The 470,804-nt window shown below is 39.9% G+C and overlaps 2 protein-coding genes and 1 long non-coding RNA gene across 15 annotated transcripts; 1 reads left to right on the top strand and 2 right to left on the bottom strand.

Annotated features, from left to right (window-relative positions):
- Positions 1–48,760: 48,760 nt before the first annotated feature.
- On the bottom strand, positions 48,761–50,004 carry LOC133217332 (uncharacterized). Its single transcript, XR_009726856.1, has 3 exons — positions 49,904–50,004; positions 49,226–49,294; positions 48,761–49,146 (listed from the first exon to the last, which is right to left on the bottom strand). It is a non-coding gene; the product is annotated as an uncharacterized LOC133217332 (long non-coding RNA).
- A 31,788-nt stretch (positions 50,005–81,792) lies between these two features.
- RARB (retinoic acid receptor beta) lies at positions 81,793–405,824 on the top strand. Of its 11 annotated transcripts, none has more exons than XM_061362674.1 (10): positions 81,793–81,867; positions 91,650–91,744; positions 211,925–212,422; positions 337,172–337,317; positions 359,171–359,312; positions 384,138–384,298; positions 393,316–393,492; positions 400,611–400,815; positions 402,406–402,564; positions 405,400–405,824. In XM_061362674.1, exons 3-10 carry the CDS (start codon positions 212,245–212,247, stop codon positions 405,594–405,596), a joined length of 1,365 nt encoding a protein of 454 aa, XP_061218658.1. In that variant the 5' UTR covers positions 81,793–81,867; positions 91,650–91,744; positions 211,925–212,244; the 3' UTR covers positions 405,597–405,824. The 11 variants fall into 11 exon arrangements, with proteins under 11 accessions (XP_061218658.1, XP_061218652.1, XP_061218653.1 ...); XM_061362668.1 differs by having other exon boundaries at positions 337,169–337,317; XM_061362669.1 differs by having other exon boundaries at positions 81,835–81,867; positions 91,650–91,730; positions 337,169–337,317.
- Positions 405,825–406,933: 1,109 nt separating this feature from the next.
- On the bottom strand, positions 406,934–470,561 carry TOP2B (DNA topoisomerase II beta). 3 transcript variants are annotated; one of them, XM_061362651.1, is made up of 36 exons: positions 469,923–470,560; positions 448,565–448,738; positions 447,777–447,867; positions 446,716–446,779; positions 445,241–445,386; positions 444,476–444,573; positions 442,861–443,073; positions 442,606–442,779; positions 436,313–436,414; positions 436,094–436,231; positions 434,486–434,624; positions 430,987–431,144; positions 430,199–430,324; positions 429,271–429,381; positions 429,076–429,181; positions 428,774–428,883; positions 426,830–426,922; positions 426,621–426,735; positions 424,848–424,969; positions 423,808–423,956; positions 421,041–421,272; positions 419,418–419,552; positions 418,767–418,967; positions 416,905–417,100; positions 416,639–416,730; positions 415,338–415,493; positions 415,139–415,222; positions 413,877–414,074; positions 413,381–413,525; positions 412,058–412,216; positions 411,044–411,251; positions 410,456–410,541; positions 410,055–410,165; positions 408,603–408,719; positions 407,650–407,747; positions 406,934–407,419 (listed from the first exon to the last, which is right to left on the bottom strand). In XM_061362651.1, exons 1-36 carry the CDS (start codon positions 469,977–469,979, stop codon positions 407,258–407,260), a joined length of 4,866 nt encoding a protein of 1,621 aa, XP_061218635.1. In that variant the 5' UTR covers positions 469,980–470,560; the 3' UTR covers positions 406,934–407,257. The 3 variants fall into 3 exon arrangements, with proteins under 3 accessions (XP_061218635.1, XP_061218636.1, XP_061218637.1); XM_061362652.1 differs by having other exon boundaries at positions 410,456–410,538; XM_061362653.1 differs by lacking the exon at positions 407,650–407,747 and having other exon boundaries at positions 407,258–407,419; positions 469,923–470,561.
- Between the last annotated feature and the right edge of the window lie 243 nt (positions 470,562–470,804).

The following is a 470,804-nucleotide window of genomic DNA, read 5'->3' as shown; positions in this document are numbered from 1 at the left end:
AGCAAAGACACCAAGATGATCATAATGTGCAAGAGAGAATATGGAGAAGAAAAGGGCTTACTCTACCACACTGTCTCTGTTAAGAATCTTCTGGTTCAGGTCACCTCTCACAAAGTGTCATTTCTTGACAATTTTACCTTTTTCTGTCACTATTTTAAATGCTACAAGGGCAATTAGTAAATGTTTCCATGGCAATACAACAACAGTTTCTCACAGATGAAGATTTTAGCATCTGTAGACAAAGACCTCATTCTTCCTTTCTGTTTAAAAGTATTTTTAAGGCTAACCAGGGAGGATCTTGTAGGAGTATGTTCTGTTACAGTAACAATGCCACTGTGGGGATATTTAGGGAGGTCCAAGTTAAAAGTAGTCTATTAATATCTTAAACATCCATGTTAAAAACACATTCAGATGAGATCAGGGTGTATGCAAATCACTGAGTTTTCTGCTGTAGGGAGGGAACTGCCTTATTTTCTTTTTTTCTTCAACCAAAACTGCAATGAGAATAAAGCCAAGGAAGGGCTCCCCTGCCCTTGTAGAGCACATGATTCTCGCTGTACCCCAATGCCTGCTGGAACCAAGTAACACCTGTGCCAAAGCAACTTAATAAGGGGGCAAAACCATGGCAGCAAATTATCTTAGGGTCAGGGAGACAGTGAAACTGTAAATGTAATCACCTCAGTTGTTCCAGAAAGACATTAACTGTTTATGTTCTGGGAGAGGAAGGCTGACACCAGACTAACAAGTAAAGCTAGTACCTCATGGGTTGTGGATTCCTTTCTGGGCCAAGATCAGAGGTCTACTGGGAAAAAGATCTGGGATGTGGATAAAAAACCACAAACAAACAAACAAAACCCACCACCAAAAAAAACCACAACAACCCACAAAAACCCCGACCTCCAAAATAGGGTTAAAGTTTGTCTCTTCAAAAAGGATTAATAATATGGTCGTTGGTACACTTAGGAATGGACTGAACTGGTTTAAGAGCCATGGGTCAGTTATTTCATTTAATCAATTTCAGGCAGCCAACGTGCTGTGAGACCCTGTGCAGATACACTTAGTTCTCACTTTGAGGTGTACTTGGATGGACCACAGGAGCTCTAGGAAATGAACACTGCAGAAACAAACAAGGGAAAAGAACACCAAGTTACTTAACAGAGCTCAGAAAGTAAAAGCCAGCTCATTCCTCTTCCACAGGAAAGCCGCTTGACAAGAGCATCCCTTTGTGAAGCGGAGAAAAAGAGGAACTGCTGGCACTTTTGGCAAAGTGAAATTCTGTCTGACTAACTGACAGCTATGACCCCATTAGTGTTTTCCCCTGAGAGCAACTGAATGAAGAGAAGCAAAGGAAGAGAGGAGGGGGTGGAAGTGGACATGACACAGGTGTAATAAGCCATCCCAAGCTCGGCATTTAAACTCAAGTTTCAATCCTATTCATAATTGTTTTGACTATTGATGTCTAAAGGTATAAAGCTAGTTTACCGACTTACCTTTCTAACCATCATATTAACTTAGCTTTCTTTTCTCATTTCTTATAAATAAGATAGAACTTTTTTCAACTGCTGTCTATTATAAAGAGCACTCTTAGAGCATCCTGCCAGTATTCAGGATATAATTTGAAGGGAAATATAAATTCTGTCTGAACTCATTGTGTGATGTGCTTTCCAGAATTGCTGCATTTCTTACAACTCATCAGGCTCTGCAATCAGAGTTATTCTTTCCCCCATGTCATGGGTGTGTTGTACTTTCACACAAGACCGGTTCATGCTGGCTCCATAGAGACCAGTGGTTTTTGCTCAGGGAAGCTGAAGCACAGCACTATAAAGTATCTCAGAAGTAGCTACATAGAAGAGCCCGGTGTTCCTAAAAGCACTTCATTTGTATAATCTTAAAAGTAACTTAAACACAGATGAATCATGACACACTTTTTTTTTTTTTAATAGTATTTTTCCTTTCTCTGTGATAGAAAGACTTTTCATTAAGGTTGCAAAACCGGTGAAACCACTCCTTATAGGAACTGCTGCAGTGCCTAGACTTCTGTGTAAGCATAGGCACCAACCTGAAGCCTTACAACAAAAAACTGGAGTCTTAGATTTGCTTGCACGGGTGGTTTGGCTTCTCAGACCAGTTTATTTCCTTGCTCAGATCTGAGTTTTTAGAATTAAGCCTTCATATGCATGCATATATTTATATTCCTTAAAAAAAAAAAGGTGCATAAACACCCCTAAAATAAACTAAATCTATATACACATGTATATTTTCATTTTTCATGAAAAGCAACTGTGTTCAATCTGCTTCCCAAAGTAGCTTACACAGTTCACAGGTGCACCTCTATAATGAGAGGGAGTTAATACTTCAACCTTCATGAAATAGAAATGGATGGATGTTGTATGACAATTACCATGGAGCAGAATATTAGGTCTCTGCAGGCATGTCCGAGCAAAACTGTGTATGTAGTGTCCAGCATCCTCCCCTGTGTGTACTGTAAAATTTCCCTTGAAACTAGGTCTGCAAAACTGTATCACCACTAGCTCAGCTTACAGGAGGAGATACCAGTTGTTCTCTTGAGGTGATGTCAAATGGAAGCATAGTCAAGGGCAGTGGCATGAGACTGATCACCAAGGGACTTCAGCAGTATTACTAGGACTGCCACTGAATGCACTGCATTGTCTGCACAGCAAAGACTACTGAAACCATTTGAGTTTTCTGAAGTTCAAACCTACTAAGTTAGTTCTGGTATCTAGTATCTTGCTGCACAGTAATTCAACAAAGCCTTGTAAACAGTCTTATAAACACTTTAAAACAAAAGACATGAATAGTCACAGAACATCTGAACAGAGTGGAAACAAAAGAAATTGCATAATAATTTCAGCATGCAATTCTCAAATTAGATCTGCATGACATGCTACTGTGGTTTTTGCAAAGTAATAAACAAAGGTTAGTACTGACAGCAGATGCTTCCCGTAAATACTCAAAATGGTATTATAATACACTGCTGCTGCATTTCCAAATGATTGAGGGTAATACTGAGAAGGCTGCTGGAGAGAAAAGAGAAAAAGACTGAAGGAATAATATTCTTTCTGTGCTACATCACTTATAGTTGTGACCAAGGATACAATTAGGTAGTTTCCACCATACAATTCCTTCAACTGATGTTTATTCTAAATAAATAATACTTCAGTGTCTGTGTCTGTTTTCTTCTCAAGTGTGGGCTAAACAGAGGCGTAGTGAAAAAAATAGCTACCACATTGACTGCAACAGGCTTGAATTTCACCCAAGTGATCTTAACTGTGTGCATTTCTGTTTGCAAAGCACTGCTGAAATTCCAGTTCTTTCACTTAATATTACAAGCAGAGATGTAGATAGCGGGTTAAATTTCAATCCCACTGCAGTTAGCAGCAAGCCTCCTGCTAACTTCACTTACATGTATAAAACACAAACATATGGCTGAATTAGGAACAGAAGAGAATAAGGAGGAACAGAGGGAGCACTCACTGGCAGAAAGCAGGGCAGGGTGGGCAATACCTAACCTTACCCATACAGATTTCCACTGTAATTTCATGGGAGACTGGAAGAGCTCCTCCTCCTTCCACCAAAAGCAATGGTTCATACTTAACAGAGCTAGTAATTATTGGCTGCCAACATGGTAAGAGAGTAAGGAGCTGAAAGACACCCAGGTAGGTACTGAAGGCTGTGGGAGACCATGAGAAGGTGAGATGAAGAAAAACAGGGGGGTTCCTGTCTGGAACAGGACAAATTCAGAAGAACAAAGTTCAGTTGATTTCCATGTTGCTGTATGTGCCCACTGCAGCAATAGCATTATCCATAAACCTGCCCATAGCATTGATACTTACAAGAAGAGCATAAGTACCTTTTGCAGATAAGACTTTTGCAGATAAGATGTTAAGACACGTCTTGCACATAAATATACTAGAAGACCAGTTAGAGAACTGGCTAGATATGTTTTTCATATATTGTTATTTTTAGACTCTGTAAGAGAGAGAGCTCCTGGGGAATCTGTTATTTTAAGCAAGTGGTAGATTATTTCTTTCTTTTATATGCATAGAGCTGTGTCATGATTGAAAAATAAACACATGGCTGAGAGATTTCTTGGATTCCTGCATGATGGTTAATTTTTCAACAGTTCTTTTAATGGCTTTGAGAGCATAACACAGCAGAATCCATTAAGAGTCAACTCTCACCGTCAGTTCATCATCATGCTGTTGGAGAAAATCCCATCTGTTTTCCACCATTTTAATTTCTAGCTATGTTCTTTCCCCATCCCTCTCTGGTCAACTCTTGAATGAATTGTGGATTTTGAATCTGATGTTTGAAGCAGTCTACAAAAGCATTGCCTTTTTTAACCATGCTTGGATAACTCTCCATCTGACTAACCTGCTAAATTCCTTGTCCCAACAGGCATATAGAAATGACCCATTTTCAGTGATGTGCTGACTGTACACTTATGGGCTGCATAAGTTTGACAGGCCACAAACAATACCCTGAACTGCTTCTTGATAACCTCTGATTTTTTTATTGTGCTGGAATGAAGCTTTATTTTTCCTCTCCCAGAGCAATGGAAAGAAAAGAAGGTAATTGAAATAAATTGGAAGGCTTGGTGTCTTCAGATTTAAAATCCAAAACCAGCTCAGTTACATGTGGTGAATCATTCTTGGTTTATAATGGGCTATGGAAGACAATAAAGTTCTCATACTGTTCCCAGTGGCCAGCTATTCATATCCCAGACCCACCAGTGTATCTGAATTACTAGCATGCTTTTTGGCAATTGGAGAAGAAAGACTTCAGGCTGAATAGGTGCCAAGATGTATAAAGTGGGCCAATTCTCCACAAAATGTCAGATCCAACCTTGTTGAGTGGACCAGACGTTCAACAGCACACTCTGAGGAGCAGCAAGGGGGTAAGGGAGACACTGCCCGTGCCTTAGGCATAGCCTCACATTGCTTTCTGAGGCAGGGCAGCTTCCCATAGGAAGTTTGGCCATTATTGCTGCAGGCTTGGTCCATGTGTGTTCATATTGATTTTTTTGCCTGGGGGGGCTTGGAGTTTATTTTTGGCTCCTGTTAGCTCAGCATAGCTAAACAGACCAGACAAAGTGAAATGGCTTCTGTTATTCTCTTGTACAATGTCAGAATCCATTGTATGGGTGCAGAGCTACTGAAGACAATCTGACTGCCAAGTGCTTCCAGTGGCAGAACAGGCCTACTGGTGACAACATGCTGGAAAAGCAAGAGAAATAATCTAAAATGGCATTCAGCTTCTAAGCAAGTTGATAGAGCCAAGTGTTGGCAAGTTAATACATTAGGACTGAGAAGGGAGATAGCTTTCCTTTCCACTTGTAAATCTGATATGTTTTGTCTGGAACAAATCAGAACAGTATGATACGACTTGGTATTATCATTTTTCTAGCATCTTTTTTTTTGGAAAATAGATTTTTAATTTAAGGTGCTATGTAGTGCCTGAGACAGGCTCCATCTGAAGCACTAGGAGCTTCTCCTGGTTTTTAAAGGAACTAGTTGAAGACACTGAATACACCTACTTCAGAAACACCAAAAGCTTAGAAGTACAAAGTCTTATTGATCTGCTTAGCTTTTGAAGATTTATTTGTTAATCTCATTATGCAGACCTGTGAGAACAAGGTGGGAGAAGAGTTAGATGGGGAGGAATCTTATAGCTGTGTGGTAAATATAAATAAGAAAATAAGTATCTCAGTGGGTCTTACTGAGTAGGAGGGACACTGCACCAATCCCCACTAAAGGAGCAGTCTGTGGTTGTTGTTGTGAATAGAAGCTTTGTGTCCAAAGAAAAACTGACTTTGAAAGCAACTAGCTAGACACAAACAAATTGTTTTAGTAAACTGAGTTGTTTTGTGCTTTCTGTTCTGAGGAAAATGCATCCACAGTGACTGTTTATCATAAACCTGTTTCTCAGTTAAAATAGCATGATCCCACAAACATTGTGATTTCATCATCTCCCCTGCTACAGTACACTTCTGGATACTGGATCCTTCAGTCTGCCAGCAGCTCAGTGGGTTGGACATATGACCCAAAGGAGAAATTTAAGCGAGTTAATAAAGACAGTGACTGGGAAGATCTGGTAATAATTTACCTGGCAAGAATGAATTAATGAAAATACAAGCTACATCATCAAGGCCTCCTGACACTGTTTTTCCAATAAGAAGATACCAGAAGGATATCAGCTGGAAGGCAAACAAAATGCAAGCTAAAACTTCAGAACTTTAAATTTCTTCCAAATGAGTTCTTCCTTCACTGACTATGTCACTTGGGTTTCATGAATTTAACAATGAAGAAGGAAGGTCATTCTTGTTAATGGATTTTAAAACACAACACACTCAGAAAAGACAAGGGTAATTATTACAGTAGCAAGAGAATATTTTGCAGCAAAGGAAATTTACTAGTCAGAGTTAAGCTGAATAGAAAAGCCATAAAACCAAAATCCAAGTCTCTTTCTGTTGTTTAATGGGATTATAATTAAACAGATGAAATCCCAGTAATATGTTACATACCTTCTTGCAAATATGTTGTTGTTTGAGAGTCTAGGAAATACTGAGAGTTTAGGAAAAAATACTTTATCAGAGAATCATAGAATGATTTGGGTTGGAAAGGACTTTAAAGGTCATCCAGTTCCAATGCCCTGCCATGGGCAGGGACACCTTCCACTAGACCAGGTTGCTTCAAGCCCCGTCCAACCTGGCCTTGAACACTGCCAGGGATGGGGCAGCCACAGCTTCTCTGGGCAAACTGTGCCAGGGCCCCAGCACCCTCACAGGGAAGAACTTTTTCCTAATATGTAATCTACATCTCCCGTCTGTCAGTTTAAAGCCATTCCCCCTTGTCCTGTCATTACATGCTGTTGTAAGAAGTCCCTCTCCAGATTTCTTGTAGCCCCTTTTATGCACTGAAAGCTGCTCTAAGGTCTCCCCAAAGCCTTCTCTTCTCCAGGCTGAACAAGCCCAACTCTCTCAGCCTGTCTCCATAGCAGAGGTGCTCCAGCCCTCTGATCTTCTACAAAGCTCTCCTTTGGACTTGCTCAAGCAGGTTCACGTTCCTCTTGTGTTGCGGGCTCCAGAGCTGAACACAGTACTGCAGGTGGGGGTTTCAGCAGCATAGAGTAGAGAGGGAAAATCACCTCCCTCCACCTGCTGGTGATGCTCTTTTTGATGCGTTTGCCTGTTAAATGTATTAGGGATGTTTTTTATTGTTTTTCTTTTGTGGGGATTTTTGAGGTTTCTTTCTTTTGCTTTAAAAGTTTTGTAAAGTTTGGGGTTTGGTTGGGACATTTTCTATGGGAACAGAATGACAGATATACATGATGGCCCTACCTGTACTGATTTAAGCAGCAGGCAGCTAAAGCTGGGCTCACTTCCCAACCCCGCTGAACACTGCAGCTTGCTGGTAGTCAGGGCTACTAAATTGTGTTCCTGTTTGTAGCAGACAACATAGGAAAGAGGTGAAACTTCCCTTGACAGCTGCATGCGATCACTACAGCAGATAAACTCGTACAGTGTCATTCCATCAATACTGTGGGTAGTTACATGCTTATCCTTGGAACACAGAGCTGTCTGGTCTATATGTGTGGACATACAGCTTTCAGCAGAGAAATGCATAAGAAAGAGCCTCATTAGCTCCAAAGAGCTATTTCTAAAAGAAGGTGCCTCTTAAACTGAGCAAAAATATCAGAATATGGATTTTTGCTGCTTCCCTCCATAATTCCAGGGTAGGTTTGCCCAGCGTTTTCTAAACAACATACACTATAATAAATAAGATCTCTCACATGCTTAAATTCCATGTGGCTGTTGAATTGGACACTAGTTACCACCAAGGGCTCCCCAGTTATTTGCAGGAGCTGGCGTCAAAATTGGATTAGAGTTAGGCTGTGTTCCTCATTTCCATTTGAATATATAAAGGATGCATAAGCTGAATAAGGGATTCTTGCAATGGGCTTTGTCTTCTACAGAATAATACAAATAGGATTTGTTTCTGTCTTCTTCAGCTAGGACTGAACTTGCAAATGAGGAGAAACCCAATGGTAATTGCTGACAATGTTTTGAATTTGGTTACACTATTTTAGATATGCCCAGCAATATATTTATGTTTTACACATCAAAGCAGATAAAAGGAAAACACATGAATGAATTTGGCAACCAAAGGAAATGCAAGAAAATATTTCAATGCATGCTTTTATCCTTTGCAAATATTACAAAATTAATCTGTCATAAGCTTCAAGCCATCAAATGCTTAAAATGGTTTTTTACATTGTTTTATCCTTCCTGCTTGTGAAGCAAGAAGTCTTTGTGACATTCTGCAGTGAGTCTGCCTAAGGATGCAAAGAATGACTTGGAAATCGTCCAGAAAAGGGCCTCCTTCCCCAAGAGATGGGTCAGTATTAATTATAAATTGCAATTGTCATATAATGGCTTGGCATGGGCTATGATAATTCCTGTGTCATGCCACATTTGTGTTATTCCTACATCTTGTTAACAGCACAGATTGAAGAAATCATGTGCGCAAATTCATTAAGCAGTAAACTTTTATTCTAATATATTATTTTTCTGCATTTACCACTATGCATGTTTAAACCCTAACATCTGATTCCCCAGAAGCATGATTCATTTGACAGATCTAATAACTACTAAGTGTAAGATTTCACCAGACCTTGTAATTTTGTTTGTGGGGCTTGGCAGGGAAGTTTCATGTGCTGAATTTGGAATGTATCAGTTATTCCATTTTAATACTTAAGTCCTAATATGACAGAAGAAAAATAAAAAGTTGTCAGGAAAAAGTGCAAATCAATGCTTGCATTGGCCAAGCAAGACCATGGTGGGTTTGTCAGAGAGATTGAGGGGCTTATAGACTTCTTTATACTGCCCCACACAATAATCCATCTTTGACTGCTCACAGAGGCCCAGCCTTCACAGCTTCCCCATCTGGTGAACTGTGGCCAGCTTTAACCAAACTCTCACAGTCATCAGCTAGGGGCTCTTCACACGCATCCTCCTGCCCTAAGGGACAAGCCATGCGTACTAAGTATGCACATGAGGAGATGAGGAATATTACTGCTGCTTTTCTTTAATAGAAAAGCAAAATTTATCAGGGTTTTGTTTGTTTGGGGTTTTTCCATCCCTTTCTTAAAAAGATCTAGTAGGTCCTATGCTGATATTACAGGAGCTGATGTATGAGATAAATCTATAGTAGGTCCTATACTGTTACCATCTTTATTCATGGGAGCTTTGCCTAAATAAAGTTTAAATATTGGTAAATCCTTCAGTCTTACAGAAGGATAGCAAAACACATAGTTCACTACGGAAAAAGTAAACCAAACTTTTCTCTGTATGATGATGAGATCATCTCAGTCCAAGGGGAGTTAAAGTTATTCTTTATTTAAACAGAAGCAGGATCAGGTCCTTTTACAAGGCTGATTCACAGCCTAGAAAAAGTAGGGAATCTTATGAATATTTTAATATTTCAGCTGATCTATGTACTTATGCATACAGGGAGATGTCTCAGTGTAGAAGGAACTGCATTACCTAAATTAAAAATAGATGGATCATTTATAAATGCAAAAGTAAATATAAAGCAATCAAATTATTACATAAGAAAATCCTGCAAGGAATATTTGAGCACCATGGAACGTATTTCAAACAACTTAACTTGGCAACAGTATGAGAACTGAAGAAAGGAGAGAGTGAAATCACACAAGCACATGCAGGAAAACAGGGGGATTGGGCGCAGTCAGCATGGGTTCATGAAGGGCAGGTCCCGCTTGACCAACATGATCTCCTTTGATGACAAGGTGACCTGCCTGGTTGATGTGGGGGAGGCTGTGGACATTGTCTATTTGGACTTTAGTAAAGCATGTGACACTGTCTCCCACAGCGTTCTCCTGGAGAAACCAACTGCCCATGGCCTGGATAGGTGTATTCTTTGTTGGGTTGGAAACTGGCTGAATGGCCGAGCCCAAAGAGTGGTGGTGAGTGGTGTCACATCCAGTTGACGACCAGTGGTGTGCCTCAAGGCTTGATGTTAGGGCCAGTGTTGTTTAACATCTTCACTGATGATCTGGATGATGGGATCAAGTGCACCATCAGTAAGTTTGCAGATGACACCAAGTTGGGTGGGAGTTGATCTGCTGGAGGGTACAAAGGTTCTGCAGGGGGATCTGGACAGGCTGGATAAATGGGCTGTGGCCAAAGGGTTAAGGTTCAGCAAGGCTCAATGCTGGGTCCTGCACTTGGCCCACAACAACCCCATGCAATGCTCCAGGCTGGGGCAAGAGTGGCTGGAAAGCTGCTCGGCAGAAAAAGACCTGGGGGTACTGATTGACAGCCACTGAATATGAGCCAGCTTGTGCCCAGGCAGCCACTCTGTTGGACTCTATAGGACTATCTTGAGCAATGTGTTCAACAACATGTACAGCTGCATGTTTAATGCTGAGGATGACCAGCTGCTGCTGAGAATTTTTGAGAGCTAGCAGTGGTTCAATGCTCCATAAAGTCTGGCCTTTTGTGCTTAGCAAGGGAGTTCTCTCTGGGTTATTTCTTCATATGTGATGTGGCAGAAGGAGCTGCCCTTTCTGAGTCTGCTTCAGACTCCTTCCAGCATAACTCTCTTTTGAGCATATGAAACAACCTAAGTGATTCTAAATGATCTTAAACGATTTTAAATAATTCTATGAAACAAACTTATTTTTATTCCTACAGGCCAAAGTATTCACTACAACTAGCTACAATGATGAAATTCTGAATTATAATGACAAAGCTAAAGAAAAGCTTAAGCTAGGTATAATGCTATTAGAAGGATCTTTTTAAGAATTGGCACAAAGTGGATATATTTTACAGGCTGTAATGGGAACTGTTAGGATCCAGTAGGTTTAGCGTAGGAGGACAGTGTCACTATGCATTGTTTAAATCAACAACTTCAGAAGCTGTTATAGTCTTAGTCATTTTGGAAAGAACACTTATTTTTCACTGTTGAAGGCTCAATCCTATCAGGTGCCAAGAATTTCCTTTTTAATTACCTAGAGTATTGTTTCTGGCTCCCACCTTCACAAATTTTAATTAAAAATGGGAAAAGGAATAAATGTAGCTTGCAGTTATACACCCTTCAATCATATGAAATTTCACTAGAAGAGCAGTAAAGAAAGCAGTATTTCTATATCCATCACAGTCCTTCAGGAATACCATGCATTTCTTCAATTATGGGCTATCACGTAACACAGTCTGGAGTTGTAACTACTGGGTGGCAAATGTTAATACATCTTTATCAGGCCATATTTCCAGATGGTAAATCATAGAATCATAGAATGATTAGGATTGGAAAGGACCCGAAGATCATCTAGATCCAACCCCCCTGCCATGGGCAGGGACACCTCACACTAAAACATATTACCCAAGGCTCTGTCCAACCTGGCCTTGAACACTGCCAGGGATGGAGCACTCATAACCTCCCTGGGCAACCCATTCCAGTGCCTCAGCACCCTAACAGTAAAGAATTTCTTCCTTATATCCAATCTAAACTTCCCCTGTTTAAGTCTGAACCCATTACCCCTTGTCCTATCACTACAGTCCCTAATGAAGAGTCCCTCCCCAGCATCCCTATAGGCCCCCTTCAGATACTGGAAGGCTGCTATGAGGTCTCCACGCAGCCTTCTCTTCTCCAGGCTGAACAGCCCCAACTTTCTCAGCCTATCTTCATATGGGAGGTGCTCCAGTCCCCTGATCATCCTTGTGGCCCTCCTCTGGACTTGTTCCAACAGTTCCATGTCCTTTTTTATGTTGAGGACACCAGAACTGCACACAATACTCCAAGTGAGGTCTCACGAGAGCAGAGTAGAGGGGCAGGATCACCTCCTTCGACCTGCTGGTCACACTCCTTTTGATGCAGCCCAGGATACAGTTGTGTTTCTGGGCTGCAAGTGCACACTGAAGCCAGCTCATGTTCATTTTCTCATCGACCAGCACCCCCAAGTCCTTCTCCGCAGGGCTGCTCTGAATCTCTTCTCTGCCCAGCCTGTAGCTGTGCCTGGGATTGCTCCGACCCAGGTGTAGGACCTTGCACTTGGCATGGTTAAACTTCATGAGGTTGGCATCAGCCCACCTCTCAAGCGAGTCAAGGTCCCTCTGGATGGCATCCCTTCCCTCCAGCATATCAACCCAACCACACAGCTTGGTGTCATCGGCAAACTTGCTGAGGGCGCACTCAATCCCACTGTCCATGTCAGCGATGAAGATGTTGAACAAGACCGGTCCCAACACTGATCCCTGAGGGGCACCACTCATTACAGGTCTCCAGCCGGACATTGAGCCATTGAGCACGTGTGCGGCCATCCAGCCAGTTCTTTATCCACCAAGTGGTCCATCCATCAAATGGATGTCTCTCCAATTTAGAGACAAGGTTGTCGTATGGGACAGTGTTAAACGCTTTGCACAAGTCCAGGTAGATGACACCAACTGCTCTACCCCTGTCCATCAGTTCTGTAGCCCCATCATAGAAGGCCACCAGATTGGTCAGGCAGGATTTCCCCTTTGTGAAGCCATGCTGGCTGTCACCAAGCACCCTGTTGTTTTTCATGTGCCTTAGCATGCCTTCCAGGAGAACCTGCTCCAAGATTTTGCCAGGCACAGAGGTGAGACAGACTGGTCTGTAATTCCCTGGGTCATCCATTTTCCCCTTCTTGAAAATGGGGGTTATATTTCCCTTTTTCCAGTTGTCGGGAACTTCATCTGACTGCCATGATTTTTCAAATATGATGGCCAGTGGCTTAGCAACTTCATTTGCCAGCTCCTTCAGGACCCATGGATGGATTTCATCAGGACCCATGGACTTGTGCACGTTCAGATTTTTAAGACGGTCTCGAACCAGTTCCTCTCCTACAGTGGGCCCAAGGTCTCCATTCTCACAGTCCCTGCGTCTGCCTTCCAAGACTTGGGTGGTGCGGTCAGAGCCTTTGCCAGTGAAGACCGAGGCAAAGAAGTCATTCAGAACCTCAGCCTTCTCCAAATCCTGTGTAGCTAGCTCTCCCGAGAGCTTCCTGAGGGGGCCTACGTTGTCCCTAATCTGTCTTTTTTTTTTATTTGCTACGTACCTGTAGAATCCCTTCCTGTTATCCTTCATACCCCTAGCCAAGTTTAATTCTAACTGGGACATAGCTTTCCTAACCTGGTCCCTAGGTCATTAAAGGCCCAGTTCAGCAGATCTTACTGATGTAAGTAATTCTTAATTTGCATGCTTTCTCATTGATTTCATCCAAATACTTACTGAAATTCTTATTTATATAAATGTTTTCACCAGTAGTGGGGCTTCTCACCTAACTTTAGCTGTATAAAAGTAAGACATTTGGTCTGAAACATCTAGGCTTCTTGCCATAGTCCATAGAGACAGACAGGTACATGAAACGGGCAATTCATCCAATATATTTTAGGAAATGATGAATCACTTTCTGCGTGTGGGTATGTCCATTGACTGCACAAGGCACCTAGGTAGCTAGTCTACATTTAGTGCTTAAATGCTTTTTAGATAGCTAAATTAGGTAAGAGAACCTAATCCAGATTCCTTGCAGAGGTCAGGGTATCCACAAGTGTGGAGGTTAAGTTTTAAGAAACCATTTAGTGATGATTAAATTCATTTAGATCATCAGAGCGAGAAACAAGTCATTAAATGTATTTGTTAATGTTGTGTCAGTAGATCTGAGTGTATTTTCACACACTATCTCTTTTTCCATCCATTCTTGCTGTTTAATACATATTTTTTGGCTTTTAGAACTGTTTTACTTCCCCTTATTGATACATAAAAGGGAAGAGAAACTAGGCTGTATAATGAGACACTGAAATTGGTGTGAAGGTGCTGCCGAATGTTCAGAGCAGAAAGCTGTAAAATGCTAAGTTTGGCTTTAGACACAGTTTTATAGAAGACAATGAACAGCAGTAGGAGAATAACTTTCCCAAATATTTCAAGTGGAAGTGAATCAGATAGTAGGAAAATATTCAAATCTAGAACATACCAGAACTATACAAGACAGACATTATCTCTGACAGGCAACAGTTTTCAGAAATGCCATTCGGATTGGTTTCACAGGTGTCCATGCAGCTAACAAAACAATTATAGGATGTCTGTGAAATTTTTTATCAAAAATAATTCTTGTATGAGGTTTTGAGTCCTTGTAGCCATAAGTTTTTTGGAAGACAAGTCCAGATAAACACAGGAAAGGTATGTGAAATGTTTATTACATTTAGAAGAAGAGAAAATAATAGCCTAAATTGCATAATGTTTTGCCAGCAGAGATTTATATTTCCATTACTTTGTTTAGTTTTTTTGTAGTTTACTTGGTGCAGTTACAAAATCTCTAGAAAGGTAATTTAAAAATAAAAATTAAAGATTTTATATAGTTGAAAGGAAATAGTAATTCATAACTGTTGCTATAATTTGTATTATATAAACAATGATTTAATAATAAAATCATAGCTTATGGGATATTATATAAATAGGTCCCCCATTTACAGCACAGCTGTAATGCTATGATAATCAGTATGGAGCCAGTCTTGGAGACTATAGACTCAGCAAGACAGCAGATAAATCAAAGTAAAGAGAACTGCCAAACTTGTACGTGACATTGAAATGATCCTGGATACCCTTCAGGTCTTAAATTTATTTCTGTGTTTGCAGAAGCATCTCGGTATTAAGATGACTCCAATAAATCTCCCTCCTCATGTTGATCTGTTAATATTACTAGTCAATTATAAACTTCATGTCAATCAGTAAAATGCTACAGGCACAAGCCTTGGAATTTTTTCCACTTGGACTTTTCCCCCTGTGCTGATAAAAATATAAGACAAAAGTTGTTGAGGCAAAAAAACTTTGGTAGTGTGGTGCGTTCTTTATCTAGTGGCACATTGTCCTGGGTTCAGCTGTAGCAGTCATTTTTCTCCATCTTAGTAGCCTGTGCAGTGCTGTGTTTTCAACTTTAGCCTGAGAACAACGCTGATAACACACTGATGTTATCACACATTCAATTTGTTTTCTGGACATGACTTCAAATTAGACACAACAACTGAACCTTATATTCACAGCATTTGTTTATTCTGTGAAAATGTATGGACTGTTATTCCAGTTAAGTTTGCCAAGTTGGTAGTGAAGTGCTTCATCATGAAGTCCTGCTGTAGTTTCAGAACAGTGCTGGCAGAGCTTAGAAAAATTTACTATAATGACCCTTAAAAAACAGCTCATTTTTCTTGCAGTTTAACTCCAGTCCATGTATTTGTGGCATGGATGGGGAATCTGAAATCCTCCTCCTCCATATTAGCAGTGATGAAAAACTAATGAAGAGCTCAGACTTTAGAGAAAGGGCATTGGTCACTTGTGTATACTATCACCTACAAAAGAAAACAGGAACAACGCAAAGTCTGTTCTTGAAAACACACTCTTTTTAGTTTGTTCAGATAAAAATACTCAGAAAGAACTAATTTAATAAGCAGCTTTCTGATTTTAGCTCTCCCTCTAGTAGCCTTGGACACATCTGCGTCAAGGGATGGGCTGGAAAATGCCTAGGTCCAAACACACATCTGCTAAACACATCTATCTTTGCAGATTGGTAGGTTCAGTTGAGATGCTTAAGGTAGCTTTACATAAAACAGATCAGATCTCAGATATAGTCTCTGATAATACAGAGCTATTAAGCTGTCCTGGTTTCAGCTGTAACAGTTATTTTTCTCTTTCCTAGTAGCTGGTGCAGAGCTGTATTTTCAACTTTAGTCTGAGAACAGCGCTGCTAACACTGATGTTTTAGTTGTTGCTCAGTACTTTTCAGTCTCTCACACTCTGCCACGAGGAGGGGCACGAGAAGCCGGGAAGAAGCAGAGACAGGACACCTGACCCAAACTAGCCAAAGGGGTGTTCCATACCACAGCATGTCATGCCCAGTATATAAACTGGGGGGCTTACCCAGAAGAGATTGACTTGCTGCTCAGGCTGGGTATTGGTCGGTGGGTGGCAGAGCAATTGCATTGTTTCACTTGTGTTTATTGTGCTTCACTTGTGTTTATTGGAGTTTTTTTCCTTTCACCTTCTAGTGTTATTTTCTCTCCCCTCTTTATTTCTATTATTAGTATTATTGTTATTGTTATTTTGTTGTTGTTGCTGTTGTTGATTTTGTCATATTATACTTTAGCTATTAAACTGTTCTTATCTCAACCTGTGGGGTTTCTATTCTTTTGATTCTCCTCCCCATCCCACCCAGACGGGAGAAGGAGGGGTGAACAAGTGGCTGCATGGTGCTGAGTTACCAGCTGGGCTTAAACCACAACATTAGCAAAGGCTAATTTCACATAGGTTTTTTAGGAGGTTCATGGCTTGTTAACTCATGCATAAGTAATTATAAAGCCATACTTTACTGAGATTCATGAGAAGAAATGAAATACAAGTCTTAACATATGCCAAACATACTAGTTCCTGCCTACCTATGAATGAAACTGTAGTTAGCTTTATTTGATTCCTTTTTAGCTGACTCTTAGAGGCTCCCTTAAATTTTTTCTATACACTAAATCGAATTTCTCCTAAATAGGAATGTAGGACTGAGTCGGCTAATTCAGTTCTCTTTTACCACAGTCAACCACATTTTGCAATCTCTCTTATGGCAAATCAATCTTCAAAACAGTTTGGAAGTTTTGCTCATTGTCCTCCTAGAAAAAAATCAACACACATGATAGCTAAGATTTGATTTCCCTGCATAAGCAAAATTCTACCTGTGGGGGCTTGTTGCCACTGTATCTGATTGCTCTGGAATGCTGTGGGTTAGGTACAAGTGAGAAAACATATGTACTCATTAGTGACAATGATAATCATGACAGATTGTTCCCCATATGTGGAATTACTGCATGGTAATCTTGCTATTTACATGACACATGAAAAAATATCATTTTCTAATGACAAATTTCATTTTATATAATATCGTATTAATCAGAAAGACATGAGAAAGGTTATTTCATTATCTATTTCTTTAGGGACTACTTGCCGTCAATTTAATGCATTTATTGCTTTAGCATTAATATATTTATTTATATCATTGCAAAACATAGGCACTACAATACTGGTCGTGACCAAAAGAAATTACACAGGACAGAACACTTAGCCTATAAGTGATTTCATGAAGCTCAGACAATTCTCTGCACTTCAGCACTTTACCTCCAGCAGTTTTTGGTCTGCTTTATGTGAGAAAAGGGAAGTATTTATTAGTGAGTCAAAGAAGTCAATTAAAACTTGCAATGCAAATATCAGAATTTACTTATACTTAATTAAACTTTACTGAATAACTTCAATTAAAGTAATTACTTGCAAAATATTAGTAATATTGAAATATTAGTCAAATATTTTCCTCATTTTTCTTCCTTGACATTTGAATGGGTTTAGACATTAAATATTTATAAAGGAAAGTGTCATGTAGGAGAACAAAATAATAAGATAGAGCAGAAAACTATGCAATCTGGTAAGCAGATGACTCTGTCTTTATCTCAGCTTTTTTTTTTTCAGTCCTGTTTAAGTCCTCAGTTGTCCAGCAAAAAATGTTAAATGGAAATCTCTTAAAATAGGCATTTTCTTAATTTCTCAAGATAGAATCATATGCCTGTAACTTTCCTTAGGCAGTACCCTAAACAGCTTGGAGATAAATGCAATCTGTTCCAAAACTCATGCAGTCAGTGGAAACATTTCCACTTCAGAGAATTTTGGGAAAGGTATTATCACAAAAAAAAGTGAGATGCTGCTATGTCATGTTTTTGGACACTAAGTACATGGCTTCCCAGGAAAATGGTGGAATCACCATCCCTGAAAGTATAGATGAGGCCTTCAGTGACATGGTGTAATGGTAGTCTTGGCAGTCCTGGGGTCATGGTTGGGCCTGATGATCCTAAAGGTCTTTTCCAGTATAGTTAATTCTATGATAACAGTTTTGTAACTTTGAACTATTTTAATCTCAAGCACAGGCTATGGTACATGATATTCAGTGACCTAAACTTCATTTTGGAGAGAAAACTACACCTGAGATACACTTAGAAACCCTTTTTTTCTTTCTTTTTCTTTTTTTTTTTTTCAGATACTTTGGATGAAAAAAGGAAAATAAACTGAATTTTCATTGCTTTGCAGAACTGCCATGTAAAACTGCTTATCTTATGGCAGCGATTTCCGTTCACAGGAATTGAAATATACCATAGTGACATCGAGAAATACACCTGCTTCCACACTGAAACTGCTGATAATGATTAATTGTTAAATATTTGGGGAAAAACCCCACAGAATATAATCGGCATATTATGGTATTTTCCCATATTGATGGAAACAGAAATGTAACTGGTCTGTATGTTTACCAATGAGTGTCTTTTAAAGACTAAACCTAGTTTTCTCTATATGGACAAGAAGTTGGAGAAGTTTCATCCTTATTAATTTCCTCTTCTTTGTATTTAGTGCATGCAGATAGATATATAAAAGAAGCAACTGTATCAAAAGGTGGTTTCTTTAAGTTTTGGTTAAAGTTCTCAGTTAAACACCTGAATAGCATCAAGGCTAATTTTACCACATTACTTTACCGAACACAGTGTACCTTCAATACAAGAATTTATTGTTTTCTGGATTAATACACACATCTGCTGTAATAAATCATCTTCTGATATTACAGAGTAAGATTTTATGGTGCCATTAATTATCTACTTCAGCCGGAGGCATTTTTGCATGACTTGTAGGGAGATCTGTGACAACAGTGAAGAACTGTATTAATCATATGCAGATATTATTTGTAAGGACCCTGTTAGAAATTCCAAATTGTGTATGTTACACTCCACAAGGACCTGATATGTAGTTTTACTTTTAGCCTCCATTTTTATGGCAAACTCCTTGCCAATAACAAGAATCCACTGCATGAAACAAAGCCAAATGAACTGTCTCTTTGGGAATAGCTGTATCCCTTTGTTACTATTCTACCAAGGCACCTTCACTGGTATTTACTGGTTTAGAAACAGGGCTGGATTTTAGGAAAAATATCTCTTGAGCACAGTGATGGCAAGAACTATAGCAGCAGAAAACAAAAGTCATAGTTTTTTTGCAGAAGTCTCACAATACTTCACCAAAACTTGTAAATTTGAAAATTCAGGTCTTGATTTTTTTATTTTCTGCTCTCCTTCCCTCTCCTCTCCACCCCTATCCCCTCCTCCCCTAGTTGTTGACACTTTAAGGCTATGGAAAGCCCCTGTCTTTCACAGTTACATATCTGACTTTGCCAGGCAGTAGCATGGCCCAGTTTGGCTCTGTGGAACTATTGGTATCTTACCAGATGCTATTGACACCTGCTTATTTATTTTCAACAAATTACCAAACAAACGTATTCAAAAGGCTCTTTGATTTTATTAGTTATGAAATAATCTTGAAGTTCTCTATGCAGCCTTACTACAATTTATTGGGAGTTTATTTGAATAAGGTCTGATTCTACACTGATTTCTCTGATGGAGAAATAAATAGGTTGGGTTGACAGATGAAATTTCACCTGTATTGCCCTAAGAACTGCATTTATTTCAGGAGGACAACACTGGAACCATCCTTAGAACCGTTTTTTGGCAATGAAAATTGAACAAACAATTAAAAAATAACCAAAACAAAACAAAACAGAAAAGCCCCAAACCCAATCAAACCTCCATAGCCAACCCTAACCCCTCCACATTTGTAAAATAACTGTCATAGAAGTTTAATTCTTTTCCATGCGTGCCAATGAAAGAAAAAGAAATAAAGGTCAGAGAGTCCATGAAGCAATCCAGAGTTTCCACTACTGCTGCTACTTCAAGGAGGAAATGGATGCTTGGATGAAAGTTGACCAAACAGTGGTTCTGCCTGGAAGGGTCAGCATTACTAATCACTGCAACTCAGATTGCTTCATGATGCAGGCAGAATGAGTGATACTAGCCTGGGAAAGCAGTCAGACAGGAAGGGTAGGAGTATTTCACACAAGTTGGGTGCTTTTGCATGTCTTTTATCTTGTCCCGTGATCAGCTCTTAAGTGCCTGATATGTATGTGTGGTTTCTTTAACATCCTATTTTGTAGCTAGCCCTAATTCAGTCTTAGCAATGTTTTGTTTGGCTGTGATTCACTTTGAACAAAGCTTTTCAGGAAACCCCTCCAAGCAGCTGTTTTGTTATGAGACCTTTTGCTAACAGGCTCAGAATCCCAAAGTCCTTTTATTTAATCATTGAAAAATAATTATGAACATCCAGTATCTTACTAAGTTGGATATAATGTGGTCTTGAGATGAGCACATTACTTGATGTGTCTGAAGATGTTCAACAGTTAAATTTTCACAGAGAAGTTAATTCCTTGGATAATTCCAAAGCTATAAAATACAGATTCCTTTCTGTCTGTCAACTTTTTTACTTGATATCACTGAAGCCAAGGGTAAAATTTCTACTTGGCTCTACATGTTACAGCAAAGATCCATGCAATGTTTAAGAGTTTCTCACATATTTCTGTGCGTTTGGATAATCCAGCGCTCCAAGCTTCTATTCCAACTATGAGTTATTGGGTTTTGTCCCTTCAATCCAGATCCCTAAGAATACTGGGATTTTCTGAAGGAACCCATTATTTTAGAGTTTTTTGTTATCCACTACTAAATGTGTATACTAATCTAACCAAATGTACATGCTGATGAATATGTGTCAGACTGTATCACAGTAAATACAGTGGGCGTCACTTAGTGATAAGTATAGGCAATATTTCTCATACAGACCACCAGACAGAGGAAAGAGTCTGTGTAACTTTGTCAAGCTTGTATGAACTACAGGAAATACATGGATTTAGATTTGCATTAAGAACATTCACAAAAGAACTATTTTAAAAGCTAGAAGGTGTGCATTTCAAAAAAGCAAGATGTTGGCATACAGGCATTAGAAATGTCCTTTGAATGCTAAGAAGGTCTTTTTCTAAGGAACAGCATCCTGCAGCTTGTAGTTAACACAGTAACTTCTTAGCTTTGCTCAGCGAGTCCCAGCAAATTATCGCCAGGGAGAAAATAAAACTGACGTTTCCTTGTGTTATTGGTTTGGGGTTTTTTTTTCATGGAAAAGAGACTTTTCAGACCCTACGCAGATTCCTCAAAATTCAGTACAATTATTTTTGGAAAACCAGCAGGATTTTTCCATTGCTTGCAGAAAAGGGGCAAACAAAAGATTGTATTTTGTTGTTAATATCAACTGCTTTGTGGATTTGTAACAACAAAGAATTTATATTCTTACAAAAACATGACGTGTTGAACAAAATCTATGCATTGACAGTTAATCATATCAATTGCCTTCAATTACACTTATGATCTAGTTAATTTGCCATCTTAATGTAACCATTGCAGAGAAGTACTGGTTATTCCTCCAGATTAGGTTGAAGGAACTTTTCGTTATTGGATCGAATTTGAAACTCCCCTCATATCCCTCTCCCTTATATGTGAATTTTTGGCTGCTTTATTTTATTGAAGGAATAGGGCTAGTATTTGAGGGCAAAAGTAATAGCTGCCTGCCTGGAAAAACTCAGACAAGGACCAGATCTTCATCTGGTGTTAATGAATCTAGGGGTTTCAGTTTCATAGAAAAAAAGTTATATTAACCAGATGAGGATTTGGCTCATGGAATTTTGTACATTAAATTGTCGTCCATTTGTTGAAACTTTCCCAAATGTTTCTGTCATCCATGAGATCTCCACAATAGCTTCTTCTAGCATGTTTGAATTTGTTTACTCTTTCGGCTTTGGTTTAAGAGAGAATCTGTAATATATGAGAGACATTACCCATAGATCTAGTAGTATCATGAACTTAAGAATCACCAAAAGCATCATCAGACAACTTTGTCCTTGGGATGGTATCCTCCACTCTTACCAACCCACACTTGACACTCACACAGGAGGGAAGGGAAAAAATGGATGTGCAGCACCTTTGTTCCTCCTTTTTTAATTTTTTAACTGACTCTGCTGAAGGCTCCCTTATGAAAGCCAGAGCTGCTACAGACTTCCAATGTGCTTTGACTGCAGCATTTCCCAGCAGACCTCTCATGCAGCCAAAGTGTATGTAGAGCACAGCAGTGCTCCAGCCTGATCCACTTACCCTGTATTTGTAAGCCAGGAGGTAGAAGAGATGTTGCAACCCCGTTAAGCTACTCTGGTTCCTCAGTGAATCTCTCTGAAAGCAGGTAAAGTCCTCACTACCAATCTTATATGGCTTATGCTTCTGAAGTAACCTGAAGACTATGGACCACAGAAGATTCAGTTCACAAAGACTACAGTGATGATGAATAGTAAATGTCAGCAAAGAATCATGGCTGTAACCACCAAACCACTAGGCAGTTACAAAACATCTTCTTCTTTGAAAATTTACCATTAATTTACAAGCTCAAGATCAAAATTCTCAAGATGGTGGCACTGGACTGGGTGACAGTGACAAACGTAAGGAATTTATCACCATGAGACTATGTGCAGTTATGCACAATTCTCATTTAGATTGTTTAAAAAATAGATGGAGTCTTAAAATAGTTGTAGAAATCAAAAGCAGTAAGTGTATCTTCTTCCTACTCTCAGATTCTAAAAAGTAGATGTACTCAGTTTTCAAGGTCCTTACTGATTTCCTGTATTATATAGTCTTAATACCTTTCTTAAATAACTTCAGACCCATATTTTATATGCTCCTGGAGGAACATGCTGTGTCTGCATTGTTTCTGTGCAGAGCACAGGATTAGGTAAACTTTTTGAGTACTGACATTAATAATGCTACGAACAATTTGCAACACATGCCAAAGCAAAGTACCACTTAGAGGAAGGTGGAGAATATTCTAGATTTCTACATGCCAAGATAGAGATAATGAATTTTAATCTCATACAAGCAATGGTTAGAGAAGAAACATATACTGGCAGTTAAGTTTTGGCAAGTAGCACTGAAGAATTAGGAGAAAGAAAGCAAACCACAAACGTCTGGAGAATGGGGAAAAAACAGCCTTCCATCTTCCTACTGAAAAACAGAATAGCCACAGACAGGAGCTCTTTCAGAGGAAGCAAGCATTTTCCTTTAAATGGCAAAAGAAAATAAGCTTCTTGACTAAAACAGACTGGCAAGATGCTGCATTCATGCCTTCCACTGGAGGCTTGTGTCAAACACAACAAAGCTCTTTCCTAGGGACCATTTATGTGAGTAAAACCAGACTTCCACAGCACACGTTGAAAAATCTGGTGGTCTACTGCTTTGTAACATCGGCAACAGCAGCAGAGCTGGCCCAGTAGCTCCTACATGAGGGTAGCAAACAGGAGCACAGCCGGCTCCTGGAGGGCTCCTCTACCATCTGCTCTCCTCACAGGGGTTAGGTTGTTGAAGTTGTGAAGGCAACTGCCTTTCTTCCTCTTAGACCAGCTGCTGGGTAGCTCACCCATGATTTTAACTACTGAGAATTAGTAAGGGCTGCTAGTGCATTGAAAAGATTGCACAAAGCAACTGTTACATATATATTTTCTTGAGAGTGCTTTCTGGTGTATCTTTCAGTGGAAAACATGGCACTAAGACAAATGACAGACTTGGTCAGAAGGGCCAGTTCAAGCCCAAAGGCTCCAATCACTCTCCAGTCACTGCTTATCCAGACACCAAAGGTACCTACAGCCCACACACCCACGGTAGGTGAGCACCTGCAGTTAGTATGACTCCAGGCCTTGTTGCTCAGCCTGCACACGTCTACAACAGAAACTTCTTCCTCTCCAGCTTTTACCAGTGTTTCTGTTGGACCATAAGGGTCTCAGAAAGTTCTTATGGCAGGAATACTATTTTAAAGAGAAAACTGAAGCAAAATATGGATTATGAAAGTATGCAAAGGGCCCCTCTCCCACTCCCATCTTCTATACCAGCATCCTGCCTTCTTTGTTTTACCCAAGAAGCACATGGGGATCCAAAAGGAGGTGAGCAGTCCCTTTCCTACAGGGGCTATCCAGAGTGGGGAACATGCATGTTACAGCCTGTGGGAGACTTTCCTCCTCCCTTGGGGGAAACGCACCTCCTCGCTAAACTTTACTTTGCCTTGTGCACAGATGCAACACAAAAGGCATCCCAGCCTATCTGCCTAAAACTGCTCTGTCTTCCAGGAAGGCACCTGTGCAGAGGGTGAGGGAAAGGCAAAGGTGGTTTGGCCCTCTTAGCTGAAATGCTGGCTCAGTTCTGGAGACATCAAATGTTATAGTCTGTGTCTCATTCTGACCACTAAACAATATTGCTTTTGGACAAGTGCTTAAAGCAGCTAGAGCCTTTAACCAAATCTTATTTCTTCCCCAAGTTTCCATCAGACTGGTTTACAACATCTTTTGCTCATTTTAAAGGTTGGGATAAAGCTCTCACTGAAGTCAGCAACCTCAGCAAAGACTGGTGCCATTTGCATGCCTTATTGCCAACGGCAAGTCCTGAGAATCATGAATGAGAGCTCAAGCATCAGAGACTGCCTAAAAAAAAGTTAAAATAATAATAATAAATTTTAAAATGACATTTTAAAATAACAAAAGGACTTTCTTTTCATTACATGGTAGGTGCTGGAAATTTAGCTTCCATTTTTTCCCCACTCCTTTTCCACTGTCTTGCAGCCTGGAAATATTTCATAGGCATGAAAGCTGAGATCTAAACACTTCTGAGTGCTGGTACATTACAGTTCCTCTATCAAATTTCATGATAAGGCCCCAGGAGTTGGTAATATAATGCAAATGCTGCTTAAGCAGTTATCTTGAATCTGCAAATAAAGTTAAGGAAATTATCAAAGCTTTTCTTACTATTTTAAAGTCATTTAAATATTTAGCAAATATAATGGACCACGTTTTAAATGATGCAAGGTCTGACATGATTGTTACAGAGTCTGGAAGTGAAAACATGGTTCATTTGACCCCGAATCTCTTGCCATGTCTGTGTTTACAAGAGACCACTAGATATCCAAACCCTGGTTTATGTGCAACACAAAATTGTTTGCTCATAAAAATGTAGTAGCGAAGAATGAGGCAGTTTTAGAAAAGGTGGGTGGTTTCCTCAGGGTTCTAAAGGCAGGAACTGGACCTTTTGCACTTCCTAACCAATGTATTCACATTTATACACACAGAAAAGTTTCCTTTTGCTGAATAATTCTATAACTAAACCCTGCTGTTTCTATTCGAAACAGTATGTCTAGTGCCTAAATTTGATTACATGTTTTTCTCTTCTCTTTATTTCACATCTTCTAAAAATGCAGATTTCCCGTCATTACTTAAAATTTGCAATACCACTCCATTCTTTTCAACTATCCTGGAGACAGAGTTGAAAAAATCTCTGGTGAGGGTTAGTCTGAATCAAAGAAGCTTCCATTAAAAGTGGCACTAGCTTCTATTAAAATCCCCTAAGCAGTACTGAACCTTCACACCTGTTCTAAGACTTGTTAGTTGTAAGAAATTCCTATGAATTTTAAGTGTCCAGTTCTAAATGGTTCCACTGTGGTTTCATTTAGATCTTTGTCACCCTCTAGTGTCATAACAATGGAAGCCAGAAGCAAAAGAGGCACAGCAGAGTATCTGAAAGCTATCCATACACACCTAGGAATATATCTACAGAAACAACTACGATACAGACAACAGATACAGCAAGTGTAGTCATGCAATTGCATGATGCATAACAAAGAATGAAGAGTCAGCTGTTGGTGTGGATTAGGATGCCATAATCATCTGTCCCTACTGAGGCCATAGGGACGTAGCTGCAGTCTTTGTGCAGCTGTGTCACAGCACGGGTTGCCAAGCAGGAGAGCCCGCGACACTTCACAAAGTGCCTGCCAAATCTCTCTTTGCCTGGACTTACCGGCGACTCACAAAAACATTTTTGAAAAGCAAACGCTTTTGTATTTGAAAGGCAGCGTATCACATCCAGCAAAATCCTGCTGCTGGTGTCCAACATGAGATCTCTCGGCGGCCACATATTACAACTTCTGTCTTTGGCCAAACACATTCCCCTTCCAGCATAGGATAATGCTGTTCAATCTATTTTAGGTGAAAGCAAATAAAACACGAGTCCTAACTTTTCCTCACAGTTTTCCACAATTACAAGAATTAAACATCTGTCTTGCTGTGCCTCAACACATCCGTTTGACCTTCAGCCTCTTCAAAATCACCTAAACTCTCAGTCTCTGATACCAGCATTACCTGCTGAAACTCCATCTTCCCATTCCCCATGATCACTACATACATGTTCTATGTGGGCTGTTTTCCACATTGGGATTTTTTCACCATTTCTCCTGCCTCTCTTTATGTTGCAGGGGGATTACTTAGACGTCTTTTTTTTTTTGTTTTCCAAAATACAGCCTCCGATTCTGCCCTCAGAGAGGACTTCCAGGAAGCAGATCTGAAGCCTGCACTTGTGAAGTGCTGTCAGAAGAACTAAGCCTTGCTTGGCAGGCAAGTAAGGATGGGACATGCACTGGTAGGCCTGGCAGCCAAGAGGATGTTTGACTGCAGTAGGTGAGGGACTAGTCACAGCTGGATGGGCAGAACCGGAGTGGCAGGCTGGGATGGGAGCTTTGGGAGGGAGAGTTAGGAAGGGACAGGGTAAAGACTATATGGAGCAGGAGGCTTCTTCCTGGGGGCCCTGCAGCTGGAGGATGAGTTGAGAAGCTGAAAGAAATGAGAGACTTGCCAGTGGAAAAGAGAGTTGGAGTTTAAAAGGTTTGGACAAAAGGAGCAGAGGGTTTTGTAGTATTTGCAGGCTTTGGCCATGGGATCTGGAGGTCAGGAGTTTTGGTTAGGAAGCAAAGAAGGTAGCATTTGCATTGTCACCTGGGAGCTCATCTACACAGGCTCTTAGGTCAGAAGAGACATGCACAAGGATGCCTTCAGCAAAACTTCATGTGTGATAGCCCTGCCATACTGCTGTGTCTGGAACGGTTCCAGTGTCTTGTCCACACCATCACTCTTTCCTCCCTGAAAACCTTTCTCAAAGCGCATAACAGACTGCCCCAGAAAGAGGGGCAGATTCTGCCTTCATTATATCTAGATCCATTTGATTTTGAGAGCTTGCATGGCAATGAGCATATTTCAATGTGTATTTCATAAAGCTGTGTTAAACTGAGAATAATTATTAATTACAAATAATAACACTGATTTCTGTGGGGTAATGGCTCGCATCGCAAAACTACATAAAACAGAGCTTACCTAGCAGCATTTGCCACGAAGAAAGTCAGGCCTGAGAGGCACTAGCAGAGCTCTGTAGGGGTCTCCAAACAGTATATGCCTGCTTAGGACTTTGCCTGCTTCCTGAGTGCTACCCTGTCCTTTTTGTAAGCAAACTGAATTCTTCAGTTAAAATATTAGAACAATACAAGGTGAGTCAAAGGCTCACATACAGGGTGTTAATAATCCCAATTGTTTCAACGTGATCATGGGTTGGGTTGGGTTTTTTGGGTTGTTTTTTAAATCTATCTTTAAATGGCACACAGATTTTGTGTTCGTCACCATTTGCCACATTTCATCATAGAAGTTTTCTACAGCTCAGTGCTGTAGTTTGTCTAGTACTTCGTGATCCTCCAGGTGAAATTAAAAATTGAAAGAACTTATGCCACTTAAAATAAGCACCTGAGAAAATCTGAAAAGTACAGATTATCTCATACAGTCTAATTTACCACATAAAACTATGTCCCCCTGGTTTAGCAAATGGTTGGTTAAATGGATCCCATGTTAAAATATGGTTTCCTATACTGAATGAGCTCAAGTATATCTTTGGATCTTGATTTCTAGGAGCACAAACACCATTTAGTTAATCCACATCTGGTATGCAGTTCATATGCTGCATGTTTTACTCAGAGTCATGCCAAAGGTTTAAGTGATCAACAGAAACAGGGTCTGCAAACTGAATATACAAGAACATAAATTCTACTATACAAGAACAAAAGACTGGACTTTTAAGAGAGCAAAGGCAAAATACAAATAAAATTGACATATAAAGACTCCAGGGGCTGAGTACCTGATTCACAAAGATTTGACACACGTGGGGGCTGCTTTGTAGAAGGCAATAGATACTTCACAGGATCAGGCCCACAAAGAAAGAAGTATCAATGATTTTAAAGTCATAGCTGAAGCTCCTGCATTTAGCAATATGGTGAAGCCTTGGTCCATAAATGGGTTAGAATTTACCGCAGTTTTTTATTGATTCTTCTGTTGTTTACATAGCACTGATTTTAAAATGGTAAACTTTTATTTAAAATACAGGGATCAAGAGCAAGAATTTTTGTCTGTAAGCATTTAAGAAAAACATCACCCTATGATGTGTTTCAGGAACATAAAACCTAACTATGACAGAAAACGTATGACTTTACTATGTGTGAATTGCAGTAAGAGGTGGTGCTGACAGCATCAGTTACAAGTACTTTCGATGATGATACCCTCTATTCTGTTGCTGTAACTTAGCAGTACTTTAGCTATTTGCTTTTTTACCACCTAAATTTCACACATTTGAATTTTATACAGTCACATGTGTCTGCTGCAGTCCACATCACCTTTCCTTCCATCCTTCCTTTGGTTCCTCCCTCCCTCTTCCAAAGCCATGGCCAAATTACATGGGTTTGTGTCTGTTCACCACCTTTTCTCTGAACAGCTGCAGCACTTCTCACCTTGGAGAAGTGATCTGAAACTTGTAAGGGAACAATTTCTGTGCAATGGGTATGCCATTTCCCATGTTCACTGAAAAGCCTACCAAGCTTGACCAGTGTCCAAGTCTTTGATAAATTTCTTCATCAGGAATCAGTAGCACTTTCCCCATGAAATTCAAAGGACTGCAATACTCTCGGCCAGGAATGACAGAGCTTTTCCTACCTATAGTTGCAGCTTTGCGATTTTACAGATCAGGACAAGACCTTGTTTTTCCTAGGGCTTTATCTGCCATTTGTTTTTTTCTTTTTACTACAGGTAGAGGATGAAGCTGCCTGGTAGAGACATGGGGTACAAATGGGTGTGAAGCTGACCCATGAGGAAAGAAACTGGTACAGAAAGGAAGTGGAAGCTTGTGGAAAGAAGAAAAACAGGGTCAAGAATTTATGACAGGGAGAAAGTAGGATTTAGGGGTTAGGGAGGAGAGAGGAAAGAAGGAATGACTAAAAAAAAGGACGTAGTAACCATATCAGTACTGGGGCTGGAGACCATGATGGGATGTGCCATGAAAATCATGAAACAAATTATAAATCTTTGGAAAACAATTATTTGCAAGGGCATAGCACTACTTGTTAGTAATTTCCTAACTCTTCAGAAAGTACAAGTACTCATCACATTCTCCCAAATTTCTCTGCATCTCCTAAGTCACACATGTGCTAGGTCACGTATTCAACCCTGGAATTTAAGTAACCATGGACATATTTAAACTTTTTATTTCTGTTTTACGATTGAGTTTACCCTTTGGCCAAAGGAAAAGTACACTGGGCCAGGGTCCAGGAACTGTTAGTTCTGGTTTCATATGTGACTAATGTATGACTTTTTACACTTCGTTGTCTTTTTTACTGTGTCCTTTCCTCAGCAACTCAGCCATGGTACAGCTAATATTGTTTTGTTCATATATCATATGCAAATAGAACCTGCAGATACGTATCATGGAATTTATGTTACTGCAGCGTACAATTACCACTCAAAAAAAGCAATAAGACAATGTATCTTGTTGGAACCAGGTTCTCAGAAAAATACTTCTGAAACTCTTTTTGTCTATGTACATAATGTTTTTAACATAGAAACAACTCAACAAAACCTCTAGTTTGCAAGCCAGTGACATTTTGAACTGTATTTGTATTTCAAGTGTTTGGCTAAAGCAGGTGAAGGTGAAGAGTCCACACAGCAAGATCCTGAACAGCAAAGAACCTAAGTCGGAAAGCATTTAGTACCTGGCAAGACTGGGTCCTAGTGTGTAACTTGGACAACACTGGAAATCAAGGTATCCTTGTTCCCATCCCTCTGCTGTAATAACTAGTTACATTACACTGCCTTCTCTTTTGTTTTATGACCACCATCCCCTTACGACTGTTGCCTTAAATAAATTCTGGGTTATGCAAGCAGAGTTGCCAGCTTCAGCTGGCTTTCTACCACCTTTGCACCACAGCCAAATATTTTCCCCCCCTTCACCGAGCATCACAGTGCTGAGGCAGACATGATTGTGCTTCTTGGACTTCCGGCTTTCTCCCCACTAGTCATGGAATCAGTGTGTTTAAAACCTAACATGTTTAATATCCCCCTACCATTGCCTGAATCATTTCTTTGAGTAGCAGACTAAGTTTAGGAAAGGACAAGTAAATACGTTTATACTGGTCAAATTGAAAAGAGTGGCAGTGCTGTGGCCGTAACAGCAGGGGAAATCCCAGTTGGTCTTTTGGAATATTTCAGGCTTCCTGCTTCACTGCTTCTGCTGCACCATCCCCCCTTACGTAACCCAGCAAGCAGCACTGACACACTCATCTGAACAGGCATGTTGTCAAAAGTATTTGGTCTATTGAACACCCATCATACACAGACTAAAGACTTTTGTGACCCTCCCGCACACAAACTTCAGCTCTAAATGGCAAAGAAGTGTTTGCACTCTTCTCCCTTGAGAAACCCAGATTTACTTTTATGAGGCCATCAATATTAATGTCCATACAACATTCCAAAGAGCTACTTTTCCGTTTCAAACATGAACAATGAAACAACTTTGTAATCAACATCTTATGGAAACTGTTTCTCACTTCTTCCTCCTCCTTCCCCATTCTCTTTCCCTATTTCTTTGAGGGGTATATATATACATATTTGGCTGTTAAACCCTATCTTTTCTTTCTAATGTTTCCCATGTTTCTGAGGCCTTTTTCACATTGGGCTTGCATCAAGTTCCTCTGTAGCATGCAATCACATAGTTATACAATGTCTTCATAACGCTGAAATTGTCACATACATTCCAGATGTCAAATCCAAATTACTTTGGGTTTTGAAGTAAGGCAGGGGAGGAGCAGAACTGACTGAAACATGTGCACTCAAGAACTGGGGATCTGGGAAGGTGCGCATTCCTTGCAAAGCCATCCAGCACCACAGCAATTATTGAGAGCAACACAGCCACTCACCAGAGCAGAGTCCCTGGAGGCTCTGTTAAACAGGAGGGTCCTTCTCTTCTGAACTACAGGTGGTCCACAGCCAAAAATGTGGTTTTTTAGGAAAAGTTCCTAAACTTTATCCAAGCACAGTCTGCCTTTCACTGGAGATTGATCGATCCATAGTGCTAATGACAGGAATTTCTTTTATCTGTCTTCAGTTTTAACTGCAATCATTATTCAGACAATCTTTATTTTAAGGAAGTAAGCGAGCAGAGAAAGCTGTTGACTTTCACACAACACTTTTTAAGGAACATACACAATTCAGAAACTATACTAGAATGTTCATCTAATGCTAATCTAATGACATTCATGTAAATATAGATATCAAACTCAATTTGCTGCAGCTGCTTCACATCATCTGGGAAGTGCAGTTGACAGCCAACTTTTGTCAGCAAGCTGGGGAAGGGCTTTGGTCCAAGCTATACTATGAAGGCATGTCTATGTAGTCAGGTGGAGACAGTTGTGGAATAGCTTAGCTCATTTTCTAAGGTGCAAAATGGAAGATGCATTCAATCCAAAAGCTGTTTGGACATGCTAATGTGGAACTGTGCCCAAGCTAATAAGCTCTGCTCAGAGACAGGTTATTCTTTTACAGAAGTTGGCTTGTTCCCTATTTGGTGAGGTATATATGCTACAGCTTGAAATAACACAGTTCAGCCTTTAATAAGAATGTCGGTTGCCAGACAAAGGCTGCTTAGAAAGCCAGACTTTCTTCTTCTTTTTTCATGTTCATTCTTCTGAGGACCACAGGAAAGTCATCAACTAGCACGGGATATATTATGCTTGCATGGCAGAAGTAAGACTGAAGTTAAGAGGCTGAATGTCTCAATGTTTTTTTCTCTTCCATATCCACAATGTCTTTCACTCTGCAGGAGCAAATGAAAGGAGACAGAACTACTGCCATTCCATTAGTCAAAAAATTCCCCTTGTAACTATCTAATGTATACATTAATTTTAATTTACAGTGGTGATATATGCCGCAATATATTTGGGGTTTATAATTTCATAAATTAAGTATTATAATTAAATATTTTTTCAATTGAAAGTCTCACTATAGTTACCAAATGTATTATTATAAGACCTTAACCTCATAGTAGTATGTTTGTTGTCAGTATATCATGACCTTATAAATGACTTTTCAGGAAATTTGATGATAACACACTTCTATTTCCCATTCTACACAGACTCCAATCCAACAGATTTGCATATAGCAAGTTTTATTGCTTCTCTATCACACTAAGAAAACCAGAAGACCTCTCTGTGTCAGAATAACCCATTTCATACACCATCCTTCTCTTATTTCTGCTATTGTAACAAAGCCCTTAATCAGCTAGGACTCTCAGCAATAACTTTCTAATCCTTTACCTGCAATTGTTAAAAATCTATAAAAGTATAAGTAACCCCCAAGACTTAGCATGGCATAGTTCTGAAGTAATGCATCTAAAATGGTTTCTGGGCTGCACAGAGCTTCACCATCTCCTGCACTGATTGTGTACACATTTATCTTAATTAGTTTTGCAGGTTGCATCTCATAGTGAGTAGCACTTTGTATTCCACAGAAGCTGTTTATCCCATTGAAGAGTAAATGCCATGAGAGATACCTGTCAGGAAAAGACTGATGCTTAGGTTGTAGAAGTTGTTTTCACTGCAGAGTTAAAGTGCAACCTGTACTGCACTAATTCCTCTTCTGCTGTCTTGAACAAAAGCATCTGCATAAAAAATGCACAGATTTCACTTTAACTTAACTCTAGCAAAGACAACATGACTGTGGTGCTGAGAAGTCTTGAATGCTCCCTGTGTCTGGTGGGACTCCCATGCAAAGAGACCGGTACCATCAGAAATTAGTAAGTCGCACATCTGGCTTGCACTTCAGGACGGGAGAAATCCCATGGCAAGACCTGTATCTGTCTGTTGTGTAGAGAAGGAATGTTGTTCTGTCTGTTGGGCATTGAAGCTACCTTAGACTAATCTTCCTACTTGCAAATCAGGCTGGGATGCATCCCATCTAGCAGTAATGGTTAACATTTTAGTGAACAATTTATATTTTTCTAAGATACAGGCAACTTTTGACTGAGATTTGATTACTATTAGAAAAAAAGGAAAAAAAAGATAAAGTTGAGGAGTGCAAGTGATATACTGATTTATTTAGCATTTCCTCAGGCCTGTGGATTTAATTCCTCTCTCACAACTGAGCTCACAGCTAAATGTAGTGACTACCTGTCATAATCAGGAGAAAATTGCATTTGTTTATACTTGACTCAGGCACAGTTTAGCTATTTATCTGATGTCCTTTTGCTTCTGTGGGCTTTTTCAATTCTTATGTAGAGCAGGAACTGGTAATCCTGTGAGATACTGTGAGCCACTGTCTACACAGTGGCTAGTGTTCCATGGCAACTAAACATAAAAAGGTATTCCCTTCTCTTGATTTTCAATCTACCATCCACAAATGGCTGGTTCTTACACTGTGAGAGAAATGGAAGAATCGTATCCATTCTTTCCATGCCACTAATGATTTTATAATCTCTGTTATATCATATCCCAAACAGTTACTTTGTATATAAGTTAGTGTCCCTAGCCCATCAAGTTTCATCTTGTGTGGAAGTCATTCCTTTTTTTTTGGTCACACATATTGCCATCATTACTATCTTTCCTAGCTCTACAGTATGATTTTTTATAAGTACAACCAGAATCATTTTCATAGAATCATAGAAAGAGAGAACAAAGAGATCAATCTATAACTCTGAACAATATAGTGAGATAACCCACTACTTTTGAACCACAATGCACAGGGTTCAAAATGTGGGCCAAATTTATAACTCTGGATCTACAAATTGCATCATGGTTATAATTACATCATGGTTTCTGTTTTGCGTGCCCTTTTCTTCTCCTAATACTTTGGGGTTTTGTTTGTTTGACATGGCTGAGTATAAATCTCACATTTGCATACAGTATCTCTCCAAGAACTCAGACGCCTACTTCTGTAGTTGTTATAACTTACTTAGAGCTGAACTTGTATAATTACAATGAGGCTTTTCTTGTTTGCATTTAACATTTAATTTCTTCCACCGTTTCTTGATGAATTGCTCTGTATTGACAGAACATTCTGCATCCCGTCACAGCTGGCTCTTGGTTTGTATCATCTGCCGATCTTTACCATTAACTTTTTTCCAAAACATTTAAAATATAAAATAGCACAGGAGTGAGGATAGCAACCTGAAGAACACCTATGAGTAGACCACTGCCACTGTGAAAATGGAATGCGACCCTTTCATTCCCTATCCTGATTTCTGAAGTTTTCCTTTCAATGACATATGAACACCTGAGAAAACATGCTTTAACTCATGCTTGCTTTCTTCAGTATGCTTTAGTGAAGGATCTTGCTGAAAGTTTTTGGAAATTCATCTGTAGTGTATCATCCAAATCATTCTCATTCATCTGCATGCCGATTCCTTCAGTGAACTCTGACCGTTTCTGCCTTTCCATTTTTATGTCAGGATTAGCTGTAAGTCTGCCTATTTTTTCATCACAGCTGGTATCAGCTTGCTGGGTGCAGGGGTGAAGCTTATTTATCTGTAAATCCTGAGGTCCTCCTGAATTTAAAAACAACAGGAATGCCACATTTGCCACATTCCATTCCTTTGGAAGAGAGGTCAACCTATGTGTTGAGTTACATCACATTTAATAATTTGTCACATATATCAGGCTTCCTTTAGAAGTGTTTTGAAAACCTGATCTAAACTACGTGATTTGTTACTATTTGGTTCTATCTCAATCTGAAATTTCTTCTCTGACACTTCAATTTGAGATAATTTCTTTTACTTGGCCCCATAAAAAAGGTTCTGCTGTGAAAACCTGCCCAAGCTTGTCCATCGAGAACATTAATGTGAAAAATTCTTTTAGCATTTCTGCTCTGGGCTTATCTTCTTTAAATGCTCCTTTTATATGCCAAAAATTATAGAATGCCTATAAACTGTCTGGCACAATTCATGCTTCTGGTGTGTTTAGAGAATGTTTTATTATTCATTCTTATGCTTATCACAAGTTATTCCTCAAAATATTCTTGGCCCACTTTATAAAGGGTTTATATTAAATGTGGAAGAGTTTATATTATTTTCTGGTTTCCTCATTTCAACAAAATTTCCACTTTTTGAAGGCTGATTGTTATTTCTAACAGATGCTTTCACATTTCTGTTTAATCATGCCAGCTCTCTGTGTGCATGTGGTCCTTTTAAAGTCTTTTGATAAGCAGTAAATGTTTGCTGTTAGTCTTTGGTATAGCATCTTTAAACAACCAGCGTGCCACCTGCAGACTTTTTACTCCTTTGGCTGTTCCTTTTAATTCCTCCTTAATAGGCATGATTTGCATATTTCAGTAATACATAGTACCTTAATAATATACATGAGATACTTCTGCTTTGATACTGTCTTTTGGTTCCCAGGCAAATCCTCATAACATAGGAACTTCTTTTTAATTATGAGTTCCAATAACATCTGTGCATTGTTAGTTTCTCCCAGAATCCTGCTTTGTTACTTGGGGAATTTGACCAGCTTGTCAATGAAACAAGAATCAATCAGACCTCAGAAAAGATATCACAGATAGCTCAGAAAAGATAGAAAAGACAGCAAAAAATGAATCACCTAATCTGAAGGGTTCCTGAGTAGGTCAGCAAAGCAAGGACTGATGGGATCGTACTCCTACCGCTGGGTTTGCCCTTAAGGTTTGCACAGTTAGCTGCAACACTCTTTGTGAATATGAGATTCAGTGGTGCAGACGGGTGTGATTTAGAGAAGTTCATTTTGAAAGTAGGACTGGTTACAGCAAATAAAAGAATGTGAAATCAGGCCTGACCACAGAGATTTAACTATCACAGAATTGCATAGTGAAGCCTCACGGATTTGCTAAGAAAAATGAATTCATTTCAGTCCATCAGCTCATACACTTCTGCTGAAAGAGAGTTACATCCAGATTTCAAGACAGTATTTTGTCTTCCCAATAAATTTCAAGAGCAGTAAAATTAATAACTGATTATATAGAAAGAGAAATGTTTACTATAACAAACCTCCATGTATACTTGGAAAATAAAGACTGTTTCTGCAATGCACAGGTGCCCAAACCACGAAAATGGATGTTTTTATCCTGCTTGTCATGGGCCCCAAACGTTTTCGTTTCTCTCTCCTACAGTGCCATCTGGTGGTTCTTTTTCCAAAAAGATGAGTCTAATAAAGCTGGTTTTAGCAGCGCTCATGATACGAAGGATTCTAACTTTCAGCTCTGTCTTGCACAAGCTGACCGTGACTACGTTTCCTGAGTAATTTGGTTGCTGTTGCTATAGACACAGATGTTTTTAATTTTAGTGTACACTGCATCTTACTTTACCTATATTAATTTTCTAAAGCCTCAATTCCTGTGGCTTTGTCTTTCAACACATGCAATTACTACATTGAATAATTAAATGACTACAATCAATAATTACAATAAGTAAATACTATATAAACAATTCCATTCTCCTAATTATTTAGGGGAATGTGAAACCTTTTTTTTTTTCCTGATAGTTCTTAAAAATATTTTTTTTCCACCCTACTAAAAAAAAAGTTGCATATTTTAATTTCTAGGAGGAAATCCTGGTCATGTTGAAACTTGCAGGAAAAATGTAATTGGCTTTTGGGGAAAGAAGCATGGCTCAGAAAGTTTTTTTATCCCTCTGATGGAAACAGGAAAGTAAGCGTTTGTCTTTCATGCTGGGGGGGGGAAACGTATTACATCTCCAAGAGCAACTTACACCTGCCATCTTGTGTCTGGCTGACTGTCACTCCAGATGTACAGCAGCAATCAAGAAGAGAGCTTGAAGAAGTCCCAAGAGACCTATAAAGTCAACAAAATGGCTTATGACCTCTTTTTTGTTCAATATTTCATGATGTATAAAAAACCCCAAAGCACTGAGGTTTTCCATTTGATTTTCCATTTAAAAGACAGATCTTTTAAGAGTGTAAGGTTTATCACATCAGAGAAATGGGAAAAGTGTAATTCAGTTGAGATGTTTTTTCAGCTCAGGCTGTTTTCAGCTGTTTAGTTTGTTACTTTATTTTTGTGCTGCTAATTCCCATATCTGGAAGGGGAAGTTCGATATCCCCATCTTTCTTGAAAAGAATAGTGAACACACCTCGGATCTCCAAGTAATCCAGATGTGAAAATAAAACAAAAGAAGCCTTGAAATTTCTGGTATTCAATGTAAATAATCAGGTAGGTGAGAGCATACAAATAAAATGATACTGTCTAATTCAATGCCTTTGTTTTTTCAGTGCAAGTCTGAGTGGTCAGACTAATCGCATGTCGCTTTGCCACCCACATTTAGGGTCCCTGTTTTATTATTAGTCAAAATGCTGCAAGTTAATAAAGGTCTTGTATAGCCTCAGCCTAAATCAATTTTTGTTTTGGATTAGGAATTACCCAGGAGGCTAACCTGCCTCATTCTTTTCTTGTTTAATTCCTTTTGCTTCTATTCCATTCAACATATACTCTGAACAGGATGCTCTGCTTCTGCCTCATATATTCCTAACACTATTGTATTCCTGGTCCTTTTGTGGGAACTGCTCTGTGTGTCTCTTCTGCCTAATTTAACCATAGTTTATATGGCTATAAGATAAAGGTATTTTATACCTCACCAGCCAAGTGTAAACTATTGCAGTAAATCATGTTATTTTCACAACTTTGGTAACAAGTGCTAGCTGGCATTATAAGTGTGAAAGTAACACTTTTATTTCCACATTCCTGCTTTCATCGTCCACATTTATTTCTTCAGGGGAAGAATGATACTTGATGTCACATTGAGAAGTGTCTCTCTACTATATTTAATTCCTGGGCTGGGAAAAAATATTGCCTAAATACGAAAGGTCACAATTAAACTCTGCTGTATAAATGTGCTACTCCCAATTTCTCTGTTTTATTAAACCTTAACAGCATCTGACTGTAACAGAACACTGTCCTGAGGCCATAGGAAACATTTTCTCAAGCACTGCTTGAATCTCTTTTTCTTTGTTTTTCCTCAGTTGTTTTTTGAGCTGCTGCAGCAACCAGGAGAGGAGCTGTTGTGCTTGTACTTAGCTCTCACTTGCATTAAGGCTATGCTCTAGTTCTGTAATGATTTAGGTGGAAGTTGTGTAATTGCTATCCACACATAGACCTAGCTGTTTCCAGGCCAGAGAGGTATCTTTGAGTAAACAAAAATCAAACTGCAGATTCTAATAATGAAAGGAAACAAATGAGACATTGTGCAAGGAAAAGCAATTATTTTTTAACAGTTTTCTTCATTTGTCATACAGTTTCTCCAGCAAAGATCTGCTCCATTTATTCTAGCACAAAAGGGGCAAATCATGTTTGCTATCTCTAGAACTGCTTCCCCCAACATCGATGAGCTTTTTATTCCCTGTTTGTTATCCTAGGCCTTTTTTTTTCCCTACCAGAAATCCAAAGCTGATCAAATATTCCCTCACTTTTGGGATGTTCCAGTATTCCTCAGCACAAAAGTTCTGCATATACTTCTGGGAATATCTGAAAATGAATAAATGGTGCCAATGGGATTTGTTTCAGTGGCATATGGAGTAGAGAGGCTGTAGTCAGAGGATAAATAGAATGCAGAGTATTGTCTCAAAACTGTGGGTTTGTTCTTGAAATAATCTTAAGGTTCAAACTTTGCTACATACATATCACTAAGAAAAGTGTTTTCTTATGTAAATTTTGGGAAAACAATTTAATTAATATCCTTCCATTATTCTATTACAAAGAATATGCTTTGTCTTTCAAAGGCTCCACAGCTTTGTTGTTCTCCAAACACAACAAGAAAGCAGTGGCTAAAAAGCTATCAGACTGAAGCACAGTGAATGCAGCATATTTGTGGGGTGATTGGAGACAAATGAGATTTTGGCGTAGTGGTGACTCACTTAATCGCACAGCTATCTCAAGATAATGTGATAGTATTAACATAAGTAACTACGTGCTGCAATTATTCCTCTCAGAGTGGTATATAGTCGCATTTATAACAGTATTCACTGCTTCCACATCATAAAACAAACCCTGAAAGTATTCCCATAGAGAAGAGTTTGTAAGTATTCTGAATAAGCTATTAGATTTTGTGTGTATATGGCACTATTAGCTGCCTCTACCCAGAGTAAGTGGCACCAGATCTGGCAATTACTCACAGAAGCAGGAGTGGGCGGTTTGATGCTCAGAGCTATGGCAAGAAAATGGGTGAAAGAAATGACCGTCTGCAGTGAGGTTTGCTAAATTCTAATTTTCTACTGATATTATTTCTGATACCAAAATTGACAAGGGTCCATGAAAATAGATACAGCAAAGAGCATCCCGAGTAAACAATTTCTAAGCCAAAGAGGCAGGCAAAGGACTCTGGAAGATAATTTATTAGAAAAGTGATCATGGTTGGGGTCAGCCTTATTTTGGTAACATGTACTTTCAAGTAATGTTTTTTTAAACTCTGTTCATTTACCTCCTGAGTTAAGGTAGGCCCTAAACCAGGTCTTCACTTTTCCAAAATGACATATGAATGGCGATGTTACAAATTTAAACAAGCAGTCATATGTAAATCAGAGTTAATAGAGCATCCCCTTTGGTAGTCAGACATACATTATTCAGCTCTGGGTACCTTCTTTTTCCCCTGCAGGCCCCAGCCATGATTAAAATGTTACTTTAAAATAAATGTCTCCACAGAGACAAAGATGGATTTAATACATAACAGATTCTCCCCCACCATGCTATTAAGCAAGAAAGTTACCTCAGCATGAAGATTTCATTACATCTCACAAAGACTTCAGATACTGCGCTGTAATCTCAGAGATATTGTGAGGCCAAAATGGATTAAAGCACAGAATCTCTTTAAAGAATATTTTCCATTGTTTTTAAATACGAAGATGTAAAATTTCCTGTGAAGACAACTGCCAGCATACATGAATGCAAGTTGTTAGTGTTTTTTAAACCACAGTCTATTTTTATTAACTGGCCCGGCATGGTGTAAAGCCTGCAGGGCCATTATAGTGCTGTTCAACACCAAGTTTTCAACTCATTTTATTAAGCAGGTTATTGTTGCTCACTAATCACAGAATCGCAAAATCATTAGGGTTGGAAGGGACCTCTGGAGATCATCCAGTCCAAGCCCCACTAAAAAGGCAGGGCCACCGAGAGCAGGTTACACAGGAACGTGTCCAGGTGGGTGTTGAATGTGTCCAGAGAGGGAGACTCCACAACCCCCCTGGGCAGCCTGTTCCAGGGCTCTGACACCCTCAGTGTAAAGAAGTTCTTCCTCATGTTGAGGTGAAACTTCCTGTGGTTTAGTTTATGGCCATTGCTTCTCGTCCTGTCACTGGACACACTGAAGAGTCTGGCTCCATCCTCCTGCCACCCACCTTTGAGATTTCTGTGCTTTAATATGATCCCCTCTTCTCCAGACAAGTCCAGCTGCTGCAGTCTCTCCTCATAGGAGAGATGCTTCAGATTCCTAATCATCCTTGTGGACCTCTGCTAGACTCTCTCATACCTATTTGTCTTTCTTGTACTGAGAAGCTCAGAACATGTACCCACCATGGATACTGTTGAGACTGAGGCAGCTTGAACCCTAGAAACCCACAAAGGAGGGCTGCAGCTCAGTGTCCACCCTCCAACATCCAGATCAGTAACAGATATGATGCTTTGACGGCTTTCGATATCCACAAGCAAGGCTCACAGGCATTAGTCAAAAAGGTCAAGCTAATGATGAAACACAGCTCAGTCATTTACCCAGAGCTATATTGCAAGTGATGTTGCAGAGGCCCATTAACAGTCCCAAAGTAGCCCCCCCCCCCCCCATAAACGAGTGGGAAACTCAGACTAACGTAGCCACCATACAATTAACAGGCAGCTTACATAACATGACTGAAAGATGAGCAGTGCATGAGATCAGAACAAATTGTCTGTAGGACAATATGGGGCAGCTGTGGGGAAGTAATCCAGGGGCTCTGGGCTGAAGCAGACTGTGAGACCTGACAGAGAAATATGGATGAAACAAAAAGGTAGATGTGATCCATAGGGTTTACAGAGCTCTCCGGGGAACTGAGGTGACTATACATAGACATTTAAATATGAATATATTCTTTATTCATTTTGTTCAGCTGTAAAACAAGAGTATGTCTAGAAATAAATGCATATTGCCATTATAAATTTTTCCGACTCACACATTCTCTACCATGGCTGGAGAGAAAACAGATCAATAATTTTAAGTACTAATTTCCGGACCTATAACTACATGGTCCTTTCAGGGCAGTAAAAAATACAACCAGGATTCTTGCACATTACCTAGAAATAGTTTGCAGTAGTTTGATGCCTCCCATAAACCATAGGTTCTGTTTCTAACTACAAAAAAGGAACTCTGCATGTTGGAAGTAACATGATTGACCAGCAATACCCTAATTCTCATTACACTTTTTTTTTTTTTCTGCAAATATTGCTAAAGAAAGAAGAAATCAAGTGGTCTTTATCTTAAAGTATATTAAATACAAAATCTTCCATGTGTCAAAATTGCTAACACCACCAGCAGCCCAGCTGGATTCCTTCTGCTCCCAGAGGAAGTTCAGAATTAGGATGAATTAGATCCTTTCCATGCCATTATACCACTTCTGCTTGTTGGAGAATATGGGAGGAAAACTGTTAATGCTGAGGCCAATTTGTTGTTAATGTCATCTATTTGCATGCTTAATTAATGTAAATGACTAGCAGCTACAGAAGTTTTAGACAATAACAACATTTATGCTCCATGTCTTCTAAGCTAAAACCTCCAGAAGAAAAATAGCCAGTTTAAATTTTCTGTATATCACCGATAGCAATTTCCAGCTTTTCTTAATTTATTCTACTTTGGGAATTAGGGGCCAGGCAATAATTACTGAAATAGGGGAAAAGAGATTATAATGAGGCTTAGAACTGGGCAGATGAGAATTACGACAGGAAACAGTCCTTGTTCCCATAGAGGAAAGCAACGAGTGCCCAGGCTAGTTCTGGGCATGTCCTGGAAAACAATATTGTACTGTGCAAACAATATGATGTGAAAGAATTTCATAGTCCTAAAACTCCCAGACACAGAGCTGATAATGGAAGTCGTGAGAGGGCTTTGCAAAACAAGCTCAGTGTGAGCACTGAGAGAATGAAGCCTGCAATGATTAGACTTCTGAATAATCAGGCAAACAGCCCGCATTGTAACAAGCACTGTTTATGGAGCTGAAGCAAACACAAGTTTGATTCACATGCCTCAGTAAGCGCAAAAACACTTGTAACAAGGAGCCTTGCAAACTGAGCAATTAGGGCTATGGAAACAGCCTCTGCCCAACCAGGATCGCAAGCTCTGGGAGAGGTGGGAAGCACTCAGCCAAGCTGGGATGCCCCACAGGGGCCAGCTCTCAGCTCCCAGATAGGCAACAATGGCAAAAGCAGCCGCCAACTGGGGCTGTGTTCCATATACAGCTGCATCAGTAAAACATTGCCAAAAAATATCTGAGCAGAATTACATAAAAATCTAGCAGAAGAAAGCCCTACATAAAGCAGCTCCAGACATTTGAGAATGTCTAAAACTGTTGCAAAAGGTATAATTTTGGTAAATGGCACTTTATTGGCTTTATTACTTAAATGTAATATAAACAGCTCCAGCTGCAGCAGCTGAGGCACAGGTTTCTGCTTGCAGTAAACGTGAATGCATAGCATTACGTGGATGTAGAAGTATGTGTGTCACGTTGATTTCCTCACAGATATATTTACTCTGCATAAAGACAGTGGTCTACTACAGTGTGTCACAGACTCTTTTGTGTTAAGTTTTCTTAAGAACAAAACTGTCATCAACGCAGCCTCATACAGGGTTTGTTTTATGGTCAGCCATCTATGTGAGGCCAACTGCCATTGACTAAGGCTGTAACCGTGAAGGTGTAATCAAGGTACAGCTGTTAAAACTTCTCCCATCTCCCAGGGATGCTCCCAATGGCTGGGTCTCTCTGAAGCCCCTCAGGATTTTCATGTCACAATTTGGGCCAGCTGCAATTACTACCACTGTTCTCTGAAGAAGAAGCCCACCCTAGTCCTACTATGGTTCACCAGGGCTTTGTGTGTCCTGTAACAGAGCACATGTATGAGTAGGACTGCCCACCTGTCAGAGCTGACAGCTTCTTATCCAGAAATGCCCCCCACTCCAGGGTCCAGCTGAAGGTGACCTTTAACCACTACTGCTTTAATATTTGAGTGCAACTTCCATGGTTTACCACAGCAAAAAGTTCCTTTTCTAGGGTATGGACTTGGAGGGGGCTGCAAATGATGTGGGATCCTCTTTCAGCATCAATTTTTTTGGTTCCCCTGCTCTTTTATCCTTTCACAGAAGAAATTATAGCAACGCATTAAATACACCAGAGAAGCTCCAGCAAAATTAAATTAATTTGCTTAAAATACATGTACCTTTTAGTTTTCACCTTGTCCACATGGTAGTAATGTTGATTTGGTGCACAGTGTCAGCTTCTTTTGCTACCAGTTCCTTCTTTTTCTGAAGCCCCAGTGGGCCTGACATCTTCAGATCAGTTTGCAGCTTGTTTCTGACCTCCTTAATCTTTCTGGTTTGGTGTCTTGTCTGAATTTGGCTGTATTAGAAATCATACAACACAGGATTACACGAACAGAGAGATACAGAGCAGAGAGATGCGTGCTCTTTGTTCCTTACTTTAACACCACTAAGTCTAATAGGACTTGGAAAGACAAAATGAATACGAATTGCAGTTAGCCGGAAGAATCGTAACCAGCGTTTTCCTTCATCTTTGTGAAAGCAGCAGTGCTACAGGTCTCATGAAGGTGCTTTGCTGAGAAACAAGCAATCTGTTGATCTAATAAAATGGATCATTGCATGTCAGAAGCTGCAGACTTCATTTCCATAAACTTGTTGTGTGGCCTACCCATACTTGTTTGCCACTTAGGAATGCTACTGAATTTCAGTAATTGCTCATGAAATGCAACTAAACATTCTAAATACATCCAAACCAAATAAAACTGGTTTACGATTTATACACTTCCATTCTGTGCCATTTTTTCATCTTTCTGTACTACATTTCTGTGCTAGTCGAGTCATGTGTTTCCTGAAAATCATCACACTTTATAACTCCTGCTTCTTCTGTGTATAATTACAAAAGAATTTGAAGACAAGTTTGCAAACCTACAAACCTTCTTTTGAGTCCCAAAACTTTTTCTCTTTCTCCAACTGTATTGTTGTATTGTAAGAAAAGAATTAATCCCTATCTGCAAACTTTGTCATTTCAAGAATTCTAAGCCATTTTAAGTATGTACTTATGTGCTAAACTTTTAACATACAGTTTTTTACTAGAAGGCTTTTAGGAACTGTCAAGTGAAAAGCAGAACAGTTAGCTAATCCCTCTGAACTGTTAATGAATTAAACTTCAAGGACCTTTTTCTCCCACATTAAGCATCATTCAAAAGTATATATAAAAAATGAGTTCCTCACTGTTTAATGCCTATAAACTGTGTAAGATTAATGATAATTTACAAAAATTGCATTGCCAGAAGATGGCACCTGCTATACGTATTTGATGCTGCTGAAACTAAGATGTGCAGGCTGATCTAGAGCAGAGTGTTTCTGATAAACTGGTTTTGCCCACTCTGTGTTCCAGGGTCTAGAGACTGGAGCATATATTTGTTATATAATGACACTCAGTGACTTCATTAAAAGCAGAATTTAGACTCAATTTCACAATAGCACAAAAAAATCACTGTTTACTGCACCATGTGTATATTAAAGAACTATCATTTCGTCTAACCCATGTTTATTTAGAATTGCCATGGCCCCACTTAAACTTTTACATTTGCAGCCTCTTGGAATGTGTGTTTGCTTTCAACACTGAAAAATTTCCACAGGAAAGTATTTAAAACTGAAACTCGGAACTCTTAACTATTAGGATTTTGCCTCTTTCTTTTTTGTTCTCTTTCTGCACATTCTAAAAGACAGAGATCTCTAGTTTTTCCCTTCTCTATAGCATTTTGAAGCATTTTTTGATCCATAGCAATCAGAATGACAAAAAACCTGGGCACTATGGGTTTTCTCTCAATCACATTAAAGGAAAAAGTGGAAAGTTCTTTAGAATGATCCTTCTATTGGTACCTCATGTCCATAGATCAGATTCAATTATCCCTGCAGGCTGGTAGTGATCACTGAAATTTGTAAAACACATTTCCATTTGGTACCCATTTTTTACAATGCTTAGGGTGTCCTTAAACTTTGGGACTGAAGCTTTCATTGTAAAGTAGGGTGAACTGCCTGTGGTTAGAGACTTCTGGGTTAGAAGTGGGGCAGAGTTTTCAGGATGTCAGCATCTGTGAAATTGGAAGTGCAGCTACAAGAATTAAGGGTGTCCCTGTCTGCTTGCATTTGTCCTGCATACTGGTAAGAGCTTTCAGTAAAAGAGAGGGCCATGGGCAGGTTAGGAGGCTTTGGAAAATATGATTCTTGCTAAGTGCTGACGGGGGGGAAAAAGGAACCGTAAGTTAGACCTTTGAGGATACCTTCAGATCTGTGAGGTTTTTCTTGCAGTGATCCAAATGCTTGAATGACTAAGTCTGTTATTTACTTTCTGGGAATAGACACTGTGCACCCATAATGTTTTCTAATCTGATCTTTTCTAAATATAAGCGTTTCATACGTTGTTGTATTTGGAGCAAAGATAACGAAGTCCTGGTGAGGAGCAAGAAAGGTCTTAGGGACCTGTTTGGATTTAAATCGTGTGTGTTTGGCATGATTTAAATGACATGCTGTAATGTGTAAGGTCTGGAAGGACTTGTTAAACCAAAGGTTCTGGAATACAGGCAAGGCAAACCATCTTTGCCAGCTGCAAATTCTTTAAAATGAGAGGAAGCAACAGGAAATGCTTCTTCACTGTTTCCTTCTGTTGCCCTCCAAAATAGTAACTCCATCTTCCCGCTTCCAAACTGTTGCCCTCCCAGCTGGAGGGTAGATTTTGCTCTTTAAACTACTGCTCCCTCCAGGACTCTGAAATCTCTTGCTGTATTTTTGATTTCTGTCTACACTGTAAGAATTGACGTGATGTCTTAGATTTGCTGCCTTTTTGCACTACTGTTTTAAGTTTTCATAGGTTCAGAATTAGTATCTCGTGTTATTTTTATTCAAATAGTAATTCATCCATTTTAAGTCACTACTTCTGAATGATGGCTTTTTTTTTCACCATATTAAGACAATGACTTCAATGTAAAAAACCTTTTTTAATGCAACGAAAATCTATGAACTAGCAATAAAAAGAGTTTTCCTTAAAATCCATGTAGATTAAAAGACTAAAACATTCAAATTTGTTGACAAGGCAATCTTCCTAGGGAGAAAACAACAAGGTAAACAGATGTTCTCAAGGTAAATTGATGTTCTCAGCAGCACACAAATATGAGAAAATACTGCAGATTTACTTTTGACAATGTACTGAAAATAAATTAGCTCAGAATGTCAAATGATGAACATACTTCTGACAACACTGAATCATTTTTAAGCACTTCACAAAAACATGTGATAGGTTTAGACACAGGATAAGAAGAGTATAGAACATTAATCAGTGCAGTTTAACAGTTAGGAAGGACTCACGTGTAATTCCTACCTGACACTGACCAAGATCGCACAGCCAATTAGCAATAAGGCCAGAACAATTGTTCAGCTATTTTGATTTCCTGTCCTCCAAGTTATTTGTTAAATCACAGTTACGTCTCAGACTAATGGCATTTTGTTTGACTCTTCCATTTACATGGCTTCAAGCATCTTTTTACAGTATCTATAGATAGTACCTGTCAGTTACTTCCACTTTGCCCATGGGGCAATTGAAGAGATTTATCTCAAGCAATGTAACTGCTCATGAACAGTTTTCAGTCACAAACACTGAATCGCAACTTCCAGTCAACTACCTGGTGCAGATTAAATGATCGTTGATACGAGTAGGAATTTTGACACAAACCTGCAATCTTTTATTATGGCAACAATTCTAAATATTGGATCAAATTAATTTACCCTCTCTAGTTACAGATGTGCATTCAGGTACTCCTTTGGATTCGAGGCTCCACCTCCCTAAGAAAAGCAGTTCCTGTATTCCTGATATAAAGAAATATTTAATTACTCACTTCATTTTGAGTGCTAATCAGGATATTTACGTGTTAATTGATTATTAAAACTATAACTCCATCTTTATTTTCATTGTAATTGAGGGTTTCATTCTACACCAAATAGACATTCAATCTGCATATTCATAAAACTCAGTGGGTGCGCTTTTAAAAGTCAACCAAATTTAACAAAATGTAATGAAAACTAGCTTATTAAATACAAATTAAAGCTGGAGACACATGAACAGAATTGTCACCCAGCTTTACATTCTTGGATTACTGCATCAAGGATCATCATTCAAAACAAGTCCACAAAAAAGTCTTTTAAACAACAATACCAGCATGTGATGTGGAAATGTGAACACCAGAGTGATAATCACTTTGTCACTTATTAGTAATGCTCTGTGGAGTAGCACAGTTGTATCTATAATAAGCCAAATTTGCTTCTTGGGGACACTGGTGCAACTAGATCCATATTTCAAGAATTCCCTATAGATATGATAGATCTTTTAAAAAGTAAATATTTATATATTTTGGGTATAAGAGTTTACTAAATTAGAAGAGGAACATTCCTCTCATGGGTTAAATATTAATATTTAACAAAGACCAAGAATAAATTGCAGAAGCCCAGTGGAAGAAATCAACATATGGGAGGTTCCTAAGGATCTATACTATTCATAATTTATTTGGAAAATGGTGTAAATCTGGAATGAACAAAGTTGCAGGTGATACTATGTTATTTAAAGTAGTTAAACCTAAATCTGACTGGGAAAGTTATAGAAAAGGTTTTGCAGTCCTGAGTGACTGGACAGCAAAAGTGCAGATGAGTCACCTCTGTTTCTGACAAGATGAGAACCAGCAGGCATGGAATAAAATTATCAAGTAATGAACAGAAAATAAGCTGAAATACTTTTTCACAAAAGATGTAAGTAAATATGGAATCCCATGGTACAGTAAAACGTGGAGAACAAAAATACAAAAGGTATCAAAACGGGGTTTACTAAATTCATCTACCGATTGGTAGATATTAGACGTGTTGGTCCAACACAGTCCCAAAGTGTGTATGCTGGTAGGAAGGAGTAAGATTTTTGTGAAATACTAGATTATGAAATAGGCTGAACCAGCCTCAGATGGAGACTCAAGGCATCTATCTCCACGTTACTAGAGGTGAGAGTACCACCAGGCACCATTATCAGCCTAGGGTATAAAAAGGTAAAAAACAACCATGTTATCTACTACACCTCAAAAGTCCCTTATTCCTCTTATACCTTGCAGACCAAGTGAAGGTGGACACAGTAGAATGTAACACTGCTGCAGCAACACATTCTCCTTAACATCTCTAGGTTAGAGATTAAGCTGCACAGGAGCTAAAGCTGATTAACTCACATCAGGCTCCTAAACCCTAGGAGCCTAAAAATAACACTCTGTGTGTTTGCTTTTTACAGTCACATAAAATATGCTTTGGCTTTCATGTATTCACTAGCACTTGCGTACAATTTTATGCTAAAAGGTTTCCTGCTTTCTGAACCAGTCTGTCTGGTTTGAATCACAGGGGCCCTTTACTTTCTCTCAATTTATGTTTTTGGGCCTCCATTACCATTTTCTTTCTCAGGTGTATTGCAGAAGGGTAGGTTGCAGCATACTGTTTGTTGTGGAGGGTGTTGTATGGAGCAATCTCTGAAGCAGACATGTCCCTCCCATGAGCTCAGGTGCCAAGTGCTGCTTCTTTCCTGGCTTTGGACTATAAGCTGGAGCCTCTGCCTATCACATAGCTGCTCATATGCCATGCTGTCCTCCAAGCCATCACACCAGCAGCTTGTAAAGCAAGAGCATTGCACAAGCTTGGGCTGTGACACACTAAGAAAGCTATAATTTTCATATTGTATCTCCTTACCAATTGTAAATCAGTCATTTTAAGGATGTTTTCCATTCTTGCTTCCCTTCAGGCATCTCTTATTTCTCTCTGGAAAAAGAAGATGTAGTTTATAGCTAACTGCAGGACTGAAATGACATATATAATAGCAACAGCAGGCAACAAATGTGTCCCTAAAGTGGCAATATGGTGCCTTTTGTTTTAAGACTTTGGAGTGATAGGCAATTTGTCATTTAGAGCTGCTATTTGAATAGTTATAGGGAATTTAGAAGACAATGTTACGCATGTTCAGTAATGAGGACTGCATAGTCTGACCTAGGCCCTTTGAAAATTGAAAGACAATCAGGACAAAATATTATTATACATAGGGTTATTAGCATAAAGGTTAATAATGCAGGGGTTTTAAATTTTCTTGCAGTCTTCATTTACTTTCAGTTAAAAAAGACAAAACAAGCCCATTCTGACCACCAAATACTTTTACATAAAACTGAACTCTTTCACATTTTGTAGGAATAAACATAGCCTACATGGAACACTTTTGCTATTAGAAAAAGAAATGTTTTTAATGTCTAAATATAATGGTTTACTTATATAATAAAATCAAACTCCCCCATGTAGATATTTAAAGAATAGATATTGCCACTCTATCCACATGAGTAATTCAGCTCTCTAAAGGGATGCTGAGGACAGAACAAGTACCTGACCATATCGCTATGCCCAGATACAATATAACCCCCCTGCCACACAGAGGGCAAACCCCATTCCAGGCTCAGGAATGCAGCAAGGCAGGAGATACAAAAGCCACAATGTGGTTAGAGCTCCACAGTTCTCTTTACCTCTTGACTGAACTCTGAGAGCACCTCAGAGGGGCAGGTGCAGGGAAAAGGAAAGGGATAGGGATGAGTCAGCTGAGCACCTGCAGCACTCACTGACTTCAGCTGTAGTTGTATGAGCTCACATTTCTAAAATCACTGTGCCAGGAAAACTGATGCCACAGTGCAGATCTCAGTGGCAGCTGATCTGAAGATGGGATCACTGTCTGAATACCTTCTTGTTAAGAATTTAAGGGTGAGGAACACAAGACACCCAGCACAGTTCCCCAGGGACAGGGTAGGAGGCACTCTGAGCATCATTGATAGCTGCGAATCACCCATCTACGTCTTTGTGGCTCTAGCTCATTACTCACCTGACCGGCCCTCTACTTCATACTTCAGTTCTCTCAATTACTTCAATTCTACTTTTCCCTGTCTCACTTACTTTTCTCTTTTATTTTTTTAACTTCTATAATGTCTGCTTACACCTCCCTTTGCTTATTGAATGGAAAACCAGAGGTGAACATGTATTATTTGCTATTTTAGAACACGCACTAAAACTTCAGCAGTATCATGGGTGACATTATATCAAAATTATTAGTTAGCTGATTTGTTTCTATTTGTAAATGTGTTCTTAGGGGACAATCCTCATTAACTAAAACACAAAAATTAAAATTAAAGCCCTATAAAAGAAATATGAAAACCTCATACAAATTAACCCCCAAATTCAATATTTTTCAATATAAGATAATTTAAACATTTGTCATTATTCCAGATTCTACGTGTTTTCCCAAAATAAAATACACTAAGAGGGGGTTGAAGTTAAGAATATATCTCTGCATTTTAGGTTAAGATGGTATAGGTACATTACATGTTATCATTGTACTGAGTGCTCTAAATGAGAAAAATCAAGGTTAGGGATTATAACTGTATATTTTAAGGGTGAAAATGCCTGAGTAGGAAATTGAAACAGACTTATTTCTGTCCTCCTTTGATGGCATAAAGCCATTCAATGTCTGCCGTCAAAATACTTCTGTTCATGGTCCTAAATTAGACTAAACTGACTTTTATAAGCAGATTACACTCTACTTCTTTATGGTTATTATGGTAGTATTAATGCTGGGTTTATCTCCTGAATTTGCCTATTATCACATGCTAGTGGGGACAGCTGAAAAACCATCATGGGTCGGTTTCTCTTTCACTGATCTCTATGGGGTGGGGGTCTTGCTGTCGCAGAGCCGCGGGCAACAAGGCAGCAGGGGACCAAGTCTCTCTAGCAAAGGGCAAAGAGGGGGAACTCCTCTTGTAGTTGCCATGGCAATCAGGCAGCCAGAGCCATCGCCATGCCCTGTAATGGGCAGCATCTCACCATCCTCCTGAACCCACTGCCTTCCACTTGCCTCTTATTCAGTGATGCACCTCTTGTTTAAGGTGTAACTGCCAGAAATCAGTCTCCCCTGCATTTTAAATTTCTCACACAAATAATTTTATGGCCTTCTGTATTTTCAGGCTTTGTCACATGTAGAATCCCCCACCGGGATCCACATAGACATACATCACTGCCTAAATTCTCACTCCTGTCTCCAGCCTACATGACCAGCAGATATATACCCTGCACCCCAACAAAATTCAAAATAGCCGTAAGAAAGTTATAACTACTGTGTCTCTTATACCTTTATTCAGATTAAACAAACGGTGTATATATGTATATATGCATATATATGCAATATATTCAGTATTTACTTCTGGAATGAGGTTCAAGCATTTCTACTACCTGCACGCAATACAAGTAGCGTTGCTAGTGGTTTTACGAGTCTTGGATACGATTTTAGGCTATCTTTATTACTTAAAAGTACTTCACTAGATTCCATGACTATCTCTTCTACACAAAGAAGGGATATCTCTCACAGAAACAGCAAGATGATAGCAGTATTCTGACATGAATGAATTGATAAAGTGCTAATTCTTTGTTGTTATTTCACTCAAGAGTGCAAACTGTTTTTATTGACCTTTGTGAGACAAATGGCTGCAAAATATGGTAGAATTATTGGAGTTGTTCCAGTTTCTGTATAAATATACTAGTGGGTCACTTGCTTAGTCTGTAGAGTATGCATTGCCTCTTGCATAAGAAATCACAGAAATATTAATGTAAAACTACTACTGTGTCTCTTAGTGCATTATCATCACATTCTGAAGCTTTCAATAGATGATCTTTCTCATGTTCTTAGACAACCTTGACCTTCACTTTTTAGTGAGGTGAATAATATTATATCACATATAAAGAGAACAGTGTAATCATCTTTTCTATTTGCAGTACTAAGTCAACAGTATTTGATACAATCAGCATGTGTCTTGATACTGAAGGCACATGGTGACAAGTCTAACTGAATGTAGTTATTTGGCTGTCATGAAATGCACCTTATGGTGATAAACTTCTCCCATAAAATTGGAAGACTATCACATAAACATGTTTCATGAAGAAATACACTACCAGAATTCACTGCTAGTTTATAGTTGGAAAACTGCACTCTATTTATTGTGCTGCTATTTTTACAGTAAGTCAGGTTCCAAAACTCATTATGTTTTACAATGAAGTAATTACTGGGTGTTGATTCTTTTACTTCAACCAACAGGTCTATCTAATTAGTGTACAATAAATTGAAACACCATGATTGAGGATGTATGAAAGGATACTAATACTGGATGTGGCTTCAGTGTGCTTAAAAGCAGGGGGAATCATGCAGCTGGTCTCCCAGGACAAGCCTGGGGTAGGTACCTTACAGGGCAATCCTCATGGGGAAACTTTCCCTGCCTTTGCACCCTGTTCTCTGTAAACGTGTCCTAATGCAGATACTACAATAAGGGTATAAGGCAATTCACACTTGTGTGTATTAAATCTTAAGCTTGATAGAAAACTAGCTTTTTCTTTTCATTTCTTATCAGACATTTTATCTTTTCGATAAATTTCTTTTCCCTGTAATCTTAAAGGATATAGTGTTCATAACACTTACGGAAGGTTAGGCTATAAAACTACTCAAAACAATAGCTTCTATAAACTCAGAGACATTCTCTTATCTGCAGCATAACTCAGCCTCACTGCAGTGCAACGTTTCTAGCTTTGTATTTTATTGGTTATGGGAGATGTTCTGTGGCACAAGGAGTAGGAAGGTTTCTCAGTCCTACTGAAAGTCAAAGAGAATTGGAGGCTTACCCTCCATTTGTGCTACTGAAGATCTCCCTTGTGTGTCTGACCGGCTGCCTGTGAATGAGATTTGAAATATGGAGTCATTCTTCTACCAGATTAACCATCCTGCTGTTAGCAGCAACAGGATGTGGGTATGACTGTGCTTGTAAAACATTCCCCCAAAGAAATGGGACTTTAAGAGAGGCTGTGTTCATTTGATGTTCTTAGGCTGTCCAGGTAAACAGCGGAACAAGAATGGTCTCCCAGGAATATTTTCAAAGTGAGGGATTGTGTGGTGCATATTTGCCTTGCTCTACCTTGGAATCTGTAAATTTTACAGCATGAAGGTGTACCGTGGAATAGCAGAAGGAGAAAAATGTTGATGCAAACTATGATATAACTACTCAAGCAGCAAAGCAGCCCCCTTTAGACAACTGCAACTCACCAAAATGTAAAGTAAATCTCAGCTGCAATTCACATATCTGCCAGTAGAAGAGGAAATAATCAAATAATCCCTTTTTTTTTTTTCTTCAGATCAGCAAAGTTATCTTTCTGTCAGAGTTATTTAATCTTTTCAAACCTCTTGCAGCCATTCATGACATTAGATAGCTGTATGATGATTAGGATAAAACTAATGCCTCATTTTTATGTAAGACTTATCAGGCCAATATTAACCAGTACTAGGACAGCTCAACAGACAAAGAAAAAATAACCACCAAGTCTCAAAGAAACAGGAAATGTTTTTACAGGCCCATTATAGCTACACGTTTGCTAACCTTGCCAGAGCTACTGAAGCAGAGCTCAGCAGGAGTGATTAGTGTAACTAAAATAGGGTTTCTCCAGCCTAAGCTTTGACTTGATCTTATTACTCATTTTTAAAAAGCAGATTCTATTAGATGAAATAAAGTTCTCTTTCTGATCTCAGAGAGACCAAAAAGGGGTTTTGTGGTCAAGTTAGGAAAAATTGAATCTTCCTGTGGGCAATAAATTGGAAAATCTAATTAATTCTGATGAAGAACTCATAACAGGTCATCCCAAGATTTATAGGAAAATTATTCTTCTTCAGCCTTTCCTTGCCTTTATTGATTCATACCCTGATATTCACAGATAATAGAATAGTTTGTTTTGGAAGGGAACTTTTTAAGGTCATCTATTCCAACTCCCCTATAATGAGCAGGGGCATCTTCAATTAGACCAGGTCTCTCAGAGCGCCGTTCAACCTGACCTTGAATGTTTCCAGGGATGGGCATCTACCACCTTGCTGGGTAATCTGCTCCACTATTTCACTGTTTCCCAGGGGATCCTAATGACTAACACCTTGAAGAGCTAGAATTTGCTTTCCTAAAATTCAGGGTCCCGAACTTACTCTTTGCCTGACCCATATCCCAAAACTGTCGACTCTACCAGTGCATGACTAAGATCATTTTCCATGTTGTGAGAAGAATACTGAGATAATACATCCATGCTGAAACGCTGTTTTGAGTTTTGTTTGCCCAAATTTGAAAAACTTGTACCAATCTCTATTTAAAATAATAGAAAAATCAAATGTGCTGTTGTTCACAAAGTGGGCAAAACCTTCAGTTTCATTCATGTCCTATAATGTACAACAAAAAAATTAGATGGGACTAGTTTATGAGAAATTGCAGTACAAGACAGCCTGACTATAGATAAGAGTTTTAGAAATATGAGATTGCCCTCATAGAACTGGGCATATTCACATGAAGAAAGTCATTAGAAAATGACAGATAAACATCAGGGCAGAGATCACTGGGGAATTATGATTAATGGTCAGAGGAACAAGAAATTTATCAAGACATATAGGTGTTATTGATCTCCTGAGATAGGGGATTCCTGGGTTGCTGTCTCTGCTTCACAAACTATTTATGTGTTTTCACGTTATATGTCTTTGTGTTCTGCTCCAGGTGTGAAGCATTCCCTATAGTTAGTCAAAAAAATGAAATGCCAAGAGATTAAAAAATCTGCAGATACTAGAACAGTGGCTGGACAAGGACACACAAGACATCAGAAAGCATCTTTTGTACATTTCCTACCACACCAGTGTGAAAGACCTGACTAGGTAACGACACAGAAGCTTGGTACTTTTCAGGTTTGTTTGCTTGAGTTGTTTTGGTTTGGTTTTGGTTTGTTTTTTTAAGTGGGCTTTAGAATTTTAGAAAGATTTTTGTATTTTTGCTTTCAATTATTCCTTAGTCCTAGGGAATTAATTATAAATATGAAAGGAATGTACAGATAGGTCAGGACACAGTTTGAACATTTTAACTACAAGATTTTAAGATTGCTGAAGTCTAGACCTGATTAGAAATGAAAACCAAGTAAGATTAAAGGATCAAATCCCATCACCGTGGCAGATTAACTGCCCCAGGTGCTCCTTGTGATGTGTCATGATGTTTAATGAGTTCATTAATGACTTGGAAAGGTGAAAGGTTAGCATGGCAAAAAGTTTGTTGAGCAGACTAAGTTGTGTACATGTACAAGGACCTGAGATGACTGTAGAGAACATTAAAGAAACTTAAATAAAATAGCTGGAAAGTCATTGTGATAACAATGTGATTCAAAATGAGGCTACACAGAAAAATAATCTGTTCAGCCTGGAAAGCGCTAAGCTGATTATATCATCTAAAGGAGACCTGGGACATCACTGTACACAGATCAATGTCCAACTGCAGTCAAAAAAGGAAATCAGCTACGGGACTGTGCGAAGGGTTCTAACAATCAAGAATGCAGACAGCAGTGTAATGGCAGCACAGAAACAGAGGCAGAGCATAGTGAGGTATGTATCAGCCCATCTCCAGACAGGTTCTAAAGAGGAAAGAAAAGAATTTCTCTGGAGATGATAGAAATCACTTGCCTTACCAATAAGAATCTACACCATAATGTACATTCTAGATCAGGCAGTCAGAGACCCACAGCTTGACTTGTTTGTACATATATTGAGCTAATCTTTAAAATTACTGACCTAATCTTTCAAATCCGCTTCTGTGCTTGTGCCTATCTGAACACAGATAACCACAGAACACCACCTCCTCTCAGCAGACATCTCCCTCAACTCCAAGTTCAGTCAGAGGGCAAGCCATTTAACATTTTCTTTTCTGACTTTGTATTTTCTAAATTTACTCTTTTTTTTTTTGGCCAAGAATGAGCCCTTTCGCCATATCAGTGCCAATATTTGAATAAGTAAAAAAAAAAAAAAAAGCACAACAAAACAACCAAAACCAGCAAAAAAACCCAAAACAAACAAACAGAAAAAAAACAACTCAAAAAGTGCTTTTGAACAGAACAGACTACATGAACCTGTTCTGATTGGAGTAGATGTTCAAATGACTTCTTCCTAGCCACCTCAGTCAGGAAGAAGACATCCCCCAAATGCCACCCCCTGATGTGCCCATATCACCCATGGACTTCTCCTCAGGGGAGCAGTGCTTTGGCCAGGCAGGTGAGCCTCTACACACTAGGCAAGCAGGGCTCATGAAGGTACAGAGCAATGAAGCCAGTGGCCAGACAGAAGGCTGACAGATTTCCTCACAAAACTTAACATCTGGAGAGAAGAGAAGCTGTCATAATGTGGCATCTCCTGTAACTGGGTCTCAAGGTGCACAACATTAGCCACTAAATGCTTTTATATGTATGAAACCAGGGGGCTGTTGACCCTGGGGGAGGCAAGTGAGTGGTGGCTCCTGGGAAGGGTAGGAGCACTGCATCATCTCTCCTCCCAGCCACAGCCTGCATTGCCACATTTCCAAATGTGGAAAAAAGTTTCCAGTACCACTTTGCTGAACACAGGTCCCATAAATGCTGAGGAGGGGAGAGACAGCAGTGTTGAGGGGGGCAGTGTGTCCTCAGTGTTGGATATTGTTGGTTAACATTGACATAGCTACTTCTTCGAGCTGCTCCAGCTTGTCAGAAGTGGGAAAGTGTCTTCTGTTCACATCTCAGAAAAAGATGCACGGCTGAATCAAGGAATGTCTGTGTAAGTAATTTTGCTTCTTATGATTCGAGCCCCAAAAGGTCTTAAACTGTCAGATTTATTGTCTATCCAATTTTATGACTTTTAGTTGTATTTATTCTCTGATGTTTACCATCAAATGTCTCTACATGAGCTTGGATCTTCGGGCTTTCATATTGCTAAATCATTTTTTAAGCTTGAGATGTAGCTTCTGTTCAACATCAATCCCTTGAGATACACCATTAACATGAATCATTTCTGAAAGTATGCTGTGCAATATGAACTTCGCATTGAGTCAATCACTCACTCTGAATGAAAGAAGTGACGACCTTCATAGAAGCAGCGCATCACAGCTAAATATCCTCGGACCCTTTTCTCCACTGTCAGTTGTGGCTGCTTTTGTGCTCATGCAGGCTTAATCATAGCACAAAAATAGGCTGAAGATTATTTTCATTCATGTGGTTAGGTCATCAGAGCTTTAAATAAAGGACTGACAACAACCTGAGGCCTTTACTGAGTCACAAAACCCACTTTATTACTGGTTTCACAGAGGATTAAAAGAAAACATAAGTTGTACTTTAGTTAGTCTGTTCCAATTTCCTCAGTGCCTCTCAAGTAAAATCTTTTTTAAAAGTGCTGGCTTCTCAGCAGATATTACAGCAACAGATGCTTTTCGGTCCTCTTAGGATGGAGGCCTAGATTTGCAGAGGTATTGGGTCATTTCCCTCTACTGATTCTGTGAATCCAGAGCAGAAACTTGGATCCTGCAGATCTGATCTTGCAACAAGGTGTGAAAGCATAAATTGATCTCTCTACTAATTTGATGAGTGCTTAACTGACTTGTGCTTTAGCACAGCTCCCTTTGTAAGAGTAGATGCTATTATATGTTTGCACCTATTCCTGTGCAACTATTGCACAAGTGGATTGAGTGGAAAAAAATAATTTTGCTGTTAAAAGATTTAGGTTTCATAACTGGTTCTGTTTTGGGTGTCCTTTGGGATTTGGGATTTTTCACCCACCCTTCCAGTACATCAACGCTTTTTTCTGTAAATTAGCCTAATTGTACGTTCCTGCTTTATAAAATCAGTGGGAGGCCTGGTTCAGCCTGCTTCATTCATGAATGATTTAAAGAGCTTGGAGATTACTAGATATAAAAGGGAAGTTAAATTTAAAAGAGGTATTCTAAACATAAATAAAAAAAAAATACAATAGTGTCAGTTCGACACACTTTCACAAAGTTATTTTTCCCCACTCCTCATGTGCTACATTCTGCCATATAAAATATTATAGAGGTTTTCATTATTCTTTTTTTTTTTGTAAGCAGATGGATTTTGGGGACACTCTTATCCATTTGCGAATGCATCATTTTCTTCTGAAGATAATTTGATTTATATGAGCAATTATCTTCTTCCTAAGCAGTATTTCTGCCACTGAAATACCATATTTTAACTAATACAAATACTTTAGCAAGACTAAATATGCAGATTGTGTTTCTCCATGTTCACATTTGTTCTTAATTTCAAAATTAATCAGTCACTGCAAATACTTTCTAAATTCCCATTTTTGAATGAAAACAAAAAGTCAGTGTTTGCACCCAAGATTTGGCCAATATATACAAGATATTTTACACAGAAGTAAAAACTATTGACCTCACATATCCCTTCAGTTGTGTCTTTTGGTCAGTATGAAATACTAGCCAAGTCATTTGAAAAAATTCAGAGGAAGACATAAAAAACTCTAAAAAGACAATTACTGAGTACCGTCCCCATGCAAAAAGTTTCATCTTGGCTCCTTCTATTGATTACTCTGACACAAGGTCAGAATTTTGCAGGTCCAAATTTGAGAAAATATATTATTTAGGTAACTCTGAAAAATCCTGTTAGTTGCATAGTTGGATAAGAAGCAAATATTCAAGCAAAATCCTGCTGCTGACAATTAGACAAGCACTAATACCCAGAACTGCATTTGGGAGCGTATTTTTGTATAGTATGTCTGATGTACTAGTGAGAAAAAAATGAGATGGATGATAGAGAAAGATCATTGATGTAGGGTTTAAAGAATAATGAATCGAGTGCTGTTTCCAGTAGGAAATGCCGTGCCCAAAGGTAGTGATTTAAAATTCAGAATGTTATCCTCCTCATTCCTCACTTTGCAGTGAGCCAATGTATAGATATGTCCCACTGTCATACACACTGCAATTTGATTTTTTCCTAGTATATACTAAAATAAAGGAATATTCTTTCTGCATGATAACTTAGGGCTGTGGCATTTAAAGGTCACCATGAAAAGCATCTTCCAGACACCTACTATCAACAGCAGCCTCTCAGAGTGTTGACTGATAATGATTACATATTGTTAAAAGCATTTTCTGTCAAAGAGATATAAATGTTTTTCATATTGTTTCCTGCTTCTCAGAAAAAAAGAAAAAGATAAGATTTTCAGTATTTATTCTACTATCTGCTCATAGATGTGAACAGCCCCTTCAGAGTTCAATCTTTATAGCAATATTTTCTTTACAGATATTACAACCTTGAGTTGAGATTTTAACATCAAATACAGTAAATTTTAGTGTTCAGAACTGACAACAATGATAATAACAAAACGTCCCTAAGGCTGTGTGTCAGCAAAGAATAGTTTTCAAATTAACAAAATACATAACAAATCATCACAGGCAATTGTCTCCTTTAATTTCTTGAGCCCCTGTCATCATATTTTCAGATTGCCCATTGAAACTAAAAGGAAAGACAGGGTAGCTAACAGCTAGTTTTAGGTGAAAACAAAACCTGAAACATAGCCCAATGTAGGGAGATACTTATTTACAGTTATGTTGGAGGTGGGTTCCTAGAGAACATCTTTGATCTTTTGGCCATCACAAACATTATGGAACCTGTTGGTGTAATTGCTACTTTCAAGTCAGGTTAAATCAGGAAACAGTCACATTCCTCTTTACTTTGGAATAGTATCGGACTGTTTCCCAGTCCCAAACCAGCACACAAGGCTGCGCTAAGCACTGAGAGGAAGGTTGAGGGGGTGTTTTGGCATTGCTTTTTTTCTGCAACAGGGATCCCTGCATCCCTTTGCTCCTGTTTGTTTCTGCTCTACCTCATGTTTTGCCATCCCAATCTCAAGTTGTGCTGCAAGGCTGTATGCTAAAGCAAAGCCATGAAAAAATCCAGTTGTGGTGCTTTTCAATGTATTCATGTATTTATTTAATTAAAAAAGGATTGTCAGTGATCAAGGTTACACTGTGATCCCACAAACATTTGCGCTGGTACTTCAGGGGGGACAAACTGCAGTGTAGAGGGCTAAAGGCAGGGGGAGAAACAAGCAAAAAGGGGCAGAGAGCGGAAGGATCTTTTAAAACTGTGTTGCTGGAGAAAATATCTGTGGAATGACACACTTAAAGAGTTTTCCCTGGGGTCTGAACGGAAATATAGAGACTGAGTGTTGTTCTGATATATTTGGGAATATTTGTGAGTCAGATGCCACCACAAAGGCATCAGGAAAGCCCAGAGGATAGCAAAGGAGTCACGGTAGAATGGCTGTGGGACAGTGTTTCAGGGCTAGATACTGAGTAGAAAAATTTGGAATTATGATTAGGGATTATGAGCAGTTTCCTGTTGCCTGATTCCTAATGTGTTCAGGCAAGCAAGAATTGATGCCTACTCTCCAAGGATAAACAGAAATATGAGGCAAATTTCTAATTATATTTTATTTCTTCTGTTGCTGGAAACAACTCACAAATCTCAAAGAATTTAATATCTACTTAGCCTAAAAGATTAGCGCTATCACACACAGCAGAACTGACAAAGAAAGCACGACTAGCCCAAGGAATTAGCTTCATTATTAATTACAATAATTATTTATGATGGATTTGTTAAGCAGTGACAGTGCACTTAGGACTGTATACAGCTGAACCAAATGCCTGAAGGACCATATGATGACAAGCAGGTGCTGACCATCTGCATCTCATACCTTAGGTGGATATTGAAAGTGTTAACAAGGGGATCTAAGCTGAAAATGAAACTATTCATACCCTTGTAGAGGATGTTTAATCTCTTGAAATACTTATATTGTCATAATACCTAACTGTTACAAAGTTTGAATGCTCTCTAGTAATTTCTTCTTACAAACAGGAAGCAAGAGAATAATAGCTGTATTTAATAAAAGGGACAGGGATCTTTAGGACTAAGGCAGTGATCATCCTGTACTGGGCACTGGTGAGGCTGCACCTTGAATCCTGTGTTCAGATCTGGGCCCCTCATTACAAAACAGACATTGAGGTGCTGGACCATGCCCAGAGAAGGGCAGCAAAGCTGGTGAAGGGTTTAGAGAACAGTCTAGAGAACAAGTCTTGTGAGAGGTGGCTGAAGGAATTGGGGGTGTTTAGCCTGGAGAAAAGGAGGCTCAGGAGAGACCATATCACTCTCTACAGCCACCTGGAAAGAGGTTGTAGTGAAGTGGAGGACAGTCTCTTCTCCCACATAACAAGCAATAGGACAAGAGGAAACAGCTTCGAGCTGTACCAGGAGAGGTTTAGACTGGATATAAAATAACTTGGTTCACCAAAAGGGTTGTCGAGCACTGGAACAACGCTGCCCAGGGGAATGGTTGAGTCACCATCCCTGGAAGTATTTAAAAAGCATGTAACTGTGCAACTTAAGGACACAGTTTAGTGGGAGCTTGGCAGTTCTAGGTTGACAGTTGGACTCAAATGTCTTAAAGGTCTTTTATAACCAAAGTGATTTTATGATTCAAAGAAATAAGAAGCATGAGGTTTGAACCCAACTTCCCGCAGTTGTAATACGTTAAGATCAGTTTCCCTTTTTTTAGCTGAGATCACTTCATTCTTGTTCCTTCTCTGCACTATACTGTCCCCTTCCAGTCTTCCTCCTTTTCCACAGTCCCTTTCAATGAACTGCCCATCTGCTTGCCCAGGATTGCTGTTGCTGTGCTGTAACTCATATCTAGCACTGTTGCGCAGAAAAATGCTCTTCCTCATAGGAAACCAATGGTATATCTAAGTTGTCTATACCGGTTTCACACCATCAGACTAATTTAGGGTGGAACAAGCTCCAACATTTTCATTGGCGCTAGTATGTTCCGCATGCTTATGTACTCTGACTGTCATCAAACTAAAGATAAATCCAGCATCAATGTTGCTTTTTTGAAAGGCCTACCAGACAAGATGGATTAAATACAAGATGCACCATTTTTTCTGAATTCATATAATGGGGGAACTTCAAAAACTGTAACGCTGCTTCCCTTACCAAGGATTTGTAACCCATAATTACATTGATACATGTGCCATGTCAGCAACAGCAGTGAAATTCACAGTATTTTTTATGTGAAATATACTGTTTTATTGCATTAATTCACATTTAATGTGTACACAGTAATAACCATAAAGCATGATAACCAAAGTTATATATTTTCTTCAGAAACTTCATTTAGAGAGCTTTCAAAAGAGTCCAAGGAAATTAAAATATCAGTCAGTTTACCTGCAGGATATAATGCCAAAGCACTAGGCACTATAATTTCTTTTACAAGCAGCCCCTTCCTCATGTAATGTTCTACCTCTGATAAAATACAATACCCATAATACTTGTACATATTGTTAAAACTGCTGTGCACAAAACCAAGATTTTAGAAACTAGAGAAAGAATGCATCACTAGAGAGAAACGGTGTTATTCATAGTGGGCTGAGGAAGGAGAGCTGTAATAAAGAAACAAAAAACAAGATTTTATTTTCTTTAGCACCCATAAAGCAGGGATGTCACACTTGGCTAGGAAAAAGCTCTTCTTGATAGGGAGCATAAACAAATGAATGGGCATTAAATGGTGACAAAGTCTTGAAGTCCCTTCTCTTGAAAAGAGAAACAGCAATAATAGGGGGCATGGAAGATTAAAAAGAAGCAATATAATTTTGTCTTTATTTTGCCTAATTCTGTTAGCTGCCAGTGCTATATTACACTAGCACTAAGCTAAACTAAATGCAAACACTTCTTCATTATAAAAAGGAGAAAAAAAAAAGGGACAGAATACAGTCCAAGAAACGTACCCTCAAACAAGGAAGCAAAAATAGTTATAACTTGTCCTGACACTGGACAAAGCTTTTGGTAGAGATAACACAGTCATTGCACAGTCATTAACTCTTCCTTACAGACATAAAATGAAATTTCAGGAAGATTTTTGTTATTACTCATTTAAATTTAATTGCACATTAAAAACAAGTAATCAGTTGAATAGTTGAGTAACAACTGCACATAAGATTTCTACTAGGTGCAAGAGCAGGAAGCAGAGATACAGAACAGTTATCACTGGAATCTGAAAGATAAAAGCGACCTCTGACAGATTATGATTCATGAGTTGGATGGATTTGCTTAGAATGACAGAAGCACACAACCACTTGATGTCACGAAAGAGACATAATCAGAACTGGCTTTTATCACCTTTAGCTTGCCAGAACTTTGTGCCACTAGCTGTCACAAATAAGGAATAAGAGTGTAGATTTCTCTCTATTGCAACAAAATATTCAGTAAGAAAAGCATCATCTTGCCTTCCAACTCCTGAACATTTAAGACTGGTGTAAAGACAGAAGCTGAGTTAGCACAGAAACGTAAGAGTTGCCTTCCTGACACTGAACAAGACCAATTCTGTTACAAGAAGGTTCCACAGCAATTTCCCTTTAGGGTTTTAGATATAAGCTAACTAAATATACTTACCTCTGTAAGAAAATCACTTTCACATTACACAAGTGACCAAATGACAGAAACTACTGGAATTAAATGCTTTTAATATGGAGACAAGTTCCATAATCTGTTACTAACATTCTCATATTTTCACTCTATAGATTTTCTTAAAAACTTAGTATAACCAGACCTTAAAACTTCTCAAATTTGAAACATCTCTGCTAACTCCACAAGGTTCAGAACTTTTTCTGTGCAGAAATCCAAGGGACTGTGACGCTTCTGATATTGAATAGGATTCCTGGTAAAATATGGAGATTTGTGCCCACTGGTGCAAAACATCAGAAGAAAGCACTTAGTACAGGGCTGCAGGGCAATGACGCAGATAAACTCCTGAGCGAAACACTGAGATCTCTTCTAACTTCAGAGAAGACTCTTGATTCTCTATGGAGTTTGTTAGTCACCCTTGTGTACAGCTGATTAAATTTGTAGATGTCCTGAAGATTGTATTGACAGCTATTCCTGCTTACATCCTAAGTGGCAAGAAGTTGAAGAGTATGAGCTGACATGATATGACAAACGGAAAAATGAAATTCACCATTGTATAGCACTTACACTCATCTCCTGTTCACCCCTTGGCATTTTGACTGCGTTGAGACCGGAAGTCAAAATGAACGGATGACATTTGGTTTTGCTAAGATAGCGGTGCTATTGGTGATTTACGGCTAAATTCCTCTGTAACTACACAAATTAACATGGAAGGTGAAAGTTAGCTACTCAGAAGATTTGTGGAGTTCTTAAGCATCAGTGGCGATTTCACTGAAAAATAAATCATGTAAGCCATAAATTTTAAAACAACTATGAAGAAGGAAAGCAGGTGGAATAAAAAGCTGGTTAAAAATGATCACACAGTGCACAGGCCTGCAACTGCAACAAAATATAGTATCTCTTTTAGGCATATCTGCAGATTTAAGACCTGATTCTGATCTTACTTCTACTTCCATATAAACCAGCAAAGCAAATCTATTGAACTTATCATAGTTACACTGGATTAAGAAAAAAAAAACAAAACCCAGAGTAAAATCAAGCTTAGAATTTGAATATTGGTACTTACATAGTAGATAATACAGTTAATATCATATAAAATTACTGTAACTTTAGGTCGGAAGGGCTGATCTAGATAGTTTGGGTTTGAAAATATATTCACTTTTTGAAAATATATTAATTTATTTAAAATGATTTTACTTCTGGGCACATTTTTTTCTGTCAGATCCTTTCTAATCATCAGAAATGTCTGTTTTTTGGAGTAGGTGCCCAGGGAACTGACACATACATACCCATGCAGAGTAGCTTAACAGTCATATGAAAATGGCCTCAAAATTAAATGAAAAAGGAAGGAAAAAGACCCCTAATTTGCCACAATAAAAATTCTTTAAAAATGGTAACAATATGAAATAGTGAAAAAAAAATTAAAAGGAGAGATCAGTGGGTAAAATATTTACAGAGTTTCCACATTAGAGGTACAGACACAGAGAAAATTCATGCTATCATTGAAACTATAAATTAGGAGTAAAAAAGCACCTGACCTATGTTAAATAGTAGATCAGTGAAAGCTGTAAGTGAAGTTTGGGAGCTACATCCAAACAAACAGAACAGAAAGGAGTATAAATCGTAGCAAGCTAAATACGGAGATGCCATATGACAGGCCAGAAGGGATTTGAAGAGTAACAGTAAGGACAGGTACCCTATTAATAAAACGTTTTTCAAACATACCATTACCAGAAAGCCTGACAGAGAGTCAGATGGGACCAATAGGCAATCAGGGTATGAAAGGAACATTCAAGGAAGATGAGGCTATGCAGGAAAACTAAATTAATTTATTGCATCAATGTTCATTACAGAAGAGAATGAGGTTCTGATATCAGTCATTCCTTATGGGAGATAAAGCTGAGGAACTGGCTCAAATTCAAGTGTCAATAGAAAAGGCTTTAGAGCAAACTGACACACTGAACGGTAAGAAATCTTCAGGAACAGATGGTATTCACAGAAGATTTATAACAGAACCCAAATATAAAATTGCTAAAATACTAACAGTGGTGTCTAACCTATTGCCAGAAGAACAGAAGGTGGGAAATGTGACACCAATCTTTATGAAGAACTCCAGAGAGATCTTGGAGCTATAGACTGCAAGTCTGGTTTCTGTACAGACAAAATAGTAAAACTGTAGTAAAAGATGAGATTAATAGACACCTGGACAAACACATTACTTTGCATAATACATAGTTTCTACTGAGGGAAGATCTTCTTTAGAAATGCATTTGAGCTTTTAAAAACTGTCAACAAGGTTCATCCACTTTTACTATTTAGGATGGGATTAATTGGATTCTTAATTGACCTGTTTCTCTCCATTGGTCAGTAGAGGAAGCCTACCTGAGGGGTTAACATTTGGTGCATTTTACATGATAAGGTGAGTGCAATCCTGTCCACAATATATAAAAAAAAAAAAGCCCCAAACAGCATAACCTCTGTCATGGAAATTACTGTGTGACAAGACCAGATACAGGTTGTACCTCAGACTCTGTCCTTTTCAGAAAACCCTAAATAAAGGATAAACCATGGTGCTTCTTGAACAACACTTGTAACAGTATAGTGTGAACGTTAAACTGCACTGTCTCAATAAAACAGAGGTGAGGCTGCAATAATAAGCAATTCAATTCAGCAAAGAGCCCAAAGGTAGCAATCACAGTGTGCTTCAGTTCATTAGTCCAACTGCTGCATAACAGTCACAGTACTGGGTTGCCATCAGCATGTTAAAGATACCCTTCTCTCGCTATCTCTTCCTCCCCAAAACTTGCTGTGACATATGAGCTATGGTATCTGGCTCTGTTGAAGTTGTACAGAAGCATCTGAAAGTAGAGATGAACACTTTTATTCTATATTCTGCTTCACAAGGACTTTTCTGAAAGCTGAACTAAGTATAACAGGTAGGAAATAAACTATGACATAATCTAGGTAATTAAGTAGAACTCTAACAGCTGAAATACAGGAGCTGCAGCTTGGTGCAACTTTTGGGATAGCAGACCTAATCCCTAATACCACATCTTCACTCATCTTTAGTTTTCAGTGCCAATAAACTGTGAATATTAGTGTAATGAAGTCCAGTTTAAAAATAAACTATGCAAAATACGCATAGTGGTATCCCACAGATATAGCATCTACCATGAGATTTACACATTGGAGCTGTGCACTTGACAAATGTTTTTCATTCTTGCTTGCAACTGAATACCCAAGTATGTTTTCTGAATGTATTTTGGTCTCAAAGAAGCATAGTGCCATGTTGTATTACGTTCCACATGCAAGCAGTTAGAAGATTATATGCCAGCCACCAGCACTGTTCAAGTCAAAAGTGATTTACCATGTATACATGTGCCTCTTGATGAATATTTCTAAGATTATACAGCTGTTGTTTATCAAGTATCATTTATAAAGCATTACATGACAGTAAGCTATAACAAATGCATGTGCAAGCTTGTAAAATGAAACATAATGCTTGGCAATTTAAAAAGTATATTCATTGTAGATTTAATTGTTGAATAGTTATGTTGATTTATACCACACAAATGGGGACTTTATGATTCACAATTACTTAGCAGACAGTGAACATCATTGCATCACTAAAATTTGTTAATGAGATTGACTGGCAAAAAAATGTTGAGTGTGCTTGTAGGGTAGGGATCAATCCTGCATTCCCTGCACTGTTGAAACTTTGCACTACTCTTAACTCCACTTGTTCAAACAGAAACAGCAATGGATTTACTCCTACCAGCCTGAGCCTAAAAGTTTCTGAGATGCCTAGTTACAGATCCTTGTTAAATCAGTTAGCAACACCAGTCCAGTTTCTAATAGGTTGGTAATGAGACTTTCTTTAAAAAATTATTTTGTAGTTGAAAGCAAAATGGATTAAGAACCGAACTTTCTTCAGAGACTTGCACTTTTAGTAAAAAAAAGAAATAACTTATAAGCAAAAGAAAATCAATAGTTGGAGAGAAATAATGGAATAAAAATGAAATGGTAAATTTTTAATTGTGATATGTTTCTGCCTTGCCTCCATTTCCCCCTATGAGCTGGGCTACCCAGAGAGACAGCAACTCCCATAACTCCCATGCTAGAGTTCTGAGAGTTCTGGTGAAACTGCACATGCTGACCATCTCTGACACCTCTGTGGGCAGACCTAGCTGAGAATCCTACAGTTATAAGGGAGTGGAAAATGCTTTTCCGATCCTGTGAAAAAACTTATTCAGTACCTTGCCTGTTTCTATGCACAGAGAGCTTCAATATCAAAAGTCTGTAGTTTTCATAAATGCTAAGCTCAGTAAATGAAAAGCAAATGTTGTTTCTTTAAAACTTTAAAGAGTGAGTCTGACAAGTGTAGTGAGCCAAGAATAATCCAATAATGTTGGATCCCAGGTGAATGTATAATTGGACGCAGTGCATCACGGTGCCTGTCTACTTTTTTTTTTTCATAAGGAAGTGGTAAAGGAAAACCTGTTAGTTTTCTGAATGAGTGAGCAGTAGCCTTGTAAAATGTGTATAACTGCTTACATACACAGAAGGCTAAATATACACAGCATTCATGCATATGCTTTTGTCATGTGCTTGCACACCTGTGACTGTAGAAAGAAAATAAAGCTGTGCTATTCCAGGCTAAAAATTAATGCACAGCATTTACTTACTGAATTCTTATAATAGATTCTAAATTTAACATACCACCACAAGAAGAGTGGAATTCTTGCAGAACACAAGGGTAAGACTGTTAGATCTTTCCAGCTTTGTCAGGTGGTAACCCACCTGCTTTTGTCTGTTTCTTTAAGTTATGATGAATTTTCAGTATAGAATCTATGTATGTGTAGCTTGTATTTTGCTTTCTTTTGGCTGATTATTTTGGAAGATTGGATGTGTATTTGTGCTCAGATATTTGAAAAATGTCAGTGACCTGCCTTAACCCACAAACCAAATACCAAACGCAACAGGAATTTACTACAAATGTGTTAGATGATGAATACTTGGCTATGATCTCACATGAACACTTCAAATAGAAAAATCAGAAGTACTGGAATTCAATTATTATGATAGTTCAATTAACCTCTATTGAACAAATGTAAAAATTATACCTAATTATACATGTAGCTGAGTTCAGACATGGACCTCTGCCCACCAAGGACTAATCTAAGATCAACAGATTCATTTCATTTCAGACCTTTGCTCTCAGAAATGAGCACTACAGTCAGTGATTTCACCATTAAATATCCCTCTAGCACCATAATCTCTGTAAAAGTCTGTTCAGTGCTCAATTTTGTACTAAGGAACTTAATGTGATATCCCCAAATGTTATCACTGAAATTCTAAAGGAAAGGTCACATATTAAAAGGGGTTTTTAACATCTTTGCTGAATAGTGCTGTAAGCCTGCCTCACTTTGGCTCCATGGATGTACACCAAAATGCATTAATTTGTACCTCCAATTTTAATACATTTGTATTGTGGTGACTAGAAAAAATTATGAATTTATTCCTTTACACAAGACCCAGTGTAAGTCCATATTCTAGGAACCCAAGTGGTGTATCTAGTATGAGATGTTCCTCTAGAAGATGGTATTTTCTGTCTAAGCATAAAGTATACATCTTTATGATCCAGCAAATTCCCTAATCTATAACAGCCTTTTCTTATCACTAAGAAAACAAAGTAGTATAATCAGTTATGCAGCTATGAACACATATTCTGCACTAGTGTATTCTAGGAAAATATTACCTGCTCTGTGCAATGTCATTTTTTGTTGCTCTCATAATTAAGACTAAAGAATAAAACAATGAGCACAGGACTTAAAGGCAGTGTCTCCTTCTCCCAAATGCATTTCATTTTACCACTGGCTCAAATATATTATTTGTTCATTTCCTTTTCTCATGCTAGCACCACTGCACAGGGAGGAGAGTCTTCTCCATTCCTCCATGACATTTATTTCTGTTTCTGTTGTTGAGACTGACCGCCCTGATCTTCCTGCTCTCTCCTTAGCTATTTTTATGAATACTCTCATTTTCTTACAACTGCTGGTTTCCAAAGGAAATCTGTGGGCTGGCATCCAGTGAGAATATCCCTCAATATTCACCATTGTCTTCTGAGTAAGAAAGAGATTACCCGCTTCTTTGATCCCTGTTGATAGGATATATATAGTCATATACCTAGACTCCTTGCTAGGAGCTCATTCACTAAGTTTTCTTACTATCATTCTGTTAAATCGCCCCTGGTAAATCACCAGCACTGGCTGCAGCACATTCCCACAGAAATTACATTGGAGATGGAAATTCTCCATTTTATTATGAACTTGTGCATCTTGGATTTCCAATGGTTTAAACATTCAGTTGCTGTTGACTATAGCTTTCCTACTTTTGAGGTTACTTGCTTTTTTTTTTATTCCTCTGACAAATATGATGTTACCTAGGTAGGAAAGCCAACAGTCAAGATGGGGTGGAGAGAATGGGGAATCACAGTCTTCCTTAGAGAGTCTCATAGTCTGCACATAGCGTCCTCTTCCTTAAAGCTGTCAGTATTTTACTGGTAAAAGGATCTAGTCCTATTGGGAAAATCAGTTACTTTTAATGAGACAAAGTGTTTATCCTGAGCTACAGAAAGAAAAATCCAGGTGCACTGCCAAAATTTATGACGGTGCAGAGTTATGAGTAAATTAGTATCTTCAATAGTTATATAAAACGAAAATGATTTTCAGTGTTTTCTGCTGTGTGGTCATCATTTTAATGAGATAATGTTGACTAGGCCATTTTCTGTTTGTGATTACACTGAACACCTCACCCAGGTTTACTGCAGGATAATAACCTAGTGGAAAGCAAAGCAATTCTAGTTTTTTAACAATGGGAAGTATTTAATGTAATTATAGCTTCTTTTAAAACAACTAACAGCTTGGAAATACGGGAAAACTGCAGAGTGGATAACTTCTTAAATACTGCTGCTATTATTGTTTTTCCTATAATGTATCTCTTTTAAATAAAGAAACTTCATTACTGCCATGATAATCTAGTAAGACATTAAACTTCAAGCCTGTTAACAGGGAGTATATTGTCTCATATTATGTATAAACTACAGTTTATGCATTACATTGTGTAATTTACAATTATGGTCTTCTATTGTCTACAAGCAATTACATTTACAGTAAGCAGGTTGTAACAAGAGTAGTAAGGCAGCCTTGCTTCCTATAAACTTGTGTCCTACATCTTCTCCAAAATCACCCCTGCTAGCTGTGTTTACTCTTACACAAATTCCTCTGCTGTTGTACCTGTAGTTGCCTTTCCCCTGATCTTACTGCCTTCCACCATAACATTCTTTTATTCTTTTCAGATCATTAGCTCACCTCCCGTGAAAGCTCTCTGATGTATCCACCAGATCATCAACTCCCTCCTGTGCCCGCTACCTATACTTTATTTATGCTGCCAGGTGAACAAAAGTCTGCAAAGACTGGCTGGCATTTGTTGGCTGGTTAGCCAGATAGTGGGCATGTGTACTTCCAAACACCAGATTCCACATAGGCTGGCTTTCCTTCCCTCGGCATCAGTACCAGCAAGGTGTCCATCTTCTACCTAGACATGAAGCTCATAAAACCTGTAACAACTTACATCCTTGAGAATTCTGACAAATTTACTTGAAGACTGTTACTGGTTTAAAAATTGACGTGGAAGGAGGACTGCCAAAAAAAGATGTGCAGCCATGTCAGCTTTGTATGTGGCGAAAACTGAGCTAAAAGTGACTTTCACAGTTGTATATTAACAAGATTTGAAACTTGAAAAGCAGCAGTTCCTTTTAGTTGACTTTTTGTTTTTTTCTTTTTTCTTTTAGATGCAATGAAACCTTAAATATCCAGTGTGGTCAAGATCTGTTCCCCAAAAGGATCATGACCGTTATGCTGCCTGCCTTCCTGCCTAGAATTTTAGGACAGAAACTTCTGAAATCTTACCAATACTTTTTTTTTTTTATCAGCAAATTGCCCATAAGAAATTCCAAACATATTTTTTTTCTGGTGCAGAGTAAGTTCAAATGGAGAGACAATGCTACTAAATGGAAAAGAATTTCTCATTAATCTGTAGATGTAAAAATCCAAGACAGTGAGCTCCTAGAGACCTGAAGGGATTTGGTCAGCATGAGTGTTCAGAGAATCTTGCGGTGGCTTAGACTGAAACACTGTGGGAAGGCAGAAAAATCAGTGGTTGCACAGTCCAGAATTTTCAAACGCAAAGGGAAAAATATTCAAATAACTTGTCTGTCCCCACTATTCCATTTGAATCCCCCTGAAATGAATACACTCTCTATCTCTCTGTCTCACACAAATACATTTTATGCAGACACATTAGTTATTATTGCAGCTGGACTTTTTGAGAACAAATGTGTGTCATAAAGCCATTTTTATATGTGGCAGTTTTACAAGCATAGTCTCACCAGAGGTCCAGAACTGAATAAGGATTGAATAAGCATGAAAATTGAAGTGCCTTCATATTCAAAATGGTGCTCACTCATCCTTGGTCAGAACTGAAGGAAGGCAAACACAGAGGAGCATGCACTGCTGGTAGTGCTGTAACTGCCTATAGACAAATAAAGGATTTTTGTTTCAGATGTTTGCTGCCCAGCAGAGTCCAAACAAAAGGAAAATGTCATCATGGTGTGTCATTTGTGCTGCCACTGCAAGACTTCAAAATGTTACGCTATTTCCGTGTGTCTTAACTGTAACCCAACCATTAGTCTATGTAATCTATATCAAGATTGTATTGCAGAAGATACCGTACTGTAAACCTGACACTCTGAGGGCAACTAAGATATATTAAAGTGGGATGAAAAAATAACCTTCAATAAAACCTGAGAGCAATGGAAATCTTCTATAATATGTTACACACAAGAATAATAAGTAACAAATTCCTTTAAAATATTCTAAGGCTGAAGACCAGTCAGGTCAGGACCCTCCTGTGCTATGGGCTGTAAAAGCATTTAGCAAATGACTGTTCTTAACCCAAAGACTTAAGTAGATAAACCAGTCACTCAGGGGAAAAAGAGAAGGATAATACCACAGAAAGAGGCATATTAATGGGTGACAGTAACACAATTTCCAATATAAACAGTCCTTACAAAAATTTTTCTTTACTGTATTTGAAAACCAAGTGTTATAAGATCATGATTATGTTTGGACTTTTTCAGAGAAGTTTCAGACTTACCTTGTGAGCATACTGAAATGAAAGGAGTAAATTAATTCTTTAACATTCTTTAACTGAAAAATAGTCTCATGCATAAATAATTCCAAGAAGTGTTTTCCATGTTTACAAAAACTGATGGCATTTTAAACAAAACTTCACTGAGACTGCAAGTGCCAATGACACCACCTTGCAATGGGCCATAAAGAGATAAGGCTGGTCTTAGTATGTTGTGCATTCCTGTTTGGTTTTCATTAAATTAAAATGGTGCCTTGATGAGTGTATTATTTGCAGTCAGATTATTTAGATTTGTTTAAGGTATGGATTTTTGTTTGTCAACGGAAAGCCCAAGCAATGCCACAATAAAAAATAATAACAAGCAGTAAAATAACACAACGATATAATATCAATTTAAAATGGAAATGGAAGTTAAGTGGATCAATGACAAAATCTATCAGGGAGCCATTTTTTTCGGGTTAAACGGAGGATACTGCCGGTGATGAACGCTATCTGCAACGGAAGAGGGAGCTCTCACTGCACTGGCCCCCGCCAGCAGGGAGCGGTGGTTGCCTCGTCTTGCTGAGCCTGTAGAGGTGGTGATGCCCATATCCTCCCCCTTTATTCTCACTCCTGAGCATGATTCAGTGCAATTTTCATATTACCCCTTATAGAAAGCTATAGCAGAACGCTCCACAGCAAATTACAGTCAGATATAAGCAATGGTTGAAACTCGGTAACACCAAGTCTGGCTGTCAGAGGGATTATTTTCCTGAGTTAGGAAGGCACATTTCATCCCCATAGCAATAAGTCTGTTTCTTCCTGTATTTGCACAAAACCCAAACACACTCAGAAAAGTACTTCAGCAGAAATAATAACAAATATCAACTGTGTTTATGACAACCAAGACTGCAGACTGAAGGCTTGATTTAAAATTCACTGAATTTAATGAGAAGACTCTGACCTCATTGGGTTAAATGAAACAGTGACAGCTTGATTTCACAAACCTCAGAATAGCTGTTATCCCTATACATCACCCTTTCTTTCTTAATAAGCTGTTCCATGTGACTAAGAAAGTAGACAAAGGTTAACACAGATAAATAGCTATGTTTTATCCTCCACAGATAAACAGTTACGCTTAAGGTCTCAATTACAGACACCTGAGTGGTATTGTTGTCTGTGTGCTTACTTGTTTGTATTGTTTTGGAGATAATTATTTCCAGATAAGCATAAAAGGATGAAATACTCAAGATTTAGTGTGATTCTGTGAAAACAGGGCCAGAAAGCACCTAGATGCTTGGTGTAAAATTGCCTCCAAGTTAGGGACATTAAAGGCTTGCTGTGACATAGGTGTTGCATGCCATTATAAGACACCCTAGGATATCTTTCCTAATCACCAAATAGGCTAGAAACCCATGCTTCAGCCCATGAATTGTGCCCTGTCATCCAGCAGCATCTGCAGGACTGCGTAAAAATCTGGAGAAGATCCTATGGTGAAACAAGAACTTGCAGCAGCAATGGATCTACAGTATGTTTCCCAGTTGAGCATCTCAACCTTTTCTTCAGCCAGTGCCGCCCACTTACAGTATATCCAAGGGAGAATAGAATACAGGTTCAATTACCACTCTTGATTCTCTGTCACATTAAATATTTGTTGCTAACCTGTAAGGTCTTAGGGAAGGTAGGTGCACTATGTGCATCAATGCAGCAACCAACTTGTAGAAGACTGTAAATAGCAACTGTTAAAGTAAGACACCTAAAAATATCCTTCCATACTGTACTCTATACTATTCACTTAAAGAGTAAGGTTATAGGAATGTCATTTCAAAAGTAATTGCAGTACTGAACATCTGTCCTAGAGGCTGAATTCAGGAGGTAGAGCCAGGGAGAGGTATATTGAGACACTGCAAATGAGAATTGCTACGTGTGCTGGTAGGACTTAATTTTTCTATATTATATTTAAAAAAAAAAAGACACATTCATTAAGGCACCTTTATAAAGACACATACATCCCTATAGCTGCTTGCACTGATTATCAAAGGCTTTTTCTATGTTTATGTTTACAAGAATCTAACCAGTAACACAAGTTTCAGTATCGTAGAAACTCCCAGAAAACCAGGAATCCATCATCTACAAAGATTCTGAATGCTGTAGTCATTCCCAGGGCTCTGTTTTTAGATGGACTACAATTATGGGTCAGGCCCATTAGGTGGGCACATACTATGCTGAAATCTTCCACTATTTAGCTGCAGAGTTGCATCTTTCTGGTGGTGTTTTGTTTGCTTGTTTCTTTTTTCTTAGCTATACATATTATCTTTTTGTTTTGGTTTGTTTTTTGGGAGGTTTTGTTATCTTTTGTTTGACATGCTTGCTGCTAACTTCTCTTGAAATATTGTCCCAAGTCACTGACACACAAGTCTTTTGCATCTGGTACCTGTGCAAATGCAAAGATCCTTGATAAAGTATTGATAAATACAAAAGTTCCTCGGGAAGCATGAATCCAAAAATAATTTTATCAAAACAGTATTGGATTGTTGAGGGCTGAGTAGTATCACATAAAAAGATGACACAGGGACCTTCGTAACACAGATTTGTTGTACTTCTCTGATCAGAACTCTAAGCATGGACTACTGATCTGATTTACACAGTATAGCCCTTCCATTACTCACAGGACAGACCCTAGCTCATACTTGTCTGCAGATGTCTGAAGCTTTGACTTATAACAACCATTTGGAGTCCTCTGCCAGAACACACAGATTGCAGGGCCAAACTGCAATGCTATGTTTCATCAGCGTATGAGCAACTGTCCCCAGTCTTTCATCCCTTAGTGGCCAGGCTACCAAATCCTTTCACAAAGCACACTTTGCTGTTGCATACTATCAGCAAAGCTTATTTCTTCTCATCATTTCATAGAATCATAGAACAGTTAGAGTTGGAAAGGATCTTAAAGATCATCTAGTTTAAAGCCCCCTGCCAGGGGCAGGGGCAGGGACACCTTCCACTAGACCAGGTTGCTCAAAGCTCCATCCAACCTGACCTTAAACACTACCAGGGATGGGGCAGCCACAGCTTCTCTGGGCAACCTGTGTCAGTATCTTACCACCCTCATAGTGAAAAATGCATTTCTAATGTCTAATCTAAATCTCCCCTCTGTCAGCTTAAAGCCATTCCTGTCACTACATGCCCTTGTAAAAAGTCCCTCTCCAGATATCTTGTAGGCTCCCTTTAGGTACCAAAAGGCTGCTCTAAGGTCTCCCCAGACCCTTCTCTTCTCCAGGCTGAACAAGCCCAACTCTCCCACCCTGTCTCCATAGCAGAGGTGCTCCACCCCTCGTATAACTTTCACAGCCCTCCTCTGGACTTGTTCCAACAGTTCCATGTCTTTTTTATGTTGAGGACACCAGAACTGCACACAATACTCCAAGTGAGGTCTCACGAGAGCAAATTAGAGAGGCAGAATCACCCTCCTTCAACCTGCTGGTCATGCTTCTTTTGATGCAGCCCAGGATACAGCTGGTTTTCTGGGCTGTGAGAGCACACTGCCAGCTCATGTTGAGCTTCTTGTCAACAAACACGTAAAGTCCTTCTCAGGTCCGTTCGGAACCTGTTTTCCGCCCAGCCCATGGTAGTGCTTGGTAACACCTTTCCTATTAATGTATTTTTGGTGGCACTTTATAAAATAGCAGGCAGTGTAATTCACATACTCTGTAAACTCCATGCCTACTGTGATCGGCCTTAAGGAACAAAACAAGAATGAAATACTGTTGTATTCCCCATTGCTTCATTTGTGACCCCCCCACCCAATAACACTGATCTGTGCTTACTAGATGCATAAGTTTCTTCAATAAAAGATCCAGCAGAAACCTTGGGGGAATTGCATGTTATCAAAAGGGTATAGGACGAATCCCGAAATACAGACACAGATTGATTTAGACATCTGTCTTTCTGTAACTTCCATTTTCATTCTTTCTCCAAATAAAGTTTTTCCTTATTAGACAAGTCCACAGTACTTTGGCCAGCTCTCTTCATTTATTTACTTGCATGTCTGTAAGAATTTTTCTGTCCTGTACACTTTTTTTTTCTGTAACTAAGTTTCCAGTTACCACTGATTATATGCCAAATGATATGATTTCTTACAAATTGGCAGTGCTTTCTGCAGTTTTACATCCCAGCTGCTTAGACAGTTACAACCCTTTTCACTCCCACCAATTGGTCCTCCCATGTTCTTCATATTGTCTTATCAGTACACTTGCTCCCTGATACTCCCTCTCAGTCCATCCTGAAGAACCTTGAGAAGCAGTTCTTCAAATACAATGCACCTAATTACGTCTCCCAGTTTTCTTATTATCATTGAAGAAAACTCTCAGGTAACAAATGGGTTAGCTGTTCTAAGCCTTCTTTCTTTGTCTTTTATGCATGCCCTTGTTAAGTCATTATCAAGCTCAGTAGAGGAGGTTTTACAATATCAATTATACTGGTTGGATTTTTCCTTAGCTTTATTTTTTACTTCCTTTATCAAGCATTCAGAAGTCATGGCACCCATGTGCTGTTTAGTTCAATTCCCAAGGAGATAACAGAAGACCAGGTGATACACAGAAGCCTAAAGGAATCCCAGCTGAGTATTTGTAGCTGCAGATGTTTCTGTAATCTCAGCTGCCGCCATCAGTTATTATTGCATGATGGTCTGGTTTCATCACAGCTTTATTTTTAATCCCTAAAGGTAAAATATCATCTGTTACCTAGTAAGCATTGCAGAGACAAAAATTGTGCTCTAAACTCTATCCACAGACTGCATGTTCCTTCTTACCAGTATCTTGTAGGAAAAAAGAAATACTGTTAGGGGTTGAGTTGTTATTACTACTACCTTGGGATTTATATCATGTCCTTAGGTGAGTGCTGGCTATTGCAACAAATGTTCATATAAGTGTGCAGAAATCCCCCCAAGCTCAATGGGATTCTGGATTTCTCTCGCCTGCTAGCTGATGTTGCAAATCCTGCAGGATGGGTTTTTTTCTTCCTTTCAGTACATGATGCTTTTCATTAAGTAATTTTAGATTCTGAGTCTCAAGCATTTTGCAGTTTTATATGAGCTGATGTCTCCAGACTATACAGTAACAGATATCTGGGAGGCTGACATCAGTCAGTTTGTTTTAATAGCTGCTGATGCTGGCCCTAAGGGATCAGCACATCCTACTTTCCCTGGTTAAAAGTTCCTTCTGCACAAGCAATTTTGTTTCAGATAGGTATCATTGCCTCCCTATGTTATGCAGCTCAGGAATCAGAGTCCTGCACCTGACCTCTCAGGTCCATGGCAGGTAACTTGGAGCAGAAACTCCTCTAGTTTTTTGTTCACTTAATTAGCAGTCTCTCAAAGTGTGTGTCTGTATGTGAGGCTGGCAATTAACAGCTGCTGCTTTTAAGAAGACCCTAATTTCTGCTTTCACATTTGTAAATATATATCTGTTGTAGTCTTATCCATCATGTTATTGACCTTCACCAGCAGATTGTGACATTCCCTGGGTTAAAGTGTTCTTCAACCTACTTTTCGTAAAGGATTTGCTCATTTTGTGCAGTTTCCTCTTTACTGAATTCATATATGGTACAGAAGTTGTGAAGGAAGCAAAAAGTAGGGAAATTGATGGCAGACTCTTAATGTACACAAGTACAGATTCTTCCTATAGTACAAATTTTACTACTTTACTTTGTATAGCAAGAGACTATGCAGATGTTTTCAAAGCTGCATCTCATCACAGGATTCAGTGTAGTCTTCGCTGCTGCCTCAGAGACACTGCTTTGGTCCTGAGCATTTTGAAATGTTTTGCTCTGTGGGTTTTTTTTTGTGGTTTTCTTTTTCTTTTTTGTTGTTATTCTCTTTTTTAGTTTTTTCTTTTTTAATCCCAGGTGACATTTTCTAAAAATAAAATCTGGGTCATATGCCTTGAAATTGGCTAATGGCAGAAAAAATGATAAATACAATTAGACCAGAAAATCCACTTTCAACATTCTCCCCTCGCTCTATTTTATTTCTTCTTTACAGTAAAGGAAGAGTCTGACTAATCTTTCATGAACTGTAGGGAAAACAGGAGAATCTTGAATAGAATTTATATAAAGTATTCAATCCCCTTCTATGAGGACTTAAGAGGTATAGGCATTTCACTTGAAGATGGGAGACAGGTATGAAAGGATTATCCAGAGTTTTTTTGATGATTTAAGGAAGGCTGCCCTACTTGACAGGATAGTTAGCTTTTCTGCCACTTGAACAGGAGGATATAAAAGAAAAACTACCCAGTGAGCCTTAGGAAGCCAGGAATTATGAGAAGTTCCAGTGGAGAACATCTAAGAAATCAATAAAATGTTCCAGAAGTTCCTCCAAGGTGTGAGAGGAAGGAAATTTCTGAGGGGAGAGAGGAAGGAGGAATGAACGTCAAACCTCTGACAGAAGCCCAAAAGGCACCAACATTGACTTCAAACTCTTATCTCTACACCTAAATTCTTAATGGGGGAGAGAATTAATGGAATAGAAGGACTGCTTTCTCTGTGAGCACTAAGAGTCATGCTTGGAGGTACTGCATTAGGCACTGTGGCCACACATGCCCAACTCATACTTACCATCGCAGTATCTACACCTCCTTAGAATAGGAGAGACCAAAGTGTTGTACAGTGAAGTATGCTGTTCGTGGGTGATGGTGGTCACCCACCCCCAGGAATCCTGATACCATCTCACTGACGTTTGCAGGACCTGTGCCTCCAGATCCTCGTCTCCTTCCTTAGCTCCAAGCAACCACTGAGAAGAAAGGTCTGATAGGACCCCCCAGAACTGATGTGCAGGCTCAGCGCTGAAGTCCAACGTACCCGGAATTAACAGAACAGCTGACCTTCTGCCCTGTGGGAAGGCATTTAAGAGAGTGTGACCCACAAGAAGGCAGTATAGATTGCCTAGCTTTGTCATAGGCTCTGCACCCTGGCAGTGAAAGAAGCAATGTGGGAAAGGTGGCTTCAGGCATTTTAAATAGGAGAGCTTTGAAAACTGATTAAACAAGTAGAATGCAGAGCTGAGTCACTCTGTATTTGTCTCTGTGTGCATGTGTACATATATAGACACATATTTTTGTAAGTGTGTGCATATTTGAGTGAGGATATGAAAAAAAGAAGGCATACACTTCCAAAAGCCACTGCAATAACAAATTGTGAGCTGAAGCTGTCACATCATATGAAACAGACCCAGAGAAGACACATCATAGGTATTTTAAAATTTCACTTGCTCACATTTGGTAGCATTTAGATCTGATATCCTTTATGGATTTACTTTTTTTTCTTTTTTCCTTCTGAAACCAACATTACCCTTGTGAAGCAGCATTTGACGAAAATGCAAAAATTCTTGGCTAGCAAAATACTTTATATTTTTATCTCCCAAAGTTTTATCATTCAGCTTCACGCAGTGAAAAAAACACTGATGTTCTTATGAATAAAAGAAGGATTAGGAAGATTAAAACGCACACCACTGGACTTGCTGAAGAAAGGTTCAAGTATGAGCCTTGAGGATCATGGTTGAAAGTGCTCCTCTTTACTTACAGGTAGTTCAGAGAGATGCCAGGTCCAGATCCTCCCCGTATCGAGGTTTTCATGCAAGTTGCAGTAAAAAGAACGTTGCAAATAGAATGCTGCCGAGTGAATGATCAGATTTTATGTTATTTATTTATTTTTGTTATTACAGCCAGATGTTGCCTCAGGAAGTTGAAACAAGGAGTCAGGAACTGACAGCTTAATAATTAAATTGGGAAAGTTGGCAGGCCTCCTGCCACTTCCTCTCATACGCAGCATCTATGAGTGAAAGCGTGCAGTATCCCAGTGGCTCTCCTTCTGAACAGGCTCATCTATTACTGGGTAACGATTTTCCATCGAGGAACAGCAAAGCACAGGGCCTATTACACCAGCTACACAGAGTTAAAAAGACATTATGAATAAAACGCTAGCCGTGGCTTTTACCAACATTTCAACACAAGGCTGCCTAATGCTGACATGTGTTTATTACACTTAATAATGTTTACATAATTCTTCCTTGAGCTCATTACGGCTGTCAGAAATCTGAATAGAGCGTATTTTTGCCCCTGTGTATCTCTTGAAGACTTTAAGCTGAGATGAATGGCAGCTGAGATAGAGACTTTGTGGCTGTTTTCCCGTCCCGGCCAGAGCATCACCACACCTTTTCCCCCTCTTTTGGGATTCCTTCCCAGTGAGAAATGCAACATTTCACTCCTGGAGCTCCCTGTGGGCCCAAGCGCCTGAAGAAAGCACAGGAATCACGCCAGCACCAGGGCAGGAGGGGGCACACAAGCCCCGAAGGTGCTCTAAGCGGGTGCCAGGCTGCGAGTTTGCTGAGGGGCAAACTTCATCCACAGGCTGCAGGCAGCGCACTTAAAATAAAAAGAACTGCTGTGGCGGCACCTTTGGCTTGCAGGGCGAGGGGGCGAAGCCCGCCCAGTGCCCTTGTTCCCTGGTACGCAGAACTGAGGAGGAGGTTCGGAAAGCTGCTGACAGCATGCGGGGAGCGCGTCCCGGGTCCGCAGAGCTCCCACCGCGCCTCAGAGGGGGGAAAAATGGCGGGCAGCGCTACCCTCAGGGAGGGCGGGAAGGGGGCGCGCGAGCCCCCGGCGGCCCGGGGCGGCCCCGCCAGGGGGGGGGGGGGGGGGGGGGGGGGGGGGGGGGGGGGCCGGGGGCTGCCGCCGCCGCTGCCGGCTGCACTGGCGGGGCGGTGGCGGGAGCGGGAGGCTGCGGAGGTAAAGCGGGGCCGGCTGGTAACGGGGGAGGCGGGGAGTGGAGTGTGGGGCCGGCTGTCCGTTCGTGAGCCCCTCCCGCGCGTGTCTGGGCTCGTACCTGCACGGGGTTGGCTTGGGTCGGCGGCGCGGTGGTTATCTCCGTGTTGAGCCCGTTAGCGGCTTCGCGTTAGTGCCTGCGCGCCTTATTCCTTCTGCTTCGCAGACAAAAGCGCACCCGAGATGTCGTGAGGGAGTGATTCGATATAGCGTGAAGTCGTGCTTAGGAAGCGTTGAACTGTGCTCGGGACCCTGACAGCCCCGAACCGGGGTAGAATAACTGCTGCGGCTGCCGCTGAGCTACCGTTAGCTGTCCTGTTTACCGCCGCTTGCATCAACGAGTAGTTATCCTAGCGGGAAACAAGCAAAAATACCTAATGTTTACCTAGTTTCATTAAAACAAGCTAATGGGTCTTGGCAGCGCTTGTTGTAAAAAGTGGCTCAGAGGATGAAAGCAGGATCCCAGCCGGGGTGCGCTTGGGTGAATGAGATTCCAACGCAGAGAGAGTCGCGGTGTGCACTGGGTTTCTTTTAGCTGGCTACTTCATCCCCGTGCGTGTAGGATAGTTGCTTACTTGAGTAACTCGGTACATGGCCGGGAAGCCGTGCAGTGCAGGGTGGCCCTCCTGCTCTTTCGGGGAGCGAAATCCTCTTTGCCAGCCACCGCACCTTCGTGTCTTGATGTGGGACGGTGCTGGGAGCGCGGGGCTGGAGCAGGGATTCCCGCTGTGGGAGCGGGGTGGGCTGTGTGAGGGTCTGCGGGAGCCCTGCTGCCGCCCGCGAGTCAGGGATAGATACATCGTTAGCAGACGCGATGTGAGGGCTCAGCAATGTGCCTTGCGTGTTGCAGGCGCCGATACAAGGAGGTAATGTGAATGCTGTTTATGCAATTTTGATGTTTTCTATCTGTACGCTGTTGTTTGTATTGGGAATGGCAGTTTGGTCATTTGAATCTGTGGCAGAATTGTGCTGGGTTTGATAGCGTTGATATTTTGCCTTTAGGTGAGACGTGCTTAATAGCATTTTAGCAAGCTATGTGTAACACAATATGAAGGGTTTAATCATCGGCGATAAATGCAGTCTAACTTAATGCTTTGAAGAGGGATAGGTAATAACGACATGGCTCCTGAAAGCAAAATATTTAATGTAGGAACACAAAATACTATTGCCCAAGGACTGTGCTGTATCCAAAGAATGCCAGTCAGGACAGCACAGCAGCAGCCCAAAGAGAGGAAATTGACTGAAACTGTTCTTCAGCTCTGACTCTTGGAAGAGTTCTCATGAGAAAGTTTAGGAAGCATAGGTTAATTATAGATAACATTATGATTAACTGGAGGAATTGAATACCTAGTTCAAGAGCCTGTGCTGTGTAGGAGAAGCTGATTTAGGGTAAAGTAGTGACAATGTAAACCTAGACCAGTTACGTGTGGTGGAAGTTGCTACGTGGACATCACTGGTTTACAGTTCTGGTTATGTCATTTGGGAAGAGTTGGAAGCAAAACTGAAAATAATATAGCTCTTGAAATAAGAGCTGGTGTGTGCTTTGGTTTTTACCAAGAAAGACAGTTTTTGATTTAAAATACTAACCAAGCCATGGGCTTGATGTGGCAGGGTCTGTCTGAGCCTGATTTAATGATCAGAGAAGGTTGGTCCTCAGCTTTTTGTATGGGTAAGCTTCCAGAGAAATACATTTTGCTAACTGAAGGGTTGCAGTATTGTCTTTCTATAGTAGTGTGAGAGTGTTAGTACACGTGAGTGGTTACCAGTACAGGATCTCCCTCAATGTGGGTTCTTTTTATTCTATGACTATGTGCGAATTGGCTCCAAAGCAGATGGTCAGTTGCACTTTGCATCTTGTCTGATTCTCTTCTGCACTTCCTTGCAGAACTGGGGGGTCTTGCAGTCCACTTGCCTTTTCAGGCTAAGTCACCCCAGTAGCAGTATGGTAAAGCATCTCTGTTATACTCGAAAATCAGGTTTTCTCCAGGTAGAAGGAGTGACACCATGAAGGAGTGCTTCACCGTGATGCCTTTTTGGTTTTCTGCTATAGTAGTTTTGTTTGTATCTGTAGTAAAAGTGATTTATTGACAGTAGCGTGTTTCAGGGCTAATGGGTCTCTAGTGTGGGCGAGGTGTAGAAGGCTCAGTATTCTCACATATCCATGTTCCTCTATAATGAAATGAGTTATTCTAGAGAATTCCTAGTTATGAGGTGCCCACAGGTGTGTATAGCAGGAGTGTGAGCCAGATGTGTCTGAAAGGGATCATCCACTTTCACAGTTCTGTCCATATGGATATGGCAGGAGAGGTATGTTGTATGAATAAAGTCCCTGTGAATTCTATAGAGCTACATGTGTGAAATCAGAGTTGCAGTCAGGTTCAACCACATCTGTGCCAACTGCTGTATGAAACACCAGTATTTTAAAGTTCTGATTTTCCACGGTTTTTGTACCCTAGGGTGTAGTTCTCCAAGTATGTGTTACTAGCAATGATTTAAAAAAGTAGCCATTCCTTAATGGGATGCTGTACAAAGCTGGTCTGGTGTCATCCAACTATTGTGAGCAGTTTTGGTGTGCTGTGTGTCACAGTGGAATTTTCTTCTAACCCTTCTTAGCTAGTAGTTACTTCATGCGTAAGGTTTTAATATATATTCTTGCCTGTTTAATAACTTGTAGTTTCCATAATATCTTGTAGCATTGAACTCTGTAAGTTATTGGCATTGAGTATGTTCTCTTTCGATATCATTGACCCTCTCCTTGTTTATATATTAAGGGGAGACAGTAGTTATTGAAATTCCTTAATTATAACAACAGAGTCTATTAAAATGCATATTTTAAGTGCAAACTACTGTTAAAGCTTAGGAAGGACTTTGGGGAAAAAATTGTGTCAAATCTTGCCTCTTTGTAGGTTGTGTTCTAATTAAATATTCAGTATTACAGGAGACAATCTTTGAGTCCCAAGATACTGATGAAATGTCAGTTAAATTGTATTTCCCTCCTTCAAAGTAATTCACAGTACTCCATTTGCTGCAATACTGGGAAATCTTTAAGAGTTGAAAAGTCATTTAACTCTGAAATCTATAGTTTAGTTCGTATTCAAGGTATATAGATTGGAAAATGCTGAACATGTAGGACGTACAGACATAAAACCCTAGAATTAGGCCCACTGGGAAAAAGCCAAATGAAATACAGGGAAGTGCAGAGAATTTGTATTCCATATAGGTAAATTTCTATTCTACTTTTTTTTTTTTTTAATTTTTTTTAGGAGCTAGTCTTGTTATTGAAAGCAAAAAGAACTTAATTTTATTAAATATTTATGTAGTTTGTTAAAGTAATACTTTGGAGATTCTGGATTTATTTTCTACAGCAGCCTAAATTTTCTGTATTTTTCACCTTTCTTTTGTCCTGACAGAGTGAGCGTATTATTGTCAGCTTTGATTACAGCCATATACATTTTTGTAGTGCTTTATAGCAAGTGTGTAGGGCAGTAGACCCTGTCATATCGCATGTCTAACTTTTATGACTTTGTTTCTCAGCAGTTATGGCAAGTCTGCTAGTCAGGTCAGAATTAAAATTACTTAGATACAATTGAAATATGCCAGTAGTAATTAAATGGTGAAATGCACTTGAGCTCATTCAGTTTTCCTTTTCATTAGAGTTTTTTTTTTTGGCTATTTTTGTTTTTAATATAGCATGCCATCTGTGCTAATTAGCATAACACTCTGGAGGTCCTCTCCAAGCTAAACAGAGAATAGGACAAAGAGAGAAGCAAAACCCCAAACCTGAAGAAGTAAAAGTGTCAGTCTTGGAGTTGTTAAAAAAACTGGGCATAGAGTGGGTTTTGTCCTTATTAGACAAGCGATGGCAAAACCTTTCCATGTTGTGTGTGGAACTTCAGACCTGAGTTGAGTCCTGTGCTGATGTGTGTGTTTTTATGCTGTGTACAGGCAGAGGGATCTCTCTTCAGAGAGGCGCTGATTTCCATTTTACTTCTGGTGCAGTGCTACGTCTTGTCTGCCACTTTTGCATGGGGAGTTTAGGTAGACAGCATTAAAACTACCACCATACAACAGCTCTGGTGTGTTTGCCATGGCTTTTCCATCATGGATACAGAATATTACAGATACCTGATGTCTGTCATTGTTATTAAATTGCTGAAGGATTATTTACTTTGAATATGTCTATAATATGCAGAATTCTGTTTACAGTATACAAAAATGAGTATATGTGTGTGTATAAATATTTCCATGTCCATTTTTCAGTCTTAAAGCATATTTTATGCTCTTGTGTGGAACTTCTTCAGCAGCCATGGGGGCAGGTTTTGAACTTGTATGACATAATGTATGACACAGCTACAGGCTGGGCAGGGAAGAGATTCAGAGCAGCCCTGTGGAGAAGGACTTGGGGGTGCTGGTTGATGAGAAAATGAACGTGAGCCAGCTTCAGTGTGCGCTTGCAGCCCAGAAAGCCAACCGTATCCTGGGCTGCATCAAAAGGAGTGTGACCAGCAGGTCGAAGGAAGTGATCCTGCCCCTTTATTCTGCTCTCGTGAGACCTCAGTTGGAGTATTGTGTGCAGTTCTGGTGTCCTCAACATAAAAAGGACATGGATCTGTTGGAATAAGTCCAGAGGAGGGCCACGAGGATGATGAGGGGACTGGAGCACCTCCTGTATGAAGATCGGCTGAGAAAGTTGGGACTGCTCAGCCTGGAGAAGAGAAGGCTGCGTGGAGACCTCATAGCAGCCTTCCAGTATCTGAAGGGGGCCTATAGGGATGCTGGGCATGGACTCTTTATTAGGGACTGTAGTGGTAGGACAAGGGGTAATGGGTTAAAACTTAAATAGGGGAAGTTTAGATTGAATATAAGGAGCAAATTCTTTCCTGTTAGGGTGGTGAGGCACTGGAATAGGTTGTCCAGGGAGGTTGTGACTGCTTCATCCCTGGCAGTGTTCAAGGCTAGGTTGGACGAGGCCTTGGGTAATATGGTTTAGAGCGAGGTGTCCCTGCCCATGGTAGGGGGGATGGAACTTGATGATCTTAAGGTCCTTTCCAATCCTAACTATTCTGTGATTCCATGATTCTATAATCTTAAGGTCCAGGGCTGCTGGTTGTTGTTGGAGTGTTTGACAGTTGTGATTCTGGAGGTTTTAGCTCCTAAGTAAATATGAAAAACCTGCTCCAGGCAGCAGCAATATGTAGCAAAGTAATAAAAGACAAACTTTAAATAAATGATAAATAGAATCTTTATTGAACCCATTCTCGCATATGGTTAGCATCCTCCAAAGGTGTATAGAAAGCTGCCTTCCTTGAGTCTCTGAGTGAAACCTGATTAACCCCCTGTGAGGGCATGCTTTACACTGACAGGCAAGCAAGATTGCTCTCAACAGATCAGTCCATGTAACGCATCTTCTTTCTCACACATCTCCTTCCTCTTGTATGTGTTTTGATCTATGCCTAGATTCTCTGTGGATACTTTGGAATTAGTGCTGGTAAGTGAGTAGCAAGTACTGCTCATTACATCAAAGTAATGCAGTACAAGCTATCTCAAAATAATGTTTAGAAATGTTTTTTCTTCGAGAGGGTATTTTAGCCCATGTTATTGGCACATTGAAATATTTTAGTGTTAGATGCTATTCAGGAATTTAATTTAGCAAAAATCTTAGAAGTAACTAATAAGAAAATCCTGATGTTTAAAGCTTTCAATCTCGAGTTCAAAGAACAATCAAAGGGAGTTACAGATCATGTGGATTTTATTTTTCTTGGGATCAACTGCAGGAAGTTGTATAGCAGCATTCTAAACCACATTTAATTTTCTTTAAATGTTTCTTTGTTTGCTCACTGTAAAAAAAAAAATAAAAAAAAAAAGGCTGTTCCAGAGCGATCTGTGTTTAGGTGATCTGAGATGCTACTCATGAAGCAGTGCATTTACTTGTCAAATCCTTTGTGCTGCTCTTCTGAGGTTGTCCTCAGGAGAACTTGCTTTGAGAGCAGAACGTAAGGTAGTTGATGGTGCCCGATATGTCAGGGGACTGTAAAGCAGTGCTGCATGATCAAGGTGAAATATGTGAAAGACTTTATTGCATTTTCATATGTATTTTAAACAGTATTAACATGGAGCAGCCACCTTGTTTCAGTCATCAGTAGATGTTACCTAAAATATTTTCCTTTAAAAATTCAGCAGAAAAAGACAGAAACTTTTCAGGCTTACTGTACTGATTTGCAAGTTCACTGCTTCATATGTGGGATATTGCTGTCCTTTCTAATGTAAAATTTGGGTTGACCTTCATGGCTGTAAAATCATGCCCCACTTCTTTCCTTTGTAAGTTTACACTAACAGTATTAGCTACAATGTTAGTTTCTTGCTTATATTGTAGTATTGCCCAAGGGGTATTTGGTGATCATGCAAATCGCTTGCTTTCTTCTATTTCTACCCTTATTCTTACGGTAGGTGAATTGTAGGAATAAAAGTATACAGTGATTAAAAAGCAGCATTAGATCAGAGTCAGCAGTGTTCTCTTGCAGCGATAGAGGATAATGGCATGCTGAGCTGTATTAGCAAAAGTGTGCCCGCCTGTTTGAGGAATGGGACTATTGCTTTTGACAGGGCTGTCCTGGAATAATGCTGTGTCCAGTCTTTGGTCCCCAGTGCAAGAAAGGTAGAGACAAACTGGAGAGAGCCCAGGGGAGGGATGCTTAGGTGACTGGGGGCTAGAGCATGTGGTATACAAGAGGATGCTGAGTGATCTGGGTTTACCCAGACTGGAGATTAGAAAATGAAGGTGACTTGCTGCTTTCCGTTTCCTGATGGGTGTTATGGAACAGAGAGAGGTACTCTCCTCTGGAGTGCACAGAGAAAGGTCGAGGTGTAGTTGTCACACATGGAAATTGGGAAATTCCATCTGGGCATCATGAAACAAATTAATGATGAAAATGGTTAAAAAATTGGCTGTACAAGACTCTGAACAAGATATAACTTCGAAATCATCACTGCCTTGGCTGGGAATTGGCGAATATGACCTCTAGAGGTCCTTTTCAGCCTATATTAGTCTGATTCTGTAAGAAGGTTTCCCACAGAGGAAAATAAGTATCATAAGAGTTATACTAAATAGTTGTTTTAATTATATTCTTGGGAGGGAACAGCTGTGCATTGCAGGATCAGAGGATCCCTTTGTACAGTACTCATAGTCAACATAATTTGCAATGAAAATGATTTTGTAAAGAGGACATGCAGAAGGACCAATTTTAAACTTTCTGTGGGGCAAAGTGCTTCTGCACTGTGCTGCTGCCCTGACTAGTCACAGTCTTGCTGTTGACAGTAGCTCTGACAAATAAATGTAAGGCATGTCAAGTGGTAGTCTTTGCTGCACTTGGCTGTGGTTAGCACAGGTGAGTTCCTCACAAGCCTGGGAAGGTATGTAACGCATAGTAAATTTGAAATGGCTATTATAGTTTGGTGTAATAAAACCCCCTTTTGATAGAGTGACTAGTGGAGCTCTGTAAGATTGATTGTTGATGTCCTTTGGGCCTGATCTGACAAGAGTACTCTTTGTTGATGGAGTGACTCACCAGTGTTAGTTGTGGCATCGTACTTGAGCATTTGGGTTTTGTAATATACAGCTTGAATATAAGATGTACTGTTTTTCTCAGAGTTGTTTCATATTTCCCTGAGCTAACTTTGTGCCAAGGCAAAATATCAGTACTACTTGTCTTTGACATTTGTGTGAGGTCATAATGATATCACCAGAAGTCCCCTTGAGACTTTAGATTTTATTTGAGTTGGTGATTATCAAATAATCTATGCTACATGAATTGTAATTCCACCAGCATTAGTCATTCAGGCAGTATCTCACTAAAGTAACATGGACTTTATGTATTGATGTCTGTACATTCAAATTGGAAAATTCAGTAGCGAAGAATGAGTTTATTTGTTATCCAGCATGTCAGTGTGCAGACATGCTTACTTGTGGGGGAAGGAGGGAGAAATGTATCCACAGTAACCTCCCTGCTCCCCCCAAAAATGTTAAATGCCTTTTAACAGTACTTGAGTTAAATATGCTAGCTGTGATTCAGTTTTAAGAGTTAAGACTCTTGTTCAGCTTTTCAAGAAAGGCTGTTTGAGACATATATATAAATGTAATCATCAGTGGTATATGTAGATACTATCAATCTAGGCTGTTGTATTTTCTCTGTGGACCAGATTGAGTGTGGCCTTTGTGCTGAAGTACAATGGGCTTGTATAAAAGCTTGAGTGATTGCTGTTGGTGCACTGGAGGATGCATAGACTTCAGTGGCTTTTCTCTCCAGAGGCTAACTACCTGTACAGGCCACAGAATGGAAACTGAGGAGGCCCATCAGGGAGAGCAGGCTGTTCCTTGCTCAAAAGGGTACTGGGCAGGAGATACACTACCTCATACTCGCAACAGGGAAGGGAAACCTTCCTTGAATCCTGCTTTTGTTTTTAATATCTTTAATAGTTTATTTTATTTTTTTATTTTAGTGTTGAGATTCAAGCTTTTCAAGTCTTCCGGAAGGACCTGAGAGTGACTTAATAATCGGGGGATATTAGCAATTTTGAATCCCTTTTAGCTGCTCTGTGTTTTTAAGTAATACTCAGGATGTGTTTTCAAGCATTGTGCACATTAAAGGGAAAGGTGATTTTTGTCATTTTAAATGAAAGCTGAAATGCATGCGTTGTTGAGGAAGCATAAGAAAAAGGCCAAGTTTCACTAGATTCTGATCAGAAATCTGGGAGCAGCTCTGCTGGTTCTAACAAGTTTGTGATATAGCAGTAGCTTTGTTGGTAGATCTGCTTCTTTTACGCATAATCAGGCTTGTGTTTTTGGTTGGGTTTTGCAACTAATTTCACTAATGTTAAATGTCTATCTTTGATTTAGAGTATAGCCTGATTGGGAAAGCCAATAGCGAAGTGTGTTCAAAGTAGTAGTATGAGTACTAAGGGCTGGATAGGCAAAACACTTTGTTAGTTCAATGCTCATTGTTCCATAGCACTGCTGATGTGAGAGAGAAAAACAAATTGTCTATTGTGGCTGCAGTTTCTGTACACTGGTAGAGTCTATTTGAGACCAGGCAATTATCTGCTGAAGATGAAAAAGGGCAGTACAGAGCAATTCCGTTTTTCTTTCTTTTTCTCTGACTGCTTTCTCTTTTGTCCTGCTTTTCTTGTTGGGCAGGAGTGGGTTGGCAGAAAAAGTGTCTAGTTGGATCGAAAGGATTGGTAGCAGTCACCTTACTGAAATCACATTTCTCTTTTTTTAAAAAGGGGATAGAGTTTTCTTGTATTGATGGTTCTGCTGCAGAGGTATTTCAGGTTTTAACTTTTTCCAAACTTATGTTGAGCAAACTGGGGGAAGTTAATTGTGCATGCTTGGTGTTAGTGCAAAACCAGTTGACTGGCCGTGGAATTCCCTTGGGTGCTCACAGATGATTTTGGCAAGGACGCCTACTTGTTCCTTGAGCTGGAGCTAAGGAGAGGGTCAGTGGTGCAATTGATAGGGGTGTTCAGTGGAAAGAGGAAGAAAGGAAGCATGTCACGAATCTGAGACACCTGTATTCAGAGACTTACAGTGAAGCAACACTCTGGTTTTGGTTTCTCAGTTGCGGATATTGGAGAGAGCATTAAGATCTTCCCTGATTTTTCCCCTGACTATCATTGTTCTGATGATGAGAATGTTTGCCTTATTCCTTCACTCTTCACTTTGTAACTGCTTGTTTCCCTAATTCTTCCAGGATGTCAAACTGGCTTTGGTCCATGAAGATTGCACTGGTGTCAAGCTCCTTCTGATTTGCCTCCAGCTCTCAGGAGGAAAGGTACAGTTACAGGGGTAAGTTAAAATCCACTCACAGAATCCTGTGAAGGAAATGAAGGCTTTAATTAGTGACCTTTCTTTTGCATGGCAGTCTCTGGTACATTTCTTCCTTCAAAGTTGCCTGGTCCATGGCAGCAGGCTATCAGTGGTAGAGAAAGGGAAATCCAAAAGAGTGGAATCACTTTGAAAATGTAATGAAGAGTTAATGAATAGAGTGCTCACAGGGAAAATACCAATGCAGGCTGTATCAGGTAAGCACTTTAAAAGTGAAAAGTGCCCCCCTGTTGGTTTGTTCTCCTTTTAACTGATGTCTTTGAAAATCTAATTGGAATCACAGCTGAACTGCCATCACAAAATATGTTTTTGGTAGATAAAAGTTGAAATAATATACATTTAGCAATTGGGAGTGTTGCTGGAAGTATTAGGCACATGTAGAGCACAAATTCGCATTTCTTGTTTCATCCTAAGGGCAAAGTACCCTTGGTGCAAAGCCCAGGGGACCTATATAGTCATTAGCAGATGGAGGGGGACATTAATCTTCTACCCGCAAATCTGCCCCAGCACATAAAGCAAGGAGCGTCTGTTGTGAGGATTGCTAGAGGTTGTATTAAATGTGATGGTATAGTTCATAATCACAGTGCCAGCCACACTTGCTGTTCACCGCTGTGCTTTCTTGGTACTCTCTGACTCTGGATTTCACTTTCTCCGTCTGTGTATAATGGAGTAGTGAGAATGTTTCTGCTTCATGAGATGTTGGCAGAATCTTCTTCCAATACTCTTAAAATCTCCCTCTTGCTATAAGCACTAGAGTACGTTAGGATATATTTTAAATACTTTTTTGTACATAAAGTGCTTAAGGAGAAATGTATGATTTTTGTGTCATTCAGTCTTTCTCATTTGGAGTAAGCTAGGAGACATGCATGCTTAATGAGGTATCTCAGCAGCACATTTTTATGGGAGCGTAGTTTAAGGTTGGGAGTATGTCCAGTCTCCAAACTGCCTAGTGAGCGTTCTGTATTTGGAAACAAATGCCAGCTGGCAGTGGTTAAGGAGTGCATGCTTATTCTGCTCATGATAGCCAAAACATGCTCCCTGCTGTGTGCTTTTGGCAGCTTTGCACTGGCAATATGTCTCAAATGCCAATTGCATGTCCTCTTTTCTACCTCATAAGCATGTCCCACAAGGCATGATTTAGCCTAAATAAAAATGTGCCTCTGTTAGACTTGGTAATATATGGAAAGAAAGAGACTGCTTGTTTTCAAAAAGCAGTCTTTTTGAAACATATGTAGTACATTATTTCCACAGTGGAAATAATAAGATGATTATCACGCCTTGCTATACTCAGTGGCAAATTGGCCTTAAATTCCTGAAGATGTGGTGATTTTTGAGACACCAGTTCTTAGGCATACTACACTGATAATTTATAATAAATGTCCAAAATAGATGTTATATTTTATTGAAAAAGATACCTTATGTGTGGGCATATTGACTTTTGCAGTAAAGTGTTGCAAATGTGCTTAACTGCATTATTTGAAGCAGTGTGTGAGTTGTGATACACTGGGTACAAGTTCATAAGAATCTGAAGGTAAATAAATCCAGTCTATATTTGTAAGTCATTTTTATCCCCAGTAACAGTGTAACAGGTTAAAAAAAAAAACACAGTTAAAGAAATAAAAATAACCCCAATCTAAACAAACAAACAGCAAAAAAAGCCAAACAAAACCCCCAGCAAACAAAACATTGGAGCTTTTCAACTCCATACTAGAATGACTGCATTTAAGGTCAAGTCAATTGTAGGGCAAGTAACTTGTTCTTAGAGCTTGGGTTTAGAAATGCTTATATATTTAAGCTCCATATTGCTTGTTCTTTGAGACGATCTCTCACCTTGTTTGCTTGCAGCAGATCTTGATATTTAGCAAGATGATAATTCTCAATAATTCAAATGCCTTTTTCTTTTCTTAATCAATGAAATTCTATTGAGATCTCATCAGATACGGAAGTTAAAAATTGAGTTATCTAACCTGTGTTCATCAGGCAAAAATTGTCATCTTGCCAAAATCATGCAGCTTCTCAAAGCTATGATCACACAACCAGTAAAGAAGGGGAGAAACAGTACCCATTGGAAAATGCTAGGTTTTTTGTTGTCATGCTTCCACACTGCCTGTGATAGCTGATTTAATGTTCCTGTTAGACACTGCTTTCACAGTAAGAACAGTCTGCATTTCCCAGTCAGGAGGTAAAAGAGGGTTGTGCTTGACCCTTTCCTCAAACTCAAACTTACCTCAGCAGCCTGATACTGCTATCACACAGCTTTTTTCCTCTCTGGCAAGAAGGACTCGATTCAGTTGCTTTCAACAGCTGATCTAAAATGGTGCAGATTACCTTGTAAATTCTTTGTCACATCCATCATCCAGCTATATCATGGATATCCAAGGGCATGGGCACCTACCTTCAGGTACCTGAATGCTTTCATGGTTGACTGTTCTATAGTGAAGTTGAGAATCAAATGTTGTTGTGATTGGTGTTAAAGGAGCACTGCTGGACATTGGAAGACTTATTCATGCTCTAAAAAAACCCCTTGGATATGACATGCAAGAAAGGTATCTTAGAAAATAGGTTGCAAAATCAGACCCTCAGATGTTGTGAAATGTCAGATTTATGTTATGCCAGATTTATTTTCTTCTGTGCCTATAGTGGATGCAGGAATATAGACTTGTAATTGTAATTTCATTGTATCTTAACGATAGGGCACCTGAACTGAATAACTCTTACATTAAAAGACAGGAGTGTGATATGGTCATGGTATCTGGAAAATAGCATGGTAGTATCTGTGTATGAGGAAAACCAGATCATTCACAGAAGAATGATCATAGAATTCAAAGCTAACATATACAAGTAGAAGGTAAACAGAATTTGATCAACAGCCTTTAAATTCTGTGTCAGCTAACTATATTTGCATTATGTAAACTTAATGTGGATTCTAACCTGCAATAAGTAAGCATGTGTAATGTGATATATTTTGGTGAAGTTTCTCCCGTTTATGCTGATGTTAAATTCTGCCTCTTGTCAAAAGGTTTTCTAGAAGTTCTGCCAACACAGTTTTGTATTGGAACAGCTTTGAGGCTTGCCAGCAGTGTTTTTCTTTTGCGTTGTAGGAGCAGCTCCAGTTACATGCCAAAATATGGTCTTATTTTTAAACTGAAAAATAAATGAAACCTATGTGGAAATGGAAACTTTGTTGAATACCAGATTCTGACCATGTTATTCCCATTGGAACCACTAGGACCACTTCTGCAATCTGCTCTGTGTTTATAGCATTAAGAGGTATTTCACAATATGAGAAATACTGGAAAAAATGAGTGCAAGAAAGGCAGGCAGTCTGCCAACATCTATGTCTCTTTAAAAAAAGTTATTATAACCTACTTGCTGAGATTAGTTTATGCAGATATCAAATTCAACCAGACTTCAGTTACAGCCAGCCATTCTCCATTTCAGAAGTGTTAATTCTATAGGGAAGAGGCAGATGATTGAAAAATTTAGATTCCTAAAAATTTTCAACTTAATCATAATTTCATTATTTTGGCTTCTTTTCCTAAGACAGTAAGACTTGTGAGCTTGGAGGCTGTCTGTCAGAGCCTCTTTCTGTCCCTTATTCCTTAATTTTTAAACCTTTTGTCCAATGTAAGCAGAATTTTAAAGAGCTAGTTCCAGAATGATAGGGGTTAAAACAGATGGAGGGATTTGGGAAAGAGAAATATGGTACTTGAGTAGAAATTGGTTTGCCCGAAGAGTACCTTCCTCAGACAGTAGCCCTAGTAAAAAGGCCCAGATGTTTTGCCTCCAGCAGTGTTGAAGCAGTCAAATCTATTGAGAGCTTAAGAAGAAGCTTTAGTGATTTTGGGGCAGTTGTGGAATTAGAGCCTGTGTGAAAATGATAGGTATGTCATTTCATCATTCTACCATAAAAGGAAGGCAGAAACCTGTGTTACAAATCCAAGAGACTTTGCAGAATCATAGAATCAACCAGGTTGTTAAAGACCTTTAAGATCATCAAGTCCAATCATTACCTTAGGACTGCCAAGTCAACCACTAAATCTTGTGACTATGAGTGCGTTGTATCTAGAGTCTCAACATGGTCTTGAGCTAAAGTCTTCAGGGCAGTTACAGAGGTAGTATAATGAAGTGGAGCTCCGCAAGTGTCATGAATGCTAAAGGAGACAGCAGCTGCCATTAAAGCATTTTTGAAAGCATATTCAGCCAAGTAGTGCAGCCTAGCAAGAAGTCTAGTAAGACCTGAAATGCTCACTGGTTTTGATAGCTGAACAGTTGTTCTTGATACATCACTAGACAGCTGTGGTCCTGCTAACCCGTGGCTTAAGGATGGCATACTGCTCAGCCCACCTCTTTGCGTGTTTGGCAGTAAACTGTTTGTAGTTCAGTGCAGCTGGGTGGTATTACGCTGTTGACACTCAAGATTTTTATCACCTCTTCTCAGTGCTGATTCGTGGAAAACGTTATTAACAGTGTAGCTGCTAGGGAATGCATAGTGCTTGAGGCTGAAGTTGATTATTCTTAGGATTACAACACAGGCTGGTCTGATGGACTGCCTGTCCCAACATGTTCTTTCTTGGTACTGGACTTTTGATCAGGTTGTAATCTGCAGAATAAAAGCCCTTATATGAGGAGTTAAGTTCACCGTGAGCAATGCATAGTTCTTCATAGACTGGAAAATGGGCATGATGGATTTATGTTCTGAGCAGACAGACCCTTAGCTCAGATGGCAGATCTTAAACATAAGCCTCCCGTTTTGAACATTTAGACTGCTTTTGGGGTGGATTTGTAGTACTACTTCTAATTGAAATTGTCTAATATTTGTTACTTTTAATCTCAATTCATAAGATGGATCTTAATTTTGTACCTAAAGGGAATTAATAATTGTCTTATGTAGGCTTTTTGGCAGGGTACGGCCAGCTCTAGGGATCTTCAACTGTAGTAATCATACTGGCAAAAGGTGTAACTTGGTATAAATTGGATTTTCTTTTTCTGAAGCCTGAAATGACCTGTGTCTTTCTGAGTTTTAGAAGATGAAGGCTAAGGGTGTAAAAAGGCAGTTAGACACTAAGCTCCTACTAGCTGGATTTGGTGCATAAGTCCTTTTGTATCTTTGCAAATCTTAATTTTTAGTTGGTGTTTATGATGAGTGTTTAAGGAGGTGGCAGAGAAGCTACTTTCTGCTACTTGGTTCTGTAACTTTAAGTACACTGACTTTGGTATGAGAATCATCAGACAATAAGTCTTGGTGATGGTTAAGTTATTCACTTTCAGAAGTTCAATAATTCATCTAAGAAGTGTCAGCAGCTGGGTCTTGTTAATGGTAAGCCTTTCATTTCTGTTAAATCAATTGTGAATAATAGGATCCTTCAGAGAAAAATGATGAAGTAAGCATTGATTTCCAAATTGGATGTCTGATATTGAAGCATTAATAAAAATCCAGAGCAAGCAGGCAACTAGGACCTCATACACTCTGATCATCTATGTAGTAATCAGAGCAAATCAATGATTTTTTGTGTATGGTGCTAGATCTGTTAACATTTCATCTATCGCCATTCATCATTTTGTCTGTAATTTCATGTTTGTAATTGTTTAGATTTTGGGGGGCTTAATAGTATGCATTGAATCAAGCATTTACTGTCAAGCTTGTGTGAAACAGAAATGGCATTGCCATATTGTTTACTGTTTACTGGTTGGCTGTTTTACAATTGTAGGGCTTTCTGTAGCAATGGTCAAAGTAATGTTCATGTACTTTCAAATGAGGTTAAATCTTCTGAGTATACTCCTGTTGTAGCTTCCTCTGCAACATCTTCCTTGGTCTGTTTCCCAGCTACACCTTCTGGCTCTGTGTGCATTGTTCCACGCTGTCTTGTGTTGTGGAGGGCTGTGGCTGTCTGGATGTTTGCAGAGATCAATGATGACATGGTCAGATTCTGGCCTTGGGTGGCTTTAAAAAAGAGGACAAAGATTTTGGTGACAGGACCATCCACAAGTGATCTGAGAGGCAGTAGTTGTTGGTAGAACATCCCCCAAGACACAGAGGCCATAGGCTTTAGTGGATGGGATGCCTTTATTCCTTCTACATCCAGCCTCAGAATAAGTGAGGTTTTTGTAATGCAGTACAAAGGTTACAGACTTGTGGGTGTAAGGTTTAGTTTTTTGTTGCTATTTTTAATTGTGTTTGAAGGCTGGGTTTGGTGCTTTTGTTTATTTCTTCTAGGGACTGGCTTTTATTGTCCAGTATCATGCTTACCAGCAATCCCATTTTGTTTAAAGCTGTACTGAATCTCTGTGGAAACCTACATACAATCAAATCTGTTTCTTGTTGAAGTGAAAGGGAGTTTAGGTTAAAACTGGCCCAGGATTTGGCCCATAAAGCATAGCAAGAAAATTGAACAGTTATAATAAAACTCTTAAGGCAAATAAAATGTTCTAGCAGGTGTTCATAAATGTGCTTTATGCTCATAGACTCTGTTAAATGTTAATACTAAGGTCCTCCAGAAGCTGCACGTAAGGACTGTGTGAAGGAAGCAAATGTCTGTTAAATGTGCTGTGCAATATTGTAGTGAAGGTGGGTGGCAGTGCAATGCCACACTACCTATTAGGCTGAAACATGAAAGCTATTAGAGATTCTGCTGAATTTTCATTTTCTGAGGGAGTAGCTTTCAAGAAAGAACATATCATATAAAAAAGCCATGTGTTGTGCAAAACTAGAGGCATCTTTGTCAGTGTATGCAGTTTTCTTGGACATATGCAGAGCTTATTAGGGGCAGCTGCTAACATCCTGTACTAACAATAAGTTTAAAATAAGAGAATACTTGTGAGGAAAATAATAGCTTAAAAGCAGTTTCATTTTTCATGTATTTCATTTTCCTTGGTTTAGTTTTTTTCATGCATTAGATGAGCCCACAAGTGGAAGTACTAATGTGACCCTAAATGTGTTTTGAGGATAACAGTTACTGACAGGCTTTTATATTTAGATCTCTATCTTATGCTAACTCTTAATATATTTTTAATCCATCACTTTTTCATCAAAGCAGTGAGGTCCATTTTAGATTTTCAGTAGTTTTCTGACCTTCCTTCTTTCTGGTTTCTAGGGGAACACTTACTGGCTTTTTCAGCATGTCTTGCAGCATGCCCTGAAAGCTGGTAGCTTGTACTGGGTTGGTTTCTTCTAGCAGTTAATTTCATTAGGATTCAGGTCAAACCCAAGGGACAAAAAAAATATCTTTGTGTACTGGAGTCAGTTTCTAAAATGACACCATGAATGTGGCAGTCATTGTAAGAATGTGTTTTGTTGGTGTTTGATTAATTGACTATCATCTCATCAATGCTCAGTCATTGTGCTGCAGGATAAAAGCAACCACTTATTACAAAGATACTCTCTTTTCCCGTTAACTTCATTTTCTGTGCTAAAAGAGAATGCATTAGCTTGGGAAACATTAAAGTGGCTGAGAGAGGGGTGATCTTTCACATGATGTTTAGATCTATCAAGTCACAGGCATTGCAGCTGCTCTTGTAGTACATGCCACTGTCAGAATGTCCATGTAACGTAAGAAAGAGTTTTCCACTGTCATCTTGGTCTTGTCCTCAAGTATTTGTTCCCTGCAGTGACAGTGCTAACTTTTTTGCTTTTTTACTTGTTTTTTTTGCAGCTGATGGGAGCATGGGTGTCTCAGAACTTGCTTCATTCCACCTTGTGAAAAGGGCTGTGAAGCATGCATTTACACGGGGAATTCTCATCACTTGCTTCCCAAGGACAAGGAAGTCCAGTAGAGAAGCGGGGTAGGAAAAGACTAGGAACTGGTTTTAACCAAGTGGAAAATACATTGGTACTTCTCTTGTAAGTTGTGGCACTTCTAGAATAGTGATGTTCATGCAGAACTTCTAATCCCTGCAGTATATTACAAATGCATTGTGTGAGAATTAAATGTTAATTGAGGCCATTATTTTATGACTGGACTATTTATACAGTAAAGTTATTTGAAGTAATGGGCCATGAATGCATTTTGTTTATTAACTTCCCTAGTGCTCATTTTTCTCTATCTTTTCTTATCACAGAGCAGTGCTTTTGAAATAAGAGGCTCTCCAATGACACTAAATCCTGCTATATATAAGGCATGTTACTTACAAATAGTGTGTTTTGTTGATTTCAAGATATGCAACAGCATACAGTCAAAGCTTTTAGAAGACTGAGCTTTCAAGTGACTTTCTACCTGAGTTAAAAATAAAAATACAGAAGAAAGGGGTATTTTTTCCCCCTTTGTTTAAAACTTTTTTGATTCAGGTACTTAAATGGTCATCTCTGTTCTGAAAAGCTAGGGTAAGGAAAATAATTTGACTTGTCTTCGATTATGAAGGGAAGTCTGGCAGACAAGGAAATTAAATTGAGACCCCCTAAATGACAGGTCAGCTCCACAACTACTAGAGTATCTTTCTTTTCTAAAATGTCTGTCAAAAATGTGAAGTTTAGATTTTTTTAAGATTTCCATAGGACAACTGCTCTGTTTCCCTGAGGGTGCGAATACCCACTATGTGTAAAAAAATTATCATCCTTTGAGGTTGAGAATAGTGTATCTGTTACTAAATCTGAAAAAAAAAAAAACCAGTGTTAAGCCAACATATTTGTAATAATATTTTGGATTTCCTTTTCTAATTGTTTAATGGAATTAATGTGAACATTTTAGCTATAAAGTTGGACAGCTGCAGCAGGATGTGATTTAACTGTCTCTTCTTTCAACACATTCTGGCAAACTTTACTGTATGCAATGTTAGAAAAATCCCATTTATCTGTCATGTAGCTTTCCTGCACTTCTTTAATTTCCCGTTATTTATCCATTTTGCTCTTTAGTTCTTGGCTATGATAAAATGTAGTGCAAGGCAAAACCCCTTGCATGCCACCTTCTCTCATAAAAGGTGCTGGGACTTGTGCAGGAGCGGTGGTTACCTGACAAACTGCATCACTAAGTGATGCCGTGTGTAACTATACAACCCATCTGTTCATCATATCTTGTCATGGTTTCCTGTATGTGCTGAGAGGCTGGATTTGAGTTCAATCTTTTGCTTGTTGCATCCAAATTCAGTTTTAAGTACCTTTGTCCAAGTAAGGAAAACATGAGGAAGTTGCCTACAGATCCATACTAAACTCTTATTTTCTGGTAGAAAATTCTTTGTTGTTTTGTTGTTGCGGAAAGTATTGTATTGATATAATAGTTGTATGCTAAAAATATAGAGAGAGTATATGAGCCTTAAGTACAAATGGGTTGACCTGGCAATCTACAATGCTTACCACAGCATGGCCTTTCCCTTGCGCGCATTGTTTTGTGCAGTTCTGGAGGCAGCAGCTAGGAGAGCCATCATCATAGCCAGCTCCTGCGGAAGTTGGTTGTGTCTTCCACCGGGACTGTGCTGACCATTAAATTCTGTCTCTGCAACTAGGAGAGGTTTGTGCACTCTAATAAATTACAAAATTGAGTATTGTCTATTTCCTTACAACGTGCTGTTCTCTGTCACTCTTAGTAATTGTGTGGTGTCCATTGCTGCTTAGCTGGGAAAGGTTACAAGGCTTTTGTAAACTACCAGGTTTAGAATCTGGAAACAGCTGGCAACAGCAAGCAAAGGACTTGGAAAAAAAACCCACATATGTAAGCGTCCTGAATGGAGTCAAGATTAAAGTAATTTATTCTGGATGATTTTAATAAAAATGCAGCTCTTATAGTTTTAAAAGAATACCTTATAAACTCATATTCTAAAGATAAAAGCTATCAAGCACAAATGCATGATATTACACCAGATACCAATTACTGCCATTTCTTAATGTGCTTGTGGTTTTTTTGGTTTTGCATTTATTAAATATTTAGAAGTTCAACTGTAGATTTTTTTAATCAAAATCAGAATGTTCTCACAAAATGGGTGATTACATCATTTGCACATTTATATTGTAAGACATTTTAACGATATAAGCATTTTTTCATTTAGACAGCAACCATAATAAATTGAAATAAAATTCAGCCTTGATTGATGTTCTCTATGTCATGTACAGGGCAAATCCCATCTATTAAATGTGGTTTGCCAAGGCAGCAATATTAGTAGCATTTGAATGTTTTTCTTATTAAGGAGAAAAATGGTCAGCAACATCAATGCTGTCTGCAGCAAAGACCATGGTAAATGGAAACTGCCTGCAGCACATTTGAATTCTTCACTGTATTTGGGATGAAGGTACCATGCAGACAGTGAGGTTGGGTTGGTTTTTTTTTATTATTTTTTTAAATTAGGATAGACTATTGCAGTTCTTTGGATGAAAGAGAGAGGCTGATTACAACATAATGGAGTGTACCGTATTCATCTCTTTGAAATATGACCTCACTCGGCCTTTTCCATTTTACAATCGATTCTCTCATTCCCTTAATGAACCTGTGCATTCATGAGTCTTCCTTGGAAGTATGCACATGAAGTATTACAGTACCAGAGAGTAATTGTCTGACAAGCCAAGTGCGAGTAAAGTGTCTCCCTTGTAGTCTTGTTCAATAATATTATGGACCATTAATGCATTGCATCAGGTTCCATATTGTTTTGTTAAAAATTATGCAACCATATTTTTCTTAGTTGTTCACAGTTTTTCTAAAGTGGTAGCTTCAGAAAACTGCTTCAACATCAACTCTGCAGAACAGTACAGATGCGTAAGTGATGAGCTATTAGAAAGGCACTCTTGCAGTCAGTGTTCTCTTGTTGAATATTGAAACGGAGTGAATTAATATGTTAAAGGAAGAGAGGAAGGGCTCTTTGAGAAGAAGAAAATGTATAAAGTTATGTAAGGAATTACTAGTGGTACCATCATTTGGAAGATAAAATTTTTAAAAGATCAAATACCTGGTCTGACTTTTGTATCTAACTGCTGCTCTTGGCAATCGATGTGATTAGATGTAATAAGAGAATACTGTTAATTATTGTGTTGCATGCTTTATATAAGTGTGTGTGTCTTTATTGTGCTTTTTGATGAATTTTATAATATAATTATATTGTTTGTATAACTAGAAACTAGTATGTTTTGTCTAAAACCATAATATTATCAATGCATAGCTGCCAACTGGTTGTTCACCTTTTCAACTTGTTACAAAATACAAAACCACCCACTGGATGATATAAACACAAAACTTGGATGGTGCCCAGAATCAAACTACAAGTATAGAGCGCACTGTGTTCTCCACTGGGAAAGCAGGAGAGCAGAGAGTATCTTGTACCCCAGTCTCACTTTGGGCGCAGAGCTGCCATGAAGGCTGAGCCTTACTGCAAACTACCCAGGAGAGTTGACAAAACATTATGGAAAGACGTTAAGACTAAACCACATGCAGAGTAAATCAAACAGAAAATTTGAAGTCTTAAAACCTTCATAATGACAATTTCATTGAAATTCTAAGTATTTGATGTATCACCACCAACACTGATTTGATAAAAATGACCATGAAATAAAGCTTGAGTTTGGAGAAAAGCAACAGTCCTGTTTGTGATGTCGAAAAGGTAATTCATCATATCAGAAAGCAGCATTTCCTTTCAGTTAGGCCAAAGTCAGTGTCCTGAAGTGTGAAAATTGCTTTGAACAGCAGACCTGTTCTGGTCCTGTTGCTCAGGACCAGAGATAAGAAGTAAGTAAAAGTAAGGTTTATTTTATATAACATGAGAGAAAAAAACCCTCAAGTTTTGGATTACATTAGGCCTATTAAAAGATTTTCTTTAATTGATTTGAAAGAAAAAACATCTTTGCAAATGTATTGCACACTCTTCTTTTTAAATCACACCTTTCACTTTTGATAAACTTTTGTTCCCAATCAGTTCTCCTAACTGGGTGTAGAAGAACCCATGCTAATCCACTGATGATTGCCTGCTTTGGGATGTGAACTCTACTTCAGGTATTTCTGTAATGTTTTAGCATCTTCATTATCTCATCATTCATGTGGCATACATACGCTTCTGTTTTCAGCAGGAGCTCTGCATCTCCCATGCAAGAAGTGCCTGAAGCCCCATTCAGAAAGCACATATTCAGTAGGGATACTTGCGTGTGTGCTTGGTGATTAGACCAAAGCCTCAGCTGATGTCAGTGGGATTGAATCTGTGTTTAATTGAGGCTTTCCATGAATAAGAGTGGTTTTGTGATGAAATGCCTTCGAATAGACCATTTCATTCTTCATTACTCAATACCACATTGTACACTCCTCAGAGGACCTGAGGATAGTTTTTTAACCTGTGTTAGTGATGAACAAAAGTGAACTTTGGTTATCTCCATTTTATCAGAATCGTATTCCAGTAGGTCCTCACAAGACAATCTGTAAAGAGTCAGTGCCTCTGTTCAGAACAACTTCAGGCCTGTGAGAGGCCAGCTTGCTGGGAGGGCAACCGGAAAGCCTGATCCCCAACCTTGTGAGTGATTTGTTATCTAGTGTTAGTAAGCAGACTTGTGGAGACCTTTGGTTAAGGTCCATCTTTCAGAAAATTTGCGTGTGCTTAGATAATTCAAATTTTTTATTTAGTGGATAGCAAGAAAAAGAAACCATTATTTCTCTGCGGAAATATTAACAATCACGTTCAAGAGTCAAATGCACAAAGAATTTCTTCTTCTCAATTATCTATTAGTCATCTTTTTACTCTTCAGCCAATAGAAAATACAGTTCTTTTGGTCTCAAAATTTTAAGTTGAAAATATTGTATTTGTTTTATTATTTATTTTCTGATTTTTTGAGTTCATAAGTATCATATGTTTTCAAGTTTTTAATTTGCAGTCATGGGGCTGTGAAACTCGCTTAATTTTTAAGTGGAGGATGTGGTGGTTAAGTTGTAGCAGTGCAACAAAAACTGCAGACTGAAATTGGTGGAGAGCTGGCAATTCATTAAATGAAGTCTGAAAGAACAATCTACAGTCATGAGGTCCAATGAAGAAACGAAGCTACAAGCCTGTACTCCATCTCACTTTGACACCCAACATTTACACTATATTGATCCACTCTCGAAAAGAAATAATATACTATTCTATTTCTAAAACATTTGATTTTGAATTGCTTCTCTTAAGCATTTTATGATCACTTGGTCTGTATCTTCAGTTACTGAACTGCTGTGCTTCCCAGTTCTGTGGTTTGTTACCTACTCTTGTTCTGATACTTTAAAGCTTTTGCTGATAGTAAGAACTAGGAAAGTGAAATGCATTGCCTCCTTGGATGTGTTCATATGCTGTATTTATAGCTGTGGAGATTGATGCTACTTTTGCTTTAGAAAGCTGTTTCTTATGACAGAAATTGCTATCTGATACTGTGCTTTTAGAAAAAGATTTCTGTAAGAGTATTTCTGAATCGTTGATTCTAATGATTTTAGATGGAGACACAATAGTTGGAAAAAAACAAGGACAAACTATTTTTAAAAACACAGAAGAAATTCCCCCCTCAAAGGAGACAAAAAAGCAGTGAGAATGGAGTTAAGCATAGCACTTGCTGCTGTAAAATTGTGTCTGACCCACTGGAGCAATTTCTTACTAGGTTGACTGCAACCTAGTGTACTGAAGAACTTTCTAAAACCCCAGAAATGGAAGTGCTTTCTTTATACATCTTAGGTACATTCATGAGCTGACATTTAAATGGATACAGGTTTTGTGTGGGATGCATGTGAGCTCTTTAGAAACATTGCTGTTTGGAGGCTTTTGAGGTTAGAATAGTGCCATTTGGGACAAATGCTTTTTCAACCATAAGAGTGAATGTCAGTAATATGTAGTATTTCAAGCTGGATTGTTGCCCCACTTTTGGATTGCTCGACTAAAGACTGAGAAGAAAGAAAGTATGTCAGTTGATAGTGGTAACAGCAGCAGCCAGACAGGTTTAGTGGAATACTGTGAGAATTTGATAATTCCCATCAAAGCATAACCTGTCCTTTGCTTGGTTATATTGCTGCTTATTGAAAGGGTTTGTTGGATCAGAGGTTGTCTGTGGCCCTTTTTTCCATTCAGGGTAGAATTCTCCTAGGAAGAAGAGGCAAATAAGTGTTCACAAGATGATAGACTATAATAGATTGTCTTATGTTATGAGTGGTTCTGCAGCTCTGTCTGATGGAAAAGGTATAGGTACAACTGAAGTTGATGAACAGGTACAACTAAAACTAAACCAGTCTATTTTGTGCTAGAAGACATTAGTACAATTTTTTTCCTAGACTTTCAAAAAGTTCTCATCTCAAACTGCTATACTATAAGAAACATTTAAGTATATTGAGTAGGAAGCATGAGCCAGACTTACTGGAACCATTCCTTCTGCAAGAATTACAGCATAGTGTAACTCAGGGTTATTCTGTCTTCTGTGTGTGTTTCATGCTCGGAGCTACTTGGATACTTGCAGCTTGGACATCTGTCGTGGTTTAAGCCCAGCCGACAGCTCAGCCATACAGCCGCTTGCTCACTCCCCCACCTTCCTCCCTCCCCTCCCGGAGGGACAGGGAGGAGAATCAAAAGCATGTAACTCCCGCAGGTTGAGATAAGAACAGTTTAGTAACTAAGGTATAACACAAATCACTACTGCTGCCACCAATGATAATAATGATAAGGGAAATAACAAGGGAAGAGAGCACAACCGCTCACCACCTGCCGACTGATACCCAGCCTGACCCAAGCAGTGATCTTGCCCTTCCAGGTAACTGCCCCCAGTTTATATACTGGGCATGACGTGCTATGGTATGGAATACCTCTTTGGTCAGTTTGGGTCAGGTTGTGCTATCTCTGCTTCCTCCCAGCTTCCCTTCCTCCCTGGCAGAGCATGAGACTCAGAAAGGCCTTGGTCAGAATAAACATTAGAGCAGTAACTAAAAAATCAGTGTTATCAGTGCTGTTCCCAGGCTGAAAGTCAAAACCACAGCACTGCACCAGCTACTAAGAAGGTGAAAAATGACTGCTACTGCTGAACCAGGGCAACATCATAGAAGATGAGTGGGAAAATGTAAGAATATGAGTAGTAGGGTGTTATGAATGTTGCTGTTGTATAGAGATCTCCCCAAATCAGTAAAGCAATGGTAGAATTTGTGCTTGATAGAAAATGAATTGGAGGAAGGCTAAGGGATGTTAGGATGTGTCCAGTAAACCTCAGGAAATAGGCACTGTTGTGGCAGATGAAATTTTGCAGCTGTCAAATCCAAGTAAAATCTTCTGAGTACATAATTTGACCTAATTGTATGTTGCTGAATATTAAATTACCTACATTTGCTACAGGAAAAAAGCTAGCAAGGTAAGCTTTTGTCTGGCTCTTAAAAGTGAGGGGGGGGTGGGGAAAGACAAAAATAACAAAAATCATTTTATAAAACGTAATAGCAGTCATCCCTTGTTACTGGTTGCTGGTGGTTTACATCATGATGCTTTAGAATAGGAATTTTTCATTTTGTTCCGCATCACCCTTAAGAAAATACAGTAAAAACAGAGAAGGATGGCAGTATGGGCAGAAGTGATTTGTGGCATTGGAAGGAGTACACTGTGATGAGGTACTGAAAGAAATAAAACCAGCTTAGTTAGGTTAAAGGATGAGCATTCTGGGGGTCAGTGTATAAATAAATCATGTGCTTTAACTTACAGCAAGAACAAAGAACTACAATGAATTGAGATAACCAATTGAAACAGTTTTTGAGTGGGTTTTTTATACAGTACATAATTAACTTTAGGATCTTGTGGCAAACCAGATACCTCAGTCTAAATGCATAAATTAAAACAAGTCCAAACCCTGACATTTACATGTCTGATTAAAACAGACACATTAACAGAAGTTAGGGTAAACACCCACTCCCAACCCAATGTTTTAAGGCATAGTTACAGGAAAAAAACCAACAAGTTTACTCTGGGCAGGTTATTCTGTACTTGTGCATTACAGTATACCTTTCTTCTCTGTGGTACTAATCACTGTTAGGGGCAGAGGTAACATTAGACTGATCACAGATCTTCTTAGTCTGACTGATCATTTTTATTGTTTTTTCAGAATTCTTATATATTTATGCATCTCCAGTGCAGCAGAAAGTGCATAATTCTTCTGTGAATATTGAAGTCTCAAGCATCTAGTAATTAAAATACAAAAAAAAATGGCCAAAAAGAAAAATACTTTTTCTTTCTTTGAGTGCTTATTTGCAGATGAGAATTTGTTTCTGATAATTATCTAGTGAGACGTTACTTATATAATTGAGAATGTATTCATGGAAACACCCTCAAGAAAGGTGGATTTTGAGTCATACTGAATAGTATGTTCAATCAGAGATTCACTGTGCTGTCAAAAGTATGTCTCAGGATGGAGTGTGTACTTGAATATTAGCTGACTATGGATTATATTTTTTCCTTCCCATGAAAACTGACACTGATTTGGATGAGCCTTAAATCCTGAAGTATAGCCTCTGTGCTCTTCTGAAACAAAGTATATGTTTGGAAGTTATTCAGGTCCACTAGCTGTTATTAATATATATGTTTCTCCCAGGGCGATGAGCTCAAGCAGCTACTGCCCATTCATAAATATCTTATTTTTCCTATATGTAATGGGACTCCAAAGACATTCCTGTTCTCAGGGCCAGGGCTGCATTTGCAGTGAAACTGCATATATTGTGTAGCATATAGTTATAGTTTATGACATTTGCTTTTGTTAGGGTTTCTTCTGGGTAATCAGCATTTCAGCCACAATTCCCTTTGTACAGAATAATGTGATTTTTTATTTTTTTTTCATGGGGAAAAAGCAGTGGAGTCACAAATGATTGCACTAAAACTGATTTGGAAATTTATGCAGGATGGAAGTGAAGGTGCATGTCCTACCTGAATGTAGTGTTCCCCAATATTCCTTATAGCTTTTCATCAGTGTAGGGGGGTGGTTGCTTTCTGTGTGTTGGGGGATCTCATATTTATACAAGGTGAAACTTATTGCTGTACTGCCAGCTCCCATTAAACACATATACCACTTTCATCTTGAAAATAAGTACAAATCAGCTGACACCTAAATCTTCAGCTTATTCAGTGCAAGGGCTGGGTTTTCAACTCACATATAAAATCCAAGTCTTACTCCAGTTGTAAACTTCTGTTTCCTGTCCATGTGTTCATGGATAAATACGGAATGTGACTTACTGCAGAGAGGATTTGGTTAGACCCAGACCCTGGGGCTGATTGGCTTTAGCAGCATGCTTTGCGAAATTCCATCCTTTAGATACACTGGCTGACTTTAACTTTGGAACACATTGGGTGTTTTTCCCTTCAGAATGTGATCATAGGGGAAGAGCTGTGGAAACTGAAGGATGCTATCTCAAGAGCTTACGGTGAAAACTCTCCCATGTACATGCGTAACTTTTAGCTTTAAGGGAAACTATGTGCTCACATTGAGGATAGAATAGAGTCTTTTGTTAATATCAAAGAGCCAATCAGGGAAGATTTTTTGATATAGAAAGCCTCCTGCTGCTTCCAAAGAAGTTCCCTCTGCAAAGCACAATGAAAAATAATCTTACTTCTTCAGTCATTGTATTACAAAGGGATATTGTTTTGTACTGTTGCATTCAGTGGGACTCATGAAATTCAGGTCTGTTTGATTAGATGGGCCAGAAATACTGCAAAAAGCAATGTGCTGGGCTGGTTCTTTACGGTCTTGAGCCTCAGATGCTGTAGCCGGGTAGTTTTCCAGCATATATCACTCCAGCCTGCCCTCATTACAGTTATCTGTAGTATTTCTTTATAACTTTTAATGGACCTTATTTTTGTAATTTTTAGAAGCTTTTTAGTTAAAATCGAAGATTTTCTGAGATGGTTTCTGCTTCTCTAAATGGAAATATATTTGTAATGATTTGTATGATCAGAGTGACCTTGTGCATTTTGAAATAAACAGTAACACAACTAATTAAATAATATTCATCTTGTAGGCTGAGCCATGCTGAAATGCCTTGAGATTTTCATGTAAAATATATGAATGCTCTTTACCTGGGAAATAATGATGAATACAAGAAACTGAAAGGCTGTTAAGATTGGAAGCAGCAAACAAACTCAATAGAACAAGCCCCTTCAGCTTCTAGTACTGTTTTTAAAAACATAAGAGTTGAATTTTATGTGTTTTATGGTAGTTCAGGTCATCTTCAGATTTCAAAGTGAAATCTGAGAAAATCATTTCCTGCCCTTCATGTTTTACAAAAGGGACCAAGAGAGTAATTACCTGTACACATCCTGAATTCCCTGCTCCTAAATAAAATACCTATAACACATTGTATGATTCAGTAATAGATAATAGAATATTATATATGTAATTATATACATGTACTATTTTCCATAGATTTGAATCTTGCTAGGTTGGATTATCCCATTTATATTAAAGGTGTTTTGTTCTACTTTTGATGTCTTGACAGTGTAAAGGTCATAAGAATCACTTTCTTTTACTGCAGTGTTATAAAGTAACATTAATACAAGTAAAGATTTGCCTTAAGGTTTTAGGTTGTAATCTCCTTTGTATTTAAAAGTCTTTCCATCCTTTTTCATGCTTTATCTCTATTAAAGAACAGTTTAATAGCAGGAAGGATGCACATCACTCAGCTGCTCTGAGGCTGATACTGCTGTTCCCTGCAAAAATGTCATTTGTGTCACTGCATATCGTGCTCTTACATAATACTCAATTCTGTGACCTTGGTTCACCATCCCTTCCCAATTGTCCATTAAGTCCCATTTTCAAGCAGAGGCAATCTTTGCTGCATGGGTACCAGGAAGAATGCCTGATAGAACTAAAATAGGTTTCAAAAGTAAGATTCCTTGTATGCTTGGCTCCTCTTGTACTGTTCCTATCAGTAATACTACCTATTGCCATGCAACTTAAGAGATGAAAGTGAGGAACTGAAACTGAGGGAAGTAAGGGACTGAGGAGGCAGAAAGAACTAACCAAGGTTGAGAGTACTGTGTCAGGTTGTATCACCTTATCACACGATTGCTCTCATTTATTCAGTAATTAAGTGTGAATATAAATACCTTAGGCCTGTTTAATTTCTTGTCATGGCAAACCAACTTCCACCTTTGGTTGCTGTGTAGCACTTAGATAAAATGGTTATAGTCATTTTAGAAAAAAATTGAGTTATCTGGACAAGTTAAGACATCATTTTAACACATTTCTCTTCCACCTTTGAAACTTGTGAGAGACAGATCAGACAGAGCTTTCAACAGCTTCCAAGCTGCAAGGAGGATTTGAATAAAATTAGTAACTTGAATATGGTTAAAAGAATAAGGAAGGCCCCATGCACTTTCCTCCCCCATCACTGGAAATGGCTGTTACAAAACTCGCTGATGATGAGTTGCAAACTTGTCTGTCGGCAGCTTCCAGCTCAGTCCAAGTGGGGTTTTTTGCATACATGGATTACAGTGGTTAAGTTTTTCTTCCATACTGTAGGCAAATCTTGCACATTTGGGGCTCACTCTGATTTAGAACACATTTTATGTTGACATACAGCTGTTCACACATTTAGAGCATGTTATAGGCTACAGTGGTGTGAGGGATGAACCCACCTAACAATAAAAGGTGCAGAACATTTGGAGGGACTGGTTTAGAGCTGATCTGAGCAGTGTCATTGACTGAAAACGATTTTACCTGTTTATCCCAACTTAGAATTTGGTCCTTATCTCCAGATTTCTTCATGTCTTTATACCTTTTACAGCACATTGCTTTCTGGCTGAGATCATTAGTAACTTGTCACACCTCACTCATAAGAAGTCAAATGCCAACTCTCCTTGTTTAGTTTGTCTTGCTTGCCAGATTCTTAATCAAGGGCTGTGAGATTTAATTCAGACAAATTAGTGGGCCTTTAAGAAATGGTTTCTACTGGACAGATTTGACTCCACTGTTTTGAGAAATGTATAGGTGGTTCCATATTTCAGTGGTTATTGTGAAACCTCATAAACATTAAATCATTTTGGAGCATATTATTTCCATAATGTGGCATCATCAATGGTTTCAAATTTTTCTTTTCCTCACTAGGTAATGCTGTACTGAAGAACAAAGTTATTAGATGTACATATAGCCTATTAACTTTACAAAGAATTTTTTGCTGCTACACACATGCCAGTCTGTTCTAGTTACTTCGATCTGTGGGAAAGCCAGTCAGACTTCCCAGGGAAATCACAAACACTTGGATACTGTGGAAGGTCTCCTGGTGTTCAGTTCACTGTTGTTACTGGATTATCTTCTGTACATTTCTCATAGTGTTTCATATAGATCTGTACTACAGAACAATTAGCAATTCATTAATAAGTAAGAGACACAACTGTCGATCCTGAAGGCTTATCTCAGGGGCGTTGGAGAACCTGTTGCTAATACATGGATTCTGGCTCTGATTCTCTCCTTGTTTAATACTCCTGTCTTCTGGAATTTGTTGTTCCCTGTGGTGGGAAGGGGGTGTTTACTGCTAGTGGACACAGTGGTGCCATGCTTAAATCAGATACAGCTTTCCTAGTTGGAAGGCAATGGAGAAGAATGAAAACCTAGCCCAGACATTTTTAGGAATGTTGGGCTTTTATCTCTGAACAAAGAACTGGGAGGAGCTTGCATAAAAGTGGTCTCTGATAGCTAGAGATGTTAAAAGACGTCCCTGTCCAGAGGACAGCTGAAGTCATGAAAAGAATATTAATACAATTTGCCATGAATCCATATTCAGACCAGTGTGTTAACTATTGTTGGCATTTTCTCAATGGGTCTTGTTTTTATCTACTGTATGGTTTTCCACAGCACTGCTAAAATCCAGCCCAAGTGGTGGCTGCAGGGCTTCTCTGCATATCACTGTATATACTGATTTGTACTGGCACTGGCAGGTACAGAGCAAAAGAATCCTGCATTTGATACGGAGAGCAAGCACACCTTTTGAGCTAATTTCAGTTTCCTTACTATGCATATTGTAAGCAGGATTTGTGTATTTAATTCTTTTTGGTTACTGAAAAATATGTCCTGGTGGGTTTGATAGCTTCCCAAAGAATATTTTAGATTTCCCACACTGATTGTGGGCCATATGTTAGTACTAATTATATAAACGAGACATCATACAATTGTGACATGCTTAAACGTTCAGTGCTTTAAAGAGTTATGCAAAAGCCTGCTAGCTTGGGTAAGTGTTGAAAGAAGAAAAGAGGAACTGCAGGTTTTGAGCAGATGTTAGTGGCTTGGGAGTGCTATCCATTGTCTTTATCTCTCTAAGAAGTTGACGACACTTTGAAGAGATTGTCAGACTATTTTAAGCTGCCATAGTGCAAGAAGAAAGAATTTCCTTTTTGCACCTATGGGTGTGCCAGAGATTCAGTATGTATTAAATCACATGAAATGCTGGATGCTGATAGCCTCCTCTTGCTGTTCAAAGTCAACATTAAATGTGTGTCTGTAGGAAGTGTTTTTGCTCTGTAGATGTTGCTCTGAGGTGGAGTAGCTCACAGATATTTTATTATGAATTTATATCATTATGAATTACATTGTTAAGAATTAACTAAGAAAGAAAAAGGTAAAGGAAAAGAAAGAAAATAAATAGTTGGAAGATCGGAGCTATAAACTGAAGACTTAAGGACCAAGGATGAGAATTTAAAAGATACTTCCCATTAACGTTAATGGGACATGCAGTGTCTGCAAAGTCAATTATCTTGAACAAGTTTTTAGTAAAAAGAAAAAAATAAAAGCCTAGTTTCTCCTAGTGCTGTCATATTATTCTTTATTGTTCCAAGTCTCAGTGACATATACAGTGGTAAAGAGAGTGTCACAGAAAGTATATTGCACAAAAGTTTTGTCTTCATAGTTAAAAATGAAATATGCGTGTGGGCTATGCATGCAGTGCTGGTAAGCCAGAATTGTGTCTCTAAGCTATTTTTGTATGTTTAGCTTTAGTGCTGATGCATATTTAATTGCCTGGCCTATTTTCCCTGCAGCAAGATGTGGCTGTCTTCCACTGAAGTCAGCACCTGAAGTCTGCAGCAGCCCGGTTTGATGTTTGTGCTTTGCCTGTGAACTGCAGCGTCCACATCTGCAAGTAACAGGTTAATGTAGTCTGGGAGAAACCCAGAAAATTCGTTCTGCTTTTAGAACTGTGGGGGATTCTCTGTGGGACTTTAAATGGGTGAATTTGCAGTTTCAGTGGCTGTAGCTGTAACTTCTGTGCTGGAAACACTGATATACTGTATTCTTCTCTCGTGTGCAGACACCTTCTTCAAAACACACTAATTTGTTTTATGTTGCTTGTCTACTTAAACAAGCACAGAAAGGTATTTGTAATCTAATGTGTTGAAGTGTTTCTTAATTAGAATTGTACTTTTGGCTTTCACTTCTAAGACCTGACCTACACCACTTTGTGTATTTCTTTCTTGTCAGAACACGTTTGGAAAATGGAATCACAAGAAGCAATTAGTAATAATTGTGCTGAAAGATTACTCCGTGTAGGTATATCCTTTGTCTGTGGAAGATGGGTATCATTTAGTTTCAAATGGAAAAGTACCCATGGTTTCTAAGTAGCATTTGAGTAGCTGTTTCATAGGAAATCTTTTTTTGGTGATACATCAATTCAATGTAACAGCTTAGATGGTTAGTACCAGTAAGGCAGGAGGGAGCAACAGGAAAAAAGCTTTGTAGTTGTGCATCAGCAGAACGGTTTGTGAGAGCAGAGGAGGAACCGAACTTAGCTTCATGATCTGGGCTGCTCTGTTAGCTTGTATTTTCTATTAACTAAAGCAGCTTTTTAAATCTGAAGAAGTTGAGTAACTTTTTTCTTTTTTTTCTGTTGGACTTGTGTCCTGTTGCGCTGTCTTCTGTAATTTGTGTCATACTTTTAAGTTCTCACTGTTTTATCAAAGGATAAAGGATTGTTTCATTTTAAATGAAGAAATCCCTTCAGATTGTACGTTTTCTGCTCAGCTGCAGATTAACAATTTTATCCAGTCACAATTGTAGAGTATATTGCCATAAGATAATTTGTTCCCTCTGTGTCTCAGTCATGCTTATTACCTTCATTTTATTATATATTTTCAGCCTGTGAAATGATTTCTTAACTGCACTTAAACATAGTTTGTGTAGACAGCGAAATTACTGTTCCCGCTCTCAGGATCAATTTGTAATGGGCTTTTATATAAATATTATGTGCTACACTTCAATATTGTTCATAGTCCAGAAGATAAGTGTTGCGATGAGTCTTACTTAAGCATGGTGCAAACAGAGTCCATATGGAATTTGAAGGAAAAGGTACTTAATTAGCTAGGCTGTAATACCGCCATCCTGTCTCCAGCAGGACTGTTGGTGACCCCCAAACTCTTTCTTCCACAAGGGAAATACTAATTTTAATACAGCCATTTATTAACTGTGTTCTGCTTAGGGTTGTTTTTTATTTTTTTTTTGAGGGGTGGGAATAGAGACCAGAAAGGAAATGAAGATGTGACTTAAAAAAAATAAATAATACTGACTCAGAAAGGTTCACAAGGGAGGGAAAAGGAAAGAAATCTTAAGTGGAGAAGTAAAAGAGATATTGATAGATAGTCAGGCAAAGAAATTGAGAAGGAAGGAGGGGAAAATAATTCACATAGTCTTAAAGATGATTGAAGGAAAGAAGAAAGGAAAGAAGGAAGAATTGTCAGAATACAGAACAAAATGAGTTGCAAACTGTTAAATCAGGCACCCAAACATACTGCTCTGTTAACATTTGCCTGCTTGTCTTCTTTTCCCTCACTCTTTTCCTGTCACCTATTCTGAAAACAAAAGTTTGCTAGAATGAGACCACAAGAGGACTGAGCACTGTAGCTCAGAGGTGTCTTATCTTTATGTTGACTGTTTTAGGTACATTTACTTAGGTTACCAAGGAGATACGCTCGCATGCATTTAGTTACTTCATTACCATCTTTCAATTTTTTGCTGATTAAAAGCATCACCGGAGCCTCAGCGAATTACTCCTTTTTTTTAGCTGCATGAAATATCTGCATGGGAAAATAGGGTATGTCTAGAGAAACCTGATGCATGATAGCCCTGTAATTGGGTTGCCACACACCATTCATACTTCACTTTTTTTAAACCTTTTCATCATTCCTGCTGAATGAATGTCAGGTTTTGAAACATTAGTATGTGTGAGCATCAGCCTTTGCTACCTGAGCTAAACTGAATTTTACTGGGACAGGAGCCAGACTCCAGAGGGAAATACACAGTGCAGCATGTTGCTAAATAGCAGCTCAAAAGAAGATACAATAAAATATAAGCAGTATTCATGTTTGTTTATCATTAGCTTTGCTACCAATAAAACCACAAGTTCCCAGTGCTGCATTTGAGATGGGAGCAAACTCTCTGAGGTGTCATTTGTTAATTTTAAAATTGCACTTAGTTTCCTTTTTTTAATCCATGTGACTTTCCCTCAATTTACTCTGGCTGCAGTACTATAGATTTAAAGATACTCTCACATTGCATAAAGCAGTCAAAAAAATCACATTCCTTAATGACTTTGCTGCATTGATAGGAAACCTGTGTTGCTCCAGCACAGTTAAAATCAGCTAGTTTTGTAAATATTTGTGACTTTGATTCCTATTTATTATAAGGACTCTTTATGCTTCTTGGCAATATAAATGAGCCTTTAAATAGGAGCAGTTGTAACCTGAACCGCAGGTTTGTGTTTGAAGTACTGACATGGATGGCATCAGTGCCAGTGTGGAGGATAAGGCCAAGCCGTGTTTTGCAGCAAGCAAGAGCAAGGCACCCTGTCTGACCTGTCTGCGCCAGCATTGGCAGCATGCTATATTGTGCCTGTGCTTCCCTAATTATAGTTGAAGTAATTATTGCAATTGGAGATGTTGTCTTACGCTCTTGATTGCACTTATTTTTTTATGATGCTTGTTGTGACTTTATTTTTAGTAAGATTCCCTTTCTGTTAATCAATATTTATATTTTGTTGTGTTATTCAGGCACCATGTGTTCTACATTATGAAGAGTAATTTGTTCAATTACATTGATTTGTTTCAGATTGGATCTGTGTATCATTCCTCTTTTTGTCTTTGGTCTTTTCAAAGGCAAAATTCCATGTGGTTCATTCTGTTGGAATGAAATCCTTCATTTCTTTCTGTATCTGTTCATGTATGTGTGTCAGTTTTCCCCTGCCTTACCCCAGTGCCTGTTGTGAAGCTCATTGAGGTTGATCCTCATCCCTGTGGTTTAATGCTCTCACTGCAGCTCTACAGGGTCACCACAAATCATGCCTTCCTCCAGGTTCCCCAGCACCTGAGGCTAATGCATGCTGTTGACATCTACTGCTTAAACATAGTTAGATGTTAACGTAGTAATAGTATAATACTGTTAATATGTATGTGTTCTTTAACATCATGGGGCTTTGGGTAGTCTGTGCTTTGCAGGGTCAGATCATGCCACTCATACTGACTTGGCGGATCATCTCACTGCTATAAAGGTCTTCTTGAAGTTAATGCAACTGTATGAGGAGCAGGTTTTGCTGAAGAACCAGTCCTAGGGTTGTCTTAATACTGCAGGTTTGCTGTGCTGCTCTCAGTTTCCCGGGAAGCTTGCTTTTGCTGGGGTATAGGTTAAATGCTGTACACTTGCTTCATAGTACATTTAGGACTAAGACTTGTGCCAGTTTATTAAAAGTAACTCCCACCTTTTGGAACTGTCTAGCCAGGAGCTTGGCTTACCACTGTCCAGTCTTCTCCAAGCTTCAAAACCTATATTTTTGTTCTCATAGTAGTGATTTTGATGTAGAAACATCAGTCATCTTAAATTTTCAATATTAAGTATAAATTTTATCTGTGGGCTTTCATGGAACTTTGAGATGGTACTTTGCTTTTTTAAGCCAGTACAAGTACAGTACAAGACATTTGTAATACATCCAGTAAATACTTTGTCAGAGCTATCAAATGATGACCTATATTACAAGACTTTTAACTATGAACATGTTGTTGTGTGTACTCACAGCCCAGAAAGCCACTGTATGCTGGGCTGCAACAAAAGAAGCATGATCAAAGAAGCAGATCAAAAGAGGTGATCCTGCTCCTCTACTCTGCTCTCATGAGACCCCACTTGGAGTGTGCAGTTCTGGTGTCTTCAACATAAGAAGGACATGGAGCTGTTGAAGCAAGTCCAGAGGAGGTCTGGTTGTGGTCTGGAGGACAACAACATGTGGTTTACTCCCTGTGATCGTGTAACAGAAGTCTGCATGCTGAGCCTGAAGAGTTGTTCCTCCTGTTGACCCAAGTGGTATCAGTGTAACACAATTTAATAGGAATTCTGTTTTATAATTTAAAAAAATATTATGAAATCACTCAGGAAATACATCATCAGGAGGCTGGTGTCACCTCAGGTTGTAAAGTTAGATGCTAAGTAGTAAGAAAATAGCAGATTTAAGTTATCATCAACTTTAATTCATTGCATGTGAATGAGGCTATTTGTTGCTGCTGTAATAACTTGTTAAAAAGACTGAGAGTCTCATTGTAGCTTATTCAGATCTTCAGGCCAGATTACTGCATCTCCTTTAGGTGAACCCCATTGTATTTACATTCATGTATTACTTCCATGGAAAAGGCTTCAGCTGCTATCTGAACTCAGATGCGTGGGCAAATTTTGATACCTGTAAGCCTGGAGTTTTGAGCTGGATGGATAAACATTCAGTCTTGCTTACTGGTAGTAGGTGAATGTGTTTCTAGACTAACACATAAAATATACTCTGACAGTCAAGCAGTGACTTATCTGGTATTAACCAGCTGCATAGGGTTACACAGGTACAGAAGTGGTGTGCTCTGCCATGCCGGTCACCCTGGTTCTTGACAAAAGATTAATGTACAATTAATTTAAAACGGCATTAGATTAATTTTTAAGGATCCTGCCATACTGGGTTTTAAAATAATTTTTTAGGAGATTCTAAGCAAGATTTTTTTTTTTTTTGTAGACTTGGTGTATTGCATTGGTTTACTGTTTGGTTGTTGGTATAGATTTAGAAATACACTGCTTCCACCATACAGAACTCACAAATGTAGGACTGTGCATTGGATGTCTTTTACTCATATATTTTCATTGATTTCTTTATTCTGGGTGGATTTAAAGATGCTGAGCAGAAACACGCTTAGCTGCGAAACTGTGGATTAAGAGGACTGGGGTAAGGTGTGTGAAGACTATAATTTTTTAAATTCTTTTTTTTCCCCAGAGGTTTGCTGCATCCTAGGTGCTGAGTTTGCAGTGAAAATCAACTTTCACTGTTGGTGCATGAGTGAAGAACTAGACTGTAAAGGGATTCTTGACTGAAGTCCCCTGGCATCTTGGTAGTAACAATAAATAAATAATAATAGCTGTAGTGTGGAGACAAGGAATCATGAGTGTGTTTATATATTTGTGTGCATAAAATATGTATATCCAAAGACTGACTTTTGGCTGAAAAAAGCCTTTAATTTCTTGCAGAAATCAAGAATTAATTCTTCTGTTGAACATGAGGGATAGCTCTAAAAAGAAAGTTATATATGTCTTGCAAGAAAATAAATTCACATATAAATAGGTACCAAAAATACAATAAACCAATTTCAGTGCCACAGCTACCAAGCCCATAGCCAAAAATAGATTCGATTTTGTCAAAGCCAAATAGATTTGATTTTGTTTTAAAGACAGATACTCTAGTTTCATGGGAAAATGAGCTAATGCATTGTTTTAGGCTTAAACATAATTTTGGAAACCTAAATACAATCCAAATGCCTAACAACAATATTAAATATTAAAAAATTTGAAAAATGTAATACATTTAAATATTAAACCAAATTATAGCATTAAGTGCTTGGTAACATGGTTTATTTGGGTGGGTCTTACCATTCTTGTGTGAACAGTGAAGAGGTGTCAAGTGTGCATGTGAGGTCAGGGCTGTTTAAGTCATGGCCACTTGTTAAAAGTGGTTGGTTGTTTACCTATGGAGTGGATGTCATATTTTGAAAAAGCAAGCCAGAAGTTACCCACTTAATAAGAATGAAAAATACTAGATTGCTGTTATCTGGTTAGCCAGTTCTTCCCCATAAGGAATGGGAAATGTGTTTGTGCATTTCTCATTCATGGCTCTACTTTGATGTAGGAAAAGCAGTGATAAATTATAAAGCCTGTGTGCATTTAGTTGCTGTAAATCATCTTATAAAAAGTCCTGACCAGCAGAGGGCTTCTGTCCCTGGAAAATAATCCCTCACGCTGTTCCTGTCACAGAAGAGGAGCTTTAACCGCACATCTTTCTGCAGTGGTTTTCCTTCTCATTTGGTCCTGCTGACCGGTGGGCTCTGGGGAGCTGGGCAGAATCTCGTCGCCTCTTCTTCGTGCCTTCAGGTTATACCCAGTGCAGTCTCGTCTCCTTAGAGCAGAGAATTGCAGTCCTGCAGTGGCTCCATTTTAATTATAATGCTTTTGTTGTTGAGATGTAAATGTGAGGAAGGGAGGGATGTTTCAAGGATCTTTGGAGTTCAGACTATAGGATATAGTATTAATGGGCAACTTATAAAAAGTCTTATCTAATTTTATGCCAGAGAAAACCTTTATTCCTTTCATCCTGATATGGCACAGAATGGCGTAAGTCTTTCTCTGCTATAATTTATGTCTTTAGCAGTGTGAAAGTATATGCCAATGTGGGTGCACTCAAGCAGGTCTATGGGATGGCAAGAGCCCTGGTCTTGCACTCTGCTGGAAATACATTTTAAATCTGCCTTGCTGCTTCATTACTGAATGTTCTTCTTGACACGTAGTTTTGCATTTTACCTGCCAGGCATTAGTCTTTCTTTTGGCTAGGTTTTGCATTCGTTTTATCTGTTTTATCTAGAACTCATCTCTGTTGTTTATTCCATAGCCACAATGTGCTAAACAGCCTGAAGTCAAATATTGCTACATATACCTCTCTTCCTAAACTATCATTAACTTCGTCTGGTGCTGTGAGCCACCCAGTCAAAACCAAGCCTTTCAGCTGGGTGACTGGCAGCATATGGAGAGACAGCCTCTTTTGGACACATTTGGTTGAAAAGATAGTGTTTGTTCTGCCTTTCTGTGTTCAGCAGTACCTTTTTTCCCTCAGCAGAATTGGAAGATAATAGGATTTTAAAGGGTGAGTAATTGACCAACGACCACTTCCAGCTGTAGCATTTTTCTTCATATTGTGTGGCCTCAGTGCTAAGGTGAGGCACAGCCTGATTTCTTATTTCCACAGCTCACTGCACTAAATCCCGCGGCAGCTTGAACATTCTGCTGGCAACACGAGGGAAACAGAAAGATATCTCACTGGTGTGGGTTGATTCTTTTTATTTGGGTTTATTTTGTGTTGTGTTGTGTGTTGATGGTAGTATGCAGTATTAGATGCTAAAATTACACCAAATGGATGCAAAATTGATTTTTCTTGTCAATACAAAATTAAATTTGTTGAAAACCCCATATATTTTAATATCTCCTTTTTTGACACCTCCCCCCCCCCCCCCGAAATAAACTGCTTTGTTTTGTTTTGATTTTTTTGCTGCTAAGTTGTCTTTTCGGTGCAAATACTTGTGTTAGTTGTTGATTGCTGTGCTTTAGAAAGGTGAAGGCTGGAGGCTGTAGATGCTCAGGAGCACAGCTGAGTAAGAAGAGCATTTGCAGCTCAAAAGGGTCTGGAAACTTGGGAGGAAGATGGCAGTAACAGTTAAAAGCTTTGGTCATCCTGAGGAAGGTTTGTGAGAAAAAGAGTCAAATGGTTTAATCACCCAAGAGGGAGTGAATTAATACTTTTCTCCTTTATTTTTATGAGATTTTTTTTTGCTAGGTGATAGCAGCCGTTTTCATTTAATCTTTTCTCCTTTTCAGCTTTTCCCCCCAAGCTTTCCTCCCTTTCTCCCTCCTCTCTACTGCTCCTTCCTTGAGCATGAATGGCTCTAAGAGTAAATGACCATTTGATGGGTTTTTGCTCACCATCCCCCCATATGAAATTTGACCTGGAGTAGTCCTGAGGTGAGTGGTACCCCCCTCTCCTCTTAGCAGGTTTTTAAATAGACTCATGGTGCCCATAGGCGAAGGGCATGTTTATCAAAAACATGGGGAAGCTGCATCAGCTTAGTTTAGGCTTAGCTTAAAAGCAACTTAGACAAAGTAGTCATAAAACCCTCTCTGGTGATTCTCCCTGCAGCTTGGGAAGCTTGGGAAGCTTATTTAAATATACATTAGATTGATGGGTAATCAATATACAGCTGCATTTATTTATGGCTTTTAATTTCTTTGTTTATGTATTAATGTGTTTACATTATTTTAAATACTGAAATGTGTGTCTAGGTGTTACTGTATCAGTTGGCATAGATGGCACACAGGCATAGGGCTGCATTTTAAAATCAGAACCAAAGGTGTCAGGAGTTTTTGAAAACATCCTTTTTACTTTGCTGTGTCTGCATTAGAAAATGGTACCAGAACTGAAGCAGTCTGTTGTCTTCTGATTATTTGGGTCCTTATGGTCTTTGCTTTGGCATCAGTTTTGATGTCTTCTGTAAACAATCCTTAGTAATGTGAGCATGTGTGAGTTTGTAGCAGTTTGAGTATATCAAGGTTTTAGAAACTGTTCTCAGATTGCTCTGTTGGTAGAATGTTAAATTGGTGGTATATGCATTAGTGTTAGGTAAAACATATGCATATTAAATGCAGCGTGAATATATTTTGCCTTTCCTGAAGTAATTTAGAATAAATAAAGCACTCACGACTGAGCACTTGAATGTTTTGTTGGAAAAGAACCAGGAAGCACATTATTGCAAAAAGGTGTAATGACTGAACCTTGTGCATCCCTTACCTTAGTGAGTTACTCAGTTTAAAAGGCCAAATAAATTAAAAGACAAATTAATGTTAACTTGTTGGTGGACTACTTACTGACTTTAATTGTAGCTGTAAAAACAGATAACCTGAGGCAGATTTAAGCAGAAGCAGCTAACATTGTTATGATAGCCTCAGGAAGCAAGTGAAACAGACAGGATGTTTTGCAATAAAACTGTAAAACAATTAAAATAGCTGCACAAAACATGCTGCTTTTTAGCCTGTCCAGAGGAAGGGGTTGCAAAGGGAGTGTCATCCAGTCATAGCATCACAGTTATTATGAATTGCCATCTACTTTTGGAAGGGGCCAAAGATGAATAACAAAGTCGACAAGTAAATACATGCTACATAAATATGCATAAATCCATTACCATCTGCCACATTGTCCAATTTGACTGGGTTGTCTTTCTGTGTCTAACACATAAATCAGTTTAAAGCAGTTTCCCTCAAGCAATATTTTCTGTAATGGATGGGTGAAAGAGCTACATTCTTTGCGTTGTGACTGAAGTTCTGGTATATAATACAGAAAATACAGTATTTACTGTTTTCTAAAAAAAAAAAAAAAAAGAAAAAGCTGTAGTCAAAAGATTTATTTGACTGTGCAGCTTACTAAACTTTGCATTAGTCTTTGGAAGCCAAGCAAGGAAGTTATATTATCAGGCTTTTTGCTTGGCTAGGAATTTTTAGTGGTTTATTTTCTACAATCACTACTGCAGACAGTAAGTAAAGATTACAAATATCAGTCTGCAAATGTACAGGTTTTGTATCCCAGCATTATGATCATTTAAATAATTTTTCATAAAGTTTCATTCCTTGCTTGGTAAGCAAACGTAGCTCATAGTGCTGCTGTTTATTCTTTGTGTCATCACTGTGATATGTCTCAGTTTAGGTCCAAGTAATCTGATTTTTCTGTCCTGTATATGTATAGCACACTTGCATTTAATCTTCTATCCAGATGTGGCCTCCGTCTCTTTAGATTCTGCTTGTATGATTTTCCAACATCCTGTTCTGGATTTCTCCTAATGACTATGACTATAGAATCACTGTGCTCTGCCGTACGTTCATCTGGGCTTCATTTCTTTTACACAGAGGCTGCTTTACACTGTTCTGGCAACGAAAAGGGGCCCCAGTGAGAATGGGACTCAAGACCCAGCTGGCTTGTCTTATTTCCTATGTCTTACCAAATAGATTGCACCAGGATAGATAAAATCTGTTTGTTTATCTTATAACGCAAAAAGAAAGTATTAAAATCTCCTTGTTTCCTTGTTTATTTATAGATCAAGTCTGTAAAATAAAACCTGTGATTTTAATTTTTTTTAATGTACACTTACGTTCCTTCTTTTTTCCCCTGCTCTCTTCCTAGGTAGAGATTAATAATCACTGCTGGAAGAATTTATAGTCCTCTGATTAAGAGTATATATGTTAAGACTTTACATCAATATATTCTTTCTGGTAGGAGGCTTTACTCTTAAAATGCTCATTTGTGACAGACAAAGACAAATCTGTGTTTTCATCGGCATTCATACAAAGAAACGCCTGAGTTTATATATGAAACAATCTGATAACCCATCTTCACTCTGCAAATATTTGCCTCTGGTAAGTCAAAGGTCAGAAATCTAAAATGTCTGTCAGGGTACTTCTGTGGAGCTCGGTGAATCACTTTTTAAAACATTTTTAAATCTGTATAGTTAGGTGTCTTTAAGTAGGTTAGAAATCCAACTTTAGATTTCTGTTTTGTAAGATTCACAGGTTTGTAGTGTAAGAAAGTGACTTACAATGCAGCAATAAAATCATTGAAAAAGTAATTTATAGGTAGTACTGAAATGGTTTTTTGATGTGGAAAAGATTTGGTAGCGTTAGAAAGATAACTTCCAATAAAAATACAGCTTCATCTCTTCATGGAGCAGAAATTTAAAGTTAATGCTACAAATTAATCTGCTTGGGAAAAAAAGTAGATGTGTGGGATTAATTTTCACTTCAAATTAGATGTCTAAAAATTAGCCATCAAATATAAGCTAATTGTCCAGCTTTCAGCACAGTCATGGAAGGGAAGGGGCTCTAAAGAGAATGAATCATCTCATCTAAAGAAAAGTGTGCAGTAAAGGTGGGATACGTTTCCCTTAGAAGGGTAGGTTGGCTGTGGAGTTCTTTTGAATAATTTGTAGTTAGCTAGTGCTGAATTAGTTGAAACCCATCCTAAATGATATGGGCTTCAGTGGTCTGTATTTCTGTGCTTGTACGGCAGTGCATAGATCTCGGTGTGATACTTGCTCTGCATGTGAAGAGGCAGTGTGCTCATGATAAAAAAACCCAAACAAAACCTAGTTTTTAAGTATAAAATATTAATCTACAATATGCTAATTGTCAGGTGGGCTTTGTAAAGCTGGGGTATGATTTACAGTAATGATGCTTTTAAAAACCAAATAGAACCCACATCTAACTGCACATCTAAAGTCTCTGTCTTCCTCATCAACTGACTGGTAAGTGAAATAAAGTATAAAGGTTTGTTGGAGAAAGACCCTTTTCCTATCTAAGACTACTCTTTTGTCAGTTTTGTGTGTTGGCTGTTTTCCTTTGAGCACATTTTGTATGTGTTTAGAAGAGAGAAGATAGTCTGCCAACTACATATCGAGGCAGGAAACCTATTTCCAGAGCTGCCTCAGGCTTCCTGTAAGGCTGAGGAGTTGATCCCACTAACTAGAGCTAGGAAAAAAAAAAAAAAAGGAGGAAAAAGAGGACAGCTTGTTTTATGTGTAAGTTTTCAGTGGAATATTTTTGCTACTGGTTTTCTTGTTCAAAAGATCTAAGACCTACCTGCCTTTTAAGAAGGTGAATTTCCTGACCAGCCTCAACTGCTTTCCTGCAGGATGTGGTATGCATGTAGAAAATAACTTTTAAGTATTACTGCACTGTTAATCCCCAAACAAGATTCAAGGAAATTTGTGCAGGGGACCCACCTCTGAAACATTCTTGCTCCCTGCCCTTGATAATAAGTAAAGAGATGAATCCCCCCTTAGAATGAGGTAATTTGTTATTATTTTCAATCAGCGATGGCAGGAAATGGGAAGAAAACAATTGCTCTGAAAACAACTTGAATGTTGCTCCAGACAAATAAAAGACCGAGGCGGTGGCTGACCTCTCCTGACAAACAGTTGGAGCCAAAAACAGCCATGGAGTTGTCGCTTAAGGACTTAATGGAGGAAATCTTTCAAATCAAAGAAACAGTAAACAAGGTAGATGGAGCTTTTACAGAGGTTAAAATTGAGATAGCTCAAATGAAAGCCAGGCAAAATGAAATTAAAGAAAAGGTGAATCAACAGCTCCGCGTGTATGAGGATGAATTGCTTACGTTAAAAGAGACTTGAAATGAGGTTTCTGGAATGATCCTTGAAGAATCGGGAGAATAAAAGGAGGAAAATCAAATTTGAGACTGGATACCTAGAAAAGGCTTGAAGGACATCACCCAGGGGAAGGTTTTGAAAATATTGCACTGGAGCTGATAAAAGTGAACGCCAAGAGAGACCTCTGAATTGGAAAGGTTGCACCTGAGCTTCCTCAAATGTGCCTAGTAGACGTCAGCCCCTTGTATTGGGAATGTAGCGCTCACCACCTCACGTATAGCAAATGACAGCAGTAAGGTTTCCTGCTGTTAGTTTTTCACATCACTCTCACTAGACCTTAGCTGGACTCAGACTATCTGCCATTGATGGTTTTATAGCTTCCCTGAATGTGAGGCCTTATATACGGCACCCTAGTGAAATGGGGTTAGGTTATTGCATGACAATACAACAATAACGGTATGAGCCAGTCTGGCTGCCCTCAGACTGAGGAAGGTGTCTTTTCCTAACAAATGCAAAGGTGTTATGTTTTGCAAAACTGCTCACTTCTAAAACGCAATGACCTACTTAACAATTGTTGTGATAGGCTAGGTTATTTATATGCTATTTTAAGAAATTATGGCAAAGAGTATACAGGACAGTATTCCTTTGGTAGTTCCCCATTTTGGTACTGATTCTGCCAGTGTGGTGAAATATGCAGTAGATAAGGAAGAATATGGGTCTACAGTGCCTGGCTCTGCACTGATGGAACCTTGCATCAATAAAAAAAATGATACTCTTGCAGGTTTAGCTTGGATTGGGGTCAGGCAGTGAAGAGTAACATGAATTTGCTCTAGAGTTGAGCCTCAAGTGTGAAGTTTGCAACTAAGTAGGATAAATACAAAATAAAAAAAAAAGAGAGGAAATTAATACCTCCTTGCCATTCAGCAGAAGAGAAACCTGTTTGAAATACCTAGGCAAGAAAATGGTGGGATGAAAGCCTAAAATTAAGGTGAAATTAACTCTGCATCAGTGTTGTTGCGTGTCTTGAACTAACCACCAATTGCCACCCTGTTAAAGAGACCTTAAGGAGAAAGCTAGATTAATGCAGTTCAACGCTAATTGTCGTTGGAGATTTCTGAATGTATACAAGATTGTTCATTATTACTTTCCTGATTTATTTACTTTTTATTATTTTCTTCATTCAATTTTCCTGGCATTTACAGCAGTATTTTTTTCCTTTTATTCTACCAGTTTCAACTAAATAAATCAAGCATTCCAGTTTCTTGATGTTAACTAATTATTTGCAGCTAGGTTGGGTTCTTGGGTAAGGTAGTACTTTTGCCATTGAGAAAAGGAAGTCTTCAAGTGGTGAGGAATGCTACACAGTAGGCACTGGAGACAAAGGAGCAAGCTCTGAGGAGCTGACATTTCCCCTATTTCTCCTACAAACTAGTAAGAATAATGGAATCAGTTAGTGCTATTGTTGAACATGATCCTAATGAGAAGAATTTTTCCCACTGGATCAAACTGAAAGTGTGGCTCAGGCATTTAACAGTTGGGAGATCTGTTGTTAGCAGATGTGCCAATCTGAATAGCTGAATGAAAGTTTACCCCTTATTTACAGAACCCTAGGCAGGCAGTTTGGTTAAAATAAAGGTTTTAAATGCCTTCTCTTGGAGATTCTGAATTGCATTATTTAGTGGACTGTTGTATTGTGTAATAGTAGTTCTACAGAAGTGGAGTTAGACATCAAAACTTCCCTTTTAGCATCATCATATAAAAAGGTACCACTGAAGGTTAGTTGTACTGAATTCAGACTGTGAGAATGAAGAAAACAGTCTTCAAGTATTTGTGTAGGTAGGTTCATTTCAGGGAAGAGCTACAAAGCATATTGTGGATTTAGGAAAAGTGCTGAAATGCTGTCCTTACAAAACCAAAGACTTCACAAAAGTCACTCTTCTAAAAGGGTTGCGGGAAAGGTCAGTGCGTTTCTAGGTCTGCACCTGTATGATGGTCCTCTAATAGAGAATTTTTCTGTTTGTATCTTTCCCTCTGCCCTTCCTTGAGGGGATGTAGTCTCTTGAGTGTCTTGGAAATCGGCTTCAACAGAAATTATTTTCTTTGCAGTTAATTGGCTTCCAGGTTCATGGTCTGTCTTACACCAGAAATAGATTTAGGTGCATCTCTCTTAATTTACAGGCTTCTGGATAGGTACCACGGGTGAAGTACTGCAAGAAACTTTGTTTAGACAATACTGCAAATAAAATACTAGCATAGGGTTTCTTCACCTGGATCTTGACTGTGACAGATTATAAAAGATTGTGTGTTAGTTAGGAATTTGCCATTTTGGTTCTACTCTGAGTTTGCGGGCAAGTTACCTTATATCTGTATGTCTATCTGAAGATGTGACAGTGTACATAAGGCAAGACTAAATGTATATTTATATTACATAGGTTTTAATGGCACAGCTGTGCCCACAAGGTAGACACATCATTAAACAGGGCTCTTCTCTGCATTTGTCACCAGCGGTATGAAGAAAATCCTGGGTCGCATGCACTGAGTACCCTGACACCAATGCCCTCAGTCCAGGAGCCACTGAGGGCCCCCTCAGCTCTCTGGAAAATGTAGGAGTGCAACAGCCACCTAAGAGTGAGCAATTGCTTACTTGACATAACTGTGTGAATTTCCATCTGCCATACAAGCAGAGGTTCTCTAGGTTGGCGAAGGATCCCAGAGGCTGTTATTGAAGCTGCCATGTCCCATTTGTCCCACGGTCAGGAGGTCTTCTTGAATATGGATGTATTTCTAGTGAATGCTGTTCTTCCATAGCAGTTAACTAATTCACCTGTATTTACCAACTGCTGTGACTGTATACACAGCACATCTCAAAGAAACTGGGTATGGTATTGTGTTTTTTTGTGTTCTTTTTACTGATTCAACTGCCTCATTTTGTGTCCCAACTCATGATGAGCAGGGGATACTTTCTAATTTGTATTTAATAAAGTGTTCATGTGTGATGGGTGTGTAATCTTCAGTTTCACTTAATCCTTTAACTCCTTCCTTTCAGAGTGCTGCAAAATGACAGATCGATAAACAGACTAATTTGTTCGTTTCATTTTGGTATTATGAACTTTCAAGAAAAAGTCAGTATCGACTTGCATTGAGGGGTTTTCCTGCTTTATGTCTTATGCCAAGATACGCAGAAGCACTTTTAAAAATGGGCACTGTATAAACATAGGTAAAAACATACTGTTACCACGAAATGTTTGCTGTTGGATTTTTTTAAGTAGGTGGTGTATTTTTTGGTCACATGCAGATGAATTCTGATTTTATTAAAGATGAAGGAGGTGTATTTAAAATATGAAGCACTTTTAAAAGTCTATGATATCGTATCTAATAATAACTGACACATCAAAACAGACAGGAATGTGTTTATCTGTATTTTTTTCAAGCACGTTTCATTTTTGTTTAATTTTCAAAGTGGCACTGTAATTTTTTTTGGTTTTATGAGTCCCCCTTTCCAGTGTGGCACCACTGTTAGGTACTTAGACACAACAGCTGGGTTAATTAAATAGATATGTCACAGTACTAAGCCAGTGCCTGCTGCCATTGTACACAGGCAGCCAAAAGCTACAGCAAATAATGTCTCGCAGAAGCATTAGCAAGGCAATACCAATTGTAGTTAAAAACCCAAGCTATCTTATGAAAAATAGGACAAAAAATGATGCTTTCTGTGCATTAATTACAAGTATGTATAAAAGAGGTGAATTGTGCATTCATGATATCATAACACAGTTATTATTGATTATGGGAAATCAATAAACTGCATTTCAGGTAACTGTTAGCAATCTCAGTATGGAATTTATGGAAGATTTTTCTTTCCCTGTAGTCCTACGACATGCTCCCCCACTTTTCTTTCATCTTCCCCTCCCCTCTCCTTTAATATTGAGATGTTTTAACATGGTCAAAAAGATCTTTTACTGTTTTCATACAGAAGTTTGTTATTTCTTGTGTGTGGATCAAATTTGGAGACATCATCCTTGCAAGCTTCCTGCCTGTTTACTGTTGGCTGTGAAAGTTGTATGTCATGGGTTCTACTTCATCTCTGAAGCAGTGATGGATGGTGCTGTGTGCTTAAGATCTCTTCTGCGCTTCTCAAAACCAGCTGTATTTCAGTGACTGGCAAAATATTCCCTTTATGCCTGTTATTTGTTTTCTGAAGGTTCAGGTTAGTTACAACTGCGAAGGACAAAATGTTCTTCTATGACTTTTTTCTCATTGCCTCTTGACCTAGTGATGTAGATGTGCTGTAACTGAGGAGATAAGGTCATCTCAATGAGCATGATGGAAATTGTTAATAGATTGCAGATTTTTTTCCCATAAAAGAATCAATGTTCTGCCTGCTGGGAGGGCTACTGAGGACAGCAGCAAAAGCTGTACTTCCAGAAAGGACAGATAAGGAGTGAATGCCAGCACAAACTTCTCTCTGTGCTTCGGAAGCTGATTGGCAGGTTTCCAAGGAGCAGATGGTGCCAGCAACATTTTGTTGGTTGTTTGCACACTACTCGCAGCATTGTGGAGCGAAGGCAGCGTGGGGCTGCTCAAAATGGCAGTGCTGCTGTGGCAGAGAATGGGAAGAGTTGTGGCTGCTCAGGAGTGGCGGCTGCTAAATTACACCTTAAAGTAATTCTTGGCACTTGCTGAATGAACTAGTATTGACCTCTTGGTCTCAGAAAGTAATGAAAGAGCCATGTAAACATCACTAATTCTGCAATAAATTGCTCAGAATTGTGTAATAATAGGGAACCATTATTATAGAATCATGATATGGGGATTCTCAAAGCATGTGGAGCTGTCAAACATCAAACCTCCAGTTGCTTTTGGGGAATCTCTGTATAAACATATGAAAGGCCAAATTAGAAATCTCATTGCTGAGACTTGTTAGCTATGGGGCTGCATGGGCTTGCAAAAAACATTACCTTTTATTTCACAAAGTCCTCAAATTCCTGTTTAAAGTTTGTAATTTGAGAAGCAAACATTAAAATAGAGACCCAGGTCTCAGTTCTGCAAGCTCCCAGACATGTTAGTACCTACCTGCAGATAATTAAACATTGTGTTTGTACCTTTGGGAAGATAGGGTTGCCCAGGCAAAAAGCAGTAGGGTACCTGGAAGCGGAAAAGAAGGCGGCAGGCGGTGGCTTATGCAGTGCTCCTCTTCACATGCATCTCTGTCCACTTACCCATCACGCTGGGGACAGCCTGTCACCAGGGCTCTCTTTGCCTTCAGAAACCTGGGGGACAGTGGTTGGGATGTCCATGCTGTTTGCATGGCACTGCACTGCCTGCAGCCTGCAGGGTTGGGTATTCAAGACAAGGGTCCCTTCACATGCAGAAGTGTCCTCTGCTTGCACCCTGTCCAGCTTCTGTTTGGAAATACATGCATTCAGAATCACTAAGGTTACCTAAGGATTTTGAGTAGTCGAGTATGAAAGGGTTCATCTAAGCATGCAACGTGGGTGGACAGAGGATGGAATTTCCGGGGGTTTGGTGGTTTGTTTTTTGGGGAGAATACTATACATCCTGACAGAATTCGGATGCAGAGACTGAGAGAATAGTTTTAATTTTGTCAGCCATGGCTGGCTAATTCAAAATTAACCCTTTACAAAGTAAGTAAGTTTAGGAGTATTGAGTAGGATTTGGAAAGTACCTGGCATAACACAGCTGCCCTGCCTTAGGTAGTCAGTTTGGCAAATCTGTGCCCTAATCTTACAAGCAAATGTCAGAGCCAGTTAAAATACTTCCCCAGTAATTTTTGGGGAATCTTTGGAGAGTGGTGGAATATGACAGTAAAGGGGTCTGGGTAGGACAACAGATCAGCTGAGCCACCAGCCTTAGGGGATGTGCACTCTAAGCCCTAGGCTTGTTCTGCAGTGAATCTGGTCATCCCCTCACAGTACCTATGAAATGGTTGGTGGCAAGGAACTAATAGCTGGAAGTCATGATTTTTGGGGGGTGTTTTCATATTATATCCTTCCATAAAGGAGAGACTAACTATTCTATGATTCTATGATAAGTAAGCGTTCTTTCATCAGGCTTTTGAGTGCACTGTATTGTTTTTGTCCAAGGTTACTATATCCATAGTAATAACAATGATAGCTCTCTGCTGACTCACTGTCTTGTTTTCATTTATGTATCATTCCTTTGGTGTTGTATATGGAACCAATTAAATTAGTTTGTTTTAGAAAAACCAAAGAAAACACAAACCACCTTTAGTGAGCTGCAGAAATGCATACACTCAGCTCCATCAATTTGGAGATGGTGTGTAATACTGTTGCTGTGAGTTGTGCCTTTTACCCAGTGTTCTGTTGCCCCATCTTTTCTTCCTCTTGTTTTTGTTTTTGCCCATAGTTGTTGTTAAAATAAAATTGTAGGCTCTGCAAAGGTGACCATTTTGCAAAGCAATCTTTATGAAATTATTAAAAATTATATTAGTAGCTATAAATAACAAGGAGTACGAATAGTGAACAGAATCATTCATGAAGAGGGATGAACATCTGAACACTGTGACATGGGTTGTAGGCACATGGGTCATCTCTTTTCCTACCTGTTTTACATTTAATGAAAACTTATAGGGATCTTAGGAAAAGCTGATGCAGATTGTGTCTTCTCTTCTGTGGGAAGAGCCAAGTTAGAGAAACCAACCCCATCCCTGACTCCTGTGGCCGCTTCTTGTCACATCTTATAGACAAAAAAAATTGATAAGCTTTAATTCAATGCAGTGAATTTTTAATGCTTACCAATTATGATTGGTCATGATAGTGTTACTAATTATGATTTTTTCCAAGAAACTAAGGGGTCCTTGGCCTTCTCCTACACTCACAACTGTTTTAATGAGAGATGCCCTTGAATTTCTTTGACATTAGACACAGTCTGATTATATGAAGTTAGATAGGGTGACAAGAGACTGAAAGAGGAGAGGCAGGTGTTTTATGTCTTTGAGCAATTTCTATTTCTGGATTTGGACAGCATTTTAAATTGAAATATTCTAACATAGGCTACTGTCATAGGTGCTGTTTAACTTCCCTCCCACCTCAGTTCAGATCTGTAACAAATTTGAGTGCACTGTCCTAGACATTATACTGAGTTGTGTCTTTGGAGATGTGATATGGCCTGAGATTATGCAGTATGACAACACTTAACCTAACATAATTCAGTTCAGTGCACTGAGAAGTAGAATGATAGGATATGTTTTTCCCCTAGCATGGGTACCCATCCATTGTCACTCTAGTTACAGCATATTGTCTGATAGGAACATAAGAATATAGCTTTGTCCTGTTTTCAGTTTACCAGATCAAACTTATCTAAATCCTGCTGTGCTTTTGATGTCAGTGTGGTGTGGCAGCACTGCCTTCCACAAATTAATTATATGTTATAAATAGGGATGTCTAATGTATCTTGTCTTGTTTCTCAAACCTCAAACATGCTTTCTGTTAGATGCCTCACCTTTAAGCTAAGTGCTTTCCCATCAGTGTTCCAGTCCCTATCCTGTATAGGACTCTTCCAGTGCCTGTAATTATTTTAACAGTTCTTCATATGTATACCTTGCACGTGTCACAAGAATCATACGAAGAATATACAGTCATTTTATATAGTAGCAACACTGTTTTTCTATAACATTTCAATGTTGTCATGAGGAATTAGGGGGAAGAGAGATGCTTACAGTCAGAATTGTCTTTTAAATGTGTTATTTCAGGTACATGAAGATGGTGCCAGTATCATTATAGCGCTGAGAGATTGGTCCTAAAATGTGTGTCAGGTGCAGACAATGATAGTAAGAGCCTCTTTTACTTTAATAGTGTCTTTTGCCTTTTAAGCTAGTATTTCTGTAGTTTAATTTGTACGCTCCTTAAGACTTTATTTCTTGTTCTTAATTAACCCAGTTAAGATCATATGCGATTTAAAATTATACTTACTGTAGACCTAACTTAATTTGGTTCTTCAGTTAGCTCAGCAACCATAATTCAAAGGATGGTTCTTTTTAAGAAATAAAACCCCTTACTTTCATATTTTGATCTTCCCTCTGAGTGTTTTCAAGGAATAAAGCTCTCTAAATTTTTATTTTATTCCTCTTTCTTTCCTTTTCTCCTACTTCTTATGCCATGAACTTGCACTTTTTAAAAATTAATCAAGAGCCTGTAGTCCTGAAAGCAGCCAGCACAGGTGACCATGGCTGGTACTCATTTGCATGTATGCTGAAATGCATGCAGGGCATCTGGAGATTGCAGCAATGTCCTCTGCTCTGGCTTCAGTCTGCAAATTGATAGCAGTGCTCCTTGAAGGCAGCTGTACCTGTGGGGGAGCCCTTAAACTCCTTGCATGTATTCAGTGTCAGCTGTAGTGTAAGGACTAAAGCGATTAGATGAAGGGTAGCAATAGTGTGCTGACTTTTAATGTAAATGTTTTGCAGTGATTTGGGCTGTTAAGGATAAACCCTTTCTTATGTAATGTGGTGTTTCACCTGTAAATCTAATCAAAACTTTGCTAGGCTCTTTTTCTACAAAACTGTCAGCCTCCACTGTCCACTTTCGTAGTCTCTAAAATAAATAATGAAAACTACCATAAACACAGGGTTTGATATTGATTTTTCCAGAGTTTAAGATAATCTGAGGTCTTCAGAGATCAGTATCCTTTACTGTATCATACACTTACTTATGCTGCTGCTATAAAAAATAAATAACTGAAGCTCTTTAAGGTCTAGTTTGTGAAAAAGATGAAACATTTATTGGCCACTATATTTTGAACACTGTATTTCTGAAGCTGAATTTGATGCTTTGCGTCCCATAAAATAAAAATGATGAGATTGAAGGCAGTAATCAAAAGAAAAGGGCTCAATGTGTCACTCTGTTGCTAGAATACATGTGTCTGCTTGAACTGAGCTTTAGTTCTAATATACTTCCATAAATTTTTAATGATAGCTAATGAATCAAATGCTGAGAGGCCTTGGAGATGAGTTATTAGTCAGATTTTCTTTTCCCTTTCAGTGCTGTGTGGTGTATCTCCTGGATCCCTCTGGTTGCAGGCTGTTTCCAAGATGTGGCTTTCAGTTCAGTCTGTTCCCTGTCCAGCAGTTCTTTAGCAAGTACCAGGGTAGGGTTCAGCAATACTAATTCCGAACTTTTAACACCAGCAGATGTTATGAAGACCTGCAGGAACAAAACAAGCACTGGCAGCAGTGCTCTCCAGGCCTGGCCCACCCCACCAGGTGCCGCTGTGATGCAGTGATGCCTGGAGCTGGCCAGGAAAGCCAGAGACACGTGCACAGTCCGTAAACTGATTCATGTAAGCAGAAAGGCAAAGGAAATTGCAGCCTGCACCCTGTGACCTGACCAAGCCATTGTAAGTCATCAAGGAAGCCTTGATGAATCGGGAGCAGTCGCCTAAATATCAGAGGGCTATTTGGCTGTGCAGAATATTGTACCTACCGAGATACACATTTCTGCAGTGTGACCATATTACAGCATCAGTTTGAAAGGAGAGGGAAAGGAAACTTAGGAGTCAAGCCACAGAAATAAACAAGATCCAGAGGGAAGTGGCTCAGCAGCTTGCAGTCAGCTTTGTGTCTCCCTCCAAGTGTATGGTTTATGCCAACAGGCATGTCTGCACAGCACAGAGGAGTGCTCAGTTCTCTGCCTGCCCCAAGCATGGTGGTCTCTGTTATTCAACATGCTTTGCTGGTGGCACCTCAGAAGTGGCATTTTGGCAAGAAAGAAATGTGTGAGGTGAGATCATGATGTAAATTGAAAGCAAGCTTTGTCAGCCACCCAAATGGAATTAACTGTGCTATGGATTAGGTAACCCAGATTACTCCTGCCCGTGGATTCTTCAAGTCTCCAAGAGGTGCAGGAGCTGGAGATTGTGTGATGCTGTTTAGGATGGTGTGCATGTACTAAGCGTGGGAGGGAAATCCCAAATGCTGGATTTAAATGGCCAAATGCAGGAGAAAAGATGATGACAGTAGGTGTCTTTAAAAAATTTGCTATTATATTGAGCTGATGAATTGCTGGGTTGTTAAACTACCTTTTCAATAAAATAATGAGAAATAAGGCCATATAGCATTGGTCAGTTATTAGTGGATCCCATTTAAGCAGTAAGGTTTGATTCCTCATGTTTGCTTACACTTACACATTTCAGTTTCTCCTTGTTTCTGGAGAATCAGATTCCTGCTAGGTGACACAATGTATTTTGGGCAAAGCCTCCCAGCCAGTATTTTGCTCTGTATCCCACCCAGGCAGGTGTAAGATACAGTATACTTTTTTGGTTTCTTGTGTAAGTCTTATTTCCTGACCTTGTCAAAAATAGTATGTCCAGGACTTTGCTTCATCTTTTCATCCAAGCTCATAATGATGTGAGGCTTCCCCAGCTCACTATGCACATGGTTAGTAGGAGAACCAAAACTTCAGAGGTGATTATGAGAGAACTTGCTGTGATTCACCAGCTGTTATTGGGGTGTGCATGCATAATTCTTTCTGTACTTATATCACAAGATGCTGTTGCAATTCTTGGAAGGATAGAATGGTATGATGCAAGGTGAATTGAACCCAAATTTCAGAAATGATGATGTCAAGGTTGAACGCATTCTTTGATAGATGTAGAAAGCACCTGAAATGTTGCTTCCGGAGGAATTCGAGGGAACAGCAGTTTCTAGCCCATTTTTCAGGCTGGTGTTCTCTTCTCCAAACTCTCCAGAAATCTTGGAGCCACAGTAGGGATCTTGGAATCCTATTTATGGGGATCTGCTAGAGTATGTACTTCTCAAGAGTATATAGAAGGCCTTGCAGGACACGCTCATTTATCTGATCTGAGAAGGAAAGAAAGTGTTTATCATCTTTCCAAATGACTTACAGACTAGCTAATGGTAGCATCTTCAGAAGTCACTTGTATGCTAAGTGATACAAGTGAGTATCTTCCATATTTATTTGTTCTGTATTGTTTCAAATTTTAGAGAATCACTTGTATGAGGGGATAATACTTGGTTCCAATATTATTTTTGTGCATCACTTTTAACTGGAATTGCACATGTTAACGTGTAGCCTGCACCATCATATGTGCCAGACAGTTGCATTTGAGGCAGCAAGCGTGCATGTTTTATCTCTTCTGGCAATTATATTTGGAACACTGTATTTTGACAAAATTATTCACGATGTACAACCCTATCAATACAACCCTAGCTGCCTGAGTGTAAACAGTTTACATTCATAGAGCTGGAAAGTCTCACATAGTATGAGTAATTGGATTGTTGAATGGTTGAAATGGCACCGACTGGGATATTTGGGCCAGGTCTTCTTTTGACTGACATAATACAATATTCAGATTATTGCTTTTGAAGACTTCCATTTCAGTAGGCACACCATACATGAAAAAGTGTGCAGTATACTTTAATGGCTTAACTCTTAATAGTAAACCTTACTGAACTTCATTCTGGAAACTTGACAGTGAAAGCTGGCTGAAGTTAAAAGTGAGCTTTGAAGCCCAAAGCAAAATTACTTTGAACCTGAATGTATGGGGTAAACCTCAACTGCTATTCAGAATATATGTAGAATATTTTCAGCTATTAATATTTAATATTTTTTTTTTTTTTTTTTTTTGCTTAGCAACAACTGCACCAACTTTAGCTTCTCTTCTAGCTGTGTTAAAGTATACTGAAATCAGGAATTCATGACTGCACACAGACATCTGGAGCCAGGGACTCGGCAGACTTTTGAAGTCAATGGAGTTGCTCTGATTTACACCTTCTGAGGATGTGTCCTATGAAATCAGTGCCAGTCCAGACTTAGGTATTCTAGGTGAAATTCAGTGAACCTGGAAGATTCATAGGATTTCAGAGTGGGTATTGTTTCTTTTAAAGGTTGATTGGGCCTTCCTCTATCTCTGTTGAGTGCTCCCCATGGTCTAATTAGTGGGGGCTGTGCGTTAACTATTTCTGGGATTAAGTCAGTATCACTTTCATTCTTTTCCTTCTAAGAAATCAGATGGCTTTATGGTAATTCCCTGCTGGTCTCTAAATCCTTAAATCTGTTTCCTGTTTCTCACTTCTGTAAGGTATTAAGTGTTACTCAATTATGTAGAAGTTAGTGTGTTTGACTCCGTGTGTTTAATTGCACCACTTTAAGCATAAACAATTTTAAAGTCATGTTATTTCAAAGTGAATATGTGTTGCAGCACACACTCTCAGCCTCAGTGGTAAGCTTCACTGGTATTTGCTGGCTTCCAGCTACATTAAGTACTTTAACATATCATAACCTAAATGTAAAATTGCATCTTACTGCAATACTGAAGAAGCTTGGCCAGGGAAAATGTCGGGGCTAATGAACTTTCTGGCAGAGGATATTTGCCTTTCCAGCTGCTGAACGTGAAAATTGCAAGTGTGAGCTCCTAGTATATGGGTCCCCAACCCATAGTAAACCACCCTATAATGCTGGCTGACAAGGGAGACCACAGTAATGTTGTCTGTTAGTACACCGCTTGTACAGTATGTGCACTGTGCTTTGTGGGACCATAGGCTTGTTAAGGAGGTTTTCGTGGAGGTACCTTGCAGTGCAGGGGCTTCACATTTCTGTTTACCCTAGGACGGATGCTGCTGTGCTGTTACTAAGTACCAGGCAAAAGGCAAAGTTCATGTGTCTGGAATAGGGTCTTGCTTTGTAACAGAGGGCCTGTAGCAAACAAAGTCAGGGAATTTCTACATCATATACACTAAGCTTAGTAGCCACTCACTGGCTCACTATGGGAAAAGTTATGAGAGTTGTCACTGCATCCACTGGTCTCAGATGAACTGTGTGAGGCTATGGAAAGGATTACCTCCCCTGAACAGCATCTCTTTATTTTTCTGCCTGTTTACTTAGGCTGTGTGAAGAACTGAGTGAACGACCATCATCTAAAACTCCAACAAACCAGCCCAAGGAGAGAAGGGCTGTGTCTCACAGAGCCATATTTTCTTGAGACCTTTTTGTGCTATAAGGGCTTTTGAGCACACACACACAAAAAGGTTTTTTTAATATTTATAATATCTGCATCTTCTGAGGTCTTCAATCTGAACTGTTATGGGCTATGTCGTAGAGTTTAAACTAAGCAATCTAATAGGGTGGTTACTGGGAAATGTATATTAGTGGGAACATTAATGTGCTCTTTTTATATTGAAACCAGGTTTGACAATGTTTATGCAGCCCATGGGCTGAACGGTGATGTTAGTATGAAAGAGGCAGATTGTTTAGCTGAAAGGACAGGTAAAACTTGTCATGTCTTCATTACTGACATTAATGTTTTATGCACTCAGTGCTTCTAGGACTGTTTCTCTGTGCAGGATTATGGTAATTCCTGATCAATTGTGTCTTTGTAAGAAAATATAACCGCACGTAAAATAGCTAAAATGCAAGGTAGCTCTTCATTGCATAAAGACCAATTAGAGCATAGTTTATTACCCACCTGAGGTTTGAAAAGAAAAATGTTCCAATAAAAAGGCCCTTGATCACCAAAATGTGAAAGGACTTAGCAATTTTAGTTCACTAGGATTTGGCTAACTTGATTGTCCTCATTTCAGCACAAGGCGTAAATCCTTTACCTCAAGGTACAGGCTTCAGCTTCTATTGCATGAAGACATCTGTCTTGGAAACACAATTACTTAGTTGTCTGTGAGGAGTGGAGGAGTAGAGGAGTGCAGGTGAGCTTGGTCCTTTCTGAGGTGTTAGCAAAGGAGGAAAAGCATCGGAAGAACGGCAGTGTAGTGGCTACTTTGCAGTTGCTTTGCCTCTTGATAAAACCTTACTCCCTTGATTGTAAAACTTCTAAAACAGAATGAAAAATAGAAGTAAGTGGAGATTTGGCCAGTTAGCACTGGTTTGACTAACTGCCATGAAATTATTTGATTATCAGAATTTTGCAGTGTATTGTTTGTTTTTTTCTTCCCCCCCCCAAGGCAAAGATGCATCTTCTACTAAATTTATTTGCAATGTTTTGTTTTGAAATAGCAAAACTGATCTCAATTATGATTTTTATCTTGGCCTCAGTCATGTCAGAGCCCAGTCCAGCTCTTTAAAACAAATTCAGCATTGCTTGTTTATATTGGTTGCAAGAGTTCCATCCTGCTCTAGTTCAAGCATGTTTATTTTGCAGTATAAGGCTAATACTTCAGAGAAGTAGATTTAGTTACTATTAAAAATAATTTTCCTAACATTTTTCATGCTAAAAAGATTATGAATGAATTTTCTAAAGTGAATCATATCCATAGGAGTATAAGGAATAGCAATAAAAAAATCAAGGAGCTCCTTTTGTTCCCCACCCGCTTCCCCAGTGCCAGAGTGACACAAATCCATTTATGCACACACACATTTATTACACAAATAAATGGATGAATAGATAGTGTAGATAGAACGAACGAACCCTGCTATTTTAGATTGAAGTGCCTGCCACTGACATTAATTTAGATGTAGTATTAGGGAGCCTCTTAAAGGTCAGGTTTCCCCTGGAGCGTTAGTTTACCCTGGACATTTTTACAGATGATGTGCTAAAGATGTAATGCATCTAATAACTACATCTTGGCTTCATCTACTTGATTCATCAAATACCTTCTTGTTCAATACTGAGTTTTCAGTGACATGTTGTATGTGAAATATTAGAAGACAACATGTTAATACTGTGTTGATTACAATTGAATTTTTTTATTTGGAGGTAGATAAAAAGGTGGGGGGGGAAACTAAAGCTCATTTATTGCCTAATGCTAGTGGCTTCTGAAAATAGTGACCTCTCGTTGTTTGATTAAGGGAAGATGGTTATGAATGACAATTGCACTTTCCTGGGAAGGTGGTAGTCAGATGCTTAGAGCTGTTACTGGTAGAACAACTTCATGACTACCCATGCAGATGGGTTTGTCATGTTGCATGTAAAACGTTACATATACAGCCGAATATAATTTACAGGGTTCATACAAAGCCATAGGTAAAGTGCATTGTTATCACAAAGCAGAGCCTAATTCTTGCTGTTATCCTGTGACCTCTTGATAATACAGATGCTTAATCCATTTTAAGGGGTCTTTTAACTTGATTGTGAAGACCAGAGTTGACCAGAAACCAGAATAGGGCTGCCCTGAGGTTAATAAGATTGTTGCTTTATAGCAGTTTATCTTTCCTACTTGATATGAATATTTTTGCGGTGTGGCACTCGCATTGAGCTGTATGCTCTGCTCTTGTCAGTAAGAACTTCATACAAAGATCAAAAGCACAAAATACTTTTTTAGAAACCAATTGGCTTTGAAGTTAGTTGGCTTAGAGTGGCATATGCCAAAGAGCTGGCAGCGGATCAGTTCAGAAGTTTACCTGGGTTCACCTCTCCATCACTGAATTGCTGTGATAAGTTGCACAGCTGAAAAATGGTCTTTAGGTTTAAAACCAAGCAAATGTAACCACCCCCCCGCCCCCAAGAACTTTAAGATCATCATATGAAAATGAAATACAGGTGTAACATTTTGCTATTTCACCAAGAGAAATATTTTTTTGCTGAGTTGCAGAGCTAGAGCTGCAATGCTGGCCAGAACATGAGGCTTCTGAGGCACCAGGACAGGGATTGCTTCACTGGGTGGGGAAGGCACAGAATTACATGGGGTGGGTGAAAGAGCTCTACGTTCTCCTGAATTGCAGATCTCTGTAATCGTATTCCTAAAGGAAGGGTGTTTTCTATATACAGATTCCATTGATAATCCAGTCTTCCCTTGGACCCAGGTGAGGACAAATGTGGTGGAAGAAGGAGTTATGGTCTTGCATCCTGAAAAGCACCCACACCAAATTAATTTACTTCAGCTTGGGTTGAAGACTAGGTTGTGTGTTCTTTGTCCAAATTTTGTTCTTAAACTCTGAAGCAAAACACAGCCTTGCCTTTGTGGGTTTTTTCTTTTTCCTAGAACTGCCTTTTGTGTGTATTGGCAGGAAAATAGCATTGCTCTTAAGGATCTCAAAGTCAGTTCTGCTTCTGCAGCCTTGGAGCTGCTGTTATATTAAAGAGAGGGAAAAAAATGCTTTTAAATATTGAATCAGTTTCTAAAGTAAAGAGGTTTGAATTTATGATTGATTTTGAAGTGATCTGTGTTTAAACTTTGAATGGGAATAAAATAGTGTCTTGTTCAAATATTGAACTAGTTTTAAAGTTAAATGGCTTGAACGTAGAACTCTCATGGGAAATTGTATTCTCATTTTAGCCTCTGACTTCTCTTGCATATTGTACTACACCTCATTGTACTCACATGCCAGTGTTTGCTTAGGCTGCGCTGGGAAGCTTTCTGACACAATTTTATTAGTTGATTTAAAAAAACTTCACAAATCAACAACAAAACCGCTAAATACACCGAAAAGAATAATTAGCAGTGGGTATTTTTCCAGGGTAATAGAAATTCAGCAGAACAATGTAAGCAAAGGCTTAGGATGGCTTTTTGTAGCAGAAGATCAGCAGAGATAAAAGAATTAAAAACCATTGGCATTGAGATGTGGTCACTGAAGTATGGCACGACAAGCGAGAACTAAGTAATGGGAATAGATTAGTCTCTGGAGCTTGGCTGATAATCAGATGAACAAACCATTACCTGTTACTGCTCACCAAGCCCCTCTTAATTTTTGGGGGTGGTGGTTATACTTTATTGATGCGCATGCTGCAAAAATTACTACTTTATTACTCCAGTAATAGGCCCATAGTTGTATTTAATCGCATGTGCTGTTAACTTCATAGTGTGGCTGTGTTTCTGAATGGGTTTAGTTCTCTAGCACGGCTATCAAATTTGGCCTAATGAAAATCTTGTATCAGGAGCAGCAAGAGCTGCATTCCAGGAGTACATAAAATGCAGCATGAGTAATGTGTGTGCTGTTGTTTTCCAGGCCATAACATTAGGATGCCCTATGTGTTTTATAGCAAAAATGGCTTTTCAGTTTCTTAACACTTGAGGGTATAATTCAACTGACTAATTAAATTTATTGATATGTAAATTTATAAATATATATTATTTGCATATTCTCAGTGCACATTTTTCCTTGGTGTGGGTTCATGTAATGAATAAATGTGTCACTGATAGTACTGCTAGCTTGACCCTCTGTGTGAAACTCTATGGGGTTTGTTGGGAGTTGGAGGAGAAGGTGGAGCTACAGATGAGCTCCTCTTGGTGCTGTTCCCATCTGTGCTGCAGTTAGAAACTGATTTGTGATAGCTGGAGACTTCCTGCAGCTAGAAAGTCTCAGTGGCAAATCCAGTGTGTTATGAGTATGCATCTTTATGGCTGCAAGTAAGGCTGATGAGGGTAAATGGCATGTGCAGTGTTAGATAACAGTGTGAAAAATTATCTCTGCACTGATGAAAGTTGCATGAACCCATAGTGGAATGCGAGTTTTTTGTTTATTTAAATTTTTAATGCTGCCATGAACTTAAGCAACTGGAAGGGAAACCTCCATTTAAAAATGAGGAAGACTTTGGGTTTAGATTGGATGAGGGATGGGAGCATTAGCACAAGTTTTCAAAATCTGAAAGTCTGAAATATTTCTTTCAATAATGTCACTTTGTAAGTCAATAAAAAAAATATCCAAAGAACTTAATGCATATTTGGAGAACATGCTAGGGTCTTATTTAACATTACTGTGGTACAAAACCAGTAAAGAATCAGTGAAGGCTTTTCTGGAACATAATAAATTTGTGCAGGCATAATTGAGAAATTATGGTAAATGTAGAAATCTGCATAACTGGCATATTCTAAAAGATAAATAAATTCCAGTCAGTGGAGGCTGTCCATTCAAACACTACTGTTAAGCCTTAGGAGTCACCTATTCCATCATTTTAATAAAACAAGAGGCATGGAAGGAAGCTCATAGTGGGAGCCATGTGCTAGATATTCAGTGCAGTTGTCTGTACCAGGAAACATCACCATCCTCCTTTGCATGCATAAAGAGCCTGTTAAACTGATCTGGCTGGGGTTTTGGGGCCTGGTGGTGAAGGGAGAGTGTTCTTCCCCACAGAAAGGCTGGTAATGATTGGTATACGATAAGTAGAAATGTTATTCAGACTCCATTTTCCACATTAAATCTACATTTTCTCATGCTGTTGGCATTTAATGCCACTTATTTTTCTTAAGACAAAGCTTTTTATAGGATCGTTGAAAGAAAAAAAAAAAAACAAAAAAACCAAACCACAGCCAAACAACCCAAAACAAAGAACAAGAAATGCTAGGTTGGTTGACTAAACCTGTTAAGTGATTGAAAACCTATCAATGAAGTGTCGATCAGTTGTGAATTTTTATGTATTTTCCCCACTATCTAATAAAGGTTTACTTCTGAATAAGTGGTCTTTTTATAAGAAGGTTTGGTAGGAGCCATGGGAACAGGAATATTAAACTGTCTTTTTGCTTTGGGACTTGTCTCATGATACAGTCATGTAGCAAAGAGAGGGATATGAGGACTGATGGACAATGTTAGATGCAGAAATTTTGGATGTCTTGTTTAGTTTTGAGATCCTGCATTTCCTACTGCAGAGTGTATCTCCACTGGTTCTATGGTGGTCGAGAGCATGCCCAGCCCTCATTTGGTATGTGATTCTTGCCTTTTGTCTGACCTCCATTAGCACAAATCATGGTGTGCTCTAGGTGGGGCAGCCAGTTACTGGCTCCTGCGCTTTGCACAGCTCAAACCTGAGGTTTATGGCTTTTCATCCTGTGACTAATTAGCAGGCTTTGCTGATGCAGGTTCTCTTGGGCAACTATCTCCAACTAGCTGTGAGTTATGTGGGATGCCCTTGGTTGTAGGAAAATGTTGGTGTTTTACTCCTGAGCTTGGGAGGACTGACCACATCAAGAGAAGTGAGAGACCAACTGGTCTACAAAGAGCTTGGCATCAACACTGTAGTGTCATCATTTTTCCAGCAAGTTTGCGTGACAATAGGACTTTTTCACTGTGTTGAAGAATTGTATTCACTGGAAAAAAAAAAACCCTCTTCCTGTTATTAGTTCATGTGCTTTCCCTTCTTTTAATTGTGAAGGATGTTGGAAATACTCACATTTATTATGTTCTGTGAACTTTGAAATAGTCAGTAGGCCATTCAGACAGGTTTATTATTCTCAGGTTTTCTCATCTTCATCTAGCTTCCATTAAATTCAATGAAGTTACACTGATCTTTCTTTATTCTAGTTTTGGCCCCAAACTGTGTGTATGTTTCTGCATGTATACATGCATGTGTGTGAGCATGCACATGCAGACTGTGCGCGCTTTTATATATATAAATAGAAATACATTGCAAAAGACTTGATGTCTGGAAGACTCATAACTACATGAGGTGTAATGTGAAACTCCCAGAACACTGTCATTAAGGGCATTCTACAGAAAAGTCAGTGCAGCAGTTTTGAAAGCGTATTAGCTATGCTGGGTATACCCCAGAGGCCTGGGAGTGCTCCTGAGACACATGTGGCTATGCTATATATATCATTGGGTGGGTTTTGGATCCCTTTCCTGGCCAAGATGCAAATTCGGAGAAACAATTCCATTTGAGATAAAGAAAATTGTCCTAATGAAGTGTCAAAAAGGGAAGTCGAGACTTAGAAATATGATGACAAAAATTATTTATAGTTTATGCAACCTTAATTTCACCTTTGTGAATCTTTATTTGCCATTTTTTCTTCTTCTTTTTTTGTGGGGATGGGATATATAAAGTAAAGTATTGTATGGATGAGTGTAATCCATTGAATGGTTTATGGACACACTCCTCCAGGGAGTGTTACAAGTTCACCACTGAGTGCTAGATTTTGCATTCAGATCTCTGATTTAACTGCAAGAGGTGTAAAAACTGATGCATGGAGCCAACTCCCTACTGGTTACACGTTTGAGACTCAAGTGCTTCATTTGTTACTTTTAAAGCTGTAGTAAATAATCTCAAACACAAAGTGAGGGGGATTTTGTTGGTTTTCTTGGAGGCTTATTGTTTCCAGTAAATGATGACAAATGTAAAGCAAATAAAACATTGCATGATCTTGGTAGAAATTATTATATTGGCTCCAAACCTGTTCATTTGAAACAGTAGCTACAAGAGACTTGTATATTTTGGTAACTTTACTGGCTTTTGTTCTCCTTCTATCTCTTTTTGGGGGTCAGCCATCACAAATGCAGAAGCCATGCAGATCTGGAAATACAGTACTTTTTGTTGGATGGGAAGGATGGGTGAATTAATAATCTAATATGTAGGCTGCTGGCAGCACCCTTGGTGCTTCAGAAGAATCACAGCACAGCTGCAAAAGCAGAACATATTCATAGAGTTCAAGACCAGCAATAGTGATTAGCATTAGTTATTATTATTGTCACAAATACTTGACTTTTACCATTTCCCAGGTGCTGCCTCGTTAGAAGTCTCTTACGTCCTAGATTCAGAAAGTGGGGATGTAAGTGGAAATCCTGATGCACAGGTGAGGAGAGAATATTATGCCAGAGAAGAAGCTTTGGTGGAGGGAAGGCAGTAAGGATTATGGACACAGGGTAAATCACTTAACTTCTTTTGGGTTCACATTTGTCTTTGAAATGTGTGGGCAAGCTTGCAAGAGAGTGTACACATATTTGGAGTCAGTATGGTAGGTCTTTACAGTGAGGCAGGATGTGAAGAGTACATTCCTTATACATCCTGATAGTCTGGATGTAAAATAGCATGGATTGAGGTGCAGTAAAATTGATGGAGGTAGAAGGCTTCTGAAGATTAGTGTGACCACTTGGGTGAAAGAAAAGGAAGAAATACTCTAATACTCTAATAGAGAGATATCACTGAACAATGGGATTTGTTGCCCTCTATTTATGGCTTTAGCAGCCCGCTAAGCTTTTCCTGGAAGAGTTAGATGCTGTTATCTGAAGAAGCAAAGCAATGAAAAAATATCACTGTCTGATAGGAGCTAGGGATAAAGACACAGAAACACACTGATACAGGAGTGGAAGGCAGCTTGTGCCTCTCCAAGTTTTATCCCCTGCTGTTGTGGGATACTAAGGCATATAAATTGCTCTGTCTCTCCTGTGGAAGGATTTTTCTCCATCTTATTCCCACAGGATGGCAGTTGGAGCACCTCGCCCTCCTGATTGTTAGACATGTGCTTGTGAATTCCAGTCTTAATGTATTCACAGCCAAATCTTAATCATTTGTTCTTATGCCAAAATTGTCTTTTAAGTTGAATAGCTTCTCTGCCTCTCTGTTGCTTATCTCTTCTCCAACCCCCTGCAATTACACAGAAATTACATTCTTTCAAAACAGGTTCTAAAACCTTGCATGACGTTTGGGCCAGACTGATGGATCAGTAGTTCACTAGATAGGTTCCTCCCTCATTCTTAAAAGCAGGTATTATGTTTGCTGCTTCTGTAGTCATTTGTATAACCTCCGACTGAAGAGATTTATTAAAGACTAAGTTTTCCAGTAAGTTGAACTGAGAGCACAAACCTTGTTTGTAAAGTCTCTCATTATTTTCTGCTTGTACATAGAATTTAAACCTTGAGATACCATGTCTTGTACAGTTTGCTTACCTTTTTTGAAAGTACAGAAAGGATTTTAGACAAAGATTTAACCACTTCAGTATGCATTTTCTGGCTTTTTTTCCCTCTCAACCTCTGTGGTGACAAATGACAGTTGTTGCTGTGGCTTAGTCTGAAAGGGAGAATGTCCTTCAGCTCTGTTGTAGGGATGGTCTTCTGGACTTTGGGAAAAGGTAAGGAATCAAGGGAAAGCAGAAGGAATCTTTGGAGTAGAAAGCAAACATCAAGGGAAATAAAAAAGCCATTACATGTTATGATTTTTCTGAAACATTTTTAATTCCCCAAACCAAAAGCAAGGATGAGAAAATTCCAGTTGTTTTTCACTCACAAAAAGCCAGTATTAAAACTCTCACCATTTATATATAAATTGAACTGCAGGTGCACTTTCGAGGCATGGGGAGAGTTCTTAATAAAATCAATAAAAATCAACCAGAAAATTCTATGGAGACTACACAAAAATAATACATTTTCCTGAAACAGTGTGGAATAACTCCATAGGTCCCCTTTTCATCTAAATGCTGGTTATTCAGTTTTCCCAGGTCAAGGCTACTTTGATTCCTATGGCCGTGTGTCCCATGCAAAACAACTGATAGGGGTACGGTTTCCAAATTTCTTCTTTTTTTTCCACAGCAAGAATATTTCCCCTGCAGTACCCTGGAAGGTTATTGAATAGAGGCATTATTGCAGTCAGTGTGTCATTTTACTATAGTTCAGTTCATTTAGTCCCAGGTGTACTACGTGTGTGTTCGTTCGAGGGGAGGGCATGGGAGACTTGCCAAGCCCTTCAGTTATTCTTGGCTCGGAGCCTAAGCACTACATTTTTCTAACTTATGAAATGATTTTCAACTTGTAACCTGTGGCACTTTCAAGGTCTTGATTGGAAGGTGTCAGGTGTGCTTTAAGAATAGCTCCGCATTAAAAATCCTAAAAGTTTCTTTGTATTTTTTTTTCTTTTTCCTAATAATTGCTGGCTAACAAATACCGCAGAAAGCAAACTAGCATGAACTCTTCAACACCTCTCCAAATTCAACAAGACTGACATTTATAGCTTTATTGTAGCAGAGACATGGCATTTGGATTCAGATTGTTTGGACTGCAGAGTGTCAGTATAAATAGCTATGATTGACTTTTGTATGGAGCACATCTGGAAGCAATTTATGGCATTCCAGCTAGATTAAAGCATGTTTTAAAGGCATTTCACCAGTCTCTTTTTTTTTATTTCTCCTTCGTTTTTTTCTAGCTATGGTGAATAAAGTTTCAAAGACAGTTTAGCTGCTGTTTCTGTTAATGTGGACCATAGTGAAGTCAAATTAAGGGCAACTGGGGAAATTGGTGCATTTGTTTGTTTTTGTTTGTTTTGCTTTGTTTCCCAGAATAGAAAAAGCCCTGAATGAGTGTAACTGGAGCTGTATTCTGCTTTGGAAGGTAAAATGTGGCCTTTGACACCAGGACGCTTACACAGTGAAAGCCAACGAACTAAACAAACTTGAGGTGCTGGAAGTGCTGACTCCTGAGTACAGACTTGGAGGACTTAAATATTTGCTAATGGGGACTGAAATGATGGGGCACACAAACCACCTTGCTGGTTTTGAAGTATATAGAATGTATAGAAGCAATAAAAGAAGGGAGAGAAATGACCTGTTGTTCTGTAATTGGGATAATAGAAGGAAATTAAATGCATGAAATTTGAAGCCGGATAGAAAAGAGATTTACCTAAAACGGCTGTTGTGCTATGGCACAGGGATGAACTAGGGATACTAAATTAGCTTGTGCTGCAGAGTGTATGGGTTTATTAGCAAGTTTCTAACCGTCTCTGCAGTAGAATTATTGGCTTGCTAAAGCTTTCCTGCTTGTGGTTATGGTGAACTGGATTAAAGGCTTGAGTTGCATGGTTTCTCAAGGTGCTGCTGCTGCAGGGTTGGCTGCTGTTAAGACATGTTGTTGGGAAAAGCCTACTGAGAAACTGTGAAAAGCTGAAAACTCTACTACTGTCACCATGGCGTATCAGGTTCCATCAGTGACATTGTCTCCTCAAGTCTTTGTACTTCATAGGAAGTTTCCCCAGTGCTGTAGGGATGTGCGGGAGATGCTGATCAATTTAATTTTCATTCACAGGGGGTTTTGTTTAGGGGGTTTTGTGGTGCTTTCCTTACAGCACAAAATTCGTGTTAAATGCATTGTCTACAGATACACCTGTACTGCTGTCAGAGGTGTGGCTTCAACACCAGTGGACGAATAAACTTTTGCCTATCTGGTTTGCATGAGCTACAAAGTGCAGTGGCATAGATGTCAAGCCACAGATGTGGAGTAGATGTGAGCACCTATGCTCTAAGCCAGCCAAGTTGCTCCATTTTCATTGGTATCAGTACCTGAATAGGCTCAACTAAACCTGTTTTGGGAGCATGTCTTTGGTCTAGTTGCTTTATTCTGTTGGCAATAGCTCTTTAGACCTTATTTCCTTGCTCTTGGATGTGGAGGGGAAAACTGTCTGGTTCAGTCCCTCACATCCTTTATAGGTGGTATGAAAGTATAGGCTTCTTTGGTTCTGCCTTCAGAGAAGTATTTAGGATGATAACATAAAATGGAGAAGTAAGAAAATAAAGTCTGAAACCATTAAGTAGATTAATTGCAGTTCTAAATTAATATAGGGAAGAGTATGAGAGCACATGCCTTCTTGGTAGGAGCTGTCTCTTGTGAGGATAAATCAAGACAAGAAAAGAATTGTAAAAGTCACAAAGGTGGGATATTAGTCTGGCAGCCAGCTCAGAGGCAAAAGTGCTTGGGAGATAATTTTCTTTTAAATGCTGTAACTTAATTTTTTACTGCACTTCTGGCCTTCCTCGTGCCAGAGATGAGGTTACAGAGATTTTGACAAATTTTATTTTATTTGAATTTATTTTATTCCAGTCTTAATAAATCCCACTTTTAATTAGACCATATGAGGCTCAAACTGCCCTCTAGGAATTTTATGCAGACTGCAGGGGAAAGGTTAAACAATATTCAGCCTTCAAAAAGTGGCAATGATAATGAGCTCCCGGAGCTTACCCCACTTGGATCTTTTCCCAGCCAAGACAGAATGTAGACAAAATTCATGGAAAGGATTCCGGTTTTCTTGTGAGGGTCTGGAGTCTGGCAGGTGCATGATTCCTGTATAATTACATTTGCAGGACTAAGTTTAAGAGTTCATTGAAACATTGCATATATGTAAAGAGTGTGTTTGCATACATAAAATGGTCATTCTGTATCAACACACACAGTTAGTGGTAGAAGAGCTTTTATTTGGAAATACATCTTTTTGGGGTCCAGGTAGGTGCTTCTGAAGGCACTGAACAGGTGAACTTGCTTTCCTTGTTAAGCAAGAAGTTTATGTTCCATTTTGTGCATGCCCTTGGCTCACTTTGTAGGATCAGAAGCGTATATTGCTTCAGATTTTGCATCTGAGTACTTTGCTATGAAATTCTGTGCCATGACAGAATGTGCCTTGTGCTTCAGCGTCTCAGCTTTGTTAAAAAAAAACAAGTCTTTCTGGTGCTCTGGCATGTGAAGACAGGCACAATGCCTTAAACCAGAGGTGCGAAACCAGTGTGCTGCTCTTCCCGAGTTTTCACACAGCCTGAAGCAAGAGGCGTCAAATTTGAATCATTCATTCACTGTTAGCATGGGAGCACTCAGCTGGTGATTCAGATGGTTCTGTTGGTCACTTCATGTGTTTGAAAGAAACATCATGAGTATTAAAGCTTTTCCTAGCAGTCAGAAAGAATAGAGGAATTGCGTTACAGCCAGGCACTGCCTAAACAGAACTGGGATGCCACCAAATACACTCCCAGTTCACTCTGTTTAACCATAGCCATCGGCACAATTTGCCTTGCATATACCCAGATTTAACATTTAGATATTCATAACAACAACTTACTGTTGTAGTTAGCTTCCTTTGTCACTCCTCACAACAGGAAAGAAACTGGGCTATGCTTGCAAACCTATTTAGGTGCTTGAAGTTTGTGAAATGTTTGTTGCCACGTTACGTACAGAAATGGCACTGACTGCTCTCAAGCTCCCAGGTCCCTCGGGAGCCCTGCAGGCACCATGGTTTTGCCACCTCCTCACAGTCCTTAGAGTTCCTTCACTGATTAAGGCCACAAATTACCCTCCATGGTAATCTTCATAAAGCACAGGAGGGGTAGCAATCCCCTGTGGGGCTGCCAGCAAGCTCAGGGTTACGTTAAGTGCCTGATGGGAGGTGCATGAATGTAGTGAAAACTCCTTTGGGGATGGGTTTGATGAAAGAGACAACAGTGTATGCAGAGGAAGGCAGAAAGCCCATATCCTGCTTGACATCACATTTCACACTCTATAACTACCCTAAAGGAGGATGGAGAGAGGAGGTGGCTGCTTTCTTCTCCCAAGTAATAAGTGATAGAACAAGAGGTAATGGCCTCAAGCTGTGCCAGGGGAGGTTTAGACTGGATGTCAGGAAAAATTTCTTCACTGAGAGGGTGGTCAGACATTGGAACAGGCTGCCCAGGGCAGTGGTGGAATCACCATCCCTGGAAGTATTCAAAAAACGTGCAGATGAGGCCCTTAGTGACATGGTTTAGTGACATGGCATTGCTGGGGTAAAGGCTGGACTTGATGATCTTAAAGGTCTTTTCTAACCCAGATGGTTCTGTGATTCTATGTTAGGTATCTTGTGCCATTTTCCAAAGTGCCTGAGAGGGTTCAGTTTTTTGTATAGATTTGTATATACATTATTTAAAAAATAATTAAAAAACAATGATGTTTTGGTGCTGGAACTTCACTGGCTCAACAGTACTTGCAATGGCCTCAACTGAGCAGAGATGCTTTCACCCCTCCTTCCAGCTGCACACCTGCAGCTGTTCTGAGCATTCTGCAGGAATAGCCATTGCAGCCAGTACTGCATTCATGCATGTGCCCTGAAAGAAAACACGCAGAAAATGACTGTAATTGGTTTATGCTGCCTGATTAATTTATTACTTATTTCCTGACAAGTTCATTGAAATGTAATTTTCTGAGTGGTGATAATATCCACAGAGTAAAAGATGGAGGATAGACAAGTTGAGAATACTAAATCATGAACAGCATTGTTGCAGGCAGACTTTGTTCGCCTTTTCATTAGAGATTGCATTCTGTTATTATATGGCCTCATTAGTTATGCTGATTGAGGCAGGGGAAACTTTAATGACTGCTGTGTTAGGCCTTGGAAGCATATTTTAACTTACTGATGTAGAGTACGGAAAATAACTGCTATAGCTGTATTAGCAGGATTGATAGGGGCACCTTAGACTCTCCATTACTTTCAGATATGGAGAGCTCAGTGATTGTTTTTGTTATGGATGATAGCTGACTTTCTCGTTATTTTTGTTGTTACAGCTTTAGAGCACACACTTTTTGTTTCCGATGGCTTTATTCTTTTAATTCACAAGCTGCCTCGCCAGTGTGCTGTGGCAAAGTAGCTGTTCTGTAAAATTCACAAGCTAGCTTCGCGCGATGCCATTATTCAGCAGTCTCATAAAATGTTTATCTGGTCATCTCTTATCAGGCTCATTTAAAAAAAGATATTTAAAACTGACATTCTTGCACAGTCTCTAATTTACAAATAGCAATAAATAGTCCAGGCAGCGTGCCAGAGACACCTTGGAGGTTTGTAACCTGATGCTGGCTGGAGCGCTGCATGAGGACTGTGACAATTCCATGCTTTTTTAATAATTAAAACATTTAACTGTTCTTGTACCTGATCCAAACCAGTGTTAGTAGGTTGATCTTTAAATCAGATACCGTGTGGCTGCTAAGCGGACTTAGACCTAGTGTAAACTCACACGGAGTTCCCGAATGATTTTCTGTGTGGATTTTCTTAATAGTGATTTTCTTTGTTATTGCGATTAGTCTGCTGACTGTATGTATTTTTATATGCATATATAAGTCAATGGAAAGTATAATTTAGTGTGTTTTACTGAAACAATAACATTTGTAAATGTAAATGTTGCCCGTTCACCAAACCAAAGCATAATGCACCTTCCTTTATAAGGAAAGAGTTGACAGGGGGTATGGGAGTTTGCTTAGTGAGAGCTAGATTATTTTTTTTAATATTTCAAAGAGGCTATTTATAATGTCAGCCAAAAAGCTTTATAAATAAATGAGGCATTAGACTTACAACAGAAAGCAGTATAAATTATAACAATGATGATGATTACCCATTTCACTGACAGGCATGTGTAATGTTGTATTTGTGTTTGAACTGAAGGAGTCTGATGGTGTATTTTAGAAATACGTAATGAAGAATTAATTGTTTCTTTATTAATATTAGTGATGTTTAATGGTAATATATCCTCTTGCTCTGAGAATGGATGTGTGGGTGACATTGTTCAGAAGTGCTTTCCAATTATTTTAACAGAAACCATATGTACAGAGGGTAGGCGAAGTGCAGGATATCAAGTCTAGGTAATTGATGCTATGCAGACTTTATAGACTTTCTCATTTCGTTTTTAATTAAAGTTTCACTCCAATAGAATCCTTTAAAGTAAATTAAAATTAATCATCAGTAGGTAAAGCTGCTCTGAGGAGAACATAAAGCCGCCAAAACTGTTTTTCATATTGTGCAAATATTGATGAATTAGTCAATATTAATTGATTTATATGTAAGTGTACCATGTGAACTATTTGGGAAACTTAAAAAAATGTTGGATGTGAATCCTGTTAGGGCAACAGTTATTTTGTCATGGGTATCAATCAATAAATACTTAAGTAGATTACAGATCCAATACTATTGTACTAGTTTGACTATGTGATTACATTTGAAAAACTCTGTGCAGTTATCTTTCAAAAGAAATTTCTATGTCATTTCCCTTTTGTGTTAATTTTTCATTATTCTTTTCTACAGTGATGATCACTGAGATCATCAGTCTTAAGTGGTACACGAAAATCAATTTTAAAAGTCATACACATATATGTATTTTGATGAAACTTCTTGTATGCTGTATATTTCCTTTTTTTTTTTTTTTTTGTTAGGAATCTGTTTTTTTCCACTGAATGTGATTCCCTTTAAAAGTAGTAACTTTTCAATAATTCAGTCATATGTGATAAAATATTGTGAATGGCTATAAAGGAAAAGTCCCAGATTTTATTTAGATAAAAATCCTCCTGATGTTAGAAGCTGAAATCCTGGCACTGTTGAAACCATTGTAAAATATCCCGTTGAGTTCGATGGCACTGGCAGTTTCACCTCTGGATGTTTTTTAAAGTAAGGGTAACATGTTAGGAATTAAGGCGATCTGGGCATTAAACTTCCTCTGAATCTTCTGCAAATCCAAACCATATTTCTTTGCACTTCAGCTGCCTGGATGTAAAAAAAAGTGAGAATAGTTTCTTATATCACAGAAATGCTGGAAAGAGAAAGAAACTAAAAGCTGACATGTTTTCATGAGTTTGTAAGCAAGTGTGTAGATGGGTTCAACAAATGCCCACAATGTCTGGATGTTGTATAAATAGCAAGCTAGGAATTGTACATGCCGTCCAGATAACTAGATAATTCTTGGAAAACACAAAAATAACTTTGTACCTAGGAAGCTGTCACGATGCTCACGGAGTGGCATGATTTAACTGTGTTGTGAGATACAACAAATCCTTGCTAGGGGAAAGGACCTTTCCTGTGTTTGTCACATTTGTTCTCTGTTGACAAGGAAAAAGATGAGTAGATGACCACCTAATCTGAGCACATGCTGAACCTTTAACATATAAGCCTGCTTAAATACACGTGTTCCTGGTCTGAGGTCCTGCAGCTCCTGCTCAACAAGCAGCATCTAAAGAGATCCAAGCCATGATAAGATACAAGGACTTAGCAGGCAGCCCTTTTTCAAAGAAGATGTAAATTTAAAGGTAAACCAAAATTCCACCATGCAAGCCTATGGTTTTTCTTTGTCACAAATATGACATTCTTGCTGGGAGTGGTAAAACACCTCCTTTTTGTTCATGCACCTGTGAAAGGTTTAGTTCATTTTAGAGAGCCTGAGCACTGGTTGGGGGGGTGGTCAGGTTTGGTGGTAATGAAAACCAGATAATCTGCCCTGGTTTGTGAAAACATGAAGGGCATGTAGAGGGCATGTGAGTGAGTTGGGCTGACAGTATTTCTAATGATACAGAAAGAATAAAATAATCCTTTACTTTCTCCAGTCAACCATTTATTGGGCACTAAGAACAATTAAATATGGGAAATAAAATTGAATGGCCTTTTAAGCAATCAATGTAAACTTCTGTACTAAATTACTGCAGAATAAAAATACACTGTGTCATCAGTCTTTAAATACCTTGCTCATTAAAAGGTTGTGCACTGACCTCTGATCCCTAATCCTCTGGATTATTAGTATTAATTTCTTTTTCTTTTTTTGGCTTTCTCATTTTTTACAGGACGGTGGGAGTCAGTTTCCACATCTATCAAATTAAAGCATGGTTTTAAGAAAACAAGTTATTTAACTCGTAGTTTGAAAGGAGAAAGAACCTGGTTCTCTCTCTGTTGTTTGTGCAGTGTGCATGTATGTTTAATGTTGTTTTTAAGGGTGTTTTTATTTGAAGGAGGAAGATTCTCCACCCTGACTTTTCCAGTGTGTCAGGTATCCATCCAGATGAGGTTATGAGCCCAGGTTTAAGCCTGTCCCTGCTCCCCAGGCTGCAGGAGCTCGGGGCAGGGGAGCTGGTGTGCTTCACTGGTCACAGAGGGGACTCCGGGAGCCTGAGCAGCTCCAGCAGCCGGAGGGTTTCTCTCCCACGTGCATCTGCCCATCGCATGACCCAGCTGCTTAGTTCCTCAGTGAACTATGGGATGATGGGTCATAGCACCGCAAGGAACAAATCTTCAGCCTTAGCGAGATCTCGGTGACTTGCGAGTAATGCTGCTGCTGGCGGGGGGAAAGCTTGTTTGTTTTTCAAGCCAATAGCTTGCAGTGTTGATTTTCATCTGCTTTCCACAGCCTTTTTCTTTTTTTCTCTTTTCCCCTCTGTTAACTAGGTTTACTTAGGTATTTTGTAGTTCTCTGCTTCTGCCCTGTTGTCGGCAGAATGAGTTTATCAGTGCATGCCTTTCACGTATGGCACTGAACTGCTTTATGGTGGAGTTTTAGAGGGATCGTAATTACCTAAAACCCTTTCTTTGCAGAGTTGAAAATAGTCATCAGCTTAAGCGGCAAGAGGGGTTTTTATAGGGATGAATGAAACTCATTTTAAGCATATCAAAAAAGCGAAGAGGAGAGCAGGGTACCCTCTTGGGATGAGAGTAGCATAGGTAACACTCCATGGTTGAACTTCCAGAAAGGTGATGGTGGTTTATGTTCTTTTTAATGACCTGTGTGCTACCGAGGGGTCAGTTGCTCTGGCTTTGAGGTGTGTGTAGGCTTGAACCGCAGCCATAAACTCTGTAGTAAATTGTGCTCAAATTAGTTTTTCTGAGGAATCAGGATTCATGCCCTTTCCACTGCCTGGATGGCTGAGTCTGCTGTGACACAGGGGTGGCTGTGCCTTCATTACCAAAAGCTTTTTTGTGACCATCACTTTTTTCCCTTCCCATGTTTTAAATGATTGGTAAAGCATTCTTCTCTCCAGGCAGTATTGGCACTGCCTGTTTTCAGGTATAAACCCTGCACCTGCTATATGGGTATCCTTCTAGTGACTGCATTGGGCTGCCTTTGAAGAGCTCTGCAATAATTGCCTCGTATTCATTGATTCATCTCATATTTATTGTGATGGCTTTAACAAAGCTGATCTCATTTCATATTCATCCCAGCGTTCATACACAACTTTTCACTGTAATTCATCATTGCTTAACCGAACGTTGCCCTGAAACCCTTTGCTCAGAGGGGAATCTGAAATTGTCTCACCACTGTTTTACCCATAGCAGCTTTGTCAGTCAGGAAAAGTGTTCAGTGAAATGCTAACCTTGATGTGAAAAGCAGATTTCCTCACTGGAAATCAGAATAGAAAGAAAAATAAGTTTGTTTCTGCATCTAGAAAGAGAAGCAGTAGGAGACAAAGAATTCTTACAAACAGGCTAATGAAATAGTTATAAATGTGTATGATTCACTTTTAAAAGGTATAGCACTTATATTTCATTATCCAAGTTCTAAATTGTAGTTGAACACATTGTCTTTCTTTATTCTGGTATTTCCATAGGTCAGTGACTTGATGGTAAGTAATATATCAGAAATATAACAGGATAAAAAGCTAAGCAGTTGTAATGCCTGTCACAACTGCCATTTCTATCTTATTTTCCTTTTAAGGGCAATAGATTTTGATTTTGAGGGGTTTACAATAGATTTTCTAAGAATTCTCTAACAACACATGAAATACTGGCATTTTATTTTCTAAACATTTTCTAAAACACACACGAAAAACTGGAAATTTGAAATGGAACCTTCTTCTGTTCCTCTTCCTATGTTTGTATGGAAATTTGTTATCCATGTGTTGCGTTACCCAAGTATTTTTCATGTTTTGCACTATATATTTGTGTCTTTTAGTTTTTCAATTACCTTTATTTTGGGGTCATTTTATCTGTGGACTGGATAAAGCTTGGTGTTGCTGGAATGAGGGAGAACACTTCATCTGAAGAGGGAAAGCAACCTCTTTCCCTCCTGCAATGGACTCTTAAACAGGGCCTAACACAAAGTCTTTACCAGTCTATTTGGAGACTGACATTGATGCGAGTATACTTTTCATCAGACTGGTAAAGGATTGTTTGTTGTAGGCACTTTCTCCTCTTTCAAGCCAGTATCACTATAAATTGAGTTTTTCTATAAATAGTACTATTACCTGCCTGATACCCTTTTCCCTTCTAGTTTGACAGCATTTCTTTTCTTTGCCTTATAGTCCAGCAGTTTCTTTCAAGTGATGTCTATTTTTCTTCATTTTCCACTGTCTAAAGCACTCCAGTGTCTCTTCCATTGTGCTGCTTGAGCTCTAATTCTTTTTGAACTCGTTGTTATAGGAAGAGCAGGGGACTGAAGGTGTGCTGCAAAGGGAGAGGTCCTTCATATTTGGGAACTGCTTTTCTAAAATTTTGAGTTGAAAACTTGCTTGGAACTATTTCTGCATCTTAAGTGTATTGTGGCTAGAGAAGGACCAGCTCCCTTAGTGCCGAGTGCCATGGGACATTGGTCTTACTTTGGTGGCAGCAAGGAGAGATGATAGAATTGCAGTTGTGTTTCTAATTTGCAGGCTGTGTAATTTCCTAGCCAGAGAGGATGCTTGCCTCAATCATGTGGGTGAAGATTTCTTTTATGCATTGTACCATCAGCTGCATAAATCATGTAGTCTTTCCTTGACAGAAAATTTGTCTTCAGCTTTGAGGTAGAGCACAGAGACACAGGTACGTTTTGGACATACTTAAACATAGCTTAACCCCAGTTGGTGTAGCTAAGCTGTTGTGCCAACTGAAAGCATTATGTGCACTCTTCTGTGTCAGGACTTCCCAAGCCGGGCTCCTCGTTCTGCTTACATGGAGCTGAGTAGCCTTGTAGGTGTGAGGAGGATCGGAGAACCTTCAGAGTTCATACCCAAAAGGTATGAACTCACCCAAAATGGTGATGGGCTATAATATACTGTGTGCACAGCACAGGGTTATATAGTACATGTACTTGTGCCCATATATTCCACAGAGTAATGTACATAGGACACAGTACACATAACAATGTACTGCCTGGTCTAGGTCAAGGGGGACATTCAGGTGACATCCAAGTATGAGAGTATTTGGCCAAGTAATGGCTAATACTGGTATTGTTATTGATGTCCAGTATAAATACCTCAGTTTTGCCTATTTCAGTGAAACTATGGAGAATGGCTGTTACTTGAAAAGTAATACCTGAAAAAATGTTTTCTCCTAAGCAAGCTGTGTACCCACTTAGAATGCATTGCTAAAATCCAGTTACGTTGTAGTGCTCTTGCACATCTAGTGACTATTAGTCATGTTAAATGTTAAAAGAAAATTATCTTAAAAAGCATTTGTAGAGCTGTTAAGTAATGTAGAATTTGTGTTTGTAGTGAAGATAAATAGCCTTTTGCTTACCAAAATGCTGGACAACTCAGAACTCTCAATGGCATGATCCAGTATGTAATATTCTCCCATGCATGTAGTGGTGTTGTGAAAGTGACTTTTCCCAAAAGCCTGGCACAGATTTGCAGCCACCAGTAGTGTTACTAGAGTGACACGAGGGAAAGCTTCTCAAATTAAATATTTCAGGTGCTAAGAAATTGTTGTCCCAGTTTCTTAGAGAGGCTGGTGAAGCTGACAAGCGATGCAGATGTGTTAAGACTTCATTCAAAGTCCAGTAAATACCTGATACAAGCTGTAAACTGGCTTTTGCATATTCAGTTGCAGGGGAAGGCTGTTCCCTGAATGAACAGTCCCGAGCTCAACTCCCCTGTCTCCTTCAGGAGTAGTAAGTCATTGCTGTGATGATATGCCTCAGTGATTTTACTGTCTATGAAATAGAGACCGTCTTCGTATGAACCTCTGGGGGTTCTCTGTAATAATATTGTATTTTTAAAAAATGGCTGTACCACTCTACATAATCTTCACTAATCGGTACATAAACCCTGTTTGGCAGTTTAAACTGTATGCACAAAATATGAGATTTGGCTCTGCCTATTCCAGTAGTTAAAAGCTTTACTCTGGTGTGAAACACTTGCATAATTGTTTTAAAGTGCAGTACACAGGCTTGTCTTTCTGTTTGCCAGATATATTTTTTGTTGTTGTTGTTCTGTTCCATTGTAACTCTGAGCAAACAAAATCTTTGCTAAATTAAGGGATTACTTTCTGAAAGAAAGCCTTGTTTTGTGGAGTTTCCATGTTGTTTGGAGTTAATTGAATAAAAATTCTGCCCATTATTCTGGTGTTTTCACCAAGTAACCTTGTGTCTGGAGCCAGTTTTCATCTATTATTAATGTATTCTTGATGGATGGGTTTATTTTCTACCTACATATGGCAAAAATGTATCATTTTAAGCAAGTCACCCCACTCCCTCTCTCCCCATAAGCAAAAACACTTTCAGTAATCTGTTTTCAGAAGCCTGAAATGAGAAGTTTCTCCTCCTGTGCACTAGTAATTATAGGTGGGCCATGGATTAAATAATCTGCTGATGATGGGCTATTTAAGTCTCTGCACTACGGGAAAAAGGCACCAAAATCATTGTGAGGTTGGAAAAGAAGTTGTTCTTCATTGCTTGGCCATTTTTGCCCTCCATGTTTTAGTTGACATTAGTAATGGGAGGAGGAGTCATACAATGCTACCAGTATGTAAAATGGTTTCTTTGGGGGATCCCTATTTTAAATAATTTCAAGTAAAATATGACATTAGAAACACCCGTTTCTTTGTCAAGTAGATGAGAGAAACAAATAATCTTCCAGGATTTCCACTGTTCCACAGGTAGTAATAGTGAAAGATCATACTTGAGTTTTCTAGAAGCTGAGTTTACTTCCTTTTCACCAGGTCTTTTTCACCTGAAGTTTTAGGACTGGAAGATATATAGAAAGGTTGGGGGTTTGTTTTTGTCTTTAGGGTTTTTTTCCTCCTCCACCTAGACACAGCTAAGAAAATGCAGCTCATTCACACTTCATTCAGTCAGCATTGCCCTGTCATTTACCCAGTGTCTCTGTGACTTATAAATAGGTATGTTTCCCAGTATGCTTCCATCATGCTTCCATTGAAGACTTGCTTAGTCTCACGTGTGATGCCTGCTGCATCAAACCTGAAGTGGTTGAAGGTAGAGCTGTGATCTTCCTTGCTTGAGGAGTAGCTACCACTATAATCAAGTGGATTGTCTGTGGCACCCACCTCTTGGATCCACTGTCAGGCTGTGTTCCTGACTTTGTCAGTGAAGTGATGTAGGTGTTACAGTCAGTTCTTTATGTTAGAGAATGAAACTCCAGTGCATGGCTAGAGCATGGCACCCCATCTTTGGTTTTGAAGTTGGATCGGGATGTGTTAAATAGTGCTTTGGCATCACTGAGAAAGTACCTGGTTTTTGCTCTTTGGTCTGTTCATGGAGATTGCTAGCTTACTGGCATAGCAAGTGTTTTGCTTCTTGGTTTATAGTTTGCTGTTAGCATCCACAGCTGCAACTTTTGTAGCTGATGCTTCCTGTATCAAATCTGGTAGTTTTCCAGAATTAAGACTATTTTTATTAAAGAAATTGTGCTTTAACACATGATCTGGCTGGCAAATAGCAAATCTTCAGAAAGAAGACTGAAGTATTTTGGTGTTCTTCCCTGTCCCACCCCCATAAGCCAAATGTCTTTGGGTTAATCCCATAAATATGCTGGACATCTGTAGATTACCAGACTCGTAACAGTTCCCTGCCTGGTACTAGATCATGCTGATGCTTCAGATAAGAGTGTGTGTGTAAAACTAATTAATTGCTCTGTTGATTCCTCTTCTAAGTGATGACACTACAGCATAGGGCTCAGTAAAATTTGCTTTTTGTCCTACCTCATTAAGGAAGTTGATCAAATAAGCCGGTTTATATAAAGCTCAGACACAGCTGGTAAGGGTTATGTACAGAGCAAAACCCGATGTTTGTTTTGATGTGTTTAAATTTCTAAAAGCCATTAAAGAGAACTAAACTATGTTCTGAATGCCCTTCCTGTAATTAGTACATGTAATATAAAGGAATGTAAAGGACTGCTCATCTTGCCATGACAAACGTTCAGTGGCAACGCAATGAGTTTGGAACATGCCTGGTCTTCCGTATGGAAAGTGCGACAGGCCTTGCAGCATGCTTTGGATACTGACAGATGGAGAGTTTAGTAGGCAAAGGGCGTAAGGAATCACAAAATTGAGGCTCTGGATGGGAGGACATCCATCTAGCAGCTCCATCTGAATCACAGCAATGGGTGTCCTGGTTAGGACTACTGATTTGACTGCAGGGGAGAGAGAGTGCTAAGAGGGTAGAGAAGGGAAGGAAAAAGCTGCATTCAACACCACATGAGGTAGACCAGTAGCATGACATTTTCCTTGGGAATTTGCTGGCAGCCAGCACAGCCTGAGCATCTGTGCCGCTGGCATTTCACATAAGCCACCTACTCCCTAAGTATCAGCCATCTGCTTTTGGGGTCACTGCCTCTACACAGGTGTGTTGCAGCAATCTGGCACCTTGCTGGTGAGAAGCACATTAAGTGAAATTGGTGTGGGAAGGGGAGTATTACGAAGATGGGTATGTGGGATGTCTCTTGGACACTCTGGAGAAGCGATGTCCCACCTAAACGTTGTAGCCGACTAGGCAATGGCTACAGAGTGGTGGTACTGGAGAGATTCTTCTCCCCAGCCAGAATCTGGCTGTGCTATGTTTGATCAAAACTGTTGTCAGCCAGTCCTCAAGCACAGGTAGTGTGTGTCTGTTAGAAGTGTTATCATGTTTTTTTTTCCTAGTCAGCTAGCAATTAGTACATATGTTCTATAAAGATGTGACAATACAACTCCTAATGCCCTTTAAGCCCAGGGTTCAGCCATAGAAGAGAATTCTTTTCTAGTGGGTCTCAGTGGCAAGCCTGAGAGGACAGACAGACACCTACCTTCTGAGCATCTCTTTACGCTCTACTAAGCAAAGAGAAACAGACTAGTGCTTGTGGCAGGTTCATAAGGGAGGAGATAAAGGGGCTATAGGTGACAATTAAGTGGGGATAAAACAATTTTTAATGCAAATATTTTAAACTGATAATTAAAGTTTGAGGGTCTCAATTTATGCACTTGGCAACCAAAGCAAATGAATACACTTGTTTTTCTTCACTGAAGTATAAACTGCTCTCCTTGCTCGAGGAGCATCCTGTTTTCTTTAGGTTGAAGTATGTTTTGAACTTTTTTTCACCCTGAGGATTCACTTTGCCTTATTAAATTCTATTCCTCACCAACTGCAGATGTTGCTGCTGGTGTCATAGTGGCCAGGATGTTTTCTTTCCTTCATCTGTCTGTCTCCCTTTGCCATTCAGACTATTTTTTAATTTATTTTTAAACATTCACTTTATCATACGTTCTATGGGGGACAAAGGACTGCCAGCCTCACAGGATTCTGGCTTTCATACTGCCTTATGGATCTGTACTACTATTTTTATTGTCTTATTTACCTTGTGACTACTACACACCTTTCCTTATGTATGAGGACAGATTCTTGTCCACTTCTTATGGAACAGGAGGCTGCCTTGCCATGTCATTTCATCTGGACAGAGAAGGTGAATATGAATGAGAGCTTGCTGGAAAGCAATGTAGGAGAAATATTTTTGCCTAGCAGTTGTCAAATGCCACAAGCTAATCTGCACAAGAACTTGCCTGAGTTACAGTTAGGCTGCAGCTTTTAACAGTGTGTGTGGAGGGACAGAAGTGGTAAAGATGAGTTAAGGGTTTGCTCTGCACCTTGCTGGGCAGGTAGTGTGGGTCTGTGCAGGAGCATGTTGGTGCACTTCCATGTGTAAATTTAGGCACCTGTGTATGCATCCATCTGGAATGAATTGGGTTCACATTTTCATATGATCAGACAAATAAACCTGTGATTGGCAGTTAAACATCTTAGATGTCTGTTACCTAAGGCTGAAAACACAACCTGGCTTTCCACTTCACCTCTCTTGGAATGATGCTGGGAACAGTACAGGATATCTGTATTGCACTAGTCTGTCAATACGTTCCTTACATCCAGCAGCCTGCGCAATTATGACTGTTGTGCCTGCAAACAGTTACAGCAACTTCTTTCATTGTTTAGAAAGCATTAAAAATACCCCCATCAGATAGGATGTAGGTTTCCTTTGGATGAGCTGCATTAAAAATAGTACAGTGTCCTGACACTGGCTCTTTGGAGTACAGAAATGATGCTATTACAGGAGGGCCTTTTTGTGCTAGGCAGTGTGTAAACACTTCATAGCAAATAGTCCTTGTTCTCAGAGGGTTTGCAGTGTCGATAGACAAGGCATGCACTGAGAGAAGGAGCTCAGACCAAATAAACATGTGATGGCAGCAAGTCCCTTGCTACAGCCAGGGTTATTTATGTCTTTAGGGCTTTTTTGTCTGTTTTGTGATATAAGTCAGTTGCATGACAAGAGGACTGAAGTGAGCTCAGGGGAGAGAAAAGAGTAAGTGAAACTTGGAAAAGTGGATGCAAGGGTATGGCTTCTTGGCACAAGTTGGAAATCCAGGGCAATGTGCTGAGAAGTTTGGAGAGGACAGAGGGCAGGAGCAGAGGGAGAAGAAGGTGTTGAGGAAGGCAGCAGGCATGACAGGAGAGACAGTGGTGACCCTGCTGGGATCAAGAAAGGGACTGAGACCTGGGCTTCGGTGAGCTGGACACACTGAGGTGGTCTGAACGTGGGGCCATGAGAGCCTGGGAGCCACTGGGGAGAGGAAAGGAGGGGGAAAGAGGAGGTGAGGTTGAGTCTTGAGTAGAAGTAGAGCGGGGATGGATGGCTTGGCCTTGCACTGCTCTGGTTTCAGGTTCAGTGGAGTACTTTTCCTGAAGGCAAGGTACAACTTTTTACATTTAAATAATGATTTACTGATTACTAAGGCTAGTGCTTAAACAAAACTCATCCCAGTAAGTGAAATCCATTATGAGAGTACATCTGCATTGATTGTCATGTTAGATCTTTATCTTATCCCAAGTGTAGGATGGCACATTATCTCAGTTTTCTTCAGACAGATGGTTAATCCATAGTCTTTTGCTGCCTCAGCACACCAACTGGTTATGAACTTGAGACAGATGGAAAGTTGAAGTCAAGTTCTGTATGTAAGGAAGCATACATTGGTTAACTCTGTGGAGGCTTTTAATTTTCTTAAGTGAAAAAAGTTTGCCAAATGTTCAATAGAAATATTCCTGGCATCTCTACTGCAAAAAGAAGTCCAAGCAGCGGAAACAAATGGTCTGTGTTAAACAGTAAGACAGGTAGTGTTATCACAGCCATACCACTGGACTTTTAAACATAGAAACTATATTTCATCATCCATCTTTTGCTGTAAATGGACCCAAAAATCCAAATGGTGACCACAGAGCCTGCGAGCAGATGCAATTGAGCTGTGGTCAGATGGCTTGAATGTCTTCAAACAGAGCTTTCTGTAATTCGAGTCATCAGGAGCTGTTTGAAAGTGTATAAGTGCATGTTCTTTTCACATCATGGTATTTCTGAACACTGAATATGAGTTGTAGCACCTTGAGTGTGTTGGGGAAAACACCGATGAGATATTCTGGCAGCCTTATATGGCAAGCCAAGAATTACTCTCCCTGCATTTCCATATTGTTAAATAGCCCAGTGAGTTTTCTTCCATTTACATTTGGTAACACTACCAATGAAATAGAGAACATCTGGCCCAGAAGTTGTGCTGGTAGTCGTGGTTATTTGGCATTGGGGTCCTTATGGTACTGCAGTGTGGGGCAGCTGCTTCTTTTAGCTTTGTCCAAAATCTGTCAGTTATACTGTCACATTTTTCTACAAAAGAGGCTAATAGTTGTCTGTGGAGGACTTTGTTCTGGTTATTTATTAGAAATTTAAGTAAATAAAGAGCCAAATTGACCCCAGATGGGATTTCAAGGGACTGTTACTGTAACTAAGAGGAGAAGTTGCCTGGGTACACTCAGGGGATGAGTTTGTGCTCAGTATCATTGCTATCCTATAGTGAACTGAGTAGCAGCACAGAGGCACAGAGGTGGTCTGTGAAATCTACTGAATATTAAATACATGGAAATGTAAACTTAATAGAGGTATGCATGTATATAGCAGTAAATCTGTTTCATATTTTATGTAGTTTTTTTCAAGATCTCATATAAAACTGTGACTATAAGGACTCAGAGCAGTGTGTTTTTTCCAAGCTAATAACATTAAATTCTGTTGTGTTATTAAAGTAAACTCTCAGGGATGCTCTTGTTTTTTTGATTGGGTGGTGTACATTGCACCTTAACACCACTGTTTCTTTTAAAATATTTAAACTAAATACCACTGTGAAGAAAGTTTGTAATATGAAGTTGGAAAAAATTACATTTCATGTTTGATTTTTGCTTATTTTTCATCCTCAGAAAATGTCATGATGCTGCATTATAATTCAGTCAAATGATATAGATACTAGGTGCAAATACTTGCAATATGTTTAAATAGCATTTTAACCTAGCAGGATACAATATTTTAAGGAAAGACTGAACTGCTTTGTCTCTGCCGTTGAGTTGTACCTGTAGGTTTATTTACCACTCCTAAGATGTTACACTGGGCTTTTGGTCTTCTCATTAGCAGTTCTGTGTTACTGGTAAAATACAGATCAGCATTTATAGTGAAGAGAGTTACTCAGCGACAGCAGGACACTCACTGATATTTAGTGCTATCAAAATGACACTTTGCTTATGTAAACATACATGCTTATTACTCATGTCTCCCAAGATAATTGTTCGCTAAACAAGGCGAATGTAAACAGGAGGCTATTTTTTTCAGAAAGTTGCTCCTTCAGCTTCCTGTCCATCCCAAAGGTCAAATCCTTTTCTGTGAGACCAAAAACAGCTGCTGACGCAGTGGTGACAGTGAAGAATGACAATATTATGATCTATGGTGCGGGTAAGAACTTGGAGTTAAAGGTTGTAACAGAGAAACATCCTTTCAGCATGTTTCTGCAAACCTTAATAAGTGGCAAAAGAAAAATGCTTTTGAAATGGGCTCTCATTTATAATGCTTATTTCTTCATGTTTTAGTCTTTAAACACTTTTTTTCTGTGGAGGTCTTTACCTGATAGCATTCATCTATATTGCTCGCATTTTACAAAAAAATGAATAAAGCCACTCTGCCGCTGAATCTGAAACACTCAGCAGTGCTCTATCTCTAGCTTTAGTCATAATATCACTGTACGATGAAAAGCTTTATCAACATTTCAGCACACTGGGGCTTGTAAAACCTTGCATAAAGCGCTGACAATGGAATAAGGGATGCAGCCCAAGCCATAAGCTCAGATAATCCCTGCCCCACCTCATCCTTCACTTTTACTGCATAAAGGACTTTCCAGCTGTGAAAGGGTTTGGATGGAGACCCAGGTCCCAGTGAGTGCCATGGCCAAGGTGGAGCCCTAGTAGATAAGGGTGGGTTTTTTTGTCTAGTAGGAATGGTCTCAGTGACACCACTGTGAGGATGGCAGAAGAAGGGGAGAAAAATACACACATCAGGAGCTCTTCTGTAGTGAGGTGTGGTTTAAAAGATTAACTCTATCCCAGAAAATTAACTTTATTCCACCTGAAGCCGGTGCATGAGGTCTGGCCAGAAGCTTTGGATGCTGTCTGCTGAGCAGATATTTGTGCTGCATGAGGTTCAGTGCCAGCACTGGGTTCATCCCCAGCATTCAAAGCCATTTGGGATTTGCAGAGGAGAGCTCTACCCATTTCCCTGCCAAGAAATCCTCTACAAGCCTAATGGAAGGGGTTGTGGTTATTCATAGCTGCTTGGTTTTTTTTGTTTATTGTGGAGCTGGGGGAGGTTGATTAAATACCAGGTTTATTTTTGTTTGATGCAGAGTGTACCACAGCTCAGGACACTTCACTGGGCGGTTTCTTTTGTGCATTAAAAAGGCTTTAATTTCTTCTCTCCAGTTTCCCTTCTGTCAGTTTTTGTGGAATCTTAGTGATCTTACTCTGATTAGCCAGTAACTTATTACTTACTGGTTTTAATTTAAAAAGGCAAAAAGTTTCTTTAATGTGTTGATTTTTATCTTAAAAAGTGACATTTCAAGGAGAATCAGCTTTTCTGGACAAGGTTGGAAGTCAGTGTCACCCCATAGTAAACTACTGTGTTCCTGCTCATGGTTAGAAGTGGAAAACACTGAGTGCTTGCAGAAATTGGGATAAAGAGGAATGCTTGCTGTGAGGGATGGTAACTGTCCCTTCTGTGGTGTTAATGTTCAAGGACAAGAGAGAGTCCTGCTATGGGACCAGGTTTTTTTTTCTGTCAGACTAGAAATAAGCTGGTTTTACATGGGAAATGTCTTAGAGAAAATGCAGATAAAAGAAAATAGGAACTTAGGGGAGAATTACCTGAGAAAAAAATATTTTGGTGAGAGAAAGAAGTTAAGAGAACTGTTTGCCTGTTGCAGGAAAAGAAGTTGCAGTTTCCCGTAGGTTTCCAGACTATTCAGTTATTTGTATGTGTATTCCTTGTGCCAAGCCGTTAGGTGACTTTCATAGTACTAAACTGATATTTAAGAGTTAAATGCTGGCAATAAGCAAACCTTTTAAAGTAGCAGCCCAGCTAATGGTACAGCTGCCTCAATGAGATGCACTGCTAGGGCTGGGGGAGCTCAAAAAGAAAAGTCAGCTAATTCTCAGTAGAGGGTAGCAATGGCAGGTAAAAACATTGTCAGTTAAAACATATTTTATCATGATTACCACAGAACTCATTATTATGATTAAAGATGTACTAGCCATGACATGCCAGCTACATGCTGCTAGCAGAAAATACCTGCTGTTTGTAGGTTATTATCAACCTCCTTTGAAGAAAATCAGTCTTTCTTTACATTTGCAATGCAATGAAACCCCAGGCATTTCTTTGCATCTTTAATTTAAGCATGCTTTTCAAACGCAGATACCCAGCTGCAGTGAGCAACAAAATACGCATCACACACCATCACACTGGTTGATGGGTTTGTCATGTTTTGTGGTGTCCCACTACACAAAAAAGGAGTTTTTGCAAAAATCTGTGTCAGCATTTTGGATTTGTTGCATTATCTGTTGAAAATCTAATACATGTAGACCAAGGAAATGGAAGAAATAAATGGTAACAGTGTTTAACAGGGTACTGCGACATATTTTGAATGATAATTGTAAATATCATTGCTAATGTTACATGGTAGCGTAAACAACATTAGGGGAGATTTCTACCATGAGAAAAGTCATGAACTGTATCAAAGTCATTGGTTTTAACCTGCAATTCACCTACTACAGAGCATGATGGAAAAAACCCACAAAAATGCAAGTAAAATGCAAGTTCACATGTAACTAAGCCCATTCCAGAAAGAATTTGTCCTAAATGTTTGAATTAGTTATTTTCATGGAGAGATATATGTTAAATACCAGCTTCAATAAGCTCGGGTTACTCAGTCAGATAGATGCTGTGCAGTTAGTAAACTGAGTGCTTTGTGGATATGTCATTCCTCCCATCTTTATTATTTTTTAAATAATTTAGCACATGTGCACTATTAGCACTGTAATGTGAACACTCCCATGCTGAGGATTTTATTTTGCCTGTAAAGAAAACGACTGTAGTGATTCAAAATGTTGTTGATGCCTTGCTTTTATGACCAGATATTGTCTTCTTTTTCCGATGAACACAACTCAGTAACTAGGTGGTACTGAGCCTAGATATTATAGGTAGAGAAAGCTATTCCATTTTCAGTTGTATATCTGTAAACTTACTGGATTTGCTAACTACAGAAACTCCAAGACTGCCAGTCACGTCTTAAGAGGTCAGTTTATGCCTATTGCATAAAATTAAATCACAGTTTAGATTTCTCTTTCCAGTTGTGGCTTAATTTTGTTTAAGTTTTTATGATTTTGATCCTTTTTGTATCCCAGATTTTTTCCTTACCAACTGATGTAAATGCAGCTTTCTATCTCCATTTTTTTTTTCTCCTATGTCTCTTGCTGTTGCAGCTTACCTTGGATGGCAGGTTATTGGTTATTGCCTACAGGAGCCTTTTCCATGAGCTAATTTAGCTGTCAGTCTGAAATTGGAAAAATGGATGAAAGATGGATCATAGGCCTGGGGCCTGCCTAGACCGATATCTAGCATATCCCTATCTGGACGTACGCTTATTAAAACAGATTTGAAAAATATTTTTCCCAATCTTGCGCTGCCATCATTTCATCCAGCTAAGAAAAACGTTTTTATAGTGGCACTACTGATTCTTTGGCAAATCTCTTTTTTTTCTGAAAGGGAGAAAACAGTATTTAGATACAAGATCAATAGAAAACCAAGCAGACTATTATATTCCCTAGAGAAACCCCTAGAGGGAAGATGGATGCACAGAAATTTAATATTCTTGTAGGCAAAAATCACGAACATGGGGGTTCTGTTCAGCTGAAATGAACTGTGGTAAATGTGGATGAAATAAACATTCTAAAATGAGTAATATATATACAAAAAAAAGGCAAAAAAAAGGCTTTTAGGCTGGGGTTTTTGATTTGCTCCCTTGATGAGGTGCTGTGTTTGAATTTCTGACCCCTTCAGAAAGTCATTTTGCAACTACAAATAATGTTTATCTTAAAATTGTAGGGTTCAGGCATAACCTGATCTAGTGACTGAGAAGAAGGTTTCTCTCCATCTGTGCTTTTGTTTCTTTTCCACAATAATTTGTAAATAAACCTAATCAAAATATGACTATCATTTTCAATGTCAAGTGTCTCTGTCCACCTTCTGTTCTTAAAAGCCAGATCTTGTTGGTTTATCAATTCAGTGAAAGGGACTTACGGCTTGAGCTATCTGTATCTGCTGTCTCAGGCTTCTTTCTGGAGCTCCTGCACTACGCACTTAACCAGGAGGATGAGGGGTACCCTCCTGCTGGAAGAGCTCCAGGATGAGCCTTAAAGCAAAGGTAACTGTTCGCTGTCACACTTCAGTCGCTGCTGTGCATTTCTTTGCAGTTTCCTTGCACCTTGGTGCAGGTCTGTCTGGAGGAGTACACATTCAGCTCTTTAAGAAACCACAACCTTTTCCTCCACCCAGACCTTTTTCCAAATCACATTTGCATCAGGCTCACCATTTCTCTTCTCCCCAGAGAGCACCTTGACTGCATTCACCCAACACTGAACATTAGCTGTATTCAGGTAGACCTTGTGTTTCATTTTAAACACACAAATACCACTGAACTACGAAAGCAATGTTGGTTTCTACTCTTAATGTTTAAAACATACCAGAAGCAGCTACAAGCTTCTGGCAGCTCCGACTTTGCATGGCTTTTTCTACAAGCAAAAATGTGATGTCGTTACTGTCCTTAAGGAACATACTGTCCAAAGTACAAGGTGAAACAGGGGTGTGTGTCAAATGATACAGGAAAGGAGGGAGAAGTTTGGGAGAAAGGGAGAAATGAAGCAGTAGTACACGTAGTTCTTAAACTATTCCTAAGTGTGTTAAATCATACCCCTTATTGATGTCCTCTTTAATATTAACAACAATATTTTACCCCTGCAACAACTTCATGTAATTTAGACATAACGTTGATTTAAGGGGAGTTGGATGTGCATAGTGTATCATCTTAGAAGTTGGCATATTAGCATTTTTTGGTCATATTTTTCAGTTTGTATCTCACAGTCACTTGGAAGTTTGAAACTGAAATCTACTTATTCCTGAGGGTTTTCTTTTACCTAAATGGAGTATGTAGATGTGCACCTCTTAAATTGTCAATGTAGAGGTTTTCTGTGAGTGGCTGTGATTCTTGATTATGGAATTCCCTAATGGGAAAATACTTTAAGGAGAACAGAACCCTGATTTTGCAAACTTTTACGTATGTAAGTAGATTTGTTGCTATGTACTCTCTCTGAATTTAGAGGGGCAAGAAAATCAAATTAATCTCATTGGGAAGTGTGTTTTGGAGTATGTTCCTGAAAAGGGTAAGCATGAATCTGGTTACCACTTATTATCTTATGTGATGAAAGCTGGTCTGCATGCTCACAAGAGAGCACTGAGAGACAGTGGTGAGAGTAGAGCTCAAATAATACCCTGCCCCAGATGTTCCCAGGCCCATTCTGGAGCCCTCAGCCCATCAGAGGCCCATCTGCAGAAGCCCAGAGCAGGTCAAGGGCACAAGGGCAGGTGGGAACCCAAATTACAGACTTGGAGGAAGGGACACCCTGTGTGGCCAGCTCCCTGGGGTTTCCCAGGAGAGCCCTCAGCCCTGTGATCCAGCTGTGACATACGTCAAGATAGATCAGTGCTAGAGCACCTGTGGCATTTGAGGGGAGCTCCTGCCTTGGATATGGGGTGCTTAAAGGGGTTCACAGGAAGAGTATTTTGGGATTGTACAGGACTACTTATGGGAGGCTTTATGAAAGTGACAAGAAAAATTAGTGAAAAAGGAAAAAATAGGTGAAACATCAGACTCAACAGTTTCAGTGTAATCCAGTTAAGACTGGGAAGACAGTGGCGTTTTTTTTTTTGTCTTGAACACTTATTCCAGCCAAATTTCACAGGGGGGGCACCAGCTGTGGAGTCCCCTCTCAGTGTGGGCTAGTGCAATAGGGCTCGTGAACCTTCTTCATGTCGGAGTGTCATGGGTTAGTAATTCCAGAATTTTGAGGACCATATAAGATATACGTTATTCCCAAAGAGCTACACAAAGTGGAAAATGGAATCAGTGGTGCCCTGCATGTGCTGCTTACTGTACAGGCCAGAAGGAAGATGAAATTGCAGAGCACTTATTTGGTGTGAGAGTATTATTAACTGTAAACATTGAAATTATTTAGGAATAAATGTTTTCCGTAAGCTCATATTACTGTTTGAGGGAAAACAGAATTTAATGTCAGAAATGGAGAAAGAATAATACCCCTTTTCTGTGTGTTTTTACATATTTTGGGAGCTGTCTTTTTTATTAGTATAGAAATACATAGGAAGAGAGGCCCACTACATGAATATATGGATCATGAACCTGTGGATATCAAATCTTGTTATTCTTGTTTGAAGATAATCCTGTCAAGTAAATCATGTAGGTTCCCAGAAGCATAATTTTTGTAATGCTAGGAGAATACCTTTAAAAAACCCTCATGTATGAACATCTTTATTTCATCCTCTCTAGATTAAGAAATCTGTGAAAAAAAGCTGATAAAAGGTGGTAATTTATTTTTTTTTTTTCCATGTTCACAAACATTAAGCAATACATGCCTACAACCCCCTGTGAATATGACAGGAAAAGTTTGATCAGTTGAGGAAAGTGAGAAGATTTATCCAGAATGAACATATATAGAAGACATAGAAGAAAATTCAAGTATGTACTGATTGGTCCCATTTTTTAGAAACTGATCACCTCCAGTTTTATCTGGTTGCTGAAGGATGTAGACTTTCACTATTAGGCGTTCTGAATTAGGTAATATAGAGCTAGCAGCAGAGCTGGGGTTAGAGCTCAAGACATCATGTCACTTCTGTACTCTATTTGTCAGTCAATTATCCCCATGAGGAACAAAAAAAAGAAAAAGCCTGTTTTGTTAATAACCAGTACTGTTGGTATTTATGTTACAAACCTGCGAGACACTAAGCACAGTTACTTGCTTCTGGGTTTTTACTGGGTTTTTAATTGCTCAGCAGCACTTGAGGTGGTAGTCTAAGTTTCTCACCCCAGCTTGTATGTTTACATACTGTCTTATATTTACCATTCTGTGCATCATTCCTTTGCATTTCTTCTGAGAGAGGTACCAGTGTTACAGATTCTATGTGGCAGTGCTGCAAAGACAGGAATAATTTGAAGACAGAAGAAAGTAATGACAGAGAAGTTAGAAAACCTTTCTGAAAGTACAAGTAATAAAGCTCTGGAGAAGACTGCTGTAGGAGACTGTTAATTTCCCATCACAGATAGTATTTAATACATACAATGTGATGTAGAAAATACATCACAGAAGTATTTAAGAACATGTCTATTAGGAATGATGCTGGTATAGTTTATCCTGCCCTGGAATGAGATGGCCTCCTGCATCCCAGTCCCGCCCTTCTGCAGTGTTGTGTGTTAAGCTCACTCACTGGTATGTGGTGTGTTGCATCAGTAGCATACAAGTGCCTCACCTTAGCCACCAGGCCTGGCCATCTCACAAGGTACACATTGAGTAAGGATCCCACCACAGCACTCCTTCGCATTTTTCAGGAATTCTTCCTTGGAAAGCTCTTTTCTTATGAAGAAGGAAGGAGTGGTTTGGCAGACAGACTCTGGCACCACTTGCTGTCTGTCAGTCATGGGGCTTGGTCTCTTGGGAGTCCTTGTTTCTGCACAGCCCATAGGAATCTTTCAACCCATAGTGGATGGTGCCTTTATACTGCTCTGAATGCATCAGGCCCCTTTCAGGAGAGCTTTACAGAGAAAACAGGAGCTTGTGTATGCGTTAATGTCGATCCAGACATATTTCATGTGTGACCATACTTGGTCAAAAGTGCAGTATCTGGCACAGAAACTCCCATCTTCCTCTGAATTCAGGGCACTGACACCTATTGGAAGCTGGAGGACTGTAGCACAAGGAAGGACTGGGGAAAGCATGGTGTAGGACATGGTGCGTCTCATGGGAAGGTGGAGTTGTCCTGGAGACACTTGCCTTTTGCTGTACAGCATTGGTCAGAGTTGGCAAAGTTAATTTTTCACAAACATCTGAGAAATTGAAAGTCTTGATGAAAATTACTGAGCCCTTTGCCTAAACATATATTTCTTCAGAGAGACCCAGACTGTCTGTAATATGTTCCACAGTGAGGACTGGGTGTAGTAGCAAATATCAACTGTATTTTTTGGGTGCAGCATACTTGCATTTTGACTAATGCTATATTCCTTGGCCTTCCAAAAATTGCTCTGTATCAAAAAGTGGGATTTTAAATATCTGAAGGAAGAGGGACCTGACCCCTTGCAGATTATTCTCATTGTCCAGAAGGGAAGAGATGTGTGAGGAGTGATGTGAAGTCTTTTGTCTCTGTGTCCCCTGGTGTTTTTTTCTACTATCTTGTTTGAAAGCAGATTGTGTGTGAAGGGTATTTAAAAATATCCAAACCGATAAAAATCATCTTTGGCACAGAGGCAGAAATAGCCAGGAAAACAAACAGACTGGAGATGAAATATGGATGAGATAGACATTCCAGTGTTTCATGAAAGAGAGAGCTAAAAACCAAAAGCCAAGAAACACAAATATAGGGAGTTAAAGTACAGATACTTTATGGTTCACGTTACTGTCTTCAATTAACTGTGATATAGAATTGCATGATTTTTTCCTTTCAAAAGAGAAATCCATCTTCTTGCTTATTTTTCTACTTACTGCTTTCTGTTTAAGTTAATTCAGCAGTAATTGGATACACTGTGTCTAATTCTTAATAAATCAACAGAACTTTATAGTGATATGGACAGTGGCTTTGCTTGCCCCATTGTTTCTATCAAGAGTTTTATTCTGCTTCAAAACAATTTGCTGTGAACGCCCTTGTTTGTTTGCCACACTAGGCTTTGTTCTGGCTGAAAACTTTGATTTATTACTGTATATAATTGATGGCTGTGGGGTAGGTGGACTATAGCTATTGCTCCTCCTCTTTTAATCTAGCTTTGCGTAGAAATCCATGTAGTGGAGCATTCTCAAGGGAACCAGGCTGGGAAATTTTCTGTATACCCAATGGGAGGCCATTAATCATAGTGAAGAGTCTCTTACTGGCTGCAAGCATGTTTGTGAAAGTCGGGAAAACAAAAGTGGACCACCTCAAAATGACTGATCAGGAGAATAGATGTTAAAGCAAATGTATTCATTGTGACACATCAAAAAAGAAAAAAAGAAAGAAAAGTTTATGCATTGCTAATTAGATTGAAGCATATTTATTCAGATAGGTTTGGCACGTTTGAAGATACTTTATACACTAATAAACGAGTTTATTTGTATATGTTGGAGATCAGAATCCTAGGAGAATTAAATAAAAAGACTTCATGATTTCTAATGCTGATTGAAAAGAGAAACTTTGGAAGCAACAGATAAGAAATGTCCAAAATGTTTGCTGAATGCATGTCAGAGCTGAGCTGGTTTAAGAAATGTGCTAAAAGTCTAAAATGTTCAGTGAGATTTTGATGAATATTTATCACAAAGATGTTTTATGAAAAACAGACAAAAAAAAATCTAAGAAAAACTATTTTTTGGGGAAGTTAAGAAATCGTTTTTCCTGCAGTTTGTGTGCTCCGGCCATGGCCCAGCGTAGGTGAGGCAGCACCTGAGAGCACCTGCAAGCTCTTGGAGGTGGCACTCACATGCTTACTGTGAACCCCCCAAACATGTTTTCAGGACTGAGGTCTCAGTGTTTCTGCAGGTCCTGCTGTCTTCTCATATCCTTCACAAAAAGCCTCTGATCAGTTGCAAACCTAATGGGTTCCAGTTGTGGCCGCTCAGAAGGCATTTATACAGCAGAGTGATTGTGCTAGGATTTGAGTGTAAGTAAGTTGGTTATGAGATGGAATTTTTGTGATTAAAAATTTCTGCCCAGCAGGGAGAAATAAAGGAAGAGGCTCAAATGCAGTTTTTAAGCACTGACAATCTGTATCTTTTCCGATTTAAAAAACCAAATAGTATAGAAAGAGAGATTTGTAATATGACATAACAGCATAAACTTTATTTACTAGACAGAGTTGGTTTCGTCTAGTAAATTTAGCCTTCAGAGGCTAAATTTAATGCAGTCAAAGGTAATGCTCCAGTTTATTTTCTCATGAACCTGTGGTACACCAGCATACTTTAATTGGTTATTTTACCTCACAGAAACTCTTCAAGTGAAGCTCCCTGCCCAGCAATTTTAGCCTATGCGCTTTAAAAGGGTTACTCCAATTCATAATTTCCATGAGTAACGCTTAAATATGAAAATGGAGATAGCGCTTTTCATAAATTAAAATCTGCTGTTTTGATAATCTGATAAAGTAAGATGGAACCATTTTCTCCAGTAATCAGTACCGTAAAATCTACATCTCCTCCTGACAAGTTAGTAGTAAAGTTACAAATGGCGTTGGGAGCAGTAACTTAAATCTTAATGCAAAATGCAGAGGAATCAATGTTCATTCTGAAATATTAAGTATATTTTTTAATTAATTTATACTAAATTTATGGCAGTGGGGAGTAGGAGTGAGTGACTTGCATTTAGTGGGGGGTTTTTTACAATCAAGGGAAAAGAATAAACATTCCTGTGATTAAAAGAAAAAACCTGTGCTTAGTTTGTCTTTTTCATTATTTATGGAAAAGGACTAACTTCAGCTGCATGTTCTGCAGTTGCCAGTATTTTTATCCCATATTTATTCAGTACTGTTATGCGTATTAGCATGACTTCATTTCTTTTTTTTTTTCCTTTTTTTTTGTGTCACGCTAAAATGAAGTCAAAGTACAGTCTATGTCCCCAGAATGTGTATTAATGATTGACATAAAGCACATGTTAAGACCTGGTTATTTCAAGTTAAGCATATGCTTAAGCTGCTCTCAGTGGAGATAGCTTCCCTGAGCTGCAGCTTACACCCTTACATACTTTGTTAAATTACAGCCTTGTCAAACCGAGTGCTGTGTCCTGTTTTAATGGTGTTCCACAGATGGATGTAGTGCTGACTCTAATCTTAAACCCGTTTTAATTACTGCCCCTTCACTCGTTTCCTTGTTTCTTGGCATTGTAGAATTCCAAGCGAAAAGAAGTCCAGGCTTAAGTGATCGTCTCAACTATTCATCTTAGCTTTCCTTATTGTTATGTTTATGTGGAGTTTTATTAGACTCGTGGGATGAAAATGTATTCCCTTAGTTTTACAAAAACTGAATAGCTATTGTACATCCTTCACATTTAAAGTAAACACAGCGAGATTTAAAGTGTTTTGGGTTTTTTTTTTTTTCAACAACTGAAATATGGTCCTATATTCTAAATATAAATCATAATTTCATTATCAACAGAGAGAGGTCCAAAGCAGTATATGTGTATAGTTGAATGATATAAGTGGCATTTGTGTGTAAAATGTATTCCCTTGCCCAAGCAAACACTTCATAACAACATGAGTGTAAAGGTATATTTAAAAACTGAAAGGCTTAAAGCATGTTACTTATAAGTTATATGGAATGCAGCTTTTGTAAAATATGAAGCTCACTGGATATGATCCAAACCAGCTGAACTATGTTAAAAGGCATAATAAACAGTGCTAGCTTTGCATGCAGTTATTTAATTGGCAAATAGATTTTTCTATCACTGTCACTGGCAATAGCAGCCATTTGATACCAGAGCTTGGATTAAATGTTTCATCAGTAGTGCCTATTAAAGGATCTTTATGGAACAACAAGTTAGTCCCCTGGGCAAGCCCATGTCAACTACAATAAAGAGATCCACACAAGTGAATGAGATGTATTTTTGCAGGATTTACAGGGAGACTAGGATTCACTTTTCTGTCTGGATGCTTTTGAAGGCTGCTTCCCATTTTGTTTAACAACAGTGTCTGCTGGTGGCAAATACTGGATACTGAGCATTGCACATCCAAAGGATTCTTATGGTTTTCTTGTGAAAATGGATTTATAAGTGGTTGTCAGCTTTCTGAAAATAGGTGAGTCTCTGATAAAAGCATATGCTTCAGGATTTAGGTAGGTTTAATTTTCTGCATCTACATTAAATATTCTGCATCTACATTAAGCCTACTGATACTTCAAGCAGCTGCCTTGGTTTTTATCTCTCTCTTTCACGAAAAAAAAAATCCAAACCCCCCTGAATACCTCCTTCCCCTTTTTAGTAAAGGGAAAGTGTAGTTTCTGTGGATTTCAAGATTGCTTGACTTTATTTAGTCCAGTGTCCTGCTCCCAGCTGTCTCATAAGATCTGTGCGTGCAGTTAGTTCTTGCTGCAATGTTTTATAATTGATGCTTATAATATATACATTTGTCATTTTATAGCATGTTGGTTGAATTTAGAAACATTTTTAAAGTTCATTTTGAATATGTATCTCTGTTTGTCATGGAACCTGAGTCTGTTCTTCTTGGCAACAAGATTAATTTATCCCTGGTTGATTTTAATTTCAGGCTTTTTGTTTAATATGTCTTCCAGAAATTCTTTAAGAACAAGCAAAAATATATAACATAGCTGAAACCAATTACATCTAGTGTTCGTTTTTGTGTCTGTGTAAGCATGCTAGGCATACATTTAAGTCTCAGCTGTTCACTGGCATCTTTTTGATCTGAACGGATGATACTAACCTCCTTAGCTAGATTACTGCTTTCTGAGGTTGAAAAGTGGTGAGCAAATGCCTCTGAGCTTGAATTAAATGAGTCGTAAATTGAGATGCAAACTCTGGTAAATAAGCATGTTTCAGGCTTATTTGGAAAAGTTCAAACTTTTGTTCTGAACTGGCTGTTCTCCAGTGTGAAGCAGAACTTGCACTGCCATTACTTAAAGAGTTGCTTTGGGATTCTGGTGAGAGTATGAGTAGTCCCAGTTCACACACTTGGTAGTTTGCATTCTCAAGAGGTAAAGGATACCAATTATGCTTTTTTATATACATAAATTATATTATACAATTATATATTATAAATTGTATTATACAATTATATATTATATATTATATCAATTATATATGTATCCATATATATTTATATTATTTGTGTTTATAAATGTATATAATTTGTATCTTTCAAAGTATGTATATCTTTCAAAATATATATATTAAAAATAGTAGGGTTTTCTTTTTACTTAAACACACTCTCTTAAGTCTCTTCATTGTGTTTTTGTCATACACAGGGAAACAAAACCACAGGTAAGTAACTTCTAAAGCTAGAGATACAAGGGTAGATTCCTACCTCTACAAAAGTTCTTTTACCAGAGCTGGTAGAGTGGAAATGCTTCTAAGTAGTAGTGTAATATTTTACACCCACCAGATCAAGTCACATCAGTGTAAAGGGGCATACGTATAACGTGCACTTGAGAGTTTTCACTGCATGTGTTTCTCTATGCAAAATGGTAAAGGAAGCAGGTGTATTGCTCATCCAACCCTTCTTCCCTTTTCCTCTCCTTAGTTCCTGTTGTTTCCTGCAGCCTCCTGAAGAACTGACAGTCAGCAGTAACTCAGATCGTATTTGTTGGTTATAAAATCTTATGTTTAGGTGATTAATCTGGGGCTTCTGGCTTTCATAACTTGTCTCATATGTTCCTTTCTGGGTTGGTGTAAATAACTGGTGTTTTCATGATACAAAGTGTCTAAGAGCTGTCTTTCTGTCCCACTGAGGTCTGTTCTGTTTGTGGTTGCTTTAATGAGAGCATTGGGTTTTACCTAGGTACTAAAGTGAAATCCTTTCATGACACAGTTTTATCAGTTTGGGGTTTGTTTTTTTTAAAAGAAAGGAATTAATGGTTTCTGGTTTGAGGCTGAAGTAGTCTCTTCTACACTTTACAGCAACATCAAAATGTAAAGTTCTCTTAACTGCTTTGTTTGCACCATTATTAAGGAACAGCATCCTATGTAACTCTGAAAAAACTAGTGCTCTGACCTTAAAATCAATACCTTAAGACTCTGTCCTCCCAAAAGACTTGGATAAAATAGTCTAACTAATCAGCTGTTGACTGCACAGCAGGTGGAGATTGCTTAGTTATCTGATAAATTATCAAGCAAGTGGATGGAAGAAAGATGCTTGTGGCTAACCTGCTTCTCTCTGTGTACTTAAAACCTTGAATCGTCTTTTGCCATCATAGTTTTGTGTGCTTGTTACAAGGTAGCAGAGATTTCTGTGGCAGCAACCATTATTTCTAGAGCCAGTTTCAGGATTGGACCATCTCTGAAGACTTTGCATGCTGTTGCAGAAGAAATAATACCATGTTATCATAGTAAATAAATAAATCTGTCCTGTTCCATTATTCCTCACTGAGAATGAACATCCGTAGCTTTCTCCTCTCTTCCCTGTAGACTGCTTATGCCTTCCTCCATGACTCAAGGAGGCGTGAGATGTGCATCAATTTGCATGGTAGTTCAGCCTTGTAACCTGGAGTGCGATGACTGCTAATGTGTTTGCTGGGTAGGTTTTCCTGCTTGTACAGATTAATGACCCGATTCAGAAGCCATTCTGCATGCTGGACTCCTGCTGATTTCTGTTTGTGCAGAGCTGTGAGGGAACCTAACTTTGAGCATATATCCTGGCATAATTTTAACCAGGGTCCAGTCCTAGTGCCCAGCCAGGGTTCAAATAACAGCAGACTAGCCTTTGCACAAAATCCTTCTTTCTCTCATCCGGAGGCAGAAAATTTTCCTTCTACAGAAGGAGGTGCATTCTGAGTACCCTGGGCACAGGTAGAGGTCTCTGTGGGCCTCTGGTACAGCTCCAGGCACTTCTTCAAGCTGTGACAGAGTGCATAGCTTGCAGACAAGAAGTATTTCCTGCTCTCCGAGTTGTCATGTCATGAAAGGGTGTAGTTGCAGTATTTTTGAGGAAAAAAAAATAGTATTTTATCCATAAATTTGTTGCACCTTTAATTGGAACCCTTAAAACACTCCAGGGTTTTTTGAAATAAAACAACTGAAGGGTCTGTTCCCCTTATTGAGGTCTCAATTTTCCATGGAGCTGGCATTTGGCAAAGTGTCTTATATGGACCCTTGGGTGTCAGGAGAGCAGTTGTGTGATGGATGAATCCAGCGTGAGGAATCAGGGGTCTTGCCTTTAGGTGAACCAAGACTACCTGCGCTTATTATCTCTTTGTGAGCATCTATAGGGCTTCACCACCTGACCCCATCTTCAGTTGTGTATGTGTATATGGATCTTTGAGTTGCTTATTTCTTGACTTAACTATGAGTTTTGCTGTTAGAAATCCTTGATTTCCATCTTCTAGAAATAACAATAATCCTCAAAATCCATAGAAATCTAGTTTTCTAAGAATGTAAAAATCTAACCAGGCTGACCTACAGTATACTTGAATTTAAATCTTTCCTGGCTTCTCACCAATACACTTTTGCACAGAAACTCTTTCTTGCAGAAGGCAATTGTCTGAAGTGCCTCAGAGATTTGTAATGCCAGAAGTAGCCAAGGTGAGGATGGATTACTAGGTAGAATGCAATTTATCACGTGGATACCACCCGCAGGTTTGTGGGTGGCTGGATGGGTTGATGGATGCCTACCTAAAGCTTTAACTTAGTCAACACTTAACTCGGAGGATTTTCAGTTTTCACTGCTTCTAACAGCACTGTAGTTCACACTAACAGATTAGCTATTCTTGATCAGCTTTTCCATTGTGTTGAGTGTATAGGCATGCTTCTCTGCAGAATCACTCAAGCATTGATGCCTGTTCTTTCTATCTAGTTATTGCAACAAACATACCTGTTGTTACCACTGAGAGGTTATCACTGCCTGGTAGGCACTATTGTGGCTTCTCACAGGGGATTTCATCTTTCGGCTTCATGCACGCATTTATGGAGAAGAGTCATGTTGTGAAAATCTTTGTGTGTCTCCACCATCTTTTTCCGGCAGCATTGCACTATTAGATTCTGATTTTACACATATGTTAATGTGACACTGTTGAGATGTCAGTGGATTTAGCTGTGATGGAATCCTTAAGACTGAGTTATCTGACTTGTAATTTGCATTGGCTTTGTACTGTCTCCCAAGAATATCTATATGCATTTTCGCCAGAAACTACAGAGGCGATATATTTTCAGATATGAGAACTAACAGCAATAGCTCATTAGCAAATCCTCCTACAAGCTTCTGTTTCCTTAAACTTCATGCTTAATAGCTGCTGGTAAATATTCTCTCTTTTCATCAAAATAACTTGTAAAGACAGTGATTTTAAAGACTTTGTGCTAAAACTGTACAGATCTGCTCAGCTAGCTAAGTTACAGATACTGACAGCAATATGAGAATAAACAAGGAAGCTATAAATCTGAAAACACTGCAAAAGTCGAGATGAAAGTGACTGTGATTTTGAAATGACACTGTGTCTTTTTTGGTCATGGATGGGTGAGATCGGGCTCGATCGGGCTCGTTTAATGCCAATAGCAAAGAGTCATTCTGTTCAACTGCTCTGAGATTTTACTGTAATGGGTGTGGTTAGAGAGATCTGTCATTTTCACTTTGATACCTGAAGCCACAGAAACCACCAAAAAAAGCCCCTAAATATGGGGTTTCTTTTTCTGTTACCATGTAGACACTACCTCTATAGTTTATTCCAAAGTTCATTTCATCCCTCACAGCTGAGCTGAAAAATCAAATACCAAATCTGATACTCTCATATTCCATGTGGAAAAGAAAGCCTGGGTTTGGAGTCAGTCCTACCTCTGAATAAATAGAGCCAACATTTCAAACAAACCTATGCTGATTAATAATGCACTCCTATATTGTGCCAAAGTAAATTTTGCATAAGGGTATGCAAACCCACATGAAACTTGGTAATCTGAAGTGAGTTTTAATTTTGGTTTATGTGAACTTTAGGGAGTCAGGGCTATACTAAAATGGTAAAAAAGTTTAATCTGCTGCTGTCTATGGGAACTGCTGTATTTTACTCAGCATTTGTCTGTTGATCCAAAGCTTCTATTCCTCTTTTATCTTTTCTTCCTGAGCAAAGTGCCTTTCGTATGAAAAGAAGAAAGCAGAGAAGCATAACAGTCTGTAAGCTATTAATGCGTGTTGTTTATGATACATAGTTAAAGTGCTTTTCTCCTGATACCAGCACTTTTAAAGCCAGATACAAAGCCTGAGCAAACAAGTGGACACAAGTCAGGGCTTGAGCATTGTGGGGAGACTGCCTTTTAATGGTCTCTGTTGGGAATATACACTTCTGCTGAAATTTTGAACTTTGAGCTTGGTGTTATGGTTGGCTCTCTGCAATCAGGATTTCATTTCTTTGGACTGAGGCGCGCATCCATGGTGAGACTGCAGTGGAAAGAAACGTGAGTTCAGATGAGTAAGATAACATTGTGGTAGTGGTAAGAAAAATGTCTACTTTGAAGCTGACATAAACAGTTAAAAATGAATACATTTGCGGTGTGTGATTTTTCATGGTTGGCCTGTGTATAAGAATACTGTGTTGTACAGTGACAGTTTCACACTGGCATAACCATCCTCAGTGGAAGCAAGGAGGCATTTTTCAGCTCTTCATATATCAGCTTGTTAAGCCTGACCATGTTTTTTATTTATTCAGAAATTATTACAGTGTAGCAAAAGGTGAAATTTTTGCTATGATGTGTAATCAGTTCATCTGTGGGCTGGTGGATCAAGCTATGCAGAGAAGCAGTTAAGACATCACTCTCTTAGCTGTTTGCATTAGTTTTACATCCAGCTGCTTTGCTTCAGCTAGTGCCCAGTTGTGCTCAACTCAGTAAATCATGGCTAATAAACAGCAATTTGTTAATGTGATGACATACAAAAATATAACTATATATAGGGCTATGGTTTTTACATGCTAATGAGCTCTCGCTGCATTCCTTATTGTATAATTCCTCCCCATTGCCTTTCAGTGATGGAAGTGCTCTGTTCACAGCTTCTGCCATGTGTAGTGTCCCCATGGAGACCGTGTGCAGTGTGCACCTCCTTTTTTTTTTTTTTACCTAATAAGATCCTAGATGCTTATGGAAGCTTCTCTGAGACATATTGCAAAAGATACCACTGAAATGAACACTTTGCTAGATTACCTAGTATAAAAAAAATGGCAAAAGATGATTCCTACTTTGTGGAGGAAGGGGGGGAGGTGAGAGGCCTGTTTATGACATTGTGAGGTTTAATAGCATAAATTCAAAGAAAGACTTTTATTTTGCCTGGTGAGGATGCTGCCTGTCCTATTTACATTCCTTTTCTTCCTGCCTAGAATTGCTTTCTTTTGTTAAAGGCGGCTGCTGTACCTGCATTATTGACTGGTGTGGTTTCCAAGTGCTAAGTTTGCAGTTTCTGTGAAAGCTGTTTGGTTCTCATTATACCCAGTTCAATCTGTTCTGTAACTTGGTCTCCTTTCCTATTTACTGTTGTATGCCTTTATTTATAAATATCTCTTTTTTTTTTTTTTTGTTGTTCTCTTTTTTGTATGTTTTGTATGCCTGGTTCATAAAATCACAGCCAGAAGTACAAGCTTTATGACTATAAAACAAGTCATGCCTACGTTGTAGACTGTGTCATCTGCTGTGATGTTGTATTCTATGTATTATCAATTTTACTGTAAGAGGAAAATTAGAGCATGTATTTTCCACATGAAGAAATCAAATGTAATCTAAATGCAAACCACAGGTTTTATTGCATAGTAATATTTGATAGCACTGCTATTACTAATCCCAGCATGACAAGAAACACAGCATAGTTATGAAGTTCACAGCACTCATTTTTTAATGGTCTTTTTGGTAGGAAAGCCACAAAGCCCGGACAGATTGTTTGCCAGTTGTAGTCTCAGACTTGCAGAAATGTTAGTGGAATACTGCATATTTTACAAATTACTTCAGGTATGACAGGAATAGGCATCCTTCATCATTTCTGTGAGAACATTTTTGAGTAGTAAAAATAAAATGAGATAATTAACCATATCCAGTAAATACCTTATTACCAATGCCTTTGCTTCTGCAGGGTACTTTATGGGGAATTTTACCATTTTTGTGTGGTTTTAACATCCATAATCAAGTATTAAAAGGCAAGTGATTGTGTTACAGTGGAGATTATCCACCTCCCAGGTGGGGAGCACACTGCCACTGGTCTCGTAGGTTATGGAGAGCTGTTAAGAAGACAGTGAATGAGCTTCTTTCAGTGCCCCACCAAATGTGTTACATTCATGTAACAATACGTGGTTTTAGTCACCTTCAGTAAACGTGCAAGAAGTGACTATATAATGCAAGAGTATTAGACAGGTGTACTGTTTGGAAGTACTGAATATTAACTGACACAGACCAGGTGAGAATATATTCTGCCGTCTTGAAATGTGTGAGTTTTTCCATGACACCTACTGAACACTGAGTAACTGTGGGTGCAGTCCATTGAATTGTGATTAAATCAGTTGCAATTAAAAGTGCATTTAGTATGTTTGCCTACATTTTCCATTTTATGACGAAAGAAAACTTGCTATGTATAGTTGTTCTTATGGTGTGTGGTTTTCCTTATCATGGTTGTATATGCTCTGCAAGTTGCAGTTATCAAAGTGGACCACAACCTGGGATATAAAACCAGATGCAAGTAGGATAAGCAGTTGCAACTGCATGGAGAATTTGGAGCTGTTACTGCCAGAAGAAAAAAATAACTAAAATTTTGGGCATAATGCCCATTTTCAGATTATTAGGATTGAGTATTAATTCTCAACAATTGTTATAAACTCATGTTATCCTCAAGTCAGAAACATCATCCTGTCTGGTACCTCTCTGGATCAATACTTACTTAGAGTGAAAGATGCTACCTACTGCATCATGGATATTGCTGTTTCCATTAAATAAACTTTTCTTACAGACATCTCTTTCTGAAGTAAGCATCTGACCCAGATTTATTGGATGCAACAGACTAGGAGAAAGGCAATGCTGCTACATAGGCAGGCACTTCTAGGGGCTGCTCTCAGGACTATGAGCATCTGGTCTACAGTTATTCTTAACTATAACCATAAATTGGAGAGGAAAGGGGAAGGAATTTCTTGGTAGAAGTGAGTAACTTGCCATCGTCTGAAGTCTTTTATATATGTGGACAAATGCATTAATCCAGGTTGTAGGGAAATATACAGGCCCCGTGTTTATGGTTGGCCAGGCTGTATGATGATAGTGGCCTCTATATGTAGGAAATTTGCTAGCTATCCTGAGTTTATAGTGCCTTTCTATCTAGTTAGTGTTTTCTTGCCTTTTCGTTTAGTCTGTACTGTGGGCATTCAGTCCTGTTTGTATATTAGCAAGATACCTGGAAGGAACTGGCTTGCTTAAATGATATAACTTAAGATAAAATAAACCAAAATCAGAAGTACTGTCACTGGTACTTATGTACATGCTACTTCAATCATATCTGTTTTATTCAGTGTTATTTGCCATTGGTGATAATGGTTTGTCTGCTTTATCTCCTCTGCTCTATTGGTAGTTTTGTCTCTGTCCATATTCAGCTGTCTCAATTAATAATGCTTTTAGTTCACTGATTTTACTTTCCAAGTGGCTGAAATTGAGCTACCCAACTTTTCCTTTGTGAAGTTTTCCTGTATCTTCCTTGAAAATACTCATCTTTTTCTTCTTCTGAGAGGAAGCCAAGAAATTTTAATATGACTCTGATGACAGTGTCCAGTTAAAGCACAGAGAGATTTCTGAGAGAGTTCATCATCATGGCATGACTTCACGAACGAAAATTTGGGAAGGGCTTTACCCACTCTTACTACAAGCGCACTGATGACTAAAAAGGCCAATGTGGGATAGGCAAATCCAGTTGCAAAAAGCACAGTGAAAGGTCTCCTTGGGTGGTATAGGCGGGGCACAATTCTTTCCACGTTGTCTTTTCTCCTCAAGACTAGCTTTGCATATGTTCTCAAAGGAGATAACGGCATTACGTATGGTGTGTCTCCAAGTCTCCCAATTGGAGGCCAAGGTGGACCACTGATATTAGTCAATATGGCCAAGGCTAAGGTATTGTTTCAGGGAGTCCTTATATCTCTTCTTTGGGGCACCTCTCTTGCGGCAACTGGTGGCAAGTTCGCCGTAAAACATAATCTTAGGGAGGCAATGATCCTCCATCCTAGAGATGTGCCCTGCCCAGCGCAGCTGCAATTTCAGCAATATGGCCCCAATACTGGTGATCCCTGCCTGTTCAAGGACAGTAACATTTGACACATAGTCAGTCCAATGAATATTTAGAATTGTAAGGAGGCAGCGCTGGTGAAAGCGTTCGAGGAGTTGCAGGTGATGGTGGTAAATAACCCACGATTCAGACCCATATAAAAGAGTAGACATTACAATGGCTCTTATAGACACTAATCATGCCAGACAGGTCTCAACTGAAGGGTCAAAGTGTGTCCATGGGCAGGATGGGCTCACTATGAGAGAGTTAAGTTCTGTGTGTTCCACTAAAACTCTCTTTCCTAAGTTGATCTTTACTTTCAAGTAGGCTGTGGTTGTGTCTTGCACTTCTGGATGCAGTTATAGCCAGCCTTTTGGTTGTACTGTTAAAGCTAAAGTGATGGACCACACTGGGCTTTGGTTTTGTTAGTTTGTGCCAGGTGTTAAGTTAACCCAAGGATTTTAAGTCTTCTCCAAATGGCATCGTTTTGGTGCTAGAAACCCAGGACTCTGAAATACTGTATATCTGTACTGAAAATGTCACTGCAGACTTTATCAGGTACACCGTCCCTGCCAAGTGACCCTTTCAGTCACTTTTCAGTCACAGCATCCCCTTGATCCTGTCAATGTTCCTGTAAATGTGGGTTCTGTCCAGCTGACCTTGAAGCCTGATTTACACACTTATGTGCTCGTCTTTATCAACACTTTCTAAAATACATTCCCCTCATGTAGTCCTTCTGCTGTTAGATGGTTGCAGGAGCAAGTCCCTATTTCCCCAAAAAAGCAACGTACCATGTACAAATGTACCAGCTATGCTGTTTTTTAATATGCTTTATCTTATCCAAAGTTACAATTAATGTTGTACAAGTAACTCAAAACACCCTTTCAGAGCCTACATATCTTTTGCAGATGCCAGGAAGAACAGCATGTGCTTTGACTTCTTTCAACTGTCTTCTCCAGCTTTGTCATCTCCAAAGACAGTTTTTGTGTTTTCTTCTTTTTTTTAACCCTTATTTCTAATATTTTTCTATTTTTTTCCTTCTATTTTTCTTCTTTTCTGTTTTAATTCTTTCCCTTTTTACAGTTCTCCATATTCTGTGTCTCCTGCATTACAAAGGGAAGAGTGAATGAATGGGGCAGTACGTAATATAATAATACCAATTTTTATTTCATTTTATCATTAACATTTTGAAGAGAAGTTCAGCAGGCAGTGATTACAATCAACTGAGGATGTCCAGAATAAAAGATAAAGCAATGCTTGATAATAGCAGTTTACAGTTTTACAGTTAAAGTTATAAAAAACCCTCAAATAGTCCCTTTGGGAAATGAAATATAATGGAAGTATGGTTATTAAAAACTAGATATAATGTACACTAGTTATTACCTATTACTGTAAATCACCATGAGATGCAGGATACAGATCAGACAAAACGGCCTTTTTGGAATATGTTGCCTCTTTTTTCTGTGGATATTTTTTGCTTCTTAAGCATTGAATTGATTTGGGATGTGGAATTCATTTAGGAGCATGTATGTTGCCCTTTTCTGAATGGCTATTGAAATGAAGTTGTTATCTGTACTAAACTCTAAGTCATGTTTCCCTGTGCCCCCAGGAAAACGACTTAAAGGGGCAATCGCATACACCAAGTACTAATAGATATTAGTTACTTTTAGTTAATGATGTTGCCAGCCTTGAGTAGTTCACTTATCTTAAAATGGAAGTGCATGTTAATCTCAATTTCACAAATGGAAAAATTAAGTCAGATGGAGTTTAAATGACTTTCCTGAAGTAATGAGCAAATCACTGTCAGATCTGAAGATACAGTCTAGCAACCGTCTCCCCTGTGCTCTATGTGGTTATGTACAACTGGGAAGCACCTAAGTAAGTAATTTTGGTTTATTAGTGCCTCTATGCTCATTTAACAAAGGTGTGAGCAACTTTACAATGTTCAGGGTCATTTCTCTGGCATCTGCCAGTGCCCTGTACGTCACTGAACAACTTGATTATGGTATTACCACAGGGATCAATTGGGGGTCTTGCAGTTCTGGTGATACCCTTTCTGTTGTCATGGGTGGAAGTGGAGCTAGGTACATGTAAGTGTAGGTGGTTATGGCACATCATTATCTCCCCTTTTCCTAATGATTTCCTGAAATAATTTTTACAAATTACAACCTTACATTTATCCTGTGAATTACAGAGAATGAGATTAGCCTAAGGTGGACATGCAACTTCACCTGGTGATTTCACATAAACCTGTTGTGATTCCAAGCATGCAGTGATGCTAACCAAATCAACTGTTATGTCAAGACTTCTCTTTGATCTGCTAAATGAATATGGATTGATTAGATGAATTAAACGGAAAATATCTGGAGATAAAGAAGGAGTTGAGAAGAAAATAACTGGCAGTTGTAGCCTTGTCTTGAGTTGGCCGTGGCTAACAGCCAAATGCTCACACACTCCACTCAGGAGATGAGGAGAAAATAGAAGGAAGGTGAGAAGATTCATGGATTGAGATAATGACATTTTTTAATCAGGAAAGCAAAAGCTGTTCATGCAAGCAAAGCAAAGAGAGGAATTAATTTGCTATTTCCCATCAGCAGGCAGGTATCCAGCTACTTCCTGGAAAGCAGGACCTCAGCATGCATGGCGCTTGCTTGGGAAGACAAACACCATAACCAAGAATATAATTCCTTCCTCCTCTGTTTCCTGAGCAATCGTTGCTGTCATATGGTCTGGAATATCCCTTTGGTGAGTGCAGGTGTCCCAGCTATGTGACCTCCCAGTCTTATGCCCACTCCCAGCCTATTCATTAGGCATGGCACAGGGCAGAGTGGGCTCAAGGGGTCTTGCTGCTATGCAAGACCTGCTCAGCAATTGTGGGAATGTCAGAGGGTTATCAATACTATTTCAGCCACAGGTACAAAGCACAGCACTCTGTGGCTGCTATGGAGAAAATTAACTGCATCCCGCCCAGAGCCTGTACAGCAGCTAAACATGGGTCTACAGCTCTAAAGGGTTGAACAAGTATTTTATTTTGTTAGAGTATTGACCAAAAATCTCCACCAAAACAACCCAACCAATCAAAAAATCAAATCCCAAAAAGCTCCTTTTCTAATGAGCAAACAGCAGCAGGCTAACAACAGCCATTCCTAACACTAAAATGATGCACAGAGCATTGGGTAAACTGGATGTTAACGAATTGCCCACAGTGAGTGGGATTCAGTCTGGGCATCTTTGGGAGCCGGGTAAGAAAATGGCAACATCAGAGCCTCTCTAAAATGTCATACTCTGTAATGGCAAAAGAAGTATGGGTGAGAGAGATTTGGATTACAGGGTTTTTTTTGTCAAATGAGGATGTATTCATTTCTAAAAAAAAAAGAAACAGTGAAATTGGTAGAGACATTTTAATTAGGTTATGTGCCAGCAGGGGTTTTGTTTCTATTTGATTAATATCTTGATCCATGACATGGTTATAGAAAGGCCTGCATTTGGGCATCTAGCAAGAGAAGGCTGTGCAAAAACCCTATTACTTATTTCCAGACACTTAATTAAAAACCAAAATGAGCACTGTGGTCACTAGATTTATTTTTCCCATGTAGTCTATAAACAATAAGCTGAAATTGCAAAACAAAAAAAGTACACTTCCACCTTCTTCTGTTGACCTTTGAGCTGCTGCTTCTCCGAGATGGATGTAATCTAGGCCCAACTTTATGATGTTGAGAGCTTTGTGTCTGCCTAACTCCAGCTGATAATACTTCCCTAAGGTAGACATTAAATCCTATTGGGAATAGTAAGCCTTGAAGTTTGTTAGCTTGCCAGTGTTTCTTTTCAAGTGCCATTGAGGTGAGATGCAGCCTTGGGGTTCCCCTCACGCGGTACTGTCATCTCCTTCCTCACTGACACCTGAAAACAAAATTGGGTTGGTTGCTAGTCTTTCTGAAAAGTTCAATGGAAAAGTCATGGTCTGTGACCCCCCACCCCTGCCTCTGTGAGTCACACATTTTTTCCAGCTAACTGACCCCATGAACTGCAGTCATCTCATTGTGCCCAGGTCTCCCATTCTGGTCTGTGCCTTGCTGTTCAGTGAGGCTTACTGTGAGCCTCCAGCTGCCAGCCCCGTGTGTGCCTCTGTTAGCCAGCATTTTTGGGCTGTGAGGATAAGAAAGGAGCTGCATGAAGAATTGCACACTTCATAGTTGTGATTTCCCTCTGTTGAATCTTGAATGCAGGTAGAACACAGGTAGCCCTCGGATGAGAAGTGGTCTGTAAGTGTGGAAAATTTACAGTTGTGAACTGTATATAGAATATTTTTATTACAGTTTTTCTTAGGATTCCTTTCTTGAGCTTTTAGAAGGTGCACCTGTACGGATTATTATACCTGATGTTTACAATCTTGGCTCATACCAAGCTTGGTACCACAATGGATTTGCAGCAACAGCAGTGCATGCTTGCCCCATGAGCCAGCCCTAGCCACCTTCTCCTTCCAGGGACTCCAGACCCTGGTGTTCCCAACAGGCTCATGTTTTAAAAGTAGTAAGATCAGTAATAGTTGACATATGAATGTTTTACATGTTAACTGTGTATTGAATGGATTCAAAGAAGTTTTTTTGGTTATTAGGTTTAAAATAAATATTAAACCAACAATTAGGCTTTAAAAGAAATACTTCCCCCCCCCCCAACTGTGCTTGTCATAGTGAAATGTAGAAGTATTTCCATCCTGTAAACAAATCGGAAAACATTTAGACTTTCCTCAATTTGTTGTGACCTGCATTTAAAACAGGAGAGTTTTAAAGTCTGACTGAAGGCTGTTCTGGGCTGAAACTGTTGAAGTAGATTTGTGTAAAATCCATTTCTCACATATACAATTAATTAAAATGCAATGCAACTACAACCAGCCTGTAAAGACACACACAGGACACGTGAAGAAATAACTATGGTTTACGATGAGTCTAAAATGATGGATTCTTTCTGTCTGAAGACATAAATTTGCTTTTGCAAATCAGCATGTCTTCTGAGGATGAAGACGAGAGGGACTTTTCATAAGAGCAAGTAGTGACAGAACACAAAGGAATGGCTTTAACCTCTAAGAGCAAATTTAGATTACATATTAGGAAGAAATTCTTCCTCGTGAGGGTGCTGAGGCACTGGCACAAGGTCCCCAGAGAAGCTCTGGCTACTCCAACCCTGGCAGTGTTCAATGCCAGGTTGGACAGAGCCTTGAGCAACCTGGTCTAGTGGAAGGTGTCCCTGCCCATGGCAGGGGGGGAGTAGAACTGGACAGCCTTTAAGGGCCCTTCCAGCCCATTCTGTGATGTATCTATATGCATTCAGATACACAATGGAAGTTTGGGTTGTGTTTGTTTGCTGTGAGGTGCAGTGGGTTGTATGCAGCCAGGTGGAGTGGGTTAGCAGGGCTGCTCATGGGGTGAGCCTGATGATGGTTTACAGGACTCCCCTGCAGGAAGAGTGGGGCGTGGGGTACCGGGCAAGTAGTGAGCCCGTTGCAGAGGAAGAGGTTTCTCACTCTGAGTCTGTGGTCTATAGAAGGTGCTTCCATGTGTCCAAAGGGACTTGACCCAGGTAACTGTGAGGTGATTTACAGTATTTGCTGAGCTTTATTCAGGATTGCTTTGGGTTTGCCTTCCATGGGGCCTACAGCTTCAGGTGGGTTTTCAGAGGTTCACCCCTCATGTCTGCAGCAGAGGGGCTCTCCATAGCGAGCAAGCCCTGCCTCCATCACCAGGGTGTGATGTAGTTTGCTGTAAGTATATACCAGCAGTGAATGTGTGGTTCCTAGCGTGCATCAAGGAGGTGGCAATGACTGCTCTGACATTTGGCACAGTTCCTCTAACTGGAGCCCAAGTTAACTGGGTGCTTTAAGGAAGGGAAAGCTCAATGTATCCCAGGTGTCTGCTGTTTGTAGGAAGCCTGCTGCTTGAAGTGGGTTACTGTAGCTGGAAGTGGGGAGAATTGCCATCATTCCCGGGACCAATCCTGGAGACTCACCACCCCAAAGACCATGCTGGTTTGGATGGTCAGAAGGCCAGGTATGGATGTGGGTGCTCTCCACTAGTGTTAGCTGCTGCTTTATGTAGGGGTCATGCTGTGGCATATACCCCAGGGTCAGTCACAACCCATGCTTCCAGCATTACTTTTAGGCTTTCCTAACCTGTGTAGCCATTGCTGCCAGCAAGTCTTGAAGCTGCTGGAATTACAGACAGAAGTGTGTGCTAAAGCAGTGTCTTTTATTCAGTTGCTGCTGTTGGTTGATGCTGTGTTCCTGTGGTTGCCTGTTCATTTTAATAGCAGTACAATAATGGTTGCAACAACAATGGCTATAAATAGAGGAGATTGCGTTAAACAGTCGCAGAGGGCTGAATATCCTGAGAAGCTGTGTGTTGGAAGTCAGCATGCCTCTTTCAGAAGTTACTTCTCCTGAGCTGTTGCCATGAGCAGAGGAACGCATGTCAGTCTCTCGCTGTACTGTTTAAAATGTATTTTGTTTGCAAAATGTGTTTTGGTTTCAATTAATGGGCTTTTATGTTCTCCCTGCTAATTGAATGCATGTATGTCTTTATCCTTTTGATCCTACAATGAAGCTTGTAATGGGGAATAGGCTGGGTTTAATGTTTGCTTCTGAAAAGACCAAAATACTGTTCAAAAAAGGCTGCAGAGGGTTTGGGATTTGGATTTTTTTTTGGCATCACAGCTCTGTGCTGTATTTTGCTTCTTTACTAGGAAGTTTATGTAGAAAGAAGTTTTGTTGTTTCTAAGAGGTATAAAGACCTTACGTCTGTTCATTTTGTAACCTTTGACTTTTAGCAGGGCTGCTGGAGCGATGAGGTGGTTAATGATTAATGAAGAGGTCTTTTATTTAAAATGCTAATCAGCTGTTGAAATGGGCTTTAACCAAAACAAAACTCTTTCCAAAAGTTTCAGATGAGCTTGCCATTCCTCCAAACCTTCTCCTTCCTCCTGCTGGTCTTCCCTGTTGTCTCACACAGTCTCCTGGTCTGGTCCTCAGAAACCTCCGTAAGCATATGCAATACCCCACTGCTCAGCAGAAACCATGGGGCAAGCCCCACATCCTCTTCATTCACAGATAAATACAGGGACCCTGAGGTGTGTACTGAAATGGAGACACATTTCCCACTTTTCCACATACTGGTGTGCTTGTTTTTTCTTTTCTTCCCCCATAAAGAAAGGAGGTCTATAAGAAGAGCTAACAATGCCCTTACTGTTCTGTCAGAAACTGCCTGGCTATGACTTGTTTTATTTGGCCCTCGCTAAATGGCAGTTTCATTTACGTTTCGGGTGTTTGGGAGATAGTTTATCTTTGTCAAACTTCACTTTTAACATTTGTTTAGATTACTTGTCACAACACCTTTCCTTCTCCCCCCCCCCCCAACTCTTAAGTTTCCAGTGAGCTTGACGTTGCTCAGAAGTGGGTTTTGGTATTTTTGAGCTTGCTTACTATGTGTTGTCCCTTTTTTGAGCCATCCCAGTTAAGTCTGCTAATTGATAGTTTCTTTTTTGCATTTTCCCTCTGCTGATAATGCAACCCTGTCCCTTTGAGCCTCTGACTCCATTGGTGGGGGGGGTAAACGTCTCCTAAATCCTGTGAATAGAGTCATAGAATTATAGAATCAACTAGGTTAGAAAAGACCTTTAAGGTCATCAAGTCCAACCTTTACCCCAGAAAGAAAAATTACAGTGACACTTGTAAAAACCTGGATGTATGCATTTTACTTTGTCTCACCTAGTGCATAAGACAAGACCATGCTGCCTGTGTTGAATAGCTGTGTGGGGATCAGGAACATTGTTCTCCACCATCCTGTTTGATAGGTTATGGTATTTGCTTTTCGTACCTGTGAGGAGATCCTACAAGTGTTTGGCAGTGTTTATCAGAGCCACCTATCCCTGACAGCAGCAGGAGACATGGGCTAATCACAGAATCATAGAATACCAGTTTGAGAGGGTATCGTCTGGTCCAACCATTCTTGGCAGAGCATAGTCTAGACTAGATGTCCCAGCCCCTGGTCCAGCTGTAAAACTGTCCAGCATAGGGGAGTCCATCACTTCCTGGGGAGATTATTCCAATGGCTGTTTGTTCTCACTGTGAAAATTTTTCCTCTATGTCCAACCAGAATCTCCCCAGGAGTACCTATTGCCCATTACCCCTTGTCTTTTCTATGTGATTTGTAAAAACGGAGCCTCCATCTTCTTTGTAGCCACCTTCCATTCTGGAACGTGGTGATAAGGTCTCCTCTGAGCCTTCTTTTCTCTAGGCTGAACAATCGCAGCTCTCTCAGTCTTTCGTCACAAGGCAGGCTTCCTAGTTCTTTGATCACTTTTGTGGCTCTTCTTTGGACCCTCTCTAGCCTGTTCACATCTTTTTTTGTGTAGTGGGGACCAAAACTGAACACAGTATTCCAGGTGTGGCCTGACAAGTGCTGAGTAGAGTGGGATAATGACTTGTTTATCTCTGCCAGTGATGCCGTTGCTGATGTAGCCCAGCATCCTGTTGGCTTTCTTTGCTGCAGCAGCCACCATTCACTCATCTAGAGTTTGTTGTCCTCCAGGACCCCCCAGGTCCCTTTCCACAGATCTTGCTCCCCAAAGGCTAAGGATTGTTCATGCTGGGTTTTGCCAGATGCAGTCAGCATTGTGGTATCTCTTTACATTTGTGAGGGGTGGATCACGTAGGAGTATTGGTCCTTGAATACAGACCTGGTTCCACTTCTCATCTGCTCATACAATGCAGTCATTGCATTAAATTCATCTGGAAGGACTTGCACTAAGAGACAAGGGCAATGCCACTGAAGCTTCCCAGCTCTCCATGAGCAGCTGTTCTTGTAATCCCTCCTTTAGGCTGAATCTCAAGTAAGCAGACTCTTACCATTTCTGTTGTGCTTTGGCTACATATAGGAGGAACTGAATGGAAGAATGTGATTTTAAATGAGACTGGGGAAGCTTGGAGTATGATATCCACACTGTGCTGTTTAAGAATGAAAATTTAAAGAAATACCCCATGTAGCCATTCCTTGCTCAGGTGTTCTGTCACAACTGATTTCAAAGGGATGATTTGCTTATGCTAATCTTATTTGCAGCAATTATACTTGGAGCATTGCCATCAATAATGTTTGGAGGGTTGCCATCATCCAAACATGTTTGAACTGATACTCTTTTCTGAAAAGTTTTTAAATTTAGAAGTTACATTTCTGAGCTGCAGATGCTTTCATCTGGCAAAAGGCAGTTTACCAAGAGTAATGTGATTGCTGAAATAATTTAGTCTAATGCTTGCCCATGCTTTATTCATTTCCATGCTTGAGCTGACTTGCAGAGGATGACATACGGACATGGGCAATGTAGATAAATAAAAGAATAATTGCAAACATTCAGCCTTTTCCCAAAATCCTGGAGAGAGCCTGCAGACTTCAGCCAGCATGGATGACTTTCCAGTGACCCTAAAGTCAACCAGAGGTCAAATGATGGGGCAGGCTGCCCAAGAGCTGCTGTCCCTGCTTGCCTGGAACTTCCCTGTTAGCTGCTTGCTGCAGCCCAGTTGATAGGATGGGCAGAAGACTGGTAATGGCTTGGTATTTACAGAGCCTAAGTGTTTGCTTGCAGATGCAAACACAGGTTTTGGTCAGCTTGGGTCCATCTTATTCCCCTTCTGCCTTCATTTGGAAACTGGCATTGTGTTTGTCTGGGGAACAAATGGAGTCCTTTTGGTAGTGTTTATTTGTCAGCTGCTGTTATTAATTGATGTAATTGGGTTTTTACTAATATTTACCTAGGGTTTTAACATGGAAGTGACTACACAGATAATTCTAGTGCAATCTTAGAAGAAAGTCGATGCCTTAATTGGAGAAATGGCTTGCTGCTCTTGACTTGTTATTCAAGTATTGATTCTTGTTTTCCTGCCCTGAAAAGTGTTTTCCCTGGAATTTAAAGAAGTTGTTAACTAGATGGGTGACATCTGAAGAGCGATATCCTAGCAATTAGGGTGAAAAAATAAATTTGACAAACTAATATTTGTTCTGAAGGAAACCTGAAACATTTGGGGAGGGGAAGGGAATTTGGAGGCATTTCTGCCTTCTCCAAGTCTCTTTCTGAAAAGTCACTACAGGAGAGTGTGTTGAGGAAAAACAGAACAGCAGGGACTCTTGAGGAAGGCGAGTTCCATCTACTTAACTTTTACTATGCTACACTAAGTCCTGTAACTATGCAGGATCATCCCAGGAAAATGAGTTATTTAAAATCGTAGCAGAATATTATTTTAAGCAACACACTGGGTGATTCTGAGGAGCGGTGCCTCTCAATTCTGCTAGGGCCAGCAATTTTAAGGATTAAAAACATATGGAATACAGATACAGAAGATATCCCAAATGCTAGGGGTATTATTTAGCATTATTTCTATTATTCAGGCTAGCAAAAGCAAGAGATACCAAGAGAAAATCTCCTGTTACAGGGTATGAGCTATCCAGTAGATGATGGGAGTTGGAAAGAAATTTTATGGGAAAGTTTTTCTTTAATTGCTCTCCTAGAGATTTCTTCATCCTTTCCCTGAAGCATCTAATGCTGGCTGCTGTCAGAGGAAAGGCTACTGAACTAAATGGACTATTAATCTGACCCAGTACAGCAATTCCTGTGTTCCTATGTTTGCAAGCAAGCTTTGTCTGCTGAGAGCAGTCTCTCTGGAATAAACCCTCTATGGGAGGCTAGGGAAAGGAAATTGTCCAGAAGCTTTTATACTGTTGCTATGTGATTTTTGATGTTGTTTCTAAAAGGTGTATTATTTTTCTCTCTCCTTTTATATGTATGCATGTTTTAAATTATAAAATTTAGCTTCCTGTTTGATGCATTTACTATTCAGTAATAATCGGGTCCATTGAGTAACATAATTATTCAGAATTACGTGCTTCTGAAAATTGAGGGACAATGTAATCTTAGCTGGTTGGCTGGCATATGGCTGAATGATGTATTCTGTTCAGAAGGGTGTGAACTGAGTCCCTTCATCACCCATTGCCAAAACCTCTAATAGATATGTTTCTTCTTTAAAAGTAGAGATTTTCTTAAAGGAGGATATATTATTATTGTTGTTGTGACTAATCAGGGTTGGCAATGTTCTAGTGAACCCAACTTTCTACCTTCACTCATTTTTAATAGAGGATATTCTATTTTACTTGACTCAAAGGGCTTCAGTGAGTAACCTACCTTTGCAGTGAGTTATGTGAAGCAGAGTTGTAACATCAAGGAATTGTGTGCCTTGGGTTTGTTTGTTTAAAAATTAGATTGGGTTTCCTTATTTTTCAAAGGCTTAAGGGTGGATGTCACAGTCAGGCTATTTAATTCAGATCTTTTTAGTAGTCAGACAATATTGCTACGTGTAGATGACTTTCAGTTCTCCTGACTGCTTTAAAAGGTGCCTTAGAGACGCGAGATACAAGCATGCTTTGTTTCACCCAGAGAAATGTGAATTTCATATAGGGAGAATGTGTTTCATTTCCTTACCATGTGTCAACAACTGGATCCTAAACCTGTGTTTATCAGATGCAGAACTGGTTTTGGAGGATTATCACTAAATCAAATGCTAGACTGGAATTTAAGTTCTCACTACAGCATTTCTCAAATTTTTGTAGTATACTGCTTTTAGGCTGTTTGGTCTTTGACGCTTAGATCAGACATACGGAAGGCTATGTTTTTGTATTCTCTTTGTACAAGAAAATAAATATGTCTTTCCGTTTCAAAACCCTTATATTCTTGTAATAAAGACAATACACCTGATCCTTTCTCTATATTAAGGCCCTTAATTACTGCTCAAACCCATGCTGAAAAAAATTGTCTTGACTCGCACATGGCAAAAGAGATCCTAAGGTTTTCTTTAACACATAGACTCCCATTATAATTTTGGGAATATATCTCCTAATTTTTAATAAAAAGAAAACCCAAACACATGTTTTTGTCTGTCAAAACCAGGTCAGAGTGTTTGAGTGAATATGAGACCTAGACCATGTTGTAAATACAGCTATTAATACAAAGGAGCGGTCTAGAGGGTGCTTTTTCTTAATCTTCTTCAGAGTATCTTCTATCTCCTGCTGTATTAGAGCTCTGCATTGTTTTTTCTTGGAATATTCTTTCATGCATCAGGTGTGTTGCTTCTTATATATGCTTGAATTTCTTAGTTTCCCACAGAATTGAGTTACTTTTAATTGTAATTAAGTAGGCTGGGGTGTGTTTCGGGGGACCATTGTCATTGTGAATCTCTTACAGTAACACACAAGCTATACATTCATGAAAGAGGGGTCTTCACAAATTAAGTCATCAAGTTAAGTGACTGTACCCAACATGTCTGGTTTTCCTCCCGCTTCTGCTCCCTTCCCCTGTTCCTCATAAGCTCAGATACACAGTGAAGAGTAACCACAGTTCTCCCCATCTCACAGTCTTTGCAGTGATGGACTCCACACTGGGAAATGGAAACCTTTGTCTTAGGGTCCAGTATGGGCAGGATATCTTCAAGAGCCATGGCTTGTATAAGGGAAGTGACAGCCTTTAGAGAATTCACTTATTTTGATTATTTCCATTGGCTGGCATCTCTTTTGCATTCTCTTACATCATTCTGAGGATACAAATTGATATTTTTTTTCCTGCTTGCTTCTGATTTGTTTTAGCATATGGTACTCTTTGACACCCTGTGAATATAATAGACAGCTGTCTTCATCCCAGGTACCACAGATAGCACTAGCTGGGAAGAGAATGGAGTGAGGCTAACACTGAGGGATGTTCTTGAACCATCATGTGCCTTTTGACCATTTCTGACTGGACTATTCTCCTTAAGGTTTTTTTTTGGCCTTATTACATTAAAAAAAAAGTCAAAAGCGGATTTTGAATGGGTCAGTCTTACTAGTTAAGATCCTCTTTTGCTTTCAAAGTTAATAATATTAATACATTACCTTGCCAGTAAAGCTGAAGGATTTAGTGATCCCACTGCATTTAGAGGCGAAATGCTGCCCTGCTAAGCGTTTGATCTGGATTCAGGTTAAACTGGTTAAAATGCTTAAGCATGTAGGTTTGGGCAGGTTTAAATGCCACATGATAGCATATAACGTGTCTCCGTCTTAAAGAGTATGCATGCAACTTCTTGCATAATAAATGTGAAGTAATTCGGGCTAGTTTCTCTGTCCACAGAAGTGGGAAAGTTGTCTTGCATTTATGAGTGGAAAGATGCTTTCAGAAGTGGGCCTGTTGGGAATGATTGCTGTGCAATTAATTCACACTCTGGTTTGCACTGCAAGAATACCTCTGTGTTGCATCAGAAGTCCTGCTTTGCTGACTAGCATGTATGACATAAGTCTTGAATTTTGTCAGTGCTTAGGCTCCTCTTAAGTTGCTTTTGGAAGTGAAATGAGAAATTGTAGTTCACTTTGGTCTTTCTGACAATGTAATCCATTTGCCCAGCACCTCTAACAGAATCATTCTGGGAAACAGATCTTCCAAATACGTTAAAATGGGAAAAAGATGTGTTGGTTTTGTGGCTACCATGATTGATTATTGCACCTCTTGTCCTTATAACTTGACTGATAAGGTTTTGTGACATTTTCAGGTAATTGAGAGGAGCACTCTGAAGGTGCTTACGTGCACAGTCTTATCATAGTGTATTACTGGTATGCTGCAATTTCTTTGTTGGCTCCCTGTTTAAGCAAAATATTGACTATTGACATAAAAATGATATTTTTGTTCTGTAATCCAGTCAATGGCTTTGTCCCCTCCTAGTTACTGGTTGCACTTGTTCCTAATTTTGCTCCGCTATTGTTCCTGTGACAAGGAGCTACAAAGAGCAGAGGTTTTAAAATAAATGTTCATAATCTCTACAAGCCCTCTGGCATATTCTGCTGACCCTTAGGGAGTCTTACTGGGAATATATTGGAACTTGTGATATTTAATAAGTGAAGGTTCAGGAGCCTGAAGTAGACAGCAGAAATGTTGTCTTCTGGGTAAAGTAGAACTGAAGACTCTAATAACTCAGAGGAATTACAGAACCTTTCAGCAGACATACTACTATACTTGTCATATGTAACAAAAGATTATAAATTATGTGTTATTTTGTGTTAGCATAGTGTCCACACCTCCATGATATTAAGGGGATAGATGCACCTCTAGTCCAAACAGACAAGTATTCAGAAATAAAGTTTGCAATGAATGCTTGAACCCTATTTATCCCGTTCCATTTGGATCGCCCTCCTCTATTGGCAAAGGGGTGCAGCAAGGATACAAATTCCTGTAGCTCTGAGGAAGTAGAATTTCCAGTCTTGTAGTGCAAAAAATTGGACTGCTAACAGATTGAACCTACCTCCTGAACATAGTGTCGTTGCCTCCTAATTCTGTCCAGGAGATTGAGAAGCCTAGGTCATCATTTTGCAGTTCAGGCACATCCCTGACAAAATCCTCTTTCAGGTTTCATCTTTTGGGTGAATCCACATGCTCATCCTAACAATGAGTTTAGATTACTGCAGATAGCAGATTTTTTCTTTGCAGTAGATTCTTGTGGGATCCTTCTGTGTGGCATATGAAGTGTGATGAACTGAGGCAGAGCCATCCACTGCAGTGCATGTTTTCCAAATTAAATAGAGTTCTCTTGTTTATCTCAGTAACTGTTCATTTCTTCGCATCATGTGTGATGATCACTGACCCTTCTTCAGTGCATGTCCAGGCAGTGCATCTGTGCCATAGTGGGGCACAAAAAGATCTATTTACTAGTTGCCCAGGTATTGAAAGCTGAAATTGTCCAGAAATTGAAGCTCTAGAGCTTTTTCTTCCTTAAGTTGGTGATGGAGGCAAGTCTAATGCCATGAGTTGAAGTTGTGGCTAAACATCCAGGTTTGCTAGATTTGACTAATAGGTTCTATCCTTTGTACCATGAAAGATATCCTGTATGGATTCATGCAGAGGAAGACTACCAAACTGACCCAAGAGAGATGGTGTGCTGCTTTGCTTTATTGTGATGGTTCTGCTAAGACCAAGATTTCTCAGGAAGATACCTTTAACTTTAAGGCTGAACAGACAGATGGGACTTGCTTCTGTACTGGAACAGTCATCTCTTGCCTTGCTAACAGCAGGTGTTTCAAGTTTAAATTGCCTGATCCTTCCCTACGTGCTACTGGTAGAGCATTTGATGAGCCTCTGTCCTGACTGCTGGTTTCTCTGGTTGGGGTTTTAAGACCAGCACCCACTCACCTACTGTGACAAGTAATAGCTACTATGGTTCTCACATCTTTTTGCACTCCTTTAATGAAGTGTCTTGTCATTCTGTTTCAGTGGTTCACCTGCAGTGCTCATTGTGACCATAGAGTGCTGGTCTTCCAAAGAGATGTACTTGTCTGTCAAGGAGCTGCCCTCCAAAACTGCTTCCCTCTTCAGCTTCTGAACAGATGAAGTACTCCATTCTTTTAATGATTCCCAGGCCACCATCATTTACTAGGGATCTTCCATCTGTCACCAAAACAATAACATCACTTGACCCCTCTTACTGATCTCAGAGGCCTCTTAAAGGTTATAAACAGTCAGTGTAAGGCCCTTTTAGTAGTTGCAGTGGTGGTAAGTGCTGTATTTGATGTTGGTCACCATGACACATTTCCCATCAGCTAGAAGGTTAAGGATGAGCATTCTGAGAGCATGCTTGAGAGTCTTCAGATCCCCTACATCCTCCTAGCTGTAATGCCACTTGGGAAGAGATTGGCATACTTGTAAACATCTGCAGCACAATGTGGTTTTCCTTTCTCACCCAGTTTCTCTTCCCCTGGCCTCCTATCTCTTTCCAAGAACCCTTCTCAGAAAAACTTGCTTTGACTGGCAATCTGTGATGCTATATTGAGGTGCCCTGTAGCTAAAGACCAATTAATTGCTAGTCAGGGGAAAGACCTTTAATGGAAGATCTTTATCCTAGACTGGGAACATGTCCCATTCTGAATTTGATTTAGAGAACAGGGATGCTACCTTTCCTTTATAGATAGTTGAGTATGCTATCAATTTAAGGTGCTAACTCTTGGCCTGTGTAAATCTTCCCAAATCTTAGAAGCTTGTTGATTCTGGTTGTGGCTCACTTTTGTTATCTGTGGTGCTTTTCTCTTCCTTGGCCGGATGATGAGAGGGGAGCCCAAGGGATAGGTTTCTTAGTCCCATCAGTGATAGTTTTTCCTCTTCATTGATTGCCATGTTGCATAGAAGCAGGTTAGGATCAAAACAATCTTGTTGGACACACAGGACTGTAAAGGACTATCTGGTCACAAAGTCCAATCTAGTTTTTCTGAGCTATGAGGAGAAACTGTGCAGAAGCAAAGGAAACCCCCTGAAAAAGACATAGTTAGAGAACAAAACTAAAGCAGTAGGCATTGCACCTTGGGTGGGAAAAGCTTTGTATTGGAATTTCTGATTATATGTGACTTGAGTGACCAGCCTGCTTTTAAGAGATGGTTTTTCTGGCTAGACTATGCTGCTTAGATTGTTGATCTGAATAGTGAGATGAATTGAGTGATGTATTTTCCCCTTTTAGTTTGGGATGGGCAGAAACAGGGAAATGGGTTTGGTCTGAAAAAAACAGACAAACAGCAAACAAAATCAAACTCATACAAAACCCCGCCAAATCCACAAATTTGGTCAGGAGGATCTCTGATCTCCTCAGCCTCTGTAGCTCTTGGGGTAGTCTCTCATTTGGGATATTCTGAATATGAAGTTAATGGTTTACAGCCTTAGAAACATGAATAAGGTACAGATGATAGTGCAAGAACAGAAAATTTGATTCCACTGAGAGCAATTTTAAGTATTAAGATACAGCTTTTAAAGCCGAGGAGGGAAACCAGTTTAAAAGTTTGCTTAAACTCAAGGAGCAGAAAGCTCCATTACCCTCCTTTTGATTTCCTTAAATGAAAGAGAACTTCTTGATAGTCCACTGGGATTTTTGAATGTGGCAGAATAATGAATGTGTTTAGTTACCAAGCAGAGTATCCTATATACCAGCATGAAATGTCTTCAAAGCCCCTTGAATTCTCTGCAGAAAACTGCAAGAGTCCCTTACAGAGGTGATTGAAAGATGCTGCACAGGAAATCAACTTCTCATCCTGTACATAAACATGAGCCAATTCTACTATATCTGGCTCTTGGAGCAGTACACACAGTAAATTGTTAACCCCATCATCTGACCTAACCATTTATCTCTGCTTCTCAGTATAGTTTTGGCAACTGCTGAGTAATGAAAGAAACACGGAATGCAGATAGATGTAAAAAAAAAGAGGGAAAAGAAAAAAAAACCCTTCTCCCTCCAAAAACCCCACCCTCAGTTACAAACAGTCCTTTAAAACGGCAAATAACAGGAGAGAATGAAAAATTTCCTGATGCAGTGGGAGGATCTTAAATGTGGTTCATATAGAACAGAATTAACATCTCCCTGGAATAACAGCCATGTGAAGCATGGATTTTCAGTCCTTCACATCTGTTCATTACGCTAGCATTGTGCTAGCACAAATATATTGATAACTGCCCCAAAACCTTTGTAGAACAAATAACTGTAGCACATTTCAGATTTGGAAATGTAAGCTCTATGTGTTTTTAATGTTATGTTATACTTGAAGGTTGGCTGAAATAGGTCCTTCTGCTTATTATTGTTCCCATATGAGGATTCAGGCTATGTACTCACAGCTGCTACTCTCCAACATGGATTCTCAGTTCCACTGAAATCAATAGCTGGCACAGCAGGGTACTGTTGTATGGTGTGTAAATAAATGGGTGTCATTGTGTCTCACTTTTTTCCACACACACAACCCACACCACCACCACCCCGCTTTTTTCCTTTTCTCCTTCCAGATTTAGATTTCTTTTTTCCAGGCCTATATCAGTGTGTGCTTGCAGTGCAGGCAATACAAAGTATTGCTGCTTAGGGAAAAAGAGTCTTCCCCCCTCCCTGTTTTCATACTTCCTTACTTCCCAGTAGGATTTTCAAATAAACAACAATTGCATTAATTACGTTAATTGTCTTTTAACAATCTTGGGGAAAAACACCCAAATAAAACACAAACCCATTTTGCAAGTGTCAGCTTTATGACAAAAAGGAATTCACAGTCACCCAGTAGACAGCTATCTTGCATACCAAGATGTAGAAAAGCAGTGTGGTAAGAGTGTCTTAATTCTGTTACAACAATTTATCTTACTTTCTCCTGTAAGTCTTGCACCTATAGTTGAAAATATATGACAGTTGAGGTTATGGGATATAAAGGCTGCAGATCTGCTTTTCAATAAACTGACTTTGAAGTTCTCTTCCGTGCATTTTCTTTTTTTATTCATGCATCTGGTCATATAGAGTGGTTTACTTTTTTTGGCTGCAGACTTGGCAGATACAAAATGCAGATGTTGTTCTTCTGACTTAAGCTGCTATTTTAAGCTTTTTGGCCAGCAGTTGAAAATTTCAGGCTCGGTTGTTTATTTGCTTATCATCAAAGTGATTTTTGTCATATAATTCATATGCAAGTATTAGCTTTCTGTGTTTACTTTCAGAGTTTGAGATTAGCAGTATGGTCTTTTTATTTTTTTTTTCCTCTTGCTTTCTTTTTAAACCAGGATGCTATTTTGATTAATAATACAGTAGAATATGTTATGCTTCAGAAAGCTTTTCTTTGCCAGCCCCCTTCCCCCCCCCCCCCAGCCCAACCCTCATATTGTGCTATAGTGCTTTCCCTTTAAGAAAACCGTATCTTTCTCCAGATGCCTGCATCTCTTCTTTGATACAGAAGGGTACACTAAGTTCCATCTATAAACAGAATCCACTAATTAAGAGTAATTGCTTCGGAGATTGGTACAGACTATTCAGCATCAGATGCATGTTCTTCTCGGATATCCATTAGCCTCTAATAAGATAATGCAGATGTGCCAGTCTGTTTCCTGTTTCCTTCTATTGTACCTTTATTGCCGTATATGGACCAATGGGATGGGCTGAACAATAAGTGGATGTCCTTTTGCTCCCGGAGCCCTTCTCAAAGGAACATTTGTTATTAGATTGCTTTTTCTGTTTAGTTTCACATCACTATGCTAATAAAGGAAACATAACACTCCAAAAGCTGGGGGGTTTATTATTATTTATTTTTTTTTCTGCCACAGTAACCAGTTTATTGTTTAATTAAATTTAGTTGGATAGCCAAGCAAACAAAAATGCAACATCTCGCAGTCAATGAGGACTGGAGGAAAACGGAGTACGCCCCGTTATGAAAGAAAGTTTCCAAGTGTTTTTAAGAGTTTAAAGGCAGCGAGGTTATCATGTTACTGTATCTGATTTACACTTGAGTCGTGCTAAATCTGCTGAATTATTCAGTACTACTCAATGCAACACCATCAGCTAGCATAATAGAAAGCATGTGCATAATCAGGGATTTCAATACAAACTGTACATTAAATACAGTAAGGGTTCTTGAAACTATTAGGTCCTGACTTGTTTTGAAAACAGCAGTAGAATATGTCTCAAAGCTATCTAATAAATAAGGACTCCATCAACTCTGTCCTTTGGGAAAAGATATATTGTTGAGAAGTTTTTCCATGTAAAATTCCTCTAGAATTGTTTTTGTTGCTGGGAGAGGAGCAACTTGCCTCTCTCGCCTTACTGCTCAGGCGGTGCTCACAGGTTCCTGTTTTAGGATTTAGCTGAAGATTTAACAGTGGGGGATTTTTAGCAGTGGTAAGAAAATGGGAAATGAACTTATAAAAGTCTTCCTCCCTGAGCCTGGAAACTGGGGACAACTGTGCTGCAGTCTGATGGGCTTCGAACATCAAATTCCCCAGAGCCCAGCGCTATGCAGAGCACAGTCTCATGTCAGCATGCATCTCCTGTGTTTGTGGTTTCACCCTCCAGTTGTAGAGGAAGGACAGCAGTGACTCACTATGGTAGAAGGGTGAAGGGATAGTGGTTTTGCCTTTAAAGTTTGCTGTGTGCCACAGTTGTGGGTATCTTAAAACTGCTGAATTTCAAACATTGCCACAGGTAGATCAGAGCTCCCTATGGTCCTTTTCAGAAGCAAGGGAAGAAAAAGAAGGCAAAAATCCTGCTTTGTTTGTAACACTGACAGCTTAATTCCCTGCTATGGACAGTGAGATGGGAGGAAGAGGAATGTGCAGTTGAGGTGGTGTTGGCAGAAGGGAGGACAGAGCATAACCTTCCTGCTGGCACAGGACTATGGGACAAGCCTCCTGGCTTGGCTTCTTGCCTCTCCAGCTGTTGATGTGCATCAAAGTCACCTGTAACAGCAAAGGGATTTTATGAATTCAAATAAAATCTTATGCAGAATTCCAAAGGATGAATTATGTTCCAATAATACCAAAAATTGTTACCAAATGTAAGCTAAATAACAATATAATGAATAAGAATTAATTTGTTTAATACACTCTAGGAGAACTGACAGATTTGTGGAAAGCAAGGTTGTTTTCTATAGTAAAGCCTGTGCAAAATGCATGGGAATTTGAGACAGTAAGAAAAGCTGGGTCACTGTTTATCCAGCAAAATTTGGAGCTTGTATGTGAAAATTTGTGGGTTTAAGCTTCTGCTCAGCTACATAAACACCAAGAAGAAATGTGGAAAAGACAGGTACACCTGCTGCATTAGCTGCAGCTGATAAATATTCTGTCTGCTCTGTGCTAGAGCTACTGTAGTCTCCTTCCCCTGTGGCCATCTGCTTTATCACTGAAGTCAAGTCAATAAAAAGCCTGTAAAAAACAAAAAGGAGGCATATGTTCTGTCAAAGAAGAGTCATTGGCTACTGTTCAATGCAGTGTAGTGCACAGTGTGATCATCTCTTGGTGAGTCTTCAAAGAAACTTTTCTGCATGATCCTTTTCTGTGCTGTTAATATGAAGGGCCTTGTACTTGTGAACAGTCTCTAAGGACAAGTCTAATGGATGAGGATTTTCATCCTAGTAGATCCTATGAAGTGCTTCAGTGACAGCAAATTTGTGAAAATTTTGTCTTGTATGCACAAGGCAGAAATCAGTGTTGCTGTCTCACGTGAATGGGTGTTCGACTACCTTTAGGGTGACTCTGTGGCTAGTTTGGCTTGCTCCTTCTGGAGCTGTTCATCAGCTGGTTCTTCCTGTCCTGTTTAGGGTCACCTTGTTAGCTCCCTCCTCAAGGGAATACAGATGTAGGACAGAGGAGAGTATGTTCAAGGTCCACAAGGCATAGAAAGGATGGGGTTTGCTTCTGGCAAGTCACAGTTCAGAGAGGATTGTAGGGCACTTGCCATACCAAGTGACAATAAAGGAAAGCCGCCTCATAGCTGGCACCCATACAGTCTCTCACAGTGCTTTGCAGTGTGTTGCAGGTTTACTTGAGCAAAAGAGATGCAGATGGTTCCTAGATGAAAACATATGTGGCTGATGTCCAGTGCTAATGTTTATCAGTGAGTAGAGAGGCATGAACTCTGAGTTGCCTTTAATGCCATGGAACTAGCATGAATGGGGACAACTGATATTTGGGTTTCCCATGCTGCAGCAGTTTCTACTTTGTGATGGCCTCTGCTGGGCAGTGGTGCTTCTGTAATCTCTTGTTAGCAGAGCTGGTGACTTGAAGTCCCTTGGTAACCACAGAACACACATAGCATTTGCTTCTTTACAAGAAGCTGGAGTTGCTGGAATGTAGATGTCTGCTTGTGATTCTCTTCTTGACCATGGTATTGATGTTCAGCCAGGTGAACACTGATAACACCCTGCTGCTCCTTAGGGACACTACTTGGAGGCAAACAATACATGCTTTAAGGTATTGTACCTTTTACACTGTCTTCCCTCTCTGCCTTTATTTAGAGAGAAAAGCTCTGGAAAACTGTGGGGACACCAAGTTTTGATGGCCTGTCTCCAACACAGTGATCGGCAGGAAATTTCCTGCCATGGAGAGTGAAAGGAGGGTGATTTTGAGTAAGATGAGAAAACTTGCTTTCTGGTAGTAATTTCAGTATATAATTACACCTCACAAAATTATAAGCATGCAGAACTATGGGATTATAATCTAGTTTTGGCACTGTTAAACATCTCATATGGAATTGCATGCGGAGGAGCTATAATACTGATGCATTTTGTCATCACTGGGTACATCACAGAGCATGTTCATCCAGTGGTGTGGAAAGGACCAAAGAGTTTCCCCAAGTGCCCTTTTCTCCTCTCTTTCCTGGAAGAGTTGGTTCTTTTCTGGATACTTAAATATACAAATATATCTGATCTTCTGGTTCTGGGAATTTTTATGATTTATGATGAGCTCTCCATTCCTCCTGGCTAACAGATGTATAACTGAAAGTGTTACTTCTAGAAGAGGAACTTTGTTTCCAAAGCCCAATATCATTTAAAAATGGGTGACCTTGTTCTGTGGTTAATTTTATGCATAGATATTTGGGACTGGTTTTCCTCAACATCTCTCACCTCTTTCCCTTTTTCCACCCCCTTCTCCCCCTAACATTTTGAAGTGTGGTGTTTTTGCCAGTTTTCTTGGAATTGCTTTAGAAAACATTAGTTCTTTATGTATTCCTCTGATACTTGTCTCTTAAGCATCGTAAAGCTTTAGCTAGGTAAAGCAGTCACCTGTGATGGTTCATCTCATTCTGTGTTGTTAATGAGACAGTATGTTTTGGATGTTGAGGCTTTCTCAAAAGATCTGCCTGGTTTCACTGGTCTCCAAGCACGTGGTCCTCATGCTCAGCATGCACAGCAGCTGTGTGTTAGCTCACTATACCCTTGTTACAGTCTCATCTCTGCATATGTCTGTCTCCATTGCATTAAAGGTATTTTGTGCATAATTTATACAGTTATCAAATACTTACAAGCTACATTTCTGTTATCCCCGAGCAGGCTGCACTCAGCAGAAATTGCTGTCTGAAAACATGCACAGCTGGTAGGTAACCTTTGCTGGTATTCCACACAGAGCAGAAACACTCCACTGCTCTCTGACAGGCAAACATATGCATTCAGCAGGGTTGGCTCTTTACTTTTTTTTCCTTGCTCATTTGAATTCGTACCGACAACTAGTAGACTGAGTCACAGTAGTAATAGTCAACGCTGCGTTGTCACAGTTTCCCTTCTCTCGCATCAATTTTGCTTTGTGACCTTGACAAGTCCTTTCACCACTGCCTTTATTTTCCTACCCAAAAATCTTGCCTTTGCTTTCAGGCTGTAATTTCAAAGAATTAGGAATAAAAATGCTGTATAGGGGTGGATGTTGATACTGATCGCTGATGGTAGCAGATGCAAAGATGTAGCACGTTATATCATGAAACAAAGGCTTTAGGCTGCCCAGGAAGTGCCCTGTTCTCAGCCTGAGGCTTTTGGTACACAGACTGAGAAAATGAGGACCCCTTGGTGACAGCCATTTGGGTAAAACACTGTAGCTGTAGATGACTCTGAAGATGGTGGTCATGAGAGTGAGTGAATTCCCTAGCAGAGCACAGGAGCAGTGTATTGCCTGCTCATGTAACTCACCTAGCTCATGAAATAATGGGTGCTTGTTTATTTGGTGATAGAGGCAGTTCACATGTGTACACACACACACACACACACACACACACAGAGAAAAAAAGGGAGAATGGTCAGTAAGATATCTCTTAAGTAATAATGAGATTAACTAACTGTCCTTTGTAGGAACAATCACTGTTAAACCAATTAGTGTGTTAACAGCTGAGTACAAGGTCACCCTCAGACACTTGGTATTGAAGTAAGCGGAAAGCTGCCTCAGTGTCATTCATTCTGTACCTTCTATGGAGAAGCTGAAAGCTTTTGTGTACATGGAAGCCCTGCCATATCAGTATTTCAGGTGGTTATTGATGTATCTGTTATAAAACTGGTTGTTTCCAAAACAAGATTGTGTTTGACCGGAGATTGCTTTTGGTGTAACACATCAGGCAGGGAAATGGAGTTAATGGGTGTTCTGCTGTCAGCTTCAAGTAGAGTGAGAATATTACCCCCAGGTAACGATCAAGCTGGTCTTGTAGGACACTGATAAATAAGTGATCACTCAACAAAAGTAGCAAAGGGATAAAAGAATTTTCTATTCGTATATACTAAAAATACGCATATTATAATCAATATATTGTTCTTTCCACAGGCTGTATCAGTATGCATCTGTAGAGAGCAGCTGCCCTCCCAGAGAAGCATTTGTGTAAGTGACTGAACTCTGCCTTGATACCCAGAGTAAGAAGACTTTTTCTGTCCACGGTTTGCAGAACAAGAATGTCCTGAAAAAGAGTAGGAAACAGCGATCAAATATAGGACGGATCTGATCTAGTGAGCTACCTTTTCATCGTTACACCATCTAGCTCAAGCCCTACGTGCAGGCTTGACAGCCCTCTTCATTCACAAGTTGAGATATCTATTTGCTGGCCTGGAGTGATGCAACATAATATTTATACACTGTGAGTTGTTAACATGACAACCAGTAGCCGCACATGTCCAGTACCAGCAGTGAATGGACATATGACTCACTATCCAGCAGCACCCTATCCATTACTTTTTCCTCCAGTCATCGGTGGACTGACACTCCCTTCCCTTCATGGACTCCAGACTCACCCACCAACTAGCGGATGCAGCACGCCGTCACCTGCAAGTGAGTGCTCGGTATTAATAGCTTTTATTGACTGGTTTTCCGCTAACAAAGACTGATGATTTTCATTCCAAAATTATTATAATTGTAATTGCAGTTGCTCATCTGTGGTGTTTTTTACTTGGGCAAAGAACATGCATTTGTTTTGAAATACCATTTTCACTTAATCTTGTTTTTACACAAATAAACACGCAACTGTATGACACACCAAAGCTGTGGAAACCAGGGATGATAAAACCTGCTGTGGATTTTGGCATATCCTGTATTATCATGTTAGCTGCAGAATATGACATTGTGTATTAGCTGTATTAATGAGCATGTGTATTTATGAACAGCAATGGTTCCTCAGTACAGAAATCTCTTAAGTTGTGCAGTAATTAATACTGTTTTCATTCTCTGTAGGTGACTACTTTCTTTCTGGGCAGCTTGTGAAGGCCGACCAAATGGACAGCTAGTAGCTGTAAGCTGCCTATGGCTGTAGAATGAGCCTTTGAGTCTATGGTTGAGCTCCCAGTCAACTTCCCCCAGTTTATATCGTGGACATGATGTTATTATTCTGGTTATTTGTCAGTATACTGTATTGAATTTATCCCCCAGTATTGGAGGAACAGTCACCTGTGGAAGAAAGTGTTACTAGTTTTGGGAACCATTTCTGAGCCATACATTGATAAATACCAAATGAATATGATTGCATGCGCAGAGTTTTTCTTTTCCATGATTTGTTCGTGTGAAATTGAGTGTGTTGCAGATACGTTATTAATGATTACCGAACCAATCAGTGTTCAGTCTTTCAAAAATTAGTTCTAAGTATGAATTTCTGTCAATATGAAAAATAAGTGGCTACTTCTGAATCTTTGACCTTGCATCTTCTTGCTCTGGTCCCAGCATTTTCATGGCAGTATTTTTATTGAGATGCTTTGCAGGACTGGCTCACCTTGACTAAGCATGAAAGCCTGGTAGCTGTGTTGTATAGACCAAGGCAATAGTGTTGAAAATACCAGCCAAAATCGGCAAGATAAGGAAGAGGGTGACTTGAATTAAAATTTCTTCTCAGACACAGTCCCCTGCAGGATGATTCCTTTGGTTTGTGCTACTCTTTTCTCGCCTTTGGTGGCAACAGTCTGCCTTGTTTCTAAACCTGTAGACTTCTGATTCTGGAGAGTGAGGTTAATATCACTGAAGTTGTAGAGACAAGTTCTTGGAAGCAAGTGGGTTGAGCTTTGGGTTCTTTTTCAGGTTTTTGTTCTTCACTGGGGATTGTTTTTTTTTGTTATTTTTTTAAAATTTCTTTGCTTTACAATGAAGTGGTTGATGGCCTCTGTTAAGGTTAGAACTTCTACTGGGTGGTGGAAGAATATAGATCTTGCTTGCAAAGACCTGAAGAAATTAAGGTTTGGCCAAACCACTGCTCTCTACATGCTTGAAGCTATTCTATTCTTTATCTTCCAGGTTCTTTCCATTAATACAAAATCCAATAGAAATGATTTTACTGAACAGGAATGCTGTGAAGGTGTCTTTGTTTTTCTTTCCTTTAAACAATGTAGTTCAACAGCTTTTGTTCAAAGTTAGTCACTCAAGCTTTCATATTATTGTCCTGGTCTATTTAGTTCTGTATTGGTTTTAAATTTTCCATCATGTCAGATAAACCTTATGTCAAGTTGCATTAAGTTATCTTAATCTACAGTTGGGGTACATGTCTCTAGTCCCATTAAACAGACAACTGTATTTTAGATGTTTGAATTTTGTCAGCACAAGGAGTTTTCAGTAAGCGTTTCAGGGTGGAGTGATTTAGTTTCATAGATGGTAATAATGGTGTTGCCTCCATGACCTATGACTTGACTTCTGTATTATACTGAGATACATAGTTCAAAATATTGGTCACAGTGCTAAAGAGGTCAGAAGAAAGAATATCACTTTTACACATACGTGAACTATGCATTAGCACCAAATGAGACAACGGTCAAAAAGATCATTACTTTTAAAGTCCAGTTGATTTACCTACCGGTGTATTACCCCATGCAGCACAGAGCAGACACCTTCACTCCTGGAACGAGCTTCACTAATTTTCAGGAGGTTACTGTTTATCTCATTTAGAAATAATAAGGGAAGGTAAAATGAGAGGCATTCCCATGCTTTTTGGGTGGTGTGCCATCATGTCGCAGACCAACAGGGTCTGGGTGTCTGTTGGACTAAGAGCAGCTATAGGGAAATGAATGCTTAACAGAAGTCCTGCAGAGCCTGACATGTTTCCAACAGGAAAATCACAAAATGTTAGTGAAATATTTGAGGGAGGAATAAATAAATATGGGTAGATACTGCTACCTGACACTTTATTAAAGTAAAAGCATCTTGGGGTAAGGTGAGTAGCGCTCATGCAGGCACACACAGAAAATTCCAGTATCTGGGTGACATTACTCTTCATCAGCCCTGTAAGAAGGGAACCATCTTGCCATCATGAGGTATAACACTGGTAATGCTGTTGCCAGAGACCAGTAAGGCAGCTTGTCACAGTGTGAGAATACTAGCTTAAGAAGAATTTATCTTCTTTATAAAGCATCTGTTGTGGATGTAACTGCAACTCTTAATTCCTAGAAGAAGACTAATTATAAAAATAAGTCTTAAGAAAAACAAACTACAAAAACCCTTAACAAAGTGAAGCACTACCTGAAGAAGGTGGCATTTCTCTACAGAAGGTCTGTAAAAGCCATGCAGATCGTTGTAGTATATCCACTGAGATAAAACCTGATGAGGAAGTTATTGTCTTTATATTATGGCTGGTGGAACCAAAAGCTTCACAGTGATGTTGCAGTTTCATAAGTAAATCTCAGCACGGGGGCAATGAAGCCATGCTGCTCATTAGTAGAGGCTAGTAGGGTCTAGACAATTACCACTGTGGGAGCCAATAAATAGTAAACCAGTTTGGTTGTCAATTGTTTGCTTTCAGCTTAGATTGAGTATCCTGCTTCAGGCATCCTGCTTGAATGGGGAGATGTGTGTAGTCCATGCATTCAATGGAAGCACCCCATATTGTAACTTTAGCCCCCTGCCACATTTTGGTCCTTAGATCCTTGGCCAAGGAGCATTTGGATCATTAATATTTTGCCTTTATTTGTTGTGAGGGAGGAGGAGGAGTAGCTTGGTAAGGGGGCAGGAGAGAGCAGTGAGATTGGTGCAAGAATGTCCTGGAATTTATATAAACTTAGTGAGATTGCTCCATCTACATAGTTTAAAAAAACAATAAATAAAATAAATTGAATGTGTTATTAGGCTGTTGGGATGGCAAGGAGAAAAATCCATACTAAGGTAATTCATTGTATTTTAGCCAAGCATTTCCATACTTTTCTGTCTGGGGTATTTTAAAAGTGCATTGTAAAGAATAAAAGACTTTGTGTTCTGTTTTATGTAAATCTCATGAGAAATGTGTGAAACCTAATACCATATGAGGAACTGGAAGAGGTAGAACTAACTGCGACATTACTTCTGGCTTGCGCTATGTAAATACTAATTATATTTAGTAGTCAGGGTTGCATCTCAGGCTTTTCAGACATGCTCAGGCCAGGCAGATGGTTGTTTTAAGGGCTGCTTTCTCCTGGAACTGTTTTTCCTTCCATTACTGCCAGTTATTTACTACTTCAACCCCAACTAAAGACTGCTTGCCTTTTTTTCTTTGTTTATTACCTGGAAAATGGCTTTTCCACTGGTATCATTAAAAGAGTACAGTTAAATCCAGTGTTACTGGTGTAGTACTGCAAGATATTTTTGCCAGCTCCACCCATTGCAGGAATTCATTTACTTTTCTAGTTCTGTTGTTAATCATTATATTGACACAGAAAGTCCTCCCCAAAGCACTCTTTGGCAGATTGCATTAAATATGAATAGCAGATATTCATTACGATGTGTTGCCCCCAAGAGAACTCTAAACTATGTGCACTACTCATGAACAGGCAAATACACTAATTCTCCAGCTATTCAAATTATTTTCAAATACTTTTGTGTGTCTCTAATAAAAACAATAATGTCTCTGTTTCCCTTAATTACTTGGAAGGTCAAGGACTCCCACATCTCTTTTTTTTTTTTTACTTCACAAAATGGAGAATATTTCTGTTGGAGGTTGGAGTATGGCTAATGCATGATGGATTTTCTTTCTTTGGCATAGTTACTGAGGCAAGTGCTGTCTGTAATGGGCTAAAAGAAAAAACCTCATCACTCCTTGACACTTTGGAATTGTCTAAAATGATATTATAATAGTTGTATTAGGGAAATGATATATTAATCAGCATTGCTTGATTATGTTGTTGAGCTTTTTCATGCCTTCTAATTTTAGTGTGTCTGTTTCCCTCTTTTTTATTTTTTCCCCTGTTCTGTGTCCCTAGGAAGGTTTGCTGCATAGTCATTTATATGCATCTGCAATTAACAGATGACTTTTAAGACTACCGGTGTACCTATTCAGTGCATGTGTTGCACATCTTTGTTGAAAAGACAGAACATGTGTTTGCATTCAGAAAGAGAGGGAGAAACAGAAATATCAATATCACATTTCTTAGCTACAGCCAGTGTTGCCTCATGCTGGCAAGTCTGAGGAGCAATGTCCAGATGATACCCTGCAGATACCACTCATGGCCTTGGAAACCAACATTTTTTTCAGTTCTTCCATTTGTTTGCTTTCTGGGTTTTTTCCTTTTGGGACTATTTGTACAGCTCAAAAGCATCCATGCTTCAGTTAATAAAACTATGTTACGTTGTCATTCTAGTTAATCTGAAACTAGTAAAATCTTAAACTTTTTTTCATGTTAAAGCTTCTTTTTTTCAGTTGTGCCACTTTCTAAAGGAGCAGGAGTGCCTCTTGACTCAGCAGGGCTGGTGGACCTTGCCATAGCTCTGCCCTGTCGAGGTGAACCCTCGGCACTCTGCGGACGCAGTTCGCTTTGGATTTTAGCAGGCACTGCACTGATCTGCAAGAAATCAGTTCTGGGTGTGTATAGAGAGGAATGTGCTTCCTGGAAGGAAGCTGAGTTTAGAAATGGTCTATTCTGGGCAGGGATTGTGCATGGTGTAATTCTGGCACATGCTTTGTAATAGCTCTGTGCGTCCCTCATAGACCTGCTGTAGTCTGAAGTAGCCTGGCGTTTTGGAAGCCTAATAGGAGCTGCCAGAGAATTGCTTCTTCCCTCCTTATGGGCCCCGAAGCAAGGAAACTCCCCAACCAAATGCTTTCTTACCTAAGGTTGGAAATATGTTTCTGCAGAGTATTGCAAATGAGGTTTTCCTTTGTTCTGGCCCAACAAAAATAACAGTAGCTCCCAGTGTTGGGGACTTCAGGAGTGAAGAGCAAAAGGCTGGTTCCAGTTCCCCACTGCCAGGTGCTATTGGATGACCCCTCTGTCACCCCTCAACCCAATGGTGTCAATTATCCATTGCAAATGAAACACATGGTATACTATTCAAAAAGAATATAATGCCAGACCTTGGGGTTGGCAGTGTAGGAGCACCCAAAATTTTCTCAATGTCTGATGTGTTTCCAATCACCAGTTGCACCAGTAGGTGCAATCTCCTGGAATTATTAGTTGTGTGGTAGTTCATGGTATTAAAAGTGAACATAAGCTTTCATTTTGCCAGTTTTCCATCTGAAGGGCTGTGTGTAGGAGCTACGGTTTTAAGACAACTTAATCATGTTATTTTAATTATGTGGAGAGTTTCCATTCAGTCATGGTGCCATGGTGGCGTCACCTTGGGCATGGGGGGCTTGTAAATACCTCTCTTTTTTTTTCTTTTTTAGCTAAAATGTGCTCTTTATTTTGCCTCAGACTTGAGGCCTTGCTAAGACTTTCCTCCTCCACTCTTCTTGTGTTGTTATTTTGTGGATAGAATCGTAGAATAGTTAGGGTTGGAAAGGACCTTAAGATCATCAAGTTCCAGCCCCCCTGCCATGGGCAGGGACACCTCGCTCTAAACCATATCACCCAAGGCCTCGTCCAACTTGAACACTGCCAGGGATGGAGCATTCACAACCTCCCTGGGCAACCCATTCCAGTGCCTCACCACCCTAACAGGAAATAATTTCCTCCTTAGATCCAATCTGTGCTTTCAATTGGGAAGCCCTATTTAAGAATTGGATAGGGCAAATTTTCTTCAGGAGAAATCAGTTTATGGTTTTCCTCATCTAGAATATCTTCTGCTTTTGCCTGTTTAGGGAATATGGGGAACAAGCTGTGTTATGTGGACTTTTCAGCTGTATCAATGACAGCATATTTTCTATTTAAAATTGTATATACACACCTTATCTGATGAGCCCTGAAAGGGCAGGGAATCCCTTTTCCCTTCCTTTGTCCTTGAGCACTGTTTCCTTTCTTACTGCCCAGAATAGGCATACCAAGTAATATTCATAAATGATTTACAAAAGTAATTCCTGTGTAATAGCTTGGGAACTTCAAGATTTTATGGTGCTGCCAGATGTGCTATCAAACAAAATTATCTGGTTCAAAAAACTTGTGATAAATCTAGTTGGAGAAAATTCTCCAGGGCAAACTCACCCTCTACAAAAGTAACTATATCATAAAATTGTGAGATTCTCTTTTACCACATGTTTGAAATCAGACCCAAAGCAACAGTTTTATTCACATGCAAACTTGGGTTTGGAATAAATTAACAAACAGGAAGGACTGGCTTTAAGCAACAGAAAACTCCTTTCCTTTCAAAACATCATGCGTGCTCAGAGGAAATATCACAGTAAATGTCAGAAATATTCTGAAAACCAGAGCCTGCATCTCTGAGATGTTTTGTTCAGGTGATGCATTTTTAGAAAGTAGTCATAGTAGGTCTCATCTGGGTTAAGCTGCTGAGCTCCCAGTTGCTGTATCTGAGAACCCTGAAGTTGTGTACTGAGCATCATGCCCAACATAGAATCATAGAATGGTTAGGGTTGGAAAGGACCTTGAGATCATCTAGTTCCAACCCCCTGCCATGGGCAGGGACGCATCACGCTAGAACATGTCACCCAAGGCTCTGTCCAACCTGGCCTTGAACACCCCCAGGGATGGAGCGTTCACAACTTCCTTGGGCAGCCTCACCACCCTCACAGTAAAGAATTTCTTCCTTATATGTAACCTGAACTTCCCCTGTTTAAGTTTGAACCCATTACCCCTTGTCCTATCGCTACAGTCCTTGGTGATGAGTCCATCTCTGGCATCCTTATAGGTCTCCTTCAGATACTGGAAGGCTGCTATGATATCTCCATGCAGCCTTCTCCAGGCTGAGAAAACTGGGGCTGTTCAGCCTGTTTTTGTATGGGAGGTGCTCAAGCCCCCTTATCCTTGTGGCCGTGTGTGTGCTCATTCCTTCCAAGTCTCTGTAGGGAGAAGTGCATGGGCAGCAGTGTATATACATTTTGACTGGAAGTTCAGGTTTTGAAGGAGAGGAAGCGATGGAGATGTATTGGAAGTCTCTATGGCCATGTTTCTGCTGGAGAAGGCTGGACCAGGACAATATGCTTTTGGCTTAGACCTGCAGATTTACGGCAGTCCTTGTTTCTCAGAAAAGCCCTCAAGAAAGTCCAGCTCCCTGCACAAATGAGCTTCACCAGTATGAGCAGTTAAATTATGAAAGAGGAGCAAAGATTTAGAGTGTGACTTTCATCCCATAGTTCAAGGTATTTGGGAGAGGGGCTGAAAGTTCTGGCTTTGGTGGGAGTTTTGGGTGGAGAAATGCTGAGTTAAGGCACTAGAAGAGTTTGGTTCAGCATTTTTTGGGAGCCCAGAGCAGGGTTCAAGAGGTGTATCTGGAGGGCCTGTAGTGTGCCATTTCTCATGGGAATGTGCTTCTGCATCTGGAGTAGTCTTGAGATTTTCATGGGCTCAGTGTGCTGTCTGCTGTTACACAACAGCTTAAATTTAGATAGATGTCAGCTAGTGTATGCAAATAATAGGTGTGGACCCTCAGGTGGAGCTTGGTCTTGCTAATTTTTGATGCTCAAAGGGAGTCAGATTTGATTTAACCTTACCATTAGCTTCCTGAGCATCATATGTTTAAATCTGAGACTTGCACTAAGGCTCATACTCACTTTTTACAAGAAATCTGAACTGCAAGGAAAAAAAAAGAAAAAAAGGGGGGGGGGGCGGGGCAGGGAAGATAAATGCTATGAAAAAAAAAAAAAAAAGAACTTTCCTTATCCTTTTACCTTCCTAGCGATGGAATCACAGGCACACAGCTCTTGCAAGGGCTGTGGAGACTGCCTCTCTGCCTGCGGTCACAACTGGAGAACATCCCCTTCTGTATGTGTGCAAAACTATCTAGTTACTTCTTAGAGTTTCAGGCCTTGATATTTCAGCTGGATTAGTAAGGGCATGTGAGAGTGATCAGTGTTCATTCTGTAAGTTTAAGGCACGCACTTTTCAAAACCGAGCTTTTACTAAAGATGTGTTTTCATATTTGCAGTAATGTGAAAATATGTCTGAGATATCATAGGGGGAAAATATATGCTTAATGCAATTTTCACTGCTTACTTCTCAAAGTTAAATGTTTTCAGGTATGTTTCAAGGATTTATACCTAGCTAGAATCTTTTACAACCTGTAATGTTTTTTCCACTCAATTTTTAAATACCTAAAAATTAGTTATTATGAAAAATATGCCAAAAGTCCATTAGATATGGCTGTGATAGCATCGCTTTTACCTCCCTGTATTTAAAAACAAAATGAAAGACTTTATTTAACAGTATTGAATACTCCAGAGGAGAAAGGTGGTATCCTACTGCTGTTACCAGAGGCTTGCAAAAACCTCTGGGCTCTAACAACCTCTGCAATCGTATTTGAGGGAGAAAAAACTTGGCTCCCTTGTTAAGATTAAAAGCGTCCAAGCCAAAAGCTGGAGCATTGCCCTGTTACAGTAAGGTCACCGTCAGTGGAAAATGCAGCGCAATTTCCTGTGAATTGTGATTTTTATTTGGGTACTATGCCAGTAGTAATGTTACACTGCTGTGGAGCACAGCATCTGACAAGGGCAAATACCTAGGGGCTACAGCAGAGCCAGTGGAAATCCCCATTATTTCTATCCTTATTCCCTTCTTACTCTCAGTCCTTCCAGCCTCTGAGTGATACTTGTTTGAGGGTAATGATCCTGTGGAGAGACGCACAGACGTTAAGTCTAGAGCCCTGAAACGAGGCCATGCTGTAAATCTGCAGTCTTTGGAAGAATTCACCTGCATACCAGGATTACCTAATAGCTATCGCTGAAGGCATGTGATGGGAAATAGAAGGGTATCATGTAAACAAATCTGTTTTATTATATATTGCCTTTTCATAGCAATTCCAGGATCAAGAGTTTTGTTACTTGAGAAATTAAATCCTGTGAGAATCATTGAAAGTGTAGAAATAGTGATGTCATTACAAAATTAACTAGCTATAAACCCACGGGGTGACATATCAATTCATAAAGGGAATAGCAAAACATAATGCAGGGCACATCTGCTGCTCTGATTCCTGCAGAACCATGAGCCTATTGGTATCTGCAGACCACTTGAAACTGAACATCTGTTAGAAGCACTCAAAAAAGCAGCGGGAGAAGCCATACACCTTGCAAAACACTTTGCTGTTGGTAACATCATCATTTCCATAGTTTATTCTTACAGAAATTGTTCTAAGTCCCCTTCTAGTCCTAGATCTTCCTGGCATTGTTCCTTAAACAGCAACAGCATGAGTAATTGTAAAAATAGCGTGGACTTTTCTAAGGGCTTTCCTAACATTTTTATTGCTTTTTATTTATTATACTGCTGCGACGTACAAACTGCTGTAGAGTTTCCAAACAAAGAGGGAGATATGATCTCTTTTCCAAGTAGCTTGGAAGCAAGAAGAGGAAGGCATATAACGGGTAAGAGAAAAGGACCTGGGCCAAGCGATGGAGGCAAGAAAGGCTCACATCCTTGAAATGCAAAGTTTGGGGCTTCTTAAAAAAAAAAACAAAAAGCTGAATGTTTAGAAACAAGGCAGCCTGTGGAGACTGACCTGGTTCATGTGAAGACCAGGAGTAAAACCTCAGTCACAGTCAGTGATCGATTAAGTATCTTAGTTGAACTGTGTCATCTTAACTCTGAGCTGAACTGGTCAGGTTGACCATGTTTCCCGTGACTGCCTGGTCCAGCAGAGTCTAACTAATCGGCAATTTCTTCTGTTTAACAAAGCCAAAAATATAGTTAAGGTAGGGAGAGAAAGATTTCACTACTGATTACCAGTGGTTGGTTTTGCAAAGTGACCTGACAGGCATTTGGAATGAATCAGTTCCCTCATCGTGCAGGCCAAACATCTTGGAGCATGGTTTGCTCTCCTTGGCTTTTATTACTTGCAGAAGACGCAAACTCTGCCAGGATGTTATTGGAAGGGATGTTTGCCATTTTAATATGTACTTACTCGCACAAACTTGATGAAAACATATTGCAGTGTCTCTGCTTTTTAAGAACAGGTAAGCATATTTATGTGCAGTAAAAAATGCAAATCATTGCTGTAAATTGTTTGGGAATGTGAATTAAAACATACAGCACAAGTCACACAAAATGCTCATTTTTATTCAGTTCACCTACTACCAAAGTGTTATATTAGAATTACTTCCCATTTCATTTTTTCAATAAGCAAAGAATTTTTACTTGCTCGTCCAAGCTGAGGCTGGAGCATTCCATAACCAAGGTACAGCCTAACTGATGCAGCCCATCACTAGTGCAAGTATATGGAAAATCATTAATGCTGGTTGTTTAAATGGGGTTTCTGCCAAACCTGTGTCACCACTGTGAAGCACTCTGCATGTGTGCAAGCAGGTTTCTAACAGTGCTGAGAATATTACACCCTGGACAACCTAGAATTTAAAACTATAATGAAGCATGCAGAAGAAGAGCATTAGCACTAAACCTCAAGGTGAGATACGTGCATTTTTTCTCCCTAGATGTTGTGTGATAATCCTTTTTTTATCAGTTTTCAGCCCAGAAGACTCCGCAGTTAGTCCCAGTAAGAAAGCAGTGGGAAGATGAGAGATGTGTGCCCTTTAAACTTTGCCTTTTCAGGAGTAAAAAAAAAAAAAGGTCAAGACAAAATTGTTAAAGCAGCTCTCCTGAAGTCCTAAAGCTGCAAGGACTCTCTGGAGCTGATGCCTCTCCTTTCTCGTTGGAGGCAGTAAGCACATTTTGGGGTTTAGCAGGTTTCTTCCTTAAAGAAATAATGTAATTTGAGAGTAAGATACGTTGTTTGAGGCTGACAAAGAGCCGTTCAGTAACGTACAGTTGCAAAAGGAATCCAGCACTCAAAGTCCCTTTCCTTACCTGTAGCTTCAACTCTCAGTCCACCCAGGAGCTCTTCCTATAATCTTTTCCTTTACTTTCTTGTCCTTGCAAGTTGTCTGGCTGTGTCTGGTTTTCTTTAATTGATTTCTGTGCTTTTATCCCACATGTATAATTACAGAAAATGTTTCTGCTCCTTCTCTTCTGACTGAGGGAATTGCTTTGTGTTTATCTTCAAAGTGGAAGGGTCGCATCTTCAGTGAGATGTTGTCTTTGGGACAAGAGGAACATAAAAGTGCTTTTTAAGGTTAGGCTGGGTCTTGGCAGTCAAGACAAAGGGAAAGTGCAGCCTGGAAGGGAGCTTGTGCCTGGACAGTGACAAAGGAGGCAGCTGGCTCCTCGGATTTGGTGTGAAACAACTCCTAACAATGAGGGAGCCAGTGGACAGATTCAAATTCTAAGTTTCTCAGAGGTAACACCAGTGGACAAGGGGGCTCTTTGCCTATGTCTGCTGAGCAGTAGTCATCCTGCAAGAGTCATGGAGAAGGCGTTAAGAGCCTTGCTATTGAGTCACACCGCCTTTGTCAAGTCTCAAGTCAGAAGGTTGATGGTAAGTGTGTGTGACGATTTGAGAAAAACGTTGATGGTTGTCAGTTATCTATTGGTCCGGAAAGTTGGGAACCATTGACCTAACATGTGTCTCTAAGGTCAGGGAGACTGATTTCCAAGGATTTGTGGCCAGGATCAGACACTGGCCTGCTAGGAGGAGCATGAAGAAAGGTTGCTGTCACAACGAAGTATCATTTTTTCTTAGGATGAACTACTTTTTCTTTATCTCTTTCCCTGGAATGCTTATCTTGTCTGACCTGATTTCAGAATACCTTGCACTGTACAAGGCACAATGACACTTTGGATCAAAACTGTGTGCTAGGGTATGTATTATAGTGAGGAAGTGGCTCCAACAAGTTTCACATCCAACAAGGGGCAAATTTCTTTGTGACCCTGTTAACTTTAAACAAACTTGCCTTTGAATTGTTGGGAAACACACAGTCATCTCTGTAGCCATGTTTGGCTATGCAGAAGTAAATGAAATGCTGCTTCTATGCTGGGTGGCTCTGCACATTGATGACAGAACAGCCAGAGCTGCGTCTGTCCATCTAAGTGTTCACCTTAGAGCTCTGCAGAATGACCTTAGACTGGCCACCTGTGCTGATGTTTTTGTGTTCAAGAGGTGTCTTTGCTTTCCAAAACATTAGGCTCAGCCAGCCCATGCAGTTTCTTTCCTAATAAGAGGTTATTTTCTGTACATACGTGTGTTTGTGATGGAGCAGAAGGTCTGAGTGGGTTGCAGGATAAGGGGTGAAGGAGTGCAGCCAGGGCTGCTAAAAGGATTGCTGGTATTTCCCAGGGACAGAGGGAATGGGCTTCACTTGTGGCTTACATTTGTTACAGGTTCTCTCTAAGATCAGGAAATGAGTACAGTCAGTGCTTTGTAATTAACTGTGAGTGGAAAATCTCTGGAGATGGCTAAAACAGATTTGTCCACTTAGAGAAGAAAAGCCATGACTTAACAGGTGTATGGTGCCTGTACTTTGCTACTTAGGAGTTCTTCAGGCTCGGCTGCAAACAAAATATTATCCGACTGTAATAACATTGTGAACCCAAGGACCTTAACTGGTTTCATTATCAAGTGAGTGCCTGAGGGGAAATACACAGATGGAAAGGCATTCCTTTCCCTTGGTATAATGCTCCCATGACAGAGAATTTATGGCCAGGATGCAGTTGGCCCTTGCATGGGCGCCTGCTGGAGGAAATTCATGAAGCCAGTCTGGTCTTTTTGTTTTTTTTTTTCTTGCAATATGTTTAAGGGGTGAGTTTTCATTGCCATCCCCAGGCTTGGGGACAGCATAGCTGTATGCTGCAAGCTAGAAGGTGGGGTTTGTGTTGGCCCCTTTTCTGTGCTGTAGTCCTTGTTCTCTCCCTGGGCAATGAGGAGGGAACAGCACTGCTTGGGAAGCACCCACTGTCCTGCTGGGTGGACTCAGGCTATTGTCTCGATCAGTGTGAAACTCAACTGGCATGATCTTCTTAGAAGTCAATTCTTCCCAAGATGTTCTGTGGGGATGATCAGAAGTAGTCTCCTAAAACTGTTTTGTTTTCGTTCTGTTTGGTTTGGTTTGGTTTGGTTGTGGGTTTTTCCCCATTCTGGTGAAGAGGCAGATCTTGGAAAGATCTCTTTCCCAGCCTGTTTGCTATACTAGTGGAAATAGTATCTACAAGGCAGAGCACTATAGCTCAGTCAGTCTGGAAGAATACACATGGGAGGCGAAGGAGATACCAACTCATCATTTGGACAGCTGAGGTGGCTGTCCTCTTTTCTGATTCATTAGATATCCTGTGGGTTCTCAATTACAGTTGTCAGGAGAAATGTATGAAAGCCAAGGAGGTGTTCTCAGATGTGTGACCAGAAAAGCTGATGTTCCCTGGTTAGGAATCTGGTCCATCCATTGTTGATGGCTGTTATTCTGGAGGACCTGGAATATGAACATGCAGAGCCCACTGGGTAGTTGTCTTAAATGCTGTTATGTTTTCCACAACTGAGTAAATCCAGAAAGCTGGAAATTGCATGCAGGATCCATGTTATATTTTCACGTGTGTGTGTGTATGTGTGTGCGTTTTTAGACTTAGTCAAGAACCCCAAAGATATTGAATAGAAAACTAAATAAGTAATGAAGTTGTGGTTCAATTATAAATGTTAATGTTTTTGTGAAAAACGGGAGGAGGAGGTCTTATTCAAAAACGGCTTGTTCCTTCTTGTTTGCATATCAGTTTGCCCTCCTTTTGACCATTATATATGGTTTCACGGTGAAGAGTTCACAAATCTGAAAATGTTGCCTGCTTGTCAGGGACACTGATCGTAGTGCAAAGGTCCTTTGAAAAATTCATACAGATCAAATAGCTCTGTTAAAAAAAGGTCAGAAAAAAAGGTCACTCGTTGGCAAAACAACCTGGTTTTTTCTTAGTCCGGGGCATAGAAACAACTGAACAGAACTGATTTCACTGAAGTTACTGATTAAAAGCAATCAGCCACCCCCTTTCCCCAGCCTTCCCCCTTCTTCTAACAGACATCTGGCACGGAAAATTTAAGCTAAGTGTTTTTACCAAGGCTATAAGGAACCAGAGTCTGCTACGATGGCTGCTGTCATAAGAATAAGGAGCTTAAGCAGCACTGCCTACAGCAACTTCTTAGTTTGAAGATGTTTTGCACAGGTGTAAAATTGCGATGCCAAAGTGCGTCTTGATATTGGCTTTCTGTATGTTGTATCCTGTAATTAACTGCACCCACCTGTATGTTGGCATTTCTCTGACTCTGCTATCCTTTAAACTGTGGGTATCAGAGGGTCTAATCCATCTAAGCCCTGGACACCCTGAACTGCAAATGAAGTCAGAGAGCTGCAGGCACACAGCTCCTGGCAGGATTATGCACCCAGTGAGCTATTGCTCTCATTATGTTGCACTGCAATATATCATCAGTGTGAAACATCATCCTAATGATGCATTAGTGTAATACATCATCAGGGGAGTCCCACCAGTAATGTATTACTCCAAGTATGGCGCTACTCAGTAAGAAAATCATCTTGCAGACCTTGTGTTGTTTCAGAACAGCATCAGCGAAGGCAAAATATGTTGCTAAGGATTGATGCAGCTTCCCGATTTCATAACTATGTTAATGGTGGAGGTACCTTCTGACTTTGCGATTGTAATTTCAAAGAGGTCTATTTGGTCAGTCTTTGGCTGCATTTCTGTTTGGAAAGAGCAGGAATTGATTCTTTAGATTGATGGCTACTGAGGGCTTGAATAGGAAGCTGTAAATCTCTGGCCTGCGTGCCTGTTATATCATTTTTGGGGACAGGGAAAGGCTCTATGAAAACCTGGTGCCAGAATTTGAAATTTTAAGGATTTTTCTGATGTTGTCCTGATATAGCTTCCTGTTTCAATCACACACACGAAGATAAGTATGTTTAAGAAGCACTGCCTCACAAAAATTAAACCTCTCTGTTTCCTGTACCAATCCATTGATTTTTCTTTGGTCTGCAAGGTCCTACAGCAAAACAATCTTTCCCTTGGGAATTGTCTTGAAGGCAAGATTTACTTCAGGGGCAAAGCAATCGGATGACTTTGCTCACACTTTTGAGTCACAGTGGTGATACTGTGAGGTGCTTGCCATGGGATTGCATCAGTTCCAGGGACTGCCAGATGGAGAAATGTAGTTGTCAGTGGTCCATGTAATAGAACAGGAGGACCGCATTACTCCATAGGACACATCCATAGTAGGACTGGAGGAAATACTAGCTACAAAATAGGCATTTCTGAAATGTGGTTTTGTTCATGTCCAGTGTTTCCTAGAGTGATTTTGGGCTTTACAGGTGCAAGACAAGAAAACCTAAAAGGAGTCTGAGCTTCAGGGTGCTTTTGAACCTGCACTGTGTATTTTCAGAGTTAAAATGCTGCACACAGGTTGTTTTTTAAAAAAATCTTCCCAGTCACAGAAAAACCTCTGCAAAACCACAGGACGGTTTGTGAGCAGGATGAGCAAAATTTGATCTCCCTTTGCTTTGCTGCTGCTTCTCTTGTATTCCCATGTAACTGCACTGAGCAGTATGATTGTGTCCCTCTCAGGATTTGGCAGTCACACTTTTTTTTTTGCTGTAAGGTCTTTACCAACTGCTCCTACCTGCATACCTCTCTCAGAAACATAAAGTAGTTTGACAAGATGACTGTATTTACAGGAGCACCTACTGAGCCCTCTGTTACTGCAGCAAAATGCATAACCTTTTTACTGCTATAGCTTGTTGCATTCATTTCCACTGTTTTTACTGTCCCTATCCAAAGCACGCATGTGTGAATACACCGTGAAGAGCACTTTGCTGGTGTTATACTTCTTTTACTGCTTAAGTACTTTATCGGCTTATTTAGATAGTAAAAGCAATACCACAAGCCAAAAATCTTCAGTTGTAACTTTCTTGAAGCCTTATTTGGGCAAAAAATGAATGGCCTTAAAAGACAGTATCTAATTTATTTCTTGAAGTGGTGCTGGGTTAAGATCATCATCACAAATCACAGTCTTCAATGTTAGGGTCTCCCTTACTGCTGTAAGGAATACAAATCTGCTCTTCTAAAGTTTCTCCTTGAGACTAGCTTAGGCTCCCACAGGTCCCAGCTCTCTCAAGGAAGAGGATGGTGAGGCTGCTGACACAGCACAGCTCCTTTGTGCTAATACAGAAGCAGCTGAAGGAGCAAGCCTTCACCTGCACATCAAGCAGAAGAGTGAAGCCTGGTGACTCTCTTCCCAGTGACAGCACCATGGAAGATTGACACAAATGAAGATCAGTCTGCACTGCATAAACAAAACCCAGCAGAACAAAGAGCTATCCATCAAAGAAACAGGAGTTTAAAGGCAGAGAACACTTAATGAGTTGGTCTTTATAGTTCTTCAAGTTTTAAGCTTAAAATTGCCAATTCATTTCCCTGCTGTTGTTTGGCCCTAGTTTGAAATTGGGTTCTTTCCCAGCCTGCCTCAACTCGGTAAATATTTTTCATCACCAAAAACTAAACTGATCATAACCTTTTCTGATCTTGCAACTGCTGCTAAGGGCTTGGGTTTGTTATGTTTTGGTTTTTTTTACCTTATGACTGCTCAGCTCATGCCTTGGAGTCTTCTTGTTAGAGAAACACTGCCCTAGTCTGTGTATACAGAGCGTGTAATGAATCAAGCATTGCTGTAAATATTGTTTGCAAAGTGAAGTGTTTCTGGCAAATTCCCTCAGCTTGTTGCATAGTCATATATGGCTGGTTATTGTGTTAATAGATTATTAAACTCAGCATATGCACTTTAACCTTCTCTGAACTTTGTTCTTGTCTTTTAGAAGGAATTAACTAAATCCAAATTAGAGGTGGGCTGCCAATCAACATACATATAGGGTTTTTTGCCTTGCTGGTATGTCCTGTTGCATAGTATCATGCTTTGTTCTTCCATCAGGTTGCACCGTGACTCAGGCACAAATATGACATATCAGAAGTGTAACATGATGTGACACAACCAGCAAAAATATCAGTGCGAGTTGTGTGGATAGCTTCAAATCATTCAATTCATGGATTATTCGCTGTCCATTCATGTGTTGATAAAGGATCCAGTAGGTTTCAACTTGCCGGCTGTTAAATGAAAGGGAAAAACACACACACACACACAAAATCCAAACCAGCAACAAAGTAAAGAAACAATAGGTAAGGCCCTCATCCTTCAGCTGGGTTCCCCCACATTCAGTGCCCAGGCTGTGCTCTGCGATTCCAGCTGGTGGCATTTGGAGCCTGTAAGTTAATTAGAAATTTCTGCAGCCAGCTATGTAGATATTTTTGGGGAAAAACATTGCCCCAGGGGAGGAATGATATTTGAGCAGATTTATACTGCTCTGAGTGTGCATATGAATGAGACGATGGCTGTCAACATGGCTTGCTGCTGTGGGGAACTGTCAGGTTTGCTTGGGTGGAGGGGAACAGTGGAAATGAAGGGAAAATAATGATAAAAACTACATTGGTTTAAAATGGGATTTAAAAATTCTTAAAGTATGTAAAAGCAGACTCTCTTTATCTCCAGAGGGGAAGGGAAGAAATATCCTAGGAAGAAGTGCAGATTAAAATCTACTAAATACTGGGGGGAGTAAGGAGAGGATGGTGTCATCATGCATAGAGGCCTCTCTGAATGCCAGAGTCCCATCTCCCTCTTGCATTGGCAAAACATGTTTTCTAATTTTGGTGCACATGGAAAGGTCATTGTGATACAGGGTAGTGAGAGGGAGGGATTTGCTGAGGACCATGGCCAAGCCAAGGAATGTGCTTGTTCCACCCTGGCCCACGTGTTTTAACAAGTTGCATCCCCTCAGCTGAAGTGTCATCCCTTCCTGTGAGGGTGCTGTATATGTTTGCATGGGTCAGTCCATAGCTTTGTCTAACGCCTGTGCAGGGCTGCAGCACGGTCACACACCTCACTGTGTGGGCTGTAGCACACTGGTGGCCAAGAGAGTCAATGGATGGGTACAGCAGGTTCATTAGTTTCCTTTCTTTGACAGAAGGATTGCATTTTCTGCATAAACACTGAGACAAGTGGGTTGGCCAGCAGTTTTAGGAATTGCTTTTGAATCCACTCCTTTCACTTTTGCCTTTCTTTCACAGCTTGAGTAAATCTCTAGAGGTTACTAATTACAGCATGTTTTCTGTAGCACTGGAGTGGTGGGCAGCATGTCTTTAACCTTGCCTTGTGCAGAGGGTTGGTGTCACTTGACGTGCATGTTGAGGAACACTTGTGTGTTGCTGAACTCTGTCGTTTGGAGGCCCCTCTGTTTTTAAATATTTGTCTGTGCAGCCTGCTGTCATTTACAGTGAGCCTTTATTGAGATCATTAAATGGAAAGTTTAAGATTAATTCCCTTTCAGGGCAAGAGGAGAAGGATAAATAACCAGTCCTGTTCGGTGTTCATTCTTAATGACTCCAACACAGTGTGAAAGAGTAAACAGTTTTGACAAAAGATGTAATTGATTATTTGGGTTTGACTGATCACTCAAAAATGTAGCGTATCCTCATTCACAAGGTGCTCTGTAAGGTAATGGATGTGGTACTGTTAGAAAACAGGGTCTCGTGCTAATCAAGGGTGAGGTTTCATGCTGTGGCTCTGCCTGTGGCCAGGCTGGCGACTACTGGGAGCACTGGTGCTGCTCCATCCTCATGCACCTCAGTGGCTGTTGCCTCCCTTCCTTTGATGCCCCTCTCATCCATGGGGAGCCAGCTCAGAGAACCAAAGTAGTGGAAGGCTAGGCTGCCAGATATAAGGAAGTTTTAAAGAGAACATTTTCAGCCAGCTTATATCCCTAAATCGCCACACTGATGACCCAAGTCAGATGAACACCAAAGCTTACATGAAGGGATGGGGTCTTGCAGCTGTGAGGATGGGATCTTGAAGCTGTGAGCTCAGGGGGGAGGAAGGTGAGGCATGTTTAGTGTCAAATGGCCAGTAGATCTGCAAGCTGAATTCCAAATTATGATGGTGGGACACGCTAACAGAGAAATTAATGTTGGTGTGGTTATCCATAGGCTTTCTGTATTCTCCAGCTTCCACCTGTAGTTTTTGGGGAATAAAGATGAGAGATTTAAAAGAATGTCTGTTGTTTGCATCCTCAGATGCTCTGTGGGTGTATTAATTCTGTTCACATCATGTCTAGATATAACATTGTCTTTTTCTGTTCCCCTTTTCTTGTGTAAGTTTTTTCTAGATGTATCTCTTCCATTCCTTAATATGCTAGTCTTCATGCTGATTTTCTGTGCCTCCATGATTTCACTACCAGAAGCATGGGTGATATGCAGACCAGTATGTCAGAGATGAAGTGACTTGTTTTCCATATCTGTGAAAGAATGCAAAGGGGATATGCAGCGATGAAAATGAGAAAATACAGGAGGAGTGCATGAAAGGCCACTGAGCAAAAAGGCTTGAGAATGCAAGTATTTTCTGTTAAATTCATGCCATAGGAAGACATTCTAGGTGCATAAAACAAACAGAAGACTCGTACAATGCTCGTGTCTTTAGGATGTCTTTAGGAATGCAGGGCTGTTTGAAAGCTGAAACCAGAGTCCGCCCATTCATGTTATGGTTTTGTAATGGCAGTTAGGATTCTTGGGCTTATCTCATCCTTTTGTTACCCATCTTTCTAAACCAGATATGGAGCACCTGCAAGGGACCAATTAAATGTTTAGATGGTAGGCTGAAAATGAAATCTGTCCTTTTGGATATCCTTTGGAGCTATCTACTTATTGAGGGACTAAATAATACTTTGTAGAATTTTTTTGCTATGTATTTTGTTTCACAAAGTATTGTGAATTGAATGGAGAAGGGATATTACCATAGAGGTTGAGGGTAGACGGTGATCAGTGAAGGGTTTGAAGTAACATAGTGAAAGGTGGCCAAGATTAAGATCCTTGTGGCTGAATCAGGTGTGAAGAGCCTGCTGGGTGACCTGGCTGTATGGCTGTGGCTAAGTGATAGCTTCTCCAAATCTCTGGACCCTTCTTGCCTTTTGAGTGCTGAAGTCTCTAGAAGGTAAAATAAATTACAGGGTTTTCGTCAAAAGGGTTGCTCAACAGTACAAATAAATTCTCTGGAGAAGAGAGTTGAGGGTAGAAACTGCTGTGAGCTTCCTCGCCAGTCAGTACAAGCATGTACATAGTTTTTGTCTTCATTATAGGTAGGGATATTCTGTGACTGAAGAGTTATGTTGATGCCTTAGGCAGAGAATTGTCAAATAGCTAGGAAATAAAGCTCTCCTGCTTGTTGGAGGGATACCATCAATGCTCTGCTGTTTGTAGCATCAGCACTTAACGCCTGATTAGCTACATCATATTTTAGTGCATATTTCTTTGTACTTCGCAATGCCTCTTCCACCTCCTGTTCTTCAGCATTCTGGGCAATGGGGATTGTTTGGATAAAAGGATGGATATTAGAGGAGAATGGTTAAGAAATACAAAGTATTTGTTTGTGTTTCCTTCAGTGGTGAGTTTACCCCCTTATGCTGCGCATGTCTGGGATTCTTTCTCCAGGTGATTCAAGGTGTTTCAATTTCTCCTCCTCAATAAAGTGAGACCTAGACTCAGATCTCCGTGTTGTTTTTTTTTTTTTTTTGTTTACTTTGCCGATTGCATTTGTTTTCTTTTTTGGTTGGTTGGTTATTTGGTTGTTTTTAGTTTTCAGAATATAACAGAGTACCCAGGGCAGAGATCATTGTGATGCTCTTTTCCAAGTCATTTCCAGTTGGCCAACCTCCTTTTGAAAAGTGGATATAAGAAGTATTTGTGTGCAATAAATGCTTCACTAGTGTTATTTACAATCACAAGCATCAACTTTCTATTCCAGTTTCCATACATGAAAGATGGCTTCCTGGTGACTGGGTTGTGTGATAATTGTACATCAGCCACAGCGATTGTGATTTTTTTCATTTGTACATGTGTGAAGTTCAAATGAGATGATACTGAGGGGATGGTGGTTTGAGGTGGAGCCTATTTAATCAATTATTGTGATTTACTCTCTGGAAATGACCTGGTGTTAACCTAGTACTACTCTTCTTTCAGAAACCTTTCTCAGTGATATTGATAGCATTGCTGACTTTATCCCCCAGTAACAGAATTTGAGCAACATTGGATTGAGACCAAATCCACATAAAATTGTCTTAGAAATGTCTGTAGTTGCTGATAGCTTCCCATCTACAATTACTTTTGGGGATAGATCAGCCAGCTTTTAATCTATTTTCTTCTCTGATAATGTCCACCGATAATTTTTAATTGGAATGTCATGCCTGACATTTGAATTAGTCTATATTATTTCCCCAATAGTGTTGCCAACCATACTTGTAATGATACCAAGCTTATGTGATAAGACTCCTTTTCCATAACACTCTTGATTTCCTTTAGTTATGCTACCATCCCTCATTTCTTCACTGATTGCATTTGTAACAGCTTTTATATTATGTTGCTTGAAATCAATATCAGTTTAGTTAACCTATAAATACCTATATCATCCTGCTTGCCCTCTTAAAGTACTGGCATAAACTCAGCTTTTTCAGCTGGCTGCAACTTCCCCCTTAAACCTGGGAAACAGGATGGGGTTATGGACAAACTCCTTTCACATCCTGCTGCATCCTCCCTGTAGCACCAATCCTGCAGAGGCAGTTTTAGCACATGTCCTGGTTCATGCACACCTTGCAGGATGGCTATGAGAAGTATGTAAATTCACAGCACAGCTATGGAAATGAAAATGATCATACACAAAAATCATTTTACTCTGTCTCTAGTAGCAGTGTATCTGTGAAGTGGTGGTACCAATATACTTGATGATAATGATCCATACCTTCATTAGTAGTGTGATGCTCTCAATCTTATGAACCCTATGGTGTCTCAAAAAAATATGTGCGATGCCATAAATGAAATAGGATTGGAGACAGTACAGAGAACAACAGGTAAAAGTCACATAGTGTTGCCCACTGGTTTCTCAGTCGCTGTGGAGCTATTAGCTCCAAGGAGCAGAGAGCAAAGTAATATGTATAAGGTGATACAGTAGTGAGTGCGCTTGCACAGGAATAAATGTAGAGTGATTTCTGTGATGGAAGACAAAAGATCTGGGAATAGAGACAAGAAAATCTGAGGGCTTTGATGCCAGTATGTTTCTGTATTTGGCTTGAGGAAAACTAATGCAGAATTTGACATTCTTTTAAGTTGATTGGAAATTTGTCCTTCTCCTTATTTTTTGTGAGCAGTTCTGACCTAGCCCATAATTGTCAAAGTGAAAAAAGGAAATTGTGTCGTCTCTGCTTTTGTGGCTTAAAGCACTTTTTCAATTAAATTATCATTAGGGTTACATCATGAAAGGTATCAACATAATCCGTTTAAGTATATCTTATAAGGCTCTTTACTACCAAGAAAAATCTCCTGTCTTTCAGGGACCAACATTACAGGAATTAATCAATCATGAACTCCAGGTGAAAATTCAGCCTTGATGTAACTCAGTAGTAGGCATTCATCTATATAACGCCTTGGCATGCATCTTTGTCTGTTCTAGGATTTTATATTTGGTATTATCACAGGACTTGTGTGCGGGTCTTGAATCAGACTATTACAGCTAGCACAATAAGTGCTCTATACACCAGCATTGCCCCTGCTATTTTGGTTTCTACTTGATGTCACATTATTAATTTACATGGCGGGTATTTTTGCCTGGAGAAAACAATTGAGAAAAGAGGTGTGTTTGAAAAGCCAGGAATCAAAGCAGTGATAAAGAGTATTTCTGAGCCCCATGAATAATCAGGAGTTAATTCACTGTGTCATAGGTGAGGAGTATTTATTGCCTGTTACTGAAAACTTATCTCTGAGATAATACTAATTTTCTTGAGGCCTTTGTAGGACAGTCAGTCCTGGTGTCTTTTGTCTGGTAGCCTCAAATACGTGTTTTTATTTTCAGAAGATTTTGGGGTGATGAGGGCTGCAGTTGTCTCCACGTTACAGCTGGGGAACTGAGGCATGGAGAGGAATATATATAAAATACATTGTCATTCACATTATGTTTGGAAGGCATTCCTACTTGTGCTAGGTTTCGCACTGGGGGAGGTGGGAGTTTCATGAGGGTCTGCCAGCGATGCTGAGATTTACAGTCCTGTAAGGGAATAGACTGTATTTTTTTCCCCTTTATTTATTTTTCCTTTTTGCTTTCTTTTTATGTTGTTGCTTCACCCCCCCATCAGTAAGGCAGCACCATAGCATGGAGAGGAAGCATTGCCAAGCACTGCCCAGTAACACAGGACAGTTCTCCAGCAGCTGACCCAGAATTTCCCACTGGGGTCGGTGTGGGATTGGTTGCTGTTCTCATTCTGTGCTCTTCCAGACAGCATAAACACGTCTAAGTTACAGGGATTTGAATATTTGAATAGGAAGCAGCTTCAGAGTATTGCTATTTATGTATTTGTTTCTGCTGTGTAAGGTTATTCATCACAAGTGAAGAGATGTTTTTTGATAGACCTTATCTTCGCGTACAGCATAAGTACAGTACATTTTGGTTTTTCCTGTATTGTTTTTCAGAGAAACAAACTGCAAATGAAAGCCAAAACAAATCAAAATCAAAACCTCTATGATTTCCTGATGCAAAATAATGTTTCCAGCTTTAGAGAACAAATGTGCAATTATAGAAGAGGAAAGCTAGCATTTTTAGCTTAGAAAATATTATTGTTGTTTATGACTCAGAGATAAAACAGTGCTGCTAGTCCTACAGGAAAAAAGAACCCAGACCAACAAATTTACCATTGCTGAAGCACACCACCTCTTCATTGTGGGAGGGCAGGTTTTGCCTTAAAGAAGAAAGCCCTACCTTGAGGAATATTCAAAACCATTAATTTATAACTTTGAGGATTTTAAGTTTTACGTCTGCCAAACAGTGGCATGTAGTCTGCCTTTTAGATGTAGATATTTTTATCAAGAATCTACATTCCCCATGAGGTGTTAGTTGCTGTTAGGGCATGGTTGATGTTCAGAAGAAACTTCAGCTCGCTATTTCAGCATCCGTACAATCTTTTGGTGTCTCTTCCTTTCATAGCCCAAACTTTTTTTGGGGGTATTGCTTTCTGTCCAGACATCCAGGTCTTTCTCAGCAATGTCTCTTAAATTCATATTTTCCTCGTTCCTTATATAAACAATGTCAAACCCACTTGGTCTGCATATTTACCTGGAGACGCGATAAGCGAGGGTATTTGTCTAAGCAGGGATCAGTTGATGCTAGTGAGCACCCTCACCACTGCGTGCGTGCAGCTCTGCTGTTGCTCCCATAAAAGCTGCTGATGTGCTGTCAGCATTCAGCCTGCTCCTCGCTCAAAATTCAGTTGTGTATTTAGCTCTTGGAAACAAACTGGTCTTTTGTGAAATCATGCAAGCTTAATTTCGAGCCTATTGCTGAGCATCCCCCCTGTTTTGTGTGAGCTAGTCTCTGGAGATTGCTGGCATCCTGGAGTGAAGAGATGGAAGTGAGAGATCTGCTAAATCTGCTGTTGCTTATAGTCTCTGCCTTTGATACTGTCTCCAGAGACTGCACTGATCTATACAGTCAACAGTCTACATCCTCACTGGGGTTTTTATGGAAGATTCCTTTAAGGCATTTTGTACTGACAAGATTATTTTTTCTGTGCACGTTCAGTAGAATTTTGCAGAAACCTTCAAAGAAAGGGTTTTTGTTTTTTTCCACATTTGAACTAAATTCACCGTTTCTTAGGTTCTTTGTAAAATTACCGAGAAATAAATTACATGAGTGGCTTGATTAACAGTACTTCAGATAAAAGATGCTTCTTGTTTTTCTCTTGCATTAGATTTTTTTCATATATACCTATGTATGCTGAAAAGTAACAGCTAGTAGAGCTGTCTGGTTTTTGCTGAATGCAGCCCTTGGTGAGCACTGGTATTAGGCATTTGATTTGTATATTAAAGGGAGAACCAGTGTGTTGCTGTCTTGGCAGACTTCTGCTTTCACTTATGGATGAGGTCATAGGTGTTGAAAACTCCTGTAAACCCTTCTTTCCCCCCCTCCCCCGAGTTTTAAAATTCTCCTTTGCTGGAAACCTGAGGAGATGCTGTTGTTGGTTGGGGTTTATTTTCCTCCTTTTTGCCACAAAGCTTTTCCTTCCCAAAAAGCACAAGACAAATCAAAGATGTGAGAAATGTTTATCGACAGTTTTTCAGCTAGTATCCCAGTAAGAAAGGCTTTCAGCATCTTGTCATGTGGGGGTAACTTTGCTTGTCTTTTAAGGAAAATCTCGGTGTTTTCACCTGAAGTAAAACTGGTTTTCACTGAAGTTTCTTTTTTTTCCTGGGATTTGGTTTGAGACCCAGTGGATGTGGCCACTCTGAAAAGTGACTTTGGTGATTTTTCTCCTGCAAAATATTCCATTAGAGATTTTTAGTTTTTTTTTTTTTAATATACTGAAGTTGCTAACCTTTTTTATGCTGAATTTCCTTAATTTGATATTTTTTCTCTATGCTGTACATATATGTACCACGTGGCCAGACAGGGCTGCTGGTTCAGCTGCAGACACAAAGGGTAAATGCATAAGCCAGCATTATGTTTGCTCCATGCTAATGAATTATATTTCAAAGTCTGCAGCTATGGATAACTCTGACAGAGCCAGGTATATCCACAGCTGAGCCAGATCTCCTTACATTCCCACAGGGAAGACGCTGAGAATTTTGGGTGGGAAGAGGAATTAGGAGCAGGCTGCAGAGATACAGCCGTACATGAGTTATCTCTGAAATACGGAGCACTGATTTCCAGTTGCTGTCGTTCTTAAATAATCAAAAGGTGGGAATAGGGATATCATGGAAGTGCAGACAGATCTCTCCAATGATAGATAGTATGTCTGTCAGGAGCATGCCAATACAATCCAGAGAGAAATTCTGGCCTAGGCTATGTAGATCTGTGATATTTGGGTGCCATTATAAAGACTTCTGTTAGTTGAGCAAATCTCTTTTGGAGTTGTTTTATTTCTCCTGTTATGTGTAAAACCCAATAATGAGTGATTCTGATGTGCTAATTAAATTTATTTATTGATCTACTTTTATTTAGCAAAGACTATCCAAACAAGAAACCGCAGCATGGATTGTAGAGACAAGTGGCAAAGCATGCTTGTGGTTTGGTACATCAGTGGTAGTGGAGAAGGTACTCTGCCTGGGGTTTCATTTCAGAATAGCTCAGAGTAGTAACATAGATGAGTACATTAATCTCCTTAACTATTCAGAAATGAAAGATTGGGTACAATAACTTGTTATTTATTACTCTTCCAACATGTCTGTTCCATAAGATTTGCCATTAAAATTAAAATATAGGCGCTGTAACAGCTATTTTAAGAGAGTCTGTGGCTTTTCTGTTCAGTGCTAGAGTATTTTTCACTGTCATTTCCAGCAGGTTTCTTGTCACACCAGTGTCCCCAGTGATGAGGCAGCAGAGGGCTTACACTGAAACAATTCCTACAGTTATTTAGAAGGACCCAAGGGGTAGGGTTTGACAAAGTTCAGTCAGGTAAAGTGCATTGTGGTGTTGGTGAGCCTCTGACAGCTAGAAAAGCAGCAGGTGCAGTTCAGTCTTGCTGTACGGTAGCTCCCCTGAAACAAATGGGAAATGGGTGCATTTGTTCTGATGCATAAATAAATTCCCTCATTCCATATTTCCTTTTTTCTCCAGCTAACAACTGACATTTATTCTTGCAGTCTTGCAGAGAAATTCTCAAACACACTACTTTGTGCAGCAGTGAAACTAGAATAAGGTGTGTAGGCATTTTAACAGCAAGCCATGCCTCCAAAAGGCTTTTGTGTGTAATAACTTTTACAAGGAGGGGGTAATAATGACAATTCATTGTGTGGCAAAATTTCATTTTCATGTTTATTACAGATTTAGCCCTAATCTTGCATTACATACCTGAGGAAAATTATCCTTAAGGTTCTTGGAAACAAATCAGAAGAATAAAGGTAGACACTGTAGTAGCCATCTCTGCCCATGCTGTTCTGTAACGTAACTCTTCTGACTATTGATTGATTTATTTCACTGCACATGAATGTGCCAAATCCTATCAAGCCACATTGCTTGAAATACCATATGAACACATAGCCCCTGCTTTTAGAGTTCAACATTTAATCGGAGGAGACGGACAAACAGGAAGAGCGGAGGTAATGGAGAAGGGAAGCATGGGGATTACGTTTCCCTGCCCAGGGTAATGTGTGGAATTTGTGGCAGAGCTGGAAACTAAACCCAGGTGTCCCAAGCTCTGCTGTGCGGCTGACAAGCCCATACAGGATATGGTATCACCCCCTATCTTGGATGGGATGGGACGCCAGGAGCAGTCCAGTTGGGTGCCCTGCTGGAAGCAGGGCCAGCTTTGAGATCAGCCCAGGTGGCTTCCAGCTTTTTCCAGTCCAGCTCTGAGCAGGGGGGAGATTTGGATGGCCCCTGTCAGAAGACGTGCTCCGCTGCCTGCCTGGCCTCCTGCTGAAAACATCTTTCCCTGTGTTCAGCTAGAGCATCTCTTGCCACCTCTCCCTCCTCTAATCCTTCAAAGGAAATTCCTATCAGTTCCTATCATAGGCTATTCCTATCATAGGCTGTTAACAGTGGGTGGCCAAAATAAGACCTGTGGTCTGGTGGCAAAAATTACCTTTGCCATGTGTTTGGAAAACAAAACTGTATTTCAAAGAGCTTGCATGTTTTCCAGGCACGGCTCTTCTCAATTTCCTTTTGGAGTTAACGGTTGGAGGATCTCCCTGCCAGGCCATTTTTATCACTTTTATCTCTGAAAATACCATTTCTGAACCAAATTTACAAAAACTCGGTCCATATTGGGTAACATGCTATTCACCTGTTGGTGGTTATGTTAGGTTGGTATTATGCAGACTGGGTATTCATATAGCTGACCTTTCTATATAGCCCTGGTTTTGTATAGAGATCTCTCCATTGTTCTGTATCAAGCTGCCCTTTTATTCCAAATGGCTTTGAAATTCAATTTATCTTTAAATATAACACATGTATAAATCCAGGATTAAGGGTAAAAAGTTCCATTGTTCTCTTGGCTTTTTTTTAATCTTTAAATGGATAGTCATCACCGTTCAGGATTTTGTCTGATGTTTCCCTTCTTTTGGTATATAATAACTTGTCTATCAGAAAAAGAGCTTTACAATTAGGTGGGTTTTTTTATCTGTCTGTTGAAGGTATGTGCCCAGAGGGGTCAGGTTATGCAGAGGTTGCATGTCATCCCTGCTCTCTGTGCCGTGAAGCTTTTCTTAGCCAGGAGAAAAGCTGGCATTCAACCCTCAGACCATGGCATTTGGGCAAGTGTGCATCTGACATGAGTGCCATGACTGATGCCTTCCCAATAGTTGCACACTGCCAGGGTTGCACATTTATTATTAGTCAGCACAGCAGAATTAAGGAAAGAATTGACTTAGTGAAGCAAAGGTAAGAAGGTGGCATGCAGCCTGGCCTCGTGTGTGTTACACCTGTGAAACTGTTAGCCATTTAAATTTAGCTGTGAATAACCTGGCAAGGCTGCTGGAAAATGCAGAGAGCAGCTGACAACCTCTCCATTACCTGAAATCAGATATTTCACCTCTCTGTCACACTCTCGCTCTGGGAACAGGAGGTGACAATCCCCAAACCTCTCTGAGAGCTGAGCTATAGTGGGAGCACTGTGGTGGCTGACTCAGCCAGTGGGATCGATGGAAGGCTTTCCAGACCTGACTAGGGTTTGAGCTAGGTCAGTGCAGCTGCATTTGGGTTGGGTATAGTGCAAGGTCCTGTGTGTGAAATGGGCTTGACCCATGGTCTTGTTTCCATGGGAATGTGTCTCTCAGCCTGTAGCCTGAGAACAGGCAAGACTAGTGCTGGCTGAGGGTGTCTCAGCCATACAGAAATGGGATCAGAGCTCGGGTCTTGGCTTCCCTCACCCCTTTGCCCCAGACCCAAGCACATAGACTCTCCCACACCCTCTTTTCTTTCCTCACATCACTACTGCTTTCCCACTGAGGAACATTGTCCCCTCCCTCCAGCCTTGCTCTAATGCAGCAAAGATCTCCCCAGTCCCTCCCCATCTCATTGCATGGTCAAGGAGGGCAGAGAGAAATGTTGCATGGTCCTTGGATTCTCAATGCACTTTCTCCTTGCCTCCTACTTCAGCATCATGTGCAGGAGCCAGAATGCCATGGAAGGCTGGGTCTCACTCAGCTGTTTATGTGCTGCTTGGACGCAGCATCTCCCCAGTGCACCCAGGATGTTTCACTGCCTCTGAGGCTGGAGTAAAGTCTATGGGTGACAGTTGCACCCACACTTTTGCAGTGTTTTGCTTCATTTTTCCTTGCCCCCTGTGAATTCCACTGAAAAGTTTGTAATGAGATAGCTTTTGTTAAGCACCTGCTTGCTTTGCAGACTGGCAAACACAGTCCAAGAAAAGGGCACAGATGGAGTTGTCCGACAAGAAAGTTGCTACCACAGCTAAGGCAGCGTGAGCCACGTCTTTCTCAAATGAATGAATGAGAGTCTCCTCCAAATCTGGGTCCAACAAACGCGTGCCAGTGTTTGTTTCCTTTCTGATTAGGAGCTCACTGAATAAATCAGATAGCACTATGTTTAATGTTTTTGATGCCAGCCTGCCATTTATTGACACAGCACAATGATCAGGTCAGATCTGTTGCTGGCCTCCCCTAAGTCTGCAGCTGCTATAAATAAACATTTTGTGCAGGTGGAGGCTTTGGCTTGTGGTTTGGCTTAACTTGCAAGGTTTGGGAACTTCTGAAGAATGTAAATCACAGTAGAAATACTTGGCAAGGCAAGTCAGTGCCTGAACATAAAGGAATTCCACTTGAGGAGCTGGAGCAGCTCTCATGGGTCTTTTGGCACATCAGCCACCTGAACTCAACAGTGTCTTCCATGTTGCTATGTTTTCCAAGGTTTTAGTCAGCCGTATGAAGCATTGGCTTCTTCTAAGCAACGTTTGTCAGGGTTGTACTTGGCTGGTCTTATTGATGATCAGTCCATCAGGATATTTATGTGCTCATGGCCGTGGTGTTGGGGTACCTGGGGATTGCAATGATACCAGTGCCAGAAAAGCCCCTCAACACAGAAAATGTTTCAGTGAACCAGGAAAACTTAGCAGCTGGGACAGAAGTTGGAGGTGGAGAGACCATCTAGGCCATCTTTTACGTATGTTTTAGATACCAGTGGTGCAGCCCCTATAAAATAAGCACTCAAGTTCCCTATGCTGGAAAGGAAAAAAGGTGCTTTTGAAAGTTTGCAAGTGGAATTGCCATTTGGCGGCTAACATTTAAGCAAGAGTTAAAGGATAATGCTTGTGTGTTATATTCCCATACAAGAGAGACTGTCTAAATTAGGTGGATTGAATCTTGCTGTTATCTGATGGGGAGGTGATCCGTGAGCTTGTGGACACCAGAAACAGAAAGATGAAAAATAGTATGCCTTGTTCCCACTGCTCTCCACAACTGAGACAACAACTCCTCATCCAGAGACACCTTTGCATATTGCAGTCCCGTGTCCCTCGGGACTTGGTCAGGGCCTCTGTGATTAAACTGCAGTGATGTACTGATATTTCTGAGAGTGTCAGAGCAGGTTCACACCATTTCAGTAAAAGTGTGCTAGGTCCAACATATGCCTCTTGCTTATAGTGATGGCAGCCAGCGTAGATAAGGGGTGACTGAAAAAGTTCCTGAGATTTCATATACTTTAAAATAATAAATAGAGGCATACAGAGACTTCAGCATCTTTCTAGCAATGCGAATCAAACATACTAAGTTACAGCTTAAAAGAAAAGAAATCCTGTTTTATCTTATCACTGTAAATTGAAATTAAGAAGCCATTCACCTTTAAAAAGCAGGCTTAAAGAAACTGGCTTCTAGGTACGTGGATTTGATTCATTCATATTTGTGAAATGGGACATTCGGTGTGAGATTTAATAGCCGGTTACAAAGAAGAAAAAATGCATTGTCATAAATACTTATTGTTTTATTTCCTTCTGTTATGCCTTTGCTCAGGGAGCTTTCTCTCCTCACTACCTGACCAGATTTCACTGTTCAGTAATCCAGTCCAGCTGTTAAATATTCAGGAAAATACTGGGTGTTTTTTTTAACAATTAATTTGTGTTTAGTTACCTTTGTCCAGTGCGGATTAGCTACCGAATAACTGGGAGTTGGAATAAGAGCTTGTCATTTTACATTCTTCCATATGTACTGGGCTTAACACACTGTTTTTCCTCAAAAGACTGTGTTCGTAGGTATTTTATGTGAATATTTTTCTAAAGTCTTAACTTCTAGATACTTCTTTGATTTGAATACTCATCTGTACTTTCAGTGAGTATATAATCGATATCACTCTCTGCTTTCCTACTGTTTGAACAGACTTTGATAGAATAGTACAACTTATTAATTTAGGGAACTGTTGAATTACTGGTGGATTTAGATTTTGTATAGGAAATCATGTGAATAGTGTGTTTAAAGCCTGAGGATTGATATGGTTTAACTTTTTTTTTAAGCTATATTGCATGCTCTTCTGAACCTGATTTAGTGTTTTTTTTTTCCTCAAAACTAAATGTTTTATTGAGCAATTCTGATTTTTCTTTCGGTTTCAAAGGCAGGTACTTTTGTACAGTGGGCTGTGTCATTGTGTGGTGTTTTCTTTCCATGGCTGTTCTGGTGTCTTTGAGTGATAGTATTTCCTTGGCTAGGCACTAGGAGCTGCTTCAAGCCAAACCAGGCAGTTTAGAGAGCTGGACAGGACTGTGTGGCATGAATACTTTTCTGTAAATCCTGAATCTAACCGCTCTGACCACCTTTTAACCACACTGTTTGTTACTGTATTGTCCAGTGTATATTTCTATAACAGGTTCTTCAGACAGCATAGTGGTGTTAAGATGACTGCAAATCACAAAGGATTGATTTGCTGAAAAAAATCAGATTCAGTTGAAGCAAAATTACTTGATAATTTGGGTCATATTTACAGAATACTTTGACTTGGAGAAAGGAAAAAGCCTGTTTCTTCTGAGCTCGGAAATTCATTTTCCTCTGCAGATTAAAATTGAATGTTAGAAGGGAGGGTTACATCCCTTGAGAAGGGAATATTTTTCACAGATTAATTGGAGGGTTAGGAAAGGCACCAAAGCTGGCCATTTTTTCCTGCATTCACCATTAGTTGCAGTGGTAACCTGGGATGTTGTAGGCCTAAGTTTAAATCAGGGATTTTTAGCAGATGTTTTCTGGCTGAGTGCTCTAGACATAAGGTATTTTCATTTGTGTTTCACTCCTACTGAAGTGATAGTAAACTTTTACATACTTACTGGCTAAAAAGCATAGAAATTGGTATAGAGCCTAAGGAGGTTGTGCTTATTGACAGAGATAGGATAATTGACTTACCCACATAAATTAAAAGACAATTTCTTTCTTTTTTTACTTTTTTGTCTTTAATTATTATTATTGGGTTTTAGCTTTGGGTTTGTTTTGTTTTTTTTTTGGGGGGGGGGGGTGAGGTTTTTTTCTACTTTTTACCTTTGTTTTCTCCTGTTGTTTCAGACCTGGCTGCTAAAAGCAGTCCCTGCAGAAGGCTTTTCCTACAATACCATTGTGTATGTTCATCTTTGCACATGAACTACACAGTTTGAGATGAAACTTTAATATCTGGATGTAACTATGCCTTTTGATGTTCTCTGTAATGCAGTTCACTCAGAGATCTATGTCTGCAGTGAGTGCAGAAGACATGACCTACTGAGAAAAGGCAACAGGGCTGTAGTCCTTTGGAACAGGCATTTTAATAGGGTATGTGGCAGCAAAGTCCTACAGCGATACGATGGAAATGCTTATCAGCTCCACTGATGTGGTGCATGAAGAAAGCTTTGACTCCGACCTTGCAAGAGGTTGGGGTCCCCGTTCTCCTTATGGTCCCTGAGAGTAGATCAGAGTTTGCACTGCTGCTCTCCATCTCTTTCTCTATCCTCATATTGCCAGGATCAGCTATTTTTACACTGCAAATGCATTACTGGAGGGAATCCTGCACCTTTTGCGCAGCACACCTTATGCCAGGTGGTATGGAATGGGAGGGCAGCTCTTGAACATATCTACCTGTGCTGCTGGGTAGGGAAACTGATAAAAAAAATCTAGCTTGGGAGTTTGGTTAAGAGCTCTGTTTTAATTTGCTCAGCAGAAGAATTGCTTCTTATTTGCTCCTGCAGTCGTTGGGTTTTAGGGAACAAAGTGTTTAAAGGGAATTGTCTTTTTTTCAGGGCTGCTTTGAATCAGAGATCATGCAAAATATCCAGCAGTGAGATTTAAATTACTTGTATAGCAAGGCTATAGAATTATCATCAGTCTTGAGCCTTGCCTCACATCAATAGGGAGAGGAGGAAAATATTTACTTGGTACTGTTCCTAGTGTAATTACCTGAATAATAGACTTTGTGCAGCCAGAAGAAAGAAAGAGCAAACACTTTCTGCACTGTCTGTGACAGGGTAGTTTGGGAAACATATTGCAATATGAGAGTGTAAGGAATGCTGTGCCGGTCAGACCAAGGGTCCATGTGGCCCATCAGTCTGTCTTCTACCCTGACCACAAGCAGACACCTAGGGAAGAAGAGGGGAAAGAGGAACAGGTTTGTCTGTGATTTGAATTTAAGTCCTGGAAAATTACCACTGACATCACACATTGGGAAGGATTTCAGATGCTCGATGTTGTCTCTCTTGGGACTGGCAGGGATGAGGTGCAGGGCAGGTGTCTTCCCTGTGTTCACTCTCCTCGCGGTATTTCCACAGTGGTTTGCTCACATAGTTGCAATAGGAATTTATTTTTTTTTTAACCAGAAATCCCCACTGATGCTTAGAAAAAATGTTTTTGCAGCACTGTTGACAGTCATGCTGGAAACTCTAATGTAAACTGCTCCCTGCTTTCAGAAGCCATTTTGTTCACCGCGCTGATTTAATTTGCTTGGAGCAGGTTTAATTAAGGTGGTGTTGAAAACCGGCACTCGAGCCAGGGAATCGTGTGTGCTGGAGTGTCTCCATGCTAATAGCAATAGTTCAGCTGGATTAAAAGGGGAGGGCTTTTCCTGGTTTCTGATTTGGGTTACTTGTTAAGGGGGGATTACTAAGGCCTCAATATTTATGGTCCAATTTGTATTATTGGTGCCAACTCTGGCAGATTCCAAAGCATTTTGATTTACTTTGTAACAGGCATGGCTTGCTCCTTTAAGGTGGGTATATAAATGGAGGGGAAGACCACTGAATAAATAGAACAACAGTGAATTAAATAAAAATGATTAGTTGGTAGCTTTTGTATCACAGTAGAAGAGAAAATATTCTAAAAGTTTCCAGTGCAAATGAGCTGTTTCCAGATGTGAATAAATATTTCTGCATTCCAGCGGAGTAGAGCTGTGGGTTTACCCCTGGCTCTGTAATGGGCTGAATCAGCACCACAAATCCCCAAAGCTTGTGCCTTCTGAATAACGTCCAACCTGACGATTCTACTGGGTAAGCTTCCACCTTCCCTTTTGCCCAGTTTAATCTTTATGAATTACCTGAAAAATAGAATAATTTAAAATACAAAAATATAGAGGGGAGGGGAATGAGGTAAAGTCTGGAAGGCCATTTCTATATGTGCTGCTAAATCCATTAAGGTTGTAAGAGCTGCAGCAGCTGGAAAGCAGAATGTAGCTTTATGCGTGCTCTCAAATGGCAAAGGCGTTTGGAATTATAGATGTTTGATTTCCTCCGTGCTGGAAGGTGTCAGCCAGTCATGTATTTTTAAGTCAGATGTGCATACACAAGCATAATGGCTCTCTGTGGGCAGAAAGTGCCTCTCCATAAGGGGGCGTCTTGGAGGTAAAAATGGGAATGGTCTGCAGCTCACGGTCCAGATCTTTTTGTTGTGTTTGCGTGCTGTACGTAAAAGAGGACGGCTATGACAGGATGGCTGAGGGAACCCCTACCCCCAGCCTGGCTCCCAGTCCTTGGTGGATGCAGCTGCTCATGCTGCAGAGCCCCTTCTGTGACTCAGTCCAAGTCCATTGCCCCATGAAGAGCAGCCTGTTTCACCGTCTGGATGAGTGGGGTCAGCTCATGGAGATAATCCAGATGTGTCAGGCGAGGATGTAGTAAGCAGGACCTGTGAAGGTGAAGGTCTGGGGAGTGGAAAATGAGAAGAGCATCTCACTCTGTTCCCCAGACTGCACCCATAAAGTCCTTCTTCTACAAAATGTATGTGTTCAGAGTAAGCAGTTTCCTTGTGCAACCAGTTTGATAGGACGATTGCCTGTACCTCTGAGTGACAATGAGAATCAAACCTGTGCTCAGTTGTGATTTTGCCATGGACCCATAGGTGTCCAACAAGTGGTGGTTGGACAGGCTTTGCTGAAGGTTATAGTGTGCATACACATTTGCTGACTCAGTAACGCATAAAGGATGTGTTCAGCTCTAAGCAGTTACTGCTGAACCAGTGTCAAAATGCAGAACGGCAGAAGAATGCCAAGTTACTGGCCAGTTACCATGCAAACAAAAACATGTTATGAAATATAAAGCTGACATCTTGTTGGAACAGAGGCAGGGTGTGTTAGCAGCATTGCTGGAAATTTTGAGATGTATATATCATTTCTTTGTTCATGGGTGTGCATGGAAACATCCTGAAACTGCACGCATCACAAAAGTGACTGTGAAAAGCTGACAATCTCAGGACAAGAGCTTTGATGCCCACACAAGTTAGGATGCAAAAACCTAAGTCAGAAATCAGAATTGTAGTTCTTGACCTTACAAGGCAACTTGAGCTAATGTTAGAAGTAAGTGCTCTCTTGTGAGCTGGGTGTTAGGTCTGGAAAGTAAGAGTCCCGATCCATTTTTAATGCCCTTTTTGTTCGATCTGAAGTCATCCAGCCTGGAATATAGATTATTCTTTCTCCGTATACCTTGTTTTCCCTCAAGTTAAAATGGAAATTTCATTTCCTAGGTGTTTTAATTGAGGATAACCTAATTATTCTGTTTGAAACAAGCCAACCAAAGGCAAAATGGAAGTGCAAAATGATACGTATTCTGTGCTACCAACCAATCATCTGATGAAAGTTGAATTCTGGCAGGAAATAGATTTATACATGGTAATCTCTCTTTTGCCACTAGTAAAAAAATATTGTGAAAAGGCATAGAAATCCAATCACTTCTAAGGTTCCAACAAGCTGAGTTTCCTTCTGCGTGAAATTCTGTTGGGCATCCCCTAACATTTTCTTTCTAGTACCCCACTGTTTGTCATTTGCAAGGAAATGCACCTCTGTCTCATGAAGCTCACATCTTGAATTCACTGCCTGACTGATTAGCCAAGGACACACACAGCCAAAGTACTGGTCATGAAGCTCTCTTGCCAGACAGCTTGCTGAAAAACACTTCAGAAAGAGGAGAGAGGGAAGAAACCCACTTGCCAGTTTAAGGACGAAGCTTGTTTACTATTAAAACTTCTACAGTCAGCAAAAGCAGTACTGACTGCAGAGCAGAATTTGCATTTATAATACAAATATGAAAAATGAACTCTACCATGAGCATGTCCTTAAAGAGATAATAAATCCAATCTTGACTGGTATGCAGTGCAGCGTTCTGATTGTTACATCTAGATATGTTGCACTTGAAAGTATGGCGTATGGCATGCTGAAAAAGACACCAATATAAAGGTTTTGCAGCCAAAGAAATGTTACAGTGGAAAACTAAGTGAGAGCAAGCCTGCTGGTACCCAAATGCTGTGTTGTTTTATTGGATATCTTCAAAGTTTGGCATGTGGTGGGTTAATAATTAGATACTCTTTGTGTATAGTTCAAGTGAAGGCCACCAGCTATGACTTCACTTTGGCTGGGGTTTCCCTGTAATCCATTTAGCAAATTAAAGTGATTACTTTGATTGGTGCCATTATCTCCTATTCTCTTGCGGTTGAACCACTTAACCTGTGCTTAATTGAAAGAGATAGAGAGGGTACAGTAACAAATACAATCAAATGAAAGGGGCAATAGGATCTGTAGGCCAAACAAATGATCAGCACTAGGCTAACAATAGCAGATTAGAGGTGAGATCAATTAATTAGAAGCTATTGTAGGCGTTGGGTGACTGCCAAGCTTTCTAATAGCCCAAGCCATCATGCCGTTCTGTTTAGGAGGATTTTAATGACTGGGAGTTGATGTGGTTATTTCAATAATTACCTATTTTAATAATTACTTCATTAGAATATAAAATACATTATTCTGCAGGCTCTGTGGGAAAGAGAGTTTTATTAACAGTGCACCTGGATCCAGGGGAGTGCATGTACTGGTATGGGTCATGCCCTGCCACCTCCCGGGCTGGAGCTGCTGGCATAAAGGTCACCAACTGCCTTGGGATCTCCAGGCTCATACCAGGAGACACAAGCCACCTGGTTGGCCATATTTTCACAAGTGCTGCCTGCAGGCCTTTGGCTGATGGAGGCTTTGAGTAACAGGTTGGGAGATTTTGTTGCCTGCAATGCCACTGGTGTGCCCAGGTGTGTTCCTGTCCCTGGTCAGTACTTGATGCTTCAGGTCATGGTGCTACTCTACGTTAGCTAGAGTGGATCTAGTGGTTGCAGGCAGAAAATGTGTTCTGTGCGTTGGGAGATGAGGAGATGCTTCTTCAGACAGGGCAGGAGCATTAAGTGCTTCCAGTTGGAAAGCCTGGGGCACTCTGGTCTAACCTTCATCCCGCCTGTTGTACTGTAAGTACAAGTGGGCAAAGTCGTCAGAGAACTAGCATTGATATCCTTGAATATTCTGCTCTGTTAGTACTTGTCATGCATACAGGCATAGGGCAGTTGGTATGTGTAGCATGCTTTTCATTTGTAGCAGCAAACAATTTTTAAATTAACTTTCTAGGAGTCACTGAATTTGGTTTCAAAGGCACTTAAGGGTGTAAGTTTAACAAGTTTTCAAGGGGCAAGGAAACTACTGTAAAAGCCTCAAGAAAGGCTTGATCTCTAAATACATTTAAATACATGTATATGATAAATATTGTGGCAGCTAGATTTGCATGTAGCCATGTATGGTACAAATTTATTCCTTTTGTCACACACTGCAGAGTGCAAGCATTGCCTCTGGAGGTGTAGAGTCTCCCAAGCCATTAACATTTGGATGTACGAGTAGAATTTGCTTGAAAAGTTTAAAAAGCATCAGCTTTAGACCAAACCTCTTTTGTTCTACCTGTGGGGGGGGAGGGAGGAGTGGGAATTGAAAAGAAGGAACATTTCCCAAGGCATTTTAATGGCTCAGGAGCAAAGTTTTAGCAAAATTTTTGTGGACTTTTTCAGGCTGGCTTAAATAGTGATTTTTTTAAATTATTATTTTTCTTATTTTGTTTTAATGGAAATTGTGTCAAGAAACTCAAACGTGCAATTTTATTGTAGCTTTAATTCTTTTTACTGATGTTTCTGCAAAACAGTAAACTAGGCTCTTGTTTTGCCTGTGTGCATAAATCAGGTTTGCTGAGAATTGGGATGAAAATCTGTAATAGAATGATAGGAAGTGCTGCTCTGATTTTGGACAATGCTGAGTGACAGATATACACAGAGATAAATAAGAGAGCATAGTCTCCAAGAAATGTGAATTCTGGTCATTATTACCCTGTGATAATTAGGAACATTAGAGAGTGTGGTATTTTTGGCAGTGCTTGGTGGGGCTGCATGTTCGGGTTTGTGAGTAAGCACTCAAGTGTTTGGGTGTTTTCCAAACTATACAACCCTTTTGGAAAGCTGCATCATTAATCTCCAGATGTGCGAGAGGATATCATGGAAATAGCCACCCTGTGCCATTTTCCATCTCTGATCTTGATCAGTAACATGTAAAATGCACATGCTTACAATAAAGCAAAAAAGTTTTTTAGTGTAGCTGAATTTATTATGACCTCAGGACAGATCAGGTTTATCCAAAGAGTGGGTGAAATCACTATTTAATCTGAACTGCTGACTCCATCCTTTTAAGGGAGGAGCCTGGTCAGTCAAGACCTTGGTATCACTGGGAAGCTTTGGTTCAACAGAGATGCAAGAATGGCTGACTTGATGCACAAAACAGACATACTGAAGTTAAACTATAGAAAGTAATAAGCAACCAAGACCATTCTTAAATCTTTGTAGTACCAAAATTTTCTTCAGTGTTTGGCACTGCTCATAGTCTTTTTCACAAGACCACTCGGGTTTGAATACAGATATTTTTTCAAAACTAACATCTATGTTTCTAAGCTAATATATCTGAAAAAAAACCCACACTGTATGAATTAATTTTGGAGGATAGGATCTAACCCCCATATCTTGAATGAGGCAATTTATTCTAAATGAGCAGTAGGTTGAACTGGTGTCAGAGCTAAATATCCCCTTACTCCAAGGGATACTAACCCCTTAGGGCAGGATTCAGGTCATTAGCAGGTTAGTTTAAAAAAGCATATACTATTGCTGCCTCCATCCGTTCTGGCCTGAAGATAAACATAAGATTCCAGTTTCCATTGTTACCAGACCAGGAACCTTCACAGGCCATAACAGCAGCTTAACAATTGTAAAAAATCGGCTTGTGAATTTAAAAGCCTGGAGGTTTTATCAGTGATGGAAAATCTAATGCTTTTGGTGGGTTTACAAAGGAATGCATAAATCGAATCCTTTGTGTGCCATCAGAATTTTATATGCAAATATCTACTTACACTTTAAGAGAAGTGTATGTATGAAGAACAAATAATGCACAGTGGACTGATGTGTTTAAAATTTATCAGCATTCATTTAAGATGCCTACAGTGTAAGGTTACTCACTAAAAGGACAAATAACCTGGCCATACCAACTGTTTGCTGATAAACTCATTACATGCCACTATCCACATTCATTTATATGCCCTATGGATTATAGGAAAGCTATTTAAGAATATTTTGGAGGGGTTTAATTTTCATTGTGACTTTTTTCCCCAAGATCCCACGCCCGCGAAGTGAGGAGGTATGCTTATTAAACAGCAAAACACCTTTAGAAATGACCTAAGAACTTTTTTATGCAAGAGTTGATGTTAAAATTTGAATGCTTTAACTGGTGGGCACACTGAGCCCTTGGTGCTTGCTGGTGGAGCTGAAGTCAGTTGTTAAACTTTCATGGATATGAAGAATCTAGATGGCAAAGTTGTCCCTTTCTGCATAGAGCAGGGAGATGTCCTCTTTCCCCACCCTCGTTGCTTTTTATGGAATACAATGCACAGCCATTGAAAGGATCTTAACTGCTTTGAAACTGAAAAGGACCCAAAGTTACAAGGCAAAAGGGAGAGGTTGTGTACAGTAAACTCATTTACTATATGATAGAGCAGCTTTCCGCATCGATATTACCACCTTATTGTGTTTGCATGCATGCATACCATGTGTATACATATTGAAGATGAAAATCTAGGATGCACTATCCTATAGAACGACAGAAAGTAGATGCCATATATTTTTATATATTTGAGGAACCTGCATTCAGTGTCTGCACCATTCTGGATCTTTCTGTTACTGGACATATTCTCAGGGATTTAGAGACTGCAGGTCTAATCTCTTAGCTGAGGTGTCAGACCTCACGTGATGCTACATGCTCTTAGCAGCTCTTCCAAAAGATGCATGCACATGCACAGGGATGTTGTCTAGAAAATGATATTCATAGTACCATTTCTTACTGGATTTTTGTCCTCCTTACTGACCTCACCAGTCAAAAGGCATACAGTAGAGAGACAGAAACTGAAGATACTTGTGAAAAAAATCTGTTAGTAATTTTGACTGAAATCCTATCCTGTGGACATCAGTGACAAAAAATCCTGTTACTTCAATGGCGACAGGATTTCAGTCTTTGTGCTTTCTATCTTTATACAATTCATGGAAAAGCCAAGTTCAACACTAAAAACACATGCAAGGTATAAAACTAAAATGCCGACATGCAGACTTTCAATAAAACAGGGTTTAATAAGTTACTGTCCAATCTGGATGACAGATATTGTGTAACAGTGTTTTAACAGTCAAATCTGCCTTCATTATGATTTGGACTTAAACCAGGAGATGGTGAAAATATTGCCAGTGACTTTAATGTAAAAAACAAATAACTGTAAGTAAAGGAAATGTGTCAAGAGGAGGCCTGAAACGGGGTTCAACAGCAAAGCGTATTGGATTTAATCACTTCTGCTTTCCTTAGAAGTCACTGCATGTAAAGTATTTGGACATAATCTGAGCAGAAGGGCCACAGCCAAAACCCTGTATTTCTTCTTCCAAGTTTCTGATGGAGAGTGTTCTTAGCTCCTTCACTGTCCCTTGAATTAAAATCCTGGCTCTATTAGTCCAAATAAAATATAAAACCAGGGTATATTTCAGTCCCATCTGTATGTGCTGGGTGATGTACAACAGGTGGAATCCATTTGCCAGATAATTACTAGGATGCAAACAATGGAGAGCTTTTCAAGGAAGTCATCTCTCTTCATCACAGCTCCGGTGTTAAGGCTGTATTTGTTCCCAATAATCACCAAAATTCCAGAAGACCAGTAATGAAGTAACTCGGACCCATCTCCCCCAAAACCATATGTTTCATATGAACAATGAAAGGCTTGCTGTCCTTTCAGCAGAAATTAAAACAAATCATTTGACGATTACTGCTGTTATCCTCCTCCTTCCCCTTTTAAATGCAAGCAAGCTTTTGCAGGGGGCAGAAAGGGAAGATCATTCCTGGGGAGGGTGAATTCTGCCTGACTTCAGACCTCCTCCTACCCATATGCCTCCGTCCTGCTCTCTTGAACTCTGTGGCAAGGTTCCTTTTCATTAATTTCAGCTGTAGAGGATCAGACCAATCTTGACCTCCAAGCCGTCATACTTCAGAAACATGTATTTTCCTTAGCGAGAGATAACCTTTTATTACCCTACACCTTTTAATGCAGTATATGACTCTCACCTCTGTGTGTTGATAAGCACTGGATTAAGCTGCCTTTGCACGTGAAAGTTCCTTCACCTACAGCCATCTTGTAACATGCTGCTGCCTTCCCAGTGGCGGCTCCAGCATTCTCTTTGTTCTACAGACACTAAATACATCTTGGGAATTGAAAACAAGCCTTCTTAATAGCAACTTTGTGCAGCAGCTCAAAAAAGAAATGGAGTTTTTCTTCAGTGGTATTGAGTGCAGTTTGATTTTGTCTAGGTGATGGGTTTGTGTAGGGCAGAGGAGCAAAGCTGGTAGCTTCTCCTGGCAAGAGGTGGGAGTTGCTTTTGAAGGAGTACAGGCTGTGCACTGAGGTCCTAGTAAAATGGGTGCATAGGGCCTACCCCTTCTGGAGGGAGCAGCCCTTCCCAGGCACCCCCACCCCCTCTTACTACTTCTGTACAATGGGGAAAGGGGAGGAGCTGTAATGCTTTAATTTGTCTATCTTACCTCTCCTGTTCTCTATTTATGTAAAACTTCTAATAGAAGTAATACAGAAGATATGGATAAGTAAGGTTGCTATAAGGTACTACCTTCTGTCAAAATTTGTTACTTTAATCAAATGACTTCACTGGTTTTGAAATACAGATTGCTTTCTGGTAAGATAGGCCAATGGAAATTTCTTGTTGAATCAAGAAGTCGCATAGGAATAATTGATTATATTTTTTTCTTCCTCATTCAATAAGAATCATATTTCTGTCTTTTTTTAATCTTTTTCTATTCTGTTTATTTGATATTTTATCTGCCAATGCCAGGAACCAGCTAAGGAAAGGCTGGCATCCTCAATACTAGTTTGGTCATGCAGATTTTCCATTTCTCCCTTCAGATTGCTGTTTGGAGCATCGCATAGGTAAACAATTGCATTGCCTTTTCCTCTTCCAGGACTCTAGTTTCCATACAGCTACTTTTCATCAGGGTTTAGGCAGAAGACCTGGTGTTACAAAATAGCATTTCTCAGTCTAGGTCTTGAATTGCCTGTGACCTACTTCCATGCAGAAGTTTTCCTTCTGACTCCAACATGATGCATTGTTTCTCAGTTGTATGTTCTCTGGGGCTTTTGGGGGTTTATGGCAAGGGGCTTATTGTCTTTTTAATTGACACTGCCCTGCACACATTAGCATCAGTGTTGCTGTTTCAGAGCAGAGGTTCTTCCTCATGAATACATTGTGTGCTTTGCAAAAAAGAAAAACCAAAACAAACAGACAGTGACCCTTCAGTTCTGTGATTATGCTCACCTATAATTACCTGCTGAATAAGAAGCAGATCAGTGACAGAATCTAATGGAGCTGAAGCAGCTCACTGTGATAAGATTTTTCAGGGTGTATAAAGTTTTTGTAGCAGAGATTCTGTAATAACTCTATTGTATTCCCACTAAATTCTTGGAAAGCCTTAAATCTGATCTTGAAGTTTGACAGATGCAGTATTGTTCATGCGTTGGATTTTACCTACTGTAACTCCGTGTCCTCTGAGTACAGCTAAGAAAAACCTGTGAGATTGTTAAATGGGAGCTTCACCTGCCAGTCTGTACTGCAAGATCTCTATAGCAACCAAACATAAATCAAGAAAATGGCCCCTTTTGTAAGTTGGTTAATAGGCACAACATGCTTCTTTAGAAAATCCAACTATTCTTTCAATAGACTTTGATTGAAAGTCAGCCTTTTCTACAGACACATTCACATTCACATCTAGTAGCAGCTTGTATGGCTGTCCAAGGTCTAATTTATTACCCTTTAAAGATTGGGCAAAGAAAAAATGGTTCTCAGAACAATGTTTACATTCAGAAGCATAAGCACAGTGCTACAAAAGACCATCCTTTTGTTCTGAACTTAGAATATTAATATTTAACCTACTACGTATTTCAACTCCCCCTGCTTTTATTTGGTTATCCACATTCTTCCCTTGTAATTGAAATCTTAACTATTCTTATTTATTAGTGGTGGTGGGAGAACAGATCTCTATGTGTATTGATACACGCCTCGGGCTCTTCCACTCGTTCTACGGACTGACTCTTCTCCTGAAGAGGTTTCTGATGGCAAAGGCAGGCATTTTGGCTGCTAGCATTTCTGATGTAAAATTTAGGTGTGTTAACCAGGGCGTTCCAGTAATCTTCCTCCTAATTCATTTAAGGCAATTGTGTGCTGGGAATATTTGTATCAGACACATCATGGTCAGATCCCTATAAATGCCAAACGAAAATATGCAAGTTCTATACAGCAGAGAAGGAATTAGATGCCAAGGTGTTTTTATGTGAGGTCTGGGGGTTGACTCAATTACCAAAATGTAGATTTTCATTCACAGGAGAAGGAAAACTTAACAATTCCCCCTTTCTTTCTGGCTGGGGTGGTAGAGGGAAAGTACATCTGTTTCAGATATATTGCAATGGGAATTAACCCATTTACTTTCAACTAAGACAGCAAGCATGGGAGAAGCAGTTTTTCAGGGAGCGGATAAATTAAATGCCTTCAGCTTGGAGTGGACAATTGCAGCACAAGTGCTGCAGCAGACCTACGTCCCAGCAGAGTGGTGCATGTCCCTGAGCGTGGGAGGCATCTTCACTTGAGCAGAGGCAGATAGAGGAGCAGAGTAGAGAAGTTCAGGCACCTCAGCCCTGGCCATAGTGAGAGGGTTTGAGTGACACCACCTTCTTTTGAAAGCAAACTGAAGAGAGTTGTAGGGGGAAGTCTATAAGACCTAACTGGGAACTTTCTTCAGCAAAAAAAACTGAAAGCATCCCTTAGGATTCTCCTGAGAAAAAGGACGTTAAAATGTTCTTTGCCTCAGAAGTGCACCAGTGATTCACATATGGATGCCAGGGGATTTGTGTATGTACATATATATGCAGTTGCATTTGCACAGCACACACACATACCTGTGTGTTCGCATGTCCAAAACAGGCTCACTGCTGCCTGCTTTAGTTGGAGGCCAAACACAGATTTTGAATCCTTGTTTTACTTTTCTTCTAAAAGTTTGCCAAAGGGTGCAGAGTTCTGTGTGTAGCCATTAGCTTGTTCGAGCCTTGTTCAGTGCCACTTTCCCTCTGGGAGTTAGCATGGGATGTTACTTGTTAACTGGGAGTTAGCATGGGATGTTTCTGTGGCAAACGCTGCCAGTGGGCACATCCTCATAGCTGTGCCAAGTGTCAGAATAGTTTTCTTCTCTCTTGTTAATGTGCAAAGAGATGGTATGCATTTACTTCATTGCATTAAAAGAATGGCATGCAGTATATGCTCCAGATGCCATTATATTATTAACTGTGTCAGTGATGTCATAGCAGACACTGCCACACACCTCTCAGACTACAGCTGGTGAAATGCTGCAACCTGTAGTGCCTTTTCCTCCCCAAAATGTGTAGAATAACAGGAGAAAAAAATAGAACAATGCTGTTCACGTTTTATCATGTTCAAACTAGGAACACATGTAGTCTGCTTCAGAGTAGTAGGCATATGGGTGACATTCCCTAGCATGGTGAGGAAGCTTTCATTGGGAGCCTACCCAGTGCATGATGTGTTTGAGGAAGCGTCTGCTGTGCCTTTAAAAAACAAAACTAAAAACTCACCAAAATTTCAGAAGTGGGCACAGTTTTGATGAGGACATAGTCAAATGTGTCTGTCTGCATACTCAAGATCAGAAATCCTTTTCAAAAATAGCTGGGTTTATATCATTTCACTATACCTACACAGCCTCCTGTGAGGACGGATATCACAGACCTGCGCGCATTAGGGCAACAAGCTTCTAGCAAGAAACTCCATTAAATCAGCAGTTGACACATTCTGCATTTGTTTCTGCATTTTGTTTTGCCCTGTGGAGAGTGTGTTACAGCAGTGTAATTCCAAGTTGACAAAAATACGGATAAACTGTGACAAGGTTTGCGTGGAAGGGAATAGGTCATGCCCTTTTCACCGGTCTTGAGCAGAGGGAAGCGCTCTTGGGCATGACTGCTCCGTGAGTGCCCGGGAATAGTCTGCAACATAATACACAGGTTTTTAATCTATTAGGAACTGACATCTTGTTTTATTGGTGGTAACGACATAATTTTCCCCAGCTTTTCCAACTGCTTTCTTCTGCGCTGCTAACATTATCTTACTGTTATCTAGTCACAAGGGCAGAGTCCCAGGTTAAGAAGATGATGTGAAAAGGGGAGTTGAAAGCAAAGCACACCCATGAAGCATTTCTGTTTCTTTGTACTTCCAAAGCTTCTCAGTGAAAGTAATATTTTGTGCCTAATTTTTTTTCATAATGTTGTAGTCTAGTCCCACATGTGGGATTAATTAGACAAGACAAATGGCTATGAGGAAACTTATCTCTTTCTGGGAGGTTGTTTTCTGATGTTGTCATGCCATTATTTCCACTTTTCAGTTGCTTGTTTGAATGACTTATGGACTCAATCAGTTCTTATGTTTGATAGGCAAATACAGCACTCCACTTTGCTAGTGTGTGTGTATGCATGCACCTATGATAAACATTCATTTTTAATTTACTCCATTTACCTTGAGAGACTGCCAAGAAGTGATTCAGATATTCCAGTGCAAAGGGTTTTTCTATTGTGAAACAGGACAAAAGAATGCTGAGCATATGCTCTTCCTTCAAAGAAAAAAGAATATTATTTATTTGTGCAGCTACAAGAGGGCTAGTTTTCCTATGTAAACACTTGCCTCATTTTGTTTGTCACACAGTCTACTAAGTCTTTTATTCCCGTGTTTTAAGAAAAGTTTTGCTTTGTGGTGACAAAGGATTTCAGCATGTGGTGCCAGTGCTGCTGCCCTCCGTGTGCTGCACAGTGAATATTACAGGGTTTATCCATCTCAGTTTGCTTTGGGGTAAACACTCTCCTAAGGGACTAATTCATGAAGCAGAAAAAGCCTTTTGCCAGCCCTGTTTGGTCCTGCAGACAGCTGCATGTTGTATGCAATGCTGTTGCATCAAAAGGCAATGCTGAACTTGATGGCTGCCTTTTGTATTTGGGGAAAAAGGTATCTGTCTAGCTAGTACTGTGGGTCAGCATTACTGAACCTGCCCTTGAGAAAGAGATGCAGATTTAGAAATATTTGCATAGTAAAATTGGGCTGAATCCAGCTGAATGGATGTGGAGAAAGCTTAGAGCTGTAACCTGCCCTGCTGTTAACAGTAGTCCTTCACTAATTTAACATGGATTCTCTTTGGCTCAGACCCCTTTCTTGTCTGGGGTTGATTTCAAACATTTTCCTTTGAAACTTGTTTTGGACTGGATTTCTCTAGACAGTTCGGCTGTTTGGGATTTGTGTTTTAGTTATTTGAGGGACAGGGATTCAAGGGACATGAGTTTGTGTGCCAGAAGTGCTTTTGCAGGGTGGTATGTTAAGCCCCTGGATGCAGAAAGCCATTATGCTATCCCCTTTTATTCAGGGGAGTTTTCCAAGTGTTTTGACCATGATATAGTTTAGTCATCTTTTATTGCTGATGGAGGGAAGTAATCTTCATTTTTGAGAGCCCAGTAATGGGCATTGCTGATGTCTGATGTCAATATTTATTGAAAAGACAGCAGGTTTTCTGGATGACGTTACATCTATCGCTTGCAGGGCAGAGATTGCATTGACTGAAGGGCCACTCAAGATCTAACGACGCAACAGTACTTCTTAATAAAACCTTATGATTAAAGATGTTCCTGATGTAAAGACTTATTGTCAGTGGCAATAAAAATAACAAATTGGAAAACAAATTCAGCACGGCAGTCTGGCCATTGAGGTTCCTGGGACTGCAGTGTTCATGGACTTAATGCAGAAGTTTGAATATGGGCTGATGATGGTTTATGCTTATGTGGTACATGTCTGGCTTCATGCTCCAATTTGCTTTTTCTCCTTTCTCCATGGTTTATCATCCCAGGAGGTGATATAACAGATTAGTGATGTTTAGTCAGACTGCAGAAAGGCTATCTCAGTGTATAGGATAATAGCTTTTTGAAAAAAAGGCTAATTTCATCTTTATCTGGTTACATTCTATAAAACCTTATTTGAATGGCACATAGAGTTTTTTATGAACTGTCCCTGAGCATCTATTAAAAAAAGTCATTACAATTTGTTCAGCACAGTTAATGAAGAAGCTTTCTCAGAAAATTAGAAAAGAAAGTACTTTAAGGCCACAGCAGTTACAGTTTAACATGCAACAAACAACGCAGTGGATGGAGGGGGTGACGACATGTCTTTTCATTTAGATTGATTGAAGAAAATTGCTGTATGAAGTCTTCATTCTGGTAGACGCTGGGACAGGGGCTGCTGTAGAGCTGAAGACATGATAGTTATATACCAGCCTGAGAGAATGAGACTGAACTGCAGAAATCCAGCAGTCTTGCTCAATTCTTGTCATATACTATGATGTAAAGCTGCAATTTGCAGCTGTGATTTTGTTCAGAAACAGTCTGCAATTCAATCATGTTTAGTGAATATTCATTGGAGCATTTGCTTGGTAACAGTCCTGTGAAGCTGGGAGGACCATACCAGGCAAATATGATGACATGCAATTTTGATTTCTTCATATAAACTAGAAGTAACTAAAATAAAAATCTATGACTATATTAACAATGAAGCAAAGACTTATGTACTTACTGCATTTTGGTCCTAGGATTCCCATAGGTTATTCATGCAGCCAAATATCTGCAAATCCATAACACTGATTTCAAGTCTGTTCTGTACTCAGCAGGCTACTGTAGTCAATCCATTTCCATTGCTAGTATGGTTTCCAGTGGTTCATTTAATTTCCCCCTTCCTTTTTTAATATAACAAATCACTGCAGATACAGTAATTTTGTAAATTCCCTATCTTGGGATATAGTTTTGGAAACGATTTTTTGAAGGTTGTATAGGCATCTTCCTCATCTTTCTATTATGACATGCTTATTATATCAAGAATTACTTTTATAATCTCTGACAATGTAATACTGGCTTTAAAAATACATAGGTATTTCTGGGACTTGCATTGTTCGAATCATGGTCATCTAAGGAAAAAACAAGTTCATATTTGTACAGTTTTCCAATGCTCATATGTGACACTGCTTGATGGTGGATGCATGGAAGTTTAAAGCTTGCTAACATAAGCGTGTGAGAAAATCCACAAGGTAGTGTGTTTTCTGCTGAAATGCATCAAGCACACTTCCTTGGGCAAGACTAACTCCTCTGCTTGGAAGGAAAATGCTTGAGCTTTTTTGTTTGTTTGCACTTGTATAGGAAATCACTTTTTTTCCTGTTCTAGGAGATACCAAGTAAAAAGCCCTTCATTGGCTGTGTTGAAAAGTAAACTGACACAACCACAGACAGCTCAAAATATTTGCCATTTAAAAGGCTTGTGACAATAAATAGACCATAGTGATGAGTGGAACAGAACAGCCGTGTGTGGGGAAGGAAAAAGAAGACAAAACAATAAAGCTGAGAACTAGGCAGTGGATATTTACAGCACAAAAGTTCACAGTGTATCAGTGTGTGTATTTGCGGACTAGAGTGTGCGTTTCTCTCTGCACGCCTGTGGTGCAAATTGGTTGTAGTGTTAAATGCTTCAGAGATCTGGACACTGATTCTGAAGTGTGGCTTCATGGGCCCCACTCCCACGTGTGTCTTTGTCCAGGGAAGGAAAATACTAAGGCCCTAAATATAATGTGTACTTGGCTTACGTGGCAGTGGCTTGTCAGAGGTCTCTGCCACGAGCTGGCCTGGCCGAGCCTCACACCTTTAGCAACTATTTGCTCCCCTGACCCCATCCTGCAGCTCTCAGTTTCCTCATCGGCTGCTGTGGTATCTGCAGGGCTTGCAGAAGCCATCTCCTCAATCTTGTCTCTCTGACAGCTCAACTCTCTGTTGAGAGGAGGGACAGGCTTGGCACACTGAGCAGGTGTGAGAGGAGCACATGTAATCCTTCCTTTGATCCCACAGGGCTTGGTCAGAAACTGAACCTGTGCCAGGGTGCAGCACCATGCGGGAAATCCCTGTGGTCCTGCTGAGAGCCACGGCTGGGTGAGAGCCTTGTATGTAGTGCTACAAGTCTTCAGCTTGACTTTAAAATAATAAAGATAATAAGAAAAATATGCAGATAACTTGTGTCATTAGAAGTTAATTAGAGAAATGTGGGTAATATTACACCCACAGCTCGGGATGCTAAGTGATACTAAAGCAGCTGTTTCACTCAGGGGACACATAGAAGAGGACTAAGAACTGATAAGTTAAAAAGAAATAACAGTAAGTTTAGTATAAATTGCTACCAAAAATAAATTTGTATCAAATGTTTATTTTGCCTGATTGCCTTTGATACATGCACAGTTGTTAGGGAAGGGAGAAGGAGTTGTCTGCAAGGAATTAGGCAAGTGACATGGCGGGGGAATTAGCCTCTGTGCGATCCCAGCCCTCTTGGCTCCAGCTCCCTTTTGGTAGAAGCCCTCTCCCACATCTGGCTCCCAGCTCCATCTCCTGCTTTTCATTAGTGCTCCAGCCTAAGTTGCTAGAAAGAGTGAGTCCATAATGCATCCTCTGCTCTTCCTTGGAGCAGGGTTTAATGCAAATGGAAAAACACCGTTTACGGCTGCCTGCAACTGCTTCCCCCACACACCCCTTGCGTTCTTCCTTTGAGTAATCTGTCATTCAAGAGGTGTGCCATGCAAAGGGAAAGCTGAAAGGTGGGCGGCTAACAAGCGCGCAGGGAAGGTCAGAGCAAGTAGAGACGCGACATACAAGGCGCTGCGTTCATTTTCCCCTGCTTTATCAGTGCCTGGCTGGGCCTGCCCTGGGTGAGAGACAGATTTGTTGACTCTGCAGCATGGGAAAGAGCCGACAACAGATTTACTACGGAGATGACTTAGCAGCCCCCTCTGAGTGTTATGAAAAGAGTTTAAAATGTTTATATTGGCTCCTCCAATGTACAATAAATTGTTATCCGAAACAATTGAGAATAAAGAAGGGAAAAGTCATAATTGCCTCTCAGGAAATGCAGAGGCTGTTTCAGCGCGCAGGAGCAGGAGGGCGTTGGGTTTCATTGACTTGGTCTGGCTGGAAAGCAGCCTGCCCCACAGGAAGGCCGCGCATTCCTGTCCTCTCGGTGAACCTGCCTGAAAGGAATACAGGAGTTATTGGGTAATCAAGGCTTGTCAGCACCTTGGTTATGCAGCGTGGTTCAATCCGATAATGTGAATGGAACCTGTAATAGTGCTGATGAAAAGCACGCCAGTTTGAAAGGGGCCTTGAATGATTTTTTTGTTCATTTTCTGTTTACATGTAACGTGTTATTGATGCTGTTGCCTTCTAATGTGCCTGCTTGTTTCATAGAAAAACTGGGAATTATTCATTATTTTTAAAGAAGAGAGAGAGAGAAAGAGAGAGGGAGAAGAAGGAGGAGTGAAAGAAAGAACCCTGTTACGTGAAGAAAATTGCATTCGAATGCTGCTACTGAAACATATTGATTTTCTGGCACAGACTTTTTAGATTAAAAATGCCAATACTAAATCCTTTCGTGACCTATAGTTCATGTGAAGTTCATGTGTCGTTTGCTGCTATTCTGGAAAAAGCAGAATCTTTAATGAAAACATAGTTTGAAGGAATGTCCTCCCATCCCTGCATTTGCATGTAATTGTAATAAGACTTGATTAAGAGCTAAACATGCTACCGAGATGGAGGTTTAGGGTGGGTTTTGTGAACTGAAGTCCATCTATATCTTTTCTAATTGCTTGCTTGACTTTACTCTTTGTATTCCCTTTCTTTTCCTTTGTTTTTCTTTATTTTACTTATTCTCTATATTGCAATAGGAGGCCAAAGAAACTATTTTTTTCCCACACTAAGCACAAGGATCTTGCTTCATATTTTATGGCATTCAGGGGATCAATGAGTCAAAATGCTATTTTGATCTGCAGCACAGCAGAAATTTCTCATATAAATTCCCAGAGATGACCCAGACATCTCCAACTGTTTTTACCCCTTCTTAATAGAGACTTTAAAGGTACTGATGCTGTGCTAGCATCAAGTTGAAGAATTTAAGGCCAAAGTCCTGTCTCAGGTGATTTCAAACTGCTGGCTACTTCCTGCTGCTAAATTTCACTTCAGTTTCTTTCAAGAGGACCTTTGTATTTGTGAGACGTGGCAATAGGAAGCAGCCGCATATCTGATGGCTTCAGCAAGGCTGCATGAGGGACGTGTTCATCTTGCTGTGCTGCCCTGGCGTTTTGGCTCACACAGGCTGGTCCACATTATACCTAATATTTGCTTCTGGCTGGGAATGGCCCTTCACAGAGGGGCTCTTTCTTGTGCATTTTATCCTGAAACCATGCAACCCTATGTTGCCTGTGGCAATCATCACTTGAATGAGCATGGGAGTACATATTTATCATCATGGCTTCAGTGCGGTATAGATTTGACTTGGGAAAGCAATTGAGCCCTTCCTTATTTAAAAAGGGGCAGAGGAAATCTGTGTGATAAATGTATTTACTTTTCCACAGGTTTGTTTGCCAGCTGGGCTGGCAGGAAGTGGCTGTTGGAATTCAGTTGGCTGGCTGCTTCGCTGGGGAGCCAGCAGGAGGCCTGCAGCATCCTCTGGAAGAGCTACCCTCCTCACTTGCCACTTCACCCTACCCTCCCTCCTTCATGGGCTGGCATGACTGAGAGTCCTTGCAGGGCCTGATGGGGAAAGGAAGGCTGCCCTGCTCACTATGGATAATTCACTGTAGCAGGGAAGACTTCTCCCTGTGTGGGAAGGGGCAGCACCTGGCTGTCCTGAGATTAGGCAGGACTCTTCAGGCATTGCAGACTCCTGGGCCTGACTCTTGGGAGAACTTAATACTGGAAGAGCTTCTGTCTCTGTTTCAAAATACACAACATCTTACGCATAAACAGGATCAGTACTTACTATTAGTGAGCAGTTCTCTGTCTCGCTAAACAGTTTGATAGGTTTTTATGTGGTAGAAACAGGGAGCTCTTTCCTGGTGATCAGGTATTGGAACAGGTTGCCCAGGGCCACCATCCCTTGAAGTGTTCAAAAACCATGTAGGTGAGGCCCTCAGTGGTAGGGTTTAGTGGTTGTCTTGGCAGTGCTGCAGTGAAGGTTGGATTTGATCTTACAGGTCTTTTCCCACTTGGTTTATTCTGTGATGCTGTACCATTGCACTATACTGTTTTAGGGTTGGCATGGCTGCTTTCACACACCTTGCTGTTGGCAGACTCTTCTCCTGTTTGCAGTCACCATTATGCTGGAGACCTGTGGCAGCATTGGGACAGTGCCTGCATGGCACAATGTACAGATAGATGGTTGGGTGTGAGGCTGGCCCCTACTGTGTGGCATGCTTTCATCTAGCATGCCATGGTGGCCACCTGGTAGCTGAGCCATCCCAGCTTCAGTCAGCCTGGGTAGACTTTGCCCCTGATTACAACACCTGCTTTTTGTCTGCCCTTGGTCAAAGCATGCCATGAAACCTGGTTTTGTTCCTGTTGTTTTCATTCCTGTCTTCTCTTGGGCAGGACTGAGATGAGTTCATGATCTGTGACCATACCCAGTAACAGAGCAAGATTTTTCTTGGCATGAGTGTTCAGTGGCTGCCGTAACTCCTGAGCAATCAGAGGTCTTCACTGTGCACTGCTCTCCATTTTGATACCAGACTTGGGGAAAAAAGATTCCCCTTTGTAGACATCAGATACAGATGGTTCACTGGCTGTAGTGCTGGTCCAGGGGCAGAGTGTGGCCCAGAATATGAAGTGAGTAGGAACTGAAGTTCACCTGCAGGTTGCTGATGAGGTTCTGTCCTGCTTTCGATAAAAATTTACGTGACTTGGTTAGATACTCACCTCTCACTTCTCCCTTCTGTTCCTGTATCGCACATGTGTGTGAATGTGAGAGAATCACAGGGAGCAATGTAAGGCCAAAGCAGGCTGGTAGAGCATCTGTCTTTGTCATCTCCTTTTCAGAGCTCTGCCAGCTAGCCATGGTGTAAGGTTATTGTAGGGGTTTGAATCCTTCTCATAATATATACAGATTTGCAGTGCTTGTTTATTAACAGGAAAGTTATTTGTTCAGCAGTGGATCTTGTAGAAAATATTTACTTCCTCTTTCAAAACACCCAATTCTTTTCCAGAACTGGGTGCATTGTTCCCTCCTTGGTGGCACCACGATAGCTCTCCTTGGTGAGAGACGTGTGGAGCATCTCTCATCTGACAGGACTTAGGAAGAACATTTAAACCAGTGCTGAGGTTTCTTGCATTCAGAACACCCTTCACTGCTATGGCTGTTGTGCCGTAAAGAAAATATGGACACCTCATTGTAAAAGCAAGCTTCTGCCTTGCCTTGGTTCAGATGCTCTTACTTGCCTGAATATATGTAGTGATTTTGAGCCAAAGCAAAATTTATTTTGAATTTGTAATGAATAATCTGGACGTTTTCTCTTTTTTATAGGTGCTAGGACATCAGCTAAGTAATTTATAGGTGTTTTGTTTATAGGTGCTATAGGTGCAAGGGCAGGCAGTAGCAGTGTACCTTGGGCAGCATTGGTTTGCCTGTTGGGCTCCAGCTGGACCAACATGATTACTTTTAGAAACTGCCCAAGGAGCTACACTCAGAGCCCAGCCTTAATATGTGGCCTCCCTGGGGAAAAAGAAAAGGCACAAAGGAAGTGAAAAAAAGTGGTGTAAATAGACCTCTAGATAAAGCTCTTGGAAACAGGAGCACTCAGCATACATATCTGCAAAGCCAGCTAATACACCCCTTAGGAAATTAAGAAATTTAAGTTAGTAATTTTAGAAAAATCACAGAAAAATCACGATAATAGAGAATTAATAGTAATGGGTAAGAGCAGCTACACTGATAGGAGTGAGCATTTAAGTTCTTTAGTGTAATTTCTGTTCCTGGGAAGAGAAAAAAAAGAAAAATAGGCAAGAAACCCAGGAAAGTATCTCGGGTATAACAGAATTTATGCAAGAAGCAACATGGTTTTCTATGTACAGAACAGCATGTGTGAAGTTTAGGTGTGACAGACATCAGTTCTTCATGCAAACAACACCTTTGGTGTCCTTTCTTCTCTGCACCAGGCTGGCGGCAGGCATCTTCAGGAATCCCAGTGGTCTGAAGTGCTGGGTCCTCCCTGTAAAACAGTAATTGCTTGCTTTAGCATGTGGTTGTTTTTAATACTTGGCAGAGCACTAATTCTGAAAAACACTAAACTGTGTTTGCAAACGTTTGAGATTGCTTCTTGGTCCGGGGCCAGAAAGTTACCAATGGTCTTTAAGACTGTGTGGAGACATTGCGTCTGGAAGGAGTCAAACAGGCTATCCCCTTTGTCGTCGCTGAGCCTGAAGATGAAAGAGCACCAGAAAGGTCTGGACATGTTATGGAAAATTTACCAAAACTGTTAAAAATGGTTGGAGGGAGTCTGAAAAGCATTCAGTGGGTCCAAACAGGTTAACCAGAGAGCTAGCGAAGGAGAGCGTGGTTTAGCAACATACATAGGATGTAACACACCAGGAAAATCTAGGAAATTTTCATGTGTTGGGAAGATAACATAACCAGTAATAACGGAATATCAGTGTTTTATTAGACACTGGTTTATAAGCATAACACGCCCTCCCTCGTATATAGGGCATGTTAAACTACCTGAAGTATAGAGAGGAGGTTCGAATTTTCCTGTGTTGCTTGTTTATTCCAGGACAGTTATCATCCTCCCTAAATTCTGTTTAAAGTTCACAGCAGTCTATGCAGCTAGTGCAGTTTTAGGTTAAGCATATTTTATCCATAATTGCTATATTTGGTTCTCAAGTTATTATTGCAGTTCCTTGGGGTACATTTAAATCCACCTTATTGTAATAGATTATGGAATATAGTGGCTAATGTGTCTAATGTAAAATAAATGACTATAATGATTTATGATCCAGCACTTCAGTTTTATTGAACATAAGGATCATTGTACTAAAATGGATGGTGTATTGCTGGTTTAGCATAAAATACTGAATAACATATTCAAGGAAATGAATGGATTGGCCAGTTCATAATATTCTGCCCCTTCAGCTGAGAGGTCTTTAATAAGCAAGAGTGTCATTACACTTGAAAATGTATGTGTAGGTAATCCATTATCTAGAACAATGACAGTGATCGGATGAAGCTCTTATTAAAGAAGGGCCCTCCTTATAGGGAAATACGGAGTACTTCCCTGCCTGCAAGAGGCTGTGTGTGTGTCTGTGTTTCTGGTTTTGTTACAGCAGTTAAAGCAGTATTTAGGATGTCTTTGAATACAGATGTTTCCATATATTTGAAGATAATTTTGGGATAGGGGGTTATAGGGTGGTTTCAAAGGTGGAAAGCAATGTCACTAGGCTGTGGTTTTGCATAGGCTTATACCAGAGTGCATCTTGGTGGTCCGTGTTACTGCATGTACCTGTAAGATATATTTTCCAGCTCTTCATTTTTATCTCATTTGAAGGCCAATATAATTTACAGTCTTGCACGCGCTTCCGTTACATCCAAGTTTAGTAGTGTCATCTCATACTAAATGTCAAGATTGGTGAATACCATAAGGGTTAATACCACTGGGAGTATTACTGCGCATGGGTGTTCACCTTGCCTTAGTGTCACCAGTAATGTTTGCTTTAGGACAGTTGCAGATAGAAGTGTCCTGACTTAAACCCTTGATCCCAGGGTTTATCCTCAACTCTTTAACACTTTAACCTCAAATAGGAAGACAGTTTTATTAGTCAAGAGGAGTAATTCATAGGAGTCAAAATGTGGCAGAATACTTCCAGTTTTATCTGATGAAAGCTTGTCTCTGTATATAAGGAAACAAAATTAAAAATATGAAAACAAATTTACAAAGAACAGAGATGGTGTTTTAAAATACATATTCAAAGGAAACTGTTAAAGGAACAGTGATGATTGCATATCTAAGTATTTTCACGTTTTGCTACAATCAAAGTAAGACAGCAGGTTATAAAAGATCAGCTTCCAGCAGTTTGCTTGTAATAATTTGTAGCAAAGATCACATTTTGTTATGTATTGGAGAGGAAAAAAAAGAATAGATTTGGGGGATGTTCTCTTGGAATAACTCCATATCCATTTTCTTAATAGTGCTTGGATAAAGCTGAAAGACACAAACTATTAAAAAGGCGTATTTGCATTCATTATGTCCATAGTAAAAGTGAATGAAGAACTCTTCTTGATATATTTACAGCTTAAAGTGTTAGAGTAAACATGATCAAACTACAATAGTTCTGTTACAGCACTTGCAGGCAAATAATCTTCCCATTTAAACAAGCTCTCACCAGCATTTTGAGTGGGAAGGAGTTTTGTGCTATTTTGCCATCTATTACTATCTTATCTGTCAGGGAGTACATCCTTTGGCAGACTTGCAGGGACACCTTTAAAACAATTCAAAATCATTTTGGCAAGAACTGAAACACCTTCAGTTGCAAAAGCACGTATTCAAAATTCTTATGTATCCAAAACTGTTCAGGCTGGCTTTGACGTGTAATTGGAGACTGGTTTATAGCAGAGCCATTTTGAGTTTTTCATTTCTTGTATCTCAGTCAGGTTTATAAGCACAGAGTCATACAGGCATACTCAGAAAATCCTAAACTAGCTGCAGTCATTCTTGTAATGGAAGCACAAACTGTATTGGTAGCTGTGGCGGGGTGTTCTCTGCTTTGGTGCAGAAGGGCTTGAAGGACCTGGCTTTCTCTAGCGTTTGGGGCTTCTAATTATTCTTACGGTTTTGGTGGTAACAAAGTTAGAAATGATGCTACTTGTTACTGAAGTCTGCTGTCAAGGTTTCCTTGCTGCCTTAAACTTGCAGATTGTTAAGGTGTATGTTTTGAATAAGAAAACTAGTTGGAGAACGTGTTGTCTTTTTGTTGACTCCAAGCTTAAGGTCTCAGTATCACAGCAGTATGATAATGTGTGGAACTCTATTTTAGTGGCTTAGGTAGGCTTAAATAGACTTATGAGCTCTTAGGACTAAGCATCTTGGAGCAGCATTGCACTGCCTGCTCGTGCATAGTTGTGTTGAAGTTCAATTCTCCATTGGGGTGATGAGGCATCCTGGTTGCTGGCCTCATGGTTTGTTACAGCTGCTGCTACTGCATGGTGACATCCACAATGTGGTGGCTGAGGTGCATCAGGTGATGCAGGGTGCTGCCCACTGCTGCTGCCACGCTGGCTGTGCTCCTGTTCATTCTGGGGTGTAAGGGTCATGAGGATGAGTGAGGTGGCAGTGCTGGGACGTGGCTGACTGCAGGGAAAGTGGGGCCTAACCATGAGCCCCAGCTTATCCCCTTTTCTTCCCTCTCATGTCTAAGCACAGGCCTGTCCAATAGCAAAAGCACAGGTGTGCTTTATTGCATAGCCCCAGGTGTAACCCTACAGCACCCTGCCCATTGCCAGGACCCATCATGGAGAGGAATACCTTGGGCTCTGAAGCTGAATTATTACTCTCCCCATTCCTGAAAGGCCTTTCAATTTTTCCTCTGCCTTGGACATCTGGTTTTCACATCACAGTTACTTCAGCCCATAAGCTTCCACAAGAATTTTAAATAAAATATCACTACTAACCAGATCCGCAGGGGGAGGCAGTGGCTTTACTCACAAATGGGTACATTGTTGAGGCTGGAGAAGGGGTTTCTTTCATTTACACTGGGTTACATCACTGAGCGCCAGCCAAATGATGGAGAACAGCGAGAGCTGTTATAGGAATAAGTTTATGCACTGCAAATGCAGGAAATGTCATCGCTAATGGTGCACGTCTGATGTATATTCAGGCCTTGCCTATAGACTCACAGGAGTAGGAGGTGGGCCAAGTGATGCTCTGGGAGCTGTGGGCATCACACTGCAGGATGGTGGGGGTGCCACTCAGGCTTGGCATGCAGGTCTTGGTGGCGTCAGAAAGAGCCTTTCCTGGACCTCTGCAAAGACATATGTGGATATCTGTTTTTATCTCACTCAGTTTTAGATGTCTCTAGAACTTATATACTAACTCATTATTGCAAGCCCCCTTGAGAGACAGTGAACAAGCACTTGCAGGGTGATGTCTGTCTAGGAAGGATGATACTGAGGTACCCTTACAGATACCCACTTGACGTAAAAAAGCTTTGACTAGCTCAGAATTAGACATCTAACTTCAGGATAGTGAGGTTAGGCAGATAACTTCTTTTAGCTCTCTTTCTGCTTATTTGTGTGTATCTTACAAGCCTTGGGAAATGTGTGCAGAATAAATTCAAAGGTCTGTAACTGCCCTGCATATATCTATGATTTCAAAACCATAATGAGATCCTGCCATAGAAAAAATCTGTTAAATCCCTGGTTAGTGAAGACTGGGGACAGCCTAAGCATATACACGGATATACACTGTGCAACTATAACTCAGTTGTCAAGGTCTTCCTACTGAAGACATTACTGAAGGTTCTTTCTAAACCGTGTGTGGTGCAGTGCCTTTTAGACATCTCGTAATTTGTCTTTTCTGGGCACAGTTGGTGCTGCAGGCCCATGGGCTGCTGCTAGAGCCTGCCCCAGCCTCCCATTTTAGCACTGCCAAGAAGCACCTTCACTTTCTGTGGAAAGGGATAGCACCTGCCCCACGACCTTGTCCTGGTAGTGCTCCTGCCCCAGCATCCACTGACCACGGAGGAACAGACAGGCAGGGAGCTGCTGCTGACCTGCATTGCTGACCCGAGCTCAGCTTGCAAAGCCAGACCCCACGCTGCTTTCTGCTATCAGTAGAGGCACTTGCTGATACCGTAATTATTGAAGTGAGAACTTCACCGTATCAACAGGATTTTGTAAAGTTACACGCAGTAATTCCCCAAATCCCCCCACTTGGCAGTCACTGCGCTTCCTCTGCATTTGCAGAAGTTTCCTCTCAGACCAATGCATTTCCCACCATGTTCAGATGAGGGATGTAAAGCCAGCATGATGTAGTGTCCGTAGTTAAAAATGCCTCTCAGGTTCACAGTGCAAATGAGAGCTTCATAACTCCTTATTACTTCCCTTTTTCTGTGTGGCCTGATTTGAGGCTGGTGGGATGTTCACCGTGGTTTACAAATCTAAAACCCAGCCAGGTCCTTTCCAGGCTGTGGAGCCTGGTGTTTAGATGGAGTTAAACAGTTTCACATTCCTGAAGAGAACAGGAATGTTTTCACAGTGGAATCTGCTCTGTGTGGATAACAGGAGTTTATTTTTTCAGCATGAACTCCTTGGGCAGGTTTTTGTTGTTGTTGTTGTTGTTTGCTTTTTTTGTTAAAAAGGAGAGGATATGCCATGAAAATACTGTTGTAGTAACTAACAGTGCTGTTATTTAAGTTTGACTGGGAAAACTGGTGTTAAAAAGTCCACCAGCTATTGAGGAGAGGCAGAAATAAACACCTTGTGGTGTTTTCCTCTTTTCTGTGTGTAGGGCTAGCTATGGAAGTTATGCCATGTGTGTAGGGCTAGCTATGGAAGTTATGCCCCGCAGTTATGCCATGTGCCAGTTGCTGTCAGGTGCTTACCATAGTTATTTCCTGGTGAATGCGGAGCAGAAAGCAGTGATGCTGAATAGGGTGAGCAGCAGCAGCTATGCAGCAGTTATGCAGCAGTTCAGGTAGACCGGGTAGCATATTGCTTTTCCTGGGTTGCAGAGCCACATTTTACCTTGTGTGCTGCAGCTAGTTGTTGAGACAGAATAATTATGAGCTTGGTTAATCATTTTTCCCTGTATTAGTGCTGGGTTTGGGTCCTCATGAAAGTGTATGTGTACTGGGGACAAAACGCATTGATACTGCCTGCAAGAAGAGGAGCCCAGGGCATGTCTCTTACCAAGCACTGCTGTTACTGGGGCTCTGCCAGTTAAGAGGGTCTGTGTCACTGAGGTTCCCGAAATGCTTTTTCCAAACAAGGTTTATTTGGGATTTAAAAGTAGGACAAAAAGCACTACATAAAGCTAAATATTAAGTCCGTTGCTTCCCTGGCAACAAAGGCAAGGAAACAGACCAAGTTGTACTATTCCAGCATGCAGTTTTAGCTGCATGTCACGTGGCTGTACGTGGAAGGGATTTTTATTATCTTTTCATTTGAGCTTTAAGGGTAGGATTGAGTTTTGCCCTAAGAGAAGTTCTCCAGACTCCCTGTGGGTCCCAGCGGGAGGTTTGTGTTCTCATCCATGGCAGAAATCACTTACAGTTCCTGAGCTTCCATACATGGACACGCTCCAATGAGGTCCCCGCAGTTGCTGTGCCTCACTCAAGCTGGCTTTATCTTGCAGCAACTTTTGCAGTCATTACATTAGAGGAGTTACAGCCTCATCTCTACTACCAGGTACACACAGATATCAAAGAGCAGCTGAAAGGGAGTAACTTTTTGTCCCAAGTAAATGGTTCACGTAGTTGTGTTGATGTACCATTTCAGATGGTGTTAATCTGCTGCATGCCACTGATGACAAAGGGATGGGTGGTGCCCTGGAAAGACCTCAGGTCACTTGGTGGAAGAAGCTGGAAACATGGGGCATCAACTCTGGTTCAGGTGGCTTGGATCACTCACAGGAGGACTTTCTCCTCTGGATGGGATTGCCAGTCAAACAGGAGATGAAAAGGGTAGGATGAAACAAAGAAACAGCAACAGTACGTGTGTAGTTCTCTGCCAGGGATCACAAAGAGGACAACAGCTCTGGGCCACAGAGCCATTTTCTGAGCCCATACAGGCAGTTTGTGGATGTTTCATCTCCTTTTCTGCTCAGGGAGAAGTACAGGAGAGTTGCTTTGACCTTCTTCTGAAAGAAGTAAAATCTTTGAAGGAAATAAGCTTAAGTAAATTTAAAAAAGAATGCAGGAAGTCTTTCTTTAGGAATTTGTGTATCACATGTGGCATTATCTCGTGTGTTTCATTGCTGTGCTGCAGCTAAGGACTTTCTGTGCTGTCTCTTCAACCAGACTAATATTCTGCTTACACTAACCAAAGTGAGTTATGTTCTGTATGATCATCTCTTCCACATTAAACTTAATAAACATTTCAAGGCAATGGCAGAAGTGGAGTTATAAGGTATACCCTCTGACTTGTTTTAGTTTTGTACATCCTGGCAGTGACATGAACTACTCTAGATACATGACAATAAAATCAATGAATTGCACAGGATGTGCGAGACAAGCTTGATGTACAGAGGCAACATAATAAGAGCATTTGATTTTGCTATATTATAGACGAAAACACACAGTCTTAGCCAGAAACCTTAATCAGAAATGGTGAATGTAAGCTCCTGTTTCAGAACAGTAAGTGCTTTATGTTTCACCATAGAAGCAAATGGTCCATAGAAGCAAAAATTTTTATATACTGTATTTTCACTGGGCTAGATTATTTTATATGTGTAACTTGGTAGCAGACTGTTTGTAAGTGTACTATCGAGAGGTAATGGGGGGTTTTCAAACAAAAATTGGAAGTTATGGATGCTCATCACTTTCCACCCATTAAAACTAGAACAACTGAAATGGTGTGCAGTACAGAACTGGGAGTGTGTTGTGCAACAGGAGAGCAAGTGTCAGCTAGAAGTAGACATGGAGAAGGAAGACTGAAAGAGCCTGGCATGTTTAGTCTGGCAAAGCGCAAGCTGAGCAATGTTACGGTGTGCTCTAAGTACAGCAGATGGGAAAGCTGCTAGAGGTGAAAGGAATTAAACCTGGCAGACAGTGTTTGCACAAGAGCAACTGGGAATGCACAAGTCAGAAATTAATGCAGTTTCTAGAGGAAAGGGAGGCTTTCCTGGCCAGCAGAGGAAGGAGGTTCCAGAGCAGCCTCTCAAAATCAACTGCAGGGACATAAAGTCCTTGTGTTTTGTGAATGGACTTTAATAACACAAGCTTCTTAAAAAGATGCTGATTGGAATCTGTAATGTGTCATGTCATCTATTGTCCTGCAAATTCATGAGCTCTTTGCAGATTCACTGGATTATGGCACACATGAAAGTGTAGGTTATCTTAAGATCTTAAGTTCAGGGAAAGGAGCCAAGTCATTGGCATGTGCTATTTTTGAGGAATATCCTAGTCCTTCCTCCACAAGTAGTTTTAGCCTCTGGGGAGGAGGAGCAGGAAGACGCCTTCTGTTCACTGCCAATAACAAAGCAGTGTGAGAGTGATTTGCATATTGTATGCACATTTGTGTGCCAGTGATGGACATTTCCTGTTGGTATCACATTTCTGCTGATTGTGCCCCTTCATTGGACCAGTTTGTTCTCCGATAGGTTACACACAGAGCAGAAGTACTCATAAAGCCAGTAAAAGTGAAAAATGCTCCTAACCTTTGGTGTGGCACAAAGATGTGACTGGTCCATCGTAGCATATCTGTGTTTACCAGTGACAGGGGGGGAGGCATCTGAGTATACTCATTAGTATCCTCCTGTACATGTCTCCATGTCATTTTTCTGAACTGACCTAAACTGGATGACCTGAATTATGGTACTCATTACCTAAAGGTTAACATTAGTACTGTGATGATCTTAAGGTCCTTTCCAACCCTAACTATTCTATGATTCTATGATGTTTGGTTTTTTCCCCTCTTTACCACAAGCTGTTCAGGGAGAGAGAAAAAGACCACTCAGGCCTTATTAAATCAATCACGGACTTTGTGTTAGCATATCTTGCCAAGAGCCTGCCTGGTGTATCACAGCCATAAGCAGGAGAAAGCACCATAAAGTACTGTCCAAATGGTCTGTCTCAAACTGCAAATGCAGGAACACATGGAAAATTAAAGAGGCATTTTGACAGGTATTGTAGCACCAGAGGCTCTCAGGTTTTAGATACAAAAATCTCACTTTAAAAAGCATGCTTAATAATGGTTGTGGAACCAGGTCACTCATGGAAATAGAAGTACAGTCTTTGCTTTTACCTAAAGAAGCCATCAAGGATCCTTTTGTGTTGTGCTGTGGTGTAATGTTCAGGCTATGGAGTAAATCCCACTTCTGGTGCATGTTTCTGTCAGCAGAAAGTGCTTCAGGGCATATGGCTTCATACTGTGGGCTAGGAAGTGTCTCCATTCCCATGACCATATGAATTGCACTAGGGTTTTGGAGGGACCTGGAGCTGTTTCTTTCAGATGGTGTATATCTAGTAATGGGCTGCAGAGAGCAGAAACAGAAAGAAGGGAGGTATGAAAACCTGAAGAATAAAGGGGATGCAACAAGCCAGGTACCACTGCACTTGCTGTGCCATGTTTTGTGATGGGAGCTGTGTTTACTATGTATGTGATGAGAATAGGGTTATTAGGAGACACTGTGATGTATTAATTTCTGTTGCATATGCCACAAATACTGGATAAAAAAATTAGACGGTGGCATTTCTACCCAAGTGATTCATATGTTCCAGGTATTCTTATAATTTCCTAAAAGGCAGGGGTAATAAATAGCTTCTTAAATGCACAATAACACTGAGGCAATCTGAATGACATAAAACTAATAAGCAAAGACATGTAGGGGTAAAACACTAACCGTATTTGTTCTCAGCCACATCTGTGGAGAGCGTATGGTAGTTTTCAAGGCAGGCAGACAGCTACCAACATTTTTCTTCAAAAGGGCAGGATCTGACTTTTACCCTTTATGAGGGCATTGAGTCGCCTGTCTGAGGAGTCTTCATTTTGCCTGCAATCAGAAGGAGCACTGTGCGGACTAATGTTGATGTCATTTCTCAGCTGAAGCTTGTTCTGTCTAAAATATCAGGGCCCAGATATCTTCACAGCAGCAGAGCAAGTGAAAATACCTGGTTCCATTTATAACCTCTCAGCTGTATTCACACTTTGGATACCAGTTTTTACAAATAATTTCTAGATACTACAAGAAAAACATACTCTGTAAAGGTCAGACACTGAACAAAGCTTGTTTGGCATCAAATGCTTGATTCCATACATTTACATGTACAATGACCCAAATTTAACCTTGGCCAAAGATAGCAAAGCACTGTCAGATTGCACAAGGATAGCCTTTGACATGGTATTTCTAGATTGTTGCAACCTATGGGAACTGCTAATTATCTGTGGATAGCCAGAAAGGTAATACCTGTAATTTCCTCATCACCCCAGGCCAGTTGCAGTGGGTTAGTATGGGATGCCACTATTGTGCAACATGGGTAAACTCTACAGTGACAAATGACTTCGAGTCATTTTCAAGGTGACATTTTGATCAGGGAGCTTGTGCCAAGTGTTTTCTATTAAGCATTTAATTTTACTGCATGGTTAATCAGCAAAAAATTCTTCCAGAAATCCATTATGTCATATGTAATATGTCAGGACTGTTTCTCCTTGCTTAAAATTAAGAAGGGGCCATGAATGCTTGAAAATAACAAATCATATTTCTGCTTAAAAGTAAAAAATATTAGAATGAACAAATAGCTTTGCTTTTGACCTTGGTTTAAAACTAGATGAGAAACCAAAAATGTAAAGATTTACAGAGCTTGACATGTTATTCATTATGCAGATATTTTCAAAAGCAGTGCTAGCCTGAGTAGTATTATGATATTTGATAAAATCAGTATTAACTGTGTGTGTCTTTTGAGGCTGTAATATGCCTGGGTCATTTTGTATGACTGCAAAGACCTTTACGGAATATAGATCAAATCCCCAGCATGTTTTCCTTTCTTAGCAAACCCTTTGTACATCTAGAAAGCTCAAGTACTATCTGCAAACTTGTATCAGGCTTGGTCTTTCTTTTCCCTTTCTGTAAATGAGAAATTAGTTTTATATATGCTTACCAACAATACATTTCTCTTTCAAGTCTGTGTCAGTATAGGTTCAGTTTTAAATGTGCTTAAGCCTTGTTCGTGACTAGTTATTTCTGACAGGGCTACACATGCGTCTTGTTTACTCAAGGCAGGAGGTAGGCTGCAACTTTGGTTTCCTCTTACTGACCATGGCAGTAAGATGTCTAAATGGTTTCCAACCTGCTAGCTTTTAGATTGGGCTGAACTGCTTTGAAGTCTTCAAGAACTGTACGATCTGTAGATCTGTTTACAATCCTCTGTTCTTCTGGTTTTAATGCCTTTAACTACTGAAGTAATAAACAGCTGGACAGACTGGCAAAGTGCCCTTGTGAAATGGGGACACAAAATATTTTGTCTGTAAGCCTTACCTATGTGCTGTGCAGTAATTGTCTTAGAGGGCAAAAGGATCACGTGTCTCTTCTGCCTGCCCCTGGAAATCCTGTATACCAAGTAGAATGCTCTCCAGCCGTTTGAGACTCTCCATTCATGGTACCAAAAGGGAAATAACTTTATAATTTCTTTTGGTGCCCAAAGGATAGCTTCCATGTATCAGTGAAAAAGACCTTCAAAATAGACCGTGACACACTCTGCTGACTTAAACACTATCATTTCCAAAGGTTAGTTGGCATTGATTCTGTGCTCGAGAGAAGAGACCTGGATAGAACCAGGTGCTTCCCAACAGTAGTCCAGCCTCACTGATGAAAGCGCAGTAGGCTTTAAATCTGTTGCTGGAAGTGGTGTGCTTTCACGACATAGTCTTCAGATCTCACTTTTTCCCTATTTTCCAATGGCAGTTGTTGCCTCTGGGACCTGTGAATGTTGCAACAAAGAAACCTTTAAAATTCCACAGAGTGCGATCTTGAGTGCTCAGATTGATCAAGTCAGCAACACAGGAGCCACCCACATGTGGTGGATGTTGCTGTGGTCCTACTTTGAGTGATGATGGAGCCCGACATTCATATGCTGAAGGAAACTAGTGTCTACCAAAAGAAGTTCCCTTATCCATCCAGTTCTTCACTTGGACAACTGAAAGTGGAAAATCAACAAGTATGTGAATCCTTTATACGATAAATCCTTTGTACAAAGGAGATGATCCTAAAGATCGGTTTGATTGAACTAAGAATGATTTTCTGCAGAAGAGCCACCAGTGAATGATTTGAAACAGTTTTACAGTCCCCTTCTCTGCCATGTGAGTTCTGTGACACTTTGATTCTGTAGGGAGGAGCTATGGCAGAGTTCCTTACTTTCTCCTGTGGGATGAGGTTTTCTTTGACATCGAAGAAATGAGTGCTATGTACAGTCATCATGGTCACTCCATCCATTTACATTATATCCAGCCCTTTTCCTCAGCCCTTAACAGCAATTTCTTTCAATGGAGACTGGCAGTCAGACCTCACTTTTATAGCTGCATCAGAAATACAAGGAAGCAACTGCTGCTTGTTGTTTCTTCATTCTAAAGAAACATCCCAGTTTGAATAAGTTCAACTAGTGCATGGGATCTCTCTTATATGGGGTGCAAATGCTTTCCTGAAGCATCCTACCTCACTCTGAAACCACTTTCTGCAGCATTCCATGGAAGTAGTCTGTAATACAGTGCCTATGTCTTTGCTTTCTGGGGACATACACCATGTTGAACAGTATCCTCAGCTACAAATGAATTCTAAGATTTTGTTCCATTTGCTTTGCAGTTGGAGAGGACAGCGTAGCTGTTTTAGGGATTCCAGTAACAGAGAATAAAGACTGGGGTAGAACTCTCAGGGGCTGGTTGCCTGAGAGCTTTCAAAAAGTAGAAATAGGTGAAAAACTTCAGAAGCCCATTGCCACAGTGCGTTAACTTACTCTATCAATAGGAAAAGAAGGTTGACCGGCTGCATTTATGCAGTTTATATTGTCCTTACTGTGACTTTGAGCCACGAGGATCATGGGCAAAACTGGACTGTGGCAGAGAGAAATGTCTAGAGAAAAGACTGCTCTTACAATGAAAATTCTTGTTGCAGTTGTGCTTATTTGAGAAGCTTTATAGGGAGTCTGGGTAGAGCTGGTTTGGAGGAATTTGAAGGACAAGCTGGGAGAACCCAGTTTAAGGTTGCAACTACTATGAGGGACTATACAAACCCTAGAGATTTATAGAAATACTGTTCAGAATTTCATTTCAGAAAAAAATAAAATAGCCAAGTTTATCAGGTAACTGTCAAATAAAAAAGGGAAAGAGGAAATGGCTGGAGGGGAGGAAATCCATTGGGGCTTTTTTTTTTCGCCTCTTGTAACTAATAATTTTTCATCTACCAACAAAAGGGCCTACAGCACCTATCCTCTTGTTTTGCAAGTGACCCTAGAGGATGTGTTCATATTCTAATAATTTGTTTTGTCATTCTGAATCAGGGCACATTTAAGTTTTCATGCTTTGATAAAACCATTGCTCTCAATTTTTTTGCAAATGCTCTTGCTGAGGTACTTAACTGATGCACATGATAATACTGTCTGAGCCTGGCAGAGTGAGTCAGAAATCTTACTGCAGTCTGTAAAGCTAAGTAGCAATTCACCTTCCACCCTACTGGGCAGTAAGTAGGAAAACATACACTCACATCCACCAAAATGTTCTTTCCTTAATATCCTTGTCTCTGGTCTCAAGGATAAGATTTGTTTGTTTCCAAATCTGTTCCTGTGCTACTCATAAAAACACTGTCAGAGCAGTATTGGTATGATACATTTCACAAGAGCTTGTATTGGGCATACTTGATCCATCAAATCTCTGCAAGAGACTAACTTGGGAAGTGCTCTGCCCTCAAAAGCCCTGATCACTTTAGGGGATGCCAGGAAAACATTGGCAGTATAGGAAGTTGTGTTTGAAATTTAAGTTGCTGTTTCTCTAAGAGGAAAGAGATGGGTTTCTCTAAGAAGGGAAAGTAAGTGGTTTCTGAGAAGGTAGAATAAAAGAAAGCAGGGAATTAAGGAGCTGCTCTGTGTATATGATGATGTATTGTTACTGCTCTTTCTGGCTATGAACAAAACTGCTTTCCTGAGTGTTGGGGAGAGTGGGGAGTAAGCAGTTTGACAGGGCAGTAAGATCACGATAGCAGAGAAGATTCTCAGCTAGCTTTGTCAGACAAGGAGGAAGTAATAGGATGACTAGGTACAAATCCCTTTTTATCAGATCAGATTTCAACTAATATTTTTGTATTTGTAAGGACGTAAAAGTGTAAGGATGTTTACTTGCACTGACAAGTGGTTCTCACAAAATAGTACTGGGGCAGCATGTAGGAGTCTGCCACAAAGACAGTACTCTAGGTGTGAAGAGCACAGATGGATCTATCAGTGCTAATGTCCTTCCTTAGGGAAAAAAAAATGATGTGCTCAATAAGTTATTGCTATCTATATTTCTTAATTATCATGTACTCATTATATAGACTGTTATTACTGACCATTTATACAAGAATATCTCCGAAACAGTGTCAGTCTTTCAGACATGTGAATTTTAAATTCAGTAAACTGATTTTGATTTCTTTTAATAATTCTTTTCAAATGGCACTCAGATTGTTGAAAATGTCGTCTTTTATGATTTATGTGATTGAGGGGTTTTTTTTTTATTCCATTATGGTTTTATCTTTCTCTTGGAAAACTAATGCTAGCATTACTGTTGTTAGCAATCGTTGGTTCTTTCCCATACGTCTGGAACTGATTTTGTTCAGCTCTTAATGGAGCTGAAGTGAATGTGGCTCTTTGTTTAGCTTTCTTTCTGGGCTACAATATCATTAGGTGTCTGAAAAATGTAGAGTTGCTGAGGCAATTCACAAACATTAAATCACTGACTGAGCCCAGTTTTGAAGTAATTTTAGTGTTGGGTTTTGTCTTCAGCTGGCACTTAACTCAGGCTTGGCCCAGCTGTGTATTGGTACCTTCTGATATCTGATAGAACCATGTGGCCCTGCTGCATGTGACTGCATAATCAGCAACCTCACTAGCATCATCACCCACAAATTTGGTGTCGGCTCTGTATCTGCTGTTTTACCTAGTGCTGCTTTCCCAATAGCTTTGCCTCAGTGAGCAACACTCAGACGGCCTCTATTCCCACTCTTTGCTTCTCCACCCTTCCACCCATAACGTACCCCTTGGACAGCAGTTTCTAAAAACCACATTTAAAAATAGCTCTGTGTTAATAAATATGTTTTGTTGGGCGAAACACATTCAAACCATATGGAATTTGAAGCTTCAGTGCTTGCCAAACAACTGTTCTGCACTCATCTCCTCAGCACCAGAATGCTAAGATGAAGGCTGCTTTCTGCAGCTTGCTAGATGGGAGAGGGGTGGTGGTACTGGTTGGGTAGTTTTTGCTGTGGCAGTCATTGAGATCCTGACCTGTTGCTACCACATGTTATCCATGTCACATCTAGGTTAGGAAAGCTACGGCCCAGTTAGAATTAAACTCGGCTAGGGATGTTAATGATAACAGGAAGGGATTCTATAGGTACGTAGCAAGTAAAAGACAGACTAGGGACAATGTGGGCCCTCTCTGGAAGCTATCAGGAGAACTGGCTACCCTGGATTTGAAGAAGGCTGAGGTTCTGAATGACTTCTTTGCCTCAGTCTTTACTGGCAAATGCTCTGACCACACCACCCAAGTCTTGGAAGGCAGATGCAGGGACTGTGAGAATGAAGACTTTGAGCCCCCTGTAGGGGAGGATCTGGTTCGAGACCATCTTAAGAACCTGAACGTGCACAAGTCCATGGGACCTGATGAAATCCATCCACGGGTCCTGAAGGAGCTGGTGAATGAAGTTCCTAAGCCACTGTCCATTATATTTGAAAAATCATGGCAGCCAGGTGAAGTTCCTGATGACTGGAAAGAGGGAAATATAACCCCCATTTTCAAGAAGGGGAAAATGGCTGACCCGGGCAATTACAGACCAGTCAGTCTCACCTCTGTGCCTGGAAAATCTTGGAGCAGATTCTCCTGGAAGGCATGCTAAGGGACATGAAAAACAACAAGGTGTTTGGTGGCAGCCAGCGTGGCTTCACTAAGGGGAAATCCTGCCTGACCAATCCGGTGGCCTTCTATAATGGGACTACGGAACTGATGGACAGGGGTAGAACAGTTGACGTCATCTATCTGGACTTGTGCAAAGCATTCGACACTTTCCCACACAACATCCTTGTCTCTACATTGGAGAGACATCAATTTGATGAATGGACCACTGGGTGGATAAAGAACTGGCTGGATGGCCACACACAAAGAGTTGTGGTCAATGGCTCAATGTCCAGCTGGAGACCAGTAACGAGTGGTGTCCCTCAGGGATCGGTGTTGGGACTGGTCTTGTTTAACATCTTCGTCGCTGCCATGGACAGTGGGATTGAGTGCGCCCTCAGCAAGTTTGCCGATGACACCAAGCTGTGTGGTTCGTTTGATACGCTGGAGGGAAGGAATGCCATCCAGAGGGAGCTCGACACGTTTGTGAGGTGGGCTGATGCCAACCTCATGAAGTTTAACCATGCCAAGTGCAAGGTCCTACACCTGGGTCGGAGCAATCCCAGGCACAGCTACAGGTTGGGCAGAGAAGAGATTCAGAGCAGCCCTGCGGAGAAGGACTTGGGGGTGCTGGTCAATGAGAAAATGAACATGAGCCGGCTTCAGTGTGCGCTTGCAGCCCAGAAAGCCAACCCTATCCTGGGCTGCATCAAAAGGAGCGTGACCAGCAGGCTGAAGGAGGTGATCCTGCCCCTGTGTTCTGCTCTCGTGAGACCTCACCTGGAGTACTGTGTGCAGTTCTGGTGTCCTCAACATGAAAAGCACATGGAACTGTTGGAACAAGTCCAGAGGGGGGCCACAAGGGTGATCAGGGGACTGGAGCACCTCCCATGTGAAGATAGGCTGAGAAAGTTGGGGCTGTTCAGCCTGGAGAAGAGAAGGCTGCGTGGAGACCTCATAGCAGCCTTCCAGTATCTGAAGGGGGCCTATAGGGGTGCTGGGGAGGGACTCTTCCTTAGGGACTGTAGTGACAGGACAAGGGGTAATGGGTTAAAACTTAAACAGGGGAAGTTTAGATTGGGTGTAAGGAACAAGTTGTTTACTTGTAAGGGTGATGAGGCACTGGAATGGGTTGCCCAGGGAAGTTGTGAATGCTCCATCCCTGGCAGTGTTCAAGGCCAGGTTGGAGAGAGCCTTGGTTTAGTGTGAGGTGTCCCTGCCCATGGCATGGGGGTTGGAACTAGATGATCTTAAGGTCCTTTCCAACCCTAGCTATTCTATGAGTCTATGATTCTATCCTTCTCTTCCATCTTGTCTTGTACTGTGCTTTCCCCTGCCCTCCCCTTCCCTGTGCTTCTCCACTCTGTGGAGCCGTTTGAGTCTTCTTGCTGCTTGATCCTTCCTACAGCATTGCATTCAATAATCTTACTGTCTTTTCCAGGACCTCTATGTTGCAGTGACACTGGCATTGGTGTCTGTGTCTATCTGCTTTAGTTCAGAATAGCCATACCACTGCCTCTGCAGTAGCTCTTGGCTGCATTTGGCAAGTGCCAGAAAAAAACCTTCAATGTCCGTTGTAACAGCTAAAATTGCAGAGGGCAATTAGTGTGTTGTAATGCTGTAGTTTTTCTTGGTCCTGTTGGGGCTGCAACTGTATTAGAGCTTCTCATCTGAATGGTTGTCTCCCTGAAATAAACCCCCTTTTAAAACCTTACCGCTGGTTATCCCATAGCCTGTGATCATACAAGTCCTATCTAAGGAATGTCTGTTAGGGTGCTTTGTTATCTTTCCAGCCTCAATTGCTCTCAGTAATTCCTCTGGGCTTTTGAGAAAGGTGTGGTGGTGACTCATCTTCCCCATTGGCTGGTGATACCTGTGCTTCTTTGTGTTTCTTCTGTCACCTTCTTTTTCTGTTGTCATTCTTTTCTGCACATCTGCTCCTAAGCATTTATCAACTACAGAAAAAATCATCGAATTTTCTTGATCGGTTCATTTGCCTGTGGGTGATTGAGTGACAGATGGTCTGCATTCTTGCTGGCTGTGGTGTTAATAGTTTGTTGCTCATTCTTAATACACTGTGGGTTGTAGGGTGGTTGTGGCTTTTTTCTGGCTTTTTCAAGTTAATTTGAATTTGAATTAAGTGTTATGGTTGAAAGCTGAATTTTTACATCAGATCTGTTGTTTTGACCAAGCCTCTCTTCTGGCTGTTTCTTTCTTCTCAAATCTTTTACCTTTGTGAATCTTCACATGTTAAGGTATTTTTGAAGGCGGTTCTCAGTCACTGCCTGTCAAGGCTCTGCTGGCCTTTCTCCATGTTGCCAGCTATGGGAGGGTTCCTGGAAAGATGCTACGTTACTCTGACTCCAACCACTCAAACCTGGCTGTATCCTGGAGGTGCGCATGGCAAAGACATGACGATGCCCCGGGAATGGTCAGTGGTATCCGCAGGGCCATGAGGAATGTTTTCTTTCTCTCCACAATCAAAACCTGCCACTCTGAAGCATGAGTCTCCATCACAGCCACAGCACCCTCACTGTGGTTGCCCAAGATCAAGGTTTGGACTCCACTGTGCTTCTTTCCTTCACTTTCTTCCATGTGTATATATTCTAAAGCTTTCTTAATGGACATTTTCCCCACAAACACTTGAGAAGACTGGCAGCTGAAGGGCTGTTTGGACTTCTTGAGTAATGTTGTTATGAACTTGGCCATCATCTCCCGTAGTAAAAACTGCTGTCCACTGTGTTTAAAGGCTTGGGGCTGCTGGGGAACATCTGATTTATTAATGGCCTCTTTTCAGCTTCCTCCTCATCTTAAGAAGATACAAGCAGGTAATTAGCTAGTTGCCAAGAAGATGGAGGAAATAAACTTTAAAATTCCTCCTTGTAAAATGATTTAACAGTTTTATTCTGACATGTGTGTTTTATGCTTTAATTATCTGTCTGTGGCTGTGAAGCAGGCCAAGTCTCTTAGTATTCTGTTAGATTTTTAGAAGACTGATCCTGCATGGGTTTTTTTTTTCTCTTTTGTTGCTGCATGTGAGCGTTTTTGTTGGTTTTCTGGTAGATACTTAATTGGATTGTAGCTGATTTTACAGTAAAGACTGATGTCCAGTTTTCGGTCCTATCTGCATTGCTCTGGTTTCTGCAAGGAATCAGTATTCAGAGATGTATTGAATTCTTTTGCTGTGGCTTTCCTTCAGAGACATTACTTACATTTGATCATCAGTGCCAATTACCCAGGGTGATGGAGGTGTACAGATGCATTGAGCAATGGCTCTGTTCCTGTTAGTTACTTTTTGGAACTGGAGTTCTGGTATCTGCAGATATCTCCACCTGAATTCCAATAAAAAATCAAGATAAGTGGCTGTTGTCAGGACTCTTCCGAACTCCTTCCATTCTCTTTCATCCTTCCTCACAATTTCTTTTGGTGGTAATTATATTTTTCACAGAATCATAGAATCATTAGGGTTGGAAGGGCCATCTAGAGCAGGAACGCATCCAGGTAGGTGTTGAATGTCTCCAGAGAGGGAGACTCCAAAACCCCCCTGTGCAGACTGTTCCAGTGCTCTGCCACCCTCAGCATAGAAAAGCTCTTCCTCATGTAGAGGGGAGGATCACCTTCCATGACCTGCTGATCATGCTCGTCCCAGTCACCCCATGACACTATTGTCCCTCCTGCTCCTAAGGGCACACTGCAGGCTCATAGTCAACTTGCCATCCACCAACACTCCCAGGTCCTTATCAGCTGAACTCCTCTCTAGTAGGTCAGCCCCTAACCTGTGCTGGTACTTGAGGTTCTGTCTCCCCAAGTGTGGTACCCTACACTTGCCCTTGTTGAACTTCATTAGGTTTCTCCCTTCCCTCTTTGAGTCTGAGCCTTCTTCAGAAGCTCATGTTAACCACATTATTTGTGAAACAGCCTTTTTATGACCCCAGTAATCTTTAAAGGTATTGAATAACCTGTACCCTTTGTCAGGAACTTATGCTAGGTACACAAGTCTCTTTTAATTGTCATTCATTATCTGCAGGCTCCCTTACTTCTGCTTCATTCAAGCATTTTCTATTTGTATAGATCTCATTTGTCTTTCAGATCATCAAAGTCTTTAAACATCTTTCTCCTCTGCTGAAACAGACACAATAATGTTTGAAGAAAAAGATTCATGTCTGTAACTTGTTACTTGCTACTTTTATTCGCTGTTACAGCAAGACCATGAATTCACCTAAAATCAAATCTTCTTCCTTAAAACTGTAGCCTGGAAAAGCCCTTGTTTGAGATGCCAAAGACTCAAATTTACAATCGTATCCCCCAGGGAAAGCCAGAGGGATTTACAGTAAATATCACAGTTTGCATCCAGAACTGCTGATAAACTGGTCTCCATTTGATAGATGGATTCATTATCACTTCCTAATTACAATCAGGTTTCGAGGTGTGTTCACCATGTTATAAATGAAACCTGTCCATTGTTATACAGTGATGGCCTCTGGGTCAGCTGTTAAGGGATCTGTAGCTCCTCTTCTGTCATTGGACCAAATTAATCAGATGTATTTTTAACAAATAACAAAAGTGACTGATTAATCACTTGGTAATGCAGACTGCTATCAAGTTCATCATCTCCAAATAAAGGAAGGAACTCAGCAAGACTACAATATGTCAAATGCATCAGTCTCAGTGTGTTAAAATACTTTCAGGGCCAGATGCTACTCTTCTGAAAGGAAGAATCTGCTACATCAAACATAGATGTTTTTCTGCATCTGTGGGTCAGATTCTATGTTCATATGAAAGCTTTCTGGTTATGCAGGCTTGCTGTCAAATGGAGCCCCATGTGTATATATATATAAGGAGAGAATTTCATCACTTATAAAGTAATACAATTTCTACCAGATTTTCATTCAATTTTTCTTCAGAACAGTGACTTTTTTTAAGAGGGTATTGAAAGCTGTATGCAGCAGTAAAACACAGCCAGTCTTTGTCTAATCCTGTATCCAAGGATAGATTTAAGTGTGATTTTTCTATGTTCTACTCACCTCTTTTGAAGATATAACAGTCTGTCTGATAATTTTGTATTGAAGAATATGCTTGACATACTTCAAACTGAGATTAGGTTAGTGAAGGCATACCCTCTCTTATGCTGGAAAAAATGAAACAAGTTCCTAATTGTCAAAAGATTAATCCTTGGCAGTCATCCAGGGCAATATTTGCTGTAGCAACTTGGTATCCATCACAGTTACAGACCAAAGGTCTTGTCATATATGTATTCCTCACAGCAGTGCTGTGGCAGGGCAGGGTAGCCTTGCTACACTGGGCTATTAGTCCCTGGGAAACTCTATCCGTTCCTCACTTAGTGCCCTCACAGGGGTCACAGTCTTTGATGACTGAGCTATTTCTGAAGACTGAAGTATTAAGTTTGGTAATAGAAAAAAATCAGTTTGGGGTTACTTTTTTTGTGTGTGTATTGTGGTGTTTCTTGTTACAGGTTTTAGCATTTACTAGAAGCTTGGTCCTTCTGATTATCCACTGATAACAATTAATATTAGTGAAATGCGAGGCTGGTTTTTACCGTGAATATCGCTGTTACCTGTAGCCTGATAGTGCTTATATTGGATAATTTTTAATTTATTTAATTCATTTGTCATTGAAGTGCAAAGCTGCTATAGCACCATCTTCATCTGCCTGCATGACCAGTCCTGTCCCTGTGTTTGAATACTGTCTTTTTCCCTCATAAATTCACAGGGACGAGCCTTCATTGTCCTGCAAATCTAACAGAAGAGTAGGTCAGTACTAGAAATGCCTCATAAATTACTAAAGCCAGCAATCCTATGCCTTGTTCTCTTACTGTAGCTAAAACCCACACAAAACTGCAGAATGCTGCTCCAGTATCCCTCCTTCCATGTAAGCCACCTCTGTTGTCTTTGGGGTTATTACTCTCAGTGTTGCTTTAGAAAATTCTTCAAAGAGAGTTCTGTGTCCCTTATTCATTGCAGAAATGATGGTACAGGGAGCGGTCTCATTCAGTTCAATATTCATTGTCACTCATGCTGCTTACCCTTTGACTCCCCACACTGCTAGCTGGCAGGGAACTGCCTGCACTCCTCAGTTTGCATGGCAGGGAAATAAATGGAGAAAAATTCACTCTGCTGCAGACTGATAATGGGGACTGCAGAGAGGGGTCATAGATCTGAAAATGTGGGTGCAGCTTTGTTTCCTTAGACTCCCATTCTGCACTGCTGAGCTTGACAGGATTATGGGCTGTGGGTAGGATCAGGACTTGATCCCTCATTCCCTCACTGATGAGCCTCTGTGTGTTTAATGCTTTATAGGCCCAAGGGAAAAGGGCAAATTGACAGAGTGTTCTGCCATGCTGCAGTCTATATTTGGATCCCTGATTTAAGGCTGACAGATGTGTAAAATCATATGTAGCCAGAAAACTCCCTAGCGAGGACACAGCTGCATATATCAATGAGTCAAAGTTATTCCAGTTAAGGCTGGCATTAATTTATATGTGGCAAATTCCCTCCAGATCTCTATTCCTGCTAGCGTAATATCACTGAGTGTAGTTTTGGGCTTGTTCCACTCGCTCTGGATCAAACCATGTGCTTTTTGGATATGAATGGAGACAACTTGTAAATCTGAAGCACTGCTCTTCTCAGATGCTGGGTGAATGCCATCATACCCTCATTTAGATGTGGCAGCTGTTGTCAGTTACTTAATCTCATAAATAAAATAAAGCCAAATTTCCACAAACTGAATCCGTCTCTACCACACAGCCTCCTGCAATGCCTTAAATGAACTGCGTATTTTTGTTTCTCAGGAATCTTCTCTTTATAACACACCATGCTGCTTGATTATTTCCTCTGTACTGTACAGGAAACAGTGAGTAAGTGATTAATAACCTGCCTCAGTTATACTTTCCCCTCTTGCTGCAGCCTTGTCATGAAATAATGTGACCCACAGATGTCTGAGCAAATCAATCCATTGTATTAATGACAGATGCTGTTGGGGGTTGTTCAGTGAAAGTGAGCTATCGCAGGGAGAGAAGCTCAGGTATTCCTGCTACTTTGATCATCTTTTTTTCTTTCACTTAAATCCTGAGCATGCTGAAAAATCCCAACAAAGCACGACATAGCCCACTCTGGAAAACAGCCTGGGGTGAGTACCAGTCCTGGAGGCTCAGGAGGGAGGTAGGAAGCAGGTTTGCTGGAGAAAGGCACTGAAAATTAGCATTCACTGGCATTGTCTGAAGGTATGTGAGGTGCAGCATATATGTCAATGCTTGCTTGTTTCTCTACTAAAAAGGTTGTAATGGAAAATAAGTCCTTTGCACCTAAACAAATGAGAACTCAGTCATAGTCAGTTCTACCACGCACATCACCCTTCACGATGTTTAACGTTGTCTGGAGTGAGTGAGTGATGAAAATTAAAATCTCACAGCTAGTTTTACTAGGGTTTACTTAGGAGGCTGGTGTATGGGGATAGCTGGCAGGAGAAATTTCCCACCCACAGTGGGGAAGATTCAGACTGACAAGTCATTTTCATACAGCATGAACCAGGGCACACTGAACCAAATTACAAGCTGATTGAATCTTTTAAGAATTGCTAATAGTTGCTACAATTAGTCTATAATATGCTCTTCAGCCATCCGCTAATGTACTTGAGTCAGTTGGGCTCATAGCTGGAGAGAGTGGGCGGCCCTGGTGTGTGGCATTGAGCACTGACTAACTGAGGCACTGTCATGCTGGCTAACTGAGGTTGTCACCCAAGCGCTCTGCCAGATCTTTGTTTTCCTGAGTGGTTTTTTACTAAAGGCATGTTTGAGTACTAGGGAAGGGCAAAGTTACATTATATTTGGTAGCAGCAGGAACATTAAATTGTATTACATAAAGAAATATGAGTAGGTGGTGATACTGGCCACTCTTTTATGGTAAGTTGGCAAAGGAAGCAAGAACACACATGCATGCAGATTACTCAGTAGCTGGTTTGACCCAATATAAGAAATTCTGCATTTAAATTCACTGGATGGGGAGAGAGGTCGTTATTGAAAATTTAGATGCCAACCAGAGAAACCTAGAAAACGGGCTAAAGGCTTAGTAATGTATCTCTTTAGCAAAAAGTTAACTAGGGACTCAACTGCTGTAGAATCTGCAGAAATTTCTGCTGGTGGGGGGGAGTACCTTTTCCATCATTACTGTTCCTGAAACTTGCCACTGCCAATCAGAATATCAGTGCATATCAGCATGTAGTTCCTAAGCATTTTATTTCACATCAACTTTTAAAAATAACAAAAGAAAAAAAAATAGTCATGATGAGGAAGGGAGAAATTGAGATGTAATTTTACAGTGGATAGAAAGAATTACAGTGCTTTGCAACCTTACAGTTGTCTGACAGTTCATCCAATCAAATGCTTAATATGTAGTAGCCAAGGTCTTGCTCTCTTTTTGTTTCCACAAAGGATAAGTGTCTTTTTCAAAGTCCTTAGTTCAGTGGGGTGGATGATGCCCCACTTATGTCTTACCTCCTCTTACCCTAATTTAAGGTACTTATCTTGCAATAATGAAACCTGAAAACAGTCCTCAAGAGTTAACATCAAGGACTTCAGCAAAACCACAGACAAAATACCCCACAATCCTGCTCTAAAGAGCTTTCTATAGAACATCTGAGTTAAGCATGGCAATTACAAAGAAGCTGAAGTGGTCTTTGCTTGAAATTGCAAATGTACCACATTGCATTATCACAAGAATTCTCATGCAAGAACAGTTTGCAGATGGTTTGCATTGGCATACTTTATGTAAACGCTCTAGGGAACAGATGGCATCATGGGTTCTTGTGGCAAATGTGAATTTATAGCACTCACAACATGCTAAAGTCTTTTGCCTGTAGCTGAAAAGCAACAAAAATGAAGTGGAAACTCAGCCCTGTAAATCAGTTTGCCAGTGCCTTTGCCATTGTAGCTATGGATAACATTTAGTTTAGTCTTCATTGTGAAATTTGGGTTCTTTTATTTGCCATCTACTTGCAATTGGGAGCAAGTGCATGTGGCGTATGTGTGTTTATTTCAGTACCCATATGCAGCTTTTAAATTAATAGGGTTGACATTGTGTAAAGACCAGGTACTTGAGATCTCAATCATTTAATACAGAGCTTTTGAATTTTTGATCCTAAACTGAATTCAGATAAATCCTGTTTTCCATGCTTACATCAATAGCTCTGGGTAAACAGACTGAGATTAAACAAATATTGTTAAGTATACTTAGAAGGGGAAAAATAACAACAAAGGTTAAATAAGAAACAAAACAGGTTACAACTGTGAATTACAGACCTCTGCGTCATTTTCTATATACATATGCAGTGGGATGAGTGTCAGGGCACATTAGTATAAAAAGTAACAGTTCCTTCTCATTTGGACACAAGTTTGAATTTGAACATGTTCTGTAAAGGTGTTATTTAAGAAGCCAGACCTTAGTGGGGGAGAGAGGGGAGGAGGGAGGAGCAGGAGGAGAAAACTGTATAAACAAGCAAGGGATTAGTTGAATTCTTTAGAACTATCATATTGAACTTAGAATGTAATTATTATTGTGGTGTATCCCCTAATTATTTAGATGCTTGTAGAAAGTGATTTTATGTAAACACAGCTTGTTCTAAACCAGCCAGGTCTTTGCAGTGAACATAAGTTGTTTAAAATTTATTGACCTGTCGTTCACATGTGTTACTTTACTAGCACTTAATGGTCTGTTTAGATAGTCTTGGTGTGTATGAACTCCCAGTGCGCTACTCCAAGCACCACACGTTGACAGGTAGCTGCCATGTAGATAAAATAAGGGGCCCACTCCAAAGCATACAGGGACACACAATCATTAGTTATTTTCTAATCTAAAGCAGGGATTTCCCCAGCAGCTAGAGGAAAAGAAGCGCCATGGTTTTGCATTATCTTTGCAGCTGAGTTCAGCCCTAAGTCCTGGACCAATATGCAGCGAGCCCAAAAGCAAATAAGCAAGAAATCCAGCCTTGCACCAAATGTAATTGGTTTAAGGAGCTTGAGCTTTTCTGTTTGAATGCATCTTGTGTACAGTGGCTGAGGTTAGAAACTTACTTGGTCCTTCAGTCTGTCCCGAAAGATTAAAGACTGATAATGGAAAGGTAAATTACTTTTGTAGTAGATAGAGATCACCTTAAAAGAACATCTATGATAAAACTCGCTATGGTGTTTTTTCATCCTCTGTATAAATAAAGCTGTCCAAAAGGACAAACTAAAACAACAAAAAAGCATTACTTCTTACAGTACTTATTCTCCTCTGGCTCCAATGTGATTGCTGCACTTACTTCTTTGGGGGAATTTCTAGGGCTTCCATGTATTTTGTCAGTTGAGATAACTTCTTGTTGTCTAGGTCTCACCAAACAATTGTGCTAATGATGTGATCAATATAACCCAAACCAAACTTCGCTGCTCTGTTTCCACTTTATGACGCTGGGTATTTCCAGAGGCCCTCAGCTTTTCTGGTTGTTTGTTGTGATTGTGGATCAGCAGCATAGTTGTCTTCATTTGACACAGGCAGGGGTTGCATCCCTAAAATCCACTGCTGGAATGTCATCTGTCCTGCCCTATTTAGTGGTTATCAATGTCTGTGATCCATGAATACTTGGCACCTAAGAAGGTGTTTATCTTAGCTTTAAGTGCTTGGTTTGAAAATGCTGGCCTGAATTCATCATAATACTACATCATACCATCTGAAAACCTACTTTCAGAATGCCTGTGGCCCTGGGAATTCAGCAGTAAATTTTTCATAGAAAAACTATTTTATGTCAGTGTTTAAATATTTCAAAGGGTTCTTAGGTAAAGAATATAGTATGTTACTATTTTCTTTCACATATGCAGTTGCATAGTTGTTTTTCTGCCCTCATGTCAGGCCAAATTCTGCTGTATTTGACCAGAATAACTCAGAGTAACTATTCTTTCCAGTGAATTTTACATCTATGTAATTTGACATGACATCTATAGTATGGGTAACAAAAATCAGCATCAGGTTTTGTTTGCTGTGGCAATAAAGATATTTATCCATTCACTTTTCAAACTACACTGGCTTCCCTATAGACTGAGCAATTCCAGTATTCCTAACTCTTAAAAACAACAGAAACCCCACAACTCTTAAATCCTTCACTCTTGTGACATACACTTGGCTTGGAAAGCGTATGAATCTAAACCATAAAAAGCTATGGGAAATGCTTTTTAAAAATGAAGACATTTTGCTCATATAATGCTTTCTGAGCTATTTTCCACCAACACAGGATTGCAAATTTTCTTACTAGGCATCCATTAAAATTGAAAATTAACACTTTAAACAAACAGGCCATCCTCTGCTTGAACATAATTATCAGCAACGGAAATTTCATGTGGACCTGACAGATTATGTATTTGGAGATCAGAATCAAGTTCGCAAGAATGGTTAAAAATCATTATTTGAGAAAAGCTTTGCTCAATATCTCCATCTTATTCCTCTACAAATATGACATTTTTGTGCTGAAGTTTCATAATTCTTTCATAGTTTCACCCTAGGAGCAGCATGGTTAGCTCAGGATGGTGTTTAAGCCTAGATTGTCAACCTCCAGAGCTGTCTTATTTTGACTGATTGTATTTAACGATATTTACCATCAGCCCTGTTCATTAACAGGTGGTCTTATTTTAGTGTGCTGAACATGAGCAAATCCTGGTGAAGATAAGGAAGCTAAAATAGCATGGTGCCTCTGACAAGTTTAGATCTAGAGATTTTACTGTCAGCAGTCCCCTTTACTGAAAGCTACGTGGTGTGCCTCGTCATGCCAACTTTTTCCTCGAGTATCAGGTATGTGCTGAAGTTGACTTTCCAGCAGTTCCTACTTTTGTGTGAGACCATTGAAAGGATTTCTTTCCATTGGCTGTAGTGCTCAGCTCTATACCAGTCCCCCAGGCTGTTGTGCTGTGCTGTACCCCGCATTGTTCCAGGGCATAAAGGGCAAGTGCAAGGACCAGTTTTTCCTCCTGGGTGCTCTCTGCCAGTGCTGGAAGGTAGGTCTTCATGGCATCTGCTAAGGAATGTATCTCTTCCCTTCCGGCATCTTTATGCTGGCAGAAGTCCTGCCTCCATCTTGACACCAAGGAGAGGGTAAGGAGTGCATACTAGACACATTAAAAAGGTTGCCTTTTTTGGCTACAGTTCTTCATTTAGCTAGATAAAGGCAAGGTTAATGATGACTATGAAGACTAACTGATGAACAGTTGTCAGGGTCAGCAAAATCCATAGGACGCTCTTTGATGTGCATGGTTCCTACTGATGTTGCTGGCTAGGACTTGGATTCTGCAGGGTTTCAAAGGCTATCAGAAAAACACGCAGGGCCAGGGAATGAGCCAGGGTGGTGTCCTGTGAGTTGTCCCGACTGACAGCGTACAGGCTTCCTCTCCCCAGCAATGCCGTGCATGGTTCAAGGGTCAGTTGAGTGAGGAGCTATCCCTATAGCGATAGCTCCACATCCCTGAGGCAGTGCTGTAGTGTAGTGGGAGATACTTTGAAAGCAGGCTGCACCTCAGGGCTGGAACTCAGCTCTGGCCCATTGTATCTATGAATATAGGAGGAATTGCTGTGCCTGCACATAGACCCTCTGGAATTCAGGGGCAGAAAGTTTGTGCTGAATATTGGTTGGATCCAGATTCCTAAATTGGTCAGAGGGGCAGTTGTGGTACAGGGTGGTGGCTGCATCTTGGCTAAGGACAAGGCTGAAAGAGAAGGCAGGTATACTCTGCTAAATTCCAGACATAAATATTCATGTATATTCTATAGGCTGTGACAGCACAGAGTGCTGAGCAGAGCAAAGCCAATCTTAATTTTTTTCCTGGGTTGAACTGGCCATATGGTCACTAATAGTTGAGAGCTAGGTCTGGTATTTCACATAAGCTTTGCATATGCTGTTGTGATCATGACTACAGATCTTGAGGTGGGGGGCAGGCAGGATGGACGTGCCACCTTTAATAATATTCATGTTTTCCTATGTATTTAGAGCTACTTATGTCTATTGTTAGATTCAGATCCCACATCTATAAGCTTTTTATTAAAAATTTTCTGGAAAATTTTATCTTCCCACACTGAAGGCTTTTTCATATGAAGATACGCTTCCGGTCCCATTGGCAGGACCTTATTAGCAGCATCCAGAAAGCCTCCCAGCAGGAAAGCCATGAGCCCTGAAGCTGTAGCTTTTACATATATAGCCATTCCCTGCTCTCCCTCCACCTTTTGAGGCCTGTAAGATCTTCCTGTGTGTTGTTTTTAGGATTATGTTTGCTAAGGGTAGTAAACTGAGGGATAAATCAAAGGCATTTTGTGATCATCAAGATTTATAATCATCACTTTATTACATATTTGAGTAGGGTTAAAATAACAACTCAATTTTAATTTAAAGGGGAGATGGGGGAGAGTATGAAGAATACTATTTTTTGTGTAATTATCTAGTAAACAACAGTGTGCAAGATTGCACGGCTTGAACAATTAGTGAGGAATACAAAGCTTGTCTCAGTGTTTTCACTACCTTCTTGTTGCCTCTTTTGCAGGTTCTGAATTAATTTCAGTATTTCTGAGTTATTCAGTGTTACCAGTCCCAAATGTAAAATAAATTACAATACTGACATACATATTTAAAGGCATAGCAATAGTAATTTAGAGTATCTCTTTCTCATCCTTTAGTTTCCTATATTTTCTGACATGCTAGACTGGTCATGTTTGTAAGCCATTCTTCTGAGTCTGTAAAACTGAAGACTTCTCCATAAATGAAAACCAAATTGCTCAATTAACTGCTGAAACGTAGATGAAGAGAAGAAAAAGGGTCTTTTCAATTTCACTATGAAGTTGAAAGGTCTGGCAAAATTATTTAAGATTCTTTCCATATTTTGATACCTTTCTTTAACGGTGAAGGATAAGATGTGGAGTCTTAATAAAAACTTATTTATTTAAGATCATCACAGCATCCACTGTAGCTCGGCTTTGCAACAGCCATCTAAGATCCTCTGTACAACTCTGCAAATCGTAGAATCATAGAATAGTTAGGGTTGGAAAGGACCTTAAGATCATCTAGTTCCAACCCCCCTGCCATGGGCAAGGACACCTCACACTAAACCATGTCAGCCAAGGCTTCGGCCAGCCTGGCCTTGAACGCTGCCAGGGATGGAGCATTCACAGCCTCCCTGGGCAACCCATTCCGGTGCCTCACCACCCTAACAGGAAAGCATTTCTTCCTTATATCCAATCTAAACTTCCCCTGCTTAAGTTTTAACCCATTACCCCTTGTCCTATCACTACACTCCCTAATGAAGAGTCCCTCCCCAGCATCCCTATAGGCCTCCTTCAAATACTGGAAGGCTGCTATGAGGTCTCCACGCAGCCTTCTCTTCTCCAGGCTGAACAGCCCCAACTTTCTCAGCCTGTCTTCACACGGGAGGTGCTCCTGTCCCCTGGCTGAATAGCAACCCAAGCAGCAGGCATGCATAAGTCATGTTGGGATGAGGCGCGTGTTTGCACTTTCAAGGGGAATTTGAAACCAAAAATCATTAGATAAACCTCCTTCGGATTCTTAAATGTGATTTTAATTCAAAAGTATAAATGTTAAACTGGTGGCCAGTGAGAGGCTTTGTGAGGGTTGTTTTGATCATGTATAACAGAACTGATATGCTTTTGGAGAAAAGGAAAATCAGAGAACACATCAATGCAGTTCCATTAAAAGACTGGGTATATACTGTAAAGATGCTAAAAATATTCCCATTGTGGGCTTTACCTCTTCCTGATGAGTGAACCATCGGGCAACCAAGCCCGAAGACTTCATAATGGCTGATCATAAGGCATTTGGATCCAGGTTTTGAGAGACTGGCAGAAATCTTACATGCAGGTGCAGGTCCCAGTTCTGAGCTTATATTTCATGCTTTGTTGAGTCTGGATCTAGAGTTTTGGAGAAAGTGAGGCAGGCTCTGAGTATCTTAAAGTAGATTAAAATCACAGTCTGGCTCTGCATTTCTGTGACAGACATCACAAAGTATTTTTGTTCTGGACCCTATATGATCTTTTACTAAAACCTCTTGCTTCCAGTCTCTAGTATTCTAAAGAGGCCTCTTAATTTTGTAAAAGGCTCTGCTTTATCAGTTGACTTTCTGTGGTTCTAGTTGTCACTCTGCTGTCTGTTTTCCTACCTGTCATCTTTTCTCCCTCCTTTAGTTATGTGTTTGAAGTTAGTTTTAAAGGAATAAAATTACACCCATTTATTTACATAGCAGCTGTCAAAGCATGATACATCCAAAAGTAAGCACACAGAAAAGAGTTCATCCCCTGGTTTACTATCTTGAAATTGCAGGGACTTGGGTTTTCTAAATGCTTCTCCTTTTTATGAGTAATGATTAAAAGGAAAAAATAAGCCCTGCCAGGAGCACAAAACCTCTAAGTTACTGTCACACTTGTGTCACTTGCTAAAGCCATGTAATAGGTTTGTGGGAAAGACCTTCAGAAGAAAGAACCATCTCTGTGTTTTTCAGTGGGAATTCAGCACAGGAAAGCTGTAGCTTAATTCCTTACGGTGTTTTCTTGGCATCAGCTCTATCTCCTCAGCTCTTAACTCAGAAGAAAGAGCTATTTTGTTTTGTGGTGTTTTTGTAAGAGTGTAAAATATAATCTTAACAGTGTTTTTCTTTTTAATATTGGGAGCATAATAAGGTCGCTTAAGAAAAAAGAAAGCCAACCAGTAAGCCTGGGATGTCTCTCATTTCTTTAACAGCTACATAGTGTGTGCAGCTGAGAGCTGCCAGTTGGATCCTAGCAGGGGAGAAAACACTTTAGTTTGTTTGGTTTGTATATGGAATAACATTTTTCTTGCCTTGCAATACTTGTTTGTCATCACTCCCCCTTTGTGTTTATGTTCTGCTTGGAAATAGTCTCTGTGCTGTATATGCATTTGCCAGGATGTGCACATAAACAATGTTCCATTATGGCCCGCTCTGCATACTCCTTATTTACACCATATACATTCAGCAGTAAACACATTGGGGAATGACAGAGAGCAAACTCTTCTAGGCCCCTTTTTTCGGTTAGTCCAGACTTTCTGCCATATGCTTTCTGAGGTCCCACTTCTATTCATGTTTTTATTAGGTAGAAAAAAAGTGTCCAGACTTCCAACAAAGCAGCTTTTGTGTTCTCTGTCAAAAAAAATCTTCTCCTATGAAATGTTGATAGAAGTACCCAGAGCCCTTGTGGGGGTGCAGAGTCTGAATAGGCCCATGGTGAAGGCACGGAGGGGAGCGCAGGGGAGCTGGGGTAAAACTTTAGCTTCTTGCATGCTGTGAATGATTTTCACTTCTTTTTCTCTAGTTTCCCATTTAGCAACCAGGGTTGTACCCCTCATCCTGATACTTGTTACAGAGGCAATGTTTTTAGAGTGTTAAAGACTTTCACAGTTTTAGCTGGAAGAGATGAGAGACACAAAATACTGTTTAGTGCAGCATAAAATGGGAGTTGACTTGGAATATATGCTGGTTAGTAAAACTACAGAACCACGGTAAAAAAAGTTTTACAGTGGCATAAATCATTTGTAGTCACTCTGCACTTGAAAATGGTCAGATTAGATCTTTTTCTCATTGATTTTGTATTTGGTTAATGATTCCAGTCCCGAGATCATAAAGCTATGTAAGATGTAAAAGACACGGGAGAGTATCTTTAACCTCTACATTTAAACTATGTATTTCTTTTGACATTGAAATACTGCAATGACCTAGTAATGTTTTTCAATGTATTAATTTTTGCTGATGTATAAAAATATCACAGAAGAGCTGATTCGTAATTATTACACATGGTATTGCATAAATTTCTTCCTAATTAAAAAGCTTCTAAATTCTGAATAATCAATTTATGAAGGCATATGGTTTTGACAAATTATACATTTAATTTCTAAAGATTTATTCAAAATTTGACCTGCAGCTAGTTAATTATGGCTATAGTACTGATACTGGAGTTTCCAGTATCAGTATAGTACTGGAGACTGATATAATCATATGGTTGCAAATTTATTTGGATATCACCAACCTTAGTAGCAGGACATGAGAATACACCTGTATTTTGTACCATCTTGTTTATTTTGCAGGAAGGAATTAATTTAATGAAGAGCATAAATTTTTCATAGGTGTGTATGAAAAGATACTTTCAATAGAGCATAAGCATAGTGAGCCTAGTCCTTCAAGTTTTACCCTTTTAGAGGCTACCTTTCCAATGGCATCAGTGGTAGTTTTACATGAATAATATGAACTTAAGAAAAAAATCCATAATGAGAAATGAAATTGATTTTTGCTCATTAATTTTCAAAATATTTCTGAAGTACCTCTTTTTGGCCTAATCGCCCATCCACTATCTTGATACTCTTGTTTTATAAAGTCAGCAGCTAAGTTATTCAAGAAGAGCTTTTAAGATATCCTGCAACCCAAATTAAACAATATGATTTAAAATTATATCTTTCTATCCCATCTAGGTTTACAGGTGGTCTATGAGAACCATATGAAGAAAATACAGATGAACTTTTAGAGTCTGAAATGTTCAGAAAATAAGGGTAACTTGACCATGTAGGTAGTCTTTCTAATAACATGCAACAGTTACCTATAAAAGCAATTGAGAAGAAAACCAAATAAACAACAAACTTAACAAAGTTCTCTGTGTTATTAGAGCAGATCAGTTTCTGGTTCTGCTGACTAATCATAGCCTTAATCAGCAGTCAGGAGCTGCTACTGAGTAGTGAATATCCTTCATGAAGAGGTGTGTGTTACACCTGTGTGTCCTTATGTGAGAATGGTGGGTGAGGGAAGAGGAGCAGACTTGGACCAAGGCTTTTCTCCTCTTAACCTTCTACTGAGAGGGTCTCTGCATCTTAGAGAGGAAGGGAAGGGTATTGTCTTGCTCTGCTTGTTTGAAATGGGCAGTGTCAGTGGTGCCTGCCCTTTCTGGCCTTGGTTAGTGTCTGCGGTACTGTGAATCCAGTTTTGAGCATGTAAAGAAGAAACGAGACAGACAGTTCTCACTTGCTATGACCAGAAGATGGTCAGAAATAAATGTATCTCACATCAGCCTGATCTCTTATTTTCTCTGCTGGAAACCTAGTAGCTCCAACAGTGCACTACTATGCATAGTTGCAGCTCACAGCAGCAAATTTTGTCTGTAAAAGGTGCACCCTGAGTGAGGATGTGTGCCCTTTTCCTCCATCTCGGGGTCTCACAAAGGTGTAAACTAATAGGCCTGAATTATAACATTTTTAAAACAGAGAGCTTTAGGAGTTTTTGACCTGAATTTTGACATTTGTAGATGCAAACTTTGTTATTTCTGGTAAGTAGGAGAACAGGAACAGTATTAATGCTAATTGTATATAATGTTTGTACTTACATTTAATGTACATACACACAAATTAAAGCAGTTCTAAAAACAAAATAGGGAAATTGCTGTAATGAAGTAAATTGAGATTCTCACGTAATTACTTGATGACAGTAATTAGGATTATTAGGAAAAAAAAAAGTACAAGATTTGCTAGAGTGTATAAGTTTACAGTAGTCAGCCTGTACAGTTTTGGATGAAAGAAACACATTCTCTGATGGTGAGAATTTCTCTTCTAGATCAGTTACTACCCCTACCAGCTTCAGTAATTATCTAGACATGGGTGAATTTGGCTGAAAGAGACCATTGGTACTTGATAAATGCAGTCCATATAGGATCCCCACAGACTAAGCATAAACCATTTTATGAAAATTACATCTTTTTTACATGTCACAACATCTGATGATACAAAATATGATTTAGACTGACCTGACCTCCCTGCATGCTGTTCCTTGTACCATCAGTATCCCATTGTGAGTCAGATAGCTTTTCTTTTACCTAGTAGCATATGACTCATTTTTTTTCCTGACCGATTTTTACAAACCTGTGGAATAAATCTGAAGCAGGAGGAAGAAAAGCTCTCTTAAATCATGCCAGATGTGTTAACTGGGAAAGGGTTAATCTGCCCTCAGGAGTTGCTATGTAACTGAGCCCTGCTGGGAGAGTCAGGGTTTCCAGCCAATGAGACTTAGCCCAACAATACAATGCATCTATCTTGTGTTTCTAACATGTTGTCAGTTACTGAAGTTTTTCTGAACTAGAATTACACTCCTGCTCCTTTCATACTCTCCTGTCGAGTCTTAAATTATTGTATTCCACACCAAAGTTAGAAAATAACAGTACAATGACATGCATTTATCCCTGGAAATGTTACTTTGGACAGCTTTGAGTAGTGTGTAGAAAGATCTCTTGTGCACCAAAACTAGGAAACTTGTAAAAGATGAGATTTCCCAAACAACTTGAGGATAGATAGCATGCCTTGGTTTGCTCTCAGTCCTCCAGAAAGCCTTCTCTTGTCTTCTTCTTCTCACCTGTGCATGCATCCTTCAGCACATTTGCTTACGCAGAAAGAATGGCTAAGTATCTCAATCTTAAGCTGTTCCTTCCTGCCTACGGTATTTCAAGAAGCTGGTATTGATTTTTCCTTGCTTCCCGATTAGACTGTCTCTTTAGCAATTCCTCTGCTCTAGGGCCACTCAAGACCTGAGGGCTGAAGCATGAATTCTTTAATTTCTCCTAGAAGAGTCAGGTCTGTTTTCTCAGTCTCACAGCTCAAGCAAAGCCTGTGTGGTTGTGCCAATGTATTTGTATGGAAGAGGTGGCACTAGTGCCTGAGGGTTCTGTTTTCCTTTTTTCCTGGAGGAGATCCACCCACACTACCTTTGAAGGCTACTGAGAAGATGAGGGAGAGACTAAGCTTGGCTTGTAAAAGCACTACTTAGGAATCTCTGGCTGTTGGGTTCTCATAGGAAGCAAGAGGATAAAGTGGTATTTGTCAGCATGTCGTTCACTTCTCAGTAAGAATTACTTCACATCGATATTTGTGCCTCATTTTTTCCAGTGAGATTCTGTCTGATAATTTGTGTTGGCAAAGCTCTCAGCCTTTCTTACATGCTTGTGCAGTCCTGCCTCTGAGCGACATAATGTTCCTGTGTTGTTCAGCTAGCAGAATAGGCTTGAGTATCAGTGGTGTGTGCTTGTACTCTTAGTAAGTCTGTTTAAAATACAACCAACCAGACAGCTTTTAGATAAATTTAGGAATCCAGGAGGTGGACCTTAAACTTTTTTAAGTCGTTAACTAACATGTATTCAGTAACTTGTCATTTAGTCTAGTCACTTAGGATCTGGTTGTAAATAACACAATGCTGTGCTTTTTTAAGGAGAATTCCAACACATTTCTCAGAATTGGGAGCGTGCACATGCCTCATCCTTGTTACTTAAACCTCCTGTGAGTTGAGGCTTACTTTCCCCATCCATCAATCTCAATAAGTCCTTTAAGAAGTTGGGCCATAACCCTGTCAACCCTGTCTTCTGGCATATCCTTTGGGATGGATGAATACAGCAAGGGCAGGATCTCAGAACCACTTTTGCGAAGGAAAGAGTTTACATGCACATGTTCTTATTTGCATGTCCCTGTATAAAAATGGGTGAAATCTGTTCTTCTGGTAGCCTGATGAGAATATGTGGAAAATTAGTGTCCCATGAATGAGAAGCCTGTTCTTAAGATCTTTGCCCCAGACTGTGAATGGATTAAAAGTAATGTTTTTTTTCAATGTGATGGCAAGGTCTGTGCAGAATTGTTCAGTCAGAAGAAGGCTCAGGATATCAAAATGAAGAGTTTTGGTCTGGTTTATGCAAAGCAGAATTGATAGTTTTATAGACTGTAAAGCCTGATATGCATTACTTGCTCAGAGACCACATTACACATCCTCCACTATACGTAGCACAAAAGGTCCCATGAGGGCAAAAAATTCATGATACTTCACAATTGCTGGGCAATATGCTGCTGACCACCACAGTCTGTAATTGCACCCCAGCTCTGTAAGTCCTCTTTGATTAAAGCATGTGTGTCAGTCATGATTCCATAAGCATAGCTGTATGTCTGGACAATATCTCTTCTGCAGCCCAATATGGGAGTCTTGCAGACCAAATATATGGGAATTTGCAGATCAATTTACTCATATAGGACTAGCTTAATGAAGCAGGTTGAGACCACACAGATTTTTCTTTGTGGGTTTAAATTGCAGAAGTCAAGTAGAATTTGAGGAATGCACCAAAGAACAATCTATTAGGTGTATTCTAGTAGAGTTTGGAAACCAGTAAACATCTTGCATGCTGCCATTGCTTGTTCTAAATGGAAGCGGAGTCCAGACCAGCCTGATTTTTGCTGTCTTGTCTACCTTTGAATGTTACATGGGTGTACGTTGAGCGAGAAGGCAATCTGACAGTTCTGTACCTGCAACAGCTCAGTCATGGAGAGTTATGGTAGCATGAAAGGGATATACAGACTCCCTTACCTGCTCAGCAGTAGTTACATTATGATAACCTGTATGCTTGTAAAACTGCCCCTGTTAGCAGTTACCTTTTCAGGCTAGTCGATATAGTTACAGTGATAATAATGATCCTGAGATGAGAGGACATGTGCCTTTAGTTAATTCACACAGTATCAACGGCGCGTATGCTACAAAAGAAAAGGGATGCTGATTTGCCAAATACATACATCAGTTTCTAGGTAATCTTGCCTCATTTACAGTAAAAATTTGTTCATACTGTACCCCAAACTGAAAATATATCTGCATGTTAAAACAAAAGTGTGATTGAACAGTGCGTTAGGGCAATAGGCAGAGCAGAAGTGTTGTCATAATGACCATCATTATCAGTGGATTTCAGGTCCTGTCACCACACTGTTATTGTTATTAACCCTGCTAGCCAGGCAGCTATGCCAGCACATTTTCCACTCGTTCCTTCATTCTTCTTTTTAAGATGCCCACAGACAGGATATGTGACTGTTCTTTCAGTGTTTGATATAGGTTTGGGAACTAGTTAAGTGGGAATTGGACTTGCATGAATACATGTGTCAGGCTGCCAAGCTGTAGAATCATAGAATCATGGAATAATTAGGGAAAGAACAATCTAGTTCCATCCCCAGCATCCTTACAGGCTCCCTTCAGATACTGGAAGGCTGCTATGAGGTCTCCACGCAGCCTTCTCTTCTCCAGGCTGAACAGCCACAACTTTCTCAGCCGATCTTCACATGGGAGGTGCTCCAGTGTCCCCTGATCACCCTTGTGGCCCCCCTCTGGACTTGTTCCAACAGTTCCATGTGCTTTTCATGTTGAGGACACCAGAACTGCACACAGTACTCCAGGTGAGGTCTCACGAGAGCAGAACACAGGGGCAGGATCACCTCCTTCAGCCTGCTGGTCACGCTCCTTTTGATGCAGCCCAGGATAGGGTTGGCTTTCTGGGCTGCAAGCGCACACTGAAGCCGGCTCATGTTCATTTTCTCATTGACCAGCACCCCCAAGTCCTTCTCCGCAGGGCTGCTCTGAGTCTCTTCTCTGCCCAACCTGTAGCTGTGCCTGGGATTGCTCCGACCCAGGTGTAGGACCTTGCACTTGGCATGGTTAAACTTCATGAGGTTGGCATCAGCCCACCTCACAAACGTGTCGAGCTCCCTCTGGATGGCATTCCTTCCCTCCAGCGTATCAAACGAACCACACAGCTTGGTGTCATCGGCAAACTTGCTGAGGGCGCACTCAATCCCACTGTCCATGGCAGCGATGAAGATGTTAAACAAGACCGGTCCCAACACCGATCCCTGAGGGACACCACTCGTTACTGGTCTCCAGCTGGACATTGAGCCATTGACCACAACTCTTTGTGTGCGGCCATCCAGCCAGTTCTTTATCCACCCAGTGGTCCATTCATCAAATTGATGTCTCTCCAATGTAGAGACAAGGATGTTGTGTGGGAAAGTGTCGAATGCTTTGCACAAGTCCAGATAGATGACGTCAACTGTTCTACCCCTGTCCATCAGTTCCGTAGTCCCATTATAGAAGGCCACCGGATTGGTCAGGCAGGATTTCCCCTTAGTGAAGCCACGCTGGCTGTCACCAAACACCTTGTTGTTCTTCATGTCCCTTAGCATGCCTTCCAGGAGAATCTGCTCCAAGATTTTCCAGGCACAGAGGTGAGACTGACTGGTCTGTAATTGCCTGGGTCATCCATTTTCTCCTTCTTGAAAATGGGGGTTATATTTCCCTCTTTCCAGTCATCGGGAACTTCACCTGGCTGCCATGATTTTTCAAATATAATGGCCAGCGGCTTAGCAAATTCATTCGCCAGCTCCTTCAGGACCCACGGATGGATTTCATCAGGTCCCATGGACTTGTGTACGTTCAGATTTTTAAGATGGTCTCGAACCAGTTCCTCTCCTACAGTGGGCCCAAGGTCTTCATTCTCACAGTCCCTGCGTCTGCCTTCCAAGACTTAGGTGGTGTGGTCAGAGCCTTTGCCAGTGAAGACTGAGGCAAAGAAGTCATTTGAGGTCCCTTCCAACCCTTGGGATTCTGTGATTCAGAACCTCAACCTTCTCCAAATCCTGTGTAGCTAGTTCTCCCGAGAGCTTCCAGAGGGGGCCTATGTTATCCCTAGTCTGTTTTTTATTTGCTGCATACCTGTAGAATCCCTTCCTGTTACCATTAGCATCCCTAGCCCAGTTTAATTCTAACTGGGCCTTAGCCCAGTAGATCTATTGCAGTTTTCACTAATGGCGTAATCCAATCCAATCTTTATCAGGCTTTATGTGACCGGAAGTCTGCATAAAGCATGCTTCTGGCTGTTGCTGGTCTCTGGGATCCTTCTATGTAGGTTGTGCCTGCAGCAGTGCAGGAGCATAAGCCCTAAATGCTGCTTAAGTGTGTCTTAAGTTAAACAGGGCTTAAGTAAGGTTTAGTCTTTGTTGGGTTGTATGTCTGCACTGAGTTGTAATTCCAATTACTTCTTGGTAACTTTGGTCTTTTGTTGGAAAAAAAAAATAGTGCTAATTTTCCTTTAAGAATTTAAACTGCCATTAGTGAACCTCTAGAAATACTGTTGTCTCAGTTTCTATTCTGATTCTGGATACAACTGCAGGTTGTAAGTTCTCTCAGTTTGGAATTCAATTTATTCTGCATTTTATTTACTTACCCACTGTGAGGCACCTTTCAGGATTTCAGATCATCAGGAAACGCTATCCTTTTATTAGGTAACTCTTCCCTTCTCCTGTCCCCTCCTTAAAAAAAGACAGAAACAAAACAGTTACTCGAATAGCCCTTTGGAATCTATTTTCTTTTTAATGGAGCTCTGTGCTCTTTCACCTTCAGCCAATATACTACACCTACATGCATATTCAGCATATAGGAAACTTTATTGTTAGAAGTAGTATTCTCTACAGTTTAATATTCAATATTTCTACTTGCTCTTCTGCTCTTTCCTACATCTTGCTTCTACTTATACTTTATAGATCTCACATCCCTCATTTTCCGTGGATTATATAATGCAATGTGTCAGTGCCATGTATGGCACTCCAGTTACCTCAGGATTTTCATTATAACTCAATGTTTCAAGGGATTTATAGGCTAGCAGTGAAAATCTCTTTTCTTGGCTAAACCTTGAAGGAAGAGTTTCTGGTCATTTAAAAAGAAAACAAAAGGAAGCAAACTTTTCTCCTTTCCTTTACTCCCTTTCCATTTAGCAGTGGTGTTTGCACTGCAGGATCTTCCTAAACAGCAAGTATAGAGTCAGTATGTAGGCAGCTATTAATGTAATAATGCTTTTCCTTTGTATGTACTTCAAAAATGCATGTCATCCGCTCCTCAGGTACATGATGCTAACCTTTCTGGAGCCTACAGCAGTTTGCCTTTGGTGCCTCAGGTGCAGTTCGGTCTGTGTTTTCCTCTGTTTGCAACATGGATGAGTTCTACAGTGTTTTTAAAAATATCCTTCTTTGTCTCACAGCCCACTAACTTGCTATCTCCTTCTGTGTCATTTGAGTTGATCACAGTACAAAAAGACATGGGCTATATGTGCATACCTAGAACATCAGGACTATTTCCAAAAAATCTGGAAAGGATATTAAATCTCATGCTTTAATGCTTAACTGATTCGTTGTTACAGATCAGGCTATTAGAGGACCTATGGGTGAGTTGTACTCTGCCAGTCACTAGGGATTTCTGTATTTTCCTCAGATCTATAGCAATCACTCTTAGAAACAGATTGCTGAACCAGATACACTTCCAGTTTTTATCACTTAGGGCAGTTCTCTTCCCCTGGCTCTGGGCCAAAGGAGTGTACAATGCACTTTGGATTCTAAGAAATGTGGTCATGCGCTCAAGTTTGTGGAAATGAATTATTTTTATAGCCTTTAAGTTAAGTAATCAGCTTTAAAGGCATCTTTATGAATACATACCTACTGATTAAAACAGACAAAAAGCCTTTATCGCCAAGTGGCTCACAGACTGGTTGCATGCCTGAGTTCTGGGTTTGGAGCTGACTAACTCTGTTTTTCCCATCTAAAATAAAATACTGCCCTGCACTGAATAGTCTTTTGCCAGTTGCTGTTATACTTCAGTCCTGAAGTAACTCTTCCTGTTAACGTGCAAACTCCTGTTTCAGGCATTGTGAGCTGTGCATAAGTAGCATATAGCAGTCAGAAAACCCCCCTTTTTTGACTTAATTTCACTGTAATTCATACTTTTCCATGTCATTTGTGCCACTTCGTGCCAGTAATTTTACTGTTTTCTTCAGGGCAATTCTTGCTCAGGATTGATGCCCATTTTCCCAGGACTGACTACCTTGGAGTTTTAAATATTCAGCAATTCTCTTGCGACTCAGTCATTTTCTTTTCCGTAATCTTTGACATCATTCATGTGCTTGAGATGCAAGGAAAACATCCATCTACACTAAAAAATATGTGTAGTGCGGGGGGATTCAGGTCTTCAGATTTTGAGACCCTGGATCACTACTTGGAGGGTGAGTGAGGAACATGCCAAGGCAGACAAGTACTGTTTTATATTAACATCTATTCTCAATGAAGAGGTAAAAATCAAAGCCTCTGTGTGTGAGGCAGGGTTAGTGAACTGCCAGTGATTCTCCCAGCAACTGACACAAAGGAATCCGTGAGTATCAAAGCTGAGGCAGCAAGCTTAGTGTCAGCTCTTGCCTAGGGAGTAGAAGAAAACATCACTTTGTCTCTGCTTTCATTGCTTAAACACAAACATCATTCACTAGTAACCATTTACTCTGCTGTCAAAACTGTTTCAAGAGAGTGCTACATTTGATTAATAGTAAAATGCATGCAAAAAAAAAAAAAAGTCTGCTGCCCCTGAGGTACTTTTTTTGGGAGAATTTTTGCATGTAATAATTTTTCCATCCTATAAAGATGCCTGTAATATTCCAGGAATATTCTGTTCCTTCTAGTAAAGTAATTTCTGTTAGAGAAGCCAGTGCACTCATCCTAATTCCAGTTAATGCTCTCTTTCTCTTGGTGAAGCATATTACGGCATGCTCACTCTCTTGTATTAACAAAAAAGTGACCAGCACAAACATGTGTGCAGTACATGATTCATACTGCTGCTTTCTGAATTGTCCAGTGGGTAATTGCAGTACAAAAACCAGAGAAACAGATGTAGACCCTAAACCTTGGCTGTAAATTTTTGTTTTATGATTATGGGTTTCAAATGTGTTATGTCACACTGACAGATATACAGTAACACCAGAGGAAATAGATTTCTGACTTGAACTTTTGCTTTTTATTTCACTTGTGGCTAAGAATATGTTTATTGTAAAGTTTCTGCCATCAGAGTCTGAGAGAAAACAGATCAAAGCGGTGATGTGAAATCACAATTTCTTTACACAGATAAAGTGGAAGATATTGGAGAGCTGTTGCCTACTCACACCTCTAAGGGAGCTGGGTAGGCATTTAAAGTATGTGGCAACACTTAATGTTTCATTGCATTTGAATTAGAGGGCTACTAGTTATCACAATAATCATGGTTAATCCTGATCTAAATTAGAAAATACCCCATTTTATGAATGTAGCTTTTCCTGATAATGTTTAAGAAAAACAAGTACCATGTTTGAAATACGAGACACATACATTACTGTATTGTAGAAATAGTATGTGAGCAAACCATGAGGCTATTTGAAGGATTTGTTAATTGCGTGTAGTTTTAGTAATAAGTATAAGCATTAGCACAACTATTATTTGTAATAAAACATGAGAGCTACCTGCTCATTTAGTGACAGTGATAAAAAGCCATCCTTTTCAATTCACACCCAGTAAGATGTGACTTCCTGACATTTACTTTCAGAAGTTCCCAGTCTACATTTTGAGGTAAAATGGGAAGTTTTTATTTTTAAATACAATATGCTAATGGAATAAACATAACTGTATTTCTGTTTGTCTGATTTTGTTTATTTTGACTCACATGGGCAATGTTTTTCTTGGCATAAGCTTAAATTGTTCCAAGAGCCTTGGTCCTTCCAAGATGCTGTTTTCTCCCTAAACTGGAGGCTGACAAAACATACTGTGTTGTGTGTCATCCTTTCCAGTTATTTTTGTGGCAACACGTTATACAGATTCCAAACTTCTCATGCATCCTGCATTATCTAGTTAGAAAATAGTGCCTTTTAATTTAGCTTTGCTACTCAAACCAAAATTGTAGCAATGTGGCCAGCCGAGTTTTGAACAAAAATTTACCTGCTTTTCTGCTTGCCTTTTTGACACAGCGAATGCTGCTTGCTGGGCTGAAATGGTTTAAACAACCCTTCCCTGGAGGATGGCTTTTTCAGTAAATGTGTGCTGTGCATAACTTTTGGCTTACAGAGTGCAGGGGCTTCTTCAGTGGGGGGAGGACACCCCAATGGACTGAGAAAGTCCTTAAAAAGATGCTGTTGAACTCCAGCATTTATAACTCTTCTGCCTGGAGGGAAGACAGGGAGAGAGGCTGCCTGCTGCAGGGGCAGCCAGAGCTCTCCCCTGGGAGGGGAAGGAGGCTGAGTTTAAAAAAGCTTTTGGTTTTATCTCTTCACGTGCATTTGCTCCCAGATTGCAGCAGGTCTTTTTGCTGGCCGCTGGTTTTCAGTGTGGGTGTATCAGTTTCAGGGAACAAGTGTGTGCTGTGTGGACGGTTTTGTTGTGTTTTGGTTTCTTACTGAATTCCCGAACATGTGTAAAAGTTTTGTTAATACAATCAGCAGGCACTATCAGAGAGCTTTCGGTTCATCAAAGGACTTTTTGTGGAGAGGGGACACTGCATTCATTAAAGTGGCTGTGCAGGTCCCACAGTGAGTCTCTCCCTGGTGTGTCTTTACAGTCATCAGTTGTGTGCCATGTCTGCACATAGAATCCCCTGCTCCGCCTGACTCCTGTCTTGGGCTTACAGGCAGTAAGCAAAGGGTTTGTTTCCCAGTTTCTGAACCCCAGCTAGCTTTAGGGTGGGAAGCGAGGCTTCTCCATGCCTCGGGAAACCTGGCTCTGGACTCGTGCTCAGTCCACCAGGGATGAGGCAACTTGACTCATTTGCTTAAAACGAAGCGTGCACGTGGTCGTTGAGCTCATGTGCTTTCCAGCGGGCTGAGGGAGTGTTTCTAGGCTGTTGGTTTTTATTAGTAAAGTGTCCATAGGAGTAAGGATTGGCGGAGGTCTCGGTGGAGTCTTTGTGAGCAGGACATTGCAGAAAGCGCTCATTTACCTGAAAAGCACAGGTCTACCAGCTGGCTTGATGCACATGGTGCGCCAGCACAAGCCCCGGGAAGGCCTTGACAGGTAGTCCTGCCATGAGGGAGGGCTGCCGGCAGCGTGGTTTTGCAGGGTGTTTTGGTGGGAGTTAGCCCCATGCCTTCAAACTGGCTGTGAGGGGCAGCTGTGATCAGCCCTCCCTGCACCCTGGGGTGGGTCCTGTTCCCCAGGCACCTGCTCATGGCCTTTCTGCCCTCCCGGGGAGCTGGGGCTCATTAGCCCTCTGAAAGCTGATACAACCCCTCCAGGGCCACACGACCGACACCAGCCCCTCTCTGCTAATGAGAGACAGGCAGGACCCACTGGCGGCTGGGCTGGGGAGGAGAGCGGGTGTGTGGCTGCCTCTGAGCTGAATGGGGAGGGCAGGTTCTCCTGGGCAATGGCACCTGCCAAATCTGGCCCACTGGGGAGACCTGGAAGCACTGGAGGGTTTAGGAGCCAGGGTTAAGGGATGAAAGATGGACCTGACCCCCCCCGCACGCCCGAGGAGGGAATGGCCTGTGAGGTCTCTGCCAGGAGTAGAGCTGGCACCAGCCGTGTCTCAGATGATGGCACTGGGCAGGGATCCCTTCTGGTGTGCAGAGGGGCTGCATTAGGCTGTGAGGCTGCTTCGAGTCTAGTCCTGCCACAGCGTAAGTTGAAGTGAAGCCCAAAGCAGCAGCCGTCTGCCCCTCACTCATGGCCTCTCTGCTAAAGAAAGGAATGGGGCGGCGGGGAGGGGGACAGGCACAGAAGTTTTAGCAGATTGAGCTTCATTCTCTACAACGTCCAAAACCATCGCTGCCTCAATTCCCACCCCCATTCTCCTCCTCTGGCTTTTGGTTGCTTTGGGGTTTGGGGACTTTATTATTGTGGGTCTGTTTGCAAGCTGGCTCCCGGTCCGCGCCCGCCGCGGCTGTACCCGCTCAGCACCAGCGGGGCGGCTCTGGCAGCGCTGGGACTAGCCTTTGCCTGCCCGCCCGCCTGCTTTCGCCTGCCTGCTTGTTTGCAGGGCTGCTGGGAGTTGTGAAGGCGTGTGAGAATCCTGGGAGCTGGTGATGTCAGACCGCTTGGGTCATTTGAAGGTTAGCAGCCTGGGAAGGGTTCACGGAAAGTTCACTCGCATATATTAGGCAATTCAATCTTTCATTCCCTGTGACACAAGTAGTAGGAAGTGAGCTGTTCAGAGGCAGAAGCATCTATTCACAGCCGAGGGGGATCCCGAGTCCCTGCCGGAGCTGTTTTATCCTGGGGAGGAGGGTGATCGGCACAACGCGGGACACGGCACGCACCCGGCGAGCGCCTGAGGAGTGGGACTGAGTCTAAAGAGATTTTGGGGGGAAATTTCGTAATAATTAAAACTTGGAATGCCGCTTGCTTCCCCCCATCTTGCTGGATTGGCTGGGCAGTCTGGAAAATGGTAAATGATCATTTGGATCAATTACAGGCTTTTAGCTGTGTTGTCTGTCATAATTCATGATTCTGGTCTGGGAAAAAGACCAACAGCCTACGTGCCAAAAAAGGGGCAGAGTTTGATGGAGTTGGGTGTACTTTTATGTGCCATTTTCCTCTACACCTAGAGGAAAGCACTTTTGCAGGCATTCTGTGCAGGGGGAATCATGTTTGACTGTATGGATGTTCTAGCAGTGAGCCCTGCTCAGATGCTGGATTTCTACACTGCGAGTCCGTCTTCCTGCATGCTCCAGGAGAAGGCTCTCAAAGCATGCTTCAGTGGATTGGCACAAACAGAGTGGCAACACCGACACAGTGCTCAATGTAGGTCCCAACTGTTATTTTTCCAATTTAAAGCTGCTGTTATTATTATTGTTGTTGTTGTTATTGTGTATTTGAAACATAAATATTTTTAATTAAGCACAGGGATAATGGGGGGGGGGGGGTTGTGTAAAATGTGGTTTGCAAGCTTTTTTTCTCCTTTTGTCAAGAAAGAAAAAAGCAAAGAAGCACCAGACTGCTTTTTGTTTATCCCTTCTCATGCAGCATATTGATCCTAACAACAGTTGTGGAGCCAAGCAGGAACACATAAAATTATAGTGTAATACAGCAAATAACTTACAAAACTCTAACCACTGAAGGACAAATTTACATAACATCTCTGTGGTAGGGTTTTTTTCTGTGTCTCCTTAATCTAACTTTATCGCACCTCTGATAATCTAGATGCGTGTTGTCTCAAAGTGCGTTCTAGCAGAGCAGCCAAGCAATTAAAATACTGCTCTGAACAGTTCTTGAAAAGGCATGGAATTGCATTGGGTAGATGCCATTCTAAAAATCAGACAGTAGTTTTAAGTTTCCTAAGAAAAGGCAATATTTCTTTGTACTGACCTTGCTGCCACCTTTCCTCTTCACTTTGTTGCTCTAAGAAGTTGCTGTTTTGCTAGAAAACTACTTACTGTGAACACCCTTTGAGTTTAACCATCAATTATTTCTCTACCTTGAGATTCAGGCAGCGTTGCACTGGTAACGGAGGAGGGAGAGTTAGTGGCAGGACACTTCTGAAAATGCATTATTGTATTATAGGGTCTTGTTTTGTTGCTGAAGTGCATACATGGTTAACAATGGCAGTATTTTATTACCTCCGTTTAAAGTTTGAGAAATGACAAAAAGTGCCAGAAAGCATCACCTTATACAGCTTGTAAAAGCTTGCAGGATGCTTCACTGCTCTGACGGTGATGTAGATAAATGACTTGGCTATCTATCAAAACGTTTTTAGCACACTCGCAGGCACTTCAGTACACCATTAACTGTATAATGCTTTTTGAAACTGTTCTGCAGGACGTTAAGATGTTACCTAGGAATTAAATAGTTTTTCCTTCAGTAAGGTTTATTTCAAAGGGGTGGAGGGTGGAACAGAAAAAATGTTTCGTGAAAGTGTTTTTCACTGTGCTTAAAAGTTTTCAGTCACCGTATGACGTTTGTGTGGGCTGAGTAATGAAAAGAGAATTGTAAAACTCAGTGACTACCAGCCTACCACACTGCAAATGTTTTGATGTCTTTACAACTAAAATGAGCTGTGAAGTTCAACGTGGGATGTTTATTTTATCCGTGCTGTTTTCAAAATGCTTCAAACAAGATACAAAACAAAGCTTTTACTTTAAAATGTTTCTAGCTATGGGAGAGCTTCAGTTAGGGGAAACAAAAAAAAAAAAAACCAACCCCAAACAGATGTTTTACTAAAAAGGTATTTTCCTCCTTCCATGGTTTAAATTTTAGTATAACTTCAGTGGTGATATTGCGGAACCTGGAATTACATAAACTTTCCTGGAGTAGGAGGCATATGCTGTTGTTAAAAAGCTTACATTCGCAAAATGTTCTTTAAATAACTTCTGGCTTCAAAATGCCCTGCTCATTCTCTTGTATGCTGTTAATACCTAGAAGCAAGATTCTTAAAAACAAAATATATGGTGCTTGTTCTTGGGCAAGTTAAACACAGGATTACCCTTATCAGAATGGAATGAGTGGTAAATATGTCATTTGCCTAGGGCCTGTGGTAAGAGACAAGTGTTGATAACAGCAAAGTTTAGTTAATCAAAGAACTTGTATTAACAAGAGTAAATAAAAAATACAGGAAAATGCATTCAGGAATCCAGTCTTGTAACTTTGTAAGCAATAGGATTAATCTTCACTGCATGGGAATTTAAATAAGGCCGAAACCTGAATCATAATACATTGGCTGTAATTTGAACTGTGAAAGTTAATGGTATAGAAATGTGGAAAAGCAGTTTAGTTAAGGCCCAAATGAATAATTCTCTTTGATTTCTAGAAGCAGCTTTGGTTTTAGTTTTGATGAAAGTGTAAGCACTTCATGTGTATGGGTAAATACATGTAAGTGGATTATAAAACACTAAAATTCTCTCAACGTGAGATTTTATCTTGCATCTCATAAAAATAATGACAAAACCAGAATTTCTGTGGTGCAGAAAACTTTTAATGGTTTAAAGGTTGCTTCAGTGCTTGTAAATACAAAGATAGCAACGTTTAACATTAACTTGAGTGTTTCCTGATTCTCTATTATTATGAAGACCTCGGTAATTTAATTCAGTGTAATTGTAGCCAAATTTTGAAAGTGCTAGACATGTGATAGGTTTTTTGGTTTATTTTGTTGTTTTATTTTTTGCTCTGCCATAAAAGCAGGACACCTGCAGCTATTGCTTTAGACCTTAGAAATATTGCTTTGATAGAGATGTGATTGTAGAGTAAAAGGTAAATGGTTGTTAAGGGAATAATACATGGATAGTGCAGACTCTGAACAGGCCAGTAACAATCCCAGACAGCATCAGGGTTTCAGCTCAGATGCTGGCAGAACTGGAAATTGCAGGGGTTAGGGCGGAATGCTTTAGGTCTCCAACTTCAGTACATCTTCAGTATGCTAATCCCATTACGATTCACTAATCAAGCACACTCCTGCATCATCACGAATTTGCTAGTCCACGAGGGTCTGCAAAGTAAAAATAGAGGGTAAGGCACAGCACACACGACCTTAACTTGTATGGCATTTTTTTCCTACTGCCTGTGGGAGGAAAAACCTGCTACGGGTTTGCAGTGCAGACGTTAGCCACTGTTATGTTGCAAGATGTGTTAAGAGCACACACAAAAATACCCAGTTTTGTGCTCTGTTTTATGTGATATTAGATATTGTGGATTTAAAAGGAAATTATTTATCTGCAAAGAAATGTTAAATGCAAAGAAATACTCAGAGTAGAATCGGCCTCACTTATAATCACGAGTCATTCTCACACCTTTTCTCGTAAGATAAAAATCAGGTCAGTAATCAAATCAGACAAGAATAGTTCTTATGACAACAAAATAGTAAATATTGCAAGAATAAGCATTTCAGAGTTTTTTCAAGTAAGGCAGAATTTTCTACTCCCTCATAGTGCAGCAACAACACATACTGAGAGAAAACTAGTAACTTTTGGTGAAATGTGAGCTAACTAAATACTGCTGAAGTGGGAACAGGACAGGCCATGAGAAAGGATCTGCAAGGACTGGTGATTTAGCCTTAGAAAAGCTTATTTAAAAACATCTTCATTAGTCTTCATTAATTAAACAGGCAAAAAACCGAAATCAGCAGGCCCCAAACAAGACTAAGTTTGTTTGGCAGCATGTAGTGTTTCAGCTAATTATATCAAGTAGAAAACTACTGCCATACCTACCGCGTGTTATTAGGCTTAGAAGAATATTATGGATATGGCAGCAGAACATAATAGGACGTCGAGGCTTGCACAGTATACAGTTCTTATTTCAGTTTGGTGGGAAGTGTTTTCCTGGAGAGGATCTAGCAGGTATTAACTTTCAGAAACTTCGTGAAGACTGACTCTAGAAGGCATGCATTTTCCTTCTGAATTCTGGATTATTGCAACTTTTGAGTAAAGGTTCTAGTTCCCTGCAAGCACTGGAAACATCTGTGCTCAACAAAAAAAATGCTCAGCACTTAATTTTCTTTCATCTTTCTGAATTTAAAAACAAACAATTTGAAGTGAAGAACTTGTAATCTGCATTCCCAAGTATCAAATTGCTGCAGGTGTGTTTGTTAGTGCCCAGAAGGCAAGATCTGCTTGAACTAGGCTATTTTCTTTAAAGTTCATCTATAAACTTAGAGCTGAATCACTAGGACTGCTTTGCTCAGGGATACAGTCTTTGTTTAAATTTTTATACTCTTAGCTTAATACCCTGAAATATGTGATGAGGAGAGTTTATTTCTGATCCCCTTCAGTAAAAAAAAAAAAAAATGCATAGTTTTCTTCCAGATTAATTGAAACGAGAACACTGTTTTCTAGGTGGACCCTGATACAGTCAGCTTGTATCAGGAAAATGCTGCAGGCACAGGAAAACTGTAATGGACATACACCACTGTCAAAAACTCCAGCAGGCAAAAATGATGAGAGGTGTTTGCTGGTGAAGTCTGAGTGGGTAAGCATGGAGGAAAAGCAATGTATCTTTCGGTGACTCCCTGCTTGCCTAATGAGTCTGTGCAGCCAAGGTGCAACTTGTCAAAACAAAGCCAGGCTGTCGTAGTGCTGCTTTGCCTCGAAGAGGGTTATGGTGAAGTTAAGGAGTTGAAAGAGAGAGATAATGTTTCAGACAGCGAAGTTAGTCATCCTCACGTCCAGTTAAATCCCTGCTTACTGCTGAGCTGTCTTCCTTAACCATGTGTATGTCATGCCTGCATCAGGCTCTATGGAGAGAAAGGTGCCCCGGCTGGCTGTTATGCTTCCACCTCTCCTAAACATCCCAAGTGACTGTTTTTGCTCAGGTCTAATTTATATACTGCCCTTTACACAGGCGATGAAGTGCGGCTGTGTTACACAGCCAGCATTTCGATTTGGGAGTGGGGTTGTGAAAAAGACATTGTACTCAGGACTGCTGTCTGCCGCAGTCGGCTGCGCCATGCCCCATCCTATTGAGACCTCAAAAGCAGAGCACAGCTACCATGAGTTGTGAGATCTGTTTGGCCATGAGGACCAGTGCTGGTATGCGTGCGAGTAGGGGGGAACATCCCTCTCCCCCTCAAAGTTTCTGCCTTAGGGGGCTAGCAGCAGCCTCCGAGCAGCAAATCTACAGGGGTGGGCGGCTGAGGCCAAATTAGCTGTGGTTTCAGAAGGCTTTCCAGGGCTTTGCTAGGCAGTAGCGTGCATCCCCATGAGGAAGGATATCAGTTGATGCATAAAATGGCCAAGGAGCTTCGGTAAATAGACTTTACCCTTCAAATCCAGAGGTCCTGGCAGCGGCTGTGTGGGAGGGTGGGGTTGTACTTTTCCCCTTCCTGTACTTGGACACTTTTGATTATCCAGACTTTCTGGGACTGAGCAGGGCTGCCTAATAACAAAGCCTGCATAATATAATTGCCTAAATAGGCCTATTGTCCTTTTCAAGTCACTGTGCTGTGAAATCTTTCAACTTTTTGCTGAAAATGTTGCATCTAACATTTAGATGGCGTAGTGGCTACGGCAAGGAGATCTGTTTCCCTCATTTCTCACTGCTGCGTGGTTGAGAAGCTGATTATATTCCTGCCCCCTATTGATATTTAGTCCTTTTGGGAAGCAAATATTTTAGCCCCTTCTGGCAGGGAAAACTGCCAAAAGTAATAGGCCTGGAAATACAAAGCTATGATTGATTCTGACCTTTGCTCACGTGCATGAAGTCTGTCCCCATGCACTGTGACCCATGCCACTTCTTGCTGAAATCCAAGCCCTTTCAAACCAAATGGAACCATGAAAATACAAGCCACAAAATGCTCAAAACTATTCTAAAGTAACAGAATAACAATTTTCTCTGTACTGCAAGAAACGATATAGGGAGGACAGCAGCAAAGCTGGATTTTCTAGCAGGCAAACCAAGAGTAATGTCTTTCATCTGCTGCTGCCTTTTTATGAGAACCATATTCTAGGTACAAAATAAACAAACTGATATCATGTGGAAATGATTCTTCTGTGCAGTTTTTCACTCACAGTAATCTTAGCTGTTCCTCTTAATTGTAATCAGCAAACAACTTTCAACCAAAAACGCGGGGTTTAAATTGTCTCTTTAAAAATAATCTAAGGTTTGGGATTTTATTATCTGTCTTTGCATGAGCAAATACGTTTCAAAAGTTAAGAATGTCAGAAACAGTAGCCTAAAGTTAGCATCCTAAATCCACATTTCATGGCTTCATTTCCAAATATGCTGAGCATCTAGGAGCTCCCTCAGCGCTTTAAAAACCAGGCAACATATTGAAATGACTAAATGCTATTTGGAACCTTCATTGAATGTTAAAAAAATTTTAAAGGACTTCCCCACTGTCCCCAATCTGTATGAAAAAGTAATTAAATGAGAGAGTTCAGCATGTTAACAGTGGAAATAGAGACACTTATAAGACAAAGTAGGGCTTTGCTTATGAAAGCATTACATTTAGAAGTCAGCCGAGGTTTTGTCCCTGTATTTTGTCTGCCTCGGATTTCCCTGATTCTCAGTTTGCTTCCTTGTGTTAAAGTCCATTCATCACTTATTTATCTGAGTGCTTTCAAACTTGTAGTAGTATAGATTTTAATAGCAAAATTATCCCTTCATATACTCTCTCATCATTAGCAGCTGCTCAGGATTGATTCCCAGTTGCAGCAGATTAATATGATTGTGGTCATTGTGCATTATGCTTATTTTGAGGAGGGGAAAAGAGGGAAAAATCTAGCTTCCTTCAGCTCATTTTACTAATCTGAATAGGAGCGGAGAACTTGCATCATATGATGGGGCAGCTTGCAGCAGCTCACCAGCATGGGGTCCCTGTGTGAGAACCTCCCTTGTGCATGACAATCTGATAAGGATATCATGTGGTTTGGAAACACATTCCCACAATGTTCACTTCTTTGTCCTTTTATTTAGGAGTGGGTAGGAAAAAAGCTTTTTAGCAAACTAATGCCAGCCCTTATATAACTGACCTCACTTTCTTTTAGCGTCCTGTTTGAGCCTTACAGTTTCTTCAAGTACTGTTGTTAAGAGAGATGGAAATATAATCCAGCAAGTCTGTGTAAAGAATCTTGGACACAGAGTGTATAATACACCTTTGTTCCTCTCGGACAAGGTGATTTTTCTTTCCCATGCTTATACCATATATAAACTGAATATTGCAAAACTATGTAAGTTAAATATACACATACAAGTGACACTTATATAGCTTTAACAGGTTAAAGCTTGAATGAGTATTTATAAATTCTCAGTGTTCTGGATCTTCACCATTAAGGGCATGGTGTTAAAGTCCATCCATAGTTTGGAGGGATTTCCGTTTTATGCACTTTCAGTGACTTACATTTTACCCTCTAAGTGCACCCCCTAAGAAAAAGAGCAGAGAAATGTCTGGCAACAAAGGGATTTTTTAGCAGAGCTTAGTTTCTTTTAGTGGTTTGGAGGGTCTCTTTTCATTGAACCATAATATTTTTCTCTAGGCTCATGTTGTATTTTTAGCATGGCTCTTTGACAATAAAATGACAAATTAAGTATATTTTTGTCTTTTAGACAAAAGTACTTAAATGCACTCAGCCGTCCACCCTGGATTTTAATAAGAGTTTCGAACAGAGAGAGTGGCTGTATGAGTGAGCCTTTGGTGTTATGTATTTACCAGTGCTTTTATGAAATACCCATAAAAGCTCATGCCATTGTGCTGGATATTCAGCACAATGAGCATGAATCGTTTCTTAGAAATAAAGAAGAATCATTCTCCTTTTAAAGGTACACAGCAGAGGTGTGGAGCAATTAGACAAGTTGCCAGTGTTGCACCAGCTAGAGAAAACTACCACAGGTTGATTTAACTCAGAATTTCGTCAGAGGGTGCTTCAATCCTAGAAAGCCGTTTGTGCCTGTAAGATACAAACAGTGGAAGGAATGGCTCCATTAAAATAAAATTAAAAAAAAATTAAATAACAATAAAACCCAAAACACACAAAAATCCAACACAAAAACACACAGAAATCCAAATAACAGTCAAGTAAAAAAAAATCTCTCAAATCCTATGATTTTTAGATCTGAATGCAGCTTGAGGTTGAGTGGTCATTGGCCATTATGCCGCTCGAGTGGTCCTTTCTGCCAAGCTGCCTGCACAGCAGCACATCACATACAAGTGCGTATCTCCTCTTTGACCAAGAGACTTCACTGTCATCTTTCTGGTCGTGTACCAGAATCACTCCTCTGCCAGCTGATGACCAACACCACGAGGATTCCCAGGTCTCTGCATGATACGTGGAGGTAGCAGCATCTGAGTTGCTTTAACTGTTTTGCTTCTTTGCAAATCCTGATGTGGGATAGAGCTGTTGAGGTGCAGTGCAGCTGTACTCTGGCTTTCAGGGGTCTTGGAGCTTCATGCCCCTAGTGCTATTGCTCAAAGGCTGTCTTCTGGCAGAGTCCAGGACAGAGAGTGGGCTCCTCTGCAGCTCACCTCTCTGGGTCTGCCAAGTGCATTTATAGTTCCACACCTTGTACCAAAATCCCACCATGCAGACCAGCGTTGCCTGTCTTTCCAAGACTGAGCATTCACTCGCACACCAAGGAAAAGGAGCTAGGAAACTGTGTCACAGTGCCATCTGGCGATACGTGCCCAAACCTTCCTTTGGCAAGGGCTGTAGCCGTCGAGGCAGCTGATCCGCAGATAGATGCTTTCCCCAGGACCCTGGTTCAGGTGCAGGGAAATGCCTGTGCACCCCAGACGTCTACTCTCTGGGGCTTTTTTTGCACAGCTCTCTAGGTTGCTCTAATCCTTTACAAACCTTCCCTTCCTAGCAAAGAGCACTGATCCGCCAATATACACTTTTGGCTTGAGGCACAAGTCAAAGGGGTGGCTAAAAAAGTCAGGCATGTGTGACCTTTCTCATCGTTAAGATAAGGTCCTGAGGGGAAGGTTGGTTGGGTTTTTTTAAGCAGTTGTTCATACTTCCATCTTTCAGCTTTTGGTCTGAGGAGATTTTTCTTCCCACCCCCATCTTTCAGAGTATTCCTTTGCATTGCTTTGCTGTTGGGTTTCCTCTTTTCATTCGAGGAAGAAATTTTAGTAGTTACTGGATCAGGTTATATGTCAAATCCTCCTTAGTGGCTGGCTGAAAGTCTTGGAAACCAGTCTTTCTCAAAGATCCGTCTGTTTCACCCCAGACTTTGAACATTAAGATGTAGAATGCAGAACAAATGGCAAATCTCCCGTGTCTTTCAGATACTTCTTCAAAGTGTCTTTGATGAGGGAGCTAACAGAAGAATATACTTCTCCCTCGTCCTCATCCCCAGTGAAGCTCAGCCTTTCTCCTTTTAGAGAGCATATTCTGGCTGTGTTTTTCTAGTTGCAGATGTCATCGCATGCTATGCAGGTTAGGTATGCGTGTATTGCGACATTCACTTATCTGAGACCATGGCAAGAAGGATCCATGATCCCTCCGAAGTTTCAGAAGGAAGACTTTGGCTGCCTGCAAGAAGTCGGAGCTGACTCATATCCTTCTGTGCTTTTTTGGGGGGGTTGGGTTTTTTTATTGTTGGTTGGGGGTTTTTTACCCCCTTTATCCAAATCCTTTTCTTTCTCTGTGTTTTGAGAGGTCCTACAGGACTTCATGGTTGAAACACAAGCTGTGTGTTAGGAAGTGCTGCATGTCTGGAGGTGGGAAGTGCTGCATGTCTGGAGGCGGTTTAGGAAAATAGCTGTGCCCCTGTCCCTGAAATGGGAGTCTCATATGAACGCTGTAATTGTTCACAGGGCCTGTTTTCACCTTTACCAGAATGTGAAAGCAGAGCTTGGTTACCCTGATACTGCCCAGTGACGCTGTGTTTTGCTTCTGCTAACCTTAATTTCTGTTCAAGAACAAGAATCTACTCTGACGAAAAGAGGTGCGGAAGAATGACGCAATTAAATGAGATTAAATCAGAGTATCGGTTTCTCTGGAGCACATATTTGGCTCTTTGCTGACAATCTTTTCCCCGTTTTTCATATAAACACGTATTCTCACATGATAACTCTTTTTGAAATATTAATGCTTCCAGGGCTGCATTACCTTTGTTTCTTCATCAAAGTCCATTACTATGAAAAGGCTGCTGTTCCTTAGGCTGTTTCAGCTTCAAAAGAATTTTAGGGCCTGGTCTATTGGAAAGCTCAGGGGTATAATTAGTGAAAATGGAAATAGATGCAAGAGAAATTTAGTTCCTGATGTTTTAATTTAGTGTAGTACTGCCATGTGTTGTTGAAGAGGATTCTTAAAGGCAAACATAATTATTTCATTATGGTCTTCAGAATGCTTTCATTGGTCTTAATGACAAGAAGCTGCATGAGGAGTCATACATTTTAATTAGGACTTCTTATATTTACATCAGATAAATAACAAATAATTGATGAAAAACAAAGTCTTCTGAATGGATGATTTCACACAGAGCTCTGGTTACAGTTTAATGATAAAACATTTCTCTTATTGCTTTGCATTTTAATTGTCTAGAATTATTACTCTAACAAAGATCTCAAAATACTGTTATTTCCATGCATTTCATTAGATTCAAAGCTAGTTTATATGACTTTGAAGCTGAGAAAGGTGTTTTTCAACATACAACGTTTGCAATCAGTTTCCAGCTCTATTAATTTCACTTTGCTTTCATTTCTTACATTTAAATGCCTTTTTTTTTTCCTGACAATAGACTCTCCAATAAAAGCTAGTGGGAAGAGGAGGCAGACCTTTTCCTGTGTCCAGTTCCCCTCATAGGCACAAATCCTGCAGTTGTTACCATCCCAAAACTGCCGGAGATGTTGAGCAAGTATGAAATTGTAGGACGTGTAGTGGAATTTTCTAAGGAAAACTTTGGTGCCTTTTTGTCACCAGCTTAGTTGAAAGTTGTACTCTGAAATCTCTTTGATTTATTATGGAAATCTTATCAATACCCTTTTATAATTGTGTGTATGCTTTCAGGTGCATTTAAAATACCTGTATTTTTTTTTCCTTTTCTTTACCCACATTATTGGATGCTTTATAATACCAGGATAAATTATTTTAGAGTTTCCTACTTGCAAAAGCCTTTTATGTTTGCAAGCTCCTCAGCCTTTCATTTTTGTAGCCATGTATTTCACATGATTCATTCCTGCAAGTGTACAGAACGCTAATTGTTGTTATTGATTTTAAATTCACAACCATTACAAGTAACACAGATTAGTGGCAGATAAAGAGTAATAATCCATGGAGTTCTGGAAGTGTTTCATGTTTGTCTGTAGTACTTTATGTGATCAATAGTAACTGCCCCATTGAAACTAACTGCTGTATCAAATAACAGTAAATCAAATGAATGTGCTTACAGATTATTTATTGAAAGCTTTAATTGTTCACTGGGGCCCTGCTTGTCTCAGGAAACAATAGAAGGCAGTGATAGGCAAAATGCTTTGCAAATGCCAGGGGTGCCAGCAAACAGTGGGGTGTCCTTCCTGCCTCGCTGGTGTGAGAGCTTTCCAAAATGTGCCATGTCCCGCTGTACTGGAATTGCCCATTGGGACTGGTCCTAGCATAAATTGGTCAGAGGTGAGTATTCTTAGAGAGCATTTCTTGAGTTCTTAGGTTAATCTTTTTAATTATTATAGATTGTCATCTTTGGATGACAAACTTGTTATATATGGTGGATCAAAGTGTGGAAAAAGATTTCCCAAGATTTCCAAGAGGTCCATTTAATGACAGGATCAGACCTTAGAAAAGGAAGTAAAGGAAGGCATACCAAACATACTCTGTGGAAAGCTTACCTAGGTATATTACAGTTTTGAGCAATTACGTGCTGCTGTACAGTTGTCAGACTTGTGCAAGTACTAAGAAACCAATTATTTCTAGCTAACAGCACCATAGCATTACAGTTTACTAATTTCACAAAATGGACACTGTTTTGTGAAACATATGCCTATGTGTGATATTGGATAATCATGATACAGACATTTTAAAATTACTTAAAGCATGGTAGCTTTAGTCATAGAGCATCCGGAAGAGAATCTCACTTGAAAACAGTTGCTTCCTTTTTTCAAGCATAAGCTTTGCCGTAAATTTCTTGGGACATCTGGTGCCAGGACTGAAGGTTGCTTGTCCAGTTCTTGGAAAATAAAGTAGTTCCTTCTTGCCATATTCTGTATAAAATACAGTTTATATTTTCCCTGTTTGTAAGACTGGGATGTTGCAATCATCTGTGATCAGCTTAGCTGGGAAAAAAAAAAACCTAAGTCACTGATAAACTCGGAATTAAATAAGACCAGGTGAATAGGAAGTACTGCTAGCATGTATGTGTTTGCTTACAGTGTACCGACAGATGGTACACCGGTAAAATCATGAGCATTCCTCACTCCAAGGGTTTAATAAGAAAGTTCTCTGCAGGTAGAGAATAGGAGAACAGAATATCAGGAAATGTGCTCTGCAGTCACAGTACTCTTCCTATCTCCAGTCTCTTGTGCATGTCATATTTTATTGATCTTTACGCTTCTAGGCAGGGAGTGGAGGTGTGCTCTGAGCCACAGTCGCAGTGTTGCTACTGCTTGGCTTTAGGACACTGAACTCCTTTCCAGCATCCAGATTCTGCTGCACCTGTTGTGCAAGGGGCAGAGGGATTTTTGCCAGTTTGACTGGACCAGCAGAAACTGAAATGCACCGATTAAAAAATATATAATATATATACAATTATATATATAATATATATATAAAGAACATTTATGTAAACTCAGTGCCAAGGACTCTGAATTACAAGGAGAGGAAATCCAGGGGTGTCTCAGTTTTTCATGGTACCTTCCCCACTGTGTTACCATCTTTTGTCTGGAAGGTATTCAATTCAGAAATACAGAAATTCTGCTCAGGCAAGCATTACGCTTGCTAAACTGTATATTTTATTTGTCCCCTCAGAAGATCCTGGTGATGCTCAGTTCTTAAATATTCCATAAGCTTGAATTTCGTACGCTAGCATCAGAAATGTTGAGATGAGCTGCATTTAGTAATGCACTGTCCTGGTCTGGCATGTTGAGGAGTTTGAGGACAGCATTCGTCCCTGTTTTGGTCTCAGATGTTGCTCATGTATGTGCGCTGGAGCATGTCAGAAAGGTTAAGTTTTGGTTTGACTGCCCGTCTAGTTGCAGATAAGCTCAAATTGTGAAAGCCATTTTTTCCTGTTATGTCATGTCTAAATGTAAATAATGTATTGTTTTAATTATACCTCCACAGTTGCAGCAGTACAGTAATGTGGGTGCAGTTAGGCTAGAGTAACGATTAGTTTTGATGCTTACTTAAGTAGTAAGCTACGTGAATGTGAAAACATCTATATACAAGCAGAAGTACCCCAGAAGTCCAATGCAATAGCGTTAAGGGCATGGGAGATGTGTACTGAAATACCTGCTTGGTTTAAGGATCTACCTTTGCTTCTCTTAGTCTAAGCATTGCCCTGTCCTCTGCAGGAGGCTGCTGCTTCATGGCAGGAATAACTCATGGCTCCATTTCACAGCCCCAAGCCTTGCCAGCTGCAGCAAATGGCCCTGTTTTGAAGCAGCATAACTGGGAAGCTGGACACATGCTTTTCTGCCCACTCCATTGGAGCATTGGTAACCTCTGGGAAAGGCCAAGGGGTGGCTGCCTGGGATTTGCTGGTTCAGCAGGTTTAATCCCAGCTCCATTGTGGCATGGAATTGTACCTCTGGGTGGTTTAATGCCAAAAACAAGGTCTGTGTTGAGGGCCTGAGAGTGAGATCCTGAGCAATGAGATACAAAGCCTCACAGTTACCTGTTGCCTTGTAAAAAAGGTGAGTGGCTGTGTGACAAGGGGCTGTCAAAGAAAATAAGGAGATAGACCTCCTTTTCTAAGGAAATCAAAATTTAGAATTAGCAGAGTAATAAAAGCCTTCTAAGGCAAAGCTGGAAACAATACATTTTTAATAAAATGGGCAGTTACTCTAATTGCTGATACCCTACTGTTCAATTTCTTTTAGTACCCTTATTCATTAAATTCAGCATACTTATTATTTACAGATGTATGCGTTTTAACTTGTTTATAGAAACCATGCCTTGCAGAAAGCTGTGGATGGTATAATACTAATTTGTGTTTATTGCTGCGTATAATATGCGATTTTAAAAACAATTAAAAAGAGCGGTGGAGCTCATCATTGGAGTCAGCCCCAAACTGCCCATGAAAAGTGAAATATTAGTACCATGTACCACCTTAAAGGTTATAGGCCATTTGTAGTGGATTGATAGCATACCCATTAATGAAGAATTCACCTGTTCTTAAAGATTTTAAGCTCAGCAGTATAGTTTCTAGATATTATTCTAATGTAACCCATTTAAACATATGTGATGGAGTTCATAATTGTCCTTGTAAATGGGTATAGAAAGGAGGGTATATAAATCAATTAGTAATATCCAGCAGTATGGCTGTAATACAGATTAATCAGGATAAGCTACTATACTCACTTGAAGTAGTTTTGATCACTGAATTGGCTCTTATTGAGTCAATCTATTAATTTTAAGATTTAAAAACACCTAAAGATCAAAACGTTCTGAATCAATGGTCCTAAAGTTTGAGAAATAAAATATGTAAAATATTACACAGCAGATCAGTTTTACTGAATTTCCAAGGAGAGCACAACAGTTTTATTTTGTCCATGTGGTACTGAACCACTGTGTAATAGTATTACATCATTAAAGATACTAAAACACTCAATTTCTTGCTGTATTTAAGCCACAGCAAAAAAGTCATGATGGATGCTGTCATAAGAACATGTTGAATATATAGGAAATAAAAAATTTATTTGGCAGACATAGTAATACTGAAAACTAATACTAACTTGGATAGGAGGTAAGGTTTGAAGAATAAAATCATCATTTTGTATAATACTTTGAATTATTCTGTTTTGCGTTTGATGCTTGAAAAAATTTGATGATAAAAGTCCTCAAACACTATAAAACATTTAACAACTATACATGGAAACTTTATGACCTAGTAAAATATTTGGATATATGTGAAGATTATAGTCAGTACTTCATTTTCCTTGCATTTGTTATTTATTTTTCAAGATACTTGAGCTGCGTTTTCTCCCATTTATGTTTAGAAGTCAAGAGTCTTTCTTGGAATTGGTGGCGTGACAAAATTGTAAAATCTGAGAAAAGAATCAGGCCCCTTTTATTTTAAATGGTTTGTCCCTCACAGTGTGCCTTTTTTCTTATTTTTGATCATGCGAGGAAAACATGCTGAATTTCTATCAATATGCCACAGATACAGGCTCAGTTTTCATAAACACGGCAGCGTTCTCATGCTCCCTACATAGGCATTGCTGCTTTGCCTATGCCACTTCACTGCAGATGAGGGTCTGACCTTGGGAATTCACTGGTAAAGAAACAGGGCTCAAACTGTAGGACAAGTTCCTTTTCAAAGGAAAATCTGCCTCCTTGCAGATGATCATACAATTTATATATGTGTGTGTATATATACATATATATATATTAAAAAAGATCCTATTTTCCAGTTTTGCAATAGTATGTAATTTTCACTGCTGCAGTTTTCCAATGGCCAGGCAGAAAGTCACCGACCTGAAAAAACTATGGAGCTAGCATCTTTCGGATGTTTTTCTTCAGTTTTCCGTACGATTTATTTTTTTCATTTAACATGTTTTCTTTTTCATTTTGAACGTAGGCTCCTAATCCAAAGTGATGAGCTGCTGTCCTGTAAACTCCACCGTGCCTGCCAAACCCTCAGGCCATCTTGTCTGTACACTTACTTTCACCCTGTCTCCCTCATGGTGTCTGCTTGGCCATTTATTTAGTGCAAGGCCCTCCTGTTCTCAGTTACTAGTGCATCATTAAGTCTCGCTGTCCTGAGAGTAACACAGGTATAACCAGATGCAGTTCCTGTCCCTGATATAATTAATCCTGACAAGCTTTCTGCCTTCTACATTTGCTCAGGTGTAAATGCATCTCAGGCTACATGGATATATAAACTCAAATGTAGGACTGCTTTGCTGATACAGCTATAAGAAAAACCCCAAACCTCAACCTGAAAAACAGTATAATTTTCTTTGAAAAGATAATGTGAACACAAATCTCCAGGGATAGTGGAGTTGGAACTTGAGAACCAGGCATTGCGAACCTACAGAGTGACAGCAGCCTCCTCGTTGTCCTTTACTGCTAGCTGTAGTAAATACGTGTGTAGAGTATGTGGTTGTCGGAAGTCCTGGGTTTACTAGGTGAAATGCCAAAGGCTGCAGTGATGGCTTCCCATTGGAATACATGTGGGACACAACAAAATGATGCAACAGCTTCAGAAAAAAAGGGTTTAGGGTGTTTTCAGTCAGAAAGACATGGTTGGGGCATACTGGTGACTTCCAGATCATATGTACTCAATATATAAGACTAGCCTGGTATATTCAGGCTAAATCACAGACTGGGTTGGAAGAGACCTTAAAGATATCTAGAACACTGCTAGGGATGAAGCAGTCACAGCTTCTCTGGGCACCCTGTGCCAGTGCCTCACCACCCTCCCAGTAAATGTGAGTAAATATTAATGCAAGGCTGATGTTGGCTTGGGCAGTACAGTCAAGAGTAGAGGTATTCGTGGCAGCCTCTGGTGTTTCTTGTGCCTTTGTGGAACACAGCACCCATGTGTGTGCCTGCTGCTTAGTTGCCTTCAGGAGAGGATGTGGGACTTCTCTTCAGAGCATGTCTGTTTCTGCCAGGACATTCCTCTGTAATTGTATATATGGTGGGGTAGTCTTACAGGAAGATTCTTAGCAGGACATGCAGATCAGAAAATGAAGACAAGCCTTTCATCATCTCTCCCAAGTTCCCTGCCAGCAGCAGGGGTAGCTCTTTGGGGCAGAAAGCACCCTTGGCCAGCCTTGCAGTCAGCAGGTGAGCAGGATGCACGCACAGACTTAGGGGTGCTTTGGAGCCTCTGCATTAGAGGGACTGAGCACAGACTTACCTGAATTCCCTGGTCTGTCATGTATCCCATATGTAACTTGGGGCACGACACACAAAGCCGTGTTTGGAAAATGCTGCTAGAGCTACAGTTAGGTTTTTAGTTGCTGTTGAAAATCCCAGTTGGGTTCTGCTTGGAGTTTTCTAGGAATTTAAGACCAAGCAAATCAAGCTCTTAGGCTGTCAGTGCTTCTGTTTCCCATCTGTAAAGTTAAAAGAATAGCTTTTCCCTTATCTAACTTAAGTGTTACAAGGTAAAAATATGAATGATCATGGGTTGCTCACATACTGGAATAACAGGAACCATGCTTGTAGATCAGATAGGTGGAATAGAGCAGGATCTTTCATGCTGTTAAACATGGCAGGACCAGAAGTGCTTCCAGCAGTGCTGTGTCGTGGGCCCTGGCAGAGTCACTCAGGGTGTCTGTGATCTGCACAGGAATGTCCCTAGGGAAGATGTGCTGGCAGGTGGGGACCCTTGACTACCTTAATAAATGGCACTGTGAAGTCAGGAAACTGAATTTGCATGCTTTAAGAAATGGATTCATAAAGAGGCCAGATTGTGGCATAATGAAAAAGTATCTTATAGAAGGATTCCCACCCTTCACTGGGCAATCAATAAAGGATATTTGTGGGAATAATAAAGAACGAAGAAGTCATTCTGCTAAGGAAAAGAAGCTGTGTTGTGAGACTAGAATAGAAGTATAACCAAAAGATACATGCTGTTGTCTTCTGATTTACTGCACAAAAATCTGGATACCTGTTTTGTATTGGCAGTAGGATGCTGAACTTTTTTTCTTGGCCTTAATCACCTGATATAAAGGTTTCAAAGGCCTATACTCCTATTGTATAGCCAAGATCAGTATCCACTGACTCTGCTGACTTATGTTACATGACTCTGCTGGATAACATTAAAGATTTGCAATTGAAGCTTGGCAATTTTGTTGATGAAAGGCATGAAGGAGTATGATGCCGCTCTCTCTCTCCCAGTTCTAAACTGAAGGAGATTCAGCAGTCAAGTGTAAACACTTTTGCCATTCTAGTTGGCAAATACAACTGGTATATACACAGCAAACACATTTGCTGAATATGAAGAAGTCCCCTTTTTTTTAAGACACATCCTTCAAAGTTAGTCTGTGTTTTTAACACTGAAATACTGAAATAGTTAAAATAAAAGCACTCTGAGGAGCTGCTTTTCAAGTAATAGCTCCTTTCAAGGTTATGGAGGCCTTTCAAGGTTCATTCTTTAAAATACATTTTGACTTGGCAGGATCACGATCATTACCATTATTTTTGTTGGAGAAGTACTTGAAGGTCCTGCAGTGTTGGTTACTGTACAGCATATTCTGAGACCCTGCCAAAAATACTGTACTGTATAAGTACATGAGATGTGAAAGGGTGAGGGAAGAAAACAGTGTCCTGATGGTATGTCTGCTTGCAGTGAAGGAATGGCCAAATTTGTACTTGGAACTTCATTAGGGTAAGGATATCAGAGCGGAGAGTGTGCTTTACTGCTGCTTATACTCACAAGGCAGAGAGCAGAGTTCAGCAGGACCCCTCTTCTCCCAGATGTGACGGGACAGAAGCCAGCTGTCCATATCACTCTCTAACTGACAAGAGTTGTAACAGCAAAAGCACTTTGGCTTTAGAGGCTTCTGCCAACTCAGCTATGCCTATTGGGGCTTGCACCTTGTCCGAGATAGCCATTGGCAGCAGCAGCCTGTGCCCTAGGCATGGCACTTAAAATGACCTGGTCTGAGACACCTTTTGGGTGACCTTGTGTGCAGTTTCTTATTAGTAAGACCTTGCAGATTGGGCTTCGAGCTCCATAACCTCTACTTCTTCCTACTTCTGTTGTGATTTCAGTCATACTCTAGAAATCCTGAGCAGCAGCACATAGGAAAAGCCTGTGGGATACTCTTTGAGCTTTTAAAATAACAGGATTTTGAATTGGGCACCCTCAAGCAGAAACCAGGTCATGAAGTTTCGTCTTCTGATATTTATGTTGAAAGTGGAATGCCCCTTTTCAGACTAAAAGCAAACCTGAAGACTTGAGAGTTTTTTTTGGCTTTCAGCCCAAATACCACCTTGTTTTTTTAACACTGAGATGGTCTTGTAGAGATGAACTATGACTTGATTATTACTGGCAAAATTGTAATGAAGAATTAAAATAGAATAACTTATATTTAATGTCATGCATTAAGGCAGATGTATGCAGCAAGCAAGACACAAATAATGAAAAAGAAACTCTCAAATGTGGAAAACATACTTCATTAAGTATTTCTGAAAATCTTGATAATAGTATCTCAATCTGGAGTTATTGTGGCAGCCCGTGTTTTAATCCAGCTATGTTATCTCGAAATAAGAAGCATTCCCTCCTGAACCTCGATGCATACCCAGCTCTGTGAGGAAAGACTTGATGGTGGTGACTGCATTGATTAACATTTGCACATGGCTTCCCATGAGCCTTTTCCTATGTCTTCCTGCCCTCAGTCCACTCTACCTCCACGCCACCAACCCCTAGGCAGAACAGCAAGCCAGCACAGCAAGTACCAATACATGAAATAGTAGCACGACTTCTTTAGTTTGTGTTGTTTTCTTTGCAAGGGAGAAAATTAGAGTCTTTGCAAAAGAGAAGACTTAATTTTCCTCTTTATGTTGTCTGTGATCCCCACCTGTTGTATATATGGTAAAAATATCTGGGACTTATAACCCAGCAACAGTATGCAGCCAGAGTCATATGTGACCCGGTCAAACACACACTCACTGAAGGGTCATGGCCAGGTTACTAAGTCAAGGCTGGCAAGTCTCCACCATAATGTTTTCTTTCTCTCTCACTCTTTTCTTTTTCTCTGCTCTCCTTGTCTGTCTTCCAAACTACAATTTTAAACCAAAACCCAAACTCTCAGAACAATGCAAACTATTTAAGCATGACAAATTCAAAGAAGATTTTTATTAAAAAAGAAAAAAAAAGGTGGATGGGAGAGCTGAGTCTATGATATTTTGGACTTAATTTTATAGTATAGTTTTATGTGGCACATGAAAGAGAGAAATTTGTATTGAAACAATTGAAACCCACTTTTCCAGTTCCTGGCTCTTTCCTGGAAGATGATTAAAAGCAGACTTTTTTTCCAGACGAGACATAAAAATTAAATGATCTACAGTATATAGTTATTTTTTCAAATGTTTGGAGGCTTATAAATAACTTCTACAATCAAATGCACACATATAAGCAGCAGAGAATCTGGTTCTAATTACTTGTACTTTAGTTGAACTTTGGCGTTTCCTTTGACTTTCTGCCTAATGTATGTGAGCTGCGTGCCTTGCACTCCTGCAGTGAATTCACACACACACACACACACAGAGAGAACAGCAAAAAATCCAGACTCTGGTTGGTGCCAACAAAAATGAGGGTTAACAGAATGTTTTGACCAAATGCAACACTTCGCTATTCACCCTAATTAGCTGAAATTGCTGCTTCCCACCAGGGACCCTGAGCTCAGTATTTGAAATTCCCTTGAGGCTATCCAGGAAATGCCATTTGCTTTACAACTTCTTATTCTTTTAAGACTCAACTGCCCAAAGTACGCATTAACATGCAAGCTTATAAGTTTCTAGCAAAACTCAAGGCATTTCCTAGTGCCTGCCTGCTTCTAGATGGTCACAAAGTAAAATACCTCCTCCATCTGTCAACAGGGTTTAGCTGGCAGTAAATTAGCTCTCACAAAGCATGCTGTGCTTTTAAAGATCTTATCTGCTGCTTTATCTAACCTTTAGAAATATTTCAGACATCTTAGGAATTGTGAAGTGACCGATTGTTTAAGTCCCTGTGTGCTTAAGCTGCATTCAGTTGTTGGGTGACAGCACTGAGGCTCTGTTTTCTCAGGTGAGTAGGGACCCTGAAGTGTCACATCCTGCAGGACAAGACAGCAGGGCATGGAAAGAGGTTGCCATTTTCTCCCCCTCCACTTCTAAATTCTTCCTAAAATCCTAAGACTTCTTTAAAGATACCTCTTCTGGAAATGTCAACTACCTTCCCCCATCCTTTCTTTTTTTTTTCCCACGTTGCACGTGCAGGCATGCATGGAAGAAAGCGGGTTCTGCTGTCGTGTGACCCCTAGCCACTGACATGATATAGAAATAATGCTTTATACCTGCTGAGCATGAATTGCTGCAGATGCCTGCACTGCATTTCTGCGCTTCCATGATGGCAGTATATACATTTTCAAATAAAGAGTTAAAGTCTAAATCCAAGGAAGAATAGTAAGTTAGAAGCTGGATAAAGAGTTGAGCATGTGCAACCTGAGTTCAAGACTTCTCCAGAAAACTGTACATTTTGCCTGTGATCAGAAATTAATGTTCCTAAATCGGGTTTTCTTACAAAAAGAAAAAAATAACTCCCATGATAGTTGTTTGATTGATGCAAGTATTATATTAAATAGATTAAAGCCCTTTCAGTGTCACACATATATATATATATATGTGAGTTTTAATGAGTGACCTCTGGTTTACAATGTCTCTTTCTTTTTCAAATCGTCTAGAAAAGAATTCTGTAGCAGCACCTTCAGCTCTTCAGTTGTTGACTATGTTGTGTTTATTAACTGAACTAGTAGCTTAATCTCTCTGGTTATCGCAAGTTGCTGGAGCTTGGCCAGTGCCTGACGGACCTCTCTGCTACATGTGGTCTATGGCTCAAACACTGCTACAAGCTGGTCCTTGTTTGGCATGAAATCATGAAAAAAAGCAGAAGTGTATCAGTATTACCCCTCAAAGATTGCTTTCGCCAAACTGAACTTGCAGAAGGATTGCAAGAATGCAGTTCTTTTATTGAATAATAACCTTGTTTTGCCTGGGGAGCCTAAAACCTGCCTTTCAGATGGACTGAGAGAGTTGAATGAGCTAATACAAAACACATTGTCTTCTGGTATTAGAGTTTTAAAGCTAAAATTTTACCATTCCATAGGCTGATTGGAAGCTACCATAATTCATGTACGAGCATGAAATAAGGTGAGGAATGTTTGAGGCCTCTCAAGGGTATTTGATGAATTTAACTTTATTTTTAAAGTACTAATAGATTATTGATTCAAGCAGGATGGCTGTGCAGAGATCAATAACAGAACTCTCTAGCTCTCTTTAATACCAAAAGTTACTGTTGAAAAGAAATGATTGTTCTCATCTGTGTTTTCATTAAGAAAAAAATTCATCAAAGTTTTTGTGCAGTAGGAACCTGCAGGTTTGCCAAGGTTCAGTGTATTTAATGCTGAAAAACCTAAGTACAGGTCTAGAATTGTCTTAATGTCTCAATTTATGGAGCTATGTTATTTTACTTTTCTGAGTTTTTTCATTTGGGTTTTTTTCACAGCCTCCTTATTGTTAGATGTATAAATAGTTCCTGTTTGAAGCATTATTTTTTTTTTCTTAAAATACAGCCTCTAACATGTCACTCAAGCATTTCTTTTCTTCTCAAAGAATATTTGTCTTTGAAGTTGCTTCTAGCTTAACCATAGTAAAAATGGCAGAAAGAGGCCCTTCTCTCACAAGTAATCAGAGGTTGCATTGTGCTCCATGATGCCCTCTGTGAATTCTGCAGCACATGAGTTGACAATGAATCATGAGTTTAATACAAATGTATCATCTTTGTAATCTGAAAAAAACCAGGGTCAGTAAATCTTGTCTAAGATTTTTCCATTGAGGAATGTTCTTTAGGGCCTGCTGTAGTAGTCTTGAGATTTAGCTCTGCTGGTAATGCCTACTATTTCTGGATAGATCTGAGTTCACAGATCCTGTCACTTCTGTATATCTGTTGAAAAGTTAGAGGGATTTATCTGAGAAGCAGCAGATGACTAGGTGAAACATGAAAATGTATTGTACATCTACCATAAATGTGAGGAATGATGACAGGATATCACAGAAAACTAATGCAGATGTTTGGAAAGATGTAGTTCGCATGTCTTATCTTGCATTGTAGAGCTTTCATGTCCTTTCCTTGAAAGGGAAAAGTGGCTTTTCATCAGGTTCAAAACAAATGACCATCTAGAAATATTAAGGCAGTAAAGGACTATGGGGTTGTAGTGTGTAAGTAGCTCTTTCTCAGAGAGGTTTCCTGATGTTACAAATCCTAAGGTTAGTAAGGATGTTTTGCTGGGTTGTGCTGGTTTAAAGAAGAAGACAAATCAGGCAATTTTCACTTCAGGTATTACACTTAGTCCTTTGTCTCTTTACATATGTCCTGATGCATGCTGCTATCCTGCTGTGGCAGAATTGCACATTTTGTAGAAGAAGGCAAGTGATGATATAAGACCTCTTCCAAGATTCAGTACCAATTGGAAGGGTGCATGTCACAGTTTCCTGATATCCAGCATGCACACATGGATCCCACACAGTTCAGTAGACTAAAACTAGAAAATCTGTATTTTTGGAGCCTGGTAATAGGTGCAAGCTCTGTCTCTGAAGAGAGCTGAAGCTTTTGTGGTGGTGAGTTGCTGGATTGTGAAAAATGGTTGGATATTTTAAGATATACTTTTGAGGCTATAGTATGTAGTCCTGTCATTACTTGCCTTGCTTTAGTTCCCCTTAAATTTTGCTAGGAAAGACAAATGAACGTTTATTATAGTTTAATAGTTATAATACAGTAAACAATCAGTTATTTAAAATTCCTTCATGAAACATTCAGTTATTTCTTTTTTCTTTTGTAGCAGTTGAAACTCAGAGCACCAGTTCTGAGGAACTTGTTCCGAGCCCTCCTTCACCACTTCCACCCCCTCGTGTTTACAAGCCCTGTTTTGTCTGTCAAGACAAGTCATCCGGATATCACTATGGTGTCAGTGCTTGTGAGGGATGTAAGGTGAGTACCATCATCTCCCTTTCCTTTTATAGGACAGCGTTTCATTTTATAGAGAGGCAGCGCAATGCCGTTTGGTGTGACTTGATTGTCTCCAAAGACCCCTGTACCTTTCTTTCGTGAATTAATTCTGATCCATGAGTAAAGCCAAGTAAATTACCATCATGCCTGGAATTGCTTCTTCCAAAGTATGTCCTTCAGAGACTTCCATAAGTATTGACTAACATAAGAATGTGATCACAGATGCAGAAATAATCAAAGAGTAAAGTGAAAACACTTTGAGACTCTTCACTGTCCATCATGTCAGAACTCGCACAGCTGTTGGCTGTTCTCAGCCTTTTTCTGTGTGCTGCTCTGTGTATCTAGGGGGTAGAATTTGGGAACAGGATCTGATCATCTGGAAGTTTTTGGCATAGACTCTAACTATCTGACTAATCTCAAATCAAATTGGGAATTTGAGCATTAGCAGGTTGGTATTTACAAAATTTAATCTGGCAGACTACAGGGCTGGTACATCTGCTAGATGCTTTCCAGTGCTCCGATTGTCAGAAGATGACTTGACTATCCATAGGATTTGGTAATACAATACACTGTTCTAAAGTAAAGAATATCTAAAAAGATACACAGCAGAGAAGGAGTGTCAGCTAAGCCATGAGTCTAAGGCAATAATTAGAGATGTGCATACAGCGAACAGTAAGCATGAAAGAAAGAAGGTAGTGCAAAAGTTGCTGAGGGAATATATTGTAGGACAGATGCGCTCATATTTAACTTAATTAGTTATGGCACCGTATTGCAATGTTCTTTAACAGTTAAAATAAGACCTATGATTTCCATCTTTCAGATTAAAATAGTTGCGTAGTGTTTAGTGCAGTGAAGATACTAATGTATGCCAAAAATGTGACAGGTGCTATATCCATATAAATAATTAGGTTAAATTAATAAAAGGTGTTTTGCTGGTTTATATTTGTGAAATGTTATAATATTTTCAGATACTGAGCAGTTAGCCATTTTTACTTTATCCTTTGAACTTGCAGCTTCTTCCATGCTAATGGCCTTCTGTGGTGACGTAACATATCATAGTCCTGGGTTTGTGTCATTTGGCAAAAAGCTATAGGACTGGAGCCTGGTTTTCCCTGTTTCATAGCTGTAGATACTGAAGTAATGAAAGTAGCTATTCAAGTTCACCTTGAGTTTAAAATGTCTTTCTCGTCTTGAGGTTTTCCTTGGGTATCATGTCTGGGTTGTTGTTTTTTTTTAGATGCCACAAAAACATCAAAATGTAGGCGTCTTTTAGGAAGAACTATGGTAAGAATGTGCTGTAGCTAATTTCATTAAATAGGATCTCTCATCATACTCTGATGCTAACACACAGATGGTGGTGTCATTTGCTCACCCACGAATTCCCTCTAAGTGCAGACGTAATTGCAGACTGTGGCAAAAAGGTCACATGTCCCTAAGACTTCATTATATTTGAAAAATATGCAAAAATAAGCTGTAGGTCTTTTACTGGCATACTGCAAAGCATTTTCATGCGTGATGAAAGCAAGACTGCACTTGTCAAAATACATGAGGAAACCCATCTTGTAATGTGCTAGCCATTATTCAACAACAACAACAACAAAATCGTCTTCACTTGCTAATTTGCAAGATGGGGTAATTCAGTATTTAGCAATAGCTGCTGTTAAAAGAAAAAGAAATTAAAAATTAGCTACATAGAAAGCCTGTCAGTCTAGGGGAAATAATGAGATTTCAAAGCTGTAACTTGGCTGCTTGAGACTGGTATGACTTGGGTTAGTTGATGCTAGCTCTTCAACAGGTAGAACTTGTATTTTATGATCTTTTCTACTGATTGAATCAGCTTCCTTTGTGAGTGCCAGAAGCTGGCAAAGAATATGATGAGACCACTGAGTCAACCAGTGGCACCTTTGGTGGTAAGTCATGTACTAAGCCTGCTTTAAAAGTTGTCTGAGCTTTCAGGTCAAGATATGGATGATGGATGGATGACAGCAGACAGCAGTACATGGCCATATCACCAGAGACTGCCTCAGAAACCCCTACTCTTCCAGTTCCTGCTCTTTCTCTGAAGAATGTTACCCTTTTCACTTAAGCCCTTTTGGACTGTTGGTTTTATTTTTGTTTTCCTTCATCTTTGCTCTATACTTGTTTTCATACAAGCATTTCTTGGTGCTGTACCATAAGAAAGCTGCCACCTTGTACTTATTTCTAGCCATCCAGGCTTCAGCCTGTATTCAAGCTTACCTTCACCCTTGGTTCCCAATATCAGTCCTTGATGCTTCTCTTTCTGTCCAGCCTTCTTAATGCAAAAATCTGTTCAGTTGCTTTTCGTCTTTCAATAAGTACTGTGTATTGAGCAGTGCTGCTGGGGAAGCCTTTTCTCTTTTGGATCTCTGCCTTTCAGCTGGTTAACACAGGTTTATTAGAGAGCCTATAGGTCATTAAAAGCTTCTGCTTGGTACGGAGATGGAGTTACACGCTGATTCTCTGGTGAATAATAATAAAGAAGAATTCATGTTACAGATTTTAATCTAGTTACGGAACACAAATGAATTTCTCCTTTACCTCAACACCCATCTCCATGCAATTTCATAGGGCTTTATTTTCTTCAAGATTTGGAGTTTTATTGAAGCTGACCAGCAGGTTCAAAAGCTGTTGGGATGGGGAGAGGCAACCTCGCTTACAGACTCCTGGGTTGCACAAGCCCATTTTGTAAGAAGCTAGACTAAAATGTCAACCAAATCTGTTTATTCTCCTTTTTTTTTATTTTTAATTTTTTGCCTCTGACCTTGTTGCCATTTTCTTTTTCCTCACTCCTGTTTCCAGTGTTACTTTCTTCACATGATTTTACATCTCTATTCTGTGACATTAAGCCTTAAACTCACTCCTTTCTCCTTCTGCATTGCATCTCTGATATGATGTCCTTTCCTCAAGCCTTTTCCTTTCTCCTTTCTGACTCATTACCTTTCCCTTCAGACTCCTGGCAATCTTGTTTCTCAAGGAAAACACAAATGAAAAACTCTGCTCATATCATATTTATCTAATTAGGGCCCCATTCCTCTTGTTTTCCTGTGCTGCTTTTCCCTTGGTTTTCTCCTAATTCTTTCTGTTTTCTTCTCCTTTGCCTTTCTCCTTTAAGCTCCAGTGGAAATTCTGTCACAGTCATTAGCAGTCTCCATCTAGTGCAAAGGGACAGCTTACTGTCCTCCAGGTTTTGGGTTGATCGTAGAATTGTTTGGGTTGGAAGGGACCTTCAAAGCTCATCTAGTCCAAACCCCCTGCAGTGGGCAGGGACATCTTCAGCTAGATCAGGTTGCCCAGAACCACATCCAGCCTGCCCTTGAGTGTCTCCAGGGATGACGCATCCTCCACCTCTCTGGGCAACCCATTCAAGTATTTTAACACCCTTATTGTAAAGAATTTTTTCCTCACATCCAGCCTGAATCTCCTGTAATTTAGTCTAATACCACCACCCCTTGTCCTGTCACAGCAGGCCCCGATAAAAAGTCTTTCCCCATCTTTCTTATAGGCCCCTTTTTAAGAACTGAAAGGCTGCACTAAGGTCTTCCCAGAGTCTTAGCTTCTCCAGGCTGAACAATCTCAGCTCTCCCAGCCATTCATCACAGGAGAGGTGCTCTAGCAGACTTTCTTTTTCCTGTCTCTCAGGGCTTTTTAGATTCTCCTCCTGCTTTGCTTAGGTTTACGGAATGTCTCCTTAAATGGCTCTTTATCCACTTGCTTATGCTGTTCCCTGAGGTTCAGTTTGGTTCTTTGCTTTTCTGTCTCAAAAGCACCAGCTACTGACCTGTTTTATGGTAGACTGATGGGGAAGGTTATAGCAATATTCTGCTTATTATTAATGGATACCCTTCCAGCCAGGAGCCCTTGGAGAGCTATGGAAGGTGATTATGTCCTTCCGATGCTCAGTTTGGGAACCACTGCACTGGAAATTTTATCTTCCCTCAATTGCCACCAACCCATGGATGACTTCCAAAGTTGCCCCATCTCTGACTTCTCCCCTGCCATCTTTCCCTCGTGTGCCCTTGTGCTCACCTTACTCTTACCTTGGGCACAGAGTTCATGAAGACAGAACTTTCCATTGTCTCTCTTTGTGAGATCATTAACTGTAACCTCGTGGCATGCAATTTTTTCAGACTTTGTGCCACAATGACATGATTTCATAGAATGATAGAATGGTTTGGGTTGGAAAGGACCTTAAGATCATCCAGTTCCAGCCCCTCTGCCATGGGCAGTGACACCTCACACTAAACCGTATCACCCAAGGCTTCGTCCAACCTGGTCTTGAACCCTGACGGGGATGGAGCATTTACCACTTCTGGTCTGCAGTGTTGTAATTCACACAGTTTGTTGCCCTTTTTTCTCCAGAACCTGCCTTTGTCTACTTTCATTGACAAGTCATTGCTGTGCTCATCTTGCATGGTGATTACACTGGTCCTTACTTCGTCTTTTTCCACTCACTCTCATCCTTGGACCTTTTTCTTTCTGGCATCTGGTAACAACTTCCTAACCTCCTTTGCCAAACACTTTTTCTGTATTCTAAGTGCCCTTTTTGAAGAGATCCTATTCTCTTATTCATTAGCAGTCTTCAGTACTGTGCCCACTAAAAAGTCTGTCCGTGGCTTGTTTCGATATACTAGTCTTAAAGTTTTTAGGGACAGGAGTATTTCATAATGTGCACTTATGAACCATAACAGAAGTTTGGGAACTGTATAAATAGTTTCAAGCTATCTTGTTTTCTAATTCTAGTTTGCTCATGCTGAATTTTTTGTGATTCTAGATTGAAGTACCTGACTTCTTGCCTTCCAAATTTGAAATACAGGAGCTTTCAGAAGGCTGAGAAAAGGTTGAGCTTTTTCTCAATTTTTTCTCCATTTTTTCTCAATCTTTTCTCTGTTTGGTCAGCCAGATTCAGAGACAGGATTTTATTTTCTTTTTGGGTGGGTGTTTTAAACTGGTTTTTAAAAGGAAAATCATGACTTTGTGTTTATTTCTGGTTTTATGCTGCAAAAGACTGATGTGCCTCATAGCCAGTCAGTGGCTTTGTGTATTAGAATCTCAAAACCAAACTGATCCTCACAGTACACTTGTATTTTGTAAGAGAAATTCCAAAGCCAGTCCATCTTTTCATATGTAAAATACCATACATTGACTGTATTCAACTTATTTGCAACTTTCCATTTTGTAGACTGTGACATTTCAGAAGCAGGTTTTGGACTGTACTTGTGTGTTTCATGACCTCAGTTAAAGATCTTTTTTGGGGTGCTCTCTGGGTGTTGCTGGATAGCACTCAAATTCCATACAAAAAGAGCAACTTGAGTTTATACAGCTGGTACAAGTGGCTATGGGGTTGGCTGTCACTGAAAGCTCAGCTCTTTGGTCCTGACTTGACTCTTCATTGTAGCCAGGTTTTCAGAAAGGAGTCTGAGAGTCGTGGGCTGGATTCCCCACACAGTGCCATCATTGTGTAGCTGAGGAGGAGAAGCTGGGTTCTGACAGCTTCAGTTGTCTCTGAAAGCCTTGTCTCTTGTTCTAGATGTTTAAAAGATGGCATTCCTCTGCTGGCAATCCTGCCCAGATTCCTGACTTGAATTCAGTGGGCTCAAAGATGCCTAAGTGATTTCAGAAGAGAAAAGCACACAGCACATAAGAGGATAGGATAGGTTTATGGTCCAGCAGTTTTGTCTGAATGATCAAGGTGCCTCTCTGCCTGTTATTGATGCTAACAGACAAAAATGTAGGTAAGTCTACTTCAGTGTTAAGTGATCTAAGGTGACTTTTATCATAAAAGAAGAGTAGCTTTCCTTCCATCAGAGTTTTCATATAAAATCACATCTAATATGGGGTCATTACATTAAAGGGGTAGCCATATTTAATATACTTTCATAGGTCTTCAGCTGTGAAAATACATCTATTTGTTTGACACCTTCCTGTCTCAAATATTTTCTTTCTTTTTTCTTGTTGAAAAGACTTCAAGCAGTATGGAAAATAGGCATTGATATAAACTCCAAAATTCAGATCTGTAATTCTGTTGGATTGACTCACACACACACACACACACACACACACACACACACACAAAGATACACATGGGAGAAGAAGAAAAAGATAAATAAAGGAGAAAAAAGAAAAAAATTAAATGGGTTTGTCCAAATTTGCTGATCCACATGGATATTCAGCTTGGGAGAAAAGCTGCCATGAGGTTACAGTTGGTGATGTCACAAAGAGAGACAATGGGAAGTTCTGTCTTCGTGAACTCTGTGCCCAAGGTAACAGTGAGGCGAGCAAGAGGACACACCAGGGAAAGATGACAAGGGGAGAAGTCAGAGATGGGGCAACTTTGGAAGTCATCCATGGTTGGTGGCAGCTGAGGGAAGATAAATCTGTTTTTACAGCTTTATCTTACTTGCTTACAGATGGAGTGGGAGGCAGTCCGACCACTCAACTTTGGGCCCAAGATTAATTGCCTAAGTTTGAAGACTGGGCTCTGTGCAGTCAGTGGAGAGGAAGGAGCTCTTCTGATGGCTGATTCAGAACTGTAAACTAGGTCCACGCTGGGTCATTGGGTTAGGTGCCTAAAGCACAACTGTGTTAATATTCACCATGCTATCTCACATGGTTATGCCTATCAGGACAGAGAGTGTTGGGGTTCCCCTGCTTTTCAGGCCATGAATTCGTGATCAGCATTGGATTTACAAAATATTACTGACAAGAGTGGAACTGGGCATTATTTTATTTATTTGAAGTTTGCTGGCAAGGATATTATGCTTTGGTCTGCAGGAAATGTTGATACAAGCAACCTGTTTTAGGTATTCTTTATGGAGCAGTGTTCTTCAGGACAGATGCCTTTTTGGTTTAATAATGCCTCTTACATCATGTGATGACAGATGTGCATTTTCTCAGGCAGTTCTGGGGTTGTAGAAAGATCATAAGCAGCAGCTCTTTTTGATAACACAACTCTTGCACGTTAGCTTCTACCTATAATGTAATCATATTTCAGCCTGCATTTATGCCCCTTTAGTGGGAATTAAGGATCCAGACATAGAATTTTTTCAGTTACTTAACTCTAAATAAATAAAGCAAACTTCATAAAACTGACTAATTCCGTATATTTGTTTGGCTTTGTTTTCCTGGTATGTTTTGGTCACCTACAACTGAAACAAAAAGAAACGTGAAGTCAAAAATATATGCACAACATGATTTATATCAGGGAAAGAAATAATATTGTTTGCAGCAATGCAATTGTAAAAGCTTCTATTGGTTCAAAGAAAAATACACGTCAGCTTGAATGATCAAACTGTATTTGTCTCCATTTAAGCTGTATTAGTGACAGTGCCAGCAGTACAGATGCATGCTGTCATTCTTGCACAGCTATGAAAAATTCCTCAAATCATGGAAAATTGCTCCTAGTTTCAGCTAAATCAACAGTTGGTTTTTAGAAAGTGAAAAATGTATTTTTAGATACATTCCTGCATACTATTAATATCGTCTAATCTTAAACCGTAGGTACTTTGCTGTGTAAGAACGTTCAGCGCCATTCATTTGCAGGAAGCGAAACCTGGAATTTTTATGTATTTTGTACTATCAAAGGAAACATGATTGTTTTAATGCTGGTTTTTGATATTTTAGTTTGTAAAATGACAAAGCCGGGAGAGGCAGGTGTCCTGTGAAAAGCTGGTATCTGTTTCAGTAAGTTCTTAATTTCTTCATTTCTTTTCTCTTCATTTGGAAGATAAAACTGTTGCCAGACTCTGAATTTATTTCAAATTTTTGAAGGATGGGGAAGCATATATTTATTGGAAGCCCACCGGGAGCAAGTAAATGTGCTGAAATAGGTGAGATCAGGAACAAAAATGTTGTCTTGCCATGTATTTTAAAATCTCTCTCTCAGTTGTCTGAATAACATGAATGAAGAAAAAGATTAATCACTAACCATGACAGGTAAAAAAATAAAACTTGTGTTATGTGTTTGAATGTCGTATTTGATTTGCAGTGCTTTGGGCCCAAGTTGTGGGTTATACCTCTGCTGCTCCCTTCTACTGGGCTTTGAGAGTAGAGACGGACAAAGAGCAGCAGTGTCTATAGGGGGGTATAGCAAAAACATCCACAGCTAATATTCTTCTTATCCTGCCTGTTGCCCTCTGTAATAAACCAGGGGTTCCTCTTAAGCTGTAAAAACAGTTGTTTTTACTAAATACTTTATTAATTTTTTTTCCCTGGCAGTGATGCCGGTGCTACAGAAACACAGAGACTATCCCAGATTACTTTCTAACTGTGCTAACCACAGCACTTCAGTTATTTGTGAGCACAAGGGCTAATGTCCTGTGGAAACAGGAACTGGAAATGACTGTTATTTTGCATGAGCTGTCAAATAACAGCATATAATTGATTGGCTAAAATCTTGCACTCCCTTCCTGTGCAGTATTCCCTATACAGTCAGTGATTTCACAAAAAAGAACCATTAGACTCTTAAACTATGGTACACCACTGACCAGCCACATTCTGGGGCACTGCTTTGCTTTGCTGTGTATCTGAAAGGTTTCTGCTGTACCAGCTAGTGCTGGTCATCTTCTGTGGATAGGTTGGATACAGCCATCCTGTTTCAGAGGCTGAAGGAGTTAACTAAGGTAGATATGGTACATCAGCCAGCCACAGTGCTCATGACTGTTCCCAAGAGCATTTCCTAATACAGATGTAACTTCATGCCTGCTGACCTTGTATATCTTTTCAGGGTCTTTGACCAACAACCAGACTGTAACAGCTAGCTTTTTCAGTATTATTATTATTATTAAACTAAAATTGCCGAGTCTTCCTCTTCTGGTAGTATCTGACTCTCTCTGTACCTGAGAATACACACTGTAAAAAAACCCTTCAAATTTACATGTTTGTATACCTGTTATTATTGGAGTTGAATCATGGTTTCTCACACCAACGTAGGTGTGAGAAAGGTCCTTGCAGATGCGTTTGTCGCATTTCTATCCAGCTTTCACCTGCTTACAGCTGTTGTAGCTTATTAGCAGAAGTGTGTGAGAGCTGAGGTTCACACCAGATCAGTAACATGTGCAAGGTTTGCAACAGCTTCAACAGAATTAAGTAAATTATATGTACATGTCAAAGTGCTGTCTGCAAATCACATCGTGACTTGCCAACCAGAGGTGCCAGAAGCAGGTGGGCTGCGACTGAGGCTGGTGCACTTGCCCACTGAGAAGTCCCCTGGTATGCATGCAGTGGATGTGGAGGGTGGTTTTATTTTCCTCTAAGTAGGTTCTAATGGATTTTACTTTTTCAATTTTATTCACAAGAAAGGGGGGAAAACCTGTTATTTTGTTCTCACTTTGTCAACCTATTTCGTAGCTCTCTTAGTTTAAGGACCACGTGTGTCCCATAATTACAGATGTGGATTACAGGCTGTCCTATGCACATCCAGAAAGTTATTACAGTGTAGGAAAAAATGCAGCTTTCCACCATCTTTAATACAATATTAGAAGACCTTTAGAAGTATTTTTTGCAGAGGCAATTCAGCAAATAAGGAAATATGGATATCTGAGCAAACATCTGAGATTTTATAATAGCAGTAATAGCCTGTCTTTTTTTATACTATGCCATATTTATGCTTACTGAACAGCGTATAAAATTAGAGTGAACTAGCTTTCTAATTTCATTTTCTAATTCTGGGACTTCTTAAAAAGAAACTGGTTAATGAGACATTGATAAAGAAGGCTATAGAAGCAACTGAGCTGTTGAGTTCAGATACAGAATAGCTTGCTGGAGCCCTCAAAAAAGTGAAGTGTTTTCCCTGGAAGAAAGACGGAGAGTAGGATAGTTTGTTGAGTGTGGTTCTGGCCAAGTGTGTTGACTTTGCTGCTGGCAAGATGGTTGGGTTCACTGTTCTGCTTGCTTTAGGCATCTTTGTAGCCTGTGTTCTATTTAACAAGTGCTTAAAGATTTTCTGATTGGCACATCCTAGAGAAGTAAATGCAAAATGAAGGTATTTCATAAGTGTACAAGGTGAAATTGCCCATTATCTAATTCTGTTCACTTATATGTTAAGTGGATATGCAGCTCTCTGTTTGCTACTTACTTTGGATTAGATTTTGAAAGATAGATCTATCTATACTTTCTGGTTATTGTAAACTATCACCTAGGTTATAAGCAGTCAGCTTCCCAATTTACAGAAAATACTTTGATTGGCCTTGGAAAGTGTCCTTCCATTGCTCTCTGCGCTTACTGCCTGACCTGCTAATGGAAACAGAGGTTCTTTATAATCCCAAATGAAACGTTCCTTTGAGCAAATTTCCTAAAGGGATATTTTCTAGCATCTTCTGGGAATGGAGTGCAATTGAATTTGCAGCACGGATCCCAGAGCTGTTCAGCTTTGCAGAGCTGTTCTTTATGAAATTTCAGTCCTGTGCTATAGCAGGAAAGACAATTAGATGCAATTTTCCAAGGTTTGGTATTTCCAATAGAGTCAGTATACATTCATCTTTTTCTTTCCTCTGTAAAACAAAACAAAAGCTTTACAAAAAAAAATCTTCCATATTTGACTAGACGTTCCAAAATTAAGAAACTGGCAAAATCGAGGTTATACCCATGTGCTTATCTTTCCTTCTTTGTATCTGGATTTTACTGTAGTCTTTAAGTATGGATACATTGTTTCTTAAGTTACATATAAAAGACATGCATGCTGTGTCCTTCTTTCTACTTTATATTATTCTGATTGTGTCAGAGGAATTCCCATATACGAAAGACACTTCTAGGTGTGACACCTGTGCAGCTTAGTACTGCGCTTACAAAAGCTTATAATGTTGAAGAAGCCACGCATCCAATTCTGTAATTGCTAGTTTTGGTATATTGGTGTAGTAATTCTTTAATTGGTATACTGCTACAGCTGGTCATATTCATGGTCACTATCCATGAGTTGTTCTTCCCTTTGTCTATATGCAGGAGACCCCACAATTTCCACAGCTCAATTCAGAAGACAGCTGAGAAGTAGAAACACATTTTTGTGTATAAAGTCCCTTACAGTTTCCTATTGCTATGCTTAAAATTTCTCATTTAGTATATTTTAATGGGAAAAGTTACTACACAATAAAAAATGTATCATAATACCCAGGTTTAAAGGGGAAAATTTATTCTGGATCCCCTGTCTAGAATAACGGATACATAAATTACAAGGTGAGACGGCAGTTGCAAGTAGTGCTAAAAAAATGTAGATTTGATTGGTTGTAAATGCAGTCGGCACTGTCACTACAGCTGTGGTGAACCTCAGTGACTGCTGGGGACCCTTCCAGCACTGGAAGGGAGAGCCAGCAGCCCCCAGCCACAGCACATGAGCAGGCGCAGCCGTTGCCTGGCGGCAGGGAACCTGATCAAATCCTTACAGAGCAAGTTTGTTCTTGTTTCAGAGTCTCTTTAAAAGTGACAATTTAATGGGACCCATTACTGTCAGCTGTGGCCAGTTGCCTCTCTCTCCTCTCAGGCACTTACCAGGGAAAGCAGAGATTTATAGCATGGTGCAGCCACTCCAATGGGCTACTGTTCACTCCTCCTGCGAGTGTCTTGGCTGGCTGCTCTCCAGATGAATCTTCCCAAGAGGGAAGAGGGCTTCCCTGTCTCTGGAGTGTTTGGCTTGCTTTGGAGCCCTGTGCACCCATAATAAATATATAAGAATTTTAGGTCCTCGCTTCAGAGTGCACTGTGATCCTTGTGTGCTTTCTGCTGGTCCAGAACAGTGATAGTGCCACAGATACAGAAAATTTAAGCAGCACATTTCAGAAATAACTGTGCAGCCCATCATTTTTTAAATGAATGAGCACTACCACTTTTTTACTTTTTTAATTCTTTTCTTGGATCGGGGATCACGGCATTGTTCAGATGCTGCTACAAATGGTCTTAACTGATAACACATCTGTCCATAGTTGTGCACAGCAACTGCTACATCTGTAGAAACAGAAGTGAAAACGACGTATTTTTTGGAAAGAAAAGAAGAAAGGAGAGTGCTATGTGAACAAGAGAGATGCATGTGCAGCGCCCAGGAGCCAAATGGATGAGCTAACTAAAAGGACCTTTTATCTTATCCCAAGTCCATGTGATTTTTGTAATCTGAAAGAATGATTGTCTTGTGACAATGAGCTCTGTGCTTGAATCTGGCCATTGATTAAAGTCTGGCAGGGGAGGGAGAAAACATCTTGCTAAGTTTTTCCTGTGTTAGATTAATAGCCCCAGTTCATTCACTCATCTCTGAAAGGTCATGTTTTCTCATTGTCAAAGTTGCCCAGTCACGGACTCTCCCTTGCTTCCCTACGGCTTGGTTGAATGAATAGTGGTGCCCAGCAGCAGTCAGGGTGGAGACAGCACTGCATTTTTCCTGTAAGCTGTGATGCTTTTTCAGCATCTCAGTGTGATTTGTGTTGGTGTTTGCAATGAGATACATACCTCCAATTAATGTTACCTAAAGAGCCCTTATTGCTTGGAGGAACTACTCAGTTGGTTCCTCTGGCTCTGTTTGTGCAGTTGCTAATCCCTTTCACTGGCACAAGCTGGATTTCATCCACCTTCCTCAGCCTGCTTTTCCATTTTGACCGTGTGTACTGTGACTGTGTACAGGAACCAGGCAGAGGAGAATAGCCACCATCTCACTCTAAAAATGGTGGGGTTGCCAAGCTGGTCCAGCTCCAACTCATCCCTCTGCTGTCGCCTTTGGTAATGAGTTTCAGATGCAGTGTGGAAAGGTAATTTTCTTTGACTACTGCCAGTACTAGAGAGCCAGACTTGCATGTTTCTGGGTGTTTACTTAAACTCTGTTTTCTAGTCTCCAGGCATCCGAGGTTTTAGTGGGTAATTCTGTGTTAACAGAGCTTGTCACTGAATGTGAGGGAACGAGGGCGTAGCATAAAGTACTAAGTACAAGACATTACTTGCCAGATTTCAAGATATCTGATACAACATACTTGTTTAGACATCAACTGTCAAAACTAAGAGAAAAGAAAAAATAATTTGAGGACATAATTAACGTATGTTGATGAGTCATTCACATAGATGCCTGAAAAATGTACCAGAAAGCGTTATGCTCAAGACATCTGTTTTATTTTTGGCATGTTTATGTCAGTGTTATTTCTTCTGAATATTTTTGGGCTGCTTTCTGCATTCTTTTCAGATGTCACTTCATCCCTTCTCAGAAACTTCTCTGCTGCAGATTTGGGCACATTTCAAAACTCTCCTAGGTTGGGCAAAAAGCATAGAAACATGCTGGGGCTGAAGACAAGCGGGAGCCATACTGCAGCGTGCATGGAGCCAGCTCTTCACCAGCAATCACAGGCACCCACCGGGCTGGCCAGGCTCAGGCTGGGGTGCTGCATTAGCTCTGGGTGGGTTGGGAGAGAGCAAGGGAACATCTGGCTGTGCATGCAAACTGTGCAAATCTCTCTGCTAGAGCAAGGGGAATTGCACTTGAGGGGTATATAAATATTTGTGGCATAGTTTGCATTATTTTGGCTGAGCTGTAAACATTTGATTGGGTGGGTTAGAATCTAGCTCCATTGTAAATTCAGACGATGCTGAAATGCAGGGATTTTTTTGTATTGGCTGACAGATAAAGCTGTGCCTCTTCTGGGAAATGACTGTGGTACCAAATACATGCAGGAACTCTTCAAGCCTTTGTGGTGAAGGCTGGGAGAGGAGGAGGAAGAGGAGCATGCAAAGCTTGCCAGTGCAGGGAATTTCCTTGGAGCACTTTCTTTCTATCTTGTAGGTCTGCGTCTGAGCTTGCCCTTTTCTCTTCACATGTTTCCATCTCTGCCAGCAGCTAAATGGAGAGGCTAATTTGAGAGACTACCACAAGTAATTTCAGCATAGTAATTACATAGCTAACATGAGTCTCTTCCTTGTCCTGCCTGCTGCAGAAATCTGCATGTCACTGCATGTGGGTGTAGCTTGATGGGGATTTTCTGTTTGTTTTTACTAGGAGGTCTACTTCTTTCTATATCTAGTAAAATCGTGACGTTCTTGGAAGCCGGTCCCCTTGAAAACCCAATGGATAAAACCATAGACCGAAATGATGAGCATAAACCAGAATCAGTCATACATTTTGGGGATAACAATTTGGAAAGGCTTTCTTGATACTGTGCTGCCATGCAAGAGAACAGCTACATAAATGGTTTGGAAAAGTGTCATTCTTTACGAAGAAATACTGCACTTAATTAATTCTTGCTCCTGGGAGGTCAACCTGGGGCACTCATTATTGTCTTAATTGGTGGTATAAATCCTGAGGCACTGGAGGGGAAGAGAGAAAAAAACGATGAGCAGTTAACAACATACAGCCCTTTGGATAAGTGCTAGCCAGTTGTACAACCATCCTACTGACAGTTTATGGTTTTATTGGGTTATAGGTCTGGTCCTCTACAAATTAGGTTAAAGGAAATTGATTTGCATAAACAAAAATATAAGAAAACAGCAAAATGCAATAATTCATTCCTGAGTGCTCCATTAAACTGTGTGAAATAACTCAGTGTGCTGCAGCTCAGAAAAGCGTTTCTCTGATCTCCTGTTATTCGTATTAAATTATATTCATTACTCTTCCCATCTGGAGTTTGCTAGCAGGCCAAAAATCATCCTACAGACGTTACTGACAGGAAGTTAACTGTAACTTTTTAATTATATACACTTCATCTCCTTTTTTTTTAATTTGAAGAAAGCAGATGGAAGTGCACACCAGTGCCTTCCTTTCTGTTTAAATTACTGAAGTGGAGAAGCAGAAAACCTCAACTGTTCCTTCCCCTCACATATTGTTTCAGGGTGATGACTGTTCTGTCTGGCGACTTTGACATATTTGCTAAAAAGGTCAGAAGTTCAGTGAAAATTGAAATTGTGGAGAACTCCACACATGGTCTTAGGGATGCCGCGGTACCTTTGCTGGAGAAATCCAGTTGCTGCAGATTTGTACCTGATTGAACACATCTCCCCTTTTTCGTCAGTAGCTGCCTCTCTGCCACCTGACAGTTTTGATTGGGGAATATTTTTAACATTAAGCCCAGGTTTGTGTAATCAGAGTATATGTTGGTGTGGGGCACCATGGAAAATGAGGTTTGTTTCCAGCCTTACCAGTGGCTAATGGCTAACTGGCATTACTAACATCATGAATAATTTCCTTCAACATTGGCTGGGGTTTTTCCTGTCCTCTGAGGCTTGCAATACTTTTTACCTTAGAAACTACTAGGATTTATCAGGTATGGCCTCCTCTGTCTTCACTGGGGAATTTTTTGCAGTAGTGGATGATGGTCCCTCAGAAAAAGTTCCTGAAACCTTTCAAACTTGTCCATTTGTGTAAAAATAATAAAAAGGAAATAAGCCTTTTTTCCCTCATACTGGGTTGCTTTTAGGTCCACAGGTCTGAATTCCCATATGCAAAACATAACACCTGCTTATTTTTATGAAGTGTTTCAAGTTCTGTCAATTTTAAAAAAATAATAATAATTTAAAAATGGTTTCAATGGAAGACTATGGCTGCTCTTCATCTGCAGAATAGATAACTAGATGGGATAAAATGTGGATGGTGAGCAGAGAGTTTCTGCTGGAAATAACAGCAGCAGACAAACCTCAAGCACTTCTCAGGGTGGGCTGGTGCCCCTCTGCTGCCAGGCATCTCTAGGTGCTCTCTACAAGCTATTGACATTTAGCAACATTTATTCATTTGTTTTTGCAAAGATCTGCCTGTCCTGCCCTGATATACATCATCAGCACAATTTCCTTGCTTCCTGGCAATGAGCCTTTCTCTACTTATTGTTGTAGCTGCTTCCATTTTGTGCCAGCGGTGGTTTCCAGCCATAGTGTCAGACAATTAATTTGTTTATTCTGCAAGAAGTAACTTCCAAAGCATGATAGACAGTGCAGACATCCCGGAAAAGTCCTGTGCATCTGGGAATACACTCATTTTAGCTTCCTTTTAGATAGCTGCTTTGGCAGCTTGCATTACTTGTGGTGTCTCATGTTCTTGCTGCAGCCATTTTACAGCGTCTTTTGGACTATACAGAATCAGCCAACAGTGTATGTTGGGGGGTTTAGGTCTTTTGTGAGCCTTTCTATGCAACTCTAGTTGTGGGATTGTGTGTTATCAAGGTCTTTCAGAGCAACTATTCCTGGTTAACAACTACAAATTTGTGTCTCTGCCCTAACCTGACCACTGATCATACGAGGATTTTGTGAGGAAGGGTTTTTTTTTTGTTCACTGGCTGCTGTTACCTGTAATAAACATACTGCAAACCTCATTCACCTTGTGAACATACCTGGGCAATTCCCTGGACACAGAGCAAAGTAGTTTTGTGCAGATCTCATTGCTGAGAGAGACCTTAAATATCTCTGTTGATGCTCCAGAGAGAGCAGGAGTGGGGGACTTTACTTTGCCTAAGTGCATTTTACAGGGTTAGCCAGGATACAGGGTAGCTTGAATGATTAAAATAAATAGATTGAAAAGAGGCTATGCATCACAAACAGCTTTGTTTTGTAAAAAAGGTACGTATTTACACAGCCACTATTTCAGAATAAAGCCAGCAGAATAGGTTTCAGGTAGGTTACAGGCTGGATGTTCTTTTCAGTTGTTACTGGTTTTTATCTTTCCCTTCAGAACTCTGCCAGTCAGAGTTTGTAAGTGACTGATAAACTGTGCGATAGAAAAGTCCTTCCTACTCATTTGTTTCTTTTACGATAAAGCAGCAACACGCTCAGAAGCTTAGTTTGCAAATTTACCAACGAATGGCCTCTAAATCTGCAGGAGTCATAGCTGGCTGCCTGTATTTGCGGGCAATCAAAGCTGAACCAGATGAAATAAGCAGGCTGTTGAAACAGATTGAGCTCACTCACAATAGCCCTTCTCTGCTGATTACCCTGTCCCTGGCTTGCAGCGCAAGTTTGCAGCTCATGGGCTCACCACATCTGCAAATACGATCTGGCATGCCCAATGCTGGCAAAATGTTTTGAAGACATTGCTGAGATCAAATGAGCCATCTCTTCATGCGATGTGCATAACCTGAACCTTGAATCGTCTGACTTGCCGAAATCAACTGGACAGTGAAGGAGAGAGGGTTGTATCCCTTTCAGATGCATCACGGTAGCAGTTCATGCTAACAATTCTTAAGACTTCATAAGCTTAAACACTTCACACTATTTTGAGGGCTCATCCTTGATGACCTCCTTTGTATTCAGATAGCCAGTGGCATATTGGCATTCAAAATATCACTGAAATAGTATTCTCTGCGGGCACCACTGTTGTGTGCAGAGCTCTCTTATTTTGGCAGGCAAATACAAAGAAAGTGAGCGGTGAGTGGGTTGAGGTGGGTTTTTTTATGGCATTGTTTGAAGTTAGATTGACTAGATAGGTTATTTAGGCCTAAGCAGCAGACCTAGTAAACTGGGTTTATTTGCTGCTTGATGTATATGGTTTCACATATCACTCTGCTTTCAGTGTGGCAGATAAGATAGCAACACAATTAAAAGTGAAAAATAATCTGCCTGCTCTGCCAGTGGTGGATGCTCAGAGAACACACGCTGATACAATAGATTTCTGAATAATTTATACTCAGCATTTTTTCCTTGCACTCGGTAAATGAGGACGCCTAATGTGGCATGGTCAGAGTGATACTCTATCTGTCATCCATTAAGATAACAAGATTGGTGGGCCTGGGAGGAGCGCAGCATGGTGCACAGAAAAGATGAGATTAAAAATTGAAATGTTTGTCCAAAATGCTGTGTACAAAGGGTGTCAATAGAAGCGGCTGTGAGGAACGGAATTATTGCAAAAGTGTGATTTCTGCAAAGCTTTGTTTTTCTTTGCTAAAATAAAAACACAAGATCCATATTCCTTTCAAAAGTTGTGGATAAAAGGAATATTAGAACAAATCACTGTTCCTGACAGACCTTCAGTTGCTTCCTCTGCTTTAAATTCAAGTACTTTGTAAGTGCTATTGAAAACAATTATGTATGGCAGTGATGCTTTATGTCTCACAGATTATTTTTTTAAATATATATAGATATTCATAAGACATTTTAGATTACAGAGAACTATTTGTGCTTGGTTTTGGCACAGCAGTGTCTCATCTCCCATCACAGGGTGCTAATTTGGGCAGGATGCTAAAAATCTTTGCATTGAAAATTGTTCATGTGAATATTCAGCCAAATTCCTTTCCAGGTGAATGTATTACAGTAAGTAGGAGCTTGTTTTCCAAGAGCCAGTAGGTGCTAGAAGTTGATTAGTTTATAAGCAATGATGGTTTGCTGTCTCTGAATTTTCTGACTAATTCTTAAGGTTAGGTCGCATTCAGATTTTCTTGGGCTTTGAAGAAGCTGATGGCGTTGTGAGATCAGATGGAAATCATCTGACAAAAAACAGCTGGAGGAAAACTTAGGCTTGCTTCTAACTTTGCTATATTTAGTGAACAGGCCTGTGCATTATACCTGTGCTACCTGTATCCCAGCCTTGAAATGGTTTAAATGTGCTTTTCTGTCTAACTGGAAGCAAGCTCCTGCTCTGCTCACCCTGTGTCCTGCAGGGTTTTCTCTCGGTGCAGAGCTGCAGGTAACCAAAGCAGGTGATGTCCAAACCCCCACAGGGGGATAAACAGGACACTGTCTGGTTTTTAACCCAGTGTCAGATTCACAGGATGTTTCTGAGCATGACCCTGCTTGCAAAACTTAGGGCTGAACAGGACAGGTTATGGAGGCGGGTGGGAAAATCAAGCCCTCACACTCCTTGCCCGCCAGTGCTTGAAATCCTGTCACTCCCGCTGCAGTGGCTTTGGTTTGGAGCTTGTATGCAGAGAAACAAAATCACATTTATAATCTAGGCATTCTTTTCAGTGCATGCCTGAAGGAAAATTTAAAGATAAATCTTTTGGGTGATGCCTTGCTGAGATTTTAAAATCAGCTTGCAACAAATCTCAGTAGAAATAGTATTCCAGTGTTGTCTTAGGGAAGAGTACAGAGGGAGTCAGCACTAGCATACTGTTGAGAAACATGTCGCTAGTTTTGGGCAGGACCACATTAAACCTTTTTTTTTCCTGACCATTTTATGTGAACAAGTTTATTTTTCTGTCTGTTTTGTGGGTAGCTCCAAGAAGACAATAAAATACAGGTGTTAAAAAGGAATTTGCAAAAAAACAGCAAAACTTCCACGATTAATGTTCTTGTCTGTATCTTTCACTCTGTAGGACTTTGACTGTGGAGGTTAAGCTGTTGAAGAAACTGCCTTCATTTCCACCTGGAGATCTTTCTCTGAGTTTGTTCTTTTTTAGCCTTTTATACTCGTAATGAGTTCATGAATGCTTTATAATTGCTGTCTGCAGAAGTTGGATCACTTTTTCTTTTGGACTGTGTGGTCAATGTTGTATGGTAATGACTGAGACAGCCTCCTCTGCTTTCCTTCCTGGTGGGCTGTAATTAAACCCTGGGTTAAAAGGATGCAGAACCTTGATCTAAATTACAGAACAACTGATCAGTCAGTGGGTATCATTAGCTACTGGCTATATTTTGGTGAAGTAGAGGTTTATTTAGAGGAGGCTGTTTCCTCTTTTCTCTGTATTGGGTGACACTTTTGAAGCTCATCTTTCATTTCGAGTAGTGTCTGTGTCAGGAAACCAGAAGTCTCTTGAGCATGGGTGCACTGCAGCCTCTGCCCCAAAACATGTGCAGGCAAAGAGGAGGCTGTGGGGGTTGGGTTTTTTTTGTAATTACTCCACTTGTTCAGCATGATGAGTCAACTGGGATGGTAGTTTTTGTTTGTTTGAGCCATATTGTTTTCTCCCCTCTCAGGCTGGTGGTAGAAGAGTGATTCCATCCGTGACTGTGGGTGTTAATTTAAGTGCAGTACAGGATCAAGCTGGGTGGCTTCAGGGAAAGATGCCCGTCTTGCCTTTCCCTGCCTTTTTCCAACTAAAAAGTGGTGAATGAATAAGCAATGCAGAGACCTTCAAACCAACACAGCTCACACTTTCTGTTTGTTGAATTAAACCAAAAATAGATGCTATAGACTCCTCACTGTTCTGGTTAGCATCAGCAGCAGTTGCCACAGAGCTGGGCATCTCAATTAGGGGAATATCAAAGGAAGAAAGTACTAAGTGAATATCACCATAAATTTTCTTCTTGGCAGGCAAAAAAAATGTACACACATTTGCTATGCTTTCCATTGCAAAGATTCAAGTAGTGTTAACAGTCAAAAGGATGGAATATAAAACAGTGTTATTGATGACTTAAAAGAGTTTTAATTGTCTAAACAAATAGCTTTAAATTCTTCTGTGTTTAGAGCTTAAGGAAAAGAAAGAAGTGAAGAGTTTTTATTTACCTCTTTGATGGTAGTATCAAGTATGTTCTAAGTCAGACGAGCTCACCTCAGGATGAGGCTTGCCGGTGCAATACCTGTGGAAAGGGGTTACGTGATTAAAATGACATTTTTCAGTTCTGAGTGAATCTGAGGTATTTTTATAACATTAGCATCTATATCATGTTGGGTGTGCAAGGAATTTATGGCTAGCCCTAACTGACTGTGCCTGCCCTACCACTCCCTGATCATATGGCCAGAAACTCTTAAGTTAACTCTGAACAACAGGGGTTTTGTCCTTTTTGCTACCTGCATATCTTGGTGAGTGTTTCTAGGAGAGCCAGTTTTATAGCTTCCTATGATTACACCTTTAGACAAATGCATTGTGGGCATGGAGCTATTGCCTGCTGCATGAAGTTTACTGTTTCCCTGTAGGGTCTAAACATGTGGCTCATTGCAGAGTTCTAACCTCTCAAGCCCTCCAACAAATACTAAATTGCAAACTGTTCTTCCATAATGCTATGATATTGACTGAAATTTGACCCTGGTGCTTGCTGAAGTGATTTTCAAAATCTGAGTGAGAAGGTTAAATAGTGCTGTCAAATTTCCAAATCTCTGTTGCAGAAATGCCTTCACTAAATATCTGTGGGTTGAGATCTAAACTGTAATGGCCTTTTTGTTGGGTTTTTTTACTCTTCATTATTACATGGTATTATCTGAAGTTTGGTTTTTCATGCAGATAGAGAAATAACTTGGGTTTTGCCTTTTTTCCATGCCTCCTAAACTTTATAGCTGGTTTGCTCCCTTTTATTTGTCAGAGGAACCCAGTCAAATGGTGTTCCTTAAGTATAAATGAGACCTCTAGTTTTCTTTAATTTTTGTTCAAGATCAGTGTAATTACTTGATTATTTTCACAGCTGTATCTGAATAAGAAAAAAAATGCTGTAATTGGCACCTTTTACAAGTTCACAACTCAATAACCTAGTGCTGGAACTCTTCCACCTGCAGAAGCCTCATTAATTGCTGTCAGAGTTCCAGCAGCTGAGAGACCTGGGTTTCTCATTTTACGTGCAGCATTCGAATTAGGGAATCTCTGCAGCAACAAAAATAGATGGGACCTTCAGGCTGAAAGAGGCTGTTGGTTGTTGGATGAGCGTTTGCCTTCCAAGTGGATCTGTTAGGAAGGCTGTTGTTTACCAAACTCATTACTACAGCCATAAGCCAAAACTATTTTTGTTTGAGCTTTTATGTAAAATCTGGGCCTTAATTTCCTGAATGCTGTTACTAGTTCTAGTTTTGTTTATTTTGGCTGTAGGTTGCATTATTTAATTAGTTCTTATTTAAGACAAGAGTCTTCTGTTTGAAGAAACAGTACTAAATTATAAGAAGACTGAGTCTTTAAAGATGCCATACTTGAGCCATAACTTTGAATTTATGTTATTATTTTAAAGCAATGTTAGTGCCTGTCTCTAAGGGTTATGGGAAGCTAAGAAGTTTGATTTCTTTTTTCCTTGATTCTAGGGCTTTTTCCGCAGGAGCATCCAGAAGAACATGGTTTACACATGTCACAGAGATAAAAACTGTGTTATCAATAAAGTTACCAGAAATCGCTGCCAGTACTGCAGACTACAGAAGTGCTTTGAAGTGGGAATGTCCAAAGAATGTAAGTTTTCTTCAGAAGCAATTCATTGTTTGTCATATCCTATGTATGTGTGCATATATATATATATATGGCAGTCCCAAGGGAGAGAAATATTTTGCCATTATGTTCTAGAAGCTGCTATCTGCATTTGTATGCAGAGAAAGGAGTATGAATTTTATACACAACTTCAGACCTGTACTTAATGAACTTTGCAGCCTAAATGCCATCAGTTAAGAACTTTTACTGCAACACACTGCCTGTGTGGGTGTAAGAATGCCTAAGTGGATAATTTTGCCAGGTTTTCTAAAGAACTACTGCAGAGATTCTTGCTTTAGACTGGATTATCCCACATGTGCTCTAGAAATAGCTTCTTGGGGCAAGGGTGTAAGCGAAGCAGCACTGGCTTCTTAAGCTTCTTAAGAGTTTTCCATCCTCTGTCTGCCATGAAGACCCGCTCCTGGTCTTGCTGGACCTGAGGTCAGCGCAGGCTATTATTTCATGAGGGCTTCCTGTTGGCGGGACACAGCCTTCTTCAGCCTTACACCTTCTCCCCTGTGCCAGTGCAGGTGCTTGTGGCAGGGGTTTTTCTCTTAGCAGTAGCTCCAATTTGTGCCCTTTTATGAAACTGATGGTAGAATGACCTTGAATCTCCTGTTCTTTCTAGTTGGAGTCTCTCCAAAAGGTAAAACAAGCTGGCAGTCCTCTTCTAAACATGCAAAGCCAGTAAACCTGATTATGTAAAGGTGCTGCCAAAGGATTTTCCTCTCCCTTCTTTTCTAGAAATCTCTGGTTTGCCCTTTAAATTAATGTTTTAAAAAATTTAGGTAGAAATCTGTGATTTTTCTTTTTCTAGTTTATCGATATCCCTGTCAAGCATGAAATGTAGCTAAAAACGTGTTCTCAAATCCCTATCTATGGGGTAATGATTCTGAAACCTCAGTTTTGACTGGAATGACTGCAGTAGCAAAAAATCTTTCATGTAATGATTTGCTTGATTGTTGAGGGATTTTACCTCTATCAGTGATGTTCCTGATTTTAGTCAGTCAATTCCAATATAAACACTTCCACATTCTCCTTCCTCTCCTCTCAGAGGAAGTGTTGAGGAGCAGAGAAAGAACTGGATGTGTCTTTAGGACTTCTCTGCAGCATTTCCAGCTCCTTTTCATGGAAATCTGAAGTTGCTGTTATTGAAAAGGGCCAAGATGAAGTTTCAACTGGAAGAGGAGCTCTTAAAATTTCCATGATTTCATTGTCTTTGCTGGGTTTTCTAGTTTCCTCATGTGCCTGAAGTGCACTTATCTATGCTTATGTATAGTTTTACTGGAGTGCAGACCATCATGGGAGTAAAGTAGAAGGTAAACTAGATACGAAGATGCACAAATATAAGAAAGAGGTGGATTTTATTGATAGATTTTTGACCACATGGATATCTCTGCACATGAAGCTTTTTTTTTTCCTTGATAAAAACAGTATAACGCAGTTTTGTAAGAGAAGAAAAAACACTTTTTTCACCTGAGGGCTTGTTGATCTTGAATTCTTAAGGATTTTATTCATTATGTCAAATAGTAATCTTTTTAAATGCTGTAACTTCTCACCAGAGTAAGTTTTGGAAATATCAGCAGTATTTCCAACATAACCAAAGTTACTTTGGGTAAAGTACAAAGACTTACTGCCTTTTGAATGATGGATTGTTTTCTCCCATAGGGTAGCTGGAGCTTTGCCAGCAGAAGTTAAGGTTTCAGTCTGCCTTTTTCTTTGGGTGAACTGAGTGAAATTGCCCTTTGGCAGTTGCCTTTATCTCAGACCACTACAGGTACTGAAAGGAGGATAGCAGGTTGGAGGGGGAACAGAGGATACTGGGGAGAAGTAAGGGATGTCCTCTGGCTGCATTTCTGCAGAAGGCATTTGCAGAGGAATAGAGAAATTATTTAAAATGTCATCACTTTGAATGCAGCGTGTCTTGTCTTCTGGGTTTAAGAACTAAGTCTGAAGTTATTCCATTTTATCCCTTCATAAACGGGAGCTTTTAATCTCTTAAGAGATTTGAAACACTTATTTTCTTATTTCACCTTCTTTCATACATGTCTCAAGGTTTCTACTCCACTTCTCTAGAAGTTTATGTAAACAAAAGCACATTTATCAGTGGGCTTTTTCTTACCAAATAGAGTTTTTTCTTTTACCCTGGTACCTTATTCACATTTTGGTTTTCTGTCTTCTGTTCCCTTGTAACAAGAAAGCCATGAACAAAGGACAGAAAAAAGTATCAGGGAAGTCTCATAGGGAAACAAGCCTGCAATGCTCAAAGCAGTCCCAAATGGGGAAATAATCGTGGTGGGCAGCTGCAAATAGGAACCTCAAGGTCCGTTCCCAGGAGCAAAGGAGGAGTAAATGCAGAGTTTCAGTATACGGAATAATCTGTTTAATGCTACTGTTCTGTGTTTATTTGTTCTGTCTTTAAAGGGCATGCAAAAGTACTTGCATATGTGACACTTTTTAAGCTTAATGAGCCTTACACACAATCATCAGAGATAAGATGAGAACTAGCTGCCTAGTCAATGTGATAGGTAAGCTTTTAGGGATGGAGGTGCAGTGTTTTGGAAGAGGTACTGAGTGCTCCTTGTATGCTTTTATCTTGTTTTAGAGAATGAAGTGAGATAGAAGGAATGCACCACATTTGCATTTCTTTATAGGCTGTTTTGTTCATGCAGGGGAAAAAAGTTACCTTTGACCTCTTGTTACTCCCCAGATCTGATCAAGACAGGTCAATAACAAAACTGCCTCCAGGGCAGGAGTGGAGTTATTTGCCTTGTGATGGTATCTGCAAGACCCACTGACACTGGATCCCACCAATGTAGGGACTGTCTTTCACTGTGTAGTCACTGTTGCAAAAGGTTTGTGCTCCAGGTAGACAAAACAAAAGGTGTGAGGGGAAACAACATAGTGATGACTGTTTTATCATCCTGCAGTGGGGCAAAACACAGCTGGAAACAAAGCCCTGCTGTCTTTCATGGTACCCCTGTCTTTCTGAAACTCCTGAGCTTGTGTCCCTGCAGCCTGACCTGTCCCTGAACACTTGGAGCCAGCCCCTCCACCAGCATTGCACTGGGTTTTGTATTTGTTGTATGGTTGTCCCACGTCAGTTCATGTATCCACAGGCACCATGCAAATGCTCCGCAGTGTGTAGGTGCAGCTGAGGCTCTGATCCCCACTCCAAATTATTTCTGTCCTCCTTAGCCTTCCAGCCTGTTAATTTTTTTAATTAATATGTAGACACAAATGGTGATCACACAGGATTTTATTGCTGCTGCTGAAGTAGGGAGGCTACTAAGGCTGACAGTGGCTCATTATGTGATGGAGACCCTTAGGAAACTAACCTTTGCCCTTCTATTACGTGATCTCTAAGCTGATGTTGAAGCACCATCCTTGGCCTGACCCCAGGTGTCAGCAAGCATCACACTGTTGCCCGGATGCATGGACCTTGGTCCTCGGGAGCTGGAGAGGGGTCATGCGTACAGCGCTGCCTTGTGCAATTAAGGGAGAATGCAGGAAGCTGGGCACAGCTCTCGAACAATAATGGGCTCTTTCAAGCAGGATGCTGGAACATATGCTTTCTAAGGTGAAGCCTGCCCCTAAAACCTAAACTGGGTTTACTGCAGGGTACAAGCAGGAAGAAAATGGAACTTCCTTCTGCCACAACTGCTCAGCCTAGCCCAGCAACTCTTCCACTTCAACCCTCTCTTATGAAATTTGCAGGCAGCAAGGACTGTGACTGTGCTTGATGATCTTTGGAGTCCCCCTCAGACGTACACCCAGGCCACATTCCAGGGTCTGATGCAGAGAAGTCTCATCGGCAGTGAGCTCTAATAGGGCAAAATTATAAAGGCACAGAATTATTGTTCCAGATTGCTTCAGTGCACTGAAGTGTAAATCTGCTTACAATTAGCCTCTCTGGAGGGAGGGAAGAAGGAAGGGAGGGAATGCAGGGAAATTACCATGAAGTGGAGAGAATCCAGTTTTTGTGCTCAGTATTTATTTTACTTTGGTTGGGTTGGGTTTTTCTTAAACTTGTACAGAAATGTCTGATACTCTTTATCACAGACTTGAAAGTCTTAGAATACTTGAATGTTCATGCTTCTAGGAAAGTACGATTGCATTCTGCTCCTAAGTAATAGAATGAATTGATACACTTATTTTAATTCTGGTTTTAAATTGGCAACCAGGAAATAGCAGCTTAAAGAACTGTCATATTTGTATTTTTCATCTTATATTCCTGCTTCATTTTCTTTTAGACTCCTTAGTGAAGTGTGTTTCTATCTCCAGTGAGTGTCTAGTCTGCATAGCTGTGTTTGAGAAGTTCATGCAGATTCCACTGATGTAATTTTAAAGTGTGTTAATTATAACACATGAAATCTCTGTTCAGAATATTATACTGAGAACTGAACTGCTTTTTATATTTATAGCCAAGAGAAAGCACTGGATTTAAGAAATATTTCTGCTTTGGTATGGGCTAGATTTTTAACTAGATGCCTAAATGCTACAGTGGCTGGGGGCTTTTTCAGGAGTTCCAGCATAGTTGCCTCGCCTGCTGACTTGACATGCTTTCTCGAGAGGCACAAGCTAAATATCAGAGTGGAAATCACAACCTCCTGAGTTCTGTGCTGGGACTAACTCCCCTCTCTAAACATTACAAGCTGATTAGCCTGGCTTTCCTATCTTGAGGCGTGAAAATGTTCTTTTACATGGGCTGGGGGACCTAGTATTGTTAAGTGCTCTGAAGGTGAAAGATTGTGAAAATACCAATTCTGAAGAGATTGAGTAAATAAATAGTGGGGAAACTATGCCCCAGCCATATAGATCACAGGTTTTTCATTCTGTTCGTTAAGGTTGGATATTTATTTTTTCATTCAGTTGCCCATCACATAGGAATGCTTGTGTGTATTTTAAGGCTGAGAAGGTGGGAGCTTTTAAAAGTTAATGCCAAATTCTTAGTATCACTGATGGGGAGATGTTTTAAGATGAGAGCAAAGCCAACATGAAGGGTTTCCTGGTAGAAAACCCACAGTCTGCCCTGTGGCAGAGATAATGCACACTTTCCTATGCAGGGTGGCTGAAAATGATTTCTATACAATTAAAATTCTCTTGTAGAGAACTGGTTTCTATTACTCTTATTGCACGTAGTTTTCCATTGTTAAACAAACATCGCTTGCTTTTCACATTGGTTTGGTGTCTTCAAAAAAGCTGGTCTGGTTTTCTTTTCTCCTTTTGGGGTCTGCTTCTTTTGTGTGTCAGCCTTTCCCCCTGATTTTGCATGGCTTTCACTTGCCAGCTTTAATGTTTAAAGGAGCAACTTAGATTGAATGTTATTATCCATAATTTACTCTATGTTCTGTGAAGATGGTTATGTAATAGCAATAATTGCATCAACTCACCTAATGAGCTTTCCCTCCAGTGCCATGTACAGCAGATTAATAGCCCATGAATTCATTTGCAGCTCGTTGTGCTTCAGAAAAGTATTTCAGGCAGCAATTAATAAACTGCTAAAGAAAATAACATAAAAAATGATTTTTTTTTTATTATGTTCACTCTCCAGCTGAACAATTTATTGGCACCTTTCATGATGCGGCTAAGTAAATTCTCTCCTAATTCTTCAAGCCGAGCATGATTAGTGAACCCTGCTTAACTCAAGACTGTTTAGTAATTAGTCTGATTTTTATATCCTGAAATGTTAGGGAAAAATATGAATAGTGTCTTAAGGTTCCCTTTTTCTTCCGTTCACTGCCTTTTAGGCATTACGCAAAAGCTGTAACTTTAAACCATAACACACTACTGCTGCAAGTTTATTTTTTTCCCCTTTCTTGTGTAGAAAACCCATAATAAGAACTGAAGACCTTGGTCAATAAACAACCCCTCGCACTGTTTCTGCACTGCCTGTTGTCAGCTCCAGAGCCCCATACCTCCCAGGTGGTGGGATGGAGTCCAGAGCAGAGACCCGGGCAGGGTCATGGGTGCTGTGGCCCAGGGGAAGATAAACTAGCGGTTGAATGCCACTGGGAAGACAGATGATGGGAGAAAGGCATGGAAAGAGAAGAGAGATTAGGGAAAGTCCGGTGTTTTGCAGCATAAAAGGGAATTGAACCCAGAAGGAGAAGAGCAGCGTGAGATTGCTGAGGGCTTTGAGTGAGATTTTAGGGCTTTGGCCACCTCTGTAGGGGGGTTGTCAGGGGGAAGGGAGCAACACCGTTGCATATGCCAATATAGCCAGGCTGCCCTAGAATTACTTTTTCCATGCCTTTTTTGCTGTTGTTGGTTTTGATTGAACATCTTTATCAAGTTTTTCTTATTTTACATAATTTCCTTTTCAAAAGAAACAGCTATCTTCCCTGCCATCCAAAAGAAACAGTAGGCCTTGGCTTGCCTTTAGAAGTAGTAAAAACTATCTATATTTTAAAACCTTTTCCCTCATTTTGGGCTCTTGAGGACTGAGTAAGCATAAAGGGAATTCCTTCAATAACTTCATACAGAGATTGATTACATGTCCTCAGCTGGAAGGTACATTAAGGCTTATTCACTAAGGTATAGCTACCATGGTGAACTTTCATCGCTCTCTGCTGTCTCTATGACAACATGGATCCTGGCAGAAGTTACCAGGGCTTGTGTGCTCTCTGCAGCCCTTGTCTGCATCCATCAATCCTAGTCCTCGGCAACTGTAAATGTGTGCCTCTCAAGGTTTTGCTTAACAAGGTGTTTTATTAAAGTTGTGACACTTCTGAAGTTACTCTGCTAATCATTTGTACTGCAGTAGCTGACCATGCTTTTAAAGAAATGTGCATTAAGAAAGGCAAAAGTGTCAATAGTATTAGTAGACTTTCTGAACACCACTTGATCTTGTTCCATGGAGGAAATTCAGCTGAATGGCAGAGAATCACTGTACAAGTAACTTTTCTTTCACTATAGATGAAGCCTGGAGGTAACTAAAGCCAGTGAAAAGTCTACTGTGTACAGTCTAACTTCCCTGTACACCTGCAGCATGCTCCAAAGAAGTACATGTTAGTGGTCAGTGGCTCTAGCAAAGTCCTCAGACTTGATTGAACCCTTTCTTTCTTTAAAAGGAGCACATTTTAATCAGAGCCCATGGAGTGACTAATGCCTGTCAGTTGATGCTAGCAGCTCGGGTTTCCGATGGTTTTGCCATGTGCCACCTTCTCCAGAGGTCCGGCTCTTTCATGAGAGTGTTACTGGCACTGACACAAGTGGAACTTCCCATTTTTTTATTTCAGACCTTTGGGATTTTTTAGGGATTGTCAATGTGCTTTCCTCAGTCAGCTTCCCAGTAAAAGGCATTTGGGCAGATATCTCTTACAAAGCTGCTTCTTAACATGAATCTGGTTGTTTCTGTAGGCTTTTTCTGTTAATTCTTGTCCCGTCCCCCGCCCCCCTCTTTTGGGTTTGGGGTGTCCATTGGCAAGTAGTAGCAGTAATCTGGATTGTACATGTAAAGACACTGGCTCTATGCATTCATGTTGCTATTGCAGGTAGACTTTACCTCTTCTTGACTGTAGCATTCCAGCCGCTTTCATGGCAGGCAAAACCCTGGATTACCCTTTCTGCCTTGTGCTGTGCTGGGCAATGCTGCTGTAAGAGCAGATGGGAAACCTGGAGGTAGCCTGGCCCTGCTCAGTCCATGCATTCCGAAGCACGGGGCTGAGACCACACTTGCTTGGTCATGCAGATATAACTGCTGAGACCCCAATCCCATGACCTCAAAAGCTTTGTTTCAGAGCTTCCATTCTTCCTTTATGTACTCAGTTCACTGCTTTGTATTCTTCATTCAGATCATTTTCCTGTTCAGAGGCACAGGCATCTTTGATGCATCTCTTTCTCCTAATTGCCATTGCACCATGTGAGTTGTACTTTCTATACTGGCACCTTGTGGCTTCTTGCATATTTCGTTTTTTCTCTGATGCTGGTTTTTATTTTGGGATGTTGATCTGAAGGATGGAGAAATGACGATGAGATAAATATCAGTCTGGGAACGAGCAAATGGCCAGTGTCTTGAAGCTAAACATGGATTATTTGGTTGTCAGGCCAACCTGAAAATGTTATCTACAATAGCCAAGGTTCATGAGAAATGCAGTAAATTGTTCCCAAGAGTCCTGGGAAATCTGAACTGCAGCAACCCAAATGTGCCTGAAGGACTTGGTATCAGATGAGGCACATATTTGGTCCTTCCACTTAGAAGAAACATCTTCCTGATGATTTATATCTGCAAACTTACTTCTTTGTTTTCCTGGTGATCACTTACTGGAGATGGTCTTGCATAGAATAGGTGCCTCTGCAGAAGGCAAAGAAACAAAACTTATGCTGGCCTCTCAGTGGAAAGCAGATCCTGTGCTGATGGTGTGGAAGATAGAAAGCAGGCGCTTGGAAACCAGTAAGTTCTCAAAGATGTGTTAGGAAGATCATAAGTAGATGAGTCCATGAATTTCCCTCTGCTGCTGTCAGGCTCTTATGGCTTGCTTTCATCCATTGTATGAATTGTTAGAGCAGAGGGAGTTTTCCATTGCCATGCTCGTGATAAGCCGGCTGACACATTGCAGCTCCTCCTGCTGGGATGCTGGCCCTGGGACGGCACTCTAAAAATAGCCTTGATTTAGCTGGACATGGTATCACATGCTCAATTTAAATACATCAGAACAGTTAATCTCTAGTTCTTCAACACTTGTGTGGGAAGTGTACAGGATTTTTTAAAGTTAGATGGCATACAAGCAGTGGAAACACCCTTCTATCCTAACTTAAAACACTCAGCTTTGAAATACTATGAAAGATTGTAAGGTACTAGGATTTTTAATTTCCTTTGGTCCAAAGTGAACGGAATTGGTTTTGCCCCTTCTCATCTTACTGCGGTACTTGGTTGCATGCTTGCATGTTTCTGAAAGCCCTTACGTTTTTAAATCTAGGTCTTACGAAAAGTCTGCCAGTCAAACAACAGCTTGAAAACTGACTTTAACAAGTTGTAGTATAAAGCCCTACAGGCAGTGCCTGTGGCTGATAGGCACTTAATCAGCTGTGGGACTGGTTCTCAGTGCCGTGCATCCATAACCAGTTGCTTACTGTTGATATAAACAGATTTGGTAAGTAAATGTTGAGGAAATTATCTGACTTTTGAAGACATTTACCTGAATTTCAGAGCTAAAGCTAAGTGGAATTCTTCCTTTCCCCTGGCAAAAAGTGCAACAGAAAGCAAACATGCTTTTAGTTGGATTACAGGCATGGTTAGTCATCTGACAGACAGTTTTAATGGAGTCAGAAAGACATGCTGGGGAAACATGCTGACCTACTTTTCTTCTTTTGCTCTCTTTCTTTTGCTCTTTCTCTCTTTCTCTCAACTTTTAATCAAGTTAGATGTTAATTTTAAAGCTTCCCATAGCTTTTGCTGAAGGAGCTGATTTTGTAATTAATTTATTTACACTTCTGCATGGGGTACAATAGATGGTTTTGTTAACTGAGTTTCACCAGGTTGTTTTCATTTCTGTTCAGAAATTGGGTTACATCTGAGAAACCTATGCTCTTCCCCTTTTCCAGGACAAAGCAATCAGCTCCAAGTTAATGAATGATTTAAGTGCAATCCTCTGAGGGAGGACTTTACAACCCATTTAAAATGACAGACTAACAAAGCGTATGCTATTTGTATCATTTTTAACGCATTATATTTTTAAGCATTTTTCATCTTTAAACTTGTGGCAAGAACTGGCAGATAGCACCACGTGTTTGCATTTGGGATTGTTTTATCCTATGCTAAGTAGGTTGGTGCTCTGTCGTCAGTGTTCTCTTGGAAGGAGAACTTGGTGTTTTTAAACCTTGGAAACTCTTGACCTTAAAACTTCAGAGCCTGAAAAGAAAGCATTGAATCAGAAAACTCAGCAATGTGAGTAGATTAAAACATCACAAACAGAAATACCAAATAGAGTGATAAGGCAAAGCTTTTTTCAAAAGCTGGAGGCATCACCTGCAGCTTGTCTTTAGCAACAGGCACATATGCAATTCATCAAATAGCTCAGGGGTGCCAGGTTACTGCCTCTCTGGCAGAGAGACGTGCTTTACTCCCTTGCCAGCAACAGAGTTTTGGAGAAGATATCACCATGCATTTGAAGGAGTGGGAGAGGTCATCATTCCTTGACTCACCTGATGATTCAGGGACACTGTTTTCACCTGCTCTGTTTGCTTCCTATTTCCGTCACTAGTAGGTTTCCCAGTATCAGTCAGCCCTGGTGCAGTGGGTGGTGCTGCAAATCCTTTGATTCTTCCCATCTCTCCTGAAAAAAAATCTGGCTTCCTTGTTTTTAGTTTAACTCCCAACTATCTGATTGCAGTTTGTATTATGGAAATAGTAGTACAGTGTAAGAAAGGCAGAAAAAAATTGAAATTTTCAGGAATTGCAGGATGTTATGGGGAATAGTAGTGCATTTCAATGAATCCACAAGTTATGTGTGCACTTATGAAGCATAGTACTTTTACTTGAGATCATAGTTGTGTACTTTTAAGAGAATGTCTCAGTGGCAGAATGAAGATTGAAATTTATTTTTTATCTTTTAAAAAAATTAAGTATGTGTTTTGGCTAACGTATGAGAGCTGTTTTCTCTAACTCAAGAAGACTGAAATTGGCACAGCAGCGGTTTTAGCTGTTTTGTAACCTGGAGGCATCAGTCTAGATGTGCTCTTATGTGATGAGCTGCTGTACAGTGTGTGTTCAGCATCCCTGGCTGCATCATAGCTTTGTGAGCTCTTTCTTACATACAAGGAATGTCTTCCCCCATTTTTCTTGCCATAGTACTTCCAGGTGCCGTGTGACACAGTTTATTTTTATTCTAGTGGAGAGACAATGGGGAAGAGCCACTCAAAAAGGTGTCACTACTGAAATTTCATCAAGGTGGGGTTTCTTTCTGGTACAGAAGAATCATTGATACTGGAAGACAGAACATCTGATTTAGTGAAGCTTGAGTTGCTCTCTCACAATATTGGTCTGCTTCTCTTGGGCAGGGAGCAAGCCAGGGCTCTTGTGGTTCAAATTAGATATCTGATAAAGATGGGTGTGGAAATCCAGAGCTCATTGTGTGTTTGGTCTTGTAATCCATGCTGTACAATGCCACACCATCTGGTTATCCCCTTTAAGATCTCAGGGATCAAACCTGTATGGTCCAGATCCCTGTAACAAATGACATGAAGAACTGTTAGTTCATAAGAGCCTTTTGACAGCATTTTTCTTCAAGAAGGATGCTTGATTTTCCCCTTCCTGTAGTTTGGAAGAGAACTTCAATGCATGCTTTTATTTTTCTCTTTGGAGGCCTTTTCAGGTGAGTGCTGCTACTAAATTAGAACAATTTTAAATAATTTTAAATTGTACAAATAATTAAAAAGAGAAAAAATAAAAATATGAGGATAGTAGTTATTAGGAAAAAGACCCCCCATTTTGTTTAACTCCCTCCCATAGCAAAATGAAAAATACACAGGGAGAGAAGAAAATGAGCAGAAATACTTACTGACCAGCCTGATGCAGTGAGCATACAAGGAGAAATACTTTATCCATTTAATTCTGCAGAAGGCTTAAATCCTGTTTGTCCTAAAGAGAGAGTCAAAACCTTTTCTTGGCAATTATTCCTGTTGTTTCCTAAATCAGTTATGGCTATTTCACATGTTTATGAGGACTATTTTTCCTACTAGATTTCAAGCATGGCAAGGTGTGAGCATATATAAAACCATACAAGGCACATCAGCTGCCTCCCACAGGGTATGCAATATTAAGCCCCATGTGTTGTGGGGTCTTCTCTCTTGGCTGGAGGGATAAGGTGGGGAGATACCCCTATGCTAAATGAACCTTGCAGTAATGAAGGAGGAACATGTAAAAATATTCCCTAGAAAACAGGGTGTGGGAAGAATGAGGCAATTAAGAAGAATCGCTAGATATTCTGTTTTAACAGTTCATTATATATATTTTTAATGAGTATTTAATCTCTAATGCTATGTGACGGATTAGAAAAGAGGGAAAGTCAGGCCTCTTTCTGTGAATACTTTCATTTTTACCCTTCAGTGAACATTTTCTCATGGCAAATTGTTTAGCGTGAACTGCTTGGAGGCGTTCCAGCACAACAGAGCTTCACTGAGAAATAACACCGGGTGCAATTCCAAAATGCAGAGGTGTCAGCATCATGTTGTGCTCAGATTTGCAAAATCTCAGGATGAGTTATGAGGCAGGGTTGTCGGTTCCTGTCTTCCATGCTGTGTGTCCTGGCCCCGCATGGCCTGGGGATCTGGGGCAGTCCTGCAGCTGCTTGGGAGGTAGATGTTCATCGTCACATTCGGGAACTGAATAAATCTCTGCTTTTGGAAATTCACGTTTTCAGCCAGTGCTTCCCATGGGGGTTGTAGCTCAGGAGCAATATCCTGAGAGGACATCATAAAAAGCCTTCTGTAAGTATGCCTTGCATCAGCACATGACACAGTCTTGGAGAAGGCCACCCTAGCTGAAAGGAGGTACCAGACTTACGTATTATGAGTTAAGGGCCCAATCCCATGTTGAAGGACATGAAAGATTGGTCATTGATATCAGTGAGATAAGAAGGGGGTAGAAACCCCTAGTAATGCCAGTTAATTGTATGCTAAGCAGTCATTTGTTATGTCAACTCGGGACCACCATCCTCAGTTAGTTAAGAAGCAGCTGTGTGTTGAATTCAGCCTCCTTGCCCAGCTCTTGGCTTCCCTTTCAGATGTCATCTCATGTCCAAATTGTGTCCTTTGTTTTCACAGAGAAGTCTGGGAAAACTAGGTCAGTTTATCCAAGTAGAAATTATTATTTTATTGAGTTAACTCTGTGATGACCTGCTGCCTGTTTGCCTTCTCAAAAAGAACTCCCTTGTGTGCAGTAAGTCTTGCACTGGAAGTTGCAGAGGCCTCAGTAATCACTTTGATTTCAAATCAACAATAAAAAGGCTGCTTTTTTTAGTATCTTGATGTTTTCTGGAAAGAAGCATCTGGCTTTGCTCCTTGTATGGTCACTATATCAGGCTGGTCTGGTGTACTGTGAAAGCGTTTAATGTAAAAAGGTTATGTGCTGGCGTTACTGAGGATATTTAAAAGATCTTATGTAAGAATCAGGATTTGATGCTGCTTGACCCTGCCTGGCAGAATTAGCCAGTCTTTTAAGTCCTGCAGTTACTAGCATACTTTATTTCTAAATAATCTGGTCCACTTACTCCTGCTATTTTAGAACTTAAGCTGCAGACAAGAAAGCCATTTTTTTTTTCTTTTTTAAATGAAAGAGTAGTTGGAATATATTTTAAAGAACTTCTTTGGCATCGTACATAAAAGATAAAATATATCAAAATAGACAGTCTGATAATTAGGTGCAGGCTTGTGGAGTGATTCTTGTCATAACAGGAATGCTGAAACAGCTGAGGTTGCTGCAGGTGTGTTAGGGGAATTCAACCCTGTAATGCCATGATGCTTCTGCTGCTACATAAAGGAGGAGCACAGATGTGTGGAGAGTCTGCATTAACAGATGAAAAGCAGTATTTCTGTGTGTGGATTATGGATGGCGTAGTATTTATTAAACACACAAGCAACAGCCTTTGTCTCTCAGGCACTTTTTTGCTTTGAAGAGTCACATTAAAGCCTGCTTCTATCCCAGGCACAGAGATCCAAGGCATGATCTGAGGCTTCAACTCCTGCAGGTTAAGCCCTGCAGAGGCTCAGCACCAAGTGAAGCCATGCACGGGCAGAAAGGGACATCCTGCCTGGCAAAAAACCTGGGTGGCAGAGGCATTTCAAGTGCCTCAGCTCACAGGTGGAGCATTTTGGTGTGGCAGTGAGATGCTAAAGTTGTGTCAGGAGCCAGCTTCAGCAGGGCTTTTATGGGAATCTGCTGATGTTGCCAGCTTGGCGCTCCTGGAGCATGCTGGCTGGCTTGTCTTGGCCTTCCCAAAATCCTGTGGATGGAAAGAAAAAGAAGTCCTCTGACTTCACTCCTTTCTTTCTCCTTAAGTTAGTTGTAGGGGGGAGGAGGGAAAGGGGAGAAGGGCCATGTAATTAAAAAAAACAAAACCCAAAACAAAATGATGAGCAAATTTGCTGATTGTGTAACAGCGGGATAAAATGCAGTGAGATGCAATATTATTGTTTGTTGTTTTACGATTTGATTAAACCTTTCTTTTAGTATTTTGGCAAATCAACTTTAGTGATAGGCACTGTTAATTACAAAGTCTGGCCCAGCTGCACTGCAGGTCCATGGCAGGTGCAGCTCATGCCCGCCAGCCCTGTTGGACAGCACATCAATATGAGGCTTAAATTCAATTTTTTTGGTGCTCTTAGGTCCACCTAAGGTAATACATTTCTGGCCAGGGAGGTTGAGTATGGCTGTGGAGCCACACACACTGTATCCCCCCTGCCCACCACCAGCCCTGGCACCTTGAGAGCTGGAAATAACCTCCTGATCTTTATTTTATTTATTATTTTTAGTAGTAGGAGTATCAACAAGCCTTTGCTCTTAGGAAGGAATTTGTGCAAGTTCATAATAGCATGTCTTCCACATTAGATTCAGAGGGATAGGTAAATAGTAGCTGAGCTATTACTTTGCTTTTATTATCCCTGCCCTAGCGGGAGGCCAGGGCTGCAAGCTGCCAGGGCTGTAACACAGGCTTAATGCTGAGATTCAAGACTGTGGCTCCCTTTCTTAAGATATGCCAGGAACAACTGTTCCTCCGCCTTCATGAGCTCAGTTTAGGGTTGCAGGAGGCAATGTGTTCTTTGTGCTTGATGAAGTACACCGTACACACAGGCCTCTTCATATGTGTTGTCAGTTGGCAGCTCTCTCACTAGATGCACCTTTACACAATTGCACAAGGCACCAAGAGGTACAAATGTGAAATTTAGCCTTGGGGCAAAACAAAGAAATGAAACCTAGGTATGAATGCATTGTTACCCATCTGCAAGTACAGATATTAGAGCTGATCTCCCACTACGCTACTGTAGTTTTACACTAATAGGACTCAGCTGCAGTAGGTGGAATAGCACCACTGCAAGAGAAAACAGCAGCAGTGATAAGTTGGAGCTGTTATTTTTAATTCTGGGAGATAATGTAGGGTAGGACCCTACAGTTTGGAAACTGCATTCACTGCATGAAACCTGAACTGCTCTTCCTTCTGGAGGGCCATTGCCCTGGGGACTGAGCAGCCATGTGCAAGCAAAGGGAAGAGGTGTTCCAGCACACCTCCTTTGTAGCTTTTCTATTTGTTGTCCCATAAAGTCATAATGCAATCAATTTGTCCCATAGGCGAGACTCATGTTTCACTGAATGTATGTGCTTATTATGGAAAGTTGTTGTTCTGAAGGAGTCTGTTAATGGCATTGCCAGGAAAGAGGTTGTAATTTGTCATGGTGTAGGTAGCTTTCCAGTTAAGTAAAAATCAAGTCATGTTCTTTTCCTCTGTGTGTGTTAGGATGAGAAATAGCTGCAACAGATTGAAGTATACAAAGTACTGCTGTCAGGCCAGGCAGAATGCAGGAACAGAGAGCAGTGTCTGGTCTTAGCTTACAGCCATGCACTTCCCTGGCCATCAGCGGTCCTAGATAATGCCCAGCAAATTGAATTGATGACTTTGGATAACCTCAGCTTCTCCCAGTTGCGAGGCATTGTACTACCATGACTGTCTCCTGAGAGAAATTAATGTAGTATCTGTAGATGAGTAGACTGATTCACCTTTTGGTGACCCTGGAGAGAAAGGTCAGGTTCGGGATATTTTGGCTATAATCATTTATCCATAGAGAGTTAGTGTACCAGGCTTCAAGATTGTAGCTCAAAAGGGCAGTTGTTTTGAGAAGGTAGCTCGAAAGGGCACTTCAACAGCTAAAATCAAATGAGACATTTAATGGCCTCTTAGTGATTTCTGACTGAAAGTTCAGAGTCTGAAATTTAGAGATTTTTTCTTTGCCCAGCCTGTAGTGAAACAAATGCACTATCGCTTAATAGGAATTTAATTTCAGGTTGAGTATTCTGAAGTGGTTTTCAACTGCAGTGTATGCACTTGTTCAGTTGTAAGGAAGAGAGAGAATAATCACATTGTGTTTGTGGTCTTGTGTATTTTTAGCTAATGTGTTAAGACACTGCAATTCCAGAAGAGCCATCCTCCTGTTCCCCGGAGTGTTTCAGTTTAACCAGCTGTATGCAGAATTTTATCTAAACTGCTACGGAAGCTACTAGTAAACCCACTGGGATTTTGCCAGCCAAAGCAGTAGATGTTAAGTACCATACTTTGAGGGTTTTAGTTTCATGGGAATTCTGCTGTAGGCTGGCACTTCTCAGTGGTACCTGCTGAAGCCCTGTGAGTTTGTGAATCTCCAAAGATGGAGGGATTAATTCACAAAGCTCCTTCCCATTGCTGTACTGAGCAGGGAAAGGGGTGTCTGGCAATATCTAGTGATATAATATCCACTGTGATGCTATTACTCTGCAGACCTGTTGCAGATGGCATGGTAGAGCTTAATAAAAACTGTGCATTTTACATTTAGAGTAAAAAGTGACCGATTTCATGCACAATACTGAGAGCAATGGGGCAGGACATGAACAAGGAGGGCATGACAGATGTGTAGATTAATGCAACAGCAGCACAAGGTGCACAGGGATATTGTGGGACCTGCCTGTGGACCTTCCATCTCGTAGATGGGAATTTCTAGCTCTATTAAGTAACTTGAGGTGATGTCTATGTGAAATACAGATGGATACATATCAGTGAGTAAATTTTGGCATAGTTAGTGGTTATGGCTAGGCTATTTCCATTGCAGATATGTTGGTGGGCCTTCATGGGAAATGTTAGTGATTTATTCTGCCTGCAATTGTTCATGCTAAACAACCTTCAGTAGCTCTTTAAGCTGATAACAGTATGTGGATTATCCTATTTCATACTGGCAATTAGTTGATGATATTAAAGCACTTTGAAAATGGAAATTGCAGGGCAAATGCCTTTTAAACAGTTTATCATTAAATGTATAATGCAGTCTGCTTACTTTGATTGCAATATGAAGGGAGATAGTAAGGGAATCTTTCAGGCCCTGGTATAGATACTGCACCCTTTACATCCTCGCTCTGACTCAACAGCTTCTCTTGTTTTATCTTCCGCCTGCCCATATCCACGCGCTCCAAAGCACAGTTTTTTCTAGTTTTGTTTCACTTGTTTGCAGCCCTCCTGTTTCTGCAACTTCTTAATTTCTCATTTGTCCTTAGTACCTTCGGGTGTTTTCATTTGCATTTCTGGAGTCATGACTTTTATTCTTTGGGCAGTTGTTCCTGTGTTTCTGCAGAACTTGAACCAGTCCTGAAATACTATAGCCAATGTAAAGGTACACATTAGCAGTATATTCATACACATTGAAACAATTTATAGGCCTTTGGATTTGTTTCTTTGTGGAGTTTTTTTGTGTTGTGTTTGTTTTTCATGCTGAAGCACTGTATGGGAGCTTCTGCAACATTCAAGCCAAATACACCTTCAGGTCTAATATTTTGCCTTCAGCAGCAGTTCCAGGTCTTGGATTGGCAGTTGTAGATATCCAAATTATGATAGCTGCTGGTTGTGTTTCTGGATGTCTAAAAAATAAAAATAAAAATAAAGAAAAAACCTTTTTGTCTTAAATGATAGAATGAGAGTGAAATACTAAAAATAATATAAAATAATTTTTAAAAAAATATTATCATACCTTTCAGCTATCTGCAAGTGGTATTTTCCTCAGCCTGTTGTTTTGCATTGGCTTTCCAGTTTTGGTCCTATATCTTGAGTTCAGTTGGTATTGTTTTCCTTCAAGGGACTAGAAACTCCTTTTTTGTTCATTCCATCTACTAATACTTCAGGGATGTGACAACAGCAGGTGCCAAATTTCATGTCAAAAATAGAATTTTCAGAGTGGTGAAATCCTTGAAACCACAGATCAAGTTTCAAGCCAGTTAAATAAAGCTTTAGAGCATCCATTTGTATCATTCCTTCATATAATGAAACCTGTTCTTATAACTCAGTTCTTGATATATTAACCCTGCAGTTATCCTTATATATAAATGGGAGATATGTTGCTTTCGTTGGTTATAATAGAATATAACTATATAAATCCCCTGTGCATAATGGAAAAATAGAGGCCCTTAGGCTATAGGTATCAAAGGTCTCCCGTATACTTACAATAGCCTAAGAAGGTTATTTTGGAGGCATAGGTAATTACTCACAGACTCTCTATAGCTAGTGATTCATTGTTGGTTACTGAAACATTTCTAAATGAATTATGTTTTAAACAAGCAAATCCTTGGCCTTCTCTTTTTATTTTGGGGGGATGGGGGAAGAGAACTGAAGGGGCACAAAATTCCAGCATTTTCTGCATTAAAATACACTCCCTGCTAGTTAAAAGGTTGCTGGTATTTGAACCAGTTTAAATGTGCTATCATGCTTCTTGCTGTTTTGATTCCCTGAATGTTTATTTCTGAATTTCACATTTTGATAAAAACATTATTGTTGTCATTAATTTGATATTTAGAAAAGACTGCGGGTACGAGAGCTCAGCGCAATGAATAAACCAGTTGGAGTTAACTGTCCCTGGGGACAGAATCAATCACTGTTGTAGAAGAGGGTGACATTTAAAAAAAGAAACTCAGAAGAAAATGTCATGCTTAAAAAATTAGATTTAAACGCACTAGCTCCTGATTGATTTTTATTGCACTCAGATGGATACACTGATTGATTATCAGCCTTACAAATGTTTCGTACCTTTCTCACTTCTCTAATAATCAGAATAATCTAATTTTCAATGTCATTTAAGTTACCGTATTCAAGGTTATAATAGATCATATTTCTAATAAAACATAGCAATTATGTAATGAATAATACAAAGCTTCAAGGCAGAGTTCAGATTCACCTTTGTCAGAAAAAAAAGCATAATAGAAATACCACCAATGTGTGAAGAGCCAGCATATGTGAAGGCAACCAACAGGACAATGTCCTCTGGATTTGTGGTGTTTTCCCCCATTGTTGAACTGAGGTACTTGGAGCTCTGGTTGGGGCACATTTGCCATAGATGCACATTATTTCTCAACAGGAAAACAGGGGTGGGCTTGAATTCTGTAATATGGGTGCACACTCTGTGCCTGAGGATAAACGATAGCGTGCCAGGTGCTTATGAAATTTCTTCCGTGATTGTTTCTCTGTGCTCCCTCTTAATTTTGGTACGTGTCTGTAGAGAGATACTATCTCACTTAACTCGAGATGTTTTCTTGTAGCAATTGTACCCGACAGCTGACATGCTTGATTTCTCTGAATCAGCTACAAAATATGCAGGTTTCAATGTGTTTTGGTTTTCTGCTTGACATCCATTACATAACCGTGTACTTGTTTCTAGCTTTGTCCGTTAGAAATGAGAGATCTGTGTTTGAAACATGCTTTGCCTCCAATTGTTCTCCATGTGTCAAAGCTCAGTTTTGGCATGGGAATTTGTTTTAACATAGTTTCCTGTTCTTTTTTAAAGACTGAGCAGTTTTGCCTAAAAGAAAACATTATTTCATCTGGAAATCATGACGTAGGAAAGCCAATCTATTTATAACTACCTGGAGTTCTGCATATTTTAATGCTGTGTTTGGCTTCTGATCGCACTGCTGTTAAAACATGAACAGGAGTCTTCCCTTTCTGAACTGATGGCGGATTGTTTTGTCAGGATGACTGTTGCTTTCAAGGTGGTCATTTTGTTTCTTCTGTTGGAGCTGCAGAAATCAGCCTCCTTGAGGTCCTTCATCTCTGTGCCTGCTTCCACCAGGTCCAAGGCATGGGATCTGTGAGGGACGTGCAGCTGGGTGCTGGCTTTGTCCATAGGGTTGGAGAGCCTCATTCATCAGCAGCGGTGGGGGTGCTAAGTCTCCCTTGGTTCGAGGCTTTCCAAGGTGACTGTTGTGAAAGACATCCTTATGGGCTGCCAGCCATTACCATGAGTACAGTTTATTGAAGGGTGATGGGGAGAAGGGTGACGTGTGGTATGTGCACAGCGTTTATCTTGACGGATCAGACTTGGCAGTGGCAATATGTAAGAGTTTTGCTTATTTGACTGCAATTGTCCACAGCTGCTAACTCCTACCAGAATTAGAAATTTTTAACAGCTGCCACTGGAATTGGAGAAACAAAGGAGCTGTGCAAGGCTTGTGGGTTTCCACCCTAGCAAGCAGCTTGGTGCTCCCGGGAGCCCTGGGTGCAATGCTGAGCATCAGCCTCACCACCCACGTGTGATACTGTTTGCCTGCAGTCTGGGGCTGCCCCGGCTGCCTGGTATTTGGCAAGGGATAGATGGCTTCCCGAGGTGCAGGAGAGCAGGTAGGAGGGCGAGCCTCAGCCCAGAGGGGAGAGTTGGCAGGTCTCTGCCAATCCCACCTCAGCTCACCTCCAGTTTCTCTTCTCACCAGTGTTCGCGAACAAAAGGAGTCTTTTTGAAAACCTACCTTGCACCCAGCACTGTGCAATTTCTGACTTGCTCTGCGTGCTTGATGGTGCTTTTGAGGCTTGTAGCTCAACAAGTAACTCCCAAAACATTTAGGGACAAGAGAAGTGTGGTTTTAGAGGAATGCAAACTAACTGGAAACACTGGTAGTTGTTGCTACAGGAACAAAACCAGTTAACTAGTACACAGTGCTCTTCAAAGGTCACGGCGATCTCCAGGAGGCAAAACTCTAATGATAGCATTTCAAGTCATGAATTTATAGGTGATTAATCATTATAATATATGAAAGGTGCTGTTTAACTCTCTTCTTGGCATCTGGAGAAGCACAGATTGTGCAAGTAAATGGAAAAAGCACATTGCAAGCTGCAAATTCTTCTCCTCTGGACACATTCATGCCACCTTTGACAATGGGGAGTGCAAACACTTGCTATTCCATAGTTTTACCTGGTTATCTGGAAACTGCCTAAATCTCTGAAGCTGGATCCCAGACTCTCCTTAGGACAAGCAGTGACTAGGTTTGATGGACCTGAAGGGTTTGCGTTTAAGACTGGACAATTCCAGCATTACAACATGCTTGAAATGATCCCACTCAAGCAGGAGAATTGCTGTGTGGTTGCTAAATGAGAGTGCTGGGGTCCTCGGAGCACTCAGAGCTTGTGTCTTTCCTATAGTTTAATCTGCAGCAGGCCCTGCTCTTGAAGAGTGCATCCTTCCCTCCTGCAGCTTCTGTGCCCTTGCCCATTGCTTCGAGCAGAAGAAGGAAATTGTGTCTGAGGCTAAGGAAAGCAGTGGTAAACCTGGGGTGAGGATAACTGATTGGATGGGTCAGGAGATGCTGTTCAGCCCATCTACCATCAGGCCAGGGGAATGAATGTAGGAGGGTATGGACTGGTCCTTAAAACTAAGGCAACAGAAAATGCCTTTACCAGCTTACTAAGGCAGCTAACTTGGTGTAGAAGTGCAAGTCCTGGTGTGTGTGTGTGTGTGTGTTGAGGGGACAGGGCAGCTGTCATGGGAAGACGGATTGGAGCAGACATGCTCAGACATGGGCGTGCATCGCTCAGTCATCGAAGCAGCACCAAGACGTGGCTTCCTTATGTATCAAGATAGATACACCTTTCTTTCATTCGCTTTCCCCACCCCTTATTTGTTTTCTTAGGTTTTTTAACTTCAGTATTTCTCACAGGGCAAGAGAGCTTCCACACTGTCCCCTGTCGGGAGCTCCTAAATAATGCAGCCATTGAGTCAGATTTTAGTGCACAAGTAATGAAATTCATAACCTGAGTTTTCTACAGCCACATTAACTGTGACACAGATTCATGACTGGTGTATCATCATTAAAAGGCAGTGAAATTGCGCTGGGGATTGATGTGATCATATGCATGTAAAGATCAAGATACAAAAAGGTGTGATTTATGTAATATAACCATAAGCTGTAATCCAAAACCCTTCTCACATGTGGTGTGACAGTTCCTGTTCCCAGACCTGTGATGGTTTTTAAATTTACTGGGTAAATGTGTGCGTTTATATGTTTTTAGTTAACTCTTTTAAACGTAGCCTAATGCATAATGGTTCAGCGTTACTGAAATTCTTTATTTTAGGAGCCTGGGTATTATATGTCAGCACTTTATTGTGTTATCCTCCAGGGAATATAGAAACACTGCCATGTCTGATACAGCTTTAGCAAAGACAAATGTAGGAAATAGAAAAAGTATACATAAGGCAGAAAGAGAAATGTGAATCAGTTTTTATCATTAAAAAGGCTGTTGGAATCATAGAAAGAAGGTATTGATGAACTGAAACTGTCCTTAGTTTTCAGGATGTATTAATTCTCCCCTTCCTGCCCTTTATAGTGATTTGCACCTGAAAAGAAATTGGACAGAGCTGGGCCAATTTGGTGATGTGGATTGACCAGCAGCTGTCCCTTTGGTGGCCTTTGGAGGCAAAGAGACTTCAGGTACAGCTGCAGTACAGGAGCACAGCACAATTCCTAATGGAGTCATCTCCTGGCCTCTGGGAGCTCTTGGCAGCTGCTCTGAAGCTGGCCTAAATTATGTCTTTGTCTTCCACAAAGAGTTCAAAGCTCTTGAGCAAAGTAGCTGCTGAGGCCTCCTGTTTGGCAAATTTGTCAATCAGCTCGTAGAGCTATAAGTAAATGGGGAGTTGTTACAAAGGCTTATTGTGCTTTGCTACCAGAGTTAACAGAGTTTTCTATGGAGCTCTTTTATCTCCCAAGTGCAGCAGCGACCAGGATTTACTTCTAAAGTGCACTGGTTGTTTGGAGTACTCAGGACTCACGTGTTGGTCCTGGATGTTTTTTCAGTGCAAGAGACCATACTTGAGCTTTGCCGTGGGGTCCAGCAAATAAGTCAGGGCATTGGCTTTAGGATTTGTAAAAGGAAGAGAGGAATCCAACCCACCCCCCTAAACCTCATGGCACTGGTAGCATTGAACCTTAACAAAAAGGTAACTTTCCAGGCTACACTCCCTGGCCTTCTTTGAGTCTGTGTTACTCCAGACACCAGAATTGATGGTGTTTGAGGTTAGGCTTTAATCCATTGGGATTCCCAGCATCCCAGCCCTGATCCAGCAAAGCACATAACTGCTTCAGTGCAAGTCTGTTCACATGGTTAAAGTCAAGTTCATCCTTAACATAGCTGCTGGATGAAGGTCAGAGTTCTCTCAGTTGCAAAGTCAAACCTTTAGTGGGAAAATTAGAACTGTTCATCCCATACAGTATGTGCCTAATGGTCTCATGAAAGAACAGCAATATTCACTGCATCTACCCCTTGGTTTCTGTTACACGTATTACATTATTTCTGTAGTGCCCTGGCTTTGCTGGTTTCCCACCCCACCATTTTCCAATGCCACTTCATTTTCTCTTAGAAAGGACACCCAGAGGAAAATGAATCCAACTGTGTCATTTGTTCTCAAACAGATAGTGTGGGTGAGACTGGATTGACGCCTCTTCCTCTTGAAGCGTTCACCATTTGTCTGCCCTTTTTGATCCTTTGTGGTTCATAGGTGTGTAGGAAGCAACCACAGAAGATGTAGAGATGGGCCTGGAGAACCCACAGGGAAAAAGAGCTGCCATGTAGATGGCTCCGGGCATCTGCAGATTTTGCTGTGTACATAGATACAGATAAATGTTCCTCTTTCTGGAGCAGGACAGTACTAATGAGAATCAGCAGATCTTCAGCCATCCAAAATCCCTGGCTATCCTCACATGTGCCAAACCCACCAGCTTCACCCTCAGGGTCTAGGGCTTTGTTTTAAATATAAGGTTTTGAACATGAGCGAGTGTTAGGATTGGTTTTATTTGTCCAATAACATTTAGTCTTTGGGGTGTTCAATATTGACACGAAGTCTTTGGGGAGAGGGATTGATTTTACTTAGCTTTGTTGTAGAGCCTTATGCATCTGGTTACACTTAAGACATTAGATTTGGCTAACAAGAAGTCTCTTGATAAAATTCACAAGTACTGGCAATACTGCAGACAGACTTATCTCCTGGGCACGTTTTGTAAAATTAAGCTATTTTCATTAAAAGAACAAAGAATAGCATGGTGACGGAGCAGCTGTCATATTTTATTACAAAACACAAATATGTGGGGAATCAGTTACAGCACAAGTGCTGCACAATGCATATTTCCAGTAATCCCTCACAGGCAAGGGAAGGTAGAAGGCTGATCTGAGTGCAGGAGCAGATGGCAAGCAACTTTAGATAGCTTCACTGCCTTTTTTACTCTTTCAAGTGTTTGTGCTTCTCCTTTGATCTTCAGATCTGGAGTTTAATATGTTTCATCTTCTTTTATTTACTGTTTTCACATTTAACTTTCCCTTTAAATAACTTCTGCTTGGTGGAGTTCGCATTAGTTTTGTATGGGTTTTGTTATTGCCCATACTGAGAAATTTAAGAAGAAAGGCAGTTGCTGAATTATTTTAGTGGTATTCATATCCCATAAAATAATGGTTGCATCAGTGCAGAGGACTTTGCCATTTACCATGCACAGCTGTAATGATACAATGAAAATATACCACCTCACAAAGTTACTGAGACACAGTGCATACAAAGTGAAGTAGATTTTCTGGGAAAGTAGATGCTAGGGGAGTGTGATGGCACATCCACAACAAGCACCTATGGAAGTTCAGTTTCATCATTACCCATTCAGTTCTTATAGTTCAGTAACTAATCTTGCATTAGTATTCTCTGTGCATATAACTTTTTTTTTCTCCACTTAATTTATGCTTAAAGTAAAAGCATTTTACAGTGTTTTGAACTAGAGCAGCAAAAGCAGATGGGGTGATACGAATAACAACGTGATCTGTGTCTCTGCTTTTTCTGTAGCTGTCAGAAATGATAGGAACAAAAAGAAGAAGGAACCTTCAAAGCAGGACTCCACAGAAAACTATGAAATGACAGCAGAGTTGGATGATCTCACTGAGAAGATACGAAAAGCTCACCAGGAAACCTTCCCCTCACTCTGCCAGCTGGGAAAATACACTACAGTAAGTATGGCTTGTGCCACATACATTTTGGATGATGCAGGTTTTGCATTAGGGGCTTCAGGTGTTTTAAATAGAAACAGATGCAAAAGTAGATGCAGTCCTTGCATCTCCTTGGCCGTGAGAAAACACAGGTATGTATGCAAACGCTGAAGAAGAAAAATTGCACTTAACTAAGCATTACATAGCGGTATTGTAAGAGACTGCCTGAAGGATTAATCCAGCCATGAGACAGGCTTGGAGTCCATGAGTCAGTTACATGCCATCATTCATTAGAAATTTGTTGGCTTCTAAAGGCGTGACCTCTGCTTGTGCGTCAGCGGATTACAGCTTTGCAGGTGTAGGGAGTTCTTAAATGCTGGTGGATTAGTGATGACAGTCCCAAAGCTACCAAGGTCAAGGAAAATACTAAATGTGTAAATAAACCAGTTTCCAAAATACCACAGAGCAGGAAAAACTTCTGCTGCTTTTAGAAATGAAAAATCAGTTCCCTCCCTCAAGAAGTTCAGTACTGTGGGAATTTCTCCAGAGGATGAGCCAAGGAAATAATAGTTTTTCTCTATGCATGTATATGTTGCTAAATACATGGAAGGTCAGTGCTAGTAATTGATTTCAGAGAGGAAACTCAGTATCAAGTTTGCAAATGCCGTGATAAAACTGATGCTAAAAAATAACTGTTAGGTAATGCTCAGTGTCTTGTCAGAGGAATGACTTTGCTGGGTCTGGTCTTGCTCTCAGTTGTAGCAGCACTGTGTTTCAGAGGGATGTACAGAAGGTCCTGAAGTAGTTGAGCCTGCACTCTGGCTGCCAAGATCAGGAGTACAGGAGTGTTATGGCTGGGGCAAGGAGACATCTGCCTCCAGTCCTAGCTGGAGATCTTGGACTAGCCCCAGGAAACAGGTGAAATACCTCCATCACTGGATTACCCTCTGTTTTGAGTAAGTGCTCTGCTACTGAAACAAGCATTAGATTTCTCAAAGAGTGACCTGGGCAGTTCCCTGTGTGGCACTGGTACTCAGCACATCTAATTTCAAGACTCACATAAAATGGTTAGTAGTGGGGAAGGCATCTGTCCTCGGCGTGCTTCTCTGGTACTAGCCCTGCTCCTGTGAGATGTAGTCAAAACATCAGTGTAGGTATGCTGGTAAATATTGCACAGGCAGGCCCTGAGGGACTAGCACAGTGTGCAAGGCTGAAAGCTTGGAAGCAGCCACGTGGTGACATAACCGTAGGCAAAGCTGGAGATGATGGCATCCATAGTGTGTCTTTCAAAGGAAATTCCTGGGTTAATGCCCTCTACCCCTCCTCTCAGCACGTGCGGTTGCATCCTCATCTTGGAGTGAATAAAATCTTCCTAACAGGCTCTTATGCTCCTGCAAATGCAAAACCATTTCTGGACAAGTATGAAAAACATCTCCCCAGTTCAAAGACTGAGTTTAAGCTTTGTAGGAGAGGTGGTCTTATGCCTGCAGCTGGGACTCGTAGCCAGGCTGGTATTTGTGCCAGAGTTTATGGCTCACAGGCTGCCTTGCAAATGGCTTGGCTATCCCTGAACAATCTGTCAGTATACCTCCCGACATGGGCATGTTGGTGTGTACTTGTGTTACCTCTGAGTTATAAGAGTGCATTGAAGCTGGTGTGGTGGTACTTCATACTGGTACTTGCCAAAGATCTTAGAGGGTTGAAAGATAAGCCTGGGCACCTATACACTTACATTACGTATTGGATGCTTAAGCATCGTTAATATTTTAGCTCTTGAAATGATACAAGTGGATGAAATTGGAGAGGATCTTATTGCGTATCACACCCAGCACTGATATCTTCCTCCTTGGGTTCCTGCTGACCCCCATGGTGAGTTTATGTCCCTGTTGGAATTTCAGAACCCTCACTGAAAGCACCTTGAGCTAAGTAATAAACAGATGAATCTGGTCTGTCAGTGGGTCCTGGGTAACCATGACCTGACCACACTCTCTCTGGGGCTAGATACTGCTCATTTGTCTCAGGCCAGATCAGAGAGCTTAGGGAAAAAGATTTCTTGTGTTTATTGCTGGTCTGTTGGAAGTCTGTGGCAGTTAGCTGTGTGTGGCTGAAGTCCCTGCTGCTTTGTCATGGCTTGGTGCTATACAACTTGCAATGACCAACATTGTACTGAAAGGGTATTTTTGGTTTATTTACCTTGAGTCTTTGACAACAATACAGCTTCCTTCAACAGCTGTGTCAAAACTAGTAACAGCAGTGCTAAATGCTGTCTTCCTACTGCATTCTCATGGTCTTTGTGTGAAACACAGAGTATTTAAATCTCTCATCAACTAAGGTCTGGCAACCAATCCATCTTTTTAGCTAGGAATTCAATGTTAAAAACTCATTTTTATGATCACTGTCTCTACCTAGCTGCAGAAGGGACAAAGTACTGCTTGGACTGGAGCAAAGGTCATCTTCATCTCCTGTCAGCCCAGGAGCAGGGGGAGAAGGCTTTGTGCGGTGGCAGAGGATGCAGGAAGTAGAAGGTGTATGTGCTGGTCAGAGCAGCACAGCTTTGGTGCTTGCACACCACCACCAGCTGCTTGTCAAATGGCATAACTCAGGCAATAACCTGTCCTTTGGAGATGCTTGAAACAGAGACCAGAAGTCAGAAAAAAGGAGCACACATCCCTTTTTCTAAATGCTGAGTCCCAGGGGAGCAAGAGGCCTACACCATTTCTTGATCAGTTGTAAGCTAGTACAGGTCAAAGATTGCCACCAGTCCTCCTGTTATGCCCCATTCTGCAGGCTAGCAGTCATGAAGCATGGCACGCTCACACTGCAGAGCATACAGATTGCTTTTGTAACCTTAGAAGTTTTTATTCAATTCTTTAAGCAAGAAGTGACAAGTGAGTGTATTGAATTGATGTGGATTCACTTAAATTTTATGAGCTTTGCTCTTGCGTACAGATAGAGGTGATGGGCAGAAGAAACTGTTCTGCAAGCACAGCCCCTGTGTGCCTTCAGTTACATGATCAGCCAGGCTGATTTAAAACACAATTTTGTTTGTTGCTAAAAAAAGAGAAGAATTTTAAGTATAAGAGAGTGCAGTAAAGAAGATCTTACAGAGATACAGTCATAAAAAAATGTGCTCAGACATTTGGCTTGTGTATCTGGCTCCTCTCAACCTCAAGCACTGCAGCCTGTGTTTCCCAGAGGTAAATGTTACATGGTGATATTTCCTCCCCCATTGTACTTTTTTAGCAGTTAAAAAAAGCAGGTTTGGAGAAGCATTTTGAATTATGATTTTTTTCTATCCATCTGCTCTTTAAAAAGAAAGAGCCTCCCTATCTGTAACAATTACCATACTTTGCATAGTTAATAAAAGTCTAGTTAAAATAATGGGAGAATAGCACTCGTATTAAATTTCCTGGATCATTTGATTTAACAGTTGCATTTACTGGGTAGTGGCAAGTATAGTTCTGATGATGGTGAGAATCAGCAAGCTGTTTAAATGTTACGGATTTCAAAGTCCGTCATAAATAGATCTCTTTTATTACTGTCATCCAGGTAAGAGAGACTGCCTTAGTAATTTCTCTGGAGATGTCATACTTTATAGTATAATTGAGTGTAACTGTACTGCTTGTCCCTTGAGACTGGCACTATTTGTAGGTCTGCAGCTGTGTTACATCCAGCTTCATAAGAAAGGAAGGATAAAGCAGAAGATAAGTTTCACTCTGTAGACCCTTGCTGTGGGTTCTCTTGGGTTGCTCTCGGCTGGCTGGAAGCAGAGGTATTTTGCATCTTAGCAGCATTTTGATAGTGCTGGGCTTAGGATTTACATGGCTATTGTTCTCTGCCTATATATATATATAAATATATTCCTTTGCATATATATATCAGGATATATATACATATATACAAACACATTGATATCTCCTGATGCTGGGACTGAGCAGAGGTGTGTGCTGTTGTCCTTGGTGAACTCACTGGAGCTGGAGTGCATTGCTTTTGCTAAAGAGGCATAGCAAGTGTTCCTGATTAGGGCAGAGTTCCCCTGTGAGCCTTGTTTCCTTTGTAAAGTGGATTTTAAAGACGGTAGGGATTCTGCTACTGTGTATGTTTCTGTGAGTACCTCATCCCATATTGTTAATGTGGAGATAGAGCAGCCTGCAATGAAAAAAGCAAAAATGATGGAAAAATGGGATCAATTTATGTGGCAAAAATGGCTGTTTAATTGGATTTCATAGCAAGGTTGGGCTTTTCAACTAATAAAGATGCCACTGGGGTGTATTACAGTATTGTTCCACCATATGTGCACTGGTGCATAGGCCTGAAAAACATGCATGACTGCTCCTGGTAAAGACAGTCAAAAAACTGCTTCAGTAAAATATTCAGGAAAAATCATAGCATCTGCATCTTTTTCACAGCATGGTTAGAGGCGGTCCCCAGGCAAATTTCATCCGAGTTTCTGTTTCTAATGTGCATTTTATTAACCCCATGCTTTGTTGTTCAACCTGGTTTACTGCATTTATTTTATTTTGGTTTTACTGCATGCTGAATGTTTTTACTGCATTTGCTGAGGTGAGTAGCTCTGGGGAGGATGCCTTCAGCACCAGAGCATGGGGAAAACACAGCATGCGGTCGCTTTCCTCAATGACCAAAGCCACAAAAGGAGCCCCAAGCCCTTGCCAGGTCTGACCCAGGAGCTGGCAGTGCTGCTGACTCTTAGGGCACCAAGAGTGACAACTTCTGGTTGCTCCCATGGGATAAAACACTCCCGTGGGAGCACAACTGACCAGGAGCATGTGCAGTAGTCAGGGCATGTTGTGGTAGTACACACAGGCAGGGCAATCAGGAAGGGCCCAGAAGCCTGGCAGCTGAAGAGGTAGGCTCAGGCAGTGATCACTGAGAACATGCTCAAGGATATCATCTCAGCAAAAGGCAAAGAAAACAAAGTCCTCTCTTGTGGCCAGGAAGGACATGGCGACCCAAACAGGGGTCCCTCAAAAACATGCATTCGTCAAGGTGTATGGCTGTAATGAGTGCCAGCGCCTGTCAGTGATGCTGGATGGTAACTGTGCAAGATGTGACCAGGTTGATGATTTGCTCTGTGTGATGGCAGAGCTATGGGAAGAATTGGAAGGGCTAAGGAGCATGAGGGAATCTGAGGAGAAGATTGACTGGTGGAGCTGTGCCATACCATTCCAAAACATGAGAAAGTAAGGATCCCCTATCCTCTTGTTACCAGGCAAATGGAGGGGACCTAGGAGACAGGGGTGGTTGGAAACAGGTTAGTCCTCCGAGTAGACGGCATATTACAGCTTATGCCACCTTTCCAAGGTGACAACAGATTCAAGGCCCTGGTACTTGAAGATCAGAAAAATGAGGAGGATGATGAAGCATGTAAGGGATCATCCAGGTCAGAAGAGTCACTGCGGGTGAGTCAGCACCTCAGATGAGGACCAACTCTACTAGGTAAAAAAGAAGAGTGGTTGTAATTGGTGACTCCACCTTAAGGGGAACAGAGGACCCAGTATGTGGGACCTAACCAGACTCGCAAGGTGTGCTGCCTCCCTGGGGCCAGGGTAAGGGACTTCACCAGAAAACCATGCTCTCTAGAAATGAGCTGGGGTAGCATGACACTGTTGGAGGCCAGATCCACAGAGCAACTTAAATGTGTCTGTGCCGTTGCCCACAACATGAGCAACAAACAGGAGGAGCTGGAAGCCATTGTGCAGCAGGGAAATCATGACATAGTTGTCATCACAGAAACATGGTGGGATGACTTGCATAACTGGGGTGCTGCAGTGGAAAGCTTACAGGCTCTTCAGAAGGATAGGTGAGAAAAGACTGGTGGGGGTGCACTGTATGTCAGGGAGTGCACTGACTGCCTTGAATTCAATGTTGTGAGTGAGAAGGTTGAATGTTTGTGGGTGAAGATCAGGGGAAAGGCCAACCAAGCAGATATCCTGGTAGGTGTCTGTTACAGACCACCCAACCAGGATGAAGCTACGGATAGAGTGTTCTTCAAACAGCTGAGAGAAGTTTAACAATCATGAGCCCTTGTTCTCATGGGGAACTTCAACCTACCAAATGTCTCCTGGAAGTACAATATGGCAGGGCCAGTGTTGTTTAATATATTTATTGAATGATGAGATCTTAGACTGGATATTAGGAAAAATTTCTTCACCAAATGGGTGGTCAGGCATTAGAACAGGCTACCCAGGGCAGTGATGGAATCACCGTTGCTGGAAGTGTTCAAAAAGCATGTAGATGAGGCCCTCAGTGACATGGTTTAGTGGTGGCCTTGGCAGTGTTGGGGGGAACTGTTGGACTGGATGATCTTCAAAGTCTTTTCCAGCCCAGCTGTTTCTATGATTCTTTGCATTGATATTGAGTCAGGCTTGCTTTTACATACTCAGAAATGCTACTAAAAATATAGCTGTTTTCTGTGATGCTTCTGACTAGGTTCATTAACAGATAAAATGTTAACACCCCCCCCTCCCCCCCCATTTGTAGCATCTCTATGATAATGTGTAAACCACATTAGCTTCAGTGCTGAGGAATTTGGCACCTCGGGTAATAAACCACCTGGTTATTTTGTATTTTATTAACTGCCCCTTCTCTTCAGTTTGCATAATACTGAGTAAGATTTACATTTGTTAAGACGGCCACACATTACTCTTAGTGGAAGACATGTCAAACTTCCCGTTGCCAGGACTGCAGCGTGATAATGTAACCTCATATGATACTGATGAAGATTTCGTTCACACTTACTGGTTTCATGGAACGTCTTTTTTTTTCCAGATGGATACCCTAGTGTAAAATGATTTCCTGCTTTAGGCTCTGCTTTGTGTAGCTCTCCGCTATGCCATCTTTCTATGAACTGGATAAACTGCCTATTAAATTTAATTACAGCCTGAATGACTGCACATCTTGATCTTATTTTTCCTCCAATGTATTGTATTTCACCAAGGTCCTTGAGGATGAAATAAAATAAATCTGAAGGATGCATACTCTGGTAGCCAAAAGAAATGTTTCAAAGGGCATTACAGTGACTGTTAACCTCTTAGTTTGGAACCGTTTTGAAGGCAATTCTTTAGGTTCAGGAGTATAAAGACATTTTCTCACATCTTTTCTTCTATCATAAGAAAAAAAAAAAAGGAAAAAAAAAAAGAAGTTTCCAGAATAAAAATTCAAGTAGAAATGATGAATTTAATTTCTTAATCCTTTGAAAAGAGGGGGAGTGGGGAAGAGCATGTGTGCACCTTCAAACTGTGCAGCATGGTTTAGCATCTATTTTTGCAGTAAGAGCCTAATGTAACTATTACTGGTTCAAATTGCAGCCCTGCTGCAAGTGAGGGTGAATGTCAGGCTGGCAGTACCCTTGGGACCTGTCAGGACTTTCTTCTTCATGACTGATGGTGGTGGTGGTGTCTGTGAAGGCAGCCCAGGGAGGGGAGTGACAGCATCATGGTCAAGCTGAGCTCACCCCATGACCTTGCCATGAACCAAAGAAAGCTGATGGCTTCAAAGGTTTCTGAGGGAGGGGGCCATCCTCAGCATCAGTGGTGATGGTGGCAGTCACTAGAGAAGTGTCCTCCAAGAAAGTGCGATCTATGTAAATGGAATGGTTTTTGTTGGCTGTTAGACTTTTAGGTTGATTCCTCTAACATTTATTTTAAAGTTTATTTAACATTTTAACTGCAACCAACTAAGACTAGGCAGCTAATCACAGTTGCAGAGGAAGCCACCATCGGACGGGATTTTCCCTTCCCTGACTTAAGTACTTATCTGGAGTACTTAAGTACTTAAGGTGAGCCTTTCTTTGGAAATGCCTGCCTTTTGGTTAGTCAACAAGCTGAGATGAGAAGTAGAAGAGAGAAGCTCTGCCTCTGCTTTTCTGTCATTGCAGCTCAGCACCTTTTGCAAATTCATTGCCAGCATATTTTGACAGGTAAAATTCCTCCTCCAATGAAGAGATTGCCTGAATGCTGAAGGCAGCTAGAGCACACACTAAACTTGGCAGCTCATGAAATAGTGGGGAAGGCCATCACACTGGCTGCATCCTGAACAGCATTGGATCAAATGTTGGCAAAACAGGAATGTAGTGCATGCTAGGGCAAGGTATTTCAGAGCTGTCTTGTTATCTGTTTCTGGTCAGCCCATTGAAATCATGGGTGGATTGAAACTGACTCACCAGCTCTCCCCTTGACACCATCTTTTCTTGTGCGAGCGTGAAATAGAGCACAGCAACTTTTGAGCAAGCCAGGTCTTGGCTGACATGTTCAACACTTTCAAGTGGTTATTCTGAATGTATGAAAACATGAGATTAATCACAGAATTAACACAAATTTGCTACACAGCCTAGCAAATTATGGACTTTTTGATTAAGATACATGACTATACAGAAACAAAAGATGCAGCTGGGATGTCCTTGTAACACTTCAAACAGTAGAGTGTAAGTTGGATGCATCATCAAATGAGCATATAGCATTTGTCAGTGCACATGGTGTTTTTCTTAATGTTGTGTAAAGAAGTGCTCTTTAACTCATGGGAGACTGTAGCTTGAGAAAGCTGTAGAACTCTTGCAGAGCCACGGAGCAGATAAATTAAGTAGAACTAATTTGCCAGGACCTTAAGTATGTGAAACTATGTTCCAAATATTGTGCTGCTTTTTCCAGATGAGGACCTGATATTCTTGTTCCACTGTTCATTTCTATTTTCTGGGGTACAACTGTAAATTGTCTGTCTCAATGAAGTTATTATATAATGTCAGGGAAGAGTAATGATAGTGGCATTTGGGAATGTTTAAGTTCATTTGTATTCCTTGTACAGATGGCCTCTGCAATCATAAGTAACAGAGAAATATCCAAGGAATTTTCAGGCGATTAATTCAAGTTTAAGACCAGCATCATCCCAGCAGCAAGCAGCAGAAAACGCCTGGAATGTTAATAGAAAGTACTTCTGGAAGCAATACTCAGTTGTTTCTTTCCCTTGAAAACCCTTCACTGAAAGAGACGTTGATTTACGGTGCCTTCTGTCTGTCTTTCCAGAACTCCAGCGCAGATCATCGTGTTCGACTGGACCTTGGGCTTTGGGACAAATTCAGTGAACTTGCAACAAAGTGCATTATTAAAATAGTGGAATTTGCAAAGCGATTGCCAGGCTTCACAAGTTTGACCATTGCAGACCAGATAACTCTACTTAAAGCCGCCTGCCTGGATATACTGGTATGTGTTTTCAACATCGTTGTTATGCTACTAATGTATTCTGTAGCCTTCTTATTACTGTAATTGGCGAAGAGGTCAAATGCTGCCCCGGCCTTATGATTACAAAATTGAGCTTATTGGATAGTCTGGTACGGTCACAAGTGGACGCTGGTACCTCTACAGATGTGTGTTATATGGGATGAGCATAGCTTTCAAATTAAGTATGAACCAAAACAGTAAGTATGAACTAAATCCATGGTCTGTAGGTTTCAATACAGTTGCAAGAAGAGCACATTTTGGTATTGTGGCACTAAAGTGAAATCTGTGCAACTTTGGAAAAACTCCCGTATTGTGTTAACAGAAGAGACATCTGATTCTTTTTCTTTCCTCCTTCTTCCTCCCTCCAAAACTTACTGCTCTATATAAAGGATACCTAGAAAGATGGCACACCATATAACATTTTAGGAATGTTATATGTGTCAGGAGTTAATTCAAGGAACAAGGTACAAATCTTGAGAGTGAGGTTTTGGGAGGTTGTAGAGGGGAAACTGGTGTGCTGGGGCCTGGCAGGCACAGATCCCACTGCTTTCACCAGTGCTGAGGGCACCTGTGGAGAGTGGATGCTGTAATGGACTCTGTGCAGATTTTGGCTACATGTAGTTCAGTTTTAAACAGGCAAGCATACAACCTGCAGCAGAAAATGATGCAGGTGGGCTTGGAGTTTTTCTCCACTATATCAAGGCAAGATGTCTTCCCTCCCTTTGCCTGCTGTTGTTTCTGTCATGCTGACCTTCAGAGGAGCCCTCTGGGATCTCAGGTTTTCTATAGAGTTCTGCAGGCTTTTAGTGGCAAATATGTTTTGTGTTATTGGTCATAGCAATAACTTTCAGCAAAAAAAACCCAGTATTTTCAACATGTTTAAAACATATTTAAAATGCTTTCTTCTGAGCACAAGCATTCAGGCCTTCATTGAGACAAGCATGGCCAAGAAGCCCGTTGTAGAATGGCTACTACAGATACGTTTTTTGGCATGACACAGGAGTTTTAACTAGGGAATTTGAAGTAATTAATCTTTGAATTTCTAGAAGTGCATTAGTGCATTGCTTCAAACAGGATCATGTTGAGAAGGATGCTAACTGCTGTGACCTCTTCCTCTTGTTTTGGTCAAAAGCTGTTTTGAAGAATTACATCTAGAGGACATTGATGAAAGAGGAACAGGGGTGGGAAAGGGGAAGGGATATCGTCCTTTGGCCTATATAAAAAGGGAAGATGGAGGTTTCCCTGCCGTGCTTAAGAGTCATCTCTCATTGTGCCCTTCGTCCAGGCTCTCATTCAGACTTGCCCATCTCATTGTTAACTGTGTGTGGTCCCTCCATGGGGCAAGGCCATCCATTACCAATTGCATGCCTGTCATCCACAGCTCTGTCCTGATAAGACATAGTTAGGTTCCCCTTACACTGAAAGGCATACATCAATAAGCCGTGGTGCTTCCTCAAACATCTTCTGCCAGAGGTACTGGACAGGAATACTTTGTGCTTTGCTGTTGTAACCAGTAACAAATGGTTAATACAGAAACTACCCAGAAGTGGTGGGGAGGAGTCAGGGTGTAGCAACAATCTGCACATCCAAACTGAAACTTTAGCCCTTAAGCTGCTGCCCCCTATTTATTGCTGCCATGTGCTGGCTCTGTAGCTGCTGGAAAATCCCATACCCTATTCTGTAATTGCTCAGGATCCTACAAGCTCGTGTCTCTTTATTGGGGTGGGTAGTGGGAGGTTACCTTTGGAGCATACACAGCCCCTGTTGCGCAGGGTCCCTCCGGCAGCTGCACTTGCTTTTCTCATCTCCAGCAATGGCTGGACAATATCAGGTATCTGGGGACACCCTTTCTGAAGGCAGATAAAGCACCCAGATAAAGGCATTTCACAGCCTTTGGTCAAAGTGACGAAATAAAAGCATGGTTGCCAGATTAGAAGAAGAATAATAAAGCAGGTGATAAACTGTGACTTTATTCCAATTAATTAATGGATAGAAAAGCTTGAGTCTATAATACAATTCAATGCTTTTGCTTTGTGGCCACGTGGCAACCTTCAAGTTCTACTAACAGACTTTATTGAGACATCTCATTCCCAGTCACCTGCTCATTCTCTTTTTCATATTTCATGAAGCCAGAGAACATGACACATCTGAGCAAGCAGGGCATAGCGAGTGCCATAGCTGCCCATATCAGGGATGAGCTGAGGCTCTTCCACAACCAGGAGCAGGTAATACGTGGTTGCCAGGGAGAGCCCTAACTTTCCTGTGCAACATTTACACAAGCTTTATGTGACTATTTTACTATTTTATGTGCTGCTTAAAAAGAAAAAGGGATAATTACCGTGGGCACAGTAATGCCTGGTGCGCGCACTGTCTCTGAAATGCCCATATCTGTTAAACCCACATCACCTGCACATCATCAGAGTTGCAGTGCAGCTCCGTATCTGCATTTAAGCTAAACTTCAGTACTTGGGGCAGTGTCTTAATAGTGCATATTTCCTCCCCAGCAAGCTATTTCTCCTAATTATGAGAGGTTTGGATGTTTTACCCTGTTGTACACTGAGACACAGAGCAAGTACTGTTCCCCCTCGTGCTGTGTGAGCACCTGGTGCTTTTGCCTACCTGTGCTGTGCCATCTGAGTGTTGTAGAGCATGGGTGAGCCTCACCAGTGTGTACTCACGACCCCACTGCTGTGCAGTCCCCTGGATGTGTCCTCATAGCCACAGCACGGAAGAGTATCGACATGGGGCTCCCATCACAGCCAGGAATAGTGTTGGGCTCCCCACACCAGCAGGACCCACAGCTTCGCTGCCTGCCCTCAGCACAGTCCATAGGAAATCTTAAGCATTTATAAACCCTGCCAACAGCTCTGCTTGTGTTAGTTCCTGTGGCTCTGCATGCTTATCCCCCTCCCTTAAACAGACTGACAAAGGAAATGTGGTGCCAGGAGCTCAGTAAACTCTACTGGGTATGTGCCAAAGAATTGTTTTATATATAAACAAGCAAAATCTCTGTAAGTGAGATAACATTAAGCCTCACAGGGCAGCTGAAGGCACTGATTGAGGATGGTGGAATTTATATCTGCTCTGGTGCCACAAGTTTCAGGGGTAAACATTACTAAATTCAGTGAGTAAGCCTCGCAAAAGTGAGTGCTTCTGACTGCTGTGCCCTGGCCTGGCAGTAGCTGAGCATCCCCAGCCCCACCAAGCTCTAGCAAAATGAATGTGGAAAGAGTCCAGAGTCCAGCCTGTCCTAAATCTTACGGATAAAAGCTTGAGAAGTTCCTGAAAACTAATCCTTAATAGCGTCATTTTGGTTTCTGTTGTAAAACCCCGCGTGTTAATGCTGCAAAGGTGTTTGTGTGTGCGGAACACCTCCTGCTGATGGGGTACGGCAGCACATACGGGGAGGTTTGCTCATTGTTTCAGTCACCTGCTTGGGTTTCTCCTCTGAGGGAAACTGTGTCCCAGGCAGCTAAGGCAGCTAATGTCTAACGGGGCTCTAAATAACAAAGCCCAGCTTGCCTTAACTAACCTGTTCAAAATGAGTAGCAATTCTATTATAGCAACTTTGTGGATGCTTTTGGCTTTGCACAACCTGTAGGGTATTTGTGTTGCAGTTTGTAACTGGGTCATAAGAACCCCAGATGCTTCAAGGTATAAATATTCCTTAAAACAAAGGGTCCTTTAATCATGGGCAAGAGCCTTATTTACAGCTGTAAGTGGCATTTAAGAGCAGAGTGACAACTAAAACACTTGGCTGGGTTACAAAATCTAAACAACACTGAGGACATTAGGAGTTCAGTTTAAAACGCAGAAAGATACTGTGATTTCTCATTTCGAATTGCTGACGTTTCCCACATGTTCTTCAGTGAATATGAGCCTGAAATCAGCTTCACTTTGACACTGGAAGCTTGCCCAAGAAGGGTTTAGCAACAACTCGGCGATGTCCATGGTGTTACACGGATCTTGATGAAGGACAATTCCTAAATAGAACAAACCAAACCCAACTTCTCAAATTGTCTGTCTCCGAGTTTAATAACAGCGTGTTGTGGGATAATGTCCAAGGGAATGCAGGAGGAACTTGAGAACCCGTTGCTGCAGTTGGCCTAAGTGCATTGCAGAAAGCACGTGGTTGAACTTGAGCTGTGCCAATGCCCAGCGGAACCACTGCAGGCTCCTCTGCTTGAAGGCTGGTGCAGCAGTTGGGTGTGGAAGCCTTTCTGTGCATGCCCACGGGGGCTGTGGGCTGAGTAACCAAACCCATTCCCAATGAGGATCCAGCCAAGAGCACTTGCTCTCGGTTAGCCATGGGAGGGTGGTGATTTGGGAGGTCTGAGCACTCCTAAGCATGAACATGCAGAGTGGGCCTTACAGCACAGGGCTGTGAGCATGGAAAGGGAGCAGTGGCCTGTTTGTATGTCAGGAGAAACATGTTTGGGCTCCAGGCTGGTTAGGGTGACTGCTTCAGGGCACCCCAGTCCTCCTGGGCTGGTCTGGGAGTCTCTGGTACCCAGACTTGCTCTCAGAGGGAGGATGTGGAGAACCATATCTACCAAACACCACGGTGTTGCCCAATTTATCTCCAAGTTCTGCTGCGCTGATTTGTTGAGCTGCGGGTCCCTGAGGGTGGAACTGTCATTGCTAAGGCTTATCAATAGCACCAGAGCCTTTCTTCCCAGCTGAGCAAAGGAAAAACCAGTACCACTTAAGGAGTACAGAGCTTTGTTCCTCCAGAAGTTGGATAACTGATGAGCGCAGGCCACAGGCCTATTGGAAGGCAGCTACGTTATGTGCAGACTTCAGGTGGGAAGAGCTGTGCTCCAGATTCTCTTGCATGCCCTTACAGAAGTGGACAAGCAACCCTTGGGTTTCTCAGTAAATGCAGTTTTAAAACCTTGCTTTTCTTGAAAACAACAAACTCTGCATTGTTTCTTCTCATTTCTGTGCAATCCTTTTAATGATTTAAAAGGATAACCAACAGCAAACTTTAGGGGAGAGGACCTGCCGTTCTCTCCCCTAAAGTGGCAGCACATAATATGGTAAGCCTGCTATTTCTTACTGATGGGTTGCCATCCTTTATAACCTTAATTTCTGCTACTTACCCTCAAATACTCTTACATAAAACCTTTGGAGATACCAGCAGCCTTTTAAAATCATTTATGTTTGTGGGGAATTTGTGGTCAGTGAAGAATTTGAGTGCCGTGTGTTTGTATTTGTGCTTCTCTTGGTCATTGACTCGAGTGATTTCAAGAGCTTATTCCAACTGAGGGGTAGGGGAAGGATATGAAACATGCCTGTCCAACCACGCAGATCCTCAGTGCTCTGGTGTATGCCCACAATGTGACATAACATTATTGCCGAGATAGAAAATAGTTGAAGAGCCTTCTGCAGAAATGCACCCTATTAAGCCTCTTACCAAGGAATTTAAGAAGAGAAATAGCAGCTTCCCTGTAGGTCTCTTACGTGCCACGTCCTCCCCGCTCTCCTCTCTGCTTATTTGGAGCACTTTTGCCGGGCAGTGATGAAAGTGGGAGAACCAAGCCCAGACTTGTCAGCTGCCAAGCGCTGGGGCCTCTGTCACGGAGTCTCAGCAGCCGTAGGAATAATGAAGATGCTCTCTGTGCTCACTTACATGAGTGTGAATCTTTGTTGTTGAATCGTTAAAACCAGTGGGTGCATGGGAATTAAATACAGTCAAGCCTGAAACAACAGAGCTGCAGCCAGCTCAGCTGGTCAGCGAGGCTTGTGCAAGGTTTGGTTTTGTTTTAGGGGTAAGCCTTCTCCCACCTCTGATTAGTGTACACATTAAGCATTGATATATATAATAGAACTATGTCAACATGATGGACATCTCTTATGTGGTCATTAAGGCAGTGTTCATTAATGGCAGCTGTACAAATGAGCCCCCACCATAGAGTCTACCGTGGGACACAGCCTGGGTTTGCTCTGAACTCAGCTGTGGCTGTCCGCACTGCCACCTCCACTGTGGCAGCACTCTTGATTCAGTTATCCCAGAGGCATTTGCTAACAAAATGCAGAGCATCCTTGGTGTTTTATTCATGTGGTTTGCATTCCTCCATGTCCTGTTAGAGGGCTGAATCCCTGTCCTCCTCTCGAATGCTCTTTCATCTGGGGTGAGTGCCTGGTGGCTGTCGGCATTCAAGCACACTAGCCAAAACCAGCACTGCCTGGGCTTGCACGGGAGTGAATGACGCTGCTGGCCATGGGAAGGGACACTTTGTACCAGGCAGACAGGGTGTGCGCCCTGCCCAGGGATGGGGGAAGCACCAGAGCCTTGAGGAAGGCTGGTGAGGAGGTTACAGCACACGGAACTAACAACCATCAAAGCAGAAGAGCCGAGCCAGCTCCTCAGGCTGCTGTCTGGAGGTTTAGGTGCAAGCTAGGAGGAGGCAAGAGGAGTAGTGCTCATGGAGACCGTAACTGCAGCTTCCAGGGAGCTGGAGGGCTTTGCGCTGCTCTCTGTGGAGCACTCACTGGGGGGTTGTGTTCACAGGGGATGTTCTCCTGTTTGCTGACCCACAAGAAAGCAAGCAGAAGTTAGGTGTTTCTCACCAGCTGCCCACACTCACACAAGGTACTTCACAGACACTTTGTCCTTGCCAAAGACACTACCCAGAGAAGCACTGCAATGCAGAATTGATCCCCAAATCAATGAGATACATGTATGTTCAAAGGGGAGGCACTTTCATGATCCTGCTGGATCAGATCAGGAGTGCAATAGCATTGTATAGCTCAGTGTATATGGCATACTAATTAAAGAGCCATTTATGTGAATGTTGTGGTAATGTTGGTGACCGAAGTGGTGAGAATTGCATGGAAGTTTTGGATATTTCATAACTATGAGGAAAATTCCTGTTCTTAAATTTCTGTTCTAAAAAACATCCATAATCAATTGAGTGTATTTATATTTTGTCAGAGAGCTTTTGTGCTACTGAAACTAAACAAGCTGGAGTTGGATTTTGGGTTGTTTTGATGTGATGTACTGCAGTTCTGTGGGTTGTTTGCCACATCGTGGAAATGCAACAAATCTCCCTGGATTAAATCTTCAGATTTCTTCTTCTTTTCTTGTCTTTCCACAGATCCTTAGAATTTGCACAAGATACACACCAGAACAAGACACAATGACCTTTTCAGATGGCCTTACCCTAAACCGAACTCAGATGCACAATGCCGGATTTGGCCCACTGACTGATCTCGTATTCACGTTTGCCAACCAGCTCCTGCCTTTGGAAATGGATGATACAGAAACGGGTCTCCTTAGTGCCATCTGCTTAATCTGCGGAGGTATTGTATACATGAACAGGGATGCGTTTCAAAAGGACAGACACGATAAGAACTTTGTTGATGTTTTACTTGTTTTGCTTTCCTTTACTAAATCTATATAATATATAGAGGTAGTAATATTATATATTTTTTATAAATCACTTAACACTAGAAGGTTTTTTTTCACTGATGATAGTTATTTGGTTTATTATTTGTATGTTTCTAAATGCATCAAATCATTCTGTCAAGCAACTGATCCTATTTGCCTGATGAAGGACTACAGGCTATATCCTGCTGCTTTCTTCTGTAAGCAGTATATGGGTACTGTATGAATGATCTTTGTTACGGCAAAGTGCTTGTTACACAGCTTTTACTTACAGCTACAATTGCATGTATGTGTGTAGAGTTGCACTGGCACAGAAGTCACTGGGGATAAGTTTCGTTAGATAAAAACAGATTACAGTTCAAAACTCATACTGGCATTGATGACATGATTGGGGTGGGCTGATAGCAATGTGAAAGGGACATCTTCAAGTAAAACCAGGTAAAACCATGAGTTTAGAATGCAAAAAGCAAAGCCTCAGATCATTTACAAAACCCTTTGTGAATTTCTGTTATTTTAACCACCTTGTCTTGCTCCTCCTCCTTTGCAAACTCTGGCCTGGCAACACACCAGAGTTGTGTTTAAGGTGGCCATTTGGTGAAATACAAACTAGGTGCTACTAGAGGATGTCTAAGAAAACCAGAGTCAGTCTTTGTTGACAGTGGCCCTTTAGTACAAAGCCGTTCAATTTTATGTGTCTCTAACCATAACCCTTCTTAAAAGCATCGATGGGTCCTGGTAACAGGTGACTGGTGTGTCTTGGTTTATGGCTGACGTTTGCTGTCACTCAAGCTAGCACTGCCATCTGCTGATACCTGGTGGTAATTCACGTTGATTTAATATTGAAACAAAACCTAAATTAGCTGCAACCTATGTAGGTTATCAGTGATGCATACAAAATTAATTCTGAAATATCATAGAATCATAGAACAGTTTGGGTTGGAAGGGGCCTAAAGGTAGTTCCAGCCCCCTGCCATGGGCAGGGACACCTTCCACTAGACCAGGCTGATCAAAGCCTCATCCAACCTGGCCTTGAACACTGCCAGGGATGGGACAGCCACAGCTTTTCTGGGCACCCTGTGCCAGGGCCTCACCACCCTCACAGTGAAGAACTTTTTCTAATGTCTAACCTAAATCTCCCCCCTGTCAGTTTAAAGCCATTCCCCCTTGTCCTGTCACTACATGCCCATGTAAAATCTCCCTCTTTCTTGTACAGAAATAATTTGCAGCAAGCTGTTTTCCCCTTGGAGGGGGCAGTACAAGAGCAAAACAGTAATTCTGGACCACTCAAATGACAAACCTTTCCAAGGAAAAATGAATCTAAGTTTTAGAAAGCCATGGTTTATCCTCTTCCTCTGGAATACTCACTGCAGAGTGTGGGTCATAGGTGGAGTGAAAGATGAAATTCATGGGGTTCTACTCCAGCACACAGAGGAGCTTCTGTGATTTGGAGTTTGTAGAAAGATAAATATTTAAAATAACACAAGTGCTGTGGTGCTTCTCTGCAGATCGCCAGGACCTTGAAGAACCAGTGAAAGTGGATAAGCTTCAGGAACCATTGCTTGAAGCACTGAAGATCTATATCCGAAAGAGACGACCCAACAAGCCTCATATGTTCCCAAAGATCTTAATGAAAATCACAGATCTTCGTAGCATCAGTGCAAAAGGTACAGTGTCTCCCAGTAACTCAGCAATAGTGTCAGTGTTACGTGTCAGGGGAAACAGGCCTAGGGACTTGGGTTATTATTTTTTTAATACATCTAGGAAAGGCACTTTTGGTACCTCGGGTACTTACCTGACCCTTCTTTTCTTTACATAACTCCTGTGTTTACTTTGGTGGTACTTCAGACACACACAGTGCTACATTCGTGGTGCAACTTAAAGAGTGAAAATGATGTTTAGGTGTAAGCAGGTTAGCAAATCATTAGCATGAACTCTTTGTTGGTCATTTTAAGGCAAGATAAAGCCCTGAATGAAACCTTTCTTAATGTTTACAGGGGGGTGCGGGTCAGCATGTACTTTGTTGTCTGTACTAATGGCTTTCAAAAACCAAAGCCTGTTTGCAGACAGCAGAGAGCACATGTACGTCCAGATTTCCCCTGACTCTAGTCTGACATGCAGAAGGTTTAGAACAGATCTTATCCAGGATTTTGGAGATTCAGCACCTCTGATCCAAACTAACCTTGCTTACACATGGAGCAATTTCAGTTTAACGTTTTGTGTAGTCTCACATGTGATTGCCTGATCATGTGAAACACACAGTCTAAGTGCTGTCATATAAATTCTCTAAAGCTTTCATTTAATCAGAGGGGTTCCTTGTTTGGCACATTGTTCCTCACCAGGCGTACAGCCCCAGAGGGGAGGCCAGGCAGCTGTTCTGATGGTAGAAGTGGACTGTAGAGGAGCTATATCAGAGATGTACCAGCCTGGTTACAGAGCATCTAAACTGCTACAGTTCTTTTGTACAGTGGTTGCTGCAGTTCTTTCTGCCTGATTTGATACCCCGATTGATAAGCAAGCACATGAGCTTGTATGTACAGGTACCTGTGTAGCTATAGATTGGATTTTAGAGAAGCTTTCAGCATAATTCTGCAATAATTTCTTTACAATTACAGTTTGTCCTTTTGTTTCTAACAGAAGTCTTATTTGAGAGACTTCAGCATTTAATCAGCATTTGCTTGTCAAGTTGGTCATTGCCTTTGTAGATGATTTTTGAAGCTCATGAATTAAGGCAGGAACATAAGCACTCCCTTCCAATCCAGGGTTACCACCATGGCTGCTCTCTCCAGCATGTGCACTGCAGCAGCACAGATAAGCAGAATATATCCAGACTGTTTTCTGTTTAATTTTGTTGGCTTTTCTTGCCTCCCTTCATATTTAAAAAGCACAGGCTCCTATTCCATCACTCAGATTTTAGGATGATCAGGAGTCCTATGCAACTTGTTACGCTAGATGTTTGAACACTGAGGGTTATAGCTATAAATTTTCTGATGTTGTCCTGATAAGTCTTTTTGACACCAGCAGTAAAATATGTTAAGCACATTCATGCCTCAGCGTGGAGTAGAATCTTTACCATATGCCCTCACTTTACTTGAGATGCAGTTCCAAAATACTCCTGTCTCTTTATTAACTGACTTTCAGTTTTTCAGCTGTATCATTTGTTTGCAACAAAACGCTGTGTGCACTGAAGTTGCATTAGCATTACTGCTGCCACGTCAGGGCTTGCTGAACATGGGCTGCCCAATGCTGCAAGCAGGAGAGGCAGCAGTATAGGGCACCCACAGCAGCTGAACCCTCCCACTTTACAGATCAGTCATTTCCCAGTAACAACCTTTCTTTTCACTTTCTTTTCTTCCATCCAGCATTTAAGGATTCCCATGGTTGTAGTAATTCACTAATTGCTGAGGGAACTGCTCAGAGGTAACTGCTCTATGTCAGGCAGGTTCCTGGACAGTTTTTAAACACAGGCCTCTGCTCACACCATATGTCTCTGCATGCTAACAAAGCACAGGGCTTCCTCAGAGCACTGGGTTGACATCATGTACATGTCATGAGTGAACTGTGACTTGTCTGCCTGTCTGTACAGTCATCCCTGTATGCCTGTCATGTTCAAGAAGCCTTAGTGCACCTTAGCAGTATCAGGTACTATTGTGTGGCTTTGTGTTGTTTGGGGTTTTTTTCTCTTACCTGGCATTAGTTGTTGGCTCACAGTTTGTGTAGTCAGGATTGATGTAGTAATTTTGTTTATTCCTACGCACATTAGCCTGCAATGCCATGTCTATCTAAAAATAGCTGGTGTTTGTTAGAACTGACAAGGCCAAACAGTGAAAAGTTACCTTCAGTTACGTCAGACATAAAAAGGGTCAGCATTTCTGTGCACTTGTGTGGTTAATTGGCACAAGAGAGGATGTCTGAAAGTTACAGAAGACAGCTCCATAAGCCCAGTATCGTTTTGTCTGAATTTTGTTCCTTCTATGAAACAATGGTTTGCTAAGTTCTAAATCTTAACTTCAGCTTTCTGTATGGTCTGCTTTATATCACTGCAGTTCTCTTACAGCTATTCGCCTCAGCTATTTAACACAAATCAGCCAGAATGTTTGGAATTTTTGTCATTTAGTCTGTCTAGATCCAGTACGGATTTAAAACCATGAAGTATATTCCAATTTATAAAAAGATATCTACATAAGCACAGCTGTAATTTTTCAGTGCAATTTAATATCATTTTGGTTCCTCTATGAAAAGCATCAGTTCATCCAACTTACCTGTATAGGAATATCAGTTGCTATGTTATAATTTTAAATGAATTTGTTAAGTACTCATCTAAGGCCTTCTTATTTGTAATGAATGAAGTAATTCATTGACATCATTTTGTATGCAAGAAGTATAGGAGGTACCAAATCTGTTCAAGTAACGTATTCTGAAATTACTACTGAGATATTAACAAAAACGAAATTGTAGGAATCACACTATAATGGGAAGGACTTTTTGTTTTCTCTTTCAAGGTGCAGAACGTGTCATTACATTGAAAATGGAAATTCCTGGATCCATGCCACCTCTCATTCAGGAAATGTTGGAGAACTCTGAAGGACACGAACCACTGACACCAACCTCAAATGGAAATACTGCAGAACACAGTCCTAGTATCTCACCTAGTTCAGTGGATAACAGCAGTGTCAGTCAATCCCCTATGGTGGAATAAGACATTTTCCAGCTACTTCAGACATTCCTAATACCTTACGTACAGGGATGAAAAGCAAGAAAAACATTTTTACTGCTGCTTAAGTTTCTGGACTTAATATATATCTATATATGTATATATATAGATGAAAACTGAACAAGGACCAAGAAATTTTCATATGTATCGATATATACTCCTTGCTGTTTAAACTCTTAAAACTAGAAAATGCAAAACTTTTGAAACTCTGAATCAGCCATTTCATGCAAAAAAAAAAAAAAAAAAAAGAAAAAAAGAGTTAAGCTTCTGGTTTCTTCTCTGAGCATTCAAGCCTGCATGGTGACAAGACAGATCTCAAATGTTAAATTCCGGTTGCATTTCTGATGACTTTGTAGATACAAATGTATGGCTGTATTTTCCATACTGGATGTTTGGTGCTTTCCCTTTGTCTCTCATACCTAAAACGATCAAGACACCAACCAGATGAAATGGACTACTGTACTCATCCAGGAAAGGAAGTTTAAAGGACCATCTGCTTTAGTTTAATATGAAAACTTGGCTTTGATGCCCTCAGTTTGCATCTCCTTCCTTGTAAAAAGTATACAAAAAGTCACTGCACTAGCAGAAAAGACAGCAGTAGCAGCATTAACTGCCAGATCAGTTATTCAGATGTCATTTGTTCTACTGTTAATGTCAGTCACTTTAAAATTCAAAGAAGTGGTTTCTTACCTGGCTGGTGACCTAGCTACACCATTAACTACTACATTTCTGCAGTTAATGATAGCCTCCAAGGCACAAACAGTTTAGTACCATGTTTTTTGTTTACTTGTCCACAAGCCATTAGGGAAGCTTCATGGGATGATAACCAGCAGACTCATTTACAGCTTCTGAATCAGCGAGTCTAAGGTAATTCTGTAAGATCTGACTGCTGGGAATTAGCTGGGTTATCCAGCCTTCCACATGCTAGGGAAGTACAGCTAGGACTTCTAGGAACATAAGGAGAGAATCTGCCGCCTTGGCCTTGTTAAATCACCATGAAGCAGAGTGAAAACTGTGGTAGAATGGTTAACAGATTTAAAGTGTCGGTTTCTTAGGTTTCATTTAAAGCACTAGTGGATTTTTTTTTATATATATTCTAGCAAGTCTGTGATGTACTTTCACTGGCTCTGTTTGTACATTAAGATTGTTTAACAATGCTTTCTATGTTCATATACTGTTTACCTTTTTCCATGGAGTCTCCTGGCAAAGAATAAAATATATTTATTTTAAAAAAAGCCAGTTGTGGAGTAGTTGCTGTAGTGCAGATGTTTTACACACACACACACACACACACACACACACACACACACACACAGAGAGAGTAGTTTTCCATTTTTTAATGTTTAAACTTCATTTCAAAAAGCAGGTTTGCTGTTTGCAACCATGACAATTAAAATGTGCTTTAGCACAGCTGTCTAGAACATCTCTACAAGCCAGTCAGACAAATACATGACATTTCAATGAGTAAAAAAGAGCATAAAACTTGTAGGTGTAAGAACAAATGTTAAAATGCCTACACACAATAATAAAAACCATCAATTACATTATCACATAAAAGAAGTCAAATGTACAAAAGTTTGCGACAGAAGGGACAAAAGGACAACACAAGATAGTTGTTGGAAAACATTTGTGTGCTCTTTGGGCACTTAATTAAACATATCAAAATCATCATCTTCATCGGACTCTGCAAAATATTTCACTTCTTTTCTAGCCCGGCCTGTCCGTGGCTTTGGGGCAGTTTCAGAGGCAAAGCCTGACTGAAAGATTTCCACGTCGGAATCCTGATCAAAAGCAGCCTTCTTGGATTTCTTTGGAAAAGAAATGACAAATCAGTTATGATGCTGTGTACCTTTTCCCTTTTAATATTAATTTTAATATTAAAATTTAATGAAGGAAACATTATCTAACATGTAATTTCTAAACAAACCTAATCCCCTAATCTCATGTTAGCAATCTATACAGTAAGAACATGTACCTTTATATAAACTAATCTATTAGGTTCCCTTTACAAGGAGAAAAGAGCGTATCTGGAACTGACCTTGCTTGGTGTTGACTTAGGTGTTTTCTTCCCAGGGTTGTAGTCACCTTCATTTTCTGAACTAGATGCTTTCCTTTTCTTTGCCCCTCTACCTTTACCTAGGTGAGAGATTGCAATATAACTTTGTTTTCTTTTTCTTTCTTTTTTAAAAAATAAAGCTCCAGACCTAAGCAAACTGAAAAAAAGCCTAGTGAAACTACTTAAACATGGCTACATGTTAATGTTCAAGCATCCCTTACAATTCATGCTTCACAGCAGCAGCAAAATACAGTGTCTTACTTTCTCACTTCTGAATCTTTTGCACTTTCTCTAGAGTTACCATTTCAATTCAAGTGTTGGTTCAAGCCAAGGACAGACTTCACTAGATCAATGACTTCCATACTTCTCACGTACTACCAGTCCTCACTCACCTGTACTGATTACACAGCATTAATTCACCTCTACTATTTAGGAGATCTACTGTTAAGATCAACTGTCAGCACTAGCACATCCTTTAAAGGGTCCTTGGATTACAATGCCTGATGTGCTGTGTTCTGAGGACTCTGACAACTGGGACACCAAAAATTTGGTTTAAAAGCCAGAAATCACTCCTTACTAAAATAATTACCAGATTTTACTGTCATGTAAAAAGATCAAAAAATAAGTAGTACCCAGTAGACTGATGAACCAAAAAAATAAAAAAGAGAGGGCGGGAGGTGGGGTATTAAGTACATTCCCAAAAGTGAAGGTCAGATTAGAAGCTCACACACTGTTTTTCAGGAAAAGTCAGTGCACTGTATTTATCACAGAGAAGGCACACAGCTCAGTAATCTACTAGTGATAAATTGACTACTAAACCAATATGGTTCTAATTTTAGAGACACTAGTCCTGCTTCCTTATAAAAATTACTATGAACCTGTGCTACAGAGAGCATGGATTTGAGTGTTCAGCAGCACAGCAACAAAACTCTTACCTTTGGGTGCTGCAGTCTTCTTTGGAATGCCGAATTCTGAATCTGAGTCAGAGTTTACAGTTTCCACCTTCTTGACCTTGGGAGCTCTTTTAGGTTTAGGGGGCACATCTGGTTTTGCTGTTAGAATAGAGATACTAAATATGGTAAATTCACGTATTGATTAGAAGTATTCTATTAGATACTCCAATTACAGCATAAATGGCAGATATGAAAAAAAGATGAGCTGTTTCTGCATTGGGGAAAACATAGTTCAGCTTCTATGCTAAAACTACATGGAATAAACAGGTTTCCTCCGTCATAATTTAAGGTGTATCTGTTCATTAAATAAGTTTCAGTGTTTTTTATTAAATACTTTTAATCCTTCTGAGCACAAAACAGGTTACCAGTAACTAAAGCAGCAACACAGTTTCTCCAGGTAGGATAGTTTAAACATGTTCGGATACATTACAGTGTTTACAGAGAGGGCTTGCTGTTTGTGACATTTTTGCCTTCACAGTAGTTTAACTGCAGGACAACTTTCCTCATGATTGCTGCAGGAGTTTGAGTCTGTGATATCCTTTTTTGTCAATCTATCTCAGTGAAAACAAACTTCAGAAAAAGCAGGGAGGGGACATACCTATGGATTTCTTAACCGCTACTAGGGGAAGAATACATTAAGTTAACCTGCAAAATGGTTGAAAGAAGTTCTAAAAAACAAAGGTCACAGCACTACATAAAAAAACGCTTTTGGAGGACAGAAGATTAAGCAGCAAGAAAAACCAAAATTATCTGAAAGACGTAAAGGAAGAAAGGCAAAGATCTGAAAGTAATAAAATCCCCAGTCTATCATCTACTAAGAACTCTTATTTTATAACCTGTTTAAAACCACTACTGGATAATAAAAACCATTATTTTCACCAGTAACTATGGTGCCTAGCATATTCTTTAGCATACACTTAGAAACAAGTGCAAGTCTTTCTCTTAAAAGTAGCACCAACAGGTGACAAACCAACATTCCCCTAGGTAGTCAGAGCAATAAGAAAATTGCTGGCTGGGGTTAAACCATGACGCCTACTTAGGATGTAAATATTTCTTGGAGATTCCTTCTTTGCGCTTGCCCTCCTTCCTATGAAAGTACGTTAGATCCCTTACAGAAGACTATCTTCAACCCCAAGGTCATCTTGTTTCACTTATTCCCTGAGGGCAAAAACCTCCCTTTATTTAAACTAATCAAAGGCTGGACTTAAACTCCATATGTGGAAAGTATTAACTTTTGACACTGTGGTAGCCGGTGGAAAGAAAGAAATGGATATCATTAAGGAGCTGGGAAAAGTTCACACCCTACACTGAATTTCACCAAGTTTAAAATAAAGGAATGCAGTCCCCACTTTGAAAATGTGAAAGGACAACACAAAGGTGGGAGGAGATCAGTTCCAAATAAATGGATGGCTTACAGGACAATCCTATACATACCCTTTTTAGCAGCTACTGTTTTACTTGTAAATTTCTCTGCTTGTTTGGGGGCAAAAGATGATGAGAAAACAGGAGCAGAATCCTCTTCATCACTGTCCAATTTTGTTGTATCTACAATCCAGAGTACATTTAGAGTAAGATTAATTCACTGTGTATTTTAAGTCATGAATACTAATTACAGTCAACCTCAAAAAAGTGCTGCTGATACTACAGCTAGGCTACAGATATACTGTGGCTTTCTCACCTGTGATACAAGCTTTATTTCTCTAAGGATCAGAACCTCCTTCCCCTTCCCCCTTTGTAAATCAGGACATCCTTATTTTATAACAACTGTGTGAAGTTTGTGTATGCCACATAAACTCCCTAATACGTTGCCATAAGAGCAGTGAAAACAAGCTCACCAACATCTCGTTTCTGCGAGTAAGATGGAAAAGAGAAGATGTTCCCAAAATCTTGATTTTTCTTATCTTGAGATGTTTTCCTACTTCCGAACAGGAAAAATAAATTACGTGAGTTGCATTAACTATATACTGAAGTATGTAGATAATATTCATATGAGATTAAATTGCAGATTTAGCACTATAAAGCATTTCTAGCATTTTTGTATACGCTTGCAGCAGTCAAACCCCTAAAAGCACCATTCAGTCATGAACTTCAGGCATTTAAAACTAACAGAATTCTTTTTTTTTTCCAATAGTGCTATATACCAGACTGGCACAAGATGGAAAACAGACAACTGTAAAAAATGTATTTATCAGTTGATATTACTGACAGTGTACCATACTTTGGTAAGTCATGTTTGCCTCCACATAGATCAATTGCAAGGCTGAGATAACATGTGCTTTCATTCCTCCTCAGAAATATGTTAAATGTTATTTTATAGGGTACATGTAGAAGAACAACAGCTTGATGTTCCTCGGTTTTGTTCAAAAACTTCTGCATTCAAAAAGATTATTAGTAAGGAAACACTGCTGAGTTACAGTACTTACTCTGGAGATGGCTTTGATTTGGCTGGGGAGAAGTCATATTCATCTTTTTCTAAGCTGTCTGAGGGAACAAACTCTTCCTCTCTGTCATTTGTAACTGGAGAGGCTTTTACTTTAAGCTCATCCAAATCATTATTATTGTTGGCATCATCATCATCATCGGCATCATCTTCTTCTTCCGAGAAGTCAAAAGTATACTTTGGCCTCTCAGCTAGAAAAATAAAATCACATATATACACGTTTCAAAATAGTTGTTGATGTTAATACATAAATTAAAGGGGAGTCACTAAACAGTCCCTGCCTCAGAGTACACAAGGCAAAAGACTGGCAGTAAAGAAATTTCTTTGAGCCTGGAAGAATAGAGGGACATCATTTAAAGTTAGCCAACATCTAATATCACTGTGGCTTGCTCAAATACCTTCAGCTAATGGGGTTATGAAGACACCACTGTGTAAGTACTTTTAAAGAAGAAGAATCCTTCACTTACAATTGAAGTTATCTTGAATCCATCATTAGAACATTCTTCCTAATCAATGCTTGTAAAATTGATTGGCAATTTTCCAGAAAAATCTGTGTGTTTTGCTAAAACTGTCAAATATTTGTGTATTTTTCCAAACTTTCAGTCTCCGGTATTTTTATTTTTCATGGACTGTTTAGAATTTTTTTGATAAACATTTATAATCACTCAGGCTTTTGGACCTTACCTGACAGTATAATTGCATTATTATTTTTTGTTTGTAAAGGTATTATCTTGTCTATTTCTTGTATAATTCACTAGTTTTTTGAATAATTTCTGTTCTATTGTTTAGAATAAGGGAAAAGAGTTCTGGACCAAGTTACAACATCTTTCATATTGACATTAAGAGTTTTTTCACTAACCACATGGTGAAGAAAATATAATGCAAGCTATCTGTAGGAGGAAAAGTCCTAAAGGAAGGCTATATATGGCCAGAGGAAAATGCAGGTTTGCAATTTAAACTTTCAGTCACAATGCACAATTTGCAAAAGCTTGGGTACCTGCAGCTCTCCTAAGCAGAGAGTCTCTTGGGATAATAACAGGCTCATTCTCTTCTAAATCACTTTCAGATTTGGATTCATCATCTGACCATGGGTTTCGTTTCTTCACTTTCTTTGCACTGGACTTTGTAGACGATGGTGTTCTTCTTACCCTGGTACCTACCACAAGTTAAAACATTTACTACAGTCAGGGTAAAAAAACATTATTATCTTTTCTATTAATTTATGAAAAATAAATTTAGTCTAAATGTTTATCTTTCAAAGCTCTCCTTTAAATGCTTTAAATTTTCTCCCCCTTCCTGAAGGATGTCATGATAATTGTATTATTTCACATAGAATCTGACCTGCTGCTGCCAAACAAAGCTAGTTGATGACTAAAAAGCATGTACATCTCTAATCTGAAATTTTAACTCCTCTGCAGTCTACCTTTAAAAAAAAAAAAAAAAAAGTTGCAGGGGTTTTCCAGAAAATAAAAAATGGCAGTTTTGCATTCCTCAGGGAATATGATCAGGATCTGAAAAATCCAGTTAATGTGGGAAGCAGAAGATACTATTGGGGGGTAACAATGCGCTCAGTCAATTGCAGGGCAAGTTAAGGTCAAACTGAGCTAACTGGCTCTAGCTCAACACTGGCTAGGGTAGATTTTAACTGTAGGTAGACAACTCAGTCCTAACTCAGTTAACCCACTCAGGCTGGAAAAACCACTGAATATTTGCATAACCACTTTTTATTCCTTTTTTTTTACTTAAACCTTCCCTTCTGCCTTTAGCTTTCTTTTTTCTTGCTGCCCCCCCATTACTATGCATATCTCAAACAGCAGTAATAAGTTGCTGCTAACAAAAAGAAAAGTTAACATAAACATTGTTTAGTCTGCCAAACCATAACATGTATAGCTTTTTAAAAGACAGAATGACTGAATATGTCAATAGGAAAATATTTATTTAATCAAATTTTACAATCTCTATTATTACTCAGACTGAAGGTGAGTGCTATGTCTTTCAACATCAGAGCATGCAAACCAGAAATTTCCATTTGCACAGAATTAGCCTAAATATGTCAAAATAATCTATTTTTCTACTCACAAGTGCAAAGATTAAGACCCCAAAAAATCCTGAACATAGGAAATGCAACATCCACCCACCCCAGAAAAGAGCTTAAATTTCACCAGATTTTCAAGTGTTTCCACACATCTTTTCAGGGAAGAAAATCAGATGAAATAATGACTATTGTGGTATATTTCCCTTCTCACCATGTGTTAAAAATACATTTAATGCCCAATTAGTATACACAACTATGGTTATAATGACTGTGTAAGAATCTTACCAGGCTCCTTCTTCTCTCTCTTAGGTTTAGGGGTTTTAGTTGCTGTGGTTGATGTATTCAGTGAGTCATCCCCACCACCCTCAGCTGGCACACCACCAAATTCTTCATCAAATTCCATTTTTATTGCCAACGAATCAGTTTCACCCTGAAAATACAAAAAAGTTGCTCAAAATGAAATAAATTACACCTCTGTATTTCAAGATAGAGGTTGAATAGTTTTGTAGGAGATAATAAATGAAAGTAGACTTGCATATTGACATTTATTGACCTGTCTTGGAAAGAAGAAAACTCAGTAAAAACACCTGAACAATAAGGAGTCACAAGAGGCTTGCAAATGTAAAAGAAATCCAGTATTAACTTTTTCATGCATTAGGTCAGCAGAGCAGTATAAATACAGCATTAATGAGGTCTAGCAGTTTGTATTTATGCTACCAGAGTAGAAAAATGTAGCAGTTACATAATGAATAATCTAACAATAGCACTAGTTGTCACTTACCTTTTTCTTTTTCAGCAGTTTCCTACTGGCATCAGCTTTCATGGCAGATGTAATCTGTGGAACTATTCTTCTGCCAAATGGTGACGGCATGGTCTCTTCCAACTGAAGTTTCTTCATTTTGGGTTTACCGACTTTGCCTTTAATTGGTTTGCCAACCATGCCCGCTAAAACATCCTCTCTTTCCTGTGCTTCTACTTTCTAACAAAGAATGAGGGGCAGGGTAGGGGGAACAACATTTAATAATGACAAAGTAGAACATGGCCATTATTTAAGCTTCATCTCCTTCTGACATGGAGCATAAGACCTCACTTAATTCTCATTTGAATTGTAACACTTTCCAGTAACAGAAAACCAACCATTTAATCTTGGTAAATTCTTGATTACCCTGTACAGTTAAAAACTACACTTTTACTCGAGATTAATTAAATACCAACTTTTCGACACTGCTAGACTGAAAATCTTTTATCAAGTTTCTATTTCTCACGTATGTGTCTGGGTACTGATGTAACTTTTCAGTATTTATTTCAGTGTTTAATTTAAGCAGATAGCTTCTAGCGACATTTTTAAGGAAAATATCCCATCCCTTTAATCAGCTTTTTTTCACAGTATGAACATATAGCTGAAATGCAGACATCTGAACAGAACACCTCCAATTGCAGCTGTACCACAAACACACAGAGAAATAGAACATCTTATTTGTGTTATCCTGTGTCACCTCAAAAGATTATGTCAGCCTTTTTCAGGTAACATTGAAAGCTGAGGCTCACAAGGTACCCACCAATAGGACTTCACCTCTTTCCAGATTTACTAACAAGTCAAAGTAAGAGCTCCTCATATGGTACTTATGGTCTACACACTCCATTCATACATACACAGCTTTCTATCTGACAATAATTAGTCCCTCACAACCAATTATATCTTGTAGAACTACTATAATTATTACTATTAACAGCTACTACTCCCAGGTTTTTGTGTCATCTGAAAACATTTCCTCCTGCTAATTTTCTTTCATCATCACTGACTTGAAAAAACATTAAATTGTATAGATGTAAGAGACAATCCCTGAGAAACACAACAAGGAACACAAATAACCAATGTTGACTTCCTATTTATCACTATATTTGGAGGTCTATCTGCTTCTGATCCAAGATGTGGGTGGTTGTGGGATTTTTTTCTTAAATTTTAACACTTTAATTAAGTAATGCTTTTAACTAAGATAATCTAAATTTAATATTTTAAGAAAAATATGTAAAAAAACATACTTCAAGCTCTTCAACAAAGGCTGCTAAATCTTCTTTCCACAGATCAGAAGAAGATTTCCTTTTAAGGTCATTCAGGTCTCTCTCCTAAAACATGAATATATCATTAGAAAATAAGTTACAACTAAAGTAAATGCTGAACATTCACAATTAGGCACATCAGTTACATCATTCCACAACAAGCCTTCTATATTGTACCAACCTTTGAATCTCTCTGCTTAATTAACTCTTCTACTTTCTCTTTTGTGAGTGACCACAAAGACATGTTTAAGATATAGTTAAAGTCTGGGCCAGAAGTTGAGCCAGAAGCAGAAGAAGCATCATCATTTGGGTTCTGTGTGTCCTCTTCTTCTGCTGCCTAAAGTGAAATATTCACAGTTATAAGTACCAATAATCTGAGCTCTATGCATAAACTGTAATGCTGCTCCAAAACATCATGATATAGAAGTGTCCTTACAGATTTGATAACCTTAACCTTTCCAAAAGGCCACGTTTCTGTGACCTTCTGTAGTTGGATTATTTAATAATTTAAGAAAACAAATCTAAACTTGATGCTAGCCATATACCTTGTATGCTGTTAGCTCCAAATATTGGTGCAATACTAGCCGTCTCACAGGGTTGCAACCTTTGCCCTTGGATTATTTTTTACCTGTTATTTTATATCTGTTTCTTCAGAAATAAGCAAGGCTTTTAGATAAAAACTGCTATCGAAGCCCTGAATGTACAAACTGTGGTTTGGAAATGGATCATGACACAGTTCATGAAATTAAAATAGAGTAGTAAAAAAATAAAGGTAAAGCAAATCAAATGAGAAATGAAAGCAAATAGCAAAAGCAGTGGCAATGGCACAGGAAAAGGGTGTCTGACAAATCTGAAGATATGAAGTTGCTTTTCAAAGTAGTTGCATCTTCCCTTAGTAAAGCATGAAATTAAACATGCTACATATCTCCTTTGGAACAATAAAAACCCCTCCTGTTTTATAATGGAAGAAGGAATAAATATAGGTCAAGGCCAAATTCAGTAAAATAAGTTCCCAAGGCATAGCTTTAAAATATTCATGTTTCATTACAGAAAACTGATAAGTTATATATAAAACAATTAACTTTTTCAATCATATAACAAATAATAAGAGGAAAATCAGTTATATGTGTGGGGTAACTGACACAGCATTTTAATTATCAGCCAGTCAGAAATCAAGTTGCCAGTTTTGATTTGGATACATTCATAAAGCAAATCCTCTGTATTCTCTTTTGCAAACTTCTATTATCTAGGGTTTTTTATAAGAATTATCCATATACAATACCAACATTATATGACAACAGTTTTGTACAAGTTTGATGTATTTTTTTTTTAATGGAAGCCCATAAGGAGTAATGATTAATTTTTTTATGGTGGTGTGTGTGTTATAACTTAAGTTAGACTAGTAGAAACAAACACCTGAATAAATTAATACCTTTTATAACATCAGCAGCACCAAATAGTTCAGAGATTTCAGATTATTACCTTTTCCTGTGCTTCTTTCCAGGCTTTTACTGGGTCAGATTCATAACCTCTCTGGACCAACATCTGAATCAAATCTCTTTTTGATCTGTTTTCTACAAGACACACACACACACACACATGCACACACACACAACCAGGTCAGAAAGGAAAAGAACAAAGGATCAGTGTCATGAAAATAAATGTCTTACGTGCAATTACATTCTACTACATTTAAATCATTTCCAGATTCCCCCCCCCACTGATAATTCTAACTTATGTTTACTCACCTATTGTAATTTTTCCTTGAATCTTCTCTAGAACAAAACGAGCTTGATTGTTAAGCTTAGTAGATTCCGCACCCAACATTCCCACAAGCCATTCCTTGCGTAAACTGTAATAATGTAATCGCAAATCAAAGAACTCCTTCAAGATGTCCTGCACAGTTTCATACTTCTTTAAGCATCCCATATGATCAAATAGCACCTATAAAATACATAGCATACTGCTTGAGACTGAAAAACTCAAACCTTGTAAACCTTTGTGTACAAGTTTATTTCTATCACACATATATATGCACCATACAAAAAGCAGTGTTTTGAAGACTGAACTCAAAACTTACTATGGAGCTACGTAGCACATAAATGAATAGATTTTTATTCACAAATAGATTTAAAATGAGCATTATCATAACATGTTCAAACATGAAGACAGCTATATACAGAAATATACCTGAATTGAGCTGAATAATTAATTTTATCTAAATATTAAAGCATGAATTCAGTAGCACCTAATTATTCACAACCATTTAACATAACAGTTGAAAAGCATCTTTAATAATCGTTCAGTTCAGCTGAAAACTTTGCCACTTTTCAGGTCTGAAAACTTCCATCCTTCAAGTTCAAGCTCAAAGTAAGACATTTTTATATTATAGGTGAAATCAATCCTGCCTGACTTCAGACATCTCCAGTTTAGACATTTATAGGTGAACTAGTCACCCTAGGCGCCCTCTATAGTTAAATGGAAGAAATAAGCCCCTCCAGAGGACAATTCATCTATCTAGAGTATCTATTTGGGCACTGGGTGAACAAGGACTAGCTCACATAACTTTTTAAGATGCTTACACTAGTGCAGATTATTTTCTAGACATACACAAAAAGCAGCCCTTACTATTTATTTCAGTAGGCAGAAAATGCAGGATTAAGTTGCAAAACATTTTAATGTGTTAAACATTAATTTGAAGACAGGGTTTTACAGTAGTTCATGTGGCTTTTTAAACCTGGGAGAAATACTATTACCTTGATTTGGTAGATACACTTTTCAAGCACAGTCTACACACTGTAGATTGAGCAAGGACCTTTTCCTCTTCCAATTCTATGGTCTATGGTCTTTATCTTTAACCCATTTTCCTGTAGCTTTTGATTTATACAACAGCAGCAACAATAATTGTATTTATGCTTTGTGATAATACCTGAAAGTAGCCTTTTCTATTTTTCACCAGTTTTTATAAAAAACAGATTGTTTGGAAATATTCTGGCAGAAATTACCTTACTATTCAAATCCCTCTCATAAGAGACAGACGTGTATTTACTCATATTCTTACTCCAATGGTACTATAGGCAGAATAAACCATATGAGTAACTTACATCACTATTATGTCTTCAGTGGTGTAAGGGTAATGTTTTCTATACCTTACAATCTAAAATGGGATTTATATGTTGGTGAAACATTGGATCATTTAGGTCCTATTAGAAGTGTAATGGTCTTGCATAAAGTGTAATGTTGAAAAAGTAATTTATCTCAAGTTTAAAACTCAAATCTAATTATAATATGGCAGAAAGTTATTTGTATGATTTATTTTAACCATTTTTGGTTAGCTGCACAGGAAATTTTCAGTTACAGGAAACTAACCACCCTAAGACACCCTTAGCCTGTCTAACTTGGTTTGAAGAATTCACCTCAGCTAAAACAGATTTGCTGATCCATATTGACTTAGTATTTGTGATGCCTCTATATCATCACCATTTTCTACTATTCAAACAATTTTGAACACACGATATAGTGAGTAATACCAAGCACCAAAATACACTACAAAAATATTCAAGTTCACAGCAACAGTAAGGATTCTGATAGCCAAACATGTAAAAGTTACCATAGAATTACAAGTAAGACTTGTTTGAAGCTTAAAGACTTTGTGCAATCCAGCAGCTTCTGCTTGTGCAAGTTTTTCTTCTGTCATCTTCACAACAAATTTCACAGTTGTATCAGTGTGGTATTCCTTATAGTCAGAAATTAATGCTGGAGTTTTTTCAGTCCCATTCAACATAGGTTCTAGAACCTGTTCTTTGTACACCTATTAAAAACAGGGTAACAAAAAAACAGAAGCACTTCTTAAAATCCCTAAATCTTTAAACCAAGTGAGCAACATAAGATCAAAGCTTTCTACATTACATCTGATACCAGTTATAATTTACAGAACCAGAATAACATGCAAAATGTGGGCAAAGACTAGTGGAGACATAAGAGGCACTTAACAAAGAAAGGCAAGACTAGTCAAAAGAAAAAGGGGATTGAACATTAATTCAGCAGGAGAAGCAAGTATTCTTTGTAGTATGAACAGTAGGTGGCACAAGTAGAAAACCTGCTTCTACAAAGGCACACAAAAGAATAAGATCATGATCCCTTCCATGTATGTATAATCATCAGAAATTATGTTAGAAGTTTATCTGGATATAGGATTAAATAATTTAATAAACTTTTGTTAGTTTTGGTCTTTAGGTAACTCTATTTCAGTGTTGCTTACCTGGGTCCACGTCCTTACAGGAAGCTCTGTAATTTCTACTGTGTTCCTGTCCACCACAAATATTTCACCACTGACTACATACTGGTTTTGACCAAGTTCCTGAATGGTTCCTTTGAAGTTTTTGTAGTTTGGAAGCTGAAATTGCAAAAAGCAAGAAAGTTGTAATTATCTTTATAATAAAACATGGGAAAAATATTTGTTTACCACACACCTACCACTTTATATTGCACTAATCCATCAACCAGCCTCTCATGATTGAAAAATCTTAAGTCATAGGAAAAATACTACAGAAAAAACAGAACGCACACATGCAAGTGACAGGAGAAAGAACCTTAACACCTCAATATCTACAGAGGAGACAGATGATTAAGAAGATGCAGTTGAACCCAGTGACGTGGTGGGTTGTGGGTTTTGTTTGGTTTTTTGGTTGTTTTGTTGGTTTTGGGGGGAAGGGAAGGTTGTTTTTGTTTGACTCTGTTTTGGTTTGGGGTTTTTTTTTTCACCTCAAAGAAAACTGCAAGTGCAGGTAAGGCATGACAGAAAGCAGATTAACACCCCAGTCTCACAGTAACTTTACAGAAGTGATGCTACCTCCCCTTATTATTTTTTCATTCTATGATTCTATGACTCATCCTTGTGCTTTCTGACAAAGATAGTGGAACCCATCCAGTTTAAAAGTAACCAACAGTGAGGAATGTTTTTTATCTGAATTGATTCCTTTATCCACCTTACCATGCAGCCACAAACACATACCAGCATATAGAAAGGAGTTAGACGGAGGCAGAATTGCCTCTTTCAACCAAGTGAAGCTTCAATTGACTGTGAGACTACAGAGAAGGCCTAGGAGTCCTAAAGGAAGGGCATGGATTGCATTAATTAAAATATTAGTCATCATTCCCAAGAATTTGCAAAAGGAAATTCACTATGTCAGGAAAATTGATACTTCACACCAAGTGACCTGTGATGTAAGTAGAGCTGTTTCTGCTTCTATGATCTAGTGAACACAGCAAAGTAGCAACATCTATCACAGTGGTGAAGTAAAGGTAACTTTATCTGTATTTCATCTGTTGGTTACAGATATTCTGGGTTCACCCAGGTATTCTTCCTGCCCAAATTTTTTTCACACCACTTCTGAGACTTCTTATAAAATTTTAAATAAAGGAACAGAAGCTAAATTCAGTTCAGAAGCTGCTGATTTTTTTGAAGTGTGACAATATATCTTCTCCTGTGCTTACAGATATATAAAAGAGTACAATTGAGACAAGACAGAGGAAATATTAAGCTTAGCTGAAATAGTAGTACCTTCAAAAAGGAAAGAGTGGTACAACTGTTACTCTACTATCATGTTATAACTACCCTGTAGGACCTGCAACTGTGAAAGCTTACAGTCAGCAGACTAGAGAAAAAAAATCCCTGCAAAAATACAAATTGCAATGTTTTTGTTTCAAGGTGAATTTCCCCAGCTTCAACCCAACAGTCAAGTAAAGCTCCTACACAAAATTACTGAGACAATCCAACTCAGTTGTTCCAATAATCAAGCATTTCTAGAGTGATATTTTGTAAGTACAAAATAAGATTTATTTAGCAAACACATAAAATACTAGTAAATGCCATTATTTTTACCATTGGGTGGGGATCTAAGCCATCCAGCATTCGTCTGACATTGTTTACAATCTCTCTGGTATCATAGTTTGGAAGTTTGCATGCCCATCCGGTACCAATACCTTCAGCTCCGTTTACTAAAACCATTGGAATGATGGGAATATACCACTCAGGCTCTACGCGTTGGTTGTCATCATAAAGGAATTTAAGCAAGTTGTCATCCACTGATGGAAAAAGCAACCTTGCTAAAGGGCTTAAAAAAAATAAAAGAAAAAAATTCTATTTATCTGGAGTCCAGTAAGTACATAAATGCAAGTAAAGAACATAACAGTCCATGGGTCCAGATATAATCGACTTGTAGATTTTTATCGTGTCTTCCTTTCTCTTTGACATTCTGAAGCTGAAAATACAGCGAACATACCTCCTGAGAAAAGGAAGTTTCTCCCCAATGGAAGAGCATCTTCATAACTGACGATGTTTGTTTCCTTCACAATAACACATGTACACGATACAGTAGTACCTGATGACATTTAACATCTACAAAATAGCATTCTTTGAGGCATTCAGAACACACAGTTCAGTGTGACAGTAGGCTGCCCAGTATTAAAGAAACACAACATGAAAGTAGTTGCATAACTGTTGCTTAATTGTAGGACTAGAAGTCTCTGAAAATATTACATCACTTTTACAGGTGACTCCTTTTGCTTATCTAGAACACTGTCCTGGGTGAATACAATTTCCAGCACTTCATACAAACAGGAAAATGTGCAAAACTAGGTTGCTGCAGAAAGCACATTTATGAGAAAGGAAATAAAATCTTAGGTATTGATATGAAGTTTACAATTACAGGAAAAGAAAAAACTACAAGGAATTTTAGGCAAAATACCACACTGAAATTAGGAAGTAAAAGGAAAAACATAAGTTACAGCAGTCATAAGTTAAGGAACACATCCTAACACTCTGCAAGCTAAGGCACATGGAAAAACAACAAGGTGCTTGGTGACAGCCAGCATGGCTTCACCAACGAGAAATCCTGCCTGACCAATTTGGTGGCCTTCTATGATGGGGCTATGGAACTGACAGACAGGGGTAGGGCAGTTGTGCAAAGCGTTTGACACTGTCCCACATGACATCCTTGTCTCTAAATTGGAGAGAGGTCAATTTGACAGGTGGACAGTGGATAAAGAAGTGGCTGGACGGCAGCACACAAAATGTGGTCAATGGCTCAATGTCCGGCTGGAGACCAGTAATGAGTGGTGTCCCTCAGGGATCAGTGTTGGGACCGGTCTTGCTCAACATCTTTGTCGATGACATGGATAATGGGATTGAGTGCACCCTCAGCAAGTTTGCCGATGACGCCAAGCTGTGTGGTTGGGTTCATACGCTGGAGGGAAGGAATGCCATGCAGAGGGACCTTGACATGCTTGTGAGGTGGGCTGATGCCAACCTCATGAAGTTTAACCATGCCAGGTGCAAGGGCCTACACCTGGGTCGGAGCAATCCCAGGCACAGCTACAGGCTGGGCAGAGAAGAGATTCAGAGCAGCTCTGCGGAGAAGGACTTGGGGGTGCTGGTCAAATGAGAAACTGAACATGAGCTGGCTTCAGTGTGCGCTCACAGATCAGAAACAAACCATAATCTGGGCTGCATCAAGAGGACTGTGACCAGCAGGTCCAAGGAGGTGATCCTGCCCCTCTATACTCTGATCTTGTGAGACCTCACTTGGAGTATTGTGTGCAGTTCTGGTGTCCTCAACATAAAAAGGACATGGAACTGTTGGAACAAGTCCAGAGGAGGCCCACAAGGATGATCAGGGGACTGGAGCACATCCCATATGAAGATCAGCTGAGAAATTTGGGGCTGTTCAGCCTGGAGAAGAGAAGGCTGCGTGGAGATCTCATAGCAGCCTTCCAGTATCTGAAGGGGGCCTATAGGGATGCTGGGGAGAGACTCTTCATTAGGGACTGTAGTGATAGGACAAGGGATAACGGGTTAAAACTTAAACAGGGGAAGTTTAGATTGAATATAAGGAAGAAATTCTTTACTGTAAGGGTGGTGAGGCACTGGAATGGGTTGCCCAGGGAAGTTGTGAACGCTCCATCCCTGGCAGTGCTCAAGGCCAGGTTGGACGAGGCCCTGGGTGGCATGGTTTAGTGTGAGGTGTCCCTGCCCATGACAGGGGGGTTTGAACTTGATGATCTTAAGGTCCTTTCCAACCCTAACCATTCTATGATTCTATGTGTACCAAATGAATTTCAAGGTACTAGCTGTGAAAAAATAAAAATCAGCATTATTAAATGATGTCTTCATTATTAATTATGTATGTGTATTTCAACTGAATATAAAGAAATTCATCCTAAAGGAAAAGAATCCATCTCAACTTTCAACTCAATGCTGAGTTGCAGGACTTATCACCAGGTAGCTATGCACTTTTTATTGTAAAATTGATTTCACAATACCTAGAGAAACTGAAAGCTACTTCTGCAAGAAATCACAATTTAAGATCAGCAACTAATCTGAGTGATCCGCATTTTCAGTCTTCAGCCTTGTGATTTGAAGTTTAATTCCTTAAAAGCTACAATTCCCACAGAACTTCCAGTGCACGGGAAAAAAATATCAATGTGCAAAACCACGTTTGTAGATGATGTAAAGCGGAATTTGAGCTGACATTAAATATTCCAATCCTCCCACATTCCTCTCAGACAAAAAACCCTGTAGTGTTGTGAAAGAATTAGTTTCATAAGAAGGCATTTTAAAAGCATGTGTTTAGTTTCATATTTGTGTTTACCTTAACATGGTGAAAATATAGCGAGGGCTGGCAGCATCCTTTCCACCATGAAGCCTGGTACCAAACTGACCAATAGGTTGCAGCAGATTAACATTGTTACTTCCAACAAAGTTCTGAGCCAAGTTGACAATAGTCATCATTAATGCTTGCTGCAAGAAAAAACAAAAACCAAAAAAACTATTCATAGTAAGAAACGTCAGAAGAAATAGTCTTTCCTCATCAGCCAATAAAATATATTTTTAATGCCCCAAAATTGTGTGTCTAACCTGCATTCAATTTCAAAAAGTAATCTCACTGAGAAAGGAATGCTGAATTACAATTACAATTACAAGATCTACTGGCAAAATATAATGCTTCCTCTTCCACAGTCACACTGCCTCCCTAATTTAAGTGTCCTTTCCTATGCTTATGAAAACTCCTGGGCTTCCCCATTTTTTCTAAAGCACTTCCCTAGAGGAGTGAAACGGGCAAAACTGACTGCACTTATTACTGCACAAACCACTCACTACTCATTGCTTTTAATGGGAGAGCAGAAGGGATGGAGAGAGACTTAATATGGCAACTCTTGCTAACATTTCAGATATATATAAAAAAAAAAACAGAGGTGGAAATATCTTTGTTCCAGGTCTTCAAAGAACACAACCTCTTCTTACCTTAAAAGGCTGTATTTCTCATTTAAAACAAACACTGTTCATACATATACATATATATATATGTGTTTATATATGTGTATATATATACATATATATAAATGTTTATACACATATAGTTCCTACATATATAGCTCCTATGATCTGAGAATTCAGAAGTTACCTAGGTAATTAGTTATCTATTATTACACCACAACTCACAAACTAGTTTGGATATCGCTGTGCACAAAGTCACAAAAGAATAATGAAAGCATGTTTCGAAACTGATTTTAAAAACCTGTGATTAGTAGACTTGTTGTCAACACGTTTGCAACTGCAGTACAGCAAACATTCACCTAATATTTGATATAGGCTAAAAATCCTCATAACTTTACCATCCTTCATACTTACCTCCCCATGGTGGTAAGCTGACATTTCAGCAACAGAACCAGCCAGCTGAGCAACCTTTACTTCACGTTTATCATTTCTCTTAAAGCAAGTGAACAAAACTTTGCGTTGCCCTGGTTTTAAACCTATTAAGAAAAATATCCCATTTCAACACATACACAAGCATATGCTTTTAAATAATGAGGGTTTTTTTTGCCTTACTTTAATTTCTAATATCTCAAAATAAGCCTAACCTTTAAATGGAAATAAATCAATACTATAATATTAACAGAAGATAACAAATTAATATCTCTGTTCTTTTAAAATAATAAAAAATATCTTACCAAATGGAAAAAGTTACCAGAAAAGTGGAAATGTAACCTTTTCAGACAATCATTACTATACAGTATATAATACATCATTCTAACAAACAACTTTATTCTAAATGTACAACTTCCACAAGACAAGAGTTGCTTCTTTCCAGTCTACTCAGCAAAATCTTTTTCCTGAGAATATTAATAGAAATTCAGCTCACATGTATTTCACTCTCTCAAATACTGCTTAAAATTCAACAAAAAGATGCATTATTTGTCTCCCTTTTAGATCTGTTAAGGTTTTAAGACAGAAGCCAGTCTCTCTGGTCTTCTGATTAGTTTTTATTATTGAGGCACACTTGAAGTACAGCATTTTTTGTGGAAGAGATTGTGTCTTTTCTTCTGCATGCTATCTAAAACTCACAACCCGTTCTAGATCATGCTTATTTATCTGTTCAGTGTATTCTTAATTCACACACATTCCTGAAATGCACTAAAATATTGTTACATTTTATCATTATTAACCTAGGTCAAATGTAAGAGCAAAAGTTGGAAGTCGTCAAACCTGGTAACTCCAATCCCCATTTTATTTAAATATGTATCATTGAATTTTCTTTACAATGACCATGAATTACGTTTTCCTACCAAAAATATACCAAATTTAACAGACCTGGAGAATTTCCTTTAAACAGGAATACCTGCATACCTAACCCCCTCGTTCTGCAGCAGAGCTGGAGATCTATCCTACCATGAAGCTACTACCCCTATCTTCCACTTGTGAACTATCCTACTATCTAAACATAAAAAGCTCTTGCTGCAAAAACAAATTTGTTATAGGTCTGTAGTGTCAAGAAGGCTGACCACCTCCACTATAAAAAAGTACTGGAATGTGGAGAAAATGCACATAAATGTGCCTTTTTTTTAATTCCCTATGAAACCTCGAGGCCTTTTTCTGTATCTGGTAAGCATATGCATACCAACAATAACATAAGGAGGAACTCGTGCTCATGCTGTCTGCAGACAGTTTTACAAATGAAGCTGCTTCTTTTAATGATGATGTTACTGCAACAGGAGACTTAGCAAACCTGACTGAGAGAACCCTAGCAAGATTACAGGTCAGTAACCACTAAAACACTGCCTGTGGTATAAGGCTGAGGGGAGAAAACATTTGCATCTTCATCTGCACTCAGCTGCCGACTTGAATTTTAATTATTATAAGCACTTAGACTTGCTTTCGCTGATGGCTTGACTAGAAACAAAGCACTTGTAGTATGGTCTAGGGAATAGGTCTGATTAAGTAAAAAGGCTGCAAAGCAGCAGCTTAAACTTCCTCACAGAAGAAATATGGAGATTCCTTAGCATATAAATGATAACAAACAAAAATATATTCACTACTGGAATGTATTGATTTTCAATAGAAATAAAAGGTTTGAGAAAAATGAGGATGAATGTTCCAACACATAATAATGAATTATCAGCTTACCATCAACAAGGGAAGGGATAGATCTCTCGTTGTCAGAATTTGAGAAAAGGATCAACTCCTTGTTAATGAAATCATTGTAAGTCAAATGTTTTGTTGCTGTACCATATAAAAATTGCTGGAAAAAACAACATACATTATTCAGTCAATAAAAAGCCTACATTACGTTTAAATCTCACCCATCAGATTTATTACTATCATTTAGGACTCACCTCAGGAAGGCCATGTAGCCGACGCTGCCGCCTGTCTTCCATGAAGTTTGTTAACCACTCTTTTCGATCATCAATCTTCTTCTTACTGAAGGCCTGAAAAGATTGCAGGTACACTAAAGTATCATCACATATGTATGTTTGTGTAAATGGATGTTACTTTAGTCAGAATTTTAAGTGTACAGCACTAGGTGGTCAAGTATTCAGAATACTGATTTGGACAAGGCAATCCATATAACTGATGTTTATGTATGACCACCAGTACAAGCACATGAGCTTTCAGACATGGTTGCACAATGCTTTTGAACTGACAGATCTCTTACTAATCATAATTTATATTACTTTCCAGAAATCTGCACACATTTATGCAAATATTATCATTCTTACTCCTCTCTTCGCTTCAGAGTTGTCCTTTAATACACAAGTTTAAAGGTTTTGGGATCTTTTCCCACATAATTTTAAGGTTGAAGTATAACCAGCTGTCATCATGAAAATTAACTGAAGGCACTGGGAAAAATACCCCACTCCTCTTGTCCTCTTAATGCCCTGTTTGCTCTGTCACAATAGAATATTAATCATTTGTAGCTGTTTGAGGGGTTGGCCCTAATCCTCCTAAGAGAACTGACAACTCAACACAATTGATGCTGCATGAGAAGCCTAAACCAGAGTTTAGGCCAGATGACTGAGGGCCTTCATCTTCCTGATGATAAGGTGTCACTTTAAAGCAACAACTTATCACTACAAAAGGACACAGCAATGCCCCCTCCAGTGAGTGGGATTATACCTATCAACAAAGAAAATGTGGATAGGAGTATACAGAAAGTTTCTGTTAACAGTTTCAGTACTACTCAGTAGATGCTCCTAGCTTCATCCCAAATTGACAGACTATAATTTCGGACAACAGTGAGGATCAGCCATAACAGGTTATATGGCCTCATATATCAGCCTGTATATGGAGGTCTATCTGCAGAAATAGAGCCCAGAATTTTCATCGGGGAGTTCAGGGTCTCTCCATCAATTGGTTTAGTGCATATGCAAATATACAGACTCCTTTATCTAGGTGAGCGTGCTTCTCTGGGATATGAAACCACATACATAGATTATACTTAAGTGCATCTTGGACAGAAGTAAAATGAGTGGTATAAATAACTTCTGACATATCAGGCTGGTTTTCTTCAAGAGAACAGATACCTACTATACCTTTCTGCTAGTAAAGACACACCATTGTAAAATGGACCCACAAAACAAAAACAAGTTGTTATGTAAGGAAAAAATTGTTTTGACTAAGATGGGTATTTTCCTGTTTTTATTTTTATTCCCCTATTAATTTTCATCCCTAACTCATCTACAACTAAAATTGCAAAATAAAGTAGGTAAAAGATGAAACGTTTCTTGCAAAAATAGTTTTATTCCAGACATTCCAGTCTTTGTCCTTCCAAAAGCTATCTTTGAAACATGAGTACTTGCCTGCATACAACTATCTAAAAGATTTCACATTCACATATGTAGAATGCATGCATGAATACACATAACACACACTATATCTTCAGTGAATGAATAACATTTACCTGATCTTATTTGCTCAGAAATAAAACACACACATGCAAGACATCGTTTGTTTGGACTATTGCCTTATCCAGAATACTTTTTTGCATGTTCTGCCTTTAAAAGGAAGTCTGAATGTAATGTTTCTTGGCATCCACACCACTTAAAATTGATCAAAGCTAATAAGGAGAAGGTAGAGCTGATTTTGTAGCATGGATAAAGTTCTTATTCCAACATTTAAAATTGTTTCCAAAAGCTTAATTCTCTTTCAAAAGTATTTTTTTCAGTTACTCAAAATACACAAAAACCCCAAAACACCCTGTTAGGAATTCCTCACATGCCTCTTTCAGAAACAATGGAAACTAAAGTGTATCATAGAGAAGCACTTTTATAAGATCATACCAGTGTAATGGCAGCATCATCTTCAGGACCAGCATACCGAAACAAGATACGATGTCTTTCCATGTCAGCAAAATATTCTTTTGCTTCTTTAGCAGTGCTGGTACCCAAACCTGCACATTAAAATGAAATAGTTACTCCATATTCAAAATTCAAGTTTTATCATTTTATCCCTTTTAATTTACTGGGAATATTATAAAATCATTACAGAAGATACTACCATGAAAACAGCTATAAATAAAACTTCACAGCACCATAACGTATTTTTAGATCCATGAGGTTCACTTATTTGTTTTTAAACAAACCTTTGTAGTATTTTATCTTCCATGCTTTATGATTCTCCATATGCTTTTTCCACTCATCAAATTCAGGAATACTATAGAATGAAAGTTCCTGCTTATTTTTGCTTGCCTTTAAAAAACAAAAGCAAACAAACAAAAATATAAATGTTTCTGTTGCACTGTATGCAATACATAAAATCTTATTAATAGAGCCCCTACCTTTACAATAGGAGTGATGAATTCCTCAAGAAAACCATGTTTCAACAGCGATGGCCAATTGTGATGAATAAAATTGATCAACAAGCCTTTTATGTGAGATCCATCCTGATCCTGAATCAGAACATGAAAACGTTAGGCAATCTTATGAAAAACCACTAAAATCTTTATTTACTGGCCTAGATACCTCAAAAATAAATGTCTGTTTACAAAAACCCAAACACAAAGGGAAACAGTTTTAATTTGGATTCTCAGCTGGACCTGGGTATGGAACTGCCACCTGTGAATGGCACTATCCCTGATCTAATAAGCTCTTCCAAACCAAGTGCACCATTGCATTTCAAAGGTGTTTTTCCTACAACATGTTTTGTCTGAGAGATTAACAGCTCTCCCAGACACCATGGAGCTAAACCTTTGCAGAAGAAAGCCAAGCCTGGCTCATAGCTCTCACTAGTGTTAAGATGCTTGATAGTTCAACCTGTCTGGGAAAAACAACAAAGTTTCTCAAATATCGAAAGCATAGGATTCCTACACTGCTAAAATCTGAACAGACACACTCTTCATGAGATTATCCAAAAATAATTGCCTGCATTCTTGTCTCTCCCTGACTTTCTAGCATTACTACCTCATCTACTGTTCCCTTTTGTCCTTGTTTTCAATATATTTTTTAGTTATCAAAAGCATTCTTGTTTATGCATGTTATTATGACTTTGATATCTACCATGCAGCTAAATTCAATTGTTCATTTGGTGTAAATGAAACATATAAATTATTCCCTTAAAGAAACCTCATACATTAGGGATTTCCTCTGAATACATCTTTGTATAACACAAGAAAAAGGTTATAATGCACACCAGTGTAACCTAACAAATAGCAGCCAAACACATTTTAAGAAGCTCTGTATACTAAAACCTGTGAATTTCAGACTAACCTGATCTGTCATGATCATAATTTTTCCATATCTCAAACTTTTCAGAGATTCTGGATCTTCATAGCTTTTCTTGTATTGTAGTCCGACTATTTTGATGATGTTGTTGATTTCTGCATTTTCCATAATCTGTGTAAAAAAGTTATCTTTGTGCTCAGCATAAAAACCAGAAATTCAGAAACATCCAAGCCTTTTTCAGGTGGGCTGTACAGCCACTTTTTCAACACACCCCTACCTAAACCTCAGAACCCTTTTAGCCCCAGCTCCCTTGCAGACTTCACGTCTCTCCCATTCATGCAAATTCTCAAGACTACACCACTCTCTTCCTCTCCAGCCAGAGCAATTTGGGACAGAAAGGCAGTGAGAAAAGCACATGTTACAGAAAGTCATCTTGCAAAGTGCTGCAGCAGTAGCCATGCACAAATTATGGACGGCTGCAGAACTAATGCAATGAGGTAGTGTTGGCTGCTACTGCCTTACATTATGACCCAATGAAATCACATGGCAATGGAGAGAATATAAAATTCTAGGGTTCTTTTAATATTCATGTAAAATGTTATTATGGGTCATAACAGAATTTCCTTGAATTTGTGAAGTGAACTTTATCATCCTAGTACTGCACTACTACACTTAATATTTCCAGCCTTTAAAGTAGATGGTACCTTATAAAATCTCAACCACAAAATTGTCATTAAAAATAAAAATGAAAATACAAAGACACAACCCTAGAAAACAAAAATAAACAGGAGATGCCCACTTGTTAGCTGAAAGAAGATGACAAAACTACTTACTTGTTTGTGAGAAGCTTCTCGAACATTGAGAATTTTACCCCTGAGTGGGAACACTCCATATCTGTCTCTACCAATAACACCTAAGCCAGAGACAGCTAAAGATTTGGCAGAGTCTCCTTCTGTTAATATTAATGTGCAGTCCAAGGAATGTTTGCCACCTGCAGATCAGGGAGAGGGAGAGGCAAGGCAAAAAAATCCAGAAGGCATAACTTTTAAACTCAAATAACAGAAATATTGAATCAGTCATGAATATTCTTCCTACTCAATGTCAGGTAACTCAAATAGGCTGAATTTCTGTTTTTAGGGATGGCCCTCCATATCACTAAACCTACACAATAAGAATGAGTATGCACTATGGATAGCTATGGACAAGGAACAAAATAGACAAAATGAGATGCAATGGTGGCACATCCTATACGATGGTTCCCACACATCTGCACAGAAAAAGATCAATCCCATCAGTATATTTAGCATCTCATTTTTCTAACTGCAAATTTCTTACACACATACATTATGCATGTCTGAGTTATATAAACTGAATTATTTCACACTCTGCATATCCCCTTTCTTCACAGTATATTTTCAGAAGTAATTCATTATATTACATTTTTGTAGGTTTCCTTTTTTACTGTCCATTAGCTGAAGCCAGGCAATTGTAAGAAAAACTTGACAGAAAAGCTGAAAACATCAGAACTTTTGCACCTCTTACACATTCTCAGAAATTTCTTGAACAGGAGAAACAAATCTTCACTAATTGTGTATTTTGATTCTATAAGACACACTGTATTTCAGTGCCTGTGTGTCCAGTGTGCTCAAAACTGGTACGAAATATGCACTCTGTTTATTGCAACTGCAATAGTTGAATTCACATTATAAATATCAAGCAGGTTCAAAAAAGCAACCCACCCTTTTTCAAAGGTGCAAATACTCATTAAGCAGTTTTTCTATTTTACCAAGGCCAAGTGGTAAGAAAGACTGCAAAAACCTTGAGTCTCACCTCCTGTTTGAAAGATGGTTTTGAATATATTAGCATTTAAAATAGGTGTTTTGATTTGCCTTTACTTGATAGGTGAAAACAACCCCACACTTCCTATTACATATAATTTACATTCAACATCTTTGGTCTTCTGAATCAGCTGTACAGCTTAATATAATCTAAATTAGGCAGCTATTCACAATATATCAAAAAGTGTCAATAGCTAACATGCTATCAGCAAGGTGGAATCTAAATACCAAGAAAAATACTTGTCTGCTGTTTTGGAATATGAGAGCAATTTTTTTTTTCCCTAGATGAATGTCAGAAGACACATCAGAATATCGCCCAGGTGCACTCTAATTGCTAATGATTGCATCCATTCCAGAAGACTGTCATGGAAACACACTGTGCTAGGTATTTTCCTGAACACAGTTCTAAAGAACTTGGAGAAAAAAATAAATGAACTAGCAGGCTTCAAAGAATGCTTCACCAGATTTAGTAAACTAGCTGCTCCCTTACAATCCTATATTCCTAGTTTTGGTTCTTGATTTTTCCTTTCATTTCCACACCTTCTACTCCAACAAGCCATAGAACTACATATATCTCAGCAAGATCTCAAGAAAGTAAGAATGACCAGGTATAGGACTTATTCTTCTTAGTGGGTAAAGAAATCTACAGCAATTACCTCACTGCACAGATGCATCTCTCTCCTATTCCTAAGTCTTAACAAATATAGATTAAAAAAATCAGTGGTACCTGGCACCAAATAAACCTGTGGATGCTGCAGCTCAGGTACAAATTCACTCTCAAAGTAAAAATAAAACTAAAAAGCATAGGAAGAATTAAAGCCAGAGGGGTCTGTGGCCAGACACTCTTCTCTCCTAGCTGCACCGGAATACTTCAAGTCCAACAAGTACTGGGCACCTGCTATACAAAATCAAAGCCAAACCTGTTCCCTCACCTGATTTGGGGTGCTTATGAAGGTATAATTCCTGGGATCCTTACTAACAGTTATTTATCCTGAAACAGTACATCAAATAAGACTACTGTGTTTTGCTGCTAGATTACAGATAACCTCTGTGTAACATGTATGAATGTCCTGAAGCAATTTCCCTAAAAGGGTATCTTCATGCATCAGTTAAACCTTTTCTCCAGCTTATGGGGAGGTCTGAAATTATTTTGAAAAGATTATTTATGACTGTGTAACTCTTCATGATATGCTTAGTCACATACACATCCACAGCAAAGATTCATAAAGCAGAGCTGAATTCTTTGGACCTAGGAGTTCTCATCACCTCACACACAGAAAAGCATGTACAGTCCTTACTTCACCTAACCCTGAGAATGCCCAATCCTCTTTATTAAGATCCCAAAGACAGAAGGATTGATATTTCTAGTGTTTTGTCTGTGTACTCATTAAGGAATTTCCATGGCAGCAGGACTTCCTTTTCCCCTTATATTAAGAAACATGGAGCTTACAGTCAGATAAAGTCACTAAAGCTCACTGAGCCAAGTTCTCAAGAGCAGAGCAACCAACTGCACTTGGCCACACTGAAGGAGTCACTCTTCTGTATCATCTTTTGCCTTCCCTTTCTCAATGAAAGCAGCTTTTTATTGAGGACAGACTTCCTGATTATGGTATTAGCTTAGCTCTTGTGCAAAAAAGAGCAAAAAATTCCTACTGATTTTCAAGAGCAAACAGATGGATCCATATGGTACCTTCAGTCTTTAAAAAGAAAGGACTAAGGAACTTTCTCCTAAATATATCACTTGTCATCCTTCAATTTATAGCATCTTTGCCAGTATATACAACATTAAGAAAGTAAGGCCAAGTGTGACTATGACATTGTATTCAGAAACTGAATGCCTCTGCTTTCCAAACATGCAATGCCTTCAGTGTGAGAAACACATTATGTTCCAGATCCTCAGTAAACCAATATTTGGGTAAGCCTCCTTGGGAGGTGCAGAATTCCTGCTTCCCAGGTAGCAATAACTAGGCAGCAGACAAACACCAGCTGATGCCAATTCCTATGTATATTAGGAGGCAAACCAGTAGAGGATACCAGTTTGCCCTCTGTTCCCAGACAGGAACCTAATGGAAGTTAAAGTCTTATGAAAGAAGTCTCTTGAACTATTCCCTCAAGTCTGCATACTATATGATCTACTTCCTACAGCTTGTGATCCTATAAAGATTCTGATCTTTTTACATTAGAAAGGTCAAGAAGACTAGTCACATCCAAAACAGGATATTGGTAACACTATTTAGCTGGAAACCACAATTAAACGATACATGCTCTTTCAATATGGAACTATACTGGCACTTTTGTTTACCATTATTAATTCCTGGGGAAGATAGCATTCCTAATATCAAACTCAAGTTTTAATTCTAGCTCTAGAGAGTTTAGAAAAATAGAAATTATTAAAAAATTTAGATAAGGATGTAAAGTAAAATCAGGTTTAAAACTATGATGTCTGTGAAAAATCTATGAAACATTAAAGAGATAAAAAAAAAAGTGCTCTTACCAGCATCATTAGCATCATCCAGTTTTGGAATGCCCTTGATTTTACTGTGCTTCACTGATGAACATTTTTTGTTCAGCTGAGTTTGTGCCTTAAATTTGACCCAATTCAAAATGCTCTCTATGATACCACAGTTGGAGGCCTATAAGTAATAGATCAGAATTGTGCATGAGAAAAATAAAACTTCACACATCAGGTTCTTATATTTCAATGCTGTCACTGCTCTCAAACTACTCCTCAAAGCCCTCTAAATTTTAGAAACTGCAACATTCATAAAGGTCAGGAATTAATACATCTTACTTTTCAGCGTTTTATGCACACAAAACCAAAATACAACACTCACACAGCTTATTTTCCACCCCTTGTATAATTAGGAAGGAGGAAAAGAGGACTGAGACCTAAGAAGAGGTTGCCTATGTTGCGTGATTGCTGTATCAAGACATTTTAGGAACTAAGCATATGTTTCCTGGACTTTGATAGCAAAAATGGAATATTTATGACCATTTAAAGTTTCTTTGGAAAGGACTGAAAATGGTTGAAAGACAATCAAAAACATAAAAATAGGGCTCTATAACAACCACTTGAGAAATTGATAACATTGATAATTTTAAGAAACACATCTGCAGCAAAAAATATCATGTAAAATAAGAATATTATGTAAATAAGAAAATTCTAAACCAAAACTGCTTTAGGTCTGGTTTCACATCAAAAGAAAATACAGGTGAAGCAAAATACTGCAAGCTTTGGATTATCATTATCCCCCATAATGCAGCACTCATGATTAGATATTCTGATGCACTTTTAACACCTAATGATAGAAAAATATATATAACAAATTCTGAAGAATTAATACAAGATTGTGGGGTTTTTTTCCCTCCAAGTTCTGTAAAAATGCCACCAATAACATAGAATTAGAAGAATAAAATACTATACAGTAAGTTGAGTTTTGATACCAAGTGTAACAGTTGTGGTACCATTCTCCTTACTACTGGAGTTCCATTTATGCTACTGGCTAACAGAATTCTACTTTTCCTTTCTTGCATAAAAATGAAGTAGCATGCATTGCTGCTACTACATTAGAATAGCAATTCTTAGTCCATCTACAGACAAAATTTCTAAACTTGCTGCCTGGCAATAACAATCACTTTGAACATTACAGCCACACTTTTGCATTTCCTTGGATACTGGAAGAATATGACATGTTCCCTACCTTTCTTTTAGCTTCGTTTGAAGAGAATAAGACTGATCTCAAAGAATAAGGTACAACTATTCTGAACTCCAGAAAAATATTTTAACACAAAAAACTGGTCAAGGCCTATGTTTAGGTCTTACAAGTCAAATGCATTTCACCAATATAAATACTAGAATCCCCCAACAAATCAGCTTATCAGGTGAAGCTCACTTTTAAATCCAGGCCAACAACCAAAGCACAGTCATTGCTTCCATTAATTAAGGTCAGAGAATGAATAGCAGTTCCTCCATCCCGTTTTCATAGTATGCTAATGTCACTAGAATACCATAATGCACTAATTAATCTTCTGCTACATAAGATACATATACCTGATCCAGCATGTCAATTCCTGCTTCACAGAAAAAAAGAAATATACTTACTGCTTTAAAAAATTTCTCAGATAGCTGGCACTTGGACCCAAAACTTTTAGGCTGCAATGTCATGTTTTCCTTTGTCTGGGAATCAAATGATGGGTTTTCAATCAAGCAATTAATAAAAACCCATATATGATTCTTCACCTGTTGAAAACATACAAACCCGTTTATTCAGTAAAATTACCACATTCATCTTTTTAAACATTTTTATATAAAGTGACTTGCCTGAAATGGTTTCACTGAAACTCCAGCTTTATTCTTCTTTTTCACCACTTCTATCAGCTTGCCCACAACCTGATCCACCACGTAATCAACATGCCTACCACCCTGGATGAGGAAAGCGGAAAAGAAAAACAAAACACAAAAGGGGTTGGGGGAACAAAATTTAATTTCGTAATAGCTTTTACCTGTATTAACAAAGAACCAGTAGTTAGAATTAAATTTGTTAAGTCATGCAAATTCAGTAGCAGCATAAGAAAAAAAAATTACTTAAAAGTTTCACTTTCATGTTGTTCAGTCTTCATACAAGGATGACAGATGTTACAAGGAACAGAATAAGCAGGAGACCTTTCATTCACTGTACAGTGGTGGACTTAGTAGACTTCAAACATAGATGCTTACAGCTTGTAACAAGACACAAAATCTTAGAGTGAGGCTGTTCTGAAAATTACTCTGTAGCACTGAGATGGTACCTGCAACACCACATGGCTGTCAAAAGCCATGTTCTTAACAGGTACATAAATAACCTTGGACTGAAAACATCACCCATTCTTTCATCAAATTAAAGTCTCCCCAGTTGGTCTAAAAATAAAAAAAATTAAAAAACAAAACTTCAAGAGTTCATCCTCAGATATATAGCGCCCATGTCTATCCCTTTCCAAAAGCCATTTCACCTTTTCCTAGCTGTATTTACAGAACTCTCTAAACACATGCAATTACCACTCTCTGCTAGGTTACACGAGAGCAATTTGTGCCTTAGATTTGACCGAAAACCAAACATCCAACATCAAGATCCAGAAAACTCTGAAAGAACAGAGCAAGGTAACCTTAGGGAGATGAGTGGTTCTTAAAACTCACTAGATGCTAAACCTGATCCAAATTCAGACCTGATGTAGCAACAAGAGCTACATATAAAGCGTGCAGTTAACCACAAGCTGGCAAAACAACCCATTAGAATACCACAGGGCAATAACTTGTAGCGACATAATCATGTTGTCACTTTTCTTGTTGCAAACAAAAGCAGTCAGCTGGACTCCCTTATAGTTAATGCCCAAATGCAGAAGAAAGGACATAAAAAAAGGCTTATAAGCAATTTCTTCCATCATCACAGTGCAAAGTAAATCTAAAAAAAAGAGGGGAAGAATATGTAGGATTTTCTTCCTCCATCACACTGTAACAGCTGAAAGTGAAACATTCACAGTGCCTGTCACATTTATTCTACCTTAGAGAAAAGGATAACAAGTGGTTACCCTTGCTTAAGGGCTTTCCAACTAGGTATTTCAAGTAAAGCCAATATTGCAAGAAAACTTTTGGTGGAGGCAATGTATCCAGCAGCTCCTGAGGAAGAAGTACTTACTTATGTACTTAAACTTTGGAAGTAACAAGTCAGAAAAGTTACCTGTTTGAAGCAATATTTAACTCATGCTTTGAAGGGGAATGAAAATACAGATTATTTTCCATGTTTAAATAGGTGTTTTACTATTGATGAAATTCAGTCTAAATAGGGAAGTACTAAGCATTTGAACACCTTCAGGAGGTGCCCCAAAGCTATGATCTTCTCTAGCTACAATTCTCCTTGGACTTAAACTTTAAACCAGCTTAAAGGAAAACAAACGTACAAGCAAACAAACAAACAAAAAAACCCCAACCTGCTAGAAGACTAGTAAAATTTGAGATTAAATTGCTTACAGAATAAAAGCATTTCACATAAGCTTTGTGTAAAAGAAAAAAAGTCTACTATAGATCTAACTCCATCCTAACAATGACGACTGATGAACATGTATCAAAGAAACCTAATAATTATGGGGTATATTCTACAATGCAGTTGTAATCTGAATCAGAACCAAAAGTAAAGATTAAAACAGCACAAACTTGCATGATAGATGAAACACTCCAGATTAGGAAGAACAACTAATATTTGAAGGCATATACCCTGCAGTCTTTAATTCCATAGACCAATGACCACTGAAACTGCCTAAACCAATGGTGATAAGTATGTTTAAATATTTACAAGTCCTGGATGACAAAACTTCCCTTACAGGTAAAACAGTGGGCTTTCTTTGGAAAGATGTCAAAAATATGACTGGTCCTAAAAAGCCCTGGATATCTGAAAACTGTTTACATTTTTGATTATTCAAATGCCTTCCTTCATTTTTATAGACAAAAAGGTATCAATAACAATAAAATGTTTAATTCTAGTGACTGCTATAGAAGGTTTGACTAAAATCTTTCTAATGACTAAAAGCTCATTCTTGTAGCAAAGAATGGAGTGATGCAGGCACATCCTATACAATTAAAAAATACATAATTCAACACTTATTTTACACAGAAGATCATCTTTGCTTATTATCAACTAGTGCCTTACAAAAATATGGACTAAATAACGACTCCTGTTCAGACCAGTTTGCAATAGGACGCACAAAATAAAGAAAACACATCTACAGACACATTCAACATCAGGGAACAAACAAAAACAAAATAATATCTCCTTTAAAGCTATTTTAAAAACAGAACTGAGAGGGGAAAAAAGCTTTCGATGGGTATAAGGAAGTATAGGATGGATAAGAAATAAGAAAAGGAAAACAATGAAACAAAACAAAAAAAAAAAAGAGCAGACAAAAAGACAGGAAAAGACAGAACAAACAACAAACATAAACCTCAAAAGCCACGAGTTTATGTTTTAAGGGAGAATATGCATTTCAGTAGGCTGAAGATGTAAAGTGATTGAACTGACAGGAGATAGAAGCTGTGTTCTCAACTTCATGTAGAAAGTAGACTTATAAAAAAAATTGAGGAGGTAGAACACTGGCTTAAGATGGTAAATATGATTAGTCATAACCAAAGTACTTGCACTTTAAAGAAACCATCTGTGATTTCTATTAGTCTCTAGAGTCACCTGCTAAACAGCAACACAAACCACTGGTGTGTTTTACAATCACCATGCGTAAGTATTTTCTCATGGTATTTCTTAAAAAAACAAAAAAATCAACCCAAAACCAAACAAACAAAAAACAAAACCACAAACAAAAAACCCAAAAGCAAATAAACAAACAAACAAAACAAAACAAAAAAACCCGCACCCTCCCCCCCCAAATTAAAATAAGGTTTTTATTCATGTGTCGTATGGATGACAGAGTTTCAACATAGGGAGAGTTCAAGTGCAACTTGAAACATTGACATCCTGCATCCTGCTACTTTAAAGAAAAATAAATCCATTTCAAAACTGCAAAGAAAAGCTACTACACGAAAATGTGAAATTATGTGTTTCAAAAACATTTCATGTTGAAATGGCAATTTTAAAATGCATTACTTTACTCATCACGTTACTGAAAACTTATGGAAATATCTCTGTATATATTTGTATTTACAACTTTAGTGCCTTTTTTTTGGTACAATTTTAGCACTCAAAATATTTTGCTAAAACTAACATCTGATATAGCAAAAAACAGCTACTTACCAGTAATTCTTCTTCTTAGAAGATAATAGTTATTACAACCGTTCCCCATTCCTGTGTCCATTCTTAGTGTGTAGCAACGAGTGAGGGATGTTCAGAGCTCAAAATTGGTAACCTTTCAACCATCTCACCAGTAGGTGGCACATTTACCCACTATAGAAGCATAACAGCCTATAACTGCCCCAACTGTCAGTACATTTTAATTCGAGACAGAAAAAGAAAAGCGCCCTCTAAATCTAGAGGTCTGTCAGTGATTATTATGACTATTGTATTAAGAAAAAGAACAATAAAAGTGCATAACCTTCTTTTCCCAGAAGGTAACAATTATGATTGAATCCCAGTCTGGCAAACTTCAGGATGCAGACATCTAATGAAATGGTAACAACTAAAATCTTTGAAATTAAGCTTAGACTGGTTCCTGTATCCATTCTATTCATATCATGAATAGCCAACAGCCTCAATTAATTGTGAGGTGAGTCATATTTGAATTCTATGGCCAGATAAATGGTTCATATGAGCAGACAAATTCAGAAGACAATTATAAGTTTGAAGTTTTTATTTAATTATACAAATAAAATCCTATTTTCTTTTGCTTTTTTTTCTTATATCCTTTTGTCTTTTTCTTAGCATAAATCTGAAAATGTCAAGCTGTAGAATTTCTTGCTGAACTCCAGCGAATTTTAACAGGTTGGTATGTTCCCTCCACCCAAGTCTACAATCTGACACTGCATCTGTATTAGTTAAGCATTTCTGTTAAATGATTGACAGTATTACAATTAGCAGTGCAACCGTATTAAAAAATATCCTTAGATTATGTTAATAACTGAAGTTTCTACTATAATTTCTACTACAGCTACTATTTGAAAATCAGAACTTGAGAAGACCATGTGTAATCGGTTTATATACAAGTCTCGGTAAAGGTTATCTGCACAAATGTAATAGCTACAAATACTCATTCAAATGCCGTCTCAGAGCCTGAAGTCAAAATCTGTGGTGGCTAGTGTAGCAAAATTGTGAATAAATGGGGACCTGACCAAAGTAACAAATTTATAGGAACAAAAGAAGGAAGCTGTGCCTCAATATACTGCCTGATCGTCTACACACCCCTCAAAAAATAAATAAAAAAATAAATAAAAAAATCCCCCATCTACCTAAAAAACTTGTTTGGAATTTTAAGCAAATTCAAAAAAAGGTGGAAGGGAAGTTACGACTGGGTGAAGTTTATCCAGAAACAGAAATGAAAAGCTTTCAGCAAACAGTGATAAATAACCAAAAGACAGCTGAAATGAGCTCCTCACCTGTTAGCAGATAAGGGGACAGGCAGTTGACGCAGTTAGTTACTAGCCATTATGTCTCATCAGTGGGTAGTTGCACATCAATTGCTGGTGAGGTGGTTCACCGGCCCGAACATTCCACATCCAGTCACACACATAAGGCATGGATCGGAAGAGTGGGAAAAACTAGAAATTACAACACTTACCTTTGAAGAATACACAGTACTTTTTCTATGAATTTTCTTAAAGAATATATAACAATGTATGTGTAACTGCATGATGGGTGAAAATTTATCCACAAGAGTCAAATTCAAAACCTTTTGAGTAAATGTATGCAACTATGCAACATATTTAACTTAGGAGTCAGTATTCATTTTTTTCAAATGCATTTTCTTAACTTCAAATCAAACATTATTAATTTTCTCTACCATGCCAGCTTCTTCATAAATATACTGTATTCAACTTTAATGTCATGCTATTTTTCTTCTCCATGTTGCATAAAGAGGCCTGAATTAAAACTGAGTTTTAACCTTTAAACTATCAGATATGTTTGTGAGCCTTAGTTTTGGTAAGCATAAGACAAGCATTTAATTAAAATTCACACTTAGAAAGTAAATATTCTACAATGAAATAAACTATGCCCCTTACCACTGAACACTGGAAAATTACACTGGAAGAAATTATATAGCAAAAATTATATACCACCAAAACAGTCTCAGCAATGACTAAAATTGCTTGACTGTTGTTAGATCACTCATGCAGTGCATTTTATGAAAAGCAGAAATCACAAAGACTTTCTTTCACCATGGCAAATACCAGATCCCTAAACCTGGACCACACCAAATGGGCACAAATGAGTTACACTAGTTGATTTCAGGTGAATGACTTGCACCTGACCGTGCCATCAATTTGAGAAGCACTAAGATTGCTTTAGAATGCTGAGCATATTGCTGCTTTATCATAACTGAAGATTTGCCATTATATCCTTTCACTACTACTATAGTTGTTAGTAAGTACAGAGAACACTTAGATACCTTTATATAGAAGAGGTATATATAATATATAGTATATATATATATATATATAAAATAAAAGACAATGAAACGCAACATTTCAGGCCAGTTTCATACATCATAAAGTAATCATTTTTCAAAAACACCAAAAGCCATTTTTGCTGCCCTGCACTTGCTAATACTAGCTTTAAAGGGGTTTGCACATTTTTTTTACCTTACTTTCAGAATTATTTTACTACAAGGAGTTAAAAATTAAGGAATAAAATAGTTCTATTCATTTTATATTTAATCAATACCATGTATACTCACATAAGACGTCACTATTACTGGTAATGATTCCTAGTGTTTTTAAAACTAGTGCATATTCAGAAACACTTCTATGAATGTATTTTGATTGCATCCAATTGCTCTGCCAGATCCTCTCATGCAAAGGATTATGTCATGTGTTTATTTTTAGTAACCCTGATTTTTTTTTTTTTAATCAAATGCCTGACCAGGCACAACACTAGCACACATTTTTATCATTTACATTTTTTATCATTCAATATAACTACTCACCTTTGTGGTAGCTATGCTATTTACAAAGCTGATTTGTTGAAAGCCTTTTTCACTTAGAGTGAGGCACACATCCCATCGTTCATTCACAACTTCATGAATAACTTTGAGTGCAACTCCGGTTTCATCAAGTTTGTCTTTTACGTAAAGATCTACGTAACTGCGAAACCCATTTACCTATCAGTAACACAGATAACAATTACTATTCTTCACATCAAATACTCAGTACACTTAAAATATTTTAATTGAGGCTCTTACAGGTAATTTCTTCCCGTTCAACATGACCTTGACTCCTTTGCATGACCCAGCTAAATCATATGCTCTTCTTGTCATGATGGCAACAATATCTTTATCAAGTTTTTCCATTTTAAATTTAGCTAGATCTGGCTGGAATGTAATGCATGTGTAGTCATCACCATCAAAATGCTTAATCTTGGGTTCAGAGGTCTTCATCATATTGTTCATCCAAGTCTTTGGAAACAAAACATTTTAGATGTTAGTTTACAATACATGTTAGCCACCTCCTATTCCATTTTCCAATTATGCTAGGATTGCAACAGCTACACAACAGAAAGTTCACAGACTTCTTTTAGAGGTTTCCTCTCATTAAACACTAGGCATAAAATTAATTTCTTTATTAAGACTTGCATATCAGTGACAGCACATTTTTGATTTCTGTAAATATGCAGGTATCAATACATTGATGGATATGATTCTAATGGAAATAGAGCTCACTGATTAAATTAGACACAGTCCTTACAGCCCATCAGTTTAATGTTTTCAATCTACTACACACTTGTGTAGAGAGGTTTATTAGTCCCTGTGCAGACTCAGGAGTTTCTGAGATAGAATCTTTGTGGCTGTACAACGTACCAAAGTACGCTTCTTGACAAACCAACCTGGCTCAGACTTGAGCTGGGATGCTTGGTGGTGCTCCCTGTTTAAGAACACAGGAACATTTCTAAGACCAAGTAGAACACCTACTCACAGCATATACCAAAGTTCAGTTGTAATAAACTTTCAGCATTTTTGAAAATGCTGGAAAATGTAGCACTCCAAGTCATAAAGCATGTAATTTTCAAAAAGTACCCTCAAACCAGTATTAATCTGCTTTTTGGCAGTTAGCAGAAAATAATACATTTTTAGAGACAGGTAAACCCATTGAAATGTATTGTTTATATAGTGACATGATAGCATAACCAGAAATTAATTACCAGAAAAAGAGAAGGAAGCCACCACCTGGGAAAGACTCCAAAGCCAGAAGAACTTTGGTATCTAATACTCTACCAAAGTTCTTCAAACTTTCAGGAAGGTGATTATCTCAAAGCTATATGCAGTAGATCAGATTACATTTGATCATTGGTCTGGACCCTTTGATTCTTGGTCAATTCTAACAGTGAGAAATAAGTTCAAATGGGGAGGGAGCACAGTGTGCACTTAAGTCCATCTAGGCTAATGAAACTCATGACAAACACTGGAAAATTTTTCTTAACACTATACAATATTATCTAGATACTTGTTTCCATGTTTGTGTAGATAAATAGAATTTTAGACAAATTATATAACAGCAATTACTAAATGCTTCAATTATATTCCTTTTCACTTGCACATGAATATACTTCTAGTTTTAACAGAATTTCTCAGTTTTAGTCACCTAACACCCACAAGAAAAACATTATTTAAAAAAATAAATATCTAATACACAAGAAGTATTGATTTTACTGACTGAACTAACCAAGCCCGCAAACTTCACACATCCATTTGAATGTTAAATGATTCATTTCATAAAATATTAATGAAATACAGAAAATGTGTTAAAATTTAAATTTATAATTACATCAAAGGAAAAAAAAAGTTGAGATCATTTCTATACCTGCTTAAAGCTGTGTTTGTATTCCTTGCAAGCAGTTTCAACTGTAAACTTTGTACTAAATATATTACAGAGTTTTGCACCATAGCCATTGCGCCCACCTGAAAAAGCAACACATAGTGAGTTTTTTACAGCAGAAATGTATTTTGTGATATACAAGAATATGCCAATAAAGTAAAATGCTCTTGGGTCCATATGTCAATACAGCTATCAAAGGATTCCAGAAATGGAGTTTCACACTATTTCCAATCTGGTACAACTGCTTCTGCCTCAAAAATGAGCAGTTTGCTCCCACTGCTTCCCTTATGTTGATCTACCACTTGCTCGGTGAAAGTCAAGGGACTTCAATAGCCTGGTCCAGCTATAAACTAGGTCATGATCAGATCCAAATTACCCTGCAACCACACAACATAATGGGCAAAATATATAGGGTAGGATAGAATGGAAATAACTTTCACATCCATGATCTAAATTAGGCTTAATTTATGATTAGTAAATAATTAGTCAATGATAAATTGTATCTTAATTTTGTATTAGATTTATTTTTTCCCTTCATTTCAAGAGCATAAGTGTTTAAATGCTTGTATGTAAAGTCCTCTGCAAATACTGGTATTAAAACATCTTCAAGTCATTTCACTCTAACAAAGAGCTATAGAAATGGTGACTAAGTAATCATCTCTTACAGGAAGACAAAAACTAAGAAGTATACTGAAAAGCAAACACCTGAAAGCTTAATTGACTAAAACAAGGCATGTTAAATCATCTTACCTGTAACTTTTTTCTCATCATCATCATAGTTACTGGATGTTAACAGCTGCCCAAAGATTAAAGCAGGTACATATACTTTTTCTACTTTGTGTTCTACAACTGGTATACCCTTTCCATTATTCCATATGCTGATAATGTTTGATTCCCTATAAAATAGTGAAGGCATTAAGCCAATTAATGAAATCTTGAAAACAGACTCCTGCATACATTTTACCTGCTTAAATAGTTACATAAAATACTATAAAAGACCATATTCTTACCATGTTTATTCACAGCTCTATCAATTTTAAAACAAAACAAAAAAAAAACCAACAACAAACCCACACCACATTTATTTGTGCTTACTCGATGTCTTAGAAAAAGAAGCATAATCATTCAACAACATGACAGTATTTTATGTAGTAGTAATAACCCCCCAAAACTTGTTTGAAGAGCTTTCACTATCAACATGACCTGCAACAGAATCCTGAAGTTTAGTGACAAGATTGTACTTCAGTTAGAGAAGTGGCTTTTCACGTTTCATTGAAGTCTACACAGACAAGTTACCACCTGTTTAAAACCATTAATTGCCAGTTATGATAAACACTGCAACTTATTTTATGCATTGGTGACAAAATCCATCAACATCTGGCATTGTTAATACTTGGGAGCTCTCACACAGAATTTTCAGTGTGGAGTATTGGGGAGTTAAACATCAGGACAGGCCAGGCAGATTTATGCTACCATTTCCCTCCCACTCCATGATAAAAGCAATTTTGTCTACAGAAACTGATAATGCATTGAAAAACTGAAGAAAAATTACTTCTAGGCATATTTATTCTAAAGACTGGGTGTGAAAGTTAAGTGTCTAAAACATTTATTGTTCAGTTACATGTCACTGAAAAGGTTCTACTAAAGTAATCCAATCAACATCTATGTAACCTAGAACTTTTCATCAAGAAATACTTTAAATATTCTATTTTGAAAACCAGTGGTAATCACATATATACAATCAGCAGTTTTACTGTGATATAGCTACTTCAAACATAACCTTATCCTAACGGTAAAGGAGTTAACATGGAAGTCCAAGAGGTGCAAAATTATGTTACAAAACCTCATGATCCTTTATTCATGATTATTGATTCATGATTCTTGAGTAACCTGGCTGGTTATAATGATGTACTGCCAAGCTTTCATCTCATAATGAATGTTATGATCTTCTGGTTTTAAGTTTCATTCAATCAAACATTAATGAGTGGTTTAAGAAAGTAAAGTAAATTAAAGTAAATTATTACAAATTCAGATTGGTAGTATTTACTGTAAACCACTTTTCATTTACCTTTTAATCTTAAAATAGGAAGCTAATGGAAATGATTCCAAAAATATTTTGTTTTTAAAAAAAATCACTAACAAGTTTATTTAGTAAAATCATTTGTACACATCCAAACCACAATAGCACTGGCAGGGAAATTAAGTGAAAATATGCTTTTACTTACGGGTCAATGGATATTTTAATACAAGTCATATTCTTGTCCCTCTGCTTATTGTCCGCAGCATTTACTATGAAACAAAGTAGCACAAATTAACACTTTGTAGGAGCAATAATTAATTACTTGACCTGTAAAATTGATTGTATACAAATTCCATCACAAGTTATAATGGTCCAGGTATTTCTTAATCTGCTGTATCTTTGTATAGTCTGTATTTTACTACTACAATGCTGTAAAGCATAGTTTCGGAGGTATGGATAAGTTTTGAACTCAATGAAGGTCACGACAAAATTTCTGTTGACCTCAGTAGACTGTTAGTTTACAATGTAACCCCTCCAATTCATAAAACATAACTTCATTAAAACTGATTAGCCCAAGATTTCATTGGTCAATTAACCCAAAATATAAATTCAGCAGACAGCACACTATTCAGATGCTGCACATCTCTAGAGCTGGTTAGTCTTCAGTATGCCTGTCACCAAGAGAATATCATAAACTAGTAAGTCACAGTGACTCTTGGACTTAGGATACAATTTTCTAAAAATCACTTCTTTGTGCCTGAGCTGCCATGGCTTAAATGGCAGGACAATACTTATTCATTTTAAAACTGTGAGAAGTCCAGAAATCCATCTAAGAACCATCATCACCACCACTATCATACTGTAGAGGGGGCAGCAGTTTTAATGATTCATGAAATGATCAAAGTTAACAGACAACTTTAAGTTGTCTTCTTTCAGAAGAACAATCTTCTTTCAAGTGCTATTTAAAACTGTGGTCCTAGTTAACTTTGCAGATTAAAATTCTTTTAACAATACTGATCATAAAGAATGACACAGTTTGGACATTAAGTAACAACTACTTACACTTTCTTACAAGTTCAACTGAAAACTCTACCCTCTTTAAACTGTTCTACAGTGCTGGAAAGCACTAAAATTTTCATGCACTGCAGTTTAATGGGACTCTAAGTATGTGATTTAAACTTAGATATGAATTAATGTGCTTTGAGAGAACTCACAAAAGTATGTACTCTATAAAGCTAAAGCAATATTATTGTTAGAAATACTTACCAAGGATTTCATCAAAGATCTTGTACAAGCCTGGAACAAAGGTAACTTCTCTGCAATTCATTCCTACATCTTCATCATAAACCCACATTAACTACATGTAAAAAGAAATAAAATAAAAATATTTACTGTCTTGGTAAGCCAGTCTATGACTCTCTATTTACCTCAGGAACTGTACTCCTCCCATCTGACTGCTGCTTTTATATGAGACAAAAGCAGCAGCAGAAGTTTGGCAAAAGATTACAACTTTACCCTCAAAAACTTGCATAACGAAAATCCATTATTTTCTGATTAGTGGGGAACTCAAGTATAGACAGTGAAGTTCAAAGCAATTTGCAACTTCACAAAAAACAGCTGAAAAAAAGTGCCAAGAAGAGGCTTAAACTCTCTGTTCTCTACTTAAACAGACCAAAGCATTTTTGGATCTTGAGCAAAGGTTACTTACAAATACATGTGTGTGCATATGTATAGGCATGTTTGTAAACACACACACATATATATATATATATATATATACACATAACTGCATGTTCACACACACAGGTGTGTATTTATGTTTTCACTGAACTTCAACATTTTTCTGAGCATGTTTTTTCAGGTGAACCAAGCACTGCTTTAGAAAGTTTTCTCATGCCCCCTTCCTGCACATACATACATAAACAAGACCACAGTTCCTAGCATGATAATTCAAAATACTCAAAAAAGTAGAGTTGTGCCTATTTGTTAACCAAAATAGTCATTTTCTTATTAAAACAGCAATAACCATGAACACTAAACTTGGTGACGCTTACCTGAGTTAACGGTTCAACTGACCCAATGTAAGTATCTGGACGCAGGAGGATGTGCTCAAGCTGAGTCTTTTTCTGATAAACTCTCTCAACAGACATCTTCTTTGAGGAATCATTTTTATTAATGCTTTCTGAGTCTTCCTTTTTTGAAGCACTGATCTGATTATCAAATAATGTCTAAAAAAAAAAAAAGACACGACAACCTCATTCATTCAATATCACTCTCAAGATACAGAAACAAAACCTGACATATTTAAATTACAATCAAAACTTGACATGTAATTTAAATGTATTTAACCCTAATATATGTCGATTTATTAAGATCCAGATATCCTATCAACAGAAAAAAATCGATTATAGGATAGTTTCTTAACAAATCGTACCATAGTCAAACTTTAGTGATCTACTAAGTATGATAAACCAAAATAAGTAAACAACAGTATATTACAAAAGACACCCACTTCCTCAGGTTAAATATTTATAACATCCATTTTATGCTTAAGCATTTTAATCCAAACCACTAAATACTGTTCTGAATAATAACGGTAAAACTATTCTCTTACATTTTAGTTTGGACAATTCATTCAACATCCAGAATAAGAGTGGGGAAAGAATCCAGGGCACCTGACAATCCTACACCAGGATTACACATAGCAGAGTTGGAACATCACCACTAATTCTCATGACTTCCTCTGGAGCACATCACATCTCCCAGCATATAAAGAAGTTGCAAAATCACATGCATGTGTGATTAAAGTGTTTTGGTATCCGAGTTAATTTAGCCTGTACATTATCATTTGTTCTTATACTGCAACAACCATTAACACCATCCTAAAAAGATTAGTTATGAATCTGCTAAGCAAAGCAGAGAAGGAACAGGAATTTAAAATCAGATACATTAAACTTATATAAGCAAAATGAGGGAATAAAAATGATACAAAAGAAGCACTGCCAATAGTTGCAACATACATTTTATTTCATTGAAGTAGTTGTGTGAATTACACCCAGCTTTCAAATGAGTTTCACTGTATGTGTATAAAGGTATTTTATGTCTTTCTGACCTTACTTTATGATCATCTTTGACATCATTCCTCATAGAAGTTTTCCCTTTTGTCATGTACATTAGTAATGAATTCTTATGATTACTCTGGGGTTGCTCTCCAAAATAATTCTACTTGTACAGTATCTGAAGACTAGGGGCTAATCATGCATCACAACACAGAAAACTGTTAACACAGACTAAGAACTCCAATCTTACCAAAATAAATATAGGTTACAAATTTCCTATCTCCAATGCTTTACCAGTCCCACAACATGTCTGCAAGAGTCAGCACATTATGAAAAAGTCCATTTTATTGTGTCTGAATGAGTACTTCTAGACTGCAGAATTATTGGGAAGAGATTCCTACAAGACGCTGTCTTCAGCACAACATGAGGAAATCAATTTCTGTATGCCAGTGAAAGTCTTCCTGCCAACTTGGAGGAGCTTATACATTCCAACTTAGTAGTAAGAAATGTGTAGAGTATCAAAACTGTTGAGATGCTACTGCCAGACTGTTACCATGTTGACAGAGACTAGAGGTCACACCTAGACAAATGTTGCTTCCTAGAGAAGAGCTAGTCCTGTACAAATGCCACTTCTTGGGGAAGAAGCTTGCTTTAACCCAGCAGTAGCAAGGATCTTCTGTTACCACACCCCCTGTGACAACTATGTCTGTTATCTTCTGTAACACACTAACTGGAACATGATAACGTGTGACTTAAGAAGGGAGGGAGCGGGGGGGGGGCAGGAGGGATAACCCCACAAAGGATCAGTGCAACATTACTTTCTTTCAGATCACCCATTACTACGAAGTTAAAAAAAAAAAAAAAGTAGAACTTTAATTCTATAGTTTTTACTAAGGTATCATAAACACCTTTTCAGTATGCTCTGCTTAAACAATTTTCACTGTCACAGAGCAGGACAGATCTTATTTGTACAATCCTCCAAGTATAGATTATCTTCTGAATACAAAAAATACTTGTTATAAATGTTCAGAAATTATTTAACTCACTATTGACGCACAAGCACAAAAACAACAGCTAGAAACTATTCAACTAGAACTAATGTTACTATGCAGGCACGCAAACATCAGGACTCCACAGAACTGCATTTTCCCAGACCAAGCTATAACTGGTCTTTTGGTCAATTATGGTCTGTGCTGTAACTCTTAAACAAAAGGCCAACTCCGAATCCCTGTCTTGAATGGACTTTTTTAGGCTTCAAGTGATGTTTAGAGCTCATCCCAAAAAAAGACAAAATCACCACCACCAAATCCATGACATAGATCTATGGACACAAATATCCTCCACAGTCTTCCCATTACATAATTTCAAAGCAAAATAAAATCAAAAGTGCTTTAATTTGCACTCCCTCTCCTCCCCCGCTTTTTCTTAACTGAGCAAGTAACAACTGCAGTGTTGTTAAACTGACCATCTCTTCCCTATATTTTGAAATTATCTCCAGAATACCTTTTGTATTCTCTCCTGTATGAAAGATCTTCACATTGTTAGAGATCAAATTGCACTTCTCAAAATAGCACCAGCTGGTGTTTCATAAGAAAACCACTTAAGGAGAATTAATCAAGTGTTACAATGGACTTTTAAGTTGTCTTCTTTGCAGTAAGTATGGTTTTTGTTTGTTAACAGGTTTCAGGGTCTGCAATCTTAATGTTGTCCTTTTATTATTTTTTTAGACAGTGTTTGACTTTTCCCAAGGTTCTTACGACATTCACAACTTTACAGATTCTCGATACTCTTTCAGGATTTCTAATCCCTCATACTGATGACTAATACACAGTCACACACACGTAAGTCAGCAAGATGACCGTCTGTAAGTAGTTTGAAATGCTATTGTATAGTGCACCCTTCTTTATACCCACAGTTACACTTCATACTGTGAACTTTGATGTAGCTAGCATCTTAGACACTCATAACAAATGCCATGTAATGATAACTGTATAGGACAACATACTGATTCTCACTTGACTCCAGGTGCTGTTCAGTTTACTACATCAAGATTACGGTGCATGCTACGATGACCAAGTTTTATTACTTTTAAGTGCTTTCCCCATATTATTATAGGGTTTTTCTTTTGAAGTTGTTTTTGTTACAAATTTATCCAGTAGTGTGTGAAAGCTATAGTCATTACTTCCTTTTGTGACCTCAACAGTTAGAACCCAAGTAGCCTTTAATAGATGACAGCTTGGCAACAAGAATTTTACTGTCTACTTTCTTTCCGGACATTTTGCCTTTTTTTCTTCTTCCAATCTCATCCCTTCAAATTTCTGCACATTAACAAAGCAGGAGTGACAGCTATATTAAGTCAGAGATTTTTATTGTCTTTTTTAAACAAACACACACACCCCCACAAACACACCCCAAAAACAACAAAAAAAAATGGTCATGTCATCTTCACATTTCACAAGTATGTTATGCCACTATGCTGAGTTTCGTCACTTATACTGCAAACAGCTCTACCTAATACAGCTAAATATTAACACACATTTGACCTGGATTGTTTGGGAGCCCCAGAGAAAAGCTCCTCCTATTTCAACAGACAATACAATATAAAGCTACAACATAGGTTTCACCATCAGTTTCAATGTTGCCGTAACAGAAACATAGATCATATGTTTGACCCCTTACTTCAAGTGGAAGCTTTACTTTAAGAAGTGTAATTTCACAGTGCCACAACGAGCTCAAAATCCTGAAAAAATGTGAATGTCTCTCCCCACTTACATAGACTTAATTCTGTATCAGCCACCATCTTCTCCACACTGTAAACTACCTGTAGAGGACAAAAAAAACCCACCCAGTTTTCTTTAATCTGCCTATTCCTTTTTCCCCACATTAGATGGCAAATAAGGGTTCACTTTCTAGATTGTCCGACAAGCATAAACGGCAGAGAAGAGACGTTGGTACTGGAACAAGAACTTAGCCTAACTTTGGCTTCATCTTTTCAGCCTTAACCTCCTAAAACTACTACAAACAATGATTGTTCTCCTGAAAGGCAAATGCAGCCCCGAGATACAGAATTTAGAAAAGCACATACCATGTGTCCTACATTCCCTTAAATAAAGTGTAGGATAAGCACATTTAGTGGGACAAGGCAGTAAATTGAAAGTAATTAAGCTGTAAAACCCGGGGAGGTTAATTAAGCAACAAAATCCAGGGATGTGGTAGATTTTGTACCACTTACAGTTCAAAACAAAACTACCTCTTCTGAGAAAGATAGGGGCAATATAGTATTACTAGGTAATTCTACGAATAGCATGTACTTGACAGTAGTGTGGTGTTATATTGGATCATAAGGGCCTCCTGCTATAGAAAAATATATGACGAATAAATACATTGTTATCTAAACATTTTGCATTTTTTCTAAAGAAAACTCTGGCTGAGAATACCTCCCACCATGAAAACAAAATTGAAAGGAGCTTCAAAATAAACTACTCTCCTGCTGTGTTCAACAAAAGCTTTGGCTGTCCTGCCAAGATGCAAATACACAAAAGTAACAGTTCCCTGTTAGCACAGCAAATTTCCACAGAGCACTGCATACATCAGTGCACGAACCAAATCCCTCTATCAGATCCTCCCCAAAGCAGATCATAGAAAGGAGTTCCCAGTAAAGCTAGTCTCACTCCAGTGAGACTTTTTGATCTGCTGGTTTGGACAATTTTCCCTGGACTCTGAAAGCATCACATTACATAGTTTTGTTACAATGATTCAGTTACAGAATAGCTTGAGGATGGTCAGATTTCCCCATTACAGAAAACCACAGCAGTTAAGGGCTGTCAAAAGGGAAAAAATTCTTTCTTTCTTCACTCCCCCACTGCTTCTCTGTTCCATAGAATCATAGAATGTTTAGGATTGGAAATGACCTTAAGATCATCTAGTTCCATTCCCCCTGCTATGGGCATGGACATCTTCCACTAGACAAGGCTGTTCAAGGCCACCATGCAACCTGGCCTTGAACACTGCCAGAGATGGAGCATTCACAACTTTCTTGGGCAGCCTATTCCAGTGCCTCACCACCCTCACTGTAAACATTTTTCTTCCTTATATCCAACCTCTCTCCCCTGTTTAAGTTTCAACCCATTATCATTTGTACTATCACTATAGATACATAGCAGTTTTCTAGGTACTGGAAGGCTGCTATGAGGTCTCCACGCAGCCTTCTGTTTCTAGACTGAAAAGCCCCTAATTTCTGAGCCTGTTTTCATATGGGAGGTGCTCCAGCCCTCTGATCTTCCTCATGGCCCTCCTCTGGACTTGTTCCAACAGTTCCATGTCCTTATGCTGAGGACACCAGAACTGCACAGAGTACTCCAAGCAGGGTTTCACCAGTGAAGAGTAGAGGGGCAGGATCACCTCCTTCAACCTGCTGGTCATGCTCCTTTTAATGCATCCCAGAATATGGTTTATTTCTGGTCTGCAAGTACACACTGCTGGCTCATGTTCAGTTTCTTATCAGGCAATACCCCGAAGTCCTTCTCCACAGGGCTGCTCTGAATCACCTCTCCACCCAAACTGTATCTGTGCCTGGGATTGACCCAACCCAGGTGTAGGACCTTGCACTTAGCATTGCTGAATTTCATGAGGCTGGCATTGGCCACCTCTCAAGAATGTCGAGGCCCCTCCATCAAGGGAAGGGTGGCATCCCTTCCCTCCAGCATGTCAACTGCACCACACAGCTTGGTGTCATCAGCAAACTTGCTAAGGGAGCATCAATTCCACTGCCTATGTCAATGACAAAGATGTTGAACAGGACTGGTCTCAACATCAACCCCTGAGGGATACCACTCCTTACTGGTTTCCACACGGGCACTGAGGTGTTGACCACAACTCTCTGCATGCGGCCATCCAGACAGTTCTTTATGCAGCTGATCTTGACTATTTTCTTTAAAAGCAACTAACAACTGCCCATGCATGAGAACAATTTAACTGAATTTTACTGATAAAAAATTTTAAGTGTCTAAATTTTTTTAGGTGTCTATTCACTGACACATTCTATTTCGTTACTAAATTTTGATACCGTTTACCCATTAACAAAAAGTACATCTATAGATGCTTTGGTAACAAATTAATCTTTTAAAAATCTGGTTTTCCAGCTAAAATTCAGAGACAAGGACAGAAAAAAAAAATAAATTACTCTCATAGAAAAGGAATTTATTCACGTTAAAATTCAACACAATTTAAAACATTTTTCTTACAGATCTTAGAACAGTAATCCTTGGAACCAGTGAACGAAGCTGTCTGGTCACTGAATGACCAAATCTTGTCCACTGTTTATCAGAGAACTCATACAACAGCCCTCTACTAGCCAAGAAATCAAAAAGTTAGAGGTACTGACATCAAAGCTCTATGTTATCAGCATTTGGCAGCACCTTTTTATAACTCAGTGTTTTCTCATATCCTTGCCCTTTGTAACACTTTGCTGCATCACCAGTTTGAGTGCTGTGAAAGTATTCTAGACTCTCAGCACATTCACTTGTCCCAGTTACCAAGATTACTTTGAATGGGAGCAACACAACCTGATAGATCCTTCTGACACAATCTTTGAAACCCATTCAGGCTCTATGTCAAATATCCCATTCCTGGAACAGCACTGTGATCTTCCTTTCAACACCCTGTGGATTCTACGGCCAGCTGAACCCCTGCTGTACCACAAGGTATTTTTACTTTGCTGAACTGTCTTCAGATTAATAAGCAAACTGTAGAAAATAACTGTAGAAAAAGCTTCAGGAGTGAGTAGGACAACATTTAAGACAATCACACTGCAAGAGAATACAGAGATCAAATCAATCAGATTAGCTTTTCAGCCCATGTTAACTGGCATAACACCATGAACAGGAGTCAAGCTGTGATGCAGTAAAGTTACCGAACCCACACATGATTTTATTTTACACAACACTCTTTTCTAGTGAGCTTGAGGATCAATTGGGTCAATTGCTGAGGTCAGTAGCTCGAGAGAGGACACCTTCAACACCGGAGCGGGGGAGATCAGCGTCCAGGAGCCTCAGCTCAGAGCGGCAAGAGCAGAGCCACCGAGGGAGCCTCAAGTGCTCGACAGGACCTGCCCAGGAGCCGGCAGCTCAGCTGAGGCGAGCAGCTGGCTCACAGGGGGCGGGGCCAGGAGGAGCGGCACCAGCCCTGATTGGTTAAAAACCTGTCCCAGGGAGCGCGGCGAGCAGAGCGGGTCGAGGCAATTCGAGTGGGCAGGCGAGCAGTGTGGTGAGCACTCGCCGTATGACCGGGGCCTGGTCTGGGAGCTCTGCTCTGGCTGCCCCAGCGGTGGCCACCGTAGGCACTCGGACAGAGCCGATGAGAGGGGAGGCTGCAGCGCAGAGCTCGGGGTGCAGAGAGTGCCTGCACTGCTCTGGTGAGAGAAGGGTACACAATGGGCAGGGCTGCAGTGGGTGCTCCCTGGCGGAGGAAGCTATTAATAGGCTGCAAGAGGTCAGGGAAGCTGAGAGGAAGCAGGAATGCTTGCTCCAGGCCCAAACTGTGCAGAGTCCTCAAGCTTCCCCTGTAGCTCATGGAGGAAAGAAGAAGGTTGTTAACTCTCGAAGCTGGGAATTGGTGACACAAAAAAAAAAAAAAAAAAAGAAGGAGGAAAAGGACAATTAAAAGCAAGTGACTTCCTCCTGAACCTGTTGCCCCCACACAGAGCCGCTTTGCTGTCCTGCAGGGGGCTCATGAGGAAACGCAGTTGCGACAGAAACAGCCAGCTGATGAACTAGTAAAGATTTCTACTGGTGCTGCCAGGAAAAAGGGGCGGGTCGTAGTAGTAGGGGACACTACTTTGAAAGGGACAGAAGCACTCATCTGTCGGCCTGAGAGGGAGGTGTGTTGCCTACCAGGGGCACGAATCAGGGATGTGGCAGAGAGGCTGCCTGCTCTGGTAAGCCCCACGGACTATTACCCACTTCTGGTGACACATGTGGGTGCTAGCGATATAGATAGTAGTAGCCTGGGGAACATACAGAGGGACTACAGAGCCCTGGGAGAGGTGATTAAGGGCTCTGGAGCTCAGATTGTCTTCTCATCTATTCTCCAGGATACAGGGGAGGACCTTAAAAAAGCTAGGAAGATTAGCCAGGCTAATAAATGGTTAAAAGGGTGGTGTCATAGTCAGGGGTTTGGGTGTCTTGAACATGGGACCCAAGTTTGTAGGCCAGGTCTAGCAGGGGCTGGTGGAGCTGGTCTGATAAAAGAAGGGGAAGAGCAGTTTTGGTAGGAGGCTTGCCAGACTGGTCAAGGAGACTTTAAACTAGATGTGTTGGGGAAGGGAGGCATCATTCCATCCCAACACTCCCAGTCAGTTGCCAGCACCTATAATAAATGCTTGGACCAATGCAGAGATATTCCAGCTGCTCCAGCCAATGAGCTGGCTTCATTTGTTGCTCAGCTCAGATGCCTCTATACAAATGCCCATAGCACAGGCAACAAACAAGAGGAATTAAGAGATGTGTGCTCGTCTATGGGACTATGATATAATAGGCATCACAGAAACATGGTGGGATGGCTCCCATGACTGGAGTGTTGGAATGGAAGGTTACAGACTCTTTAGAAAAGACAGGCCTGGCAGGCGTGGAGGGGGAGTTGCCCTTTATGTTAGGGATAGGCTGGAGAGTATGGAACTGTGTCTGGGGACAGGTGAGCAGATAACAGAGAGCTTGTGGGTCAGGGTTAAAGGGAAAACAGCTGTGGGAGACATTACTGTGGGGATCTGTTATAGACCACCTGATCAAGAGGAACCTGCAGATGAAGTGCTCTATAGGCAGATAGGAAAAGCCTCACATTCACAGGCCCTCGTTCTCATGGGTGACTTCAACCACCCTGACATCTGTTGGAATGATGGTACAGCCCAGCACAAGCAATCCAGGAGGTTCCTCGATTGTGTGGAAGACAACTTCCTTCTGCAAGTAATAGAGGAACCGACAAGGAGAGGTGCCATGCTTGAACTCATGCTCACCAACAGGGAAGGGCTTGTTGGAAATGTGGCACTCCAGGGCAGCCTTGGATGCAGCGACCACAAGATGATTGATTTTGAGATCCTTAGGACAGTGAGAAGAGCGTGCAGCAAGCTCACTGCCCTAGGCTTCAAGAGAGCAGACTTTGGCCTCTTCAGGAACCTGCTTAGTAAGGTTCCATGGGATATAGCCCTAGAAAGCAGGGGGGCTCAAGACTCTTGCTTGGTCTTCAAGGATCACCTGCTACAGAGCTCAGAAGTGTTGCATCCCACCTAGAAGGAAGTGCAGCAGGAGAGCCAGGAGACCTCCTTGGATGGGTAAGGAGCTCCTGAGGAAAATTCAAATGAGAAAAGAGTTTTACAGAAAGTGGAAGCAAGGACAGGCGGCCTGGGAAGAGTACAGGAATATTGTCTGGGAAGCTAGAGACCAGGTTAGGAAAGCTAAGGCCCAGTTAGACTTAAACTTGGCTAGGGATATTAAAGATAACAGGAAGGGATTCTACAGGTACATAGCAAATATAAAACAGATTAGGGAGAATGTAGGCCCCCTCAGAAAGCTCTCGGGTGAACTAGCTACAAGGGATTTGGAGAAGTCTGAAGTTCTGAATGACTTCTTTGCCTCGGTCTTCTCTAGCAAAGGCTCTGACCGCACCACCCAAGTCTTGGAAGGCAGACGCAGGGACTGTGAGAATGAAGACCTTGGCCCACAGTACGAGAGGAATTGGTTCGAGACCATCTTAAAAATCTGAACATGCACAAGTCCATGGGTCCTGATGAAATCCATCCGCGGGTCCTGAAGGAGCTGGCAAATGAAGTTGCTAAGCCACTGGCCATCATATTTGAAAAATCATGGCAGTTAGGTGAAGTTCCCGACAACTGGAAAAAGGGAAATATAACCCCCATTTTCAAGAAGAAGAAAATGGATGACCTGGGGAATTACAGACCAGTCAGTCTCACCTCTGTGCCTGGCAAAATCTTGGAGCAGATTCTCCTGGAAGGCATGCTAAGGGACATGAAAAACAGCAAGGTGCTTGGTGACAACCAGCATGGCTTCACTAAGGGGAAATCCTGTCTGACCAATTTGGTGGCCTTCTATGATGGGGCTACAGAACTGATGGACAGGGGTAGAGCAGTTGACGTCATCTACCTGGATTTGTGTAAAGCGTTCTATACTGTCCCACATGACAACCTTGTCTCTAAATTGGAGAGACATCAACTTGATGAATGGACCACTCAGTGGATAAAGAACTGGCTGGATGGCTGCACACAAAGAGTTGTGGTCAATGGCTCAATGTCCGGCTGGAGACCAGTAACGAGTGGTGTTCCTCAGGGATCGGTGTTGGGACCGGTCTCGTTTGACATCTTCGTCGCTGCCATGGACAGTGGGATTGAGTGCGCCCTCAGCAAGTCTGCCGATGACACCAAGCTGTGTGGTTCGGTTGATATGCTGGAGGGAAGGAATGCCATCCAGAGGGACCTTGACTCACTTGAGAGGTGGGCTGATGCCAACCTCATGAAGTTTAACCATGACAAGTGCAAGGTCCTACACCTGGGTCGGAGCAATCCCAGACACAGCTACAGGTTGGGCAAAGAAGAGATTCAGAGCAGCCCTGAGGAGAAGGACCTGGGGGTGCTGGTCAATGAGAAAATGAACATGAGCCAGCAGTGTGAGCTTGCAGCCCAGAAAGCCAACCATATCCTGGGCTGCATCAAGAGGACTGTGACCAGCAGGTCGAAGGAGGTGATCCTGCCCCTCTATACTCTGATCTTGTGAGACCTCACCTGGAGTACTGTGTACAGTTCTGGTGTCCTCAACATAAAAAGGACATGGAACTGTTGGAACAAGTCCAGAGGAGGGCCATGAGAATTATCAGGGGACTGGAGCAACTCCCATATGAAGATCGGCTGCGAAAGTTGGGGCTGTTCAGCCTGGAGAAGAGAAGGCTGCATGGAGACCTCATAGCAGCCTTCCAGTATCTGAAGGGGGCCTATAGGGATGCTGGGGATGGACTCTTCATTAGGGACTGTAGTGGTAGGACAAGGGGTAATGGGTTAAAACTTAAACAGGGGAAGTTTAGATTGGATATAAGGAGGAAATTCTTTCCTGTAAGGGTGGTGAGGCACTGGAATAGGTTGCCCAGGGAGGTTGTGATTGCTCCATCTCTGGCAGTGTTCAAGGCCAGGTTGGACGAGGCCTTGGGTGACATGGTTTAGTGTGAGGTGTCCCTGCCCATGGCAGGGGGGTTGGAACTTGACGATCTTAAGGTCCTTTCCAACCCTAACTTTTGATTCTATGATTACTAGTCATGTTATGTTAGTGATAGAGGAAAGCCCAAGCATCACTTATAGAGGTCACTTATCCAACTACACTCTTCAATAGGAAGCAATTATTCACTATACAACAGAATCAAATTTTTGAACTCTCATGAGTGTAAAAGCTATCCATGTATCAGGATTTATATACCTTTATGTTATTTACATGTCTACCTTGCACTGATCATGAATTCCTATGCTAAAACAGACACATTTTTTGGTATTCTGTATTTTCAAGATCTGTTCTTTTTCTTGCACATTAAATATTAATCCAGTGCTCTTAAAAAAAAAAAAAAAGCCACAAACCCAAAAATGGATCTTAACTGCTCAATTCTTACTATTCAACATGCACTGCTCCCCTGGAGATTTTACAAACGTTGAAATCTTTTCCAAGTCTCATAAATACACTACATATTGTAGTCTCCATCCTGTACCAACTATATGAGAAAGGAACACAGGTTTTGTGTTCCAGACATATACACAAATTCAGAAGGAGGAAAATGGGCAGCAGTGAGGCAAAAAAAGCCTGAGCACTGCTCCCTGAGCACTCCTTCCTCAGCCACTCATCCCCCTACGTAACTTATTACGGACAGTCTTTCAGGATTCTTCACTAAAAACAAAGCACTGAAAGTCTTGAAGATCATCAAAACTCTACCTTCTCATCTTTTAATTGGCAGGCAGAGGAATTCACCCCTCCATAAAAAGTACCATATAGTAGACTCAAAGTAATTTCAAATACCTTGACATTAATTTTCAAATTGTTCAGCATTTTCATCATCTTTCTCTTACCTAACATGCATGTTCATCACTCAGCTTGAAAAGGAGAAAGTCTTCATGGCATAATCTTAAAGATTTAACTACTAAACATGGTACAACTTTGGATTTGCTTTCTCTCAATATCTAGATCACTTCCTTCCTTAGCAAACCCAGGTAAGGATCTACACACACACTCACACACGCTACCTCCTTATGTGCTTTTATAGTCTCTTAATTGTGAGTTTAAGAAAAACCCTCTTAATAACAAAATCGAATAACATTCTCACATCTTGAAACTGCTCCCTTCAAGTAACTCGATTACATTTTACTCCAAGATTGTGATGTAATACTTGAAAGTTTTCATGACAATAGTGTAATACAACTGTGGTGTAAAAGGCTAAGTTAGGATCACTAAATATAGTCCGACAGAAAACACTACCCCAGTCAACACAGAGATCTGTGTTGATGCATGGAAGCAACAGCCTGAATGACGAATGACTGCATCACTAGATCTCTCTAGCAATATAAAACAGTGTTATTTTCCCCCAACACCTTGCCACTTTTGTGTCTATATCATGGTACACAACTACTACAGAAATAAACACAAGACTTTGTGTTCATACACTACTACACTCTCTTCCTTAAAAAGTCAAAATACCCCAGAGCTACCACCTACAGCTGCTTTCTATTATCTCCAGTGAAGCTCACGCTCCCAATTTTTTATAGGTAAAGATGCTCTTCTGCAGGGGTAACTGCAGAATTCTTATAGAAACATTGCATATCAAGTTATCTGGTTACAAGGGCTTGTGGTTTTGGTTTGGCTTCCCCCTTCCCCTACTTTATATCAGCTTCTTTTGATTTACAAGAAAAGAACTATCCAATGTCACAGCTCCTGCAGTTTTGTCATGACAAGAAAATACTGTTCCTTGCTCTCCCCTTGAAGATTCCTTCACAGATTGAGAAAGCAGGTGTGAGAGGTTTTGGCATCTCACCAAGATATACATTTGTCCAGTTTCTCATGAACCTGTCCTTGCAACTGCTCAACATCTTAAAGAAGGAATAGGAAGCCTCAGGCTAACCAAGTCCACTCATCCACTAATAAAAAAGTAAAAGAAATCAGTACCTTTTAAAGACGCACAGCTTACAAGAAAGGAGGACTGCTTAATATATCAATTTCAATTCTACCTCACAAATCAGGAAAAACATGCATAGTAGAATCATAGAATAGTTAGGGTTGAAAAGAACCTTAAGATCATCTGGTTCCAACCACCCTTTCATGGGCAGGGATACCTCACACTATTAGATTAAGTGATTTGATCCTCCTTTGTGGGGTGTGGTTTGTTGTTTTTTTTTTAATAGGTTTTTGAATTGTGTCCAAAGGAAAATATATATCTGAAACTTAGATCTGAACCTCTCAAACATGTTCTAACTCAAGCAGACTTTACGCTAACTTTCCTAACACCTTTTTTTATTACTTATTAAAAAAAAACCCAAACCAATTGCTTAGATGTTAGTGTAACAAATATGCAGATTTATCATTTTAAGAAAATAAAACATTAAAAACAGTATTTTACTTTCAGTGGCAAACTGCAATTATATATAAAGTAGAATTGCAGTAAGACTCAGCATTTTCATAAAGCTTTGTTAAATGAAACTAGATGAGCAGATACTGAAAAAGTTTAACACTGACTTCAAAACATAACAGAAGGACTCAATTGATAAGAGTAACAGCATTTATAACCACAGTGAAGTTTTAAAGCTAGCAGATCTGATCCTTAATTATCAGGAGGGATCTTTCCCTGCATTTCACATCAACCTTTTGAGTCTTTATTACTGAACTATCTAAAAAACAAAAAGAACAACAAACCAAAAAGACAAAACAGTAAGGAAACAGTTTTTGAACAAAATTTACTAAGAAATGGTCTATGACTTTGCTTCTGAGGAGCACTTTTCTTCTGTGTTCATAAAAACAGAAAACATTTGGTGTGTTTAATCTTGACACCTTAGTTTGTTGCTATAACTTAAGCTATGCTTCAAATTTCAGTATTTATTTTCAAAGTTCTGTAAAAACATTTTACATGAGTTGATTTAATATCAGCTTTAAATTTTGGATATAGGTATTAAAATACATTCTTCCAAAATACGTAGGTTTCACTACAGGCACTTGAGAAGACACCAGTAGGTCTCCAAGCATACTATTGTCAAGAAAGGCTTCTTCAGTTATCCACATTTAGAACAACATATTTTTGCTTAATCTGCTTTTAAACACTTCCAAACTGCCTGTATAGTGCAGAATAATATTTTGTTTGTGGGTGACTTGCAAAAGAAATTATTTTTAGATGAGGAAAATTAAGTTTCTTGTACCAGTTTTCATTTCCAAGCTCTCTCCATATAGCCTATAATATACATAAAACTAGCTCCTCATGAGTGGAATCTCAGTCAACTAAGAATCACATGTGCTGCTTTTAATTAACTGAAACAAAGGCATTTGAAGATTGCTTTTGCACACAGATGTACAAGAAAGTTTATATGCAAGGTAAAAATCTAGTTCTGGAAAATAAAATCTATGAAAATAAAATACCAGATTTAACTTACAATTTTTTTCAACCCTAAACTTCCTACCTTAGATTATTTACATGCTTTTTTATTTGGACTTTATCTTTCCAAATACAGTAATTCCTTACTATTTCATACAGCATGGATATTATAAATCAACATATACACACAAAAATCTAGACAGAACATCAACAGAGGACACATACTTGAATGTATACCTTCCTCACCAAACACCTAAAGTAATCACCCATGTTGTTGGTTTTTTTAAATGAATTCCCCCACCCACGAGATACACATTCCTTCCTAGAGCTTATCGCAATCTAGTTCCCTACTTCTACACATTCAGCATTCTTTCATCTACACCAGAACAAGTTCTCCTCCCAGCTCAAAATTCAGTGTGAAGATGTATATTAGGCTGTAAGACTGGCACAGTTGCAGTCAAAGTGGTAGCCCTGATCTTGTTTCGTCGCCAAGTCTCTACCTGCTATCACTTCTGTCACTTTGATCCTTCATTATTCAGGTCTCTAACACTGAGAAGTTTGGACCAGTAAGAGGACCACAAAAGTATTTCACTGGACAGTGGTATGAAGGGTAGAAGACAAGATATAATAACTGCCATTTGGCAGGCAAGCCATAACAGTGAACAAATCCCTCTTTAAAACTATTGTGTCTGGCTTACCAAATAGAGCCACAAACATTTCCCTCTAGCACTAGAATTATTCAGGAGTCATCACTGCAACACTGCTTCCTTAAGGGCACCAGAATCAGAAATTCAACAACAGCAAGACAGAAAGCTGCTTTGCCTTGACTGTTGATACACTACATAACTCAAAGCCTAGAAAATGCATTATGCTTAATAAATGTAAATAATAACATAATGGGGCACTTATTTCAGGCCTGACTTCCCTTCTACTGTATTACAAAAAAGAAGGGAGGGATACAGTGACACACAGGGCACACAAAAACCCCAGAATTCTCTGGTCAACGTAATAGCAAAAGAAAAGGTAGGTGATCATAAACAGCAAGAAAGGAGCACTGAAACAAGACTTTGCAACAAAATAAGGGGTTTTTTCTTCCCTTTGCAGACACCACAATATAGCAAAGATATGACAGTAAAACTAACAGTATATGTAATGACTGTTACACATGACAAGCATGTTCTAGGCCTAGCTTCAGACATCAAAGATACAGTTCAGCAAAACTGAAAAAAAAACTAATTCCAAGCTTTAACCTGGTCTACAGATAGAAAGCAGTAACATACTACAGTTCTTGAGCACCCTGTCATAACCAGACACTCTTCCTCCAAGCATTATACTGTCAGAAAAAGGGAACTCCTGTCTTGCTCCGACCCAAAAGCCCCTGCTCCTGACTTGAAGCAACAGTTGAAGTTCAGCATACACCAGTGATGGGCAGATCCCTGGTGCAGGAGAGACCTAGTTCGTATTTCAGGTGTAAAACCTTACTAGAAATTTAGAAACCACCTAGTGCAGAATTCATAACGAGTGAATTACGACTGGAAAATATCAGGCATTACTCAAAAGAAAGATTTTAATCCTCCCAAAACAAATTATTAAAAGCCAAGTCAAACTGAAAACTATCCTTACATTACAGTTAAGAGCACTTGTTTTCAAATGAAATGATAAAACACAAAGACAGTTTAACAGAATGATTGGAGGGGAGATGTTTTAACAGGGGGGTATTCTGTTTTCTTTTGACTTTGCTATGCTATATTCTCTTATTATATATACATCCTTTTTGTTAATTAAAAAAAATAATTAAAAAACCACCAAAACCACACCATGCAACAACAACAACAACAAACAAAAAAAAACCCCAACGACAACAAAATTAAGTTTTAAGTTATTTTTTAGGTAAACTTTGAAACTGCTGAGAAGTGCCAATAGCTGAATTTAGATTATTTGAAAGTTTGCTATCTTTTCACTTACCAATACACACCTACAGTATTTATTCAAGCCAAGGGTCAACCAGTGTAAAACAAATATATACATATTTTCCATTCTACTCCATTCAAAGAGCACACATCTGGGTTTTTTTGTTGTTACTACTTTTGTTGGGATTTTTTTGTTGTTGGTTTATTTTTTTAATTAAGAAAGGTCATATTAACACTCAGTATATATTCAATTTAAGTTAGCATTTCCCAGAAATGAAATCTACTTCACAAAGGGCAGAAAAATGGAAGTGGCAGCCAAAGCCTTCAATATTTATCAAGAGACATAGCTTTCACTTATCAGGCTTGTGTAGCTCTTAGGTTCAATGATAAAGCCTTGAAAACATTGACAAAAGTAACTCATGAAGTACTGATTATTGGAAACACTTTAGCTTTGTGGGCATTATCGTTGTATCAGAACCAACACACTTCAGTGTTATTTGCAGCGACTTTGCTTTCACTATAAAGAACCATTTTCTCTAGTCCGTAAACACACAAAGGCTGAAGAATTACTTTTTTTTGCTCAGTTTTTCTAGCATTAGAAAATGCCATTACGTTTCACCAATGAAAACTCCTCTAGTTACAAACCCATGCTTTTGTAACTAACCCTTAATACAACTTAACACTTTTGTGGGTGACCCTTCGAAATCAACCACCAAAAGTAGTATCGATCTCTTGGTCAAAACTCCACCTTACACCTACAGCAAAGAGTGCAGAGCTGCAAGTTGATCCAATGAAATCAACCAGGTGAAAAAAAATGCTCCTCAAAAAGTAACTAGTACATTTGATAAATCAGAGGTTATCTTGGTTTATTTTCAGTTCTATAATGATAAATAATCCTCCCAGTAAATATGCTGGAATCATAGAATGGGTTGGAAGTGACCTTAAGATCACATAGTTCTAATCCCCCTGCCACGGGCAGGGACACCTTCCACTAGACAGAATTGCTCCAAATTGAGTCCAACCTGACCTTGAACACAGCCCAGGATGGGACAGCTTCTCTGGGCAATCTGTGCCAGTGCCTCACCACCCTCACAGGGAAGAGTTTATTCCTAATGTCTAATCTAAATATCCCCTCTTTCAATTTAAAGCCATTCCCCCTTGTCCTATGCTTACATGCCCTTGCAAGAAGTCCCTCTCCAGCTTTTCCAGAGGCCCCTTTTGGTACTGGTCAACTGTTACAAGGTTTCCCTAGAGCCTTCTCTTCTCCAGGCTGAACAACCCAGTTCTCTCAGCCTGTATACCCTTGATAGCAGAGGTGCTCCAGATCATCCTCATGCCCATCCTCTGGACTTCTTGAGCACACCCACATCCCTCTTGTATTGGGGGCCCCAGAGCTGAACGCAGTACTGTGGGTGGAGTCTCACCAAAGAGGAGCAGAGGGAGATATTCACCATCCTTAACCTGCTGGTCACACTCCTTTTGATGCAGCCCTGCATAAAGTTGGCTTTCTGGGCTGAAAGTACACACTGATGGACTGTATTTGGCTCCTTATCAACCAACACTCCCAAGTCCTTCTCCACGGGGCTGCTCTGAATCCATTCTCCACTCACCCTTCAATTTTGCTTGGGATTTCCCCGACCCAGGTACAGGACCTTGCATTTGAGCTTGTTGAACTTCCAAGAGGTTTTTGCTGGCCCATCTCTCTAGCCTCAGGTCCCTCTGGATGGCATGTCTTCCCTCCAGCATGCTGACTGCATCACATAGCTTGGTGTTGTAAGCAAACTTCCTGAAGGTGCATCAATCCCATTGTGCATGTCACCAACAAAGATGTTGAACAGTACTCATCCCAGTACCAACCCCTGATGAATGCCATGTGTCACTGATCTCCACTTGGATATTGAGCTGTTGGTCACAAGTTCTTTGACTGCAACCATCTAGCCAACTCTTTATCCACCAATTGGTCCACCCATCTCTCTGATGATGCTCCATACCTCTCCAGTTTACAGACAAGGATGCTGTGTGGGACAGCATCAAATGCCTTGCATAAGTCCAGGTAAATGACGTTGGTCGCTCTTCCCTTATCCACCAATGCCATGGCCCCACTATAGAAGGCCAATATTTAATTTATACACTCTCATGTGTCCCCATCACTGGTGATTGTGCTTACTTATCAGCTAGCCATTGCTAGTGACATTTCTTCAGGTTCTGTTTCAGGTAGCTGAAAACACAGACCACTTGCTCTTTGTTTCCATGAACATTTAATTCATCTTGCTTTTAAAAGCAGGTGTCACCTGATGCTCCTATGATGCATATGAAATTCAGCTGTAAGGTAAATTCTCTACCCTTCCTTTTCCATAACTGCATTTAATTATTTCTTAGTTAGCTGAACCAATGAACAACTATGCTGTTTAAATCAGAACCAAAGCTAAGCTATACATACAACTCTTTATCAAGATGTGAGCATAAGATTACTACTTTGAAACACAAATTAACATCCCACTTAGTTTTGAATGTTTTCTCACATTTAGAACTAGAATTACTTCTGTTACATTTTAATTAACTCAGTTCTATTAAGAAACCACTAACAATACAAAATACTTTACTCAGAAAGTAAGCATCTTAGTGGTTTCAACACACTAATAAGGCAGCTAAAAAAAAAAAAACCAAAAAAAAAAAAACAACAACCCAAACAGGATACTTTCAAAACAACTTACAACCAAATAGCAAGTATCTGGATATCCAGCAGATATATGGCAAGCAGATTGAAAACAGATGGCTGAAACCATTACTGTCCCTAGGTCTGTACCTGTTATTCTCAAGGCCAGCACATGACATCTACTCAGGAACCAACATTTTTTTTAAGCCTGGCACACTAAGTCAATTGATATCCACTGCCCCGTCCATTTTAGTGCCACGACATTGGGGTTTTGTATGCCAGTGCTCTAAAAATGACATTGAACAGGCCTGGCTTCAGGAACTGGCTCAAAAGTGCATCTTCAGCACTTAAATGCATGTGAGAGAAAGAAACAGCATTCTACTGTTTTCTGAAAAAATGTGAACAGTTTTAACTAAAAATCTCATTATTACCCTACAAATACTCTAAGTGGACAAAAATATTTTTTACTGCTTTTAGAGCAGGAGAAGTTTGATTGCTTCCAGTTGTAGGACACTGTTGACTCACCATAATTTAATCCCCATTACATTTAAGAACATTTCATTAAAAATGCCTACTCATTGATTTTCAGATCCCATTCTGCAGTTTTCTATATAAGCTGTAAAACTTTCAATTACATAGTCCAACCTATCTGGTAAAAACCTTAATTCTGAAGAGCCATCCAAAGGCCACAGTTGCTAAACATCACACAGGATTGCAGGAAGGAGAATAATTTTAGTTTCTCTACTTCGGCTGCTCCCATAGCTAAACTGTCTAATTTCAAGTGGCCCACCCAGAAACTTGCTCATTTTTTAATATACCTTTCCACACTGCCAGCTTCCTAAAATGAAAGAGAATTACCAGCGTAAAACACAGCAATTAGTACCACAGTAGTAGTCCATCATCACAATATACAGGATGTGTTTACCCCAGTGATACTCTTCACATTCATTTCCAACAGCTCAAAGACTTAGACACAGCTGAAAAACAAGTTTGACAGAATTCTCTTCAATAAGACTTTTTAAAAGCTCACAACTCTGTAAAGCATATGCATCTGGTTAAAGATGCAACTACCTCACCATCTGTCTACCTAGACACACCATCTTCTGCTTAACCATTACAGAAGTTACCCTCTTTTGAACCCTACACTGAGCAAGAGAACAGCACGGAAGTTATTGACTGTCTGAACCAGACCCCTTCACGTCATCTTTGCTCCTCTTTCTTCAGGTCTTACCACAACTAGAGAGCATCCACTCTTGCTACAGACAAGGAGAACATCCCTCTGCACTGTGAGTAAGGGCTAATGCTCTCAAAGGCCTGTAAGTGGTTCAAAGGAATTCACCAGTTCTACAGTCAGTTATCACCCCCTCAAATCTTACTACTGACCAGCCCAGGAAATGCAGTAAAGAAAAAATATCCAACACATAAAAAAAAAACCAACCCACCATCAGCCAAAATAAAAGCAAAACTTAACAAAAGCCAAACAACCCAAACAAACAAAACACACCCTCTTGCCCCTGTTGCAACTACAACTTCTGGAAGATAAAGTTAAATTTCAAGAGACAATAGCAAGCATACAGCTTCAGTCCCCTGAATATCTCTGCAAACCTTCTCCTTACCCATCTCTGAAACTTAGGAACTTCAGGTTTTCAAATAGTTGGGGGAAAAAGCCAGAATCAAGACATATCCCCTTTGGTAGTCCACAAAGACTTTGCTCTAGCATCAGGAGGCAGTAACTACGACTTTTACGGGACGACAGACAGCCCACACCTCACTCTAGACAACCTAACTCCAAACCAGCCCTACCGACCTACCCACCCGCTGCCACCAAGGCAGTAGGCTCCTTCCTATCCGTTTGCTCACGGACTAACAACACAACATCTTCCCTACAGTCCCGAGCGCCCCGAAGGCGCCCCCAAGGCTGCAAGCTCCCCTCCTGCCAGGCCCACCACAATCGCAAGCCCAGGCTGTCTTCTCCCTCTACCTCCACTCCCTGTACCCCGGACCTCTCCACCGAGCGACTCTACAGCTGTTCCCCTTTCAAACCAGCCGACAGTGTCTTCCCCGTTCAAAAGCCAACCCGCACTCCTTACACACACACACAAGGGGCGCAAAAAGAAATAATTATGATTTAAAACAGCAAACCCCACTACCACCAAAACACAATCCCACAACTTACCACCCAAGTCAGTCCCCCGCTGCCGCCGCCACCGCCGCCTCCTCCAGACGTTGCCATTTTCTACCCGTTTCTCCTCAGCCGAAGCGAGGGCGCAAGGAGGCAACCGAAGAGGGCCGGCACCGAGCCTCGCAGCGCAGCGCAGCAACCGGCGGCGCGGCCGCCCTTCGCGCTTCGCCCCGGCTCCTCAGGCACTGCGCGGGCCCTCACACTCGCACACCCCACGCAGGCACCCCGACAGCTCCACACCCCCTTCGGCCCGGCTCCTAATTCATGTAGGCAAGAGCAGCTGAAGCGAAGGAAAATAGTCCGCTGAGATGGGCTCCCAGGGGCAGGAAAGCGCAGAGCCGAGGGAGGAAGGACAAGCGAGGAGCCGCGCCGCTAGCACAAAAGCGCCCTTCCGCCGCCCGCACTCGAGGCTGGGAGGCAGCGGGCGGGCCCGGCCGGGCCTGCGGCTCTCGCTAGTTTAAAGGGACTGCCGGTTCTTTTACCTCAAGGCGGCAACAACAGCCGCCGCTACCGCCGCCGTAGCGCTGCTTCCCTCCTCCTCCTCAGCCCCGGGCCCTCCCCTCACGCAGCCACAAAGGCCCGAAAAATAGATTAAGAATAAAATCTCCCCTTCGCCCGCGCACCCGCACGCTCGTACCCGCGCAGCCCCCACCCCCGTCACACACACACGCCGACGCCAGGAGCTGGCCCGGCCCTCCTTCCTTTCCTCTTCCCTTCACGTCCCGTCCCGTCCCAGTGCCACTCCTCCCCGCCGCCACCACCCCGCGCTCAGACAATAAGTGCACAGCCCCCGTCCGGCATCAGCGTCGCTGCCGCCTACTCAGCGCAACCGGCCCGGGCCACCTTCCCCCCCCCCCTCCTTCCCCGCGCCCTGTG

This window comes from Neopsephotus bourkii, unplaced genomic scaffold (assembly GCF_033783945.1).
Source record: "Neopsephotus bourkii isolate Nb327-2 ecotype Australia unplaced genomic scaffold, CSIRO-AGI_Nbou_v1 NB_1132, whole genome shotgun sequence".
Classification (NCBI taxonomy): Eukaryota; Metazoa; Chordata; class Aves; order Psittaciformes; family Psittacidae; genus Neopsephotus; species Neopsephotus bourkii.
This window is presented reverse-complemented; position numbering and strand designations above follow the sequence as displayed.

Excerpts from the sequence above, each read along its gene's own strand:
- RARB (XM_061362668.1), top strand. The coding sequence starts at position 212,245 with ATGACAACCAGTAGCCGCACATGTCCAGTACCAGCAGTGAATGGACAT. Across the intron at positions 359,313-384,137 it reads AGTGGGAATGTCCAAAGAAT|CTGTCAGAAATGATAGGAAC; the intron begins GTAAGTTTTCTT and ends CTTTTTCTGTAG. Across the intron at positions 400,816-402,405 it reads CATCTGCTTAATCTGCGGAG|ATCGCCAGGACCTTGAAGAA; the intron begins GTATTGTATACA and ends GCTTCTCTGCAG.
- TOP2B (XM_061362651.1), bottom strand. The coding sequence starts at position 469,979 with ATGGCAACGTCTGGAGGAGGCGGCGGTGGCGGCGGCAGCGGGGGACTG. Across the intron at positions 426,736-426,829 it reads GGCTACATGGCCTTCCTGAG|CAATTTTTATATGGTACAGC; the intron begins GTGAGTCCTAAA and ends TGTTTTTTCCAG. Across the intron at positions 407,748-408,602 it reads GAAGACTGCAGCACCCAAAG|GTAAAGGTAGAGGGGCAAAG; the intron begins GTAAGAGTTTTG and ends TCTCTCACCTAG.